The 552,802-nt window shown below is 43.4% G+C and overlaps 5 protein-coding genes and 1 pseudogene across 15 annotated transcripts; 3 read left to right on the forward strand and 3 right to left on the reverse strand.

Annotated features, from left to right (window-relative positions):
• The first annotated feature begins 160,898 nt into the window (after window positions 1–160,898).
• Window positions 160,899–173,649, forward strand: slc35c1 (solute carrier family 35 member C1). 3 transcript variants are annotated; one of them, XM_068046573.1, is made up of 3 exons: window positions 160,899–161,174; window positions 161,302–161,807; window positions 171,291–173,649. In XM_068046573.1, exons 1-3 carry the CDS (start codon window positions 161,092–161,094, stop codon window positions 171,848–171,850), a joined length of 1,149 nt encoding a protein of 382 aa, XP_067902674.1. In that variant the 5' UTR covers window positions 160,899–161,091; the 3' UTR covers window positions 171,851–173,649. The 3 variants fall into 3 exon arrangements, with proteins under 3 accessions (XP_067902674.1, XP_067902675.1, XP_067902676.1); XM_068046574.1 differs by having other exon boundaries at window positions 160,899–161,169; XM_068046575.1 differs by having other exon boundaries at window positions 161,120–161,203.
• A 25,701-nt stretch (window positions 173,650–199,350) lies between these two features.
• On the forward strand, window positions 199,351–226,209 carry LOC137376917 (cryptochrome-2-like; annotated as a pseudogene).
• An 11,224-nt stretch (window positions 226,210–237,433) lies between these two features.
• On the forward strand, window positions 237,434–340,188 carry cstf3 (cleavage stimulation factor, 3' pre-RNA, subunit 3). The gene is made up of 21 exons (XM_068046586.1): window positions 237,434–237,678; window positions 254,498–254,599; window positions 254,784–254,879; window positions 316,812–316,844; window positions 318,178–318,275; window positions 318,416–318,482; window positions 318,586–318,620; window positions 318,719–318,845; window positions 321,303–321,380; window positions 321,497–321,659; window positions 322,263–322,372; window positions 324,306–324,422; window positions 324,542–324,616; window positions 325,437–325,580; window positions 325,670–325,772; window positions 327,610–327,679; window positions 329,672–329,867; window positions 332,280–332,433; window positions 332,647–332,741; window positions 336,360–336,420; window positions 339,425–340,188. The coding sequence occupies exons 1-21, from the start codon at window positions 237,652–237,654 to the stop codon at window positions 339,628–339,630; spliced, it is 2,157 nt and encodes a 718-aa protein (XP_067902687.1). The 5' UTR covers window positions 237,434–237,651; the 3' UTR covers window positions 339,631–340,188.
• Window positions 340,189–340,604: 416 nt separating this feature from the next.
• Window positions 340,605–396,678, reverse strand: tcp11l1 (t-complex 11, testis-specific-like 1). Of its 4 annotated transcripts, XM_068046578.1 has the most exons (11): window positions 396,642–396,659; window positions 387,026–387,150; window positions 380,924–381,124; window positions 374,259–374,391; window positions 367,901–368,021; window positions 364,532–364,752; window positions 362,671–362,807; window positions 358,151–358,344; window positions 348,006–348,187; window positions 344,946–345,118; window positions 340,605–343,712 (listed from the first exon to the last, which is right to left on the reverse strand). In XM_068046578.1, exons 3-11 carry the CDS (start codon window positions 381,075–381,077, stop codon window positions 343,465–343,467), a joined length of 1,563 nt encoding a protein of 520 aa, XP_067902679.1. In that variant the 5' UTR covers window positions 381,078–381,124; window positions 387,026–387,150; window positions 396,642–396,659; the 3' UTR covers window positions 340,605–343,464. The 4 variants fall into 4 exon arrangements, with proteins under 4 accessions (XP_067902679.1, XP_067902677.1, XP_067902678.1 ...); XM_068046576.1 differs by lacking the exon at window positions 387,026–387,150 and having other exon boundaries at window positions 396,642–396,678; XM_068046577.1 differs by lacking the exons at window positions 387,026–387,150; window positions 396,642–396,659 and adding an exon at window positions 396,453–396,632.
• Window positions 396,679–402,623: 5,945 nt separating this feature from the next.
• depdc7a (DEP domain containing 7, paralog a) lies at window positions 402,624–449,764 on the reverse strand. Of its 2 annotated transcripts, XM_068046928.1 has the most exons (9): window positions 449,633–449,764; window positions 437,821–438,238; window positions 434,696–434,829; window positions 432,952–433,138; window positions 430,579–430,796; window positions 409,350–409,492; window positions 408,109–408,234; window positions 406,519–406,597; window positions 402,625–402,923 (listed from the first exon to the last, which is right to left on the reverse strand). In XM_068046928.1, exons 1-9 carry the CDS (start codon window positions 449,643–449,645, stop codon window positions 402,715–402,717), a joined length of 1,527 nt encoding a protein of 508 aa, XP_067903029.1. In that variant the 5' UTR covers window positions 449,646–449,764; the 3' UTR covers window positions 402,625–402,714. The 2 variants fall into 2 exon arrangements, with proteins under 2 accessions (XP_067903030.1, XP_067903029.1); XM_068046929.1 differs by lacking the exon at window positions 408,109–408,234 and having other exon boundaries at window positions 402,624–402,923.
• Window positions 449,765–462,328: 12,564 nt separating this feature from the next.
• Window positions 462,329–542,595, reverse strand: LOC137377168 (chromatin remodeling regulator CECR2-like). 5 transcript variants are annotated; one of them, XM_068046583.1, is made up of 19 exons: window positions 542,281–542,595; window positions 510,261–510,355; window positions 505,822–506,005; window positions 500,460–500,617; window positions 497,455–497,586; window positions 496,140–496,240; window positions 494,297–494,478; window positions 492,804–492,893; window positions 492,077–492,206; window positions 486,552–486,684; window positions 485,770–485,810; window positions 485,173–485,264; window positions 483,893–484,019; window positions 482,750–483,096; window positions 478,463–478,588; window positions 476,547–477,207; window positions 469,008–470,343; window positions 465,080–465,182; window positions 462,329–463,155 (listed from the first exon to the last, which is right to left on the reverse strand). In XM_068046583.1, the coding sequence occupies exons 1-19, from the start codon at window positions 542,416–542,418 to the stop codon at window positions 463,150–463,152; spliced, it is 4,182 nt and encodes a 1,393-aa protein (XP_067902684.1). In that variant the 5' UTR covers window positions 542,419–542,595; the 3' UTR covers window positions 462,329–463,149. The 5 variants fall into 5 exon arrangements, with proteins under 5 accessions (XP_067902684.1, XP_067902683.1, XP_067902682.1 ...); XM_068046582.1 differs by having other exon boundaries at window positions 492,077–492,209; XM_068046581.1 differs by having other exon boundaries at window positions 492,077–492,227.
• Window positions 542,596–552,802: the final 10,207 nt, after the last annotated feature.

Below are 552,802 nucleotides of genomic sequence, written 5' to 3' on the forward strand. Positions count from 1 at the left end.
TGCATTATTTTGTCACTGGCTCAGTCTTGCAAAATTCCTTTCACTTGCTGTGTTTTCCTATCTTTCCTATAAATGTCTTGTCACTATCACTTCCTACCCCTCTCAGATTCCAAATATATTACTCCTTCTTTTCTCTCAGTTTATTTCGAATTGATAAATGGCTTCTTCTGATATATGTCATCAGCAAGATTTATTCAAACAGCCAAAAATTGTGATAGCTTTGAGATAACCTTAATAAATCATTCCAAGGGGCCTTTCTCCCCCAGAAAACTTCAAGTTGATAAAACTGTCAAATAGATTGGGAAGCTCCAAATAGGGCAAATAAAGTGGATAATTGGCATCTTCAGATACAGCCTGATTCTGGGATAGTGCAGCTGTTATTTCTAGTCATAGAGCGACAATAGCCCTCACACTCTGCAGATGGGCTCCACAATAAATGACAATTTATTAAATGCTACAATTTCTTTTGTGTCTAACTAAGTGCTAGTGGCTATAACTATCACTAAATGTGAACAGGCTGGGGCTCTTTTCTCGAGAAAAGAGAAGGCCGAGGTCTTTTAAGGTGAGGAAAGGGTTCGATAGGGTAGACGTAGAGAAAATGTTTCCACTTATGGGGTGAGACCAAAACGATGATAGTCACTAGTAAACCTAGTAAGAAATTCAAGCAAACGTTCTTTGCCCGAAGAGTGGTTAGAATATGGGACTTACTTGTTTTTTTATTCATTCATGGGATGTGGGCATCACTGGCCAGGCCAGCATTTATTATCCATCCCGAATTGCCCTTGAGAAGGTGGTGGTGAGCTGCCTTCTTGAACTGCTGCAGTCCATTTGGGGTAGGTACACCCACAGTGCTGTTAGGAAGGGAGTTCCAGGATTTCGACCCAGTGACATTGAAGGAACGGTGAAATGGTTCCAAATCAGGATGGTGTGTGACTTGGAGGGGAACTTGCAGGTGGTGGTGTTCCCATGTATTTGCTGCCCTTGTCCTTCTTGTTGGTAGAGGTCGCGGGTTTGGAAGGTGCTGTCTAAGGAGCCTTGGTGCATTGCTGCAGTGCATCTTGTAGCTGGTACACACTGCTGCCACTGTCGGTGGTGGAGGGAGTGAATGTTTGTAGATTGGATGCCAATCAAGCGGGCTGCTTTGTCCTGGATGGTGTCGAGCTTCTTGAGTGTTGTTGGAGCTGCACCCATCCAGGCAAGTGGAGAGTATTCCATCACACTCCTAACTTGTGCCTTGTAGATAGTGGACAGGCTTTGGGGAGTCAGGAGGTGAGTTACTCGCCTCAGGATTTTTATTTTTTATTTAGAAATACAGCACTGAAACAGGCCCTTCAGCCCACCGAGTCTGTGCTGACCAACAACCACCCATTTATACTAACCCTACCGAAATCCCATATTCCCTATCACCTACCTATACTAGGGGCAATTTACAATGGCCAATTTACCTATCACCTGCAAGTTTTTGGATGTGGGAGGAAACCGGAGCACCCGGCGAAAACCCACGCAGACACAGGGAGAACTTGCAAACTCTGCACAGGCAATACCCAGAATCGAACCCGGGTCCCTGGAGCTGTGAGGCTGCGGTGCTAACCACTGCGCCACTGTGCCGCCCATTCCTAGCCTCTGACCTGCTCTTGTAGCCACGGTACTTATATGGCTACTCCAGTTCAGTTTCTGGTCAATGGTAGCCCCTAGGATGTTGATAGTGGGGAATTCAGTGATGGTAATGCCGTTGAATGTCAAGGGGAGATGTTTAGATTCTCTCTTGTTGGAAATGGTCATTGCCTGGCATTTGTGTGGCGCGAATGTTGGTCCCCAGGTCCGGATGGGATCTATCCCAGGTTACTGAGGGAAGCGAGAGAGGAAATAGCTGGGGCCTTAACGGATATCTTTGCAGCATCCTTAAACACAGGTGAGGTCCCGGAGGACTGGAGAATTGCTAATGTTGTCCCCTTGTTTAAGAAGGGTAGCAGGGATAATCCAGGTAATTATAGACCGGTGAGCCTGACGTCAGTGGTAGGGAAGCTGCTGGAGAAGATACTGAGGGATAGGATCTATTCCCATTTGGAAGAAAATGGGCTTATCAGTGATAGGCAACATGGTTTTGTGCAGGGAAGGTCATGTCTTACCAACTTAATAGAATTCTTTGAGGAAGTGACAAAGTTGATTGATGAGGGAAGGGCTGTAGATGTCATATACATGGACTTCAGTAAGGCGTTTGATAAGGTTCCCCATGGTAGGCTGATGGAGAAAGTGAAGTCGCATGGGGTCCAGGGTGTACTAGCTAGAAGAATAAAGAACTGGCTGGGCAACAGGAGACAGAGAGTAGCAGTAGAAGGGAGTTTCTCAAAATGGAGACTTGTGACCAGTGGTGTTCCACAGGGATCCGTGCTGGGACCACTGTTGTTTGTGATATACATAAATGATTTGGAGGAAAGTATAGGTGGTCTGATTAGCAAGTTTGCAGACGACACTAAGATTGGTGGAGTAGCAGATCGTGAAGGGGACTGTCAGAGAATACAGCAGAATATAGATAGATTGGAGAGTTGGGCAGAGAAATGGCAGATGGAGTTCAATCAGGGCAAATGCGAGGTGATGCATTTTGGAAGATCTAATTCAAGAGTGAACTATACAGTAAATGGAAAAGTCCTGGGGAAAATTTATGTACAGAGAGATTTGGGTGTTCAGGTCCATTGTTCCCTGAAGGTGGCACGCAGGTCAATAGAGTGGTCAAGAAGGCATACGGCATGCTATCCTTAATCGGACGGGGTATTGAGTACAAGGGTTGGCAGGTCATGTTACAGTTGTATAAGACTTTGGTTCGGCCACATTTGGAATACTGCGTGCAGTTCTGGTCGCCACATTACCAAAAGGATGTGGATGCTTTGGAGAGGGTGCAGAGGAGGTTCACCAGGATGTTGCCTGGTATGGAGGGCGCTAGCTATGAAGAGAGGTTGACTAGATTAGGATTATTTTCATTAGAAAGACGGAGGTTGAGGGGGGACCTGATTGAGGTGTACAAAATCATGAGAGGTATAGACAGGGTGGATAGCAAGAAGCTTTTTCCCAGAGTGGGGGATTCAATTACTCGGGGTCACGAGTTCAAAGTGAGAGGGGAAAAGTTTAGGGGGGGAAATGCGTGGAAAGTTCTTTACGCAGAGGGTGGTGGATGCCTGGAACGCGTTGCCAGCGGAGGTGGTAGACGCGGGCACGATAGCGTCTTTTAAGATGTATCTAGACAGATACATGAATGGGCAGGAAGCAAAGAGATACAGACCCTTAGAAAATAGGCGACAGGTTTAGATAGAGGATCTGGATCGGCGCAGGCTTGGAGGGCCGAAGGGCCTGTTCCTGTGCTGTAATTTTTTTTTGTTCTTTCTTTGTTCTTGCCACTTCTCAGCCCAAGCCTGAATATTGTCCAGGTCTTGCTGCATTTCTACATGGACTGCTTCAGTATCTGAGGAGTCACAAATGGTGCTAATCATTGTGCAATCATCAGTGAACATCCCCACTTCTGACCTTATGATTGAAGGAAGGTCATTGATGAAGCAGCTGAAGATGGTTGGGCCTAGAACACTACTCTGAGGAACTCCTGCAGTGATGTCCTGGAGCTCAGATGATTGACCTCCAACAACCACAGCCATCTTCCTTTGCACTAGGTATGACTCCAGCCAGCGGAGGGTTTTCCCCCTGATTCCCATTGACCTCAGTTATGTTAGGGCTCCTTGATGCCATACTCGGTCAAATGCTGCCTTGATGTCAAGGGCAGTCACTCTCACCTCACCTCTTGCGTTCAGCTCTTTTGTCCATGTTTGAACCAAGGCTGTAATGAGGTCAGGAGCTGAGTGGCCCTGGCGGAACCCAAACTGAGCATCACTGAGCAGATTATTGTTAAGCAAGTGCCGCTTGATGGCACTGTTGATGACACCTTCCATCACTGTACTGATGATTGAGAGCAGGCTGATGGGGCGGTAATTGGCCGGGTTAGACTTGTCCTGCATTTTGTGTACAGGACGTACCTGGGCAATGTTCCACATTGCAGGGTAGATGCCAGTGTTGTGGCTGTACTGGAACAGCTTGGCTAGGTGTGAGGCAAGTTCTGGAGCACAGGTCTTCAGTACTATTGCCGGAATAATGTCAGGGCCCATAGCTTTTGCAGTATCCAGTGCTTTCAGTCGTTTCTTGATATCATGCGGAGTGAATCAAATTGGCTGAAGTCTGGCATCTGTGATGCTGGGGACTTCAGGAGGAGGCCGAGATGGATAATCAACTGGACACTTCCGGCTGAAGACTGTTGCAAATGCTTCAGCCTCATCTTTCGCACTGATGTGCTGGGTTCCCCCACCATTGAGGATGGGGATATTTGTGGAGCCACCTCCTCCAGTTAGTTGTTTAATTGTCCACCACCATTCACGGCTGGATGTGGCAGGACTGCAGAGCTTAGATCTAATCCATTGGTTATGGAATCGCTTAGCTCTGTCTATCATATGCTGCTTATGCAGTTTGGCATGAAGATAGTCCTGTGTTGTAGCTTCACCAGGTTGACACCTCATTTTGAGGTATGCCTAATGCTGCTCCTGGCATGCCCTCCTGCACTATTCATTGAACCAGGGTTGGTCTCCTGGCTTGATGGTAATGGTAGAGTGGGGGATATGCCGAGCCATGAGGTTACAGATTGTGGTTGAGTACAATTCTGCTGCTGCTGATGGCCCACAGCGCCTCATGGATGCCCAGTTTTGCATTGCTAGATCTGTTCGAAATCTATCCCATTCAGCACGGTGATAGTGCCACACTACACGATGGACGGTATCCTCAATGTGAAGGCGGACATCGTCTCCACAAGGACTGTGCGGCGGTCACTCCTACCAATACAGTCATGGACAGAAGCATCTGCGGCAGGCAGATTGGTGAGGACGAGGTCAAGTATGTTTTTCCCTCGTGTTGGTTCCCCCACCACCTGCCGCAGACCCAGTCTAGCAGTTATGTCCTTTAGGACTCGGCCAGCTCGGTCAGTAGTGGTTCTACTGAGCCACTCTTGGTGATGGACTTTGAAGTCCCCCACCCAGAGTACATTTTGTGCCCTTGCCACCCTCAGTGCTTCCTCCAAGTGGTGTTCAACATGGAGGAGTACTGAGTCATCAGCTGAGGGAGGGCGGTAGGTGGTCATCAGTAGGAGGTTACCTTGCCCATGTTTGACCTGATGCCATGAGACTTCATGGGGTCCGGAGTCGATGTTGAGGACTCCCAGGGCAACTCCCTCCCTACTGTATATCACTGTGCCACCACCTCTGCTGGGTCTGTCCTGCCGGTGGGACAAGACATACCCGGGAATGGTGATGGCAGTGCCTGGGACATTGTCTGTAAGGTATGATTCCGTGAGTATGACTATGTCAGGCTGTTGCTTGAGTAGTCTGTGGGCTAGTCAGCTCTCCCAACTTTGGCACAAGCCCCTAGATGTTAGTAAGGAGGACTTTGCAGGGTCGACAGGGCTGGGTTTGCCATTGTCGCTTCCGGTGCCTAGGTTGATGCCAGGTGGTCCATCCGATTTCATTCCTTTTTCTTGACTTTGTAGCGGTTAGGTACAACTGAGTGGCTTGCTGGGCCATTTCAGAGGGCATGTAAGAGTTAACCACATTGCTGTGGGTCTGGAGTCACATGTAGGCCAGACCAGATAAGGACAGCAGATTTCCTTCCCTAAAGGACATTAGTGAACCAGATGGGTTTTTACAACAATCGACACAATGGTTTCATGGCCATCATTGGACTAGCTTTTAATTCCAGATTTATTAATTAAATTCAAATTCCACCTTCTGCTGTGGTGGGATTCGAACCCATGTCCCCAGAGAAATACCCTGGGTCTCTGGGTTACTAGTCCAGTGATAATACCACTACGCCACTGCCTACCACAAGTTGAGGCAAATAACATTGCTATATTTAAGGGTAGGCTAGATAAATGCATGAGGGAGAAAGAATAGAAGGATGTATTGATAGGATTAGATGAAATAGGGTGGGAGGAGGATCGTGTGGGACATGAATGTCAGCATGGACCAGTTGGGCCGAATGGCCTGTTTAACTCAATGATGGTACTGATGAGAGATGCACTATTTGCCCTTCTTTTCAATTGATGCAGTAACAAGTAGGAAGCACTGTGTAGATCATGCAACATAATAAATTGCTGCTTTCTTTAAAATCTGTATTATAAGTTCAGTTATAGAATGTGATGCTTATTGATGCACTGCCGCAGAATCAGGCTGTATGTGAAAAGGCCAATAATTCTCTTTATTTAGACCTCGATTCAGTTCCTTATCTATTTGGCAGTTTTATCAACTTGAATCTAATAAAGAAATTAAGAAAGACTTGCATTTATATAGCACTTTTCACAACCTTAGTTTAATTCAAAATGCATTCCAGCCAGTTACATATAAACGAGCAGTTTTACTGTTAGTTATGATGGTAATACCAGTGTTACTAGTAGTTATCAGTGCAATTTCACCATCATTGTAATTTCCAGTGAGTTACTATTATTTACTGCCAGAATCAAAGGTCCTCGCACCTTTTGTTTCCCTCCTCAGAATCCCTCACCCACTCCCGGTTTGCCCTCTTCCCACCTTCGGTTTCCCCCTTCCCCCCATTGGTTTCCTCTCTTCCCCCACCTCGATTGCCCCTCTCCTCCCCCCTCAGTTTCCCCTTCTCCCCCCCCCCCCCCACTTGGATTCTTCTCTCTTCCCCACCCCCTCAGCAGTTTCCCCTCTTCCCCTCTCAAGTTTCCCTCTTTCCCATCCTCGGTTTCCCCACTTCCACCCCCCCCCCCTCAGTTCCCCTCTCTTCCCTCCCTCAGTTTCCCCTCTCCTCCCCCCCCCCCCACCCCCTCACCCCCCCACCACCCCTAGTTCACCTCTTCTCCACTCGTTTCCTTTCTTTAACCTGCCCACGGGTGGCCTCCTGATTGTTGGAACTTCTCACCCAACAGCTGCCAGTGCAAAATCACGAGCAAATGTATTCAAGTACGGGGAATCAAACCTTCATTCGGTAAATGTCATAACATTGTAATCAGATGTCACATGATCAAACCTTCCAGAATGCCTCCAACTAGAGTTGGCCATGCTGATGAGAATACTGATGAGAATTAGAAGAGAGTTGGAACTAGCCTGAGAGCATAGCGTACAAGGACTGACAACAATACTGCAAGCTGGATAAGAGTTCAAAGGCCTTTTCTGATTGCTATCTTACAGTCTCACTTAACAGTCTAGACTAGGTCCATTTAGTGTGTGGACAGAGTGTGTTGATGAAATTTAACTGAACATCTGAATGACTGTGTGAGGTGTTGAGAGCTGCTGCAATTACCTACAGTACCTTCTTGAAAAAAAGCCCTGAAGTAGTAATATCTTTTGTCATGGGTCTCAAAGGCAGCATTATAGAGAGCCTACCATCCATTATAGAAATCTTGACGGTATTCTGATGTCGTGTAACTTCTAGCAGATATAATCATTTATTCAGGAAAGTTAACTTTCTTATTTTTTACAGTGTTTCCTAATATAAAATATGTTTCTATTTGATAATTAATTGCAATCCATCTCACATTCTTGCATTTCCGATTACTTTTATCAACATTTAAACCTGCTGCATCACGTTGATTTTGCAGCAACTTTAATTAGCAATCTGTGGCGTAATTAAAGCCAACACATGCAGTGTTAAAACACCTTTTCCTTTCATTTATGGAATATGGGCATCGCTGGCAGGGCCATCCCTAATTGCCCAACCCTAATTACCCTTGATAAAGTGGTGGTGAGCTGCCTTCTTGAACCGCTGCAGTGCATGTGGTGTAGGTACACCCACAGTGCTGCTAGGGACAGAGTTCCAGGTTTTTGACCCAGCGACAGTGAAGGAGCAGCGATGTAGTTCCAAGTCAGTATTGTGTATGGCTTAGAGGGGAACTTGCAGGTGCTGGCGTTCCTATGCGTCTGCTGCCCTTGTCCGTCTAGGTGGTAGAGGTTGCAGGTTTGGAAGGTCCTGTTGAAGGAACCTTGGCAAGTTTCTGCAGTGCATCTTGTATATGGTACACACTGCTACCGTGTAGGGGAGTGAATGTTTAAAGTGGTAGATGGGGTGCTGATCAAGCGGGCTGCTTTGTCCTGGATGAAAATATCACAGTAAGTGGTTTCAAGTGTATCTGAATTATAGGCCCAGATCCAGGCCTGAAGAACTGAGTCAATACAGACTATTCGGCTGTGGAAAATTGCTCCAATTAATAGATTATGGAGCATAATGAAACAAAGTGCACTGAATATTAAGTTCTCTCTAGATTTTTCCATTGTTTGTGTAACAGCAAACCACTTATTATACTGGGCATTGGACCAGTGCACACACCGAACAACTAGCACGACATTTGTAGTTATTGCTCCATTGAACCCTCACCTAACCTCTTCAGGAAAGAAGATCTCTTCAATGACTATCTTCTGGGTGGCAAAGCCAATCCCCATTCCATGGATAATGACCCCACTAAGAGTGTCGCGGACAGCGGCAGAAAGACTAGCATTCATTTAGCAGCTTTCACAATCTCAACATGTCTCAAAGCACTTTACAGCCAATGAATTACTTTAGAAATAATATGATATAGGAAATTAGAAGCCAAATTGTGCTAAGCAAGATCCCACAAACAGAAATGTGATAATGACGAGATAATCAGTTTTTATTCATGCTGATTGAGAGATAATTATTGGACAGGACAACAGGGATAACTCCCTTGATCTTTTTGAAATCGTGCCACGGGATCTTTTACATCCACCTGAGAGAGCAGACGGGTTTAAAGTCTCATCCAAAACCATTACAATGAGGGCAGATATCATTACAAGATTGGTCATCGAGATGAGGTTTGGGGTCTCCAAGATGTACTTTCACTGGACAGGCAGGGAGAAGGTTCCAGATCATGGTCATGCATTGTCATTGCTCACTCTGCCCCTTCCCCCTTTATACTAAAAGTCCTAGATTCTGGCATTGATTGTGAGAAGGATCTGGCCACAGCATCATGAAGGGCGAAGAGTGTGTTGCTGCTCATGGGTCTTTATGGAGAGTGGGAGAGAGTTTTTAAATTCCTCTAACAAAATTACTTCCCTGAGATTCTCATAGCTGAGCTGTACTCCAAGAGCCCTCAGCCACTGGTCAAAAGCCAGCTCCTTACATCTTTCAAACTCCAGATAAGTTTGATTAGCTTACTTCTTGAGGATTCTAAACTTTTGGCGATAGGCTTCGGGTACTAATTCATATGCCCCGAGGATAGCATTTTTTGTCAGTTCATAATTTGACGAACTCTCGTCTGGCAACAGGGAATAAACCTCATGAGCTTTTCTGGTTAGCTTGCTTTGTAATAAAAGAGGCCAGGTCTCAGCTGGCCATTTTAGCTGCCTTGCCAGTTTCTCAAAACTCACAAAAAATGCTTCCACATCTTCCTCATTGAATTTTGGGATTAGTTGAGATAGTTATAACAATTCTGTTCCCAGCCGTAAATTATGCTCCCCATATTGGCCTTGCTTTCACTGGGGGTTACACTGTCGCCCCCTAGTTAAATTAAGCTGCTTTAGCTCTCTTTCTTCGCATTCTTTCTGGAAGGTCCTTTCTCTCTCTCCTGCCTCTCTTTTTCTTCACATTCCTTCTGGAAGGCTCTTTCTTTCTCCCTCACCAGTCTCTCTGTCTCCCCTCTAATTCAAGGTTCCTCTGTTCCAATTGTATCATTGCTAACAATACCTTGTCTGGGTCTACTTCTAACAGTGCTTCTTCAGATCCCAGGGAAAAATGGTTGGCTACTAGTCTTAGGAGTTCAGACATCCTAGCCTTGCCACGTACAGTGATCCCACACTGCTTGGTCATTTTTCTCAGCTCCGCCATAGACAGTGCATTTAACGTATCCCAAGTTATTTCACCTTGGCTTGGGGAGCTAATAGTTTCAGTCACAGACGTGTTAGTAATCTAGCACACATAACCACAAGAAAACCTGTTTGAAATCTTGCTCTTTTTTTGATTGGGAACAATTTGGCTTCCCGCTTCCAATTACTCTCATTTGCCTGTGGGTAAAATCTCGGATGGTAGCCTCCAAATTTCTGTTACGATCAGGTGAGAAGGGGTCTAGGGTTCCCCCTCAGCCTTCACCTGGTCTTACCATAACAGGGTTTAATTTTAAACACACTGTGTTTTTAGCTCCCCCTTGGTGAATCCTTGTTCTATTGCTTTCCAATTATAAGGCAAAGAAACCAGCATAAACAGGTTTTCTTAGGTTTAAAGAAGAAAGGTTGAACTTTATTAAACTTAAACTCTAATTCGGTTAACACTTACGGATACGCGATGCGCCCATGCAAGCAGGCATACGCGATGCACGCATGCAGATGGAGACAGAAAAGAGCAGAAGAAATAAAGTAGAAACGTTTGAGGCGATCTCTGAAGATGGTTTTGGTTACTGTTCTTCGAGCTCACTGTAGAATCCTTGATTGTAGATAGGTCTTGCTTTTCGTTGGGGCACAGTATTCTTCTTAAACCTTGTTCGATGCAGGAGACTTTTCTCTCTTGTGGTTCACATCTTCAGTGGATTTGGAGTTATGTGAGAAAGAGATGGGAGCCAACAGGAGAGACTGTGGCGAGACAGCCAGGAGAGATCTTTACAGTCCAGGAACAAACAGTCTCTCTGAGTTCAAAAACTGTCTATGCACAATTCAAAAACTCCCAAGTTGGCCAACAGGTTAGTCACATGACCAACTGGTTTAACCACTTCTGTGTTTGTGGATTCTCTTTTCCTAGCAGACCCTGGAATGTCTCTTCTTACACACAATACCTGGTGATCAAAGTCCATTTTAGGTTAAGTGGATAAGGGAAGTAACCTCTCTTGTCTCCATTGGTATGCAAATGTCCTCCATCCAAGTGTCTGGCAGCCTTTGTAACAGGCCTTCCCTTCTTCCCAGCAACAATTTGAAATTTCATGTACATATGGCGATGTTAATATGCCTCATTCTTGGCAGGTGGGAGCCCAGCATGACAATCCACTTAAAAAAGAGATAAATCTGGTGTGGTCAAACAAGGAGAGTTAAAAGAGGGGAGCCCTTTGACCCCTCCTCACCTGATTGTAAGACCATGCAAGCGCAGGAGATGCAACATGTGCCCTTTCACCTCCTCCTGTTCCACTGTCCAGGGTCCCAAGCTTTCCTTCCAGGTGAAACAGCGATTTATTTGTACTTCTTTCAATTTGGTATATTGTATTCACTGCTGATGTGGTCTGCTCTACAGTGGGGAGACCAAACACAGATTGGCTTTACGCAACACCTCCATTCAGTCCGCAAGCATGACCCTGAGCTCTGGCTCACTAGCATTTTAATTCTCCCTCCCACTCCTTTCCCTCAGTCTCTTACTCTGCTCAATGGAAGCTGATCTTTCCATTTGGCATTCCACAGCTTACTTTCCAGACTCAACACCGAGTTCAACAATTTCAGTTCACAATCACCACTCCCATTTTTTTCAGACAGCATAGGCTGTTAATGGTTCTATTCCCACTTTCACCTCCTCAACTCATCTTTTGTTTCTTTACTTGTCCCATTACCATCCCCTTTTGCTTTGCACCATGATCCCTTTTGTCATTTAATCTCTACTGCCTTCCACTCTATCACAAAAATTCCCTTTTGTTCTTTCCTCTCCTCCCCTCCCCTCCATTTCCCTGCCTCTGTGCTTGCGTAAAACCTGTTACATCTCTAGCTTTTCCCAGTTCTGATGAAATGGCATCAACTTGAAACGTTAACTCTGTTTCTCTCTCCACATATGCTGTCAGACCTGCTGAATATTTCAAGCATTTTCTGTTTTTATTTCAGATTTCCAGCATCTGCAGTATTTTGCTATTGTTACAGTGTTTTAACTTTCCTGTCCTGTTGAGGTCTGAAAATAGACGTGTAATTATAGGTGAACTATGTAGAATAGCCATAGTAAGGTTTTCTGAATGACTATGCACACACCTATTCATCACTGATTCTGCAATGGTTGTAAAAGTACATGGTCGAACCCAGAGTATAGCAGACAGGGGGTGCAATCTTATGAGGCTGCGGCATTCCAGTTGGTGGGACCGGAAGTTGTCGTAACTTTAGCTTCCACCGCAAATCCCGTTTACCATGTAAATTAGCCATGCGGCAATGGGTACAGGGAACACATGGGATCATGCGGCAGGGTCGGCTGTTCATTGTTGGAACCCGGTGTCACTGCCCCAAGCACCATGATAGCCACGGATATAAAACATTCTGTGCTTGCAGTCAATGCACACTATCCTCATATCTCCATAATGTCATTTGTATTTAGAAATCTGTCAATCTCTGCTTTAAACATACTCAATGACTGAGCTTCCACAGCCCTCTGAGGTAGAGAATTCCAAAGATACACAACCCTCTGAGTAAATAAATTTCTCCTCATCTCTGTCCTATGTGGCTTCCCCCTTATTTTGAAATTGTGTACCCTGGTTCTCGACTCCCCAACCAGAGGAAACATCTTAGCTGCATCTACCCTGTCTATCCCTTTAAGTATTTTGTAGGTTTCAATGAGATTACCTCTCATTCTTCAAAACTCCAGAGAATACAGGCCCAGTTTCCCCAATCTCTCTTCATTGGACAGTCCCGCCATCCCGGGAACAAGTCTGGTGAACCTTCATTACACTCCCTCCATGGCAGTAATATCCTTCCTAAGGTAAGGGGACCAAAACTGCACACAGTACTCCAGGTGCGGTCTAACCAAGGTTCTAAACAATTGAAGCAAGACCTCACTACTCCTGTACTCAAATCCTCTTGTGATAAAGGCTAACATACCATTAGCCTTCTTAATTGCTTGCTGCACCTGAATGTTAACTTTCAGTGACTTCTTGATGAGGACACCCAGGTCCCTTTGTACATCTACACTTTCTAATCTCTTACCATTTAAGAAATACCCTGCACATCTATTCCTGCTACCAAAGTGGATAACCTCACATTTTTCCACATTATCTTCCATCTGCCACATTCTTGCCCACTCACTAATTTTTTCCAAATCCCCTTGAAGCCGCTTTGCATCTTCCTCACAACACACATTCCCACCTAGTTTTGTGTCATCCGCGAACTTGGAAATATTACATTTGGTCCCCACATTCAAATCATTGATATATATTGTGAACAGCTGGGGCCCCAAGTACTGATCCCTGCAGTACCTCACTAGTCACAGCCTGCCAACGTGAGACTGGCCCATTTATTCCTACTCTCTGTTTTCTGCCTGTTAACCAATCCTTAATCCATACCAGTATATTACCTCCTATCCCACGTGCTTTAATTGTGCTAACCAACCTCCCATGGGGGACTTTATCAAAAGCCTTTTGAAAATCCAAGAATACCATGTCCATCGACTCCCCTTTATCAATTCTGTTCGTAACATCCTCAAAAAACTCCAACAGGTTCATCAAACATGATTTCCCATTCATAAATCCTTGTTGACTATGCCCAATCAGATTATTATTATCCAAGTGTCCATTTATCACATCCTTTGGAATAAATTCTAGCATTTTCCCAATAACTGATGTAAGGCTACAGGTCTGTAATTCCCTGTTTTCTCTCTCCCTCCCTTCTTAAATAGTGGGGTGACATTTGTGACCTTCCAATCTGCAGGAACCACTCCAGAATCTTTAGAATTTTGGAAGATGATCACCAATGCATCCACTATCTCCATAGCTACTTCTTTCAACACTCTGGGATGTAGAATATCAGGTCCTGGGGATGTATCAACCTTCAGCTCCATTAATTTCTCCAATACAACCTTCTTACTAACACTAATTTCCTTCAATTCCTCATTCTCCCTAATCCCTTGGATCTCTAATTCTGGGAGATTTCTTGTATCTTCCTCAGTGAAGACAGACACAACGTAATCATTTAGCTTCTCTGCCATTTCTTTTGTCCCCATTATAAATTCTCTTGACTCTGCCTGTAATGACCTCACATTTGTCTTAGCCAAACATTTCCTTTTTATGTACCTATAGAAGCTTTACCAGTCCGTTTTTATATCTTTTGCTAGCTTACATTCATATTCTGTTTTCCCTTTCTTTATCAGCTTCTTAGTCTTCCTTTGCTGTATTCATTATCATTGGAGAAAATGGTGCGCATGGAATTCAGGGCAGGTCTTCCCACCTTCCAACCTACTCCTGCAACATTCCAGCGTGAACTCATCACACTTGACCCACCGAACATTACCATTACCCTTCCCTCCGTCACCATTGAGACTCCACCTATTAATCATCAGTATATTCATACCATCCCGTCCCCCATTCCTACTCCCATTAGTATCGACATGCCAACTCTGATTCTTGAACGTCCTCACATCAAACTGATGATTGTTGCCAAGTCCCGTTACCCTCCATATGAAGCTGTTGAATAGCCACCTATTAGTCTTGACTTTCCCCCCTACAGAATCCATTTGCCCCCATTGACTGAGACCGTTCCTTCTGCCAGCCAGTACCCTTAATTTGCTCCAAAGCTCTCCACCCTTGACAGCACTCATCCCTTCCTTCAGGCCCTTGCCAAATATCTTCACATTGTACTGATCTAATCCACCCACCACCCCCACAGCCGACAAAATGCATCTTCACCAGCAACATCAACTATTCAACAACATGGACGCTCCACTCCACCATCCCCTGCTCCTCCATGTACCTGATTGCCCCACCCTTCCCTCCCTGACTACCCATGTTTTCTGCCTAAGCTCAGACGAGGGTCACTTGACATATTAGATCACTGCCAGATCCCTAAAGAGCTAACCGTTGCATCCCATCCTGTAATATTACTTGTTTCTTTGCTTTATGATCTGTTGTAAGACTTATAGGACTATAAGTAATATCCAATGAAGGTTTTTATTATAACTCAACCAGAACATATATACATATATATGCAAACAGTTCCTGCACGAGCCACATCGAAACACATCTCACTATGTCAGGTTACAGTAACAGCTCTCTGCTCATGTGTGACACATCACTTCCTCCAGTGATCTTCACTTACAGCTTCTTAAGATGGTCCACGCTTAAGGCCACTATTTACAGATAAGTAAATTTAACACTCTGTAAAACATAGAGGAGGTTTGCTTATTCGTCCCGATCTTATCATAAACCTCTTCCCAGAGCTGAGCTCATCTTAATGACTCCTCTGAAACTCCGGTGACTCATAAGTCTGGTTATCATGTTCTTCCTCTGTGCTCGTAGCCTCTGCATTTTCATCTTCAGACTTTGTCTTTGAACGTGTCCACGATGCCACAGGGTTTTCACATCTATTGTTGTCATATAGCTCTCAGAGTTGACTTCGGTTCCAACTAAGAATTGCACCATTGGGTGTCTGGACTTTGTACAATCTGGGCTGGTCACATATCCACGCAATGTCTACAGGATACTAAGTTCCGGATGCATGTTTGAGGGCTCTGTCCTACTGGAAATTGAGCTAATTCTAGTTCTGCTTGCGTTTCATCGAATTCCTTCATCTTCCCTTATTTAGAAAGCTTAGAAAAATGATGACTGGCTACATCATCAATCACCAGCAATCCCTCTGGCCTCCGGGTACTTGCTGCAACAAACTGAAGTCCGAAGAGAGACTACTGGTCATATCGCCTCTTCATGTCAAGACTCTCAGCCATTGTGTTGTCCTTTACATGGATTGACCTGATATACTCGACCTGGATATTTTCTATCATCTTCAGTGCATTACTGACTTCATGTATTGTGACAATTCATGGACCTTGGCTCACTGGAAGTCCTGTGACAGCTGATCCAGTTGTGTATACAATATTAAACATTTGTGGTAGCCGTTCGGAGCTCCCATAGCTGCACTGCAAGGTTATCATTTCAATGCACTTGATTGGAGAACCATTGTAGGCAGTCAGCCTAGCTGTGGTCTGTTGAACCATAGATTCCCATTTCTTTAAGGTCATGTCCTTCAGTATACGGATGGGCAGAATATTTGCACTTGCTCTGGTGTCGATTTTTACTCTCAGCTTATGCTTGACACTCTTCTATGGACGTTTACCCAAAGACTCACAGAATGACAAGCAATATCCAAAGAAAAGGTGGAGTTTTTTTATAACTTAACTAGTTATAAACAGTTACTGCATGAGCCACATCTAAACAGATGTTGGGTTACACCCACAACTTCCTGGTCATGTGTGACATGGCATCACTTCCTCCGGTGACCTTCACTTACAGTTTAAGGTGGTCCGCTCTTAAGGTTGTCCCACCACATATCCCAATCCCTTGCCAGCTGCACAAAGTCCATGGATATCAGCACTGACCTCATGTGCATTAGTTAGGGCACACACTGTGCTGCAGCATTTTATCTGAGATGTATATTTTAGAGGAAATATTAGATAACATTGTTGTCAGCTGTGCCTTGGTAGATAGCACTCTTGCCTCTGAGTCAGGAGATCATTGCTGCTAGCTCCACCCCATAGAGACTTGACCACATAACCTAAGCTGACACCCCAGTGCAGTATTGAGGTAGTGCTGCACTGTCATGGGTGCCGTCTTTTGGATGAGATGTTAAACCAAGGCCCTGTTTACCCTTTCATGTGCACGTAAAAGATCCCATGGCACTATTTCGAAGAGGAGGGGATTCTCCCCAGTGTCCTGGCCAATATTTATCCAACAACCAACATCACTAAAACATATGGATGAAAAGTCACTGACCTGAAACGTTAACTCCGTTTCTCTCTCCACAGATGCTGCCAGACCTGCTGAGTATTTCCAACATTTTTTGTCTTCATATCGCCCAAGCATTACTGTTTGTGGGATTTTGCTGTGTGCAATTGACTGCTGTGGCACCAACATTACAACAGTGACTACATTTCAAAAAGTATTTCATTGATCATAAAACATTTTGGGACATCCTGAGGTCATGAAAGGTGCTGTGTAAATGCAACTCTTTCTTTCTGTAACAAAGTGTAGCCAGAGACGATTGTAATAATGACAGATATCTCAAGAATTTGCCTCGGTCAGTACTGCACATATATCTTTCTTGGGGAATTTATTGGGGCCGCTTTCCATGTTAGCCGATATTCCCATTGTTCTTCAGCTCATGATCTAGAAACATTGTTCATTGAATGGCAGTAACAAGTTGCATTTATATAGTACCTATAACATAGTAAAACATCTCAATGAGCTTAATAAAAGGATTATCTGACACTGAGCCACATAAGGAGATATGAGGGCAGATGACCAAGAGGTTGGTCAAGGAGGTAGGTTTTAGGAGCGTTAAAGGAGCAAAGGGAGGTAGAGAGGCGAAGAAGTACAGGGAGGAAATTCCAGAGCTTCGGGCCAACCAGCCGAAGGCACAGCCACCAGTGGTGGAGTGATTAAAATCAGGAGATGTGCAGGAAGCCAGAATTGGAGGATATCCTGGCGGGAGGTAGCCACACGTAAAAGGAGATAAAAATTTGGAACTCTCCTGCAAACAACAGTTGGATACAAGATCAATTGTTAATTTTAAATCTGAAATTGATAAGATTCTTGTTAACCGAAGGTATTAAGGGATATGGGGGAGACACTATCTGGAGTCAGGTCACAGATCGGCAATTATTTCATTGAATGGTGGGACAGGCTCAAGGGTCTAAATGGCCTACTCCTGTTCCTAAGTTCATATATTCCAGGTACAACAGTATCCAGAGAGAGTCCTGTGAACAGAAAATGTAGTTTGTGAAGATTCGCCACTTGTATTCCATGTGGAATTTTAGCCTCTTCCCAAAAGCTTTACCTTAAGGCCCTCAGTTCCTGCCGGAATCTGCCTTAAGGTTGTCACCTCCAGGAGGTGTCTTCCACAACACTCACACCTCCCACAGCAATTTGCCACAGCACTCTCACTTGATGTAGCACTTTCCCCATAACATTCTCAATCCCTTTAACAAGTTATATCACTGTTATTGCTCACAGTGACTAACTGAAATGTTCTTCTCCTAACCCTACATTTCGCAGCCAAGCATCTGAAATGTTTATCCTTGCAGCCAGTTTCCATTTCGCTCATTTCTCACACAAGCTCACTTCCAATTGGTCCTGTCACACCAAACAAAAACCTATGTTCACAATCTCACAGCACCCATTCCTAGTAGAAATATGCCCTCTACTTTGGCAATAATAGGTGAGTTCACTCAGAACAGTTTCAGGATTTCTGGTGTGGGAAATAAAAGTTACAGTGGTGCCATATAGGCTGGACATGAGGAACATTGTTTGGATATAGTAGACAGAGTTTAGTGCAGTACCAAGGGAGTGATCCATTGTCGGAGATGCAATCTTTCGGACAAGCCATTAAATCAAGACACCAGCCTGGATTTTATGCTGGTGATGGGGGTCTCAACGTCTGGAAAAAGCAACGCTGAGGACCCCACATTGCCTCTTCTCCAAAATGCCCGCCGAATCTAGTGCCAATCAGGCACTTAAGTGGACAGCGGCGGGCCTTCCACAGGATCAAGGACCCCATTGCCAGAAGTCCCGCTCTTGGAGAGCTACTGGCCAATTAGGGGCTGGCAGCTCTTCCACTGAGCAGCACCACCGCGGAGGTGGTAGCTGCTGTCATTGGAACACCTACCACAGGCCCAGGAGCGGCACTGGACCGAGGCCATAGTTGGGTCAGGGCAGGAGGGGTCTCGCGGGGTGGGGGTCTTGGGGGAGGGGAGTATGGGGGAGGGGAGTATGGGGGGGGGGGTGTCGCTAGCAAGGCCAGGTAGGTGGCTTTCAGCAGGAAACCCGATGCCGGGTCCCTCGTTCAGGCACTGTGCCTTTTAACAACGGACCTCCCCCCCACAGCCCCCCACTGGAGCCAGGAAGCAGCCTACATGGATTTTCATGCCGGGCTTCCCGTGCAGTGACAGGGTCACTCGCTGCTCAGCTAGTTGTGGCGGCAGTGGGATGAGGCCCTTAAATGGGTATTAATTGCCCAGAAATCTCACAGGCCTCCCACCCCAGACTAAATTTTGGCAGAGGTGGGAAGGTGGTGGGAACCCCTGCCCCTGCCACCACCATCCCACCTGATTTTATGCTCTTCCCACCTCCAAACCCACTGCGGGGGAGAGCATAAAATTCCCCCACCGTCTCCCTGCTCAGGTCGCAAAGCAGTGTTCAGATGAGATATTCAACCCCATCTGCCCTCTCTGTTGGACATAAAAAATCCCATGGCACAAGTTCAAAGAAGAGCAAGGGAGCTTTTTTCAGTCATTCATCGGACATGAGCATCGCTGGCTAGGCCAGCATTTATTGCCCATCCTTAATTGCCCTTGAGAAGGTAGTGGTGAGCTGCCTTGTTGAACCACTGCAACCCTTGGGGTGTAGGTACACCCACAGTGCTGTTAGGAAGGAAGTTCCAGGATTTTAACCCAGCGACAGTGAAGGAACAGCGATATAGTTCCAAGTCAAGATGGTGTGTGACTGGGAAGGGAACTTGCAGGTGGTGGTGTTCCCATGCATCTGCTGCCCTTGCCCTTCTAGGTGGTAGAGGTCACAGGTTTGAAAGGTGCTGTCAAAGAAGCCTTGGTGAGTTGCTGCAGTGCATCTTGTAGATGGTACACACTGCTGCCACTGTGTGTCAGTGGTGGAGGGAGTGAATGTTTGTAGATGGGGTGCCAATCAAGCGGGCTGCTTTGTCCTGGATGGTGTTGAGCTTCTTGACTGTTGTTGGAGCTGCACCCATCCAGGCAAGTGGAGAGTATTCCATCACACTCCTGACTTGTGCCTTGTAGATGGTGGACAGGCTTTGGGGAGTCAGGAGGTGAATTACCCACCACAGAATTCCCAGGCTCTGACGAGCTCTTGTAGCCACAGTATTTATGTGGCTGCTCCAATTCAGTTTCTGGTCAATGGTAACCCCCCAGGATGTTGATAGTGGGGGATTCAGTGATGGTAATGCCATTGAACATCAAGGGGAGATGGTTAGATTCTCTCTTGTTTGAAATGGTCATTACCTGGCACTTGTGTGGGACGAATGTTATCTGCCACTTATCAGCCCAAGCCTGGATGTTGTCCAGGTCTTGCTGCATATGGACACGGACTGCTTCAGTATCGGAGGAGTCGCAAATGGTGCTGAACATTGTGCAATCATCAGCGAACATCCCCACTTCTGACCTTATGATGGAGAGAGGGTCATTGATGAGGCAGCTGAAGATGGTTTGGCCCAGTACACTACCCTGAGGAACTTCTGCAGTTATCCCCAATGCCCTGGCTGATATGCATCCTTTAAACATCATCACTATAAAACAGATTATCTGGTCATTATCACAATGCTGTTTGTGGGAGCTTGCTGTGTGCAAATTGGCTGCTGTGTTTCCTACAATATAACAGTGAATTGAAAAGTACTTAATTGGCTGTAAAGTGCTTTGGGTCATCCTGAGATTGTGAAAGGCGCTATATAAATGAAATTCTTTCTTGCGAAGGTTCTTTGCTAACAGACAATACAAGGACAAATGTATTTGATTGCTAGACTGATCTTATTTGATGCTTGTCTGTGATGTATGCTACAGTATCTGATAGCTCTTTGTATGTGCAGCTGATGTGTGCAGCAAAAACAAAGTATTACTGCAGAAAGGAGCAAAGAGCATACTATCTCCGACAGTAGGAGTGCTGTGTGTGAGTTCCTAGCTGTCACTCAAGTGCAGTGGGCCAGACAGTGGGTTCAGTAGCAAAGTCAACACTTCAGTTCTTTCTTTAGTTGTCCAAACATTATGTTACAAATGAGCCCCAGACAAGGACACCTGCTGTGGAACTAAGCACACCCTGGCTAATTAAACAAGCAAATGCCATCGTGCGACAGATCTTCTCTGATACTGTCACAAAGTCTGAATCTGCCATCTGCTTGCTGTTGGAATTTATTTCGTAAATCGCACCAGCAATAAAGCGTCACTATACTGCCTGCCCATAGTTTCACTGCCAAAAGTGTGACTGGAATTGGCGCTAAAGCGAAATTGTTACTGCTGATCCCAACACTTATATTAATTTTTTCCTGTACAGCTACTGAAGTCTGCAGATTTCTTCATTTATTGATATGAAAGTCTCTTTACATGAAGTTTTCCAACAAGAGACACAGTAGTTTAATGGTAATGTCACTGTATCCAGTTGCCTGGTCTAATAATCCAGAAAACAAGAGTTCAAAATCCCACCACTGGCGTTTCAAGAATTTGAACTCAGTTTAAAAAAAAAAGCTGTTTTCAGTAAAAGTGGCCAAGAAGCTGTCAAAAATGTTGTTAAAAGCCCAACGGATGGCTCCTTAATTTTCTTCAAGGAGGGCAATCTGCCATCCTTAGCTGGTCTGGACTGTACATGACTCCAGTTCTATACCAATATGGTTAACTCTTAATTGCCCTCTGAAAGGGCCTAGCAAGACACTCAGTTGCGTCAAAATGCCATACCACCTTTGCAGGGCAACTGGGTAGGGCATTAAATGCCAGCATTGTCATATCCCAAGAATGAATTAAAGAAATGCATTAAGAGGTTATCCTGTGTGAGCCATTAGTTTGCAGGGTGATTTATTGCTTCAGCAAAGGTACAGTTTAATTTTTTTTTAGATTTCTTTGTGTCCAATCCCAGAGGCCATTAGCCACACTCTGCTGCAGAGGCGCCTAGGGGGAGAAATTCCTTCATGGTATCATTGAAGAAAGCCACGTGGGCTAACTGCCTGCCTCCTGGGAATCGACATATGACTGTGTAGTGCCAGTAGAAGCTGCAGTATGCAAACAAATTTCTCCTCCCTACCAAGGATCTGTCCCAAATATTTCCCTTCCCCAATTCAACAGCTACTTGTTTTTATATAGTTCCTTTAACATAATAAGGTCCCAAGGCACTTCACAGGAGCACTGTAAAGCACAACTGGGCGCTGAGTCACTTAATGAGATATTAGGACAGGTGATCAAATGCTTGATCAAAGAGGTAGATTTTAAGGACTGTCTTGAAGGAGGAAAGAGTGGTAGAGAGACGGACAGGTTTAGGGAGGGAATTCCAGAGCTTAGGGCCGAGGCAGCTAAAAGCACGGCCACCAATGATGGAGTGATTAATATCGGGGATGCTCAAGAGGTCGGAATAAGTCAGGATCCTGATATGAGGTTAGAAGCAAAGCATACAACAGAGCATACACTAAGATTCTGCCGGAAAATCTCATCTGCTTTCTCTGAATAGGAAAAGAACAGTTTCCACACCCACACGTGATGAGTTCTTGCAAAAGGTCAATGCAGCATAGAATTATCAAGATCAGACTGATCTACTAGCTTCAGTCACTTAATGGGGTTGGAGAGGAATTTCCCGGATTTATTTTCCCCATATTGGCCTGGATTTTTGCATTGGTTTTTTTGCCTCTCTCAGGTGAATGCATGGTTTTTGGGTGAGGTAGAGAGTGTATATATTGTGATGCACAAATTATCACAATTGCGTGGGACAGGCTGGATGAAATAAAGGGCATTTTCCTGTTCATTATTCACCAATACATCACTGGCTCCATACTGCACAGAACCTGACAGTTACCTCACATCCCATTCCACACTGAATACCCAAGTAAGCCGATGGCCTATTCTGCACCAGACCTACATTGCATTTTGAATGGTGCGCACAATTTTTGTCAACCTACCTCCATAAGGACATTGATGTATTGGAGGAGAGTCACAAGGAACATTTGAGACTCATTTATAAAGAGAGCCTGGAATTGGTTTTCATTCAATATATTAAAAAATTGAAGAGGAACATGATTCAAATCTGTGAATTGTTGAGACATCTAAATAGATTTAAGCAGGCAGCACAAAATTAGCAAACCCCAAATGAGAAGTAGAACATAGAAATTCCCCTTTCCTGAAACTTAGGCTAAATGGCACAGCAGTTATCACCACAAGGACTTCTGCAGCTCACCACCACCTTCTCATGGGAACCAGGAATGGGTAATAAATGCTCCTTTGCCAGAAATATCCACATCCTGCAAACAAATTATAACAAAGGTTTACTCCTATGAGAAATGAACTGGATGAATATTTGGTGGTGAATTGGGCTTGAGGCTACAGGGTCATGGGGCTAGACTGTGGGGAGCACCTGACTCAGGTGTGAACATTCAGAGGTGGATGGTTCTGCTGAAGCTTTGCTTGGAGGTGAAGGAACATTCATGCACAATTCTCCCCTCAGAAGATTGTATAAGTTGGGTAAAGGCTACAATAAGGTAGAGACCAATCGTGGTGTCTATGGAAGGAGATGCATGTGGCTTTCACAGTCCATGGCTTCCTTGTGCTTTTATTAATTATTCAGATTGCAGCTGCAGCAGGAGAGCTTTTGCCCTTCTTTGGTAGCCACATTTGAGTCTTTGCCTGAATAAAAAAATAAGCACCTGAACTCCTGAGTAAAAGAATTAAAGAAAATTTTTGTGGAGGAATGAGTATTTGACCTGGACTTCAGGTATGACAGGGAGTGAGCCCATTCATCATTTTCATGTTCATTATACTGCATTATAATATTATAGAATCATACAGCACAGGGGGAGGCCATTCGACCCATTGTGCCTTTGCTGGCTCTTTGAAAGAGCTGTCCAATTAGTCCCACTCCCCAGCTCCCCAGCTTTTTCCCCATAGTCCCTCAATTTTATCCAATTCCCTCTGGAAAGTTACTATTGTATCTCCTTCCACCGCCCTTTCAGGCAGCGCGCTCCAGATCACAACAACTCACTGTGTAATAAAGGAAATTCTCCTCATCTCATCTCTGTCCCTTTATCAATGACCTTAAATCTGTGCTCTTTGGTTACCGACACATCTGCTGACAGAATCGGCCTGCCTCATCTCTTCATACAACACAAACTACAGCTTCTCTCCTTGTTGGTAAGGACATACGAGCTGGAGTGAGCCTTCCATGTTTTCACCCCTCAGTGACAAGTCCAAAAATATATCTGTGCCTCCCACCCTAGGTTTGCAGCACAGGGGCAGCATGACAACCCATTAAAACAGCAACTTGTGGCCCTTCACGTTTCACTCCCTCCCCCATCTTTCTCTTTCAACTTTAATTTTTAACAACGCTCTTACTTTTGACTACTCTGCCTTTTTCTAATTCAAAGGTGTTGATAGATCTTTCACGATGAGCTGAGTGTTTGAAGCTTCCATTACACCTCATACTCTGGTGGGTTTTTTTTCAAATTGTTGATAAGCCTGTTATCATTTCCCCCTCCTTCTATCTCACACAAATGCATACACACTTTTATCTGATTTCCTTTTCATGTTCTGTATTTTTGAATCATAAAGCCTGTCAGCACTTTATCCCAATTATAGGGTTATATGATGGACTGATCTCCGCTGTACCAGTTTGCAATGATGAAGCAAGATGGAATCACCCCTTCAAGAGGCCGACAAAGATGTTCACACTGCCACTTAATTTCTCCAGCCTGTTTCTGGGCTTTCAGTTGGGTGTATATAGTTTTGAGATAGCCTTCATCAAACTTGCTGCAACCAGTTTATTCTTTATATTTTAAAATTCTCGTCTTACAGCCCTACGTCCCACCAAGATACCTGCACTCCTCCGATTCGGGCCTCTTGCGCATCCACCAATTTCCATCACTCCACCATTGGCGGCTGTGCCTTCAGCTGCTGAGGCCCTGAGTTCTGGAATTCTCTCCCTAAACCTCCCCCCCGCCCCCCCACACTTTAGGACGCACCTTAAAACCAACCTCTTTGACCAAGCTTTTGGTTTTCTGTCCTAATACCTCCTTACATAGCTCAATGTCCAATTTTGTTTGATAATGCTCCTGTGAAGCCTTGGGACATTAAAGGTGCTATATAAATGCAAGCTATTGTTGGTGCTATAATTCCAATATCAATGAAGAATTAATAACTTGACTTGTGCAGATTTACATAAAAATACTTACTGTTTGGTGCTGAGATCCACTAGCAAGTGTGTCATTTAACAGAGTAATAGACCACATGGGACCATCATGTCCAAATATGAGCCTGGCCTGGCCCAGGTAATCAGGTTATAAGCTCCTGTTTGAAATGAAACAAGGAATAAATTAAAGATATTCAACACTGTGTGCTGGAGATAAGCTTCAAGCTGAAATTCTTTATTCATTACAATGACTGCAGCTCAACTGAAGCAGCACATCCAATCCCCCTATTAACACCACTGATTCTTAAGCTAGCTGCAAGTAATTACATGCTCCTGTCAGCTGTATTCTGTGAGATTTTCTAAAGGTTTAATGTATTTCACAGTGGTGGTCCTGCAGGAGCTGTTGATGGTAAATCTTTAGCCTGGTAATGGACATTTATGTTACCTTCTTTTCATTATACAAAGTCAAAAAGAAACAATTATAATGCAAACTGTTGTGGTTAGAATGGTTATGGATCTTGACTGGTAAATACATGCTCATCACAAAAAGGTAAATGTAGTTTGTTATTAAAGCAGAATGAGCATCCAGTTAAGCAACATGCTCGTTACACAGATACTGAGAAGTACAAGAATGATTCAAAACAACTTTACAGTCTACAAAGTGGAGCATTTAGTTTGCACTTTGCTTAATTAATAAGAGTTATGATCTTACATTTATATAACTCCTTTTATGACCTCAGGATGTCCCAAAGCACTTTACAGCCAATAAAGTGCTTTTTTGAAGTGTAGTTACTGAGACAGCTAATTTGCAAACATAAAGCTCCCATTAAAAGCAATGTGATAATGACCAGATAATCTTGTTGTAGTGATGTTGATTGAGGGATAATTATTGGCCAGGACACCGCTGAGAACTCCCCTGCTCTTCTTCGAAATAGTGACCATGGGAACTTTTACATCCAACTGAGAGTGCAGACGGGGCCTTGGTTTAATGTCTCATCTGAAATACGACACCTCCAATGGTGCAGCACTCCCTCAGTACTGCACTAGAGTGTCGGCCTAGAATGTGTGCTTAAGACTCTGGAGCAGGAGTGACACAGAGGCGAGAGTGCTACCAATGAGCTACAGATAGGAATAGCTTGCATACAACAAATAAATGAGAAAATGGAACTCGCGTACTGATAACAGAGATGGCCCGTTTGATGCTGAAGCCTCAGAGGTTAAACTCATCACGAAAGACATCAGATTGTGGCTCTTTTCACTAAAGAAACTGAAGACTGAGAGGTAAGCTGAGATCTTTTAAGATTAAGAAAGGGTTGGTAGATGAGATGGAGAGAAGATGTTTCCACTTGTGGGTGAGACCAGGACTGTGGCCCAAAAATATACGATACTCACTAATAAATCCAATAGAGAATTTCAGAGAAACCTCTTTACCCAGAGAGTGAGTACAATGTGGAACTCGCTACCACATGGAGTAGTTGTGTTGAATAGTATAGATGGATTTAAGGGGAAATTCGATAAACACATAAGGAAGAAAGGAATAGAAGGATATGTTGATGGGGTTAGATGAAGTAGGTGGGAGGAGGCCCTTGTGCAGCATAAACACTGACATAGACCTGTTGGACTGAATGGCCTGTTCCTGTGCTATATTTACTTTGTAATTGCCCAATCACATTTCAGAATATGTGGCCTCATTGTTTTCCATTCAGCTTTGGAAGCTTATGCTTTCTCTCATGGGATAACCATAAAAACTAGGATGGCACTATTACTCTTTCTCCTTCCAACATGGCGACACATCAGCCTACATCTTCTGCCGCCCAGCCGCCTACTCTTGTGGGGTTAATAGGGCACCTGGTCTTGGAATAATGGGAAAAAGCTTCCCCTTTTCCTTTGCCTCCAACAGAAAGGTGTCATGTTGCATCCTGATGCAATCGCAGGTGGGCAGGGCCAATGGTGAGAGAAACACCCAACGCAGACAGACGAGCAGTTTATTTAAATATTGTGTATCAACAGTGGCTCATTTGGTAGCCCTCTGTTTTGTGGAATGACCTTAACAGCAGACCACCTTAAGAAGCTGTAAGTGAAGGTCACCAGAGGAAGTGATTTCACATCACATATGACCAGAGAGTTGTGGGTGTAACACAACAGAGTGAGGTGTGGCTCGTACAGTAATTGTTTGTATATATATATGTTCCAATGAAGTTACACTAAAAACCCACCTTTTCTTTGGCTATTACTTGTAGTCCTATGAGTCTTACAATAGTTCTCATCTCAAAGGAACAAGTAATATTATATGGTGGCAGCAGTGGGATATATTTTTTCTGAAGAGCACCAAATAGTACATCATGGCAATGTATGATTTTTTTCTAAAGGACAAAACAGCAGGTTGCCTACCTGGAGTAGCTGAAGATCCCAGAGAGCAGTTGGCAGGATACCCCACAGGAGTGCAGCGAGCTAGTATCATAGACAGGACCTCAAGAGGTGTTGAAACTCTTGTGAGTACAGTAGGCAATTTGCCAGGGGATCAGAGCTTTCAACTGGTCTGGCAGTGGGTCGGAAAATTTGAAAAGCAGTGGCTGAAGCCATGACTGTTTAGTTTTCTTTGTTTGTTTTTTGGTTGGGGCCTAAGTCAAAAGGTGAGGGAAGAACCCAACAGCACCACTGGAGGTCCAGCACAAAATAAAAGGCTGGTCATGGCAGCTACTGGTAGTGCAAGCTTCAGCCCTCTAAAAATAATTTCTTAATTTTAAAAAAAAGTTCGTTGTTAAAAAAAATGCAGCTGTGCAAACAGAAAGCAGCTGTGGTGTTTCACTCTTAAAGGAGCAGGCTTGCAGAAAATTAATCTATCTAAACAAGGAAAAAGAAGTGTGTATATGAAAATAAAAGCCTGTAACAAGTCCTATATTTATAGTAAAAAAAGCAAGATCATTAAGGCAATGGCTTTCAGATATCCAGTTATAGACATGAAAGGCATCAGACATAGCATCAGAATTTAAGCTGTTTCGACAGCTAATGGAACTGTGTTTCTTGGATCAAAAAGTGAGCAAACCAGAGAAACAAGCTATCAAGATTAAGATCGCACTGGGCAACGAGGGCCTGCAACAGAGGATGATGAGCCTAGGAAAGGGAGTGTAGATAGTCTGGGTCATCTCATTATCAAAAAGGAGGAGGTGTTGGGTGTCTTGCATAGCATTAAAGTAGATAAGTCCCCAGGGCCTGATGGGATCCACCCGAGAATACTGAGGGAGGCAAGGGAAGAAATTGCAGGGGCCTTGACACAAATCTTTGCATCCTCATTGGCTACAAGTGAGGTCCCAGAGGACTAGAGAATAGCCAATGTTGTTCCTTTGTTTAAGAAGGGTAGCAAGGATAATCCAGGAAATTATAGGCCGGTGAGCCTTACGTCAGTGGTAGGGAAATTATGAGAGAGGATTCTTCGGGACAGGAATTACTCCCATTTGGAAACAAATGGACTTATTAGCGAGAGGCAGTATGGTTTTGTGAAGGGGAGGTCGTGTCTCACTAATTTGATTGAGTTTTTTGAGGAAGTGACAAAGATGATTGATGAAGGAAGGGCAGTGGATGTTATCTATATGGACTTCAGTAAAGCCTTTGACAAGGTTCCTCATGGCAGACTGATACAAAAGGTGAAGTCACATGGGATCAGAGGGGAGCTGGCAAGATGGATACAGAACTGGCTCGGTCATAGAAGACAGAGGGTAGCAGTGGAAGGGTGCTTTTCTGAATGGAGGGATGTGACTAGTGGTGTTCCGCAGGGATCAGTGCTGGGACCTTTGCTGTTTGTAGTATATATAAATGATTTGGAGGAAAATGTAGCTGGTCTGATTAGTAAGTTTGTGGACGACACAAAGCTTGGTGGAGTTGCGGACAGTGATGAGGATTGTCAGAGGATACAGCAGGATATAGATCGGTTGGAGACTTGGGCGGAGAAATGGCAGATGGAGTATAATTCGGACAAATGTGAGGTAATGCATTTTGGAAGGTCTAATGAAGGTGGGAAGTATACAGTAAATGGCAGAACCCTTAGGAGTATTGACAGGCAGAGAGATCTGGGCGTACAGGTCCACAGGACACTGAAAGTGGCAACGCAGGTGGATAAGGTAGTCAAGAAGGCATACAGCATGCTTGCCTTCATCGGTCGGGGCATAGAGTATAAAAATAGGCAAGTCATGCTGCACCTGTACAGAACTTTAGTTAGGCCACACTTAGGATATTGCGTGCAATTCTGGTCGCCACACTACCAGAAGGACATGGAGGCTTTGGAGAGGGTACAGAAGAGGTTTACCAGGATGTTACCTGGTCTGGAGGGCATTAGCTATGAGGAGAGGTTGGATAAACTTGGATTGTTTTCACTGGAACGACGGAGGTGGAGGGGCGACATGATAGAGGTTTACAAAGTTATAAGCGGCATGGACAGAGTGGATAGTCAGAAGCTTTTTCCCAGGGTGGAAGAGTCAGTTACTAGGGGACATAGGTTTAAGGTGCGAGGGGCAAAGTTTGGAGGGGATGTGCGAGGCAAGTTCTTTACACAGAGGGTGGTCAGTGCCTGGAACTTGTTGCCGGGGGAGGTGGTGGAAGCAGGTACCATAGAGACGTTTAAGAGACATCTTGACAAATACATGAATAGGATGGGAATAGAGGGATACGGACCCCAGAAGTGCAGAAGGTTTTAGTTTAGGCAGGCATCAAGATCGACGCAGGCTTGGAGGGCCGAATGGCCTGTTCCTGTGCTGTACTGTTCTTTGTTCTTTGTTTGTTCTAATCCATCAGGATTGTCAGCTGAGGATCAGAAGGCCCCTAGCAAGCTATGGAAATTCCTGGTGCAGCACTCAAGGCGAAGGTATATTTTTGAGTACATAGACTTCAGCTTATGACCTATCAGCAAAGGCAAGATGAGTCCATTGACCAGTTTGTTGCTAGGTGCCAAGACAAAGCTCAAGAATGTAACTTGGCAGATATTGAATTGTCGGAGCGGGTTATAAAGCTAGTAATCACATCTGCCCCACTAGAGGCCTTTCAAAAAGGCCTGCCAGAAAAGAAAAAAGGGCACATCATAGATGCACTACTCAACGATGGAAGGAAATCTGAAGCCATCACGGCTGACTACCAACAGTTACAAGCGTTGGGGTTGGCTACGACAATCGGTATGGTAACCAAGGCTCAGAAGTCTATTGAGCCTTGCGGCAAATGTGGCTTGACTCACCCAATTTGCAATGAGAACAGGAAGTGCTGGAAATACTCAGCAGGTTTGGCAGCATCTGTGGATAGAGAAACAGTGTTACCGTTTCAGGTCTGTGAACTTTCATTAGAACTGACAAAGGTTAAATATGTAATAGTCTTTGAGCGAGTGAAAGGGGAGAGGGGTGAAGAAGAACAAAAAGGAAGGTCTGTGATAGGACGGAGGGCAGGAGTGATTAAATGACAGAGATGTCATGGAATAAAAGGCAAATGGAGTGCTAAATAGGTGTAGTAAAAGACAAAGCATTTGTCCAGAAAGAGTACTAATGGCAGAACAATGAACAGTTCTGTACGAAAGCAAAAACATAAAAAACAAGTTTAAGACTAGCGCATGGTTAAAAAATAAATAATAAAATTAAATAAAAATATATAAGTAAATAAATGAAAAATATTGGGACCCATGGTCTGAAATTATTGAGTCCATAAGGCTGTAGTGTGCCTAATCGGAAGATTAGGTGCTGTTCCTCGAGCTTGCATTGAGGTTCACTGGAACACTGCAGCAGGCCAAGGAGAGTAATGTGGACGTGAGAGTAGGATGGTGAATTAAAATGGCAAGCAAACAGTAGCTCGGGATCATGCTTGCGGACCGAGTGGAGGTGTTCTGCAAAGCAGTCACCCAATCTGCGTTTGGTCTCCCCATTGTAGAGGTGACCACATTGTGAGTAGCGAATACAATATATTAAATTGGAAGAAGTTACAAGTAAATCACTGCTTCACCTGGAAAAGAAAATTATCTGGTCATTATCACATTGCTGTTGCGGGAGTTTGCGGTGTGTAAATTGGTTGTCATGTTTCATCTATTACAACAGTGAATGCACTTCAGAAATACTTCATTGGCTGTCAAGCACTTTGGGATGTTCTTTGGTTATGAAAGGTGCTATATCAATGCAGGTCTTTCTTTCTTTATTTCTTTTGTTCACTGTGGGCCTGGAGTTTCCACATGGCATCCACCCAGATAGCAATGTAGTCTGAGTCTAACCAAATGACATAGTGCTAAAGATCGCAGAATTTTAAACAAGCAAGCGAGTTACAGCCATAACCAATAAGTGGGGAAAAAATCTAAAGGAGCATCCTCATCATGAAAAAGTGTGTGTCAGACCTTTTACTGCTTGGGAAGGAAGAACCAGTACAACTGTGCCCTATTTTTATCATGCTGACAGCACACCCAATATGATGACTGTTTTTGTGAACTTAGTCACAACATCATTCATTTCTAAAGAAATATTAGATAGTTTGGCCAGACATTTTTCTCATGTAGACATTTCCCCTTTAATAACTTTCACAGTGGAAAACCCTTTCTAAAAATCAAATCAGAATTACGGTCAATATTCTTGTGTTTTTTTTAAATTACTTTTGAACAAAGAGTGCCGATGACATTTTCGCAGAAACTGGCAAGGAGAAGTTATGGGATCCAACTGTGTTAGCAAGCTGAACTGATATTAGTTTATTCGATGAACAAAAATGCCAGTGACTCAGAGTGATTCAGTGATCGTGTCATCGCAACTTTGTGCGTTAGTTCATCTTCCTCGTTCTGCTGAACTCACTAACTCATTTCAACCGGTTCTTTGATGAGGTCACAGGCTCTGACTAGTTAAATAAAAATGTCCCATGAAATGAAACAGGAAGCAAAACGATCTTCAAGTTCCCCAATCATGTGGCGGGCAGCATTGGCGACACTGTTCACGATGTCAACTGATGCAGGAGCAGGTGCCATTTTTAAAAGTCTGCCAGCCCTGCAATCAGTTCTACATAATGCAGAGTTGACCCCTTGCCCCCCCCCCCACCTCCCCATACAAATCATGCAGAGTTGACCCCGTCCCCACCTCGGTGGCACCAGCTTCTCCTTCACGGGAAAGTGAAGGTGTGTGAGTGCCGCACAACGAGCTGAAGATTGGGAACTGAAGGTAAGATCGCCGCGAATTAAATTTAAATTTCTGCAGAGAAGCTTTTTAAATATGTAAGGTAGGGTCCCATTGCAGAGCGGTGGAGTTACCACCACAGAGCCCCCCCCAACTCCGGGAAGATCGGGCCCAGAAATCCCAACGTTGGGCTCCGTGGCAGCCTCTGCCTCTCCGATTCTCCGGCATCCCCCGCCACAGAACCCGATGTCAGGCTGGGAACAAAATCCATCCCATAGTCTTCAGACATCTTAATTAGTAACTTACAACAAACTTGCATATCAACAGTGTCAGCAACATGGAAAACTGTCACAAGGCAGTTTACAGAGGTGCATTCAAAAAATAGATGCTGAACTAAAGGTTAAGAGGGAAGGTCAAAGTCTTGGCCAACGAAGCAGGTGTTAAGGAGGGTCCTTAAGACCAAACTCTTTATCCAACCATTTGATCACCTGTCCATCCCTTTACATGGATTAGTGTCAAATTTTGTTTGATAATTGCTCCCGTGAAGCAACTTGGGACATTAAACTACATTAAAGATGCTATAGAAATGTTATTAAAATTTACTATTGAATCTGCTTCAACCATCCTTTCAGACAGTACATTGCAGATCATAACAACTCCAAGCGTAAAAAATATTCTCTTCACCTCCCCCACCGTACCTCCACAATTCTTTTGCCAATTATCTTATAAATCTGTGTCCTGTGGTTTATCAATCTTCCTGCCAGTGGAAACAATTTCTCCCTATCTAATGTATCAAAACAATTCATAATTTTGAACAGCTCCATTAGATTTCCCCTTCCAGCTTGTGCCCTGCAAAAGATACCAATTTTGTTTGACTACCTGTAGCGTAGAGGTGGGGAGGTAATAATAATGTACAAATATAGAATAAAATTCACAGGTTATACCATTTTGCTAATAAAAAATTAGGGCGGCACAGTGGCGCAGTGGTTAGCACCGCAGCCTCACAGCTCCAGCGACCTGGGTTCAAATCTGGGTACTGCCTGTGTGGAGTTTGCAAGTTCTCCCTGTGTCTGCGTGGGTTTCCTCCAGGTGCTCCGGTTTCCTCCCACATGCCAAAAACTTGCAGGGTGATAGGTTAATTGGCCATTATAAATTGCCCCTAGTATAGGTAGGTGGTAGGGAAATATAGGAACAGGTGGGGATGTGGTAGGAATATGGAATTAGGGTAGGATTAGTATAAGTGGGTGGTTGATGGTCGGCACAGACTCGGTGGGCCGAAGGGCCTGTTTCAGTGCTGTATCTCTAAAAAAAAAAATTTTTTAAAGCATATTATTTGCATGAAATAGAATCTGTGGGGTTTTGTAATTCCCACAGTCACTGGAATTTTCCTGAATAGCACTTGTATTCCCAATGCCAACAACTGGAGTGACGCAGAAAGCAGATGTAATTGGCTATTTCATTTACCCTAAGATGAATGAATCTGTATATATTGTCCACTGCTCGTCTTTGCCACCTCAAGCCAACCTTGCCCTCATGTATTAAGCTGGGAGGTGTGGTGGGGGGGTATATTTTTGCTGGACTGCTTGCCGGGACTATAGCCAAATGTTTGAAATCTATATCAGTAAACAAAGTGCTTGTAGTGATTTTAGAATTTTACTTTTCTTTCTTCCACTTTCTTGGGAAAAGACAATCAAGAGCATTGGACAAAGTCTCCATGCACAGCTCATGCTGTTCAAACCCATCGGAAGCATCAACATTCACTGTTTTGAAAGCACTTACAAAAATTAACGTGGATCACTTTGAGATTTTCCAGAAGTTATGGAATTAATAGCTGTGTTAATCTCCCATATTTCCATCGCCTGATCTAACTTAATTCATTTATTCTCTTTGGTGAAGGATAATATTGTTGTAAAAGTATGCTCGTGTCATCCGTGGGGAGAAGGTGAGGGGAATAGTTGGATCTCAGGCTTACGAGTTAGTGGAAGATTTCACAATATGGAAGAAAGAAACAACTTAATTAGTGTGGTATAAAAACAAGAAATGCTGGAACCACTCAGCAGGTCTGGCAGCATCTGTGGAAAGAGAAGCAGAGTTAACGTTTCGGGACAGTGACCCTTCTTCGGAACTGACAAATATTAGAAAAGTCACAGGTTATAAGCAAGTGAGGTGGGGGTGGGGCAAGAGATAACAAAGGAGATCTAGATTGGACCAGGCCACATAGCTGACCAAAAGGTCATGGAGCAAAGGCAAACAATATGTTAATGGTGTGTTGAAAGACAAAGCATTAGTACAGATTAGGTGTTAATATACTGAATATTGAACAGCAGCAAGTGCAAACCTGAAAAAAAACAGTGGGTAAGCAAACTGAACAAACTAAGATGAAATTAAATAAATGCAAAAAAAAGATTATAAAAAATGTAAAAAAGAATGTTAAAAAAAAAGGAAGAAAAAATAACTAAAAATGAAAGTAAAATGGGGGGCTGTCATGCTCTGAAATTATTGAACTCAATGTTCAGTCCGGCAGGCTGTAGTGTGCCTAATTGGTAGATGAGATGCTGTTCCTCGAGCTTGCGTTGATGTTCACTGGAACACTGCAGCAATCCCAGGACAGAGATGTGAGCATGAGAGCAGGGGGGAGTGTTGAAATGGCAAGCAACCGGAAGCTCAGGGTCCTGCTTGCGGACTGAGCGGAGATGTTCCGCAAAGCGGTCACCCAGTTTGTGCTTGGTCTCCCCAATGTAGAGGAGACCACACTGTGAGCAGCGAATACAGTATACTACGTTGAAAGAAGTACAAGTAAATCGCTGCTTCACCTGAAAGGAGTGTTTGGGGCCTGGGATAGTGAGGAGAGAGGAGGTAAATGGGCAGGTATTACACCTCCTGCGATTGCAGGGGAAGGTGCCATGGGACGGGGACGTGGTGATGGGGGTAATGGAGGAGTGGATCAGGGTGTCGCGGAGGGAATGATCCCTTCGGAATGCTGACAGGGGAAGGGAGGGGAAGATGCGACTGGTAGTGGCATCACGCTGGAGGTGGCGGAAATGGCGGAGGATGATCCTTTGGATATGGAGGCTGATGGGGTGAAAGGTGAGGACAAGGGGAACCCTGTCACGGTTCTGGGAGGGAGGGGAAGGGGTGAGGGTAGAGGTGCGGGGAATGGGTCGGACACGGTTGAGGGCCCTGTCAACCACAGTGGGGGCAAATCCTCGGTTGAGGAAAAAGGAGGTCATATCAGAAACACCGTCATGGAAGGTAGCATCATCAGAGCAGATGCGTTGGAGACGGAGAAACTGGGAGAATGGAATGGAGTCCTTACAGGAGGTAGGGTGTGGTGCTTTTCATGTCCTCAAAGCACTTTACAACCAATGAAGTACTCTTGAAATGTAGTCACTGTTGGAATGTAGGAAACACAGCAGCCAGTTTGTGCACAACAAGCTCCCACACACAACAATGTGATAATGACCAGATAATCTGTTTTTTTAACTGATGTTGGTTGAGGGATAAATATTAGCCAGGAGACCGGCAAGAACTACCCTTTTCTGCAAAATAGTGTCAGGGCGTCTTTTGCATCCACCTGAAGGACTGGACGTGGCCTCTATTTAACATCTCATCCAAAAGATGGTACCTCCAACAGTGCAGCACTCCCTTAGTACAGCACTGGAGTGTCAGTTTAGATTTTTGTCTCCAAAACGGCACTTACACCCACAACCTGTGTACTCAGAGGTGAAAGTGCTGCTCACAGAGCCACAGCTGACACATCTGTTAATTATATGTGATTCAGGGGCAAACAACCCATCTTGGAACAAGAGATAGAAGAGGTTGCTTGTGTTCTGTGTTTAGATCAGAGTGAGAGAATGTTTTTTTCCTTTCTTGTCCTCCAATTCTAATCTACCGTGCACCACTCTCCTCCCACTCCACCACAGCTAGCAGAGTCTTCAATGTTACTGGCCCTACTCACTGAGACTCTCCCTAATCTTGTCCGTCTCTTCCCTTCTCTCCCTGCTTTTAAAAACCCTCTTCAAATCTATCCTTTCAACTGTGTGTTTATCCATGCTTCCTAGCTCTTCCATTACTGTTCTCGATGGGCGGAATCTTCCCAACCCTGCTGAGGCAGCTTTGGAGGCGGGGTGAGTAGGGAAAATCAGATAATCGCGACAGTTCCTCGACGCTGTCTCACCTCCAGGCGAGCAACCCGGGATAGGCTGCAATGGCAATCTGCTCCACGGAGGCAAGCAATCAATGAGGCCGATTCAGGCCCCACTTAGGGGCCATTTTCCAAACCTGCCGACATTTTCCTGGCGTCAGAACAGCCCCTGCTGATTCCGGAATAAAAGCAAAATACTGCGGATGCTGGAAATCTGAAATAAAAACAAGAAATGCTGGAAATACTCAGCAGGTCTGGCAGCATCTGTGGAGAGAGAAGCAGAGTTAACGTTTCGGGTCAGTGACCCTTCTTCGGAACTGGCAAATATTAGAAATGCCAAAGGTTATAAGCAAGTAAAGCAGGGGTGGGGCAAGAGATAACAAAGGAGAAGGTGTAGATTGGACAAGGCCACAGATTAGCTGACCAGAAGGTCATGGAGCAAAGGCAAACAATATGTTAATGGTGTGTTAAAAGACAAAGCATTAGTACAGATAGGGTGTTAACGGACTGAAGATTGAACAGCAGCAAGTACAAACATGAAAAGAACAGTGGGTAAGCAAACTGAACAAACTAAGATGAAGTAAAATACACATACAAAGAAAATGTAAAAAATGTAAAAGAGAAAAAATAACTAAAAATAAAAGTAAAATGGGGGGCCTGTCATGCTCTGAAATTATTGAACTCAATGTTCAGTCCGGCAGGCTGTAGTGTGCCTAATCTGTAAATGAAATGCTGTTCCTCGAGCTTGCGTTGATGTTCACTGGAATACTGCAGCAATCCCAGGACAGAGATGTGAGCATGAGAGCAGGGGGGAGTGTTGAAATGGCAAGCAACCAGAATCTCATGGTCCTGCTTGCGGACTGAGTGGAGGTGTTCCGCGAAGCGGTCACCCAGTCTGCGTTTAGTTTCCCCAGTACTGACCCTCCGACGGTGCAGCACTTCTTCAGTACTGACCCTCCGATGGTGCAGCGCACCCTCAGTACTGACCCTCCGACGGTGCAGCGCTCCCTCAATACTGACCCTCCGACAGTGCAGCACTCCCTCAGTACTGACCCTCCGACGGTGCAGCGCTCACTCTGTACTGAACCTCTGACGGTGCAGCGCTCCCTCAGTCCTGACCCTCCAACAGTGCAGCGCTCCCTCAGTACTGACCCTCCGACGGTGCAGCGCTCCCTCAGTACTGACCCTCCGACGGTGCAGCGCTCCCTCAATACTGACCCTCCGAAAGTGCAGCACTCCCTCAGTACTGACCCTCCGACGGTGCAGCGCTCCCTCAGTACTGACCCTCCGACGGTGCAGCGCTCCCTCAATACTGACCCTCCAACAGTGCAGCACTCCCTCAGTACTGACCCTCCGACGGTGCAGCGCTCCCTCAGTACTGACCCTCCGACGGTGCAGCGCTCCCTCAGTACTGCACTGGAGTGTCTGTCTGGATTTTTGTGCTCTACTTTAAGAGTGGGACTTGAACCTGCAAGATTCTGACTCAGAGGCAAGAGTTCTTGGAAGAGATTTAAGGATGAGATTTAAGTCTCCAGAAAGGAGAGAAGAACATAAGCAGGAGTAGGCCATACGACCCTGAGGATACGGTTGCCAACTCTGATTGGGCATATTTCATCACATGACCCTTGCACCAGCCCCTCCTCCCCCAATGCCTCTTATCAATGGTCAACCCAATACATCCATCCTCACATATCTTCCTGCAGTAATTAGAATGCGAACAGATTTCATTACTCAAAGTTACAAAGTATATACTGAACAGAAACAGGCCATTCAGCTGATGTTTATACTCCACACTAGCCCCCTGCCACCCCTCTTCCTCTAATCCTTTCAACCTATCAATCCCTTCCTTTCTCCCTCATGTGCTTTACCAGCTTCTCCTTGAATGTATCTATACTATTCCCCTCAACTACTCCACGTGGTAGTGAGTTTCACACTCTCACCACTCATTGGGTAAAGACATTTCTCCTGAATTCCCTATTAGATTTACCAGAGACTATTTTATATTTATAGCCACTAGTTCTGGTCTCACCCGCAATTATATAATTCTTGACTGTCAGTCAAACAGCCATTTTTTAAAACCACACCCAATATTTTTATAACTAATGAACCAAAGTGTTCAAAGGAAATGAAAAAACATAACATTTTTTAAAGCCTCTTTGATTTTACTCTCCGGTTGTTGCTCATAGCCGGGTCCTTGAGATTTCGCGATCAAAACTGGAAAGCCCCCGAAAATAGGCATATGGATCACAATGTGCAATTAACCCACACCCATTCCTTCCGATGTTGGCACAATGTAAACTTCGTGCTGCCTGCTCATTTGCACGATCATTGTATGCGTGTAGACCAGCTCTAAATGCACTGTTGAATAGCTACATGCCTCAGCAGGGTGTCCAATTCATGCAAGGTTAGCATTATTTAAAGCCGGCCTGCATCTCCTAGAGGGAAGGGGCTTCCTGGGTGGAGCAGGTGCTGAGAGTGGCTGGGGAAGACACTCTGAGCAGGAAGAAGACTGAGTAATGGTGCAACAGGGCAAACAGCATGCTCCAAAGTTCTTCAATGCCGTACTAGAGACCTTGGTGCATGAGGTGGACAGGAGGAGAGAGGTCCTTTATCCATAGGGGGCCAGCAGGCCCTCCAGATGATCTTTCAGAGGGCAATGGAAGGGAATAGCTGCCACAGTCAATGCCAGCAGTGTAGCCCCAAGGAACTGAATGAAGTGCTGCAAGAAGCTCAATGACCTCACATGAGTAGTTAAGGTCAGTGAATTCATAATACTATATCCTTACACCTGAACCACTAGCCCCAGACACTGCTCAATTCACCACTTCCTACTTCACTCACTTACCAATAATCTCTATCAAACACAAATCATACCTCATTCATAATTTCACCTCACCTCAGATGCTTAGCACTGCTGCAGGCCTTACACCCACATATCACAGCTTGCACACATTTCATACACTATTCAACCATAACAGTGACATCACTCAAACAATTGCACCGCACTCACTGACACACTTGCCTCTCTCCGCAGGACAAGGTTAGTGCAGAACCAGCGGGGGACAGGCAAGGGTTTGTGTCCATGTCCCCATGGAGGAGACTGTGTTCACTGTCATCGAAGCAGCCACAACTGAGACTGTGGCCATCAGCAGAGCTGAAACTACCGAAGGTGACTTTATGCTCATTACTAATCCTCCTTCTCACATCCCACTTCCCCCCTCATCCCTCATCCCACAATTTCTTCCGATTTACATGCTGCAAATGGACTAAGTATGCACATCTTATTTTCCCCCCTTCTCCTCAATACAACACTAACATTGTGCCTTTATCCTTTCAAATACCCAGGAACTAACAGCTGGACAGGCAGTGGTACAGGAGCAAGAGGTGGTCGAGGAAGAAGAGACTGAAGATGAAGAAACATCATCATTCACTCTGACACTCACAGCTACCAGCTCTAATACTGACATTGCACATACTTCAATGGTGGCTTAGAAGCGAAGTCTGCACATGGTGAGACACTGGGCATGAGTGACGGGTCGCACAGGCGTCCGCTCCCTGGAAAGCAAGGTCACGCACGAGTTCTGCTGCAGAGGATTTCAATGGGGTGGTTACAGAAAAAGGCCGATGGGTTTGCACGTAGAAATGCTTAGTGCATTGTCTGGCCTGTCAGAAAGCCTGCTGTCGCTGTCAAGAAGGATGGAGGAGTTCAGCAGCCATCTTGCACAGGGCTTTGCATGGAAATCAGAGGAGTATTTAAGGTGAGGTCAGATAAGTCAATGAGGGAGAAAGGAGTTGCTATGTTAATGGGGTTCGAGGAGGTTCGGTGGAAGCAAGTTCATGTAGAATATAAACACTGACACAGACCAGCTTGATTCACCAATCCCAGCAGACATCTGGTGACTCCAGCCCCGGATAGACTGGGACCCGAATACACTGGGATCCTGATACACTGGCACCCAGATATAGTGGAACCAATTTAGACTGGGACCTGGATACACTGGGACCCTGATATATTGCGACCAGAATACACTGGGACCCTGATATATTGCGACCAGAATACACTGGGACCCTGATATATTGGGACCCGAATACACTGGGACCCTGATATATTGGGACCCGAATACACTGGGACCCTGATATATTGGGACCCGAATACACTGGGACCCTGATATATTGCGACCAGAATACACTGGGACCCTGATATATTGCGACCAGAATACACTGGGACCCTGATATATTGGGACCCGAATACACTGGGACCCTGATATATTGGGACCCGAATACACTGGGACCCTGATATATTGGGACCCGAATACACTGGGACCCTGATATATTGCGACCAGAATACACTGGGACCCTGATATATTGCGACCAGAATACACTGGGACCCTGATATATTGGGACCCGAATACACTGGGACCCTGATATATTGGGACCCGAATACACTGGGACCCTGATATATTGGGACCCGAATACACTGGGACCCTGATATATTGCGACCAGAATACACTGGGACCCTGATATATTGGGACCCGAATACACTGGGACCCTGATATATTGGGACCCGAATACACTGGGACCCTGATATATTGGGACCCGAATACACTGGGACCCTGATATATTGCGACCAGAATACACTGGGACCCTGATATATTGGGACCCGAATACACTGGGACCCTGATATATTGGGACCCGAATACACTGGGACCCTGATATATTGCGACCAGAATACACTGGGACCCTGATATATTGGGACCAGAATACACTGGACCTTGATACACTGGGATCCTGATACACTGGCACCCAGATATAGTGGAACCAATTTAGACTGGGACCTGGATACGCTGGGACCCTGATATACTGAAACCCGAATGCACTGGAACCCTGATATACTGGGACCCGGATACACTGGGACCTGGATCTCCTGGTACCCTGATATACTGGGACCTTGATATGCTGGGACTGTAATACACTGGCACCTGGATACACTGGATCCCTGTTATACTGAGGCCAGGATATCGTGGGACCTTGATATACAGAGACACTGATGATTGCACAGTGTTCAGTACCATTCGTGACTCCTCACATACTGAAGTAGTCCATGTCTGCATGCAGCAAGACATGGACAACCTTCAGGCTTGGGCTGATAAGTGACAAGTAACATTTGCGCCACACATGTGCCAGGCAATGACCATCTCCAACAAGAGAGAATCTAACCATCTCCCCTTGACATTCAATGGCATTTCCATCACTGAATCCCCCACCATCAACATCCTGGGGTTTACCATTGACCAGAAACTTAACTGGATCAGCCATGTAAATACTATGGCTACAAGAGCAGGTCAGAGGCTGGGAATTCTTCAGCAAGTAACTCACCTCCTGACTTCCCAAAGCCTGTCCACCATCTACAAGGCACAAGTCAGGAGTGTTATGGAATACTCTCCACTTGCCTGGATGAGTGCAGCTCCAACAGCACTCAAGAAGCTCAACACCATCCAGGACAAAGCTGCCCACTTGATTGGCACCCCATCCACCAACTTCAACATTCACTCCTTTTACCATCGACACACAGTGGCAGCAGTGTGTACCGTTTACAAGATGTTCTGCAGCAACTCGCTAAGGCTCCTTTGACAGTACCTTCCAAACTCATGATCTCAACCACCTAAAAGAACAAGGGCAGCAGATACATGGGAACACCACCACCTGCAAGTTCCCCTCCCAGTCACACACCATCCTGCCTTGGAGCAATATTGCCATTCCTTCGCTGTCGCTGGGTCAAAATCATCCCTAACAACACTGTTGGTGCCCTAACATGACATGGACTGTAGTGGTTCAAGAAGACAGCTCACCATCACCTTCTCAAGAGCAATGCGGGATGGGCAATTAATGCTGGCCTGGCCAGCGACTCTCAAAACCCAAGAACAAATTTTAAAAAGATACACTGAGACACAGGTCCACTGGGACATAAATACGCTGGGACCCAGATACACCGATACCTGAATACAATAGAATCCTATTATACTGGGACCCAGATACACTGGGGCTTGGATACACTGGGACCCAGATATGTTGGGACCTGGATACACTGGGGCTTGGATACATCGGAAACGGATACACTGGGACTCAGATATGCTGGGACTTGGATACACTAGGACCTGGATTTGCTGGGACGCAGATACACTGGGACCCGGGATACACTGCGCTCTGGATACAAGTCTCATACTTCCTCTGGAGTTTCCACTTGACCTTATAACAGCCAGAACTTCCACCCACTCCTTACAAGGCCACCCAACGACCTCAGCTCAGAGGGAGGTCAGCACTTCTTTGGAGGCCAGGACGCCAATGGGAAGAGGCTAACCGGCCTCTTCCACAGTGGACAGAGCCAACATCTCGACGGAAGACTCGGAAAAATAGGTGTGCTGGACCTCTGAAGCTGTACTTGCTTTTTGCATCGAGAGGAGGAGAGAGTTGACACCATCAGTAAATTCACAGTGGCTCATTGGCGTGTATGGAAATGTAGGAGGTGACTGTGTGGTCTCACCATCCCAGAAGGAAAGCCACACCAGCAGGGAGTACAGGTCATGAATCGGGACTGCATGGCTGTAAACCTACTTCCTATCAATACATCCTGTGAAAATACCTTCCCCAGTGTAAAACCTCAAATCACCTGCAACTGTAATGCACCTGTCAAGGTTAACTCAAGTCATCAGTTTGCCAAAATTACTGGAATAGTTTTTGATTTCCCCTGGCGTGCTTCAGTCCCAATTACATCTGTTTGGTAAAAAGTTATTTCTTCTTCTTAGTGATTTTATTTCCTCCAGTTAAACACAGTGACAAAGTGCTGCTGTTTTAATTAAGTCATTACTCTATTTCAGGTTAGCAACTGTTAAAATAGTTTAAAAAGAATCTTTGCAGAAACGCATCAACCATTCTGATGCCAAAGGAAATGAAACCTTTTTAAAGTGTCTTTAAATTTGTTTATGCCAGTTTTCAAACCCCAGATGGGCGCAGGGAATGATCCCAATGCCTGAAGATCTAGAATCCCCTCAATAGACCTCTCTGCCTCTAGAATCCCCTCAATAAACTTCTCTGCCTCTAGAATCCCCTCAATAGACCTCTCTGCCTCTAGAATCCCCTCAATAAACTTCTCTGCCTCTCTCTCCTCCTTTAAAACATTCCTTCAAACCTCTTCAACCCAAGCTTTTGCTCACCAGTTCTAATAGATCCGGACTCAGAAGTAAAATACTGCGGATACTGGAAATTCGAACATACACATATACGTACTAGGAGCAGGAGTAGGCTATTCAGCCCATCGACCCTGCTCCGCCATTTGATAAGATCATGGCTGATCTGTTTGTGGACTGAATTCCACTTTCCTGCCTAATCCCGATACCCTTTGACTCCCTTGTTTGTCAAGAATCTGTCTGCCTCTGCCTTATAGACATTCAATGACCCTGCCTCCACCACTCTCCGGGGAAGAGAGCTCCACAGACTCACGACCCTCAGAGAGAAATAATTTCTGGTCATCTCTGCCATTAATGGGAGATCCCTTATTTTTAAACTGTGCCCCCTAGTTTTAGTCTCTCCCACAAGGGGAAACACCCATTCAACATCCACCCTGTCAAGTCCCCTCAGGATCTTATATGTTTTAATAAGATCACATCTCATCCTTCTAAACTCCAATGAATACAGACCCAACCTGTCCAACCTTTCCTCGTAAGATAACCCTCTTTTTCCAGGGATCAGTGGAGTGAACCTTCTCTGAACTGCTTCCAATGGAATTATATCCTTTCTTTAGGAAGGAGACAAAAACTGTACACAGTACTCCAGGTGTGGTCTTACCAATGCCCTGTACAACTGTCATCGACCTGAAACGTTAACTCTGTTTCTCTCTCCACAGATGCTGCCAGACCTGCTGAGTATTTCCATCATTTTCTGTTTTTATTTCTAAATATCACCTGATGTGGCTCGGTATCAAATTTTGTTTGGTAACACTCCAGTGAAGCACCGTGGGACGCTATGTAAATGCAAGTTGTTGTTGTTGTTGAACATAAATCTTCTCACTAAGAGCTTATTAATTACTTAGCCCGAACTTTCTGTGATGAGTTTAATGGGCAATTATTGCGCAGTTGCAGCACCTTCACAAACCATGCAACGAGGTTGAGGGCAAACTACCGTGTACACAAGGTTAACGGCGCAAATCATCCAACAACTTCTAATGAGTTCCAGTTCAAAGGGAACCTCTTCCTTGCCACAAGTTGCCTTGCCATAATTTGCACACCTTGGCAGCAAAATCCGGGCCATTGTTAGTAAAAGTAAAAGGGCACAGAATTGGATGTAACCTTGTGACTTGGACAGGTAATTGGTTGGGAAGTAGGAGACAGAGATTAGGGATAAGAGGGAATGTTTTCTGATTGATGGGATGTGGTGTACCCTAAGAATCTTTACTGGGGCCTCAGCTTTTCATTAACTTTATCAATGACCCGGGTGAAGGAATAGAATTTTAAATCCAAATTTACAGGTGATACTATGGCCGAGATTTCACAAGGAGGCAGTGGCCTCGCTCACCGCCTGGAAAGCCAAGGGTGAGTCCGTCTGCGCTGGCCCAGGACGTCACAACTTATTTAACAGTCCCCAGGCAATTAATTGCCTGCAGTCATGGCGTCTGCCTCTCTGAGGCAGGATGTCCCGCCTCCAGCAGCTGCCAACCAATCAGAGAGCTGGCAGCTCCTCAGGCCCCAGTCCCAGCCAGAGATGGAGGATGGAGAAGAAGGTAAGTGGGATCGGGGCTCGCCAGGGCCAAACAGCCAGGCCCCAGCGAAGTGGGGGGGAGGGGTTGATCACAAAGGCAGGGGGGGTGGTGGGTGGTTTCCAGCGGGGGTGGCCCATACTACTGGGGGGGGGGGTCTTCTGTGGGGCACAGTGTGCCTGACCAGGAACGACCCCTCCATCCTGCAAGAAGGCCGCCAGGTTTAACTGGGCAGCCGCCCCCAGATGGCGGTGCACATTATAAGCCGCTTAAGCACCTCAACTGGCCTAAGGGCTGGTGGGCCACTTGCCACCTCACCAGCTACTAGTAAAATACAAGTGGGGGCGTATAGTCAATGAGAGCAGCACCCCTGCCATCCTACCCAATTTGGCCCCACCCCCCCCCCACCCACCTCCCAGCCTGCTTCCAAGGTGGGTATAAAATTCCGGCCTAAGTTAGGAGGCACGGTAAGTAGAGTAGACAGGAACAGTAAGCTAAAAAGGGACTTTGTAGGCAAAACTACGGCAATGCAGTTCAATGTCGGGAAATATGATGTTATCCCACCCCCGAGAAGGACAAATTAGAATAAGTACTGTCACGGAACTGTTTCTTTTTTTCTCTCCTCATATTAAAAACAATGTGTGCCTTTATGATTCTGTTTGAAAACAGTGTGCCTTTAAGACTGAGCATAGGCTGCACTTGTCCCTAGGCCACAGCAGGAGAGAACGGTCACATGGTGTAATGTTTCGATTTAACTGTGTGTAAAAACTGGCAAAAGCCAGTCTGAACCAGACACCAGCGAAGCATGCTTACTTAAGGACAGAGCTGTCTATTTCTCTCAGCAGAAATTCTACAATGAGCTACAAGCTAGGTTAATTGTCTAAGGAGGAAAAAACCCTTTGAAGAGACAATTTGTATTGCTGGAATAAAGTTTCAACTGAGAGACTGTCGGTTTTAAAATCCGAGTGAACACTTTGCTACACTCCTTGGGCTGAATTTTATTCGGGCACCCATGGTGCCCTTTAAACTCGATGGTGTGCCCGCATTCAGCCGCCACCGCAGAGCCCCTGCGATATGTCGTGCGGGGGCTCATTAACATCAGTGCGCCGTCCACCCCCCCGCCCCCCGCCCCCAATATTATGTGGGGAGAGGCGGGACATTCGGCACAGTGAGAGACCTTTTGACAGTTGTGCAGCAGGTGCTGGGGCCCTATTTAAAACGCCCTGCTTCCTGACAGCTGTCAAAGAAATACTTACCTCACTGTTGAAGAGTAGGGCAACTGTCAATCTGGCAGCAAAGCAGAAAGTGCTGGAGAAACTCAGCAGGTCAGGCAGCATCTGTGGAGAAAGAAGCAGAGTTAACTTGACCAAGTTCACAGACCTGAAAGTTAACTCTGCTTCTCTTTCCACAGATGCTGCCTGATCTGCTGAATTTTCCCAGCAATTTCTGCCACATACCTACCCTGCTGTCTCCCAGTGTCCTGTGAAGTTGCGATCCTCTTCTCCCACTCAAGTGTAACATTGCTTTTTGTAGGCATGCCGCACCTTGATGAATAATCTTAATTTTGCACATTCCAGGACGTGAGACTTAAATATACCATAAAAGGCAAATACACAACAGAAATAAACCATAATTAAAGAATATTTACATGGTATGAGCTTCGAATCATCTGGCTGTGAAAAGCCGCAGACCACTATGCATTTGGAATCTATATTCATTTCTCTGCTAACTGTTATGTGAAAATACATGTAACTGCGATTAAACGATCTTTGTTAAAAAGACAGGAAAATGTGTTCATATTCTAGCTGCACTGTGAACTAGAAATATTACAGCAATAAATATGATCAGCTGCTGAAGAAGCAAAGTGTTCGTGAACATGTGTCGATGTCGAAAAACCATGACAACAGCACAGATTTCCACACTTGTCCTGCATTGGTTTTCAAACATGTACAAGACAAACCTTGCAGCCAGATGTTAGAGCAGTTACCTGGAGTCACCTTTGCATTAAAAGGACCACATCAAAAGCCGAGGATGGCAGAGGGGTCTAGAGTGCCCCAGAGTGCAGCGAATACTCCCTGCTCACTCCTCTACAGGCTGTGCGGGCAAAGCAGGAGGTCCTTTTCACCAGCGACAGTAAGAAGTGGCCCTCATGCCTGAACAAGGCAGTCTGACTGGAGATGGCAGAGGTGGTGAATAACCATCGGGCCATCCGCGGTCGAAGGGTCAATGCCCGAAGGGGATGAACAAGCACTCCTCCAGCCAGCTGGGGGCCACTAGGCCTCGTGTGCGCAGGGGATGAGTGTCAAAGTCATCCACACTCAAATGGAATCAGATCAGCAGCCTTCCTCCAGTCAGGCTGCTAGCACAGAGGTTGCACCAAGAATGGACAACCTCTCCGTTTACAGAGAACACACTGACACAAAGGGAATGCACTGGTGTCACAGCAATGTAAATCCGTCTTTCACTAAATGTTCCTCGCCAACATATGTGTCCTTTTCTCTGTGTGAATGATGTGTGCCCTTCAGGAGAGCCAACTTATGCAATTACATCATTGCCATGCCACCATTACTCATGAGCATCTCCACGGATGCAGTGACATGGGCATTGGCTCAGTCAGCTGCTCTCTCTAATGGTTTACACAGGGATGCTGCAGATGTGGACTGGTGCACAGCAGGTGAGCGAGGGTGATGTGTCTCTTGCAGAGCTCATGGCGGTTCCTGTGGAGCATACAGCCTTTATCTGATAAGCCACTGCCGTACATCCCTAGCTCACTGCTAGCCCTGCGTGCAGAGCCTGGGTGCTATCTGCCCTCCCATGCATCTTTCATGTTGTAGGTCCTCAGCGTCCTCATAGTCTGGGGAGGAATCCTGTTGACTTCTCTCCTCATCATGCCAGGCCTGGCCCCTATTGGGTGCGTAGTTGTGCACAGCATCAAAGAAAGGCGCTGGTCTTTTTGGCCCGTAGTACAGGGCATCACCCTATCCATCCAGGCTTTCGAAATGCTCTTTCCGCATGCTGATCTCTTGCTCAATGGTGGCTCTTGCAGCTCAGTGGCTGGCATTGTATCTCTCCTCTGCAGCAGTGGTGGAGTCTCTCACTGGTGTCGGGAACCATGTCTGCAAAGAATAGCCCTTATCTCCAAGAGGTTACCCCTCTATCTCAGCCAGTTCAGTGAACAGCGGTGGCAGCTGGGACTGGCACAGGTCCCAGATGCCATGGCAGCTGCCTTTTTTTTTAATTCATGGGATGTGGGCACGCTGGCTAGGCCAGCATTTATTGCCCTTCCCTAATTGCCCTTGAGAAGGTGGTGGTGAGCTGCCTTCTTGAACCGCTGCAGTCCATGTGAGGTAGGTACACCCACAGTGCTGTTAGGAAGGGAGTTCCAGGATTTTGACCCAGTGACAGTGAAGGAACGACGATATAGTTCCAAGTCAGGATAGTGTGTGACTCGGACGGGAACTTGCATGTTCCCATGCATCTGCTGCTCTTGTCCTTCGAGGTGGTAGAGGTCGCGGGTTTGGAAGGTGCTGTCTAAGGAGTCTTGGTGAGTTGCTGCAGTGCATCTTGTAGATGTTACACACTGCTGCTCCTGTGCGTCGATGGTAAAAGGAGTGAATGTTTGTGGATGGTGTGCCAGTCAAGTGGGCTGCTTTGTTCGAGCATCCTGGTGTTGTTGGAGCTGCACCCATCCAGGCAAGTGGAGCGTATTCCATCACACTCCTGACTTGTGCCTTGTAGATGGTGGACAGGCTTTGAGGAGTCAGGAGGTGAGTTACTCGCCGCAGGATTTCTAGCCTCTGACCTGCTCTTGTAGCCATGGTATTTATATGACTACTCCAGTTCAGTTTCTGGTCAATGGTGACCCCTAGGATGTTGATAGTGGGGGATTCAGCGATGGTAATGCCATCGAATGTCACGGGGAGATGGTTAGATTTTCTCTTGTTGGAGATGGTCATTGCCTGGCACTTGTGTGGCGCAAATGTTACTTGCCACTTATCAGCCCAAGCCTGGATATTGTCCAGGTCTTGCTGTGTTTCTACACGGACTGCTTCAGTATTTGAGGCGTTGCGAATGATGCTGAACATTGTGCAATCATCAGCGAACATCCCCACTTCTGACCTTATGATTGAAGGAAGGTCATTGCTGAAGCAGCTGAAGATGGTTGGGCCTAGGACACTACCCTGAGAAACTACCCTGCAGTGATGTCCAACAACCACAGCCATCTTCCTTTGTGCTAGGTATGACTCTAACCAGCAGAGAGTTTTCCCCCGATTCCCATTGACTCCAGTTTTGTTAGGGCTCCTTGATGCCATACTCAGTCAAATGCTGCCTCAATGTCAAGGGCACTCACTCTCACCTCACCTCTTGAGTTCAGCTCTTTTGTCCATGTTTGAACCAAGGCTGTAATGAGGTCAGGAGCTGAGTGGCCCTGGCGGAACCCAAACTGAGCATCACTGAGCAGATTATTGCTAAGCAAGTGCCACTTGATGGCACTGTTGATGACACCTTCCATCACTTTACTAATGATTGAGAGTAGGCTGATGGGCGGTAATGGGCCAGTTTGGACTTGTCCTGCTTTTTGTGTATAGGACATACTTGGGCAATTTTCCACATTGCCGGGTAGATGCCAGTATTGTAGCTGTACTGGAACAGCTTGGCTAGGGGTGCGGCAACTTCTGGAGCACAGGTCTTCAGTACTATTGCCGGAATATTGTCAGGGCCCATAGCCTTTGCAGTATCCAGTGCCTTCAGTTGTTTCTTGATATCACGCGGAGTGAATCGAATTGGCTGAAGTCTGGCATCTGTAATGCTGGTGACTTCAGGAGGAGGCCGAGATGGATCATCAATTCGGCACTTCTGACTGAAGATTGTTGCAAATGCTTCTGCCTTATCTTTCGCACTGATGTGCGGGGCTTTCCCATCTTTGAGGATGGGGATATTTGTGGAGTCACCTCCTCCAGTTAGTTGTTTAATTGTCCACCACCATTCACAGCTGGATGTGGCAGGACTGCAGAGCTTAGATCTGATCCGTTGGTTATGGGATCGCTGAGCTCTGTCTATCATATGCTGCTTATGCAGTTTGGCAGCAGATAGTCCTGTGTTGTAGCTTCACCAGGTTGACACCTCATTTTGAGGTATGCCTAATGCTGCTCCTGGCATGCCCTCCTGCACTATTCATTGAACCAGGGTTGGTCTCCTGGCTTGATGGTAATGGTAGAGTGGGGGATATGCCGGGCCATGAGGTTACAGATTGTGGTTGAGTACAATTCCGCTGCTGCTGATGGCCCACAGCACCTCATGGATGCCCAGTTTTGCATTGCTAGACCTGTTCAAAATCTATCCCATTTAGCACGGTGATAGTGCCACACAACACGATGGACGGTATCCTCAATGTGAAGGCGAGACTTCGTCTCCACAAGGACTATGCGGTGGTCACTCTTACCAATACAGTCATGGACAGAAGCATCTGCGGCAGCAGATTGGTGAGGACAAGGTCAAGTATGATTTTCCCTCGTGTTGGTTCTCCCGCCTGAGAAGTGGGCACAGATTTGCATGAAGCATCTCCAGTGCTCACATACCAGCTTCACCTAGATTGAGAGGATTCCTTTAATGGTGATGTCTGCAGGTGGTAGCCTGGCGGGAGGCCTGATGGCCACAAGAGTGCAGTCTATAAAATTAAAACCTATGGTTCTCCGGCAATGCCGAAACCTCTGGGCCTGGCTGTGAGAGTCCGTCCTGAAGTGAACATACCCAATGGCCCTCCGGTGCAGGGCATTGGTGACCTCCCTGATGCAGCGGTGCACTGCTGACTGTGTGACTCTACAAAGGTCTCCGGTGGGCCCTAAAAGGCTGCATAGGCGTCAAGCTTGAGAACCGCTGCCACTATGAGGACCAAAGGCATGGGGTGTCCAGTGAAGCCCGTGGGCTGCAGGACATCTTTGAGCAGGGCATAGAGACGTGTCACCATCCTCTCTACATGCGCAATCGCCTCTGACACTGGTGCTTTGACATCCGACGGCATTTCATGTGGGGCCTGTAGAGGCACGGCAATCGTAATGGCGAGCTCCCCTTGGGGGCTGCTGCTCATAACTGGGGGCCTCTACGTGGATCACACCTGCCTGTCGATTTTGCCTCTGGCGCATACGGTTCCTCAGGAGCAGAGGATCACACAATGTAGGATGAGCTATACCTATTTCCATGTGATAAATAAAGTTGAACCCTTCATGTATTCGAAGGTTCCTAAGAGGGCAGGGATTGGTGTCGACGGGTACATCAGCTGCTTTCCTGGATCAACTATGTGATGTGGCATGGCATTTCCCATCTTGGCCAACACCCAGAGTGGCACAGCATGACCACATCAAGATCCTGCCAGCTGAATCGATTGCCCCCACCATCCATATAACCTTAATGCTCCTACCTTTTCTGGCACCCTCCCCACACACAGGGTAACTAGAGTGCCATTGCTCCTTCACAAACACAAACAAATGCAGAGCGTAAACTGTTTACGGAGGGAGGGTACACAGTACCTCCCTTCACGCCTGCAGAGTTTTCCCTCCAGTAATCCCAGACCACCTCCCTCCTCCCTTTAAGAATGCAGAGTGAGACCCCTGAAAACGGAACTTACCTTCCTTCGCGAAATCTTCTGCCTCTGATGACCCGCCAGCTTTTCTGTTCGTGAACGGGACGGCATGTGATGGCTGCCCAATCAAAGTAAAATCGGGACGTATGCAGGAGAGGCAGTGGGCTGCATAATCTGCAACGGTAAGTACCGTTTTACATATGTTAAATGGGGTGCCGCCACCGAGTGACGGAGGGGCCGCACTGAGGTTCCCCCGCCGCCGGTAATTTGTGGCGGAACCTTCTTGACGTTACAGGTCGAGGTGGGCCTCTTCCCGCAGAGTTTTACCGGCTCCCACGCCGTGAACCGTGGCGACAAGGAGCCGGTAAAATTCAGCCCCTTGTTTAAAGAACTGTTTGATGCCTGCTGCAGCCGAAGTGCTTTGAATGCCTATCAAGAACAGACTGTTTCATCAAATCAGTGTGAAGGCCTCGAGAGGCATTTGATTATTTTACACTTGGATACCTCACCCATCAGGGATGTAATCCACAAAGACTTACTTATTTATTTATTCTTAAGAAACAGCTATTTTTTTTTTAAAACACTACTTTTAAAACCGGTTAACTGTGAGTTTTGAATGTCTGTGTGTGAATGGGGGAGTTAGGTTCAAATAAGAAGTTATAAGATCTTTAGACATAGGTTTATCTTAATGGTGTTTGAGATTGAGTTTTTTAATAAATATTTAATTTGATGTTGTCGAAAGATACCTGGTTTGGTCTGTTTTATTCTGGGAGTGTTTTAATTTGGCAGTTTTTCCAGTTGAGTGGGAAAACTTTAAAAATATGCTGTGACCTGTGGGCTGATGGGACTGAATTGATGGTGCATTGCCCCTGCCTCGGTCGTGACACTACTTAATGATGAAAGACTAGGAGCTGCAGAGGAGCAAAGAGGCTGAGATGACCATTTACAGAATTCACTAAAAGCTAGTGAACAGATAAAGAAAAAAGCAAATGGAATATTGTCTTACATCTCCAAGGACATTGATAGATTATCTACTGCTTGTGAAATCTTGGCGGGTGCAAAATGGTTGCTATTTTTGCCAATGCAACAACAGTGATGATACTTCAACATACTTCACTGTGAAGTATTTCTGAGAGAGGTGATAACGTGCTACGCAGCCATGACTCAGTGGGTCGAACTGTCACTGTTGCAGTAGAAGGTTTTGGGTTCAAGTCCCACTCTAGGACTTGAGCACAAAAATCAAGGCTGTCACTCAAGTGCAGTACTGAAGGAGTGCTGCACTGTTGGAGATGCTGTCTTTCTGATGAAACATTAAACAAAGACCCTATCAGCCCTCTCAGGTGGATGTAAAAGATCCCACAATGCTATTTTGAAGATGAGCAGGGGAGTTCTCCCTGATGTCCTGGCCAATATTTATCCTTCAATCATTACAGAAACAGATTATCCAGTCATTTTAACATTGTTGTCTGTGGGAGCTTGCTGTGTGCAAATTGGCTGCTGCATTTCCTACATTACAACAGTGACTACACTTCCCAACTACTTCATTGGCTGCAAAGCACTTTGGGACATCCTATGGTCATGAAAAATGTGTATTCTTCTCCTAGATGCAACTGTTTTTTTTTTCATTTTTGACCATCAAAGTAGTTTTTTTCTATTCATCCGTGAGATGTGAGTGTCGCTGGCTAGGCCAGCATTTATTTCCGTTCCCAATTGCCCTTGAGAAGGCGATGGTGAGCTGCCTTCTTGAACCACTTTAGTCCATTTGGGGTAGGTATACCCATAGTGCTGTTAGGAAGGGAGTTCCAGGATTTTGACCCAATGACAGTGAAGGAACGGCGATATAGTTCCAAGTCAGGATGGTGTGTGCCTCGAAGGGGAACTTGCAGGTGGTGGTGTTCCCATGCGTCTGCTGCCCTTGTCCTTCTAGTTGGTAGAGGTCACGGGTTTGAAAGGTGCTTCGAAGGAGCCTTGGTGAGTTGCTGCAGTGCAGCTTGTAGATGGTACACACTGCTGCCACTGTGCGTCGTTGGTGGAGGAAGTGAATATTGAATATGGTGGATCGGGTGCCAATCAAGCTGGCTGCTTTGTCCTAGATGGTGTCGAGCTTCATGTGAGTTATTGCAGCTGCACCCATCCAGACAACTGGAGAGTATTCCATCACACTCCTGACTTGTGCTTTGTAGATGGTGCACAGGTTTTGGAGAGTCAGGAGGTGAGTTACTCGCCTCAGAATTTCCCAGCTTCAGACCTGCGCTTGTAGCCACGGTATTTATCTGGCTGATCCAGTTAAGTTTCTTTTTTTTAAATTAATTCATGGGATGTGGGCATTGCTGTCTAGGCCAGCATGTATTGCCCATCCCGAATTGCCCTTGAGAAGGTGGTGGTGAGCTGCCTTCTTGAACCGCTGCAGTCCATGTGGGGTAGGTACACCCACAGTGCTGTTAGGAAGGGAGTTCCAGGATTTTGACCCAGCAACAGTGAAGGAACGGCGATATCGTTCCAAGTCAGGATGGTGTATGGCTTGGAGGGGAACTTGCAGGTGGTGATGTTCCCATGCAGTTGCTGCCCTTGTCCTTCTAGTTGGTAGAGGTCGCGGGTTTGGAAGGTGCTGTCTAAGGAGCCTTGGTGCATTGCTGCAGTGCATCTTGTAGATGGTACACACTGCTGCCACTGTGCGTCGGTGGTGGAGGGAGTGAATGTTTGTGGATGGTGTGCCAATCAAGCCGGCTGCTTTGTCCTGGATGGTGTCGAGCTTCTTGAGTGTTGTTGGAGCTGCACCCATCCAGGCAAGTGGAGAGTATTCCATCACACTCCTGACTTGCGCCTTGTACATGGTGGACAGGCTTTGGGGAGTCAGGAGGTGAGTTACTCGCCTCAGGATTCATAGCCTCTGACCTGCTCTTGTAGCCACGGTATTTATGTGGCTACTCCAGTTCAGTTTCTGGTCAATGGTAGCCCCTAGGATGTTGATAGTCGGGGATTCAGCGATGCTAATGTCATTGAATGTCAAGGGGAAATGGTTAGATTCTGTTTTGTTGGAGATGGTCATTGTCTGGCACTTGTATGGTGCAAATGTTAAATGCCACTTATCAGCCCAAGCCTAGATATTATACAGGTCTTGCTTCATTTCTACACGGACTGCTTCAGTATTTGAAGAGTCACGAATGGTGCTGAACATTGTGCAATCATCAGCGAACATCCCCGCTTCTGACCTTATGATTGAAGGAAGGTCATTGATGAAGCTGCTGAAGATGGTTGGGCCTAGGACACTACCCTGAGGAAATCCTGCAGCAATATCCTGGGACTAAGATGATTGGCCTCCAACAACTACAACTGTTTAGACCATTGTGCTAGGTATGACTCCAACCAGTGGAGAGTTTTCCCATTAACTTCAATTTTGTTAAGCTTCCTTGATGCCGCACTTGGTCAAGTGCTGCCTTGATGTCAAGGACAGTCACTCTCACCTCACCTCTGGAATTCAGCTCTATTGTCCATGTTTGGACCAAAGCTGTAATGAGATCTGGAGCCAAGTGGCCTTGGCGGACCTCAAATTCAGTATCAGTAAGCAGGCTGTTTCTCTGTCAGTGCCGCTTGATAGCACTGTCAACAACACATTCCATCACTTTGCTGATGATTGAGAGTCGACTGATGGGGCAGTAATTGACCGGATTAGATTTGTCCTGCTTTTTGTGAACAGGACATACCTGGGCAATTTCCACAGTGTTGGGTAGATGCCAGTGTTGTAGATGTACTGAAACATCTTGGCTAGGGGCGCAGCCAGTTCTGGAGCACAAGTCTTCACTTCTGCAGCCAGAATGTTGTCAGGACCCGTAGCCTTTGCTGTAATCAGTGCCTTCAGCCATTTCTTGATATCACGTAGAGTGAGTCGAATTGGCTGAAGTGTGATGCTGCATGCAGCAGAATTCAATCCACCTGTTATTAGGAGGGTGAGTGTAGATGATTGAATAAAGAAAACAGGAGTATCTGGATAGCAGTAAATGTTTGACTGTTAAATACCATTAAACACCATGAACTAAATGTTTCCCAGTCGAACCACAGGACTATAATTTGCATTGCAGCTTATCTCACAAAGTTGGCACATATCCTTTTCACTTTGTCGTAGAGCCAGGGCCTCGACCTGTATTGTATGCATTCTATTGAAACGTTATTTTCAGGATTGGAAAAAAAAGGGCAATAGATTGACAGCCCACCAAAGTCTTTATTGTTTAGCCTGACCTCTGTCTTTTGTTAATACTAATTCCTCCAAGTTGAGTCACTATTCCTGAAATTGCATCTCAGACAGATTGATCCACCAAAAATAACATAACAGCTTCAAAATGACTGTCAGAAATGATATGTTATGAACGGTTAACACACTTGTATCAAATTCCTCTCTCTGTCATTTAACTGGCTTAAAAAAAGCACATACTTAAAAATAGCAAACAGGAATTTGATATGAGCTTGTTAAGCATTCACAGGACATCATCAGAGATACTGAGGCAGAAATATGTTGATTTACAGATGCTATCATATGGGCTGCCTGTTTTATACCCCACCCACTATTCAGTTCCTGTCCTGTTGACCTCTACCTCTAATTCTAGTCAGTTGTACCTCTCTGTCTGAAGTAAAGCCTGGCTACCCAACCAAACCCAACTACATGTGTCGAGTTTTGGTCGGGTCGGATCGGGTCTGTACTCTGTGTCCAGCATTCAGGCTCGGGTCGGTTCGTGCTGGACTGTACTATTTTGTTTCGTATTGATATCGTCTTAATCTACGATTTTTTTCTGTTTCAATAATATGTTTGTTATTTTCGGGTCGGGTGGGGCATGAAAAAAAAATTAAAGGACTGGGGCCCGGGTCGGGCTTGGGTTGGCTGTTGTCAGGTCAGGCCCAGGTCGGGTTTTAATTTTATACCCGAACCAGACTTTAATCTGAATCTGTCGCTTCTTCCAGACAAAAAGGTCGCTAGGGGACCTAGTAGTAGCACAAGTGGGCTTGTTTCTATGGTATGAATTTTACCAGGTGGGGTGTGATCCCGACATTGGCTTCAATTCTGGGTCAGAAACCCGGAAGTGGTTTGGCAGTGCGCCGGGCACAATCTTCCTGGAGGCAGCCAATCAAGGAGTCACGTCTGGGAATCCCATCCAATTAAGGACAGCGGTCAGATTCCAGCATCAGGAGGTCCATTCAACGTGTCCCGTGGATAGGGCCGTCACCGGCCGCATTCACAGTGTGGGTACTGCTGAGAGGCCAGCCACAGGAACGGCAGCGGCACCATGGAGGCTCCTTCAGTAGGAGGGGAGCAGCTGCCATTGCAGCAAGAGCTACATTAGCAGAGACATCAGTCTCCATGAAGTGGCTGTAATGGCATTCTTCCTGCTTGGGGACACCTGAGCATTGAGAGTTACTGCCAGCAGATTAATCAAAGACCTCAAAGGTTTCACATCTCAGATCTCCCGCTGTGAAGCCACCTCCGCTGCATTACCGGGCTCCTGACACAGCGGGGGGGGGGCCCATGCGCCATTGGGAGAATTTCAATCCGTGGCCAGAACAGGGGCTGATTGCCCTATAGCAGGAGTTCCTCAGGGTAGTGTCCTCGGCCCAACAGAAAGGGATCTGGAAAGATTGCTGTACAAGCACCGCAATTAGAATCACAGAATGAATCATAGAATGGTTACAGCACAGAAGGAGGCCACTCCGCCCGCTGTGTCTATGCTGGGTCTCTGCAAGAGCAACTCAGCTAGCTCCACTCCCCTGTTTTTTCTCTGTAGCCCCACAAACGTTTTCTCTTCAGGTCCTTAACCAATTCCTTTTTGAAAGCCACAATTGTATCTGCCTCCACCACACTCTCAGGCAGTGCATTCTAGATCCTAACCATTCACTGCATAAAAAAAATTTTCCTCATATCACCTTTGGTTCTTTTTCCAATCACCTTAAATCTGTGTTCCCTGATTCTTGACCCTTCCGCCCATGGGATAATTCCTATCTTCTCTGTATAGATCCTTCCTGATTTTGAACACTTCTATCAAATTTCCTCTCAACCTTCTCTAAGGAGAACAACACCAGCTTCTCCAATCTATCCATGTAACTCACAGAATCACAGAATAATACAGTGCAGAAGAGGCCCTTCGGCCCATCGAGTCTGCACCGATGCATTAAAAACACCTGACCTGTCTACCTAATCCCATTTGCCAGCACTTGGTCCACAGCCTTGAACGTTATGTCATGCCAAGTGCTCATCCAGGTACTTTTTAAAGGATGTGAGGCAACCTGCCTCTACCACCCTCCCAGGCAGTGCATTCCAGACCATCACCACCCTCTGGGTAAAAAAGTTCTTCCTCAAATCCCCCTTAAACCTCCCGCCCCTCACCTTAAACTTGTGTCCCCTCGTAACTGACCCTTCAACTAAGAGGAACAGTTGCTCCCTATCCACCCTGTCCATGCCCCTCATAATCTTGTACAGCTCGATCAGGTCACCCCTCAGTCTTCTCTGCTCCAGCGAAAACAACCCAAGCCTATCCAACCTCTTTTCATAGCTTAAATGTTCCATCCCAGGCAACATCCTGGTGAATCGCCTCTGCACCCCCTCCAAAGCAATCACATCCTTCCTATAATGTGGCGACCAGAATTGCACACAGTACTCCAGCTATGGCCTTACCAAAGTTCTATACAACTCCAACATGACCTCCCTGCTTTTGTAATCTATGCCTCGATTGATAAAGGCAAGTGTCCCATATGCCTTTTTCACCACCCTATTAACCTGCCCTTCTGCCTTCAGAGATCTATGGACAAACACGCCAAGGTCCCTTTGTTCCTCGGAACTTCCCAGTGTCAGGCCATTCATTGAATACTTTCGTGTCACATTACTCCTTCCAAAGTGTATCACCTCACACTTTTCAGGGTTATTTTATATTGCCTTTCCTTGTTCTTCTTACCAAAATATATCACTTCACATTTCTCTGTATTAAATTTAATCTGCTACTTGTCTACCCCTTCCACCAGCCTGTCCATGTCCTCTTGAAGTTTATCACTATCCTCCTCACAGTCCACAGTACTTCCAAGTTCTGTGTCATCTGCAAATTTTGAAATTCTGCCCTGAACACCCAAGTCTAGGCCATTAATCATCAAGAAAAACAGTGATCCAATAACCAATCCCTGGGAAACCCTACTATATACGTTCCTCCAGTCTAAAAAAACAACCATTCACCTCTAATCTGTTTCCTGTCACTCAGCCAACTTCGTATTCGGCTGCTGTCCCTTTTATTCCATGGGCTCTAACTTTGCTGAAAAGCCTGTTCTGTGGTATTTTATCAAATGTCTTTTCGAAGTCCATGTACACCACATCAACCACATTACCCTCATCAACCTAAAATAAAAGCAAAATACTGCGGATGCTGGAAATCTGAAATAAAAACAAGAAATGCTGGAAATACTCAGCAGGTCTGGCAGCATCTGTGGAGAGAGAAGCAGAGTTAACGTTTCAGGTCAGTGACCCTTCTTCAGAACTCCTCTTTATCCATTTTTAGCCCATCCAATATCTCAACTACCTCCTCTTTCACTATAACTTTGGCAGCATCTTCTTCCTTGGTAAATACAGATGCAAAGTTCTCATTTAATACCTCAACCATACCCTCATCAACCTTCTCTGTTACCTTATTAAAAAACTCAGTCAAGTTAGTTAAACATGATTTTCCATTAACAAATCCATGCTGGTTTTCCTTAATTGTCTGTGTGACTGTTAATTTTGTCCCAGATTATCATTTCTAAAAGCTTTTCCACCACCAAGGTTAGACTAACTGGCCTATAGTTCCTGGGTTATCTTTACACCTTATTTTGAACAAGGGTGTAACAGTTCCTATTCTCCAGTCCCCTGGCACCACCCCCGTATCTAAGGAGGATTGGAAGATTATGGCCAGTGCCTCCACAATTTCTGTCTCTACTTTCCTCAATATCCTCAGATGCATCCCATTGGGTCCTGAAGACCTACTAACTTTAAGTATAGCCAGCCTTTCTAATGCCTCCTCTTTATCCATTTTTAGCCCATCCAATATCTCAACTACCTCCTCTTTCACTATAACTTTGGCAGCATCTTCTTCCTTGGTAAATACAGATGCAAAGTTCTCATTTAGTACCTCAGCCATATCCTCTGTCTCCATGTGTAGATCCTCTTTTTGGTACCTAATTGGCCCCACCCCTCCTCTTACTTCCATTTTACTACTTATAAGCCGACAGAAGACTTCTGGATTCCTTTTAATGCTAGCTTCCAGTCTCTTCTCATCCTCTCTCTTTGCCTTTCTTATTTTCTTTTTCACTTCCCTTCTGAACTTTCTATATTCAGCAGGATTCTCATTTGTATTATCAACCTGACATCTGTCATATGCACCCTTTTTCTGCTTTATTGTACTGTCTTTCGTCAACCAGGGAACTCTAGCTTTGGTTGCTCTACTTTTCCCCTTCGTGGAAATGTACCTCGATTGCACCTGAACCATCTCCTCTTTAAAGTCAGCCCATTGTTCTATTACAGGTTTGCCAGCCAATCTTTAATTCGGATTTACCTGGGCCAGATCTGTTCTTGCCCCACTGAAATTGGGCCTCCTCTAATTAAGTACTTTTTTACTCTAGATTCATCCTTGTCTTTTTCCATAGCTAACTTAAACCTTATGACTACTGCTCCTTAAATGTTCCCCTACTGACACTTGATCCACTTGTCCCGCCTCATTCTCTAGAACCAAATCCAGCAATGCCTCCTTTCTCGTTTGACTAGAAATATACTGATCTAGAAAATTCTCCTGAACACACTTCAGAAACTATTCCCCATCTCTGCCGTTTACACTATTACTATCCTAGTCTATATTAGGATAATTAGAGTCTCCCATTATGACTACTGTATAGTTTTTGCACCTCTCTGTAATTTCCCTGCAAATTTGCTCCTCTGTATCTTTCCCCCTCGTTGGTGAAAATTACATTTTAATTTTACATTAAAATTGTACTTAATCAAATGTATTGTATAGGAACACAGAGAAACAGTGGAAAAGACATGGAAAGTATAAATAGCTTGGTCAGATGATTAATATATGTACAACAGTAAGAGAGCATTTGAGAATGAAGCAGATGTAACAGCTCTTGTTTCAAATACGACTATGAAATCTGTCTATCAGTGCAATAAAGTAATGATGATTGTCATTCAGAGCACTGGGCTGATATTCTGTCAAATCTCAGTCTGAGTAGAAACAGCTACTGCCTCCAAACACCTGTACTGGCACCATGATGGTTAATGCATGTCACATGCTTTAAGTGCACATTCCTAACCTCAAACAGAAATATTTTAATAAATGCAGCTTCAGTTACAGAGCCTGTCCTCAGAGAATTTTGTTTTAATTTGCAGTCATTTCCAATCTAGCAGGAGTCAAAAGTTTAACTAAGATCAACTTAATTAAAAATATTAATGCATCTAATCTGCAATGCAGAAGTTTTATACATTTCCCACACTTTTCTTATTAACTGCGAACTATGAATTAAGCAAGCATTTGTCCTTCATTCAATTGGATCGTGTTTTGTAAGATTTTAATGAGTACATGGAACTGCAAATATCATGGAGGGGGAGGAAAAAGGAATATTAATACTTTTGGAAATCTGTGCCTATAGAGAAGAAATATTGTCTTGTTATCATGTCCTTAGAGGCTAATTACTTTTCTGCAACGTGTCTCCAATTACCAGAGTGCATCTGCTTTCCAGCTGCCTAACTTCCAACAGGTATCAAACTTCCTCTTTCTAACTATGAACTCAGTAGGAAGTTGGATCTTCTCCAGGGAACAGATTCCAACACCTGGACCCTTCGACATGCTCACACTTTCAAAGAGTTAGCGGAGGCATGAAAGGCCAAATGGCCTCCTTCTGTGCCAGAGGATTCTATAATTCACACTCAGCTCTCCCCCTCAAATTTAGAAGCATCAACATCCTGGATTCTAACATGCTGGTCCATCATAACATAGGCAAACTAGGCCCAATGTTTTCATGCACAGTCCTCCAAATGTCAATGCATAAACCCACCAATAACCAATTCCATTCTTCTGATCATGGACTATCTGTTCCTTTCAAGCATACAGGCATCACATCACTCCTCCAAAAGCCCACACTTGATCCATCCATCCCCTCCCAATTACCACCACATCTATAATCTCCCCTTCCACTCGAATATAGATTCATTTACAGCAAAGAAGGAGACTATTTGGCCCATCGAGTCCATGATGGCTTTCTGCAGAACCCTCCAGTTAGTCCCGCAAGTTGCTGGTCTATCATCTCAGTACCACCTCACTCTCAATTTTTATCCTATCCATTGCCTCTATTCTGTCCCCTTCTATCAATATTTTTTCAGATTCCTCTACCTTAGTAAACACCGATACAAAATACTCATTAAGTATTCTGGCCTCACCCTGTGCCTCTAAGCTTATATTGCCCTCATTGTCCCTAATAGGCCCCTCTCCACCTCTTACTACCTGCTTACTGTTTACATGTTGATAGAAGATTTTTGGTTTCCCTTTTATGTTGACTACCATTCGATTCTCACATTCTCTCTTTGCCAGTCTTATTTTCCTCTTCATCTCCCTTCTCAACTTATTGTAGTTGGCCTGGTCCTCACTTGAACAATTCACCTGACATGCATCATACACCCTTTTTTTGTTTCATCATAATATTTATCCCCCTCGTCATTCAAGGAGCCCTGTTTTTGGTTCTCCTACCTTTCTCCCTTGTTGGAATGTACCTAGCCTGAACCTGAAGCATCTCTTGCTTGAAGATAACCCATTGTTCTATTGCAGTTTTGCCTGTCAGTCTTTGGTTCCACTTTATCCTTTTTTTTATTCACTTCATGGAATGTGGGTATTGCTGACAAGGCCAGCATTTGTTGCCCATCCCTAATTGCGCTTGAGAAAGTGGTGGTGAGCTGCCTTCTTGTACCGCTGCAGTCCATCGGGTGCAGATACACCCACTGGCTAGACCTCGTCTCATCGCATTGAAATTAGCCTTCTTCCAATATAGCTGTTCTACCTTGTATCATTCCTTGCTTTTCTGCATTACTAGTCTAAACCTTATGATACAGTGATCACTCTTATACAAGTGTTCCCCCACAGACACTTGCTCCACTTGGTCCACCTCATTTCCCAGCACCAGATCCAGCAATGCCTCCTTTCTAATTGGGCCGAGAACATACTGATCAAAGGAAGTTCCCCTGAACATTCCTGAAATTCCTCCCCCTCCTACTCCTTTACTCTAAAATCATCCCAATTGATATTGGGGTAATTAAAGTTCCGCCATGTCACCATTCTATAGTTCTTGCACATCTCTGTGATTTCCCTGCAGATTTGCTCCTCTATCTGTCTCTCTCACAATTTGGAGGCCTATAAAATATCCCTAGTAATGTGATCATGCCCTTTTTGCTTCTCAACTCTAACCAAATGGATATGTCTCTACCCCGCTCAAGGACATCCCCTCTTTCCAACACCACAATGTCTTCCCTATTTAGTACTGCCACCCCACCTCCCTTTTTCTTTCTTTATATTTTCTGAACACTTTATATCCTTTTATATTAAGCACCCAGTCCTCACAATGTCTAATTCATGTTTCCACTTTTCATGTTTATTGCCACTGCATCACATTCCCATACATCTTTTAATATAAGAAAAGAAAAACTTACATGTATAATAGCACTATTCAAAACCTCATGATGTCCCAAAGAGCTTTACAGCCAATTAATTACTTTGAAAATGTAGTCACTGTTGTAATGTAGGAAACACGGCAGCCAATTTGCACACAGCAAGATCCTACAAACACTAATGAGATAATGACCAGGTAATATTGGTGAAAACCCCTGCTCTTCTTTGGATAGAGACTTGGGATCTTTTACATCCACCTGAGAATGCAAAAGGAACCTTGATTTAACATCTCATTCAAAAGACGGCACCACTGACAGTGCAGCATGTCTCAGTACTGTACTGGAAGAGTTAGCCTAGATTTTTGTGCTCAAGTTCCTGGAGTGGGACTTGAACCTACAACCTTCTGACTTGGAGGCACCTCCCAGTACCACAATTCTGCCTCAATACTCCACAAGTCCCAGATCATGGTCCTGCTATTGGTCTCTGGCACTGACCCCACCATAGTTTGGGGGTTCAGTGAATTGGGGTCACTTCATGTACATGGGCAAGCGCGTACTTGGGCCATTGTGTCATCTCCAGCGCTTGCCTCGCCCATATAGCCAGTAAATCCGGCACCCCCTGCCTGCCATGGAGTGGTGGGGGATGGTGTGTTGGAGGGAGAGATTGCCCAGGCCCTCACACCAAAACTCCATCGTGCCCTCCCTCATCCAACTGAGTTAGGAAACAGAATAATTCCCCAGCCTTGCTCCCCCATACAACCCCAATCAGAGGGAGCCCCTATACTCGGTGATGTAATTGGCTTTGTAAGGGGTGCCAGAGTTCCATTCTTTTTAAGGCCAAACTGGAAACCTTGGAATTGTCCAGGATCGGCCCAAGTATACTCCAGCTGCTTCCCAATAACTTCCTCTGGAATTCCCCCCTGGAGTTATGGCAGGAATCTAGTGGACCTTTCCTCCACCCTTCCCCAATGAAATTTGGGGCCTGCCTGTTTAAATGCCTTCATCGTGCTTCAGTTTTCTGACTGCACCAAGCTCATCAAATCACAAGCATCATCATCTGAAATTGTGGCTGTGGAACTTTATCTTTCATTGTCCTCCTCAACTGCTCTGTGGTGTTTGATACAGTCAATCATGCCAACATCTTCTATCACTTCTGGTCTATTGTGTACCTCCACAGGACTCCCCTCACGTAGCTCAACACTGATCATTCCCAAAGTAGCTAGCATGTCTCCATCAACTGTTACTCTTTCTGCCCCCTTCAGAATATCTCAAAATTCTATCCCTGGCCCCCTCCTCTTCTTTATCTACTTGCTACCCTTTTGGTGATAGGGTCGGGTCCATGTGTATGTTGACGATATCCTGATTTATCTCTCCACCACTTCACATTTACGCAGTTACTTTAACATAAAACCTCTCAACTCATATTAAGAAAAATTAAAACTGTGTAAAGCATTTGTCTTAAAGATATACATATAAGGAATGGAAGGATGTTAGCCAAAATCTTGGATATGAAGCTACCAGTGTGCCAGAATATGAGGCAAAAGAAGCAGCATCATTAAAAATATTTTATCTAGAAGAAAGCATTGTGAACTATGCCAATGGATGTAGTCCAAGGATACACAACTCAATAGGACATGATAAAAAGGACTTAACATGGATGCGTTAGAAACTGTGCACGAGGAAAGTACTCAGAGCATACATTTCTTTTGATTTCTGATGAGATTCTTCACAGATGTCTAGTTAAAGAAGCAATAGGTCCTTGTGGAAAGAAGATAAAATGGAAATTTGAATAGAAAAGTGGTTTGAAAATGGAAGGTGAAGGGTCATGAAAAATGATTACTGTTCACGGTGGAGAGTAGATTTGCCTGCACGTCATTAGTGATCTGGATGATGAACTGATGTATAGAATACCCACATTGACAATTCATACAGAATTGTTTGAGAAGGCCAACATAGGCATACATAGCTTTACAAAAAAAGTTATGGAAAGGTTGAGTACTTGGCAGAGGATAGGCAAGCAGCTTTTAATGTCAATAAAATGTATGTGGTAAACCACAGTTCCATGTAAGGTGCAATATTATATGAAATGTGAAACTAATTTGCCCCTTGTGCTGTTCTGCCATTTATTCACTAGTCTCTTGTGTTTTTTCAGAGGTCTCATTTCCTAAAATTCCTTGTAAACTTTCCAAATGCATTTCAAACAGTACTAAAAATTTCTTACAAAAATGCTGCTTGGATATAGCTCTAGACCAATGCAATCTTTTTGAACAGAACCTGCACAGCGCCAAACATCTATATAGCATTTACATAGCACCTTTCAGGACCTTAGGACATCCCAAAGTGTTTTACAACCAATGAAGTACTTTAGAAGTGCGGTCGCTGTTATAATGTAGGGAAATGTGGCAGCTAGTTTGTGCACGACAAGCTTCCACAAACAACAATGTGATAATGACCAGATCATCTGTTTTTAGTGATGTTGGTTGAGGGATAAATATTGGCCAGGACACTGGGGAGAACTCCTCCACTCTTCTCCAAGCAGTGCATAGGGATCTTGTGTATCCATCTGAGAGGGCAAAAAGGGCCTCAATTTAAAGTCTTATCTGAAAAATTCTGACTCATCTTTGCTGAGAGGTTTTCTAATGTATCCAGAGTACAAATGCTCCTGTGTATATGTACAGTTGGCCTTATTCCCAGTGCTATAGATTTTCAATCTCAGTTGGGCCATTTGAGGAAAGGAAGAAGGAAGGTCAAGAAACAAACGGACCAGTCAGACTTTGCTCTTCCTGGGCATTGCCTGAGTGCAGCATGCAGCGGAGAATCATTCTAGGACAGGGGTGTCCAACATACAGCCCACGGACCAGGATCCGGCATGACAAAGGTTTCCATCTGGCCCACAGATGTATTTCAGAGATGATAAATTGTCTTCTTCTTTCAGACCAGCTTTTCTGAAAAATCGCACTTGAGTTTAACAGGTGCTGACATTGGGAACAGCGGTTTCCCGACTGCGGACAGATTCAGGGTTTTCTGGCAGGCATTTTTTTAAAAAGTCAGAAAACCCTGAATCTGTCCGAAGTCGGGAAACCGCTGTTCCCAATGTCAGCTGTGAAACACAACGCAATTTGTTTTTTAAAAACTGACCAACCGCGAAGCTGCTGTGCTGACTGTTCCTGCACCCTGCCACTGTCAGAGAGAGAGGAAGAGAGAGAGAGAGAGGAGCATATGGAGAGAGAGGGGGAACAGAGAGAGAGGGGGAGCAGACAGAGAGAAAGGGAGAACTGAGGGAGAGAAGGGGACAGAAGGAGAGAGAGGGGGAACAGAGAGAAAGACAGAGACAGAGAGGGAGAGACGGTAAGGGAGAGAAAGTGATCAAATCATTCCTGACAGATGGACATTTATCCGGAAAACTCTGCATCACTACAACAAGTGTGCGGGCAAATGTTGACTACTTGTGCAAACAAAGAAATGCCAGGTATCTCATTAAATCAGTGTCCAACATAGTGAAGGGAAAGCAAGTCAATAAATTAATCTTCTCATTTAAAGCTTCGTCACAAAAATGCACATTTGTTGTTGTTTGATTAATAGTTAGATAAATTTTTAATGCCCTTATCTTTCTGAAATTATCTCACTGGCCCCTTATGTACGACAAAAATTGTAATGTGGCCACCCCCAAGCGAAAAGGTTGGACAACCCTGGTCTAGGAGGATCAGACACTAGTAAAAGGGGTTCCCACCTGATGTAGAACTCTGGGAATAAAGCATTTGCCCTCTCCATTAGGGAAATGTATGTAAAGAAAGGGTTTACGGGACTACCTGTTAGTATCTCCTACCCTCAGTGCAAGTGAGCAAATACTTGGTTGGATGGAATAAAATGCTTTTACTAATCTTGGAAGAGAACACCCCTGCCAATCCAGCAGCTAACCAGGGAGACTGAAATGGTTAGTCCAAAACTTTCAACAGGTCAGTCTTAGGTCTGCTGGGGTGCTGTGGAACATTGGTCACTGAGCATCCCTTGTTCAAATCAAAGTTCACATCTCATTTCTATAGAATCCTTCAGTGCCGGCATTGTAAAAACAACTGTGGATTGGAGGTTAAATCCTCTTCACCATGTTGTCGCAATCCTCTCAAAAAAATGGGTTTCCATTTCACTTCTTGTTTGTTCTTTTGAAGCTCTGCCATGACCTTACTGAATGCTCCTATTTCTTATGCTCTTATGTTTACCTTTGATGTTCTCATTTTGTTTGTCACTTTGTTTTAACAAAACTCTCAAATTTAAAAACATATGGAAGTCCAGAGCTAGAAGAGACCATTCCACCCAACAATTATTATTCTATCATATCTATCATGGACCTCCACCCCTCCTCTCTCACCCCCAACACAATGTATACAATGAGCCTAACAGAAGAGTGCACTAACCAATATGGCGTGTGACACTTACCTGGCATGGAATAGGCATCAGCCATATTGGACTCTTCAGCACCTGGTTTTCACCTGATTACACTTCTGTGCAGTGCCTTGGAATATTTTTCTAAGTTAAAGGCACTATATGAATGTAGGTTGTTGCTGTGAGAATCCTGAGTTTAGAATCTCTTGTTATTGATTCACCAACCAACAGAACCAACCTCTCAGTATTTACCTTCTCAAAATGTTGAAAGGTTCTACCAGATCATTCCAAAAACTCCTCTGTTGCAGTGAAAATTTTTTGAGCCCTTTAGAATAACTATAACCTCTCATTCTGGTGTCACTCTAGTGATTCTTTGCTGGGCCCTTTCCATGACTCGAATATAATAGCGTGTCCAGAATTGCAAGTAGTATTCTAAAAAAGTGGCAGAAGTTTGGAATTCACTTCCACAAACAAAAATTGATGCTCATTTAACTGCTAATTTTAGATCTGAGATTGATGGATTTTTATTATCCAATGGTATTGTGAGATATGGAGCAAAGGTGGGTATATGGAGTTAGCTGACAGATCAGCCACTGAATGGTGCAACAGGCTTCAGGGGCTAAATGGCCGATGCCTGTTCCTATGTTCCTAACTGTGGTCTACATCACATCCTTGCTTTAACATTCCACTTCTCTGGCTCTGGCTCTCACTACATATATATGAACATAAAGGGGAATCCAAAATTCTTTTATAAACATATAAAAAGATTAGTTAAATGAACAATGGGGCCAATTAGATACCAAACAGGAAATCCTCTTGTAGAGACAAAGGGCTGAGGTACTGAATGAGTACTTTGCATCTGTCTTCACAAAAGAAGAGGATGAAGCTAATACTCCAGTCGAGAAGAGGGGAGGGGATATTGGATAGGATCAAAATAGAAAGGGGGTGGGCATCAAAAGTCACCCAGTCCAGATGGGATGCATCTTTGGTTGCTTAGAGAAGCTAGGGTGGAGATAGAAGAAACTCTGACCACAATCTTTCAATCCTCCAGGACATGAGACCGATGGATTGGAGAATTGCAGTTTTTAAAACCCTGTTCAGATTGGCCTGCATGCCAATCAGTCTGACATCAGTGGTGGGAAACCTATTAGAAACTATTGTCATGGACTAAATTAATTCGTCTTTGGAGAGGCATGGGTTAATAAGAGACAGCCAGCTCAACTTTGTTGAAGGCAAATTGTGTCCGACTAACTTGATAGAGTTCTTTGATGAAAAAACAGAGAGGGTTGATGAAGATAGTGCAGTAGATATTGTGTTTATGGACTTTCAAAACGCACTTGATAAAGCACCACATAACAGATTTATTCATAAAATAAAAGCACATGTTATTAAAGGAGCAGTGGTAACTTGGGTACATAACTGGCTAAGGGATAGGAAACAGAGTAGTGGTGAATGGTTGTTTTTCTGACTAGAACAAAGTGAACAGTGGGGTCCCCCAGGGGTCAGTATTAAGAATATTGCTCTTCTTGTTATATATATATATATATGACAACATAGTTGGCAACATAGTAAATAGTGAACAGGATAGTAAAAGATTTCAGGAGCACACAGTCTGGTGAAATATACAGACATGTGGCTGATGCAACTTAATGCGTTAACTGTGAAATGGTGAACATAGAAGCAGGAGTAGGCCATTCAGCCCATCGAGCCTGCTCTGCCATTCAATACGCTGATGGCTGATCATCCACATCAATGCATTTTTCCTACATTATCCTCATAACCCCTTATGTCATTTGTATTTAGAAATCTGTCAATCTCTGCTTTCAACATACTCAATGACTGAGCTTCCACAGCCCTCTGGGGTAGAGAATTCCAAAGATTCACAACCCTCTGAGTAAAGAAATTTCTCCTCATCTCTGTCCTAAGTGGCTTCCCCCTTACTTTGAAATAGTGTCCCCTGGTTCTTGACTCCCCAACCAGGGGAAACATCTTACCTGCATCTACCCTGTCTGTCCCTTTAAGTATTTGTTATTACTTTGAGAGAAACAACACACCAATGCATGAAAATCTAAATGGTGCTACTTTATTTATTGATACAGCACTGAAACAGGTCCTTCGGCCCACCGAGTCTGTGCCGACCATCAACCACCCATTTACACTAATCCTACACTAATCCCATATTCCTACCACATCCCCACCTGTCCCTATATTCCCCTACCACCTACCTATACTAGGGGCAATTTATAATGGCCAATTCACCTATCAACCTGTAAGTCTTTAGCTGTGGGAGGAAACCGGAGCACCCGGCGAAAACCCACGCGGTCACAGGGAGAACTTGCAAACTCCACACAGGCAGTGCCCAGAATTGAGCCCGGCTCGCTGGAGCTGTGAGGCTGCAGTGCTAACCATTGCGCCACTGTGCCACTTTCAGCAGGGTGCAGGAGCAGAGGGTCCGGGGTTACAAATTCACAATATGGGATACTTGGGTTTATAAATAGGGGCATTGAATACGAAAACAAGGAAGTCAAATCCTTTACAAATCACTGGTTAGGCTTCAGTTGGCATATTGTGCAAATTCTGGGAAGCACATTTTAGGAAGGATGTCTAGACCTAGAGAAGGTAAAAAGGAGATTTACCAGGAATGAGGAAGTTCAGCTATCTGGAGAGATTGGAGAATCTGGGATTGTTCTACTTGGAGCAGAGAAGTTTAAGGGGAGACCTCATTGAGGTATTCAAAATTTTGGGGGGTTTTGATAGAAAATGTGTGAAGAAACTATTTCCTCTGGCACGAGGGTCGATAACCAGAGGTTGCAGATTTAAAATAATTGGCAAAAGAGCTAGAGGGGAAATGAGGAATTTTCTTTTCACACAGAGGGTTTTTAAGAATTTCAATGTACCAGCTGAAAGAGTGGTGTAAGCAGATTTCATAGAAACTTTCAAAAGACACATACTTGAAAAGGACTAATTTACATGGTTACAGGGAAAAAACTGGGGTGTGGGATTACATTAGACAGCAGATTCAAAGAGCTGGCACAGGCACAATGGCTGAATGGCCTCTGTCTGTGCTGTAAGAGTCTATCATTGTAAGAGAAACCCTTGGAGGTTCGTTTCACTAATTTGGAAAAACATCTCTACTCTCTTTCCGTCCCCTTGCCATCTCTAAAAAGCTTACAAGAAACAAAGGCTGGGTAATTAAATGACACTATAAAAGGTCAGATCCATCAATATTTGCCTTTGCAGGATACTACAAAATCACTGACAGCTATTCAAACACATCTTAAAGATTTTTTACACTTAGGTCTGTGTATTTTTAATTCATTCATTAATTCTTCTCTTCTTCTTAGCTGCTAAAAGTCAGACATCCTCCAATTCAAATATAGTCGCTCAGTTAATGCATGTTTCTAATCCCCCAGTGGTGAGACCCCTCACCGTGTTGTGCAGCATTTCATTTAACAACTGAGAACCCATTGAACTCATGCAGCTGAAGTGAGTCTGAGTAACCAACAGTCGAAAAAGGCTCTTAGTCCCGATGCTACGTTTCTGTTGGGGGAAATGTATTGTTGACATTTGCTTAGTGTTTTAATTTAGTTAGGTAGTTAATAGTGTCTCCCATCACCCAACCCTCATACCTTCCCCAATTCTAGACACATCATGACTCTGAAGTATAGGGAGATGCAGTAACAGGCAGTGTCACCACTCCGGTTTATAATAACTGTGTCATTTGCTGTCCAATTGTTCTTACTGCCCTAATTTTAATTGCCCAACTCCTGCAGCTTACTATTTTAGTTCTGATATTCCCTCCTCTTTAATGTCCTGTTTCAATTATTTCTTTGTTCTCAGACTTACTGTGATTTCTTTCCAATTGTTACATTGAATAGATTTTTGTTTGTCTTCTTGCAGTTGGATATATACAGGAAGGGGAATATGTTGCAGGGCGATGGGGAAAGAGAAGTGGAGTGGGACTAACTGGATAGCTCTTTCAAAGGGTCAGCTCAGGCCCGATGGGCTGAATAGGCTCCTGCTGTGCAGTAACATTCTATGATTCTTTATTTTCACTGTCGTCCAATAGCACTCTGGTTTGCAATTATATTTTTAAATCTGGAGGAAATGAGGAGAGTGCTGTTAAACCTGAAACGAAACAAGACCTTTGAGCTGGGAGAATAATTAAAGGAGAGGACTGAGGTCACTCTTCATACACCTGTTCCTAATTTTGACCGAAATTCCATTCTATGGGCTGGATTTTATGAGCTCCAAAAATGGTGCCCGCAATCTCAAGAACGGCGGCTCATTTAACTAGCCGGGGGCGGGCCGCTCCCCCAATCACGCGGAGGGGGCAGGCTGCATCCAGACCCATCTTCAGGCCCCCCCCCACACCCCTGCACCCGCCACAGATCATGACGTCGAGGGGTCTTTAAAATCCAGCCCATAGAATCTATGATTCAATAGCTCATGGAGGAAATCGACCCTCTATTGGTGAGTGATAAAATGCAACTGCAATGACACTGAGATCGGGGGCAGGTTTTTATAGTCATAGAGTTATACAGCACAGAAGCAGGCCCTTCGGCCCATCATGCCCATGCCAGCCATGAAGCACTTATCTATTCTAATCCCATTTTCCAGCACTTGGCCCGTAGCCTTGTATGCTATGGCGTTTCAAGTGTTCATCTAAATACTTCTTAAATGTTCTGAGGGTTCCTGCCTCTACCACCCCTTCAGGCAGTGCGTTCCAGATTCCAACCACCCTCTGGGTGAAAAGATCTTTCCTCAAATCCCCTCTAAATCTCCTTCCCCTTACCTTAAATCTATGTTCCCTGGTTATTGACACTTTTGCTAAGGGAAAAAATTTCTTCCTATCTACCCTATCAATGCCCCTCATAATTTTGTATACCTCAATCAGGTCCCCCCTCAACCTTCTCTGCTCTAAAGAAAACAATTCTAGCCTTTTCAGTTTCTCTTCATAGCTGAAATGTTCCAGCCCAGGCAACATCCTGGTGAATCTCCTCTGCACCCTCTCCAGTGCAATCACATCCTTCCTATAGTGTGGTGCCCAGTACTGTACACAGTACTCCAGCTGTGGCCTAACTAGCATTTTATAGAGCTCCGTCATAACCTCCCTGCTCTTATATTCAATGCCTCGGCTAATAAAGGCAAGTATCCCATATGCCTTCCTAACCACCTTATCTACCTGTGCTGCTGCCTTCAGTTTGTGCTGATGTGGGGCGGGAATGGAGGATAGCAGGCGTGGAATTTCACAACTGGTTCCCCGCCACAGTCCTGACTCCCAGCCATTTTCCTGGAGGTTGGATCGGGAGCGGAATGGCTACCTGCCTGCAAGCGGCACATAGCTTGTTAAATCAATTAAGAGGGCAATTGAGGCCATTGATCAGAGGCCAAGTGGAATTTCGGGAGTACAGCAAATGCCTGGAGGCAGCCTCCCAGTGGAAGGAGGGGGGTGGGGGGGCAGTGCTTCAGGATCATTTTGAGGTTCCACTACCCCCCAGCCACCATACCACATGTCAGAAAGAAAATAAGAAGGGACACAAGTGAGGGAAGTAAAACAGAGCAGAGAGAAGATAAGAGTGAGGTTTTCTTTGTCTGCCGTCTTATGTTTATAGCAACAGCTCAAGGTGGAGGAGAATAGAAAGTAAGGGTAATACAGTATCTCATCACATCTGTCAGAGATCACACAGAGCAATTCACATTCAAAGAATTACTTTTGAAGTACAGTTACTATTGTTATTGTTACAACTGAGGCGAGAGGAGTGCACTGTTTTTCTAGTTCCACTTCTCCACAGGTCACAACATAAATTTAAATGTTTTCCCAGTTACTGATACAAAATCGTAATACTATAGAAAGCCTAGAGGAGTATAGAAAGTGCAGAGATGAAGTAAAAAAGGAAATTAAAAAAGCAAAGAGAGGACATGAAAAGTTATTGGCAGCTAAAAATCGAGGAAAACCCGAAGATGTTTTATGAGTACATTAAGAGCAAGAGGATAACTAAGGAAAGGGTAAGGTCTATCAGAGATGTACAAGGGAACTTATGTGTGGATGCAGAAGAAGTGGGCAGGGTTCTTAATGATTTTTTAGTCTCTGTCTTCACAAAGGAGAGGGTTGATGTTGACATTGTAGTTAAAGAGGAGGAATGTGAAATATTAGATACGATACGCATAATGAGAGAGGAAGTACTAGAGGGTCTGACATCTTTGAAAGTGGATAAACTGCCAGGGCAAGATGGATTGCATCCCAGGTTGTTAAAGGTAGCCAGGGAGGAAATAGCGGATGCGCTGAGGATCATCTTCAAATCCTCACTGGATACAGACAAGGTGCCAGAGGATTGGAGGTCTGTGAATGTTATACCATTGTTTAAGAAGGGTGTGAGGGATAGGCCAAATAATTATAGGCCGGTCAGTCTGACCTCAGTGGTGGGTAAATTGTTAGAATCTATTCTGAGCGACAGGATAAACTGACACTTAGAAAGGCACGGATTAATCAGGGATAGTCAGCATTAACTTGTTAAGGGAAGGTCATATCTTACTAACTTAATTGAGTTTTTTGAGGAAGTAACAAGGAGGATTGATGAGGGTAGTGCAATGGATGTTGTCTACATGGATGTTAGCAAGGCATTTGACAAGGTCCCGCATGGCAGACTGGTCAGAAAAGTAAAAGCCCATGTAAAAAGGGGGAATGTGGCGAGTTGGATCCAAAATTGGCTCAGTGACGGTAAACAAAGGGTAATGATCGACGGATGTTGTTGCGAATGGAAAGCGATTTCCAGTGGGGCTCCACAGGGCTTAGTGCTGGGACCCTTGCTGTTTGTGGTATATATTGATGATTTGGACTTAACTGTGGGAGACATGATTGGGAAATTTGCTGATGACACAAAAATTAGCCGTGTAGTTGATAGTAAAGAGGATAGCTGTAGACTCCAGAATTATATCATTGGTTTGGTTGAGTAGTGGAAAAGTGACAAATGGAATTCAATCCAGAGAAGTGTGAGGTAAAGCATTTGGGGAGGGCAAACAAAACAAGGGAATACACAATAAACGGGAGGATATTGAGAGGGGTAGAGGAAGTGGGAGACCTTGGAGTGCATGTCCACAGGTCTTTGATGGTGGCAGGACAGGTAGATAGAGTGGTGAAGAAGGCATGTGGAATGCTTTCCTTTATTGGCCGAGGTATAGAATACAAATGCAGGGATGTAATGCTCGAACTGTATAAAACACTGGGTAGGCCACAGCTGAAGTATTGTGTACAGTTCTGGTCACCACATTACAGAAAGGAGAAAATTGCTCAGGAGAGAGTACAGAGGAGATTTACAAGAATGATGCTGGGGCTCAAAGTTTGCAGCTATGAGGAAAGATTGGATAGACTAGGGTTGTTTTCCTTAGAACAGAGGAGGTTAAGGGGTGACTTAATTGAGGTGTACAAAATTATGAGGGGGCCTAGATAGAGTAGACAGGAAGGACCTGTTTCCCCTAGTGGAGAGGTCAATTACCAGGGGGCACAGATTTAAGGTGATTGGTAGAAGGATCAGATGGGACGTGAGGAAAAGCTTTTTCACCCAGAGGGTGGTGGGTGTCTGGAATTCACAGCCAGGAACAGTGGTGGAGGCAGAAACCCTCAATTCTTTTAAAAGGTATCTGGACATGCACCTGAAGTGTTGTAACCGGCAAAGCTATGGACCAGGTGCTAGAAGGTGGGATTAGATTGGGTGGCAAGTTTTTTCAGCCAGCACGGACACAACGGGCTGAATGGCCTCCTTCTGTGCCATAATTTTTCTATGGTTCTATACAATCAATCATAGACTCTATTTTTATCCCAGGTTTCTTTAATAAACAATAAAACTATCTGTTTATTATAAAACAAGACATAACCAGTAATGGTGCAAAGCATTAACACACAGACTAAAATATAAAAGTTCCCATTTTACCTTAGCCCCTCACACACACATACACCAAGTAACCGAAAAAATAGAGATTTACTCTTTAGAGCACTATTACAAAAGAAAAACAGACACAAAGAATACTTTGGCCAGATACTTGCTAATTCTTGAAGAAAAAGGAGAAGATATGAAAAGATGTCAGATATCCTTTGTTTTGGTTTAGCGTCCCAAGTACACATAGGTGGCTGTCACTGGGATCTTTCTAGAACAGTTCACAGTTCTTGTCAGGGGACATTGAAGATCAGTTTGGGCAGGCTTTCCAGGAAAATGCAGCAACAGGGGTTTCAGGCAGTTTCTTACACTTCCTTCTCAGAGCTTCTCAAACAGATGGAAAACTGGCAGGCTTTTCAAAGAGCTGGAACCGGCTGAATTGGGACTTGTCCTCGGTAGGTTGATTCTTTAACTCCTTTTAAAACCATTGTCCATATCCCAACTGCCTGTCGAAAGTCAAACCAAAAGCATCTCAGGAGCCAAGCCTCCTGACCCGTATAAATCTTGACCTGTCATTTCTCTGTAAACAAAAAGTCCCCCTGCTGGGTATTTATCTGAAAACAGGTGCCTTTCAGTAACTGTTTGTTTACAAGATCAGTTCAAAAGACCTTCTGATGACCTCTTTTTAAAAAAGCACACGAAGTTCCAGCATCTATGGAATCTTTTCTCAGTTTTAAAATGCAAATCCTCATAATTTAACAAAAAAATGGAAGTTTTACAACATTATGTAGATCATAGCACTAATTGCTTTATTGATCGCAAGATTCCACAACCAGGGATGAGCTGAATAACCAGCTACAGGTTTTGTCGACATTGGTTGAAAGAGGAATGGTGCCCACGGCACCAGCAGAACCCCTGGACTTTCAAACGGTTCACTTGAACAGACAAACAGAGACCTGGATTAAGGTCTCATCAGAAGAACAGCAGTGTTAACAATGCAGCACTCCTTTGGTATAACTGGAGGGTCAGCCTAGGTTATGGACATCCATCCTGCAGTGGCACTTGAACACAATGCAGGGGTGAGAGTGTTAGCAACCAGGTCACAATAATGCTCTCAAAATAAAATCAATAGAAAGGACAAAACAAGTTAAGGTTAAGGCAGGGAACTGAAAAATAAGTCAAGGGGAGGAATTTAGTATCAGTAATATAGGTTTTTTTAAATGGTAATGGAGAAAATAATGGGACTTAAATAGACAAATCTCCAGGACCTGATGGTTTCCACCCCAGGGTAAAGAAATAAAGAATAGCAGTCATATTTCTCAAAACTCTCTAGATTCAGGAATTATGCCTCTGGATTGGAAATGTCATGCCGTTAGTTAAGAATGGAGGGAGGGAAAACCAGTAACTATTGACCTCTCCGTTCAACATCAGTTGTGGCAAGGTTACTGGGAATGCTTACAGAGTGACTGAACATTCCATACTCTGGAATTCCTTCGCTAAGCCACCCTAACTCTATCTCCCTCTTCTCCTTTCAGGCCCTCCTTAAAACCCAGCTCTTCCTAATATCTCCTTCTTCGGCTCAGCGTCAATTTTTTGATCATGCCTCTGTGAAACACTTTGGGACACTTTTCCACATTGTATGTAAATGCAAGCAGCTGTTGCCGTCTAATGAGGGAAGGAGTGGAAGTAGAGAGTGTGGATATACTGAGGGGAAAATTGGATAGTGAATGGTGAATGTGGTATTACTTTTTCGGATAGGCCAGTTGGACTGCAGAATCTTTTCTGATCCTATGTTCTTCTGAATTCAGATCTACTAACTCACAAAATTTTATTGTTGATCATGATTTCATTTTTTTAAAAGCTTTTGTGTTCTAAAGGAGATCAAAACCTTTAGATTGATAACAATTTTTCTGACAAGTGTAAATGGTACTTCATAGAGTACCTTTGTGCTTCATGAGATACATATTAAAAGCTGACAAATACTGAATGGAAACCTGCGATGTTAAATATTCTCATTTTAAATTTTTAGATTTATCACAATGACACCTCCATATGGTATTAAATAAGAGGCATCAATAAAGATGGCAATTACTGTCAGTCCCAATAGAAGAGAATAATAACATTGAAGGGTATCTTTGGGAAGACAAGCTGCTAATTAGTGCTCAGAAGAAAAGGGAGCAGGAGCTTGCATTTATATAACATTTTTGAGGGCCTCAGAACATTCCAAAACACTCTACAGCCAAAGAAGGACTTTTGAAGTGTCATCACACTGTAATAATGTAGGCAACACAGCAACCAAATTGTGCACCAGCAAGGTCCCATAAACAACAATGAAATAAATGGCTGAATGGTGTTGGTTCAGAGATAAATACAGGCATTTATCCCTTGCTTTTCTTTGAATAATCCCATGGGATCTTTTACAAACAATTGAAAGAGCAGACAGTTTACTCTCTCATCCAAAGTGACAGCAGTGCTCAAGTCTGTACAGTGGGAATTAAACCTATGAACTGGAGTCCGAGGTGAGCACTCTACCACTGAGCCAAGGCTGATATGTTAAGGTTAGGAAACTTCCAGTTTGACTCAGTCACGAGAACTCTCACCTCTGTTTCAGACGGTTGCAGGTTCAAGACCCACTTTAGATTTGAGGGCATAGGGCTGGGTTTCACGTCAGGCAGACGGGAGCTGGCCACCAATGTAAAATTCTGTGGCGAACCCACTTCCGCCTAGCCTGGGAATACGTCCCGTATCTTACGGGTCCCCAGGCTTTAATTGTTCCGAGGTGCGATTTCCACCTGCTTGAGGGAGGAAGTCCGCCTCATTGAGCTGCCAGCCAGTCATCGGGCCGGCAGCAACTAGTCCCAGCAGCGCCACCGGGAGCGGTGGCCTCTGCTGGGACTGCAGCCCAGCTGAGGACATGGAGCCAGGACTGCAGGTAAGTTAGGGTTGCCTCGCCAATTGTAATCGGTCGTGCCCCGGTGAGGCAAGAGTGATCGTTTGGGGGTGGAGGGGGTTCTTAGGGTGGTTGGAGAAGCAGGGGCAGCCCTCAATCAGGCACCCTGTACCCGATTGTCAGACCCCCAGGGCCCTGAGAGGCCACCAACCGACACCAGGCAGCCTTTCCCGGCTCCAGGACGCCTGCTTGCCACGGGTAAAATCCCCGTGGAAGTGGGCGAAGGTCCTTAAGTGGCCGTTAATTGGCAACTTAAGGGCCTTGATTGGCCTGGGGTGGGCGGTCTGTTTTCCGCACCCCACCCCCACCCTAGCAAGTTGTCTAGGCTACAGTACTGAAGGAGCACTGCTGTGTCAGAGGTTCTGTCTTTCTAATGAGACATTAAACTGAGGCCAGGTCTACCCTCTCAGATGGACATAAAAGATCCCATGGTACAATTTGGATGAAGAGCAGGGGCGATCTCTCTGATTTCTTGGTCAATATTTACCCCTCACACAACATTAATAAAACAGACTATCTGGTCATTATCACATTGCTGTTTGTGGGAGCTTGCTGGACTGAATTTTACATTCCCACCATGAAAACAATGGCGACTCGCCCACGTGGGCTGCACATCGCGCAGCCACTGCGATCCTAAGCACAGCGGCTCACTTAAATAGCGGGGGCAGACTACCCCCCCCTCCACACCCCCGATGACGTGGAGGGGGAGGGTTGTCCGTCCCCAACAATGGTGTCAGCTGCCTGTGTGCAGGCTCTGGCACCATTTTTAAAGGGCTTTGTGCCGTACCGTTAACTTTAAAGATTTAAAGGTTCAGTGAATAAGAAAAATTAAATACATTAATTTGCCCCTCTCCCACTCTACCAATAACCATAAAATTAATTACTTGCCCTTTCCCCCCACCAAAACACTTACCTTGTCCTCCTGACCTTGCCCCTCAAAGTGCATAAACTTTAACCTAAAACTCTTCACCATCCCCTACACCAATGATGTCACTTTGACCCTGTTCCCCCTGCCTCCCAAACTGAAAAACTTACCTCCTGCCCCCTCCCCACCAGTGTGGCGCCTCATTCCCCCAGAAGGGATCCAAAGGCATGGGAGTTCCGGCCAGCGGCAGGAAGATCGCACCGGGACGGAAGGCGGGACTATAAGCATAATTAATGCATTAATTTTAATTTATTTGCATATGCAAATGGAGGCCCCGTTGCTGAGCGGCAGGGTGGCCGCCACGAGGTCTCACCACCGCCGGCAATATCGGGTTGGGCTCTCCCGGAGTCGGGGTGCATGGCGGACCTCTCCCAGAGGCATTTTCCAGCCGCCCCCCCCACCCCCCGCCACAAACCCCGACATTGCGGGTTCTGTAAAATTCAGCTCACTGTATATAAACTGGCTGCCATGTTTCCTACATTACAACAGAGACTGCCGTTTAAAAGTACTTCATTGGCTATTAAGCACTTTGGGATGTCCTGAGGTCATAAAACGGAGAAGGTGGTGTTGTGGTAATGTCAGTAATCTAGAGGCCCAGGCTAATGTCCTGGAGGCACAATTTCAAATCCCACCACAGCTGGTGGAATTTAAATTCAAGTAATTAATAAAAACCTGGAATTGAAAGCTCGTCTCAGTAATAATGCCTTGAAACTATCATCGATGGTTGTAAAATTTATTTGGTTTACTACTGTCGTTTAGGCAAGGAAATCTGCCGTCCTTACCTGGTCTGGCCGACATGTGACTCCAGACCCACAGCAATGTGGTTGACTCCTAACTGCCCTCTGAAATGGCCTAGCAAGCCATTCAGTTATGAAGGGAAGTTAAGGATGGGCAACAAAGGCTGGCCTTGCCAGTCACACCCACAGCCTATTGATCGCTTTAAGAGTGATGTCCCTTTAAGAACTCAGTATGCTAATGAGCTAAGTACCAGGATGTAGTCATGTGACTAGAAGCCACAGAGTGCTCACTCTGCACTAGAATGCCCTAAACAAAGGTTCTGTATATAGTTTGTTCTGTAGTGCACAGACTAGTTTAACTGTTAATAAACCTTTTAAAGATCTTCAAAGAACTGGAATGCACATACCTCATTGTGCTACTGAAGATAACACAAAGAATCTCATGATATGGTGGCAGCAGTGGGATCATCCATCGTGTGCATCATCACACAGACTGGTGCAGCTCAATCACATACGTACAAAAGAAGGATGGAGCAATCAGGGTATGTCGAGATCTGAGGTGTCTAAACCTCTCCCTAAAGAGATGCCCCCACAAAATTCCAACACTAGAGGAATTGAATCCCAAGTTCACAGAAACCAAATTCTTCTCCAAGTTTGATGCTAAACAGGGATATTGGTCAATACACCTAGCTAAGGAATCTCAGGAAGTCACCACCTTCAGAACACTATTTGGAAGATGTTGCTTCCAGAGACTAACCTTTGGCTTATCTGTCAGTCAAGATCTGTTTCAGCAGCATATGGACAGAATTATAGAAAACAAGCTTGGATGAATATGCATTGCCGATAATATTGCAGTAATGGGCAAAACCCAAGAAGAACATGATCAAAATCTCCATTCACTCATGGCAGTAGCTCATCGCGAAGGGCTCATTTTTAACAGCAAGAAGTGACAAGTCATATCAATTTCTTTGGCTTCATCTATTCAGGTTGCGGAATCTGTTCTGACCCAGGCAAAATCGAAGATGTAAGGCGTATGCCTACTCAACAAGACAAAGAAGTCCCACTGGATCTACAAGTAGACAGCATGGACATCAAGATGGAAGATGTGCTCAAAATCGATTTATTGCATTTTGGTCAGCACAAATGTGACTAACTACAATCAGAAACAGCCAATGACCCATAACTGAAGGCACTGTGGAGAGTCATCATAGAAGCTTGGCCTGATATAGTAAAAGAGCTGCCAGAAACCCTCAGATGCTTTTGGCCTATAGAGATGAACTCGGTATCTCGAGAGGCGTCACCTTCAAAGGAAAACAAGTGATTGTGCCCAAAGTTCTCTGACAGGACATCTTGTTGCATCTTCACCAAGGCCATATGGGTTTAGAGCGAATGAGACGACTGGCAACAGACACTGCTTATTGGCCAGGGATCAACAGTGACATCAAAAAGTTAGTGAGGATGTACGAGGCATTCCAGAGCCACCAGCCACCACAATGTAAAGAACCTCTACACCCTCACAAGATTCCGTCACTCCCTTGGTCCAAAATCCCCACTATTTACCGTGAATGGAGACGACTTTATCTTAGTCACTGAGTATTTCTCCAAATTTCCAATTGTCAGACAGGTAAAAGACACTTCAAGCATAGTTGTCACAGACACATTGAATGCCTTCTTCAGTCTGTCCAGTGCACCTGAAGAATTTTTTTTTATTCATTCATGGTGAAGTGAGTTATGACTTTAACCCCATATAGGGACTAAATCAAATAGGAACACATCCCTACAAAATTCCTTTAATAAAGTTCAAACCAGACAAATTCTCAGACACTTGTGTGGGTCCAAAGAATTGCACTAGTTTTCCCTCAAAGAAAGAAAACCAACAGAGAATATTACCGTCTTTCGGATAACCTGTTTTTAATATTTATGGCTAAGTCATAAATTTCTTTCTTTCTTTTGGGCCTCCTTATCTCGAGAGACAATGGATATGTGCCTGGAGGTGGTCAGTGGTTTGTGAAGCAGCGCCTGGAGTGGCTATAAAGGCCAATTCTGGAGTGACAGGCTCTTCCACAGGTGCTGCAGAGAAATTTGTTTGTCGGGGCTGTTGCACAGTTGGCTCTCCCCTTGCGCCTCTGTCTTTTTTCCTGCCAACTACTAAGTCTCTTCGACTCGCCACAATTTAGCCCTGTCTTTATGGCTGCCCGCCAGCTCTGGCGAATGCTGGCAACTGACTCCCACGACTTGTGATCAATGTCACACGATTTCATGTCGCGTTTGCAGACGTCTTTATAGCGGAGACATGGACGGCCGGTGGGTCTGATACCAGTGGCGAGCTCGCTGTACAATGTGTCTTTGGGGATCCTGCCATCTTCCATGCGGCTCACATGGCCAAGCCATCTCAAGCGCCGCTGACTCAGTAGTGTGTATAAGCTGGAGGTGTTGGCCGCTTCAAGGACTTCTGTGTTGGAGATATAGTCCTGCCACCTGATGCCAAGTATTCTCCGAAGGCAGCGAAGATGGAATGAATTGAGACGTCGCTCTTGGCTGGCATACGTTGTCCAGGCCTCACTGCCGTAGAGCAAGGTACTGAGGACACAGGCCTGATACACTCGGACTTTTGTGTTCCGTGTCAGTGCGCCATTTTCCCACACTCTCTTGGCCAGTCTGGACATAGCAGTGGAAGCCTTACCCATGCGCTTGTTGATTTCTGCATCTAGAGACAGGTTACTGGTGATAGTTGAGCCTAGGTAGGTGAACTCTTGAACCACTTCCAGAGCGTGGTCGCCAATATTGATGGATGGAGCATTTCTGACGTCCTGCCCCATGATGTTCGTTTTCTTGAGGCTGATGGTTAGGCCAAATTCATTGCAGGCAGACGCAAACCTGTCGATGAGACTCTGCAGGCACTCTTCAGTGTGAGATGTTAAAGCAGCATCGTCAGCAAAGAGGAGTTCTCTGATGAGGACTTTCCGTACTTTGGACTTCGCTCTTAGACGCCCTTATAATATCTCAGATATTATAAGGGTCTGGGAAACTCTCTTCAATACGTATCTCTCCACTTAAAGAGACACAGAGAGGGGGTTCTTGTAGTTGTATACAGAATACTACATGAAACGATTTATTAACTTGTATAGATTTATTAAAGAATTTAACATGCAATAAGTTTCTTAAGTGGATAAGTATATCACAATATCAAATATTACTGAGAGATGTAACACATTCTTATTTCTAACATAGAATCCGAAGGTTGAACCTTGCTAATATGACAGCAAAATTATCCTAGAATATCCATCAAAATTTACAGTAAACTTTTACCTTAAATCCCCCAAGCAAGGCATGAGATGAGAAGTTTTGTTTGAGGATACAACACCCCTAAACTTTGCTTTCAAAACCTTTCATTTTTATACTATTTCTAAGGTGTCATCTGACTTTCAGCATTTATGTGACCTTCCTGTGTTCCTTTTAAAATCCATATTTTTAATTACCATTTCCACTTAATGTTTTACTGGAATTTGAAGTTGTGAGCTTTTATCTGGTCAAAATGTTTATAATTCTGTTGACCTGACCTATTGTTCCTGTGAGTCCATTTTCTATAATTGCCTTTTTTATGGTACATTAAAGCAACCTCCAGAGCCAACCTGTCTGCACAAACCAATTAAGTTTGTTGCTACCTCTTACTGACAGGATATGTGAATGTGTGTGTTTATCTTCCAGTTCCCTGGCAACAGCAATTCTATTCTAAAAGGGACTTTGAAATATTCAACTATACCTTCTTAAAGGGGAATTTCAGTGAGGTCTAAAAACTGCCACAGAGTCATATAGTCATAGAGTTACACAGCACAGAAACAGGCCCTTCAGCCCATCGTGTCTGTGCCGGTCATCAATCACCTATCTATTCTAATCCCATTTTCCAGCATTTGGCCCATTGCCTTGTATGCTATGGCATTTCAAGTGCTCATCTAAATACTTCTTAAATGTTCTCAGGGTTCCTGCCTCTACCACCTCTTCAGGCAGTGCGTTCCAGATTCCAACCACCCTCTGAGTGAAACAAAATTTCCTCAGATCCCCTCTAAACCTCCTGCCCCTTACCTTAAATCTATGCCCCCTGGTTATTGACCCCTCCGCTAAGAGAAAAAGTTTCTTCCTATCTACCCTATCAATGCCCCTCATAATTTTTTATACCTCAATCAGGTTACCCTTCAGCCTTCTGTGCTCTAAGGAAAACAACCCTAGCCTATCCAGTCTCTCTTCATAACTGAAATGCTCCAGCCCAGGCAACATCCTGGTGAATCTCCTCTGCACCCTCTCCAGTGCAATCACATCCTTCCTATAGTGTGGTGACCAGAACTGTACACAGTACTCCAGCTGTGGCCTAATTAGCTCTTTATACAGTTCCATCATAAACCCCCTACTCTTATATTCTATGCCACGGCTAATAAAGGCAAGTATCCCATATGCTTTCCTAACCACCTTATCTACCTGTACTGCTGCCTTCAGTGATATATGGACAAGTACACCAAGGTCCCTCTGACCCTCTGTACTTCCTAGGGTCCTACCATCCATTATATTCCCTTGCCTTGTCCGTCCTCCCAAAATGCATCACCTCACACTTTTTTATTTATTTATTTTTATTTATTTAGAGATACAGCACTGAAACAGGCCCTTCGGCCCACCGAGTCTGTGCCAACCAACAACCACCCATGATACTAATGCTACATTAATCCCATATTCCTACCCCATCCCCACCTTCCCTCAATTCCCCTACCACCTACCTATACTAGGGGCAATTTATTTTGGCCAATTTACCTATCAACCCGCAAGTCTTTTGGCTGTGGGAGGAAACCAGAGCACCTGGCGAAAATCCACGCGGTCACAGGGAGAACTCGCAAACTCCGCACAGGCAGTACCCAGAATTGAACCCTGGTCACTGAAGCTGTGAGGACTTCTCAGGATTAAATTTCATTTGCCACTGCTCCACCCAGCTTACCAGCCCATCCATGTCATCCTCTAATCTAAGGCTTTCCTCCTCGCTATTTACAACACCACCAATTTTCGTGTCATCTGCGAACTTACTGATCATACCTCCAAACAGTCAGGGAGAGATAGAGGAGCAGATATGTAGGCAAATTTCAGAGAGTTGTAAAAATAATAGGGTAATAATAGTCGGGGATTTCATCTTCCCCAATATTAACTGGGATAGTCTTAGTGCAAAAGGCTTAAAGGGGGCAGAATTCTTAAAGTGCATCCAGGAGAGCTTTTTGAGCCAAGAAGTAGAAAGCCCTATAAGATACTGGATCTAATCCTAGTGAATGAAGCCGGACAAGTTGTAGAAGTGTCAGTCGGGGAGCATTTCGGGGATAATGACCATAACTCGGTAAAATGCTGAACGTTCTGTACACAGCAAAGGTCTCAGTTTTACCCCCTTACGTCCCCACCTCAATGAATTTTTCACTCGGCATGACGTTGAGCTCTTCTTCCGTCGCCTCCGCCTCCAGGCTCACTTCTTTGACCAGGAGTCCTCCCCCCAACCAGCAGACCCATTCACCCGCCTCCAGCACTCTCCCTCTACCTGGACCCCTCCCCCTGGCCTCTTACCCGCTCTTGATCACTTCATTGAAAACTGTCGGCGAGACATTGGTCATCTCAATTTCTCTGCCCCCCTCACTCACTCTAACCTGTCTCACTCTGAACTTGAGGCACTCTGTTCTCTCAGGTCTAACCCCGACATGGTCATCAAACCTGCAGACAAGGGTGGTGCTGTTGTTGTATGGCGTACCGACCTCTACCTTGCAGAAGCTCAACGCCAACTCACAGACATTTCTTCCTACCTCCCTCTGGACCATGGCCCCACCACCAAACATCAAGCCACCGTCCAAAGGACTGTCACTGACCTCATCTCCTCTGGAGATCTTCCCTCTACAGCTTCCAACCTCATAGTCCCGCAACCCCGGACAGCCCGCTTCTACCTCCTTCCCAAAATCCACAAACGGGACTGTCCCAGCAGACCCATTGTGTCAGCCTGCTCCTGCCCCACTGAACTTATTTCTTCCTATCTTGACTGTATCTTTTCTCCGCTGGTCCAGTCTCTTCCCAGCTACATCCGTGACTCTTCTGACGCCCTACGTCATTTTGACAATTTCCAGTTTCCTGGTCCCAACCGCTTCCTCTTCATTATGGACGTCCAATCGCTCTACACCTCCATCCCCCACCAGGACAGTTTGAGGGCTCTCCGCTTCTTCCTTGAACAGAGGCCCAACCACTCCTCATCCACCACCACCCTCCTCCGCCTGGCTGAACTTGTTCTCACATTGAACAACTTCTCCTTCAACTCCACTCACTTCCTTCAAGTAAAAGGTGTTGCTATGGGTACCTGCATGGGTCCGAGTTATGCCTGTCTTTTTGTGGGATATGTCGAGCATTCTTTGTTCCAGTCCAACTCAGGCCCCCTCCCCCAACTCTTTTTCCTGTACATTGATGACTGTATCGGTGCCGTTTCCTGCTCCCGCCCCAAACTGGAAAACTTTATCAACTTTGCTTCCAATTTCCACCCTTTTCTCACCTTTACATGGTCCATCTCTGACACTTCCCTATATTGTTAGACTCACAACATCAATGAAAAACTACCAGCCCCTGAGACTCTTCCCCTAGCCAATCCTGCTGAACTCCTAATTATGTCTAAGCTGCTGCAGAGAGGCACCGAATAGCTCTCGACATCCAATCAGGAGATGGGAAAGGAATGATATAGCCAGGCAACCACTGCGCTTCTGTGTTTGTGTCTCAGTTTTTGGGGAACTGAAGGTTAACCCTGCGAGGCACCGTTCCTGGTGTGGACACTTGCTAGAAAGAGGGAAAGTCTTGCATTTCTATAGCACCTTTTCCATCCTCAGAACACCACAAATCGCTTTACAGCCAATGAAGTACTTTTGAAGTGATGTCACTGTTGTAATATAGGAAAAGCTGGCAGCCAATTTACGCACAGCAAGCTCCCACAAACAGCAGTGTGATAATCTGTTGTAATAATCTAGAACTAAGTAGTCTGTTTTAATACTTTTGATTGAGGGATAAATATTGGTCAGGAGACCAAGGTGAAGTCCCCTGCTCTTCTTCAAAATAGTGGCATGGGATCGTTTACATTCACCTGAGAGCTCAAACGGGGCCTCAGTTTAATGTGGCACTTCTGACAGTGCAGCGCTCCCTCAGTACAGCACTGGGGTCTCAGCCTGGATTTTCATGCTCAAGTGTCTGGAGTGACCCCACTTCTGAGTACTTGCTGCATCCCCATTTTGCGACCTGTGCTCCCATCTAGTGAGTCTCTGTCAATGAAACAAATGGACACCTTGAGTACTGTGCTTAGTTCTGGTTACTGAAACACAACAGGAGACATTCAAGTGCTGGGGGACAGAGTGGAGGGCAGCCAGGAGGCTGGTCCCCAAAGGTCTGAGTTAGGAGGAGCTGCTGCAAAGGAGTCAGCTTTTTGACCAGGGAGGGAAGACATATATAGAGGTAGTTATGGAAATAGAAAAGGCAAATCAGGAATTCACTTTAAATTAAAATGTAGGAGTAACACAAGGGACAAAGGTTCAAACTAGTAAACAGATAATTTTAGGACCTGATATTTACACAGTGAATATTCATTAGAGTTTAGAAGAATGAGAGGGGATCGCATAGAAACCCATAAAATTCTAACAGGACTAGATGGCTGGGGAGTCCAGAACCAGGGGTTACAGTCTCAGGATACGGGGTATGCCATTTAGAACCGAGATGAGGAGAAATTTCTTCACTCAGAGGGTGGTGAACCTGTGGAATTCTCTACCGCAGAAGGCAGTGGAGGCCAAGTCATTAAATATATTCAAGAAGGAGATAGATATATTTCTTAATGCCAAAGGGATCAAGTATTTGGGAAGAAAGCGGGAACAGGTTACTGAATTAGACGATCAGCCATGATCTTTTTTGAATTTAGAATTTAGAATTCAGCAAAGGAGGACCAAGGGTTTGATTAAGAAGAGGAAAATAGAGTACGAGAGCAAGCTTGTGGGGAACATAAAAACTGAATGTAAAAGGTTCAGTATGTATGTGAAGAGAAAAAGATTGGTGAAGACAAATGTAGATCCTTTACAGTCAGAAACAGGGGAATTTATTATGGGGAATAAAGAAATGGCTGACCAACTAAATGCATACTTTGGTTCTGTCTTCACAAAGGAGGACACAAATATCATACCAGAAATGTTGGGGAACACAGGGCTTAGTGAGAAAGAGGAACTGAAAGAAATCAGTATTAGTAGAGAAATGATGTTGGGGAAATTGATGGGACTGAAGGCCGATAAATCCCCAGGGCCTGATGGTCTGCATCCCAGAGTACTTAAGGAAGTGGCCCTAAAGATAGTGGATGCATTGGTGGTCATCTTCCAAGACTCTATAGACTCTGGAACAGTTTCTACAAATTGGAGGGTAGCTAATGTAACCCCAGTATTTAAAAAGGGAGGTAGAGAGAAAGCAGGGAATTATAGACCAGTTAGCCTGATGTCAGTAGTGGGGAAAATATTCTAGAGTTCATTATCAAAGATTTTATAGCAGAGCAGTTGGAGAACAGTGATAGAATCGGGCAGAGTCAGCATGGATTTACGAAAGGGAAATCATGCTTGACAAATCTACAAGAATTCTTCGAGGAAGTAACTAGTAGAGTTGATGAGGGGGAGCCAGTGGATGTGGTTTATTTGGACTTTCAGAAGGCTTGCGACAAAGTGCCACGTAAGAGATTAGCATGTAAAATTAAAGTGCATGGGATTTGGGGTAGTGTATTGTGATGGATAGAAAATTGGTTGGCGGACAGGAAACAAAGAGTAGGGATAAATGGGTCTTTTTCTGAATGGCAGGCAGTGACTAGTGGGGTACTGCAGGGATCGGTGCTAGGACCCCAGCTATTCACAATATACATTAATGATTTAGACGAGGGAACTAAATGTAATATCTCCAAATTTGCAGAGGACACAAAACTGGGTGGGAGGGAGAGCTGTGAGGAGGATGCAGAGAGGCTTCAGGGTGATTTGGACAAGTTGAGTGAATGGGCTAATGCATGGCAGATGCAGTATAATGTGGATAAATGTGAGGTTAAGCACTTTGGTAGCAAAAACAGGAAGGCAGATTATTATCCGAGCGGTTATAAACTGAGAGAGGGGAATGTGCAGCAAGACCTGGGTGTTCTCGTACACCAGTCGATGAAGGTAAGCATGCAGGTGCAATAGGCGGTAAAAAAAGGCAAATGGTATGTTGGCCTTCATAGCAAGAGGATTTGAGTACAGGAGCAGGGATGTCTTGCTGCAATTATACACACCTGGAATATTTGGACTCCTTATCTGAGGAAGGATGTTCTTGCTATAGAGGGAGTGCAGCGAAGGTTTACCAGACTGATTCCTGGGATGGTGCGACTGACGTATGAGGAGAGATTGCGTCGGTTAGGATTATATTCGCTGGAGTTCAGAAGAGTGAGGGGGGATCTCATAGAAACCTATAAAATTCTAACAGGACTTGACAGGGTAGATGCAGGAAGGATGTTCCCGATGGTGGGGAAGCAGGGGTCATAGTCTAAGTATATGGGGTAAACCTTTCAGGACTGAGATGAGGAGAAATTTCTTCACCCAGAGAGTGGTGAGCCTGTGGAATTCATTACCACAGAAAGCAGGTGAGGCCAAAACATTGTATGTTTTCAAGAAGGAGTTAGATAGAGCTCTTGGGTCTAAAGGGATCAAAGAGTATGGGGCGATAGCCAGAACAGGCTACTGAGTTGGATGATCAGCCATGATCATAATGAATGGCGGAGCAAGCTCGAAGGGCCGAATGGCCTACTCCAGCTCCTAGTTTCTATGTTTCTATGAAGTAGAATGGAATTCCACATGGGGATGAAAATCCTGGAAGCAGCAATTGAGAGAAAGTGCAGGATGGATTAAGATGGGCCAAATATCCTTCCTCATCCAGAAGTGCCTCAGGGACTTTGCGACTTTATTTCATTTATCACTTGGTAAAGCAGTGAGCGAAAAGAAGCAACACAGCAGACAGGCTATACAGATTCTCGTCAAATAACCCCACTGGGTTAACACTGTACAGGGACTGGGAATTATTTCTTTTTAATTTGTCCTGGAAACTAATCAGTTCCACAGACTGGAAGAAAATGGATTAGACTGTGACTTGGCAAGGACTATAGTCTCGTGTTATCAAGCTACACTTTTAACCCGTAGAATAAAACAAAACAATGGTAGGCACGTCTCTACATTTAATCAAAGCGACAAATATTTACGAGCTGAATTCGAAGCAAATTATTCAAGTCACTGTGCTAACAAGGATAGAGCGGAATCTTTTATTTCATTTACTGAATTGCTTACCGACTCGACAGTCAGAATTTTAATGGACTTGAAGGCAGAAAAAAAACATATTTTAAAAGTCCCAATTTGGCACTGAGTCAAATCTCCAAACATTTAGACCGGAATTTTACACCCCCGCCCCCCACCCCACCACCCCGGGAGTGGGCTGGGAGGTGGGAAGAGGCATACAATCATGTGGGAGACGGGGGCACTGTGCCATCACCTACCCACCTCCACTGCTATTTTACTAATTAATTGCCAATGATGGGCTTCCTGCCACCCCCTAGTCTTTTACCAGCAGTGGACGGGCACTTCAGAACCTGACTAAGCTGCCCAGTAATACCTGGCAGCCTCCTTGCGGGCTGTGAGGGGAGGGTTCTCCTGATTGGGCACCCTGTGCCCCAAGGTGGGGCCCCCAGCAGTACGGGCCACTCCCGCTAAAACTTCCACTCCCCTCCCACCCTGCTGTCTGACCCGCCACCTCCCTTGCCCGGGCATAGCCGATTATCCCCAGCGAGGCTCGATCCCCTTACCTGTTCCGCGGCTGGCATCCATCGTGGCTCCTCTTGCTGGGTGCAGTCCCAGCAGTGGCCACCACTCTGGGTGGTGCTGTTGGTACTAAAGAGCTGCTGGTCCCCTGATTGGTCGGCTCTTGGAGGCGGGCTGTCTGCCTCAGAGGGGCGGAAGTCCCAACCAAGGCCACTTAAGGGCCTGGGCCACGGAAAATAGCAGCGTGGCTTCCAGGCCCAGCTGACACGAGCTCACCCCCAACTTTTCAGCCAGTGGGCGGGGTCACAGTCTTAACGTTAAATTCCAGCCATAGAGGACAATAATCACAATGGCATGATATTCCCAAGAACTCAATTATTTACAAACTAATCTGAGTTGGGTAACCCCACTCACAATAATACACTCCTAGAGATACCATACTGACACTAACTCACTCCTGGAGATCCCCGACTAATATTAACAAACTCCTGGAGATTCCTCACTAAGACTAACCTATTCTTGGAGATTCCCACCAACACTAAACCACACCTGGAGATTCCCACCAATATTAAACCACTCCTGGAGATTCCCACTAACACTAAACCACTCCTGAAGATTCCCACCAATATGAACAAACTCCTGGAGATTCCTCACTAACACTAACCCACACCTGGAGATTCCCACCAATATTAACACACTCCTGGAGATTCCCACTAACACTAAACCACTCCTGAAGATTCCCACCAATATGAACAAACACCTGGAGATTCCTCACCAACACTAAACCACACCTGGAGATTCCCACCAATATTAACAAACTCCTGGAGATTCCCACCAATATTAACAAACTCCTGGAGATTCCCACCAATATTAACAAACTCCTGGAGATTCCTCACTAACACGAACCTACTCTTGGAGATTCCCACCAACACTAAACCACACCTGGAGATTCCCAACAATATTAACCCACTCCTGGAGATTCCCACCAATATTAACAAACTCCTGGAGATTCCTCACTAACACGAACCTACTCTTGGAGATTCCCACCAACACTAAACCACACCTGGAGATTCCCAACAATATTAACCCACTCCTGGAGATTCCCACCAATATTAACAAACTCCTGGAGATTCCTCACTAACACTAACCTACTCTTAGAGATTCCCACCAACACTAAACCACACCTGGAGATTCCCACCAATATTAACCCACTCCTGGAGATTCCCACCAATATTAACAAACTCCTGGAGATTCCTCACTAACACTAACCTACTCTTGGAGATTCCCACCAACACTAAACCACACCTGGAGATTCCCACCAATATTAACTCACTCCTGGAGATTCCCACCAGCGACCCGGGTTCAATTCTGGGTACTGCCTGTGTGGAGTTTGCAAGTTCCCCCTGCGTCTGCGTGGGTTTTCGCCGGCTGCTCAGGTTTCCTCCCACAAGCCAAATGACTTGCAGGTTGGTAGGGAAATTGGCCATTATAAATTGCCCCTAGTATAGGTAGATGGTAGGGAAATATAGGGACAGGTGGGGATGTGGTAGGAAAATGGGATTAGTGTAGGATTAGTATAAATGGGTGGTTGATGGTCGGCACACACTCGGTGGGCCGAAGGGCCTGTTTCAGTGCTGCATCTCTAAACTAAAATAAAACTAAAAACTAAAAACTAAACATTAACTCACTCCTGGAGATTCCTCACCAACACTAACTCACTCCTGGAGATTCCCACCAATATTAACACACGCCTGGAGATTCCCACCAATATAACTCACTCCTGGAGATTCTTCACTAACACTAACTCACTCCTGGAGATTCCCACCAATATTAACACATTCCTGGAGATTCCCACCAACAGTAACTCACTCCTGGAGATTCCCACCAATATTAACAGTATCCTGGAGATTCCCACCAATATTAACACACTCCTGGAGATTCCTCACGAACACACTCCTGGAGATTCCTCACTAACACTAACACACTCCTGGAGATTCCTCACTAAGACTAACACACTCCTGGAGATTCCCACCAACACTAAGACACTCCTGAAGATTCCCACCAATATTAACTCACTCCTGGAGATTCCTCACTAACACTACCACACTCCTGGAGATTCCCACCAACACTAACACACTCCAGGAGATACCCACCAATATAACTCACTCCTGGAGATTCTTCACCAACACTAACTCACTCCTGGAGATTCCCACCAACACTAACTCACTTCTGGAGATTCCCACCAATATTAACCCACTCCTGGAGATTCCCACCAATATTAACACACTCCTGGAGATTCCTCACTAACACACTCCTGGAGATTCCTCACCAACACTAACACACTCCTGGAGATTCCCACCAATATTAACTCACTCCTGGAGATTCCTCACTAACACTAACACACTCCTGGAGATTCCCACTAACACTAACACACTCCTGGAGATTCCTCACCAACACTAATTTACTCCTGGAGATTCCCACCAATATTAACTCACTCCTGGAGATTCCTCACTAACACTAACACACTCCTGGAGATTCCTCACCAACACTAACACACTCCTGGAGATTCCTCACTGACACTAACACACTCCTGGAGATACCCACCAATATTAACAGTATCCTGGAGATTTCCACCAATATTAACACACTCCTGGAGATTCCTCACTAACACTAACACACTCCAGGAGATACCCACCAATATAACTCACTCCTGGAGATTCTTCACCAACACTAACTCACTCCTGGAGATTCCCACCAACGCTAACTCACTTCTGGAGATTCCCACCAATATTAACCCACTCCTGGAGATTCCCACCAATATTAACACACTCCTGGAGATTCCTCACTAACACACTCCTGGAGATTCCCACCAACACTAACTCACTTCTGGAGATTCCCACCAATATTAACCCACTCCTGGAGATTCCCACCAATATTAACACACTCCTGGAGATTCCTCGCTAACACACTCCTGGAGATTCCCACCAACACTAACACACTCCTGGAGATTCCTCACCAACACTAACACACTCCTGGAGATTCCCACCAATATTAACTCACTCCTGGAGATTCCTCACTAACACTAACACACTCCTGGAGATTCCTCACCAACACTAACACACTCCTGGAGATTCCTCACTGACACTAACACACTCCTGGAGATACCCACCAATATTAACAGTATCCTGGAGATTCCCACCAATATTAACTCACTCCTGGAGATTCCTCACTAACACTAACACACTCCTGGAGATTCCCACCAACACTAACACACTCCTGGAGATTCCTCACCAACACTAACACACTCCTGGAGATTCCCACCAATATTAACTCACTCCTGGAGATTCCTCACTAACACTAACACACTCCTGGAGATTCCTCACCAACACTAACACACTCCTGGAGATTCCTCACTGACACTAACACACTCCTGGAGATTCCTCACCAACACTAACACACTCCTGGAGATTCCCACCAAATTAACACACTCCTGGAGATTCCTCACTAACACTAACACACTCCTGGAGATTCCCACCAATATTAACACACTCCTGGAGATTCCCACCAACACTAACTCACTCCTGGAGATTCCTCACCAACACTAACACACTCCTGGAGATTCCCACCAATATTAACACACTCCTGGAGATTCCCACCAACACTAACACACTCCTGGAGATTCCTCACTAACACTAACACACTCCTGGAGATTCCTCACCAACACTAACACACTCCTGGAGATTCCCACCAATATTAACCCACTCCTGGAGATTGCCACCAACACGAACACACTCCTGGAGATTCCTCACTAACACTAACACACTCCTGGAGATTGCCACCAATATTAACTCACTCCTGGAGATTCCTCACTAACACCAACACACTTCTGGAGATTCCTACCAATATTAACTCACTCCTGGAGTTTCCTCACTAACACTAACACACTCCTGGAGATTCCCACCAATATTAACTCACTCCTGGAGATTCCTCACTAACACTAACACATTCCTGGAGATTCCCACCAATATTAACACACTCCTGGAGATTCCCACCAACACTAACACACTCCTGGAGATTCCCACCAATATTAACCCACTCCTGGAGATTCCCACCAATATTAACCCACTCCTGGAGATTCCCACCAATGCTAACACACTCCTGGAGATTCCTCACTAACACTAACACACTCCTGAGATTCCTCACTAACACTAACACACTCCTGGAGATTCCCACCAATATTAACCCACTCCTGGAGATTCCTCACTAACACTAACACACCCCTGGAGATTCCCACCAATATTAACTCACTCCTGGAGATTCCGCACTAACACTGACACACTGCTGGAGATTCCCACAAATATTAACCCACTCCTGGAGATTCCCACCAACACTAACACACTCCTGGTGATCCCCCACTAATATTAGCACACTCCTAGTGATCCCCTACCAACAGTAACACACTCCTCGCGATCACCAACAAACTCTGACATATCTTTTGGACCCTGTACAAATTCTGACACACTCGAGCGAACCTGCTTCAAACAATGCTACCCTCTGACACCCTCATGTGGGCACCCTATAAATATTGACATACACCCAGGGATTCTTTGCAAACACTGGCACCCTCTCTGGCATCCCCTGCAAACAGTAGGACCCCTAAAAATACTTTCACTCTCCCAGAAACCACACAACAGTAATCCATTCCTAGGGAGCTCTGAAAGCTACTAAGACACTCCTCGGGAACCCCCTAAAACTCTGACATAGGTTTAAGGAACCCCTGCAAATACTGACATATTCCCAGTGACTCCCAGCTCTGATTTGCTGAAGACTGTGTTGCATGTAGAAAGGAAAATAGAGCTAATATATATTTTAATATCGATAGATAGATAGATAGATATACTAATGGTTTTCCTAGCATGTTGCTCACAGAATCCTTGAAAATTGGTTAATTAGATGAAAAAAGATCACACATTTACTGTCATGGGAGTTTCAGCTAAATAGAAAAATATAAGAAAGAGGAAGTGGCTATTTAATGAAAAGGGTTTGGTGAAAAAAATGTAAATAAGACAAAAATCATGATAATTTGATCATAACACGATGGGGTATTTAATGTTCTTTCTTTTGGGCCTCCTTATCTCGAGAGACAATGGATACGCTCCTGGAGGTGGTCAGTGGTTTGTGAAGCAGCGCCTGGAGTGGCTGTAAAAGCCAATTCTAGAGTGACAGGCTCTTCCACAGGTGCTGCAGAGAAATTTGTTTGTCGGGGCTGTTGCACAGTTGGCTCTCCCCTTGCGCCTCTGTCTTTTTTCCTGCCAACTACTAAGTCTCTTCAACTCGCCACATTTTAGCCCCGTCTTTATGGCTGCCCGCCAGCTCTGGCGGACGCTGGCAACTGACTCCCACGACTTGTGATCAATGTCACAGGATTTCATGTCGCGTTTGCAGACGTCTTTAAAGCGGAGACGTGGACGGCCGATGGGTCTGATACCAGTGGCGAGCTCGCTGTACAATGTGTCTTTGGGGATCCTGCCATCTTCCATGTGGCTCACATGGCCAAGCCATCTCAAGCGCCGCTGACTCAGCAGTGTGTACAAGCTGGGAATGTTGGCCGCCTCGAGGACTTCTGTGTTGGAGATACGGTCCTGCCACCTGATGCCAAGTATTCTCCGGAGGCAGCGAAGATGGAATGAATTGAGACGTCGCTCTTGGCTGGTATATGTTGTCCAGGCCTCGCTGCCATAGAGCAAGGTACTGAGGATACAGGCCTGATACACTCGGACTTTTGTGTTCCGTGTCAGTGCGCCATTTTCCCACACTCTCTTGGCCAGTCTGAACATAGCAGTGGAAGCCTTTCCCATGCGCTTGTTGATTTCTGTATCTAGAGACAGGTTACTGGTGATAGTTGAGCCTAAGTAGGTGAACTCTTGAACCACTTCCAGAGCGTGGTCGCCAATATTGATGGATGGAGCATTTCTGACGTCCTGCCCCATGATGTTCATTTTCTTGAGGCTGATGGTTAGGCCAAATTCATTGCAGGCAGCCGCAAACCTGTCGATGAGACTCTGCAGGCACTCTTCAGTGTGAGATGTTAAAGCAGCATCATCAGCAAAGAGGAGTTCCCTGATGAGGACTTTCCGTACTTTGGACTTCGCTCTTCGACGGGCAAGGTTGAACAACCTGCCCCCTGATCTTGTGTGGAGGAAAATTCCTTCTTCAGAAGACTTGAACGCATGTGAAAGCAGCAGGGAGAAGAAAATCCCAAAAAGTGTGGGTGCGAGAACACAGCCCTGTTTCACGCCACTCAGGATAGGAAAGGGCTCTGATGAGGAGCCACCATGTTGAATTGTGCCTTTCATATTGTCATGGAATGAGGTGATGATACTTAGTAGCTTTGGTGGACATCCGATCTTTTCAAGTAGTCTGAAGAGACCACGTCTGCTGATGAGGTCAAAGGCTTTGGTGAGATCAATGAAAGCAATGTAGAGGGGCATCTGTTGTTCGCGGCATTTCTCCTGTATCTGACGAAGGGAGAACAGCATGTCAACGGTCGATCTCTCTGCACGAAAGCCACACTGTGCCTTAGGGTAGACGCGCTCGGCCAGCTTCTGGAGCCTGTTCAGCGCGTCTCAATGTACAGTGCAAACAATTATTAATACAATAAAGGAAGTACCTATTTAGTTTAAAACAATCGCCATTGGGTTATAAATTAAATAAGAGATAAACAGTGGCTGTCACACAATTAATGAAGGAACTAGACACTTAGTAAGAAAGGAAATGTGTATTAAAAAGAACAAATACAATATCATTCCTCGCAATGTACTAATGAAATAAAAGGAGCGAGTATTATTAATCATGGAGCTCCCTGGGAGTGGGCCAGAAATCATTTTTTGTTAAATTAATTTTTCAGCTGCAGATGGGGCTGAGCTTCTGTGATATATTTATTTTTTAGAATCGGTACAGTTAACTCTTCATTGCTATTTATGAAAGAGTGGGGCTGGCAGAGGGAGTGCTGGTCACTGGGCAGTCTCATTTTATTGTTGGAAGTGGGAGTGACTTTAGGGAGGGAATTAATTTTTGTCCACTACCATTCATTTGTTTCTCCCCATTAATACCACCTTTTTTTTATTCATTCATGGGATTTGAATGCCACTGGCCAGGCCAGCATTTATTGCCCATTCCTAATTGCCCTTGAGGTGGTGGTGAGCCACCTTCTTGAACCACAGCAGTCCATGTGGTGCGAGTACACTCACAGTGCTGTTAGGGAGGGAGTTCCAGAATTTTGATCCAATGACTGTAAAGGAACAGCAAATTATTTCCAAGTCAGAATGGTGTGTGACTTGGAGGGGAACTTTTAGGTGGTGTTCCATGCGTCTGCTGCCCTTGTTCTTCTAGGTAGTAGAGGTTGTGGGTTTGGAATGTGTTGTGGAAGGTGCCTTGATGAGTTGCTGCTGTGCATATGGTATATGGTACACACTGCTGCCACTGTGTGCCGGTGTTGGAGGGAATGAATGTTTAAGACGGTGGATGGGGTGCCAATCAAGTGGGCTGCTTTGTCCAGTATGGTGTCAAGCTTCCTGAGTGTTGTTGGAACTGCACCCATCCAGGCAAGTAGAGACTATTCCATTACACTCCCGAATTGTGCCTTGGAGATGGTGGACCGGCATTTGGGGAGTTAGGAGGTGAGTTAGTCATTGCAAAGTTCCAGGCTCTGACCTGCTCTAATAGCCACAGTATTTATTTGGCTGGTCCAGTTAAGTTTCTGGTCAATGGTAACCCTCAGGATGTTGATGATGGGGGATTCAGCAATGATAATGCTGTTGAACATCAAGGTGAGGTAGTTAGATTCTGTCTTGTCAGAGATAGTCATTGTCTGGCACTTGTATTGTATAAATGTAAACTAGTGGACAGGTACAATATTTTTTTAAAAGGCTAATGGAATGATGGCCTTTATCTCAAGGGGCTTGGAATGCAAAGTAGTGGAAGTTTTGCTACAGTTTAAAACTCTGGTTCGACCCCATCTGCAGTGACTGTGTTCAGTTCTGGGCACTGCGCCTCAGGAAGGATATATTGGCCTTGGACCAGGTGCAGTGCAGATTCACCAGAATAATTTCGGGGCTAAAATTATGAGTACAGGTTGCATAGCCTGGGGTTGTATTCCCTTCAGCATAGAAGATTAAGCCATGATCCAATTGAGATGTTTAAAACGATTAAAGAATTTGATAGGTTCGATAAAGAGAAATTATTTCCTCTGGCAGAGAGAGTCCAGAACAAGGGAGCATAACCTTAAAATTAGGCTGTTCAGAGTGATGTCAGGAAGCACATCTGCACACAAAGGGGAGTGGAAATCTGGAACTCTTTCCCCCAAAGGCTAAGGTATCAATTGAAAATTTCAAAGCTGAAATTGGTCGATTTTTGTTACATGAAGGTATTAAGTGATAGGGAACCAAGGCAGGTAGATGGAGTTAAGATACAGATCAGCCATGATCTAATTCATAGAGTTATGGAATGATGTAGCACAAAAGAAGGTCATTTGTGGTGGCTCTTTGTAAGAGCTATCTAATTAGTCCCAGCCCACTGCTCTGCCCTGACAATGTATCTGTTAAATTATTTATCTCATTTCCTTTTGTAGGTTGTTATTAAATCAGCTTCCACCACCCTTTCAGGCAGTGCATTCCAGATCACAACACGCTGCATCAAAAATGTCTTCCTCATGGTTGACGGAACAGGCTCAAGGGGCTGAATGGCCTACTCCTGTTCTTATGTTCCCACATTGCATTTGTAATAGTATGGATAAAAGAAAGCATTTAAAGTGTAGATTAAACAGTTCAGGCAAAATATGATGTATTACTTGAACACTCCACATAACCCAAAAAAAATTTGCTCTTTCAGTCTTTGCAAGACAACAAAATACAACTGCACTTTGCCCAGTTAAAATTTTTAATTTCACAGCCACTTAACTTCATGAATATTGATTTTACGAGTTTATTTCCCATCATTGCGTCCTTCTTTGGTATCAAAGGTGTGTAGCTGAAGATAAATGATCAGCTCATAAACTTTACCCGACAATAAGATGCTTATCAAAGACAGATTCTTTACATTTTGATTGCCAAGGGATTATTAATGCTACAGAGTTCGTGCCAAGTTTTGTTCACCTAAAGATGCAGAAAGTTTATTAGAAACCTATTCAGTTAAATCTGTTGTCATTATTTTTGTTGCTTTCAGGATGACTTCTCTTATCACTGTAACAAAATTAAATCATTACAATTCTCCTTTGTTCTGATGAGCTCATCGCTGTTCACAATCTGAGGAGTGACTTTTCCCCACTGCAACCCCCCAACACCACAATTTCAGAGACCAACCCCTTGCTGATCATATTTCAGAAACCACCACCACCCCCCGATTTCTTAGATCCCCCGATCCAATTTCAGAACCTCCCCCCCCCACAAACGTAAGAGCCCTCCAATTTCTGACCCCCTCCCCAACTTTAGATAACCCCGATTTCAGAGATCCCTAGCCCTTCCGATTTAAGACCCGCCGATTTCAGAACCCTCCCCTAATTTAAGAAACCCCCACTCTCTGACCACCCCCCGAATATCAGATCGCCTCGATTTCAGACTTCCCCAAAACCCTGCGCCCCATCGATTTCAGACCCTCCCGCCGATTTCAGATCCCTACAAATTCTGAACCCCCACCACCACCACCCCCCCACCCCCACACCCCCCCCCCCCCCCGCCCCCGGCATTTTCAGATCCCCTTGATTTCAGAGACACCTGATTTCACAGGCACCTGATTCCAGACCCCTCTCTCGATTTCAGACCGTCGATATCAGCCTCTGATTCCCAATTCCAGAACCCCTTGATTTCAGAGATCTCCCCATTTCAGACTCCCTGATGTTCAAGAAGCCTGGATTTTGGACCCCCCCCCCCCCACCCCCGATTTCAGAGCCCCCCCGATGTTAGACCACCACCGCCACCCCCATCCCCCGCCTGCTTCAGATCGCCTTGATTTCAGAACTCCCCACCCCAATTTCAGAGCCTCCGCTGTATGACCCCTGACTCCCCAGCCACCATGACTGCGGCCCAGCCAGTCACTGCGCTGTATGGGTGGCGTCACAGAACGGGTTGAGTGAGGTGGGGGAGATGCAATACTGCGGGAAATTTAAATCGCTGATCTCCAAGCCAATGTTTGGAATAGGAATCAGCTATTTCGGGAGACGCCCAGTCAGACAGGTGGGTTGGACCCCTTTGGACTGTCACAGCATGTTGCTTGCCACTGAAGCTCAGGGTCCAATGGACCCAGGAAGCTGATGAGAACGGCTGATCGCCCAAATTGTGCACAAGTCCCAAGGTTACAAGCTCAGGATGACCACGCTTTGGATTGCCAACCCTCTAGGATAGGCCTAATATAAGAAACATAGGAACAGGAGGAGAGCATTTAGGCCCTCGAGCCTGTTGTGCCACCATCCAAAGAGATCATGGCCGATCTTTGACCTGGCCCTATCTGCCCATCTTTGTCTCATATCCCTCAATAACTTTAACAAAAATTTATCAATCTCAGTTTTAAAATTAACAAATAGCCTGTGATCAAACCCTGGGAGAAAATCATAGAAGGCATTGATAAAATTGTGCGTATTTGATCATTTTCATTCATTAGTTATAAAACTATCATTGAAGGATTCAATAAAAGGCTGTTTGACCAGGAATGGCGGTCGAAGGCAGGAGGTCATGTGATTTAAATCTCCAGGAGTAGATCCAACCGGAGTTGGAAACCCTTCTGGCATCTTGGTTCCTGCCTGTTACGATCAGGCGAAGAGGGGGGTCACAAGGCTCCCCTCTTGTCCTCGTTGTTTGACCGCAACAGAGTTTATTCCTTTTTAAAACCTGTGGATGTGCTTACCACTTCAGTGAGTGTTTTACTTTTTTCCTTTCTTGTGATTGTAAAAGAACCAATTGGACAGGTTTTCTTGAGTTTAAACAAAAAGAGGTGAGTTTATTGAACTTAAAATAACCAAAACCCGATCTAAATAAATTAATAAAACTATGCTACACTTTCACTCACATAAGCACATGAGAATCACACACACAAATAGAATACAGTGTGATAAGAAATAGTTTGGTTTGGATTAGAGTCCAAAGCAAGTAAAAAATAATATGCAATCTGTGGGGTCGAGTAATTCTGTTGTCTTCCGGCTGAAGTTGTGATCTTGAAATCTTTGGCTGGTAGAAGTGTACTTTGTTGCTGGCCCACCTGGTTTAGGTTTTTCTTGGAAACAGAGTTATAGGTCATTCTCCTCCCCAGGGTCTCTGTCTGTAGCAATGGTAGACTTGAGGACTCCACAGTCGCAGACAGGTTTCAAACTTGTGATGTTTTCTGGAGAGAGAGAGAGCAAAAGAGAGACAGCCCCACTGGGGTCTGGTCTGGTTAGCACTCAAAGCTTGTCTGCTTCAAAGTTCTTTATGAGTTCTTTATGTTGTTTGATGCTACATAAATGAAATGCGTGGAGTCTAATTCGTTGAAGATCTCTAACAGGTTTATTAAAAGCTAAACAAGTATATACAGTAGAGAAAACTATTTACAGAACCTTCATCTGGGTGTTACAGTTGCTGGCTTGTAGTCACATGACTACATCCTGGTTCTTATCTCATTAGCATACTGAGATCCTAAAGGGACATCACTCTTAAAGGCAATCATACAACATCCCCTTTCTTTCCAAAGATAAGTCTTGTATGCTACAAGTAAAAACTCATAACGTTAGATAACATCAAAATTAGTTATACCGGGTATAGAGTGTAAAATTTACAGGTACAAGGATAGGATTGTGAAATTTACAAGTATAGAAGCTTAAGAGGCCATATATCATTTTGGTAGTTTGACAATTCTTGCTCGGGGAATTTGCGTCTCTTCTGTTGCTGTTTTTTTTCTGAAGTTTCTCCCTCTCTGCATTCAGTTTCTGTTGCTCTGTTTTCAGCCTGCTAATATACTCTATTGCTTTTCTCAAGCTGACCACTTTTGAGGCCTTGACATTCTTGGAAAGTTCCGGCACCTCATCTCAAAGAGCCAAGAGGCAATGTATCAACTCAATAATCCTCTGCCTCTTCAGAACATTGCGTGTCCTTCACCTCTCCTCAACCTCCACGTCTGAAAGTCTTGGGCTCATGGTCAAGGACTTATTGGGGGAGGAGTGCTTGGTTTCATGGAGGTACCTGTCCATTCTGGCTCGTTTCGTTGCTGGCTGTTCTCTAGAGAGCCGAGGTGAAGGCGTGGCATAGTTGTACTGTTGCTGGATTCCCAGACTGCACCGTTTGATGTTGGCCAGAGTCTGCGAGCAGGTGCTGGTCTTTGGAGATTTCCCCTTGGCAATGCTCTCCACTGCCAGCCTTTGCTTCTCAGTAGATACAACATCAATCTCTTCTTCTGAGTCACTGGAGAACAAGGAAACACTGCCTGTTGACAAAGGATTTTCACCATCTGAATTTAGATCTTCATTCTCTTGGTGTGGCCTCTCTGAGAAGGGGCTGACACTCTCCAACCTGGAAGGACTGTGACTCAATCTCAGACATCAGAAGCTGGACACAGTGAGTGCAACCTCTCTGAGGTGCAGAACAGCATCACCTTTGAAGTCTCCCATGGCGTCAAACCTGTCTGGGTACATTTGTTGCAAGCCCTGGACTGACTCAATGCGGGTACCCTTGGTCCCTTCTGCTGTAATGGGTTCCTTGGTGACCTCGTGGATAGTCATGATGTTGAGGTCCTTACACACTGGTAGTCCTGCCACTGCTGGTCCGCTCGTGTCTACCAGGTAAAATATTTGCAAGTTCCATGCCAAGTTGCCATAGCTGCATTGCTTTGTTAGTGTGACACTGCAAGGAATGGGTGACCCGTTGTATGCAGATAACTTTGCAATTGTCACTTGTATCTTTAATTTCCAACAACTCTGGTACATATCCTTCAGGATTCAGATTAGTAGGATATTTGTGCGAGCCCCGGTGTCAATCCTAACCCTGTGTGTGTGTTTGCCAACTTTCTTTGGGCGTGTGATGTTAACGGTAGCAAAAGCTTCCAGTTGTTTGACTTTCAACATGATACGTCAGGTTCACAATATGAAATGCCAGCTCTGAGACTTGTCTCAGGTCTGTTTCACTATGGACTTTGTGTTTTAGATTGCGTTTATGCAGGTTTCTGGTGCTCTCCTTACTGCTGTTGCCCTGTTGCTGCACCTGTCTTCTGTTTGTTTGTGTCCTACTGTGACTTCAGACTGCATCATTGGAGCCAGGTTTCTTGCATAGGCGGGCCCAGTGTCTTGTGGCACCACACGCCTTGCACAGGTCTTGAAATGCAGGACAACTTTGCAGTGAGTGGGACAAACCACATTTATAACACAGCTTGCTTGCTTTTTTCGACCTGGTTATCGCACCAATACTCTCGGCTGAAGCTAGTGCTTGCAGATGCTGTTGTCCAGCTACAATGGCTTCGTATTTCTTGCCATTTAGCAGCGCATTAATGCTGTGACCTTTCTTTTTCCCCAAGACGTCTTTTTGAAATAATTCAATATGTGCTGAGACAATCAACAGCTCTATTAGTAGCTCTGACAGCTTAGTTTCTGAAAAATTGCATTCGTTACCCTTGCTACAGCATCTATTGACAAACTGATCTATTGATTCCTGTTGCTGTGGCCAGTAGGACATCAATTCCAGGTGGTGAATTCTAAAATTCATTCTTAATCTGAGCTGGACTTCTAACACTTTCCATAACTTTTTGCAGGATCTTTCTGGTGCTCTTCAGATAAACCAGACGTATTGATTTTGTTTTTTCGTTCATTTCTAACTGCTTTCAGCCTGCTTCTCTGGTTCTACAATCACTTAGTCTGTGAAGCATAACTGCATTCTTTGTTTGAAAAGTTTGAACTCGGATAGGATATCAATGGCTTTCCAGCTCATGCTGGGAAATTTGATATCCATCTTTCTGCTGATCTTTCACTTTCTGCTCTATATTTAACTTTATTCAGCTCTATGTTCGTGTCTGCAGCACTGTATTTATTATGGCTTTTCTATTTGTGGTTTGAAACTGGTTTCAAAACTTGTTCTGGTCACTCTGCACTATTTCCCTTTTAAGAAATTCTCTGTTGTTGAGACTAGCTGCTTGAATGGAGAGGAGCAGGTGTGTGACAGTGTTATGTGTTTACCTTGCTTGCAGCACTTAAGCTTGTCTGTTTTCACAGTTGTTCAATAGGCAGTTCCATTGTTTTTTGTTGCTAGAGTTTGTTTATGTTCGTCACACTTGAATTGTTTAATAGCTTTTTAGGTGTGACTGCATGATTGGAAACCCTACAGTATTTGGAGGTTTCCCGCGCTTTTTGCTCGGGGATGCCTCCTGTAATGGTGCCTACCTCGATCAGCCTGGGAGAGGAGTCGGGTCTGCCTCGATTTTTTTATCGAGCCTTTGAAAATAATTCAACTTTTTAAGCACTGCAAAGCTTTTTTTAAATGGGGATTCCTCAACCATTGACACAATGACTCACCCGATGGCAGGAATTTCTTTGCAGTCTGTCACTCTGAGCTCTGTCTTCTATAGCTGAAGGTAAGTTGTTTTTTTCTTTCCACTGTTTTGGGCCAGCATTTCTTTTCAACTTGCTTTCTTTTGGATGTAGGAGGGTCATTTTCAAAGCTGTTTTACCTGTGGTGTTAAAGCTTAGACTTTGTCTTTTCACCTCAGCTGCCACCATATAATGGGTTCTTTATGTTGTTTGATGCAACATAAATGAGATGCGTTGAGTCCAATTATGCTGATGATCTCTAACAGGTTTATTAACAGCGAACCAAGTATGTACAGTGCAGAGCAAACTATTTACAGAACCTTCATCAGGGTGTTACAGTTGCAGAGTGACTCTGGCTTGTAGTCACATGACTACATCCTGGTACTTATCTCATTAGCATACTGAGATCTTAAAGGGACATCACTCTTAAAGGCAATCATACAACATTCTATTTCTTTCCAAAGATAAGTTCCAACTGGTTTAGGTTTTGGAGACAGAGATGTAGGTCACTTTCTTCCCTGGGGTCTCTGTCTGTAACAATGGTAGACTTGGGTATTCCACAGTCACAGACAGGTTTCAAACTTGCAATGTTTTCTGGAGAGGGAGAGAGAGAGAGACATCCCCACTGGGGTCTGGTCTGGTTAGTACTTAAAGCTTGTCTGCTTCAAAATCCTTCATGTTGTCTGATGCAACACAAATGAGATGCGCGGAGTCCAATTTGTTGAAGATCTCCAACAGGTTTATTAACAGCTAAACAAGTATGTACAGTACAGAGCCTTCATCTGGGTGTTACAGTTGCAGAGTGACTCTGGCTTGTAGCCACATGACTACTTATCCCATTAGCACACTGAGATCTCAAGAGACGTCATTCTTAAAGGCAATCATACAATAAGGAGCTTGTCCTTTTGCAAAAGACTGTTAGTTTTTCCACAGATGGGGGGTGGGGTCACAGTGTCCTCATTTGCAAGTTAATTAGATTCGAGTCTAGGTATTTTCAATCTTTCTCTTGAGTCTCATTGATTCAATGTTCACCCCTGGAAGTATGACTCCACTGTTAATGTTCTAATGGCTTTGAATGTTTTGCCATTAGAAGCGAAGCTCTTTGCTGTTTCCAAATTCAGGAGGCATTGTCCTGGATGCAACCTGGTTAGACATGCATCTTCAATTCGATGGCCTGAAATGTGAGGGATATCAATGCAAATTGTGGTGGCCATCTTAGCTGCCAATTTTTTTTAAAGTTAACTAAAGAACAAAGAAAATTACAGCACAGGAACAGGCCCTTCGGCCCTCCAAGCCTGCGCCGATCCAGATCCTCTATCTAAACATGACGCCTATTTTCTAAGGGTCTGTATCTCTTTACTTCCTGCCCATTCATGTATCTGTCTAGATACATCTTAAAAGACGCTATCGTGCCCGCATCTACCACCTCTGCTGGCAACGCGTTCCAGGTACCCACCACCCTCTGCGTAAAGAACTTTCCACGCATATCCCCCCTAAAATTTTCCCCTCTCACTTTGAACTCGTGACCCCTAGTAATTGAATCCCCTACTCTGGGAAAAAGCTTCTTGCTATCCAACCTGTCTATACCTCTCATGATTTTGTACACCTCAATCAGGTCCCCCCTCAACCTCCGTCTTTCTAATGAAAATAATCCTAATCTACTCAACCTCTCTTCATAGCTAGCACCCTCCATACCAGGCAACATCCTGGTGAACCTCCTCTGCACCCTCTCCAAAGCATCCACATCCTTTTGGTAATGTGGCGACCAGAACTGCACGCAGTATTCCAAATGTGGCCGAACCAAAGTCCTATACAACTGTAACATGACCTGCCAACTCTTGTACTCAATACCCCGTCCGATGAAGGAAAGCATGCCGTATGCCTTCTTGACCACTCTATTGACCTGCGTTGCCACCTTCAGGGAACAATGGACCTGAACACCCAAATCTCTCTGTACATCAATGTTCCCCAGGATTTCAGCTCCTTCTTAAAGGTTTAATGTAGGTTTCCAACCAATGAATTAAAAATCCTTATTTTGTATAGCATATTTTATTGACATACCTCTCTCCTAAATGCTCTTCTCAAGGCAATTAGTGATGGGCAATAAATGCTGGTTATGCCAGCAATGCCCACATCCCATGAAAGAATTTTAAAAAACACAGTGTAAACTGGGGAATCCAGCAGAATTCAAAGCCAGTAACGGAGAAATTTCTTGATGGTCTATCTAAGGTATGATGGCTGACTTTATGCATACAGTTACTGTTTTTGTTTAAAGAATCGTTAATTTTAAATGTTCTTCAAATAGTGATATGGGATCTTTTACATCCACCTGAGAGAGAAAACCCTCAGTTTAACATCTCATCTGAAAGACAACACCTCCAACAATGTGGCACTCTCTTGCCTTCCCGATCAGAAACCAGAAAGGCTTTTTATTACCCGATTTGATGATTCTCGACTGTCCTCATTTGTAATATTTCTATAACACATAAATGAAAGTGTTCAAAGAAAATTTTAAAAGCAATGTTTTTCAATGCCCCTATGATTTTGTTCCCGGGTTGCTTGCGCTGCAGATTAACCTTTCGCTTCTAGTTAACCCTAGATGGCAGCTGGCACAGATAGCAAGCCATCCAAGTCATGTAGGCCCTGAGGTTCACCACAGCAGGCTGGGACACTTGTCGCCATGGAGTAGCTCTAGCAAGTAATAATCAGGCTCTTTTAGTATGACAAGGAGCTCATACGGGTCATGGATTAGATTAACATCCAATATCCTATTGCAGCATTGCACGGAAATTTAGCAGGTAAGTGTAGCAGATTAATTTGGATATGCTAACATTGGAATTCCCATAAGAAATGTTCACACAGAATTTTCAGAGTTTTTTAGGCCTCACATCTAAGTCATCATTTTTTTTCTAAACAATGAAAGGAACCCAGTCATTTTGTGCTTATTTCTACTCACCTGGAGTTTGAAGTTTATAAGCGTCTGCTGCTCCACAAACAGCAATTAACCATTATTTGCGCTCAGCCCATCCTGTAAAGGTAGCAATTAGACTACACGGGCTTAAAACAAAAGGCTAATTTAAGACACAACTATACCTTAGCAGCAGAATAATGCATTGTATATTGAACAGTAGAGCATCCTTATAAAGCACCCAACTTACCATAGGCAATGACATGGAGATTTGCTAGTTATTTGATACCTCTTTTGAATTAGAATTAGAATTAGAATTAGAATATTACAGCGCAGTACAGGCCCTTCGGCCCTCGATGTTGCGCCGATCATCTGACCTACACTATTCCATTTACATCCATATGTCTATCCAATGACCACTTAAATGCCCTTAAAGTTGGCGAGTCTACTACTGTTGCAGGCAGGGCGTTCCACGCCCCTACTACTCTCTGCGTAAAGAAACTACCTCTGACATCTGTCCTATATCTTTCACCCCTCAACTTAAAGCTATGTCCCCTCGTGTTTGCCATCCTCATCCGAGGAAAAAGACTCTCACTATCCACCCTATCTAACCCTCTGATTATCTTGTATGTCTCTATTAAGTCACCTCTCCTCCTCCTTCTCTCTAACGAAAACAACCCCAAGTCCCTCAGCCTTTCCTCGTAAGACCTTCCTTCCATACCAGGCAACATCCTAGTAAATCTCCTCTGCACCCTTTCCAAAGCTTCGACATCCTTCCTATAATGCGGTGACCAGAACTGCACGCAATACTCCAGGTGCGGCCTCACCAGAGTTTTGTACAGCTGCATCATGACCCCGTGGCTCTGAAACTCGATCCCCCTACTAATAAAGGCTAACACACCATATGCCTTCTTAACAGCCCTATTAACCTGGGTAGCAACTTTCAGGGATTTATGTACCTGGATACCAAGATCTCTCTGCTCATCTACACTACCAAGAATCTTCCCATTAGTCCAGTACTCTGCATTGCTGTTACTCCTTCCAAAGTGAATCACCTCACACTTCTCCGCATTAAACTCCATTTGCCATCTCTCAGCCCAGCTCTGCAGCCTATCTATGTCCCTCTGTACCCTACAACACCCTTCGACACTATCCACAACTCCACCGACCTTCGTGTCATCCGCAAATTTACTAACCCACCCTTCTACACCCTCATCCAGGTCGTTTATAAAAATGACAAACAGCAGTGGCCCCAAAACAGAACCTTGCGGTACACCACTAGTAACTAAACTCCAGGATGAACATTTGCCATCAACCACCACCCTCTGTCTTCTTTCAGCTAGCCAATTTCTGATCCAAAGCTCTAAATCACCTTCAACCCCATACTTGCGTATTTTCTGCAATAGCCTACCGTGGGGAACCTTATCAAACGCCTTACTGAAATCCATATACACCACATCCACGGCTTTACCCTCATCCACCTGTTTGGTCACCTTCTCGAAAAACTCAATAAGGTTTGTGAGGCACGACCTACCTTTCACAAAACCGTGCTGACTATCGCAAATGAACTTATTCTTTTCAAGATGATTATAAATCCTGTCTCTTATAACCTTTTCCAACATTTTACCCACAACCGAAGTAAGGCTCACAGGTCTATTATTACCAGGGCTGTCTCTACTCCCCTTCTTGAACAAGGGGACAACATTTGCTATCCTCCAGTCCTCCGGCACTACTCCTGTCGACAATGACGACTTGAAGATCAACAACAACGGCTCTGCAATCTCCTCCCTGGCTTCCCAGAGAATCCTAGGATAAATCCCATCTGGCCCAGGGGACTTATCTATTTTCACTCTTTCCAAAATTGCTAACACCTCCTCCTTGTGAATCTCAATCCCATCTAGCCTAGTAGGCTGTATCTCAGTAATCTCCTCGGCAACATTTTCTTTCTCTACTGTAAATACTGACGAAAAATATTCATTTAACGCTTCCTCTATCTCCTCTGATTCCGCACACAACTTCCCACTACTATCCTTGATTGGCCCTGTTCTAACTCTTATCATTCGTTTATTCCTGATATACCTATAGAAAGCCTTAGGGTTTTCTTTGATCCTATCCGCCAATGACTTCTCGTGTCCTCTCCTTGCTCTTCTTAGCCCTCCCTTTAGATCCTTCCTGGCTAGCTTGTAACTCTCAAGCGCCCTAACTGAGCCTTCCCGTCTCATCCTAACATAAGCCGCCCTCTTCCTCTTGACAAGCGCTTCAACTTCTTGAGTAAACCACGGCTCCCTTGCTCGACAACTTCCTCCCTGCCTGACAGGTACATACTTATCAAGGACACGCATTAGCTGCTCCTTGAATAAGCTCCACATTTCGTTTGTGCCCATCCCCTGCAGTTTCCTTCCCCATCCTACACATCCTAAATCTTGCCTAATCGCGTCATAATTTCCTTTCCCCCAGCTATACTTCTTGCCCTGTGGTATATACCTGTCCCTGCCCATCGCTAAGGTAAACCTAACCGAATTGTGATCACTATCGCCAAAGTGCTCACCTACATCTAAATCGAACACCTGGCCGGGTTCATTACCCAGTACCAAATCCAATGTGGCATCGCCCCTGGTTGGCCTGTCCACATACTGTGTCAGAAAACCCTCCTGCACACACTGGACAAAAACAGACCCATCTAAAGTACTCGAACTATAGTATTTCCAGTCAATATTTGGAAAGTTAAAGTCCCCCATAACCACTACCCTGTTACTCTCGCTCCTGTCGAGAATCATCTTCGCTATCCTTTCCTCTACATCTCTGGAACTATTCGGAGGTCTATAGAAAACTCCCAACAGGGTGACCTCTCCTCTCCTGTTTCTAACCTCGGCCCATACTACCTCAGTAGACGAGTCCTCAAACGTCCTTTCTGCCGCTGTAATACTTTCCTTGATTAACAATGCCACACTCCCCCCTCTTTTACCCTCTTCTCTGTTCTTTCTGAAACATCTAAATCCCGGAACCTGCAACATCCATTCCTGCCCCTGCTCTACCCATGTCTCCGAAATGGCCACAACATCAGGATCCCAGGTACCAACCCATGCTGCAAGCTCACCCACCTTATTCCGGATGCTCCTGGCGTTGAAGTAGACACACTTTAAACCAAGTTCTTGCTTGCCAGTGCCCTCTTGCGTCCCTGTAACCTTATCCCCTACCTCACTACTCTCAACAGCCTGTACACTGGCACTGCAATTTAGGTTCCCATTCCCCTGCTGATTTAGTTTAAACCCCCCCGAAGAGCACTAACAAATCTCCCCCCCAGGATATTGGTACCCCTCTGGTTCAGGTGAAGACCATCCTGTTTGTAGAGGTCCCACCTACCCCAGAAAGAGCCCCAATTATCCAGGAAACCAAAACCCTCCCTCCTACACCATCCCTGCAGCCACGTGTTCAACTCCCTCTTCTTACTCTCGTGACAACAGCTAAGCAGCTACATTGATCCGTTATTCTTAGCATGGGTAACTGGTGCTGTTTGTATCCAGATCTATTGAGAAGTGGGGAGACAGGAGGGTGCGAGAGCGGAGGTGTGCAGTGGAATGAGTGTGGATTGGGAGGAAGGAAATATTATGCTCATGCCAATTAATGCAGCCAACTTTAATCCTGTTTATATTGGTCAGGGGGGTGTCAGCAAGTGTTCCATTGTGTACGCTGTGCTGTAGGATTATATCATTGAGGCCAAAGAAGTTACGTTGAACTCCCATGCCTTATATTATCCACTGTAATGCTCAGATCAGGTGTTTCCGCTAAACTATGTCAAAAGTGCTAACATTTTAAGCAGCTCCCTGGACTCAATTGCTAATGTGCTCATGAGTTTCATCTGGAGCCTTTGTCTTAAATGTAAGCATCCTCAGGGAGCAGCTCAGGCTCGAATCTCACTCTCTGGGTGTAGGTTTCTAATAAAAGCATGTGAGCAATACTGCGGACAAAATAATAATCCCACAAAAGGGCCCACGAGATAGATCCTTTCCCTGGATGTATTCCAGCTGTCGCAGATTCTCTTATAAAGCATGCACTGTAGCATTTGCTGAGATAACCTGCGAGTGGCTTTCTTTCCATGAAGTTGAAGGAGGTAGAGTGGGGTGAGGCTACAGAGGGATTTGTAGGCGGGGATAAGATATTGAACTCGATGCATTGCAAGGGAGCAACAAGGAAGGACGAGGGTGACAGGTGAGTGAAACCTAGTGCAATTGGGGCAACAGTGTTTTGGACGAGTTTCAATTTGTGCAAGATTTTTTTTATTCGTTCATGGGATGTGGGCATCGCTGGCTAGGCCAGCATTTATTGTCATCCCTAGTTGCCCTTGAGAAGATGGTGGTGAGCTGCCTTCTTGAACCGCTGCAGTCCATGTATACCCACAGTGCTGTTAGGAATGGAGTTCCAGGACTTTGACCCAGCGACAGTGAAGGAACGGCGATATAGTTCCAAGTCAGCATGGTGTGTGGCTTGGAGGGGAACTTGCAGGTGGTGGTGTTCCCATGCTACATCTGCTGCCCTTGTCCTTCTAGTTGGTAGAGGTCATGGGTTTGGAAGGTGCTGTCTAAGGAGCCTTGGTGCATTGTTGCAGTGCCTCTTGTAGATGGTACACGCTGCTGCCACTGTGTATGGATAGTGGAGTGAATATTTGTGGATGGGGTGTCAATCAAGCAGGTTGTTTTATCCTGGATGGTGTCAAGCTTCTTGAGTGTTGTTGGAGCTGAATCCATCCAAGTTGGAAGTGTTCCTACACACTCCTGACTTGTGCCTTGTAGATGGTGGAGAGGCTTTGGGGAGTCTGGAGGTGAGTTACTAGCCTCAGAATTCCCGCTTCTGACCTGCTTTTGTAGCCACGGTATTTATATCGCTACTCCAGTTCCTTTTCTGGTCAATGGTAACCCTCAGTATGTTGACAGTGGGGGATTCAGTGATCATAAAGCCACTAATGCAAGGTGCAAGACATCAGGGAGGGTATTGGAGAAACCAGGAGGTGAGGAAAGCACGGAGAAGGGCTTAAAAGGCAGATTGTTAAAAGATCCCACAGCACTATTTGAAGAAGTGCATGGGAGTTCTCCCCAGTGTCTTGGCCAATATTTATCCCTCAGCTAACATCACAAAAACAGGTTACTTTGTCAATATCAAATTGATGTTTGTGGGAGCTTGCTGTGCGCAAATTTGTTGTTACGTCTCACGTGTTGCAACAGTGACTACACTTCAAACGTACTGTCGGTAAAGTGCTTTGAGACATCCTGAGGTTGTGAAAGGTGCTATATCAATCAAAGTTCTTTCTGCTTTTTTTCTTCCATTTTATTGTCATACTTTGTGAGCTGATTTAGAGGGGAAAACATCTTCCCTGGAGCTGTTGGACTAGGGTTTAGGAACTTGCGATGGTGCAAGTCATTGCCTGATGTCTTTTGTTTACACACATCTATACCTCCTGGTATAGGACATATCTCTGATATTCCCCGGTTCTCTGGTTATAGACCCTTTCCTATTCCTATTCACGGTGCAGACTCGAGGGGCTATATGGTCTCCTCCTACCTCTTATGATCTTATGTTCTATTCAATCAACACGATACAGCTCATCATTCAGAAACCAGTGAGAGAAGTATTGTGAAATATGCACTGTTGCATAAACATGTATGTGAGATGATGCCACTCAACTTATTTTTTAAATCACTTCGTCGATGTTTGATGATCCTAACTGATAAATGTAAGTATTCAGAATTTGAATTAATTATTCAGGGGTTTATTAAGTATTGCAGGTTTACGATAAAATTGTGGGGAATCTATTTAGAACTCTTTAAGGGAGGAAAATAAATGGACCTGCTGTTTTATAGGAACCATTTAGCAATGTTTTGTATCAAAATGGCTGTTGTATAATTGCTACTGTTTGAGAATTATAACTGTTCAGCATTTAATATTCATTTACTGCCTGCAACCTTGCCAGAAATCTGCTTACATGGCTGGAATAAAATTTACAACTAAAGAGATTCTTTGGTCACAGATGACCGGAAAGAGATTTTCCACTCCAGCATTCCCAATGTGGAGCTGCACTCACTGGCTGTTCAAAATTAATTGGCGAAAAACCTTGGTCTGTGAGCGCATAATTTCCTGATTGGAATTCCTGGAGGGGGCTAAAGTGAAAAATCCCCTCATATTTCCTCGGTTAAAATAGAACAGAAAAGCATTTATATAGGAACTTTCACTACCTCAGGACATCCCAACCCACAATGAAGTACTTTTGAAGTGTAATCATTGTTGTGATGTAGAAAATACAGCACCCAATTTGTGCACAGCAAGCTCCCACAAACAGCAATGATGTTGGTTGAAGGATGAATGCTGGCCACCAGGGAAAATTCCCCAGCTTTACGTCAATAGCTCCATGGGATGTTTTACCCCAAACATAGAGGGAAGATGGGACCTCAGTTTAATGCCTCATCTACCTCCAATGTTGCAATTCTCTCATCACTGCACTGGAAATGTCAACATAGATTTTTCATTCAAGTCTCTGGTGTGGGACTTCAATTTACGACTTCCTGAGTCTGAGGTGAGAGTGCTCACCACCGATCCAAAGCTAATACGAAAGCTTCTTTGGGACTCACTTGAATTCTTGTTTACCCAACACCCCTGTGCTCACTGACTCCTGGGTCCCAAAGGAACTTGATTTTAAAACTTTCATCCTCGCGTTCAAATCCCCTCTATGGTCTCACCCCTCCCTATCTCAGTAACCTCCTCCAGCCCTATAACCCTCCCTATCTCCGGAACCTCCTCCAGCCCTATAACCCTCCCTATCTCTGGAACCTCCTCCAGCCCTATAACCCTCCCTACCTCAGTAACCTCCTCCAACCTTATAACCTTCCCTATCTCTGAAACCTCCTCCATCCTCACAACCTTCCCCGACTCTGTACTTTCTCCTGCCCTACAACCATCCCTACATCTGTAACCTCCTCCAGCCCCTACAACCCTCCCTATCTCTGTAACCTCCTCCAGCCCTACAACCCTCCCTACATCTGTAACCACCTTCAGCCACATAACCTTCCCTATCTCTGTACCTCCTCCTGCCCTACAACCCTCCCTATCTCTGTAACTGCCTCCAGCCACACAACCCTCCCTATCTCTGTAACCTCCTCCAGCCCTATAACTCTCCCAATCTCTCTAACCTCCTCCAGCACTGCAACCCTCCCTCATATTTGTAACCTCATCCAGCCTCACAACCTTCACAATCTCTGTAACCTCCTCCAGCTCCTACAACCCTCCCTATCTCTGTAACCTCCTCCAGCCCTATAACTCTCCCAATCTCTCTAACCTCCTCCAGCACTGCAACCCTCCCTTATCTTTGTAACCTCATCCAGCCTCACAACCTTCACAATCTCTGTAACCTCCTCCAGCTCCTACAACCTTTCCTATCTCTGTAAGCTCCACTAGCCCTACAACCCTCCCTATCTACTAGAATCTACTAGAATTCTTTGAGGATGTAACTAGTAGAGTTGATGAGGGGGAACCAGTGGATGTGGTTTATTTGGACTTTCAGAAGGCTTTCGACAAAGTCCCACATAAGAAATTAGTGTGTAAAATTAAAGTGCATGGGATTGGGGGTAGTGCATTGCGATGGATAGAAAATTGGTTGGCGGACAGGAAACAAAGAGTAGGAATAAACGGATCATTTTCCGAATGGCAGGCAGTGACTAGTGGGGTACCGCAGGGGTTGGTGCTAGGACCCCAGCTATTCACAATATATATTAATGATTTAGATGAGGGAACTAAATGAAACATCTCCAAATTTGCAGATGACACAAAACTGGGTGGGAGGGTGAGTTGTGAGGAGGATGCAGAGAGGCTTCAGGGTGATTTGGACAAGTTGAGTGAGTGGGCTAATGCATGGCAGATGCAGTATAATGTGGATAAATATGAGGTTATCCACTTTGGTAGCAAAAACAGGAAGGCAGATTATTATCTGAACAGCTATAAACTGAGAGGGGAATATGCAGCGAGACCTGGGTGTTCTCGTACACCAGTCGATGAAGGTAAGCGTGCAGGTGCAACAGGCGGTAAAAAAGGCAAATGGTATGTTGGCCTTCATAGCGAGAGGATTCCTGTACAGGAGCAGGGATGTCTTGCTGCAAATATATAGGGCCTTGGTGAGGCCACACCTGGAATATTGTGTGGTCTCCTTATCTGAGGAAGGATGTTCTTGCTATAGAGGGAGTGCAACGAAGGTTTACCAGACTGATTCCTGTGTTGGTGCGACTGACGTATGAGGAGAGATTGAGTCGGTTAGGATTATATTCGCTGGAGTTGAGAAGACTGAGGGGGAATCTCATAGAAACCTATAAAATTCTAACAGGACTTGACAGGGTAGATGCAGGAAAGATGTTCCCGATGATGGGGGAGTCCAGAACCAGGGGTCACAGTCTAAGGATATGGGGTAAACCTTTCAGGACTGAGATGAGGAGAAATTTCTTCACCCAGAGAGTGGTGAGCCTGTGGAATTCGCTACCACAGAAAGCAGTTGAGGCCAAAATATTGTATGTTTTCAAGAAGGAGTTAGATATAGCTCTTGGGTCTAAAGGGATAAAAGGGTATGGGGCAAAAGCGGGAACAGGCTACTGAGTTGGATGATCAGCCATGATCATAATGAATGGCGGAGCAAGCTCGAAGGGCCAAATGGCCTATTGCTGCTCCTATTTTCTGTGTTTTCTAAGTTTCTATCTCTGTAACCTCTTCCAGCCCTTACAACAATCCCTGTCTCTGTAGCCTCCACTAGTCCTACAACCTTCCCTGGGACTGAGATGATTGACCTCCAACAACCACAACCATCTTCCTTTGTGCTAGGTATGACTCCAACCAGTGGATAGATTTCCTTTTGATTCCCATTGACTCCAGTTTTGCTAGGGCTCCTTGATGCTGCCTTGATGTCAAGGGCAGTCACTCTCACCTCACCTCTTGAGTTCAGCTCTTTTGTCCTTGTTTGGCCCAAGGCTGTAATGAGGTCAGGAGCTGAGTGGCCCTGGCAGAACCCAAACTGACCGACACTGAGCAGGTTATTGCTGAATAAGTGCTGCTTGATAGTACTGATGGGTTGGGTTTGTCCTGCTTTTTGTGTACAGGATATACCTGGGCAAGTTTCCACATTGTCGGGTAGATGCTAGTGTTGTAGCTGTACTGGAACAGCTTGGCTAGGGGCACGGCAAGTTCTGGAGCACAAGTCTTCTGTACTATTGCCAGAATGTTGTCAGGGCCTATAGTCTTTGCAATATCTAGTGCCTTCAGCTGTTTCTTGATATCATGCGGAGTGAATGGAATTGGTTGAAGACTGGCATCTGTGATGCTGGGGACCTCAGGAGGAGGCCGTGATGGATCATCCACTCGGCACTTCTGGCTGCAGATAGATGCAAACGCTTCAGCCTTGTCTTTTGCACTGATGTGCTGAGCTCCCCCATCATTAAGGATGTGGATGTTTGTGGAGCCTCCTCCTGTAAATTGATTAATTGTCCACCACCATTCACGACTGGACATGGCAAGATTGCAGAGCTTAGATCTGATTGGTTGGTTGTGAAATCTGTTGCATGCTGCTTCTGCTGTTTGACATGCATGTGGTCCTGTGTTGTAGTTTCACTAGGTTGACATGTCATTTTTAGGTATTCCTGGTGCTGCTCCTGGCATGCTCTCCTGCACTCCTCATTAAACTCATCATTGCAGGATAAGTTGTGATTTATGGGATTTGGTGGGCTCCCTATGCCCCTGGCCTTGAAGATCACAGTATCACTAAACTTCTAGCCGTCTGGATCATTCCAAGGATGCACCGGGGACATGTGTGGAGTCTGCCAGGCTGCAGCCCACCACTGCATTAAGGAGGTGACTGATGCCCTGTCAAGGGGGTCGGCGTCTATCTATGGTACAGGACCAACCCTGACAGTCAGGCTGAGAGGGCCAACAGATTCAGGGCCATCGCTGGATTTCCCTGGGTGTAAGCTGTCATCGATTGCATGCATGTGGTCATCAAGGTTCCAATGGACCAGCCAGCCACCTTCATCAACAGGAAGGACTTCCATTCAATCAACGTTAAACTGGTCTGTGACCACCGAAAGTATTTCCTGCAGGTGTGTGCCCGCTTTCCGGGAAGCAGCCACAACACTTACATACTTCGACTGTCCAGGTGCCAAGTCTTTTCAGGCCCCCCGCTTGCCTTCAGGGATGGATTCTCGGGGACAAGGGCTACCCATTGAAGACAAGGTTACTGACGCCTGTGAGGAACCATCCCACTGGAGCAGAGAAGAGGTACAATACTTGCCACTGCTCCACCCAAGCGACCATCCAGCAGGCCATTATGCTGCTGAAGATGAGATTCTGCTGCCTCAATTGATCTGGTGGAGCCCTGCAGTATGCCCCAGCGAGGGTCTCGTGTTTTGTGGTGGTCTGCTGTGCTCTGTACACAATCTAGCACTGCAGAGGGGGGAGGCCTTGCATGAAGAGGACATGATTGAACATCACTCCTCCACCAATAAAGAGGATGCGGAGGAGGGTAATGAGCAGGCAGCACTGGATCTTGAACCCTTTGTATCGGAGGCCAGGCACATTGAGCAATGGGCCAGGGAGGCAAGAGACAATCTCATGCTTAGCCGTTTCCAGCTACCATGATGGAGAAAAATAAATAAAGACTCATCTCAATGCACGTAGTTTGTCGCCTCCTTTCTATTTGTTTTCCATGCCTAGCACCCAGCTGAACCGTGCGCTATGGTCCATGGGAAAAGTTAATCAAATGAGGGCAGTGCCTGCACTGACATGTTGCACAATGAGCATCAGACAAAATTATTGACTCAGCCATGGCCATGGGGGAAATTAATATAAAATAAAAACAAAAAGTGCTGGAAATACACAAATCTGGCAGCATCTGCGGAGAGAGAAAAACAGAGTTAACGTCTCACGTCTGTGACCTGACCTGCTGAGTATTTCCTGCACTTTCTGTTTTTATTTTGGATTTCCAGAATCTGCAGTATTTTTCTTTTATTATAACATGGGTGCAATTAATCTGTATATAAAGTGTATATCCAAACTGTTGCAATCAAAACACAATCCAATTTAAAACACATTCCTCTCTATTTAGTGATATACCTGGCATTGATTTTGCTTGCACAAGTAGTCAATGTCTGCCCACACACTTGATGTAGCGATGCGGAGAATTCAGATAGATGTCCATCTGTCAGGAGAGATCTGGATCTCTTACTCTCCCCTCTCTCCCCACTCCCTGTCTCTCTCCCCTCTCTCCCCCTTCTCTGTCTCGCTCTCTCCCCCCCCCCCCCACAAATCTCTCTCTCTCCCCATCTCTCTCTCCCCTCCATCTCTCTCTCCCCCTCCATCTCTCTATCTCTCCTCGTCCATCTCTCTCTCTCCCTCTCTCTCTCCCCTCCTCTGTCTCTCTATCCCCCCATTCTGTCTGTCTCTCTCTCCCCCCTCCCTGTCTTTCTCCCTTCTCTCCCCTCCCTGTGCCCTTCTGCAACCTCCCCGTCTCTCTCTCCTCCCAATCTCTCTTTCTCACCCCTCTCTCTCGCTCCGTCTCCCTCCGTCTCTCTCTTTCTCTTGCTCCCTTCCTCTCTCTCTCCCCCTCCGTCTCTGTCCCTCTCCCACCTCTGTCTCTCTCCTACTTCCATCTCTCTCTCTCCCCACTCCCTGTCTCTCTCTCTCTCTCTACTCTCTGTCTCTATCTTCCCTTCTCTTTCCCCCCTCCCTGTGTCTATCTCTCTCACTGTATCCCTCTCTCCCACCCCCCCCCCAACCCCCCCCACTCTCTTTTCCCAGGCTGGGGGCTTGTTTAAAGAGTTGCCTGACTCCCTCAGTGCCGCCTCTCTGGCTGTGTGCTGGCCCGCTCCCTCCTTTTCCCTCAGCCTCGCTCTCCCTTTCCCTCTCAGCAGCCATTCCTGATCACTCCCTGAACCAAGCGAAAACAGCAGGGCCAGCCAATCCCAGTGCGCCTGCACCACACACCACCAATCAGCATTCATGCCGCCCAGGCAGCCCGCTGTCAGTCATAGACAGTGACCAATCACAAACAAGCAACTGCTGTCCGTCGGACACAGGTCCCACCTACCCTCTCCACCTGACATACACTTTAATAGGAGAGCAGTCAATCAAAGCCAAGCCACTGGCAGCCCACTGTCAGTCAGAGGATTCACAAGCCAGATGGCAACCAGGGACCTCAAGATTTTTGACCATGGACACTGCTGTACGGACACGTTGCTGATCTCTGTTTGGCATCAACTAAGGGGGAAGGGTAAAGTTAACAGCTCATAATTAAGGCATGATAGAATAATCACTTTCCACAATGAAAGTTAATTTCAAAAACAAAAGAACTTTATATGAGAAAACAAATGGCAAATGGCAAACACCCATGAAACCCCAAGCGACTCTAGGTGTTTTTCTCTATACATTTACGTGTGCTTCTATGAGGTGTGACCCACTACAATAACAGCTGGGCTGGAGGCAGGCTGCTGATCACGCTGCCCCTTGAACCTGTCCTCTGGCTGCCTGAGGCTTGGAGGGTCCCGGCTGGCTGAAGGTTTCCTGCACTGGTGCAGGACACTCCTCAGGTGTTGCGGATACTGGAGCTGGGCTCACTGGTGGAGGGGCTGAGGAGCCGCTGTCCACACGCAAAGCTCCCTGAGGGGAGCCCCCAGCTGTGGAGGTCAGCCTCCCTTTCAAAGTTCACTTGAACCTCCCTGCTCACCGGAGAAGGACGAAGACCTGGAAAAGTCTCTAGGAGCCTCATCCTTCTCTCACCTTGTCACTGCTGTGTCGAGCTCATGGCCAAGGAGATGGTGTGCAGGTCTGAGCACATTTGTATGATCTGGCTCTCCGTGTGGGTCGCCAAACTCTCAATGGAGGAAGCCATGTACTCACATGCCTGAGACAAGGCAGCATTCATGGCATGGATGGATTCATCCATCGTCCGCTCATGGCTGTGCATGGCCTCTGGCATCTCCGCCAGATGTTGCCTTATCTCTCTCTGCAGCTCCAGCATGTCCTGTGCTGTTAACACCAGAGGCTCGTCACCAGTCTGAGGCTCAGCATGGACCTGGCCACCCACAGTCCTCCAACTAGCAGTGGCCTCAGCTGTCTCAGCCTCAGTCTGCTGCTCAGGCGCATGTTGTTCTCACCAGCTTGTGACGCTGATGTCCTCCTCCTCCTCAGAGGTGGAATTATGTCCCCCTTCTATTGGGTCTCTTGTGGATGCCAACCTGCATGAGGGAACACAAACATTTGTTTGTTAGGATGAGCAGATCTCGTCATGCCAACCAGGCATGCTGGAGATCTCCAGAAGTGATCTGTATGTCAATCTTACGCTGAGACTCCTGTCTCACCATCCGTTATTGAGTGGCCACCCTGGGTCCCCGCTAGTTCAAGTGCCTCCTCCTCATTCATGGAGAGAGACTTGATGTCTGGGATACCTCTGTCAGTCCACAATGTCTCCCTGTTGTTATAGGCCCTCTCGTCCTGCAAGTAGAGAGGGAAATAGTCATACTTTGTGGAAAGATCAACATGACAGTTCTGCTAGTGTAGGCCCCTTGTCCCCTACTGAGGTATCCTATATAGTTTATCTTCCCATTAGCTCTCAGGGGATTTAATGGGGGTGAGCTGTGAAAGAAGGTGGCCAGTGGCCGAGATGCAGCCATGCAGCTGTCAGAATGTGGGGATGCCTAGCCCCCTTTGCCAGTGTCTTTGTGGAGCCTCCCTCCCTATGTCCCACTTCCTCCTGCATAGCCACATGCAAACCCTAAAAAGGAGAGAGGTATGGAGCAGTCACCTTGGCAGAATGAAGGAGGTCATTGACCCTCTTGTGGCACTGGACCCATGTTGGTGTTCCTTTAACAACTTTATGGTTATAATAGTTGTACATTGTAGGGATAACTTTCTAACTTTGTGCTCCCAAGCAGGGAGCCTTTTCTGCCTGGAGCACCGATTAGAAATCTGAGCACGAGCTCTCAGAATTTTATGATCATTAATCCAAGTGGTCAGAAAATGGTACATAGCATTTCTGACAAGTGTTTCCAATGGGTCTCTGCAAGAAGCACAAAGTCAGGAAATTACCCCTTAAACATATTCCTCAGAAACTTGAGGGTTGTTAATGTGCAGAATATGTAAATAGACATTGAGCATCATCACAGGAAGTGATGTAATGTAATCTGTATGGAATCTCATGGGAGAGTTGTAGTGGAAGCCTTAGATGCAAGACGTGTGTAAATAAACTCCTGTTACTTTAACCCTCAGACTGATATATATATTCTGTACTAAGTCAATAGTTACCAGAATATTACAGAAACTGCCTACCAAGTTTTTTTTCTCAACACATTATTCCAGATCCCATTACTGAAGCTGTGTGGTCTATCTGATATAAAACTGAAATTGCATTACATAGTAAACCCACAGTCAGATTTGGAATTCGGATAACATGGCGTAATTGTAATATATTCTTGCATGCATTGGTAAATCAATACTGACCTTTGCTGGGAAAATAAACTCACGCCTCATTAAGCACCAAACTCAATGCCATATTTTAATCTATTGGGAAATGTCTTTACAATTAGAGTTTGTAAAAGGGAGGAAGGGCAAGAAAGGTTAGATGTGAATCACGCAAGGAGTGAGCCTGGAAGCAAAGCATCAACTTGTAGGCTAAAAATATACAGAAAAGCAAATAGAAACTTGAAGCTAAAACGTAGTTTTGATGAAGCAAAAGGCATTGGCAGAGATGACAATCTGCAACATATGCCTTTTGCATAGGAATTTCTTCTAAGCAATGTGATGCTCTCCCAATTTTCTTTTCTCCGCAGATTGCAGATCCCAACCCACCTGTTTTTGGCAGCTTCAGCCCTTTGTGACCTAATTGGATGAATCTTGTTAGTGAAGCAACCTTTCTGCACCATCTCCAGTAGTCTTATAAGTAACAAATAAATGTGTTCAAAGAAAAGGAAATAAAAAATACGATACTTTTTAATGGCCCGATGATTATTCTCCTGGGTTGCTTGTAGGAATGTTCTGGAGATTAATCTTCAATTCCTGGAGACTCCAGGCCAATCCTGGAGGGTTTTCAACCCTGAACCAGACAGGACAAAAATGCATGTATGTAGTGTGTCAGCTTGGCTCAACCAGTAGCACAGTCACCTACACATCAGAAGTGTCTTGTTTCAAGTTACAATCCAGAGATTTTGAGCACAGAAACTAGTCTGACAGCTTAGATGCAGTACTGAGGGAGTGCTGCAATACCAGAGGTTGGGTGAGATGGTAATTTGAGGCAATGTTTACCCAAACCCGTTCAGCTTGAGATCTATGACACTACTTGAAGAAAGGCAGGGAGTTCATCTAGAGCCCTGGCCAACATGTCTGCCTCAGATAACACTGCCAAAAGGATCAATTGGTCATTTGTCTCATCACTGTTTTGAGTACTTGCTGTGTTCAAATTGGTTTCTGTTTTTGCCTATTTAACAACAGTCATAATTTGTTGTGTGTAAAGCATTTTCAGGTGTTTCTGGGAGGTGGGATGAGGTGCGATGTGAATGCATGTCGTTTTCTTTCTTCTCCACTAGTCCTTGTTCTGTACAGAATTTTATACCATCAGTAAACAGCAATCCAATTATCATGGACTGCTCTTTAGAAATGACAAAGAGACATCGTCTTTTCCAAGTGCGCGGTGATGTGAAATCACTTGGCAATACATCATGGCACAATGTGACTAAAATGAAGCTTGCACCTTTCTCTTTCCCCCTTTTGCATTTTCCAAAAAATGTGTTGGCCATAGAATTTTGTTGAAAGCACTTTTCCTTTAACCTTGGACTGCTGTCAGCCAAAGAAATGGTGTGCTCTTTGTATCAACCTGTATTATTCATCATCAGCTTGAATACTGTGCTGTGGAAAATCGCTTTTTACCGTACTAATACTATTAAAAGGTCAGGAACTAAATATGCCCTCTGAACAATTACAAAAGGAAAAGTAAAAAGCTTTTACAAACATTACTTTCACCCTCTCTGTATTCTCACATTGTCCCATTCTTCCTTCTATTTTACTGTTGTACAGAGAAAGACAGGCTGTGAGACAGACGGACGGATGGACGGACATAATTTATAAGCATTTGAAACCAGAGAAATGCTCAGCCAATTCTCTTTAACCTTTAACTTCACCATGATTGCCAAGTTCCCCCTATCAACATTGGCCAGATTCTGAACTGGACCAACCATATCAACACAGTGGCTACAACAGTAGGACAGAGGCTGGGTACTCTGTGACAAATTCCTCACCTCCTTACCACTCATAGCCTTTCCACTATCTACAAAGCTCAGCCACAACAACAGTATGAAGGTCAACACCTACCAAAACAGAGGAGTTTGCTTGACCGCCAGCGATTGGGTTTGAGGTCAGGTTCTCTAATGGATCAAAAGCCAACAGGCCCCTGGATTCAATGTCCACTCCCTCCACCAAGGCACTGTGGCAGTATGGACAATCTACAGGATACACTGCTGTAACTCACCAAGGTTACTTGAGAAGGGCATCCTTTACATGCAAAAAAACCTCCAGAGGAAGAACAAAAGTAGGACTGTTGTGGGAACACCATCACCTCACCTTCAGATCACACACCAGCCTGACTTGGACATAGATCAATGTTCCTTCACCCTTGCAGGGTCAGAATCCTGGTTCCATACCAAATTCCATTCCCTGGCTACCATTTCATCCCTCCCCGGCAACAGTCTGAGACTAAACCAGACTGTTGGCAACCTTGGTGTCATACTTGACCCTGAGATGAACTTCTGACTATATATCTGTGCCATCACTAAGACTGCTTATTTCCACCTCCGTAACATTGTCCAACTTTGCCTCTGCTGTAAGACAGTATAGTTTTCTACACGTAGAAATGAGATCAGTATTGGGGGAAACACTGCTTATGGTTGAGACTTGCAAGAGCTATCCAACCACGTAAAACAGTGCCTAAGCCTAACCAATTTAACCAGCATGCCCTGAGAATCTGGGAGCAGTGCTTGTTGTTTCCCTTTTTTTTTGTTGGACTGTGAAATATTTCCAGGCAGTGCTACAGGAGGCAGCAAGACCATGTTATTCAGACAGGAGACACTTGTGTCTGAAATGAGATTGCAGGCCTTGGAGGCTCTGCTAAAACAAGACCCATCTGCTGACCACTTCTGTTAAGACTAATAACTTGGACTTTCATATCTGGAATATTGCCAACTCAGCCAACATGAGCAGGGTCTCAAGGGAATGCCACCCCCAGGCAACACTAGGGTTGATTGTAGTCATGATGGTAGGAATATGACTGATCGTCAGGAGGAGATCTACAATCAACAGAAGCTGTCCACTTTGGGGTGATTGTACGACGATAAATGAGCATTGTATTTCTCAAGCAACATATTTCCTGCATTTTAGTGTAAGTGCTAAGTAATCCATAGTAGAAGTAGCTGTAGTATGCTTGAAATCTGGATTAACTTAATAAAATTTGATATCTAACTCAGTGCTTTGAGTGTTCCCCATTATTCTCGTAATTCTCATGTCCGAGCCAGGATAAGTGAACATCAAAGTCCTACACTGCCTCAGCTCATCTGCTGCTGAAACCCTCATGCATGTCTTTGTTACCTCGAGACATGACTATTCCAATGCATTCATAGTTGGCCTCCCACATTCTCCATTAGCCTGAGGTCATCCAAAACTTTGCTGCCCACGTCCTAACTCGCACCAAGTCCCGTACATCTATCAACAATGTGCTAGCTGACCTACACCAGCTTCCAGTCAAGCCACACCTCGATTTTATTTTGCATTTTCATTCGTATTTTCAAATCCCTCCATGGTCTTGCCCCTCCTTATCTCTGTAATCTCCTCCAGCCCTCACAGCCCTCCGAGATATCTGCACTCATGTAATTCTGGCCTCTTGAGCATCCCCAATTTTAATCACTCCACCATTGGTGGCCGTTAATCCAGATTTCAAGCATACTACAGCTACTTCTACTATGGATTACTTAGCACTTACACTAAAATGCAGGAAATATGTCTTCAGCTGCCTAGGCCCTAAGCTCAGGAATTCACCCTCTAAACCTCCCTACCTCTCTTCTTTTAAGACACTCCTTAAAACTACCTCTTTGACAAAGCTTTTGACCACCTGCCTGAATATCTGCAGCTCAGTGTTTAATTTTGTGTAATAATACTCCTCTGAAGCACTTTGGGATGTTTCATTACATTAAAAGCGCTATATACATATAATTTGTTGTTACTCCCATTGAGGGAGCACCATTGGTGCAACACAGCAGTAGTTCAAGAGGCGCCCACCACTAGCTTCTCAGGGCAACTAAGGATGAGAATAAATGTTCCCTCACCCCAAGAACAAATACAAAAATAATGAATATATTAAAAATCCTTGAGTTTATTGGCTGGTTGTCACGACTGGGATATCAATCCTTCGAAATCACAGGGTAACAACAGTATGACCCTACTATTACCCTCCAAAAATCCATTGTCATCAATAGCTATTGGCCCAAAGTTTGCTGTGGCAGGTGAACAAACACTGCCCGCCATTACTTGTCTTGTCTCGTCCTTACCCAATTAATCTCCATAATATCTTGAACTGCAAGTTGCTGCAAGTGGGAGGTGGAAATGACATGGAATCCACTACAGGGCATCTAGGATCAGAGTGATCAGGAGGAGCAACTGTGTATTCCTTATCCAATCAAATTGAAGGATCATGAAATCTATAATGCAAGGTCTACAGAAGGAAGTGTCAATTAGTATGAGTGAATTCAATGTCAAATCAGGTATAGAAAGAGAGAGAAAGATTGGATTAAGGAGGAAAAAAAGGCAGAAAGAAAATATTTTTAAAAATCACTTTAATTTTATTTATTTTTAAATCTCCAACAACAATTAAAACCTGAAGGAATGACACTCCACACTTGTAATAGTTAATTTTCACTGCCAAAGAGGTTGACTAACAGTAATTAACTCTTACCACATCATTAAAAGGGTGGTTAAACTGAAAATGACGTGACCTAACTTTCTACAGTGAGTTTACTTTCCAGCAGCTGCACAAGTACAGGAAGCTCACATCGCTTGATGTACTTGTGTGGTGAGCCCAAGGGCACTCAAGCGAATCTACTGCAAGCCTCCAACCCCACCCCTCCACACCCTCACGACCTTCAGATCCTCCCCAATCCTCCGATCCCCTGCGACCTTCAGACTCCCCACAATCTTCAGACCTCCAGCAATCTTCAGACCCCCCCACAATCCTGAAATCCCTTGCAATCTTCTGACCCCTGTGATCTTCAGACTTCCACCCCCACGATCCTCTAATCCCTCATGATCTTCAAAGCAACCCCCCCCCCCGGCATGCTTTTGACAACCCATAATATTCAAAGTCCCTGCAAATACTCTCCCTTCTCATGGCTGTATTCTGAGCCCCCACCAGCCTCTGATTTTCTTCACTAGCTGGGGTCCATACCCAGTGGGCTTCCCTGCCCAGCATTATAGCAGCCTCTCAATCTGTCCAGCTGCCAGGCAGGAAATTGACATAAAAATACTAATGTGGTCTTGTCGTTAAATTCAGCCGGATGTCCACATTCACGGCATTTCCAGGTTACCCGCAGACATGAGCCCTGCTCCCTCACTGCCGTAGAGCCCCTATCTCCCCCAACCACTTCACTATTCCTCTTTTAAAAACGGAAATCCTAACTCCAAACATTTTCCTGCGTACTTCTCTATTGCTTATTCCGTTCTTACTTTTATTTATTTCCATTATAAAGTCCCACGTCCAAGTTTAAAATAGAAGCTGCCCATGTGAAACCTGTCAGTCTGTAATGACACCCCTTCCCCCAGTGGAGGCACTCCAGCACCACCCCTGGCAGGAGAGTGTAATTACATATGTTTACATAGGCAGATTCTATTATAGATATGGACATGGGAATTTATAGTGGGAAAGCTGAGAGAAAGTGCACGCTGACAGAAAATGTTTCAGATATTATCATTAGTTGATCTCCCATTGCCCTATACACGAATGGTCATGTGCAGTCTTTGAGTGAGGCTGTGAAAAGGCAGACTATTAGACCAGAGAACACCAGCGTAACTCAATCCCCATTTAAAACCCATACAACCTGCCTTTATTTTTCCCTTGTTCAATATGGGGGAAAGAGGTTAATTCCAAACTGGCAACTTTTACATAAAGAGTTTCCATTATATGTCTGTGCATAGGAATTTATAATGGAAAAAATTGACAGGAATTGCACACAGATGTAAGATATTTTTATATATTTGGCAGATTATACAGATGATTATTGTGAAAATAGGTATTCAAATCAACCTCGCTTCTGAATTACTTGAAGTCTGAATTACATGCAGCCCCAGAACTGTGTTTACAGTTGAAAGGAGCTGTCAAATTAACAGAGCATTACGAATGGGAAACTGTGACACTTCAAAAAATACCAGGCAAGCATTTTAAACATACGTGTGATCGGAAAACACACAGTCACTAACATGCTACACATTTAGTACATTTACAGCCCAAATCTAGCATTTGGAGTTGTAAATATACACGAGGTATTCCAATCTGACACAAGGCAGCAACATCTGCTACTTAATTCTCTGCAAGTCAAAAACAAAATGCCAAGTTTTTGTAAAGCATTGAGAATGAGAGACATACCCAGAGTGCCACCTAGTGTTCATTCATGAAACTGATCCATTGCTGAGTGACTAAAAGCTCAATTCTGCCTGTACCTCCATCATACACATTTCTAGGTAAAAGTGATTTGGCTTGGTGGATGGGCTGATTGTGGGATACAGACTGCATTACTTTCCCTCGCTTCCTAACTATCCTTACCTCTGAATTCAGTACTGTGCTGGAATTAGCCTAGATTTTGTGCTCAAGTTTCTGGAGTAGGACATCAACTCACAAGCTGCTACCTCAGAGGTGAGAGCGCTCTCTATGAAGCCACAACTGTCATTGGCAAACTATTCCTGAAATGGAATCCATTCGGAATAAGGGACACTATTATGAAAGTGCTTCTTTTTTAATTTTTTTTTGAGGATTCATACATTAGAATCATGGACATTGGTCTATTTGGGAAAACTGAAAAGACTCCATGGATATGTTTTTTTTTACAAGGGTCACTGAGAGGTTTTGTTTGAAAACAAACCTTGACTGACTGTTACATGCCTTAAGTTCAATAAACAACAGAAACATTGGTGACTTGTGGGAGATGTTTACACAGAAGTGATGTGTCAAGATTTATGAGGGAGTTCCGAAGAAGGGTCACTGACCTGAAACGTTAACTCTGCTTCTCTCTCCACAGATGCTGCCAGACCTTGCTGAGTATTTCCAGTATTTCTTGTTTTTATTTCAGATTTCCGGCATCCGCAGTATTTTGCTTTTATTTATGAGGGAGTAGTTGGTTTTGCTTCTGAGATATTGTTTTGACTTTCTGGTTGGGGTGTGGACTGTGTTGAAAAGCAGCTGGAGATCAACCTTCAAAGGGAGAAACACTGAGCAAGTCTTTCCTGCACCTCTCTTAGAGACCTGGAGAAATCTAGTGTGTCAGGTCCTCTTTCTCTACCTCTTTGAAAAACCTGAAAATCCAGAGTGGGATAACTGAAACCCCTGATACCACATTTCTCCTGGAAAGCCTACCAGGCTACTTCTCATCATCTCCAGAATGAACTGCTCCAGAAAAGATCCCCGTGATCTGTTTCCGTATACCTGGGTACCAGACCAAAAGGGAAAACTGACATCCTTCCATAGCTTCCCTTCTTTCTTCAAGAATTAACATGTATTTGGCCAAAATATTCCTTTTTTGTTTTCTTTTTTGTAAAAGAGTTCTGCAGAGAAAATCCACTTTATTTTTCAGTGCGTGTGGGGTGGGGTGTGTATGTCTGTGTGGGGTGGGGGGTGGTATTCAAAAAGGGAATTTTCATATTTCAATCTGTATGTTAATGCTTTGCTTCATTCCTGATTAAGTCTTGTTTTATAATAAACTGATAATTTTGTTGTTTATTAAAGAAACCTGGTTGGTCTATTTTTTTTGGGGGGGTGTGAATAAAGAGTAGTGTATATGATTGACCGTATCAGTAACTGGGTAAATATTTAAATATATGTTGTGACCTGTGGAGAGGTGGAACTAGAAAAGACAGTGCACTCCTCCCACCTAGTTTGTGACATATAATTGGGGGCTCTATGTGGGATAACCCAAAGCCAATGACATGCAATTGTAAGTGGGGTAATAATGATTGAAAAGAGGAAAAGGAAAAACCAGGTTTCTTGTGCAGCAGAGTAAAGCAGTATAGATGTGTCAGTTGCTATGACCTTTCTGGAGAAGGAGGATTTATCCCTGACTGATTTGAGAAACCTAACCAAGGTTATGCTAAGAGCATTGGCAGCAAAATTGGTGTTAGAGTTAAAGCCAGGAGTTAAGACAGCGGACATAATTGAAGTACTAGCACAGCATTTGCAATTGGAAGAAGAAGAAAGTAATCCAGATGGTAGTTTGGTTGAATTAGCTAGGATATAGTTGCAAATGGGAATGAAAAAAACTTGAACTACAATTTCAAAGGCATCAAGCAGAGCAGCAGGAAAGTGGAAGATAAAAAGAAAGAGAAAGAGAAGGAAGGGAATTTGAATTTAAAAAGCTGGAACTAAGACAAAAGAATGGCCTTGACTCCAGGGAAAATTTTGGTGAGAAAAGAACTGACTCCAGCCCAGGACCCAGTGGAGGGCTGTTTAAATTTGTGCAAGCTCTCCTGAAATTTGGGGAAAGGGACATAGAGGCATTTTGCATTTCTTTTGAAAAGATAGCCAGACAGATGAATTGGCTAAAGGAAAGCTGGACTCTGCTCATGCAAAGCAGGTTGATGGGCAGAGCTCATGACATTTATGTTTTTCTTTTTCTGCAGATTATGGGATGGCAAAAAAGGCTATTCATGCTGCTTATGCATTAATCCCTGAAGCTTACTGGCAGAAATTTCAGAACCTCTGGAGACAGTCTGGGTAGACTTATATAGAACTTGACAGGGTAAAGCAAATTAATTTTGATCATTGGTTGCGGGCACTAAAGGTAAAGGCTACGTATGAGAACCTTAGGGAAATAATTCTCCTGGGAGAATTTAAAAATTCACTTCGTTTCTAAGAACCCATGTCGAGAGCCAGAAGGTTTCAACAGCCAGGCATGCAACTAAGACCACTGATGTTTGCGAGCTTGTTTACAAGCCAAAACCATTTGTCCGTCATCCCCATAACCCCGAGAAGGATAGAAGGCGAGAGGGTGAAAGGAAGGCAAGTAGCCGGGGACAAGAAGGGACAGCTAGGAACACCCTGGGATCTCCTCAGGCCAGAAAGGAAGATGCTGAGGGTGGAAGTGAGGTCCGCAAGCCTGAGTGTTACACTGTCACAAGGTGGGACACCTTCGTGTAGAATGCTGGAAGTTGCGGGGTAAACCCATGGGACTTACTGGGGTACACAAAGCCAATGTAGAGAAAGGGGCCCTGACTGAGAGTACGACAGATCAGGCCGTAGCTGTGACTGCAGCTGTAAGGCTAAATACAAAAACTGCCGTGAGTGCAGGGGTTGTGAAAACATACCTGAGAGTTATAGGGAAGCTTTGTCAAAAAGAAAAGTAATTCCTTGTCCCTCAAGTGAGGCAGGTAAACCTATAGTTATACTTAGGGATACAGGTGCCACCCAAACTCTTTTGCTGGGAAAAGGCATGACTTTTCCACCAGAGATTACACTGAATACCAAGGTTTTAGTGAATGGTATCGGCGGGGAGTATACACCCGTACTTTTGTATCCGGTGCACCTGGAGTGTGACCTAGGCTGGAATTTTACCTTTGTCGTTGGCTCCGTGCTTCGGGAGGCAAAGTGGGCGCAAAAGTTGCTCCCGCTCCGCATCTAGCTGCTGCCGCTATTCAGGCTCTGTGGTGTTTGATGGAAAGGTGGCCCGCATCAGCTGAGATTTCCCCCTGAGGGTGAGTGCCTCTGCGCTTCCAGCTCCTGTTAATGCCTCCTCTCAGACTGCCATGTCAGTGTCTGGGTGATGAGCCTCCGTTCAGGAGAAACGCCTGAGTATTACAGCCTCCCGGGTCTCCCTTGCATTTAATTCCCCCAAACCTCCAGCTCCCTCCCCCCGCCATTCAGGTGGCTGCGGCCCCTCTTTCTCCTCCTCATCCGTATCAGCATCCTCGTCTGAGGATGCCTCGCGCTGAACAAAGTCAACATCCTCCAGGGCCTCCCCCCTCGCCATCGCCAGGTTATGTAAGGCACAGCAGATGACAACAATTCAAGATACCCTTGCTGGCGAGTACTGGAGGGTATCACCTGAACGATCAAGACACCTAAATCTCATTTTGAGAAGACCTATAGTCTGTTCTATGATGACTCTGGTGGTCGCATGGCTCTCATTATACCGTTCCTCTGCCTCAATCTGTGGGTTCTTCACCAGTGTCATCAGTCATGTCTTCGGTGGGGGTAACCCCTGTCGTCAAGTATCCATCCTTGTAGGCATTCAGGAGAGCTGAATTGTGCTGGGAGTTCCGGAGAATGAATGCATTGTGACTGCTTCCAGGATAACGAGCACACACCTGCAATATACCCTTACGGTGGTCACAAACAATTTGAACATTCATTGATCGAAACCCCTTTCAATTAATGAAGGCCCCTGACTGACTGTAGGCACTCGAATGGCCACATGTGTACAGTCAATTATGCCTTGGACCATGGGAAACACGGCGATGGTGCTGAAGCCTCTGGCTCTCTCGGCTTGACTGGCGGAGTCTGTCAGGAACTTGATGAACTGGTTGGCATGCCTGAATATGGCATCAGTTACCACCTTAATGCAGTGATGCGCTGATGATTGCGAGACTCCGCACATGTCTCCTGATGAAGTCTGGAACGAAACTGATCCATAGAAGTTAAGTGCAACTGTTAGCTTCAGTGCGATTGGCATTGGATGGCCACCCGTGCAGTTGGAAGCGACCTCCGCTGCCAGCATCTCACACAGAGATGTAACAGTCTCCCATGCCAGGCGCTGTCATCTTCAGCACTGGCGCTCTGACATTTGTAGAAAGCTCAAATGCGTGCGGTACACCCTGCCTGCTGGGTAGGCTCGTCTCCTGACAGATGGTTGCACCCTGGCCACTCTGTCACCTTCTCCCCGTCCCCCATAACAAGGCTGCACTTGGCCAGAAGGTTGCTGATTTCCCTGGTCAGTTGCCCTCCTGTCCCTCATTGTAGCGTAGTCTTCCTCATTAGATGAGCTTCCTCCAGAGTGGACAATTCCCATTGATGCAGTGTCCCAGAGATGTAATTAGGACAGGTATTAGCAGCCTGCTGCAAGGATGCGCAATCACATCTTCCCTCCCCTACACCAAATAAATCAATACAGTGCTGGCCCGACCAGGAGTAACTAACACTCAGCTGAACCCTGGTGAACCAGTAGAAACAACCCCAAACTTAAAAGTAACGCACAGAAATATCACAGAATAATGAACTGAAAACCAGTACCTCCAACTCCTTCATGGAGACACTGCCTGCCGCTCTTTTAAAGCTGCCGCTTCCCCCTTTGATTCGTTTGGCAGCCATAAAATTTGACAGCCGATGTAAAACGACTGTCAATTGGATTTTAAACAAACTCAATTGGCCCTTAATTGCTGCAAAGCAGACGGCGAATGGCGCCTCGATCTCGCCTGCCATCCGACCTGTGTAAAATGGGGTCTGGGAATCATGACATCAGAGACCTGACCCGACGTCATCACCTGCCATTTTTTGCCTCGGCCGCCTTGGAGGACTCCCATTTTTAGAAGGTAAAATTCCAGCCCTAATGTCTGGAACACTAACTGTAGGAGTTGTCCATTGTTTGCCCGTAGACAGAGTTGACCGACTCCTGAGGAATGATTTGGCTGGAGCGAAGGTAGCAGCTTCTCCAGTACTCATGGAAAAGAACAAATGAAGTTAAAAAGACAGAAAAGTTGCAGGAAAAGGTTCCAGGAATTTTTCCTTCCTGAGCAATGGCTAAACAAGTTCCATCGTCGGAGGTAAAGTTGGCTCCACAGACAGATAGCCAAGTATCTGAAACTTTCTTTGGTGATAATGCGAAGGAAATGTTCAGCAAGGAGGTGGAGGGGCGACATGATAGAGGTTTACAAAGTTATGAGCGGCATGGACAGAGTGGATAGTCAGAAGCTTTTTCCCAGGGTGGAAGAGTCAGTTACTAGGGGACATAGGTTTAAGGTGCGAGGGGCAAAGTTTAGAGGAGATGTGCGAGGCAAGTTTTTTACACAGAGGGTGGTGAGTGCCTGGAACTTGCTGCCAGGGGAGGTGGTGGAAGCAGATACGATAGCGACGTTTAAGAGACATCTTGACAAATATATGAATAGGAAGGGAATAGAGGGATATGGGCCCCGGAAGTGCAGAAGGTGTTAGTTTCGGCAGGCATCAAGATCGGTACAGGCTTGGAGGGCCGAATGGCCTGTTCCTGTGCAGTACTGTTCTTTGTTCTTTGTTCTCTGATCAAGGCTCAGCAAGCCAATCCGGAGTTAAGTAAAGTGGCACAATCGGCTCTAATTGAAGCTGAGGGAAAAGGAGTTCCGGAAGGCTACTATATTAAAAATGGGATTCTGATGAGGAAGTGGAGACCTGTGGATGAAAAATAAATGGTTGTTCACTAGATAGTGGTACCGCCCAAGTATCGTCAGAAAATATTAAGGATAGTCCATGAAATTCCAGGACATTGGGTCTTCCAGATCCCCACATCACACATCAGTCGACATTTTTACTGGCCATATCTTTCCAAGGACATGGTGCCATTTTGTAAAACGTGCAATACGTGCCAGATTGTGGGAAAAGCACAGCCTGCCATAAGAGCAGCACCTCTAATTCCCATACCCATTATTGGGGAACCATTTGGTAGGTTGTTGGTAGACTGAGTAGGACCTTTACCGAAAACAAAAACAGGACACCGATATATACTCACTATCATGGATATGGCTACTCGGTTCCCAGAGGCCATTCTCTTGAGAACAATTTCTGGTCAGGTCGTGGTAGAGAAGTTAACCCAGTTCTTCACTAGATATGGATTTCCGATTGAGATTCAGTCGGTTCAAGCTTCTAATTTTATGTCAAAATTTTTCAGAAAATTATGGGTAATTTGGGTATAGCACAGTTAAAGTCTTCAGCATACCACCCAGAGATACAAGGGGCTTTAGAAAGGTACCCTCAGACACTCAAAATGATGATCAGGGCATACTGTCATGAATATCCCCATGATCGGGATAAAGGGCTAAAATTTCATTTGTTTGCCACTAGGGATTCACCTAGTAAGTCTACCGGTTTTAGCCATTTTGAATTAGTTTATGGACCTGAGATAAGAGGTCCTCTAAAACTAATCAGAGAAAGGTTTTTAGAACAGAGGGACAAATCTTCTGTGCTAGCTTATGTATCCGTGTTCTGAGAGCAGCTCACAAGAGCTTGCAAAGTGGCTCAGGAACACTTTAAAGCTTTCCAAACAACCATGAGGAAATGGACAGACAAGCATGCCAAGACCCGAACATTTCAACCAGGGGATGAGGTGTCAGTATTACTGCCTTTGCAGGGTGAAGCGCTGAAAGAATGGTTCATATAAAGTAGTCAAAAGAATTGGTAAAGTAAATTACTTGATTAACACCCAGATCACCGGAAAAAAAATCGGCTGTGTCATATCAATATGTTGAAACCATATCATTGTTGGGAGGAGGATAAACAAGCACAGGTCTGTCAGGTAGTAAGGACAGTGAAGAATGAAAGGGATAGTGAGGATGAGGCAGACAATACTCAAATTGAACCTCCTACTATCAGGTTAGCTAACACTGAATTGTTAGGGAGATTAGACACTATGCTTTATACTTAGGTGCAGAACAACAAGAAGACCTAACGAGGCTACTCACAGCATTTAAAGAAATCTGTAGGGACAAGCCAGGATATACAACCTTAGTCGCACATGATATGGATGAAGGGGAATTCTTTCCTATCAAACAGCATCCTTGTCACTTAAGTCCAGAGAAACAGGCCCAGGTAAAAGCAGAAATCCAATACATGCTGGAAAACCAGCTAATTGAACCCAGTCAAAGCAGCTGGAGTTCCCCAGTGGTGTTAGTGCCTAAACCTGATGGCTCAACTAGATTGTGTGTGTGTGTGTGTGTGTGTGTGTGTGTGTGTGTGTGTGTGTGTGTGTGTGTGTGTGTGTGTGTGCGCGCGCGCACGTGTGTGTGTGTGCAAGCGCGTGTGTGGGCGCACGTGTGTGTGTGTGGACGCACGTGCGCGTATGTGCGCGCAGTCCTGTTACAAGACACTGCATCGGGCATAGAAATGCTAGTGGGATACTGTTCCAAAAGGCTAAATAGACAGCAAAAGAGATACTCAGCAGTGGGAAAACAAACCCTGGGCTTATTACTAGCACTTAAGCGTTTTGAAGTCTATGCCCGCCACGACTACAGAGAGATACTGGTAGATACTGATCATAACTCCCTAGCCTTTGTGCAAAAATTCAAAAACCAGAATGCCAGACTATTCCAATGGAGTTTACAATTTCAACCTTATCACTTAAAGATTACCCACACTGTGGGACAGCATATTGTAAGTGTGAATGCTTTGTCTAGGATTTAAATCTGCTTTCAGTTATCTGAGTGTAAAGATGGTACAAAGCAGAACTGTAATAGCTACAGGTAAAGAGTGAATGAGAATGAGTGTGTAAATGTATTTTAATTTTTTTTCATCTTCTGCTTTTCCATACTTTGTAATGAAATGCATTTAAAAATGGCATTCATTCCTCCAAGTATGGAGGTGTTATGAAAGTGATTGTTAATTTAAAAAAAAATTTTGAGGATTTGTATTTTAGAATCATGGACAATTGGTTTATTTGGGAAAACTGAAAAGACTCCATGGATGTGTTTTTTACAAGGGTCACCAAGAGGTCTTGTTTAAAAACAAACCTTTACTGGCTGTCACATGTCTTAAGCTCAATAAATAACAGAAACCTTGGTGACTTGGGGGAGATGTTTACACAGAAGTAACATGCCAAGATTTATGAGGGAGCAGTTGGTTTCACTTCTGAGATATTGGGATGAATTTTATCAGCCCCTCGAAGCGTGGGTCGTGTCGGGGAGGCCCGTAAAATGCTAGCAGGAGAAGCCCGCCTCGACCCACGATGCCGAGAAGACCCCGCCAGATATTAGCGGTGGCGAGGCCTCAGTGCAGCTTCCCCGCCGCCAAGCAGCGGGGCCTTCATTAAAATATTGATATGAGTTAGATTAAAATGAAAATTAACTTACCTGCCACCGCCGGCTGTCCCACGCAGAGTTTATGGCCAACCAGCCGCAACTCAGTTGGCGTTCCGAGGTGGGACACTGGTGGGGAGAGGGGAGGAATAAAGTTATCAGGGCAGGGGGCGGGGTAGCAGGGAAAACTATTCCTACTGATTGTGGGTATGGTGGGAAGGGGTTGAGGGTCAAAGATACTGAAGTTCAGGGAGGAAGGTTCAGAATTTCATGAAGTGTATTTTTGGGGGCATAGGTCAATTTATGTGTTTAGGACTCAGTGGGGGGGGGGTGTTGGGAGAGGTGATTCAATGTTAAATTAAAAGTTTATTAACTTTTTTAAGCTCACCGGCACCTTTAAATATTTAAATATATTCTGAAGGGCTTGACGCCCTTTAAAGATGGTGCCGGCGCCTGCGTGGTGGCGTCGGGCGCCATTGCTGGGGACGTGGTGGCCACCCCCTCTATGTCATCAGCGGGGGCTGCTCCGCCCCTTCCATTTAATTCAGCCCCTGCGCGTAATATCGCGGAGGCTGTGCGACAGCACTTCCATGTTGAAAGGCCACTGCTTTCACAGAGTGCTGCCACAGAGCGCGGCGTGCTGATAAAACTCAGCCCACTGTTTTGACTTTCTGGTTGGGGTGTGGACTGTGTTGAAAAGCAAGGGAGAAACACCCAGTTTATCTTTCCTGCACCTCTCTAAGAGACCCGGAGAAATCCAGTGTGTCAGGTCTTCTTTCTCTACCTCTTTGAAAAAGCTGTATTTCCAGAGTGGGATAACTGAAACCCCTGATGCCACATTTCTCCTGGAAAGGCTAACAGGCTACTTCTTGACATCTCCAGAATGAACTGCTCCAGAAAAGATCCCAGTGATGTGACTCCACATACCCGGATGTCAGACCAAAAGGGACAACTGACACCCTTCCATATCTTCTCTTTTTTATTCAAGAATTAACAAGTATTTGGCCAACATATTCCTTATTTTTTGGGGGTTTTTTTGTAAAAGAGCTCTGCAGAGAAAATCTCTCTATTTTTCAGTTAACCAGAATGCTTGTGGGGGTGGGGGAGGGGGATATTTAAAAAGGGAATTTTCATATTTCAATCTGTGTGTTGATGCTTTGTTTTGTTACTGGATAAGTCTTGTTTAATAATAAACTGATAGTTTTGTTGTTTATTGAAGAAACCTGGTTGGTGTATTTTATTCTGGGATAACGAGTACTGTATATGATTGACCGCATCGGTAACTGGGTAAACATTTAAATATATGCTGTGACCTGTGGAGAAGTGGAACGTGAAAAGACTCTTCCCAGCTCGGTTGTAACAACAAATTTAAATTACTAAATTACAAATGTAGGGTTAATATCAGTAAAGAAAGACCTGCATTTATATAGCACCTTTCACAAACTCAGGATGTCTCAAAGGGCTTTACAATCAATGAACTACTTGTAAAGTGTAGTTACTGTTGTAATGTAAGAAATGCGGGAGTTAGTTTGAGCACAGCAAGCTCCCACAAACAACAATTTGATAATGACGAAATAATCTGTACTTGTGATGTTGATTGAGGGATAAATATTGGCCTGGATACCAGGGAGAAATCGCCTACCCTTCTTCTAAACAATACCATAGGATCTTTTACATCCACCTGAGAGGGCATTTGGAACTTCAGATTAGCATCTCATCCATAAGATGGCACCTCTGACAGTGCCGCATTCTCTCAGTACTGCACTGGAGTGTCAGCTGAGATTTTGTGCTCAGGACCCTGGAGTGCTACTAACTGAGCCACAACAGTGATTAGTGAACTAGATTTCTGTCTTCACGTTCCTGTAATGGAATGGAATAAAGATCACAAAGGAAATGAGAGCTGAATTAAATATTATAAATAGTAGAGTCACACTTACACTGGTCAGACCACAGATTCAATACTGGTTCCATTTCTCGCCCAGGACATGGGGAGATTTCAAGTCCGAGAGACATCACAGAGCAGACAGACCCCCAGAGATACCACAGAGCAGACTGACCCACAGAGCAGACTGACCCCCTGCAATAATCACGGAGCAGACTGACCCCCAGAGATACCACAGAGCACAGTGACCCCTAGAGACATCACAGAGCAGACTGACCCTCAGAGATACCACAGAGCAGACTGACCCCCCACCCCCCCCCCCAGAGATACCACAGAGCACAGTGACCCCTAGAGACATCACAGAGCAGACTGACCCCCAGAGACATCACAGAGCAGACTGACCCTCAGAGATACCACAGAGCAGACTGACCCTCAGAGACATCACAGAGCAGACTGACCCCCCACCCCCCCAGAGATACCACAGAGCACAGTGACCCCTAGAGACATCACAGAGCAGACTGACCCTCAGAGATACCACAGAGCAGACTGACCCCCAGAGACATCACAGAGCAGACTGACCCCCCACCCCCCCAGAGATACCACAGAGCACAGTGACCCCTAGAGACATCACAGAGCAGACTGACCCCCAGAGACATCACAGAGCAGACTGACCCCCCACCCCCCCAGAAATACCACAGAGCAGACTGACCCTCAGAGATACCACAGAGCAGACTGACCCCCCACCCCCCCAGAGATACCACAGAGCACAGTGACCCCTAGAGACATCACAGAGCAGACTGACCCCCAGAGACATCACAGAGCAGACTGACCCCTTGCAACAATCACAGAGCAGTCTGACCCACAGAGCAGACTGACCCCCATAGATACCACAGAGCAGACTGACCCCTAGAGACATCACAGAGCAGATTGACCCCCAGAGATACCACAGAGCAGACTGACCCTCAGAGATACCATAGATCAGACTGACCCCCAGAGACATCACAGAGCAGACTGACCCCCCCCCCCCAGAGATACCACAGAGCACAGTGACCCCTAGAGACATCACAGAGCAGACTGACCCTCAGAGATACCACAGAGCAGACTGACCCCCAGAGACATCACAGAGCAGACTGACCCCCCCCCCCCCCCAGAGATACCACAGAGCACAGTGACCCCTAGAGACATCACAGAGCAGACTGACCCCTAGAGACATCACAGAGCAGATTGACCCCCAGAGATACCACAGAACAGACTGACCCTCAGAGATACCATAGATCAGACTGACCCCCAGAGACATCACAGAGCAGACTGACCCCCCACCCCCCCAGAGATACCACAGAGCACAGTGACCCCTAGAGACATCACAGAGCAGACTGACCCTCAGAGATACCACAGAGCAGACTGACCCCCAGAGACATCACAGAGCAGACTGACCCCCCACCCCCCCCCAGAGATACCACAGAGCACAGTGACCCCTAGAGACATCACAGAGCAGACTGACCCTCAGAGATACCACAGAGCAGACTGACCCCTAGAGACATCACAGAGCAGACTGACCCCTAGGGATACCACCGAGCAGACTGACCCCTGGCACCAGATGATTATGTAATGAGGAAAGAGTAGATGAACCTTGGAGGCTTATCTGTCTTTAAAGAAGTTGATTGAAGGGTCTCCGTTTGGAAGTTTATAGATTGTAAGATGTATAGGAAAGGTAAACATTAAGACAAGGGGACACTGATTCAAATTAGTTAAATACAAGTTGTGGGCTGCTGTCAGGAATTTCATCTTCACATCGTGATCAAGAAACAGAATTGACATCTGGGTAAGGTAGTGGAACAACAAAAAACAACTTGCCTTTATATAGTTCCTTTAATATAGTAACACTTCCCAAGGCACTTCACTGGAACATTGTCAAACTAAGTTTGGCATCATGCCACGTAAAGAGATTTGGGCAGATGACCAAAAGCTTGGTCAAAGAGGCAAGTTTTAAGGAGTGTCTTAAAGGGGGGGAGAGAGGTGGAGAGATTTAGGGAGGGAATTCCAGAGCTTAGGGCCCAGGCAGCTGATGGCGCAGCCACCAGTGGTGGAGCGATTAAAATCTGGGATGCACAAGAAGCTGGAACGGGAGTGATAGAGATACCTCGGTAGGTTGTAAGGCTGGAGGTCAGGAGGGGAGAAGCCATGGAGGAATTTGGAAACAAGGATGAGAATTTCATGCAGATGAAATCTTACAATCATTTAAAAAACAGGTGGATACCATGATAGAGTTGATGGGTCAAAAGGCTCCCTCTCATCAATTCTCATTGATTCACCTTGTGAAAACTCTAAAAACTATTATTGTTTTGACAACAGAGATCGCAATATTATGCATATTGTTATGACCAAGGCAGGAGGAGTGCACTGTTAATTCAGTCCCACTTCTCCACGGTCACAACATATTCTTTAAAATTTTCCCACTTGCTGAAGCAGTCAATCAGATGCACTATTTTCCCAGAGTTGAGCACACGAACCAGGTTTTTTTACTGAACAACAAAATTAACAGTTTGTTATGAAACAAGTCTTAACTAGGAATGAAGTAAAACAATATATAGATCAAATTTTTAAAAATACAACATTGAATTTTTAAAAGTCCCCTTTCTATCTTAACCAAATTTTAAAGTCCCTTTACCTTATCCCTTCACATTTACACACACACATATACCCCGGTTAACCAAAAGAATTAAAAAAGGATTTTTAGATCAGAGCTTTATTACAGACAAAAAAAACACAGATGAGCAGATCACTTGTCCACCCTTGAAAAAATAGCAGATGAGATAGGGTGCACCAAACTGGCACATAGTCCAACCTCTGAGCAGATGCAGGCAGAATCTTCGGAATCTTCCAGAATTAGTTCTCTTCAGGCGGCGTTGAAAGGTAATTTAGCAGGCCTTTCTCAAATACCGGAAACAAGACAACTCAACACAGTGGACTTCACAGAGTCTTTCAGGGATTTACTGGAAAGCGAGCTGGGTTGTAGTCTTCTATTCTTCCTTGGAATTCTCTCTTATTTTCTGCACAGATTTGCCTTTTATCTCCTTCCAGAAGGTATCACACAGAGGCACTGACTAACAACCAAAACGCTTGGTGACTTTTTTTTTCTGCCTATCCCCAGTGTGCCCTGCCTGCTACTGGGCTTGTCCAATCAAAGGAGTGCTTGTCACTTTTCTGCCCCTGTTGCCAGGGTTTCTTTTGGAAGCCTAGCCAGAGCCATGTGGCAAACAGTAACACTGTTGCCGATCCAGCTCCCTAACTGTCCTCTTGACTAAAAAACTGATCCAACATTTATTTAGCTGAACTATAAATTCCTTTTAAAAAATATTTTTAACAAAACAGTCACTTTCATAACAATATTGAATCAATGATCTTAAACACAGTTTGTTTTAAAAAAAAAGATAAATGTTTTTTGTTTAAATTCGAGACCATATATATTTGGCTTCAGAATATAAGAGGCGAAAAACAAAGATTCATACCAGATATAACACTGAGTAATGTGAAAATGACAGCTGAAATGGGATACATGATTCTGAGTGATGAGAATCTCTGGGCAGAATTTTCCTGTGGCTTCCAAACCCCACCGTCAGACTCAAAATGGGGTCTGCAGCTGCACTATGTGGGTACTTTCAGTTTCTTTTGTGCTGGTTTTCTAATTTTTTTTAATTGGATGTCGTCCCATTCTTTAATTGCTCAGCAACTTTAAGCAGTGCATAGCTTCAACCATATAGATTAGCTAGGTTGCTGGTTCAGCTCCCAGTTTCTATTGAGTTAGCTGATCCGGTGCTGCTGTTGTCATCAGTGTCACTTGGGTTAGAGAGGGTAAAATCGACAAGAGTTGCTCCTCTTGATTACTATCCAGTGTACTTTTCTTGAAGTGTGTTTGTGTGAATATTAGTAAGGATACTATTTAGTCACATGTTGTTATGTTATGTCTGTACAGAACTTTAGTTAGGCCACACTTAGAATATTGCGTGCAATTCTGGTCGCCACACTACCAGAAGGACGTGCAGGTTTTGGAGAGGGTACAGAGGAGGTTTACCAGGATGTTGCCTGGTCTGGAGGGCATAAGCTATGAGGAGAGGTTGGAAAAACTCGGATTGTTTTCACTGGAACGACGGAGGTGGAGGGGCAACATGATAGAGGTTTACAAAGTTATGAGCGGCATGGACAGAGTGGATAGTCAGAAGCTTTTTCCCAGGGTGGAAGAGTCAGTTACTAGGGGACATAGGTTTAAGGTGCGAGGGGCAAAGTTTAGAGGGGATGTGCGAGGCAAGTTTTTTACACAGAGGGTGGTGAGTGCCTGGAACTTGCTGCCAGGGGAGGTGGTGGAAGCAGATACGATAGCGACGTTTAAGAGACATCTTGACAAATATATGAACAGGAAGGGAATAGAGGGATATGGGCCCCGGAAGTGCAGAAGGTGTTAGTTTAGGCAGGCATCAAGATCGGCGCAGGCTTGGAGGGCCGAATGGCCTGTTCCTGTGCTGTACTGTTCTTTGTTCTTTTTGTTCTAACAGTCACTAACCTGTGATTTTCCACGATTTGGCCAATTAGTGGCCGGAGGATAAGTTTGATGTCCAATTAAGGACAGCATGTGGGCTCTGGAAGCTGGAGGGCCAATAGGAGGCCTTCCAGCTTGCAAACGGTAGCAGGATGCCATGACAGGTAAGTGAGAGAGAGAGAGAGGCACCCCAAAATGGAGGCACCCCTCTCTCCAACTTTTTTAATTTGATGTAAAAAAAAAAGGCCTTTGCAGCTGAGCCACCACTGTGTAGGGAACCCCTCCACAGGTCAACCGGCAGCTGCTGCAGAACCCAGGCAGCCAGGGAGGGCATCTAAGGTTGAATAGCACGCAGTTTATTATCTATCCATAGTTAGATGGAAGAAAGAAAGAAAAAATTGCATTTGTGTAGCCCCTTCACAACCTTAGGTCATCTCAAAGTGCTTAACAGCCAAAGAAGTACTTTTTGAAGTGTAATCATTATTGTAATGTAGGAAATGTGCACAGCAAGATCCCACAAATGTGATAATGACCAGATAATCATGGTGTCGATTGAGGGATAAATATTGGACAGGCTAGGAATAACTCCCCTGCTCTTCTTCAAAATAATCATCTTTTAGGCCTACCTGAGAAAACAGACAAGGCCTCAGTTTAACAACTCATCCAAAAAGGCAGCACCTCCCCCAGTGTAGGACTGAAGCAGCAGCCCTGAACTTTGCACTCAAGTCTCTGATTGAGACATGAACCCACAATCTCCAGGCTCCAAGGTGAGAATGCTAGCAACTGAGCCAAAGCTAACACTTTTTTTGTAACCTTCTTATGTTTGTTCCATTACAAATACTTTTTATCTGGTTCTATGCTCGGCCGGGCCAGAAATAAAAATGTCAGCTGGAATCACAGTGACAAATTAGTATAGTGATGTGATAGGCTGAATATATGTTATATATTGCCAGCTTTCAAGTGGTTGCTTTGTTGTGAAATGGTAGAGTTAAGTTTTTGGCTCCTATCTTCCCTCTCAGGTGGACGTAAAAGATCCCACTGCTCCCTTTCGAAGAAGAGGAGGGGAGTGGTCTTGACCTCAGGATGTCCCAAAGCACTTCACAGCCAATGAAGTACTTTTGAAGTGTAGTCACTGTTGTGATGTAAGAAACGTGGCAGACAATTTGTGCACAGCAAGATCCCACCAACATCAGTGAGACAGTGACCAGATAATCCGTTTTAGTGATGTTGGCTGAGGGATAAATATGAACCAGCACACAGGGGAGAACGCCCCCTGCTCTTCTTTGAATAGCAAAATGGGATCTTTTACATCTGCCTGAGGGGACCTTGGTTTAACATCTCATCCGAAAGACGGCACCTCTGACAGTGCATACACTGGGAGTATCAGCCTAGATTTTTGGAGTGTCTGGAGTGGGACTTGAACCTGCAACCTTCTGACTCGGAGGCCGGATTATAGAGGTACTGGCACTAAATATAAGGACAGGAAGCTCATCTGTTTTACCCTGCCATTCAGGTTTATGTTCAGCGGTCACAGTAGCCAATTCCATTCAACGTCAATGTCAGGAAGTGCCTCTTAAATGTTGGGAGAAAGCCACATATATCAAACCCCAGCAATTTCACCAGCATGCAGAAAAAGATATTTCCTCTAAGATGTTCCACATGTATCGAAATATCTGGACTGTTAAATCAATATTCAACTATCCACTGATCTCTTTAACAGATAACTGTTATTAGTCACGCTTTAGAACAAAGAAAGCAGTCATTCCCAGAGGACCATTAATTTAAAAAGCTGCAGCAGATCATTAGGTTTCTCCATGGGGTGGGAAAGAAAGGAAGCAGAGTTATTAAAATACTCAGCTCCCCCAATGTATCAGTAAGTAAAATGTGCTGCCCAGCATGGTACTGTGCTAGATAAGGGGATAAATAAGGAGATTCTCTTTATATGCAGTGAATTGTTATGGACTGGAATGAACTGCCTGAAAGGGCGGTGGAAGCAGATTCAATAGTAACTTACAAAAGGAAGTTGCATAAATATTTGGAAAGGAACAATTTGCAGGGCTTTGGGGAAAGAGCGAGAGAAGTGGGACCAATTGGATAGCTCTTTCAAAGAACCATGATGGGCTGTATAGCCTCCATTTGATTCTATGCTTCTTTTTATAGGCCAACAGGTCTGCCAGAGTGGCATTAAGAGGGAGAACCCCCAGAGTTCCCGATTCTTGTCATTTCTCATCATGAGCCAGAAGCTCCCATGATTCTGAGGCTCCAGCAAACAAGTGTAGCACACATCTTGCCAGATTCAGCAAAAACTGGCCCGGGGCTGACACGAGGAAGGAAAGTCGCTGGGCTAGTAGGGCGGGGAAGGGTCACGATTGCAGAGGTTGGAGATCACGGGGATTGTGGGGAAGGCGGTTACAATCGTAAAGGGTGGGGGTTTACCGGGGGAATGGGCGGGCCAAGATGGTGAGGGTGGTGGTCGCAGAGAGAGTGGGGCAGTCGCGATTGTGGAGAGTGGGGGGGGGGGGGTGGTCACAGGGAGAGTGGGGTTGTCACAATCATGGAGGGTGGTGTTCCTTGGGGCAGAAGCAGTCCAAATTATTTCTGTGTGCTCCTGCTTCATATCTGGTTCAGCTGTAAATGATTTCATCGAGATTGATTGCCAAAATTATTCGACAACTTATCACCAGTGATGGCACTCCCAAAGTGCTTCATCGGCTTCAATGGACATCAGCGGGAAGGTAGCAGGATCCTTCTTTAAATAGGGGGAATCAATGAGGTCAATGAACCCGACTGCCATTTCAATTCAAGGACTGAGAGGTGACGTGCCACCCCACCCCTCTGATTGTGGGCCCCACAAGGAAAGCTTAGATCTTCCTTGCCCCCAGTTTCCCTCCCTCTCCCAATCACAATCTCCCCCACCCCATTCTGACCATTTCCCCGACTGGCAGGGTCCGATCCAATCTCACAGGGTCCTCGACTGCAGCCTCTTGCCGCACGAGTCCCCACTCCCACCCGCCTGGCCTGGCTTGGGCCGGGGTCTTGAGGTCCTGAAAGGCAAGCGCTTCCCTTTTTCTTTATGGAATATGGGTTGGACCTTTGAGGGGTCCGTCAGAAGGATGTTCCCCCACTTTCCACCTACCCTCCCCCCAACCATTCCTGGATAGTCAAACGTTTGTCCCATTTCGTATGAAGGTTGATCATAAGGGATTCATCGGAAATGCACAAAATATCAGGAAGCCAGAGGGTTCAATGAGGAGGATATATTCCAGATATCCTCTAGACGAGAGAATGATGCCAGCTCTTTGTGACCCTGCAGCAACACACAGATAGAAAAATGTTTCCCAACCACACTGTGTTTGTCATTGGAAGACACATTGCAAAAGATCACAAGGCATTGCTCTTACTTAGTAACCTGTAACTCGAGCTCCCGAAATGATTCAGTTGTTATTCTTGCAAAGGTCCATAACGCATGGGGGATAAATTTTATCACTAAATGTCCCCAGTGCAGAACTTTACACAACAGGAGTGTGTATCAGAAATTCACCTGCAGAGGGCTGTGCACCCAAATCATGACATAGGAACTGCAGTAGGACATTCAACTCCTTGAGCCTCTTCCTACATTCAATTAGATTATCACTGATCTGTATCTTAACTCCATCTACCTGTCCTGGTTCTGTAACCATTAATACGCTTGCCTAACAAAAATCTTTCAGTCTCAGTTTTTAAATTTTCAGTGGTTTAGCCTCAACATTTTTTTGGGGGGGGGGGGATGGTGGTGATGGGCATCCTTCTATCTACGAAAGATGATGGACACGCAGCAAACAATCCATTCAGGTGGGGTGTCTTATCTTGGTGCACCTTTGCTGTTGGCTGTGAAGGCCAATCCTTGAGAGGCCGATTCTGTGACAAGTGCTGCACGTGAAGCTGCCAAATGACGCTGTGAGTTGTTGTTTTTGACATTGCCGCCTGTTGCCAAGCTGCCGTAGCAACTGTGGTAGCGCACACCAGTCCATAGGATGTGTCACCATTTCCCTCTTTCGCCCGCTAGTGACTCCCAGATGCAATAGTCGACATTTAGGGCCTTCATGTTACGCTTGCAAGCATCCTTGAACAGGAGTTTTGGGCAGCCCACTGGTCATCTGGCCTCACTATACAGAAGGTTGCTAACCAGGTTAATAGGGCTGTTAAGAAGGCCTATGGTGTGTTAGCTTTTATTAGTAGGGGGATCGAGTTTTGGAGCCACGATGTCATGCTGCAGCTGTACAAAACTCTGGTGAGACCGCACCTGGAGTATTGTGTGCAGTTCTGGTCACCGCATTATAGGAAGGATGTGGAAGCTATGGAAAGGGTGCAGAGGAGATTTACTAGGATGTTGCCTGGTATGGAGGGAAGGTCTTACGAGGAAAGGCTGAGGGACTTGAGGTTGTTTTCGTTGGAGAGAAGGAGGAGGAGAGGTGACTTAATAGAGACATATAAGATAATCAGAGGATTAGATAGGGTGGATAGTGAGCGTCTTTTTCCTCGGATGGTGATGGCAAACACGAGGGGACATAGCTTCAAGTTGAGGGGTGATAGATATAGGACAGATGTGAGAGGTAGTTTCTTTACTCAGAGAGTAGTAAGGGCGTGGAACGCCCTGCCTGCAGCAGTAGTAGATTCGCCAACTTTAAGGGCATTTAAGTGGTCATTGGATAGACATATGGATGAAAATGGAATAGTGTAGGTCAGATGGTTTCACAGGTCGGCGCAACATCAAGGGCCGAAGGGCCTGTACTGCGCTGTAATGTTCTAATTCTAATTCTAAAAAGGTACCAAGAATAGAGAACCAAATTTCCAGTACGCTTTGTGTGAAGAAATGCTTCCTGACATCATCCCTGAACAGCCTAGCTCTAATTTTAAGGATATGTCCCCGAGTTCTGGACTCTCCCACCAGAGAAAATAGTTTCCCTCTATCTACCCTATCAACTCCTTTAATCATTTTCAATACCTCAGTTGGCTCACCTCTTAAGTCTTCCATATTCAAGGGAATACAAGCCTACGCAACCTGTCCTCATAATGTAACCTTTTTAGCCAAGGATGATTTTCAGACTGGAAAAAAGTATGCCACTTAGGCCGTGAGTCTGCCTGGCCTGGATTTTAACCTTCACACCCTCCAAACCCAATGCCTGACAGATCCCGGGCAGGAGGGCAGCTAAAATAAGGGCAGGGACTTACCGGCTGTGATCGTGCTACCTTCCCACTTAAATGTCAGTGCTTCAGGGGTCAGACTGCTGGGGTTGAAGGCCATATTTGGACAGCCCCGTCTTATGGAACAAATGGTTTGTCAATTTTGTCAAACCAATGTGAAAAATTCTTCTCAGAGTGATTTAACACTATATATAAGCAACACAATGAATGCTGCAAACTCATCTCATATAAATAACTGATGAATGGGCAAGAATTGTTTAAGTATCAATCAGTTGTTTAAAAGTTATAAATGGAAGAACAGGATTCAGATCAATCCAGACTTCTTGCACATTGGCACAGAAGCTGATATCTACTGATGTTGTGTAGGTAACAGTACATCACATACGTTTATATTTCTGAATAGTGCACCACAGCAAGTAAAGTTTTACATACATAGAATTCACAGCTCAAAAACAGGCCATTTGGCCCAACACAAGCCTCCTTCCATTCAACTTCATCTAAGCCTAACAGCATACCCTTCTATTCCTTACTCCCTCATGTACTTATCTGACTTCCCCTGAAATACATCCATGCTATTTCACTTGATGTTTTACTGAATTTTATAAGATATTGGTCAGATTTAATGTGTAATTGGTGTGGTCAATGAAAGCCAAGAAGTGAATGTATTCTGAAGTATTTCTTATTGAATATCTGAGTAAACAGAGGAAGAAAGAGAGAGATACATAGATATTGACAGATAGGTTAATAGATACATACATAGAGTCATGGCAGTAAACAGATAGATAGTCAGGCAGACAATAGCCAAATCCATAATGATCATTTTCATCTCCCAGTGCAGAGTTATGTCTGCACTATTTGCAATGTCATTTATCACGGAGATTATTATTTGTCAGGAATCTTTTTTCTTTTCATATTGCTACAGGAGTCTGCTCCGCTCCAAACTGTTCTATTCTAGATAGCCAGGCTGTAAAGGATAAAACTGCAGCCTAATATTTACACACTTATAAGCTGTTATTTACACATTACAAACATGCTCCTCCAAACCCAACCACCAGAGTTTCAGTCAGTTCCTATTTATAGGAGCACTTGTGAATCCCCAGTTAATGCCCACCACCTGAGTACAATTAAACAGATAATTAATATACAATTAACAGAAGGTGGCCTGATCCCAAAGGAAATTAGCCAATTCACAAGTTTTCCTTTCGTGTCTGCAATGGTATTTCTGGGCGGAATTATTTTTTAAAACGTGCACAGGTTCCATTTAAAAAAGATGCAGAACTGAAGGTCAGCAAAACACAAGTACAATTAGGCAATTCCTCACAACTAACACTAAAATAATAGCACAGATCTTCAGAAGTGCTATTACAACTATTTGTAAAGAATGAATTTTAGAACATTGGAGCCAATCCATAACCCAGTGCAGATTACCAACAGGTACAGATCTACAAATCTATGAAAGAGAACTCGATTAGTTAGCACATCAACCTTTTATATATAAAGTCATGAACAACTAACTGCACTGCATGAAAATCACACTGCTGTCTATATAAAATTAAATGGTACTGGAAGCAAGTGGTGAGATACACCAGGGGGTGGAAGCACCCAGAATGGGGTTGCTAATCTTCCAGGATTATCCTGGAGTCTCCAGGAATTAAAGACAAATCCCCTGGATACTGCATACGAGCAATTCCGGGAGAAAGATTATCAGAACACGATAAAAAAATTGTGTAATTTTTTTTCATTTCCTTTGAACATCTAGTAGTTACAAAAACCATTGAAGGCGGGATAAAAAGGCACTTTGACTGACAGATTAGCACCATCCAATCGAACAGCGAACGGTCTGTTTGCTTCCCAATTGGCGCAGGAAGGTGGGACGGTGTGAGGATGGACATGTCGGGCAACCAATGGTGGCTGCGTGGGGCTGAGGCACTTTGAGGCAGGAGGTCGTGATAAAACCTCCAGAAGACCGTATGAAAAGTGGGGAGCCCATCCAGTGGCCAACTCCTCCTGATCCCACATAAATTCTCACCTCCGTCCCCTAAAAAAAAAAGTGCTCCAGGTTGTTTCTTTAAGTATCGCTAGTTAGGCCAACTAGTACAAATGCGCAGTGTGGGTGTAAGGCATATTTGTATCTGAAAATTGCAAATGGGTTCCTACAACCAGCGTAGGCCCCTGATTTGCATATACATGCAGCCTCCTGCCTATTGCTGGCAGGTGGGCTAGGCTCTCATTGACAGGCCTGCCTGAGAACTGTATCGAGCTGCTGCCTTTTTTCAGGCAAGGAACCGGTAGGTAGGTGGTAGTCGAAAATTGGAGCCCCACCCTTCAACTCCATCTCTATTTCTGTCTCTCTTTAATACAGCTGTGACCAATTAAAATGTTTACGTCTTCAAATCATCAATAAAACATTCTTCAATATAATCACAGTTTATGTTTGCCCGAGAAGCTTTCAAAATATATTCTTTTTAAAAAATAAATCAAACTAGTATGAGGAAAGACACTGGTCGGGTAGATTTTAATTGTTGGACTGCAGATTGGTGGAGACGTGGATGAGCTTTCCGGACGTCGATGGTGGGCACTGAGGATATGGCTTATTACCTGCACCAGATTCCACCCCCCCTCCCCCCCCCTTTACCCCCCTTCCACCCCCCCCCCCACCCCCGTCCCCTTCCCTGCTCCACCCTCTCAGCCCGCCCCCCCTCGCACCATCTTCACCCCGCACCCCCTTCCCCTGCACCCCCCCCCTCCTCCCTCTACCCCTCCCCCTTGCATCCCCTCCTCCCACCGGCACCATCCTACACCTGTGTAGGGGCCCCAACAACCCCACTGCCTTGTGGGCGTCTCGGGAGAGACCAAGGCTAAGGGAGTAAACCCTAACAGAAAATCCGGAGCGGAACCCCGTAGGCGGTCATGTGTCACCTTTGGCATGTTTCCGGCAGTTCCTGCAGCCATACTGGTGCCAAACGTCGTGTCCTGCACTCCTTTGGACCCCACCAGAAAGGCCGAGAGGGGGGTTTTGACGACTGGGCAACTCTCAACCTCCATAAATTTGCCCAGGCATGCGCCGGCGCGTATCCATTGTCTCTCGAGATAAGGAGGCCCAAAGAAGAAGAAAGATTGGTGGAGACTTGCTGGCCCACTCCCCGCTATTGGCAGCAGGAGGCCCAGTCCATTTCAAAGCCTGGGCTGCAATAACATACACGCCATGCACTAAGGTGGGATGGGGCAATGTTGGGAGTAGGACTGGGATAACAGCAGCCTACATTATTTTTGCACCTCCTGCTCCAGCAGAAATGAATTCAACACTTAATTTTTCAGGCCCCTTCCGATGTACCGGCAGGTTGTAGCAAGCAGAGGGTGCATGACGGATGCTGTAGCCAGTAGGGGATTAAAATGGCATTGGCATCCTAACTAAATCATAGGATCCTGATTTGTACAGTTTAGGGAGGCTCCCTACTGATTCAGGTGGGCATTTAATGGCAGGCCCAGAAACAAAAAGGCGGTTAAGTCATATGGAGAGACTGGAGAAACTGAGGTTGTCCTCCTTAAAGCGGAAAAGGTTAAGAGGAGATTTAATAGAGGTGTTCAAAATTATGAAGGGTTTTGATAGAGTAGGTGGGGAGAAACGGTTAACACCGGCAGAAAGGTTGGTAACCAGAGGGTACATATTAAAGATAATTAGCAAAAGAACCAGAAGGGAAGATGAGAAGATTTTTTTTTTAACACAAAAAGTTGTTATGATGTGGAATGCACTGCCTGAAAGCACGGTGGAAGCAGTTTCAATAGTAACTTTCAAAAGGGAATTGGATAAATATTTGAAAAGGAAAAATTTGCAGGGTTATGAGGAAAGCGTGGGACTAATTGGATAGTTCTTTCGAAGAGCCAGAACAGGTGCAATGGACTGAATGGCCTCCTTCTGTGATGTACAATTCTATGAAATCTTAGCCTAACACAACAGTTCATCAAAATAAAAGGGTGAATAAAAAAGACAATGCTGAAGTTGATAAAAGTAGTGATGTAATTTTGTTTTGAGATTATGGTTATTACGAGTCCCCAGGGCCGCATTACCAGACGGAGCATGAGGATATGATTACTTTATTAAATTGATGTTGCCATTCGTTTGAGCAGTTTACCCCAGTTAATAAAGCCATTCTGCTTTATGATTTTCTAAGTCAATCACGGGCATAGTGGATGCTAAGAGTTAATATTTAACACATGCAAGAGGCCCATTCCCACATGATGCCCTGAAGCAAAATCTTTAAATTTGAAAAGTATTCCATTCCCAAGTGCACCATGATGAACGCAAAAGCTCACCAGAAAAATAGTCACTTGAAACATAATGCCTCTTGTGCAGCCCTAATTTCTTCGCTCCATCATTGACAGCTGTGCTTTCAGCTGTCTAGGCCCTACATACTGAAATTCCCTGGCTAAACTTCTCAAATTTCAAAACTTGTCTTTACCAAGCTTTTGGTAGCCTGACCTAATGTCATTTTACGTGGCTCAGTGTCAGAATTTTGCCTGATAATCACTCCTGTGATGCCCCCTGTTGAAGGCACTATATAAATGCAAGTTGTTGTTGGTGTTGATGGAGGTTACTCTTCCTAGTGGCGCCTCAGTGAGGTGTGGATGCCTATCTAACCCTTATTCTGGGAGGTTCTTCAGAAGTATTCCAATCACAGCATGTCATGCTTTGCATGTTATTCCATGAAAGAAAACATGAAATATGTCTGTGTGATCAGGAGCCAGTCTTGCCAGTTTGGCTACACCTGCCACCACCCACGACAGTGGGCCCAGCGAAACCCACCTCAGAATGCCGATAGTAATCTGCTTTTTCAGTGTCTGGATAAGCACAGGAGAAGGTGCCATGTTATTGCTCTTGTGATTCTGTGGTCCAAACATCAACAAAAGAGCTGAATACAAGAGGTGAGGTGAGAGTGACTGCTCTTGACATCAAGGCAGCATTTCACTGAGTGTGGCATCATGGAGCCCTAGCAAAATTGAAGTCAATGGGAATCAGGGGGAAAACTCTCCACTGGTTGGAGTCATATCTTGCACAAAGGAAGATGATTGTAGTTGTTGGAAACAATCATTTGAGCCCCAGGACATGACTGCAGGTGTTCCTCAAGGTAATGTCCCCTTGACATTCAAAGGCATTACTATTGCAGAATCCCCCATCATCAACATCATGGGGGGGTTACCTTTGAGCAGAAACTTAACTGACCAGCCATATAAATACTTTGGCTACAAGATCAGGTCAGAGGCTGGGAATTCTGCAGCAAGTCAATTCAATTAATTAACAAAAATCGGGAATTGAAAACTAGTCTCAGTAATGGTGCAATGAAACTATCATTGATTGACGTAAAAACCCATCTGCTTCACTAATGACCTTTAGGGAAGGAAATCTGCCGTCCTTACCTGGTCTGGCCGACATGTGACTCCAGACCAACATCAATGTGGTTGACTCTTAACTGCCCTCTGAAATGGCTTAGCAAGCAACTCCAGTTGTCCAGGGCAATTAGGGATGGGCAACAAGTGCTGGCCTTGCCAGTGACATCCACATCCCATGAAAAATAAAGATACTAGTGCACTTATCCCAGTCCTACCAAACCCCAGGACCTTCTGCCAGCCCCTACCAAGTCCTTGAATGGCATAATGCAGCTCCCTTCCCCAGTACTGCAAAATATCAGATATCTGTCCACCCTCAGTTTTTAGGTAATAAACGCAAAATAAAGCTGGAAATCTGAAATCAAAACAGAAAGTGCTGGAAATACTCAGCAGGTCAGGCAGCATCTGTGGAGAGAGAAGCAGAGTTAACGTTTCAGGTCAGTGACCTTTCATCAGAAATGGCAAAGGTTAGAAATGTAATAGCTTTTAAGCAAGTAAAGTGTGGTGTGGGGAAAAGAGAAAAAAAGGGAAGGTGTGTGATACGACAGAGGGCCAGAGAGATTAACTGACAAGGAGGTCATGGAGCAAAGAGAGTGTACTAATGGTGTGGTGAAAGGCAAAGCATTAGTGCAGAGAGACTGTTAATGACAGAATAATGAACAGCTCTGGCCAAAAGCACAAACATGAAAAAACTAGTAGGCAGGTACAGTTCTCAGTTTTTTGCTAATGGATGAAAATTAAATTCATATGTCAAGGAATATGCATCCATATTGTTGTTTCCCCATGACTAATGTCACAGGAGATCTGCTAGTATTAAAAAAATACACAGCCATTTCCTGCTGTTTTATTGTCCTTGGGAAGAAACCAGGAAAATTTACCCCTTGCCAATTCCAGAGAAACAGTTGTCCTCTAGTTGACCTTAGGATGTGCCCTAACTGTCCTCTAACTTACCCAAGAATATGCCTTTTTACAGCTGTCAGACATATGGCCTTAAAGGGCTGCAGTTCCACTACAGGTTGTGTCACCTGATCTAATACTCGTGCCCTTATCAACAACGCATCATGCCAGGGGGCTGGAACCTGTGCAAAACCCCTCGGGCTGTATGCACTCGAGAATGTTTGACACTGAATGTAAATGTGCATTGTAAATATAACCTGTAATAGCAAGTGTAGTGAGGCACCTCATGTGCTGTATTGAAGAAACTGACCTATATTGCACTTTGCATAATATGTCATGCAGGACCCCACCTACCAAGAATGAGGCACATTATTTTTGCCACATGGACATTAAATTTCAAAATTGTTGCTGCAAGAAGAGAAGGCCGGTGACAAGGGATTGCCAGGTCCCTGGCTGGAAAGACATTTTTGCATATTAACAGACAGTGCTTGGAACAAAGGAGCTATCCCCTGCTCCAATACAATCCACAAACAGACGTGGTCAAATCAGTTAGTCACATGACTAATCTGCTTGGCAGTCTGGGTTTCTTCGGAATTTGAACTGAGAGTCTGCAGAAAACTCTTTGCTCTTGGATTGAAAAGATCTCTCCTGGCTGGCTCGCCACAGCCTCCCCTGTCTGCTTCCATCTCTTTCTCACGGAACTCCAAAACCCACTGAAGACACATGAACCCCAAGAGAGAAAAGTCTCCTACAGCGAACAAGGTTTAAGAAGAAATAAAAACAAGAAATACTGGAAAAACTCAGCAGGTCTGGCAGCATCTGTGGAGAGAGAAGCAGAGTGAAGGGTCACTGACCCGAAACGTTAACTCTGCTTCTCTCCACAGAAGCTGCCAGACCTGCTAAGTATTTCCAGCATTTCTTGTTTTTATTTCAGATTTCCAGCATCTGCAGTATTTTGCTTTTATTTTAAGGTTTAAGAAGAATACTGGGCCCCAACGAAGCAAGATCCACCTACCATCAAGGACTTTACAGCGAGCTCGCAACACAGTAACAAAAGCCCTCTTCAGATATTGCCTCAAACTTTTCCACTTTATTTTTCTTCTGCTCTTTTCTGTCCCTTTCTGCATGTGTGTATCGCGTACGCATGCTAGCATGGGTGTGTCGTGTATTCGTAGGCGTTAACCGAATTAGAGTTTAAGTTTAAGTTTAGTAAATTTCAATCTTTCTTCTTTAAACCTAAGAAAGCCTGTTTGTGCTGGTTTCTTTGCCTTGTAATTGGAAAGCGGTGAACAAGGATTCACCAAGGGGGAGCTAAAAACAGCACGTTTAAAAACTAAACCCTGTTACAGTAAGACCAGTTGAGGGCTGAAAGGGAATCCTAGACCTCTTTCTCACTGGGTCATAACAAATATCAAAGATGAACTGTTAAGTAATGTCCTTTTACAATTTTTTATGAATAAAGTATATTTTTGGAAAATAGCATCCTCCAATTTGCCACAAGCAACGCCACGGGAGATCCAGTACAATTAAAAATATATGGTTAGATAAAAATGGATAGATATTTTTCTGAAATTCTAAGTAATAACCTGATGGTGTTTGGTCAATAGCGTCTTTAGGGGCTACTGAATTAATGACAATTCCTAGAAAACTAACAATTGAGACTGGTTGAAAATCCAGAGTCTTAAGCACATAAGCTAACCTGACACTTCAGTGCAGTGTTAAGGAATTCTTTTGAGTGCGATGTTAAACCAAGAGCCCATCTGCCTGTTCACTTGAATGTAAAAGATTCGATGGCACTATTCTGAGGAGCAGACATCTTGTCCAACATTTATCCCTAAACCACCATCACTAAAAGAGATTGAACATCTGTTCCTGGAACATTGCAGTGAGCAAGTTGGCTGGCTGGCAACGGTAAATTGCACTTCCAAAGTAATTCACTGGCTGTAAAGCTTTGGGACAGGTATTACATAATTGCAAGTTCTTCTTCCATTCACATCCCTCCAATCTGATATTATGTTAATCTCCATCATTCAAGTGGTTTACATACATTTTGGTGCTGCTATCCTTTGATCCACTTTGCTGCTGTGTCCGGCTGAGTTTCAAAATGGATTTTTGATAGTTGGAGTGTGCTGCTCCCAACCTTTGCATGCCCTCTTGGCCACATTGTCAAGCCTGGCATTCTTGTATCTATCTCTACTACCAGGCGCGATTGAAGCTAAAGCAAAATATTGCATTGGGGAAATCATGTTAAGTTCTTCAGTCAAATTAAAATGTTTGCATCAGTTGCTGAATCACTTTTGTTCAAAATAAACCACGTGGCATGCCCAACAAGAGTGAGCAGAGACTCCAGAGGAAACGCTGTGCTGTCGGAGGTGCCGTCTTTTTTCTGAGACATTAAATCGAGTCCCCATCTGCCCTCTCAGGTGGACGTAAAAGGTCCAGTGGCAGAGCAGGGAGTTTTCCCTAGTGTCCTGGGCAATATTTATCCCTCCAGGGACACCACTAAAAGAAAATGAAAAGATTATCTAGTCATTCATTATCACACTGCTGACTGCGGGATCGTTATAGAATCAGAGAATCATAGAATGGTAATAACACAGAAGGAGGCCATTCGGCCCATCATGTCCATGCCAGCCTACTGCAAGGGTAACTCACCTAGTCCCATTCCCCCACCTTTTCCTCGTAGCCCTGCAAATTTTTTCTCTTCAGATAATTGTCCAATTCTCTTTTGAAAGCCATGATTGAATCTGCCTCCACCACACTCTCGGGCAGTGTATTCCAAATCCTAAACATTCGCTGTGTAAAAACGTTTTCCCTCATGTTGCCATTGCTTCTTTGCCCATCACCTTAAGTCAGCGTCCTATGAATCTCAATCCTTCTGCCAACGAGAACAGTTCCTCCCTATCTATTCTGTCCAGACTCCATGATTTTGAACACCTCTATCAAATCTCCTCTTAACCTTCTCTTCTCCAAGGAGAACAGTCCCAGCTTCTCCAATCCTTCCACATGTAACAAAAGTCCTTCATCCCTGGAACCATTCTTGTGACTGTTTTCTGCGCCCTCTCTCATGCCTTAATATCCTTCCTAAAGTGTGGTGCCCAGAACTGGACAGAATACTCCAGTTGAGGCTGAATCAGTATTTTATACAGGTTGTTTCTGTACTTCATGCCCCTATTTATAAATCCCAGGATCCTGTATGCTTTATTAACCACTTTCTGAACCTGCCCTGCACCCTTCAGTGATTTGTGTACATATACCCCCAGATCCCTCTGCTACTGCACCCCTTTAGAATTGTACTCTTTATTTTATCTTGCCTCTCCTCATTATTCCTACCAAAATGAATTACTTCAGACTTCTCTGAGTGAAGTTTCATCTGCCACTTGTCCGCCCATTCCACCACTCTTGAAATATATCACTATCCTCCTCCAAGTTTTGTATCATCTGAAAATTTTGAAATTGTGCCCTGTAAACCCAAGTCTGGGTCATTAAAATATATCAAGAAAAGTAATTGTCTTAACAATGACCCTGGGGAACCCCGCTGCATAGCTTCCTCTAGTCCGAAAAACAACCACGACTCTCTGTTTCCTCTGTTACAAAAGTGCCTCTGTGTTTTGTTAAATATACTTTTTGAGGATTAATTTTTGAAAGTTTGAAGAAATTTTAAACTTTGGGGTTTTCAAAGGGGGTCATGTAAAGGCTACTTGACTTTGAAAAACAGTCCCTGGAAATTATTTTTAAAAAGGTCACTGAGAGGTCTTTTGAGGAAAACAAGCCTTTCTGGGAAACTACCTGACTTCCAGCAACAACAACAAGGCTTTCCAGGAAACCACCTGACTCCCAGCTCAATAAACAATAGAGAACTTTGGAAACCTGGAGAAACTGTTTACAAATAAGTGACAGGTCAAGATTGATGGAGGTCAAAAGGTTGACTTCCTGTTGTCGGTTTCGCTTTTGAATTGTTTTGAGTTGGGGTTGAACTGTATAAAATGGGAGAGAACTTCCAAGGAGAGAATTCCCAAGGAAGGAAAGAAGACCACAACACAGCTCAGCTGTCCAGCACCTCTCTAAAAGACCCTGAGATGACCACTGCGTCAACTCATCTCGTCTCCTGTCTTTAAAGAAAAGCCTGCTACATTAATTCTCAACGCCACCTGAAAAGAACTGTTCTAAAAGATCCCAGTGACCCGTCTACATGTACTCAGAGGCCAGACTGTATGCCAGTTTTGGAACACAAAAGCGAGAGAGCAGGACCAGCAGGCAGTTCAAAACAGCAGTGGCAAAGAGAGAAAGAGAGAGCAGGACCAGCAGGCAGTTCAAAACAGCGGCGCCAGAGAGAGAGAGAGCGAGACCAGCAGGCAGCTCAACACAATATATCTCATCTACTGTTTCTTCAAGAATGAGCAAGTATTCAGCCCAAGTGATATTTTAGTCTGTAATAGAGCTCTAAATACAAAAATCCCTTTATTTTTCCGGTTAACCGGTGTATGTGTGTGTGTGTCCACAGCTAAGGTAAAAAGGGAATGTTAATGGGCTGAATTTTACCAGCCCCTCAACGCCATGTGCCGCAGCAGGGGGGCCCGTAAAATCCAGAGGGGAGAGGGCCGCCTCCACTCCCAACGTCGAGCAGGGCCCGCCACATATTACCTCTTGGCGGCAGGGCCTTCATTGAAATATTAAAATGAACATTAGTAAGAAACAAATGACCTAATATGCTGGCGGCGGCCATCCCACACCGATTTTAACTCGCACGCCTTCGGAACTGTTCCGAGGCGAGAAACTGGTGGGGAGGGGGGAGGAATAAAATTGTCAGGGCAGGAGGGGTGGGAGAGCGGGGAAGCATATACCTATTGGTTGTGGGGATGGTGGGAACGGGTTGGAGGGCAAAAATAGAGAGGTTGTGGGGTAAAGTTTGTGCTGGGTGTAAAATACATTACAAACACAACAGACAGTAACACTCCATTGTCAGGGTTGGGAAAGGGCCTGCACGTTTTAATTTTTTATTTGAAATAAAAATTTTCCTACACCACTTTAAATTTTGAAAGTTCCCTGATGGGCTTGGAGCCCTTAAAAAATGGCGCCGGACGCTGTTACCGGGGACACAGCAGCTGCCCCCTCTATATCATTGGGGGCGGCTGCTCCACCCCCTCCATTTAAATCAGCCCCACAGGTAATATCACAGGAGCTGCACTGCAGCACTTCCATGTTGGCGCGCTGATAAAATTCAGCCCAATTTTCAATCTGTGTTTATGCTTTACTTCATTACTGGTTAAAACTTGTTTTATAATAAACAGATAATTTTGTTGTTTATTAAAAAACCTGTTGGTCTGTTTTATTCTGTGATAAAAATAGAGTCTATGACTGACCATATGGGCAAAAGGGAAAATATATGTTACCACCTGTGGAGAACTGGAACTAGAATAAACAGTGCACTCCTCCCGCCTGGGTCCTAAGACCTCCCACTCAGCCAATTGCATCTTGCTGTACGCAAATTGGCTGCTACGTTTCCTACGCCAGCTACAACTAACAAGAAGCTCTCCATTGCCCGTACAGGAAGGGTCTTTGGGACGTCCTGAGGTGGTGAAAGGCGCTATCTAAATGCAAGCCCTCCCTTTGACTGAAGTGACGCTTTGACCGCAGGCTGGGCTTCCCGGAACAGCGCTGGAATGTAGAATGTTGCTAGATCTCCGGTTGCTAAGCGACCGAGGGAATTGATACATGGAATGGAACGTTACCCGGAAATGCAGCGTGCGCAAGGCTGGCCAGCGTCTGGTATCTGTTCTGCTGGGGGCAGTTGCCTGGTATTGTGTGTGCTCGTTATTATTTATTGCATCGGTAAATGTTATTTTAATTCTGACTGTTTAGCATTCTTTAAAGGAAAGCAATTGCATGCACTTTTAATCGCGTTCATTTCTGTTGCACGTCATGAACAGGACTCCGCTGAAACAATCGAATTTCCTCAAAATGGCGTTGTCCAACTTGGAGCCGGAAAAACCTGAATCTTTCATAACGAAGGCGGTGAAAATCGCTTGCGTGGTGACCACGTACTGGTTCATATCGATCACTATGGTCTTCCTAAACAAATACCTGCTGGACAGTCCGAATCTGAGGCTGAACGCGCCGCTGTTTGTCACTTTCTTCCAGTGTGCAGTGACAGTGGTACTTTGCCTGCTGCTGAATCTGCTCAGTATCCTGTGCCCCAGTGTGGTGGAGTTCCCTTCCGTTAGGTTCGACCCCAAGATTTCCAGGGGGGTTCTCCCTTTGTCAGTGGTCTTTATCGGAATGATCACTTTTAACAATCTGTGCCTCAAGTACGTCGGGGTGGCGTTCTACAATGTTGGGCGGTCCTTAACCACTGTCTTCAATGTCCTGCTGTCCTATGTGATACTGAAACAGACCACTTCGTTCAAGGCCATACTGTGTTGTGGGATCATTATAGGTAATGAAGAATGATTTTTACTGTCAGCTTTAAGGTATTTCACAGTTAATTGCATGATTTCCACAGGAATGCTGCTACAGAGGATAATTAATACTGTACGCTTTATTTCTTATCCGTGCGAGGTGAACAACTGAAAAACATGCATTTATCCAATACCTTTTAGTAAAACATCACAGGAATGTAATCAGACTAAAATTGAAACAGATTCAAAGTCAAGTTAAGCAACAGCATGGTCAGAAAAGTAGCAGCAGAGTCTTAAAGGAATTGGGAAGGAGGCAGACAGGTTTAGGGCAGCTGAAGGCATAGCAAAGGAAGTGGGGAGTGCACAAGCCGCCAGAGATGGAGGAACGCAGAGTTCTTGGACGGTTATGGGGCTGGAGATGATTTGGAGATGGGGAAGAGCAAGGCCATGGAGAGATTTGATCACATGGATGAGAATTTTATAATCACTGGGAGCATAGGGGTGATTGGTGAACAAAACTTGGTCAAAGATATGATACAGGCAGCAGAGTTTTGTATGATCTCTGGTCTATGGAGGGTGTAAGATGAGAGGCTAGCAAGGAGACCCTTGAAATATGCAAATCATCAAGGAGATGAGCTGAGGCATTGAAGAGATGGGCAGGATTACAGAGGTGGAAGTAGGCTGCCTTGGTGATTGAGAGAATATGGCGTCAGAAGCTCAGCTAAAGATCACGTTGGGTGCCAAGGATACGGACAGTCTGGTCCAGCCTCAGATAGGGACCAGGTAGAAGGATGGAGCCGATGGCTGGGGAGTGGAGTTTGTGAAGGGAATGAAAGACAATGACTTTGGCCTCCCCAATGTTGAATTGGAGGAAGGTTTGGCTCATCCAGGACTGGATGTCTGGCAAGTGGTATGACAAAACAGTATGAGTTAAGCAAAATGGGGCTGAGGTAGAGCTGGGTGTCCTCAACATACAAGTGTTTTCGGATGATATTGCCAAGGGACAATGTAGATGAGGATTAAGAGCGGGCCAGTACATTCTCGAGGTACTTAATAGTGCGGGGGTGGAAAGAGAAGTCATTGCTGCAGAGTCTATGGTGACACCTAGATAGCTAAGAGTGGAACCAGATGAGGGCAGTCCAAACTAAATAATAATCTTGTAAGAAAATCTGGGACATTTTCATCCATGAATGACCTCTGACTGATTCTACAACTTTTACACTCTTTATATGTGTGTATGTATGAAATGTGCGTGTTTTAACAAATAAGGTGAGTGGCAGTGTAATTAGTATGATTTTATTCCCCCTATTTCTCCTAAAGGTATTGATTCCTTTACTGAGGTACCATTACATAAGAACATAAGAAATAGGAACAGGAGTAGGCCATCTGGTCCCTCGGGTCTGCTCCGCCATTTAATAAGATCGTGGATGATCTATATCAACATCACTTTTCCACCCTATCTGCTTTTTCCTTGATACCCTCAGCATTCAAAAATCTATAGATCTCAGTCTTGAATATAGTAATTGACTGAGCAATCACAGCCTCTGAAGTAGAGAATTCTGAAAATTGACAACCCTTTGAGTGAAGAAATTTCAGTCCAAAATAGGCGGCCCATTAGCCTGAGTCTGTGACCCCTAGTTCTAGGCTCTCCAGCCAGGGGAAACAGCCTCTCAGCATCTACCCTGATGCGCCCTCTAAGAATTTTATGCATTTCAATGAGATTCTAAACTCCAGAGGATTTAGGCCCATTCTTGAATATAGAATAAAGAGTGGACCTGTCCTGTAAATCGTCAGGCCAGAACAGTTTTAGAACAATTTACGAGCTAAATAACAATAGGTATTTTATAACTATTGCAAACAGCAGAACTTAAAAGTAAATATTGGCATGATTTAATGTGCTCCTCATTTAGATGCATGACTAAATCTATCAAACTTTTTTGAATGCGATGTAAAAATTGATCATAAATAATAAAAAAAAACAAGAAATGCTGGAAATACTCAGCAGGTCTGGAAGCATCTGTGGAGAGAGAAGCAGAGTTAACGCTTCAGGTCCGTAACCCTTCATCAGAAAATTGATCACTCTGCTTTGTTCGGTGGCTGAGGTCTCAGACTCTGAAGGATGAAGGTTTACTCCAGGACTTGAACACATAATTTAAAATAGCTTGTGTGTGTAGTACTGGAAGAGGGCTGCGTTGTTGGAAGAGACATGAAATCAAGGCCCCATCTGCTTAGTCAGTGGATGTAAAAGATCCCACGGCACTATTCAAAGAAAACCTAGTACTTCTTCAAGTGTCCTGGCCAATATACATCCCTTGACCAATACCAGCAAAACAGATTAACTAATCATTCATCTTCCTGCTGTCTGCGGGACATTACTGTGTGCAAATTGGCTGGCATGTTTGCCTACAAAACAACAGTGGCAACACTTCAAAAGAATTAATTGGCGGTGAAACGTTTCAGGACATTCTCGGGATGTGAAAGATGCCAAACAAATGCAAGTTCCTTCTTTCACTGCATTTATTGTATTTTTTAAAAGTCCCTTTAGAATATAGGTGAATAGAGCAGCATAGGATTTCTTGCCTTGAAAATAAAACGTCAGCTTCATATTAATAACTTTTGGAAATCCTGAGCTATCAAAGTAGATTAATGATCTACAAAGTAATTTTTATGTCTTAACAATTCATAGCAGCCTGTAGCTGAAAAGATGTAGGTTACTGGTTTCAGCAATGTCCAATCACGTTCGTACCAATATGTCTTTGGAGGTAAATCAGATAAGAGAATCGGGATTGCAACTTTGGAAAAAACGTGTGATCACTACATTAAATTTAGTATCATGGCTCGCTAGTCAGTCTTATATCTCCCTATCTCCGTAACCACCTCCTGCAACCCTTTGAGATCTCTGCCCTCCAATTCTGGCCCCTTGCGCATCACTGAGTTCCTTTGCTCCACCTTTGGTGGCCATGCCTTAAACTGCCTAGGCCCTAACCTCTGGAATTCTCTCCCTAAACCTCTCCACCTCTCTTCCTTTAAGACACTCCTTAAAACCTACCCCTTTGACCAAGCTGTTGGTCACCTGTCCTAATATGTCCTTACGTGGCTTGGTGTCAAATTTTGCCTGATTAATGCTCCTGTGAAGCACCTTGGAATGTTTTACACAAATGCAAGTTGTTGATGTATAAAGATTAAACTTCTGCATTGAAAATTTAGGGAAGCTTCAGCAACTCTTCCTCTAACTGGAGATGCAAATTCCAAAGTGTCCTCAAAAAAACTTACAATCTTGCCTGGTAGTGGTGAGAATTGTCAGTCTAGCAACAGTTCTGCAAATCTCTTGGTCCCTTCCACTCCCACACATTTGCCAGTTTTGAAAAAAAAACACCTCACAATTAAACATTTCTTTAGGAAGAAGGAAAGTCCAGTTTTTGTTAGATGGCGAGAAACTATTTCCTCTGGTTGGAGAGTCCAGAACTAAGAGCTTAAAACTAGAGCTGGGCCATTCAGGGCTGATGTCAGGAAGCACTTCTTCACACAAAGGGGTAGTGGAAATCTGGATCTGTCTCACCCCTGAAAAGCTGTTGAGGCTGGGGATCAATTGAAAAGTTCAAAGTTAGAATTGATGGATGTTTTTTTTTTGTTAGGCAAGGGTATTGAGGGTTATGGAACAAAGTGGCTGGATGGAGTTCAGATACAAATCAGCCGTGATCTAATTGAATGGCAGAACAGGCTGGTTAGACTGAATGGCCTCCTGCTGTTCCTGTATTCCTAAGCCTCGTGCAGTAAATATTCACTTTGTTACACGTGGCACTGGGCCAAGCAGACCTGGAGCTCCTACCTTGGTATTTTCTCAAAACTGGGTTATTTCACTCGGGGCCAAATTAAATCTTGACAATTCATAGAACCATAGAAAAGTTAGGCACAGAAAGAGGCCATTCCGGCCATAGTGTCTGCGCCGGCTGAAAAAACTAGCCGCCCATTCTAATCCCATCTTCCAGCACCTGGTCCGTAGCCTTGCATGTGTAGGTTAAGTGGATATAAGAGCAGCTACAGACACGACGCAGGGTGTTTAAAACCCTGTCTTACAATTGAAAAATAAAGACTACACCCAGATTTTGGAAATTAAATTTAATGTATAGAATGAGGAAAAGAAATGTGCGTTAAACAGTAAAACATTAAAAGGAGCAGAAGAGCAGGGAAACTTGGGGATTGCAGGCACAGAAATCCTTAAATGTGGCCGAACAAGTTGATCAATCTACAAAAAGAATGATGGGATTCGAAGATTGATACTTCATAGCATCATAGTACGATACAGCACAGAGGCAAACATTCGGCCCATTGAGCCTGTGCTGGCTCTTTGAACGAGCTATTAAATTAGTCCCGAGCCCCTTCTCTTTCCCCATACCCCTGTAGATAGTTCCACTTCCCTTTTGATAGATATTGAATCTGCTTACACCACCCTTTTGAAGTAGTGTTTTCCAGGTCATCATAACTCATACGAAGTAGGCCATTCGGCCCCTTGAGCCTGCTCCTCCATTCAATAAGATCATTGCTGATCTGTTTGTGTTTCGAATTCCACACTCCCATCTAGCCCCGATACCCCTTGATTCCCTTGCCTGACAAGAATCTATCTACCTCCGCCTTAAAAAAAATATTCAATGACCCCGCCTCCACCACCTTCTGAGGCAGAGTGTTCCAAAGCTGCACAACCCTCGAAGAGAAACAAATTCTCCTCGTCTCTGTCCTAAAAGGGCATCCCCTAATTTTAAAACAATGCCCCCTAGTTCTGGACTCCCCCACAAGAAGAAACATCCTTTCCACATCCACCTTGTCAAGACCTTTCAGGATCTTATAAACTTCAATCAAGTCTCCCCTCACTCTTCTAAACTCCAATGAAAACAAGCCCAGTCTGTCCAACCTTTCCTCATAAGACAACCCGCTCATTCTAGGTATCAATCTAGTAAGCCTCCTCTGAACCGCCTCCAACACATTTAAATAAGGAGACCAAAACTGCACACAGTATTCGAGATGTGGTCTCACCAGTGCCCTATATAACTGAAGCATAACTACCTTATTTTTATTTTGAATTCCTCTCGTAATAAAGGATAGCATTCCATTAGCCTTCTTTATTACCTGCTGTACCTGCATACTAACTTTTTGTGACTCCTGCACTAGAACACCTAGATCCCTCTGCACCTTGGAAATTTGCAGTCGTTCTCCATTTAAGTAATACTCTGCTTTTTTAGTCTTCCTGCCAAAGTGAACAACTTCACATTTTCCCACATTATACTCCATCTGCCAGATTTTTGCCCACTCACTCAACCTATCTATATCGGTCTGCAAGCTCCTTATGTCCTCTTCACAACATACTTTCCTACCTATCTTTGTGTCATCTGCAAATTAAGCTACCATGCCATCACTCCCCTCATCTAAGTCATTGATCTAAATTGTTACAATTTGAGGTCCCAGCACAGACCCCTGCGGGACTCCACTTGTCACATTCTGCCAATCAGAAAAGGACCCATTTATGCATACTGTCTGTTTTCTCCCAGCCAGCCAATCTTCTATCCATGCTAATATGTTACCCCCTACACCATGAGCTTCTACATTGCACAATAACTTTTTATGTGGCACCTTGTCAGATGCCTTCTGGAAATCCAAGTACAGTACGTCAAATTGGTTAAACATGCACACTTTCACCAAAACCCTGCTGACTATTCCCGATTACATTGAGTTTTTCTAAGTGTCCAGCTACAACCTCTGTAATGATCGATTCTAACACCTACCCCACGACAGACGTCAAGCTAACTGGCCGAGAGTTACCTGTTTTCTGCCTCCCCACCGCACCCCGTCCTCCCCCACCCAGTTCTTGAATGGAAGGGTTATATTAGCTACTTTCCAGTCTGATGGAACCTTTCCAGAAGCTAGCGAATTTAGAAAAATTATCACAATGCAGGATCAGTTGCAACCAATATAGTGAATATGTTGAGTTTAATCGGAGTATAAGACGGGATATAACACATTGGTTATACATATAAACATATGACCATCACGAATAGTGAGTATTGATCCATATTTGGGTAACAACTCTTCCTTTTCTCTTCTCAGTGCCTCATATCTTCTTGACTTCTTGATCTACCCAAGAGTGTTAAGTCAGAGTCATCCTTGTGAGTTCTTCTCCTCCACTGCCTAACGGCATTGAGGCCTCCCAAAGTCTCTTACTTTTAAATGCTGGAAATACTCCGCAGGTCAAGCAGCATCTGCGGAGAGAGAAGCAGAGTTAACGTTTTCGGGTCGGTGACTTTTCATCAGAACTCCCCCACCATCGGGAACATTCTTCCTGCATCTACCCTGTCAAGTCCTGTTAGAATTTTATAGGTTTCTATGAGATCCCCCTCACTCTTCTGAACTCCAGGGAATATAATCCTAACCAACTCAATCTCTCCTCATACGTCAGTCCTCCATCCCAGGAATCAGTCTGGTAAACCTTCGCTGCACTCTCTCTATAGCAAGAACATCCTTCCTCAGATAAGGAGACCAAAACTGCACACAATATTCCAGGTGTGGCCTCACCAAGGCCCTGTATAATTACAGCAAGACATCCTGCTCCTGTACTCAAATCCTCTCGCTATGAAGGCCAACATACCATTTGCCTTTTTTACCACCTGTTGCACCTGCATGCTTACCTTCAGCAACTGGTGTATGAGAACACCCAGGTCTCGCTGCATATTCCCATCTCTCAGTTTATAGCTGTTCAGATAATCTGCCTTCCTGTTTTTGCTACCAAAGTGGATAACCTCACATTTATCCACATACTGCATCTGCCATGCATTAGCCCACTCTCTCAACTTGTCCAAATCACCCCGAAGCCTCTCTGCATCCTCCTCACAACTCTCCCACCCACCCAGTTTTGTGTCATCTGCAAATTTGGAGATATTGCATTTAGTTCCCTCATCTAAATCATTAATATATATTGTGAATAGCTGGGGTCATAGCACCGATCCCTGCTGTACCCCACTAGTTACTGCCTGCCATTCGGAAAAAGACCCATTTATCCCTACTCTTTGTTTCCTGTCCACTAACCAATTTTCTATCCATCGCAATACACTACCCCCAATTCCATGCGCTTTAATTTTACACGCTAATCTCTTATGTGGGACTTTGTCCAAAGCCTTCTGAAAGTCCAAATCAACCACATCCACTGGCTCCCCCTCATCAACTCTACTAGTTGCATCCCTGAAGAATTCTAGTAGATTTGTCAAGCATGATTTCCCTTTCGTAAATCCATGCTGACTCTGCCCGAGTCTACCACTGTTCTCTAAGTGTTCTGCTATAAAATCTTTGATAATGGACTCTAGAATTTTCCCCACTACTGACATCAGGCTAACTGGTCTATAATTCCCTGCTTTCTCTCTACCTCACTTTTTAAATAGTGGGGTTACATTAGCTACCCTCCAATCTGTAGGAACTGTTCCAAAGTCTATAGAATCTTGGAAGATGACCACCAATGCATCCACTATTTCTAGGGCCACTTCCTTAAGTACTCTGGGATGCATACCATCAGGCCCTGGGGATTTATCGGCCTTCAATCCCATGAATTTCCCCAACACCATTTCTCTACTAAAACTGATTTCTTTCAGTTCCTCTCTCTCACTAAGCCCTGTGTTCCCCAACATTTCTGGTATGATATTTGTGTCCTCCTTTGAAGACAGAATCAAAGTATGCATTTAGTTGGTCAGCCATTTCTTTATTCCCCATAATAAATTCCCCTGTTTCTGTCTGTAAGGGACCTACACTTGTCTTCAATCTTTTTCTCTTCACATGCCTACAGAAACTTTTGCAGTCAGTTTTTATGTTCCCCGCAAGCTTGCTCTCATTTTCATCTCTCTTTTCCCCTTCTTAATCAATCCCTTGGTCCTCCTTTACTGAATTCTAAACTGCTCCCAATCCTCAGGTCTGTTGTTTTTCCTGGCAAATTTACATGCCTCTTCCTTGAATCTAATGCTATCTGTAATTTCCCTTGTAAGCCATGGTTTGGCTACCTTTCCCATTTTACTTTTGCGCCAGACAGGGATAAACAATTGTTGCAGTTCATCCATGTGCTCTTTAAATGTTCGCCATTGCCTATCCATCGTCATCCCTTTAAGTAACGTTTCCCAATCAGTCATGGCTAACTCAAAGAACGAACAAAGAACAGTACAGCACAGGAACAGGCCATTCGGCCCTCCAAGCCTGCGCCGATCTTGATGCCTGCCTAAACTAAAACCTTCTGCACTTCCGGGGTCCGTATCCCTCTATTCCCTTCCTATTCATGTATTTGTCAAGATGTCTCTTAAACATCATTATCGTATCTGCTTCCACCACCTCCCCCGCAGCAAGTTCCAGGCACTCACCACCCTCTGTGTAAAGAACTTGCCTCGCACATCCCCTCTAAACTTTGCCCCTCTCACCTTAAACCTATGTCCCCTAGTAACAGACTCTTCCACCCTGGGAAAAAGCTTCTGACTATCCACTCTGTCCATGCCGCTCATAACTTTTATCATGTCGCCCCTCCACCTCCGTCGTTCCAGTGAAAACAATCCGAGTTTATCCAACCTCTCCTCATAGCTAATGCCCTCCAGACCAGGCAACATCCTGGTAAACCTCTTCTGTAACTCGCGCCTTATACCTTCGTAGTTTCCTTTACTAAGATTCAGGACCCTTGTCTCAGAATCAACTACGTCACTCTCCATCTTGATGAAGAATTCTATCATATTATGGTCGCTCATCTCCAAGGGGTCTCGCACAACTAGATTGTCAATTATTCCTCTCTCATTACACATGACACAGGAATTGCAGACAACTGGTCTCAAGTAGAGGCATCAAGCACAAAAGCAAAGAGATAATGTAAAAAAAAAAACATATACAAGCAAATGGTTAGGCCACAATTAGAGTATTATGTCCCATTTTGGATGCCCTACTTTAGAAAATGCCAAACCTATTGAGAGGCTGCAGAAGATATTTACTGTGATGCCAGAAACGAGAGGTATTAGTTATGAAGAAAGACTAGAGAAACTGAGGCTGTTTCACCAGAACAAAGAAGGCTAAGAGAAAGCCTCATAGAGGTGTCCAAAATTATGAAGTTTTGTTGAGTAAAATTAAGAAAATAATTTCCATTAGTGGGTGAGTTAGCACTGAATTTGGGTGAGCAATCCAAAGAAATACTTGGAACTTTTGGGAGTATAAGGGTTAAACAAGCACCTAAATATTCACATACAAAATGTCAGCACTTTTCCTCCCACTCCTCGATGGCCATAAGGTAATAAGCGTTGTGCAGACCAGAAGGCCGCCATCATTTTAGTCTAGAAATTAACTGTTGGAATCCAAGATCTGTTTGAAGGACTGTAACTTGCTGCAGATGGCATCATTGCTATATTATAACCAAAAAGCCATTGCTTAGTGGTTTAAATCATAGAAGGATGCTAGCTGAATATTAAAAATGTAGATTTGTCTGCCCCTTGTTTATGGTTTCTATCATTTCTTTCCCACAGGTGGTTTTTGCCTGGGATTAAACCAGGAAGATGCAGCAGGCAGTCTGTCCTGGACTGGAGTAATGTTTGGTGTGATTGCCAGTTTATGTGTGTCACTGAATGCCATATACACAAAGAAGGTACTGTCAGCTGTAGATGGCAGCATCTGGAGATTAACCTACTACAACAATGTCAATGCCTGTATACTCTTTATTCCATTAATTGCAATCACCGGAGAACTGAAAACACTGTATTCCTTTGACAAGATGAGCAGCGCTAGCTTTTGGGGTGTGATGACCTTGGGAGGTGTGTTTGGTTTTGCTATTGGATACGTCACGGGACTACAGATCAAATTCACTAGCCCCTTGACCCACAATGTCTCTGGTACTGCCAAAGCATGTGCACAAACTGTTCTGGCAGTGTCTTACTATGAAGAAGTAAAGACCTTTTTCTGGTGGACTAGTAACATGTTGGTCCTCTTCGGTTCCTTTGCATACACCTGGGTAAAAGGACTAGAGATGAAGAAAGCGCAAGATGAGACGCTAAACAGGAATCGCGAGAGGAATGATGCCAGAGTCTGAAATACGGATATTTGGTTAGCCTTAATCTGTAGTGGAAGCTTGATTGTCTGCCATGGTGGAGGGAAGCGCAGATGGTTGGAGAATGGAAAGTGGCATACAATCGAGATTCCACAACAACCGTCTCCTTTTTATAGCACTCCCTCCGCACCACACTGACGAGATGGACTTTCGGCTGGACCGGTTGATCAATATTAGCTGATCTACCTGGCTCCGAGTTCTTCAGACTGCCCACTGACCCGACGATCCCGCGCCACCAGTAACCAGAGGTAAACACTAAAGACCTCCCAGCAATCTCTTCAGCAGTCACTACAGTGCCAGTATCAACAGAGGTACAGATGACTTTGAAGAGAACGGAAAGCTGGTCTATTTATGGGCAACTTCTATGCTGCTGAATGGCCACTTGTTGAAAGGCTGATTATTGTCCTCTGGCAACTGGATTTGTTGGCAAATGCACTAACATGCCACTCCTGTTATCCAAGTCCACGATTATATCTGAAAATCTTTGTGGTTAATTGAAATTGTACCATACATTAATTAGACAAACTCCAGGGAATACTTTTTCATACAAACTTTTGTTCATTAACTGTAACTTGGGCATTGGTCTAGAACACTTGTTTGATTAGCATTTTCTGAAATTGATGGTTTTTCTTATACTGCCACACTTTCAAAGAACCTCTTGTAAAAGCTCTAATTCCTTTTGTCCCATTCCTTGCTTGAGTATACCTGGAATCAGTGTTTCATTTATTGGAAACTCTCTTCCCTTCTCCTGCATGTACTCTACTAACTCCCCTTAAATACATGTGTATTATTTGCCTCATTCATTCCCTGTGATACCAAGTTCCATGTTCTCACCACTCTGTGGGTAAAGAAGTTTCTTCTGAATTTCCTATTTGGTTTCTTGGTGACAATTTATATTAATGATCTCTAATTTTGCTCTTCCCCACAAGTGGAAACACACTCTGTGTTCTGTGTAGCATTGGGAGTTCTGTGGGGGTGGTGTTTAAATAGCATTTAGAAAATTGGAAGAGGTACAAGGTGATCAAAAGGAGTTTTTTTTACATTTGCTTAAGGTGTACTCATCGTTTGTTTGTTTTAACACCGTCACGGCAAAGAACGTCTTGATTCCTTCGGGGTAGAGGAGGCTTGAGAGGTTCCCTTGCGAGTTATGCCTGAAGTAATTTGATTGTCTAAATTATTTTTTATATTTTCACTGAAAGGGAAATACATTGTGGTTGGGTTGACAAGTACTGTTTTATTGTTGGGGGTTTCCTGTGCAATGGGTCTGAGCCTGCCAAATAAAGTCTGTCTAAAACATCTTTGATATTCTGAAAATAAACTAAATCTTTTTATCGCAATTTTCATACTCTTTTTGGTTTAAAAGTTAAGTTCAACAGTCTAACATCAGTTTTCATATGCAAACACAGAGCAATGTAGGTAAATACTGCAATGCATTAAGGAGGCAGATTAGTTTGACCTTGCAGGTGCGTTGTCACAGAACAGGATCAAACACTAAGCTCTACAGGACGTGAAATGAAACGCCTTTAGTTAAATCAGATTAACTGATGACGACTGCTTCCTCTGTTGTGGCAAATTATTTAATAATGCTTTGTTCAGTGTTTGTAACATGGGTAATTGAGGCTGAAAGCTGTATCTGATGCTGGGGTTTGAACTGCTGTTACTGCCATTGCACCACATTGGGGTAGATTGTGACTGTGCCAGAGTGGCCAGCTGGTTATAAGCAGAATATTAAAATGTGCACCAACTCTATCTGCTCCAACGGAGTTTGTCCCTTTCTACAAAAGTATTTTTTTTAAACAGCATGGGGGGGGGCGGGGGAGTTACATTCTGCATAGCTCCTTGCAAGACACGCTGGGTAAGATCTTTTAAAATGAAGGAAGCTTAAAAAAAATCCAAATTCATGGAATCATAGCAAAATTACAGCACAGAAAGAGACCATTCAGCTCGTTTTGTCCGCGGCGGCCAAAAAAGCTAGCCGCCCAATCTAATCCCGCTTTCCGGCACCTGCTCCATAGCCTTGCTGCCTACAGCATGTCCAGGTACCTTTTAAAAGAATTGAGGGTTTCTGCCTCCACCACCGATCCGGGCAGTGAATTCCAGACACCCACCTCCCTCTGGGTGAAAAGATTTTTCCTCATGTCCCCTCTTCCTTCTACCAATCACCTTAAAAATATGCCAGTTGTCATGAATGTGCTTCCATTATTAATATTTTTTTTAAACTTGTGTTTAAAAGACTGTGGAAAAATACCTGAGGAGATGCTGGACTTGGTTATTTTTAAAAGGGTCACTGGAAGGACACTTGGGACTTTGTTTAAAAACAAACACTTACTGGAAGTCACATGCCTTATGCTAAGTAAACAGCCGGAGCCTTATGGACTATGGAACTGTTGGGGGTTGTTTTACAGAGAAGTCACATGCTTGGATTTATGGGGGCTCAGGAGTTATAGTTTTGTTTTAGACTGTTTAGGCAGTTGATGTGTATCCTGCTAAGAGAGAAGCCACCCAACTCATCCTTTGCCACCTGTTTATTCTGAGAATCCAGTGTGAGAGCTGAAACAATGGATGCAATAGTTCCCCCGAAAAGCCTGCACGATGATTACTCGACCACATCTTAACGAATTGCTCCAGAAAGATCCCAGTGACAACCCCATGTGTCTAGTGACACCCGTCTACGTGTACCCGGATGCCAGACCGAATGCCATCCGCAACATTTCATATCTTTTTTCTTCAAGAATTAACAAGTATTTGGCCAAAGTATTTTTGTTTTTGAAAAGTTGATCTCTGCAGAGCAAGGTTCTTTATTTTTTCTTTAACCGGTATGTCTGTGTGTGTGTGTGTTGGGTTATTTAGAAGAGAATATATTTCTACTTTCAACCTGTGTGTCAATAAGCTTTGCAATAAGTTTTATTTTATAATAAATCAACAATTTTGTTGTTTAAGAAATGTGGATTCTTACTCTGAAAATAATATAGATAAAGTATAAAATATGCCGTATCAGGAACTGGGTAAAACATTTAAATATATGTTGTGACCGGTGGGGTAGTGGAACTAGAGAAAGACAGAGCATTCCTCTAACCTTGGTTGTAACACAATGCCTTTCCTAGTGGTGGATGTGCTCCTATCTTTGCCCAGAAGTTACACTAATTTTCACAGTCAACCAATTTGCCGTGTTATAGGTCCCTGCCCAGCATGGCGGGACCATCTGCCGGAGCACATTTGAGGTTCACCACAACTTACGGTTTTCAAAGCAAGTGTGATCGCAGGAAGTTGTGCCATTGCAGCATTCAACAGCAGCGAATGGTTCAGCGTTTGCCACTGTTGGGGCTGCAAAATCTGGGCCAGTGTAGATGGAAGCTTAAAATTACAAAGAGATATTGGTAGATTAAGTGAATGGGTAAAACTGCGGCAAATGGCTTTCAATGTGGGCAAATGTGAGGGACCTTGGGACCTAAAAAGAATAGAACTAGGCACTTTCTAAATGGTGAAAAGCTAGAAACTGTGGAGGTTGGAAGAGACTTGGAGGGTTCCAGATACATGGATCATTAAAATATCGAACAGGTACAGAAAAAGGCTAGTGGAATGCTGGCCTTTATATCTGGAGGAATAGAAGACATCTGTTGTATGTTTGGTTGGTATGCTGCCACCTTTAATATGCATAGGTAGTCTATCTTAGAGAGATTCCTTAGTCTTGAGCACTTAGTTATAATGTAATAAAGGTTAATGTTCTATGTACACCAGTCTATGACTCCTCTGAAGCCATGCTGCATCTCTCCCAGGTCTCACTCACATGTGATCTCTTACATCATCATGGTAGGAGGTATTCTTTACACGTTCTCAACATTAACCCTTTCAGACCCTTATACTAAACATCCTTCAGTTATACAAAGCCCTTGTCAGACCACACCTGGAGTACTGTGAGCTGCCCTGGGTACCACACCTTAGGCAGGATATATTGGCCTTGGAGGGACTGTAGCGTAGATTTACAGAATTATACCTGGACTCTCAAGGGTTAGATTATGAAAAGAGATTAAACAAACTAGGGTTGTATTGCCTGGAATTTAGAAAGTTAAGCAGTGATTTTAACAATCTTTTCAAGATATTAAGAGAAACAGAGAGAAACTATTTCTGCTGGTTGGAGAGTCTAGGACAGGGCGTATTCTAAAAATTAGAGCCAAACCTTTCAGAAGTGAAATTAGGAAACACTTCACACTAAGGGTGGTAGAAGTTTGGAACTCTCTTCCGCAAACGACAGTTGATGCTAGATTAACTGTTAATTTTAAAACTGAGATTGATATGTTTTTGTTAACCTAAGCTGTTAAGGGATATGGGGCAAAGGCAGGTATATGGAGTTAGGCCGCAGATCAGCCATGATCTTAGTGTATGGCAGAACAGGCTTGCAGGGCCAATGGCCTACTCCTCTCATGTTCCTGTGGCGTGTCAGCGTAGATTTTGTGCACAGCTCTCTGGAGTGAGACTTGAATCCAGAACCTTCTGACTCGGAGGCAAATCCAATGAGATGCATCCGAGGTTACTGAGGTAAGTAAGGGTGCAAATTGCAGAGGAACTGGCCATAATCTTCCAATCCTCCTTAGATACGGAGAGGGGTGGGGGGGGGTTGCTGCCAGAACACTGGAGAATTGTAAATGTTACAACCTTGTTCAAAAAAGGGTGTAAAGATAAGCCCAGCAACTGCAGGCCAGTCACTTTAACCTTGGTGGTGGAAAAGCTTTTAGAAACAATAATTCAGGACAAAATCAGTAGCCACTTGGATAAATGTAGATTAATTAAGGAAAGCCAGCACAGATTTGTTGAGGGCACTGAAATAAAAAATAAAGTGCTGGAAATACTCAGCAGGTCTGGCAGCATCTGTGAAGAGAGAATCTGAGTTAACATTTCAGGTCAGTGACCTTTTATCAGAACTGGGGCTTTGTTAAAGGCTCGTCGTGTTTAGCTAACTTGATTGAGTTTTTGATCGGGTAACAGAGAGGGTTGATGTGGATAATGCGGTTGATATGGTGAGGTGAGGAAATATAAAATAAAGAATACAATTTTAAAAGGGGAGGGAGTCCTCCATGGGCCACAAATTGCCCACAGAGGAGGGACTGCCCCCCCACCCCACCCCACCCCACCCCAAAGCCCACAGAGAGGGCACCTCGTTTTAGAAGGTGTCCTCCCTGTGTGGTGGAGGCCCAAACCCCCGCTACTGGTTAGATCCCAGTGGCGGCAGGAAGAGGCCCTTAATTGGCCGTTAATAGGCCACTTAAGGGCCTCAATTGGCCTCTGGGTGGGAAGGCTGTTGTCAGGTTACCCTGTCCCACGGGAAGATCGCTGGGTGACGAGGAGGTGAGACCGGCCCCCCAGCACCCATCGCGATACTCCATGCCCCTACCTCCGATCCCACCCTGGGGTGGGGCTGTAAAATCCTGGCTAAAGTTTGAAGTCTTTGGTTGAAAGGTCACAGACTTGAAATATTAACTTTCTTTACAGATGCTGCCAGACCTGCTGAGTATTCCCAGCATTTTCTGTTTTTATTCCAATACAACCTACCATGTGTATGGTGCCAGCTGCAAAGTATTAGTTCACTTGAGTCTAAATTGTGTTTTAGGGAGGAAATGGTTAACCTGCAACATGTAAGAATCTACATGTTATTTTGTTGTTTCAAAATTCAGTGGGGTCACCTTAGGGTCATTCTACACAGATGAACTAGGCCAAACTCCCTCTCGCCTATAATTATCTTGTGAGAGATTTTCATTGTTAGGGGCCAAACATTATTTCACTGGTTTTTTTGCAGTTAGTGTCCATTTCAAGCATCCGCAATTGGGTGTAGCAGAGTAGAGCATAGCTACCCAACCCGAACCCAACGGGACCCAACGACGTGTGTGGGGTTCGGCTCGGGTCCGGTCACTCTTCCGGGTCCGGCATTCAGGCTCGGGTCGGGCGGGGTCGGACACAGTGACAGCCAGGACATCAAGGCGGGAAACACTCCGCACTAGTCTGCAGTGAGCACTTCCATCCACGGTAGAGCACAACCTCTTCAACAAAGTTGATTATATTCCAGTGGTCCGGGTCGGGCACGGAAAAAATGAATGGACTCGGGCTGGGTCGAGCTCGGGTTGGATATGGATCCGTCGGGCTCAGGTCGGGTTTCATTTGCAGACCCGAGCCGGCCTTTATAGCTGAGTTTAGCTGCAGGATCATGATTAATGAAAACATTGCTGGCAAACTTTTTTGCTTTTGTTCCTGTTCTGATCCAGGATTTTCACCTCTCGTGACACAGTACACAGTATAGATTGGCATACTGTGGAAACTCGGTTGGATCAGCTTCAACTCTTTCTTTTAAGATGTTTACAACCAGTCGAGCGAGAGCCCTTCATAAAATCAGACTTGGATTTGAACTCAGTATCTCGAACATACAAGTGTTTAACAAAATGGGGAGGGAGGGAGGAGGAGAAACAGCTAATGTGTTGCAACAAAAAAACCTGTCCTCTCCTTATCGTATGATGACTATTATTATTAATCAAGAGTATTATTAATGCTCAGATAGTGTGGAGGGAAATACAAAACATTCCTGTCTCTGATGTTTCAGCCACTTTATTTAGCTTTTTATTTTTTCTGGGTGGTCATACACCTGGTTTGAATTTTTTATCCATCTCGTAGCTGTAATTTTCTTTTCCCCTCCATAGTTGCCCTCCCAGTCCCAGCTGTCTTGTCAGCAGCAACAGGGGGAGATGTATTTTGTAGACTTAAAAGAATAGTTACAAGTGAGGTATTCACCCATAGAGCAGCAGTGAAAGTGTGCTTTGTGTTTTCTTTAAACGGAATCTGTACATTATCTTCCCAGGCCCCATGAGAAGGCAGTAGATGATTTGCTGCCATGCTTCTGCCAGTACCGCTTTGAGCTAGTAGGTTTGGGAGATTATTGACCTCCACTCCACTCCTCGCACACCAAAGGAGCACAATGTTAAGGATTCAAATATGTTTCATTCGTTTATAACATTTATATTAGTAAGTTGACCATGACTTTGTACACAGTGAGTTGATTCATATCATTGTTTTTATATATACTTGATGGTGACAGAGTTGGGACAAAGACTTCAGCGACCTGCTCTTCAAGTGGGCAGAGCCTGTAATCGTCAGTCGGGTTGCAAAATTGAATGAGCAATGTCGACAAAAAAGCACGACAACAGGAAGTAAGGTTTGTGGGTGCCCTAGGAAAGAATTTTAATATATTTTAAATAGAACCTGTACTGTAATGGATTCTGTGCTGGCAAACATGGTGGAAAACTAGTCTAAGATCATTCCTGGTAGCTGATCTTGTTAAAACCACGATTGAAATATATGGCATCTTTTGCACAGCCATAAAGAGATTCATAGCGTGGTGTGACACTGAAACTGCAGCACAACAGGATGATAGAACTAGAAGCTAACTTGACTGTGACATCTTTATTGAAGTCTAAATGTCAAAACTTTGCAATCCCTTTAGCAAAATGGCCAATTATCCTTGGCATTCCACTAAATACACGTTTGCCACATAAGCTGCAGTTGTTCCAGTGCTGTCATAAGTCCAGAAGAAGTGCACTGGAAATTAGGCTGAGAAACAGCCTTATGTCAGAGATTCCTCTGATCACTATTGGGTGTGGAGCCTTCGCCTGCCCCAAGTAAGGCCATCAATGGAGGAGGGGACAGGAGCTCCCCAACAGCAGGAATTCCTGTGTCTTCAACTCTTGGAGAGACCACACATAGCAGACCACCAAATGGTGGAAGTGGGCACCCAGCTCTGAGTCCAGGCAAGGTTGTGGCTTGGTTTTCCCGAAGAAGAACAGTAATTCATTATTTATTTTAATCATCTAAATGTGGTCACCTTACAAAGGGGGGAAGGCAAAGTTCTTTACAGGAGAGACCTAGCACCTGCTCCCCACCTCCACCCCCCACCCCCATTGCTGAATCACTGCAGATTACAGCCTATAAAGATGGACAAGCACAATTATGACAGAAGCAGAACTTTGTATGGGGCAGGATATAAGTGGTGAAATTTTGGATGAAATGGAGTTTGGGGAGTGTTGAGTTTGGGTCAGTGGCAGACATCTTGGGTGGGCACATCGGCAGGACGTGCACCTCCAACCCCCGACCTCCAAGAATTTTCAGCACCAGGATCTGTAAATGTCTTCAAATTATTCCATGGTGTGAGACCTACTATTTAATTATAAGAAGTTGTACAACAACTGGGGTGGTGAGAGGGAGGGGTAAAGTGTGCATTATAATTTGTATACCTGAAACAAACTGCCATTTCAGGAAAAGCCTATTTTTATTCTTGGTTTAGACTTATCTAAGGTGGGGTGGATGTGGGATCTGAGCTAAACAGAGCACTAACATGAAAGCACTTTTCATTTAATATTTAAGCATTCAGTGAAGCAAAATCAAGGTGGCAGTTTAAACAATAGAAGGAACTGTCATTGAGCAGTGCAGGTCTGGGAGACAGAGCTCAAAGTGCAGGGAGTCAGATCTTGCAATTCAAAGTTGCCGGGAGACAAAGGCATGGCAAAAACCAGTAAGTCAGCCCACAGAAGGGACAGGGTGTGGCTCTATTATTTTGCAGATCCTTTTTGAGAAATGACATTGAGTTAAGTATGTCAAATTTGCCTTGTTGTTACGCTGAATGTTTAATTAATAAAGAACAGCAACTTATATTTATATAGTACCTTTAACGTAATAAAACATCCCAAGGCGCAAAGCAGTTTAATGATTTATATCTGACCTAATTTCGCCAAGTGTTTCTTAGTCTGCCTTTGAAAAGATTAGAGAAGCATGCATGAGTGCACAGTATACAGTTCAGATCACAGCAGCACCTGATTATTACACTAAAATAAAATCAAAATACTGCAGATGCTGGAAATATGAAATAAAATCAGCAAATGTTGGAAATACTCAGCACCTGAGGAGAGAGGAATAGAGTTAATGTTTCAGGTCTATGACCTTTCATCAGAACTGGCAAAGGTTAGAAATGTGAAACAAAAACAAGAAATGCTGGATTTCCAGCATTTCTTGTTTTTGTTTCAGATTTCCAGCATCCGCAGTATTTTGCTTTTATTTTAAGGTTAGAAATGTAATAGGCTTTGAGCAATTGATAGGGGGGAGGGGGAAGAAATACAAAAGAGAGGGTGTGTGATAGGGCAGAGAGCAGGAGAGATAAAATGATGGAGATATCATGGAACAAAAGGCAAAGGGAGTGCTAATAGTTGTAGTAAAAGACAAAGCATTAGTCCAGAGAGAGTATCAATGGCAGAATAATGAACAGCTCTGTCCAAAAGCAAAAACATGAAAAACAAGTTTAAGACAGGCACATGGTGAAAAAATAAAATTTAAAAAATGGCAGTCATGCTCTGAAATCGCTGAACACAATGTTGACTCCAAAAGGCTGTACAGTGCCTATTCGGAAGATGAGATGCTGTTCCTCGAGCTTGTGTTGATCTTCGCTGGAGCACGACAGCAAGCCCCCGGGTTACACAATCATATAATTAGGAAAGGGGGCAATGCTAGCATACTCCTGAGTGCAAGGCATGCGACAATTTATGGGAGCATCGATCAGTGCCCTATCGAGAGAATATCCAAAGCAGACCTGAAAGTTGTAACCGTATGTTTTACCGAAAAAATACTTTACAAATCTCGAAACTGTAGGAATGATGTTGAGGTAAGGAAAATGGCATGCTGTAGATTCATTAGGATGCTGCCTGATAAAAGCAAATGTAAATTGTCACAAGAGTTTTTTTTTATTGAAACTGAGAGTTCTGTGTGTTTTTAAAAAGACTGAGAAAAAGGACTTTCTGTGAACAGTGAATGCTGAGGCTTGGTATTCGAAGTGTGCAAACTGCAAGACCTATTTCCAAGCAACCAGGAAGATTTATAATTTGTCTTGTGACTTGACTGTTGAAAAGGTTTAGTTTCATTTTGGGTTGAGTTCAGTTGCTGCTAGAGACCTGCCAGAAGGACAGCCCAGAAACTCTTTCTCTTAAAAATAATTCCTGTATCAAGTGAAATTTTAACTTTCTCATGAAGTTAAAAGAACTTTGAAGGAGTGGCAAACCAAATGTATGAGAGCTAAAACCCTCGTTGCTGGGTCTGCCTGGAAAGAGAGGAAGACTCAGAAAAGTGTTACCAATCTCTGCAAAAGAAGCTTTGCATCGCTTAGAAATACATTCTACGTTTAAGTTGTGGTTTTGACCTGCCTGAAGCAAGGGAAAGACCCAGGAAAAGGGGGGTTGCCACATTCTGTGGAAGAACACTGCTTTGGAGAGAGGAAGCCTTGTATTTCAGCTGTGGCAGATTACTAATGCCTCAAGACTCCCTGTCTCAAGAGTGATTCCTGTTTCTCCTGTGTTTTTGGGAGATCCTGAAATCTCAAGAAAGCTTCTACTGTTAGACTGCTACTTCAAAATCCAAGTAGACCTGTTGCGACACCCTTTAGCTGAAAGATCTGTGAGCGAGGTGCTAAATGAGTACTTTGCATCAGTATTCACCGAGGAGAAGGACTTGGTGGATGATGAGCCTAGGGAAGGGAGTGCAGATAGTCTCAGTCATCTCATTATCAAAAAGGAGGAGGTGTTGGGTGTCTTGCAAAGCATTAAGGTAGATATGTCCCCAGGGCCTGATGGGATCTACCCTAGAATACTGAGGGAGGAAAGGGAAGAAATTGCTGGGGCCTTGACAGAAATCTTTGCATCCTCATTGGCAACAGGTGAGGTCCCAGAGGACTGGAGAATAGCCAATGTTGTTCCTTTGTTTAAGAAGGGTGGTAAGGATAATCCAGGAAATTATAGGCCGGTGAGCCTTACGTCAGTGGTAGGGAAATTATTAGAGAGGATTCTTCGGGACAGGATTTACTCCCATTTGGAAACAAACAAACTTATTAGCGAGAGACAGCATGGTTTTGTGAAGGGGAGGTCGTGTCTTACTAATTTGATTGAGTTTTTTGAGGAAGTGACGAAGATGATTAATGAGGGAAGGGCGGTGGATGTTGTCTATATGGACTTTAGTAAAGCCTTTGACAAGGTCCCGCATGGCAGACTGGTACAAAAGGTGAAGTCACACGGGATCAGAGATGAGCTGGCAAGATGGATACAGAACTGGCTCAGTCACAGAAGACAGAGGGTGACAGTGGATGGGTGTTTTTCTGAATGGAGAGATGTGACTAGTGGTGTTCCGCAGGGATCAGTGCTGGGACCTTTGCTGTTTGTAGTATATATAAATGATTTGGAGGAAAATGTAGCTGGTCTGATTAGTAAGTTTGTGGACGACACAAAGGTTGGTGGAGTTGCGGATAATGATGAGGATTGTCAGAGGATACAGCAGGATATAGATCGGTTGGAGACTTGGGCGGAGAAATGGCAGATGGAGTTTAATCAGGGCAAATGTGAGGTAATGCATTTTGGAAGGTCTAATGCAGGTGGGAGGTATACAGTAAATGGCAGAACCCTTAGAAGTATTGACAGGCAGAGAGATCTGGGTGTACAGGTCCACAGGTCACTGAAAGTGGCAACGCAGGTGGATAAGGTAGTCAAGAAGGCATACGGCATGCTTGCCTTCATCGGTCGGGGCATAGAGTATAAAAATTGGCGAATCATGCTGCAGCTGTACAGAACCTTAGTTAGGCCACACTTAGAATATTGCGTGCAATTCTGGTCGCCACACTACCAGAAGGACGTGTAGGCTTTGGAGAGGGTACAGAGGAGGTTTACCAGGATGTTGCCTGGTCTGGAGGGCATTAGCTATGAGGAGAGGTTGGAAAAACTCGGATTGTTTTCACTGGAACGACGGAGGTGGAGGGGCAACATGATAGAGGTTTACAAAGTTATGAGCGGCATGGACAGAGTGGATAGTCAGAAGCTTTTTCCCAGGGTGGAAGAGTCAGTTACTAGGGGACATAGGTTTAAGGTGCGAGGGGCAAAGTTTAGAGAGGATGTGCGAGGCAAGTTTTTTACACAGAGGGTGGTGAGTGCCTGGAACTTGCTGCCAGGGGAGGTGGTGGAAGCAGATACGATAGCGACGTTTAAGAGACATCTTGACAAATATATGAATAGGAAGGGAATAGAGGGATATGGGCCCCGGAAGTGCAGAAGGTGTTAGTTTCGGCAGGCATCAAGATCGGCGCAGGCTTGGAGGGCCGAATGGCCTGTTCCTGTGCTGTACTGTTCTTTGTTCTTTTGTTCTTTGTGACGCCTGCTGCAAATGAATTGCCTTGAACGCCTACCCATCACAGACTGTTCATTAATCTCGCCTGGAGAGATTGAGTTGCATCCGACTATTTGACTCTGGGACACCTCACTGATCCAGAAATATCCTACCAGACCGTGACAACCAATCATTTAATTATTCCGAAGAAACCATTGTAATTCAAAACATCCTTTTTAAAACCAGTTAACCGTTGTTTTTTTTGAATGTATGTATGTCTGTGTGTGCGTGAGGGTTAGGAAGAATAGGACGTTATAAAAAAAATTTCATATATATAGATTTATCCCATTATTGTTTAAGGTTTACTTTATTAATAAATAGTTAATTTTGTTGTTGTTTAAAGAAACCTGGTTTGGTGTGCTTTATTCTGGGGGACAAATAAAGTGTTTGATTTGGCTATTTTTCCAGTAGGTGGGAAACTTAACTAATATGCTGAGACCTGTGGAGTAGTGGGACTGAATTAACAGTGCATTACTCCTGCCTTGGTTGTAACAAAATACAAAGAAAAGCTTGAAAAATTGGGGTTATGTTTGTCAGAACAAGGGTTAGAGGTGCTCAAAATTATGAAGGGAGGTGACAAAGATGATTGAAACAAACTGTTTCCAGTAATTGAGGAGTCTCAAAGCAAGGAGCATGAATATAAGAATAAATATAAGAAATATAAGTCAGACAGCAATCTTTTTCACACAGTGGTTTGTGAGACTGTAGAATTAACTACCAGAGTTAGTGAGTGAAATAGAACCCATGTTAACGTTTAAGAATAGGTTAGATAGGTGATTGTCATTCTGTGTAACAACCAGAAAAATTCTTATCAGCAACAATGGAGCACTAAAATAACAAAGTAAGGAAACTAGTTCAATTTCATGCCTTCTAGACCATGGGTTTAGCTGAAATAAACTCATCTGTTAGATGAAAGTGTTACACTCACATAAAGTGCAGCAATTGAAAATACAAGAACTCAACTTGAAGTTATATAAATGGACTTTTCTTTTTAAAAATGGACAATCTGCTTCAAAATGGCCACTGAAGGTCAAAAGAACTGGTCTTGTATATTCAAAATGTCTACTCTCTGGTAAGGACAGAAGAATATATTCCAAAGCTAAGAGGTGTCAATTACACCCTCCTGAACCCTTCAAGAGACATTTTTGAATTAAATAGGTTCTTCTGAAACAAAGAAGGTGTGAAGTAGCTACATCCTGGGCCATTGTCAGTCACCACAGGTAGGAAAATCAGTGTCTCCCAACAGAGGCAAGATGTGAGAGACTTTAAGCTTAAAGGGTAGCTCTTTGGAGAGAGTGGGAGAGACCCAGGACAAAGCATCACCAAAGCCTGTCCAGCTGAAAGCTAGAAGAAAATCCAGTAAGCCTGTGCACCAGTGAACTGGAAGTAATCCCCTGTCCTCAAACTGAAATTCCAACCAACAGAGAAATCTACAAACACCCCAGGCCTGCAACTAAAGAGAAATTAACCTCCAGGAAGATTCAACAGGTTTACCGTGAACGCTGAAAACCTACCTCACTTAAAACCGCTTACTCTTTATCCTCTCTATCTGCCTCTTCTTGTATGTGTGTGAGTGAATGCATGAGTGCGTGCGGTTGCGACAATTTCAGGATAAGGCATATTGCTCAATAAATAATTAATCTTCTGTTTTAAACCTGCAAGAAAACCTGTCGGTCTGTTTATCTAACAAATAAAACACAACGGGGTTAATACGCCAATAACAAAAACACTTGCTGCGGTCAGGTGGGAGTTGAACAGTGGGGACCACCCACACCCTTCACCACAGGGCAGTAATGGAAGGTTTCTTTTTCCTGTACGCGGATAAACCATCTATCCCTTTGTTAACATATAGAACTACTTAACCAGAATTCAATTCTGTGGTTTATAAAATGTAACATTACTTGGAGTATTGAGTAGAGCAGTTAGTGATCACATCATGATCCACAATTTCTTTAATTAATTCACCAGGCATGGACACTGGCAAGGCCAGCATTTATTGCCCATCCTTTTTGCCCTTGAGAAGGTGGTGGTGAGCTGCCTTCTTGAACCGCTGTAGTCCATGTTGATTATAGCTTTTTGCTGCAGTTTTTATGCAACTGAGTGGTTTGCTGGGTATTTCAGAGGCAGTTATAGCACATTGCTGAGTCGGGAGTCACATATAGACCCGACCAGGTAAGGATGACAGATTTCCTTCCCTAAAATTAATGAACCAGATGGGACTTTACAACAATCCAGTAGCTTCATAGTCATCATTGCTGATCATTTCTTTTTATTCCAGATTTATTTAATTAACTGAATTTAAATTTCCCCAACGCTGCTGGTAGGATTTGAGTTTATGTCTCAAAATTATTAATCCAAGCCTCTGGATTACTAGTTTAGTAACATAACAACAGTGCTGCACTCTGATTTTTAAAAAGGGGCTGAATCGTTATGCCCTGTTTAGAAAGTTGTGTTTCCTGGACTGTGTTGAAATGCAGTTGGTTAGGATTAAGTATATTCACAAAGAAGACTACTAAAGCTGGATTAAAGGGAGATACGAAGAGGGAGGAGGGAGTATGGCTGCAGCTGTAAGATATGGTTTACTTGCTAAACCTCAGTGGCATAAATACCTACATTATAGATTGACTAGTGAAACTGTGCTGCTGTAAATGCATAACCAGCCATATGACTGATCCCCTCACAATAATTAATTCGTCGGAATGTTTCCTGTCATTCTACTCCTTAATGTCGACCAGGAACCAGAAGTTGCTCATTTTTCATGATTTTCACACATAACTGTGTTGGCATGAGATAAAGCTAAAGGTTAAACAAATGTCTTTATGTTAACCTCTGGTTGAATACACACCTTTGGGTTAATTATTGACATCAGATCATCAGTATGTTTATTTTTAGGTATCAGCTGTGGCTTGATTGGTAGCACTCTGGGCTCTGAGTTTGAAGGCTTTAGGTTCAAGACCCACTCCAGAGACTTCTGCATAAAATCTAGACAAACACTTCAGTGTAGTATTGAGGGGGTGCTGCACTGTTGGAGGTGCCATGTTTCAGATGAGATGTAAAACTGAGGTTCCATTTGTCATTTCAGAGGGATTGTAAAAGATTCCATGGCACTATTCAAAGAGCAGGGGAGTTATTCCTGGTGTCCTGTCCAATATTTATCCCTCGACCAACAACACTAAAATAGATTGGTGATTTTCTCGTTAACTTATGTGGTTTATAATGACACTAAAGCATTTTGCTGCTGATCACCAATTTGATATTTTGGCATAGAAATTGGTTCATCTTGTTAAACAGCTTTCTTGCAATTGCTTCGGATTATATTATTATAGCCCTTTTTTGTTTAGAAATAAGAACATAAAACGTTGGAAACACACAACAGGTTAGGCAGCATCTGTGGAAAGAGAACAATTATTCAATTTTATAAGTCTCATTTTTATTTTGTATCTTCTTTGGCCTCCTTATCTCGAGAGACAATGGGTAAGCGCCTGGAGGTGGTCAGTGGTTTGTGAAGCAGCGCCTGGAGTGGCTATAAAGGCCAATTCTAGAGTGACAGACTCTTCCACAGGTGCTGCAGATAAAATTGTTTGTCGGTGACTTGGGTGTTTATTCATTGTGCCCTTCCATAAAGGGGGCACTTTTGTGTTCTATTTATTCTGACTTGATGACACAGGGGCAACCCAGGGTGTCCTTACAGGCAGAGAGAGAGAACAGGAGGTTGTGTTTCATCTGACCTCTGAGTGTTTCTAGCATTTTCTGGTTTTATTTCAGATTTGCAGCATCCACAAAATTTCGCTTTTTTTATTGTTTAAGGTCCAGCGTAATTTTTTTTAAAAAGTCACCTGGTTGTAAATTTCTATTAAATCAACTTAAAACAAGTTATAGAGCAGCAACGAAGAAAAAGACCTGATCATACGTGGCACGAAGACCGTGAAGCTTGTTCTCAATGATGTGAAGCCCCTGGGAAGAGAACGAATGGTTCGAAAAGGATAGTCGGGCGGATCTTGTTACATGTCCAGTCTGGGCATCAGTCCGAGCTTCTCGGGCACTGGGGGCAAGTTTGTGCTTTGCAGAGGGTGTGTTGGGCTGCAAAGGATCAGTGGATCTCGTTATGTATTTGCCTGGCTTCTGTTAGTGCCAGTCAGGATGGTGCTGAATTCAGTGCACTTGTTTCTCGGGGGACTAAGACTGCACGACAACCCAGCCTCGCAGCGATCACCCTCGGGGGCTGACATCGTTAGGTGCGTTTACATTTTGGACCCGTGGTTTGCAGGATCTTCAAACAGCCGGATCAACAGATGGAGGTTTGTCGTTTTCATTTAACTTTTTTGTTGTGACACCCACCCCCTATCAAAAAATAACAAATGACCCATTTTCTGGGAGTGACGGAGAGTTAATGATTGAGGTCTCTTGGGTTAGGCAGCCAATAACAATGTGTGTTGAAATAAGAAGTCATCAGATATTGCGAGTTAAACGTTGCCTTTATTGATGGCGAGATGAGCAGGTGGTTTAAGTGCTTAATTTCCTCCCTAATTCCATGCCCATCATGTTAATTAATTATTTTAATTGCTGTGTAGATTTGGAATGAAATCCCCAGGGAGGTGGAGATCGGGAGCCACAGTTTGCAACAAGTGAGGAGGGGAAATGTATCTTTCCTGTGGCTCTAAACTTCATGTTGATTCCACTAAGTCTGTTTATTCCAGTCGGCACTGGTGTTTTCAGTTGTGTCATGGCCCCAGGAAGTTGGAGTTACCAGTTAAATAGTACCATCAGCTCAGCCATCGACAGCATCTTTCTGTAGGGGAATGGGACTGAGGGAATTGCTCTTTCAGAGAGCCAGTACGGACACGATGGGCCGAATGGCCTCCTCCTGCGCTGTAACAATTCTGTGATCCTCTAGAAATTAAATGTTAGGGTAAACCAAATGCCCTTTGGCACTTTGTGCTGAAATATTAACTTATTTTGACAGTTGCCTGTGTTACCTTTTGCTAATCATAATTCTGTCTCCTGACATTAACTCAATCCTGTCAACTCAACAAAGTGCCTTGGCAAAACAACCCGCTTCCTTGGGGACATAAAACAGACAATATTGGATTGTCTGCCAGTTATAGGCTCTGCCCAGTGGGTAGGGTGGGGAAGGGTGTATAATGAGGAGCAAAGGAACAAGAGGCAACATGAACATAAACAAAATTTACACAGTGAGTTCTGATCTGGAATGCACTGCCTGAAAGGGTGGTGGAAGCAGATTCAATAGTAACTTTCAAAAGGATTGATACATAAAGGGAAACATTTACAGAGCTATGGATTAAGAGCTGGGTGGGGACTAATTAAATAGCTCTTTCAAAGAGCTAGCACAAGCATGATGGGCCAAATGGCTTCCTTCTGTGCTATATAATTTTCTGGTTCTATGAATCCAATATCACCAGTTTTACAACTCCTGCCAAATTAAAAACTTCGGTCAATATCACAGTGGTGCAGTGGTTAGCACTGCAGCCTCACAGCTCCAGCGACCCGGGTTCGATTCTGGGTACTGCCTGTGCGGAGTTTGCAAGTTCTCCCTCTGTCTGCGTGGGTTTCCTCTGGGTGCTCCGGTTTCCTCCCACATGCCAAAAGACTTGCAGGGTGATAGGTTAATTGGCCATTATAAATTGCCCCTAGGGAAATATAGGGACAGGTGGGGATGTGGTAGGAATATGGAATTAGTGTGGGATTAGTATAAATGGGTGGTTGATGGTCGGCACAGACTCGGTGGGCCGAAGGGCCTGTTTCAGTGCTGTATCTCTAAACTAAACTAAAACTAAAAAATCACTGCCCTTCAGCCAGTGACGTGCAAGACCAGTTGTTTGGTTTGGGAGGGAGGTTTGTTCTGCTCAGCTAAAGGTGACCACAGTATTGTAGTTTTCAAATAAGCTCCTACATTGATTGTTGCTGCTTTCTGAGGTCAGTCTGATGGTTATAAATGTGTCTGCTAAAATTCCCTAAATGAGCCAGCCAAAGAGATGAAGCTGCAGTCGCAATGCACCTTTCTAGTCTATCGTGGAGCATCTTGTGTGCATTCTAAGGAGTTAACTCACATACTTTGCACACTGTGCTCATGTGTACTGGTGTATAGCGGCCTAAGCCTAATGGGACCACCGTTGGTCACTCAGTAAACAGCCGCATAAATTTTTACCACTTGCAATTTTGTGAAGCAGGAAGGAGCATGATTACTTATTGTGGTTCCACAAAAATACTGTCAGCCGCTATCAACCTAGTCCCTCGCCCACCCAACAACATTGAACCCGCACAGCCCCCCCCCCCCCCCCCCAACCTGAGCCATCGCAGCTTTGCCAACATTCCTGTGCCTGTAAAACTGACGAACTTTGGATGTCAAAAAGGCATCCCGGGGAGAGTTCAACAGTTGGGTTCAAATTACGCCGAGGCGGTAAGGCTACTGATCCCATTTTGAGGCCGTTACTACCACAATATCAAACCAGGATACTCAAAATCGATCTTACTTGATTGAAATTTCCAATACCATGACAGTTTGCTTTCAGTTATCGGCAGTTTTGAACAATGAGCCTGCACCTTCAGTGAACTGTGTCAATTGAGTTAATTAAGGATAGCCAGCAGAGTTTTGTAAAAGACCGATCATACTTCATCAAAAAATTCGATTTGATTAGTCAAGCAACAGAGAAGGTTGATGAACAGAATGCGGTGGATGTTGTCTATATGGATTTCAAGAGTGTGATAACCAGCCTTTTATGTGGTAATTTAACAAAATAGAGGCTCATGGAATAGGAGGGTCAGTGTCCAATTGGATTTAAAAACAATTAGCTTAAGGACAGAAAATGGCAAGTCATGGTAAATGGTTATTTTTCAGACTGGAGGATGGTAGACAGTGGTGTTCCCCAAGGGTCAGTGTTAGGACCACTGCTTTTTTTCTTGCTATATATAAATGATCTTGGAAAATAGAGTAGAATCTTAAAATTTGCCGTCGATACCAAACTTGGAGGAATAGCAAACAGTGAGGATGATATGAATCACCTGCAACAGGACATGGATAAGCTCGCAGAATGGGTTGACAAGTGGCAGATGGAATTTAATTCAGAGAAATATGAGGTGTTGCATTTTAGAAGAAGGGATAGGGTGAGGCAATATAGACATAGTGGCACAGTTCTAAAGAGTTGGGGTGCATGTGCATTGGTTTTTATTTTACAAAGTGATTCCTGACAATGCAGCGGACCGCTGACATCATCCAAGTGCGCCAAGTTGCGCACATGTGCAGCTCCATCTTGCCAGGACCAAGTGGCGCATGTGCGGGATGACATCACCACGCTGCATCAACGTCATTGTGTAACGTATATCCATGCCTGGTCCATCTTTGCGCATGCGCGAAACAGCGTCATCAGGTATCCAGCCCCCCACTCGGCTGGAGCAAGCGGCTGAATGGGAGACTTTGAGGCTGGAGCTCTCCCCCCTCACTCCAGGCCTCAATGCTTCCTCCCCTCAGCCGCTTGCTCCAGACCTCGCTTCTGTCCCCCACCCCTCCAGCCGCTAGCTCCATGTCATGCCGCTTCCCTCCTCTCGGCCACTCTCTCCTACGTCGTCCCGTCACCCCTTGCTTCTTCGGGTGGCACGTTGAGACCGATCAAACGTGGGAGCAAATGGGCGAGAGGAGGGAAGTGGTGCAGCATGGAGCTGGCGGTGGGGGGGGGGGTGGGGGGGGGGGGGGGAAAGTGGGGAACGAGTGACTGGAGAGCAGGGTGCCGAGGAGAGGGGAACAATCGGGCAGGGGAGTCGGGGGAGCAGCGAGGTCTGGAGCGAGCAGCTGAGGGAGGGAAGCGAGTTGCCAAGGGCGGGGGGGTGGGGGGAAGAGCGGCCGTTGGGGCGGGAACGAGAGGCCGCGTTCGGGTGAAATCGGTCCTGGTCAGTCATATTAACGAATTGGCAGCACATTTTATACGCTGCCCGATTTTCCTTTCCATCCATCAGGGTGCCAAATTAGTGCATTTCCATTGGAAGACAATCATAAAATTCCTTTTGTTTTTAATAGGATTACTGGAATATTAAATGGATCTGAGGATTACAGTTAGTATCCTATAACTATATAGCTAGCATATTACTGGGCTTCCATCCAACTTAATGTAAGGTTAGTTTGCTAGAATAATCTAACCATAAGCATTTCCTGTGATAAATTGAGCAGTGCCATCTTTAATCCTGGCAGCTGCCTGAACGTCATAGACGCTGATGTTCCAGTTGAAGAGCCTGCATTTGCACATGTGCAAGTACTGCGCCACCTAGTGGTTGCATTGTCAGCAAACGCAGCCTGTTTTTATTCGTTTGTGGGATCCTGCTGGGCCAGCATTTATTGCCCAAAAGGACATTAGTGAACCAGATGGGTTTTTACAACAATGGTTTCATGGTTACCATTAGACTAGCTTTTAATTTCAGATTTATTAATTGAATTTAAATTTCACCATCTGCCATGGTGGGATTCAAATCCATGTCCCTTGAGCATTAGTCTGGGCTCTGGATTACTAGTCCAGTGACATTACCATTACGTCACTGCCTCCCCTTAATCTTTGGCAGGACATATTGAGAGAATGGTTAGCAAAGTATATGGGATCTTGAGCTTCATAAATAGAGGCATTGAGTACAAAAGCAGGGAAATTATGCTGTACTTGTATAAAGCTCTGGTTAGGTTCCAACTAGACTTTAGGAAGTATGTGAGGGACTTTGAGAGGGTGTAGAGGAGATTTATCAGAATGTTTCCAGGGAAGGGGGATTTTAGTTACAAGATTAGGTTGGAGAAGCTGGGGTTGTTCTCCTTAGAACAGAGGAGATCGAGGGGAGATTTGATAGAGGTGTACAAGATTATGACAGGCTTAGATAAATTAGGCAAGGAAAAGCTGTTCCCATTAACTGATGGTATAAGGACTAGGGAACACAGATTTAAGGTTTTGGGCAGGCGATGCAGGGGGAATGTGAAGAAGAACTGTTTTAGCATAGCGAGTGACAATGACCTGGAACTCACTGCCTATGAGGGTGGTGGCAGTGGAGACAATTAATGATTTCAAAAGGAAATTGGATGGCCACTTGAAGGAAATAAACTTGCAAGGCTGTGTGTATCTAGAGGGGAAGTGAGACTGACTGGATTGCTCTGTGGAGATCTGGTATGGCCTCGTTGGGCCGAATGGCCTTCTGTGCCATAAATGACTCTGACTAATTAATTCTCATTGGACCCTCCCATGCAGCTTAGAGAAAAGCTTCCAACCCTATCACTCTTAGCTGCATGTGACCCAGGTTTCAGAACTGAAATAACTGTGCCAATACACTATACTAGCAGCATCCCACAATTTTATTGCTTAAATTAAATCCACTTTATGCGGTCTGTTTCGAGGCAGCTGGCACTATACTGAATTGCCTCAGGTTCTCTCCTAGTGCTGTTATTGGCAGATGGTAACTTTCTTCAGACTTGTAAAGCAAACACTTGTGTGTATGCCCACGTGAATATGGGACCATATTTTGCTCTCATTACACTTACACTTTGCCCACAGACTTTCTATGAGCTTTTGCATTGGAACTTAGCATGATTAGAGAGCCATTTCGGCACAGTGCTGTTTATTGGGGATCTGGGACCTGTGTGAACAGATCAAGCAACTGTTTATCTCCTTAACAAATCAGATTAAAGATTGATGAATAAGCAGCACAGTGTCTGACCCAGGAAGTATCAGTTAGAACAGGGTTGTCCAACATACGGCCCGTGAGCCTGGATTCGACCCACCAAGTGTTTCCATCTGGCCAGCGGGTGTAAACTGTTCCCGGGGCCGTTCCTCATCCTCTACGTGACTGGAGGTGAGAAATTTCCCTTTGTCAGAACCGGCTTTTAAACTATTTCAAACTATTACGCTGTCAGTTTCACAGGTTGCAGAGAGTGAAACATTCTTTCAAAGTCTTTTATAAGTCAATTCTTTTTTTAAAAAAGATCATTGTCAGTTTCAGAGCCGACAGCTGCTGACATTGGGAACAGCCATTTTCCAACAGACTCGGGGTTCTCCGGCAGGTTCTGACTTATTTTAAAAGCCTGCAGGAAAACCCCGAGTCTGTTGGGAAACGGCTGTTCCCCTTGTCAGCAGCTGTTGGCTTTGAAACAATCTTTTTTAAAAGAACTGACTTTTAAAAGAACTTTAAAAGAGCATTCCACTCTCTGCAGCTGTGAGAGACGGGGGAGAGACGGGACAAAGATAGATAGATAGAGAGAGAGGTGGAGCAGAGAAAGAGACATAGGTGGGGATAGAGTGGGTGTAGGGAGAGAGGGGGAGAGAGAGAGAGGGGGGGCAGACAGAGAGAGAGAAAGGGGGGGAACAGAGAGACGGGGCACAGAGAGCGTGGGGAACACTGAATGAAGAGCGGGGAACACTGGAGACACTGGGTGGAGACAGAGAGAGGGGGGAGAGTCAAAGAGTCATTTACTTATGGCACAGAAGGAGGCTATTCTATCAATCGAGCCCATGCGGCTCTACACAGAGCTATGCAGTCAGTCCTACTCCCTGGCTCAATCCCCTTTGCCCTGGCAAGTCTATTTCTCTCAGGTGGCCATCCAACTTCCTTTTGAAGCCATTGATTGTCTCCACTTCCACCACCCTTGTGGGCAGCGAGTTCCAGGTCACCCACTATGTAAAAACGTGCTTCCTTATATATCCCGTGCATCTTTTTGCAACAAAACTTTCAATCTGTGTCCCCTAGTCCTAGAGGGGAGGGGGGAGGGAAGAAAGAACAAGACACCCACACACAGCATGGGGAGAGGGGGAAGAGAGATCAAGGTCTCTCCTGAAAGGTGGACATCTATCCAGAATACTCTGCATCAAGTGTACAGGCAGAGATTGACTAATTATTAAAGCAAAAATAATGCCAGGTATGTCACTAAATCAGGTTTTAATATAGTGACGAGAAAGTAAGTCAATAAATTAGTCTTCTCATTTAAAGCTTCGTCACTGCACCCCCCCCCCCCCCCACCACTGAGCTGAGCAGAAATCGTAGTGCGGCCCTCTGCCTGAAAAGATTGGACAACCCTGAGGTAGAATATTAAATTCAATGTCAAATCAGGTACAGAAAGCAAATAGGGGAAAAGAAAGATGGGATTAAGAAAAAACATTTTTGTTAGTTAACATAAATGCAAGTCCCAAAAGACATTCAGTACTCAAATAATTTACATTTTCTTTATTTTTTATGTCTCCACCAATAATTAAAATCTAAAGGAATGAGACTCGACATGTGAAGGACTTAATTTTCAGTGCTGATGAGGTTGGTTGGCAGCAATTTGGACTTATCATGTTGTTAAAAATTAACTTACAGTGGAATGTACAAGCCTTAACTTTTTCTGGCCATTTAGTGGACATCTGTCATGGAAATACTGCAACTTCTTGCCCTTCATCTATTCCTCCCTTGGCACGATACCAGTATAGCACAGTTTCTGCAGGAGCAGGGTAACTCAGACAGCAATTTCCTGATTTCCATGTGTAACATCAGATGCATAGAAACACCACCACCTGCAAGTTTCCCTCCAAGCCACACACACCATCCTGACTTGGAACGATAGCACCATTCCTTCACTGTCGCTGGGTTAAAATCCTGCAACTCCCTTGCTGCTGACCCCCCCCCCCACCCCCATACCCGCCTCCCCGCGAAACCCCTCCCAGCCTGACTCACCTGTGGCCTGGTTCCACTGCCTCCGCTTCTGTGGTGGCGCTGCTCAGTTGAAGAGATTGGCTGGCAGCTCTCAGCAGGTGGGACTTCCATCACCGGTGTCCTTAATCCTGGGGAAGGCCTGCCGCTGTCCACTTAAGTGCCTAATTGGAAGATAATGTGGTGGGCCATCCCCAGAGGAGGCAATGCGGGGCTCTTGCCGGTGCTTTAACTGGCGGCTGAGATCCCATTGCCCAGGTTAAAGCCAGACCAATGTGTGAGCAGCTTTTTCGGGTGTTAGATACATATTTGTGAGCAACTCAGATTACACCATATTAGAAGTCTTAAATCCGTAAGCAAATCCTATTTTACTTCCTCATGTTCGGTTTTTGTCACCCCAAACTGCCTATTTAAACTTGTCATATTATGTTTACGTCCTCCTGTCAATTGTGGGTCAGTATCACCAGTTTTGCTCCTCTGCCTGTATTACAAAGAAAATCCCATGCTTCAGCCGATTGCATGTCTCTGCTTCCCAATTGCTGTGAGTTCTGCTATTTAACTAACGTAAAATAACATTATATAAAACAAGACTAGAAATTGTTACGAGCTCACAGGACACCAGTCTGGTGTATATTGAGTCTTTATTGAAACTGCCTGTAATGGCTGCCCCCAGTCACAGTACCTCATGGTAGAGGTCTCGTGACTAGAGCAAGCCAGGAGGCACATTAGTATAGTATTGTATTTCTATCCCAAACATCCCCCTTTTCATATCAAAAAAAATTTGCATGCGTCATCATTGACACTGTGAGTTACCCAAGTTACCCACTATGCACACAACTGTTCTCATGCATTCGTAGTTCCTCATTCTTGTCAGTCTCTGCACATGCATTGCGCACATAGCCATTAAATCGTGCCGGTCTCTTCATGGTGCACGAGCGCATTGTCGTTGGCTGCTCATCTGGTTGATTTTTCTTCTCAGGCGAGTGTTGTTCCCTTGTCACTTGTTGCTGCGGTAACTCTTGTTCCATTTCCATTGTCGGGATGCTGTGGATCTCTGGGGCTGATGGTTGTTCTGTGGTCTGTGCAGTTGGTGAGTCCTCATCTTCCTGATTGGCCGCCTGCCGTGAAGGAACAGCTTCTCCAGTTGTGCGTGTGTGCCTGCGGTTGTGACGCTATCTCTGATCCTTCACTGCCACTTCATACGATCAAGCAGACAACTGCTCGATGCAGGTCCCAAGTTGCCACTTGGGCTGACTCGTGTTGAGCATGTTGAAGGTTTGTACCCTGACTGGCACTCCAATGCTCAATTCTGGCAATGGTTCGGCAGTTTTGTCAAAATGAAATGTGGCTTTCTGCCATTTCACCTTGATTTTGTCTGCCCGCTTTGCAGAATCTGAGCGCTCCTTCTCCATAGCCTCCACCTCGGGCACCTGAGCAGACGACTGCCAGATCTTCCCATTCCTTGCTGCCTGAATGACTTGCATCACCTTGCAACTGGCAAAGGCGTTCTCGTTCCAGTGCTGGCGCGCGCTCCTGTAGGCCATTTCCTGGGTTTTCTCTTTTTGCACATTGAGAGTTACCAGTCCAAGCCTTAGACTTGCTTTTGCTGAGATGAGTGGCTTTTGCTTGCCACCTATAACTTAGAACCCCAGATCTATGTCATTGTCATTGAAATGGGCTCTCAGAGTAACTTGTCCTCTTGGCACTAGTATGGTGCCATCATATAGCCTCAATCTTACTTCTGAGGGCTTCATTTTTGGATCGCCATATTGAGCCACTTTGCACAGATCTATGAAGGTCATGATGTTGCATGACACACCGGTATCTATCTGTCACTTTATGTGGACTTGATATTCTCCTTCTGCAGTCATCATTCAAACAGTCACAAACCATTTGTCACCGATCGACCTGTCTGCACCAATTTGTTGAATGTTGTATAGCGATTCATCAGAATCTTCGGCTGATAAGTCTCCAGTGGCCATCTGTACCTGCTGTTGTGCTTCCTTCTAGCCAAACACTTGCGTGCAAAATGATTCGGCTTCTTGCAGTGAGAACATCGATTTCCCCACACTGTACATGCCTTCTTTTCCTGTGCGTAATGTCCTCCGCAGTATCTGCGTCCTTCACTTTGTCCGTGATCTTTCTGCCCTTTCAGCCTAGAATGTCTATCAGCATAATGCAAGCTCTGGTCTGTTCTGCCATAAATTTGCTCTCGATGCTGATTTACAACCTCAGCACTTCTGCACCCATTGATCGCTTTCCTGAGAGTCCGTTTCTCCTCTCTCAGTAGAGGTGCACTCACTGCGGGATCGTTTGCGTCTAATACCATCCTGTCTTTAATTAGATTGACTTTTAATTGCGCAAATGCACCAGATTCTGTGAGCTGTGTTAATGCAGTCACATATTGATCAATGGACTTTTTTTTTCACCTTGGGCCCTAATATTGAACATATACCATTTATAGGTTGTGTTCACTTGGGGCTCAAAGTGTGCCTTCAAGGCTTTCAAAATTTCTGCTGTCTATTTTTCTTGTTCTTCAGAGAAATTTAGGGTGGAATACACTTTGTAACAGTTTCTCCCCAACAGTGATAAAAGTGCAGCTGCTCTGGTTTGTTAATTAAATCTCTCGCAATTTCGTAATTTTGCCATTGCGAGTGGAAAAACTGCCAGTTCTGTTTCATATCACTTTTCATTTCGACTGGTACAAGCAAAGGAAAATTTGCAGCTATTGTCTTACTCTGTGCTTTCAGCTGTTATTTTGTTCCTTTTCTGTGGCTTCCTGTGGCTTTTAGCACCTCTGACCATTCCTGTAGACTTTGTTCTGTAGCTGTGCTTCTAAACAGCTCTCCAATACTCACCTCAGCTCCAGTTCTGACACCATGGGCTGAATTTTACACCACTCCAGAGGGTTGGATGGTGGCTTGGGGGGCGGATGGGGGCAGCGTGAAATTGAGCGGGAGGCTCCGGGAGGCCTTAACAGCCAATTAAGCGCCCTCGCCAGCCTCCACGGATATTTTACCCATGGCGTGCTTGTGCTGGGGACGTGAAAGGCCGTCCAGCGACAGATAGCTGCCGGCCTTTCCGAGCGCCGGGGGGGAGGGGCATGGCAGTCGGGCACAGGGTGCCCGATTGTGGACTGCCCACCGTCTCCCAAGCCACCCCCAGGACCCAGGACACCCCCCCCACCCCCCGGTGAGGCATGCTCAACTTACCTTCCCTCCTGGCTCCATGTGGTCGGCTTGGCTGCAGTCCCAGCAGTGGCCACCACTCCCAGTGACGCTGCTGGGACTAAGAGCTGCCAGCCAGCTGATTGGCCAGCAGCTCACTGAGGCGGGACTTCCTCCCTCAAGCGGGTGTAAGTCCCGCCTCAGGACAATTAAAGCCTGGGGACGTGTAAAATGCGGGATAGGTCCCCGGGCTATGTGGAAGCAGGATCGCCACCGACTTTTACGTCGGTGGTGAATTCCCGTCCACCTAAGGGAAAATCCAGCCCCATGTTATGAGCTCACAGGACACCAGTTTGGTGTATATTGAGCCTTTATTGAAACTGCCTGTAATGGCTGCCTGCAGTCAGAGTACCTCATGGTAGAGGTCACATGACTACAGCAAGCCAGGAGGCACATGGATCAATGGAGTTCAGGAAGGCTTTTGATAAGGTCCCACATGGGAGATTGGTTAAGAAGGTAAGAGCCCATGGGATCTAGGGCAATTTGGCAAATTGGATCCAAAATTGGCTTAGTGGCAGGAAACAGAGGGTAATGGTTGAGGGTTGTTTTTGCGAGTGGAAGCCTGTGACCAGTGGTGTACCGCAGGGATCGCTGCTGGGACCCTTGCTGCTTTTAGTGTACATTAATGATTTAGACGTGAATATAGGAGGTATGATCGGTAACTTCGCAGATGACACGAAAATTGGTGGTGTCGAAAATATTGAGGAGGAAAGCTTTAGATTACAGGACGATATAGATGGGCTGGTAAGATGGGCGGAGCTGCGACAAATGGAATTTAATCCTGAGAAATGTGAGGTGATGCATTTTGGGAGGACTAATAAGACAAGGGAATATACAATGGATGATAGGACCCTCGGAAGTACAGAGGGTCAGAGGGACCTTGGTGTACTTGTCCCTAGATCACTGAAGGCAGCAGCACAGATAGATAAGGTGGTTAGGAAGGCATATGGGGTACTTGCCCTTATTAGCCGAGGCATAGAATGTAAGAGCAGGGAGGTTATGATGGAGCTGTATAAAATGCTAGTTAGGCCACAGCTGGAGTACTGTGTACAGTTCTGGGCACCACGCTATAGGAAGGATGATATTGCACTGGACAGCGTGCAGAGGAGATTCACCAGGATGTTGCCTGGGCTGGAGCATTTCAGCTATGAAGAGAGACTGGATAGGCTAGGGTTGTTTACCTTAGAGCAGAGAAGGCTGAGGTGGGACATGACTGAGGTATACAAAATTGAGGGGCATTGATAGGATAGATAGGAAGAAACTTTTTCCCTTAGTGGAGGGATCAATAACTAGAGCGCATAGTTAAGGTAAGGGGCAGGAGTTTTAGAGGGGATTTGAGGAAAAAAAAATTCACCCAGAGGGTGTTTGGATCTGGAACACACTGCCTGAAGGGGTGGTAGAGGCAGGAACCCTCAACATTTAAGAAATATTTTTAGATGAGCATTTGAAATGCCATAGCATACAAGGCTATGGGCCAAGTGCTTTAAAATGGGATTAGAATAGATAGGTGCTTGATGGCCGGCACTGACACGATGGGCCAAAGGGCCTGTTTCTCTGCTGTATAACTCTATGACATTGGGATAGAAATGCAATACTGTACCAAACAGAAATTATGACTTGAATTTTGTCTGTGCACATGGTCCAATGATGCCCTCTCCTCCAACCTGCCCTCTTCAGGTGATGTCTTCACCTGTTCTTGACTCTGTGCAAGCTCACACGGATTCAGCTGGTAGCTACACACAAATTCTGAGAAGCATCCGCTGCATTCAAAATCAGTAAGTCGCATCTGGATTAACTCAAAAAATAAAAACATTCAAAAACAGAAAAAAACTCTGTTGTTTCTTGCGATTTTCGTTTTACTGACTTTGGGATGGTTTGGAGTGACAACGAGGAGAGGAGCCAAGCAGCTGACATATTAGAGATGACAGCAACGATACCTAGCCTTTAATTGACCCCAAAAAATTTTTATGCCGCTTCCCCACACTGAAGAGCTGAGCAGTGAATTAAAGGCAACAGACCAGGTTAGCAGCTAAACAAAACCACTGTGCAGCAGACTCCAGATTATATAATCAATGTCAGGGAGATCAGTTAGCCTTGTATGTACAGTCATAGAGTCATTTACGGTGCAGCAGGGGCCATTCGGCCCATTGAGTCCATTTCTGCTATCCACAGAGCTATGCAGTCGGTCCTAATCCCCGGCTCAATCCCCGTAGTCTTGCAAGTCTATTTCTCTCAGATGGCCATCCAACTTCCTCTTGAAGTCACCCTTGTGGTCAGCTAGTTCCAGGTCATTACCACCCGCTGCATAAAAAAAGTGCTTCCTCATATTCCCCCTGCATCGCTTGCCCAAAACCTTCAATCTGTGTCCCCTAGTCCTTGCATCATTTGTTAGTGGGAACAGCTTTTTATTGTCTAACTTATATATAAGCCTGTCATAATCTTGTACACGTCTATTAAATCTTCCCGCAATCTCCTTTGCTCTAAGGAGAACAACCCCAGCTTTTCCAACCTAACCTTGTAACTAAAATCCTCCATCCCTGGAACCAGTCTGGTGAATGTCCTCTGCACCCTCTCACTGTGTTGTGTCGGGATTGAGAGAGGCGGGAAGATTATAGTAAGGCACGAACCACCCAAAATTGTGAATGAGAAAAGTAATATTAAATATTTAATATAACCCAAATGAATCTTCCTCTACTTTTTCACTCCTCCCCAAGAGGGCCTGCTGCTCTCAGTGTAAAAAAAGTTCTTGGCTCTCCTAATGCGCAATTCCTTTACCTTTTAATTAACCTGCCGTTTTTAAAAATCTCTCCTTTTATCTTTTCCCTCATCTTCAATGTTTTTTTTCACTCTTCATCCCCTTCCATAAATCAAAAACTTCTTCCCATGTTTCCAACCGTTGAGCACATTCCACCTACTGAGAGGACAGGCAGACAGGCAAGCATCATTCTGTCAATCTGCACACTGTGTCCCTAAGAAGAAAAACTTGCATTTATAGAGTGCCTTTCATGAAGTGAGGTGAGAGTGACTGCCCTTGACATCAAGGTAGCATTTGACTGAGTATGGCATCAAGGAGCCCTTGAAAAATTGAAGTCATTGGATTCAGGGGAAAAACTCTACACTGGTTGGAGTAATACCTAGCACAAAGGAAGGTGGTTATGGTTGTTGGAGGCCAAACATCAAAGCACCAGGACATTGATGTAGGAATTCTTCAGGGTAGTGTCCTAGGCCCAACCATCTTCAGCTGTTTCATCAATAACCTTCCTTCCATAATAAAGTTAGATACTGAAGCAGTCCATTCCCATATGCAGCAAGACCTGCACTACATTCAGGCTTGGGCTGATAAATAGCAAGTAACATTCGTGCCACACAAGTGCCAGGCAATTACCATCTCCAACAAGAGAGAATCTAATTATATCCCCCTGACATTCTTCACTGTATCCCCCATCAACATCCTGGGAGTTACCATTGACCAGAAACTTAACTGGACCAGGCATATAAATACTGTGACTAAAAGAGCAGGTCAGAGGCTGGGAATTCTGTGATGCATAACTCACCTCCTGACTCCCCAAAGCCTGTCCACCATCTATAAGGCACAAGTCAGGAGTGTGATGGACTACCCCTACTTGCTTGTGTTATGAAGTGTTTCCATTTTTAAATATTTTTTGAGGACATGTGTTTAAAACTGAAAAGATTCCATGGATGTGTTTTTTTTTTACAAGTGTCACTGAGAGGTCTTGTTTGAAAACAACCTTTACTGGAAGTCACATGCCTTAAGCTCATTAAACAATAGGAACCTTGGTGATTTGGGGAAGATGTTTACAAGAGAAGTGACATGTCAAGATTTATGATGGTCAGGAGGTCGCTTTTGGGATATTGTTTTGACTTTCTGGTTGGGTTGTGGACTGTTGAGTTAGTTGGAAGTCAGCCTGCCAAGAGAGAAACACCCAGCTCATCTCTTTCTTCACTTCTCTGAAAAACCCTGAGAGGTCAGGGTATGTGTGAGCTACAACCCTTGTTACCGCATTTCCCCTTCATAGCTGGGAAAACCTGCCAGATTAATCCTCAACGACATCTGAAAAGTACTGCTCCAGAAGAGATCCCAGTGACCTTGCTGGGTGTTCTTGGACGCCGACTGTATGCCATTTAGTTTAGTTTAGTTTTAGTTTTAGTTTTAGAGATACAGCACTGAAACAGGCCCTTCGGCCCACCGAGTCTGTGCCGACCATCAACCACCCATTTATACTAATCCTACACCAATCACATGTTCCCTACCACATCCCCACCTGTCCCTATATTTCCCTACCACCTACCTATACTAGGGGCAATTTATAATGGCCCTATTATTACCTACCAACCTGCAAGTCTTTTGGCTTGTGGGAGGAAACCGGAGCACCCGGAGAAAACCCACGCAGACACAGGGAGAACTTGCAAACTCCACACAGGCAGTACCCAGAATTGGGACACAAAATATCTCATCCATTTTCTTCAAGAATTAACAAGTATTTGGCCAAAGTATTCTTTTGTGTCATTTTTTTCTAAAAGAGCTCTGCAGAAATTTTTTTTTTTTAACCCCGTGTGTGTGGGGGGAGAGGGGGGGGGGAGGAATTTGAAAAGGGAACTTTCATATTTCAATCTCTGAGTTAATGCTTTGCTTTGTTACTGGATAAGTGTTGTTTTATAATAAACTGATAATTTTGCTGTTTATTGAAGCATCCTGCTTGGCATATATTATTCTGGGACAAAGAGTAGAGTATATGATTGACCATGTCGGTAACTGGGATAACATTTAAAATATATGTTGTGACCTGTGGAGAAGTGGAACTAGAAAAGATGGTGTACTCCTCCCACCTCGGTCATAACACTTGAATGAGTGCAGTCAAGCAGCACCTTAAACAGTTATTCCCTCCGTCATTAGCGCACAGTGGAAATAGTGTGTGCCGTCAACAGGATGCACTGCAGCAACTCACCAAGGCTCCTTTAAAAACATCTTCCAATCCCACAACCTCTACCACCTAGAAGGACAATGGCAGCAGACGCATGAGAACATCACCACCTGCAAGCTCCACCCCACCCCCCCCCCCCCCAGCCCCCCCCAAGTCACACACCATCCCAACTTGGAACTATATTGTTGTTCCTTCACTTCCACTGGGTCAAAATCCTAACAGCACTGTGAGTGTACCTACACCACTTGGACTGCAGCAGTTCAAGGCAATGGCTCACCAACACCTTCTCAAGGGCAATTAGGGATGGACAATAAATGCTGGTCTTGGCAGTGATGCTCACATCCCAAGAATGAATAAAGCACTTTACAGCCAATGAAGAATTTTTGAAGTGTAGTCACTGTTGAAATATATGAAATACAACAGCCAATTTGTGCACAGCAAGCTCCCACAAACAACAATGTGATAATGACCAGATAATCTGTTTCAGTGATGTTGATTAAGGGATTATTGGCCAGTTCGCCGGGGATACCTCCCATCTTCTTTTATAGCCACCTGAAAAGGCAGGTGGCACCTCGGTTTAACTTCTCAACCAAAAGATGGCACCTCTGACTGTGCAGCACTCCCTTCCTACTGCACTGGGAATGGCTGCCTAGATTGCTGTGCTCAAGTCTCTGGAGTGGGCCATTCCATTACCAGCTATAGGAAGAAGCTTTTACATTTTATCAATTTAAATTGCTTTTCTTCCCTTCCTTTTACCCTTCTCCCCTAACTGAGTTTCACATGTAGGAAGTTACGACCGTAAACACACATCCTACCACTTTATGCAGCAGCATGTTTGAGCTACTTGCATGCTGTGCGCCTGTGCATTTTCCTGAGTTTGCTCTTTAACACAGCGCTGCCATCTCATGTAACCTTAACACCCTATTATGACGCGACGCAATTAATTTTTCTACATCAGGAACAGAACATGGCACGACTGACTTTCAAATATGATTCCGAGCCATTTGGAAAAGAGCGGGATGCTACTATTATGAAGCTGGCAAAGAATGCTGGGCTAGAAGTTATTGTACAAACCTCACATACCTTTCCTGCCAAATCCCCAAAACCCTTTATTTTCTTAGTGCCCTAAAATATATTGCTCTCAGTTGTTCATGAACTCAAAGACTGAGCATCCATAGCCCACTGGGGTACAGAATTCCAAAGATTCACAACCCTCTGAGTGAAGAAATTTCTCCTCATCTCAGTACGAAATGGCCGAATCCTTTATCCTGACACTATGGCCCCGAGTTCTAGACTCTCCAGCCAGAGAATAGAGCTATGGAACGTAATTCAAATATTTTACAGAATCCAGTTATAAAATAAAAATATTATGCAACAATAGGGAATATATTTTACATCATGGTCAGTTTTACTGAAAACCAGCTTTTGAATTCCAGACATTAAAAAAAAAAACTGAATTCAAATTCTCAAACTGCTATGGGGAGAACTGAAATCAACCATTACCCTATCGTACCTTATTGTGGTTATTTATGCACGTACTTGTGAGAGGTGTGTGTGTGTATGTGTTGTAAAGTTGAGATATTGGTACTCTGCTACCTAGGGTTAGCAATATAGGGAAGGAAGTCACACTGCAGTGCATGTGATTTGGCAGATCAGTCGCAGTAAAACTGCCCAGTCACCATAATAAACATGTGCTGGCTGCAGTGAGTCAAATAAACATGCGGAACCCATCTGATATTAATACATTTGGGCAGGAAATGCATAAAGGGACAGGGAGCAGTTATATAAATTTTGCATTAGATTTTTATCACTGTGCTTAGCAAATTTAAATGTTTGTGTTATGTATTTATTGCTTGTCGTTGTAAAACAGTTGATAGACAATTTGTTTTGTTTCCCTGTTATTTTCTTTTTCATTTATTTCAGAAATGATATTTTTGGTCTATTATTTTGAAAATGTAAACATTTTCAATAACAAAATAATGAAATTGGTCTCAGCTGTTATTAAAGCCAAAGTCTCCCCTCTCTTTTAACACTTGCTGTAAATTATAAAAGACCGTCAGTAATGTATTTCCAGAATAATCGAGGCAAATGGCAATAAACCCCACTTACATACAAACGCTTTCAAACAATCATCAGGTGACTGGGTTTGCCCAAAGCTCCAGTCAACACAGTAACACTAGACCAGATGGAAAAGTGCACAAGTGATATCCAAGAGAACCACAATGAGAAGTATGGAATACATCGCTGGAAGAGTTTGGTAAATAATGATGGCATTTGTAATGTAACTCTCTCCTTTTTCTTGGAGTATTGAGCGGCACAGTGGCGCAGTGGTTAGCACCGCAGCCTCACAGCTCCAGCGACCCGGGTTCGGTTCTGGGTACTGCCTATGCAGAGTTTGCAAGTTCTCCCTGTGACCGCGTGGGTTTCCGCCGGGTGCTCCAGTTTCCTCCCACAGCCAAAGATGTGCAGGGTGATAGGTAAATTGGCCTTGTAAATTGTCCCGAGTGTAGGTAGGTGGTAGGAGAATGGTGGGGATGTGGTAGGGAATATGGGATTAATGTAGGATTAGTATAAATGGGTGGTTGTTGGTCGGCACAGACTCGGTGGGCCGAAGGGCCTGTTTCAGTGCTGTATCTCTAAATAAATAAAATAAAAAAAACTTTTCCAGGTGTCAGCTGTGTCTCAGTTGGTAGCACTCTCACCTCTAAGTCAGAAAGTTGTAGGTTCAAGTGCCACTCCAGAAATCTGAGCACAAAAATCTAGGCTGATGCTCCTAGTGCAGTACTGAAGGAATGCTGTACTGTCAGAGGTGCCGTCTTTCAGATGAGCTGTTTTATTTAGGACCAGTCTGCTCTGTCAGGTGGGTGTAAAAGATCCCATGACGCTATTCGAAGAAGAGCAAGGGAGTTATGTCTGGTCTCCTGGCTAACATTTATCCCTCAATCAACATGACAAAAACAGATTATTTAGTCATTATCACATTGCTGTTTTGTGGGATCTTGCTGTGCACAAAATGTCTACCTACATTACAACAGTGACTACACTTCAAAAGTACTTCATTGGCTGCAAAGCACTTTGGGATGCCATGTGGTTGTGCATTTTAAATGTAAGTCTTTTTTTTAAGTTGCTGTTAAGCTTGTCTTTTGAATCCTGTGGAGTTCCTTTTGATTGGAAACTGTCCTCCACTCAGGATAAGCATCAAGGCAGCAATCAGGAGGGTTTTGTGGGAGCAGTGGGATGGTGGTTAGATGGCCTACAGCAGCCCTTGGTTTTAAGATGGAGCCTAGAGGAGTATGAAGCACCAGCTCTACATTCAGGTAAGGATATTTTAACAAGGGAAAGACTTGCATTTATATAGTGCCTTTTGCCACTGTAGGACGCCCTGAAGTGCTTCACAGCCAATGAAGTACTTTTGAATTCACTGTTGTAATGTAGGAAACAAACTTCCCTTTCTGGTGGCTGCCTGCAGTGATCTCTTCAAGTTGGTTAGGGAGCACGTAGAACTGGCCTTCCCAGATGCAGCTGGTCTGACACCGTCTAGATTCAAGGCAACCCAGTTTTTGCACAGGAGACCTCAAACAGGCATTAGGCCCTTATTTGCATAGGCGAAGGACCAAACGCCTGTTTCAAGTATGGGCCATGGATGGCTTTTTTTGCTGATACCAATATGACGAATGATGAGTCATTCAACCATTCTCCTGTCTGCCTGTTCAGGTGCATGTAAAGTGTCCCATACCACTATTCAAAGAAGAGAGCGGGGTGGGAAGTTCTCCCGATGTCCTGGCCAAGCTTTGTCCCTCAACAAAGACCATCAATACAGGTTAACTAGTCATTCATCATGTTGCATTATGTGGGACCTAGCTGGGTGCACATTGCTTACCAATTGTCTACTCAACAATGGTGACTACATTGGCTGGGAGATACATTGGGATGTGAAAAGCACTATAATAGTGAAAGTTTTTTTAAGTGGTTTGGGACATTTATTATACTAAAAGTGCAATATAAATGTGAATTGTTAGAGGTATTTTTGTATTACTTGTACATCCAGCTCATAAATATGCTTATAATACATGTAATGCTGTTTAGATAATGGTATCTCATTATTGTTTCCTTTCTTGTTAATGACTTTCTTTTTTCCCTTTCTGTTCCCCTTCTGTTTCATTCTTGGTGTTTTCCTGGTGGTTCACCTAGATATCCAGTATTGTAGGAACAACAAGGAGTGGCAGTAAGAAGGAAATGATATAATTTTAAAGTGGGTGCAGGAACAGAGAGGACCAGAGGTGTATGTACACAAATCTTTGAAAGGACAGGATAGGCTGAGAAGGATGTTAATAAAGCATTTGTGAGCCTTGGTTTTAAAAATAAGAGGCATGGCGTATAAAAGCAAGGCAGTTAAGCTTTATAAAACACTGGCTAGGCCCTAGTTGGAGTATTGTGTTCAATTCTGGGCAGCACACTTTTGGAAGGTCGTCAAGGCCTGAGAGAGGGTCCAGGAGAGATTTACTAGAATGGTACCAGGGATGAGGGAATTCAGTTTTGTGGAGAGACTGGAGAAGCTTTATCCCTCAACAAAGACCATCAATACAGGTTCACTAGTCATTCGTCATGTTGCATTAAGTGGGACCTAGCTGGGTGCACATTGGCGGCGCAGTGGTTCGCACTGCAGCCTCACAGCTCCAGCGACCCGGGTTCAATTATGGGTACTGCCTGTGTGGAGTTTGCAAGTTCTCCCTGTGTCTGTGTGGGTTTCCTCCGGGTGCTCCGGTTTCTTCCCACAGCCAAAAGACTTGCAGGTTGATAGGTAAATTGGCCATTATAAATTGCTCCTAGTATAGGTAGGTGGTAGGGGAATATAGGGACAGGTGAGGATGTGGTAGGAATATGGGATTAGTATAAATGGGTGGTTAATGGTCGGCACAGACTCGGTGGGCCGAAGGGCCTGTTTCAGTGCTGTATCTCTAAATCAAAATCAAAAAGTTACCTGAGAGTGTGGTGGAGGCAGATTCAATTGAGGCCTTCAAAAGAGAATGGGATAATTATCTGAAGAGAAAAACGTTTGCAGGGATTTGCGGAAAAGGCAGGGGAGTGGGAGTTGCTCTTGCAGAGAGCTGGCATGGACATGACAGGCCGAATGGCCTCCTTCTGTGCTGTAACCATTCTATGATTCTGCGTTGGAGTTGTTCTTCTTAGAGCAGAGAAGGTTAAGAGTGGATTTGATAAAGTGTTTGCAACCCTAAAGGGTTTTGTAGAGTAACTAATGAGAAATTGTTTCCAGTAGCAGAAGAATCAATCGCCAAAGGACACTGATTTAAGGTGATTGGCAAAGAACCAGAAGCAACATTTTTTTAGACTGTGACATGTTATGATTTGAAATGCACTGAGAGGGTGATAGAAGTAGATTCAATGGCAACTTTCAAAAAAGAATTGAATAAACAGTTGAAGGAAAAACATTTACAGGGCTGTTGGGAAAAAGTAGGGAAGTGGGATGAATTGGATAGCTCTACCAAAGAGCCAGCACAGGCATGATGGGTTGAAATGGCCTCCTTTGGTGCTGTATCATTCTATGATTCTAATAACTTGTTCAGTGGGCAGAGATGAAAACTAAGGTATGGACCACTGCATTGTGGTTGGTCAGCAGAATGGTGGAGATGTGTTTAGACTCCACTGAGGAGCAGCAGGATGAAAGCATTATCCCACATGGGCTTCATGATTATTTGTACTGTTTTTTCAGGATTTGATACAAGTGAACTTGGTCCTGCTGTATGGCAAGGAGGGGAGACAGAAGCTCTAGCACTATTATATAAACACTTGGAACAAAAGGTATACAAATGCAGGTCCTCATAGAGTCATAGGCTGGACTTTTTCTGAGGTGGCAGAAGTCCCGCCGCCAGAGCTGAAAGTGGGAGGCAACTCCGCTTTGGAGGGCGGTGGGTCCCGGGGCTGCATTTTGCCGGCGGCAGCCAATTAAGGATGGCGGCCCGGCCCCCAAGAGCTGCCGGCCCAATCAGAGAGCTGGCAGCTCAGCAGTGCCACTGCTTGGGGTGGCCGTTGCTGAGGCTGCAGCTGCAGGATGAGGGCACCTCAGTGACTTCAAAGATGGGTAAGTTTGGTAATTGGTTGGGGGGGGGGGTGGGAGAAGGGGAGAATTTGTGAAGCACAGGCAGCGCCATTGCCGCCGATGGGGGCCTCTTTGTGGGCCATGGAGTGCCCTAAAGGAGGGCCCTCCCAACAAGGGAAAAATGCCCATGAAGGTGGGAACTGGCCTGGGAATTGGTCACTTAAGTGGCTCAATTGGCCTCCCAGCAAGCAGCCGATCTGCCAGCTTTCCCGCCACTAGAAAAATGGCATGGCAGCGGGAAGATGTTGGGCATTCCCCCCCCTCGCCCCCCTCCCCCCCCCCCCCCGGCGATGCCTAACCAAGCCATTTTGCCAGCCTTCCCACCTCCTAGCCCGTCCTCAAAGGGTTGGTAAAATTCATCCCATAGAAGGAAGCCATTCGACCCTTGAAGTCCATGCCAGCTCTCTGTAGATCAATCTAGTCAATCCCATTTCCTCCTCCCAACCACCACCCCCCCACTCCCCCTGCTCTATCCCCGTAGCCCTGCACGTTTATTTCTCTCCAGTGCCCATCCAATTTCCTTTTGAAATCATTGATCGTCTCCACTTCTTTATGAATTCTGTTTCTGCAGAATGTAATGAGAGAAAATTACAATAATCTAATTAGTAAGTGGTTAAATTGGTTCAAATATTTCAATAATTCATTATACAGCAGCAGTTTCCAAAGATTTGGAGAATCACTTGCTAATCCCATGCATTGGAAATAAGAAATCCCTGATAGAGTCTCAATAGTGAACAGCACAGTTTTAACTTCACATGCTTCATAATAATAGTGTAAGCTTACAAGTACAGTCTCCCTCCTTGAAACAATTCATGTTTCTTTTCACTTTCTAGGATCTGGGTCTCTTTCCAATTCACAGTTTACAAATCGCACCCTGCATCTCCCCCTCCAAATTCACTTCCTGTAATCCTACCTATTTTAATTTTATGAAGTCAAATTTTATCCAACACTGCTGTGTATAGAATTATGTGGGGCCTAGATGGAGTGAATAGGAAGGACCTATTTCCCGTTAGCAGAGAGGTTGATAACCATGGGGTATAGATTTAAAGTATCATGACGGTGCTTCTATATTTTTGTTAGGTTTTTTTTGAGGACTCATGTATTTTAGAATGATGGACATTGTTTTATTTGGGAAAACTGAAAAGGATTCCATGAATTTTTTTTCACTGGGGTCATTGAAAGGACACTGAGAGGTCTTGTTTGGAAACAACATTTACTGGAAGTCACCTGTCTTCAGATAAATACTCTGCAGGGGCTTTTTGACTTGGGGAAATGTTTACAGAGAAGTGACCGGTCAAGATTTATAGGGGTCAGGAGGTTTGACTATGGAGATATTATTTTTGGTTTCGCTTTGGACAATGTGTTGGGGTGTGAACTGTTCTGAAGGCAGTTGGAGAAATCCAGCCAAGAGAGCAGTCACCATCAGCACCCTCTTCCATCTCGTTGAGAACGTCCTGAGAATCAAGTGTAAGAAATAGAGAAACTGATGCTGCATTTCTCCTGGAAAGCCTGCCAGAAACCCCTATTGTCACATTTCTTCTGGAAAGCCTGCCAAACTGATCTTCAACGTCGCCTAAAAGGGACTGTTATTGGGATGCCAAACCATAAAGGGACAACTGACATCTTTCCATATCTTTTTTTTTCTTCAAGAACTAAGGGGCTAGGGTAAAAGGGAACTTCCATATTTCACTCTGTGTGTTAATGCTTTGCTTCGTTACTGGTTATGTCTTGTTTTATAATAAACTGACAATTTTGTTGTTTGTTAAAGAAACCTGGTTGGTGTATTTTGTTCTGGGATAAAAATAAGAGTCTGTGATTGCCCGTATCGGTAACTGGGTAAACATTTTAATATATGTTGTGACCTGTGGAGAAGTGGAACTAGAAAAAACAGTGCACTCCTCCCACCTTGGTAACAAAAGTAATTGGTAGAAGGATTAGAGGGGATTCAAGGGGAAACGTTTTCACCCACAGGGTAATGGGGATCTGGAACTCACTACCTGAAAGGATGGTAAAGGCAGAAACCCTCATAATATTTAAAAATGCTTGGATATGCATTTGAAATACTGTAACCTACAGTGCTATGGGCCAAGAGCTGAAACGTGGGATTAGGCTGGATAGCTCTTTTTCAGTTGGCACAGACTGGGCTGAATGGCCTCTTTCTGTACTGTAAATTTTCTACAGAGATCACACAATCATATAAATTTACAGCACGGAAGGAAGCCACTCGGCCCATCGTGTCCATGTCGACCGACAAGGAGCCATCCAACCTAAACCTGCTCTCCGGCTCTTGGTCCATAGCCTCATAGGTTATGGCACTTCAAATACATATCCAAGCACTTTTTAAATGTTGAGGGTTTCTGCCTCTACTATTCTTTCAGGCAGTGAGTTCCAGATCCCCACCACCCTCTGAGTGAAAAAAATTTCCCCTCGAATCCCCTCTAAACCTCCTACCTCTTATCCTAAATCTATACCCCCATCTATAGACTCCTCAATCAAGGGGAATAGGGCTTTCCTATCCACTCTATCAAGACCCGTCATAATTTTACACACTTCAATTAGGTCTCCAAATGTCAGTTAGGTCTCTATGTTTCTATGTGAAGCACCTTGGGACATTTTTATAAATGTATGTTGTTATTGTTAATACCTCATGCAAACAAACAAAATGGTTGATGCAATACCACCAGGAAATATTTTAAAATACATTTTACGGATGTAAGGTTGCTTGGTACAAATGCTTCAGAACTCAAGACTACATACAAATGCTACTTATATTTTAGTGGCTTATATAACCAGATTTTTAATAAAACTTGTCAAATCATTATTTAATATTTCAAGTTGATGAGAATTCTATTTCTAGTAAATATAACTTCCTCACTGCATTATGTCCACTTCTGGACTGATTGTGAAAACGGGAAATTTTATACCCTATGAGCATGCTTTTCAGAATATTATAAGAGGTGATCTGATCATTTTAGCTGAATGGACTAATGCTACTGTCTGCTTATGTCACCAAAATTAGAATGGTCTTCAACACATTGACATATGTGGGTAGGACTGTATTGGAAAATGGTCTTATTGGTTTTCCAGGATCTTTCGCATTTCTCCAACTCTGGCCTCTTGTGTATCGCCTAATCTCTGTGGTCCACCAATGGCAGCTGTCTAGAAAGAAGAAAGACTTGCACTTCTTTAGCGCCTTTCATCTCAAGACATCCCAAAGTGCTTTACAGGCAATGAAACACTTCTGAAAGACAGCGCCTCACAGTACAGCTCTCCCTTAGTACTGCACCCTGGATTTTTGTGCTCAGGTCTCTAAAGTAGGCCCTAAGCTCTGGAATTCCTCTGGAATTCCCTGCCTCAACCTCTGTACCGCTCCAATTCTCTCTCCTTCTTTAAGTTGGCTCAGTGTTAATTTTACCTTCAGCACACATCATGCTTGCTGTATCTCCCACTCCAGGGACTTGAGCACAAAATCTACGCTGACACTCCACCGCCGTAATGAAGGAGTGCTGCACTGTTGGAGGTGCTGTCTTTCAGATGAAATGTTCAACCAAGGCCCTGTCTGCCCTCTGAGGTGGATGTAAAAATCCCATGGACTATTTCGAAGAAGAGCAGGGGAGGTTTCCCAGTGTCCTGGCCTATATTTATCTCTCAAGAAACATCACTTTAAAAAAAACACAGATTAGCTGATTGTTATCACATTGCTGTTTGTGGGAGCTTGCTGTGTACAAATTGGCTGTAAAGCCCTTTGGGATGTCCTGAGGTGGTGAAAGGTGTTATATAAATGTAAGTCATTTTTTTGAATTTAAGATGGGATCCTGGTTTCTCAGTGTAATGTCTTTGGTAGATTTCAACAAAAAAGCTGTGTTTTATCAATGGGCTGTTTAATTATATGATGGTTTGAGGTGGAGTGACAGTGTCTCAAACAAATTTGCACAAAAAAGCTTTTAATATTGTTACAGTTCCCACTCTTCATAATACATAATGGTGTGTCATAATTTCTTCATCAAGCTTTGTATAATGGAAGCCATTTAGAATTGTCATCTGTTGTTTTATTTTTGAGTTGTCAAATGTGGCAGCTGAATGATGTTTTATTTGAAACATGTTTTCTCTTTGTTTTTACAGGCTTTGATTACCAACTGTGAAAGGCCAAAATTAAATGCAGACTCCTTGCTATCAAGTCCAACAGGATTGAGTCCATACCTGCGGTTTGGGTGCTCATCGTGTCGAAAGTTGTACTGCAGCTTTATAGAATGGTAAGGATGAGTGAGATATGGCCTTATCTGTCAAATGTATGTTTTGATGTGTCTGAATGGAAATATTTTGTTGTGCATTATTATTAATGCTGCACTAGCGCATCAAATTTAATTGACTCTTTATGATGCTTTTTAATGGGAGGATTTGTTTTCCTGGTGTGTATTTTTGTCCCCTCTTTAACGTAGCACTATTCCTGCTCCTGTTTGCAAGTCAGTCTACACTGCTCCTTTTGCTACCTTCTGGCATCCAGTTAGTCATGATGATGACCAGTGCCTCACAAATTTCCTCCTTCAGCACCTGACCCAAATCATTTACAAGTCTTAAGTTTCCCAAATTTTCTGCATTTTAGGAAGGATATGAAGGTTTTAGAGAGGGTGCAGAAAAGATTTACGAGAATGGTTCCAAGGATAAAGGACTTCAGCTATGTAGATAGATTGGTGAAGCTGGGGTTGTTCTCCTTAGAAAAGTGAAGGTTAAGAGGTGATTTGATAGAGGTGTTCAAAATCATGAGGGATCTGGACAGAGTAGATAGAGAAGGGGTTGAGAACCAGAGGACTTATTTAAGGTGATTGGCAAAAGAACCAAAGGCGGCATGAGAAAAAAGCTTTTATGCATCGAGTGTTTAGGATCTGGAATACCTGAGAGAGTGTGGTGGAGGCAGATTCAATTGTGGCTTTCAAGAGGGTATTGGATAAGTACCTGCAGAGAAAAGATTTGCAGAGCTATGGGGAAAGGGTGTGGGGCATGAGACTAGCTGAATCACTCTTGTAGAGAGCTGGCCCGGACTCGACGGGCCAAATGGCCTCCTTCTACATTGTTATGGTTCTATGATTAACTTCTAAATTCTCTAGGATATTGCATATACTGATTAGAGTTTTCACCAAGTTTGGCTTCTCTAATTTCATTGCCACCTTTTTTTAATCGTTTGTGTTCTAACTACCCATCCAACCGTTCTTCCTTTGTTGTTCTTACTCTGGAAGAAATTTATTTTTAGTAATGTAGTTAACATCTTTGGTTAGCCTCATCTCTTAATGCCTTGACGTAATCTAGGGGAAATGCAATGCTAGATTTGAAGAAGGAACAGTAATTAAAGCACAACTGTGTTTAAGAGGAGAAAGCGGGAGATTTTCTCACTTTCCACAATACATTCAACCAAACTGTAACACTTCTGTAAATCCTTATATGTTGCATTTCCATTCATTCATCCAACTGTAGCAAAATAAATTGCTCGACTGTTGAGGCTTGGAGAGCGAAGGTATTCCTGCACCCAAATGAGCTGTAAAGCAATGGGACAGTGTTGCAATCTTTGATTAAATTCATTGTTGCTTAGGCTGTGGGGTGTTCCAGATCCATGCAGGCACAGTTACAGTCATGGTTAGTTTTATCAGTCTGGTCAGAATTTTTCCTGATGTCGAGATGTATTTAAATCAAGCTTTCCTTTTAAAACAAATCCCCAGGCCCCAATGAGATGTATCCCAGGCTGTTATGTGAGGCAAGGGAGGAGATAGCGGGGGCTCTGACACAAATTTTCAGAACCTCTCTGGCCACAGGAGAGGTACCAGAGGACTGGAGGGCAGCGAATGTGGTACCATTATTTCAAGAAGGGTAGCAGGGATAAACCAGGTAATTACAGGCCGGTGAGTCTAACATCAGTGGTAGGGAAATTATTGGAAACAATTCTAAGAGACAGGATTAATCTCCACTTGCAGAGGCAGGGATTAATCAGGGATAGTCAGCATGGCTTTGTCAGGGGGAGATCGTGTCTAACAAATTTGATTGACTTTTTCGAGGAGGTAACTAGAGGTGTAGATGAGGGTAAAGCAGACTTCAGTAAGGCTTTTGACAAGGTCCCACGTGGGAGATTGGTTAAGAAAGTAAAAGTCAATGGGATCTAGGGTAATTTGGCAAATTGGATTCAAAATTGGCTTAGTGGAAGGAGGCAGAGGGTGATGGTCAAGGGTTGTTTTTGTGAATGGAGGCCTGTGACCAGTGGGGTACCACAGGAATCGGTGCTGGGACCCTTACTGTTTGTAGTGTACACTAATGATTTAGACGTGAAAATAGGAGGTATGATCAGTAAGTTCGCAGACGACACGAAAATTGGTGGTCTCATAAATAGTGAGAAGGAAAGCCTTAGACTACAGGATGATATAGATGGGCTGGTAAGATGGGTGGAGCAGTGGCAAATGGAGTTTAATCCTGAGAAGAGTGAGGTGATGCACTTTGGGAGGTCTAACAAGGCAATGGAATATACAATGGATGGTAGGACCCTAGGGAGTACAGAGGGTCAGAGGGACCTTGGGGTGCTTGTCCAGAGATCACTGAAGGCAGAAGATAAGGTGGTTAGGAAGGCATACAGGATACTTGCCTTTATTAGCCGAGGCATAGAATATAAGAGCAGCGAGGTTATGATGAAGCTGTATAAAATGCTAGTTAGGCCACAGCTGGAGTACTGTGTACAGTTCTGGTCACCACACTATAGGAAGGATGTGATTGCAGTGGAGAGGGTGCAGAGGAGATTCACCAGGATGTTGCCTGGGCTGGAGCAGTTCAGTTCTGAAGACAGACTGGATAGGCTGGGGTTATTTTCCTTGGAGCGGAGAAGGCTGAGGGGGGGACCTGATTGAGGTATATAAAATTATGAGGGGCATTTATAGGATAGATAAGAAGAAACGTTTTCCCTTAGCGGAGAGGTCAGTAACTTGGGGGCATAGATTTAAGGTAAAGGGCAGGAGGTTTAGAGGGGAGTTGTGGAAGAATTTTTTTACCCAGAGGGTGGTTGGAATCTGGAACACACTGCCTGAAGGGGTGGTAGAGGCAGGAACACTCACTAAATTCAAGAACTATTTAGATGAGCACTTGAAACGTCATAACATACAAGGCTACGGGCCAAGGGTGGGGAAATGGGATTAGTTAGGACGGGTGCTTGATGGTCGGTGCAGGCACGTTGGGCCGAAGGGCCTGTTTCTGTGCTGTAAAACTCTATGACTCTATCTAATTGATGTTGGCAAACAGGAGCTTGCGTCTGTCTGAAATTTAACTGATGTTGGTGAGGGCTGTTTTGCACATTGGAAGGTGCTTGTAAATTTCTGGTTGCAGGTTAGCAGTCGTCTCTCTATGCTTTTGACACCTTGAACTGTGATGAGTTGTAAAAACTTGAATATAGAATTTTTAATGGCACCTTATGACAGTGTTTAAAATAACTGGCTTGAAAAGTTTAACCATGCAGTTGTGAATTAGTAAATTTCCTTCCCCTCTTTAGGTCTCCTGTACCACTCCTTGGTTGAGAGAATGGACAGGTGGCTTACTCCCCGGCTTTTACCAGCAGGTAAAAGTGCCCAGTGTGACATGCCCTGGATTCTGAATGCTTCCACCACATCAGGTATCATGTGAGAGCGGCGCAGTGGTTAGCACCGCAACTTCACAGCTCCAGCAACCTGGGTTCAGTTCTGGGTACTGCCTGTGCGGAGTTTGCAAGTTCTCCCTGTGACTGCGTGGGTTTCCGCCGGGTGCTCCGGTTTCCTCCCACAGCCAAAGACTTGCAGGTTGATAGGTAAATTGGACATTATAAATTGCCCCCAGTGTAGGTAGGTGGTAGGAGAATGGTGGGGATGTGGTAGGGAATATGGGGTTAATGTAGGATTAGTATAAATGGGTGGTTGTTGGTCAGCACAGACTCAGTGGGCCGAAGGGCCTGTTTCGGTGCTGTATCTCTAAATAAATAAACGTTGTGGTCCTAATGTATAAAGAGATTTAACCTTCCCACTACCCCCTCAATATTGTGACAGTGGTATCACAGAATCGTTACAGTGCAGAAGGAGGCCATTCGGCCCATCGTGTCTGCACCGGCTCTCAGAAAGAGCAGTGTAATAAATGCTTGACTGTACTGGGAAGTCGGGGTGGGGGGGATGCGGTCTTACATCCAGCAGATCATGGTTCTCCGTAGTTGATGTTTTCCAGTTTGTAACAGGCTCATCTCGTCTGGTTCTTTCCGTAACAAGTGGCATTTTTACATGGATGGCTCATCAGCCTGACTCACAATGCCCTAGGAGGTGGTGTACTGTCTTTAGTCTGCTCCCCCACCTTTTGATCTGTATGGATTGGCTGGCCCCAGCAGGAGTTATACCCCCGATAGCACAGCTCTTGAGGTCGAAGGGAGCCTTCTCATCACAGTCCCCCTGGGAAAGGAAAGTACAATCGCCCTTGTTTTTACCCTTCTCCCCACTGGTCTGCTATCATGTACTCTCCTTTTTCAGTATTTATGGTGTATGGTAGCATAGTGTTTATATTATTGGACTAGTAATTCAGAGGCCTAGACTAATGGGCTGGAATTTTATGGGCCCCCCCCAACGAGCAGGCTGGTGGCAGGGGTAGGTGTAAAATTGAGTGGGAGGCGGGGGTGGCGCCATTCCCAAACCCCTCCCGACCCGCTGCAATTTTACACTGGGTGGTGGTGGTGAGAAACAGCCTGCCTGCCTCAGGCCAATCAAGGCCCTTAAGTGGCCAATTAACTGCCACTTAAGGGCCTTCTCCCAGGTGGCCTTCTTGTGGGCTGGGGGTGGGGGGGTGGCCCTCCTGATCAAGAACCCTGTGCCCCACGGAGGCTGCCCCCGAAGCCCCAACTGCCCTAACGCACAATACTCCCCCACCCCTCCAACCCACCCCCCCCCCCCCTTACCTCACCAGGGACTGGCCGATTGTCCCTGGCAAGGCCCCAAAAACTTACCTTAACTTCCTCTTGCTTCTGTTGGCTGGGTGTAGTCCCAGCAGTGGCCACCTCTCCCGGCAGTGCTGCTGGGACTAAGAGCTGCTGGCCCGCTGATTGGCCGGCAGCTCCATTAGGCAGGATTTCCTGCCTCAAGGAGGTGGAAGACCTGCCCATGACCAATTAAGGGCCTAGGGGGCGAAAAATCCTGACCCGGCTCCCCACGCCTGGCGGCGGCGGGCTTGCCACTGATTTTTCGGCTAGTGGGCGGGCCCTCCTGCCCAACATAAAATTCTGGCCATGATCTGGAGACAGTTCAAATCCCACCATTGCAGTTGGAGGAATTTAAATTCAGTTAACTAAATAAAGTCTGGAATAAAAAGTTAGCATCAGCAATCTGGTCATTTTGTGGCCACCATTATTGTAAAAACCTATCTGGTTCACTAATGTCATTTAGGGATGGAAATCTGCCATCCTTACCCAGTCTGGCCTAGATGTGACTTCAGACCTACATGTGGTTGACTCATAACTGACTTTTGAAATTCCCTAACAAGCCACTCAGTTGTAATGAAGAAGGCATTCACCACCAACTTCTTAAGGATAATTAGCGATGGACAATAAATGCTGGTCTTAACAGCAACTCCCACAGCCCAGGAATGAATGAATTTTTTTAAAAAGCATCTATCTGAAGCATATAAATCTTATCCTTGTTTACCTGTGACTGTAGGATTTTGACAAAATGATTCTCAATGCTGACTTCAGCATAAATGCAGGGAGCTGGATGTGGCGGTCATGCAGTACGTTCTTCCAACAGTTCTTTCACTGCTATTGCCCTGTTGCTTTTGGGAGAAGGACTAGTCCAAGTGGGGAGTATGTGAGGTATGTGTTATTTTGAGGGCAATCCTGGAACTCATGCTGTACCTGCTTGTGCTTGTTAATCCTTCATCTAGTTCCAAGAAACGAAGGGATGAATTTGCAGTACAAAAATTGGATCCATTAATTGGCAAGGTCCCTTGGAGGGAAAGAAAGAGACCTGCATTATATTTGCATCTCTCCAAATAATCTTAAACTACTTCACAGACAACAAACTATTTTGCTGTTAGGAAGCAAATGTGGCTGTGAGAAATGAAAATATTATGCCTGTGTAGTAAGGGTTTCTCTTGCATTGTTTGCTTTAAGGCTGGAGTTCATCTGGTGGGCTGCATTGGGATGCCCAGTTGGTGCACACTGCTTCCATTCTAATGAGGTCTGATACCAAATCTGGCTCAGCCTTGGACAGGCTAAGAAATAGGAGGAGGACCAGGCCATACAGCTCCTGGAGCCTGTTCTGCCATTCAATAAGATCATGGCTGAACTTCTGCATCAACTGAACTTTCCAACCCTATCCCCAGAGTGCCCAAAAATCAATTGAGTGTACTCAACTGATCATCCACAGCCCTCTGGAAGATAGAATTCCTTCACAACCCTTTGAGTGAAGAGATTTCTCCTCATCTCAGTCCTAAATGACCAACCCCTTATCCTGGGTATATAACCTCTGGTTCTAGACTCTTTAGCCAGGGGAAAGCCTCAAGTTCCAATGACTTGCTGTCCGTTTTTGAATGCAGTTTGAATTTCGTCCCCTATGTCTTTTATTATCATTGGACTTAAATGGGAATGGATAAAGATGATGGATTGCTTGCTGTAATAAGTGACTTTATCTGTTTGCTTGTTTCTGTATTCAGACGATACCTACCAGTGCTTCAGGGATATCCTGCAAAGTACATCCAAGAGCCATGGAATGCTCCCATCAAAGTTCAGAAGGCAGCAAATTCATCATTGACATGCGTTGCCCTAAAGCAATGATTAATCATGTAGAAGCAAGCCAACAAAACATTGAATGCATGAAGCAGACTTACCAACAACTGTCTCACTCTGAAGGACATTGTAAGTTGTAATTCTTCTTTGGCCTCCTTGTCTTGAGAGACAATGGGTATGTCCCAGGCATATCCTGCCTAGGGGTTGTCAGTGGTTTGTGAAGCAGCGCCTGGAGTGGCTATAAAGACCAATTCTAGAGTGACAGACTCTTCCACAGGCACTGCAGATAAAATTGGTTGTCGGAGCTTTTACACAGTTGGCTCTCTGCTTACACTTCTGTCTCTTTTCCTGCCAACTGCTAAGTCTCTTCGACTCGCCTGTCTTTAGCCCCGCCTTTATAGCTGTCCGCCAGCTCTGACGATCGCTGGCAACTGACTCCCATGACTTGTGGTCAATGTCGCAGGACTTCATGTCGCGTTTGCAAACATCTTTAAAGGGGAGACATGGACAGCCGGTGGGTCTGATACCAGTGACGAGCTCGCTGTACAATGCGTCCTTAAGGATCCTGTCATCTTCCATGCGGCTCACATGGCCAAGCCATCTCAAGCGCCGTTGGCTCAGTAGGGCGTATATGCTGGGGATGTTGGCCGTCTCAAGGGCTTCTGCGTTGGAGATATGGTCCTGCCACCTGATGCCAAGGATTCTGTGGAGACGGCAAAGATGGAATGCGTTGAGACGTCGCTCTTGGCTGACATACATTGTCCAGGCCTCGCTGCCGTAGAGCAAGGTACTGAGGACACAGGCTTGAAACACTTGGACTTTAGTGTGCCATTTTCCCACACCCTCTTGGCCAGTCTGGACATAGCAGCGGATGCCTTTCCCATGCGCTTGTTGATTTCTGCATAGAGAGACAGGTTACTGGTGATAATTGAGCCTAGGTAGGTGAACTCTCGAACCACTTTGAGTGTGGTTGCCAATATTGATGGATGGAGCATTTCTGACATCCTGTCCCATGATGTTCGTTTTCTTGAGGCTGATGGTTAGGCCAAATTCGTTGCAGGCAGCCACAATCCTGTCGATGAGTCTCTGCAGACACTCTTCTGTGTGGGATGTTAATGCAGCATCGTCAGCAAAGAGGAATGCCCTGATGAGGACTTTCCATACTTTGGTCTTCGCTCTAAGACGGGCAAGGTTGAACAACCTGTCTGATCTTGTGTGGAGGAAAATTCCTTCTTCTGAAGACTTAAACGCATGTGAGAGCAGCAGTGAGAAGAAGATCCCAAACAGTGTAGGTGCGAGAACACAGCCCTGTTTCACACCACTCAGGATAGGAAAGGGGTCTGATGAGGCACCGCTATGCTGAATTGTGCCTTTCATATTGTCATGGAATGAGGTGGTGATACTTAGTAGTTTTGGTGGACATCTGATCTTTGCTAGTAATCTGAAGAGACCACGTCTGCTGACGAGGTCAAAGGCTTTGGTGAGATCTATGAAGGCAACGTAGAGGGGTATCTGTTGTTCGTGGCATTTCTCCTTTAGCCGGTGAAGGGAGAACAGCATGTCAATGGTGGATCCCTCTGCTCGAAAGTCGCACTGTGCCTCAGGGTAGACACGCTCAGCCAGCTTCTGGGGTCTGTTTAAAATGACTCGAGTGAAGACTTTCCCCACTATGCTGAGCAGGGAGATTCCACAGTAGCTGTTGCAGTCACCACGGTCACCCTTGTTCTTATAGAGGGTGATAATATTGGCATCGCGCATGTCCTGTGGTACTGCTCCCTCATCCCAGCACAGGCAAAGCAGTTCATGTAGTGCTGAGAGTGTAGCAGGCTTGGCACTCTTGATTATTTCAGGGGTAATGCCGTCCTTTCCAGGGGCTTTTCCACTGGCTAGAGAATCAATGGCATTACTGAATTCTGATTTTGTTGGCTGTTCATCCAGCTCATCCATGACTGGCAGAGACTGGGATGCATTGAGGGTGGAATCAGTGACAACATTTTCCCTGGAGTACAGTTCTAGGTAGGGCTCCACCCAGCGGTCCATTTGCTTGTGTTGGTCAGTGATCGTTTCCCCTGATTTAGACTTGAGGAGGGCGATCTTCTTGATGGTTGGCCCAAAAGCTATCTTAATGCCATCATACATTCCTCTGATGTTTCCGGTGTCGGACGCCAGCTGAATACGACTGCATAGGCGTTGCCAGTAGTCATTTGCACAGCGCCTGGCTGTTCTTTGCGCAGTGCTTCTGGCGGCTTTAAGTGCCAAGATGGTAACTCGCTGGAGGCTTTCTTGTCGTTCAGCAGTGCAGTGCGCTTAGCAGCTATGACTGGTTCCATCTCTTCAGAGTGAAATTGAAACCAGTCTGCATTCTGCTTCTCACGTTTGCCAAAAGTGGTCATTACTGAGTCATAGATGGCATCTCTGATGTGGGCCCACTTAGTCTCTGCATCCCCCTACAGGAGTGCTTTGAAGGGCTTTTTCAAGTGAATTCAGAAACTTTTGTGACAGCTGTGGGTAAGAAATTCTGTTAGTGTTGATGCGTGGGCAGCCCTTCTGCTTGGAGTGATATAGCTTCTTTGGTTTGAGTCTAACTTTGCTGCACACCAGGGAGTGGTCAGTGTTGCAGTCTGCACTGTGGAAGCTGCGTGTGATTTGAACACTGTTTATAGAGGCTCGCTTTGTGACGATGGGGTCCAGCTGGTGCCAACGACGTGATCTTGGGTGACTCCATGAAACCTGGTGACCGCTTACCTGAAAAAACTAATTAAATTGTGCTATTGAAAGGCAAGCTATATGTTACATATATTGATGCATCACTTAACTTGGATAATCTGTTTTGTCTACACAGCAATACTGTGGGCCAATGAACAACTAGATGGCAATACCAGCAACTTGCACATTTAGTTTGCAAAATCAATTCATTTATCATCAAGGTCATTATTTTTAATGTAAGCTATACCCGTCCATATGTACCTTTCATGGACACTCAAGACTTTAGAGTAAAGCTCTGGCTTTTTTTTTGTATGAGATGTCGGTATGCAAATTGTTATTCATTGTTATTATTTCCATCTACATTCCATGCTGGTAGCACCTGCAATATAACTCAACACCACAGCAGCCCAACCACAACATAGTCCATCATACATCTGGCCAGAACAGTCTTAAGTTCTATGTAGAAGGCACGATAAAACTTCTAGAAGGGAGATGAGCTACAAGACGTGTTCATCAGAGTTAATCATTTATCAGATAGACCCTTCAACTTGCTTTCACTTTGACTCCTGCACGTCCTCGATTTCCATCATTCTGCAATTGCCGGCCTTGACTCCAGCTCCCTCCCTAAACCTCTCCACCTCTCTCTTCCTTTAAGTCACTCATTGACCAAGCTTTTGGTCGTATGACCTGATATCTCTCTTTATATGGCTTGGTGTCAAATTTTGTCTTGTAATGCTCCTGTGAGGCACCTTGGGACGTTTTTACTACATTAAAGGCATAATTGCAAGTTGTTGTTTAAATTATGGGCTGAATTTTAATCGCGCGCTGCGCTTTGAACTCGGCAGCCTCCGCTACGGAAGTGCTGCCGAGGAGCCCCCACGATGTTACGCGTGGAGGCTCATTTAAATAGAGGGGGTGGAGCGTCTGCCCCTGATGACGTAGAGGGGGCAGCCACCCCGACCCCGGTGCCAGTTCCATTTTTAAAGGGCTTCAAGCCCTTTAGGTACATTGTAAAATCTAAAGGTCTCAATCTCCAGGAATTAAAAATAAAATGTTATGTCAGGTGTCAATCACGTATGCCACCCCCCAATGGATTATTCATACAGTAATTGCCCTCTACCCCCATGACAATATTATTAATATCCTGTACTTTCCCGCCCCGACATTTGTTTCATTTGACCCTCAACCCCTTCCCACCATCCCCACAGCCAACAATAAATGTTTTCCCTGCTCCTCCACCCCTCCTGCCCTGAAAATGTTATTCCTCCCCCCTCCCCACCAGATTCTCGACTCGCAACTCCGTACGGAGCTCGAAGGTACGTGAGCTGCATTCGTTGGCAGTAAAATCGGCATGGGACGGCCACCGCTTTCAGATAAGTCTATTTGCATGTCATTTGGGCTGATTTAAATATGCAGATGAAGGTTTCACTGCCAAGCAGCGGTGGAGCCGGACCGAGGTACCCCCACCGCCAGTAATATGCGGCGGGCCCTTCTCGATGTCGCAGGTCGAGGTGGGCCTCTGCCCACAGGATTTTACCGGCCTCCTCGCCGTGACCCTTGGTGTCAATGGGCTGGTAAAATTCAGCCCATACATCTGTTTATCTCATTGATTTGTTGCTTTGGTATATTTTGTACCAATCAGAATAAGTGAAGAGTCTGTGACAACCCAAATGTTCTGGGAACTAAAGCAGCCTTAGCATCCCTAGAAGGTTTGGTTGCATCTCATGTCTTTGGTACAAAAGCAAAATACTACAGATGCTGGAAATCTGAAATAAAAACAAAGTGCTGGAAATACTCAGCAGATCGGCCAGCATCTGAGAAGATAGAAACAGAGTTAATGTTAATGACCCTTTTATCAGAACAGGGAAAAGTTGGAAATGTAATTGATTTTGAGCACGTGTCTGACTTTTCTGGCCTTGGCCTGCTAGTGTTCCAATGAAGTGCAACACTAACTCGAGGGACAGCACCTCATCTTTCAACTGAGCACTTTACAGCCTTCTGTACTCAACATTGAGTTCAACAATTTTATATTATAACTGCTGCCCCCATTTTCTTTTGTTTTTGTTTTGTTGGTTTGGTTTTTCTCTCTCGTTTCTTTCTTAATTCCTTTTACTTTGCATTAGGACAGCTGCAATTCTGCCATTCATACCTACTCTAGACACATCTTTTGATTCTTTACTTGTCCCATTACCACTCCCTTTACTTTTGCACTGTGAAACCTTTTGTCATTTAATCTCTCCTGTCCTCCACTCTATCATTGATCTTCCCTTTTGTTCTTCTTCTCACCCCACCCCACGCCCCTTTTCACTTGCTCAAACTTTTCTAACTTTTCTCAGTTCTAATGAAAGGTCACAGACCTGAAATGTTAACTCTCTCTGCACAGATGCTGCCAGACCTGCTGAGTATTTCCAGCACTTTCTGTTCTATTTCATGTCTTTAGTAGTTGATTAAACTTTTCTACAGTGACTGGTTTGATAATTGTCAATGTATTTTTTTTTGAGAAACCTATGAGTTTATCATTTCTAAGTATGTACTTTATTTCTTATGTTATTATTTTTAAATACATTATTTTGGAAGGTGTTGCCTCGGCAGCTTTTCATTTCTGTTCAGGTTTAGTGGCTGTGGTTCCTTCCTGTGCAGATGACCACGGATCCTCTGTTGCCAAATCTGTGAAACATGGCAAGAGAGCTGGTAAAAACAATTTTTTTAAGCAGCAATTGTCAAAGATGTATTTATAAACATTAAAACTGAAGCAGTTGAAAAAATATTGTAATGCATTATGTTGTATTAGCTATGTCAAATGCAGTTTAGAAAGGAGAACTGTGTGTTTTTAGACTGTAAAAAAGACACACCACACATGACCAACACACACATCCTACATGCAAACACATGCAGGCACAAACACTACAGTACTAACACACACATCAACACAGGCAAACACACATTCATCACACACAAACACATGCACACACATACATGCCACAAGCAAACACTAACTCCCCAACTCTCCCACCCACCCCGCCCCCCTCCCCCCGGCCCCCACAGGATCAACGGGGAACAAACAATCCAAAATTGTTCATGAAAGGTACATGCAGGTTCCCTAAACATTTCAAATAACTCTAGCAGGTTTTTTAAAAAGTGCTCCAAGGAATCCATGTGAACCCCCTGAGTGTTCCTTGAAACCTGGTTTTATACTGCATTGCAGTTCTAGCCCATGCAGTGCAAACCAAACGGTGCGAGACTACCTATTCAGGCGCTTCTCATCGGACTTCGGTCAAGCACGGACTCTGGATTTACCCTGTACCTTCATCTGGGAATTACTTTGCAGCAATACTAAAATCACAGTGTAAGTGGATATAACAACAACTTATATTTATATTGCATCTTTAACAAAATAAAAGGTCCCAAGGCACTTTACAGGAGCATTATAAAACAAAGTATGATACTGAGCCACATAAGGAGATATTAGGTCAGATCACCAAAAGCTTGGTCAAAGAGGTTAGTTTTTAAGGAGTGTCTTAAAGGAGGAAAGTGAGGCCGAGAGGCAGAGAGGTATAGGGAGGGAATTCCAGGCAACTGAAGGCACGGCCACCAATAGTGGAGTGATTAAATTTGGGGATGTTTAAGACGCAAGAATTAGGTGAGCACGGATATCTTGGAGGGTTGTGGGGCTGGTGGAAATTGCAGAGATAGGGAGGGGCAAGGCCATGGTGGAATTTGAAAACAAGGATGAGAATTTTAAAATCAAGACGTTGCTTAACTGGGAGGCAATGTAGGACAGCGAGCACAGGGGTGATAGGTGAACGGGACTTGGTGCAAGTTTAGACATGGGTAGTAGGGATTTGGATGACCTCAATTTATGCAGGGTAGAATGTCGGGAGACGGTGGCGTAGTGATAAGGTCCCTGAGCTAGTAATCAAAAGGTCCAGGCTAATGCCCTGGGACATAGGTTCAAATCCCACCATGGCAGCTGGTGGAATTTTTAAAAATGCAATTAATTAAGAAAATCTGGCATTGAAAACGACAGTCAGTAATGGTGCCATTAAACTACCATCGATTGTTGTAAAAACCCATCTGGTTCACTAATGTTCTTTAAGGAAGGAAATCCGATCCTTACCTGTTCTGGCCTACATGTGCCTCCAGACCCAAAGCAATGTGGTTGACTCTTGACTGTCCTCTGATATGGCCTAGCAGGCCATTCAGTTGTCAAGGGCAATTAGGGATGGGCAACAAATACTGGCCTTGCCAGTGACACCCACATCCCATGAAAGTATATAAAAAGGATTGCTTTGGAATAGTCAAGTCTAGAGGTAATGAGGCATGAATAAGAGTTTCAGCAGCAGATGAACTGAGTCATGGGCAAAGTCGAGAGATGTTAGGCGGTCATAGTAATCTGGAGAATATGTGGTCGGAAGTTCATTTCTTTTTTTTTTCTTTTTATTTAAAAAAAAAGAATTATCTGGCATTCAATGTTGGATCAACAGTAATTTCCTCCAATTAAATAGTTGCATGGTCAGCAGTATAGTGGGAATAGGGTCAAGGGTCTCATGGACAAGGGGAGGGCATGAGGCGAGATAGGAGAGAAACTAAAGAAAGATGCAAGTTCAAGGTTCGGGCAGGGGGAGCATTAGAGGAACTTCGGTCAGGTTGGGCTAATGGAAATGAGGGATGCGACAGAGGCAGCTGGTTGGATGGTCCCAATCTTAGTGACAAGGAAGTCCATGAGCTCCTCGTACTTATTGTTGGAGTTGAGGGTGAAGAAGACGGTGTGTAGTGTTTAAGAAGATGGTTTGCAGTAGAGAAATATTGCTGGGTGTTAACTTTGCGTTCCAGGATGATTCTGGAATTGTGAGAAGTTTTAGCAGACAAGAGCGGGACCTGATAGTATTTTATGTGGTCCAGCCAGATCTGGTGGTGGATGGCTAAACCAGTTGTCCACCATATCCTTTTAAGTCTGCGTCCCTTGTGCTTAAGGGAGCAGAGATGAGGGCTGTACTGGGGTCAGCCAGGGTGAGAGAAAGGAATGGTTTTATTGGGGACTAGGGCATCAAAGGTGGAGGTGAGGGTGCAGTTGAGCAAATCGGTAGCTGCAGAAATATTCTGCTGAATGGAGGGGAGAGGCCAGACAATTTGGATTTTGAAAGTGCAGTAGTAAGTGAAGTGGGGAATAGTTTTTTTCCAGGGATGGATACAGAAGGAGATAGGGTTAGGGTGTGGAAGGGGGATATGGGTGGAGGTTAATACAAGGAAATGATCAGAAATGGGAATAGCAAGACCACATGAGATGACCAGGTCAAGGGGGTGGCAATGATTTGGTACATGGAGGGAGTAGAAGAGGGCAGTGAACTCTGAGGAGATGGCATGATGTGTTGAGATGAAGGTACACTTTTTTCCATAATGAGATATCTAGAGGGGAGATGAGGAGACGTGTTTTCACTTAGAGAGTTTTTGGATATTCTTTTTTTATTTGTTCATGGGATGTGCATGTCACTGGATGGGCCAGCGTTTATTGCCCATCCCTAATTCCCCTGGAGGTGGAACCGCTGCAGTCCTTGGGGTGTAGGTACACCCACAGTGCTGTTAGGAAGGGAGTTCCAGGATTTTGACGCAGCGACAGTGAAGGAAAGGCAATATAGTTCCAAGTCAGGATGGTGTGTAGCTTGGAGGGGAACTTGCAGATGGTGGTGTTCCCATGTATCTGCAGCCTTTGTCCTTCTAGGTGGTAGAAGGTGGGTTTGGAAGGTGCTGTCGGAGGAGCCTTGGGCAGGGCATCTTGTAGATGGTACACACTGCTGCCACTGTGCATCGGTGGTGAAGGGAGTGAATATTGAAGGTGGTGGATGGGGCGCCAATCAAGCAGGCTGCTTTGTCTTGGATGGTGATGAGCTTCTTGAGTGTTATCAGAGCTGCACCCATCCGGGCAAGTGGAGAGTATTCTATCACACTCCTGACTTGTGCTTTGTAGATGGTGGACAGGCACTGGGGAGACAGGAGGTGAGTTACTCGCCACAGAATTCCTAGCCTCTAACCTGCTCTTGTAGCCACAGTATTTATGTGGCCGGTCCAGTTCAATTTCTGGTCAATGGTAACCCCCAGGATGTTGATAGTGGGGGATTCAGCGATGGTAATGCCATTGAACATCAAGGGGAAATGGTTAGATTCTCTCTTGTTTGAGATGGTCATTGCCTGGCACTTGTGTGGCATGAAAGTTACTTGCCACTTATCAGCTCAAGCCTGGATGTTGTCCAGGTCTTGCTGCAGCTGGACATGGGCTGCTTCAGTGTCTGAGGAGTCACGAATGGTACTGAACATTGTGCAATCATCAGCGAACAACTCCACTTCTGACCTTATGATGGAGGGAAGGTCAGTGATGAAGCAGCTGAAGATAGTTGGGCCTAGGATACTACCCTGAGGAACTCCTGCAGCAATGTCATGGAGCTGAGATGATTGGCCTTCAACAACCACAACTATCCTCCTTTGTGCTAAGTATGACTCTAACCAGCGGAGAGTTTTCCCCGATTCCCACTGACTCTGGTTTTGCTAGGGCTCCTCGATGCCATTCTCGGTCAGATATGGAATCTGGAAACTGATTCCATAAATAACTTTAAAAGGGAGTTGGGCAGGTACTTGAGGATGAGGAACTTAAAGGGTTATGGACAAAAGGCGGGTGGCATGGAACAAGCACAACTGCTCTTTCAAAGAGCCAGCACAGGCACAATGGACTGAATGGCCTCCTGTGCTGTAAGTTTCTATGATTCTATGATAACTGGTAACTGTTCAAAGCACCTTCGGAATGAAAGAAATAATTTCACTGTGTATATAAAATGCAACTGCATAAATTGGCCTTTTTAACACGACTGTACTCACATGTATCTTTATTACGTCATCTGTACTTTTTTCCAAAATCCACCTCCCCGCGGCCCCACAACCCTGCCCCCCTACACACACAATTTTTTTTTTAGGTTCTTGCTCACCAAATGATCTTAAGATTGATAGTATAATGGGAAACTGAAACAAGCCAGAAGACACTAAGATTGGAGAAGAATCTTCTTCTTTGGCCTCCTTGTCTCGAGAGACAATGGGTAAGCGCCTAGATGTGGTCCGTGGTTTGTGAAGCAGCGCCTGGAGTAGCTATAAAGGCCAATTTTAGAGTGACAGACTCTTCCACAGGTGCTGCAGATAAAATTGGTTGTCGGGGCTGTTACACAGTTGGCTCTCTCCTTGCGCTTCTGTCTTTTTTCCTGCCAACTGCTAAGTCTCTTTGACTCGCCACTCTTTAGCCCCGCCTTTATAGCTGTCCACCAGCTCTGGCGATCACTGGCAACTGACTCCCACGATTTGTGGTCAATGTCACAGGACTTCATGTCGCGTTTGCAGACGTCTTTAAAGCGGAGACATGGATGGTCGGTGGGTCTGATACCAGTGACGAGCTCCCTGTATAACGCGCCCTTGGGGATCCTGCCATCTTCCACGCGGCTCACATGGCCAAGCCATCTCAGGCACCGCTGGATCAGTAGTGCGTATGCTGGGGATGTTGGCTACCTCACGGACTTCTGCGTTGGAGATACGGTCCTGCCACCTGATGCTAAAGATTCTCTGGAGGCAGCGAAGATGGAATGAGTTGCGACGTCGCTCTTGGCTGACATATGTTGTCCAGGCCTCGCTGCCATAGAGCAAGGGACTGAGGACACAGGCTTGATACTCTCGGACTTTTGTATTCCGTGTCAGTGCGCCATTTTCCCACACCCTCTTGGCCAGTCTGGACATAGCAGCGGATGCCTTTCCCATGCGCTTGTTGATTTCTGCATAGAGAGACAGGTTACTGGTGATAGTTGAGCCTAGGTAGGTGAACTCTTGAACCACTTTGAGTGTGGTTGCCAATATTGATGGATGGAGCATTTCTGACGTCCTGTCCCAGAATGTTCGTTTTCTTGAGGCTGATGGTTAGGCCAAATTCGTTGCAGGCAGCCACAATCCTGTCGATGAGTCTCTGCAGACACTCTTCTATGTGGGATGTTAATGCAGCATTGCCAGCAAAGAGGAGTTCCCTGATGAGGACTTTCCGTACTTTGGTCTTCGCTGTAAGATGGGAATGGTTGAACAACCTGCCATCTGATCTTGTGTGGAGGAAAATTCCTTCTTCTGAAAACTTGAACGCATGTGAGAGCAGCAATGAGAAGAAGATCCCACACAGTGTAGGTGCGAGAACACAGCCTTGTTTCACGCCACTCAGGATAGGAAAGGGGTCTGATGAGGCATGCTATGCTGAATTGTGCCTTTCATTGTCATGGAATGAGGTGATGATACTTAGTAGCTTTGGTGGACATCTGATCTTTGCTAGTAGTCTGAAGAGACCACATCTGCTGACGAGGTCAAAGGCTTTGGTGAGATCTATGAAAGCAACGTAGAGGGGCATCTGTTGTTCGCGGCATTTCTCCTGTAGCTGGTAAAGGGAGAACAGCATGTCAATGGTGGATCTCTCTGCTCGAAAGCCGCACTGTGCCTCAGGGTAGACATGCTCAGCCAGCTTCTAGAGTCTGTTTAGAATGACTCGAGCGAGGACTTTCCCCACTATGCTGAGCAGGGAGATGCCACGGTAGTTGTTGCAGTCACCGTGGTCACCCTTGCTCTTATAGAGGGTGATGATGTTGGCATCGTGCATGTCCTGTGGTACTGCTCCCTCATCCCAGCACAGGCAAAGCGGTTCATGGAGTGCTGAGAGCATAGCAGGCTTGGCACTCATTTCAGGAGTAATGCCGTCCTTTCCAGGGGCTTTTCCACTGGCTAGAGATCAATGGCATCACTGAGTTCTGATTTTGTTGGCTGTTCGTCCAGCTCATTCATGACTGGTGGAGACTGGGCTGCATTGAGGGCGGTATCAGTGACAATATTTTCCCTTGAGTACAGTTCTAAGTTGCAATCCAGCAAAGATCCCATACCTGCAGTCTCCTGAGTGTGACAGCAGCAAGTAATATATAATAAGCTTTCAATACACAAGGGAAGATGTTTTGTAATAATATCCTAAATCTCAGTTTAAGTATTATTTTCCTTAATGCTTAACTGAAATTATTTACTGCATCCTGCTCAGAGTAACATAGGGCTGGATTTTACATCGGGCAGACGGGAGCTGTCCACCGATGTAAAAGTCGGAGGCAAACCCGCTTCCGCCTAGCCTGGGCATCCGTCCCACATTTTATGGGTCCCCATGCTTTAATTGTTCCGAGGCGGGACTGACACCCGCTTGAGGGAGGAAGTCCCGCCTCATTGAGCTGCCGGCCAATCATCTGCCGGCATCTCTTAGTTCCCAGCAGTGCCAATGGGAACGGTGGCCAGTGTTGGGACTGCAGCCCAGCTGAGGACATGGAGCCAGGAGTGCAGGTAACTTTGGTTTGCCTCGCCGGGGGTAATCACAGAGTCCCTCCTCCTGATTGCTTTCCAGTGCCCCCTGCTGGAAAGTGCACGTGTACAGAAGTCAAGTAAAGTTGGGATCAAACCTGGATGCCTCCATGGTCAGGTAGCCGAATGATATTCCACTCAAACAGCCACCTGAGTAAAATACAGGGCAGCTCCTTGGAGGAGGAAGCCTGCATCACTGGAGTTGTACCGCAGTACGATTCAACTGCTTCAGAAGAGGGGAAGATAAACAGACCAGGGAGGCATTTCAAGATTTTGTTGGGAAAATAACAAATGACATATATAAAAACAGATTATTCTAACAAATTATTAAAATAATAGCAATGGTTCAGCGGGTAGCACTCTCACCTCTGAGTCAGAATGTTGCGGGTTCATGTGCTGCTCCAGGGACTTCAGCATGTAATCCAGATTGACACCCCCAGTACTGAATGAGTGTCGGAGGTGTCATCAGTCGAATTAGATGTTAAACCAAGGCCCACTTCTCAGGTGTATTTTGAAGCAGTATTTTGAAGAGCAGGGGAGTTCTCATCAGTCTCCTGGCCAATATTTATCCCTCAGCCAACATCACTGAAACAGACTGTCTACTCCTTATCGCTTTCTTACATCTTACATGTGCACAAATTCTAACAAAAGTACTTCAATGGCTGTAAAGCGCTTTGAGACATCCTGAGGTCATGCAAAGTTCTATATAAATGCAAGTTCGTTCTTTTTTTTCTTGCATTTGTTCTGAGGAACCAGTTGAATTTTTTTTTGTTGTGCAGTTGTTTTTTTAAATGACGACCATGGAAGGAACTTGGCTGTTTTCCCTGGGCCTGCTGAAAAGGAAAGTTGATTAATACTGTGAGGAATGCAGTTCACTTAGGCGTCTTCTCCCAGAGAACATAATTGCATATTATAAAATATTAAAAACAAGTTTGTCAATATCAATATCTGAGTTCCGAAGAAGGGTCACTGACCCGAAACGTTAACTCTGCTTCTCTTTCCACAGATGCTGCCAGACCTGCTGAGTGATTCCAGCATTTCTTGTTTTTGTTTCAGATTTCCAGCATCCGCAGTATTTTGCTTTTATTTGTCAATATCTATCTGCATTTGCACTGTATTTTATCCTAATTATACTTGAACATAGAAGAAAACATGATACAAGTATTGTAAATGGAAAAGGATTACTATATGCTTTTTTGAGCCTGGGTGGATGTTTATAACATGTAAAACATCCCATTGAACCTGATAGCATCAATGTAACAAAAGCACTTATTTAGTGTTTAATATTCTGTCTCTTGTATAAAACCAAAAGGTCTTTGAGTGTGAAATTAAAATTCTTACAAAAAATGTTTCCACTTCATTAATTCTAGTGCACATGGATTCTCACTGACATGGGCATAGTCCCACAGCAAGGACTGTTGATGTTCAGTGTACAAATATCTGCTGTGCTAGAGTGTTCCTTAAAATCTCTTTTCTGATCTCACTCAGGTTATTGTATTTTGAGGCCTCTGCTTGCATTCCTCTGCTTGCAGCTTCTAGAGACCTAAGCAGAAAATGTTTAAACCAGGCATCTTAAGTAAGTGAGGTTAGCCAGTTGGTATGCAGACAGTCACATTACCCAGCTGCCATTTGCTGACACAGTACAAGTAGGCGATACGTCTATGAACAAATCCAGTTAGAAAAGGGATCAGCTCAGTTGAACAACAAGGAGCACAACCTTGAAAATTACAACTAAGAATGGGGCCCAAATGCAACTTCAGAATTTGCACTAAAATAAAAAAAAAGTGGAAGTTTGGAATTAAAGCAGAAAATGCTGGAAATACTCAGCAGGTAATGCAGCATCTTTGGATAGAGATACAGTTAACAGTTCAGGTTGGTGACTTTTCTCCACAGATACTGCCTGACCTGATCAGTATTACCAGCATTTTCTGCTTTTAAGGATTTTGCTTTTTTAGAATTTGTACATTTAGTGCTGAGTTGATGATCCATCTCGGCCTCCTCCTGAAGTCCCCAGCATCACAGAAGCCAGATTTCAGCCAATTCGATTCACTTCGCGTGATATCAAGAAATGACTGAAGGCACTGGATACTGCAAAAGCTATGGGCCCTGTAAATATTCCGGCAATAGTACTGAAGACCTGTGCTCCAGAATTTTACACGCCCATAGCCAAGCTGTTCCAGTACAGCTACAACACTGGCATCTACCCTGCAATGTGGAAAATTGCCCAGGTATGTCCTGTACACAAAAAGCAGGACAAGTTCAACCCGGCCAATTACCGCCCCATCAGCCTACTCTCAATCATCAGTAAAGTGATGGAAGGTGTCATCAACAGTGCCATCAAGCAGCACTTGCTTAGCAATAACCTGCTCAGTGACGCTCAGTTTGGGTTCCGCCAGGGCCACTCAGCTCCTGACGTCATTACAGCCTTGGTTCAAACATGGACAAAAGAGCTGAACTCGTGAGGTGAGAGTGACTGCCCTTGACATCAAGGCAGCATTTGACCGAGTATGGCATCTAGGAGCCCTAGCAAAACTGAGGTCAATGGGAATCAGGGGGAAAACCCTCCGCTGGCTGGAGTCATACCTAGCGCAAAGGAAGATGGTTGTGGTTGTTGGAGGTCAATCATCTGAGCTCCAGGACATCACTACAGGTGTTCCTCAGGGTAGTGTCCTCGGCCCAACCATCTTCAGCTGCTTCATCAATGACCTTCCTTCAATCATAAGGTCAGAAGTGGGGATGTTCGCTGATGATTGCACAATGTTCAGCACCATTCGTGACTCCTCAGATACTGAAGCAGTCCGTGTAGAAATGCAGCAAGACCTGGACAATATCCAGGCTTGGGCTGATAAGTGGCATAGCCAGTGACCCCCACATCCCATGAATGAATAAAAAAAAAGGAAAGGACAGTCATCATTCAGATGTTGAACCTGCCTGTTCTGGTGGTTCAGGTGAGTGGCAATATTTGAAGAAGAGAAGGGAGTTCTGGTGTGCGATAATGCTACATCAGTTTGGACTGCTGATCTAAACTGCTGATGTCTGATTGATGTAAATGGTGAGTATTTCCAGTAGTATTCAAAATGCTAATTCTCCACTTTGAATGTTTTGTCACACTTAGCTAAGTGCCTGGAAGCATGGATTCCGTCGACCTTTGCAAATAAAAAAATTTTAGGCAGGATATGTAAATTCTACCTATGGCCACACATGCATAATATATTTATACATACATTTTAATGTAGCATTGTCAATTTTATGAATATATAATGGCACTGAAATTATACCCAGTAAATTGCACCAAATTTTCAGGTCCTCAGTTGTCCCTCCCTAAACCTCTCTGCCTGTCCACCTCTCCACCTTTAAGATGCTTCTTAAAACCTACCTCTTTGGCAAAACTTGTAGTTATCTGTCCCAATATCTCCTCTTGGTTCGGTGTCAATTTTTGTCTTATTATTATCTCCTATGAAGACCCTTTAGACATTACTGCACATTAATGGTGGTTTTCACTCATGGGATGTGGGCATCCCTGGCAAGGACAACATTTATTGCCCATCTGAAATTACCCTTGAGAACATGGTGGTGATCCGCCTTCTTGAATCAAGGAATATGAAGCAAAAGTTGGTAAATGGGTTTGAGGATACAGATCAGCTATGATCTAACTGACTGGGGGAGCAGGCTAGAGAGGCTGTATGGCCTACTCCTGTACCTATCATGGAATCATAAAATGATAGAGGCACAGAAGGAAGCCATTCAGTCCATCATGCCTGGGCTGGCTCTTTGCAAGAGCTAGCTGATTAGTCTCATATTCCTCCTCTGGAGTGTGTTTTTGAATTCTCCGCACTCTTGGAAGTAATGTTTGCTATAGGGGTAATCTTACTCTGATATGAATAAATAGAATCATAGAATGGTTACTGCACATTTGGCCCATTGAGCTCATGCTGAGTCGCTGCAACAGCAACTCAGGTAATTCAACTCCCCCACCCTTTCCCTGTAGCCCTGCAAATGTTATCCCTTCAGGTGCTTACCCAATTCCCCTTTGAAAGCCACAATTGAATCTGCCTCCAGCACTCTCTCAGGCAGTGCATTCTAGATCATAACCACTCTTTGTGTAAAAGAACTTTTTCTTCAAGTCGCTGTTGGTTCTTCTGCTGTCAGGCAATTCGGGATGGGCAATAAATGCTAGCATAGCCAGTGATGCCCACGTCCCCTGAATGAATTTTTAAAAAATCACCTTAAATCTGAAACCTTTGGTTCTTGACCGCTCTGCCAAAGGGAACAGCTTCTCTCTCTATCTACTCTGTCTCAGCCCCTCATGATTTTTAAACACATCAAATTCATTTTCAAAGGAGAACAACCCTTATTCAATAACATACAAATATTATTCCTAACTATTCTGTTCCCTGATGCTTAGGAACAAAGTTAGTTTTCCCGAGGTCGTTGTGACAACTTGGTGCTCCTTGACAACCAGGTACCTCAACACGTGAGGGTAACAGCACATCCGGGCACTAATGAGAAGGCGGGCTGGACGCATGCGCTCGCGCGTCTAGCCGCTGCTTCCGGTGAGGATTCGCCGGCTGCCGCCGCCATTTTGTGAAGCCCGCTGAGGCGGCGGTGGAAGAGGGTAGGAGTAGTATCGAGCTTACAGAGGCAAAAGTGGGGTTTTTTAAAAGTTTGTTAGGGCCAGCCCAGCACTCACTCGAACAGTATTTACATCCGCTTTTTAATTTGTGTGGTATTTTAAAAAGTTAAAAAATCACACAATGTCCGGCGAAGGAAATACGGAGCAGGTAGGCCGGATTCAGTTGACGCTGTCGGTGGGGATTTGAAGCAGTCGGGTTGTGGTAGAGACGGTCACTTTGGACATTGGCTGCGTTTTAACTTTGAAAAAATAAATCCATCGTATTTATTTATTTCGATATATCTCCCCACTGGGTCGCGGTTCGTTTCTCTTGTGTTGCCGAGAGGGGTTAAAATGGCGGACGGCGCCGGTTTTATCGGATTTTTTTTCAAAACTGGAAGGTGAATCGTATTAAATGTCAACTTTCCTAGCCCTCTGACGCTCGCCTTTTCCCAATCACGCTGAAAATTAATACCCAGGTGTGATGTGGCGAAATATGTAAGCCATGCAGATAAAATAACTGCAAGATTAACCCTTTTTTGTATCGCGACGGTTCAGTTCGTGTCCTGTTGATTTAGGATTTCGGCTGGAGTTTCTTGCTCCGCACCCCACTCCCCAGTTTCGATTCTGGATGTCTGTTTCTTTGTTACACGTTTCCAAAGGGAAAGTTTTGAAACTCTCCTTTGGTGTGACCTAACTGCGGGGTGTGTGTTTATACAACACGTGGGTCCGCTCAAACTGAAATTACAAGACAGGTTCTTGTGCTGCCATCCCAGACACCAGATGGATTTTTTTTTGTTGTAAATTCACGTGGCTAGTTTTCCATATTCGATCAAATTAAATTGCTTTGAGGAAGCAAAGATACCAATTTGTTTCTTATGATTTGTACTTGGAACTGGTTAACACAGCATGTTTAGACCAGCCGTCGATGTGACCATTGCTTGGTACATAAACTTATTGCATCTTGGTGTCTCTAAATCATATTTCCAATTAATAAGGCATAAGGCTACAAATTGTCGATCTGCACCAAAACCAAAAAGTGGTCTGATCAGTCAGCAAATGTGGAGAGAACAATGGGGGGGGAAATGATTTGGGGAGGTAGTGGGGGTTGGTGTGACTGAAAGCTTGATCAGTGTTGAGTTAAAGGGTCTTGAAGTGGCAGAATGCGTGACTACCATTGACTCAGTCAATGACTTGAGGTCATCAGCTAAGAGTGCATGCTGGCTTTCCATTGAATTATGCAGTTAGTCCTACTTCCTGGCTCGATTCCTGTAGCCCTACAAGTCTATTTTGCTTAGGTGGCCATCCAACTTCCTCATGAAGTTAGTGATTGTCTCCACTTCCACCACTCTTGGGAGCAGCGAGTTCCAGGTCATTACCACCTGCTGCGTAAAACAATGCTTCCTCATATTCCCCTTGCATCTTTTGCCTAAAATTTTCAGTCTGTGTCCCCTAGTCCTTGTACCATTTATTAATGGGAACAGTTTTTCCTTGTCATCATCATGTACATTTCTATTAAATGTCCCCTCAATCTCCTTTGTTCTAAGGAGAACCAACCCAGCTGTTCCAACCTAACCTTGTAACTAAAATCCTACATCCCTGGAGCCATTCTGGGAAATCTCCCCTGGACCCTGCCAAGGAGCCTCATCCTTCAAGTGTGGTCACCAGAACTGGATGCAGTACTCCAGTTGGGGCCTAACCAGAGCTATATGAAGATTCAGCATAACTTCCCTGATTTTTTTACTCAATGCCTCTATTTATGAAGCCCAAGATCCCATATGCTTTACTAACCACTCTCTCGATATGTTCTGCCACCTTCACAGAAATATGCACATTCATCCCCAGGTCCCTCTGTTCCTACGCACTCTTTAGAACTGTGCCATGAAGTATATATTGCTGCTCCCTATTCCTTCTGTCAAGATGCGTCATGTCACACTTGTCAGTATTAAATTCCATCTGCCGCCTGTCTGATCATTCCTGTAGCGTATCTGCATCCTATTGTAGGTGGTTCATATCCTCACTGTTTGTCGCATCTCCAAGTTTGGTCTCTTCAGCAAATTTTGAAATTCCACTCTGTATTCCATGATCCAAGTCATTCATATAGCATAAAATAAATCAGTGGTCCCAGCACTGACCCTTGGGGGACACCGCTATCTACCATTCTTCAGTCTGAAAAGCAACCATTTACTATGACTCCTTCAGCAAATTTTTTTTATCCAATTGGACACTGGCCTTCCTACTCCATGAGCTTCAATTTTGTTAACCAGGGTTAAAGGGTGGGTACATGCACGAGCTGTAATCAGAAATAGGAGTTTATGGGGTTGTAGCACTGGAGAAGGATCGAGAGGCCTTGAAGGAGTATAAACAAGGACTTGAATTTTATATTAGATTTTGAGGCCTGAAAGCCAACGTACAGCAGTGGGGATGAGGGAAATGAGTGGGTAGGAATTGATAGGATAATGGTAGCCAGTGTTTTGCTTCAGCTAAAGTTGGTGGGAAGGTGGGGAATAGGATTCCAGGTGAATATTGGATACTCCCATTGAGTCTGGAGCTGATAGACATAAATAAGGGTTTCAGTGTCAGATGGGTTGAGATAGATGTGGAAGTGGGTGGTAACAGATAATGGTCTTTGTGATGGAGAGGATATGGGGTTGGCAAATCAGCATGGACTCAGGAAATATGGTGTTGATCTTTGAATAACAGCAGTTAACATTTCCTTTTTCCGTGTTCATGTCATTACAACTAATGGGCATTGCTTTATGAAATTTTAATTAGTCCAATCCTGGTATCTTAACATTAGTATTGGCGATGTTGAAAAATGGAAGACAGGCATGTCAGATAAAACTATCTTTTCAGTTGCAATGTACATCATGCTTTGTTTTCTGTCATTTCTGTATTACGCTTTATAAAAGGACACGAAGAGAAAAGGTACGTAATTTACTGTTGGAGGTGCCAAGGAATTAGAAGCAGTTGCCAATCTTCAAAAAAAATTGAGCAATTGGAAATACTCCTTCAATACTGCTCCAATTTACAAGAAATATGCATCGTCTTAAAAGGATATGCCAGGGTACACATAGCTCCATCTTAGCAGAGATGTGCCGTGTGTGACATGGTATAATGATCCTGACTTGTAGAATGGTGAATCCTCTGATACTGAGCAATGCTATGGGCATATGCAGGATACAATAGTTTTCACATTTTTCAAAGAGTGGATGGCTGCAAATACTAGTGCATGTCCAGGGACCCACTGTCAGCTGTCTAATGGTGACTGCTGTCCTTGAAATTTTTTTTTATTGGTTTAAAGCAACAGAATCAATGCTAATAAATCTGCCAAGTATTGAAAGTAGATGGCAGATGGGTGGAAATACTATGACTTTGAGTTCCAGGCTCCCTTTACAGATCATGTAAGGTTCGGAGATCGCAAGTTGGAAACCTGTAGCGAGCATGGATTGTTAGGCGATTGCTATTATCGCATCACTAGTATCCAAAATGTCAAATTTTAACACATTTGATATTTATAGAGCAAGTGAGTTGGTGTGATTTTAACAAAAGTAATCTTGGAGTACTGCAGTTTTCAGAAATACATGAAGTGGTAGTTCTGGGCCCTCTTGTGTCCTCCAGTACATCATGATAGTGAATAAAATGAATGGGCAGCATTGCCTACTCCTGTTTCTATAGGAATAGAATCAGTGAGTCTCCTATCTACCCTTGCACTAATTCTGGTACACATCACAGATAAAATCCAAGATTTAACATGTTTTCCCAGTGCTTCTGGATTCTTTGTGAGGACCAGAAATGTATTCTGTAGGAAAAGTGACCTAAAATTGTTTAAAATGACACTGATAATTCTGGAGAAAAACTTTAGGAAAGTTCAGACAGCTTTCTTGGATAATAAGAAACATCTGCATCTACGACATGACATTGCAAAGGCCACTGAATAAATGGTTCAGCTTGTCTGAAGCGGTGAGCACTAGCTGCAAGTGTTCCCAATGAAAACCTGTTGCCAGTACTGTCATATTTGCATCATGATAAAATAAAGAAGTTGAATTCTGTCCATGACAGGTTCTTGAGTGTTAGAATGTAACACCTTCTTTGGCCTCCTTATCTTGAGAGACAATGGGTAGGCGCCTGGTGGTGGTCAGTGGTGTATGGAGCAGCGCCTGGAGTGGCTATGAAGGCCAATTCTAGAGTGACGGGCTCTTCCACAGGTGCTGCAGAAACATTTGGTTGTCGGGGCTGTTACACAGTTGGCTCTCCCCTTGCGCTTTTGTCTTTTTTCCTGCCAACTGCTAAGTCTCTTTGACTTGCCACACTTTAGCCCCGCCTTTATGGCTGCCCGCCAGCTCTGGCGAACGCTGGCAACTGACTCCCACGACTTGTGATCAATGTCACAGGACTTCATGTCGCGTTTGCAGACGTCTTTAAAGCGGAGACATGGATGGCCAGTGGGTCTGATACCAGTGGCGAGCTCGCTGTACAATATGTCTTTGGGGATCCTGCCATCTTACATGCGGCCGACGTGGCCAAGCCATCTCAAGCGCCGCTGACTCAGTAGTGTGTATAAGCTGGGGATGTTGGTCGCCTCGAGGACTTCTGTGTTGGAGATACGGTCCTGCCACCTGATGCCAAGTATTCTCCGGAGGCAGCGAAGATGGAATGAATTGAGACGTCGCTCTTGACTGAAATACATTGTCCAGGCCTCGCTGACATAGAGCAAGGTACTGAGGACACAGGCTTGATACACTCGGACTTTTGTGTTCCGTGTCAGTGCGCCATTTTCCCACACTCTCTTGGCCAGTCTGGACATAGCAGTGGAAGCCTTTCCCATGCGCTTGTTGATTTCTGTATCTAGAGACAGGTTACTGGTGATAGTTGAGCCTAGGTAGGTGAACTCTTGAACCACTTCCAGAGCGTGGTCGCCAATATTGATGGATGGAGCATTTCTGACGTCCTGCCCCATGATGTTCATTTTCTTGAGGCTGATGGTTAGGCCAAATTCATTGCAGGCAGCCGCAAACCTGTCGATGAGACTCTGCAGACACTCTTCAGTGTGAGATGTTAAAGCAGCATCGTCAGCAAAGAGGAGTTCCCTGATGAGGACTTTCCGTACTTTGGACTTCGCTCTTAGACAGGTAAGGTTGAACAACCTGCCCCCTGATCTTGTGTGGAGGAAAATTCCTTCTTCCGAAGACTTGAAGGCATGTGAAAGCAGCAGGGAGAAGAAAATCCCAAAAAGTGTGAGTGCAAGAATACAGCCCTGTTTCACGCCACTCAGGATAGGAAAGGGGTCTGATGAGGAGCCGCCATGTTGAATTGTGCCTTTCATATTGTCATGGAATGAGGTGATGATACTTAGTAGCTTTGGTGGACATCCAATCTTTTCTAGTAGTCTGAAGAGACCACGTCTGCTGACAAGGTCAAAGGCTTTGGTGAGATCAATGAAAGCAATGTAGAGGGGCATCTGTTGTTCGCGGCATTTCTCCTGTATCTGAAATGTAACACACAGTAAGTAAAACATACATAAGAAATAGGAGCAGGAATAGGCCATTCAGCCTCTCGAACCTGTTCCGCCATTCAACAAGATCATGGCTGATCTGACTGTGGCTTCAACTCCACTTTCCTGCCGGTCCCCCTCACCCTCGACTCCCTTGTAGATTTTTGATGTCTAACTTGAATATACATGTTGCCTCCATCATGCCCGCTATGAGACTGTTCTAGCTGTTAATAAAGTAATAGCAATGTACTTTACGAATTTCTGCATCTGACTTTCTCTTTGACTTTGCAACATGAGGTTAACTAATTCATTATGTATTGTGTTCCCTTCGGAGTTGAAAGGGAAACAAAATGCTGGAAACACTTAGCAAATTAGACAACAGTTGATAACAGTACCTGAAACATTAACATTCTTCCTTTATTTAAGGACACAGCCTGACTTGTTGAAATTTCCAGCATTTCTTGTTGCAAATTTACTGCACATGCAGTATTTTTTAATTTGCTCTGCCACACCCACTGCTCTAGGATCATTTGGAGTTCAAAGATAACACTTGGCTACTTTTAGAACCAACAGCCACTTTCTGAATCCCTTCCCTCTTCACCCGCACCTTGTAACGTGTCTAAGCTCATAGATTTCTCTGACACCAAGATAAATCAATTAGCTCCCTCTAAGCTAGATGTCCCCCACAGCCCCAATCCTTACTTTTTCTAGAGCATCTCACTGTTCTGCAATGATTCCCCCCACCCGCACTCTGCTCTCTGTACATCCATCTCTTCCACAAGACCTCATTGCTCCAATCCCAAGAATTTGCTGGCCATCTATTTGTCACTGGCCTCAGTGACAAATAGCGTAAGTGTAATAGTGTAAGTGATTCCCTCTCTTAAGGCACTGTCCCCATTCCTTTCATAGCATTGTGGTAACCTGACCCCTCTATCTTAATTCATGGCTCCAAGGTCCCTCAATGTGTGGTCACTTCCCAGATCAATGCCCACCTCTCCTGCAACTCACTCCTTTGAATTCCTGTAATCAGGTTTCCATCCACGTTTCAGCACCAAAGTGCCCTAAACAAAGTCACAAACAGACTGTGAACACTGGATGCCAGCCCTTCTCAAGCTCTCTGCAGCGTTTGACAGCATTCATTCACACTATCCTACTCTACCATGTCTCCTCCATTGTCTTGAATCCAGGGACTGCCCTTATAGAGTCATAATGGCACAGGAGGCGACCATTTGGCCCATCAGATCCATGCTGGCGATCTGCAGAGCAATCCAATCAGTGCCATTCTCCGGTTCTATTCCCGTAGCCCTGTATGTTTATTTCCTTCAAGTGCCCATCCCAATTTCCTTTTTGAAATCATTCATCTTCCCTACTTCCATCACCCTCATAGGCAGTGAATTCCGGATCATTACCACTCGCTGCATTTTAAAAAAAGAGTTCCGCCCCCCCCCCCCCCCCACCCCCGCATTTCTTGCCCAAATCCGTATATCTGTGTAGTCCTTGTACCATCAGCTAATGGGAATAGCTTTTCTTTGTCTACCCTGTCCAAATTGTCAGAATCTTGTACACCTCGATCAAATCTCCCCTCAATCTCCTTTGCTCTCAGGAGAACAGCCCCACTTCTCCAACCTAATGTAACAGCTAAAATCCCTCATCACTGGATCCATTCTGGTAAATCTCCTCTGCACCCTCTGTAGAACCCTCACATCCTTCCTAAAGTATAGTGACCTGAACTGGAAGGAATATTGTAGTTGTGGCCTAACCAGAGCTTTATAAATGTTCAGCCTAACCTCTGCTTTTGTACTCAATACCTCTATTTAAATCAACAAGCGCATGGGAAAGGCTTCCACTGCTATGTCCAGACTGGCCAAGAGAGTGTGGGAAAATGGCGCACTGACACTGACAAAGTCCGAGTGTATCAAGCCTGTGTCCTCGGTACCTTGCTCTACGGCAGCGAAGCCTGGACAACGTATGTCAGCCAAGAGCGACGTCTCAGTTCATTCTATCTTCGCTGCCTCTGGAGAATCCTTGGCATCAGGTGGCAGGACCGTATCTCCAACACAGAAGTCCTCGAGGTGGCCAACATCCCCAGCATATACACCCTACTGAGCCAGCGGCGCTTGAGATGGCTTGGCCATGTGAGCTGCATGGAAGATGGCAGGATCCCCAAGGACACATTGTACAGCGAGCTCGTCACTGGTATTAGACCCACCGGCCGTCCATGTCTCCGCTTTAAAGACGTCTGCAAACGCGACATGAAGTCCTGTGACATTGACCACAAGTCATGGGAGTCAGTTGCCAGCGATCGCCAGAGCTGGCGGGCAGCCATAAAGGTGGGGCTAAAGTGTGGCGAGTCAGAGACTTAGCAGTTGGCAGGAAAAAAGACAGAAGCGCAAGGGGAGAGCCAACTGTGTAACAGCCCTGACAACCAATTTTATCTGCAGCACCTGTGGAAGAGTCTGCCACTCTAGAATTGGCCTTTATAACCACTCCAGGCAGTGCTTCACAAACCACTGACCACCTCCAGGCGCTTACCCATTGTCTCTCGAGACAAGGAGGCCAAAGAAGAAGAATCTCTATTTATGAAGCCCACGATCCCATATGCTTTGTTAACTGCTCTCTCAATAAGTCCTGCCACCTTCAAAGATCTGTGCAAGTGAACCCCCATGCCTCTCCCTATCTCTTTTGCCAAAATGCATAACCTCACATTTCTCTATTAAATTTCATCTGCTACTTATCTGTCCAAATTACTAGCCTATGTCCTGTTGCACTTGATTGGTATCATTCTCATTGTCTGCCACACCTCCACGTTTGGTAGTATTAGCAAATTTTGAAATTTTACTCTGTATTCCAATATCCAAGTCATTTACATAGGTCAAAAAAAGCCGTGGTCCTTGCACTGACCCCTAGGGAACACTGCTGTCTACCATCCTCCAGTCTGAAAAGCAACCATTTAACACAACTTACTATTTTCTGTCCTTAGGCCAATTTTTTATCCAAGTTGGCCCTGCTACTCCATGAGCCTCAATTTTGTTAAACAGCCTTTTATGTGATACTTTATCAAACACTTACTCAATCCATATAGACAACATCCATTGCTTTCCCTTCATCAACCTTCTCTGTTACTTCATCAAGCAAATCAATTAATCAATCTGTCTTTTACAAATCCGTGCTGCAACTCTCAAATTAACTCAAACCTTTCCAAGTGCCAGTTTTTTTTTTACCTGATTATTGTTTCTAAAACTTTACCCACCACAGATGTTAAACTGACTGGCCTGTAGGAATGTCCTTACACCCTTTCTTGAATAAGGTTGTCACATTTGCCACTCTCCAATTCTCTGGCACCTCCTTCATAATCTTTCAATCCTTCCTAGATATGTTAAGCCCTTCTGCATCTCTACTCCCACTTCCTTTAGCAACATGGGATGGAAGCCATGCGGACCAGGCGACTTTTGCACTCTGAGATAGCCAGCCTTTCCAGTATATCCTGCATATCAATTTTCACCTCATCCATTACATCTACCCTCTCCGCTTGTACTGATATTTCGTCAGCATCCTGTTTCTCAGTAAACACTGAGACAAAGTACTCATCAAGTATTCTAGCCTTGTCCTCCGCCTCTAAGCATATATCATCCTCTTTGTCCCTAATAGGCCCCACCCCGCCTTTTACTACCCACTTACTATTTACATGCCAGAAGATGATTTTTGGGTTCCCTTTTATGTTAACTGTTGTTCTATTGTCATATTCTCTCTCTCAGTTGTATTTTTCTTTTGACTTCCCCTCTCAACTTATTGGGAGGTTCTCGTTTGAAGAATTTATCTGATGTATATCGTACATCTTTTTTGGTTTCATCGTGTTCCCTATCTCCCTTGTCATCCAAGGAGCTCTGGCTTTGGTTCCTTTAAGTTTTACCTTGTTGGAATGTACCTGGCCTGTACCTGAAACATCCTTTCCTTAAAGATAAACCCATTTTTCCATTGCAGTTTTTCCTGTCAGTCTTGGGTTCCATTTTACCCTGGCTAGATCCCCCCTGAATCCATTGAAGTTAGTCCTCTTCCAATATAGAAGTTCAATTTTAAATTGTTACTTGCTCTTCTCCATTGCTAATCTAAACTTTATGATGCAATGATCACTCTTACCCAAGTGTGCCCCCACAGCCACTTGGTCCACCTCATTCCCTGGTACTAGATCCAGCAATATTTCCTTCCTAGTTGGACTGAGAACATACTAGTCAAGTAAGTTCTCCTGAACATATTTCAGAAATTCCTAATTCAATAATTTGAATTATTCCTAAATTCAATAATTTCAGAGCATGATGGGCCCCCCCATTTTACTTTTATTTTTAGTTATTTTTTCTTAATATATTTTTTTGTGTTTATCTTATTTCATAGTTTGTTCAGTTTGCTTACCCACTGTTTTTTCATGTTTGTACTTGCGGCTGTTCAATTTCAGTCCATTAACACCCTATCTGTACTAATGCTTTGTCTTTCAACAACCATTAACATACTGTTTGCCTTTGCTCCACGACCTTCTGGTCAGCTATTCTGTGACCGTGTCCTATTTACACCTCCTTTGTTATCTCTTGCCCCACCCCTACTTTACTTGCTTAAAACCTTTTACATTTCTAATATTTGCTAGTTCTGAAGAAGGGTCACTGACCTGAAACGTTAACTCTGCTTCTCTCTCCACAGATGCTGCCAGACCTGCTGAGTATTTCCAGCATTTCTTGTTTTTATTTCAGAAATTCCTACCCCCTCCTTTCCCTTTCCTCTAAAGCTGTCCCAGTTGATATTTGGGTAATTTAAAAGTTCCCCAATATCGCCACTCTATAGTTCTGGCCCTTGTTTCATTCCAGTCTCCGCTGCCTGATCATTACCGGCACACTGTTAATAGCTTTACATCCCATGCTTGTAGTCATTGAGGATCAATTCCCTCAGCTACCTGCTGCATATGGTGACATTATGTACAGCCATGAGGTCCAATTTCAAAGGACACTGGTGACACTCAGCTCTGCCTCTGTCGATCCCCCTACCATCCTACCATCTCTGCTGTTGGACTGCTAGTCTACCGTTCGGTCTTGGATAAGCCATAACCACCTCCAGCGATATACCGGAAAGATCAAAGCCATCGTCTTTGCTCCTGCAACAAACTACATATACTTGCCATCGATTTCCATCCTTCTCTGTGGACACCATTTCAGACTGAAGCGGACTGAATCCATTTCTTTGACTCTGGCCTTGTGCATTCCCTTGTCCTTTTAGACTCTCTGTTAGTGGCCTGTACTCAACCAGCTAGGTCCCACTAACTGGAATTCCTCGTCTGCAACCTTTTTGTCATTGTCTTGTCGCATACTAATATTTAACATACCCCTATCTGTAATACATTCAAAATATTGTTAGTCTGTCCCTTCTGACAGCTTTTCCCATTATAAATAATTTTTTATGGAAACTGCCTATGTAATTATACTCTCTTCCCAGTGTAGGTGCTGTAGTGCCTTGGCAGAAGTAATTAAAGCATGCTAGTCAAAATATATTTTTATTGTGTGGAATGATGGATTCACCAAGATTTTTACTCCTGATGGGGGCTTGTGCTCCCTGATTTATCCTTTTTGTTAAAATTGCAAATCCTCCTGATCATTATCCAGTGATTCTTGCTGAAACTGAACATGAGCCCAAAACAAGACCTGTAAGTTTAAATGTATACTTGAGGAAACACAGCTCACACCTCTGTGAAGGCTTCATTGGAGATGCTTCGCAGTAGAGAATGTCTGCAGTCAGTTAGACCATGTTGCTTTTATTTGACTGTTGGATTGCCAGAACATTGTCTGGAGAAGAAATGTGTGAAATTTTTATATAACAAGTGGGTTGGGTGTGGATTTTGGACAGTATTTCAAATGTCTTGAATAAAATTTACAGGGTTTATCTGAATTGCTGCCCACAGTACAATGTCATACATTTATGATTTGTATATTGATATTGTGTGGAACAATCTTTTTCTTACTGTTGCCTCCAGCAGGTAATGCAAGATCCAGCCAAGTATTTCTTGCTCATTTTGAATACATATGAATTTTTGGTCCTGCAATTTAATATGAACGATATTGATATTGATGTGGGCATTTTCTCCTTACACAATAGTTTAGAATAAACCCTCAACTCTTGTACCATTTTTAGTCTTTTAAGTTAAAGTAAATAAAAACCTTTTTATATGCTGTGACAGCCCTCTTCACTTGTGTACTGTGAAATTCTTGGTTATAATGGCTGGGAGCACTTTTTTTAAACAAAGACTGCCATTCTGAATTTTTGAATGTGCTTTGTCTTATTGCCAGCTGTAGAAAACTGCATTGTAGTTGGGTACAAGTTTCAATGGTTGCATCTAATATTGGCTGCTTCAAAATGCTAGTTTAGAAATGTTTTCAGTGTTTTAACCTGGTGACTTTTGCGCACGTGTGTGACAACTTGCATTTATATAGCGCTTTTAGACATGGGGAAAACATCCGAAGGCAAGTGCTGCACTGTTGGAGTCTTTTGGATGAGATGTTAAACTAAGGCCCTCCGTCTCCTCTCTGACAGATGTAAAGGATTCCCTGGCACTGTTTTGAAGAGGAGGAGGAGAGTTAGCCTTGATGCCCTGGCCAATGTTTATCCCTCAACTTTTTTTTTTTTAAAATCTGGTCATTATCACTTGCTGTTTATGGGAGTTTGCTGTGTGCAAATTGGCTGCTGCATCGCCTACATTACAACACTTCAAAAAGTACCTCATTAGTTGTAAAGTACTTTGGGATGTCCTGGTCACGAAAGGCACTAATAAATGCAAGTCTGTCTCACTTTTAGAAGTGAGCTAAAGAAGGAGATATTAGAAGGCTGACTAAAGGCTTGGTCAGGGAGCTAGGTCTTAAGGAAATTTTTTAAAGGGGTGGAGAGGCAATAATGATTAGTTGAGTGTAGGGTGGGGGGAGCATCACAACCATTAACCTGCCCCCAGCTGGCATCCACATTGTCAAAATTGTCAGATAGTGATCAGGACTGGAGTTGAATCTCCCTCAACCAGCCTTGGCGTGCAAGAGCAAAGATAGATCCTCTACTACTGTATCATCTGACAAGTATAGATCAGTGATCGAACCTAGGACCTTTATGGTTTGTATGGCTACTCACTGGATAGACTTGGAGAACCATAATGGGAAATTAAAAATTTTTTGGCTAATCAATTTTATGTCCGTTTCACTCGAGGTAAAAGGCAAACCACCATGCCACAGAGGCATCATTGTATGACATATGACATGGGGTGCATTTATAAATGCATGCGGATTTCAAGTTTAAAATTCTCACCCGTGTTCAGATGCCTTCATGACTTTTCCGCTCCCCAACTAACTTCCTCTCGCCCTACAACTCCAAGTTCCTCCAATTTTGGCCTCATCTGCATCTCCTACTCTGTTGGTGACCATGCCCTCAGCTACCTAGGATCTAAGTTGCACTATAATTGGGTACAAGTTCATGCAGGTTAGTGATTGTGATGCCCCTGGCGGTTATGTAACCTGTTAACATTTGCTGTCAGAGTTCCCACATAAGTAATGGTCACTTGTCTTCAATATTAGTAGACAATCAGCAGCTGTAGTACTTTACACCAACAGAGTCAACATTTTAACAAAGTGATAGGGGGGGAAACTAACAATGGAGTTAATTTATTTTCTGGGTAGCACTTGAGTATTCTATTTTCTACATTTGTGTTTATTTTTGGATTCATTAAGTTTGCATGCAAACATGTACATGGCTTGATTCTTAGTGTTTCCATTAAGAATTGTGAAATTGAGTTGATTCCACTAAGTTGTAACAATTATGGAAAATTTCATTGTTCCCATAGTTGCCAGCCAGGTTGAGTCTGATATGTAAAGTTGTGATTACACTGCAGCTTTAGCACCATTACAGTGTTTAATCTGGAGTAAAGTTTAACCCAGCTGAAGTTGGAGTATGTCACTGCGTGGGCTAGCCTATAGCACTAGTACAGTGCCAGGTTGAATGAAAAAAGTGCTCAGGGATCACTTTTGCATTCTAGGCATTTAAAAACAAAAAATTACTTGGCATTATTTTAAATGTTGAGTACTGTTTAAATGTTTGTTTTATCTCTGGATGAGGAACTCTCCTGGGCAGGGGAATTATCAGTTTAAATCAAGCAGTATAAATGGTGTAATTCCTGTATGAAATCCGTACTGCAGCTACTGGTGTCAGACTGGTACAGTATAAATGCACTGACTATTTTGTTCACCCACCAGCAGCTGCACTTCAGTACAGATGTTCACAGCTCCCTTTAAATGAGTAATTTGCATGAAATTGCATTGTGTTTTATGAAAGTCCTCATCTTTTTACTTGGCAAGTTGTGCACCAGATACATTGCAATTCATTTTTTAAAGTGTGAAATGGGGAGAGGAATGGAAACTGGCTGATGTCTGAATCATTAATTTCTCCTATCACACCACCCAATGAGTAGCCTTTAACAGATGAAGGGAGAAACTCAGTAGTTGCGCACTGGCTATGGTAGATTCGATGGGCGAGAATTGCCATGCTTAGGCTGTTGGAGTGAGATTGACTCTTATGGGTAGGTTTTGACTTCAAATTTGATTTAGAAAATTTAGATTTGCCTGAATTTTCATTTTCTGATTTTGTAGCCTGATCAACAGTATTGGTTTGGTTTAAAGCTTGTGCATGCGTCATAGAGCTTTGAGCAGTGTTGGTCAAATGCCTTATTGCTTCTTTGAGGACAGAACAGAATGACAGAAACTTTTTGCTGTTTGCATTATGATGGTTATAACTGGACTGAATTACCCTAGTTGAAAAAGATCTCTATTTAAAATATGTGGCCGCTATTTACACCATTTCAATCAACTATTTCTTTGAATCTCACCCCACTCCATCCCTTTATCACAAAGTACATTGCCTTGGTGTTTCTAGAAGAAGTTTAAACAAAGGTAAAGTTGTGTTCCTGTCTCTAACCATCTCATATCTGGACCAGCATAACACTCTGTTTTGAGTCTGGTATGTACATTGTCAACAAGTCCAGATGTCAACTTTCAAAGCTGCTGTGGTATTGGTGAACTAGACCTAAAAGGTTTGATGTTTCCAAACACCACCCACCTTCATAAGTGATTTCCTTCCTTAGACTTTTATCTTTCTCTAAACTAGCCACAGTCTGAAATAGCCCATGTATGCTTCTAAGAAATTTGTTGCTTCAGAAACCTTTGAGTTTTCACTTGACTCATCAATTTCCGAATTCCCCTATACCTCCAAAATGGGAATGATGGCACCTGTCAGTATATAAAGGCATATGTTGGAACACATTGTATAATTTTAAGACAACTTTATCAAATTTCTGTCTTTCAACTCTTGTACCAATTAAGTTAGAGACTATATTTTTCTCATAGCAATTTTATTCCCTTTCCATCTCTCCTGAAAACATTGACTCCTTCCAAAGTGGTGATGCACAGGCAGTTTCTATTAGGTATCTCCTTCACATTGGCATTATTCATGTGCGTGCCTTGATGGTGAATTCCAACAGGATATTTGACCAATCAATTTGTACAATTATGTCCTTCCCTGATATTAATTCTTTTTAATTCAAACACGTGCATACATGCATGTGTGCACAATATTCCAGCAAAGGCATTGACTTTTTTTCCTCCTTTCTGCTGTCTCATTCTGCTCTGCCCTGCCCCTGCGACTACCTTCTCAAGCACGTAGTTATGGCAGGGATCAGCTAATTCAGGAAGATCTAGTATTCAGTACGGGAAAGTCATGGTCTGCGCTACTAACTGAGTTAACGGGGAGCTGTAAATTGAAAGTATGCCCGCAATCACCTAGAATATAAACACTGGCTTACAATCTCAGTAAGTTACCATTTGTGAAAAAACTGTTAAGGAACTTGAACCTGTGGTGATTGCGTCCTTCTAAGCCAAGTCCTCTTGAAGTGCCCTCACACTTCTGTATGAGATGCTATTTAACTCACCTGGCACAAGCATGGATTTGAATGTGGGACATAGGAGTAGGCCATTCAGTCCTGAGCCTGTTCCACAATTCAATTAGATTGTGGATGAACTGTATCTTAACTCCATTTTCCTTTACTTCATGTCCCTTGATACCCTTTTAAGAATGCAAAAATCAATTGATCTCTGTCTTGAAAGCTCCAATTGACCCAGAATCCACACTCTTTTAGCGAGAGTTTCCATATCATTAACCTTTGAAGAACTGGTTCCTGAGTTCATTCCTAAATGCTCCACTCTAATTTCACGATTATGCCCTCATGTTCTCTCACCAGAGGAAATATTCTATTTATCCTATTATTCTTTTATCATTTTAAATTCCTTGATTAGGTAACCCCTTAATCTTGTGGGACTCATGGGACTGCAAGCCAAGTTTATGCCATCTGTCCTCATAATTTAACTGTTTAAGCTCTGGTATCGTTTTGGTGAATTTGTGCTGCATCTGCTCCAAGGCCAATATATCCTTTTACAAGATGCAGTGCCCAGAACTGAATGCAGTACTCAAGATACGGTTCTGACCAAGGCTGTGCACTGCTGAAGCATTACTTTATTCTCTTTGTTTTCCAGTCCCTGAAATAAATCAACATTCCATTAGTCTGTTTGATTGTTTTTTGTATCTGTCCACTAACCTTTAGTGATTTGTGTTCTTGGAACTCCTAATTTTCAATGTTTAAAAAAATGTTTTTCCTTGGATCCAAAGTAGATGATCTCAGATTTGCCCTCATTGAACTCCATTTGCCCCATTTTTTGCCTACTCATTTAATCTCTGGCCCGTTAACTTCCTGCTCCTATCTACCTAGCTGTACCTCCAACTTTGCATCCTCAATTGAACTTTACTGTTCTGTATGGCTCATCACTCTCAGGATAAAATCGAGCCATCAGAGGAGCTAACTATTAATAGTGGTTACTTAAGAGGCTGTAATCTCAGTTGATTATGTAGATTTTAACAGCTATTTTAAAAAATTGGATGCAGGAGATTTTAAGTTGCTAGTATTGAAAAGAGGTGTTTAAGTTAATGGAATGTTTATACTTTCAAGGTCGTTTACAACCTTGTTCTTTTTCTTTGCAGGAGATGTTTTGGAAGCACTGCTTTGATTTCTTGTTCAGATCTATAAATGTTTGATTTTCTAAAGCAGATCACACTGCACATCTGCCCAAAAGTCCTGAATATGCATTCAATCCATCCATTCTCAAAATTAATTTTAAGTATAGCAATACTGCTGATAGGAACTCTTGCTGTAATGTCAAGTGAATACTTGTACATTAGTAAATGGAACAACAACGTAGCCAACAGTAGAGATGTAATTTATTTTTGCAGTAGTTTATTGTAATGAGTTTTTCAGTTTGCTGCTTGACTTGATATAGCTGCCATTTTTTTAGTCGTTGTGGACAATATTTGAAACATTGTTGATGAAACAGGTAAGAGTGGTACAAATGGTGTTGTAAGTTTATACTCTCTTTCTCCACAGACTCCAGAGTATGTCCCTGAAAAAGTGAAGAAGGCAGAGAAGAAATTAGAAGAAAATCCATATGACCTTGATGCTTGGAGCATTCTCATACGAGAGGCACAGGTTTAGTGAAATAGGGTTATGTTTGCTTATTATAAGTTCAAAAACTTGCACAATATGATTTTAAAAGCAGTTGTGGAAAATTGCCTCTTACTGAGATGACTGGGGAGTAAAACATCAAAAGTTTATCATTGCTTATTTTTAAATGTTGTAAAAAAAAATTATTTTTGATGGTTTTTACTTTTAGAACCAACCCATAGACAAAGCGCGGAAGACCTATGAGCGACTTGTCACCCAGTTCCCAAGCTCTGGCAGATTCTGGAAACTATACATTGAAGCTGAGGTTAATATTTTTTTCTTCTCAATTTTATAGGTTAATTTTAAAGTAACATGCCCTGCTCCATGAAGTTCACACCAGTGAGGTATATTAGACAATCATTTTAGGTGAATATTCAGACTTTAAAAGCTAAAGGTGGCCGGGACTTAATATTTGTAGATGCAGACTGTATCTTATGTAGGGATTTAAAACATTTTAAATGAAATTTTAATGTGTGGGCCTATTGCACACCAATGATTGTTGCATGTTGGAGTTGCAACAACATTAAAATAGTCTTTAATGGTATCTGATGTGCTTTGGCCTTTTATTCAGTTGTCATGTGTCTCTTTATTGCCTCCCGTGTCATTTCTTTAGAGTTCATTTATTCTGTTCACTCACAGTATCTTGTATTTAATAGGGTATTATCAAGCTGAGGCATTTTATTTGCCAAAGAGACTCTTAACATTTAATATTGTATTGTTTGTTTAATCTTTATTTTCTTTCTAGGACTTTGCATTGTTCTGATCAGCATACAACTATTTCTAACCTTGCTGCTATACAATAATTTGTTTATTTTTAAAAATATGAAATAAATGCTTTAGATATGGCAGACACATAACCAAAAGGTTCTTAAGTCATTGAATGTGTCTTGATGTAATGAAATGAATGCTTTTAAGTAACATATTAAAGTCCTCATTTAATAAACTGGTTAAATAAACAATATTTATATTGTATAGTTTAATGTTACAGTGGTTTGTCATTTCTATGAATCAAAAGGTTCTAATTTCATGAACATGAATGTGGTTGAAGAAATTGAGACTTAAGACCAGGTCCTCCCAGAAATTATTGCTGTTTCAGTCATAGTCCTTATTGACTTCCAGCATCAGTTTCTTGCTGTACAGAAAGTGAGAGAAAGATTGTTTTGTTGTAGAACATTGTCTAGTTTAAAACAAGATTTTGTCATGCTATGATATTCAGCTGGCACTGTTGCACAAAAGCTGACTTCCTTTGAGGAAGCAGGGTCTTAACAACAATGTAGGTGATATCTTGCCATGATTCCATTACAAGCAATGCCTGTCTTGAATGATAGTGCATTGCCCATCGTCAGCCTGTTGTCATGTGAATTAAAAATACAGGATCTAGATCAACTTAATCATGACAGTTGCAAACTGATCCTTCCACTGTGTCATAATTTCAAAGCCCCGGTGTATTTCCAGTTTCTTTTTAGTGCTTTGCTTTGAGATGCATGTAGTCTGCACACAGCTGATGAGCAGCAATACTACTAGGATATTAATGGGCCAAGCAGTAGTTTTATTGATGAGGTTTGTTCTCTGGGTTTAGCTCTCATCAGATAAATACAATGTTGCTTTATTGATATTATAGCAGTGTTACAGTATGGAATCTGTTTCCTGATCAAAGTCGGAAAAAATCCTCCCAACTGTAATTTTATACCAGAGAAATATTAAAATTTTCTTTCTTTTCACAACATATTGCCTGTTCTTTGTGTTTATGCAGTAGTCTTTATGTAATCTTTATTCATCTAGCATTTTGTTTTAATACACCTCTGATTTCTGTTGCTGCTTTTTATTCCAGGGATCTGATTTTCCCTGTACTTTATTTTTAGTCTTTTGAATCTTAGTTTTGTCAACCCATTTGTTCCTATTCTAAATTTTTCTTGGGCAGCCTTCCCACAATCGTCGTTCACTTTTTGGCAGAGCTTTAGTGCTTAAACATACACCACCATAGAATGGGAATATCTGTGGTTCAATTTGAGTTTCTGTTCTGAATTTAGCCAGGTGCAGTCTGTAGTATCACCTACTCTGGGGCAAAGGAGGGTGGTATTGAGAGAGTGGATGTCTTCTACTGTCTAGTGGTGGGGCCGTAAGTATTGACAGAGGTCTGGAACTAGCTGCCATACCTGGAAGAACCAATGAAAATGCACAGGGATAAATTACAAAATCAATTCAAAGTTGTTTTTTTTAAATGTGAAAATGAAGACTCTAAATCCTATTTTAAAATTTGAAATGCAAGTTAGGAAACAAAAGGTGGCTTAGCTAATTTAAAAATAGGATAAGTGATGCCCCAAGCCTTGGTGGTTCATATGAGTGACTCGAGAGATAAAACCATAAAGACTATATGATGTAAATCTATGAGGGTGTAGGTTTTTATATAAAATTGAGTTAGGAAACTTGAGGGAGTGAGTTACTGCTTGGGAAATGGACAAAGAACAGTACAGCACAGGAACAGGCCATTCAGCCCTCCAAGCATGCACTGATCTTGGAGTGAGATTACAGAATATTTTGCAAACATCTAAGCTAGTAGATTCAGGAAAAGGTGTGAGAAGCAGACTATCTGCCTGGCAATTTCAATTGTCCAAGTATTCCCTAGCAAAAATAAATAGAAAATTATTTAAAGTAACAGTCCAGCACTGTTCTTAAGTATATTTTGTGTAAGCAGTAATTTAGGGATGTAATCTGTTTAAAGCAGAATTGACCAGTTTAAAAATAACACAACAAAAATTCAAACTAGTAAATTGAACCTTGCATTTTTTTGTTATATACTGATTGTCCAGATGTATATCAGATGCAAGATTGCAGTAGGTTCCACCCACTTTTTTTATTTTGACATTTGCCTTTCAACATTTCCCGCATTTCTCCCAAAGGCGCTGCCTCGTGATGGGGCATGATTCTACAAATGTCCTTCAACGCCTCACTATTGAAGAGTCTTGACTGAATATCCTACAGATACAATCATGAAGCCAGATCCTGTCTTCTCCAGATATCTCTGCACATGCACTACCCAGCAAGGGTCACTGGAATTTTTGTGTATTCTGGGGTGCCAGTCCACAAAAAACAACTGTTGCACAGACGCCTTGGGGATCAGCAGCATAATATACTGTACAGTTGAATAAAATTTATAATGTGGGTTTATGCTTGTGATTTCCTGGTGGTGGGTTCCTAATTGCAGCAAAGCTGATAATTGCTGAAAGTGAGACTCAGCACTTCTACTGCCCAGCCACTTCCCAACATGGTACATACGCACAAAGGAAAGTTCTGAGGGCATGAAGATGAAAAAGAAGCAAAACACAATAATGCTATGTAATTTACATTTTAGAATTTAGATCATGTCTCAAAATTGCTTGATACCTGTAGATAACCATTTCAGAGCTTCATTTTACACATGATATGGGTGCATCCCTATATATCTTAGTAAATTCTGCATGGTGGTAGTTTGAAAACCACAATTATCAGATACATTTGTTGCACAGAGAACCAACACTGGAAGACTCCATTTGTAATGTCTGTTCTTGTATCCTCATCAGCTGTGAGTATTTCAAGGTAGCATGACAATGGGTTTGCATTATCATGTAAGACCAAAGTTTAAGATGTCCAGTGATCTCATGATAAGCATATATTGTGACTGTAGTTGTAGTTCGATAGCTTTCAGTACTCATGACACTTTTGTAGATGATGCTACAACATGAGTATTTTAGAGGGTATTGGGGTGGATGTTTTTGTGGAAAGGGGAAGTACAGTAGGAGATTGGGTGCTGCATTAGTTTGGGGCACTTGTTTTTCCGCCTCGTATCTGGATGTAAATCTAGAATAGCGGGATGAAGGTTTTCTCCCTGCCAGTTTTAATGTTTTCAAGTGAGATGATTTAGTGTGTCTCAGTCAAGTTCTAAATAGGAATGAATGCACAGCATATAACTGCCCATAATTTGCCATTAAATTAGGGATATGAATGACTGGAATAGAAAAATGAAATTTCAAACTAACATAGCTGTAGGTGCTGTTCTGCAGGTTGAGATAGAAGCATATTACTGGAGCAGAGTGAATTTTATTCTGTAGCTGTTTATTCTGTTAGATTTCGCTGTGACTCAGTTGCTGCTGCACTCACCTCTGAGTCAGAAGTTGTGGGTTCAAGTCCCACTCCTGGACTCGAGCACAAAAATCAAGGTCATCTGGAGTACTGTGTACAGTACTGGTCTCCTTATTTAGGGAAGGATGTAATTGCGTTGGAAGCAGTACAGAGAAGGTTTACTGGACTAATACCTCGAATGGGCGGTACGTCTCATGGGAAAAGGTTGGACATGCTAGGCTTGTATCTGCTGGAATTTAGAAGAGTAAGAGGCGACCTGATTGAAACATATAAGATCCTGAGGGGTCTAGATGGGGTGGATGTGGAAAGGATGTTTACCCTTGTGGGAAAATCTAGAACTCGGGGTCACTGTTTAAAAATAAGGGGTTTCCCATTTAAGACAGAGACGAGGAGAAATGTTTTCTCCCAGAGGGTCTTGAGTCTTTGGAATTCTCTTCCTCAAAAGGCGGTGGAAGCAGAGTCTTTGAATATGTTTAAGACAGAGGTAGATAGATTCTTGATAAGCAAAGGGGTGGAAGGTTATCGGGAGTAGGTGAAAATGTGGAGTAATCAGTTCAGCCATGAACTGATTGAATGGTGGAGCAGGCTCGAAGGGCCGACTTCTGCTCCTAATTCGTATGAGTACTGTCCTATCAGAGGTGCCATCTTTCAGATGAGACCTTAAACCGAGGCCCTGTCTGCCCCCTCAGATGGATGTAAAAGATCCCATAGCATAATAATTTCGAAAGAAGGCAGGGGAATTATTCTCTTGTCTTCTGGCCAAAATTATTATACTTCAGTCAATGTCGCAAAAACAGATTATCTGGTCATTATCACGTTGCTGTTTGTGGGAGCTTGCTGTGCAAATTGGCTACTACGTTTCCCACATTGCAACAGCAAATTGCTGTAAGGTGCTTTGGGATGTCTGGTGGTCGTGAAAGGCGGTATATAAATGCAAGTCTTTTTATCTTCCCTAGAATAATTTGATGTGGGAAGTAGAGAAATATTTCACTTTACAGCAGTGATATCTTTCCCCTTGAAGAGAAAAAATTCAGGATAATTTACAAGACATTTTTTTGAAAACGCTCATGTAACTGTCTACCACAAAGCATTCTGAATTATATTTGAGTATGGAACCATTTTTTTTATGAACGTGGTTCTTCATTTTTACATAAAATCTACCTCTAAGTGACACGATTTGAGTTATCTAAAGCTTATTTCAACCCCTTCTCATTCAAAGTATTCAATGACCATGACCAGATGCATTCAATTAACAAAGATCCAACAGTCCTACATTTTTAATTTTCTAATTTTTATAAGCAACTAATTTTAGGAACAGAGGGTAGGCGTTTTAGCCCCTCAAGCCATTCAGTGAGATCATGGCTGAGCTGTGTCTCAACTCCATCTACTCATTTTGGCTCTTTAACTCTTAATACTCTTACCTATCAAAAATATCAATCACAGTTTTGAATATTTTTAATTGACCTGCAGCCTCCATAGCATTTTGTGGAAAGATTTCCATCTTTCCACTACCATTTGAACAAGTGCCTCCTGTCTTCACCCCTGACAACCCTAGTTCTCATATTAAAGTTATTACCCCTTGTTCTAGACCCTCCACCAGAAGAAATAGTTTCTCTCTATCCTATCAATTCTTTTAATAAAATTATCAATTTGATTACTCAATCTTCTAAACTCAAGTGAATATAAATCTAATCAATGTAATCTGTCTTGATAATCTACCATTTTAGCCCTACTGTCATTCTGGTGACCAAAGCCTGATGTGCGGGTCTAACCAGAGCTTTATATAACATGACTTACACCCCTCTGCATTCTAGCCCCCTTGAGATAAAGGTTACCATTCCATTCACCTTTTAGATTATTTTTTGTACCTGTCCACTAGCTTTGGTCTGTCTCTTTCACAGTTCCTAGCATCTCACCATTTAGAAAATACTCTGATCCATCTTGGATCCAAAATAAATGACCTTGCACTTCCCCACATTGAACACCATCTGCCACAGTTTTGCCCACTCACTTCATTCTTTTCAACTTTCTGCTCCCATCTACTCTATTTACTGTGTCACTTAACTTGGTGTTGTCAGCAAACTTGGATATTCAGCTCTCTATTCCTTCCTGTAAGTCATTCCTATGTTCCTAGTTTGCCAGTAGGAACCTGAAATTGCTGTCAAAAGTTTCTACGGATTTGATTGCTAGATGCTGTCGGCACCTGCACTAAACTCACTGCATAATCTTGGAACCAAGGGAAGTGTGTTGTATCCTTATTAATGGTATAGGCTTTAATTTTTTTAATGCAGTAAAAAGTGTAGGCGTCAGTATTTTTGAGTAGTGAAAGCTTGTACTTTTGCTTTGACCACAACTTTGCTTGTTTTCCCTGACCTTCATTGTACAATTATTTTTACAACACGAGGTAAGCTGAAAAGTCACTTGCTCAACAATATTCCTAAATGCATGCACTTTCTAGACGAGGGGAAGATATTAAAGAAGATACAGGGTGAGGGAGAACTTTGAATGCAGGTACATATAACAGCTGAAGAGCTCGGATCATTGTTTCCCATCTGGTATATGTTTCAAACTGTCGCAGTGCACTAAATGCCATTTGGCGGGGTGGGGTGGTGGTGTTGGGGACGAGGTACGGGAAGGAAGGTATGAGTTGAATGTGCATGCTCATTAATGGACCTGTGCCCACTTGACTTTTTTTAGGTAATACATGGCATTCTGCACAACATAATTGTGGTTCTGTTTTTAGAAAATCATACTTTTTTTTGCTTAATGTAACCAAAAGCAAGTATTTTTAAAACTAATTATCCAGAATGAGCCAGTTGCAAAATTGCATTACTTTGGTTGCAAAATCTTATGGATTGTTTTACATAAGAGTTTTTCAGGAATCCTTGCTGTCTGATACCTTTTCTGCTTTGAAGTGTCAGTGCTTGGATCCTTCATGGTTATGTACTTGTTTTAATTCTTCTTAAACTAATCCTATGATGGATTCATTTATCTATCTTAAAACTCTTTGTGTCAGTGTACACTTCCTGTCTACAAAACCTTGCTTCCTGAAATTTTTGCCACTTTTATTTATCATTATAAATTCCAGAGTCTATATTTACAGTGGGACCTGCCTATGTAAACTTGCCATGCTATAAATTACATTTTTCACCAGCTGTTGTGCTGAGGTTCCTGTACTGTAGACAAACTGGTATGCTCCAACCAACTCTACTTTTCTGCTTCCCAAATTGCTGTAAGTTGCTAATTATATATATGAATAATATAAAATAAAAGTATCTCAAAATAAAGACAGAATGTATGATGTCTTATTAAAAAATCTTACATCTTTGCTCCCTGGTTCAATTATCTCCCACCCTATAACCTCTGTTCGCTTAAAGAGTTTTGTGTAATGCCACAGAAGATAGAAAACTTCTGCATTAAATAAGCACAACTGATTTTTCCCTCATTGCACTCCACCGCACTGATTATTATATTCTAGATAGGTCAACAAGTAGATAAGTTGTATGCTTGATTGTCCTGAAGATGTTGAAAATTACATTTGTTTTAACTTGTCTAAATCTTCAACAGAAGTCAATAATGGTAACACATTTACTTCCTATGTCACCACCCCCCATCACCCCATATTTTCTGCTGGTTCATTTGTGCAGCTTCTGTAGCCTATGGATGTCAGTTGCAGTCAGTGCAACTCAGCTGGGGGTAATGGTTAGTTTCTTTTTGTCTTACTTCTCATACACTGACAAGATCAGCAAGAATTTTTTTTGTTGATTTCTCGTGGGAGAGGGGCTAGTTTCCTATATAGTGTTGTAGCTGCAGAACTATCCCAACTAAAGTTTTACATCTGCAATTCTGAAAATTTTGTTAGATATTAGTGCTATGTGTGGCTTTTTAAAAAAAGACATAATCCTAATATCATTGGCATCAAATTTCTTGACCATAAATGTATGGATGAATTGGAGAAATAGATTTAAAGTGTTCTCTAACAGTAATAGAAATCAGATAAGCCACCTTAAAATTCTGTAGTAAAACACTAATTTGTGCTTCTGTCCAGACTCTAAAAGAAGTATGGTTCTTTGGCAATCATTTCCATGATCGGCTTACTTGTTTATCTGGTTGGAGTCAAGAACACTTTCTGTTGGGCTTATTCATATTCAGAATGTAATCTGCCAGTGAAACAAAGTCCAAATGCACTAATTCATCTGGCAGGCATTGGCAAGCTATGGACAGACATCTGCAGGAGTAAAATGATTGTTGATTTCATGATCAGATCTTCCATTATAGAAAAATGGAGGAAGATAGGAATAAATTTAAATGATAAAAACACTGAATCTGAACTAACAAAGTATTAGAAATATATTGCAGATCTGTTAGGAAGGGGTGAGAGTAAGATAGGAATATTGGGCCAGAATTTCCTGGATGTGCATGGTTGTCAGTGACGGTGGGTTTGTTTTACGCATTAAGTCCCAGGAAATTATCACAAGTGAGTTATGCTATTATTTCTACAATGCCATAACTTCCAGGGACTTTGTGCTTCTCTGCCTATACTTCTTGCCAAATCTGCAAAATCGATTGCAGCCCCACCCTCAGTTAAGCCAACTGCAATCGCAGGTTTTCTAAATTTATACCAGTTCTCTCACCTACAGCAGCTTGGACTGATAAATACATTTGGCTGTGTTACTTAAAACCATAAGTTCAATATAGTTGACTAACATGATATTCTTTATTAATTCTTAGCTGCAACCCATCAAAATGCTTCTTTTTGTTGGGTTGAACCTATATCATGTGCATGAGCCTACACATGCCAATGATGAAAGTGAGTGGTAGAAATTTATTCAAACTGTTTTTTGGGGCTGAATCAGTTGGCAGTGCATGCCAAAAGCTGGAAACTTGAGGCTTATTCCAAAGTAAACCTCATCAAAATTCCAATGAGCAGTGGGCAGCTCTCAGGGAGGTAAGAGGAGGCGGGCAGGCAAGTGGAGGCCAGCAGTGGACCACGGTAGTGGTGTGCAGCCAAGTAGAGCAGGAATACTGGCTGCACATTAAGATAAGCTTTTAAAAAAAGCAAAAAACTCATTGGCCTCCAATAAGCCCTTAAATGACTCGAGGTTAGACTGCAGGAGGAACCAGAGAGCTTCACTCAATTTCTGACCATTTTCGGAAAGGAGTTCTCAAATAAGCTTTAGGTCCCTTATTGGCATATGCAAAGGCTTTTTTAAGGTGGTCACCGTGGGTACTTTAATATCGTCAGCTGGCTTTGGGGCACGAAACATGCCCTCTGATGCTTGGGGATTTTGTCCATTCCCGTTCTCTCTTCCCTCCTGGCCCCACCCCCCCCCATTTGATCTGAGAATCTTTAGGTATGTTAAATTATGAATGACATCCTCTAAATTAATGATTTTTTAAAAAATCTTAATTTATAATGTTTTATAGTATCCGTGTGTGTCCATGCCCAAAAACAGATTTGTTAGTTGGAGGAGAAAGATAGATGAGTCCTGCCGGGTTGTTATGCTTATGACCCAATTCACTTTCATTTTATCTAAACACAGATTGATCAGACATGCTTCTTGAACTGATAACTTCAGAATAGTATTTGAACTAGTATAGGTTCAGTGCTGCATGTGGCTGCGGTAATCAATATAAGGATAGTATGTGTTTATTTCCCTTCTGTGCTTCCATTCTTAGGTTAGGTGCCACCTTTTAATTTTGCTGAGTTTGAGGATGATTTGTTGTGCCCAGGTATGTCTTGATAAAAATGCTGTGCAGTTGACCTGTATTCAGTGAGTGTTTCAACAATGCTTGGCTAGCAAATGATCTTGTTTAAAATTTTTGTAGCACGTCACCTGTTTAAAAATGACCTACGTGAACGACCTGTGGACACTTGCTTAATGTCCGAACAGCACTGCCATGCTCTCACTGTACAAAGGCACATTTGCTTGGAATTACCTACATGTACACAGTCTTTCACTTAACAATATGCAAACACAATGGTGCCGTGTACTGAGTCTTTATCACACACATACATGCTAAAATGTGGAATTTAAAAACTAGTTTTTAACCAGATCATGTCATATTGTGTGGGGGTGTATATTGCATAAAGCTAAGTAATACAATGTACAAGTTTAACAGCACAACTAAAAGGTCACAAACACTATCTAAGCAAATGTTAAATGCTAAGTTCTTGTATTGACTCATTAATGGTATGTATGGAATTAGTAAGACTTAAGCGATTTTCCTGTATTTATTGTAATTGTTCACGTTTTTTGTCAGATTTGTATGGAGCAACAAAGCTTGTTTTTCAATTCTTTAGCGGGTGTAAGAACAGGTCTGTAATAATAGCTGTCGTAGTTAAACTTGATCTTTATACAATTTTCATAGTTTTTTTCAAAATATTCACGCTCTTTCTGTGCCCCCCCCCCCCCCCCAATAAACCACTGCCATCAAAAAGGGGGAACGATTAAAAACTCCATTCCTTCATACCCAGTGGGTAAAGGCACTGTTGCCTAATATTGTACTGAGGTGCACAGACAAGAAGACCCCAGCATGAATTTCCATTCTGCTGATTCAGCCTATTTGTACAATCTCAGCAGTTAGGGTGCTGCAACTGAGTCCTGTTCTTTCATAGGGAGAACAAAAATCTTGTATCATTTTAATGACGGATCCTATTCAGCTAGAGAAGACTGTGAACTCTGACTTTAGTACCTATATTACAACTGTGAACTCATTGGCTGTAAAGCACTTTGGAATGCCCTGAGGTAGAGAAAGGTGTTCTAGAAATGCAGATTTTTAAAATATATTCTGACCGCCTTGGTTTGCAGTCATATAGTTTTGCCTCATGTTTTATATGTCTGTCTGACTGTTTAGCTCTGCATTTTTTCTCCTGCTGGCAGTAGTCTCTGCTTTTCTCTTCTGGAAAAAATCTTAACTTTAATCTTTATTTCCCTGCTAATTTTCTCTCCATACTCTGAAGGTATTTATAGGGCCTCTTTCCACATCTTATGCGTTGGTCCAAATATCTTAAGCAGGCTTTTTGTCATAGGAAGGGATTACAGCTGAGCCTCTTTATGCACATGTACTTTCTAGCAGGAATTGATGAATACTTTCTAACCGTGAGAGAAGAAACCTGGTCCGTCTCTCCCAGATTGTAACATCCAACTGTTGCCCAGCTGAGGTCAGCCAGCTCTATCTTAATACACCAAATGGGAAATGCTAGTATTATGGTTATATTATTAGATTAGTAATCCAGGAAACGTTGGTTCAGATCCCAGCATGTCAATTTGAGAATTAGTTGTCAGTGCAAGTGACCAAGAAGCTGTTGGACTGTCTTAATAACTCAGTTGGTTCACTAATGTCCTTGAGGGAAAGAAACCTACCATATTTACCTGATCTGGCCTCTGTGACTCCAGTTAACTGCCCTCTTAAATGGCATAGCAAGTCACTCAGTTTATCAAACCAATACTTACAGCGGCTCCAGAAGGCGATCCAGCATCACATTCTCGGGGAAATTAGGAATGGGCATTAAATGTGGGCCCTACTAATGACACCCAGAGTACCTTTATCTTTTGTTCTACTTGGGCACTATGGCTGTTGAGTCCTGACAACTGACAACTCAGTTACCTAAATTTGCCAATTTTTCATATTTGCATATTGTATGCTAGGAAAAAGTGTTATGGCCCAATTGATAGGTACATTCTAATCAGATTATCTATTGGTATCAGTAACTTGAAATACATGCAAGTTAATGTGAACATTGATTTACACTTTACACAGGAGAGCTAAATTTGTAATGTTTTCTAATTTGTACAAGTGGCATTACGATTTAGGGCTAAAGGGTTAGTTTTAATCTTGCCCAGTGTTGTACAACCTTGAACAATGTGTGTATGGCCCACCATTAACTTACAATTTTCAGAGATGCAAAATACAAAACTTAAGTTCCAGTTTACTTTTTTTTTAAAGTTGGAAAAATCTTTTCCGGCCACACTTGCTCTAGCCAGTGATTTGAGTGCCATTTGGAGAGGCTCTAACGAATGTTCAAGACCATACCATCAATTGAATTATATTTTGCATCAATTCAGAAGGTTGAGGTAGAGCAAAGTCACCAAGTCCATCAAGGTTTATGCAATCTCCTCCCAGTTTAAGCCAAGTTTACTGATGCCAGGATTCTTCATTTTGGTGCCCATTGATTTCAAAATAATAATGTGGCTAAAGTTCCAATGTAGGTTTCTTTTGGTTGCAGTAACAACCAAATTAGATGTCAGTTGATTGTATAGATGTAGCATCCACTATTTATAGCAATCTCAATATTCCAGAATTGGAGTTGCTCTCAGCTGTTGAAATCTACTTCAACTATTATTGACGCTCAAGCGCTGGGGCAATAATCAATTCGTGTCAGTGCTGTTTTTGCGATTTATCAAGACAGACCTGTGATTTCTCAGCCGCACTATTTAGTGATGTATAATAGAACTTGTGCAATTTACGACCATTTGGATTAACGCATAACTTCAGTTCCTCTTGTGACTTTCAGTCGTCTTTTGACTTCAGTAAAAGTTTCTAGTTCATTGGCTGAGCCTGGGAGGATAAAATGCACCTAATATAGCCAAAACCGGATTCTCAGGGTCGAAGACAATGGAACAAAGGGACAAGAAAAAAACATCACGTTTTGCTAAGCTTGGGTCCAAGTTGCATTTCATTCAGCAAGACTTCAGTCACCTCTTATTTCTTGGATATCTTGATTTTCTACATACAACTAAAATACCAGTCACCAATATAATGTAGGGCATCAGTGTTTTCAGAAATAATTTTTTAGGATCCTGGGCAACCAGAAAGTACCAATATGCCCAAAGCATTTTTCAAGGAATTGAGAATCACATCTGTGTTTGGTCAAATTTAACTTAGATAAATCATGGCAGCAATTACTCTGCCCTCGTGGCAACAGAGACTTATTTTTCTAATGTGGCTGACAAAACTGATTGCAGCAGACCCTCAATGCTCTTGAGATAGGGATGGCAACTGTAGCTTAGCAATTTTTCCAAACATGCCTAGTTATTTTTCTGCTGTCATTTTGTACCTGCAGTCAATAATTGGAAATATTCCACCCCCACCCATTTTGAATTAAGATGGGGCAGGCTCTTTGTATTGTTAGAAGCATAACTTTTACAGGAAACTGACTTGGTTTGATACATACTGGAGGAAGTTAAACGTGCTCTCCCAACCTTGTTTCAAATGAATTGGATTGTATTAAAATGGGAGCCGAGAAAATAGCAAAGCACTTTAGCCTGCATGCTATAGTAGTGACTCAGGCTCACTATGTTCCAAAGGTGATTTGTCTGCCAGTGAAGAATTGTATTCAACATTTTTCAGGTGAGTGGGCTCTCGTCTCATTGGGCAGTCATATGACGTGATTATTAGAAGATCACTTCTGTTGTTTCACAGGAACGACCTTTCAAAGACAATAGCTTTCTTGGTCCATTTGGAGTGCTCCTAGTAAATGAATCTTGATTCCAGAAATAGGAAGCTTTTGTTTTTCCGGTCTGTAGCGAAGATACCAATGGAATGTGAAAACTTGAGGTTCTACCTTCGCTCTTCCAACATCCCCAGGACCTGAGCGTCTTGAATGTTGGCTTCAGGATGGACGCTTTCAAAATATTAACACTGCAAATAATTAAGGTTCTGTACTAGAAGAACTGACTGTATCTTGATATATAGTTTAACATAGGAAACCCATAGAACATACTTGGCACTGTGTGGAAGAAGCAAACTACTATTTCTGATGTCTGTAATAGGGTGCATCTTAATATCAGTTGCACCCAAAAATGAATAATTGGGGCATAACTGACAAAGGTTTGTCAACCTGTTACATTTGATCTTTTGTAATGTCATGTATTTTCAGTGGACATTTCAACTGCTACAGGAATGAAGTTAAACAGTTGTTCACGCTATTTCCTGCCCTTTCCACTAGATCGTGACACTCCGTGCTCAGGATTGCCATGCGTGGATGCTCAATGTAGAAGTGAAAATTTAAAGAATCGAAGGAGTTCACAAAGTAATTATTTTTTTTAAATGATGCTTTGTAAGGGATTTTCTGTGCCACCCATCTTTCAAAGTCCAATTTTTTTGGCCCTTTTAGTTCTGAAGCTAATGTTTCATGCTGTCTGGAGCTACAGTATTTTGCTTAACTCCTAGAAATGTGGCTATTGGGTATCTGTTTTCTGAAGGATTGGAGTGCTGTGGCCACAGTGTAAAAGTATAGCAGCAGCAAAGACACCTACGACGAACCTATGTCAAAAGTTTTGCACCATTAATTTACCAGCACATTCAAATGTTTCGGGTAGCCTTCTATTCTAGCATAGGCAGCATCTGCATTGTTTGCCAGTGTGTTCCCATCAGTTGTGATGTGACAAATGCATTGGTAGGCACAACTAGCTATTTTGTCTTTTCCCCTAATTAGCAGCAGAAGTGTGACACAGCTATCCAGTACCACCGTGCTGTTATATTTCCCAAAGTATGAGGTATCCTTGATGGCAACAAATAAGTTTTATGCTCCTCTGGCAGCACCACTTGATCTTGTATGTGGTGCACCCCGTGCTATCTTCTCAAAAGCACTAATTGCATCCTGTGACGTGTGTAGTGGTACTGTTGCTTGCAATGATTGGTGAGAGAAAAGCAGGGTTTTGTGAGATGTTAATCTCATCCTGACCTGCTGTTCAGGCCTACAATGACAAAATAAGTGAATTATGTTTTTGGCCTGGAGAGAGATCTTCCAACAGAGTTCACATTATCAGATGCCACCTGTATTTGCTTTCTCTGTGATTGTGTGGCTGAGTGAGAAGAGTGTCAAAAGTACTTGTCTGCTGCTTGGAGATTCTTAGAGCTTCACCATCTCTTATCTTTACTCTCTTGATCATCCAGAATGGTCGTCTTCAAAGGGATAAAAGGGCTTGTAATTTCTGAACCCTTCTCCAGTTTTTTTGGCCATGTGCTGTCATCTTATGCAGTTTAGAGACTTGACCTCTGTAGTTTGAAAGAGCGTGTCCTAGGTACAACCTATCATGGTCGCCATTAAGTGACCACGCAGCTGCATTGAGTTACAGTGCGAGTGTATATGGATGATTTGAATGCGTCAGCTTTCAGTTATAGGCTACAGCTATGCATGGTCATCAATAAAATGCTGTAATGTTCTGTATGGGCCAGCAGTAAATGTGAACACTTGTCATGTATATGTAGACCTTGCATCTGTGAAATGAAACTGTTGATTCAGCTTTCTTGGGAGCTTCTTTGAAGTGCCACCTTGCACATCTGTTTGCAGGTCTTACAGCTGGTGCATATAGTATTGAACTCAACACCACCATCTGCTGCACATACTCTTCTAACCTCAGGGGAGCCTTTTGGGAGTGGCAAGCAAGGCAACCCTCCAAGCATCTACCTAATGCAGCATCACCTCCACTTTGCAAACTAAGGAATGGGGTTTGTATGCTGTCCTTTATCAATAGCTCATGAACTCTGACTCTTGTCTCTCTGTTCATTATGCCAGCTCCTAAGTTTTTTTTGCTCTAAACAGCCTTTGAAAGGCTCAGCCATTCCTTAAAATGCTGACGTTTGCATAGTGTTCAGTTCTGTTTGCAACTAATAATTCAGCAATTCGTGCTAGTGTGGAGCAAGACCTGGGTAACATTTAGGTTTAGGCTTGTAAGTGGCAAGTAACATTCATGGTCACACAACTGCCATGTAAAGACCATCTCCAAAAACAAGAATCTAGCCACCACCCCTTGACTTTCAATGGGAATGCCATCGCTGCATTCTCCAACATCAGCATCCTGGGGTCACTGTAGACCAGAAACTTAACTGGATGACCCACATAAATACTGTGGCTGCAACAGCAGGTCAGAGGCTGGGTATTCTGCGGCAAGTAACTCACCTGACTTCCCCAAAGTCTTTCCACCGTCCGCAAGACACATGTCAGGAGTGTGATGGAATACTCTCCATTTGCCTGGATGAGTGCAGCTCCAATAACACTCAAGCTTGACACCATCTTTGAGAAAACATGCTTGATTACATTCCATCCACTACTTAAGGATTCATTCCTTCTACCACCAGTGGATCGTGGCTACAGTATGCATCATGTACGAGATGCACTGCAGCAACGCACCAAGGCTTCTTCAACAGCACCTTTCAAATCTGTGATCTCTGTACGAGGACAAGGCTAGCAGGCACATGGGAACGTGACCACCTCTAAGTTCCCCATCAAGTCACGCACCCGCCTGAGTTGGAAATAACTATCACTTCATTGCCACTGGGTCAGAATCCTGGGACTCCCTTCCTAATAGCACTGGGTATGCCAATGCCACACGGATTGTAGCAATTCAAAAACATGGCTCACCACCATCTTCAGGGCAATTATGGATGGGCAATAAATGCCAGTGATGCCCACATCTCATGAATGAATACAAATTACAGACATATTAAAGGCTAGTTATATGACTGCTTACCTTTTAAGTAGCCAGATCCTTTTTAAAGTCTACCAACATCTGTCATCAGCCTGTGAATTCCCAATCAGATTTCCTCTGCTAGGTCCATGTATGGATATGAAAATTGGTGCTGCAGAGTTATCTTTAAAGCACTTGTCTGTAGTGGTCTTTCTCAATTTGCAGCATTTCACATCAGTCTTGGTCTTACTGAGTCTCCTCTTGAAACATTTCTCATACCTGTTCAGGGAAGTTGGACTTACATTGTAAATTGAAGAAAAATCCCTCCTCATTTCACACATCTCTAAGCAGATAAACCATTTCAGGGCAGCTTATTCAGCAAATGGTAAGAATCAGATGCAGTGTGTAGATGTCAATTATGAGCTCAATGGCCAAAGTAATCTCAATACTGGATATATTATGATGAAACTAGCTATACATTTGTGCAGAATAGTTCCCCAGTGCAGACACATGAATCAAAGATAGTTGCCACTTTAAAAACTTAATGACTAGATTGAAACTGTATATTCCAATTGCTGTGCCAATCGTTCAAGTGGTTGCATGCTTCCCCCCACCTTGTTGGAATTCCCATCTTTAGAGACAATTTTAACTCTGCAAGTAGATAGGTTTTGCATGGGTTAAAATCTTGCCCATAAATCCAAAGTCTATGGATTCTGCTGCACAGCCATGGCACATTAGCAGTATCGATATTAGAGCAATGTTTATGCATCTAGGTCTGGATGTTTCTCATCCAAAGAAAACCATTGCTTGATAAAGTTATTGGAAATTGAATTTGACAAATAGCTGTTGCAGTGGAACAACAGCATAGGTTAAATGTGAAAATAGAAACTTGTTATGTGTGTGCTTAATTGGAAATTGGAAAGCGGTATCCTTGCATGAGGTAAAGGATTCGGCTTAAATTAACTGGGCAGAGAAAAGTGCGAAAAGGATGATGGATCAGTAGTGGAAAAGTTTCAAATATGAAATGGATAGAGTCCAAGAAGTTTTGTTAATGTATTGAAACTTGGTTAGACCGCACTTGAGTACAGTGTATAGTTCTGGTCTCTCATAAACAGGATATTTAAATTACTGGAGAAGGTGCAAAAACGGTTCTCACGATGGTACCACAACTTAGAATTTAATTATCAGGAAAGGCTGAACTGGCTGGGCTCATTTCTATAGAAAAGAGGAGGTTGAGGGTGACCTGATGGAGGCCTTTCAAGTTATGAAGGGGTTTGATGAGGTAGACTAAAACGAGCTGTTTCTACTTGGGGTTGGTGAGTTGGTGGGAACCAAAATTAAAGCTCATAAATATGAGCGTCAATAAATCAGGAAAAATTTCTTTACCCAAAGAGTGGTAAGAATGTGGAACTTGTTATCACAAGGAGTAGATGAAGTGAACAGCATTGATGCATTTAAGGGGAAGCTAGATAAGCACATTAGGGTGAAAGGAGTAGAAGATTATGCTGATGTGGTTAGATGAAGTAGGGTGGGAAGAGGCATGTATGGAGCATAAACACCAGCACAGACAAGTTGGGCTGAATGGCTTGTTTCTGTGCTGTACATTCTATGTAAAAATTTGTAAAGCAAATTGGGGGTGCATCGAAGGATGGAGTTCAGAGCCTTTAACATAGTCTGCCAAGCTGCTTCACAGGAGTACTTTCAAAATTTGACATATTAGGACAGGTGATCAAAAAGCTTGGTCAAAGAGGTTTTAAGGAGAGAGAGAGAAACCTAAAGAGGAAATTCCAGAACTAAGGTATGACCACTAATGGTGGTGCGATGGAAATCGGTGATGCAGGAGGCCAGAATTGGAGGGATCTAAACACAAGGATGAGGATTTTAAATTTGAGGCATTGCGTGACAGGGAACCGACGTCGTTCAGCAAGGACAGAGATGATGGTTGAATTGGACCTGGTGTAAGTTAGTATATGGGCAGCAGAGTTTTGGATGAGCTGAAGTTTATGGAAGGTGGAAGGCTGGCCAATAGAGCATTAGCATAGTTGAGTCTGGAGGAAATGAGCATGGACAAGGTTTTCAGCAACTGATGGCCTCAAATGACAGTGGAGTCGGAGGTGGAAGCAGGCAGTCTTGGTGATAGCGATGCGATGAGGTTCAAAGCTCAGAGTTAAAAAGGATGGCGTGGTTGCAAACAGTCTGGTTCAGCCTCAGACGGTTGGGGGGAGGGCGGGGGGGTGGTGGTGTGATAGAGCCACTGGCTAGGGAATTGAGTTTGTGGCAGATTCCAAAGACAATGGCTTCAATCCTTCCAATATTTAATAGGTAATTTCTGCTCATCTAATTGTGATGTCCACAAGCAGCGTGACAAATCAGAGGCTGTGGTGGAGTCGAGAGAGGAGGTGTGGAGCCTGAGAAAATTGAAAGGGAATATGAAATAAACCTTTAACACAAACTTTATGGAGGGTAAAAGATGGGAGGCCAATCAAGTGGAGTATTGGAAGTAAAAGCTCAGCTGAAGGTTTTGGCAGCAAACGGGCAATTATTACAGAGGTGGCAGTCGACAGCCTTTGTGATGGTGAGGATATGGGGTCGGTAGCTCAGCTGAGAATCAAATAGGATGCCAAGGGACCAAGAACTTGTATTTATATAGTGCCTTTAGCATAGTGTAAAATTCCAGGATGCTTCAACAGTGAGGACTGATGGAAGATAAAAGGAATACAGCAGATGAGCATAGATTTTGGGAAGATGTTCTGATGTATGTTTTACAGGAAGCTTGCTACAAAAAATCAGGCACATATATAAGCAAATGTAGCAGCGTGGATAGAAAGTTGGTTGATGGGTGTTGATGTCTGTAGCTAGGATGATATAGCCCCTTTGGTAGTATGGTGGCCCAGTTATTTTTCTTTGATTTATCAAATGCATTTGATGAATACACAGATGTATCTGTGTATATGAAAGATTCTGTCTGGGAATGGAATCCATATGAGCTCATGTTCTAATTTAAAATATAAATGATTTTGTTTTTCTTTAAGAAGGCTAGCTTTGAATGATAGAATCTTACAGCACAGGAGTCCTTTCGGCCTATCGGGCCTGTATCAGCTCTTTGAAAGAGCTATCCGATCAGTCCTACTCCCCTGCTCTTTCTTCATAGTCCCATCAAGTCATCTTTTCAATATATATCAATATATCCAATTCCCTTTTGAACTTTACTATTGAATCTGCTTCCACCTCCCTTTAAGGTAGTGTATTTCAGATCACGACTCACTGCATAAAGACATGCTCCTCATCATCCCTCTTTTTGCCAATTATCATAAATCTGTGTCCTCTGGTTATCGACTGTCCTGGCATTGGAAACAGTTTCTTTTTACTTTCTCTATCAAATCTTACCCAAATTTAGAACATGACTATTAAATCACCCCATAATCTTCTCTGCTATAAGGACAATAATCCAAGCTTCTCTAGTCAGTCCACAAAACTGAAGTCTCTCATCCATGTTACCATCTAGTAAATCTTATCCCCAAGGAGTTGACATCTTTCCTAAAGTGTGGTGCCCAAAATTGGCCACAATATTCCAGCTGAGGTCTAACTAGTGAGTTATATCCTCTATTTATAGAGCCTAAGATTCTGTATGCTTTCTAAACACCCTTATCAACTCGTCTTCCCACCTTCAAGGATTTATGTATTTGAAGCCCAGGTGTGTCTGTTTCTGTACCCCCCTTAAAATTGTAGCACATACCCTGTAAATGATTGTTTGCATAATGTGTTGAAAGTAATTGATGTGTATGGTTTTTTGTGAATATATATAGGAATAACAGTTGGATTTCCTGCGGGTCTCTGTATTTGGTAAGGCATGCGTGGGTGTGGCTTGATGTGTCCCAGCTGTATTACAAAGTAACAGGGCCTATGCTCGACGGTATAATTAAAACCCCACACTTCTGTGTTTTTCTTTCCTCCCTCCTTCACTGATAGAAATTAAATACTCTTAAACTTTGCTGTCCAACACTGGTTTAGGGGAAAAAAAGGGACAGTGCAGTTTTTAATGCCCAAAAATAGTTTTGTATATTGATGAAGAATGCTATCTTGGTGGAATCCTAACTGTGCCTTTCTATGTCAGGAAATTAACTTAATTGGCATTGTACCTTGAGACTGGAATTTTTTTATTAATGTGCATTTTGATTATATTTGAGGGTAATATTGGTAAAATTAACAGCTTAAGGTTTATCAAAGTGACCCAAAAATATTTCTGAAAGCTTCATTTGCACTGATGTGCTGGGCTGCCCCCATCATTGAAGAAGGGGATATTTGTGGAGCCACCTCCTCCAGTTAGTTGTTTGATTGTCCACCACCATTCACAACTGGATGTGGCAGGACTGCAGAGCTTAGATCTGATCCGTTGATTGGGGCGGCACAGTGGCGCAGTGGTTAGCACCGCAGCCTCACAGCTCCAGCGACCCGGGTTCAATTCTGGGTACTGCCTGTGTGGAGTTTGCAAGTTCTCCCTGTGTCTGCGTGGGTTTCCTCCGGGTGCTCCGGTTTCCTCCCACATGCCAAAGACTTGCAGGTTGATAGGTAAATTGGCTATTATAAATTGCCCCTAGTATAGGTAGGTGGTAGGGAAATATAGGGACAGATGGGAATGTGGTAGGAATATGGAATTAGTGTAGGATTAGTATAAATGGGTGGTTGATGGTCGGCACAGACTTGGTGGGCCGAAGGGCCTGTTTCAGTGCTGTATCTCTAAACTAAACTAAACTTAGCCTTGTCTATCGCATACTGCTTCCGCTGTTTGGCATGCACGTAGTCCTGTGTTGTAGCTTCACCAGGTTGACACCTCATTTTGAGGAATGTCTAGAACTGTTTCTGGCATGCTCTCCTGCACTCTTCATGGAACCAGGGTTGATCCCCCGGCTTGATGGTAATGCGAGAGTGGAGTATATGCCGGGCCATGAAGTTACAGATTGTGGTTGAATACAATTCTGTTTTTCTGATGGCCCACAGTGCCTCATGGATGCCCAGTTTTGCATTGCTAGATCTGTTTGAAATCTATCTCATTTAGCACGGTGGTAGTGCCACACAACATGATGGAGGCTATCCTCAATGTGAGAAGGACTCCTGCCAATACTGTCATGCACAGATGCATCTGTGGCAGGCAGATTGGTGAGGACAAGGTCAAGTATGTTTTTCCCTCTTATTGGTTCCCTCACCACCCACCGCAGGCCTTTAGGACTCAGCCAGCTCAGTCTGCAGTGTGCTACCGAACCACTCTTGGTGAAGGTCATTGAAGTCCCCCACCCAGAGTACATTCTGCGCACATTCCACCCTCAGTGCTTCCTCAAAATGCTGTTCAACATGGAGAAGTACTGATTTATCAGCTGAGGAGGGAAGCGGTAGGTGGTATACAGCAGGAGGTTTCTTTGCCCATGTTTAACCTGATGCCATGAGACGTCATGGGGTCCGTAGTCAATGTTGAGGACTCCCAGGGCAACTCCTTTCCTACTGTATATCACTGCCGCCACCTCTGCTGGTGGTGAGACAGGACATACCCAGGGATGGTGATGCCGTAGTCTGGGGCATTGTCTGTAAGGTATGATTCGGTGAGTATGACTGTCTTGCTTGACTGTTGCTTGACTAGTCTGTGGTACAGCTCTCCCAACTTTGGCACAAGCCCTCAGATGTTATTAAGGAGGGAGGTCTTTGCAGGGTTGATGGGGCTGGGTTTGCCATTGTCGTTTCTGGTTTTATTCCTTACCAACTTTGTAGCGGCTTGATACAACTGAGTGGCTTGCTATAATAGGCCATTTCAGAAGGCAGTTAAGCATCAGCGCCATTGCTGTGGGTCTGGAGTCACATGTAGGCCAGACCAGGTAAGGACAGCAGATTTCTTTCCCTAAAGGACGTTAGTGAACCAGATGGGTTTTTATGACAGTCATTTCATGGCCATCATTAGAATAGCTTTTAATTCCAGATTTATTTATCGAATTCAAATTCCACCTTCTGCCATGGTGAGATTCGAACCCGTGTCCTAGAACAATACCCTGGGTCTCTGGGTTACTAGTCCAGTGACAATACCACTACGCCACCACCTCCCCGAGCCAGAAGTGCTGAGTGTATGATCCATCTCGGCCTCCTCCTGAGGTCCCCAGCATCACCGCGTGATATCAAGAAATGACACAAGACACTGGATACTGCAATGGTTATGGGCCCTGAAAACAATCTGGCAATAGTACTGAAGACCTGTGCTCCAGAACTTGCCGCGCCCCTAGCCAAGCTGTTCAAGTACAGCTACAACACTAGCATCTACCCGGCAACGTGGAAAATTGCCCAGGTATGTCCTGTACACGAAAAGCAGGACAAATCCAACCCAGCCAATTACCGCCCTATCAGTCTACTCTCAATCATCAGTAAAGTGATGGACGGTATCGACGACAGTGCCATCAAGCGGCACTTGCTTAGCAATAACCTGTTCAGTTACGTTCAGTTTGTGTTCCGGCAGGACCACTCAACTCCTGACCTCATTACAGCCTTGGTTCAAACGTGGACAAAAGAGCTGAGCGTGAGGTGAGAGTGATTGCCCTTGACATCAAGGCAGCATTTGACCAAGTGTGGCGTCAAGGAGCCCTAGCAAAACTGGAGTCAAGATGAATCGGGGGTAAACTCTTCGCTGGTTGGAGTAGTACCTGGCGCAAAGGAAGATGTTTGTGGTTGTTGGAAGTCGATCATCTCAGCTCCAGGACATCACTGCAGGAGTTCTTCAGGGTAGTGTCCTAGGCCCAACCATCTTCAGCTGCTTCATCAACGACCTTCCTTCAATCATAAGGTCAGAAGTGGGGATGTTCGCTGATGATTGCACAATGTTCAGCACCATTTGCGACTCCTCAGATACTGAAGCAGTTTGTGTAGAAATGCAGCAAGACCTGGACAATATCCAGGTTTGGGCTGATAAGTAATATTTGTGCCACTCAAGTGCCAGGTAATGACCATCTCCAACAAGAGAGAATCCAACCATCTCCCCATGACATTCAATGGCATTACAATTGCTAAATCCTGCACTATCAACATCCTGGGGGGTTACCATTGACCAGAAACTGAACTGGAGTAGCCATATTAATACCACGGCTACAAGAGCAGGTCAGAGGCTAGGAGTCCTGCGGCAAGTAGCTCACCTCCTGACACCCCCCCCAAAGCCTGCCCACCATCTAGAAGGCACATGTCGGGAGTGTGATGGAATACTCTCCACTCGCCTCGATGGGTGCAGCTCCAACAACTCAAGAAGCTCAACGCTATCCAGGACAAAGCAGCCTGCTTGATTGGCACCCCATACACTCCCTCCACCACCGATGCACAGTGGCAGCAGTGAGTACCATCTACAAGATGCACTGCAGAAACGCACCAAGACTCCTTCGACAGCACCTTCCAAATCCGCAACCTCTACCACCCAGAAGGACAAGGGCAGCAGATGCATGGGAACACCACTGCCTGCAAGTTCTCCTCCAAGCCACACACGATCCTGACTTGGAACTATATCGATGGTCCTTCACTGGTGCAGGGTCAAAATCCTGGAACTCCCTAACAGCACTGCAGGTGTATCTACCCCACATGGACTGCAGCAGTTCAAGAAGGCAGCTCACCACCACCTTATCAAGAGCAATTAAGGATGGGCAATAAATGCTGGCCTAGCCAGTGACGCCCACATCCCATAAACGAATTTTTAAAAGTCTATCTTGATAACTTCTGTAATCTGAAAATTAAGTTTTTTATATTTTTATAGGCCATATGTTTAATGGAACCTTAAGTTAGGAGTATCCAATTATTCTAGTTTTGCAAAGTATTTGTCATTGGATAACGAATGGGCTAGGAGGCTGGGGCTACTTCCAATTTTTTTAAATGGCAATTAACAAATGTAATTGGCCATAATACAGTAAATTCTTAAAACAATTCAGTATTTTAGTTAACTTTTAATTTGTATTTCATAGAATGGTTACAACACAGAAGGAGGCCCTGTGGCTCATCATGTCTGTGCTGACTCTCTGCAAAATCAACTCACCTAGTCCTACTTCCTTGCCTTTTTCCCATAGCCCTGCAAACTTTTTCTCTTCAGATTATTATCCAGTTCTCCTTTGAAGGTCTCAATTGAATTTGCCTCCACCACACTCTTAGTGCATTCCAGATCCTAACCAATTATCATGTTTAAAAAAAAAGTTTTTCCTCGTCACTGTTACTATTTTTTGCCAATCACCTTAAATCGGTGTCCTGTGGTTCTGGATCCTTCTGCCAATGGTAACAGTTTCTCCATATCTACTCTGTCCAGATCCCTCATGATTTTGAATACCTCTATCAAATCTCCTCTTAATCTTCTCTTCTCCAAGGAGAACAGACCCAGCTTCTCTAACCTATCCAGCTGCAGTTGGATTATTCATCTGTCTGATTTGATTATATACTCAAAATTCTCACCGTTAGTCTTTTTCTTTCTCTTCTGAGTACCTTCATGTGGGTATTTATAGATATGAGATGATGCCTAGTTCTGCAAGGCCTAATGTCAGCTAAATTCAAAAAGTAGTGATTATGTGCCTTAGTTGCAATATGATAGTTCCCCATATATTCCTAGCGCCTCTGTGATAGTTCAGCTAAAATGGATCCTGATATGCTTAATTTTAATGCTTTGGGATCATTGTGTTAAGTCTCTTCAGTTCTTTCAAACACCAGTGAGCTAGATTTTTTAATAAGCAATGCTGCTGAGGATCTGTAGCATTGTGAAGGTGGAATATAGTACAGCCAGATGTGAAATAAAGATCTTGGTACTGTACCTTAGTTCAGCTTCAGCATAACACGCTGTATGGCCCCAGAGTGAATTTGTAATTTATATTTCCCACATTGGCCACCATTCTGTCCTTTCAGTAAGATTACTAACGCAGCCTGTATTTGTACTAAACTGGGCAGTTTTCTTCTGTTAGCCACATCTACTAGGAATTGATGCCCAAACTCACTCCATGTAACGTGCTTATTGCCAGCAGAGATGAAAAAATGTAACTGGCCTACAGTGAATTTGTGTGTAGGTCTCAAATGTAAAACTGCTAATTCACTGTGCTATCCACTCCCAAAAAGACCTACTGTTTTGACAGCAAGATCTATATTGTGGTTTAATTTTATCATTCCCTTTTTCTGTCCTTGAAGAAAAATGCTTTTTAGAAAGCAGGGTGTATCTGGGCTGCTTTGTAATGCTTGCAATAGAGTGTCAAATGTACAGTACAGCTCCCTGAAATGTGACATCTCCACTGATCCGTGGGAATCTCTTGCCCGACACTGCCCAAAATGGAGAAGCATCCGCGAAGGTGCCAGCCAGTTAGAACAAGGTTGACGTGCCCAGGCAGCGACCAAGCGCAAACAGCGGAAGGAGTGTTCAGAAATTTGAGCATCCCATCCACTCGCCTCAGCAAACACCACCTGCCCCACCTGTGGCAGAGTGTGCGGATCGAGAATTGGACTATTCAGTCACCTAAGGACCCACAACCTTGGAGTGGAAGAAAGTCATCCTCGTTCCCGAGAGACTGCCTAAGAAGAGAAGACAGCTGCAGAGCACAAGCCTATCTCAATTACATCATCTTATAGTGGAGGGAAGGCAGAGTAATCCCACAGGTGGCAGAAAAACGTTTTAGGATAGAATTCTCAAATGCATAAAACCAAGTGTTCCGAATAGTGTTCTGTTGTAGAATTAAAACTTCACATTTTTATTTTTTTTAAAGCAGTTGACATTGTTCATGGGTGGTCTGGAACTCTGCGATGTTGAGCTGATAGCCCTGCCTCCCCTATTAAGTTTGTTTGTTCAAGTACTCCCTGCAGAAGACAGAATTAGCTGCCTTAGGAACATAGGAGCAGGAGTATGCTATTTATGGCCAGTTCTGCCATTCAGTTAGATCATGGCTGCGTGTGACCCAACTCAATATACCCGCCTTTTCCCCATATCCCTTAATACCATTGGTTAACAAAAATCTGTCAATCTCAGGTTTAAAATTAACAATTGATCTAGCATTAATTGCTGTTTGCAGAAGAGAATTCCAAACTTCTGCCATCCTTTGTGTGCCTAATTTCATTCCTGAAAAGTCTGGCTGTTATTTTTAGAGTATGCTCCCTAGTTCTAGACTCCCAAACCAGTGGAAATAGGATCAAGAGAAACTATCTGTTTCTTTAATATCTTGAAACTTCAATCAAATCAGATTTACAGTTTTGGGCAAGAGATGCAGGGGGAATGTAAGGAAAATCTTTTTTTACGCAGTGAGTGGTAATGACCTGGAATTCGCTGCCCACGAGGGTGGTGCAAGTGGAGACAATCAATGTTTTCTAAAGGAAATTGGATGGACACTTGAAGGCAATAAATCTGCATGGCTACGGGGATCGAGCGCGGGAGTGGTACTGACTGGATTGCTCCGTGGAGAGCAGCATGAACGCAATGGGCCGAATGGCTTCCTGCTGTATCGTGTATGGCTCTCTGACTCTGACTTGAGAACCCTTACATCCTTCCAAAAGTGTGGTGACCAGAACTTCTACCACCTTCTCTTCTAGTCCTCGATATAAAAGCTGGCATGCCATTAGCCTTTTTGATTATTTTCTGTAGCTTTTCAAAACATTTCAATGATCTATGTACCTGGACTCTGAAATCCCTTTGAACCTCTACTGTTTCTATAGGAGCAGGAGTAGGCCATTCAGCCCATCGAGCCTGCCCCGCCATTCAGTATGATCATGGCTGATCATCCACTTCAATGCCTTTTCCCCACACTCTCCTCATATCCCCTTATGTCATTGGTATTTAGAAATCTGTCAATCTGTGCTTTAAACATAATGACTGAGCTTCCACAGCCCTCTGGGGTAGAGAATTCCAAAGATTCGCAGCCCTCTGAGGAAAGAAATTTCTCCAGATCTCGGTCCTAAGTGGCTTCCCCCTTATTTTGAAATTGTGTCCCCTGGTTCTAGACTCCCCAACCAGGGGAAACATCTTAGCTGCATCTACACTGTACATCCCTTTAAGTATTATGTAGGTTTCAGTGAGATCACCTGCCATTCTTTGAAACTCTAGAGAATACAGGCCCAGTTTCCCCAATCTCTCTTCATAGGTCAGTCCCGCCATCCCGGGAACAAGTCTGGTGAACCTTCGTTGCACTCCCTCTATGGCAATAATATCCTTCCTAAGGTAAGGGGACCGAAACTGCACACAGTACTCCAGGTGCGGTTTAACCAAGGTTCTATACAATTAAAGCAAGACTTCACTACTCCTATACTCAAATCCTCTTGCGATAAAGGCTAACATGCCATTAGCCTTCTTAATTGTTTGCTGAACCTGCATGTTAGCTTTCAGCGACTTATTGACAAGGACACCCAGGTCCCTTTGTACATCTACACTTTCTAATCTCTTCCCATTTAAGAAATACTCTGCACATCTATTCCTCTTACCAAAATGGATAACTTCACATCTTTCCACATTATATTCCATCTGCCACATTCTTGTCCACTCACAAAGTCTATCCAAATTCCCTTGAAGCCGCTTTGCAGCTTCCTCACAACATGGATTCCCACCTAGTTTTGTGTCATCCGCGAACTTGGAAGTATTACATTTGGTCCCCGCATCTAAATCATTGATATATATTGTGAACAGCTGGGGCCCAAGCCCTGATTTCTGCAGTACCCCACTAGTGGCAGCCTACCAACGTGAGAGTGATCCATTTATTCCTACTCTCTGCTTTCTGTCTGTTAACCAATCCTTAATCCATGCCAGTATATTACCTCCTATCCTATGTGCTTTAATTTTGCTAACCAACCTCCTGTGGGGACTTTATCAAAAACCTTCTGAAAATCCAAGTATGCCACATCCACCTACTCCCCTTTTGCAATTCTGTTAGTAACATCCTCAAAAAACTCAAAACAGGTTCGTCAAACATGATTTCCCATTCATAAATCCATGTTGACTATACTTATCCAAGTATCTTGTCACCATTTAGGAACTGCCCTGTTCTATCATTTTTATGTCCAAAGTGAATATCTCTTGGTAATTTTGTGTTTTGAGGCTATCATCCATTTTGTCTGTATTCATCATTGTAATGTTTTCCTATATTGTATTAAATTTACTTTGTGGAAACTAGTGTTGCTGAAAGCTTAAGAAATTTTAGTCTCAACAGTTTTTATTTGTACTTTTATCAGGAAGAATATAAACCTTCATCATGACAATATATATTAAAGGGGACAGTAGCATGAACTTTGTTAAATGAGTATTTTAATTCTTAATTGGGAGTGCGAGCTGTCCTTAACAATTATTTGGATTTGTGTTTACTCAGTTCAGTTTTGACATTTATTTGTTGGGGCACTGGAGTGAAATATTTCTGGTGTAGACAACTTAAAGCAGCAGTCCTACCTTGAGGTGTGCTTACAGTCAGCTGCAGAGCCACCTCTGAACAAATGTTCTCCTGGCAAAAAGTTGCTGGAAAAAAACAATGAGGGAGCCTGGAAAAGAGGACAAGATAGAACATCTTAAGTGTAAAGTGTTTGTAACATGTATAATAAACATTGCTTTGAAAATATTATGAAATGTAATCATGGCTCTTGGGAATAAGGACTGTCCAAAAGACACTCCATAATAAATTGCAAGTTACATAAGCATGGACTTGAGTTGTGTGGAACAATTCAGACTTTAATACATTAGCCATGCCCTCTGCCTCCATGCGTAGATCCCCTTTTTTGGCCCCACCCCTTCTGGTGGTTGGACAACTTTCATGGTTCTGTGGCTTCCTATTTGTTGTTTTTCTGTTGTATATTTGCTTTTTCAATTACTTTTAAATATCTCTACGGTACCTACTGCAATCCCAATTCTGACTAACAAAAAACCATGTCATGCCCCTCATCCCTCCCAGTGACATTCTGTATTTGATCAGAAAAGTGCCCAAGTAGCATGGATGGAGCCCCCTCTCCAATTCATCCTCACTGTCCTAGCTTAACTCAGGAGCTTGTTGTCCCAAGTGCAAACCAGAGTCCTTTAAAAATCATAGCAGTGCTTTACCCTGGTCTTTACCCTCTATGTGAACAATTAGCTGTAGAGTACTCTTCCCAAAGCCATGTACTTCATAGTATAGATGCAATATCAAAATACTACAATTATAGCATCACTATGAAAGTAAAAGAAAAAAACTTGCATTTAATAAGTGTCTTTCGTGACCTCAGGGTGTCCCAGAAGACAATGCAATGCTTTTGAAGTATAACCATTGTTGTAATGCAAGAAAGTACAGCAGGCAATTTGTGCACAGCATTGAAATAAGGACTCAATCATACGCTTTAGTAATGTTGGTTGAAAGATACATATCGGTCAGGACACCAGAGAACTCCACTGCTCTACTTGAAATAGTGGCATAAAATCTTTTGCATTCACCTGAGAGGGAAAACATGGCCTTGGTTTAATGTCTCGTATGAAAGACGGTGTAGAACTTCCTCAGTACTACATTGAAATGTCAGCCAAGGTTACATGCTCAAGCTTCTCATGGGACTGTGAATCCACAACCATCTGATTTAGAGACAAGAATGCTACCACTAAACCAAGGCTGACACTACTAGTACAGTACTTAAAATGCAGAGGTTGTGAAATAGTCTAATGCTACTTAACGCTACAGCAGAATTGCATGCACATACTGTGCTTACGTATTCCTTCCAGCACTTGGAAAAATAGGCATGCAGAACTTGGGTACTGTTGCAGAATACCAGAAGTATTGTTACCAAAACCACTGTCGACCTTATGGAATATATAGTGAAGTGCTTTAGTATGTTTGCTTCCTGCTGTAAAGTTAGGGCAGTTTGGTTTGTTCAAATTGTTGTTTGCAGTGTCAGATTTGCACTTAGTGATTTTTCAGATTAAGGTTGTTTGCTTAACCATAAAGTCACAAGAGCAAATGTTGCATAAGTTTCTCTCTTCCCATCCCTTGTCTTGGCTGCCTATCTTGCAGCTTGGCAGTTGAGGCAGTTTAAGTGGCAGGATTGCTATTGATGGTGGCCGAGCTTAACTGACTGCTAGATGAGGTCAAAGTTTTGAGTATGCTTGATAATTGAATTTGTAATCTTTGGCTGGAAGTTGAATGCTGAACTATTGGAGCACTCAAGTTCACCTTTTAGATTTCTCTTTCTATTAAGATTACACTTAATTGTATCATGTACTGAGTATAATAAATATTTTTGGAAAATTTCTGAGCTAACAATATGCTGACTCATTCTACTTTGGCTGTACAATAGACCTTGTATCATTTTCTTCATCCCACCCATCCCCTTGTTTTCTTATTTCCTTTCCTGCTAACTCAGGGTGGGGAATGGCTCCATGAGTGAACACAGCACTCTTAATATTTGTCTAAACGACCATTCTTTATGCATGAAACCTGGTGGTGAGAATCAACAGTCACTGAACTTGATTCTGTTTTCCTCAAGCATTTGGATACGCATGCAAACTAGCGGGCATGAATACACGCTCTCTGCAGCAGGGATCATTCAGTAGTAGGAACCCTGGCTGATGACTTTTTTTAAAAAAAGAACGGACATGAAACTGGCATGTAAATGCAATAATTTTATAGTTGAACAGGATATTTCTGCTTGCCAGTGCAGTTCATCATTCCCTAGATGTGGAGGTAGACACAACCAACTCCCTGTTTATGCCATTTCCTAGCTCCTTACGATGTGAGGAAGTTCCAACACCGAATCATTGAATCATAGAAAGTTTAAGGCACAGAAAGAGGCCAATTGGCCCATCATGTCTATGCCAGCCAAAAAACGATCCACCTAATCCCACTTTTCAGCATTTGGTCCGTAGCCCTGTAGCTCACAGCACTTGAGGTGCATATCCAGACTCCTTTTGAATGAATTGAGGGTCTCTGCCTCAACTACCCTTTCAGGCAGTGAGTTCCAGACCATCACCACCCTCTGGGTGATAAAGTTTTTCCTCATCTCCCCTCTAATTTTTCTACTAATCACTTTAAATCTATGCCCCCTTGTCACTGACCTCCCTGCTAAGGTGAATAGACCCTTCACCTCCACTCTATCCAGGCCCCTCAAAATTTTGTACATTTCAATCAGATCTCCCCTCAGCCTTCTCTGTTCCAAGGAGAACAACCCCAGCCTATCCAATCTTTCCTCTTTGCTGCATTTTTCCAGTCCTGACAACATCCTCGTAAATCTCCTCTGTACCCTCTCTGGTGCAATTACATCCTTTCTGTAATGAGGTGACCAGAACTGCACACAGTACTCAAGTTGTGGCCTAACCAATGATTTATACAGTTCCAGCAAAACCTCTTTGCTCTTGTATTCAATACGTCAGCTAATAAAGGAACCAATTCCATATGCCTTCTTAACCACCGTATCGACTTGTCCTGCTACCTTCAGAGATCTGTGGACATTCACTCCAAGGTCCCTTACTTCCTCTACACTTCTCAGTATTTTCCCATTAATCGTGTAATCTCCATTAATACAGACCTCCATGTTTATTGTCATCTACGTGAAAGTAAGTCAGGCTGCGCAGAGGCGTTGTATATCTTTAATGTGAGCACACTGTTATAAATAACTTGAGGCTCCTTGATGCCTCAGTTTACAGAAGAGTAACTGAAGCACAAAGGAGAAGCGACACAGGTTCAATCCACAGTCTAGTCTCAACTGTGGCAGTGGTAGTTGAGCTACAATTGATTGTTGCCCTGGATTAGGGAGGTGGAGATTGATGCTCTTGATCATTACTCAGCAAACCCTGTGGAAAGTACATGTCTTCTAAGGAAAGGAAGAGGCTCAGCTGTGATATGGTTGAATAGCCACTCATCAAACTCCACAAGCAAAGTGACTCTCATATGGACAAAGGACACCTGAATGAGGTACCGATTGAATCCAGTGAGATGTTGATGCTTTTCAGGAAAGGGGTAGGAATTGGCAAAAAAAAAACAAATTACCTTAAAAAAAAAATCATCCTACCAATCTAAAATATGGCTTGTTTAATTAACTACCATGTATACCTGCAGATGTGTATTCAAATTCCATATGTGCTAGAAGGTTGAAGTGCTGTATATTGCTTTGTGAATAGAAATTTGTTTCTTAATTAGCTGCCCAAAGTTTGGGTGAAGGTATATGAATCCTTCTATCTCCATTAAACAGGCAGAGTTATTACTGCAGTCCTGTTGTTCTGGATGATGCTAATGCATGATAATTGATTTTGTTTTTGCATTAGTGTGCTGATCTAATGAATCGGGAGTTTAATGGAGGTATTGCAATCAAGGAAACTATCAATGAATATTGAGAAGTCACATACACAAACTTAGGTCTGCACATTCTCATCCAACCCGATGGCACAGAACGGACCTTGAAATGTCTTTTACCTACTGGCAAATATATCTAAGCAAGCTGATGAGTTGTGGCTGGTTATGAATGATGCACGATGGATGACCATTTCTAGGCTTCTTCCCCATGCCAAAAGTACAGTCTAGACAAATGTTGAATTCTACTTCGCTTGCAAAATTCATTTAATTTAAGCTTAACAGTACAAGCTCTCATCATTGTGTAGCACTAAAATGCATCAAAAGTATGCTGTATTAAAATGGTTAATATATCCAAAACCTAGGTGCACTGTTTCATTAATGACAATTTTAATCATGACACTTGTCTGGTATACATCTTAAACACTTTTTGTTTCTTGCTTGTGTATGGCATTATCTGAAAACTAACACTTGGAAGGCAAGCTTTAAAAATTACAACTTCATTGTTTTGTTTCTTTCAGGATTATGGGCTCAGGAAGTTGTGACTAAAATCAGTCTGTCTAGGAATTAACAAAATACTTATGATTGAACAGTTAGACAATTGTGTGCAAATCCCATTGCAACTAACCTGAATATAAATATTCTAAACAAATCAAACATTTTTCCTTTGTTATATTTGTAAACTCTTATGACATATGTAAGTAACTGTTTGATTCCTGATTCCAACTTACTTGGTGACAACTTTCATTTGTAGCAGTATAATCAGATCCTTTCTGTAGTCAATTGTTCACATGTATGCATTCTACCAACAAAAATTCTGGTTGAAAAGCTACAGTTGAAAAAAAAAATGTGATGATATGACTGTGACCTGCCCCCAAACTTCAAATGTATTTTAGGGGGGGGAAAAACTTTCTGTAAGGGACATTTTATTGCTTTTTGCTTTCTGCCCGCCCAAGTGGCATGGCTCGCCTCCCCATATGAGGGGAACTTGCACACTAGCACACCATTGCTTCTCTATGCATATTTACTTATCAAAGATTTCCAATCTCTGGTAACTTTCTAACTACAGACCCAGTATTATATTTATGGTTCAGACTTCAGAGATCAGCTGAAATGAGTTCCACTGGTCAGCCCTCAAGCTGAGTTGAGCTGAATTATTTTGAGTGCATGTCGCTGGAGGAGTTGGTACTTTGCATTCAGAGTGAATGTTCACTTGCTGGCTGCTGGAGCTATAAAATTGTGCAGTCCTATGCGCCACTGTTCTTCTGCACAAGTCCAAAAAACAGGAGTAATCCCCCCCCAATAAGATAAATATAATCACTACTGGTAATTACAATATACTTTTATCTATTCCTGCATTTCTCTTTGAAAATCATAATTTTCAAATCAAACTCTTGGTTTAAGTGCAAATTGCTCTTACAGTTTCATAGTTCGGGGATGCAACATGCTGGTGAAGATCTGATCTGGGTCCTGTCCCTTGTTTGTTGCTAGCTGTCTCTGTGTGCCTGACATTTTTTTATATGTTGTGGGAATAACAAAAGCAACATAAGTAGATTTATACAAACGTGCTAGAATTCATATACTCATCTATCGCCTTATCTGTTTAAAAGTTTTTCAAATCTTAAATAAAAACGCAGGACTGATGTCTTAGCGCATGAAGATCATTCAAGCATTATTTGCCTGCCCATTGCAATTACGCCACTTTGTTAACACTATTAAATTTCAGACTCGTGGACATCAGCTGCAGTGTCATGTTCCCATTTTCCTTTGATAGCCGTCAGTAAATGTAATTACTTCATGACTTAAATTTTAATTAACAGTACAGTACACACTTGCACAGAATGCTTTTTGCTGAATATAAATGTTAACCTGCAATACCATATGTGGTACAAGGGAATCAGAATCTTACAGCATAGAAGGAGGCCATTTGGCCTGTCACATCTCTGCTGGCTCTTTGAAACAGCTGTCCAGTTTAGTCCCATAATCCTGCTAATTAGTCCTACTTCAGGGAGCCTGCAAAATGCACATTGTACCTGCCGTCTAAAAATATGCATTTGACCGATATGACATTGAAAGAAATGGGTCTGAATTCTTTGAGCGGATGTTTAAAATGAGCATTTTGAACAAAATGTTCCTGTTGAGCTCCAAATGTTGAAAATGCCAGTGAGAGGAGTGCACAATAAAGTGTTAATCTTAAACATGAGCTCTGCTCACTAGCATATGAAATATTTTAATGTTATACAAGAGGTTAGAGCAAGACAGGCATCTAAACAATGGGCCATGTGAGCTTCGCGATCCAGCCAAAGAAACCCGGACATTACAAGTTTCTTGGCCCTTACTACTTTTGTGTTGGTTTTGACCTACTTGAATTGGGTGGATCGTTTTTCAGCCAGCGCAGACACGATGGGTCAAGTGGCCTCTTTCTATGCCTTAAACTGTGGTATGATTCTAATTTGTGGGCATGGAGGTTTGCAAAGGGCAGTTGTTAGCACAGTCTCATCATTGGTGCATCTTTGTGCTCAATTTGAGAAATGTGCAGATTAGTGGGAACTTCCACCTAATATATTTGGGTCACTCAACTCCATGGTACGCACATAAGCTGCCCATGAAGCAAAATAGCTGAGAGATTCCTAGGTTAGAGAAACTACTTTATTTAATTATTAAATACAATATTAAACAGAGGGTCATCCTTAATGAACTTAACAACCAACTTGCTAAAAGGCCAGCTGTATGATGATGGAAAATAAATAGGAACATGAGTATGCCGTTTAGCCCCTCAAGCCTGTTCTGCTATTCAGTGAGATCATGGCTGCTCTGCAACCTCACTCCACATACCTGCCTTTGCTCCATATCCCTTAGATTTTTGTTATCCAAAGATATTATCAGTCTCAGTTTTAAAATTAACAATTGATCTAGCATCAGTTGCTGTTTGTGGAAGAGAATGCCAAACTTCTACCACCCGTTATGTGGCAGTGTTTCATAATTTCACTCCTGAGAGGTCTGGTTCTAATTTTTAGATCATGCTCCGTAGTCTTAGACTGCCAAACTAGCAAATAGTTTCTATCTACCCTATCTGTTCCCCTTAATATCTTGAAAACTTCAATCAAATCACCGTTTAACCTTTTAAATTCCAGGGACTATAACAAGTTTGTATAATTTCTCCTCGTAATTTAACCCTTGGAGTCCAGGTATCATTCTGGTAAATCTACACTGTATTCCCTCCATGGCCAATATATCCTTCCTAAGGTGTGGTACCCAGAACTGCTGACAGTACTCCAGGTGTGACTTAACAAGGGCTTTGTATAGCTAAAACATAGCTTTCTACACCTTGTATCCTAGTCCTGTAGATATAACGACCAGCATTTCATTAGCCTTTTTGATTATCTTCTGTTCCTTTTCATGATATTTTAATCTGTGTACCTGGACTCCCAAGTCTCTTTGGACTGTTACTATTTCTAGCTTTTCACCATCTTAGGAAGTATTGTGATCTATCGTTTTCAGCTCCCAAATTGGTGGCCTCGCATTTGCCTATATTGAAATACATTTGCCACAGTTTTGCCCAGTCACTTAATCTTATCAATATCTCTTTGTGATTTTATGCTTCCATCTACACTGCTTACTTAGCCACTTGTCTTTGTGTCATCAGCAAACTGGGGTATGTGGCTTTCTATCCCATCATCCAAGTTGTTACTAAAGGCCCCGACACAATTCTTATAGGCTACACTATTCCCATCCTTCCAAGAAGAGTACCTGCCTATTATCCCTACTCTCTGTCTTCTGCCACTCAGTCAATTATCTAATCAGGTCAATAATTTTCCTTCAATTCTATGAGCTTCAACTTTAGCTGAGTCTCTCATGAGGTCTTTATCAAATGCTTTCTGGAAGTCCATATCAATAACATCAATAGACATTCCCATGTCCACTACTTTAGTAACCTTTTAAAAAAAAAAATTAGACATGACCTACCCTTTTACTATAAATATAAGGGCAATGAATATTCAAACAGCAACATCAGTATGTAAGAGTGAATGGCCTTATCAAGTGCAACAAATCACCTGGTTTGAACATCTTTAGTCCTCTAGTTTTTTGGCATTTATAAAAATGCACAATGTATCTTATGTAAAGCTGTGATTAGGGTTGTAAGAGGCAAAAAAGTGTTGATCTGTACACCCTTGGATTTAACATGCTGTACATTTGAAACATTATCGGCATTCACTTCTCAAGCAGTTGTGCAGAAACATCACGATTGATCTTGCCACTTTCTGTCACCATCTTGACAGGCACATCTGCAGCGATTAACTGTGGCCACTTTACATTAATAGGTGTGAAATATTTTGTCTCTGTGGGACAATGAGTTTATAAAACAAGAATCTGTGCTTAGATGAGTAAACAGTCTATGAGAGCTACAGCAACGAGTGCACTTAAACAGGATGTGCTTTAAGCCAGAACAGTTAAGATTAAGTTAATGGCAAAAAGCAGTGGATTTAACCATTTTAGTCAGTTTGTGGTGGTAGCATTCAACTCTGAGAATGTCTTTAGTTCAGGCCCCACTCCAACACTCAGGCTGACATTCAAGTGTAGTATTGTGAAGTGCTGCAGTGGCAGAGGTCCTTTCTTTTGGATGAGACATTAAATAGAAGCCTCATCTGCCTGTTCTGGCAGTGTAATTCAATGAAGAATGGGAGAGTTCTTCCAGTTTCCTGGTCGATATTTATCCTTCAGTGAACACAACCAAAATGGGAGCGACTTGGCACTTAATTGTTTGTGGGCTGTTGCTTTGTGCAAATTTCCTGCCACATTTGCCTATGTAACAGTAACTACACTTCAATGGTAATTAATTGGCTGTAAAGCGCTTTGGAACATCCTGAGGGTGTGAAAGGTGCTGTAGAAATGGACAATCATTTATTCTTGAAGGTAGCCGCAATGTATTAAGCTTTCTAAATTGATTTATTTGCAATTTGCTCTGCTTACGGAAAAGATACCTTCACCTTGCGGCACAGTGGCGCAGTGGTTAGCACCGCAGCCTCACAGCTCCAGCGACCCCGGTTCAATTCTGGGTACTGCCTGTGTGGAGTTTGCAAGTTCTCCCTGTGTCTGCGTGGGTTTCCTCCGGGTGCTCCGGTTTCCTCCCAAAAGACTTGCAGGTTGATAGGTAAATTGGCCATTATAAATTGCCCCTAGTATAGGTAGGTGGTAGGGGAATATAGGGACAGGTGAGGATGTGGTAGGAATATGGGATTAGTGTAGGATTAGTATAAATGGGTGGTTAATGGTCGGCACAGACTCGGTGGGCCGAAGGGCCTGTTTCAGTGCTATATCTCTAAATCTATTCCGCTGATGCCAGAGTCTTGGGATCCTTGCTCAAACAGCCGATTTACTTTTATTTGAGTGTCTGCACAATACAGGGTGTGGCAGCCAAGCCCAATCTTTATATTTACTTACTTTATATATGTCATTTTCATCAGGGGTTACTCAATACTGAACAGAAAACTGCACCTTGAGTGGCAATTTTCTTCTTATTCACAGCGTTGAGGCCAATTCTAATATCCCATCTGAAATTAGTTGACTCGGTGTGAACCAGAAATAGAACATGATGCTTTGTGTGTTGTATGGCTTAGTGCCATCCAAATGGTGCTTTTGTCCACTTGGACATTGAGAGCCTGCATGTGGATTTTACTTCGAATTTCTTTTCCCGCTATTCAAGAAAACAAACACACATACATATGCATACGCACACATTGCTATTGCATGTTTGATAAATTTAATTTTATTGAATATTTAAAGTTTCTACATAATGGAGTTCTTGGAATGAAATAAATCTGACATTATTAGCTCTGTGCTTTGGTGTATAATTTACAGCAGTTGTCATAGGCTATTTCCTTTTTTAACCACCCCTGCCCCATTCCCTCCCCTCCCTCCACCCCGGGTTTGGAGTAGAGCATGGTTACCCGACCGAAACCCGACGGGACCCGACGATATGTGTCGGGTTCGGGTTGGGTCGCTCTTCCAGGTCCGGCATTCGGGCTCGGCTCGGGCCGCGTCAGATACATCCTATCATCACCTCCGGTAAGTGGCTCCAATGTTAATGTACTTTTTGTACTAGAAAGGTTGTTTAGTTACAGTTTTTTTAAGCTTGTGCAGATAAGTAACAAAGTGAAAAGCGGAAGGTAGGTTAACTGATGGTCGGGTCGGGCACGGGAAAAAATGAAAGGACTCGGACTGGGTTGGGCTCGGCTCGGATGTGGTTCTGTCGGGCTCGGGTCGGGTTTCATTTGCAGACCCGAGCCGACCCTTAGTTGGGAGAGTACATCAGAACATAGTAGGATACAGAATTGGAAGAGCTTCTGGAGCCCATCAAGAAGTTCCAAAAACTAATGCCTCCCAAACATCCATTATTCTTGAATATCCAATTCTCTCAAATTTGTTCATGCTATCTGTCTCTCAGGGCAGTTTATGCCACTTGTTCGCTGCTCTCTTTGTAAAGTATTTACATCTAAATTGCTTGTGTACCTTCTCTCTTGTAAGCTCCAGCCCATGTCCCCTGGTTCTAGAATTTGTGGCTGTCTCGAGCTTTAGGCCTTTAAAAATGATAGTGCTGAGAAGGTTGCATTTATTCAAGTTTTGAATTAGTTGCTCTTGGAAAAATTGTTCAGATCCAAGTAAGCATGGATAAGGGATACTGTGATGATGTCACCAGTTCTAGTGCATGAGGTAAATTCAGATGCAGTGGTGTGAGGTGTTGAGGTTAATGATGCAAGATGCACTACTGCCTATGACCCTAGCCTTGACACATATCCTTGCAAGCCTTTCAGTGTGCTTGTTGCTCTTTGACTCAACTCAACACCAGAGTGTGCTAATCTTGCTGGTGGGTCCCTTAAAAGGCCTATATTGTAGTTGTAGTTATAAATCTGGGTTCTAGAAGGCTCACATGAAATGATTTAGGTCCTTTTTACAACATTATACAAGTTACCAAGGATCATATTGTAAGTGCCACATTAGGTTCTGTCCAATTATAGTGGTGGATCCTACACATTCCTTCATAGTTTGTCTGCTGATTTGCATTGTTTCGGGTGGTGCTCCATATAATCTTGTCAAAACTTGCTTTTCTGCCACTTTCTCAATTTTCGCCCATCCTTTTATGAAGGTAACTCAGACTGGAGTATGTTTCCTCAGGCAACAGCAGCGCTCATTTGACATGTCTGAGCTACAAAGTGAACATCAAGCTATTTGACCTTGCAAACTATTGGATAGGATCGACACATTTGCAGAAGCCATCTGGGATCATTGTATAATGATGGACAGCAACATTATATATTTAACAGTCCTCTTCCCGCACTCCTCCATGGTCCATGGATTCTGAGGTTTTAAGTACCCCTATTATGACCTTGGCTGAGATTCTTGTTATGACTCAGTTTTACATTAGGTTGTGCATTTACCCCTGCCGATGATTTTAGTCATTGTGAAAGACTTCCATCAGCATAGCAAGAAGATGCTTTAAACAGTCAGGCAACAGCCGGCTTGAACGTCAACATCCTATAAACTTGCACTGTTGATGAACCTATGATTTGCTTTAATGCAAGAGCACCTTGAAACTGTTTACCATATCTTCATGCATAGCATTCCATATAATGGCAGCAAAGAACTGTTTACTGTTTTCTCAACAGTATCTATCATTTCAAAACTGTTCCACCTCTTATGTTGATAAATGATTGAGGTTTTTTTTAAGATTAGGGAGCGGTTTAACAGGGTACATGTAGAGTAGATGTTTCCCGTTAAGGGGGCATCCAAAACTGGGGACCATAAATATAAGATAGTCACTAATAAATCCAATAGGGAATCCAGGTGAAACTTCTTTACCCAGAGCATGGTGAGAACATGGAACTCATTACCACAAGGAGTAGCTGAGGCGAATAGCATAGGTGAATTTAAGAGAAAGTTAGATAAGCACATGAGGAAAATATAGAAGGATATATTGATAGGGTTAGATGAAATCTGGGAGGAGGCTCATGTGGGGCATAAATGGTCCTTTTGAGCTGAATGAAAAAGAAAAACTTGCATTTATATAGCGCTTTTCAGGACCACAGAATGTTCCAAGGTATTTTGCAGCGAATGAAGTACTTTTGAAGTGCAGTTGCAGTTGTAACGTAGAAAAGTCGACAGCTAACTTGTGTATTGCACGCTCGCACAAACAGCAATGTGGTATGGTTCTTAATGAATACTTTGCGTCCCTCTTTGTAAAAGAGGAGGCGATGCAGATATTGTTGTCAAGGAAGAGGGATGTAAAGTATTGGACGTGATAAACATAGGGAGGGAGGAAGTATTAATGGAATTAGCATCCTTGAAAGTGGATAAATCACCAGGGCCAGATGAAATGTATCCCAGGCTTCCTTTATCAGCTGACGGATAGAATACAAGAGCAGGGAGGTTATGCTGGAACTGTATAAATCATTGGTTAGGGCACAGCTTGAGTACTGTGTGCAGTTCTGGTCACTTCATTACAGAAATTATGTAATTGCACTAGAGAGGCACAGAGGAGATTTATGAGGATGTTGCCGGGACTGGAAAAATGCAGCTATGAGGAAAGATTGGATAGGCTGGGGTTGTTCTCCTTGGAACAGAGGAGGCTGAGGGGAGATTTGATTGAAATGTACAAAATTGTGAGGGGCCTGGAGAGAGTGGATGTGAAGGGCCTATTTGCCTTGGCAGAGAGGTCAGTGACTAGGGGGCATAGATTTAAGGTGATTAGTAGAAAGATTAGAGGGGCGATGAGGAAACATTTTTTCACCCAGAGGGTGATGGGGGCTCTGGATCTCACTGAAAGGGTAGTAGAGGCAGAAACCCTCAATTCATTTTAAAATGTTAATATATACCACAAGTAACCTGCAGGGCAACGGACCAAATGCTGGAAGGTGGGATTAGGCTGGGTGGCTCATTTTTCAGCTGACGTAGACAAAGTTGACCAAGTGGCCTTTTTCTATGCTGTAAACTTTACACGATTCTATGAGAATGGCAGATGATCTGTTTTTGTGATGTTGATTGAGGAATAAATATTGGCCACGACACCGAGGAGAACTCCCCTGCTCTTTGAATTAGTGCCATGGGACTTCTTACATGCACCAGAACAGGCAGATGAGGCCTCAGTTTAACGTCTCATCCGAAAGATAAACAACAACTTGCATTTCTATAGCACTTTTCACAGCCATTGGATGCTCAAAGAGCTTTACAGCCGATGAAGTACTTTTGAAGTGTATGGCAACTCCCTTAGTACTACACTGAGTGTCAGCCTTGATTTTTGTGCTCAAACCATGGAGTGGGACTTGAACCCAGAACCTTGTGACTCAGAGGCAAGAGACTACCAACTAAGCCACCGTTGACACTCAAGTATACATCACAAATTACCACATTTATTGGGCAAACTTGGTACTCTACCAAGGACAAAAAATTCCAGTACATTGTCTCTGCTTTATTGATCGCGCCATGCAAATAATTTTTGTTTAAAATGTTCAAGTAACTATCTTTCTGTTTTGATGAACATCGAACTGTAATGGGAAAACTGCTGTTTAACACATGAAAGGATACCTGCATGCTATGACTGGTCGTTTTACTTGACAGCTAAGCTCAAGTAAGGACTCAAACCTCAAAGTTGCAAATGGAAAATGTAAGCAGGTTTTTTGCATGCTGTCATGAGGCATCTGCTCTTCTCCTTTGTGCTCTGGCACCAAATAATCACCCCTATTGTCACCTATTCAAAGAGAACTTGAGACACTGGTTTGGTTGAGACGTTCTCAGAGCAAACTTGTACTTTTAAGAGTTTGGGTTTGGCAAGTTCTATTGTAGAAGGGGTGCCTAAAAGCCAACAGAGGAGAGCAGAGCATTTTTGATCCCATGTTTGTCCAGTAAATCTGGTCATTTGTATTGCGAGCTTACATCAGCTAGCTTGACTTCTGATGTTTAAATACATTGAAGGAAAGCTACAGATGGCATTGTGCCCCGTAATCGTGTTTACTATCAATCTTCTAATGATGCCAACAATTCTTTGTATCCATCAAAGCAACACTGAAATAATTATACTTGCAAGTGAGAGGAATATTTTATCCAAAAAAATACAAAAGTTTTATTTTTGTGCATGCCACATCTCCCACTTGAGGACTTGCATGTATATCTGTATCTCAAAAAGCATTGGAACCAAATCACAAAGCAGTTTTCATGAACGTTTTTATCATGTTTGCACTTCCTTCAAGTCTGGCTAAGGAAATATCTCTCTGCACCAAGAAACCATTGGTGAAGCTGGAATTACAGACAAAATTCTTCTCTTAGCCTTTAGGATTGATGGTTCCTGCCATGTTTGCCCTTGTACAAAGTTCTTGAACTGATCTATTTAGCTCAATCAATTCTTCAACTTTGCCCCATACCACAAGGCTTAACTGAGTTTAACTTTAGGAAAAGCTTTGCATGGGCAAACACTCAAAAACGGAGTTTGATAGAATCCTCACATCGCCCAGTTGGGCTCCTCGCCTAGACAACTGACTGGCACACAAATGGTACCTCCATACTTTCAAGGAGCAGTCTTGCACTGTCGGACCTTTTCTTTTTCCTTTACGTATCTCTTTTTTAAAAAAAATGTTTCACAGATTACTGCTCCTCTTCCCCATGATTTCAAGGCAAACCAGTCCTTTTATTTCCAGTGTTGTCCTAATTCGCTTTCAGGACTTTTTTATAAATTGGAAATGATTTTGGGAAAGTAGAATAATTTCTGAACTTAAAAGTTTTTGATATTAAATTAATGTAAAAAAAGGGACAATAAAAAGTTGTTTTTTCCTGCCTCTTTGTTTTTCCTGTACCAATAACTTGAAGATGGGAATGATAGTGGATAATAAAACGCACTTTATTGAGAATACATATTTCAAGCTGTATTCATGGTTTAAATATTGTTACATTTATATAACGCTGAGTAATGGGCAGGCACAAGGGTTAAGCATATTTTCAGTTTCTGTTGTATGTGTGCTGAGGTATCATCATCCCCACCTCTAAATTTTTCCCATCCTATCGTCGTAACCTCCTTCAGTCCTCTGAATCCAGCCTCTTATGTAACCCCTCCCCCCAAAACTCCAGCTTCATCCAACCATTGGCTGCAGAGCTTTCAATTGCTTTTAAAGGCACTATGTAAATGAAAACTGTGGTTCTCAATTACAAAACCACCACCCACTTTTTAGACTCTGTCCAAGGTAGCATTCTGCATTGCATTCTACATTTCCAAGTAGGAGCATTGCATCACCTTTTCTTCAAAAAAAAATATTTATTTTAATGGAAAGTGCACTGTACAATGGTATGAGTACTTGATCACTTCCACAGTTTAGATTTCCATTACATTTCAATAACAATCAATTATATGCCTAATGAAACATTACATAAATATTCTATTCAGGTTCTTGGTGTTCTGAAAATAAAATCTTAGCATGGTGTTGCGTTTAAAATGCAGAAACTATAATCTGTCACATTTTATATATTTCAGTTCTTTTAGCATCCTTTAACCAGCAACTTTACATTGAATAAAATTAGTTTGTTGTAGACATGCCAACTTGAGACGATATAGAGGAATTACAGTTTTTAAATATATAGTCAATCTCTACAGCGCCACTGCTGGCAAAGGGTGCAAGTCCAATGTGACAAGTTTGCACAAGCAGTTTCCATTACTAATGTGGACATAGGAATTTACAATGAAAAGAGATGCAGGAATTGCATGCAGATATAAGATTTATATATTAATAGGCAAGCTTTAAATTCTCTAAACCCATATTAATGGTAGTTTGGGGAGAGAAAAGCACAGACTATGCTAATCAACTTAAAAGTATTAACCATGCTATTTCACCTAAATAAAGAAGGCTAAATTTTCAGTAAAGCAATTATTCGGCATCAGAATCCTATATAGCAAAATTTTACTGAACCACTGTTGCGATAGAACTGTGATGTCCAAGTTGTGGCTAAATATGACTCGAGAAAAGTTTGATCCCATTCCATATACTTTCTTAGTCCAATCAAGAGATTGTGGTCATGGGACATAGTTGGAGAAACCTTGCATGGGAATTGTAAACATTTTGAAAATGTATTTGTACAGTAAATCTCCTATAGCTGTGCCCCTGGTTAGTTGGACGAAATGGTACATCTGGTTGTATCAGTTATAGATGTAGCAGGCTGAAGTGTTACAGTGGCAGCTCTTGGGCAAGTAAGAATAATCAATAATGTTGCCCACTGATTTCAATGAACTGGGAATTTCAGTGGAAGGAGTGTGGGGTGACACATTTATGACGCAAAGATTTTAATATATTACAAGTAAACCTCTTGTGACGTTATTGACAGTTAATGGTATATCCTGGTGGCTGTATTAGGTTAGAAAGGAAATGGTGGGCAGAATTGGTTAACTGGTACTAAGGCATTACGAGTGGTGGGAGTACTGCACAGCAAATGTCAGTGTTGCCTACGAAAAGTAATAGAAGCTATCTGCATTGTAAATTTTGGTCTTCACAGAGGCGTTACAAAAACAGTAGTTTAGACATAAAACAAAGTGAAAAGGGTAATACGAATATAGAAAATATATATTATAAAAATATGTGAAATAAAATAATCTGAACATTTTCTAGGATCTATATATAGAATGATATAGCTCAGAAGGAGGTCATTCCACTTTATTAGGTAGTGCATTCCAAATCACAGCAACTTGCCATGCAACTAAAATTCCTCCTCATGTCACCTCTAGCTTCTCCACTAACCACCTTCCTCTGGTTACCAACCCCTCTGCCACTGGGAACAGTTTTTCCCTATCTAGCCATCGTGATCCTGAACACCTTCAAGTCTTCACCCAACCTCCTCTGCTCCAAGGAGAACAACTCCAGACTCTCCATGTCTGAAGTCTTTCATCCCTGGTACCATTCCAGCAAATCTTTTCTGCACCCTCTCCAAGTTGCCAACATCCTTCTCAAAGTGCAGCACCCAGAACTAGCATCAGCTGGGACCCAGTCAGTGTTCCATAAAGGTTTAGCACATGTTTCTGCACTCCGTGCCTCAACTTACAAAGCCAAGGATTCCACATGCACTTTTAACAGTTTTCTCAACTTGTCCTGCCACCACCTTCTAAGAGCTGTGTATTTAAACCCCAGGATCTCTGTTCCCACACCCCCAAAACTATACCGTTTAGTTTATATTGTCTCTCCAAATTTGTGGATGATACAAAGATAGGCAGGAAAGCAAGTTGTGAGGACACCAAGTGTCTCCAAAGAGATATAGGTAGGTTAAGGGAGTGGGCAAAAATTTGGCAGATGGAGTATAATGTGGGAAAATGGAAGGTTATCCACTTTGGCAGGAAGAATAGAAAAGCAGAATATTATTTTAATGGAGAGAGATTGCAGAATGCTGTGGTACAGAGGGTGTCATCGCACATGAATCACAAAAAGTTAGCATGCAGGTACAGCAGTAATTAGGAAGGCAAATGAAATGTTGGTATTTGTTGCAAGGAGAATGGAGTATAAAAAAGGGAAGTCATGCTACAGCTGTACAAGGCATTAGTGAGACCACACCTAGTGCACTGTATACAGTTTTGGTCTTCTTACTTAAGGTGGGATACTTGCATTGGAAGCAGTTTAGAGAAGGTTCTCCAGGCTGATTCCTGGGATGAAGGGGTTTTATTTTTTTAAATTTTATTTATAGATACAGCACTGAAACAGGCCCTTCGGCCCACCGAGTCTGTGCCGACCATCAACCACCCATTTATACTAACCCTACATTAATCCCATATTCCTTACCACATTCCCACCTTCCCTTAATTCTCCTACCACCTACCTACACTAGGGGCAATTGACAATGGCCAATTTACCTATCAACCTGCAAGTCTTTGGCTGTGGGAGGAAACTGGAGCACTCGGCGGAAACCCACGCAGTCACAGGGAGAACTTGCAAACTTCGCACAGGCAGTACCCAGAACCAAACCCAGGTCGCTGGAGCTGTGAGGCTGCGGTGCTAACCACTGCGCCACTGTGCCGCCCTATGGGGAAAGGTTGAGCAGGTTGGGACTATACCCAATGGAGTTTAGAAGAATGAGAGCTGATCTTAGTGAAACATATAAAATTCTGATGGGGCTTGACAGGGTAGATGCTGAGAGGATGTTTCCCCAGGTGGGGGAATCTAGAATGAGGGGACACAGTTTAAAATTAATGGGTCTCCCACTTAAGATGGCGATGAGGAATTTCTTCTCTGAGGGTCATTAATCTTTGGAATTCTCTTCCCTAGAGAGCAGTGGAGGCTGGGTTATTGAATATATTCAAGGATGAGTTAGAAAGATTTTTGATCTATAAATGAGTCAGGGTTATGGGGGCCAGCAGGAAAGTGGAGTTAAGGCCACAATCATCAGCTATGATCTTATGAATGGCGGAAGAGGCTCAAGGGCTGAATGGCCTACTCTTATTTCTTATGCAATTCGTATATCACATTACGCATTTGTATGATAGGCACAACTTCTTTTTGGCTTGATGGCAGCATCCTGTTAGTGGCGAACACCACACGTGTTGCTGCTGCATAGTAGCAGCATGAAACAGCTAGCTTCACCTGTTGCTCAAAATTTATGGGATACGTTACCCTTCCAGGGTAATAAAAGACGTCCTGCCTATCGCACAAATGAGTAATGTGATACATGAATTTCAATGCCAGTCTGATGCTAGGTATATAGGCCATACGTCCCAAAGACGGGCAGATTGTATCAAACAACATATCCTTTCCGCTATTTGCAATGGGAAAGGTACAGGCCGTACCCAACCAGCCTGTGCTTGCAAAACTGAAAACAGTGTCCAACATTAGATGTGATTCTGCGATTGGACAACATTTGCTAGATAATCCTCAGTGTGCAAAGAATTATGCTGAGAACCAATTTAAGATTGTCAGTAAGGCTCGCAGTGTGGCGCATTTGCACGTACTGGAAGCTATATATATTAATACACAGGGCCCTGTTCTTTGCGGACAGAAAGAGCATGTACATACATTGCGCTTGTTTCAGCTAAACAAAATAAGTAACAGACATTCGCTGGTTCATTCCTCAGGGCAATGCCTTGACCAATTAGAATCAAGCTGCCTGGTTTAAATTTCAAAAACAAAGCTTGGCAGTTAACTGTTAGTCGCCAGAAACTGGTGCATTCTCCGTGGCAACGCCTCTACCAGTCAGAGTTCACTTGCCAACAATCAGCACTCTCATACATTATAAAGTTGCTGTTTTCCCTTACATTGGTATTCTTGTGGATTGGCCTGATGAGTGCAAGATGAAAAGCTTCGACAACATGTCTCTATTTTCAGTGACATTTCATGTGTTATATTGGTCCTAAAACCCAATTTTTGGAGCCCTTTTGAAGTTGCAATTCGCTTGCACCATAAAGTGATAGGATAGGATAAAATATCATGTACAATTACAGAAAATAATCAGAAAGGCTAATGGAATGCAAGTGGGTAGAAGTCATGCTTTAGCTATACAAAGCCCTGGTTAGACCACACCTGGAGTTACTGTGAGCAGTTCTGGGCAGCACACTTTAGGAAGGATATATTGGCCTTGGAGAGAGTGCCGCATAGATTTACCAGACCTGGATTCTCAGGAGAAATTATACAGTTAGGGTTGTATTCCCTGGAATTTAGAAGGTTGAGGAGTGATTTGATTAAAGTGTTTAATATATTATGGGAACAGATAGGGTAGATAGAGAAAAACTATTTCCATTGGTTGGGGTAGAACTAGGAGGCAAAGTTGAAAAATTAGACCCAGACCTTTCAGAAGTGAAATTAGGAATTACTTCTACACGCAAAGGGTGGTAGATGTTTGGAACTCTTATGCAAATAGCAGTGCTAGATCAGTTGCTAATTTTAAGTCTGTGAATGATAGATTTATGTTAACCAAAGACTATATATATATCAGGGGATATGGGGCAAAGGTAGATGTATGGAGTTAGGTCACAAATCAGCCATGATATCATTAAATGGCAGAACAGGCTAAATGGTCTACTCCTGTTCCTTTGTTGATAGGGGTTTACTTCTGTGCCATTGATCTAATGATTTTTCGCCCTCTGGCAAGTGGTCATCAGTCAACATGGATGGAATGAGATAAATTACCAAACAATAGATAAATATACTAATGTGATAGTAAGCCATATAGAATAGAGAGGTGGTTGGGTTGATCACTGATCTATGCTTAGCTAATTTTAAGGCAACAATAGGGGGTGTTCCAATTTGCCTCCCCCAGGGCTTGGTGAAGAAGAGTAATTGGTTGGAAATCCTACTCTTGATTGCTGTCCTGCTGGAGAATATGCTTGTCTGGGCACTAACTGGTGAGCTTTCAAATGGAAAGTAGCCACCATTGTGTGAGGTACCATAAACTGAAGCAAATCCATTCTTTCAGGAAAGAATGGGAGGAGTAAGCTCTTATACGTCCAGTGAAATGTCTGCACCCATCTGCTGGCACTTATCTTTATTTTTAAAGTGAAAATGGTGATTTGCCTTATTTTGTGCAGAATTGAGGGAGAAATTCCCTCTTAGTGGAATTGTTCAAGTATCTATCATATTCTGAAGCTGGCTGTTCCTAATTTTCAAACCTCATCAAAAAAAAAAATTAAATATTGAACTAAACTGAATAGTGGAAGTACACTGGAGAGCTTCCCACATCCGTAAAGAGAAAGGACAAATTCACATTTCATGTTTAACCCCTTGTCACAATTGAAAACTAAAATAGAAAACAGAAAGAGGCAAATAAAACTGATACTCCCATTGTAGAGAGAAGATTAAAGCATTGACTTGAACACTGCTTGATAGATTAGATTAGATTAGATTAGAGATACAGCACTGAAACAGGCCCTTCAGCCCACCGAGTCTGTGCCGAACATCAACCACCCATTTATACTAATCCTACACTAATCCCATATTCCTACCAAACATCCCCACCTGTCCCTATATTTCCCTACCACCTACCTATACTAGTGACAATTTATAATGGCCAATTTACCTATCAACCTTGTTAGATGATAAAGAATTTAAAAGAATAACAAACATGCAAATAACTAAAATGATGAAAGGCCATGAGAGAAAAAGGCAAAAAAAATTAGGGAAATTGAAAAATGAACTACAGATGGAGGACATCTGAAATAAAAACAGAAACTGGTGGTGAAACATAGGCTTCTCAGGTCTCAAAATGAGTTTAAAAATATGTTCAGATCTTCCCAGCCTAAAGTCTGTGGACCCTGCTTGTCAGAGTTTTGTTCTGATCAGGGTTCTACACTCAAAACATCAACCCCACCTCTCCCACTAGATACCCACACATTCCCATCATTCTTGACCAACCTGTCTTCTCTCCAAATGTCAACAGACCTGCTGTGTATTTCCACCAGCATTTTCTGTTTTTGTATTCTGTTATGCAATCTGCTGGTCAATCAACCCATCAACATCCTTTTGATGATTGGACTATCTGTTTTCAGTTCTGATGGAAGGTTATACTTGAAGTGTTAAACTGTCTTTTCTCTTTACAGACCCTTATGGACTTTCTGTGTATCTCCAGCTTTTCCTGTGTGGGGAATTATTTTTTTCTTCAGATTTCCACATTTGTGTTTTTTTTTCCTGTTTATTAAGAACTGAGTTGTTGATACTGGATCATCCAGCAGCTATGAAAATCATGTCTGGGATGGGTTTAAAGTCAGCATAGGCTGATGGGATGCCAAGGATGTCCATCACTAGCTAGATTTTCACTAGCCCAATTGAGACGACGAAATTGCTGCTGTTTGGTGATTTTAAATAGTCTTTTTTTAATGTTGTCTGTTGAAGCTGATCAAACATGAGAATAATTCTCTGGATGGTTTCCTGTCTATTATTGTAACCATGTGTATATTTGATCATTACATTTTTTAATCAAAATAATAAATCAGAATGAATCAATCTTTAATATGTTGCAACATTAGAATAATGCGCTCTCAAGTTTCCGTATGCTTCTCCCAAAGGAACATGGTTGACATTGGAAACTTGCTCTTTTGGGAATTGGCAGCAACAGCCTTTACATCACTAACCAAGTCCTTCTTTTAAAAAAAGAAAGTTTAAACCCCAGGAATGCTCTTCAGTTCCTCATATTAATGACCTGTGTCACTAGAATCATTTGATTCGATGGAAAAATTTCTGTCATGAAAGGAAAATCAAAGAAGTTGCTGAAGAATCTTGGGGGGGTGGGGGGAGAAATATAAAAAGAAATATCAGCATTATTCACTTATTGCTCTTCTCTGACTAGGCAGGTGCTTATTGTCCAAACATCAGCAGAAGACTTAGCACCAAGAAGGATCCTATCCGAGTCTGGAGCAGTGCTTTCATAACTGCCAGTGAGACGTTGGCTTCCAGTCCAAGCATCCATGTGTGAGGAATGGAGATTGCTGCCTCAGTTCGCAAATCTCACCAATGCTGATTGAGTACAAACAGCCCTGCTATTCTGAGTGCGGGTTCACCAACAACTGCATCAAGAGAGTACAGGGTAAAGGGCTCCACTGAAGCCATGGAATTAACTGATGGAGACAGTTAGGTACAAACAAAAGATTTCCACTGCAGCACCCCTTCTTGGTGATAGGATTGGTGTGTAGGACAATTAGTTGGAGGAATGGTTGATGAGTTGAACAATATCTCTTCCTCCAACTGTTTGACATCTTGAGGGTAGATAGAGTAGGAATGCAAGTTGGTCTGTAAGATGAGTAGCTGACACTAATGTGTTCATTTCAGTGACCTGATTCGCATGCAAGGTGCATTACATCAAAAGATTCCTGGTTTTCTGGCATCTTTTCAAAATAAAGCCAAACTAGGTTGCCATTTTACCTACCTGGCCAGCATAGTTCGTATTCATTTGCAGTACTTTTCTGGTAGTTCTTTAGAATGTCACTGATCGATTAATATGCATCATGATAGGAAGGTCGCAGCAGTAATATGAATTCTGCATCTCTCGTACATTTCCATCACACTCCTGACTTGTGCCTTGAAGATGATGGACAGGCTTTGGGGAGTCAGGAGGTGAGTTACTTGCCACAGAATTCCCAGCCTCTGACCTCTTGTAGCCACAGTATATGACTGGTCCAGTTAACTTTCTGGGCAGTGATAACCCACAGCAATGGTAATGCTGTTGAATGCCAAGGGGAGATGGTTAGATTCTGTCTTGTTGGAGATGGTTATTGCCTGGCACTTGTGTGGCACGAATGTTACTTGCCACTTAACAGCCCAAGCCTGGATGCTGTACAGGTCCTGCTGCATGTGAACATGGACTGCTTCAGCATCTGAGGAGTTGCTAATGATGCTGAACACTGGAATCATCAGCGAACATCCCAAATTCAGACCTTATGATGGAGGGAAGGTCATTGATGAAAGAGCTGAAAATGGTTATGCCTGGAACACTACCCTGAAGAACTCCTATAGCGATATCCTGGGATTTAGATGTTTGGCCTCCAACTACCACAACCATATTCCTTTGTACTAGGTATGACTCCAACAAGTGGAGAGTTTTCCCCCAATCCTCATTGACTTCAATTTTGCTCAGGTTCCTTGATGCCATACTCAGTCAAACGCCGCCTTGATGTCAATGGTAGTCACTCTCACCTCACCTCTAGAATTCAGCTGTTTTGTCCGTGTTTGGACCAAGGCTGTAATGAGGTCTGGAGCCAAGTGGTCCTGGTGAAACCCAAACTGAGCATCGGTGAGCAGGTTACTGCTGTTTAAGTAATGCTTGATAACTCTGTCACTGACACCTTCTGTCACTTTGTTAATGATCGAGAGTAGACTGATGGGCCGGTGTCATGAAGACCCCCACCTGCTAAGAATGAGGAATATTAATTTTGTCATATGAACATTAATTTTAAACTGTTGCTGGAGTGAAGAAATTACTTGTATAAAAAGAGATCACCAGACACTTGGCTGGAGGACATTTGCATACTAACAGTCAGTGCTTGGAGAGACAAAAGAATTGTTCACTGATTCAGTTAAGAGAGATTGGGCTGCGCAATGGTGATCCACATCTTGTCGGGGTAAGAGACAGCACTTCATGCCCCCGCCCCCACCAAGAGCTTTAGAATCCACAAACGCAGAAGTGGTTAAACCAGCTGGTCACATGTCTAACCTGCTGGTCCAAGCTTTTTGACCTCGACACAGGACAGTTTGAAGGTCGGACTGCAGATTGTAACTGAACCTGGAACAAGACAGCTTCTCTCCTGGCTGGCTCTCTCTCGCTTTCTCACAAGCTTCCGGACCCACTGAAGTCGCTTAAACCTCGAGAGAAAAGACTCCTACATTGAAACAAGTTGAAGCATGTACTGGGCCCCAACGAACAGCAAGACTTACCGGCAACCAAAGACTCCACATTGAACTTAAAGAACCGTAAATAACTACCAGATAGTGCCTCAAACCTTTTCCCTTTATTCCTTCTACTTTTCCTGTCTCTATTTGCGTGTCTGTTTATCGCATATACATGCTAGCATGGCCGCGTGGCGTACTCATAGTCGTTAACCAAATTAGAATTTAAGATTAATAAACTTCCACCTTTCTTGTTTAAATCTAAGAAAGCCCGTCTGATTTCTTTGCCTTACAATTGGAAAGCTGTGAACAAAATTCACTGAGGGGTGGGGTGGTGGTGCCAGGCAAAGGCTGAGAGGGAACACCTAGACCCCTATTTCACCTGGTCGTAACAGAAATTTGGGGGCTAGCATCCTGGATCTAACCCACAGATAAACGAGAAATTGGAAGTGGGAAGCCAGATTGATCCCAATCAAAAAGAGAAAAGATTTCAATACATGTTTTCTTGTGGTTGTGTGTGCTAGAATACTAACATGTCTGCAATAGTAGCTCCCCAAGCCAGGGTGAAGTAACTAGGGTTAAGTTAAAAGCACTGTCAATGGAGGAGTTGAGAAAAATGGCTGAGCAGTGTGGGATCATCTGTGCGTGCCAAGGCTAGAAAGTCTGAACTCCTAAGACTAGTGGCCAACCATTTTTCCCTTGAATCTGAAGAAGCAGAAACAGGGTTAGAAGTAGACTCTGACAGGATATTGTTAGCAAAGATACAATTGGAATAGAGGAAACTTGAATTTGAGGAAAGGGAGAGGGAGAAAGAGAGAGCCTTCCAGAAGGAACGTGAAGAGAGAGAGAGCTGAGGTGACGAGTTAACTAGGGGGCGACAGAGTAACCCCAGCATCTGGAAAGGCATGGTCTGATTAGGGATAGTCAGCATAGCTTTGTGCGTGGGAAATCATGTCTCACGAATTTGATTGAGTTTTTCGAGGAGGTGACCAAGAGGATTGACGAGGGCAGGACGATGGATGTTGTCTACATGGACTTTAGCAAGGCCTTTGACAAGGTCCCGCATGGTAGGCTGGTCCAGAAGGTTCGAACACATGGGATCCAGGGTGAGCTAGCAAATTGGATACAAATTTGGCCTGGTGATAGGAAGCAGAGGGTGGTAGTGGAGGGTTGTTTTTCAGATTGGAGGCCGGTGAACAGTGGTGTGCCGCAGGGATCGGTGCTGGGCCCTCTGTTGTTTGTAATGTATATTAATGACTTAGATGTGAATGTAAGGGGCATGATTAGTAAGTTTGCAGATGACACCAAAATTGGTATAGTGGACAGTGAAGAAGGTTGTCTAAGGTTACAACAGGATATAGATCAACTGGGAAAGTGGGCTAGGGAGTGGCAAATGGAATTTAATGCAGACAAATGTGCAATGATGCATTTTGGGAAGTTAAACCAGGGCAGGACATATACAGTCAATGGCAGGACCCTGGGGAGTGTTGTTGAGCAGAGAGACATTGGGGTGCAAGTACATAGTTCCCTGAAAGTGGCAACACAGGTAGACAGGGTGCTCAAGAAGGCATATGGCATGCTTGCCTTCATCGGCCGAGGCATTGAGTACAAGAGTTGGGACGTCATGTTACAGTTGTACATAACGTTGGTTAGGCCGCATTTGGAATAGTGTGTGCAGTTCTGGTCGCCGCACTACAGGAAAGATGTGATCAAGCTAGAGAGGGTGTAGAAAAGATTCACAAGGATGTTGCCTGGTTTGGAGGGCTTGAGTTATAAAGAGAGATTGGATAGGCTGGGTCTGTTTTCCCTGGAGCGAAGGAGGCTGAGAGGTGACATGATAGAGGTATATAAAATTATGAGAGGTATAGATAGGGTAGATAGCCAGAGTCTGTTTCCCATGGTAGGGGTGACTAAAGCTAGAGGGCAAAGATTTAAGGTGAGAGGAAGGAGGTTTACAGGGGAACAAAGGAGTAAATTTTTCACACAAAGAATAGTGGGTATCTGGAATGAGCTGCCTGAGGAGGTGGTGGAGGCAGGAACAGTAGCAACATTTAAGAGGCATCTGGACTGGTACTTGAATGAGCAAGGCATAGAGGGATATGGAAGTAATGCAGGCAGTTGGGATTAGTATAGATAGGCATTATGGTCAGCATGGACGCAGTGGGCCGAAGGGCCTGTTTCTATGCTGTACGACTCTATGACTCTATGAAAGCATGACTAATATGGAGGAGCGTAATTCAGGGGTGGGTGCAGAATTGTTAGAACTCTCCCAACGGATCCCAAAATTCAATGAGGGAGACTTGGAAGCGTTTTTGTGTCTTTTGAAAAACTGGCAAGGCAGTTAAACTGGCCAGCTGAGGCTTGGACTCTCCTGCTATAAAGTAAGCTAACTGGAAAAGCCCATGAGCTTTATTCCATGTTGCCCGATGAGAGTTCATCAGATTATGAACTGACAAAAAATGCTATCCTCGGGGCACATGAGTTAGTACCGGAAACTTATCGCCAAAAGTTTAGAACCCTCAAGAAGCAAGCTGATCAAACTTACCTGGAGTTTGAGAGAAATAAGGAGCTGGCTTTTGACCAGGGGCCGAGGGCTCTTAAAGTGCAGCTCAGCTATGAAAATCTCAGAGAGGTAAATTTGCTAGAAGAATTTAAAAACTCTCTCCATAAAGATACATGTAGAGGAACAGAAGGTTCATAGAGCCCAGCAAGCCGCACTTTGGCTGATGAGTTTGCTCTCATTTATAAATCGGTTTCCTAATGACCCCCACAAATCCGAAAAGGACAAAGGGTGGGAAGGTGATAGAAGCCCAAGCAGTCCCGGGAGGGAAGGAAAAACAGGAGACACAGGGGGCCCTCCTCCAGCCAAAAAGGAAGGTGCTGTAAGTAGGAATGAGACCCGGAGACCTGTGTGCTTCCATTGTAATAAAACAGGGCATTTAAGAGCAGACTGCTGGAAACTAAAGGGAAAACCTGTAGGGTTAATCAGGGCACACCCGCTCAGTGACGGAGAAAGGACCCTGATGGAAAGCACAGCAGAACAAGCTGTGGCTTTAACTGCAGTAAGAGTGAGACCCAGGAAGCTTACCGCTGCAAGTGCAGGAAAATCTAATAGGATTCCTGAAGGTTGTCAGGGTTCTGTATCTGAAGGGAAAGTAACCCCATACCCCTCGAGTGGGGCAAGCAAGCCCATAGTAATTCTCAGGGACACAGGGGCCACTAGATCCCTTTTACTGGGAAAAGGCCTGACCATTCCCCCAGAGAGAGCAGTGAACACCAGAATGGTGGTGAATGGTATTGCAGGGCAGTGTATGCCTTTACACAGGGTGCACTTGGAGCGCAACCTAGTTTCGGGACCGGTGACCGTAGGGATTGTCCCTAGTTTGCCTGCGGACGGGGTTGTCCTGCTCCTAGGTAATAATCTGGTTGGGATGAAGTTGGTAGCTTCCCCAGCAGAGAAAGAGAGACTGCAGGAGTTTAGAGAGACAAGGAGGTGGCAGGAGACAGTCCGCTGCAGTTTCCCTGAATGTATAGTGAATCAGGCCATGATCAAACCAGCTCCCCCAGAGGACACTGAATTGTCACTGCAGGCAAATGACCTTGAGGTCTGTCTGAGACTTTCTTCGGAAAGTTAGAAGACCCAGGGAATGTGTTGAATGGATCTTCCCTAGCGGGCCCAGTATTGAGAGAGTTAGCACAAGCTGCCCAGTCTGAAAGTGAAGCAGAGCGAGTCCTTGATTGCTTCTATTTAAAGAAAGAGGTATTGATGAGGAAATGGAGTCCTCCTCACAGACCTGAGAGCAAGAAGTTTAGTTTAGAGATACAGCACTGAAACAGTCCCTTCGGCCCACCGAGTCTGTGCCGACCATCAACCACCCATTTATACTAATCCTACACTAATCCCAGATTCCTACTACATCCCCACATTTTCCTACCACCTACCTATCTTATACTAGGGGCAATTTTATAATGGCCAATTAACCTATCAACCTGCAAGTCTTTGGCATGTGGGAGGAAACCGGAGCACCCGGAGGGAACCCACGCAGACACAGGGAGAACTTGCAAACTCCACACAGGCAGTACCCAGAATCGAACCCGGGTCCCTGGAGCTGTGAGACTGCGGTGCTAACCACTGTGCCGCCCCACAGTGGTTCACCAGTTAGTGGTGCTGCAGAGGTACCAGAGAGAAATATTAAGAATGGCCCATGAGATTACAGTGGCTGTATGTGTCAGTATATGAAAAACCAAAGCCTGCATAAGACAGCAGTTTGACTGGCCAAAACTCCACAAAGATGTGGTGGAGTACTGTAGGAGCTGCCATATGTGTCAGGTTAAGGGGAAACCCCTACCTACAGTGAAATCTGCACCCCTAAGTCCAGTATTGGTGTTTGGAGGACCCTCCAGCAGAGGGCTGCTGAATTGTAAGAGCCCCCTGCCGAGAACAAAAAGGACAGGCAGGCACAAGGCTGGCAAAATGTTAGAAAGGAACGGGGATAAAGGGACTAAGATGGCAGGTTAAAGGAAGTCTGGGAAGAATCCCAAATGGAAACCCCTACGGTCCAGTCAGTCAGCCAACTCTGAAATATTGGAAAAGTTAGACCCCACATCCTCCTATGTAAATGCAGACACTAAAAGCAGCCTACCAGAGTTGCTAACAGCATTTACAGGAACCTGCAGACAATGAAAGTCCTCAAGTGGGTGATGCCTCACCTAGTCGAAATACCGCAGGGGAGTGCAGCAGAATCTGGACAAATACCTGCAAGCAGGAGTGTCCCAGAGGACCAAGGGAGGATTAGCAAGGAATCCCCCCCCCCCTACAGTCAGGAGAAAAGGGAACCAACCCTCCCCTAAGGTGAAAAATCCTTGCATGATTCATCAAAGCACTGAAAAAGAGTTCAGAGTACAACCGCCCACTGCCGACGGCCATGAACAGAACTCCCACTTAGGGCTAATTAAATATAACCCTCCCCCTGCAGATCTCAACAAGAACAAAGACTCTCGGCAGTCGTGGAAATGTGCAAACTGAAAAACTTCCCCAAAAACCACATGTTCATTGGGATGCCAAAAAGGGCAGTTTAAAGTAGCACTGCTACCAAGAAAAGACAGACTGTAACAACTGTTAGGATTTATGAATGAATGAGAGAGATGCATGTGTGTTTTCCTGTACTTATCTTCTCACTCGTCCCTTTTAATGAAATGCTCTTTTAAAACGAAATTGCATTTCATTCCACTGGGTGTGGAGGTGGCATGAAGACCCCCACCTGCTAAGAATGAGACATCTTAATTTTGTCATATGAACATTAATTTAAACTGTTGCTGGTGGGAAGAAATGACTTGTTTAAAAAAGAGATCACCAGACACTTGGCTAGAGAACACTTGCAAACTAAGAGACAGTACTTGGAGAGAGAAAAGAATTGCTCACTGATTTAATTAACAGAGATTGGGCTGGGCAATGGTGATCCACATCTTGTCAGAGTAAGAGACAGCCCTACACCCCCTCGGCGAGAGCTTTAGAATCCACAAACGCAGAAGTGGTTAAACCAGCTGGTCACATGTCTAACCTGCTGGTCCAAGCTTTTTGAACTAGACACAGGACAATTTGAAGGTCAGACTGCAGATTGTAACTGAACCTGGAACAAGACAGCCTCTCTCCTGGCTGGCTCTCTTTCGCTTTCTCACAAGCCTCCGGACCCACTGAAGTCGCTTAAACCTCAAGAGAAAAGACTCCTACATTGAAACAAATTGAAGCATGCACTGGCCCTCAATGAACAGCAAGACTTACCGGCAACCAAAGACTCCACGTCTGACTTAAAAGACCATAAATAACGACCAGATATTGCCTCAAACATTTTCCCTTTATTCCTTCTTTTTCTGTCTCTATCTGCATACGTTTATCGCTTATGCATGCCAGCGTGGTCATGTCGCGTACTCATAGTCGTTGACCGAATTGGAGTTTAAGATTAATAGACTTCCACCTTTCTTGTTTAAATCTAAGAAAACCTGTCTGATTTCTTTACCTTACAATTGGAAAGCAGTGAACAAGGATTCACTGAGGGGGGGGGGGTGGGGGGGGAGCTAAAACATGGTGTTCTTAAATTAAACCCTGTTATGGTTAGACCAGGCAAACGCTGAGAGAGAACCCCTAGACCCCTGCCTCACCTAGTCGTAACAGCTGGTAATTGGCCAGATTGGACTTGTCCTGTTTTTTGTGGACAGGACATACGTGGGCAATTTTCCACATTGATTGATGCCAGTGTTATAGCTGTACTGGAACAGCTTGGTTAGGGGTGCAGCTACTTCCAGAGCACGTCTTCAGTACTACAGCCGGGATGTTGTTGGGGCCCATAGCCTTTGCTGGATCCAGTGCCTTCAGTCGTTTCTTGATGTCACATGGAGTCAATCGAATTGGCTGAAGACTGGCATCTATGATGCTGGGGACTTCAGGAGGAGGCCAAGATGGATCATCTACTCTGCACTTCTGGCTGAAGATGGTTGAAAATGCTTCAGCTTTGTCTTTTGCACTGACGTGCTGGGCTCCCCCGTCATTGAGGACGGGGATGTTTGTGGAGCCTCCTTCTCTGGTTATATGTTATTGTTATTATTCACCACCATTCACAACTGGATGTGGCACCACTGCAGAACTTTGATCTGATCCATTGGTTGTGGGATCGCTTAGATCTGTTGTATGCTGCTTCTGCTGTTTAACGTGCATTTAGTCCTGTGTTGTAGCTTTACCAGGTTGGCTCCTCATTTTTAGATATGCCTGGTGCTGGTAGTGGCATGCTGTCCTGTACTCCTCATTCAGCCAGGGTTGATCCCTTGTGCCAGGCCATGAGGTTACAGATTGTGGTTGAATACAATTCTGCTGCTGCTGATGACCCACAGCACCTTATGGATGCCTAGTTTTTGTCTAGCTGCTAGATCTCTTCTGAACCCATCCCATTTAACATGGGGGTAGTGCCACACAACACAATGGATGGTAATCCTCAGTGTGGTCGGGTTTTCATCTTCACAAGGCCTGTGCAGTGGTCACTCCTACCAATATTGTCATGGACAGTGCATCTGCGACATGTAGATTCATGAGGGTAAGGCCAAGCAGATTTTTCCCTCTTGTTGGTTCCCTCGCCACCTGCTGCAGACGCAGCCTGGCAGCTATGATCTTCAGGACTCGGCCAGTTCGGCCAATAGTGGTGGTTTCAAGCCACTCTTGGTGAAGGGCATTGAAGTCCCCCACTTGGAGTATATTCTGTGTCCTTGCCACCCTCAATGCTTCTTGCAAGTGGTGTTCAACATAGAGGAGTACTGATTCATAGCTGAGGGAGAGCAGTAGGTGATAATCAGGAGCTGAACTGTCTCTAACATGGTGATCTTTTGCAGGCTTGTGTGGAAGTGTTTCTAATTCAATGCTGCAAAGCTTTACTGTTGAAAATAAATGTGCTAGAGGAGATGCTCACGTGGTATTAGAGCTAACGGACTGTGAAGCTTGTTCTGCAAGTAAGTAACACAGACTTCAGTCACAAACATTCTATTCATGGCTCAACATTTCATCACTTAAAGAAAGGGAGCTCCACAAGAAGGCCATATCCTTGATGGCTGCAGGGCATTTTCTTTTTATTAATGGTTATTACATTAAACCATTTTATCTGTTTGTACACCCCTTCACTTCTCATCTCTTTCAAAGCAAAGAAGTTAGACTTTTATTTGTCCTTTTATTTTGAAAATGGAAACCTTCAAAAGATGTTGGAAATATTCAAAATGTTTTGTTTCTTAAGCTTGGATGATATGGGAGGAGCCAACAGGAGTTGTGGCTTGTTTCCTCACCTCACACTAGGAGAAATCAAATCTAGAATTTGTGCCGTGAGCAACAAAACCTCAAGTCAAGGTGTGTTGTCGTGATGCAGGCGAGAATTGGTTTATTTTTGCAGTATTTATTTGCAGAACTCTAACCCACTGCAGCTGCACCTTTAACCCCTCAGCAAAAATGTGAAATTTCATTTTACCTTTGAAATGGGGCGGCACAGTGGCGCAGTGGTTAGCACCGCAGCCTCAGCTCCAGTGACCCGGGTTCAATTCTGGGTACTGCCTGTGTGGAGTTTGCAAGTTCTCCCTGTGTCTGCGTGGGTTTCCTCCGGGTGCTCCGGTTTCCTCCCACATGCCAAAGACTTGCAGGTTGATAGGTAAATTGGCCATTATAAATTGCCCCTCATATAGGTAGGTGGTAGGGAAATATAGGGACAGGTGGGAATGTGGTAGGAATATGGAATTAGTGTAGGATTAGTATAAATGGGTGGTTGATGGTCGGCACAGACTCGGTGGGCCGAAGGGCCTGTTTCAGTGCTGTATCTCTAAACTAAACTAAAACTGGAGCCTGGTAAATATCAGCTCCAGATCCTACATAGTCATGTCCCAATCTGATTTGTAGCTAAAATTCTCAGTATTGTCTTGTGCCCTGTTGGAATCAAATCCCATCTTTAAGACCAACTTGTCATTTGATAGAATTGTGCTGATCTCAGTAGGTCTCCACTGCAGTGTTTGGGTGGGTGGGGAAGGCTACTTGTCATCTGGTGTGAACTTCATGATGTTTATTAGAACATGGTAGTAACTAGAGTGAATTGATGAAATGCAAATTGTTTTTAAGCATACAAAGTAAATAATTGTATTTCAAAGTGCAGTGGGCCCTTTCTTGTAGACTACTTGTATGGCAAGATCATTAAACGGGTGCAGTGATTTTATATTTGAACTTATTGTGGGTCACTCTTTATCTCTTTTGCTCTCTCCTTTCCCTATACTGTATAATTTTCATAATTTGTTGAATAATTTTTGGAAATAAACCAGTAATCTTTCCTTTCTTAATAAATGGCTCACTATCATTTAAATCACAGTCAATGAAAGTTAATCTGAATCAGTCACAGAAATAATTACTGTTGACTGTATATATCTTTTATAATGCTCTCTTCTATGCCTGAATTCTACAGTGAGGAGCGTTCCTGCAAGAGTTATCTGTAACTATAATAATGCTGGAAATGTTTACTCTTCTTATGACAGAGTTCCTTTGTACTTATATCAGGTTTAATGATTGAATCTCTATTTATTGCTACAGATAAAAGCAAAAAACTACGACAAAGTTGAAAAGGTAAACCTGTTTCATTTTTAATCCTGGTACTTTGCTAGAGCTGAGAGAATCTTACGTTATAGTTAGTCTGTCAGTGAACCCTATCTTAGCTTGATAACTTTAATGGTTTTCACAAGTCTTAATGAGCAGCATCCATGTCTTAGAATTTTTTTTTGATGTTGTGTGAACCAAGTTCATTAATTTTTACACAGACTGGTCTCATCACAGGTTGTTTTTTACATGCAGTCAGCAGCCTCTGCCATCCCAAAGAGCACGTTGCTAAACTGACAACTTGTTAACAATTCTGAATATCTCGCACAGTTAAAACAAGCTCTAAACATTTGGAACAGTGGGCTGTTGTAATATATGACGATATTTGCATATCTATGTCTACGTCTCTTGACATGTTTTAGGTTCAGCTTTTTTTTGTAAAAAAAGAGAACTTGTTATTGTACGGTGGTGTAACAGAGCAGCACCATGAACCGAATATCATGGGAAGGAGTTGTTTGCAAATTAATGGATGAAAGACTTCTTATGCATGGCACCTGGTCTTAGGCCAAGCCACATAGCAGAAGTGTCAAGCTGGAGGCAAGGGACTTTCCCAGAGGGAGGGGAGGTTAAATGCAGTATGTTAAAGTAAATAATGGTTGATTCATGGAGGAATTTAGTGATAGACTTTGCATTTTAGAAGCCATGGTTCAAGCCTCATTTCTCTTGAAAAGAGAAGGCTCAGGGGTAACCTGATAGAGGTCTTTAAAATTGTGAGGTTTTGACACAAGAGAATTTGTTTCCATTTGTGGGGAAGACTAAAACTAGATGCCATCAATATAAGATAGCCACCAAGAAATCAAATAGGAACGCAGGAGGAACTTTGTTTACCCAGAACTTGCTGCCACAGGGAGTAGTTGAGGTGAATAGTGTAGGTGCATTTAAGGGGAAGCTAGATAAACATAACGAGGGAGAAGGGAATAGAGAGTTAGGCTGATACAGTTAGGTAAGGAATGATGGGAGGAGGCTCTAGTGGAGCATAATAAATACCAGCATAGACTGTTTGGGCTGAATAGCCTGTTTCTGTCTGTATATTCTATGTAATTCAATGAATCAAGTGCACAGACCTCCATTCCAATCCATTCTCTGGTGGAGTCAGGCTCCTAGCCTGAAGTGTACCGTTACCAAATTTACTCTATATAAATAGAGCTGCTTTGAACCAGATTGGTGAAGACTTGGCAACAGTTCCACTTGGTCATGGAATAATTTATGGTGCAGGAGGATCCAAAGAGTGTGAAGAAATACATGTTTTAAAAAAAAAGTTTATTATTCAGAAATGACACATTTTGCTTTCATTTGTTTCCAGTTGTTTCAGCGATGTCTTATGAAGGTTTTGCATATTGATCTATGGAAATGTTATTTGGCCTATGTACGGGAAACTAAAGGCAAACTTCCCAGTTACAAGTAAGGAATGATAGTTCAAAAACATTAATAAAATGCTGTAACTTTCTTTCACCTTGGCTTTTTTTTAAATAGTTTTAGAATAAAGTATCAAAGATGGTATTCCTTATCATTCTTCAACATCTTCATTCATTGCATTCCAGAGAGAAGATGGCCCAAGCATATGATTTTGCTTTGGACAAAATCGGCATGGAGATTATGTCTTATCAAGTAATTCTTTTCATTTGCTACTGAAGCTTTTTCAAAAAAGTTTTTTTTTAATGCATTGTGAACTAGAACTGCATTAATTTTAATAATTGTAAATCTTTTACAGATTTGGGTTGATTACATTAACTTTTTAAAAGGAGTGTAAGTATTGTTTTTTTAATTCACTCATTTGGGTATTTTTTTTTTGTCAAAAGTCTAAAACCTATGCTAATTCTGCAAATGACATGTCTCTTTGATAGGGAAGCTGTGGGATCCTACGCAGAGAACCAAAGGATAACAGCAGTTCGTCGGGTGTATCAGCGAGGCTGTGTCAATCCTATGATAAATATTGAACAACTATGGCGTGATTATAATAAATATGAAGAGGTAAAAACTTTAGCCCCAAAGATTACTCTACAGTTCAAGCAGATTTCACCTGACTGACATTTCATTTATAGACGTCAAGCTAACTGGCCTATAGTTACCTGTTTTCTGCCTCCCCCCCACCTTCTTGAATAGAGGGTTATATTTGCTACTTTCCAGTCTGATGGAACCTTTCCAGAATCTAGCAAAGTTAAAAAAATTAACACCAACGTATCTACTACCTCATTAGCCACCTCTTTTAAGACACTAGGATGAAGTCCATCAGGACCCGGGAATTTGTCAGCCCGCAGCTCCATCAGTTTGCTCAGTACCACTTCCCTGGTGATTGTAATTTCACCAAGTTCCTCTCTCGCTTCCACCTCCTGATTTACAGCTATTACTGGAATATTTTTTGTATCCTGTATAGCGAAGACAGAAGCAAAATATTTGTTCATTTCTTCCGCCATTTCCTTATTCTCTAGAGGACGAACACTCACTTTACTTACTCTTTTCCTTTTTAAATACCTGTAGAAACTCTTGCTATTTGTTTTTACATTTCTAGCTACCTTCCTCTCATACTCTAATTTCTTTCTCCTGATTAACCTTTTAGTCATTCTCTGCCGTTCTTTATATTCTGACCAATCATCTGAACTGCCACTCATCTTTGCACAATTATATGCCTTTTCCTTAAGTTTGATGCTTTCATTAACTTCTTTCATTAACCACGGATGGTGGGCCCTCCCCTTAGAATTTTTCTTTATCATAGGAATATACTTATTCTGAGTATTCTTAAATAGCCCCGTGAATGTCTGCCACTGCTTTTCTATTGATCTATCTCCAAGCTTAGTAACCCAGTTCACTTCAGCTAGTTCAGCTTTCATGCCCACATAGTTGCCCTTATTCATGTTTAAAATACTAGTCTTAGACCCACTCTTCTCTCTTTCAAACTGGATGTAAAATTCAATCATATTGTGGTCACTGCTACCTAGAGGTGCCTTTACGCTGAGGTCATTAATTAATCCTGTCATATTACACAATACCAAGCCTAATATAACCTGCTCTCTGGTTAGTTCCAGAACCTGCTACTCTATCTCGAAAGCATTTTATGAACTCCTCATCCAGGTTACTATTGCCAATCTGATTTTTCCAGTTTATATGTAGATTAAAATCACCCATAATTATTGCCATAATCATATCCTTTCAATTTTTTCTCCTTCAGGTATTTATCTAATTTCCTTTTGAAAACTACTATTGAATTTGTATCCACATCTTATGAGGCTGTTCATTCCAAATCCTTTCCACTATCCTGGTGTAAAAACGTTATTGCCTCTGGTTCCTTTGACACTCGCCTTAAATCTGTGTCCTGCAATTATCGACACTTCAGCCATTGGAAACATTTTCTCTTTATTTACTGTATCTAAACATTTCATGATTTTAAACACCTATCAAATCTCCACTTAGCCTTCGCTGCTCTAAGGAGAACAACCTCAGCTTCTCCAGTTTAGCCATCTGTTTGAGAACTGCTGGTTCATTAGTAGGCGATGGTTACCTTTGGATTTCAGTTCAAAACTTAGCTCTCTGCAGGGGGGTTGAGTGCTGTACTGACAGAGCTAAGAAACGCCAAAATCTCTGGTGTGTCAGAACTGTTTTGGGAATCAACACTATGCTATGTCAACAAATGCATTTTTTGTGTAGTTCTTTTTCAGCATTACAGGAATAAGTCATGGAGGCTGAAATTACTCTGTGATATTCAAGAATGAGTTAATACATTTGGATTAAACTTCTCCCCAAAATTTTAAATGGTTCAACATTGCAACCGCAAGAATTTCCTCTGAACATGTCAACTCATTTGGTGCAAGGAGTAACTTCAACCTCTTTACATTTTGCACACATTTTCCCACATTCACTGTGGATTTGATTTTAGTATCATAATGCAACCAGTTATCATGTTGTTAGAGTGCCTTAAAGAGACGACTAGTAGTAGTTTAGGTATCCAAGAGCTGCTACTCGCACTAGAAACTATGAATGCAGTGTCCGATTATTTGGCCTGTTTCTCCATGAATGTGCCATACTAGCCCCATAAAATGAAAGTTGGAAGATGTGCATATTCCATCTGACAACTGCTTTAAGTGAATCTCCACTGCCAAATGCTAACACTACATAGATTTTCAGAACAAAGAGGTTTCTGAAGCGACTTGTGAAATGACTTGCTCCTGCTATGGGATGGAAAAGGTTGATGTAAAGCATGTAACTGTTATTTCAGAATGGAGAGAACAACATATTGAGCATATTTCATTAAAGAAGATTGCCTTAATAAAGGTGTCATGGGATTAAAAAGCCTCTATTTTCATAGTTTGTTAATTAATGGAACTAGCAGCTTTTGCAGAACTACTCATTTAGCTGAGGTGCAACTATAGATACAGAAGTTTTTAATGATGAAAGAAAACAGCTAGTTGAATGTTGTGATCTGTTCCTCCATAGAGCATCAATATTCACCTGGCTAAGAAAATGATTGAAGATCGTAGCAGAGATTACATGAATGCTCGACGAGTGGCAAAGGTATTCCTGTTTTCCTTCACAACACTTGTGTCTTAAGTTGCTGGAAACTAGAAAAATTTTAAAAGCTGAGAGTCTGATTTTTTTTGTAAACCGGACTTTTGTGCCTTTGTATACAGGAATACGAGACGGTCATGAAAGGTCTGGATCGCAATGCGCCATCAGTCCCACCGCAGAACAGCCCACAGGAAGCACAACAGGTCGACATGTGGAAGAAGTATATCCAATGGGAAAAAAGTAACCCACTTCGCACAGAAGACCAAACACTAATCACTAAACGAGGTGAGACTACTTAACAGGGCCAGTGCAGTATTACTCAAAGGCAGTCCAAAAACAGATTAATTGGTCATTCATTTCACTGCTATTTGAGGGATTTTGCTGTGCACAAGATGGCTGCCATATTTGTTTACATAACGGTCATTGCAATGAGCTCTGGAATTCCCTCCCGAAATCTCTGCCTCTCCGTCCTCCTTTAAGACGCTCCTTAAAACATACCTCGTTGATTAAGTTTTTGATCACCTGTCCTAATATCTCCTTATGTGGCTCAGTGTCAAATTTTGTTTGATAATGTTCCTGTGAAGCACCTTGGGATATTTTACTATGTTAGAGATACTATATAAATGCAAGTTATTGTTGTACTACTGAAGTATTGTGTTGTCTGTAAAGCTCTTTGGGATATCTTAGAAGGACATTACAAGGTGCTTATATAAATTGGATGGCTTTTTAACATAGGAAAAAAGGTAGGAGTCGATACAAATTCTGTTTAAAAATAGTTATCTGAAAATAAAGCGCCATTATCGATGTTCACATGGTAGGAAAGAACTGCTATAGAAGTGACACAACATTTATATAGATTCTAAAGAATTGTATGTGTCTTTGTTGCAGTTATGTTTGCCTACGAACAATGTCTGCTGGTTTTAGGACATCATCCTGACATCTGGTATGAAGCTGCCCAGTACCTGGAGCAATCAAGCAAATTGCTAGCAGAAAAGGGGGTAAGCTAGTACGTGGTCAATTCTGCCAAATGATCTGTGCATCTTGTTCAATTCAACCAAATCACAATTAATAGAATGTGACAAACTTTGTAATTTTTTTGTTCACTCATGGGATGTGGGTGTTGAATACCCTAAAACGCCACTTAGGAGAGAAATATTGTTCCTATTTTAATGGAGAGTACTGGAGAAATAATTTGTTTTACAGAACTGGTTAATATAACTTGGGCTTTCCTGAGGCCATTACTTAATGAATTCCACAGCCTGGAACACGATAATCAACTGCGCGGAAAATTTAAAAGAACCTGTCATTAACACCCCGTGTTGCAGCATGCATCATGGTTTGTGGAAAAACTAACCTGACAACTACATGTCTTGATCAACAGTGGTGGATTATGGCTAGTGATGTTTGAATCTCCTTAGCAACTATTAATAATATTTGTATTACCAACTGCCCTGAGCATCTGCCTTCCAATGGTCAACCCCTTCATTCTGGCCCATTGGCTTACTGTCTCCCAGCATGTTTCTCTGTTGGCATCCAATCTTTTCTTGGTGACTTTTTATTTCGATGTTTCCTTCCCAATGTTATTTTATTCCTTCATGGGATGTGGGTATCACTGTCAAGGCCAGTATTTATTACCCATCTCTAATTGCCCTTGAACTGCTGCAGGCCATGTGATGTAGGTACACTCGCAGTGATGTTAGAGAGTGGGGAGTGTTAATTGTATATAAATTATTTGATTATGTGCAAGTGGAAGGGTGTTAATTGGGGTCTTGAGCACTTATAAGCCGACACTCACTGAGACTGGTGTAAGGTTTTGGAGTGAGGAGCTACATGTCTGTAATCCTTTTACTCTGCACAATCAACGTGAAACTGAGTAAAGACAGGCTCCAGCCTTATCTTTCCATAACAAGCTTTCTGGGGTTGAACAGGGAGTTCCAGGATTTTGACCAAGTGAAAGTGAAAGAATGCTGATAGAGTTTCAAGTCAGGAGGGTGTGTGGTTTGGAGGGGAACTTGCAGGTGGTGGTGTTCCCATGCAGCTGCTGCCCTTGTCCTTCTAGGTGGTAGCGGTTGCAGATTTGGAAGATGCTGTCGAAGAAACATTGGCGAGTTGCTGCAGTGAACCTTATAGATAGTACATGTGGTTCTTATTCACAGTTGTCGTTTATCCAGTAGTTTAAGACCTGTACAGACCCCAATGATTATCAGGAACACAATTTGCCCACTATGTATGTTGCCCAATATAACTGGAAATGATTTCTCTGATTTCCACACCCCACCACATCACACTAGCATTGTTCTCCGATTTCCTCTCCCCATTCCATTTACATAGTGAGGTTAACTCCCTATCTCTGCAACCTCCTGCAGCCCCTCATCCCTCGGAGACATCCACATTCCTCCAGTTCTGGCCTCTTGCTCATCCCTGATTTTATCTGCTCCACCTTTGGTGGCTGTGCTTTCAGCTGTCTAGACCCTAAACTCTGGAATTCACTTCCTAAACTTCTCTGCCTCTCTACCTGTCTCTCCTTTAAGGTACTCTTTAAAACGTACCTCTTTGACCAAACTTTTGGTCACTTGCCCTAATATCTCTTCATGTGTCTTGGTGTCACAGTTTGTTTTATAACACTCCTGTGACGTGCCTTTGGATGCTTTACTACATTAAAGGCACTATATAAATGCAAGTTATTGTTACATCCAAGCAGATGTTTTAAAAAACCCTCATCAGGTTGTCGAGAGCCGATTTGTGTCACAAACATGGTTTATTTTCCATAGCCCTGCTGTATATCTTCTATACTAACATTTTCATGGTGCATTGCTGGTATTTTTTTGAGCTCACAGATCTTTCACATAATTGTCTAAGAATTCCTGCTGTGCAGATGATCAGCGATGATTCATTAGGTGAGATTTTGTAATACATATTGCTCTGTGGCAGGACATGAACAATGCAAAGCTGTTCAGCGATGAGGCTGCAAATATCTATGAGAGAGCCATCAGCACTTTGTTAAAGAAGAACATGCTGCTTTATTTTGCTTATGCAGACTATGAAGAAGTGAGTAGTGATCATGCTGTCCTCTAGTATGTAAAATGTACACTACCTTAATTTTTACTTCCTGCTCCCTGTCATATTTTACTCGTATAGTTAATGGGCACACTTCTGTTTTTTTCAAGAGTCGGATGAAATATGAAAAGGTACACAGCATATACAATAGGCTGTTGGCTATTGAAGATATCGATCCAACGTTGGTGAGTGTTACTTTTGTTTAAATTTATGAATAAGAATAATGGCTTTTATCTATAGAGGGAGATTTATTTTTTTTAAAAAGGGAAAGAGTTGGGGATGACAATGAAGTCCACGCTAGAAGTGGAAATGAGAGGCGCATCCACTTTTGGCTGGAGAAAGTGGGTAGGAATATGGGAAGGAACATAGAAACAGGAGTAGGCCATTCGGCCCCTCGAGCCAGTTCCACCATTCAATTAGATCATGGCTCATTTGTAACTTAACCCCATTTGCTGCCTTGGTTCTGTAACCCTTAATAACCTTACCTAACAAAAATCTATGGTAGTTGAGCTGAGCACTTAACCAACTTGTCATCTTATTTAATTCCGTCTGTTTTTTTAAAAGAAATTGCCCTTCCCATGGATTTGTTAATGCTCAGTATGATTTTAGAGCTACAGTAGCTACTCTACAGTTTCTCCAGTGCCACCAGTTTTCCAATACCTCACCCGGGTAACAATTCTTCATATCTGAGCCGGGACAGTGACTGTCAGTGGGCTATCTAACCTTGGGATGCATCACACTCAACCCTTTGCTTCCATGAGTTCCAGGAGGTTTACAGTACAGCATACTGTAGTGGAAAACTCATCAGATATCTCCACGCTTCCTAATCTGGGAATATTGAGGACAATTACTAGTGCCTCTACTGGCAGAGATTAGCTAAATTAGCACAGGCTAGGAATGGACATGGAATCTTCCTGGTTCAGGACCAATCACACTTTTAATTTTTAACCGAGGAGCATGTGATTTTTTAAAATATAAATTAATGTTTTGTTGTTTGCATTGAAGGTTTACATCCAATACATGAAATTTGCAAGGAGAGCAGAGGGTATTAAGTCTGGCCGATCCATATTTAAGAAAGCAAGAGAAGATCCCAGAACACGCCATCATGTCTATGTGTCTGCTGCACTAATGGAATACTACTGCAGTAAGGTGTGCTCTAGTTCTGTCCTGAAGTTAACAGCTCTGCAAATGTATGATGAGGTTCCCAGTACGTAACTGCTTTCTCTGTTCCTTTTCAGGACAAGGCGGTAGCCTTCAAGATATTTGAGTTGGGTTTAAAGAAGTACGGGGACATTCCAGAATACATATTGGCTTACATTGACTATCTTTCTCATCTTAATGGTAAGAACTGGATCCCATTTGCAGCTGTCCGTCTTTTCTCAGACATGTGAGAAAAGGCCATTGACAAATGTGCCGGCTTTTGATAATTGTGTTGGAACAAGTTGGTTAATGTTATGCTTTGTGAGCTATAGTGGGACTGCAACCTGAAACCAAGCCTATAGGATTTTCTGGGTCTTTCCAGCGATCGGCCTCAGTGCATCCCAGCAGGTTTCACCTTGCAGCCAGCAACAGGAGGCCTGCAGGCCAAGAGACAGGTTTTGCACAATATGAAAGCAGCTTTAGAATTATCGTGACTAAAAATGGAAAAGAGAACATTTTTAGGTATCCTATCGTACATCACTGTACAGTAATACACTGAGCAACAACTACAACAAGGTGCATTTCTATAGCACCTTTAATGTAATTAAAGTGCCTGAAGCCGTGAGAAAGATGACCAAGTGATAGAGGATATAGAGAGCTGGCCAAAAGGCAGAGTCAAAAAAGTGTCGATTTGAGGCTACTTTACAATGGCAGAGAAAGAAAGGAAGGCAAGGCATTTTAAGGAGCAAGTTCCAAAGGGTGGGACTCAGACAGCTGTAAGTTCTGTCACCAAGTGAGGCACAATAGGAGTGATAGATGCAACAGGAGCCCAGGATTGGAGGTTTGCAGCTATTTTGTAAATATTCTGCTAGCAAAGCTTCAGTAAATATTCTACATTGTGGTTTGTTTTCGGAAATGGAGAGATTGGAGGACAACAAGGACAGGGAATGGGAATTGAGACCGAGCAATGAAGGCATGAATAGAAGTTTTCAATGATGGAAGAGGTGAGATAGGACAACGTGGCAGAAGTGAAAGTACGCAGTCTTAACGATGGGACAAAATTTGGGTTTGAAGCTCATTCCTGGATTGAAAGAGACACTGGTTCAACTTAATTGAGAAAACAGGGAGGAGATAGAATCCCAAGCAAGGGTACGGAGTATGTGGAAGGCACCAAGTAAGGTGGCTTTAATCTTCCCTGAGGTTCTCGCTCATCTTTGACTTGATATCATATAGGTAGCTTGACAACACAAAGGTTGTAGAATCAAGGATGGTGATGGGCAGGTAATGCTTGGATCCATTGGCATCCATATGGAAGGTGACCCCATGACTGCTGATGTTTCCCAAGAGCTGGAAATAACCAAGGAAAGAAATTTATATAATATGAATACCAGAACTGTTCACAGTACTCCCAAGTGTCATCTAACCCAAGGTTCTATACAAGCTTAATATAACTTCACTGGTTTTCAATTCTGTTCCTCTAGAAATGAGCCTCGGTGTTTGGTTTGGTTCTTTCAATGGCCTTATTACCCTGTGATCTGCCCATTAATTTTTTTCTTGATGGCTTGGAGGCAGGTTCAGTTTCACTCTGGGAGGCAGGGACCTCCTCTGACCCCGTGAACTTTGGCTGGGAGTCATGCCTCCTGGCACTTACATTGAGACGCGCTGATCCACGGATCTGTGTGGTCAGCACATTTTGGAAGTAAGAATAGGAAAAGGAAGGACCCGTTAACTGGTACAATCTTAAATGGAGTAGAGAAGCAGAGGGACTTGGGACAATAAAGGTGGCAGTGCAATTAGATGATGCTATAAAAGTTGCTTCGAAAGAGTGGATCTGGTGTGGGATTAATTTAGGAGGCTTATGTGGAGAAGTGCTCTGCCACAGACATAATGGGCTGAAACAATCTGAATTCTGAAGATAATCTTTTATGTACTTAAAAAAAAGCTACAGAAACAGGGAAGAGGAAATGAAAGATTAAAATGTCCTGTCACAGTCTCTGCACAGCAGCTTGTGTATAACTACATTTCCTCTACATTTCAGAGGATAATAATACCAGAGTTTTGTTTGAACGTGTTCTGACATCCGGATCCTTACCACCTGAGAAATCTGGGTAATATTCCTATCCTTAAAGATTAAATCAGCATGTGTAAAGTTAAATGTTTTTTAAAAATTTTAAAAGTATGATTTTTGTCGTGAATCTGATGTGAATTTTATTAGCAAATTATTTAGTATGTAGCAATCTTCCTGATTTAATAAAAGTTTTTTTTTAAGAAAGTTTTCCAAAATAAACTTGAGATTATGTCTTGCCTTCTCCAGTTTTGGAATGTTATAGTATAAAGTATTCAATACTAGCAGGCACAGTCAACTCCTCTTAATTCAAATTATCTGTTTAGCACAAATAAATGGCTGAGTTAGCATGAGTAGCCTGCATGTACTCTGAGGGTCAAAAACAGTTTTTAAAATTCATTTTCATGGGATGTGGGCATCGCTGGCAAGGCTAGAATTTATTGTCCATCCCTAATTTCCCTTGAGAAAGTGGTGGTGAGCTGCCTTCTTGAACTGCTGCAATCCATATGATGCAGGTACGCCCACAGTGCTGTTAGAGAGAGTGTTCCAGGATTTTGATCCAGTGACAGTGAAGGAACGGCAATATATTTCCAAGTCAGGATGGTGTGTGGCTTGGAGGGGAACTTGCAGGTGGTGGTGTTCCCATGCATCTGCTGCCCTTGTCCTTCTAGGTGGTAGAGGTCGCGGGTTTGGAAGGTGCTGTCGAAGGAGGCATGGTTTGTTGCTGCAGTGCACATTGTAGATGGTACACACTGCAGCCACTGTGCACTGTTGGTGGAAGGAGTGAATGTTGAAGGTGGTGGATGGGATGCCAATCAAGTGAATTATTTTGTCCTGGATGGTGTCAAACATCTTGTGTTGTTGGAGCTGCACCCATCCAGGCAAGGAGTATTCCATCGCACTCCTAACCTGTGCCTTGTAGATGGTGGACAGGCTTTGGGGAGTCGGGAGGTAGGTTATTCACTGCAGAATTCCCAGTCTCTGACCTATACACTGGGATCAAAATATATCGATGACAGACCCATTCACGGTCATTTCTTGGGCCTTGGGCTAATTCCTGCTAATTCATGGAGCAACTCAAAATAAACACCCCAAATAGTGAGTGATAATCCCGTGTGTAAAATGTCATCATTAACTGACGGCAGTTGGACAAGCCTCACTCTTTCATTTTAAATGAAAAGTTCTTCCTCCCCTTTAGTGCTATGGGCAATCACTGAAATTAAATTCAAACCATTGTCTTTCTCATCACAGCCTGCTGCTCCACATAACGTGCCATTGGGGGAACAAAGCTTGCCTAAATCATTTTTTAAAAAATAATTTCATATTTTGATAGTTTCTCCCTAGCTGCTCTGTTTCCACTGGCAAGAGAGTCAGTAACCAGGGGACAAGGATTTAAGATAATTGGCAAAAAGAACCAGAGGAGATAAGTTTTTTTTTAAACATGTCGAGTTATTGTGATCTGGAATGCACTGCTTGAAAGGGCGGTGGAAGCAGATGCAATAGTAACTTTCAAAAGAGAATTGGATGAATACTTGAAAAGAAAAATTTGCAGGGTTATGGGGAAAGAGCAGGGGAATGAGATTAATTGGATGGCTGTTCAAAAACGACATAGGAGGCATGATGAGTCGAATGGCCTCCTTTATGCTTCTGTTCTATAAGTTTTTATTTAAATGTTTGAAGTGACAATTGATGCAGGTTATCACTATGGTCTAACGTTAACTCAAATTTGTCTTGATTGGAAAATTCAAAAGAATTTTGTAGTTTTGAAAGGGAGAGTTGAAGATTTGGAAGTGGTGTAAACGACTTGACATGTACTTTCTGATGGGGTGATTGCTGGATTCTGCTGTCAGCACTGCTTCTGTCATGGTCTTTGCTGAAAATTTGGATGTACTGCCAGGAAGACGCAGTATGAGAGAGCTACTGCATTTTCAGCATGCATTATTGGCAATGAGGAGTATGCAGGAAGCTCAGATCTTCCTCTATTATGACTACCTTAATTCTAGTTTTTCCATTTTTGCCCCTGTCAAAATTACAGAGAGATCTGGGCACGATTCTTGGCTTTTGAAAGTAACATTGGAGATCTAGCCAGTATCCTGAAAGTGGAAAAGAGGAGATTTGCTGCTTTTAAGGAGGAATATGAAGGAAAGGAAACAGCCTTACTAGTGGACAGATACAAGTTCATGGACCTGTTTCCCTGTTCAAACAGTGAACTTAAAGCTCTTGGATATAAGGTGTGTTCTTTTCCACTGTTATATATCATTTCTTCCTGCCCTCTATCACGTGTCAGGATGTGGTTATATTCATGTTTTTATCTTAACATTGGCATCAGTTTTGCGAGTCAGTTTCCCAACTATGCCAGCTATCCCCAATACAACATTTGATTCAATATTTATTAATGTCATCAACCCAGTCCCTTCTGATTTGTTTGGCCCAGCTTCTCTCAGACTAAACTTGCTGAGCCCTCAGAGGACGTATTCCGCTGCAAATTAGGATCACTGCAGTTACCTGAGGTCATGAGAACCATCCTTACCTTTAGAATAAGTTCAACAAGCCTTCTTCATGTATGATGGTAAATCAGACCTTGTTCTTCATTTAATGCTTACTTACCACTACCTAATTGCCATAAATGACTATAAGTGGTACTCCAAACTTGAAAGATAAGTCTGATTGATCAGTCATTAATGGAGGAGAATACTAAAGAAGATGATAAACGTTTCAGGATTTTAGACAACGGTGCCACAGTTAACTGAAAGTGCCCTGAATTGTAAAGGACAGCACAACAGATCTCTTCATCCTACGTTGCACAGGTGACTAAGTAGGCTTATCTTGAAGGCTTTTCTGCTTCATCCACAGCACTGAGATCATCCTGATGACTATAACCTTGGTAGGCGATCCCTCCTTGTTCTCCAAAAATCTTTGCATCCTTTGACACAGTTGAGTATTCCATCCTTCCACATGTCCATTGCTGTTTCTTGGTTCCATTCCTATCTGTCATGAAATAATCAGTTTATCTCCCCTCACTCGAAAAGGTTTCTTCAGGTGTGCCTCATCTTCTGCCTCCTCCACTTCCTTATCTAGTTTGCTGTCTCCTACCAGCATTGGGCATGCATGTGGACTTTGCCTGCAGATGAGATATGGACAATTTACCTATCCACCACTGCCCCTGACTCAATCACTACCACAATGCTATCTGTTTGCCCTGTTTGTAATCAGCCGGAAACGTTCCAGCTAAACATCAGTGAGTTTGACTCTCGCCAGAAATCTCTGCCTCAGAAAGTGGTGGAGGCGGGGTCACTGAATATTTTTAAGGCGGCGTTAGACAGATTCTTGTTAGGCAACGGAATCAAAGGTTATGGGGGGGTAGACGGGAGTTTGAAATTCGAGACACAAACAGATCAGCCATGAGCTTATTGAATGGTGGGGCAGGCTCAAGGGGCCAAATGGCCTACTTCTGCTCCTGTTTCGTATGTCCATATTGCACCTTTTGGTCCCATATCTTGACTAATCTCTCTGCCAAACATCAAACCCTACATCTGTTCTATTACCATGTCTATCTGTTAATACCTGCACAACACTATCTGCCAATGTTCTTATCTCACCATTGGCCATCATTGAAACTTTTGACCATTTCGTGGTTTGATTGCACCAACATCCTCCATGTTGGCTTCCTGAATTCCAAACTCCATAAACTCCAGTCATCCTCTGCCCTCTTAGGTAAATCTGAAAACCACATGACACTATTTGACGAACAGGGGAGTTCTTCCTGGTATCCTGGCCAATATTTATCCCTCAACCAACATTACTAAAACAGATTATCTGGTCATTATCACATTGTGGGGCTTGCTGTGCACAAGTTGGCTGACACTTGAATTACAACAGTGACTAGGCTTGAAAAATACTTCATATGTTCTGTCATCTAATGTGACTTCTCTCCCAGTCCCTGCTCAATGTTCTCTGATCTGCTCCTGTAAAACAACCTTGGTATATTCACTACAAGAAGGGGCCAATAAAAGTGTTTTTGTTATACATTTATATTCAACCACAGAAGAAGGTAGCTGTCAGGGGCAAGCAGACGGTTTACTAGAGGTTTGAAGATCTAATTTAAATGTTCTTCTTGAAGAGTTTAGAGGAGCAGTTTTCTAGTTTGGCTGTACTGTTAAGAGTAAAAGTGTGACCTGTTGTATTTTTAAAATTATGCATGGGTTGGACAGGGTAGATTGGAGAAAATGTTTCCACTTGTGGGAGAATTCAAACTCAGGGCCATAAATCCAATAGGGACATAAGGAGAAATTTCTTTATCCAGAGTGGTTGGAATGTGGAACTCGCTATCACAGGGCCTGATTGATGCAAGTAGCTTAGATGCTTTCAAAGGAAACTAGACAAATACATGAGAGAAAAGGGGTTAGAAAGATATGCTGAAAGGCTAAGATGAGGTAGATGGAATGGGAGGAGAATCAGGTGGAGTATAAACACCAGTACAGACTAGTTGGGCCACATGGCCTGTTTCTGTATATTCTATGCAAGATATTGAAACTTGACATAAAACTCTCACATTGAAAGTACTTGAAAAGAAGTAGGAAAACAATGGTTACAGTATTCTGTTGGAATTGTCATGTTAAATAAAAATATTTGCCTGCTTGCAGGATGTTTCTCGAAACAAACTGACTGCCATAATCCCAGACCCTATAGTGACTCCTTCAGCTGTAACTGTAATGAAGGATGAAGTCGATCGGAAGCCAGAGTATCCGAAACCTGATACAAACCAGATGATTCCATTCCAGCCCAGACATTTAGCGCGTAAGTGCAGTTTGATGTTGGTTTTCAGTTGCTGATAACGGGTTTTGACATAACCAGACATTTAGTTAAAATGTTTTTAATTATTGAGTATTTTCATTACGCTGTCATAACAAGTAGCGAGCTACAGTGTCAATGATGCATTGTTTAAGTAGCTTTACTGCAGTAACGCTGTGAGCGCGAAAGGCATACTCATATAGTTTGTTCTTTGTACAGCTCCCGGCCTCCATCCTGTGCCCGGTGGAGTGTTTCCCGTACCTCCAGCTTCTGTGCTACTTATGAAACTGTTACCACCTCCAACCTGTTTCCAGGTAAGTTCCAGGGTCTTTGTCAGTAAATCCAAGCTCAGGTGGGGTCATTTTGACTTTGGGTTAAATGGGGGATACCGCATCAATGGTTAAACCACCCCCCCACCCTCCCCCATTTTCAATTTCATGGTCTTCAATGGGGAGAGATGTAAAACATGGGATGTGGGGGCATAATCCAGTATTACCAAAGTTAAAATGATCCCCAAGGGTCCAGGGATACTCGCCCTGCCTTAAGCTGAGGTACTGCCTGTGTTTGCAATCTGAATGTTTGTCTTTGTTTCTAAAAGCTTCCCAGCCTTTTATGGGCATTTCCATTACCATCGCAAACAGTCAGTGAGACCGTTGCACAATCAGACTTCTGCCTTGTGATATTTCAGCAGTTATGTGCCCAGGCGTTACGTCTTTGTGGATGGCATGGGTGCCATGGAGCCTAATGCCACATGCGAGGTTTAAATCAATGCTCCCCTTCACGTATCTCAGGTTGATGATACTATTGGGTCTTGATCTGCCGAACCACAAAATTCAAACAGGACAAAGCGGCAAGTTTAAAAAACAGAATCTGAGGGCAAGGTGTGCTGCATTGCTTGGGCTCATAATTCACATTGCCAGACCTGAAGCTGGTAATCCATCCTGCAATACAGTGGCAGTGACACCTGTAACCGCTCCCCTCAGTCCTCCTCAAGCGGCCTTTCTCAACATGAAATTCTAGACAAGTGTCAGCAGACTTTTGGACCATGTTAGGTCATCACAGGAGAAGCTGATCCTGCCCTTCCCGATATGCCCACCCACAGGCACTCTCTCTAGCAGGGACCACTGAGCAGCAAGCGGGAATGTGAATCCTGAGTAAGATTTTCCCAACTCCTGCTTTCCTCACCCAGAGATGGTGATGAGGTTGATTATCTCTGCAGAGACTAGGACCCGAACCTGGAACTCTTACTTTCATGGTTTTGTTTTTTTTTGCTTCGTGTGATAACTATAACATTAATATTCTGTGGTGTCAATGGTGAGGACCGGTATATGGAATTTATATTCGACCATTTAATATGCACAATAGCACCATAAATGCATTTTGCAATATACAATTGTCCAGCATTCTGTTATAGAGTGAGGCTACCTCCCTAACTCTAACTTCACCAAGATCTCTGCGCTCCTCCAATTCTGGCCTCTAGCACATTCCACAATTTTTATCCCTCCACCATTGGAGGCTGGGCCTTAAGATTCAGAATTCCAACCCTAAATCTCTACGCCTCTATTTAAGATGCTCCTTAAAACTTACCACTTTAACCAAGCTTTTGGTCACCTGTTCTAATATCTCTTTATGTGGCTCGGTATCAGATTTCATCTGATTAATGCTTCTGTGAAATGCCTTGGGGTGTTTTACTCCACTGTGTGTTACATAAATGCAAGTTTTTGTTGTATGCTAGTGGTTTATTTTTGGAGTATACGGGTGTGCATTTTGTGGTACAGGAAAGGCAACAGCAAAGTGCCAGGGAACACAGTGGGAGCTGATAGTCCTGGGATGGCACCACCTTGGGAGTCAGTCCTTGGCAGTTGATCCTTAGAAGCTCCACCTTCCTGTGCAGAAATGAATTGAACTTGTATGACAATGTTCAGTGGCACTCCTGGCATACTGCACATGGGATGCTGGGAGTTCCTCAGGGGCTAGAACGTCAGGCGTCAGCAACCATTAAAAAGGTGCTGATTAGGGTATTTTTTAAATTTTATTTAGAGATACAGCACTGAAACAGGCCCTTCGGCCCACCGAGTCTGTGCCGACCAACAACCACCCATGTACACTAACCCTGCAGTAATCCCATATTCCCTACCATCTACCTACACTAGGGGCAATTTACCATGGCCAATTTACCCATCAACCTGCAAGTCTTTGACTGTGGGAGGAAACCAGAGTACCCGGCGAAAACCCACGCGGTCACGGGGAGAACTTGAAAACTCCGCACAGGCAGTACCCAGAATCGAACCCGGGTCTCTGGAGTTGTGAGGCTGCAGTGCTAACCACTGCGCCGCCCATGACAATTTTGTCATAAAATACAGGTGGTGAGAATGTAAACTATTCAATTCAATTCAAAAAAAAGTGTCATTAAAAAATCTTATAAGGATACAAAATTCATACCTCAATATAAATGATACGTTCATTAATAAACTCCTAACACAATTTCAATGAAAGGCTATTATGATAGGTAATTGTACAAACTTACAAGACATTGCACAATGATGTTAAAGCTATTGGTTTAGGGTTGTGTGCAAGTTGCTGCTGTCATCTTCTCTTCCTCTGGGTCACTGAGGTTTTGCCTCCCTAATTTGGCAGGGGAGGCTGTGAGGTAGCCATGGGGTGGGCTACACATGCAGGTTAGGGCTGGTGGACTAATAAGGAGAGTTTAGATTGCTTGATATTTCACCAATCCAGGCAAGTGGAGAGTATTCCATCACACTCCTGACTTGTGCCTTGTAGATGGTGGACAGGCTTTGGGGAGTCAGGAGGTGAGTTACTCGCCTCAGGATTCCTAGCCTCTGACCTGCTCTTGTAGCCACGGTATTTATATGGCTATTCCAGTTCAGTTTCTGGTCAATGGTAGCCCCTAGGATGTTGATAGTGGGGGATTCAGTGATGGTAATGCCGTTGAATGTCAAGGGGAGATGGTTAGATTCTCTCTTGTTGTAGATGGTCATTCGCGCCACACAAGTGCCAGGCAATGTTACTTGCCACTTATCAGCCCAAGCCTGGATATTGTCCAGGTCTTGCTGCATTTCTACACAGACTGCTTTAGTATCTGAGGAGTCACGAACGGTTCTGAACATTGTGCAATCATCAGCGAACATCCCCACTTCTGACCTTATGATTGAAGGAAGGTCATTGATGAAGCAGCTGAAGATGGTTAGGCCTAGGACACTACCCTGAGGAACTCCTGCAGTGATGTCCTGGAGCTCAGATAATTGACCTCCAACAACCACAACCATCTTCCTTTGAGCTAGATATGATTCCAGCCAGCGGAGTGTTTTCCCCGATTCAAATTGACCTCAGTTATGCTAGGGTTCCTTGATGCCATACTCAGTCAAATGCTGTCTTGATGTCAAGGGCAGTCACTTTGACCTCACCTCTTGAGTTCAGCTCTTTTGTCCATGTTTAACAGCCCAGTTTTTTTTTTAAATGCCCATTGAAGAATATGCAGGAAGAGGCCATCAAAACAGCTGGTGCAAGTGATTCTTTATTAAGAGGAGGATTGCACTGAGTCAAATCCCCTTCCCCCTTTATTCCCCACCCCCAAACACCCCACCCCATTGGGCTTCCCCTAAAGCATCTATTCCATCCAGGTGCTAAGCAACTGGGGAGTGGTTCAGATATTCCAATCCATTATGAGGAGATTTCTAATCTAAATGTTTCCTGGAGCTTTGCTCCTGTCACTGGCTACATGATCTGGGGACACTAGGTACCAGCATGAAGTCATATATTTGAAAATGAGAATACATTCTAGTGTTGAGAAACGTGAGGTAGAACAATGCAAACAGTGGCTCAGCATATCCTTCCTTAAAGACTGAATTAATAGTTAGATACATTGCAGCGTTTGTATGCAGTGATTGTATTTGGAACCTTCCTTTCCACAGGGGCCATTTGTTCAAGTTGATGAACTAATTGAAGTTTTGAGACGCTGCCAGTTACCAGACAGTAAGTAGTGTTCAATGCTATATCTTCACAAACTGTCTTCTAAATTAGAGTGGGATGTTCAAAATGCACATGGCCATGAAATTGCACAATGGGATACTAGCACATGGATCCTTGTCACTTACCTCATAAATTATGTTGCTTGTTTGAAATTTTTCTTGCCGCAATTTTAATGCAAATTTTAAAAACAAATGGATTGACGCCTTTGTTCAGAAAGTAGAAAGGATTTTTAGACAATCACATCGAGTGTTTGTACACCAGTACTCTGCCAAGACCTTTGCAATCTTTTTAAAATTAAATTGTGATAGATGACAATGTGATTATAAAAATGTTCTGGTAAGAATTGTTTGTTCTAAAAGCTGCATTCAGGCAAGAACTCAGCCAAGTCCTGATTTTTATTTAAAGCACACTTAACTGATCAACTTTAAACATATTATGAAGTAAATTAGCAAAAGTGAAAAATGTTATTACAAACCAGTTTAGGTTAAACTTATCTGTGGGCAATTTCCCTCCCTCTGCTTGTGTTGGACAAGATTGTTAGGAAACAAACTGATTATAGTCTAGAAACCTAAGATATCTTTCATGGTTTTCATCATTCATTATATTATTTGGGAGTACTTATATATTAAAAAAAAAAGTCCAGGCAGCCCCTTTAATTCATTTCTCCCCATCAGAAGACATCTATATTACCTACCGTTTCCTTCATTCCCCTTTGTTCAGCCAGAGTATCACTTGAAATGCCTTCTCTTCCTGCTCCCGCATCATTACCTGTAGTGTTCTCCAAGGATCTATCCTTGGCCCCCTCCTATTTCTCATCTTCATGCTGCCCCTTGGCATATCATCCCAATGCACAGTGTTTGTTTTCATATGAATGCTGACAACACCCAGTTTTACCTCACCACCGCCACTCTCAACTCCTCCACTGTCACTGCTTATCTGACATCCAGTATGGGATGAGCAAAAATTTTCTCTAATATTGGTAGACTGAAACCATTGTCTTTGGACCCGCTCCAAGCTCCATTCCTTAGCTACCAACATTTCTCTGCCTGGCAACTATCTGAGATTGAACCAGACTGTTCACAACCTTGGTGTCATATTTGACTCCAAGATCAGCTTCCAACCACATATCTGCGCCATCTCTATGACCACTTATTTTCACCTCCGTAAAATCACCTGACTTCGCCCCTGCCTCAACTCATCTACTGAAACTCTCATTCATGCCTTTGTCATCTCCAGACTTGACGATTAATCCTGGATAGCTTCTACCCTAGGAATAAACAGGTCTTTTTCCGGGTGGCAAGTAGTGACTAGTGACTGCAGGGATCAGTGCTTGGGCCCCAGCTATTCACAATATATATTAATGACTTGGGCGAAGGAATTAAATGTAACATTTCCAATTTTGCAGACGACATAAAGCTGGGGGGAACTGTGAGGAGGATGCAAAGAGGCTCCAATGTGATTTGGACAAGTTGAGTGAGTGAGTGGGCAAATGCATGGCAGATGCAGTATAACATGGATAAATGTGAGAGTATCCACTTTGGTTGCAAAAACAGAAAGGCAGATTATTATCTGAATGGTGTTAGATTGGGAAAGGGGGAGGTGCAACGAGACCTGGGTGTCCTTGTACACCAGTCACTGAGAGCGAGCATTCAGGTGCAGCAAGCAGTTAGGATGGTGAATGGTATGTTGGCCTTCATTGCAAGAGGATTTGAGTACAGGAGCAAGGTGTTTGGGGGTGGGGAATAAAGGGGGAAGGGGATTTGACTCATTTTTACAACCAAAGTGGATGCTGTCAAATTTATCCACGTTATACTGCATCTGCCATGCATTTGTCCACTCACTCAACTTGTCCAAATCACATACCCCCCCAAGCTTTGTGTCATCTGCAAACTTGGAAATGTTACTGCAGTTATACAGGGCCTTGGTGAGACCACATCTGGAGTATTGTGTGCAGTTTTGGTCTCCTTATCTGAGGATGTTTTTGCCATGGAGGGATTGCAAAGAAGATTTACTGGGCTGATTCCTGGGATGGCAGGATTGACGTATGAGGAAAGATTGGCTCGACTAGCCTATATTCACTAGAGTTTAGAAGAATGAGAGGGGATCGCATTGAAACCTATAAAATTCTAACAGGACTGGACAGGCTAGATGCAGGGAGGATTTTTCCAATGGCTGGGGAGTCCAGAACCAGGGGTCACAGCCTCAGGATAACGGCGGGTGACAAAAGCAAATCTCTGTTGGCCAGAGGGAAGCTAAGAAAATAACTGCTATTCAATCTCACTTAGAAGTAGTAGATATGTAACTGAATGGAAAAGATGAAGAATGGGGTAAAAGAAACATATGGCAGTTCACATTAACAACAACTTGTATTTATGTAGCACCTTTAAAATAATGAAACATCACAAGGAGTTTCACAGCAAGCCTCATAGTAATTTCTTTTAACTTTTTGCTGACACGATATGGCAAGGCAAAGCATTCACTGCCCGTCCCTAATTGCCCTTGAGAAGGTGCTGCTGGTGAGCTGCTTTCTTGAACCGCTGCAGTCTGTTTGGTAAAGATGCTCCCACAAGGCTGTAAGGGAGGGAGGGAGTTCCAGTAATGCTGAAGGAACAGCGATATAATTCCAAAGCAGGACAGTGTGTGACTTGGAGGTGCTGGTGTACCTTGCACTCATAATAACAGCAGGCATGTGGGGGTGTGCTGATGTAGAATTTTCATAGCTTACTGGATGTTTGGAACAGAGCCTGTCTGAAGAGGGTTCATTCATAGAGAATGAATCTTTCATCTGTTTGAATTAGAATAGTAAAGACTGGCTGCGGAGTGTGATAATACCTGTGTCGAGTAGTACAGGTTAAGATGCACCTGAGGCAGGACATGTATTAGGCATGTATATTAAAAACCAGATTCCTGCCAGCATCACCATGGTGCATAGGAAATACACAATGATAATGATAGCTTTCCCACCTAGGAAAATAGATTTATTAAGCTTTGCCATTTACTTTTTTAGCTGTTGGACAAGCTATTGAACTGATCACCGGAGGCCAGCCTGAAACAGTTATTGAAGGAAATGGACCGATAGAAAACGATGCCATGATGAAAAAGCCCCTGAAGAGGGCAGCAAATGAGGATTCTGATGAAGAGGAGGAGAAAGGAGCTGTGGCACCTCCTGTGCATGACATTTACAGAGCACGCCAACAGAAACGAGTCCGATAAGCTAGTCCATTATGGATTGTCTGGTGTTTTGAAAGAACTGAATTTGTCATTCTTAAAATGTCGAGACATGAGCGTCGTCTTCACTTGCCTGTGGACATGAGACTGTGCTTTCACTGTTGTGTCTCAGTCGAATAAGTTTAACTCATTTGGATGGGAAAAAAGATGGATAATACCTTGTTTCTTCTCTACGAAAAATTTCATTTTTCAACAGGCTCTCATTTGAGCAGAATAAAAATAAGTTTAGGTCTTGGCCAGGCATAGCGAGGGTGTGTAAGCACACTGTGCTAACATTTCAACTGCAATCTGTGCAAGGCTGCTATTCAGAGGCAACTTGTGAATCTTAGTGATTTTGTTTTATTTGTTGGTTTCATTTTTTTTTAAAAAACTGGATGATGCATATATAAGGAAAGTTATTTTAATATCCCACAAAGCTAAAATGCCACAGTCCTTGTTGTGTTGTGTGGCTTCCTGCCAAGTCTCATTTTACCATTATTTATGGCAACTTGTTTCCTTTTGTAATTTGACAGCCTGAACACAATCTTTGTAATAAAGTGATAAAATGCATTTAAGCTCAATCCTTATTTGTATGTTTACAGAGTGCAGTTGCAGCCATTAACACCAGGCATACTACAAGCTGCACTCTATGCTTAGCAAGAGCTGAGCATGCAGAGGCCTTCCACACATATTCAACCCTGAACCCGATTCATCAATTTTTAAAAGGTCCAGTCTGATGGGGACAGAAAGCAAATCTGAATCCTACCACCTACACGTGCTCTAATAGTAGGGATCAATGAAAACAAGAGGAGTAAGACAGCTAGCTGTTTTTTTCACCCTTTCCTGATACAAGAACGTTCCATAGGGCTCATATATAATCATCACACAGCTATCAGCATTGAAGCAATACCTCTCCAGCTGATGCATAATATCAAATATATTCATTTTTTTTTCTTTAAGAAAAACTACTGACACCAGGTGAATCTTGTTTATTACATTGGAATACATATGGTTGCCGTATTTGCTTAAATACTATACATTATCACTATTTACTGTTATAGTGCAAAATTCTGAAAACAAGCAGCTGAAAAAAAATTATGCACCATCCTTCAAATTGTTCTACAACATAGGTTACTAGTATTTACACTGGTGAAGTGGTACTTGTAGTAAATACAATGCACAGTTTCCATAGCTGCCTTATACAACATATAGGAAGCAAGCATAATGCTAAACAAGTGCAATACAGTCAGCAGTGAGGAATGCACCAAGGAGTTTATGGCCACTGTGTGACACAAGAAAATACTTTCACATAGCATAACTGTATTTCCTAATTTAACACATTCACTGCACAAAAGCAAAAGTCATACAGTATCTCTTCTCATTCTAAAACCTTTTCTTGAGTAGTCTTAATTCTTGCCCTGTATTCAGTCAACAAGAATGATCCACTAAATTATGGTAATATTTTGGCGACATGCATTATTGAAATTGTAAATATCTGGACAAAGTTTGGCTGTTGTGCAAATGTCTGATTTTTTTTAAGACAATATTTAAATTGCACTACAACAAAAGAGAAAAACAGTAAAATCTCCTCCACAAACTGTAGGAACACACCAAGCTGGATTGAAGTTACAGGAAAATCCCTGCTGATGCTTCCAACCCAAGCTACTGTTTGATCTCCCAACATCACCCACTCTCCCTCTTCAACAACCATCTCCTGCTTCCCTCACTCCTTTGCTCCACACTCCTCCCCATCCACCCTCACCCCAATACCTGCTCCCTCCCTACACCTTGCCTACCCTCCTGTCCGTTCCTCACCAACTTCCACCATACAGGTCATAGCTGCTGTTTCTAGGATCTTGTTCTATGCAATTTATGTAACAGTCAGTACCCTGCAAAGTAATATTTTGTATTTCATGCATCTTAAGATATTTTTGAAGCATAGTAAGTACAATATGTGTTTTTTCTACTTTCACACAAGGAAAACACTGTCTTGTGGGTTTTCAACATATTGGCCTTGGATTAGAGGAGAAAAAATCTGCAACTTCAGGATAATCCATGAAGGCTTGTTGACCCAACCTTGACCTGGAAACAGGTTGATATCTGGGCAAGAACAAATGCATCCCTCAGGCAGATCCTTCGGTTAGGCAGCCATAACATTCTGACTTGCAGTCTATAAAAATAAGCCAGAGTTCTAGTCCCTGGACAATAGGCCCAGTTTGTTACATTCAGGATATCAACAGCAAATGTTCTCGTGGCTACAGCTTACGGTTCGTTTACAAAAAGAAAACACCATAAATTATCATGGGAAGGAGAAGTTCCACTTCCCAGGTTCAGTAACACAACATTTCTGAAATGTGATTTTGAGAATGAGCAGCCCCCAAATAGGTAAAGCATAGCCCAGAAAAGAGCAGTGGGCCTCTTTGAAGGCACAGAAAAGGGGGTCAATGGCTGCTAGCTGCACCAGTCATTACCAGTGGGGCATCACAAGTACTTTGTGGGATTAGTCAGCACCAGGCAATCTGCCATGGGCTGTTCCTTCTTTTGGTTAGCTGGCACTGACAGGAATTCCACCATTGTTGGTGCTGTGGAAGCCTGATGTCAAACAGACATAATTGGTCATCTCTAGTGTAAATAGATTTCCCACCAAGCAACACTGCGCATTAGACCTTATACAACCACATGCATTTATGTGGCACCTTTAACATTGTAAAACATCCCTAGGTGCTTCACAAGAGCATAATCAAATAAAATATGTCACCGAGCCACATAAGAGGATATTAGGGCAGATGACCAAAGATTTGGTCACTGAGGTAAGTTTTAAAGGAGGAAAAAGAGGTAGACAGATGATTTAGGGAGGGAATTCCAGAGCTCAGGGCCTCCGTAGCTGAAGGCACAGCAGTAATTGTGCAGATTAAAATCAAGAATGCTCAAGAGACCAGAATTGGAGGAATACAGATATCTTGGAGGGTGTAGGGCTGGAGAGGTTACAGAGATAGAGAGGAGTAAGGCCATGGAATGATTTGAAAAGAAGGATGAGAATTTTCAAGTCTAGGCATTGCTTAACGAAACCAATGTAGGTCAGCAAGCACGGGGGTGATGGATGAATGGCACTTGGTGCAGGTTAGGGTAGGGGCAGCAGAGGGCAGTAGCTTAAGTTGATGGAGGGTGGAGGCTGGCCAGGAATAATCAAGGCTAAAAGTATCAAAGGCCCATGAAGCTTTCAGCTGCAGATGAGCTGAACCATTGAACCATAGAAAAATTATGGCACAGAAAGAGGCCATTCAGCCCATCATGTCTGCGCCAGCCAGAAAAAGCTAGCCGCTGAAAGTTAATGCATTTTGTAAAGTGGCCTTTGTGTTCTAAAATCAGTCCCAGTGATTGTGATCTGAAAAGTATTGCATCACGTCAAATTATCCTTTGAGAACCAAAAATAGTAACCAGCAGTTATACTCATCAGAAACCATACAAACATTACTGCACTTGGTATTTATTATCTGGCTGTTCAACTGTCTTATTGATTAGGCTTTTATTTATGGGTGGGGAAGCAAATTTCAGAGAGGGGGTTCAGAATTAGTAAAAATATAATGCAGGAAGGAATGTTTTCCCAACTCCAGAAAAAGGTGTCTGAACATTGAAATATAACCCTTCTATTGCACAGAAACAGGAAGGGCTAAGTGAATATTGCACCCCCACTACCTCAGATTATCCCAGTGCAAGGTCATTCTTCACAAGTTCCTCCCTCGCAAACCCAAAATCAGAATGAAACCAGCTTGGCCCCTTCTAAGGTGTGTGGAGAGAGACACAAATAAAAAGATATTGTTTCTTAAACGTGCAATGTAATTATCTCGAGGATAGTTGTTCCTCCTCACTTATCCCAGGTAGCTGTGAGCTATTCCTTTTGAGCACTTTAGTCAAGATCGTGTCATAGTAAGGATTGAAGACCAATTTGTTATAGTTTACAAGGTGAAGAAATTTGACAGTTATTTCTTCCAACTCACTTCTAACAGGACCAAGTCCTCCCGGGACTGCAACTGATTTTGGATTGCTTGACACAAGGTGTAGCTTCAGGTAAGTCTGGATGCGTGCATCTGCCAAAGAAATTACCAATTGAAAATGTCACACTTACAATAATGGTACTAGATTTAAGATGGAAACCCCTGGGAAAAGGGTTATTACTCAAAACGGAGCAATCAGATCACTATGTTGCCAATAACAAGGTACTTACTAAGCTTGCCAGCATCCACAGCACACAAAAACTTTAAAATAACTTTTTACATTACTGCTTATGTTGGATATGGCAACTTTGAAATTACTTGCAAGGTGGGACCCCAGACAGGAAAGGATTGTTAATTTGTAAATGTGTTCAAAAAAGTGCCAGAGTTATTCAATAAATATTTTACATCAGTCTTTGCTGAAGGGAAAGATATCAGAGAGAGATGAGAGATACTTTGACGAGTAAAAGGAACATTTTAGATTAGTTAAGGAAGAGGAGCATTAGGGTCCGTGGGATACATACAAAGATCCTGAGGAGGTTGAGTGAGGAAATAGTCGGGGCTCTAGAGGTTTTATTTCAGGGCTGCATTGACTGTTAATGTGTGTCGGAGGGCTGGGGATTGCAGTACCCATTTTTATGAAGTGACGCAGAGCTAATTCGGGTAATTCCAGGTCAGTGAAGTATCTGTGATAGGAACATTTAAATTAATATTCTCTAATTAAGGATAAAATTACCAGCTATCTAAATAAAAGGAAAATAGTTTGAAGTAGCCAGCTGAGATTGTAAAAAGGGCCAATATTCTGAAGCTTTGCTCAAATTTAATCCAAGGTGGGCAAAAAGAAAAGACACTATAGGATTCTTTGCTCTGGAGATTAAATGGATGGGTAGAGTACATATGAGAGGGTGGATTAGAGTAAATGGATTTGGTGGACCAAATAGCCTTTTTTCCAGTCTCTGCGCTTTTAGTAATGATTCTTCAATTAGAGAAGTAAAGGCATAAAGATTTAATTTAAAAATAAAACCTAGTGCTTTGTACTTCTGAACAGGACAAGACTGACTTCCTACCACCATCGCTGTACTTCGGAGAAGACAAGACAACAATCACGAAGCATTAATACATTTCAATTTTTGGTGGCACTTTCATTCCTTTCATGGGTCTGTATGGCGACATTCCCATGGGCACTGGGCCCAGCTGGCACATTTGGTCCCTACTGCTCAGAGATTGAGCCAGCCGGCAGCTTTAACAAAGCCCAGTCTGCAATCATTGCTAAAATATCAATCAGTTCGGATAGTAAAATGGTTACTATATTTTAAGGTATAATCTTACCTATTAGTTTGCGAACAGAGTTATCCGAACTAGATATTGCCTGGATTTGACCTTTTAACACTGTCTCTTTCTCAGTAGTTAGCAGTGAGAAACCATGTTGAGATAAACAATTATTTACTTCCACACAGATCTGCTCGCTCATACTGATCATAGCCTCGGCAAGATGAAAGGAACTGTAAATGCAGTAAAGATTTATAACAAAGGATTAATATCAATTTCCCACTGTATTCTGTTCTTTTATACATAAAAATAACCTACAAAACACAATTGTTTTAGTTTATTCAGGAAAGATAAACATTCCCAATACTAGTTATAATTTCTGGTAGGCCAACTGAATGCAGTTTCCATTCTTAATATGGCCAGATTTAATTTGCATTGATAGTATGAGAGGGGCGGGGGGGGGGGGGGGGGGCAGAGAGGAAGGGAGGGGGCAGAGAGGAAGGGAGGGGAGGTACAGAGGAAGATATTAAAAATGTAATATTAAATTTTATGGCAAGCGTTATAGGATATAATGTTGAGTCTATATAAAGCTGTAGAAAAACCTCAGTTGGAGTTGTGTGTGCAGTCTTGGGCTCCAAATTACAGGAAAGATAACAGCCCAGATTAATTAGGGTACTGCTTTTTAAAATTCTTTTCAGGGGATGTGGGCATCACTGCCAAGGCCAGCATTTTTTGGCCATCCCTAAATGCCGTTGAACTGAGTGCCTTGCTAGGCCATTTCTGTGGGCAGTTAGGAGTCAACCACATTTTTGTGGCGCTGGAGTTACATGTAGGCCAGACCAGGCAAGGACAGCAGATTTCGTTCCCTTAAGGACGTTAGTGAACCAGATGGATTTTTACGACAATCGATGATAGTTTTATGGCTGAGAATAGATTTCAATTACATTTTTTAAATGAATTAATTGAAGTTAAATTCCACTAGCTGCCATGGTGGGATTTGAACCTGTGTCCCCAAGGCATTAGCCTGGGCCTCTGGATTACAAGTCCAGTGCCATTACCACCACGCCACCGTCTCAGAACACCACAGTTATCACAGATAAGATTACAGAATGAGTTGATGGAAGTGTTTAAAATTATGAAGGGTTGGAACAGGTTTCCAGTGGTTGAAGGATCTAGAACAAGGGGAGCTGTAAAGTTATAGGTAAAAGAGAAAAGGACAGAGCAAGAAAAGAACTTCTTTTTTATATACATTTATATTGGGGTACTCGTACAAGGAATGCACAAAGTTAACATGCAGGTACAGCCGACTATTATGAAGGCAAATGGCACGTTGGCCTTTATTGCAAGGGGATTGAAATACAGGAATGAAGAAGTCTTACTAAAATTGTACAGGGCTTTGATGAGAGCGCACCTGGAATACTGTGTGCAGTTTTGGTCTCCACATTTAAGAAAGGATATACTTGCACTGGAGGCAGTGCAGTGAAGATTTACTAAATTGGTCCCTGGGATGAATGGGTTGTCCTATGATGAGAGGCTGAGTAAATTGGGTCGATATTCAGTGGAGTTTAGAAGAATGAGAGGCGATCTAATTGGGACATACAAGATTCTGAAAGTGTTTGACAGGGTAGAAGCTGAGAGATTGTTCCCACTGGTCAGGGAATCTAGAACATGGGGAGCACAGTCTCAGGATAAGGGTTCAATCATTCAGGACTGAGATGAGGAGAAATTACTTCACTCAAAGGGTTGTGAATCTTTGGAATTCTCTACCCTAGAGGGTTGTGGATGCTCCATCATTGAATACATTTAAGGCTGGGATAGATAGATATTTGGTCTTGCAGGGAATCAAGGGATATGGGGAGTGGGCGGGAAAGTGGAATTGAAGCCCAAGATCAGCCATGATTATATTGAATAGCGGAGCAGGCTCGATGGGCCACATGGTCTACTCCTGCTCCTATTTCTTGTGTTCTTGTACACACACGCAAATATATAAACACACAGGGTTGTGAGGCTGTGGAATACATTGCCAGAATTAGTTTCAGAATTAGTGACTGAATCAGAGATAGTGGGCTGAATTTTATTCGTATGCGCAGCGCTCCTCAGAGGCGCCCTTTAAACACAACAGCGTGCCCAATTTCAGCGGCAGCTGCTGAGCCCCTGCGATATTGTGCGCAGGGGCTCATTTAAATAGAGGAGGCGGAGCAGCTGCCCCTGATGACATAGAGGGGGCGGCCGCCGCGTCCCGGGCAATGGCATTTGGCGCCACTGTGCAAGCACCCACGCCATTTTTAAAGTGCTTTAAGCCCTTACAATTATTTTTAATCTTTAAACGGGAAACATTACTGATTTTTATTAAATATAAAATTACGTCACGGAAGCCCTTTCCCAACCCCCCGCAACAGTCATTGCCTGAAATGTCCATCAATTGATATTTCAAATACCAGAACTTTCACCCCAACCTTCAATCTTTTGCCCTTCAACCCCTTCCCACCATCCCCACATCCAATAAAAATTGATATCCCCACTCCTCCACCCCTCCCGCCCTGAAATTTTTATTACTCCCCTCTCCCCACAAGGTTCTCGCCTCAGAATTCCGTGCGGAGTTCCGAAGGTGCGCGAAGGCAGAACAGAGGCCGTAAAAGCGGCGTGGGACGGCAGGTAAGTTAAGCTGAATATATTTAATGGCAATCTACATTATGGAGATGAAGGGCCCGCCTCCAGGCGGCGGGGAGGCTGCACCGAGGTCCCCCACCACCGGCAATATGCAGCAGGCCCTTCTCGACGTCGCGGATCGAGGCGGGCCGCTCCCCGCAGCATTTTACCAGCCCCTGCGCTGTGACCCACAGCATCGAGGGGCCGGTAAAATTCAGCCCAGTGTCAACGTTTAATAATCAGTTAGATAGGTACGTGAAGGAAAGCGGAATGAAGGGGATTAGGATCATTGCTCGTGTGGAGGTTAAACACCAACTCTGACTAGATGGACCGAACAGCCTATTTCTCTGCCATAAACCTGATGTAGTTCTTTGAAATTAAGATTTTGTGCAGCATGAGCATTACTATTTTGAAACAGTTTAGGAGGTGGAGTAATGAGCAGCCCTTTGCAACCCATAATAAATCACTTACAGCGTATGCATGCCTGTCAATAAGACTTTAATAATTCTCTTCAGTCTGTCCAGAAATCCCGATAGCCCTGATATGGCTGCACCCGTCATGTTGTATATAACCAGCAGGACAGCCGCTGTGATGATCAGCTGATTCAGTTCCCGTTGCATCTCCTGGAAACGGGATTGGTCCATCAGCACAGGCTACAAAAAGGGATACCAAGATGACAAGTTATCTGTGCAGGACGAGCTTCAGCACAGCATCCACTTCAGAAAATCCAAGGAGATGCTTTCCTCACTTCTGTTCTCCCTCCATTATTCTCAGATTTTAAATGTTCTTCCCTTTTACGTATGTTTATATATGCGGAGAGAGAACAGCATGAGCAGAGCGGAGATTTGAAAAGCATGCCAAAAGGTTGGAGGCCAGAGTGGGAGCAGAGCGTAGATTTAAAAAGTGGCCAAAAGTCAGAGGCCGGAGAGAGAGCAGAGCAAGAGAAGAAAAAAAAAAAAAAAAATCGAAAAGCGACATCAGAGTGAAGTCACAATCAACAGAAAGAGCAGGGAAACAGAAAGGCGGCTGGGGTGAGTATACCAGTAAACTTTTAATTTAATTTAATCTAATTTAAATCAATCAAATATGAAATAAGACTTGATCGATTCATTAGTATATAAACTAAAACCTAAGGCGGATTTTCTACTTTATCAGACTGAGTGAGAGAGAGAACAGCAGGGAGTGTATTGGTTCAAATTAGGACCTGGGAAATTAAAAATATTCAGTTGGGTAGTGTTAACAGGTTCCGAAATAGATTGTTAAAATAGGGAAAGTGTGCGGCTTGAACAGAGTGCTGGTAGTTCAGTGAGTTGACAGGGTTAGAGAAGGAGGTGCTCCTTTGCTTCATCTAACTTTTCACCCCATAGGATTTGGTTCTTACTCTACTACAGGGGAAATACTCTACTACTACTCCCCAGCGATCCGCAGCACTTAAAGTAGCCAGAAGCACCGCACAAAGAACAGCCAGGCGCTGCGCAAACGACTACTGGCAACACCTATGCAGTCATATTCAGCTGGCTTCAGACACCGGAAACATCAGAGGAATGTATGATGGCATTAAGAGAGCTCTTGGGCCAACCATCAAGAAGATCGCCCCCCTCAAATCTAAATCAGGGGACATAATCACTGACCAACGCAAACAAATGGACCACTGGGTTGAGCACTACCTAGAACTGCACTCCAGGGAGAATGTTGGCACTGAGACTGCCCTCAATGCAGCCCAGCCTCTACCAGTCATGGATGAGCTGGACATACAGCCAACCAAATCGGAACTCAGTGATGCCATTGATTCTCTAGCCAGCGGAAAAGCCCCTGGGAAGGACAGCATTACCCATGAAATAATCAAGAGTGCCAAACCTGCTATACTCTCAGCACTACATGAACTGCTATGCCTGTGCTAGGACGAGGGAGCAGTAGCTCAGGACATGCGCGATGCCAATATCATCACCCTCTATAAAAACAAAGGTGACCGCGGTGACTGCAACAACTACCGTGGAATCTCCCTGCTCAGCATAGTGGGGAAAGTCTTTGCTCGAGTCGCTCTAAACAGGCTCCAGAAGCTGGCCGAGCGCGTCAACCCTGAGGCACAATGTGGCTTTTGTGCAGAGAGATCGACTGTTGACATGCTGTTCTCCCTTCGTCAGATACAGGAGAAATGCCGTGAACAACAGATGCCCCTCTACATTGCTTTCATTGATCTCACCAAAGCCTTTGACCTCGTCAGCAGACGTGGTCTCTTCAGACTACTAGAAAAGATTGGATGCCCACCAAAGCTACTAAGTATCATCACCTCATTCCATGACAATATGAAAGGCACAATTCAACATGGTGGCTCCTCATCAGAGCCCTTTCCTATCCTGAGTGGCGTGAAACAGGGCTGTGTTCTCGCACCCACACTTTTTGGGATTTTCTTCGCCCTGCTGCTTTCACATGCGTTCAAGTCCTCTGAAGAAGGAATTTTCCTCCACACAAGATCAGGGGGCAGGTTGTTCAACTTTGCCCGTCTAAGAGCGAAGTCCAAAGTACGGAAAGTCCTCATCAGGGAACTCCTCTTTGCTGACGATGCTGCAATAACATCGCATACTGAAGAGTGCCTGCAGAGTCTCATCGACAGGTTTGCGGCTGCCTGCGATGAATTTGGTCTAACCATCAGCCTCAAGAAAATGAACATCATGGGGCAGGACGTCAGAAATGCTCCATCCATCAATATTGGCGACCACGCTCTGGAAGTGGTTCAAGAGTTCACCTACCTAGGCTCAACTACCACCAGTAACCTGTCTCTAGATGCAGAAATCAAGAAGCACATGGGAAAGGCTTCCACTGCTATGTCCAGACTGGCCAAGAGAGTGTAGTAAAATGGCGCACTGACACGGAACACAAGAGTCCGAGTGTATCAAGCCTGTGTCCTCAGTACCTTGGTCTATGGCAGCGAGGCCTGGACAACGTATGTCAGCCAAGAGCGGCGTCTCAATTCATTCCATCTTCGCTGCCTCCGGAGAATCCTTGGCATCAGGTGGCAGGACCGTATCTCCAACACAGAAGTCCTCGAGGCGGCCAACATCCCCAGCTTATACACACTACTGAGTCAGCGGCGCTTGAGATGGCTTGGCCATGTGAGCAGCATGGAAGATGGCAGGATCCCCAAAGACACATTCTACAGCGAGCTCGCCACTGGTATCAGAGCCACCGGCCGTCCATGTCTCCACTTTAAAGACATCTGCAAACACGACATGAAATCCTGTGACATTGATCACAAGTCGTGGGAGTCAGTTGCCAGCGTCCGCCAGAGCTGGCGGGCAGCCATAAAGGCGGGGCTAAAGTGTGGCGAGTTGAAGAGACTTAGTAGTTGGCAGGAAAAAAGACAGAGGCGCAAGGGGAGAGCCAACTGTGTAACAGCCCCGACAAACAAATTTTTCTGCAGCACCTGTGGAAGAGCCTGTCACTCTAGAATTGGCCTTACAGCCACTCCAGGTGCTGCTTCACAAACCACTGACCACCTCCAGGCGCTTATCCATTGTCTCTCGAGATAAGGAGGCCAAAGAAGAAGAAGAATTCCTCTTTGGTGAGTATCTGGTAAGTGGTTACGGTCTATTCTATTCCTAAGATTTAAAATAGTACAGGAACTGGTGGTAAGGTTAATAATATATATAAAAAAGGAAAATAAATAATTGAATAAAATAATTAAGTAGCTAATTAAAATACATTAAGGATGGCAGGACAGGTGATGTGTCATGGCTGCAGCATGTGGGAGCTCCTGGATGCCAGTGTGATCCAGGGCATACACGTCTGCAGTGTTTGCGGCTCGAGGAGCTTCAGCTCAGAGTCATTGAACTGGAGTCCAAGCTGCAGACACTGTGACATGTCAGGGAGGGGGAAAGTTACCTGGAAACTTTGAATCAAGAGGCAGTCACACCCCTTAGGATAGGGTCTTCTGATTTGGTGAGTGGTCAGAGACAGGAGAGTGTGGCTGCAGGTGAGGCTGGTATGGGGATCCAGAGGGCAGGAGTACAGGTGCCTCAGCCTTTGTGAATGTCCAACAGGTTAGAGGTTCTTTCAGCTTGTTTGGATGAGAGTGGGGGCTGCAGGGTGGATGAGCTATGAAGTACAGGAAGCCATTCAAGTGGGGGGAGCAAAAAGAAATGTAATAGTAGTAGGGGACAGTCTAGCGAGTGGGATTGACACTGTTCTCTGCAGCAAAGAGCAAGTGTCCAGAAGGCTGTGTTGCCTGCCCGGTGCCAGAGTTCGCGACATCTACTCAGGGCTGGACAGGAACTGAGAGAGGGAGGGGGAGGATCCAATCATTGTGGTCCATGTAGGTACCAACGACATAGGCAGGACAAGGAAGGATGTTCTGCATAGTCAGTATGAGGAACTAGGCACCAAATTAAGAAGCAGAACCTCAAAGGTAATAATCTCTGGATTATTACCTGAGCCACGTGCAAATTGGCATAGGACAAATAAGATTAGAGAAATGAATGCATAGCTCAAAGACTAGTGTGGTAGAAGTGGGTTCCGGTTCGGGGCACTGGCACCAGTACTGGGAAAGTGGGGACTGTACTGTTGGGACGGTCCACACGTGAACCATGTTGGGCCTGGTGTTCCAGCGAGCGGCATAACTAGGAAAGTAAATAGTGGGGGCAAGGGATCAAATTTGGGAAGATGTGGTAAATCAAAGAGTAGAGACAAGGCATGAGAGAAATGTATTAATGTGGGAATTGATAAACAGACTGTGACAGGAATGGACAGGGAGTGCAAATCTAAGAATAAATCAGCAGATAAGGCTAGACATTACAAAATTAATAAAAGTACAAAACTAAAGGCTCTGTATCTGAATGCACGTAGCATTTGACACAAAACAGGTGAACTGATAGCACAAATAGAAATAAATAAGTACAATCTGATAGTCATTACAGAGACATGCCTGCAGGATGACAGATTAGGACCTGAATATTGAAGGTTACATGACATTTAGGAAGGACAGGAAGCTAGGAAAAGGTGGAGGGGTGGCTCTGTTAATGATGGTATTAGCACATTAGAGAGGGATGTGCTAAAATAAAAGAAAAATACTGCGGATGCTGGAAATCTGAAATAGAAACAGAAAGTGCTAGAAATACTCAGCAGGTCTGGCAGCATCTGTGGAGAGAGAAGCAGAGTTAACGTTTCAGGTCTGTGACCTTTCATCAGAACTGGCAAAGGTTAGAAATGTAATAGGTTTTAAGCGAGTAAGAAAGGTACTGTGATAATCATAGGGGATTTTAATCTACATATAGACTGGAAGAATCAGGTGGGCAAAGGTAGCCTAGCTAGATGAGAAGGTTCATAGAATGTTTTCGAGATAGTTTCTTAGAACAGCACGTTCTGGAGCCAACCAGAGAGAAGGCTATATTGGTACTGTGCAATGAGATAGGATTAATTGATGACCTCATAGTAACGGCACCCCTAGGTAGCAGCAATCATAATAAGATCGAATTTTACATTCAATTTGAGGGAGAGAAGAATGGGTCCAAGACTAGTATTTTCAACTTAAACAAGGGCAATTATTAAACAAAGGCATGAAAGCAGAGCTAGTAAAGTGAACTGGCAAATTAGTTTAAGGGATAGGTCAATAGAGATGCAGTGGCAGACATTTAAGGGGATATTTCAGAATACACAAAATAGATACATTTCAACGAGGAATAAAAAATCCAAGGGGGGGACTCACCATCGGTGGTTAACTAAAAAAGTTAAACATAGTATCAAACTTAAAGAAAAAGCATATAATTGCGCAAAGATGGGTGACAGGTCAGAAGATTGGCCAGAATATAAAAAACAGCAAAGAATGACTAAAAGATTAATAAGGAGAGAAAAATTAGTGTACGAGAGAAATCTAACTAGAAGTATGAGTTTCTATAGACATTTAAAAAGGAAAAGAGTTAAAGTGAGCACTGGTCCAATAAAAAGTGAGTCTGGGGATTTAATAAGGGAAAGTAAGGAGATGGCAGATGAATTGAACATGTATTTTGCATTGGTCTTCACTATAGAGGATACAAGTAACATCTCAGAAATAGCGATAAATCAGGGAATGGAAGGGAGGGAGGAACTCAAGATAATTACAATCACCAGGGAAGTGGTACTGAGCAAATTGTTGGAGCTGTGGGCTGACAAGTTCCTGGGTCCTGATGGACTTCATCCTAGGGTCCTAAAAGAAGTGGCTAGTTGAGATAGTTGATGCGTTGGTTTTAATTTTCCAAAATTCCCTAGATTCAGAGAAGGTGCCATTAGATTGGAAAATAGTGAATGTAACTCCTTTATTCAAAAAGGGAGACAGAAAGCAGGAAACTACAGGCCAGTTAGCTTAACATCTGTCATAGGGACAATGTTAGAAAAAAATGTTAGGGCACTTAGAAAAATTCAAGGTAATCAGGCAGAGTCAACATGGTTTTGTGAAAGGGAAATCATGTTTAACCAATTTATTGGAGTTCTTTGAGGGAGTTACATGTGCTGCGGATAAAGGGGAACCAGTGGATGTACTGTACTTAGATTTCCAGAAGGCATTTGATAAGGTACCACAGCAAAGGTTATTGCAGAAAATAAAAGCTCATGGCATGGGGGTAACATACTGGCATGGATAGAAGATTGGCTAGCTAACAGGAAACAAAGTGTAGGCATAAATGGGTCATTTTCTGGTTCGCAAGATGTAACAAGTGGTATGCCACAGGGATCAGTGCTGGGGCCTCAACATTTTACAATTTATATAAATGATTTGGATGAAGGGAGCGAAGGTATGGTTGCTACATTTGCTGATGACCCAAATATAGGTAGAAAAGTAAGTTGTGAAGAGGACATAAAGAGGCTACAAAGGGATATAGATAGGTTAAGTGAGTGGCCAAAGATTTTAGTTTAGTTTAGTTTAGAGATACAGCACTGAAACAGGCCCTTCGGCCCACCGAGTCTGTGCCGACCATCAACCACCCATTTATACTAATCCTACACTAATCCCATATTCCTAACACATCCCCACCTGTCCCTACATTTCCCTACCAATACTAGTGGCAATTTATAATGGCCAATTTACCTACCAACCTGCAAGTCTTTTGGCTTGTGGGAGGAAACCGGAGCACCCGGAGAAAACCCACGCAGACACAGGGAGAACTTGCAAACTCCACACAGATCTGGCAAATGGAGTATAATGTGGGAAAATGTGAAATTGTCCATTTTGGCAGGAAGAATAAAAAAGCATATTATCTAAATGGTGAGAGATTGCAGTGCTCTGAGATGCAGAGGGATCTGCATGTCCTAGTGCATGAATCGCAAAAGGTTAGTATGCAGGTACAGCAAGTAATTAGGAAAGCTAATAGAATGTTATCATTTATTGCAAGGGGAATTGAATACAAAAGTAGGGAGGTTATGCTTCAGTTATACAGGGCATTGGTTGGACCACATCTGGAGTACTGTGTACAGTACTGGTATCCTTATTTAAGGAAGGATGTATATGCATTGGAAGAAGTTCAGAGAAGGTTGACTAGACTAATACCTAAAATGGGCAGGTTGTCTTATGAGGAAAGGTTGGACAGGCTAGGCTTGAATCTGCTGGAGTTTAGGAGAGTAAGAGGCGACTTGATTGAAACATACAAGATCCTGAGGGGTTCTGACAGGGTGGATGTGGAAAGGATGTTTCCTCTTGTGGGAGAATCTACAACTAGGGGTCACTATTTAAAAATAAGGGGTCGCCCATTTAAGACAGAGATGAGGAAAAAAGGTTTTTCCACAGAGGGTCGTCTTTGGAAATCTCTTCCTCAAAAGGAAGTGGAAGCAGAGTCTTTAAATATTTTAAAGTCAGAGGTAGATAGATTCTTGATAAGCAAGGGGGTGAAAGATTATCGGGGGTAGGGAGAATGTGAAGTCGAGGTTACAATCAGATCAGCCATGATCTTATTGAATGAAGGAGCAGGCTCGAGGGGCAGAGTGGCCTACTCCTGCTCCTAATTTGTATGTTCGTACGTTATGACTCACTTCCATTGTGCACCAACTCCTGGCCAAGATGACAGGGCAGGCTATTCACTCCCAGGTTGCTGCCAATGTCGTCTGATCTGGTCACTAAGAATGCATTTAAAATAGAAAGAGGAAAGAACTTGTATTTCTATAGCATCTTTCACAACCTCAGGACATCCCAAAATGCTGTACAGCCAATGAAGTACTTTTAAATTGCTGTCAGTGTTGCAATCCAGGAGTCGCAGCAGCTATTTGCACACAGCAAGGTCCCACAAGCAACAACGTGATAATGACCATATAATTTGTTTTAGTGATGCTGGTTGAGGGATATATATTGGCCTAGACACCAGGGAGAACTTCCCTGCTGCTCTTCGAAATAGTGCCATGGAATTCTCTTTTTATTTGTTCGTAGGATGTGGGCGTCGCCGGCTAGGCCAGCATTTATTGCCCATCCCTAAATGCCCGCGAGAAGGTGGTGGTGAGCCACCTCTTGAATCGCTTGCAGTTCTTGAGATGTAGTTATACCAAAAGTGCTGTTAGGAAGGGAGTTCCAGGATTTTGACTCAGTGACAGTGAAGGAGCGGTGATATAGTTCCAAGTCAGGATGGTGTGTGACTTGGAGGGGAACTTGCAGGTGGTGGTGTTCCCATGCATCTGCTGCTCTTGTCCTTCTAGATGGTAGAGGTCACAGGTTTGGAAGGTGCTTTGGTAAGTTGCTGAAGGTGGTGGATGGGGTGCCAATTAAGGAGCTTCTTGAGTGTTGTTGGAGCTGCATCCATCCAGGCAAGTGCAGAGTATTCCATCACACTCCTGATTTGTGCATTGTAGATGGTGGACAGGCACTGGGGAGACAGGAGGCAAGTTACCCGCCGCAGTATTCCTAGCCTCTGACCTGCTCTTGTAACCACAGCACTTATGCGGCTGGTCTAGTTCAGTTTCTGGTCAATGGTAATCCCCAGGATGTTGATAGTGGGGGATTCAGCAATGAAAATGCCATTGAACATCAAGGTGGTTACATTCTTTCTTGTTGGAGATGATCATTGCCTGGCACTTGTATGGCACAAATGTTACATGCACCGGAGGGTAGACGGGGCCTCAGTTTAATGTCTCATCCGAAAGACAGCACCTCCAACAGTGCAGCACTCCTTCAGTACTGCACTGAGGAGGGACTTGAACCTACAACCTATTGACTCAGAGGCAAGCGTGGCTACCAACTTAGCCAAAGCTGACTCATTTACAACAAAAGGTAAATCAGTGAAAAGTAGCTCCCACTTCGCACCAACACTAAACCAGTTAGTGTAAATCCGGAGTGAAGGCCTGAACAGAATCCATGATGAAGCAGAACAAGATCTCCCCCACTGTCCCTTCTCCAGAGAGACACCCTACAGTCTGCTTCACTCCCGATTTAGGCAGCATTTGCACTAATATTTTTGCTTTGCACTGATGCTATCTACTGCAGTAGTGTACATGAACAATGTAGATACATAACAGTGTCCCTGGGGAGACACTCAAATCACTTTCCCAACCTTTCTGTGGGATACAGCCAAGATTGTTTTTGGAGCTGCAGGCGTAACCCACTGGAGCATGTTGGCACACCAACCATTCTCATTCACTCGATCCTTCTAAAATTCAGTTATTTTATCAGCCCCTACCTGTAATTATCTTCCCTGGGTCAAATTCTTTCAAACCAGGTGCAAGCGAAGAAGTCCCAATTTGCATTGTTTTATGTTAAATTTCAGGACGTGGGCATCATTTTCAAGGCCAGCATTTATTACCCTTCATGACATACTGCTGGATAGGGAGTTCCACGACCTTGACCCAGTGACGATGAGGGAACGACGATACATGTCCGAGTCAGGATGGTGTGCAACTTGGCCTTGTCCATCCAGTGGTGGAGGTTGTGGGTTTGGGATGAGCTGTTGGAAATCTTGGCGACTTGCTGCAGTACATCCCGTAAATACACATTGCAGCCAGGTGCACCAGTGGGGAGGACGTGGGTGCTTGCCAACATCCTGAAGAAAATCGCCCCCTGTAAATCCTGCTTGTACGTGCAACCTGCAATTGCTTAAAATAGCTTTCCTCAACGACTAGATGCACCATTTTTCAATTTTAGCTGCTTCCAAAGATTTAATACTCAGGGTTGCCTAGGTCATAAGCAGATGCCATTTTTGAACTAGTACAGTGAGGCTGCCAATTGTACTCAGGTGAAAATTCGGCAACTCCACTAAGTGCTTCACCAGAAAAATTACAAACACTGGAATCGACAATATTCTTGTTCCACACATCAAAGGCAAAGTGGGAAGATTTATTGGGTTCAACACTGGAGTCAAATTATATGCATTTAATAAAGGAACTTATTTTTCCACAAATAGTGCACAAAAGGACTAAAGTATCTGGTTTCCTTTTTATGGGATGGCCGATTTTTGCCATAGGGTGCAAGCAATGCCATTATACTGCGATGCCCTTCTAAGTCACATAAAACCTCTCTTGGAGAGAGCAACATTCCTGCCAGCATGAATCCATAATCGACACATTTCAGTTTTACACTGGAGTCCATTTTGAGATTAAGACTGTACATTGACAGTAAAGCAGAGATTCAACTATTGAACAGGTAATGAAAAAGAGGTGAGAAGAATGGCACTCACCTCTGGGAAGAGTCTGTTAGCGTGATCCCATTTCAGCAATTTAACATATGCATGGTTTAACACTGAAGTAGGGCACAATGCAGAAATGTCTTTGGCACCAGCTGCAGCTCCACCATGCAGAGAACTATCCATGTCAGAGCTCAGGAGTTCACCAGCTGCCTCTTGCAACCATTCTGTAGAGATCTCCAATGAACCTGCGATAAAAGGAATATCAAAATATTAGAAAAATTGAACAAAAACATTTACCATATAGTGGCTTATGCAGGCAAGCACAATATCTCCCAATTTCAAATGGTTGTGAATCTCTGATAGTCTTTTCCAGACCTCGGAAGTCTTAATATCTACCAAGGTCTTTAAAGGCCTTGTTATTTGTTGGGAGAAGGGGAAGCAGGGAGGGAGGGGTGATGGTAGTGGGTTAAGAGATTCACATATATATCTTAATCTCATAGTAAGTCTCTAAAATGGATTATCTGGTTATCAAATTGCTGTTTGTGGGATCTTACTGTGCACAATTTAGCTGCTGTGTTTCCTAAGTTAATGCTGTGTGTCCTATGTAACAACATTCACGACATGTTAGAAGTACTTAATTGGCTGTAAAGTGCTTTGGGACATCCTGAAGTCATGAAAGGCATTGTGTAAATGCAAGTCTTTTTTCTAAGTCAGTATATGCACTGCTATATAGATATAGAAACATAGAAAATAGGAGGAGTAGGCCATTCAGCCCTTCGAGCCTGCTCCGCCATTTATTATGATCATGGTTGATCATCCAACTCAGAAACCTGTTCCCGCTTTCCCCCCAAATCCTTTGATCCCTTTAAACCCAAGAGCTACATCTAACTCCTTCTTGAAAACATACAATGTTTTGGCCTCAACTGCTTTCTGTGGTAGCAAATTCCACAGGCTCACCACTCTCTGGGTGAAGAAATTTCTCCTCATCTCAGTCCTGAAAGGTTTACCCCGTATCCTTAGACTATGACCCCTGGTTCTGGACTCCCCCACCATCGGGAACATCCTTCCTGCATCTACCCTGTCACGTCCTACATAGAACATAGAACATTACAGCGCAGTACAGGCCCTTCAGCCCTCGATGTTGCGCCGACCTGTGAAACCATCTGACCTACACTATTCCATTTTCATCCATATGTCTATCCAATGACCACTTAAATGCCCTTAAAGTTGGCGAGTCTACTACTGTTGCAGGCAGGGCATTCCACGCCCCTACTACTCTCTGTGTAAAGAAACTACCTCTGACATCTGTCCTATATCTATCACCCCTCAACTTAAAACTATGTCCCCTCGTGTTTGCCATCACCATCCGAGGAAATTGGTGTGTTAGAATTTTATAGGTTTCTATGAGATCCCCCCTCACTCTTCTGAACTTCAGCGAATATAATCCTAACTGACTCAATCTCTCCTCATACATCAGTCTCACCATCCCAGGAATCAGTATGGTAAACCTTTGCTGCACTCCCTCTATAGCAAGAACATCCTTCCTCAGATAAGGAGACCAAAACTGCACACAATATTCCAGGTGTGGCCACACCAAGGCCCTGTATAATTGCAGCAAGACATCCCTGCTCCTGTACTCGAATCCTCTCGCTATGAAAGCCAACATACCATTTGCTCTTTTTACTGCCTGTTGCACCTGCATGCTTACCTTCAGCGTCTGGCGTACGAGAACACCTAGGTCTCGTTGCATATTCCCCTCTCTCAGTTTATAACCGTTCAGATAATAATCTGCCTTCCCGTTTTTGCTACCAAAGTGGATAACCTCACATTCATCCACATTATACTGCATCTGCCATGCATTTGCCCACTCATTCAACTTGTCCAAATTACCCTGAAGCCTCTCTGCATCCTCCTCACAACTCACCCTCCCACCCAGTTTTGTGTCATCTGCAAATGTGGAGATATTACATTTAGTTCCCTCATCTAAATCGTTAATATATATTGTGAATAGCTGGGGTCCTAGCACTGATCCCTGCGGTACCACACTAGTCACTGCCTGCCATTTGGAAAAAGACCCATTTACACCTACTCTTTGTTTCCTGTCTGCCAACCAATTTTCTATCCATCGCATTACACTAACCCCAATCCCATGCGCTTTAATTTTACACGCTAACCTCTTATGTGGGACTTTGTCAAAAGCCTTCTGAAAGTCCAAATAAACCACATCCACTAGCTCCCCCTCATCAACTCTACTAGTTACATCCACGAAGAATATAAGATCAGGAACATCACACTATGTAAAGTTCAAATGTGTGTCTCTTTAAGGCTACAAAATCTAACTTTTGTTGAGTGAACAGTGATGCGTTCAAACAATTGTCAATTAACAGACTGTAGCAATCCTGGATCTGCTATAGCGCATTAGTTTTCTTCTGAAGTGTGACACAGAAAGTTAAAAATAGGGCACTCAAAGACTTTATCATGCCCTAATCATCAATCCATGCTTGTTTTTCAGATTATGAATATCTAGTATTACACTATAAGTTATCTCATTACCAGAGCCAACCATGTGGAAAGCTGGCTGGGAGAAATTCCCAAGCAACACAACAAGATGAACTGATGATAGAATAATAACTAAAAGGATAGAGCACAGTACTAACCAACATCAATTCACCTCCCCATGTTCCCTGGTCAGTTTCTCCAACAATGTTGCCAGTATTCATGTTTAACTTTGGGTTTTTTTCTGAAAGGGGTAAAATTAATTCCTTTTTAACAGTTTAATGTTTGGTAAGAATAGAGATGACAAGGCTACCTCCAAGATCACCACTTTCTTCTTTCGTTACCTTGTTTCGAGAGACAATGGGTAAGCGGCTGGAGGTGGTCAGTGGTTTGTGAAGCAGAGCCTGGAGTGGCTATAAAGGCCAATTCTAGAGTGACAGACTCTTCCACAGGTGCTGCAGATAAAATTGGTTGTCGGGGTTGTTACACAGTTGGCTCTCCCCTTGCACCTCTGTCTTTTTTCCTGCCAACTACTAAGTCTCTTCGACTCGCCACACTTTAGCCCCGCCTTTATGGCTGCCCGCCAGCTCTGGCGGACGCTGGCAACTGACTCCCACGACTTGTGATCAATGTCACAGGACTTCATGTCGCATTTGCAGACGTCTTTAAAGCGGAGACACGGACGGCCGGTGGCTCTGATACCAGTGACAAGCTCGCTGTACAATGTGTCCTTGGGGATCCTGCCATCTTCCATGCGGCTCACATGGCCAAGCCATCTCAAGCGCCGCTGGCTCAGTAGGGTGTATACGCTGGGGACGTTGGCTGCCTCGAGAACTTCTGTGTTGGAGATACGGTCCTGCCACTTGATGCCAAGGATTCTCCGGAGGCAGCGAAGATGGAATGATTTGAGACGTTGCTCTTGGTTGACATACATTGTCCAGGCCTCGCTGCCGTAGAGCAAGGTTCTGAGGACACAGGCTTGATACACTCGGACTTTTGTGTTCCGTGTCAGCGCACCATTTTCCCACACTCTCTTGGCCAGTCTGGACATAGCAGTGGTAGCTTGTTGATTTCTGCATCGAGAGACAGGTTACTGGTGATAGTTGAGCCTAGGTAGGTGAACTCTTGAACCACTTCCAGAGCGTGGTCACCGATATTGATGGATGGAGCATTTCTGACGTCCTGTCCCAAGATGTTCGTTTTCTTGAGGCTGATTTTTAGGCCAAATTCGTTGCAGGCAGCTGCAATCCTGTCGATGAGTCTCTGCAGACACTCTTCAGTGTGAGATGTTAATGCAGCATCATCAGCAAAGAGGAGTTCCCTGATGAGGACTTTCCATACTTTGGTCTTCGCTCTTAGACGGGTAAGGTTGAACAACTGCCACCTGATCATGTGTGGAGGAAAATTCCTTCTTCTGAAGACTTGAATGCATGTGAGAGCAGCAGGGAGAAGAAGATCCCAGTGTAGGTGCGAGAACACAGCCCTGTTTCACGCCACTCAGGATAGGAAAGGGGTCTGATGAGGCGCCGCTATGCTGAATTGTGCCTTTCATATTGTCATGGAATGAGGTGATGGTACTTAGTAGCTTTGGTGGACATCCGATCTTTTCTAGTAATCTGAAGTGACCACGTCTGCTGACAGGTCAAAGGCTTTGGTGAGATCAATGAAAGCAACGTAGAGGGGCATCTTTTGTTTGCGGCATTTCTACGAACTGCTTTGCCTGTGCTGGGACGAGGGAGCAGTCGCACAGGGCATTCGCGATACCAATATCATCACCCTCTATCAGAACAAGGGTGACGACGGTGAATGCAACAACTACTGTGGAATCTCCCTGCTCAGCATAGTGGGGAAAGTCTTCGCTCAAGTCGCTTTAAACAGGCTCCAGAAGCTGGCTGAGCATGTCTACCCTGAGGCACAGTGTGGCTTTCGAGCAGAGAGATCCACCATTGACATGCAGTTCTCCATTCGCCAACTACAGGAGAAATGCTGCGAACAACAGATGCCCCTCTACGTTGCTTTTACCAATTGCATTGTGTAATAAATCACGGCTGTGAAACAAGAATTTTAACTCTTACCATGTTGTTTGTCAAAGAATTCCTGGAAACTCTTTCGCTCATAATCAACAGACTGTTTCATTAAGTGTGGTCGAATACTGCTAATAGCAAAATTCACCATGTCAAGCTTCATTAAATCCAGCACAGCAAAAATCTCCCTGAAAATAGAAAACACAAGCTTAAAACAAATCATGCTTTGTTTTACAGTTTGCAACTTTCACAAATGGTGGGGGTTGCAGCTGCAGGGAGTACCAATCTGGGCACTAAGAAAACATGCCTTAGCACTCCCAGTTTCCCCGAGACAGAAAAATGGGGCAAGACCACCATTATAATGCAGACTAGCCATAAGCAGGTAAACTTAATTGAAAAACAATCTATCTTGAACATGAGTACAATCATTTAAAAACTATTTTAAGTTGTCTTTTTAAGAAGGATAAAACTGTTATGGATCATTCCGTTAACGATCATTTATACTTGGATGATACCACGGGGATTTTACATCTGGGATATCTGGTCTTTCACACTGCCTGGAAACAAAGACCTGCAGTCCAGTTTGGCGCCACAGCAGTGTTTGCGCAACGACTTGAAGATGTTCGACATTGCTGGACGTACTCTGAATTCAAACTTTTAATTTCTAAAAATTATAAAAAGCATCAGTCATTCAATTGCACCATATTTTGGTTAATTGGAAGAAAAAGCATCAAAACTTTCATCCACAGTCAGGAGGTAAAGGCGCAGAGCCGTTATTTTCTGATCCTAGGGTACATCCAGTTGGTACAATCATAGATACACACTTACATTAAAGACACCTGACCGCCACGCTATTTGGTACAATAAATTTGGAGCATTAGACTACTTCAAATAAGGCAAGACGTGCAGATATTGTTCCCATTACCAAAGAAGAAAAATGTTAATTAAAAAGCTTTACCTTAAAACCCATTTTATTCACATGTTTGGAGTCCTCAGTAACAGATTCCAATCAATAAATCTAAACATGTTACACCTCCCTTTCCTTCTTGCTGTAATCCATTCCACTCATTAACTTGGATGGGAACTAAAAATCCATCTTTTGGGCAGTCTGGGACTTGAACCAATAAACACACTGGCAATAACGGATAAATGGCCTGTGCGATCCCATCTTAAACAAACATATGGCCACGTGACACAACTGACTGATATACCAGCATACATGTACAAAAGTTAAAGTTCATAATATTCTTCCTCAAGAGAAGAAACTATTCTTGGCTTTGCCAGAGCTTCTGTATATATGGGGAGGGAGGGAGAAAGAAATCACGTTGTGTTGATCGCGAATGATTATTCTGCATAATTTGTTTCAAAGTGTCAATTTAGTTTACTTTTTCAACTTTGCCTGATAAAATAATGTTTGCTTTACAAATGGTTTCATGTTCATTTTTGTCTTTACTTAAAAATTACTTTCCTTCTCTTCAAGTTTCCCATTCCTCAGTTGACTAGTCACTTGGCCTATCTGCTCAGACGCCTTAATATCACTCCTGACTACTACAGTGAAGCCAATAAGTATGACTCACTGACTTTCCATACCTCCGTCGATCGCACATTTAAATTTGAAAACTGGTCATTGTGATGAGAGTACAGTAGAGCGAAGAGACAGAGGGAAGATCTATTAAATTTCAGATTTCAATTTTCATTCCAACACACAGGAGCAACAAATCCACCACCAGGTTTAAAATTTTTTTTTTTTTAAAAAGAACAAAAACTTAAATAGTGCCTTTAACGTAATAGAAAGTCCCAAGGCACTTCACAGCAGCATTATAAAAAAATATGCCGCATTAGGAGATATTAGGTCAGATGCCCAAAAGCTTTGTCAAAGAGGTAGATTTTAAATTTGAAAGTGTAAACTTGCCTGAACAATTCCACCACATCTGTGATGTCCCTGATGATCTTGATATCATCATCCCTGATTGGGGCACAGAGTGTTCCCATCATCCCGATAATAAAGTCAGCTAGCTTTGGGATGTGCAATGCGCCATTCTCAGCCTCCTGCTTTATGAGTTCCAGATCCAGAACCTCATTGATTTGATTCCTCAACCTGGTATGACCAGGCAGCAAAAATGACAAGAGACTCTAGGAAGTAATATCGATGAAGTTAGAAACTAGATGGATATATCAGCAAAATCAAAATAACAGCTTTAAATGTTTTTCAACGTGAATGTTACAAACTACCTGAAAGTACTGAAAAGTCATGTGCACATGCTGTACCCAATTTCAGATGCCTTTCATTGCTTAAAAATACTGAAATCAGCCAGTTGGTGATTGCTGTTTTCGCACCCAGAAATCCATATTCGAAAATCAGTGATAACATGCACTGTTATAAATACAAGTTCAAACACGAGTATTGAATGGAGATGCAAGAAAGTGTTGGAATAGGTGAATATGACGAAAGAAAAGGGTAAAATTAGAATCACTTTATCATCTATGGTTAGAAAATGTTTAGTGATGTTTAGAAGAGCTGCACCAATAACACTTTATTAACACCACATAGTAGTTGGTGCTAATTTTGAAAATTATTTAAATTGTGCCTTGCACTCCAGTTTTCTCCATACTATGTCATCCAAGTGGTTTTCCTTTATACACAAGAGTAACCTGATTATTGGACTTTGTAGGCCATTTTAACTGATGCTATTTGGCTTTTGCTTATCCACACACAAGTTTTACTGGGCAGAATAAGACTGCAAAACCTCAAGACATTTTTCCCCTCTAACATGGTGATTTTGAAACCAACTGCTATTTTATGCCTGCCCCAACTGGGACTGTCTGAATGTAGCATGGGTGAAATTGGGGTTCCCTATTTCTATGGCTCAGTACCACAGGCAAGCTGCAGTTATCCACAGGTCCATTTGGGGAGGTGTAATTCTAATCCAACAAAATGGGTGCTTTATAAATCATGATATTCACAATAATGTAGTATACAATCAGACATGTACAATATGTAAAAGAACACTGAGGAATAGTCCCGTGTGTATTGCACAGACTCAAACCTTAGATTCATTTATGACATAGAAGGAGGCCATTTGGCCCATCATGCCAAGCCAGCTCTCCGTGGAGCAATCCAGTCAGTCCTACTCCCCCGTTCAATCCCGTAGCCCTGCAACTTTATTTCCTTCAAGTGTCCATCAAATTTCCTTTTGAAATCATTGATTGTCTCCACTTCCACCACTCTCGTGGGCAGCGAGTTCCAGGTCATTACCACTCACTGCATAAAAAGTTCTTCCTCACATTCTCCTGCAACTCTTTCCCAAAACCTTAAATCTGTGTCCCCTAGTCCTTTATCATCAGTTCATAGGAAGTTTCTCCTTGTCTACCTTATCGAAGCCTGTCATAATTTTGTACACCTCTATCAAATCTCCCCTCAATCTTCTTTGCTCCAAGGAGAACAACCCCAGCTTTGCCAACCTAACCTTGCAACTAAAATTCCCCATCCCTGGAACCATTCTGGTAAATCTCCTCTGCACCCTCTCAAGGACCCTCACATCCTTCTAAAGTGTGGTGACCAGAACTGGATGCAATACTCTAGTTGTGGCCTAACCAGAGCTTTATAAAGTTTCAGCATAACTTCACATTACTCCTGATGCAGGCACAAACTTGGCAAAAAGTCTTAATGCATGAATGGATTTCCTCCATGCCATCATTTTATTTTATTTATTTTTATTTTTTTATTTTATTTAGAGATACAGCACTGAAACAGGCCCTTCGGCCCGAGTCTGTGCCGACCAACAACCACCCATGTACACTAACCCTGCAGTAATCCCATATTCCCTACCATCTACCTACACTAGGGGCAATTTACAATGGCCAATTTACCCATCAACCTGCAAGTCTTTGACTGTGGGAGGAAACCAGAGTACCCGGCGAAAACCCACGCGGTCACGGGGAGAACTTGAAAACTCCGCACAGGCAGTACCCAGAATCGAACCCGGGTCTCTGGAGTTGTGAGGCTGCAGTGCTAACCACTGCGCCGCCCATGACAATTTTGTCATAAAATACAGGTGGTGAGAATGTAAACTATTTAATTCAATTCAAAAAAAAGTGTCATTAAAAAATCTTATAAGGATACAAAATTCATACCTCAATATAAATGATATGTTCATTAATAAACTCCTAACTATTTCAATGAAAGGCTATTATGATAGATAATTGTACAAACTTACAAGGCATTGCACAATGATGTTAAAGCTATTGGTTTAGGGTTGTGTGCAAGTTGCTGCTGTCATCTTCTCTTCCTCTGGGTCACTGAGGTTTTGCCTCCCTAATTTGGCAGGGGAGGCTGTAAGGTAGCCATGGGGTGGGCGACACATGCAGGTTAGGGCTGGTGGACTAATAAGGAGAGTTTAGATTGCTTGATATTTCCTTACTTCCAGGCTGTAAAATATTTTTTTAAACATTTGCCAGTCAGAGCTGATCCATACGGGAAGGGCCTATGTTCAATCCCTATTATTACAGGTATGGTACTGGAGTGGTTATGGTACTCTACAAGCACCCCAGTGATTAACAGTTCAAATCCCACTGCAGCAAGTTGTGAAACTAAATTCAATAAATCTGGTAATTTAATATTGTGGGCTAGCATCAGAAATAAAATGACCATGAAAGCTACTGGTTGGTCATAAAATCCAAACTGGTTAGAATAGAAAAGTTACGGTACAGAAAGAGGCCATTCAGTCCATCATGTCTGTGCCGGCTGAAAAAACTAGCCGCCCATTCTAATCCCACCTTCCGGCACTTGGTCCAGTGCCTTGCAGGTTATCGCACTTCAGGTGCAGGTCCAGGTACTTTTAAAATCATTTGAGGGTTTCTGCCTCCACCACCGATCCGGGTAGCAAATTCCAAACACCCACTACCCTCTGGGTGAAAAAGTCCCCTCTAATCCTTCTACCAATCTACCTTAAATCTGTGCCTCCTGGTAACCGACCTCTACGTTAGGGGAAAGAGGTCCTTCCTGTCTACTCTATCTAGGCCCCTCATAATTTTGTACACCTTAATTAAGTCACCCCTCAGCCTCCTCTAGTTCACTGATGTTTTTTTAAGGGAAGAAAACCTGTGATACCAATCCCACACTACAGCCAACCACCATCTCCTCAGGACAACAGGGGTAGGTAAATCGATAAAGGTAGGGTATTGTTTGCTGTACTAAATGCCATTCCCAAATAGTAAATAAACAAGGGATTACATTTTCAATATTAAATGTTGGCAAAGCAATCCTGAAATAAGACCTTACCTCTTTAATCTCACCTAGAAGCTTGATAGCGTGGTCATAAACTGGTGGATCTTCATTTAGCTGTGCTCGTAAACTATCCCAGAAAGCTTTCTTCATAATATCTTCAATTGTCTTCTCAAAACTATTGCAAAATGATTCGAATTGGAGATTTGTTATGTAGTCGGTCTCAACTTTAATATGTACTGAATAATATGTATTTAGATGGTGTTATTCTGTGAACTAAAGGATATATTGGCCAAACTAACTAAACGTTACTAATATGCCTGATTCTTTAACATTAATTATGCACAAAAAATCTTCCTTTCTCATAACTGGGTTTCACATAAAATATGATCAGAGTGTTTTGCAAAAGCTGACCTTATCCACAAAAAAAGCTAATATCCAACGTAAGCAGGTTAGACACGGGTTTCTCTAGGTTATATTGGATACATCTAAGTTATATGCCTCAAAGACACGGACTACAAACAAAGGGACTATTGATAAGCTGAATGCATTCGAGATGTGGACATATAGGATGTTCCGTCTATCCATCATAGACAGACTAATGAAGTAGTGCTGGAAATGGCTAGAGATAAGAGGAAATTAGTGCATAACATCAAAGAAAGAAAGATATAATATTTCAGTCACATCATCAGAGCAGAAGGTGGACAGAGACGATTACTGGAAGAAAAGACTGACAGAAAACGTAGGAGGAGCAGAGAAGAAAATAGACGATGGATATAATGGACTGGATGCAGTTGACCTCTGCAGAATGCATTAGGACAGCACAGGACAGACAGAGGTGGAGGTCCAAGGCAGTCAACCTTCTGGGAAGAAGATGACACCAACCAACAAACTGATAGAAAAAATGTCTACTGTCACTGTGATGAAACTGGGTATAAGTTAAGCCCACATCAATTGTGTATTTGAATATTTGTACATTATCTGTCCATTACAGACTGCCAATATATTTACACAAATTTAGAGCAAACAAATAGATGGGCAGATTGCAGCTATCCCACGGGCAGTTACACATAAAGGAAAATGTGACTCTAGGAGTTGCAGGTTGTGTATCTGAAGCATTCAAACCATCACCTACAGACTACATCCAGCACACAAGCTCCAGTTACCCACTCCTGCAGATCCCTCATACCTGAGGCAGCATCTTCTATTAGTGTACTTGTACATTAAACTCCACGTTCTCTTCTGCTTGCTTTGAACCCCTGGGGCTGTAAATCGACAAATGTACCTACCTTATTGACATAAAAGGGTCACACGCTAATTTGATTGCATTTCAGAACTAAAAAGAGCATGGGAAATCTAGTACTGAGAGACAAACATCAAGGACAGAATACGTCAGAAAGCAGAAAAGAGCATGGGCAACCTGCAGGAAGATCAGCAGAGATAGAGGGATCAGGGAATATTTAAGGGACTGTAGGAAGCAGGAATATAGAGAAAGTGGGGAGTATAATCAGGACAGAAGGGTACACAAGCAGAGATAAAGAGTGCGAGAGAGAAGATGCTAATTGTTATGAGCAAAATTGCTTTCATTTTCTTTATTTTTGTATTTGTTTAACCAAGAAATGTCCAGAGCAGTTTCTATTCTAACATGAAGATCCTGGGGGATTGGGTAGGGGTGGGGGCTGAATTTCAAAGTTGTGTACTCCACAAAGTGCTTTTTTTATATAGCAGGAACCCCACCTAGAAGTCAGCCTGATTGACAGGTTTGGTGCGGGGTGGTGGGGGGGAGTGGTATTTGATGGGAGGCAGTGGCGTAGTTGTATTGGCAATGGACTAGTAACCCAGAGATCCAGGGTACTGCTCTGTGGACATGGGTTAGAATCCCACCACAGCAGAAGGTGGAATTTGAATGCAATTAATAAATTTGGAATTAAAAGCCAGTGGAAGATGGCCATGAAACCATTGCCGAAATGTCGTAAAAACCCATCTGGTTCACTAATGTCCTTTAGGGAAGGAAATCTGCTGTCCTTACCTGGTCTGGCCTACTTCTGACTCCAGACCCTCAGCAATGTGGTTGACTCTGAAACGCCCTCTGCAATGGCCTAGCAAGCCACTCAATTGTATCAAACTGCTACAAAGTCAATAAGGAATGAAACCAGATGGACCACCTAGCACCGACCTAGGCACCAGAAACGACAATGGCAAGCCCAGCCCTGTCGACCCTGCAAAGTCCTCCTTACGAGCATCTGGGAGCTTGTGCCCAAGTTGGGAGAGCTGTCCCACAGACTAATCAAGCAGCAGCCTGACATAGTCATACTCAAGGAATCATACATTACAAACGATGTCCAGCCACCACCATCGCCGGGTATGTCCTGTGCCATCAGCAGGGTAGACCCAGCAGAGGTGACAGCACAGTGGTATACAGTTGGGAGGGAGTTGCCCTGGGAGTCCTCAACATCGACTCTGGACCCCATGATGTCTCGTGGCATCAGGTCAAACATGGGCAAGGAAACCTCCTGCTGATTACCACCTACCGCTCCCCCTCAGCTGATAAATCAGTACTCCTCCATGTTGAACTCCATTTTGAGGAAGCACTGAGGGTAGCAAGGGTGCAGAATGTACTCTGAGTGGGAGACTTCAATGACCATCACCGAGTGGCTCGGTAGCACCATTACTGACCAAGTCCTAAAGGACATAGCTGCTAGAGTGGGTCTGCGACAGGTGGTGAGGGAACCAACAAGAGGGAAAAACATACTTGACCTTGTCCTCACCAATCTGTCTGTTGCAGATGCATCTGTCCTTGACAGTATTGGTAGGAGTGACCAATGCACAGTTCTTGTGGAGACAAAGTCCCGTTTCACATTGAGGATACCTTCCATCGTGTTGTATGGCACTATGGGATAGATTTCAAACAGATCTAGCAACACAAAACAGCATCCAGGAGGCATTGTGGGCCAGCTGCAGTAGCAGAATTGTACTCAACCACAATCTGTAACCTCATGGCCCCACATATCCCCCACTCTACCATTACCATCAAGCCGGGTAATCAACACTAGTTCAATGAAGAGTGCAGGAGGGCATCTCAGGAGCAGCAGCAGGCATATCTCAAAATGATGTGCCAACCTGGTGAAGCTACAACACAGGACTACTTAAATAAATTAAATAAAATAAAAACTTCAGTGCCAAATATGCGACAGACAGAGCTAAGCGATCCCACAATCAACAGATCAGTTATAAGCTCTGCAGTCCTGCCACATCCAGTCAGGAATGGTGGTGGACAATTAAACAACTAACTGCAGGAGGTGGCTCCACAAATATCCCCATCCTCAATGATGGGGGAGCCCAGCACATCAGTGCAAAAGATAAGGCTGAAGCATTTGCAACAGTCTTCAGCCAGAAGTGCCGAGTGGATGATCCATCTCGGTCTCCTCCTAAAGTCTCCAGCATCACAGATACCAGTCTTCAGCCAATTCAATTCACTCCACGTGATATCAAGAAACAGCTGAAGGCAGTGAATACTGCAATGGCTATGGGCCCCAACAACATTTCGGCAATAGTATTGAAGACCTGTGCTCCAGAACTAGCCGTGCCCCTAGCCAAGCTGTTCCAATACAGCTACAACACTGGCATCTACCTGACAATGTGGAAAATTGCCCAGGTGTGTCCTGTACACAAAAAGCAGGACAAATCCAACTTGGCCAATTACCGCCCCATCAGTCTACTCTCGATCATCAGTAAAGTGCTGGCAGGTGTCGTCAGCAGTGCTATCAATCGGCACTTGCATAGCAATAACCTGCTCAGTTTAGGTTCCGCCAGGGCAACTCAGATCTTGATCTCATTATAGCCTTGGTTCAAACATAGACAAAGGAGCTGAACTCAAGAAGTTAGGTGAGAGTGACTGCCCTTGACATCAAGGCGGCACTTGACCAAGTATGGCATCAAGGAGCCCTAGCAAAACTGAAGTCAACGAGAATCAGGGGCAAAGCACTCCACTGGATGGAGACATACCTAGCGCAAAGGAAGATGGTTGTGGCTGTTGGAGGTCAATCATCGCAGCAGGAGTTCCTCAGGGTAGTGTCCACGGCCCAACCATCTTCAGCTGCTTCATCAATGACCTCCAATGTTCAGCACCATTCATGAAGCAGTCATGTAGAAATGCAGCAAGACCTGGACAATATCCAGGCTTGGGCTGATAAGTGCGTCTCAGAAGTGCCAGGCAATGACTAACTCAAACAAGAGAGAATCTAACTATCTTCCCTCGACATTCAATGGCATTACAATCACTGAATCCCCCACTATCAACATTCTGGGGTTTACCATTGACCAGAAACTGAACTGGAGTAGACATATAAATACCATGGCTACAAGAGCAGGTAATAGGCTAGGAATGCTGCCGCACGTAACTCACCTCCTGACTCCCCAAAGCCTGTCCACCATCTACAAAGCACAAGTTAGGAGTGTGATGGAATATTCTCCACTTGCCTAGATGAGTGCAGCTCCAAAAACACTCAAGAAGCCCGACACCATCCAGGACAAAGCAGCTTGCTTGATTGGCACCCCATCCACCACCTTCAACATTCACTCCCTCCACCACCAACGCACATTGGCAGCAATGTGTACCATCTACAAGATGCTCTGCGGCAATGCAAGAAGGTTCCTTAGACAGCACCTTCCAAACCCACCACCTCTACCACCTAGAAGGACAAGGGCAGCAGATGCACGGGAATACCATCACCTGCAAGTTCCCCTCCATGCCACACACCATCCTGACTTGAAATCACCGTTCCTTCATTGTCACTGGATCAAAATCCTGGAACTCCCTTCCTAACAGCACTGTGGGTGTACCTACCCAACATGGACTGCAGCAGTTCAAGAAGGCAGCTCACCACCATCTTCTCAAGGGCAATTAGGGGCAATACATGCAGTCCTAGCCAGCGACATCCACATCCAATGAACGAATAAAAAACAAAATTGGACAGGGACCACTCTGGAGCAGACTGCAACCCCAGGTAAGGAGCTTGTGGCTGCTAGATGGTGCATGGGATTGTGGGGAAGGTGGGGGGGTGGGTGGTATGGAGGTTCCTGACCCATGGGTTGGGTTTGATCCCTAACCTGGGGAGGTCCTGCTCCTGCTGGCCCAAAGCAGTGCTGCAGAGGTAGTTATCTTCTCCCTGAAGCTGTCCTCACCACCCTTGAGCTGCCAGGTTTCCCAAGGCCTGGGAAACCCAGCTGGCCAGGCTTAAAGCTGTAAAACAGGTTCAATCTGAGGCTTCCAGCCTTGTTTAATATTTAAATTGCTAAACAGCCTCCAGGAAGTGTGTTGGTTGGCTGCCCCTTGTCCAGCCTCCGTTAAACCTGGAGGTGTGTGGGTTGGGGTCAAGTTCGAGATTTTAATATTTTAACATCTCACCTGACCCCAACCTACTTGTTTTTGGAGGTTAAAAATGCCCCTGAAGCGTTTCATGAATCCAATGTTTTAAACTGCAATTCATACATTGTGACCCACAAAGAGAAAAGTTCAGATTACCCTAAATGCATACCGCCTTAAATGTGGAGATCAATAATCAGATTGCAACTTTCAGAATGAAGAATCAGAAAATCACAAAGTTAGATCTATCTAACTGATATATTGACACTGTGGGCTGAATTTCCGCCACAGGGGAGTTATTTTCAGGTCAGGAACCTGCCGCAGGGGGGGAAACTGATTAAAGTTGAGTTTTTAATTGACATGGAGATGGGTTTCCTGTCCAACAAAGGGTGGCAGTTGGGCTGGAAGCTGGAGGGACAATCGGAGGTCTTCCAGTTTCAGAGGAGCACCTGGCTGCAGTACAAGGTAAGTAACTGAGAGGGTGCCTCAACAAGGAGGTGCCCTCTCAGCCACTTTTTAAAGACTTTAATTTAAAAACAGAAAAAGCAGTCAGGCCACAACTGTGGTGGGGGAAGCACTCTACAGGGTGGTCTTTGGCTGTACCTGCTCCCAGGCAGGGAGGGTCCGTAAGCCTTCCTGGGGTGCTTACCCTCCGGCCATGCTGCTGGGTGCCCATCTCCAGGCAGCTAATCTGCCGCCGCACCTCACGTCAGGAAACTGGTGACAGACTGGAAAATCCTAGTCATCCTCGTAAACTGAACTTTAACAAGGCTTTTAATGAGTCTAATTGCTTGCCCACCTCGTGGGGTCGGGCAGCCTTCCTGGGCCCTGAGCTTGCTTCCCCCAAAATGCCCTGCGCCGGGAACAGTGTCCTGAGACTGACGCTGCCTGGCACCGGTGTTTTCGGCACCTTCTCCTCATCACACCCACCACACCCCCTGCCTCCATTCCCAACTACAGGGGGGGTGGGGGGGCAGAAAATTTAGCCCAGTCTGTCTCTATAGATTAAAAGGGCTAAGAAAACACTTTTACTCCACTCAAAGGACTTACCTGCTCTCTGGTAGATCGCGCTGCTTGATTATGAAACTTTCATCAACCACTATCTCATGGGCTAGAGCCATGTTACAGACTCCTTTTTCCGCCTCAATTAGCTCTTCTACAGAAACCAGATTGGGAGAAACAGCTAGAAGCATAAAAAAGTCACAGTTATACCATGTTCACTCCATTTTGCTCACAATTCAAGGTCACACTTCCTTTACCATTTTAACAAAAATGCAGGCTGTCCATCTATTACATTGCCACATTATGAAGATCACATTTGGATAGTGGAAGCAATTCAAAAGGAATCAGGTCAAACATGTGACACACATTCTGGTGGCTTAATCAAGAACTTAGGTAAGTGAATTTAGGCAACAGCTCAGCACCCAGGCTCCTCTATTTTAAACATCTATTTAAATCATTACCACATGGGACATCCTGCATGGAGCAAAGCTACTCTAATAAATTTGTCAAACAGGATTTCCCTTTTTAAAAAAAACCATGTTGACTTGTTATCATACTGTGCTTTTCCAAGTACATTATTAATTTTCATCCAACTAGTTGATTTCCCACTGCATTGCTCATGGAGCATTTTTATAAAAAATATAATTTTTAAATTATATGCATTCTACTTATAAAATGGTTACGTTCAAACCTTTCTTATATTCCATTATTATGATCTGAGGCTTTACAACAAAAAGACTTGCATTTATATAGCATCTTTCACAACCAGCGGACGTCTTAAAGCGCTTTATAGCCAATGAAGTACTTTTAAAGTGTAGTCACTGTTGTAATGTAGAAAACATGGCAGCCAATTTGTGCACAGCAAGCTCCCACAATGTGATAATGACCAGATAATTTGTTTTTGTTGTGATGTTGATTGAGGGATAAATATTGGCCAGGTCACCCAGGGGGGGAACTCCCCTGCTCTTCTTTGAAATAGTGCTATGGGATCTTTTAAGTCCACCCAAGAGGGAAGACGGGGCCTCGGTTTAACATCTCAACAGAAAGACGGCACTTCCGACAGTGCAGCACACCCTCAGTACTGCACCACAGTGTCAGCCTAGATTTGTGTGTTCAGGTCCTGGAGTGGGACTTGAACCCAGAACCTTCTGACTCAAAGGCGATCCACGGCTGGCACATATTTATGGAACAATGTTCTTTTGTTTATAATCTTGAGGGAATGTTTTATATAACCCAAGAAAAATCACATAAAACTGCTCTTTGCTATTCCAATGCCATTCCTCATTATGTTACCAACAACCACAGTGGCGCAGTGGTTAGCAACACAGCCTCACAGCTCCAGCGACCCGGGTTCAGTTCTGGGAATTGCCTGTGCGGAGTTTGCAAGTTCTCCCTGTGACCGTGTGGGTTTCCTCCAGGTGCTCTGGTTTCATCCCACATGCCAAAGACTTGCGGATTGATAGGTAAAATTGGCCATTGTAAAAATTGCCCCTAGTGTAGGTAGGTGGTAGGAGAATTGAGGGAAGGTGGGGATGTGAGAGGGAAAATGGGATTAATGTAGGATTAGTATAAATGGGTGGTTGATGGTTGGCGCAAACTTGGTGGGCAGAAGGGCCTGTTTCAGTGCTGTATCTCTCTATGACTAACCAATGGCTACCAGAGACTAGCAAAACTTTTCAGTCATATTGTTCCCACAGACCAATACAAGTTGATTAAACTGGTATTGCTCTTTTGGCGGCTCAGAACCAGAAACGTGATGTCATCAATGATCAGCCTTATCAAATGCTGACATAAGTGTCAATTTTTTTCCCCTGGGCACCTATGGATTGATCTGAAGAACCCATTTCCAGGTTAATGCATACAGCCACTTCCAGAAGTGCTCATAATCTGCAGCAGCAGAACAGTTCACAGAGGATAGGAAAATTGAAACAACAGATTTCCATGCAAGGAAAGATGAACACAAGAACACAAGAATTAGGAGCAGCAGTAGACCATGTGGCCCATCGAGCCTGCTCCACCATTCAAAATGATCATGGCTGATTTTAGGATTCAACTCTACTTTCCTGCCAGCTCGTCATATCCCTTGATTCCATGAGAGACCAAAAATCTGTCTATTTCAGCCTTAAATGTATTCAACGATGGAGCATCCACAACCCTCTGGGGTAGAGAATTCCAAAGATTCACAACCCTTTGAGTGAAGTAATTTCTCCTCACCTTAATGATCGGCCCTTATCCTGAGACTGTTCCCCAACCAATCTACCAGTGTCTACCCTATCCAGCCCCTTTAGAATCTTAAATAAAAACAGGAAGTGCTGCAAATACTCAGCAGGTCAGGCAGCATCTGTGGAGAGAGAAGCAGAGTTACCGTTTCAGGTCTGTGACCTTTCACCAGAACTGGTAAAGGTTAGAAAAGAATTAGGTTTTAAGCAAGTGAAGGAGGTGGGGGCGGGGGGTGATGGGGAAGAGAACAAAAGGAAGGTGTGTGATAGGGCAGAGGGCAGGAGAGATTAAATAACAAAGCTGTCCTGGGACAAAGGCAAAGAGTGTGTTAATGCTTGTGGTGAAAGACAAAGCATTAGACCAGAGAGAGTGTTAATAGCGGAATAATGAGCAGCTTGGTCTACATGACAAACAGGCACATGGTTAAAAAATAAAATAAATATAAAAATATTTTTTAAAAAGACCAGTCATGCTCTGAAGTTATTGAACTCAATGTTCAGTCCGCAAGGCTGTAGAGTGCCTAATTGAAAAATCATGTGCTGCTCCTCGCCTTGTGTTGATGTCCACTGCAACACTGGAGCAGGCCAAAGACAGAAATGTTGGCACGAGAGCAGCAGGGTGCTGAAATAGCAAGCAACCGGAAGCTCTGACTGAGCAGAGGTATTCCACAAATTGGTCACCCAATCTGCGTTTGGTCTCTCCAATATAGAGGCGGCCGTATTGTGAGGAGTATATACAGTATACGAAATTGAAGGAAGTACATGTAAATCGCTGCTTCACCTGGAAGGAATGTTTGGGGCCTTGGATGGTGAGGAGAGAGGAGGTAAAAGGGCAGGTATTACACCTCCTGCGATTACATGGGAAGGTGCCGTGGGAAGGGGACAATCCTTTCAGAATGCTGACAGGGGAGGGGAAGGAAAGATGTGTTTGGTGGTGGCATCACGCTGCAGGTGACGGAAATGGCAGAGGATGATCCTTTGGATGTGGAGGCTGGTGGGGTTGTAAGTGAGGACAAGGAGAATCCTGTTGCAGTTCTGGGAAGGAGGGGAAGGGTTGAGGGCATAAGTGCCTTTAAAATCTTGTATGTTTCAATGAGATCAACTCTCATTCTTTTAAACTCCAGAGAATACAGGCCCAATTTACTTAGCCTTTCACGCCAGTGAGCAATCTAGTGAACCTTTGCTGTACCACCTCCAATGCAAGTATGTATTCTACCTTGAGTCCACGGTGACAGGCAATCTGTCATTGATGCCGAGCTCATACACGCATAGGGAAAGCAGCTACCACCTTTGGCTGACTCGCGAAACGCGCATGGGCTAACACCAAGCTGACTCTTTGGACCAAGCTGATGGTTTATAAGGCCTGTGTTCTTAGCACCTTGCTGTATGGCTATGAAACATGGGCAACTTACAGCTATCAGGAAAAGAAGCTCAATAATGTCCATATTCGCCATCTGTGGCACATTTTTGATATATCCTGGCAGGACAAAATCACAAATGCGGCAGTCCTCTCAAAGGCAGAGCTCCCAAGTACGTTGGCACTAATCAAACAGAAGCGGCTTTGGTGGGTCGGACACGTCTGCAGGATGGAAGATAGTCAACTACCCAAGGACCCTCTGTATGGTAAGGTAGCTGGGTCCAGACAACCAGTGGGGGTGCCCAAAGCTGTGCATCAAGGATGCTTGCAAGTGTGATATGTTGCACCTGGGAGTCACTAGTTGGTGAAAGTGAGAATGGCGACACATCCTGTGGCCTGGCATGTACTACCATGCCGACTTGTGGCTGCAGCAGCTTGGCAACAGGTGCCAATGCCAAAAAGAACTATCGTTACTTGGTAGCTTCACGTGTAACACTTGTGGCAGAACCTGCCTCTCGAGGATTAGCCTTCATAGCCATCAGCATAGGTGTAACAAGAGAAGACACCCTACCTAAATGGATTGTTTGCTGCATGTCCATCATCTTTCATAGATGGAAGGATGCTACCCCCTGCCTCTGAGCCAATTTGGGATCCAACTTTCCACCTTTGCCTTGGATCCCAAGGGCTTTTATTTTCATTATCAGTCTGTTATTTATACATATATATAATACACACACACACACACACATACACACGTGAGTTAGATATAGTTCTTGGGGCTAAAGGGATCAAGGGATACGGAGAGAAAGCGGGAATGATCAGCCATGATCGTATTGAATGGCAGAGCAGGCTCGAAGGGCCTACTCCTGCTCCTATTTTTCTATGTTTCTATCCTTTCTTAAACGTGGAGACCAAAACTGCACACAGTACTCCAGATATGGTCTCACCAAAACACTATACAATTGTAGAAATACTTCCTTATTCCTGTACTCCCTTGCAACAAACGCCAACATGCTATTTGCCTTCCTAACTGCTTGCTGTTCCTGCATGTTAACTTTCTGCATTCCTTGTACAAGCACACCCAAGTTTCTGAACATTGACACTTACAAGTTTCACATCTTTTAAAAAATATTCTGCTTTTCTAGTCTTACAACCAAAGTGAATAACTTCACTCTTCCCTACATTATACTCCATCTGCCATAAAGGCCTGCTCAAGTCACAAAAAAAAACAACCCGACCCGAAGACAATGGAAACATATGGGACCCGAGTCCGACCCAGCCCTAGACCCTCCATTTTCCCCTCCGAGCCCGAGCCGACCCCCACAATGTTCCCTTTACTTACCTTTCGACTCCCAATCTTCCGGAAGCTGCAGCATGAGCGTGATGACATCATAGAGACGCTCACACGCTCACTGCGCAGACTCAGTTTCCCTGCTTGATGACCCGGACTCGCAGCTCAGGTAAATTTTTAACTTTTAACACTTTACCTTGCAGAGTGTGTCCAACCTGGACCCAACCCGAACCCAACACGTCGTCCGGCCCTGTCGGGTTCGGGTCGGGTAGCAGGCCTTCAATCTGCCATCTTGTTGCCCACTCACTTAACCTGTCTATATCTCTTTGTAGTCACTTTGTGTCCTCCCCACAGCTTACCTTTCCACCTACTTTTGTATCATTAGCAAACTTAGATACATTACTCTCTGTCTCTTCATCCAAGTCATTAATATAGATTGTAAATAGCTGAGGCCCTAGCATTGATCCTTGCAGCACTCAATTATTCAGTGTCTGCCAACTTGAAAATGCCCCGTTTATGCCCATTCATTGCTTCCTGTCTGTTAACCAATCACATCTATCCTTGCTAATATATTACCCCAACTCCATGAACTTTTATCTAGCCTACTAACCTTTTGTGCGACACCTTATTGAATGCTTTTTGGAAAACCAGGCATACTATATCTTCTGGTTCCCCTTTATCTACCCTACTAGTTACATATTCAAAAAACTCTTAATAAATTTGTCAAACAGGATTTCCCTTTAATAAAACCATGTTGACTTGTTCTAATCATACTGTGCTTTTCGAAGTGCATTGTTAAGACTCTCTTAATAACAAATTCCAGCATTTTCCCAACGACTAATGTTAGGCTAACTGGCCTGTAGCTCCCTGTTTTCTCTCCCACTCCTTTCTTGAAAAGTGGTGTAACATTTGCCAACTTCCAATTTTATGGGAACATTTCTGAATCTAAGGAATTTTGGAAAATCATAGCTAGCACATCTACTATCTCTGCAGCTATCTCTTTTCGAACCCTAGGATGTAGGCCATCAGGTCCTGGAGATTTGTCAGATTTTCATACCTTAAGTTTCTCCAATACTTGTTCTCTGTTAATATTAATTTCCTCACTCTTTTTAGCTCCTAGGTTACTGTCTATTTCTGGTATGGAACTTGTGTCTTCTACTGTGAAGACAGGCACAAAATATTTGTTCAATGCCTCTGCCATTTCCTCATTCCGCATGATAATTTCTCCTGTCTCTGCTTCTAAGGGACCAATGTTTACTTTAGCTACTCTCATCCTTTTAATATACCTATAAAAGTTCTTACAATCTGTTTTTATATTACTGGTTAGTTTAATCTCATTCAATTTTTTCCTTTTTATCAACTTTTTGGTGGCCCTTTGCTGGTAAGTCTCTTCTTTTAATCTAATACTGTCCTTAACTTCCTGAGTGAGCCACGGATGGGTCTTTCTTGCTGAGTTTTTGTTTTTCAAAGGAATGTATTTTGTTGAACATTTTGAATTGTTTCTTTAGAGGTTTCCCACTGTTCATTCACCGCCATACCTTTTAGTCTATTTACCCAATTTACCGTAGCCAGTTCTCCCCTCATGCCTACGTAATTGGCTTTGTTTAAGTTTAAGGTTCTTGTTTGTTTTTGGAGCCCATCACTTTCAAACTTCACATGGAATTCATGGTTCCAAGTAACAAGTGCAATGCTGGCTCCTACAAGGGAGCCCTGTTGCTTCATTGTAAATTTTACGTATTGTGCAGTTTGCAAACAGAAAGGGGTGGAATACTTTCTTCCCATCTCTTTTAACTTACAAATATGATACTAGATTTGATCACACCAAAATACATGAATACAAACTTACATGGAAGAGCGTTTCCACTGTGGGTGATTTCAGTACTCTGCCTCAGTCGATTCTGTAGATTCTCAGTTTCAGAATCATTCTGCCTATTGTGACACGTACTCTCAGGGTCTTCCTCCCCACTACCTCTGCACGGTTTGCCTGAATCCAAGGGCATGTTTGATGTGCTTCAAGTGTACTCTATATCGCTTTCTGTCCTGGAACCTGTAAAAGACAGTGGTGATGACCATTACTCTTGCACCACATTAGGGTCCTGCTAAAATGTTATTTTCCCCTCAGGAACAAGATTCCTGCTTAGACATCTACAAAAGATTAACTTAAAAAAGGGTGGCCACTTCACTAAGCAGGACAATGAACTCTTCAGTGATGTGTTCACCCACATTATAAAATCTGGTTTGCAAACTATTCTCAACAGATTGTGTAGTAATTCATTACAGCATAACTTATAAAAAAGCTGTCCAGCAACATTTGTGCGAATAAATCATAGATGTAAGTTCCATAGCAGTTAGGAATTAAAGCCTATTCTATTTTGAAAAATTACTGTGGTACTTTTCTTCAGTGTGCTACACTACTGTGTGACAGAAGTCAGCTCAATCTCAATAACATTTATGTAGCACCTTTAATGCAGAAACACCTCAAGACACTTGGCAGAATATAAACAGATACACAAGAACACAAGAATTAGGAGCAGGAGGAGACCATATGGCCCATTGAGCCTGCTCTGCCATTCAAAATGATCATGGCTGATCTTAGGATTCAACTCCACTTTCCCGCCTGCTCGTCATGTCCCTTGATTCCCTGAGACACCAAAAATCTTTCTAATTCAGCCTTAAATGCATTCAACGATGGAGCATCCACAACCCTCTGGGGTAGAGAATTCCAAAGATTCACAACCCATTGAGTCAAGTAATTTCTCCTCATCTCAGTCCTAAACGATTGGCCCTTTATCCTGAGATTGTGCCCCCGTGTTTTAGATTTCCTGACCATGGAAATAATAGATCAGAACCCTCAACATTTAAGAAGTATTTAGATGAGCACTTGAAACGCCATAGCGTACAAGGTTACGGGCCAAGTGCTGGAAAATGGGACTAGAATAGCTAGGTGCTTGATGGCTGGCACAGACACGATGGGCCGAAGGGCCTGTTTCTGTGCTGTATAACTCTATGACTCTAGATGAGTCAAGAAAGATGGCCAAAACCATGGTCCAAAAAAGGAGTTTAGGGAGAGAATTCCAATCTGGCTGCAGATTCAGCCTCATTGCTGAAGTTTCCCTATCGGGATGGACAAAATAAAAGAACTTATGGATAGGGAGTCATGCCCCAGGTCACTCTTAGCAGTAGGTTTGAAATAGCAGTGGAAGCAGCTCAGGGTCTGCTGATCTGCTCCCTTAGACAAAGTTAGCCTGAGAGGAGAAAAAGATGCTTTTTTTTTAATCTTTCAGGGGTTGTGAGCGTCGCTGTCAAGGGTGCCCATCCCTGACTGCCCACTTCCAGATGTGCTCATAACCTGCAGCAATAGAACAGTTTACAAAGAAAGGAAAACCGAAACAACAGATTTTAATGCAAGGCAATATGAGTAGCTAATGCAATGCTAGCTCCTACAAGGAACCCCTGTTGCTTCATTGTAAATTTTGAGTATTGTAGAAATTGCAAGCAGAAGGGGGTGGAATACATGAAATACCCTCCATGTCCTTCCCTTCTGGAAAAACAAATACTGTGATATTTATTGCTCTGCAGGTGTAACAGCTAAAGGAAAATAGTACAAGTAGTTTCATATTTTTATTAATTATTCCTATTTGAAATATAGCTTGGAGCTGTAACCATTGGAATAATTGTGTGTGTCACTTGGACCCAACCTATATTTATTATACCAAGAAAACAAGTAATACTGAAGTGTGTACATAGTAAAAAAGCAAATGACAATTATGAAAGTCAGGTTAATTATGAAATGCAGTTGCCTAAAGCTCAAAAATAAGACAATCCAATGAAAACTAAAAAGTCAGAAGAATTATTCTGACATCAACTATTCCAATATTCCCCTGGCCAGCCTCCCACCCTCTACACTTTGTAAACTTCAGCTCCTCCAAAACTCTGCTGCCCATATCCATTCCACACCAAGTCACATTCATTCTCAATCAGCTACACTGACTCCCAGTGATCGCTTGAGCCCATCAAACCACCCCCGCCACCCCCAACTCCCCATCACTTTGGCCATCTAGGCCACATGCTCTGGAATTTCCTCCCTAAAAAAAAGTTTCATCTCTCCACAATCCCCTCCTCATTTAAAAACCCCCTACAAACAAGCTTTGGGAGACCCATTCTAATTATCTTCTTCCTTGCCTTGGTTTTCATTTATTGATTACGTCTGTGTAGCACCCTTTCCATGTTAAAAGCACTATATAAATACAAGTTGCTGTTGTCACTTCCTTGATGCCTCCTAAATTTCAATTTCATTTAAAGGCATTCCTTGACAGCTGAGGCATACGCAAGCAAATGGCTAAGGATTCCCATTTCCATCAAAAGCAGAACCCATTAAGAGCAGGTGCAGCAGTTCAGCCACACAGCCCTTATTTATTTATTTTTTATTTAGAGATACAGCACTGAAACAGGCCCTTCGGCCCACCGAGTCTGTGCCGACCATCAACCACCCGTTTATACTTATCCTACATTAATCCCATATTCCTACCACATCCCCACCTTCCCCTACCACCTACCTATACTAGGGCCAATTTACCCATCAACCTGCAAGTCTTTGACTGTAGGAGGAAACCGGAGCACCCGGAGGAAACCCACGCAGTCACAGGGAGAACTTGCAAATTCCGCACAGGCAGTACCCAGAATTGAACCCGGGTCGCTGGAGCTGTGAGGCTGCGGTGCTAACCACTGTGCTGCCCTAAAGGTGTGATCTCACCAAAGCTCAATAAAGTTGCAGCTTCATTACTCCACAATCACCCTGCAGTAAAGGCTAACATACCCCCATTGGCCTTCCTAATTGTTTGGTGAGCTTGCATGTTAAAGTTCTGTGAGTCATGGACCCCAATCCCGCTAGATACCAACATTTAGTAGTCTCTTACCTTTTAAAAAATATTCTGCTTTCCATTCTTCCTATCAAAGTGGATAATTTCACACTTCCTCACATCATACTCCAGCTGCCATCTGCTTGCACAATTACTTAACCTGTCTACATCCCTTTGCAGTTCTTTAAGGCCTCCTCACAGCTTACTTTCCCGCCTAGCTTTGTATCAGCAAACTTGGATACATTACACTGTTCCCTCATCTAAGCTACTGATGTCGACCTTAAATTAATGAGGCTCAAGCACTGATCCTTGTGGCACTCCACCAGTTACACCCTGCCATCTCAAAAATTACTCATTTATTCCTATTCTGTTCACCAATCCTCAATCCGTGCTAATATATTACCATCCAGCTGAAGAGCCCTAGTCCAGTGCAATAACCTCTTATCTGAAACCTTATCAAATGCCTTCTGAAAATCCAAATATACTACATCCACTGGTTCTCCCTTACCTAACCTGTGGTGCTGTGCTGTGGCAGTGTTCTGCACGCAGGACAGATGAGCGTGACTAGGGAAGAGTGTGGTTTCACCCTCCTAATTACACCCTTCAAAGTGTCTAACAGATTTGTCAAACATTATTTCCCTTTCATAAATCCATGTTGACTCTGGCTAATCATATTCTGATTTTTCAAGTGCCCTATTATCACATTCTTCATAATATATCTTGCATTTTCCAGATGAATTATGTCAAAAGGAATAACCATTCGTGGCTAACTAAGGAAGTTAAAAAGGGTATCAAATTGAAAGAAAAGGCATATAATATTGTGAAGATTAGTCATAGGTTAGAAGATAGGGAAAATTTAAGAAACCACCAAATTACAGACCTGTTAGCCTTACATCAGTTGTTGGGAAAATGCTAGAATCTATTCTAGAGGATGTGATAAATGGGCACTTGCATAATAATGATCTGATTGGGTATAGTCAACATGGATTTATGAATGGGAAATCATGTTTAATGAACCTGTTGGGAGTTTTTTGAGGATGTTACTAATAGAGTTGATAAAGGGAAGCAGGTGGACATGGTATACTTGGGTTTTCAGAAGGCTTTTGATAAAGTCCCCCACAGAAGGTTGGTTAGCAAAATTAAAGCACATGGGATAGGAGGTAATATACTGGCATGGATTAAGGAATGGTTAACAGGCAGAAAGCAGAGAGTAGGAATAAACGGGTCATTCTTGTGTTGGCAGGTAGTGACTAGTGGGGTGCTACAGGGAACAGTGCTTGGACCCCAGCTGTTCACAATATACATCAATAATTTGGATGTGGGGATCAAGTGGAGTATTTCCAAGTTCGCGGATGACACAAAACTAGGTGGGAATGTGTGTTGGGAGGAAGATGCAAAGTGGCTTCAAGGGGATTTGGACAGACTTAGTGAGTGGGCAAGAACATGGCTGATGGAATATAATGTGGAAAAATGTGAGGTTATCCACTTGGTAGGAGGAACAGATGTGCAGAGTATTTCTTAAATGGTAAGAGATTAGAAAGTGTACAAAGGGACCTGTGCGTCCTTGTCCTTCTGAAGTCCCCAGCATCACAGATGCCAGACTTCAGCCAAATCGATTCACTCCGCGTGATATCAAGAAATGACTGAAGGCACTGGATACTGCAAAAGCTATGGGCCCTGACAATATTCCGGCAATAGTACTGAAGACCTGTGCTCCAGAACTTACCGCACCCCTAGCCAAGCTGTTCCAGTAGAGTTACAACACTGGCATCTACCCTGCAATGTGGAAAATTGCCCAGGTATGTCCTGTACACAAAAAGCAGGACAAGTCCAACCCAGCCAATTACTGCCCCATCAGCCTACTCTCTATCGTCAGTAAAGTGATGGAAGGTGTCATCAACAGTGCCATCAAGTGGCACTTGCTTAGCAATAACCAGCTCAGTGAGGCTCAGTTTGGGTTCCGCCAGGGCCACTCAGCTCCTGACCTCATTACAGCCTTGGTTCAAACATGGACAAAAGCTGAACTCAAGAGGTGAGGTGAGAGTGACTGCCCTTGACATCAAGGTGGCATTTGACTGAGTATGGCATCAAGGAGCCCTAGCAAAACTGGAGTCAATGGAAATCAGGGGGAAAACTCTTTGCTGGCTGGAGTCATACCTAGCACAAAGGAAGATGGGTGTGGTTGTTGGAGGTCAATCATCTGAGCTCCAGGACATCACTGCAGGAGTTCCTCAGGGTAGTATCCTAGGCACAACCATCTTCAGCTGCTTCATCAATGACCTTCCTTCAATCATAAGGTCAGAAATGGGGATGTTCGCTGATGATTGCACAATGTTCAGCACCATTCATGACTCCTCAGATACTGAGGCAGTCCGTGTAGAAATGCAGCAAGACCTGGACAATAACCAGGCTTGGGCTGATAAGTGGCAAGTAACATTTGCACCACACAAGTGCCAGGCAATGACCATCTCCAACAAGAGAGAATCTAACCATCTCCCCTTGACATTCAACAGCATTACCATCGCTGAATCCCCCACTATCAACATCCTAGGGGCTACCATTGACCAGAAACTGAACTGGAGTAGCCATATAAGTACCGTGGCTACAAGAGCAGGTCAGAGGCTAGGAATCCTAAGGCGTGTAACTCACCTCCTGACTCCCCAAAGCCTGTCCACCATCTACAAGGCACAAGTCAGGAGTGTGATGGAATACTCTCCACTTGCCTGGATGGATGCAGCTCCAACAACACTCAAGAAGCTCGACACCATCCAGGACAAAGCAGCCTGCTTGATAGGCACCCCATCTACAAACATTCACTCCCTCCACCACCGACACACAGTGGCAGCAGTGTGTACCATCTACAAGATGCACTGCAGCAATGCACCAAGGCTCCTTAGACAGTACCTTCCAAACCCGCAACCTCCACCAACTACAAGGACAAGGGCAGCAAATACATGGGAACACCACCACCTGCAAGTTCCCCTCCAAGTCACACACCATCCTGACTTGGAACTATATCGCCATTCCTTCACTGTCACTGGGTCAAAATCCTGGAACTCCCTTCCTAACAGCATTGTGGGTATACCTACCCCAAATGGACTGCAGCGGTTCAAGAAGGCAGCTCACCACCACCTTCTCAAGGGCAGTTAGGGATGGGCAATAAATGCTGGCCTGGCCAGTGACGCCCACATCCCATGAATGAATCCTAATATGACTAAAAAAAAAAGGGAGACAACAGATTACGAGAGTAAACTAGCAAGAAATATAAAACAGACACTGAAAACTTATACATGCTTATAAAAAGGAAGTAGCTAAAGTAAACATTAGTCCCTAAAGGATGAGACTGGGGAATTAATATGAAACAAAGAAATGGCTGTAACTGAACAAATATTTTATATCTGTCTTCAAGGTAGAAGACACCAAAAACAGACCAATAAAAGCATGCGTTTCAAGGGCAATTAGGGATAGACAACAAATGCTGGCCTTGCCAGCGACACCCACATCCCATGAAAGAATAAAAAAGTTGAAAATCAGGTGGCAAAAGGGCAAACAATCATCATCACTAGAGAAAAATTGCTAAGTAAACTAATGGGACTATAGACTGTCAAGATCTGATGGCCTGCATCCTTGGATCTTAAAAGAAGTGGCTGCAGAGATAATGAATGCTTAAGTTCCCTACATTTTGGAAAAGTCCCAGTAGATTGGAAACCTGCAAACTTAATGCCCCTATTCAAGAAAGGGAGACAGAAAACAGGAAACTATGGGCCAGTTAGCCAAGTATCAGTCATTGGGAAAATGGGGGAATCCATTATTAAGGAAATAATAGCAGGACATTACCATAGAACCATAGAAAAATTACAGCACAACAGTTCATCAGTTCAAATCCCACTGTAGCAAGTTGTGAAACTAAATTTAATAAGTCTGGTAATTTGATATTGTGAGCTAGCACCAGAATAAAATGACCATGAAAGCTGCTGGTTGGTCATAAAAACCAAACTGGTTAGAACTATAGAAAAGTTAGGGTACAGAACGAGTCCATTCAGCCTATCGTGCCTGCGCAGGCTGAAAAAACTAGCTACCCATTCTAATCCCATCTTCCAGCACCTGGGCTGCAGCCTTGCAGGTTGCAGCACTTCAGGTGCATGTCAGGTACCTTTTAAATGAGTTGAGGGTTTCTGCCTCCACCACCGATCCGGGCAGTGAATTCCCGACACCCACCACCCTCTGGATGAAAATGTTTTTCCTCATGTCCCCTCTAATCCTTCTACCAATCACCTTAAATCTGTGTCCCCTAATAATTGACCTCTCCGCCAGGGGAAGCAGGTCCTTCCCGTTTACTCTAAGCCCGTCATAATTTTATACACTTCAATTAAGTCACCCCTCAGCCTCCTCTGTTCTAATGAAAACAACCATGGCCTATCCAATCTTTCCTCATAGCTGCAACTTTCAAGCCCTGGCAACATTCTTGTAAATCTCCTCTGTACTCTCTCCAGAGCAATTATGTCCTTCCTGTAATGTGGTGACCAGAACTGTATGCAATACTCCAGCTGTGGCCTAACCAGCATTTTATACAGTTCCAGCATTACATCCCTACTTTGGTATTCTACACCTCAGCCAACGAAGGAAAGCATTCCATATGCCTTCTTCACCACTTTATTTACCTGTCCTGCCACCTTCAGGGATCTGTGGACATGCACTTCCTTTATCCCTCTCAATATGCTCCCATTTATTGTGTATTCCCTAGCTTTGTTTATCCTCCCCAAATGCATTAACTCACACTTCTCTGGATTGAATTCCATTTGCCACTTTTCCACCCACTCAACCAAATCATTGACATCATTCTGGAGTCTACTGCTATCCTCTTCACTATCAACTACACGGCCAATTTTTGTGTCACCTTCAAATTTCCCAATCATGCCTCCCACATTTAAGTCCAAATCATTAATATATACCACAAACAGCAAGGGACCCATCAATTATCCCTGTGGAACGCCACTGGAAACAGCTTTCCATTTGCAAAAAACATCCGTCGACTACTACCTTTTGTTTCTTGTCACTGAGCCAATTTTGGATCCAACTTCCCACACTCCCCTGTATCCCTTGGGCTTTTACTTTTCTGACCAGTCTGCCATGCGGGACCTTGTCAAATGCCTTACTAATATCCACGTAGACAACATCCACTGCACTACCCTCATCAATCCTCGTTACTTCCTCAAAAAATTCAACTATGTTAGTACGACACAACCTTCCCTTAACAAATTCATGCTGACTATCCCTGATTAATCCATGCCTTTCTAAGTGACAGTTTATCCTGTCGCTCAGAATTGATTTGATTAATTTGCCCACCGAAGTCAGACTGACCGACATATTATTATTTGACCTATCCCTTGCACCCTTTTAAACAATGGTCAACGTTCGCAGACTCCAATGCTCTGGTACTTGGCCTGTATCTAGTGAGGATTTGAAAATGATCCTCAGAGCATGGGCTATATTTCCTCCCTGGCTTCCTTTAACAGACTGGGATACAATCCATCCGGCCCTGGTGATTTATCCACTTTCAAGGATGTTAGACCCTTTAGTACTTCCTCTCTCATTGTGCTTATCTTATCTAAGATTTCACACTCCTCCTCTTTAACTACAATGTCTGCATCATCCCTCTCTTTTGTGAACACAGAGATAAAAAACTCATTAAGAACCCTGCCCAAATCTTCTGCATCCACGCGCAAGTTACCTTGTACATCTCTGATAGGCCCTACCCTTTCATTAGTTATCCTCTTGCTCTTAATGTACTGATAAAACATCTTTGGGTTTTCCTTGATTTTACCTGCCAATATTTTTTCATGCCCTCTCTTTGCTTTCCTAATTTCCTTTTTTACTTCACTCCTGCACTTTCTATACTCCTCTAGGCTTTCTAAAATATTTTTTTTTTTGTGATTGTCATAAGCTTTGTTTTTCTGTTTTATCTTGCCCTGTATGCTTCTGGATAGCCAAAGGGCTCCAGAATTGGCAGTACCATCCTTTTTCTTTGTGGGGACATGTCTACACTGTGCCCGTAGAATCTCACTTTTGAATGCCTCCCACTGGTTTGCCGCTGATTTTCCTTTATGTAGTTGTATCCAATCCATTTTCGCCAGATCACCTCTCAGCTTTGTAAAATTTGCCTTCCCCAATTTAGAACCAATTCCTGTTCCATCTTTGTCTTTTTCCACAATAATGCAAAATCTAACTGTATTATAGTCACTATCTCCAAAATGGTCACCCACTGCTACTTCATGCACTTGCCCAGCTTCATTTCCTAAGACTAAATCTGGAATTGCGCCCCCTCTCGTCGGGTTTGTTACGCGCTGGCTAAAAAAGTTCTCGAATGCAGTTCAAGAATTTTGTGCCCTCTGTGCCCTTCACACTGTATCCCAATTAATGTTAGGGTAGTTGAAATCCCCAACTGTTATTGCCCTATTGTTATAGCACTCCGAGATTAGCCTACATATTTGTTCTTCTATCTCCCTCTCACTATTTGGGGTCTATAGTACACTCCTTGTAGTATGGCTGCCCCTTTATTATTTCTGAGCTCAACCCATATGGCCTCATTTAATGATTCATTTAGCATGTCATCCCTCCTCACAGCTGTAAATGATTCTTTAATCTTCTCTATCCTGCCTGAAAACTCTATATCCAGGGCTGTTGAGCTGCCATATTTGCCCCTTTTTAAGCCAAGTTTCCGTTATAGCAATGACATCATGCTGCCATGTGTCTATCTGTATCCTCAGCTCATCGGCTTTATTTGCTATACTCTCTGAATTTAAATAAATACATTTTAACACTGCCAAATTCCTTTGCTGTACATCTGTTAACCTTTGCTTATTCTATCGGGGTCACTTGCTAATTTTCTGCCTCTCGTTCCCTGGTCCAAATTTGTCATATCTGAAACTGCACTCAAGTTCCCATCCCCTGCCAAACTAGTTCAAACCATCCCTAACAGCACTAGCAAACCTTCCTGCAAGGATATTCATCCCAGTCCTGTTCAGGTGTAGACCATCCGGCTTGTACACGTCCCACCTTCCCCAGAACCGGTCCCAATGCCCCAGAAATCTGAAGCCCTCCCTCCTGCAGCCACTCATTCATCTGGTGTATTCTCCTATTTCTATAATCACTAGGACATAGCCTTTGGAGTAAGCCGGAGATTACTACCTTTGAGGTCCTGCTTGCTAATCTCTTTCCTAACTCCCTAAACTCAGTCTGCAGGACCTCATCCCTTTTCTATCTGTATCGTTGGTACCAATATGGACCACAACCTCTGGTTGTGCACCCTCGCCCTCCAGAGTGTGCTGCAGCTGCTCGGTGATATCCACGACCCTTGCACCAGAGAGGCAACATACCATCCTGGAATCTGGTCTGCGACCACAGAAATGCCTGTCTGTTCCCCTAACTATAGAATCCCCTACCACTATTGCTCTCCTGTCTTTTGTCTTCCCTCCCTGCACAGTTGAGCCACCCGTGGTGCTCTGGTAATAACTCTCGCTGCACTCTCCAGGGGAACCCTTTCTCCCATCGGTACTCAGTACTGAATACCAGTTAGAAAGTGGGATGCCCTCCAGGGACTCCTGCATGACCTGTCTGGACCTTCTTGCCTGTCTGGCAGCCACCTAGTCCATCTCTGCCTGAGCTCTCTTAAGCTGCGGTGTGACCACCTCCTGAAACGTGCTATCCATGTATCTCTGACACTCGCGATTGCACCTCAGTGACACCAGCTGCTCCTCAGGTTCCACGATTCGGTGCTTGTGTTTTTGCGTTTTGTGGCACTTTCTGCACATGTAGTTGTCCAGGACATGGGTAGGGTCCTGGAGTCCCCACATGGCACTGGATGTGCATTTGACAGGTGGGAGCTGCCCTGCCATGCCTCAGATTATTTATTTACTGCACTAAAATTGGAAACCAGCTCCTTCCACTGCACCGCAGTAAGAACTGAATGCTGGAGGCTTTAAAAAATAGTAAGAAAAAAGGGAGTACAGCCTCCCCGTTCACCGAACTCCCCATTGACCAAACACATATCTCCACACTCTACTTGCAATCTGTACACCATTTGCAGTGCACCCAGACCTCTATTATACTTTTTGAAGCCAAAACTGCAGCAACCAGATTGGATTGCTTATCTACTTAGTTACTCTGCAGTAGAGCTGGTTAATCCCTGCCTAAGGCTGGAAGAAACGTACTTTCCTTTCTTAACCCACTTTACTTAGAGGGTAAATTCCAGTTAAATGCTAGCTGCAGACCAGATGTTTAGAAAGATATTGACTTTTAAAATCCCCATGCACCAAACTCATACCTCCACTTGTAATCTGCGCGCCATTTATTTAGAAAACATGGTACAATCAAGCAGAGTCAACATAGCTTTACGAAAGGGAAATCATGCTTTGAGGAAGTAACGAGCAGGGTGTATAAAGGTGAACTAGTAGATGTAGTATATTTCGATTTCCAAAAGGCATTCGATAAGGTGCCACAATAAAGGTTGATGCAAAAGATAAGAGCTCATGGTGTTGGGGGTAATATATTAGTATAGATAGAGGACTGGCTAATTAACAGAAAACAGAGTATCAGGATAAATAGGTCATTTTCAGGTTAGCAAACTGTCATTAGTGGGGTGCCACAGGGATCAGTGCTCAGGCATCATCTATTTACAATCAATATTAATGACTTAGATGAAGGGACTGAGTATATTGTAACCAAATTTGCTGATGACACAAAGATAAATGGGAAAGCAAGTTGTGAGGACACAAAGAGGCTGCAAAGGAACATAGATAGGTTAAGCAAATAGGCAATAATTTGGCAGATGGGGCATAATGTTGGGAAATGGGACACTATCCACTTTGGTAGGAGGAATAGAAAAGCAAAATATTATTTAAACAGAGAGAGATTACAGACTGCTGTGGTACAGAGATCTGTGTGACCTTGTACATGAAACACAAATTAGAATACAGGTACAGCAGGTAAGTAGGAAGACAAATGGAATGATGTATTTTATTGCAAGGAGGCTGGAGTATAAAAGTAGAGAAGTATTGATACAGCACATACAGTTGGTGATATGACACCTAGAGTACTGCACACAGTTTTGGTCTCCTTATTTGAGAGATATATATACTTGCAATGCAGGCAGTTCAGAGAAGGTTCACTAGGTTGATTCCTGGGATGAAGAGATTGTCTTATGAGGAAGGGTTGAGCCTACATTCATTGGTGTTACAAGAATAAGAGGTGATCTTATTGAAACATATAAGGTTCTGAGGGGGCTTGACAGGGTCGATGCGGAGAGGATATTTTACCTCACGGAGGAATCTGGAGCTCGGGGCCATAGTTTCAGAATAAGGAGTCACCCATTTAATGCAGAGATAAGGAGGAATTTCTTCTCTCAGGGGGGCATGAATGTTTAGAATTCTCTACCCGAGAGAGCTGTAGAGGCTGAGATATACAGATTTTTGAACTACAGAGGAGTTAAGGGTTATGGGGAACAGGCAAAAATGTGGAGTTGAGGCCAAGAACAGATCAGCCATGATTGTATTGAATGGCAAAGATGCTCAAGGGTCCCTATGGCCTACTCCTGCTCTTATTTCTTATGTTTTCTCACTCCCTTCTTTGAACAAGATAACTTTTGCTACCTTCCAATTCTTAGTTGTACAACTTTTCAAGTGGAGTTTTTATTCCTCAAGGTAATGTATATTCATTGAGAATTATTAAGTATTTCTTTAAATGTTTGTCATTGCTTATCTACCATATCTTTTCATTGAATTTCCCAATCTACCTCAGCTAATTTATCTCTCATATCCCAGTAATTGGCTTTGTTTAAATTTAAGACTCTCGTTTCAGACTTAACAATATCACTCTTGGATTTAATACGAAATTCTATCATGTTACAATCACTCCTCCCTAAAGGATCCTCTACTATAAGGTTACTATATGATAAAAAAGATTTGCTGTGCTATTCCTGGCATGCACTAGGAGTATATTTCATGAAACTGTACACTTCCAGCATAGGAAGAAGCACAAAATGACGGAAATGTAAAAAAAAAAAATGGGCTGCCGTTCCCCTCACCTCCCCCAGATCCATTACTGACATTTGCCAGAGGGTTCTTTCCTTGACTAGGCTATGCAATGCATGCTGTGTTTAAATCAAGCAAGCGGAACAACAGATCAGTAGGGTTTGATGCCTACTTTGTGGATCAATAGGCCACGAATTCATGCGTCTAAGTCAATGTTTGGCTAACTTCACCTTTTGCTCTTCATGCAGCTAACTGCTGCTTATTCGTGGCTACTATTTAGAAAGTCAAGAATGGCATGGGTGGCTAATCAAACTGCCTGTTGATGCTGAGACCTTGTGGTCCCGCATCCAAGTCCCAGTTTTGGCCACCTGCTGTAATATGTCCTTATGTGGCTCAGTATCAAATTATTGTTTTATAACGCTCCTGTGAATTATCTTAGAATGTTTTGCAACAGGGATTAGCAGATTTAGCGGGCTTAAAAGTGGATATATCCCCAGGCCCAGATAAGATGCATCTCAGGCTGTTATCTGAGGCAAGGGAGAAGATAGCAGGAGCTCTGACACAAATTTTCAAATGCTCTCTGGCCACAGGAGGTGCCAGAGGACTGGAGGACAGCAAATATGGTACTATTATTCAAGAAGGGTAGCAGGAATAAACCAGGTAATTACAGGCTGGTGAGTCTAACATCAGTGGTAGGGAAACTCATGGAAAAAATTCTGAGAGACAGGATTAATCTCCACTTGGAGAGGCAGGGATTAATCAAGGATAGTCCGCATGGCTTTGTCAGGGGGAAATCATGCCTAACAAACTTGATTGAATTTTTCGAGCAGGTGGCTGGATGTGTAGATGACGGTAAAGAAGTTGATGTAGTCTACATGGACTTCAGTAAGGCTTTTGATAAGGTCCCGCATGGGAGATTGGATCCAGGGAAATTTGGAAAATTGGATCCAAAATTGGCTTAGTGGCAGGAGGCATAGAGTGATGGTCGAGAGTTGTTTTTGTGGTTGTAAACCTGTGACCAGTGATGTACCGCAGGGATCAGTGCTGGGACCCTTGCTGTTGTAATGTACATTAATGATTTAGATGAGAATATAGGAAGTATGATCAGTAAGTTTGCAGATGACACGAAAATTGGTGGTGTCATCAAGAGCGAGGAGGAAAGCCTTAGATTACAGGGCAATATAGATGGGCGGAGTAGTGGCAATTGGAATTTAATCCTGAGAAATGTGAGGTGATGCATTTCAGGAGGACTAACAAGGCAATGGAACATACAATGGATGGAAGGACCCTAGGAAGAACAGAGTCAGAGGGATCTTGGTATACTTGTCCATAGATCACTGAAGGCACAGGTAGGTAAGGTGGTTAGGAAGGCATATGGGATACTTGCCTTTATTAGCCGAGGCATAGAATATAAGAGCAGGGAGGTTATGATGGAGCTATATAAAACACTAGTTAGGCCACAGTTGGAGTATGGTGTACAGTTCTGGTCGCCACACTATAGGAAGGATGTGATTGCACTGGAGAGGGTGCAGAGGAGATTCACCAGGATGTTGCCTAGGTGGAGCATTTCAGCCAAGAAGAGAGACTGGATAGGTTAGGGTTGTTTTCTTAGAGCAGGCACAGTGGCTAGCACTGCAGCCTCACAGCTCCAGCGACCCGGGTTCAATTCTGGGTACTGCCTGTGTGGAGTTTGCAAGTTCTCCCTGTGTCTGCGTGGGTTTCCTCCGGGTACTCCAGTTTCCTCCCATATGCCAAAGACTTGCAGGTTGATAGGTTAATTGGCCATTATAAATTGCCCTTAGTATAGGTAGGGGAATATAGGGACAGGTGGGGATGAGGTAGGAATATGGGATTAGTATAAATGGGTGGTTGATGGTCAGCACAGACTCGGTGGGCCGAAGGGCCTGTTTCAGTGCTGTATCTCTAAACTAAACTAAGCAGAGAAGGCTGAGGGGGGAACCTGATCAAGGTATACAAAATTATGAGGGGCATAGATAGGGTAGATAGGAAGAAACTTATTCCCTGTGTCAATAACCAGGTTACATAGATTTAAGGTAAGGGGCAGGAGGTTCAGAGGGGATTTGAGGAAAATAAATTTCACCCAGAGGGTGGTTGGAATCTGGAACACACTGCCTCAAGGGGTGGTAGAAGCAGGAACCCTCACAACATTTTAGTATTTAGATGAGCACTTGAAATGGCATAGCATACAAGGCTACAGGCCAAGTGCTGGAAAATGGGATCAGGATAGATAGGTGCTTGACGGCCGGCTCGGACACGGCGGGCCTGTTTCTATGCTGTATAACTTTATGGCTCTAAAGGCGCTATATAAATGCAATTTGTTATGTTTTGGTTAGGTAATATTGGCCATTAATTACACAGCACTGCAGTTTTTATCTTGTATACAATTACACATTATTAATAGCTATACATGCTCGGTGTTTGACGCCCTGTTGATTATTGCCGAAGCCAGGCCAATGCTGAACCCCACCCGCTCTGTGCCGCTTCTCCCTGCCGACAGGGCCTATACCATAGGCGGCGGGCCTCACTCCATCGATCCGACCGGCCACCGTCCGCTCTCCTTAACCCGAGAATCCGCTCACTCGCAAACCCCACCGCCTCTCCCTAAAACAAACGTGGCCGTTTCACCACAATAACAACAAAAGGTAAAGCCACTAACCGACCGGCGACCATTTATTTACGGAAACGACGTAACCAGAAATGACGCCCACTTCCGGGCCCGCAGCGTGTTATGGGAGTTGTAGTTTCGCCCCCTTTAGTGCTGCGTGCGCACGCGCTCACCTCCATGACGTCACCCGCCAATCATGCCCGGCTGCAAAGGGAGTTCACCCTAACTAGGAACAGTGCTGCACCAATCGGACCTACGCTGCTGCTTTCCTGGGGCATATGCAGAAACAATGGAGATTATCACCAATAGAATGTTAGAATGAGACCATTTGGTCCAGAACCGTACCAGTTCTCTGCAAGGGCAATTCAGCTAGTCTTACAACCCCAGACAGCCCGCTTCTACCTCCTTCCCAAAATCCACAAACAAGACTGTCCCGGCAGACCCATTGTGTCAGCCTGCTCCTGCCCCACTGAACTTATTTCTTTCTATCTTTTCTCCGCCGGTCCAGTCTCTTCCCACCTACATCCGTGACTCTTCTGCCGCCCTACGTCATTTTAACAATTTCCAGTTTCCTGGCCCCAACCGCCTCCTCTTCAATATCGACATCCAATCGCTCTACACCTCCATCCCCCACCAGGACAGTTTGAGGGCTCTCCGCTTCGTCTTTGAGGAGAGGCCCAACCAGTCTCCATCCACCACCACCCTCCTCCGCCTGGCTGAACTTGTTCTCACATTGAACAACTTCTCCTTCAACTCCACTCACTTCCTTCAAGTAAAAGCTGTTGCTGCGGGTACCCACATGGGTCCTAGTTATGCCTGTCTTTTTGTGGGCTATGTCAAACATTCCTTGTTCCAGTCCTACTCAGGCCCCCTCCCCCAACTCTTTTTCCTGTACATTGATACCGTATCGGTGCCGTTTCCTGCTCCTGCCCCGAACTGGAAAACTTTATCAACTTTGCTTCTAATTTCGACCCTTCTCACCTTTACATGGTCCCTCTCCGACACTTCCCTTCCTCGACTTCTCTATCTCCATCTCTGGGGATAGGATGTCTTCTAATATCCATTATAAGCCCACTGACTCTCACAGCTAACTCGACTACACTTCTTCACACCCTGCCTCCTGTAAGGACTCCATTCCATTCTCCCAGTTTCTCTGTCTTTGATGCATCTGCTCTGATGATGCTACCTTCCATGACAGTGCTTCTGATATGTCTTCCTTTTTGCTCAACCGAGGATTCCCCCCCACTGTGGTTGACAGGGCCCTCAACCGTGTCCGGCCCATTTCCCACAGGGTTCCCCTTGTCCTCACTTTCCACCCCATCAGCTTCCATATCCAAGGGATCATCCTTCCCCCATTTCCGCCACCTCCAGCATGATGCCACTACCAAACGCATCTTCACCTCCCTTCCCCTGTCAACATTCCAAAGGGATCGTTCCCTCCGTGACACCCTGGTCCACTCCTCCACCACCTTGCCCCCTTCCCCTGCAATAGCAGGAGGCGTAATACCTGCCCATTTACCTCCCCTCATTATCCCAGACCCCAAACACTCCTTTCAGGTGAAGTAGCAATTTACTTGTACTTCTTTCAATGTAATATGCTGTATTCGCTGCTCACACCGTGGTCTCCTCTACATTGGGGAGACTAAACGCAGACTGGGTGACCGCTTTGCAGAATACCTCCGCTCAGTCCGCAAGCAGGACTCTGAGCTTCCGGTTGCTGGCCATTTCAACACTCGCCCCGCTCTCATGCTCACATCTCTGTCCTGGGATTGCTGCAGTGTTCCAGTGAACATCAACGCAAGCTCGAGGAACAGCATCTCATTTACTGATTAGGTACACTACAGCCTGCCGGACTGAACATTGAGTTCAATAATTCCAGAGCATGACAGGCCCCCATTTTACTTTTATTTTTAGTTATTTTTTTGTATTTATTTTATTTCATCTTAGTTCAATTTGTTTGTTTAATTTGCTTACCCACTGTTTGTACTTGCGGCTGTTCAATTCTCAGTCCGTTAACACCCTATCTGTACTAATGCTTTGTCTTTCAACACACTATTAACATTGCTTGCCTTTGCTCCACGACCTTCTGGTCAGCTATTCTGTGACCTTGTCCTATCTACACCTTCTCCTTTGTTATCTCTTGCCCCACCCCTGCTTTACTTGCTTATAACCTTTCACATTTCTAATATTTGCCAGTTCTGAAGAAGGGTCACTGACCTGAAACGTTAACTCTGCTTCTCTCTCTCCACAGATGCTGCCAGACCCGAGTATTTCAAGCATTTCTTGTTTTTAATTTCAGCTACTCCTACTCCCCCCTTTCCCGCAAATTTCTCTATGGTACTTATCCAATTCCTATTTGAAAGTCACGATTGCATTGTGCATTCCAGATCCTAACTACTCGCTGTGTAAAAAGTTCTTTCTCCTGTCATGATTAGCAAAAGAACCAATCACCTTAAATCTCTGCTTCTCTCTCCACAGATGCTGCCAGACCTGCTGCGTATTAGCAGCATGTCTTGTTTTCATTTCATATTTCCAGCATCTGCAGTATTTTGCTTTTACCTTAAATCTATCCTCCAGTTCTCCACCCTTCCGCCAACAGGAATAGGTTTTTTTTTATCTATTCCATTTAGACCCCTTATGATTTTGAACACCTCTATCACATCGCCTCCCAATCTTCTTTAAGTAGTACAGTCCCAGCTTCACTAATCAATCCTCCCATCTGAAGTCTCTCATCCCTGGAATCATTCTCAAATCTTTTCTGCACTTTTTCTAAAGTTTTTACTTTCTTCCCAAGGTGCTATGCCTACAATTAGACAATACTCCAATACTGCTGTCCACTCCCACCCTAGTCTAATATAAATCTGTGCAGCTTTTGCATTATCTACCATAGTCATTAACCAACACCACGTTTAACAAGAACGTAACGGGGAAGGGGAAGAAGAGAACTCAGTCTGAAAAAAAAAAATAGAACGAGAAATACAGCTTTAAAAAAAAACCTTACACATTCTCAGGACATCCCAAAGCACTTCAGGCCCCATAAATTGCCTTCAACTCAATTGCTCTGAAGTGGGCAAATACACAATTGAAAGCAAAATATTGGCCAGAATCCCAGAAAGTCAGACTCCTTTACTTTTCTTCGAATAATGCATGGATGCTATTTGACTCATTGATGGTAATTCTTTTCTTTAAAGTGAGGTTTTCAAGAAGTACAACCTTAAAATTAAGAACGCAAGGCATAAACACAAAAAAAAGACTACCTGGTATTCTGGTACATGTACACCCGCCATTAATATTGTAGTCATGTGGAAGATCAGATAGAAGCTTCACCCAAAATTAATTATAATTTAAGATGTTTAGACAGAAGATATTCATTCAATGTAGATATCAATGTTATAAATTCCTATCATCTTCTTCTTTGGCCTCCTTGTCTCGAGAGACAATGGGTAGGTGCCTGGAGGTGGTCAGTGGTTTGTGAAGCAGCGCCTGGAGTGGCTATAAAGGGCAATTCTAGAGTGACAGACTCTTCCACAGGTGCTGCAGATAAAATTGGTTGTCGGGGCTGTTACACAGTTGGCTCTCGCCTTGCGTTCCTGTCTTTTTACCTGCCAACTGCTAAGTTTCTTCGACTCGCCGCACTTTAGCCCCGCCTTTATGGCTATTCCGATATACATTTATAATTGCTCATGTAAAAAGCATTATGTAACTACATTCTCCCATCAGCAGAGCCTTAACCAAGACTGCAGCAAAACTTTTATGAACCATCTTCTGCTTCCCAAATTGCAGTAAATTTTGCTAACAAAGTAATAAATGGAACAAGTATTGAATAAAAGTAAAAATGTATAAAATGTCTCAACCTCAGGACATCCCAAAGCACTTTGCTGCCAATTACACTTTTTATAATTGGATCACTATTGTAACATCAGGAAACTGCAGCCAATTTGCACACAGCAAGATCCCAAAGATAAATGTACAATTAAACTGTTTTGGTGAGGATGGTTAATCTATAAATATTGGCCAGGACACCAGAAATCCTTTGCTCTTAAAATAGTGACAGGGATTCTTTTGCATCCACCCTAGAAAGAAGGTAGCGACTCAGTTTACCGTCTCATCCAAAAGACCAGACTTCTGACAGTGAAGCACTCCTGCAGTACTGCACTGCAGTGTCAGCCTAGATCAAATTGGACTTGACCAGGTGACCTTCTGGCTCAGATGCAAGATTGGACATGAAGCCAAAGCCCTGACATGTACAAAAATAAAGACAAAATGCATGGCTTTAAAATGGGGACTGAATTATCTGTGTATCCTGCCCAATTATTCTGCAGCGTCTTAACACTTTTATACCTAAAGACCACACTTGGTCTCAACATTGTTATGCAATGTCAAGGGAAAGCAACTATTAAAATTCTTGCATTGGACATGCACATCCTGCCCACAAACCTATACTGCTTGTTGTCAGAACTTTTGGCTACACTTTTTCCATTAACATTTACTCATGAACACTTAGTACAATAAATTATTATGTCGTCAACATTTCCCATTCAAATTGGCTATCAACTGTCACAAAGTAATTGCAGGTACTAGCCACTAGGCAGCTCTGTAGAATAAGTCTTCCAGTTCTACCGTCATCTTGTGTGCAAAAAAAAGACTTGCATTCAATAGATAATCCACAGGAAATTTACTAGTAGATTATAAGACAAGGCTGCAGTGCTAATAATAGATAAGTCAAATTATCTTCCAGTGTTGGTTCAAGAGAAGCACAAACATATAGTTTAACTGACATCTCCAATTTTCCATGTATTCTACCTTCTTAGAGGCACACTTGACTTTCACAAAAGACCGAGAACTTAATGCAAAGTAAATTCGTATATGACAACTAAAGAAGCAAGGTGGATCTTTAGTGGGTGCATTATTAAAACTTCATGAACAAATTGAGCAAAAATCAATTTGATTTCAAATGCTTGAAGTTTCATTTAAAATCAATAAGAGTGGTCCTGATGCAAATTTGGCTCATCGTTATCTGGTCATTATCTCTTCCATTTGTGGGAGCTTGCTGGGTGCAAATTGGCTGGAAATTAGAACAAAAGTACTTCATTGGCTGTAAAGTGCTTTGGATGGCCTGAGGTGAAAGGCACTGTGTGGGAAAAAAAGTACTACTTTGAGAGATTACCAAATGTTAGATATTGCCAAGTGAGATTAAAGTGTGTTAGAAAGCTCAATAATACTGCAGATAAGTGGGCTAAAGCAGTGTTGTCCAATGGAAATCACCAAATAGCCACAGGCGTGGCTACAGCAACACAATTTTAGCCATACGCACTAACATTTTTATTCATTCATGGATGCACAGCCAGCATTTATTGCCCATCCCTAACTGCTCTCAAAAAACTGGTGCCTTCTTGAATTGCTTGCAACCCACTGTGCTGTTAGGTAGGAAATTCCAGTAGAATTTTAGTAGCAAATACATTACGTGCAATATAGGCAAGTGCACTTCATGTGCATCTTGACAAACATTTATGATCATTTCTTGTAAAACTTTGCAGTCTTTTATCTTTTAAAGTTTGGAATACTGGCATAAATTTCTGATCCAGCACACCTTACATAAGCTTTAAAGTTTTATTTTGTCCAGCAGTTGAAAGATGTACTTTGACTACATCAGGGTAATTGCACAGAATGTTGACTGATGACATACGCCAGACCCATCACTGCTCTCCATCCAAAATGCACTTAGATGTTGCTTGCCCCCTGCTGCAGATGTGCCTGGTTTATACTCCTAGCTAGAGGCCGGGCTTTCTTTCACCAGCATTGTTATCCTGATGTACTTTGTGGGCAAGGGTTTGTGCTAATCAGAATGATTCAGTGCCTACAAGTTAAATAACAGCTTCTCACTGAAATCCAAATACTAAAAAAGGAGAAAAAAAAAAGAGAATTGCACATATCCAGCAACATGAAAGTATTTGAACAGCGGCAACTTAAATATGAATAGCTAAAGAAACAGATTATATTAATAGAAATTAGAAATTTTATTCATTGCAATTATAGAAAATCTTCAATTAACTTAATTGTTCTACAAGTAAATTACAGTACACATCCATATATTACATTGCAAGTGCAACTCAGCTTGACAAGATTACAGTTTCCTTAATGCATTGAAGAAATATTGAATAAATATGGCTGGATGACTCTTGTTGAACTGAGCAAGGACCTTCTTTTTCTCTTTGGCAGATAGTTTGGGGTTTTCATCAATAGTTTTAAGCAGCAGTAAAAGTTCATCCCTGGTGGTCTTCCGCATGTTGCGTTCACATGTGGCATGAGTCAATCTTTCACAGTAGGTATGTCCTGAGGAGGAGCAAGGAAGTAGTTACAGGTGACACTGTAGCTGTTGATGGGCTGGGGGGGGGGCGGGGGTGGAGAGGAGAAGAGGCAGGGTGGTGCAAGAGACAGGGGCAAGTTCAAGCTTCAAAAATAAATATGATTGGAATTCTGTGCCCAACCAATATATTTCAGTTGAACACAAAGTTCTCCAAGGTTTCTCTATACAAACCGAAATCTCCAAATTTTATTGGTTTTTAATCACACGACTGAAGTTGGCAGAAACCAGGAGTGAACTAAAGGACTTGTGGATTGGTGCTATATTTCAGATCTAGATTTGTGTGCCAACTCCCAATGTTTACACTGTAAAACCATCTCCCTTAACCAAAGACAGAATCTTAGACCAAGGATAAAAAGTGTACATGTAATTCTACCATCAGCACCCAATTCCCAATCTGTCAAGATGGCTACTCAAAGAAAATTCTCTGAAAGTACTTTGAGTATAGGATTTTTGATGTCTGGTAGAACATTCAGACAAATTAATGACAGCTTAGCTTCTTTTACATTGCTTTGGTGCTGCACCAATGCTTCCAGCTCCAAGCTCACCATTGTATTAAACCCTTCAGCCGTGGCAAAATAAACTTATGATGCTCACTGAGGAGAGTGATTGGGAAACTCCAATTTAAATAAAACAAAGCTAATTTGATGCCAATTGTAAGATATTTTGAAAGCTGAACTTTGCAAGCCTACTTACAAGTTTGGAAAGTTACAGACGTGATCATAAAACAATCTTCGCTCCAATTTTGCAAGAGCAGTCTGAAGTATTAAAGTTGTCCATTTTAGTCTAGAACCAATGCAAGGTAGATAGCAACTTTGAGTCTGCAGCACAAAAGATATTTATGCCCCTCACAAGCCTCCTCCCACCCTTCTTAATCTAACCCTATTAGCATATCCTTTATTCCTTTCTTCCCTTGTGTTTATCTAACTTCCCCTTAAATGCATCTATGTTTTTCACCTCAACTACTCCCTGTGATCGTGAATTCCACATCTAACTGCTTTGAGTAAAGAGGTTTCTCTCCAATTCCCTACTGAATTTTAGTGACCATCTTGTACTTACGGCCCCTAGTTTTGGTCTCTCCCACACTTATCTGGCATTAGTGTGCAATTAATATCCAGAATTACTTCTGTCCCTCAAAAGGGGATTTAGATTGAGGCCATTTCCTACTAACGCTCTAGGCAGGAGGTTTGTGCAGCCTCAACTGAACATATAACCAGGAGTTAAAGTGAAGCTCAGACAGCTATATGAAAAGCTTTGAAATACTTGCAGGGTCTTCTAGGAGAAACACAAGATAGATATTTGCAATTTTCCATTTTTCACACTAAAGCACACCTTCGGTCAAGTATTGGAACACTTGCATAATCCAGAACGAGATGGAAATTCCACAGTGAATGCACCAGTTATATACATACCTTCAACCATCAGGAGCCTTAAGAGCAGCAAGGAACCCAAACAACAGACAGATAGATATTAGGCACCAAGTGTCTGAGTTACTAAACTGGTAAGGAGAATGTACATTTACAGCAGAGACCTGAACACAGGTATTGTGTCACTTGATATCCGCACCATGTGACATGCTTAAACAATTAGGTGATAATTATTCTCAAACCATTTGATTTGAAGAACACTGGCAGGAATATAAACTTGTTTTATTACACTGGCTTGCTTCTGTAAATACTTCCAGCGTAGTGCAAATTCACCAGAATGACTCTTGGGCTAAATGTCAAGTTATGAAGCTGGGGGAAACAGACTAGCCTTGTACTCAACTTGAGTGAAGATAGGGGGTGATCTAATTAAGGTGTTTAAAAGGATTAAAAGATTTGATAGGGTAAATGAAGAGAAACTATTTCCTAGAGTGTCAGAATTCAGAACAAGGCGGCATAAACTCAAAATTAGAGCTAGGCAATTCAGGAAGCATTTATTTACACAAAGGGTAGTGGAAATCCGGAATTAGATTAGAGATACAGCACTGAAACAGGCCCTTCAGCCCACCGAGTCTGTGCCGACCATCAACCACCCATTTATACTAATCCTACACTAATCCCATATTCCTACCAAACATCCCCACCTGTCCCTATATTTCCCTACCACCTACCTATACTAGGGGCAATTTATAATAGTCAATTTACCTATCACCTGCAAGTCTTTTGGATGTGGGAGGAAACCGGAGCACCCGGAGAAAACCCACGCAGACACAGGGAGAACTTGCAAACTCCACACAGGCAGTACCCAGAATCGAACCCGGGTCCCTGGAGCTGTGAGGCTGCAGTGCTAACCACTGCGCCGCCCAAAGAGCTATTGAGGCTGGGGGTCAATTGGAATTTTTTAAAACTGAGATTGTTAGGATTTATTAGGCAAGGGTATTAAGAGTTACAAAACTAAGGCAGTTAACATACAGTTCGGACGTGAACTAATTGAATACTTGAAGAGGCTGGAGGAGCTGAATGGCCTACTCCTGTTCCTATGGCCCTGTTTTGGGATGCAATTACATTGCATGTTTAACATTAGTGCCATGTCATTTTAGAAACTTACACAACCTCAACTTAAATGTAAACAGTAGGGATTTTCCTTTATAATATTCTAAGCATTTTAGAATAATGAGAAGGGGGAGGGGAGAAAGGACGGAAGGAAAAGAAAGAGCATGAGCGAGAAAGAGGGGGAGAAACAAAGAGAGAGCACTGTGCATCTATACCTAGGCATGCATACAGTTCTCCTGAAAAAGACATATTGAGCTTGCTTATGCAGTCAGTGGTGAGACACTGACCTCAAAGAAAGCTGCACACAAAGAGCGAGCAACCTCTGTGGCATGGATTTCCCCTTTCGGACAATAGTTTAAATCTAGCACCGAACCAAGGGGACCTCCAGGCATGCAGCAGCAGTGATGTCAGCAAACAGGGTGAGCAGCCAATCACACTGAAGTACTGACTCACAGCAAACCAGGAAGTTAAAAGCATCAATATCCTTCATTTTTAATTTCAATTTTCAGATAATGAAATTTATGATTGGATTAAGATGGAATATTAAAAAAAACTTGAATTTTAAATATGGAATTTAGAGACATTTGATAGTCCACAAATATAAAACTAGCTGTTATGGTCAGTGATGGTTTTTAACAGTAAGTATGAACTTAATATGCCATTAAAAACCCAGTTCCACCTCATTTAAGTTTTAACTTTTTCAACTGTTTTTCAAGGGACTAAGGGCAAAAGTGGAAGTTCTTGTTAATTCATAGATTTCCCAAATGATTGCATCTTGTGGATAACTCAACAGCACATCTTCTGGAGAAGCTTAGAATAACTGGCAGTAACTTCTGGATTTCTGCATTATTCCAGAATTTGCTGTCAGTTTCAGTGGAGTAATGGCAGCAAATGCTGTCAGTTTCGCAGTTAGTACCAATCTAAAATCCAGGCCAATATTTCCAGATAGGCAACACAAATATGTTTCTGCCTGACTGGAACTGGTTGCGATACAAGGGTGCCTTTAGAATTGATGGTAATCACGTGTTTTTATTATGTCACAAACAGCAGGGTGAAAGTTACTCATCGCATTTAATTGTTGCCTTACCTGTATTGAGATCTGGATCTCCACCACATTGAATTAGCATCAGCTTCTCACTCACCAATTTGTGCAATGATCCTGGGACCTGACAGATATTTTAAAACTGGTGTTATTCAAATCTAGTGAAAAATCACTCCATATTACTTTTACATTTCTTAATGCAACAGTAAAATCTTCCTGCATCTTTGCTGTACACTATCAGCTTATTCTTCAAATGTAAAAAATAAAATTGTATGGATTCATCCAAACCTAGAACATTATAAAAGGCGACACTAACTTCTCCAGTGGCTTCTCTTACTCAGGATAGGAGAATGTTATCACTGAGCCATGGACAAGGTAACAGCAGACTGCCAGCACCCGTAGACCATAATCTACCAATGGGTTCATAGGAAATATTGCTATTAGGATTAGGAGGGGAGGGGACACTACAGCTGGGTGCAAATGCAATATTTCTACACAAAGACATGCTTTGCATTTCTCCCTCCATCTCTATTGGTTATGATCACATTTGACATTCACTCCTCAGTTACCATACAGTCTACTCTTAATTTAAAAGTTATTTTGGTCAAATGATTAATTTCAATCCAAATCATGTTTTTTTTTTTAAAAAGAGATACAGAACTGAAACAGGCCCTTCGGCCCGAGTCTGAGACGACCATCAACCACCCATTTATACTAATCCTACATTAATCCCATATTCCTACCCCATCCCCACCTTCCCTCAATTCCCCTACCACCTACCTATTATATGGACAATTTATAATGGCCAATTTACCTGCAAGTCTTTGGCTGTGGGAGGAAACCGGAGCACCCGGCGAAAACCCACGTGGTCACAGGGAGAACTTGCAAACGCCGCACAGGCAGTACCCGGAATTGAACCCAGGTCGCTGGAGCGGTGAGGCTGCGGTGCTAACCGCTGCGCCACTGTGCCGCCCAATGTTCTTGTACTGTTTTGTCCAAATTTGATTTACTGGATATTTTGAATATTTGAAGCAAAAACATTGGAATTAACAGCAATGGGTTATACATATTAAAAATTAAAATGAGTTAACTTTGCAGCTCTGTAGACCCTTCACCTACATAGCATTCCAAATCTTAAAATCCCTCTGCCCTTACACTCAGGTTTGTAAAGCATATTCCTGGGATGAGAGGTCTGTCTTATGAGGAGATAAGAAATATAGAGTGGACCTTTATTCTGTGGAGTTTCAAAGAATGAGAGGTGATCTTGTTGAAATGTATAAAGTTCTTAAGTGCTCGGCAGGGTAGATGCTGCATTAGGGACGGTTTTCTTTGACTGCAGAGTCTAGAACTAGGGGTCATAATCTCAGGATAAGGGTACGGCCATTTCTGTAATATATGCAGATAAATTTTTCCACTCCGAGGGTTGTGAATCTTTGGAATTCGCTACCCCAGAGAGCTATGCTTGTTCAGTCATTGAGTGTATTCAAGAGAGAGACTGATAGATTGTTAGACTCTGGGAATCAAGGAATGAGAGCCTCTGGCGGGAAATTGGAATTGATGTAGAAGTTCAGCCATGATCTTATCGAATGGCGGAGCAGGCTCAAGAGTTTAGGGCCAATTCCTGATGTTATGTACCTTGAACACATCTTTCTGATGATCAAGTAGAAACAAAACCAAGAGATCAGCTTTCCCTTTTGGAAGGTTCTTATTAGAAATGATAGCTTTACCAAAAGTTCTCTTCATCACAATTCTATTCTCCACCTAGGAAATAAAACACTATTAGATTAAAATATTACTGTTCCCTTATTTATAGAAACAAGAAATTGAACTTTGCAAGTTCACTTCTGATGAATCACAAAGTTAGCATGCAGGTACAGCAGATGATTCGGAAGGCAAATAGAATGTTGTCATTTATTGCAAGGGGAATCTAGTATTAAAGTAAAACATTTTTGCTACAGTAGTAAATAAATATAGTGTCGGTGAGACCACATCTGGAGTACTGCATACAGTTTTGGTCTCATTTATTTATTTAGAGATACAGCACTGAAATAGGCCCTTCGGTCTGTGCCGACCAACAACCACCCATTTATACTAATCCTACATTAACCCCATATTCTCTACCACATCCCTACACTAGGGGCAATTTACAATGGCCAATTTACCTATCAACCTGCAAGTCTTTGGCTGTGGGAGGAAACCGGAGCACCTGGCGGAAACCCACGCAGACACGGAGAACTTGCAAACTCCACACAGGCAGCACCCAAAACTGAACCCAGGTCGCTGGAGCTGTGAGGCTGTGGTGCTAACCACTGCGCCACGGTGCTGCCCCTTACTTAAAGATAAAATTGCATTAGAGGCAGTTCAGAGAAGGTTCACTAAACTGATTCCTGGGATGAAGGGATTATTTTATGTGGAAAGTTTGGACAAGTTGGGCCATTGGAGTTTAGAAGAATGAGAAGTGATCTTATTGAAACATAAGATCCTGAGGGGAATTGACAGGGTGAATCCTGAGGACATTTCCCCTTGTGGGAGAGACTAGAACTAGGGAACACAGTTTAAAGATCAGGGGTCTCCCATTTAAGACAGAAATGAGAAATTTTCTCCGAGGGTCATTAGTTTAAGGAATTCTCTTTCCCCAGAGAACAGTGGAGGCAGGGTCATTGAATATTTTTAAGGCTGAGTTAGATAGATTCTTGATTGACAAGGGAGTCAAAGGGTATAGGGGGAGGGAAGACAGGAAAGTCGAGTTGAAGCCACAACTAGATCAGCCATGATCTTAACAAATGGCAGAGCAGGCCTACTCCTGCTCCTAGTTTATACGTTCGTATATTCATTAAAAGCCAAGTGTTAATCCTTAGGGAAGACTGTGCACTTACCCCCTTCTGTAAGGCAATGGATGCAGGTTGTGCAGCAACAGCCATGAAACGCAACAGCCTCCTCAGCTCCTCCCGATTCTTGGAATCCAAAAGCTTCAGACACAGCTGTGTTGCTTCCAGCGCTGGTTCTGACTTGCCATTTACTGCAAAAGAAAGTAACAGTAAACAGTGCGTAGAGTTATAAATGAAACTTATGAGCCAGCCAATTAAGTGAACAAGATTCTAGAGTCTGATCCCCAGTCTCTGCTAAAATTTATCTCTGCCAGGAAGGCAGTAGGGGAATCATAATTTGCCTCCCCATCTGTAGACAAGATGCAGAAACTCAGCCAAATCGATAGCTCGCAATTGTTTTTGGGAACACAGGAAGAGGAGGTGGCCATTCAGCCCCTCGAGCCTGTTCTGCTGTGGAATTAGATCATAGCTGATCTGCATTCCAACTCTCATCTGCCTACCTTGGTTCCATGTTCCTCAAAACACTTGCCAAACAAAATATTTCAAGTACAGTTGGAAGGGCAGGCCCATTGACTTTGTATAAAGATGGGGTAAGGTTTTGCCTACAACTGAATATTGTCTTGACACACCCTCAGGTCTCCTAGAATAAAATCAGTGACTGGGCAAAGTATAAAAGGATACCCAGTGATTTATAGAAACACATGTCAGCAAGGAAGCACCACCAAAAACTGATTTTATTTATTTTTTTTTTAAATGACAATTTAGCCATTTACCACTAATATGTTCTATAATAAAATCCAGCATTTGTCTTGGCTGCTCTCGTAAACAATCTGTAGAATTATCACCTCTTTACTTGACTAAAAACCTCAAGAGCTTAAAATCTCAAACCTGGATTTTTCAAAGAAGCATTTTTAAAAATAAAAATAAAATTAGGCTGACACATTGTACTGGTACATACAGAAACATCTGTCTTTATTCCCTTTCTTACACATTTGTTAAAATCTCCCTTTGCTACACATTTGTTAAGAGCACCCTCTTTTTAAAAAAAAATCATTCATGGGATGTGGGCATCACTGGCCAGGCCAGCATTTATTGCCCAACCCTAAATGCCCTTGAGAAGGTGGTGGTGAGCTGCCTTCTTGAACCACTGCAGTCCATGTGAGGTAGGTACACTCACTGTGCTGTTAGGAAGGGAGTTCCAGGACTTTGACCCAGTGACAGTGAAGGAACAGCGATACAGTTCCAAGTCAGGATGGTGTATGACTTGGAGGGGAACTTGCAGGTGATGCTGTTCCCATGCATTTGCTACCCTTGTCCTTCTAGTTGGTAGAGGTCACGGGTTTGGAAGGTGCTGTCTAAGGAGCCTTGGTGCATTGCTGCAGTACATCTTGTAGATAGTACACACTGCTGCCACTGTGCAGTGGTAGAGGGAGTGAATGTCTGTGGATGGGGTGCCAATCAAGCGGACTGCTTTGTCCTGGATGATGTCGAGATTCTTGTGTTGTTGGAGCAACACCCATCCAGGCAAGTGGAGAATATTCCATCACACTCCTGACTTGTGCCTGGTAGATGGTGGACAGGCTTTGGGGAGTCAAGAAGAGTTATTCGCCACAGGATTCCTAGCCTCTGACCTGCTCTTGTAGCCATGGTATTTATATGGCTACTCCAGTTCAATGGTAGCCCCTAGGATGTTGATAGTGTGGGATTCAGCGATGGTAATGCCATTGAATGTCAAGGGGAGATGGTCATTGCCTGACACGTGTGGCACGAACATTATTTACCACTTATCAGCCCAAGCCTGGATGTTGTCCAGGTCTTGCTGTATTTCTACACAGACAGCTTCAATATCGGAGTTGCGGCGAATGGTGCTGAACATCCCCACTTCTGACCTTATGATTGAAGGAAGATCATTAATGAAGCAGCTGAAGATGGTTGGGCCTAGTACACTACCCTGAGGAACTCCTGCAGTGATGTCCTGGAGCTCAGATGATTGACCTCCAACAACCACAACCATCTTCCTTTGAACTAGGTATGACTCCAACCAGTGGAGTGTTTTCCCTGATTCTCATTGACTTCAGTTTTGCTAGGGCTCCTTGATACCATACTGTGTCAAACGCTGCCTTGATGTCAAGGACAGTCACTCTCCCCTCACCACTTCAGTTCAGCTCTTTTGTCCATGTTTGGACAAAGGCTGTATTGAGGTCAGGAGCTGAATGGCCGTGGCGGTACCCAAACTGATAGTCTGAGCAGGTTATTGCTAAGCAAATGCCGCTTGACGGCACTGTTAATGACACCTTCCATCACTTTATTGATGGAGAGTAGACTGATGGGGCAGTAATTGGCCGGGTTGGACTTGTCCTGCTCTTTGTATACAGGACATACCTGGACAATTTTCCACATTGCCAGGTAGATGCCAGTGTTGTAGCTGTACTGGAACAGCTTGGCTAGGGGCGCGGCAAGTTCTGGAGCACAGGTCTTCAGTAGTATTGCCAGAATATTGTCAGGGCCCATAACCTTTGCAGTATCCAGTGCCTTCAGCCGTTTCTTGATAACACACGGAGCGAACTGAATTAGCTGAAGTCTGGCATCTGTGATGCTGGGGACTTCAGGAGGAGGCCGAGATAGATCAACAACTCGGCACTTCAGGATGAAAATTGTTGCAAATGTTTCAGCCTTATCTTTCGCACTGATGTGCTGGACTCCCCCATCATTGAGGATGGGGATATTTGTGGAGCCAACTCCTCCAGTTAGTTGTTTTATTGTCCCCACCATTCACGACTGGATGTGGCAGGACTGCAGAGCTTAGATCAGATCCAATGGTTATGGGATCGCTTAGCTCTGTATCGCATGCTGCTTAAACAGTTTGACACGCAAGTAGTCCTGTGTTGTAGCTTCACCAGGTTGACATCATTGAGGTATGCCTGGTGCTGCTCCTGGCATGCCCTCCTGCACTCTTCATTGAACCAGGGTTGGTCTCCTGGCTTGATGGTAATGGTAGAGTATGCCAGGCCATGAGGTTACAGATTGTGGTAGAGTACAATTCTGCTGCTATTGATGGCCCACAGAGCCTCATGGACGGCCAGTTTTGCATTGCTAGATCTGTTCGAAATCTCTCTCATTTAGCACAGTGGTAGTGCCACACAACACGATGGAGGGTATCCTCAACGTGAAGATGGGACTTCGTCTCCACAAGGACTGTGCGGTGGTCACTCCTACCAATACAGTCATGGACAGATGAATCTGCAACAGGCAGATTGGTGAGGATGAGGTCAAGTATGTTTTTCCCTCTTGTTGGTTCCCTTACTACCTATCGCATACCCAGTCTAGCAGCTATGTCCTTTAGGACTCAGCCAGCTCAGTCAGTAGTGGTGCTACCAAGCCACTCTTGGTGATGGACATTGAAGTCCCCCACCCAGAGTACATTCTGTGCCCTTGCCACCCTCAGTGCTTCCTCCAAGTGGTGTTCAACATGGAGGAGTACTGACTCATCAGCTGAGGGAGGGCAGTAGGTGGTAATCAGCAGGTGGTTTCCTTGCCCATGTTTGACCTGATGCCATGAGACTTCACCGGGTCCAGAGTCGATATTGAGGATGTCCAGGGCAACTCCCTCCCGACTGTATACCACCTTGCCACCACCTCTGCTGGGTCTGTCCTGCTGGTGGGACAGGACATACCTGGGGATGGTGATGGCAGTGTCTGGGACATTGTCCGAAAGGTATGATTCCGTGAGAATGACTATGTCAGACTGTTGTTTGACTAGTCTGTGGGACAGCTCTCCCAACTTTGGCACAAGCCCCCAGATGTTAGTAAGCAGGTCTTTGCAGGGTCGACAGGGCTGGGTTTGCCGTTGTCGTTTCCGTTCTCAGTTGATGCCGGGTGGTCCGTCTGGTTTCATTTTTTTTTTTTTTATACTGACTTTGTAGCGGTTTGATACAACTGAGTGGCTTGCTAGGCCATTTCAGAGGGCACGTAAGAGTCAACCACGTTGCTGTGGGTCTGAGTCACATGTAGGCCAGAACAGGTAAGGACGGCAGATTTCCTTCCCTAAAGGACATTAGTGAACCGGATGGGTTTTTACAACAATCGGCAATGGTTTCCTGGCCATCATTAGATTAGCTTTTTAATTCTAGATTAATTGAATTCAAATTCCACCTTCTGCTGTGGTGGGATTCGAACCCATGTCCCCAGAGCAATACCCTGGGTCTCTGGGTTACTAGTCCAGGGACAATACCACTACGCCACCGCATTTTATTCTCAGACAACTGATCGGAAAAAAAAAATGCTGCATTCTAATACAAAAAAGAACAAAGCCTTAGTGTCAGAAAAGTGGCAACATAATCTGAATGGAGGCATACAATGCTGCATTATTGACAAACTTGGCTCCAGTCAGGGCCCAGAACTAGAAATGGCCTTGTTTCTCTGCTGTAAATTTTATGTAACAAGGAGAGAAGGAAGGAGGGATTGAGTTTTCTTTTAAATTAAGACAATTACAGCCATTGAAGAGAAACTTGGAAAAAAAAAAACAATAGTGGTGCTCAGCATCTGCCTGGGGTGGCTTGTATTTATACAGGATTATTTCAAGTGCACAGGACACCCCAAAGCTCTTGGCAACCAATACTTTTGAAGTATCATCACTATTATGCAAATTAACAGCAGACAATTTAAAACACCAAGATCCACCAAACAGGAGCAGTGAAAAGTTATTGCTTTGATGAGAAATAAAATGTTGGCCAGGACAACTTCATTGCTTTCATTCAAAAGATCGTCATGGGAATTTGTACGTCCACCTGAATGGACAGGCGGGGTCTTGGTTTAAATGTCTCAATTGAAACAGCATCTCCAACACCACAGCATTCCTTCCGCACTGGACTGAAGCATCAACTTAGATTTTGCACTCAAATCCTAGTACATTAAATAGCACTAGTGGGGGAAAAAAAATAAATGATCAACTTACAGGCAACTTAAGAGGCTTGAAAAGTAGACAGGGTAAACAATATTACTGGTCACAATTGAGACCAGTATCTAGAATACATCCAGTATGTCCCAGGATTAAGAAAGGATAGAGTGACAGATCTGGTCCAAGTAACCAGGTAGGATGAGCAAGCTGAAGATAGCGGGGGAAAAAATAACCACACTAGTTCTGTTTTACAAAGAAATGGAAGATAAAGAACTGGATGGTAAATTAGTTAATTTGAGTGGGATGAAAGACCAAATCCAGAACTGGATGGTATATTAGTTAATTTGAGTGGGATGAAAGACCAAATCCAGATTAATTGGTTGGAAAGGGTGGTCGAATACAATACAGAGCAATTACCATTCTTTTTAAATATTCACAATGTAGGTATCAGTGGCAAGGCCAGCATTTATTTCCATTCCTAATTCTCCTTAAGGTGGTCATATGCCACCTTCTTAAACCGCTGCAGTCCTTGTGGTAGAGCTACTCCCACAGTGCTGAGGGGCAGCGAGTTCTGGGACTTTGACCCAGCAATGATATATTTCTAAAAGGTGTGAGACTTGGAGGGCAACTTGCAGGAGATGGTGTTCTCATATGCCTGCTGCCCTTGTCCTTCCATGTGCTAAAAGTCACAGGTTTGGGAGGTGTTGTCGAAGAGTTGCTGCAATGCATCTTGTTTGGGTCGGAGACAAGCCTGGCCTCTGACGTTGAGGTGCCTCCAAGATAACATGCCTGATGGAAATTCAGAACATTCCACATCAGTTGCCTAAATCAGGCATTTCTGCAGTACTGCAGGGCATGGTTAATGACGGACGAGGCAGACTCTTCCCATGTTTGTTAACCAGACTGTTACCATATCTGCTTAAATTAACTGAACTGTGAGGAAATGAGTGTTACAGATGAAGGGAATGCAGCAAGTGTATGGATTTTCAGAAGGTGTTCGATAAGAAGCTAGTTGGAAAAAAAAATTAGAGAATGTAGTCATATGAAGTTCCCAATGGAAAAGAGATAGAGGCACAGTTGGGGCAAATAGGAGTTTTGGATTGGAAAAATGCAAGTAATGGCATCTCAGGTTTCTATACCAGAACCCCTTCCTTTCTGTGTTTATGAATAGTTTAACCAGGAGCACAAGAGGACTACTCAAGATTGTCAGTATCAAAGTAGTGCTCATCACTGGACGAGTAATCCAGAGGTTAGGACTAACAATCCAGTGATCTAATAAACTGTACCATGACAAATTAAGAATTTGAATTTAGTTATACAAAAACATGGAAATATAAAAGTTGATATCAGTAAGTGATCAGGAAAATGTTGTATTATCGTAAAGAATAATCTGGTTCACTAATCTGCTTTAGGGATGAAAACCTGCTGTCCTTAACTGGTCTGGCCCCTGACTTCCAGTTCCACAGCATGTGGTCAACCTACAACTAGCCTGTTGTATCACCTTTATATGGCAACGAAGGATGAGCAATTAATGCTGGACTTGCTACATGCTGAGGGACGCACGAAGGCTTGCGTCAGCTGCCACAAAGGCTCCAGGAGAAAGAGCCACAGTTTAAGCCCTCCCTCCATAGTACACTGAGGGGCTGGAGCACATGGAATACCCCTTGGGGCTGTATGCACTAGGAATATTTGACAGTTATATTTACAATGTACATTTAAGTGTAGTGAGGCACCTCAGTGTCTTGTACTGTAATCAAAAGAAATTGAACTGTGCTGATCTTTGTCAAATTTCAACTGTTATGTAATCTATTTTTACAAATTATAAAGTATATTTTTTGAAAAAATGCTGGACTTACAACGATGCCCACACCCAGAGAATTTTTTTTTTTACAAATTCAATCCGGAACATGACACTGTGGACGAATGCAGGACGGACGAGTCAGCAGAGTGGGTAGATGCAATTCAATTCAGAGAAATGTGGGTAATAAATGGAGGAGAGAATAAAACATTGGAGAGCAAATAGTGCACAAAATGGTTTCCAATGGTTAGCAAATTGAGGCAGGGAACCAGGATTGTCACTAGAAAATGTTTGTTTTTTATTTAGACCAATTGGATAAAATGTTTGAAAAGGCAAATGTTACAGGTGCCTGGAAACTGTATTTAGAATAGATAGCTCCATTGAAGAATTACCATTAGACTGCAATGTTTATTTTTGTGCTCAAGTTGAGGGTCGTTAGCATTGCAATTTAAACACTTTCCCTTTCAGTGAAGGCATCTAGCACCCAGTCAGGTATGAAGTAGCAATGCAGTAATGCCGCCATAACCCAGACAGCAGGACCCACCCTACTGTACACAAAGTGCCATGCTTCCATTGTCCACACCAGTCCTTCTGTGTCCTTCGAACAAGATGTCTCTTAGTATCAAATTAACGTACCTGTTGGACCATGCTCACTAAAAACTGGAGAGACTGGTCAAACTCATTTCAACTAGGACCCTTACAGCTTTAGACCTAGGGCTCAGGTAGAAGTCTAATGTCTAATCAACTCATTTCTACAGTTACATTATTACATAAAGTTTCCATGTATAATCAGTTTATAGGTTTTACAGGTGGGCAAACATGTGACTTGGCCAATTAAATATGGAAATATTTCAAACAATTCTAAGTAAGGTTTTGGCATCTCTAGCATTTGCAAGTTAATGGAGAAAATCAATTTGTATTTGTTCCCTGTTGACATTTGAATCCTGTTCAGTACAGGAATTACTGGTCATAAGTCAATAAGAATGAACAAAACCTGACGGACCAGCCGGAATCAACCTTGGCACCGGAAACGATAATGGCAAACCCAGCCCTGTCAACACTGCAAAGTCCTCCTTACTAACATCTGGGGGCTTGTGCCAAAGTTGGGAGAGCTGTCCCACAGACTAGTCAAGCAACAGCCTGACAGTCATACTCACAGAATCATACCTTACAGACAATGTCCCAGACACTGCCATCACCATCCCTGGTTATGTCCTGTCCCACCGACAGGACAGACCCAGCAGAGGTAGTGGCAAGGTGGTATACAGTCGGGAGGGAGTTGCCCTGGGAGTCCTCAACATTGACTCCAGACCCCATGAAGTCTCATGGCATCAGGTCAAACATGAACAAGGAAGCCTCCTGCTGATAACCACCTACCGCCCTCCCTCTGCTGATGAGTCAATACTCCATGTTGAACACCACTCGGAGGAAGCACTGAGGGTGGCAATGGCACAGAATGTATTCTGGGTGGGGGACATCAATGTCCATCACCAAGAGTGGCTCAGTAGCACCACAACTGACCGAGCACTAAAGGACATAGTTGCTGGACTGGGTTTGCGGCAGGTGGTGAGGGAACGAAGAGGGAAAAACATACTTGACCTCGTCCTCACCAATTTGCCTGCCACAGATGCATCTGTCCATGGCAGCATTGGTAGGAGTGACCACCGCACAGTCCTTGTTGAGACGAAGTCCCACCTTCACATTGAGGATACCCTCCATGTGTGGCACTACCACCGTGCTAAATGGGATAGATTTCGAACAGATCTAGCAATGCAAAACTGGCCGTCCATGAGGCACTGTGGGCCATCAATAGCAGCAGAATTGTACTCAACCACAATCTGTAACCTCATGGCCCAGCATATCCCCCACTTCTACCATTACCATCAAGCCAGGAGACCAACCCCGGTTCAAAGAAGAGTGCAGGAGGGCATGCCAGGAGCAGCACCAGACATACCTCAAAATGAGGTGTCAACCTGGTGAAGCTACAACACAGGACTATCTGCGTGCCAAACTGCATAAGCAGCATGTGATAGACAGAGCTCAGCGATCCCATAACCAACGGATCAGATCTAAGCTCTGCAGTCCTGTCATATCCAGCCATGAATGGTGGGGACAATTAAACAGCTAACTGGAGGAGATGGCTCCACAAATATCCCCATCCTCAATGATGGGGGAGTCCAGCACATCAGTGCGAAAGATAAGGCTGAAGCATTTGCAACAATCTTCAGCCAGAAGTGCTGAATTGATGATCCATCTCAGCCTCCTCCTGAAGTCTCCAGCATCACAGATGCCAGACTTCAACCAATTTGATTCATTCCACAGGATATCAACAAACAACTGAAGGCACTGGATACTGCAAAGGCTATGGGCCCTGACAATATTCCGGCAACAGTACTGAAGACCGGTGCTCCAGAACTTGCCACACCCCTAGCCAAGCTGTTCCAGTACAGCTACAACACTGGTATCCACCTGGCAATGTGGAAAATTGCCCAGCTATGTCCTGTACACAGAAAACAGTCCAACCTGGCCAATTACCACCACATCAGTCTACTCTCAATCATCAGTAAAGTGATGGAAGGTGTCATTAACAGTGCCATCAAGCGGTACTTGCTTAGCAATAACCTGCTCAGTGACGCTCAATTTGGATTCCGCCAGGGCCACTCAGCTCCTGACCTCATTACAGCCTTGGTTCAAACATGGACAAAATAGCTGAGCTCAAGAGGTGAGATGAGAGTGACTGCCCTTGACATCAAGGCAGCATTTGACTTTCCGCTGGTTGGAGTCACACCTAGCACAAAGGAAGATGGTTGTAGTTGTTGGAGGTCAATCATCGAAGCTCCAGGACATCACTGCAGGAGTTCCTCAGAGTAGTGTACTAGGCCCAACCATCTTCAGCTGCTTCATTAATGACCTTCCTTCAATCATAAGGTCAGAAGTGGGAATGTTCAGCACCATTCATGACTCCTCAGATACTGAAGCAGTCCATGTAGAAATGCACCAAGACCTGGACAATATCCAGGCTTGGGCTGATAAGTGGCAAGTAATATTTGTGCCACACAAGTGCCAGGCAATGACCATCTCCAACAAGAGAGAATCTAACCATCTCCTCTTGACATTCAATGGCTGAATCCCCCACCATCAACATCCTGGGGGTCATCATTGACCAGAAACTGGTCAGAAGCTAGGAATCCTGCGGCAAGTATCTCACCTCCTGACTCCCCAAAGCCTGTCCACCATCTACAAGGCACAAGTTAGGAGTGTGATGGAATACTCTCCACTTGCCTGGATGGGCACAGCTCCAACAACACTCAAGAAGCTCAACACCATCCAGGGCAAAGCTTAATTGGCACCCCCATCCACAAACATTCACTCCCTCTACCACCAACGCACAGTGGCAGCAGTGTGTACCATCTACAAGATGCACTGCAGCAACTCACCAAGGCTCCTTAGACAGCACCTTCCAAACCCACGACCTCCACTAACTAGAAGGACAAGGGCAGCAAATGCATGGGAACACCACCACCTGCAAGTTCCCCTTCAAGTCACACACCTGGAACTATATGACCATTCCTTCACTGTCACTGGGTCAAAATCCTGGAACTCCCTTCCTAACAGCATTGTGGGTGTACAAAACTCACGGACTGCAGCGGTTCAAGAAGGCAGCTCACCACCACCTTCTCAAGGGCAATTAGGGATGGGTAATGAATGCTGGCCTAGCCAGCGACGCCCACATCCCATGAATGAATAAAAAATAAAGTGTGCCTTTGCATTCCCTCCCAAAAAAAGTTTCAATTGAACAGCATGTTTATTTTATTGTATTGTTCGCAAACCTGTGTCAACAACAGCACTGTTACATTTTAATCTATTAATTGAAAAGGGATCTACTTTTCCCAAGACTTCCCAAAATAAATCTTGAGATACACCAGCTCATACAGTGCTCAGTAAAACCAAGAGAGAGATGCATGGATTAGAACCAGGTGATTGATAGCAATTAACACTTCACACCAGTTTGCAAGAGGAAATAGGAGTGGTTTACACAAGGCCAACAACCACAACAGACCACTAACACTTCCAAGATCAGATGAGACATTAAACCAAGGCCCAGTCTGCTTTTAAGTGGACGTCCAACATTCCTTCCCTTCACCACCGACGCACAGTGGCAGCAGTGTGTGCCATCTACAAGATGCACTGCAGCAACTCGCCAAGGCTCCTCAACTGCACCTTCCAAACCCATGACCTCTACCACCTCGGACAAGGGCAGCAGATGCACGGGAACACCACCACCTGTAAGTTCCCCTCCAAGTCACCATTCCTTCACTGTCACTGGATCAAAATCGTGGAACTCCCTCCCTAACAGCACTGTGGGTGTACCTACACTGCATGGACTGCAGCGATTCAAGGAAGCGGCTCACTACCACCTTCTCAAGGGCAGATAAGGATGGGCAATAAATGCTGGCCTCGCCAGTGACGCCCACATCCCATGAATGAATGAATAAAACAAAAAAAAAAAGGGTATAACTTTGAATAAAAGCAGGGCAGTTCTCCCTGGCATCCTGGCCAATATTTCTCCTTCAAATCGACATCACACAGAGATTATTTGGTCATTAACAGAGTACTGTTTGCTGTGAACAAATTGGCTGCTGTGTTTCCTACATTAGAGTCTGCACTTTAAAAGTCATTGGTTGTAAAGTGCTTTGGGATATCCTGGGGATGAGAAAGGCACCATAGAAATGCAAGGTTTTTTTTCCCACTGCGACTGAGTTGTATGCAGGCCGCTATTTAATTCACTTTTTTTCCCCTATTATGCACTGAAATACAAACTCCATGCAGCAATAGTACATTTATTTTATTATTTTAGCTGGGAGAGGGTGGTGGGGATTGGAACAGAAGAAAAGGATAGAGTTGGTTTAAAAAGCTTCAAGAATAATTCAATATAAAGCTACAAAGTTAAAATCCCCCAAATAGGGTTTGATAGGGTAGACGTAGAGAAAATATTTCCACCTGTGGGTAAGACTAGAACTAGGGGCCATCAACAGTGACTCTCATCAATTTCAATAGAGAATTCAGGAGAAACTTCACCCAGAGTGGAACTTGTAACCACAAGGAATAGTTGAGGCAAAGAGAGTCAAGATGCATTTAAAAGGGGAATCTTGATATACAAAGAAGAACGGAATAGGATATGTTGGTGGGGTTAGATGAAGGGAGAGAGAGAAGGATTTTTGTAGAACGAATATTATGAAATACTTGGGCGGCACAATGGTTAGCACCGCAGCCTCACAGCTCCAGCGACCCGGGTTCAATTCTGGGTACTGCCTGTGTGGAGTTTACAAGTTCTCCCTGTGTCTGCGTGGGTTTTCTCCGGGTGCTCCGGTTTCCTCCCACATGCCAAAGACTTGCAGGTTGATGGGTTAATTGGCCATTATAAATTGCCCCCAGTATAGGTAGGTGGTAGGGAAATATAGAGAAGGTGGGGATGTGGTAGGAATATGGGATTAGTGTAGGATTAGTATAAATGGGTGGTTGATGGTCGGCACAGACTCGGTGGGCCGAAGGGCCTGTTTCAGTGCTGTATCACTAAACTAAACTAAAAATACTGTGAAAACCAGTCATTAGTTTTATAAATACAGAAAAGGCTTAGCATTTAAAAGGTGTAAAAAGTTGCTGTAATGAAAAACTGATTTTATAAAATTCAAAATAAATCACATGCAAAAGGTAAAGTGCTACCATTAACTCAGAACATATAAAAAAGGGACAAGTATCTGTGGACAATTAAGTATTAAAGATTTGACATTGAAATGGAAACACTGACGATAAGTCAAACAAGTTCCAGAATTATTTTGAACTGGCTTACAGTTAATGGACTTTGTTTCCCTTATTACAACAGAACAAAGGGAAAAACAGGTGACAGGCCGAGCACTGATACCGTGACTTAGAATGGCAGGAAACAGCTCAGGTTGTTACCCTAAACGTCAGAGGCAAACTGTCCAGCCTTGTGCTCCCCACTACTCCTCCGGACTGCTTTCATTCATTTAACGATTTTCAACACCATAATGGAAATTTGTTAATAGGTAATTAGAATGCATGATTATAGGAGCAGGAATAGACTATACAGCCCCTCGAGCCTGCTCCACCATTCAATATCATAGCTGATCTTCTACCTCAATTCCACTTTCCTACCCCCACTCCCCATATTCCCACCTTGATTCAGAGAGACACCAAAAAGAATCATTTAATCTATGGGTCAAACTAGACGATCCTCTCTAATGGGTGTAATGGACATATTACTGGCTCACTGCAGAGCTGGTCAAACATTTTGTTGAAACAGAATCTTCCCTTCCCACAAAACACTCAAGTCACTGGAATAATCGATACACCACAGCAGACATCAGCACTTCTCTCCTCATCACATACTTCCTGGATCACTCATTGCAAATGCCTCTGGCTACAACCTGCACAATCTATTTAGATTGCTTACCAACATACTTCTCAACTTGAGATTTCCCAACATGTGTGTTGTATACAAGATACAGAAATAATTAGAGGAATAGGGTACAAATCTAAACAGGTTGTACTGCTACTGTATAAAGTGTTGGCTACATCTCACCTGGGAGTTCTCAGCAGACTAATCATGAGAAATTGTATTTATATAGCACCTTTCATGATCTAAGGGTGGCCCAAAATACTTTATAGGCAATTAAGTACTTCTGAAGTGCAGTCACCGTTGTATTGTAGGAAATGCAGCAACTAATTTGTGCACAGCAAGCTCCCACAATCAGCACAATAATCAGTGTTGTTTTTTCTTTATAAAGTGATGTCAGTTGATGGATAAATATTGGCCAGGGCACCAGGGGAACTCCCCTTCTCTTCGAATTGGGCCGTGGGATCTTTTATGTCCACCCTAGAGGACAAAGAGAGCGTTGTTTTAATGTCACATTTGAAAGACGGTGCAATATTGAGGGAGTGCTGTATTGGAGTATCAGCCTAGATTTTGTGTTCAAGTCTCTGGAGTGGGATTTGAACCCACAATCTTTTGACTCAACAGGCAAAAGGTGCTACCCACTGAGCCACAGAATTGTCCTCAAGAGTAAAGAGGCAAGCAACAAAGCTGATCCCGGCATCAGGAATCTCAATTATGGAGAAAAAAAGGTTAGTCTTACTTTCTTTGGCAATGAGGAAACATTGAGCTGAGCCAATTAAAGTTTATTAAGGGAACAGAACTGATCCAGGTAAATCACTCGCTATGGGGTAAAGTTAAAATATTAGAGGATTATTTTAAAAATCAGGAAGATTATGAATGAGAAAGAAAGGCAGGTAGGTTTTTTTCCCCAATCAGAAGGTTAAGAGTTGTGGAATAAGTTACAGGGAAGACTATTATTCTGATCAATATTTATCCCTCAGCCAACAGTAAATCAGACTCTGGTCATCATCTCATTGCTGTTTGCAGGAGCTTGCTGTGTGCAAATTGGCTGTCATATTTCCTACATTACAACAGTCACCAAAAAAAGCACTCCCATTAGCTGTAAAGTTCTTGGGATATCCTGAGGTTGTGAAAGGTGATATGTAAATTCAATTTCTTTTATTGAAGCAACTACTATAAAAAGGGTTCAAGATAGAATATGGGGAATTTGGAAAGTGAAAAAAGGTGATTGACTGATATGGTGAAAAGCTGGTCTATAAAAACAGGGATGGCAGATGTGAGCCAATGACATTTTCCCCTGTTCCTAAAGTGTGAGTTCACACTTGTCTAAACATACATTTTTCATCAATGCCAAACATTTGGGGCCAACGGAAAGTTGCACTTTAAGCAACTCCTATGATGAGCCAGAGGAAATTACACTCATTCTTGAGGCAACTTAGTCGACATGTACACAAATCTTTTACATAGCATCTATTGTAGTAAAATGTCTCAAGGCACTTTATATAGGAATCACAGGAGGCAGCAATTCGGCCTGAGTCAAAGATGCATCCAGCTAGACCCACTCTGCACTATTTCCCCAATCTCGCTGCAAATTCTTCCCCAAGTATTTATCCACTTCCCTCTGGAAAGCTACCATTGAATCGGTTTCTACTACCCCATCATGCAATATATTCCAAATCCTAACCACTCGTTGCATTAAAAAAGTCCTTTCATGTTGCCTCTGGTTCTTTTGCCAATCATCTTAAATCTGCTCCCTCTCATTTTTCAAGTTAATTATCAGGAAGTAGAAAGTTGGATATCAGTATGTGACTAGACTTGTAATCTAGAGGCCTGGACTATTAAACCTGACAACACACATTCAAGTGCTCTCAGAATTTTGAGGTTAGTTTAGCAGTGTAATCAGAAACAAAACTGACACCAAAAGGAGAAGATATTAGGACACATCAGCTGTATTTTAAAAGGAGAGTCTTAAAGGGAGTAGAGAAAGGTGAAGGTGCAGAGAGGGTTGAGGAAATTGCAGAGCTTAAGCCAATGGTGGCACAAAGGAAATATAAATTAGGAGCTTTCCAAGCTTCTGCAATGTTGAAAGGATTCAATTAGAAAAAGAACATTAAAGTTTTTATTTTAGAATTACGTCAATTCCAACTCAATTCAATGCATTGTTTTCAGAATGTGCTCCAAGTTGAGTCAATTGTCAAATGTCAAATGTGCCCAGTCCAGAATAAATAAAGCAACAAGTTCTTAAAAGATACAAATGAAATGGTTGGTGATTTAAGCACATCTTTTCTTGATTCACAGAACTTGACTCCAAGTTAAAGCCAGTATGAACAGAAAATGTAAACATTCTGCACTTCCAAGAAAGAACAGGGAAAAACAAAACGCTCTGAAGGATGTAATTTAAACATCACACTGAATTCAGAAACAATATAAAGCTTTATTCTCCTCTCTGCCAAAAGTGGTTACTTAATTAAACACTTTAAATTCACTTCCTCAATGTCACAAGATAGTTGAACAGTTATTGAAGTGATTGTGGGCATTTTCATTCTCATTTAATATTTCATAATCAAACAAAACTCCTCTCCCCTTTAAGGTCTGAGATACAGGGCATTGTTTACTTCGATAACAGATTTCTAAGAATAAACTTACAAAAACAAGAATCTAATTAAACCATACATTGCGAGCCTGTCACTTAAAACCAATATGTCCTCATTCCACCACACCACCTATCCTGAGTGGTGTGAAACAGGGCTGTGTTCTCGCACCCACACTTTTTGGGATTTTCTTCTCCCTGTTGCTTTCACATGCCTTCAAGTCCTGTGAAGGAATTTTCCTTCACACAAGATCAGGGGGCAGGTTGTTCAACCTTGCCCGTCTCAGAGCGAAGTCCAAAGTACGGAAAGTCCTCATCAGGGAACTCCTCTTTGCTGACGATGCTGCTTTAACATCGCACACTGAAGAGTGTCTGCAGAGTCTCATCGACAGGTTTGCGGCTGCCTGCAATGAATTTGGCCTAACCATCAGCCTCAAGAAAATGAACATCATGGGGCAGGACGTCAGAAATGCTCCATCCATCAATATTGGCGACCACGCTCTGGAAGTGGTTCAAGAGTTCACCTACCTAGGCTCAACTATCACCAGTAACCTGTCTCTAGATGCAGAAATCAACAAGCGCATGGGTAAGGCTTCCACTGCTATGTCCAGACTGGCCAAGAGAGTGTGGGAAAATGGCGCACTGACACGGAACACAAAAGTCCGAGTGTATCAGACCTGTGTCCTCAGTACCTTGCTCTATGGCAGCGAGGCCTGGACAACGTATGCCAGCCAAGAGCGACGTCTCAATTCATTCCATCTTCGCTGCCTCCGGAGAATCCTTGGCATCAAGTGGCAGGACCGTATCTCCAACACAGAAGTTCTCGAGGCGGCCAACATCTCCAGCATATACACCCTACTGAGTCAGCGGCGCTTGAGATGGCTTGGCCATGTGAGCAGCATGGAAGATGGCAGGATCCCCAAAGACACATTGTATAACGAGCTCGTCACTGGTATCAGACCCACCGGCCGTCCATGTCTCCGCTTTAAAGACGTCTGCAAACGCGACATGAAATCCTGTGACATTGATCACAAGTCGTGGGAGTCAGTTGCCAGCGTTCGCCAGAGCTGGCGGGCAGCCATAAAGACGGGGCTAAAGTGTGGCGAGTCGAAGAGACATAGTAGTTGGCAGGAAAAAAGACAGAGGCGCAAGGAGAGAGCCAACTGTGTAACAGCCCCGACAAACAAATTTCTCTGCAGCACCTGTGGAAGAGCCTGTCACTCTAGAATTGGCCTTCATAGCCACTCCAGGCGCTGCTTCACAAACCACTGGCCACCTCCAGACGCTTACCCATTGTCTCTCGAGATAAGGAGGCCAAAGAAGACGACGACGACGACCTGGTTTATAATAATTTCCTGAGTAAGGAATTTGCAATAGCATCAGGACTCAAAAGGGAAGAAAATAAAACAAACAGGTTCAAGGTATGAAACTCCAATTCTGTCGTCTTGCACATCCCCTATTTTCATTGCTCCACCATTGCCTTCAGCACAGGATTTGCTTACATAGCAGTTATGTTACTGGACTATTAAACCAGAGTGCTAGACAAATGGTCTGGAGACACGAGTTCAAATCTCACCATGGCAATTGGTGAATTTAAATTTAAATAATTCTAGAAGCAGCAGGTTAATGCTGGTCACTGTGGCCACAATTGTTGTAAAAATCCATCTGGCTCAACAAGTTCCTTTAGGGACCTTACCCAATCACAGCCGGTGACTCCAAACACACAGCAATGTGCTTCACTCTTAACTGCCTTCTGAAATGACCGAGCAAGCCACGCCGTTTTATTCAAGGCAGCTCAGCATCACCATCTTCTCAAGAGCAATTAGCCATGGGTAATAAATGCTGGCCTTGCCAGCAACATCCACAATCCCCTGAAAGCTTAGTATCGGCCCCAACCTCTGGGATTCCTTCCCTGCCTCTCTTTTCCCCTTTAGGGCACTCCTCAAAACCATAGGCCAAACTTCTCGTCACATGACCCAATAGCACCTAATGTCCAATTTTGTCTCATAATTGCTCCCATGAAGTGCCTTTGGATGCTTCACTAGATTAAAAGGCGCTACATAAATGCAGGTTGCTGTTGTATACTTGGGCAAATCTTGAAATAGAATTACTGGCAGAACCCTGGAAACATCTCTCCTTTCAAGCAGGTGTTACATAAGAAACCAATGGTATCAAATGCCAACACTATTTGTTTTGACTGATGACCTTTCTACAACTTATCCTCGGTCAACACAGGGAACAGCATTTTGTTGTTGCTGTAACAAACATTCCATAGAATGACCCAATAAGGGAGTGGAACAAAGTTGTACATTAAAAAAAAACTAGAAATTCCTGCTATGTTAGGTGCTCACCCTTATATGATGCATTACCTACGTTTCAGGCAGAGTATCTCATTTTTCAAAGTACAAGTCGATCGTACCAAGGGAAATGTCAGTTTTAAAAATAGATTGTACTAGGTACCTCAATAGAAAATCTGCACTAACGTGCCTTAATATTCATGGTCTGGAATGCTTGATCGATAGCTACAGAGCAAGGCGATTCCAAATACAATCCCTTCTCTGTCCTATGTGACAATTATTAGAGTGCCTCACCAGTTCCAGTATTTATATCGGGGGTCTGGGGACAGGAAAAAGATATACAGGAAAACAGACTGCTTCCATACTTAATTATCCCACAATCCCTGCTGGAGGTGCACATGTAGATTGTCCATTGATGGGTTAAGTTGAGCTGTGGCAGTTTTCCTTCTGCCCTCAATCGATTACACTGAATAATTAACAAAGCTTGCACATATAAATTGACCACTGGGTCAAGGACCCAGGGGAAAAGAGTGGCCACACTTCAGAAATACTTCATTGGTTATAAAGTACTTTGGGTCTTCCTGTGGTGATGTAAGGCACTATGTAAATACCAGTCTTTTTGTGTGGAAACCAATATTAGCCACCACCTTTTGGGAGAGAGTTAAACGGAGAAAGATTACAGGAAAAACAGGCTCGAGATTAAGGTCAAATGAGAATTGTGTTTCCCAGCAGTCACCAATAGGTGTTCAGTGGTTATGCTACTGGAACCACCTAAAAGTCATGAATTCAAACAAATAGTTCCATCTATTTATTGAAACATTTCAGGATCTATTCCAATTTTGGCAACAAGTGCAGTGTGTTGACACCAGAAGTTTCGATTAAATTAGATCAGCCATCACTACTAAACAGATGGCCTGATCATATTTCACTACCGTCTCTGGGAGCTTGCTGTGCACAAATTGTCTGCTGCGTTTCCCTACATTACAACAGTGACTACACTTCACTGACTGTAAAGCACTTTGGGACATCCTGAAAACATGAAATGCGTTACATAAATGCAGGTCAATTGTTATTTCAACATTAACTGACCTGTGTATCCTGAATTTAAATGATCACATATTAACAGTCAGTTCCTGATACGCTGCCCAATGCAGAATGTGTGTGTAGATCTTGTTCATCTTACTTGTCTCTGCTGAGCTGACTAACAGGCATATTTCTACCTACTCAGACAGCATAAGTCGCATCAGCAGGCCCAGTGTCCTCTTCACCTCCTGTGGTCACGAACTTCAAAAATTAAGCTGGCTTGAGCGCACGGACCTGGGTACCACCAACTCCTGTGCTGGGGCCATCCACCACAGCAAGATCTGAACAGAATCTACCAGTATAGAGACCCCAACAGGAAAAGAAAGGGGTTCATTTGGTATGGACATGAAACTGACCAGACATTCCAGACCCAAATACAGCAGGTAGGAGAAGCAGCAAATACCTGTCAACACAAGTGGTAAATGACCAGCCTATAATGCTGTTGAGAGGCGTTTGTTGACTTTAGCAAGCGAGAGTTTATTTCAACATCAAATGGCAAGTTATCATTACTAACATGCAGAGATGTAACATGGGACTTCAGTTTGTCAAATTAAGCAGGACAATGACAAATAAGACTGTATCGCTACGGTAATTTGTGGGCTAGCACTAGGGGATAAAAAAAGTAAACAATTGTCAAAGGTTTAAATGGCTCACTAATGTTCCTGGTCCACACTAAATAGCTGACTCAATGTTCTGAGCTGCTGGGCAAGCAAAGTTGTGGAAAAGCCCAACCATGGCAACTATAAATGGTCAATAAATGTGGCTTTGCCCTCATTCCCAAATGCATACAATACAAGAGGAGGTGGCATAACGCAGTGCTTGAATATAGGTTTGTGCATTCTTGAAACAGTCTTATCATTAAAGTACTGAGCGCAAAACAGAGAAGTTGGGTGGGGGAAGAAAAGTGAGTACCAGTTGAACAACTCATCTTACCACCTTCAAGAGCAGCAGCCTTAAACCCAATGCCAACAGCACTTTGTAGCAGGTAATTCGTTGCTAAGGAGTTCACAATTCCATAAAGGAATACACTGACCAAGATGAATTCAAGGCAAGATCTTCAGCAAATCCAATTGCCAGTGTTCCTTGCTATCAAGCATCCAATTAGAATCCAGACCTTGTTTTGATTACTCCTATTTTAGTGGTGCTCCAAAGAACAGATCTCAGATGGGCATGCACACTGGTGGCAAAACCTTCTGGTCATTGTACTAAAATTACAGGATGCACTACCTGGAATACTAATGACGACCCCAGATCTGTATCCTCTAGGGGAAAGCTGATCATGAATCTACTGAAAACTAACTGAGCAGCTAGAAAAACACAAGAACCAAAAAGGTGGTTAACTGACTAGTATTCAGACAATCATTGACAGGTGTGTTTGTTTTTGTACAAGAAGAAGTTTCATTTGTTTAGGAGGTCGATAGTAGATGGAATGCATTACTGCAAGAAACCCTTGACTTTTGAAGTTAGAGATTAGGTGTTTCAAGAAGTTCAAATCAATTGTCCTACTTCTCATTTCACTCCAGATGCCCAAAGTGAGGATGAAGATTATTTCAGAGGGTTGAAAAAATCACCATTACAGACCTTGGCAGAAAGTACCCACAAGTCACTTGTAAAGATAAAAAAAAAACCTAACTAAACTTCATATAGTGCCTTACACAACCTCAAGACATTCCAAAGTTATGTACAGTCAATGATGTACTTTTGAAGTATAGTTGTTGTTGTATGAAATATAGCAGCCAATTTTCACACCAAGATCTCACATCACCAATGTGTTAGTGTCCAAATCATCGGTCATAGGTGATATTAGTTAAGGGACAAATATTGGCCCGAGCTCTTTTGAAATAGCGCCATGAAATCGTTCACGTCCACCAGCGAGGGACAGAACGTAGCCTTGGTTTAACCTCTCATCCGAAAAACAGTTCAACTTCAAGAATCATGGAACCCTCCAAAGTTGTAAAAGCTCAACTTCAGGGTGTCTCATATTTGGTGACTATTTGCAAAGCCTTTCAAAAATGCTATTCAGTAGCCTAATTACTCCAGTGCCACACAAGCATAGAACATAATTACGTTACCTTGTAAAGTACCAAGTTTACAATTTGACATCACATTACTACGCAGCTCCTAGCCACTGTAGGACAGTCACTGCAAATGGTTCCCATTACTGAAATGTCAGTTACAACAGAGTTATACTTACCAAGGAGCTCGGCAACCCCTGTATGAATGTCAAAGAAGTCATTGGTGAGGAGAGGTTCTTTGGTTTGACTGTAATATTTAACAATGGCATCAAAAAGCAGCATTTTGCATTGGTCTACATCACAGGATGGTTCCGGAAGATTCCTGCTGATCTCCACTACTGAGAGGTCTGGGAGGAACTCCAGTAAATCAACTGCAACCGACAGCCAGTCATCTTCCCTGGTGAGTGAAAAATGCAGGTGTCAAAGTCTTTAAATGCATGTACTTGATTGGCAAATTTTAAGTTCTTCATTGATCAGCAGTATTTTTTCCTTAAGCATAATATACATACAAGTACAAAACGTTTGTCCCCAAGCCAGTTTTTCAACCCTCTGCTCCTCCAGACAGGAATTTCCACTGGCAAAGCAGCACTCCATTACCTTGTGAGGCTGTTCTTCATGGGTACCAAGGCAACAAGAATGACCAGGCTGCTCGCTCTTGTTTGCGCCCACTCCAGTGACCTCCACCATCTAGAAGGACAAGGGCAGCAGGCACATGGGAACACCACCACCTCTAATGACACAACCAGACTTGGGACATATATCATCAATCCTGCATCATCACTAGGTCAAAATCTTGGCACTCCCTCCCGAAACAGCACTGTAGGTGTACCTATACCAGACTGCAGCAGTTCAAAATAAAGGCTAATCACCACCTTCTAAAGGGAAACCAAGAACAGGCAGCACATGCCAGCCTCACTAGCAACATCTATATCCCAAGCATGATTTTACAGAACAATCCACATATAGTTTCCCAGAACACAGTAAGCAACAACCCTTGCTGAATCTTATCCTCTTCACCACAGACAAGGGATTGAAGTTGGAATCTTGTTGACATGGTTAGTTAATATCAAATAATGCCCTCTCTCCATGACAATTTCTGAACTAAAATGTAACTGTGGCCAAGGACAATCCTGAAGGAATAAAAAAGTTAACATGTCAGAAGAAGATCTGCTACAGTTAAATCACAAGGCATCCAGTCAAAGAAGATTTTAAGACCCATTTAGGAGGTTAGGAGCATCACATGAAATCTTGCAAACTATAGCTGATTTGCATAGGATGTCCAAATCTCTAGTTTTAGGCATCTTCAGTTTATCTCGCTTCGAATTTACAGCATAAACAGGCCATTCGGCCCGACTGGTCTATGCTTCACACAACCCTCCTCCATTCCAACTTCACATCCCTCTATTCCTTTCTCATTTAATTATCCATTTGCCAGTTAAATGTATCTATGTTATTCATCTCAACCATTCCTTGTGGTAGCAACTTCCACATTCTAATCAGTCTTTAGGTAAAGAAGTTTCTCCTGAATTACTTATTGGATTTATTTGTGCCCTCTAGTTTTGGACTCCACAAGTGGAACTATCCTCCCTATGTCTACCCTATCAGGCCATTTCAGAATGTTAAAAGACATCTATTAGCTCACCCTTCTCTTTTCTAGAAAAGAGTCCCAGCCAGTTCTGTATTTCCTGATGGTTATAACTCAGCTCTGGTATCATCCTTGTTAATCTTTTTTGTTGGCACCTTCTCCAGTGCCTCAATATCCTTTTTGTAATATGTGGTCTAACCAAGCTCTATACAAGTTCAACATAACTATCTGATGCAGGGAATAAGTTCAGAGAACAACAGTGCTGGTGATTGCAGGACTTGAGGCTTTAAATTACAAACAGATGCAAGGAACTGAACTTGCTTTTTAGGAGATGGAGGACATTATCCAGACCTTTAAAATAAGAGACATGGATTATGTAAATATAAACAAACCATGTTGGGCGATAGAACTATAAGACAAGCACAGAATTAAACATGTGTAGGTTAAAATAAATCATTCCCTCCTCTACAACAACCACACGGAAGGCCTCCCAGGGTAGTCTGGCATGTATAATGCTAGGTTGAGTAGTTGCTTCAAAAGAAAAAAAATGCTAGATTAATATCTGGTTCAAAACAAAGTAAAATTAGAATAGCTCTACTGAGTGATTCCTGAACCATTAGCATCATAGAAAACACAATTCAGGATGGATAAGTTTGCAAGATGAAATATTAGGGACTTTCCCTTTAATTACCAGGAGTTGAGGGAAGGGTGGCGAATTTTGCTGAACTTTCCCCAAGAAGCTAAGTTAGGTACAGTCCACACATCGGGTAAATTACACAAGTACAGGAAAAGACGAAATGCACTGTGTGTGTCAGTTCCTTCGAGTGCCATACCTTGTTCTTAAAACTACTAGACTCTCCAATGCTCTTCGCAAAATGACACATGCAATGCTGGTTAGCATTATGAAAATGGTTACAAGTCACAAGAGAGAGTGAAACAATTGACAGACAATCCTAGAAATACATACTGAGAATCACCAAAGGCCTTTAGGATTTCTCTGTCCAGAAAGTTGCTTGTAATGACATCGGTGTTGGTGCTTGAATTCTGTGGTTTTGGCTGATGCTCTTTTCTATCCAATAGAGAATCCAAGATTGGGAGTTCGATCAGCTGTAGCAGACGTAAAATTGTTTGTTCCTGCCATATCTCATTAACCACTGGAATAAAAAAAGGAAATTAAAATCCTTGATGGTAGTCATCTCAGATTTTACACAGCATAAAATTTCAGAACAGTTTGAGAAACCACCCCAACGTGTCACCCAAAGCCAGGCTTTGCAATAATCTTCCAGGCATGCACATAACATTGGTTGTCTGTATTCAGTGACGACAAAGTTTTTACAGCAGAGCTATTCATTGCACACAAAAGAACCTTTCAAAGCATCACAAACTGGGTAGAGAAGGGTGCAAGTGTCTATGATGTTTTCCATTGCAATTATGCAGGACTGCAGTGGTTCAAGGCAGCTCTCCACCACCTTCCCAAGGGCAACTCGGGATGGGCAATAAATGCCAGTGACACCCACATCCTGGAGATTAATAACAGGTCAGTTCCAATCTGCTATAAAATGACATTTCTTTTTGTTATGGACTTAATTTGCAATATTGAACCATTGAGAAATTATACATTTACAGCAAAATATGTATTGAGAGGCTGGTACGCATCCGTATTCTAGCAAAGGCTGATTGAAACAAAGTTAAATTTTCCAATAGTTGACAAACATTTCCACAGATTAAGAAACTGTTACCATGAAGTTATATCTTGATAGTCTGAATAGTGAAAGTAATTAAGTTACAGCATTAATTCACAATCAGATGCAGTCAGTCCATAATAAAGTGATTGTTGGGTTCCCAACAGTTCAAGTAGGTAAATGGTTTAGTGGCGTGGCTCAATGTGCGCGTGTTTTTAAAAAAAAAAAAAATTCTTCAGGATGTGGGAATCACTGGAAAGGTCAGCATTTATTGCCCTTCCCTGGTCACCCTCAAGGTGGTGGAGGTGGGCCTTCTACTTGAGCTGCTGAGGTCTGTGTGGTGAAGCTGCACCCACAGAGCTTTCCAAGTCAGGGAGTTTCAGGATTTTGACCCAGCGACGAAGGAATGTCAATATAATGTTCAAGTCAGGATGTTGAGTGAGTGACTTGGAAGTCATGGTGTTCCCATGCATCTGCTGCCCTTGTCCTTCTAGGCAGAGGAGGTAATGTTAAAGAAGCCCTGGTGAATACGTCGTATTAACTTGATCTTTGTTCCCTAGGCTGGGAGGAGGGAAGAGGTGTGAGATGTTGTTAAAAGGGCTTCTCTCGATCACGTTGACCCTGCTGGAAAGTGTTCACATGCAGTTGTCTGACATATGGAACGGCCTCTTACACAATGACTTCAAGGTCTAATAGCATACCAACACTCGCTGTTCAGGCTTACATGCAAATGGCTGCTTGGGAAAAGATTACCAGAGAGCTGTCAGCAACCATGGAAACATATCCAGTGTGAGGCAGTGTGCTACCTTCAGAAGGGGGAAAAAAACTGGGTCAAATGGGTTTGCACAATCAGGTGATAGCCATGCATCATGACTGAGACAATAGGCTCATGACTAAACAGTAGACCAACTGAGGACAGGTGCATCTCATGTTAACCAACTGTTCAGCTTGGTTAACATTGAAAAGCCAACCTGTAATTAAATGTTGCAGTCTACTATGCTGTTGTCATTCAACATAAGCAACATTTACCTGTCCGAGGCAACTGTGAAGTTTCAATGCAAGATGAAATTACAGGTTTTAAACTCAAGTTACTAAGCAGTTCTTCTAACGAGTTGTCAGCTGGATTGGTGTCTGTACATGTAGAACAATGAACTGATTCCTGCCTAAGAACAAGAAAATAGATTTTATAAATTGGAAAGATTGTTAGTCCAACCACAATAACATTGCTTTAGTTAGTTTTCAAGTCTTCTAAACTATATTAAAGGCTAATGTTGTTGAATAACCCATCTTTATACAGTCAGAGTTATTTGCTCTAGAAAACTTGACCTATTAAACATCTCACAATTTGCCAACCCCATTACATCGCTCAAGTCAAAGACTGGACAGGTGAACTACCTGAGCCAGCAGTTTGTGTGCAAGAGGAAAGGGTTCCACTCCCATCCTCAAGTTTGCATAATAGCTTCCATCCTCTTCATCGTGTACTGGTTAGCTTAGTGGAGCCGTTAATCTAGAGGCTTGGACTAATAATCTCACCATGGCAGGTCCAGTATCAGCAATACTAACCATGAAATTTAGATTGTTATAAAAACCCAGTCCAACGTCCTTACTCATTCTGATCTATTGTGACTGCAGCCCTTTGCAGGGGTCAGCGATTTTATTTTACCTGAAGAGCCTTTTTAAAAAGAATTTGCCAAAAGCAGCTATTGGGAGCCACCAGACAAAAGTTTGGCATTTCTAAAACAAATACTTGGCAAATTACCAAGTTGTCTCTGGTAAAATACATAATTTGATATATGTTTTATTTTTTTTTATTTATTTTATTTAGAGATACAGCACTGAAACAGGCCCTTCGGCCCACCGAGTCTGTGCCGACCAACAACCACCCATTTATACTAACCCTACAGTAATCCCAAATGCCCTACCACCTACCTACACTAGGGGCAATTTATAATGGCCAATTTATCTATCACCTGCAAGTCTTTGGCGGTGGGAGGAAACCGGAGCACCTGGAGGAAACCCACAGGGAGAACTTGCAAACTCCACACACAGTACCCAGAATTGAACCCGGGTCCTTGGAGCTGTGAGGCTGCGGTGTTAACCACTGTGCCGCCCTAATTGTATTGAATTTATATATTAATAGAAAAAAGAAATTAAAATAGACCTAACTGAATTCTCATGTTTGACTTTTTTTTTTTAAATTGTCAGTAGTCATCTTTAAAACAAACTATAACATGTTTAGAATTAGGATAATATTTTCAGCTATTGACTTGATTAAAAATAGCTTCTATTAGCACATTCAGAATAATTTATAGTTATATTAGAGACAATAATGGTCACAACCATAAAACCTGTTCAAGTCAAAGGCATTATCTATAACCATGGTGTAGCTATACTACATGAACATGTTAATTTCGAGCACAAAGATGCTTTTCCTTAAAATAATCATTTGGAACTGTGAAGTGCAGCATAATGATTAGCTTTTTAGCCCCACGATACACAGCTTTTCTTGACTTAATTTTTTTTTTTTTTTAGGTTTTTTCATGTTAATACAATCCAACTGGAGACAGTTGGGAACCTCAAATGAGATGTTAATGAGCCGTAGGTCACAGACCTGAAATGTTAACTCTCGTTTCTCTCTCCACAGATGCTGCCAAATCAGCGGAGTATTTCCAGCATCCACAGTATTTTGCTTTTGTATCAGGAAATAGTGTAGGTGGGAGCAAAAAGACATTGATAGATTAAGTGAATGGGTAAAACTGTGGCTGATGGTGTTCAATGTGGGGAAGTGGATCAATAAAGACAGATCAGAGCATTCTCTAAATGGCAAGAAGCTGGGAACAATGGACGTGCAAAGAGATTTAAGGATCCAAGTACAGAAATCACTAAAAGCGAGCGTACATGTACAAACAATAATTTAAGAGGCTAATGGAATTTTGGCCCTTATCTCGAGGGGTCTCGAGTACAAAGCAGTGGAAGTTATGTTACACAAAAACAAGAAACGCTGGAACCACTCAGCAGGCCTGGCAGCATCTGTGGAAAGAGAAGCAGAGTTAACGTTTCGGGTCAGTGACCCTTCTTCGGAAGTTATGTTACAGCTGTTTAAAGCTCTGGTGAGACCCTCTCTGGACGAAAACGCTTTTATTTCTGGGCACCTCACCTCAGGAAGGTGATATTGGCCTTGGAGGGGTTGTAACAGATTCACCAGAATGGTATTGGGGCTAAAACAGGTTGCATAGACTAGGCTTGTATTCCCTTGAGCGCAAGAGATGATCTAACTGGGGTGTTTTAAGATGATTAAGAGAGCTGACAGTTTCTCCCTATTTACTCCAACAGGGGGAGGGGGGTGGGGGGGGAGAGTCCAGAATAAGGGGAATAATCTTAACATGAGAGCTCAGCTCTTAGGGGCAATGTCAGGAAGCACTTCTTCACATAAAAGGGTAGTGGAAATCTGAAACACTCTCCCCCAAAAAGCCATTGAAGCTGTGGGTCAATTGAAAGTTTCAAAACTGAAATTGATATAGATTTTTGTTAGGCCGGGTACTAAGGCTTACAAGACCAGGGCTGGTAGATGGAATTAAGATACAAATCAGCCATGACCTATGAACAGCAGAATGATCTATTCCTGCTCCTATGAGTTAAGCCAGTTCTAACACCTGGAGATAAATTTCCCCATTTTGTTTCTTACATTTTGAGCAAGTTTTCATTGTCTGAGGCACATGTCAAAGCTACAACAAAATTTCATCTTTTGCCTTGATGTCTCCCAAGGCATCACCAGGGTCCGGTTGAAGGAAGGAAGGAGCCAGTCCTTCGCAACGTCTACTAATACCTAGTTAAAGTAGCAATGCTGATGCTCATTGGATTCCTGCAGCTCGTGTGTGTTTGGGGAGGATAGAGGGTCCAGTTGAACAAGGGATTCAAGCCAATTTCAACATTCTGCAGACTAGCTCACACATTGTACAGATATGCAAAACTGTTTTAAGAGGCATACTAAAAATAGCTTCCAAAATGACAAAGTCCAAAGCAGTCTTGAGCCGTAATTATTGGTAAACTTCAAGGACATCTTTCTTACTGAAGTGGGGAATTCCTAACACTGCAATCAATTGCCACCTCTAGAAGTAGAAAAATGTCTCGTTGAAGATCTGAAATGACCTTACCTCCTATGTAATCCATTGAACCCAGGGCTTCGTGGAACTCTGGGAGGCTGGCATTCATTCACAGCGTCAACCCACCTATGCGTTGTGGTAAATCTGTACAAACTGCAGCTACTGTCCTCAAAAGTAGACTCTTTCTTATCTTTGCCAAAAAGCTTTTTGCCAACTCCTTCAAACACTTTATTATCCATCAAAGCCTGGCAAAGCCGCACCACTTTTGACCGAGAGATTTCAGCCTCACCAAAATAGTTATTTTGCAGAAGGTGACTCAGAACGAGATCCACAGCATCAGAACCAAGGAAGCAGTCATTGTGATGTTTCAGATTGTGTCTGCGACGTTTCACCTCCACTTCTGACTGAAGTGCAATAATTATGTTGCACCAAATATGAGTTGCTCTAAATGGCTTCACAGCAGGCAATTCTGAAAAGAAAAGTGAAATTACCAAAAAGGACTTGTTCTCCCAAAATGTCAGCTGTGGCTCCGTGTGGCACTCTCACCTTAGTCAGATGGTTGTGGGTTCAAGTCCCATTGCAGAGACTTGAGCACAAAACCTAGGCCAACACTTCTAACACAGCACAGAGATGTTCGAACAGACAGGGCCTCGGTTTCTCAGGTGGAGGTAAAGATCCCATAGCACTATTATAAACAGCAGGTGCATTCTCCCCAATGTACTGGGTCAATATTTATCACTCAACCAGCACCACTGAAAAACAGATCATCTGGTCATTATCACAATACTGTCCATGGCACCTTAGAACCATAGAAAAGTTATGGCACAGAAGGAGGCCATTCAGCCCATCGTGTCCGCGCTAAAGCCTGGCTCGGATATAAAATTAAAACCCGACCTGACCACAGCCAATCCGAACCAAAGTCCTTTAATTTTTTTTTCGCGCCCAACCCGACTACCCTTCATCCATTCCTGCAGATGGAATTGTGGGGAATCATGCACAAGCCTGATCCCGTGACTTCCCGGACGAGCAGCACTGTCCGGCCCAACCTGACCCAAGCCCGACTCATGTAGTTGGGTCTGGGTCAGGTAGCCAGGCTTTCGTCAGCACCGGCTGAAAAAAAACTAGCCGCCCAATCTAATCCCACCTTCCAGCACCTGGTCCACAGCCTTGCAGATTACAGCACTTCAGGTGCAGGTCCAGGTACCTTTTAAATGAATTGAGGGTTTCTGCCTCCACCACCGTTCCTGGCAATGAATTCCAGACACCCACCACCCTCAGTGAAAAACGTTTTTCCTCATGTCCCCTCTAATCCTTCTACCAATCATCTTAAATGTGTGTCCCCTGGTAATTGACTTCTCCGCTAAGGGAAACAGGTCCTTCCTACCTAGGCCCCTCATAATTTTGTACACCTCAATTAAGTCACCCCTCAGCCTCCTCTGTTCCAAGGAAAACAACCGTAGCCTATCCAATCTTTCCTCAGAGCTGCAAATTTCAAGCCCTGCAACATTCTTGTAAATCTCCTCTGCACTCTCTCCAGAGCAATTACATCCTTCCTGTAATGTGGTGACCAGAACTGTATGCAATACTTCAGCTGTGGCCTAACCAGTACTTTATACAGTTCCAGCATTACATCCCTGCTTTTGTATTCTACACCTCAGCCAATGAAGGGAAGCATTCCATATGCCTTCTTCACCACTTTATCTACTTGTCCTGTCACCATCAGGGACCCGTGGACATGAACTCCAAAGTCTCTCACTTCTTCTACCCCGCAATATCCTCCCGTTATTGTGTATTCCCTTGCTTTGTTTGCCTTCCCAAAATGCATTACCTCACACTTCTCCGGATTGAATTCCATTTGCCAATTTTCCGCCCACTCAACCATACTATTGATATCATTCGGAGTCTACAACTATCCTCTTCACTGTCAACTACAATCATAAGGTTAGAAATGTGGATATTCGCTGATGATTGCACAATGTTCAGCATCATTCGCTACTCCTCAGATACTGAAGCAGTCCGTGTAGAAATGTAGCAAGACCTGGATAATATCCAGGCTTGGGCTGATGGGGCAAGTAACATTCGCACCACACAAGTGCCGGGCAATGACCATCTCCAACAAGAGAGAATCTAACCATCTCCCCTTGACATTCAATGGCATTATCATCGCTGAATCCCCCACTATCAACATCCTGGGGGTTACCATTGACCAGAAACTGAACTGGAGTAACTACATAAATACTGTGGCTACAACAGCAGGTCAGAGGCTAGAAATTCTGTGGCGAGTAACTCACCTCCTGACTCAGCAAAGCCTGTCCACCATCTACAAGGCACAAGTCAGGAGTGTGATGGAATACTCTCCACTTGCCTGGATGGATGCAGCTCCAACACTCAAGAAGCTCAACACCATGCAGGACAAAGCAGCCCACTTGATTGGCACCCGATCCACAAACATTCACTCCCTCCACCACCGATGCACAGTGGCAGCAGTGTGTACCATCTACAAGATCCACTGCAGCAACTCACCAAGGCTCCTTAGACAGCACCTTCCAAACCTGCGACTTCTACCCAGCAAATGCATGGGAACACCAACTGCAAGTTCCCCTCACAGCCACACGCCTGGAACTATATCGCCGTTCCTTCACCGTTATTGGGTCAAAATCCTGGAACTCCCTTCCGAACAGCACTGTGGGTGTACCTACCCCACATGGAGTGCAGTGGTTCAAGAAGGCAGCTCACCACCACCTTCTCATGGGCAACTGGGGATGTGCGATAAATGCTGGCCTTGCCAGCGACGCCCACATCCCATGAACTAATAAAAAAAATTTGAAGCAACCTTACTCAATAGTTTGGAGAGCTACAGCCAGGAAAGTGTGTGTGGGGTGGGGGGGGGGGTCAGGAAAGGGAAAAAAAGCCAACTATAAAAAGCATAGGAAGTTGTAAAAAAAAAGTGGCAGTAAATAGATCAGAAATTCTAAGAGAGGAGGATACTAAGAACAACCAGGGTAAGACAGAGAAATGATGAAGGATTTTGCACATCCACGATTTTAATCGCTCGCCATATGGCAGCAATGGGCGTGCCTTCAACTGCCTAAGCTCCAAGCTCAGGAAATCCCTTCATAAACCTTTCCACCTCTCTATGGTCCTTTGAAATACTCCTTAAAATCTACCTCTTTAACCAAGCTTTTGTCCCAAAATCTCCTTATGTGACTCTGTCACATTTTGTTTGGTAATGCTCCCCTGAAGCACCTTGGGACATTTAACAATGTAATCGGCACGATATAAATGCAAGTTGTTAATGTCATGGCAAACGCAAGAAGCAAAATAGTTAGGAGGATGCAGCTATTAAATATGACTAAGACAATCTTAAGGGATGGTCAAATGGCAAAGGTATTAAATAAATACTTTGCCTGTGTTGTCACAAGAGTGTGCATTAGTAGAAATGCAAGGAGGTGGAATAATAATGGGAGAGTAATTAGAATTAGAACATTACAGCGCAGTACAGGCCCTTCGGCCCTCGATGTTGCGCCGACCTGTGAAACCATCTGACCTACACTATTCCATTTTCATCCATATGTCTATCCAATGACCACTTAAATGCCCTTAAAGTTGGCGAGTCTACAGTAGTCAGGAAAATGCTGGAAAAAATATGAATGCAACTGTAAAATGGAAAAGGCACCCAGTTCCGATGGCAATGCTGAGAGAAGTTACAGGAAATAGAATAGGTACAGGAGTAGGCCATTCAGCCCCTCCAGACTTTCCACTATTCTATTTTAGATCATGGCTGATCTCTAGCACAACCCCAGATGTCCACCTTTACCTCCATGTGCCTTGATACCCTTGTCTAACCAAAATCTACTGATCGCGATCTTGAATATTTCAATTGGTACATCATCCACAGCCTTTTGGTAGAACGTTCCAGATGTCCACTACATTGTGGAAAAGGTGTCTTTTGATTTCACTCCTAAATAACCTCGCTCTCATTTTAAAGATCGTGTTCCCTTGTTCAGGACTCACCGAGCTGAAGAAATTATTTCTGTATCTACCTTTCAAATCTCTTTCATTTTCAATAGCAGAGGCTCCAACCAGACTTTCAAACATCCTTTAGGTATGGACATTCTGCCAAATGATGGGGGCGGTGGGAGTTGCTGCAAAAAACCCTTTGTCCAGCATCAGAAGTGGCTGCTTTCATGCTTTTCAGACCAGGAGGCTGCTTTCAGGCATTAGCTGGCAAGTTCTTGATGAACCAGCACACCCAGGGAGACCACATGTAGGCAGTCATCAGCTTCACCAACCTTCACACTCAATGACTCTAAAAGCCCACCACGAAAGCACTTAAAATTGTGCCGGCTGTTCTGGGAAACTAACATGCATGCAGCTCTTACCAATTCAGTATCCAGATGGACAGAATCACGAGTTCCATGCAGTATAAAGAAGCAACACCTCATCACTGACCCAAGAGCAGAGTACCCTGGCTTCAACCTCCCTTGAAGACTGTGGATAGCACTGAACCAAATCCACACAGAGTGGACAATATGACCTCCTGCTCCATAAGTGGAAGATGAGGGATGACCTAAAGAGCAATTGTGGCCATGAGTACCAGACCATGGAACGCATCACATCAACCCTGCCCAACAAGATCTGTTGAGAGGCACCTCATTCATTGGCATCTCAGGAGGCTCTCAAATGGATAGCCAAACTAAACATCCCATTTATAAGCTTGCCCCGTCATACAAAAGTAGTATCAGAAGTGGGTAAACTCCAATAGCACACAATATGGAATAAAAAGGAACACTCACTTAGAAATATTGGGTTAATTAGGGAGAGGCATTATGATTTGTAAAAAGGCAACTGTTGTATGAACAATTAGAATTGAGGAAATAAGTCTACTGATCAATGAAATGCCATGAATGTTGTCTTTGTGGATATTCAAAAGGCTCATTGATAAGGTTAAGGCAGATAAGGGAATGTGGTTAAAGGACACACAGTATTCAGTTAATATAGATGTTTATCAGACTGGAGGGATGTAAACAGTGATGTACCTCAGGGATCACTTCATGTCATTGCTTAACGACACGACCATAAAGGAGAGAAAAAGACTTAAGTTTATATAGCACCTGTGCAACATCAGAATGCCAAAGTTCTGTAGTCACTATTGAAATGCAGGAAACTGGACAGCGAATGTGTGTACAGCAAGGGCCCACAAACAGTAATGAGATAGTAACCAGATCATCAGGCTTAGTGACGTTCATTGAGGGGGTAAACATTTGTCAGGACACCAGGTAGAACTCCCCTGCTCTTCAAATAGCACAATGAAATCTTTAACGTCCACTTGCGAGGTCTCGGTTCAAGGTCTCGTCTGAAAGACGGCACCTCTGACAGATCAGCACTCCCTCAATACTGCACTGAAGTGCCAGCCTAAGAACAAGAAGGAGACACAACATAAAATAAGGGATACAATTCTAAAAGGGGTGCAGGAGCAGAGGAACCTGGGAGTTATGTTCGTATACACAAACTACTGAAGGCGGCAGGGCAGGTTGAGAAAGTACACTAGATACTGGACTTTTTAAATAGGAGCACAGAGTACAAAAACACAAAAGTTATGATAAACCTTCATAAAACACCGGCTCGGCCTCAACTGGACTAGTCTGTCCAATTCTGGGCACCACACTTTAGGAAGGATGTGAAGGCGCAGTTTACTAACTCCTCACACTTATTCGAGACGAGTGCGCAGAAGGCAGGGGAGAGGAGTTTAAGAAGCTAGTTTATAGTGAAGAGAAGCCAGGTGTCATCTTTACATTCAAAAGACAATCCTGGAATAGTGAGCAATTTTGGCAGAGACAGGAGTGCAAAGTCAAAGGTAATGCTAAACCCATATGAATCATCAGTTAAACTTCAGTTAGAATATTGTGTGACGTTTTGGGCAACTTAAGGAAGGATATAATAGCCTTGGAGTGGTTCATTATGGTCCCAGCAACGAGGCTTCAGTTGTGAAAAGAATGGTTCTAGGGATGAGGGATTTTAGCTACAAGGTTATGTTGGAGAAGCTTGGGTTGCTCTCCTTGGAGCAAAGGAGATTGAGGGGAGATTTGAGGCGTATAAGATTATGACAGGTTTGGATGAGGTAAACAAAGAAAGGCTGTTCATTAGCTGATGGCACAAGGTCTAGGGGAACACAGTTTTCAGGTTTCGGGCAAGAGATGCAGGGGCAGGATGTGAGGAAGACCTTTTTTTTAAATATAAATGCACTGAGTGGTAATGACCTGAAACTCACTGACCGACAAGGGTGGTGCAAGCGGAGACAATAAAGGATCTCAAAAGGAAATCGGATCGGCACTCGAGAGAAATTAACTTGCAGGGCTACAGGGACAGAGCAGGGGAATGGGACTGATCGGACTGTTCTACAGAGAGCTAGCATGGATTCTAAGGGCTGAATGGCCTCCTTCTGTGCTATAATGAGCAAGAAACAAGAGAAACCGGGGCTCTTTACATTAAAGCAAAAAATCAAGAAATTAATGAAATGGCATTCAAAATAGAGATCTAATAAAGTTAAAAAAAAAATCAGGAAAACTATTTCCATTGGGTGATGAGTCAGTGACGGGAGTCTTACTTTTATGACTCGTCACCAAATGAGCAAAGAGAGAATTTTTTTTTTTTTTAAAAGTCTGGAACATTGTTTCTGGTAATCCAGTTCATCCCTAACAATGTTGGAAGGAGAATCTATAACTGAAATATTTATCCATTTCCTTTTGCAAAAGGGAAATCTTTTTTTTTTAATCTGGGGAAGGACAGAGGAACGGGACTCAGCGGACAGCTCTTTCAGACAGCTCGTACAGACATGAAGCACCAAAGGATTCCTGCAGTGCTGTAAAACTCTTAGGAGACGGGGAGAGAATATAATTTGGTGGATCGTGGAAGGGAGGGGACTAGGATTAAATTATACCATTTAATTATATTACTTCTCTTCATTCATACCAAAATGCATCATTTCACACTTACTTGCCATGCATCTGCCCATTTCATCCATTTATGCCCTCCCATGTCTGTTACTGTCCTCACTGTTCACTACTTTTTCCAAGTTTCATGTCAATTGCAAACTTTGAAATTATAACCAAGTTCCGATCATCAATGTATATCGAAAAGAGCCGTGGTCCTAATACTAACCCCTGGGAACACCACATAATACCTCTCTCCAGTCAGAAAAAGCACCCGTTCACCACTACTCAGCCAATTCCATATCCATGCTCCCTACTGTTCCTTTAATCCTATTGTCTTTTTTTTTGTTAACAAATCTATTACATTGTACTTTGTTCAACACCCTTTAAAAGTCCATATACAGAACATCAACCACACTACCCTCATCACCCCTTTGCTGCTTCAAACACCACAATGTTAGTCAAACAATATATTTTTTATTCATTTATGGGATGTGGGCGTCACTGGCTAGGCTAGCATTTATTGCACATCCCTAATTTTTTTTTTAAAAAAGAGATACAGCACTGAAACAGGCCCTTCGGCCCACCGAGTCCGTGCCGACCATCAACCACCGAGTTATACTAATCCAACACTAATCCCATATTCCTACCACATCCCCTACCACCTACCTATACTAAGGGCAATTTATAATGGCCAATTTACCCATCAACCTGCAAGTCTTTGACTGTGGGAGGAAACCGGAGCACCCGGCGAAAACCCACGCAGTGACAGGGAGAACTCGCAAACTCCACACAGGCAGTACCCAGAATTGAACCTGGGTCGCTGGAGCGGAGAGGCTGCGGTGCTAACTACTGCGCCACTGTGTCACTTGAGAAGGTGGTGGTGAGCTTCCTTCCTGAACGGCTGTAGTCCCTGAGTTAGGTACACCCACAATGCTGTTAGGAAGGGCGTTCCAAAATTTTGACCCAGTGACAGCGAAGGAATGGCGATATAGTTCCAAGTCAGGATGGTGTGTGACTTGGAGGGGAACTTGCAGGTGGTGGTGTGCCCATGCACCTGCTGAACTTGTCCTTCTAGGTGGTAGAAGTCGCAGGTTTAGAAGGTGCTGTCTAAGGAGCCTTGGTGAGCTGCTGCAGTGCATCTTGTAGATGGTACACACTGCTGCCACTGTGCATCGGTGGTGGAGGGAGTAAATGTTTGCGAATGGGGTGCCAATCAAGCAGGTTGCTTTATCCTGGATGGTGTTGAGCTTCTTGAGTGTTGTTGGAGCTGCACCCATCCAGGCAAGTGGAGAGTATTCCATCACACTCCTGACTTGTGTCTTGTGGATGGTGGACAGGCTTTGGGGAGTCAGGAGGTGAGTTACTCGCCGCAGGATTCCTAGCCTCTGACCTGCTCTTGTAGCCATGGTATTTATATGACTACTCCAGTTCAGTTTCTGGTCAATGGTAACCCTCAGGATGTTGATAGTGGGGGATTCAGCGATGGTAATACCGTTGAATGTCAACTGGAGATGGTTAGATTCTCTCTTGTTTGAGACAGTCATTGCCTGGCACTTGTGTGGCGTGAATGTTACTTGCCACTTATCTGCCCAAGCCTGGATATTGTCCAGGTCTTGCTGCATTTCTACACGGACCGCTTCAGTATCTGACTCGTCACGAATCGTGCTGAACATTGTGCAATCATCAGCGAACATCCACATTTCTGACCTTATGATTGAAGGAAGGTCATTGATGAAGCAGCTGAAGATATTCGGCCCCTGGACATTACCCTGAGGAACCCCTGCATTGCCTTTAATAAATCCATGCTCATTTTTTTTTTTTGACTTCATTTTTGATTGCATTAGTCGCAAAGTTTTCCCACCACTGACATTAGGCTGACTGGCCTGCAATTGCCTGGTTTATCTTTTGGAGAGACTGAAGAAATACACGTGCAAAATGATACAAATGTCCAATGCAGATCACAGGGATTGTATTGAACCCAGGATTGTAACCATTGTCCAGAGAGGGCAGTGGAAGTCAACTTTTTATAAAAAGACAAACTGATCACTTATTGGAGTAACTAAAGCTACCTTACTACAGACCCAAATTTATAACAAATGTTACTAGGCTAAACATCTCCAGGTTAAAATGATGGTCATTTATTTACAGGCAAAGTATACAGCAGCCAATATGAGAAGCATCTAAGATACAATAATCAAACTTATACTGTAAAAGAGAGTTTTTTTTTTTAAATGGTCTATTTATAAAAAAAGATGTCCAAAATCTTTGCTATTTTTAAACAATCTTGCAACGATTAAATTATATAGAAAATAGTTCAAGGAGCACCCTCTGGCACGCAAGTGAAATAATGAACTGAAGACCCAGAGAAGGTCTCATTTAGAAGCCCTCTTTCCCTTCCTAATGGGAAACCAATTAAAATATTAACCAATTTTAAAATTTGGGTAAACAGTGCATGAACTGAGGCTTCCTAAAATATTATGTTTTCCCACTCCCATCAGCAACTGAAAATACAACTTGACTGGATGATGATTCATCCCTCCCTCTCTCTAAAGTACGTGTAATGTGTTTAACCTGGAATCAAATTAAGTTGGCAACAGCAGCCATGAGTGTTCCAGGGAACTGGTTGGATTTCATTAGTGAGGATGACATGATTGTAAAGCTAGGATATCCACAAAGATAAACTTCAGTAAGAACCAACAACAACTTACACTATTAACATAATTAAACATTCTAAGGCACTTCACAGAGTCATTATAAAACTAAATATGATACCTAGCCACATAAGGAGATATGAGGGCAGATGGCCAAAAGCTTGGTCAAAAAGAGGCAGGTTTTAAAGAGCGCCTTAAAAAGGAGGAAAGAGGCAGAGAGATATAGAGAGGGAATTCCAGAGATTAAGGCCTAGGCAGCTGAAGGCACAGCCACCAACTGTTGAGTAATTTAAAAAATCAGAGATGTTCAAGAGTCCAGAATTGAAGGAGCAGATATCGTAGGGTTGTAGGGCTGGAGGAGGTTTTAGAGATAGGGAAGAGCCAAGCCACGGAGGGATTTGAAAACAAGGATGAGAATTTAAAAAAAACAAATGAAGTGTTGATTAATCAAGAGCCAGTGTAGGCCAGCGAGCACAAGGGGGATGCATGAACGTCATTTGATCAGAGTTAGAAGAGCAGCACAGTTTTGGATGACCTCAAGTTTACGAAGGATAGAACATGGAAGGCAAGTCAGGAATGCATTGAATAGTCCAGTCTGGAGGTGACAAAGGCATGGATGAGGGTTTTAGCAGAAGAGCTGAGCAGGGGCAGAGATGGCTGATGTGACGGAGATGGAAATAGGCAGTCTAAGTGACTCTGCCTATGTGGTTAAAAGTCCATCTGAGTCAAATACCAATCTGAGTTTGCGAAGAGTCATCGTCAGCATCCTTTTTAAAAAAGCTCCATATTACGTCCTCAATGTTGAAAATTAACACACCTACTTTCGTATATATATAGTTTATATAAAACAGCCAAGAAAGCAGAGCAACTCCAAACATACGAGCAACACCATCACAAGACCTATTTTCAGTAGGTCTGAGGATTGCACTATAGGTAGCTGTTATATGTTTGGTTCTGTATACTGCCACTGTATAGAGTCTAGCCAGAAAGGTTCTTTGACTGTAGTATTTAAACAAGATTTATTTGATAACTGTATACACTTCACACTAGCCTGTGTGGCTCCTTCAAAAGCCACACCGTATCAGTTTTCATCCCTCCCAAATGATCTCTTCCATCATCATGGTGGGTAATGTTTCTTTACACTCACTCAAGATTAACCCTTTCAGACCCTTATACTACTACAGTAGCAACTTGAGAATTGTGCTTGAGATGTAACAGCAATCTTACTGGGAAACTTGTTGGAATGGGTTAGGGTAATAGATTGACAAGCAACATTGGGACGAGTTGTTCGTTCTCTCTCTCTCTTCCCCACACACACATACACACACACAGTGCAATCTAAAGATCTAATTAGTAATCCTCACTGAGTGGATAATACAGGTCATCGAAAGCAAATGAATCAACTAAAACCAGCACATCAAACAATAATCAATTTTAAGCTAATTAAAGATGATCCACTGTCAAAACAAGCAGATCCAGTAGACAGGGTGTGTTGCCCCAAACCATACATCACACTGAGCCCAGCTACATGTATTTTCCATAAATCCACTGCTCCAATATGTATCCTAACTCAACTGGTTTTCTTTAATATTATTGGAACCAGTCAAAGCTAGGAGCCATTTATGGAAGTAAAAACCTCTAGGCTCAGTTAGTCTCAACCCAACTCTCCCCTTCTCTGGCACCTCCCCCATACAAAGTAGCAATAGTTAAAAATAAACTTGTATTCAGAAGGCGACGTAGCTCTTTACATCAAGTGCATTACAACCTCAGCCCTAGGGCAGGGCAGTCTTGACAAAGGATAGAATATTCTCACTCAGGAGGCTGACACTAAATAAGGATCTTGGAGGAAAATTAAACATTACTCTTCGATTTCTGAAATCCAAAAAAGACCTTAAATTCTATTTAACGCCTTGGGACATTTTCCAAGGTTGAAGGCGCTATACAAATGTCACTGGGGAACTTCCCTGTCCTCTTCTGATGCAGTTCTCTCTCTCTCTCTCTCTGACATTCCCTCCTCTATAATGGATAGCACTAACCCACATCTGTCCTGTTTCCAGTCAGTCTGAGAAACCAAAATAAAAAATCCCCCACGGCAAACTCCAGGCTGCAGTGGCCGCTGAAATCCCCCTGGTCTGGTGGCTTCGACATTCACTTCAAGTTGTCTTGTCCTCAGCCCGCCCTTCAATGGCACTCGGACCCCGGGAACAGGCCGCCAGATAATGTCAGGCACTGAAGCTGCAGTGACCCGAGTGTCTGAGCCGCTGTCCCTCCGCTTACCTGAATGAGTCATCCTGCCATCGTTAAAGAGGGAGCCCGGGACACAACAATAACTGCAGCAAAAACTGGAGTTTTCCAGACTGTACAAGAACAGTCCTGTCGCTGCTACACGCGGGATTCCCGTTCTGAACTCTGGGGAACCGGGACTGAGGTTGATGTAAATACAAAAGGCGTTAACCAACCAGAGCAGGGCGAGGAAGGAAAACCGGCAGAGTGGGCGGCAACCTGGAGTGGAGGTGGCTCAGCATGTGTGTGTGTGTGTACAAACAGCTTTATAGACAGGAGCGGATTGCACAAGAAATTCCTGTACTCTCCCCTTGCATTTAAACATTAACCTTGAATGGTTGCGTTGCTGAAAAAAAAACTTACAACTTGGGAAAGGGAACAAAGTGAGAAGAGAGTAACTGGAAACAATGCAAACTTCCAAAGAGAGGAGACAGTCAACAGGCTTGTTGGAAACTTTGTGCACAGAGAGTTTCCGTTTTGAAGAGATCATTAACAAAGTGACACTGTGGTTAATACCTGCTCTGCACGCTGGGCTGAGAGCCGCAAGGCTCAGGGTCATATTCATGACTCGGGCTCTGTCCTTCACTGTAGCCATTGCCCCAGTTGCAGCCTTTCCACCTCTCGGCTAATATAACCGGAGATACCACTACCAATTGGACCCGCCTTCAACTCTGCAATTTGAACTTTAAATAATGAAGAGAGGTACACGCCCAATTCCACTGCAAGAATCATTCCGAATAGATGCCGTTAAAGTTGCATGTGCCAATAGAATCCAATTTCCATCTAATAGGTGTTTCAATTATGGCTTAGTGACCCTAGCCTATGAGTTAGAAAATTGTAGGTTCAAGTCCCACTCGAGAATCAAGCTCAAAAATTTAGCATGCAATTAGGACAGCAAATGATATGTTGGCCTTTATTGCAAGGATTGGAGTATGGAACAAAGAAATCCTGTTCCAATTGTACAGGGTTTTGCTGAGGCCATTGTGTGCAGTTTTGGTTTCCACATTTAGAGAAGGATGTACTTGCATGAAATGAAGGCAGTGCAATGAAGGTTCATTAGATTGGTTCCTGGGATGAGGGGGTTGTCCTATGATGAGAGGCTGAGTAAATTGGGCCTATACTCTCTGGAGTTTAGAAGAATGACAGGCGATCTCATTGAAACGTACAAGATTCTGAAGGGACTGGATAGGGTAGGCACCGAGAGATTGTTTCCGCTGGTCAGGGAATCTGAAACACGGGGGCACAATCTCAGGATAAGGGGATGATCTTTTAGGACTGAGATGAAGAGAAATTTCTTCACTCAATGGGTTGTGAATCTTTGGAATTCTCTACCCCAGAAGGTTGTGGATGCTCCATTATTGAATACATTTAAGGCTGGGATAGATAGATTTTTGGTCTCGCAGGCAATCAAGGGATATGGGGAGTGGGCGGGAAAATGTAGTTGAAGCCCAAGATCAGTATTAAATGGCAGAGCAGGCTCGATGGGCCTCCTGTTCCTATTTCTTATGTTCTTACTGAGGGATGTGATGTTAAAACGAAGCCCTGTCTGCGCTCTCAGGTGGATATAAAAGATCCAATAACGCTAATACAAAAGCAAAATACTGTCGATGCTGGGAATCTAAAATAAAAACAGAAAATACTGGAACTATTCAGCAGATCAGGCAGCATCTGTAGAGAGCAAAGACAGAGTTAACATTTCAGTTCTGTGACCTTTCATCAGAACTGGCAAAGATTAGAAATGTATCAGTCTTTGAGAAGTGAAAGGAGGGAGGGGGGGAAGAACAACAAAAGGGAAGATTTGTGATAGGACAGAGGGCAGGAGAGTGTTATGAAAGTGCTTCTACTTTTTAATTTTTTTTTGAGGACTCGTGTTTTAGAATTGTAGAGATGGATTCATTGGAGGACTGAAGTGATTCCATGGATGCTGGACTTCGTTTTTTTAAAGGGTCACTGGAAGGACTCGGAAGAACATTTACTGGATGTCACATGTCTTCAGCTAAGTAAACAACAGGTGCCTTCTGACGATGGGTGTTGTTTACCAGAGAAGTGACATGTCAAGATTTATGATGCTCAAGAGTGGGTTTCATTTTTGAATACTGTTTTGAGTCAGTTGAGTTTGTAGCCTGCTGAAAAAAATACCCAGCTCATCCTTTCTCCACCTCTCTGAGAAACCTTGCAAAAAAATCCCATGTGATAGCTTGATGTAACACCTGATGCCACATTTCTCCTGAGAAGCTTTTGGGAGACTTCCTTTTGACATCTCCTGAACGAACTGCCTCTGAAAAGATCCCAGTGACCCATCTACATGTACTCAGATGCCAGACTGTATGCCACCTGTAACATAATATATCTTATTCTTGTCTTCAAGAATTAACAAGTACTTTGGCCAAAGCACCTTTATTTTTCCTTTAACCGTGGGATGTGTGTGTACGTGTGTGCTGGGTATTTAGAAGGGAATATATATATGTACTGTCATATTTCAAACTAAGTGTTAAAGCTTTGCATCTTTATTGACTAAGTCTTGTTTTATAATAAATTAATACTTTTGTTGTTTATTAAAGAAACCTGGTTAGTGGATTTTATTCTGAAACTAAAATAGGGTATATAATTGGCCACATCGGTAACTGGGTACACATTTAAATAAAAACAAGAAATGCTGGAAATACTCAGCAGGTCTGGCAGCATCTGTGGAGAGAGAAGCAGAGTTAACGTTTTAGGTCAGTGACCCTTTATCGAGAGACATTGCTGGAGTTTCGGTCACGAGTTTGGTTTGCTGTAGTTTGTAGAGACTCTTTTCAAAAAGACTCTGTAGACTGTTTGCTGTAATGCTGTACTTAAACACTGCTGAGTAAATAGACTTTGTTTGCTGTTAAATAGATGGTTTTCTGTGAGTCCCGCCCACTTCCAGCTCATTGACTGGTACAGTGGTATCAATGGTCACTCTGTAGCCTGATAGGTGGAGTAATACAGAAGGAACACCTGTCTACAGGTGGTGTTAAGTTTACTTCCCTGTTAGCACCAGGTGGCACATATCTCCCACTCGCACACCGATTAATTCTACATAACCACAAGGTCCAACGCTACTCTGTTGCATCATTTAAATTAGAGAAATCGCGCCAGAAATCACTCTGAAACTTATTTTGTAACATGTTAAGGCCGAATTCAAACCACCTTTTAACATTATTCTGAATCCGTCTACTTGTTTTTAAAAAATGAAAAATTCCTCCCAGAAACTAAACGAGGCATTTGCTCTTCCATCAATTGAGAGAAAACAAAGAATCAATGGGAGTGAAATTTAACTTCATTGGGCTCAAAATGGGCAGTAGCGGATCAAACGCTCATTGTATACCCCATCAAATGGATATGTACCAGGCGGCCAATCTGCTATTGGCCCTTTTGTGAAATTTAACCCTTATCTGACATACAATGCTTCCACCTGTAGAAGAGTCCAATGCTGAGGGTCACAAATATAGCAATACAGGAGAAAGTGATTAGAATGTGGAACTTGCTACCACACGAAGGATTTGAGGTGAACAGTATAGATGCATTTAAGGGGAAGCTAGATAAACACCAGGGAGAAAAGAATAGATGAATATACTAATAATATTAGATGAAGTAGAGCGGGAGGAAGCTCGTGTGGAGCATAAACACTGCTACAGACCATTTGGGTCAAACGACCTGTTTCTGTGCAGTCAATCCTATGTAATCCATAACGTGATATTAGCACCTGGGTTCAACACTAGTAGGAAGCATGATTACTGGTGTTAAATGGCTGTGAACACTGTCAGATTTAAATATTCAAATATATTTCTCCAATTAGCTAATAAGAAATGGCTTAGGTGGAGACTATGACTACTTCCTGCTGACAATACTGCCTTCTACCTGCTCATTGGGAGATAGGCCCTAAGGAATTTTAATGATGGATTAGGTTTAGCAAATTAATAGTAGATACAAAAATAGCATTGGTTACATTACAGCTGATACATTTCAGTGTAACCAGTTATTTCTATTTCCAATACTACTGTGTACTACGACATATTCATACAACACCTTTAATGGAATAAAACCTCCCAAGACACTTCACAGGAACATTATAAAACAATATATGACACCGAGCCACATAAGGAGATATTAAATCAGATGATCAAAAGCTTGGTCAAAGAGTTAGGTTTTAAGGAGGAAAGTGAGGTAGAGAGGCGACGTTGTATAGGGAGGGAATTCCAGAGCCGAAACCGAGGCAACTAAAGGAGCGGCCACCAATGTTGGAGTGCTTAAAATCGGGAATGCTTGAGGGGCCAGAATTAGAGGAGCGCAGATATCTCGGAGGTTGTGGGGCTGAAGGAGATTAGAGATAGGGATGGTCGAGGCTATGGAGGGATTTGAAACAAGGATGAGAATTTTAAAATCAAGACACTGCTTGGCCAGGAGCCAGTGTAGGTAAGTGAGTACAGGGGTGATAGGTGAACAGGACCTGGTACGAGTTAAGACCCCAGTAGCAGATGACCTCAAGTTTACAGAGGGTAGAATGTGGGAGACCAGCTAGGAGTGCATAGGAATAGTCAAGTCGAGAGGTAACGAAGGCATGAATGAGGGTTTCAGCAAAAGATGAGTTGAGACAGGGGCAAAGTCGGGTGATGTTACGGAAGTGGAAATAGGCGGTCTTAGCAATGGTGCAATCATGAGATTGGAAGCTCATCTCAGGGTCAAATGTGACACCAAGGTTGCAAACAGACTGGCTTAATCTCAGACTGTTGCCAGGAGAGGGATGGAGTCACTACCTAAGGAACGGAATTTGGAGTGGGGACTCAAAACTATGGCTTCAGTCTTCCCAATGTTTAATTGATTAATATTTAATAAATTACGACCACAACATGAGCTTTATGTTACAGCAACAAAGGATGCTATGTTACAGAAGACTCAACAACTAACTTTCTGTTGGTAATGACACCATGTTTAATTGGTTTCATTAAACACTGTTTTTAATAGAAAACATTGAAGCATTTGTTTTCGTATCCTACATAAAATACTTTGTATTTAAAGAAAACCCTTGAAAAATTCAAGGACAAAGAATTTTCCAAAATTCTTCTTGAAACCTGAAGAAAAACTAAAACAATGCCCACAACACTGTGTATATCCCAGATAACTTTTGTGTTTTTTAAATTCATTCTTGGGATGTGAGCATCACTGGCAAGACTAGCAAAGAACAAGAACAAAGAACAGTACAGCACAGGAACAGGCCATTCGGCCCTCCAAGCCTGCGCCGATCCTGATGCCTGCCTAAACTAAAACCTTCTGCACTTCCGGGGACCGTATCCCTCTATTCCCATCCTATTCATGTATTTGTCAAGATGCCTCTTAAACGTCATTATCGTACCTGCTTCCACCGTCTCCCCCGGCAGCAAGTTCCAGGCACTCACTGCCCTCTGTGTAAAGAGCTTGCCTCGCACATCCCCTCTAAACTTTGCCCCTCTCACCTTAAACCTATGTCCCCTAGTAACTGACTCTTCCACCCTGGGAAAAAGCTTCTGACTATCCACTCTGTCCATGCCGCTCATAACTTTGTAAACCTCTATCATGTCGCCCCTCCACCTCCGTCGTTCCAGTGAAAACAATCCGAGCTTATCCAACCTCTCCTCATAGCTAATGCCCTCCAGACCAGGCAACATCCTGGTAAACCTCTTCTGTACCCTCTCCAAAGCCTCCACGTCCTTCTGGTAGTGTGGCGACCAGAATTGCACGCAATATTCCAAGTGTGGCCTGACTAAAGTTCTGTACAGCTGCAGCATGACTTGCCAATTTTTATACTCTATGCCCGACCGATGAAGGCAAGCTTGCCGTATGCCTTCTTGACTACCTTATCCACTTGCATTGCCACTTTCAGTGACCTGTGGACCTGTACGCCCAGATCTCTCTGCCTGTCAATACTCCTAAGGGTTCTGCCATTTACTGTATACTTCCCACCTGCATTAGATCTTCCAAAATGCATTACCTCACATTTGTCCGGATTAAACTCTATCTGCCATTTCTCCGCCCAAGTCTCCAACCAATCTATATCCTGCTGTATCCTCTGACAATCTTCGTCACTATCCGTAACTCCACCAACCTTTGTGTCGTCCACAAACTTACTAATCAGACCAGCTACATTTTCCTCCAAATCATTTATATATACTACAAAGAGCAAAGGTCCCAGCACTGATCCCTGTGGAACACCACTAGTCACATCCCTCCATTCAGAAAAGCACCCTTCCACTGCTACCCTCTGTCTTCTATGACTGAGCCAGTTCTGTCTCCATCTTGCCAGCTCACCTCTGATCCCATGTGACTTCACCTTTTGTACCAGTCTGCCATGAGGGACCTTGTCAAAGGCTTTACTGAAGTCCATATAGATAACATCCACTGCCCTTCCTTCATCAATCATCTTTGTCACTTCCTCAAAAAACTCAATCAAATTAGTGAGACACGACCTCCCCTTCACAAAACCATGCTGCCTCTCGCTAATAAGTTTGTTTGTTTTCAAATGGGAGTAAATCCTGACCCGAAGAATCCTCTCTAATAATTTCCCTACCACTGACGTAAGGCTCACCAGCCTATAATTTCCTGGATTATCCTTGCTACCCTTCTTAAACAAAGGAACAACATTGGCTATTCTGCAGTCCTCTGGGACCTCACCTGTAGCCAATGAGGATGCAAATATTTCTGTCAAGGCCCCAGCAATTTCTTCCCTTGCCTCCCTTAGTATCCTGGGGTAGATCCCATCAGGCCCTGGGGGACTTATCTACCTTAATGCTTTGCAAGACACCCAACACCTCCTCCTTTTTGATAATGAGATGACTGAGACTATCTACACTCCCTTCCCTGGACTCATCATCCACCAAGTCCTTCTCTTTGGTGAATACTGATGCAAAGTACTCATTTAGTACCTCGCCCATTTCCTCTGGCTCCACACATAGATTCCCTTCTCTGTCCTTGAGTGGGCCAACCCTTTCCCTAGTTACCCTCTTGCTCTTTATATACGTATAAAAAGCCTTGGGATTATCCTTAATCCTGTTTGCCAATGACTTTTCATGACCCCTTTTAGCCCTCCTGACTCCTTGCTTAAGTTCCTTCCTAGTGTCTTTATATTCCTCAAGGGATTCGTCTGTTCCTAGCCTTCCTGCCCTTACAAATGCTTCCTTTTTCTTTTTGACGAGGCTGACAATATCCCGCGTTATCCAAGCTTCCCTAAACTTGCCAAACTTATCCTTCTTCCTCACAGGAACATGCTGGTCCTGGATTCTAATCAACTGACATTTGAAAGACTCCCATATGTCAGATGTTGATTTACCCTCAAACAGCCGCCCCCAATCTAAATTCTTCAGTTCCTGCCTAATATTGTTATAATTAGCCTTCCCCCAATTTAGCACCTTCACCTATGGCCTACTCTTATCCTTATCCACAAGTACCTTAAAACTTATGGAATTATGGTCACTGTTCCCGAAATGCTCCCCTACTGAAAATTTGACCACCTGGCCGGGCTCATTCCCCAATACCAGGTCCAATACGGCCCCATCCCTAGTTGGACTATCTACGTATTGTTTCAAGAAGCCCTCCTGGATGCTCCTTACAAATTCTGCCCCATCCAAGCCCCGAGCACTGAGTGAGTCCCAGTCAATATAGGGGAAATTAAAATCACCCACCACTACAACCCTGTTACCTTTACATCTTTCCAAAATCTGTCTACATTTCTGCTCCTCTACCTCCCGCTGGCTGTTGGGAGGCCTGTAGAAAACCCCCAACATCGTGACTGCACCTTTCCTACTCCTGAGCTCCACCCATATTGCCTCCAAGGTGTCCTCCTGCAGTACAGCTGTGATATTCTCCTTAACAAGTAATGCAACTCCCCCACCCCTTTTACATCCCCCTCTATCCCGCCTGAAGCTTCGAAATCCTGGAACATTTAGCTGCCAATCCTGTCCTTCCCTCAACCAAGTCTCTGTAATAGCAACAACATCATAGTTCCAAGTACTAATCCAAGCTCTAAGTTCATCTGCCTTACCTGTTATACTTCTCGCATTGAAACAAATACACTTCAGACCACCAGTCCCGCTGTGCTCCGCAACATCTCCCTGCCTGCACTTCCTCTTAGTCTTACAAATTTATTGCCCTTCCTTAATTGTCCTTGAGAAGGTGGTGGTGAGCTGCCTTCTCAAACTGATGCAGCCCACATGGCATAGTTACATCCACAGTGCTGTTAGGGAGTTCCAGGATTTTGACCCAGTGACAGTGAAGGGACAGAGCTCTCGTTCCAAATCAGGATGGTGTGTGACTTGGAGCGGAACTTGCAGGTGGTGATGTTCCCATGCGTCTGCTGCCCTTGTCCTTCTAGGTGGTAGGGGTCACAGGTTTGGACGATGCTGTTGGAGACTTGGTGATTGGTGCGATATCAACCTTCTCAGCTCCCTTTTGAACAATTGCAGGAAAGTTGCACCCGCTGCACAGGTTGGCAACCTATTCCAAAGGGAGATGATCCTTTGGGGTAAGAACAACCCCCAATGCCTAACCTCGTTCTTTGTTTATATAGCTTGTACGCATGTCCCCAAATTCTTCCCAATTTGTTTAATTCAAGTAATCTGTCCACATTCTAGTTCCTTCATCATTTTAAATATTTCAATCAAGTATCCCCAAAGTCTACATTTTTAAAAATAAGACTGAGCTCCCTGAGCCTATCACAATAAACCAAGGGTTTGCAAACTAGGTATTAATCTAGTGGTCCTCCACTGACCCTTTTCTAGGGCTTCTATATCTCCCATTGAAGGAACAAGAACTGGACACGGTATTCTAGATCGGGCCCAACAAAGGTCTTGTACAAGGAATCTTTGGTGCTCTTTGTTTCACATATTGGATTGTTTTCTAGCTATACCTCCTAACACATGACCTGCTGGGATGGAGTCCATGGTTTGTGGGACCAGTGACAGAGCATGTGCAAACTGTTACATACGAACATATGAATTAGGAGCAGGAGTAGGCCACTCGGCCCCTCGCGTCTGCTCTGCCATTCAACAAGACCATGTTGTCTAAACAGATGACTTGTCGAATGTTCTGTTAGGTGCACTGTAACTTATTTCAAAGCTTGTTTGTTTTTTGAGACAGACCCTAACTGAAAGGGAAACTAAAACTGAAGTAGAAAATGAAACTTAAAGTTCAGGTTTCCAGGAAGCAGAAATTTGTTGGAACCAAATAAAAAAAGACACAAAGCCATCCAAGCTCAGATCATGCAGGGCACCAATACAGGCAGGCTGAAGAAAGCGAAGGCTGGAACCAGGAGCTGTTTCTGTTACTTCAAGTAACTGATTAACCAGACCCGTCCATAGAGTGCATAGGGTTGTCACTGAAGGGCTAGGGTAAAGATAATACTGGTGGATCCATGCCATCAAGATTGTTGTGAGCAGAGCTGAGGTGGTTCTGGAGAAGTGCACCATTTTGGTGAAGACGAACTGTTGTCAGATGAGGAGCAGTGGCTGCATCTTGGAAGAAAAGAGTTGGAGATCTACCTGAGGAAGTTCAGAGCTTTAAAGAACTTTGTGGCTGTAATTGGTGGGCCATATATCCTGAGTGGACTGCCTAGTAAATCCATGAGATCATGTTGTCTAAACAGATGACTTGTCGAATGTTCTGTTGTATCTGACAGTTAATGTGTGTTTAAATTTATGTTGATTTTGGTTTGATTGTTAAAGTAAAAGTTATAAAAGTGAAATCTTGTCCATTTGTTTTATTGGGGTTGTTCGGTAAATTTGGTTTGTTATTTCCAAGGGGATCATAACAAGACGTCACTAAATGAAGTAGTGAGGCACAAAAAATTTCATCAAAAAGGCTATTGGAATGTTAACCTCTATAAATAGAGGGTAGAATATAAAAGGCAGGAAGTTTTGCTACAGCTGTATAAAGCCTTGGTTAGACCACATCTGGAGTACTGTGTACAGTTCTGGACATCGCACCATAGAAAGGATATATTTGTTTTGGAAGGAATGCAGCGCAGATCAACCAGAATAGTACCAGAGCTCCAAGGGTGAAGGTGTGAAGAGCAATTACATAAAATAGGCTTGTAATTGCTGGAATCTAGAAGGCTGTGATTGGATTGAGGTTTTGAGGATAGGGTAGAGAAGGAGAAACCTTTTCCGCTCGTGGAACGAGTCCAAGACTAGGGGACATAACCTTAAAACTAGAGCCAAGCCATTCAGGAGAGAAGTTAGGAAACACTTATTCATGCAAAGGGTAGTAGAAGTATGGAACATTATCAAAGAACAGTGGATGCTAGCTCAATTACTAATTTTAAATCTGAGATTGATAGGATTTTGCTAGATAAAGGTATAAGAAGATATGAAGCCAAGGCAGGTGAATGGAGTCAAGATACCGATTAGCCACAATGTCACTGAATATTGGAACAGATGCGAAGGCCTAATCCGGTTCTTATTTTCCTTTAACACTGGTCATGGATGTTTAAAGACTCATACAACACCCAGATATCTTTCCCTCTCAAGAGACTTAAATTGAGCAAGCAGCATAGTATATACAGCACTGGTATTAGCCACAGCACTACACAACATTCACCATTAAAAATTATCTGATAGGTACAGACACATTCCTGTCATACCTAGATTTTGATCTCCTCAAGGATTCTGGCATCAGCACAGATCTTCTAGATATTCCATGAATGGTAAAATCAAACCCACTGACGACACCATCCTCATACCACAACCCTGTAATTCCAAATCTCTTTACTCAAACTTATGATTCAACAGCCTTTCCTACAGCACTAAGTTCCAGCTTTTTGAAAAGCTTTTTCAAGCTGCATTTGTTTCACATGTGCTTTTGCAATATATCACACAGGCACAAGATTTCACACGGAGATAAAACAGTCAGGCGTGCAATCATCCACGCAGTCTGATGGCATCTAGGAAGAATTACATACAAACCTGAAAAAGGTGGACAGGATACCTGTAAAACCAGCTCATGTGATTTACTCTTCTACATTGATGTTGATGTGCTCTTATCCAAATTATGCAGAGGCTGTAAAGCAGCCACAAAATACCAGAATTAGATATTGGGTGCAGTTTACTGTAATGGACAGGGCCTGAAATGGAGCGAGGCTATTTAATTTATTTGTTTCATGGGATATGGGCATTGTTGGCAAGGCCATCATTTGGTATCCATCCCTAATTGCCTTTGAGAAGGTGGTGGTGAGCTTCCTTCTTGAACTGCTGTAGGTACACCCACAGTGCTGTTAGGAAGGGAGTTCCAGGATTTTGACCCAGTGACAGTGAAGGAACGACGATATAGTTCCAAGTCAGGATGGTGTGTAGCTTAGAGGGGAAACTTGCAGATGATGGTGTTCCCATGCATCTGCTGTTCTTATTCTTCTAGGTGGAAAAAGTCAGAGTTTTGGAAGATGCTGTTGAAGGAGCCTTGGTGAGTTGCTGCAGTGCATCTTGTAAATAAGACACACTGCTGCTATTGTGCATCTGTGGTGGAGGGAGTGAATGTTTAAGGTGGTGAATGGGGTGCTGATCAAGTGGGCTGCTTGGTCCTGGATGGTGTTGAGCTTCTTGAGTGTTGTTGGAGCAGCACTGATCCAGGCAAGTGGAGAGTCACACTCCTGACTTGTGCCTTGTAGATGGTGGACAGGCTTTGGGGAGTCAGAAGGTGGGTTACCCCCGCTGCAGAATTCCCAGCCTCTGACCTGCTCTTGTAGCCACAATATTTATGTGGCTGGTCCAGTTCAGTTTCTGATCAATGTTGATAATGGGGGAATTCAGCAATGGTAATGCTATTGAATGTCAAGGGGAGATGGTTAGATTCTCTTATTGGAAAGCGTTATTGCCTTGTGTGGCACAAATGCAACTTGCCACTTATCAGCCCAAGCCTGAATGTTGACCAGGTCTTGCTGCAAATGGACACAGACTGCTTCGATATCTGAGGAGTTGTGAATGGTACTGAACATCGCACAATCAGCGAACATCCCCAATTCTGATCTTATGATGGAAAGTCTTTGGTGAAGCAGCTGAAGATAGTTGAGCCAAGACACTACCCCGAGGAACTCCTGCAGTGATGTCCTGGGACTAAGATGATTGGCCACAACAACCACAACCATTGTCCTTTTATGCTAGGTCCCAAACAGTGGAGAGTTTTCCCCTTGATTCCAATTGACTTCAGTTTTCCTTGATGCCACACTCAGTCAAATGCTCCCTTGGTATACGGGCAATCACTCTCACCTCACCTCGAGTTCAGCTCTTTTGTCCATGTTTATACCAAGGCTGCAATGAGGTCAGAAGCCAAGTGGCTCTGGCAGAATTTAAACTGAACATCGGTGAGCAGGTTATTGCTGTTTAAGTGGCGCTTGATAGCACTGTTGACGACACCTTCCATCACTTTGCTAATGAGTGTACCGGAAATGAAGTGCATGGTTCTTGCTAATTTCCATGCATTGGACAGAAAATCATGGGCAAAGCACTTCAGTTTTCTGATATGTAGCCGGCTGTGTCCAAGGCCCTGTAGATCCACAGTAATATCTGACCATTGTCTTATTATAAATTGCGTATCTTTCGAAATGCTAAGTGGAATAATATTACCCTCAGAAATAAATCTCATTATACCTCAGTTCTTTACAATGAATAATGAAAATTTGTGTTTAAAATCCATGTTGCATAACAGGTGGAATACACAAATATTTTTATTTATTCCTGAGAAGAGCCATTTAAACAGTGCAGCTGATACAGGGACAGACAGCAGTATCTACACTAAAGTTTACAAAACACATTTTTGACATTAGCTTTGTGTACTCCTCAGATTTTTTTTTTTAAACATTTAATACATAAATAACAAAATAGAATTCATATACCTCTACAATCCATTAATAGTCCTAACTAGGCAAATTGAGAAAGAAAGGCCACCTTTTCAAAAGGTCTTTTCTGCAAAAAGCATTCCAAATGCAGCTTCACAGCAGACAAGGTAATAAAGTACAGTGAATACAACACTAATTGTAAACCTTTTCTGAATCCATATACTAAAAAGTAAACACAAGAAAAGAAACGAATATGTCTCAGTTTAGCAGCTGTTTGCCAATGTCACAATGTGTTTATCCTCATTTTGCTTTCCAGTGGCAACCACACCTTTAATAGTCAGAATGTTATACATTTAATAAATTAAGAATTCTGGTTATTTTTACTCTTACAATTTTCCCAAATTTGCAAGCAAGATGATGCAACTTCTATATACAATTTACATAGTCTCTTTAAGGCAGTTTACAAAACATTTTCAGGTCAAAATAAATGTGTAACAAACTGTTAACTTTATTTCAAATTCTTATTATTGAAAATTCTCTATTCACACTATATAAACCTGAGTTTAAGTTCCCACTACAGAAATGGTCCTTGGCTGCAATTCACAGTTAATCAGCTGTAATACTACTACAGTATTTTCAGTGCTTTAAAATGAGTTTCCTGAGCCACATCCTCTTGCAGTGCCAAGGTGTTTGTTCAGGGCTGTGGGAAGAGGGGATAAAAAAAAAAAAGAAATTCATATTAAATGTATTTAGTGGACATGAAATATTTTGTAAACAATACAGACAAAAATCACTGAAAAATAGTTTATCATGTGACGGACACTTAATAGTAACAATGCTCAAAACATTTCAGTCTCAAAATTTCTGTACCTAGATGTTTACTTCTTTATATTACGTCTACTTTTATTAAACTACCTGGGTAGCAATTGGCTAAAATACCCATCTATTGTATATTGAGTCGGTGAACAGACGAAAGAATCCAAAGGTACTGCTTCAATAGATGGTGCTGCAAACTAAACTTTATATGACAGATTGAAAACAATGGGGTGTCACTTAATGTTACGTGACATATTATACAATATTCCTTTTGAAGCTCAGGAGTAAACAGTTGCAGGTTCTGGGCCACTGAGAAACACTTTGAGTAGTGAAAGTTTTTGAAAAAGCAACCATGTTGGTACATATCTAAAATGGTACCCCAACTTACAGGACACAGCACTGTGCCTGCCATCTTCCTCTACTCGCTGTGTGTTTAATTAATGCAACGGTACAGGATGGTTGGGGGGAGGGGTGGGGTGGGGATGAGGCAAGGAGGCTGGCTGAAGGCAAGATATTTCTGCACAATAGCAGTCATCCCAATCCACTCATGCATCTTTCCAATGCATGGCTAAGAATAACAAAGGGGAGACCTAAAAACAGGCTAGCTGAAATCAGGAAAGAAAAAAAAAAGAGGGGTTATTGTAAAAAAAAAAATTGTTGCAACTTGACATAAGTATTTCATGAGTTCCATGTATGTGTCCCTCTTTCAACCTTATTATAATTGGCATTAAAAGTCACAGCAGGTTATTTGGGCAACTGTTAAATATCTTGAAGAGGATTTAAAAAGTTAAATATGCTTCATGAAATTATAACTTTTTTTCTTGCAGTGTATTTCACCCCCATCTCTGTGTCCATACAGTATGTCTATGACTGTGTGGAGACCATTTCCCCCTCAATATCACTACTGCTAATTGATCAACACAAGTGAGTGAGGGTTAGGGGAGTCTCTCTCTCCAACATTTTGCCTGAAATCCTGGCCTTCCCTGCAGCAATAGGGAACAGATCAGGATCACAATGGGCTAGGAAAGATCAGGTATAGACTCACTGGCTCATTTACTAGTGTTCCAGCACATTGTGCTACCTTATGTAGAATTTTAAGTAACAGATCTAACAGTTGTGAGTTAACAGGACTTTATGTGCTCACTCTGTGTTACATTATGTAAACTTAAGTTATATAGATTGTTTATTCATTCAAATTGAAAGTGAGAAAGAATTAACCTGCACTTTTAGTGACTTTCACATCAATGGGATGTCCAAAGTGTTTCACAGCCAATGAATTACTATTGAAGTAATTCATATTTGTTTTGAAATATGTGCAGTCACTGTTGTTGCGTAGGTGAAAACAGCAACTAATGTATGTATAGCACCAATATAAATGACTTGTTAAATCGGTCTTGCTGGTGTGAATTGAGAGATAAATGTTGCCCAGGACACCAGCAGAACGTCCCCATTCTTAAAATACTGCCAGTGGATGTCTTAGCTCCACCCAAACAACGGACAGAGCCTTTGCTTTAATGTCTCATAGCACCTCTGGTAATGCAGAACTCCTTTACCGTTCCACTAGATGTCAGTCTTGATTATGTGCTCAACTCTGGTAGCAGGGCTTGAACCCACATCTCCTGACTGAGAAGCAAGAGCTCCCACTGAGTCAAGTTGATCTGGGATTACGGTTAGGTGAATCATATGGAGAGAAATACTGGTGTGGACTCGGTAGTTGAATAACCTGTTTTCTGTGCTGGATCATTCTAAAAATTCTTAGAATAAATTACTCTGACAAGGTTTATCAGCAAGAAAAATCTGAAACATACCTGGTTCATACAAAAGGTGGATGCTGTTTTATCTTGAGGCTGTGGCATTGTATCAGGATCCCTTCTCCCCATCTGTTTGAGAACTGGATAATCAGGCAGCAGGCTAAACAAATAGTGAATACCTTTGTTTCAATTGTTTTTCAACTTATTTACAAACAAGACAAATTATACATACCACTTTCTTTAAGTTTTCACCTTGAACAATACTTTGGTTGTATTTGCAAAGAATATGGGGAAAGAACAGGCAAATCAGATTAAAATAAATCACTCCAGTTGAAAAACTAGCACTTGCACAGCTGCTGTGACAGAATGAACTCCTTCCGTGCTATAATTTCTATCGGTTTCAATACTTCTAGGTGTAATTTGCTGTGTTTGCTTACAATCTGTGAATATAAATATTTGATCTATGAACCTTAATAAATTTACATCAAAATCACTCCACTTTTGAGGACTGTTGTAAAATTTCGTCCCTCCCCTCAACCAAATTAAATTTAAAGCAAATCTAGTGTACATTATATAAGGCATCTCATATGCGCCTCTAATTGTCAAAGTGGACAAATTTCAGTGTCACACAGAAAATAATAAAAATTAAAATAAGACAGCAAAAGCCAATCATTCCTATCTATAAACTCCCCACCAACAGCAAATGCCCTATAATAGGTCCCATGAATCAGGATATCCTCCCTGATAACAGGATGTCATAATAATCAGAACTTGTTCCCTTAAAGGAACAGTCAAGGTTATACACAGCTGCCCGTTAGCAAATAATACACGGTCTTACATGGCACAGCCTTTAAACAACATACCGTCTGAGTCATAGGCACAGGACATGTGCTTATTTTCTGATTATACAGGGCCAAATGGGAGAGATAACACTGCAGTGAAATGCAACATTTCCATTTTGTACCCAATAAAGCATTAAACATACTTGTCCACACACTGGGTACATTACTCTGTACGTGTCCAAATTATAGTCTGAGAGATTTTTGTATCAAAAAAATTCCACTGTATTTGTACAGGGCTCTAAATATGGCAATATAATCTACTCCTCTTAACTTGAATCATCTGTTAATTTAAATTTTAATGGTGCAAAAAAAAAAACCCTCCTGTGCTGGTTTATTAAAATTTACATAATTCAAACTAACAGGTAAAGATTGAATTAGAGTTAACAGGAATAAACCGAGTTGACAGGTAAAATTTCTCTATTTCCAGGTAGCAATCTTTCTGGAACACAAGTTGAGAAGTCAGGTTATAGTTGAAGAGCTGGATGAACCCAATTTCCTTCCCTCATTCTTACTGCATTAATGGGGAAGCTGGCCCATTCAGCACAGTACAGTAAACTATATACACGGACGTGAATATGTACTCAACACTAAGGACTGGAGTTTAAATTGCAATTGTCAATGTTAACTTTCTGGTATATTATCCTGTTTACACCATATAGTGTAGGACATTGTGTAGTGTTGTGCTGTGTTCTTAAGTCTTCATTAAAGGTAGATACAGGCTTTATATTTGGATTCAACATAAACACTATAAATTGTCTTACTTATCGCATTGCATGATCTCAGGTCTAGGTCTTTTCCTCTCTGGTGTGTGTGATCATGCACATGCAAGTCATGTGCTGAGTGTGTCTATCAAAATGGTGTCTCCTTATATATGTATGGTGACGTAATCAGTTTCATCAGTGGCCAAATCTCTTAAAGGTATGGTTTCTTAATGATGCAGTTATCATTACACTACATTACACATTGATCTCCACTGACTATCGCTGGCGTAACTTAATTCATCCGGAGATGGAAACCATGTGTTACCTAGATGGAGGGACAGAACATCTGAGGGACAAGGCACTTCATCAGTCTTTGCTGTCCCATAATGAATGACTGAACAACATTAGAAAAACCTCATGACGAACTCAACTGACAGTAATGGTCCACAATATAGCAAGAACTTAAAGAGACACAAGACTCTGAACTGTCAAGCAATGCTGGAGAGAAACAAAGCTTCCGGAGGATTAAAAAATAACTGATCGTGTTATTTCCTTAAATACTATTCCCTCTTCATTTATCCAGTGAAGAGAACAAGCTGTCTCATAATTTCATAGTATAGGATACTGTTATTCCTGTAGCTATTGTCATGCAGACCCCCCACCTGCCAAGAATGAGGCATATTAATTTTGTCATATGAACATTGATTTTAAACTGTTGCTGAAGCGAGGAAATGACTTGTTTAGCAGATCAGCCGTGGCTGGAAAAAAACATTTGCACACTAACAGACAGTGCTTGGAGGGACAAAGGGGCTATTTCCTGCACCAATTTAACCCACAATGGACTTTGAGCACCAGGCATTGTGCATAAGAGGAGACATTTCAGGATCGGCTAAGACAAGAGAATCCACAAACAGACGTGGTCAGATCAGCTAGTCACATGACTAAACTGCTTGGCAACCTGGGTTTTTCTGAATTGTATAATGAGTTTGAACTGAAAAGGACTGTTTGCTCCTGGAGTGAGAAGACCTCTCCTGTCTGTTCCCATCTCTTTCTCACAAGCCTCTGGACCCCCTGAGGACACATGAACTTCAAGAGAGAAAAGTCTCCTACATCGAATAAGATTTAAGAAGAATACTGGGCCCCAACAAAAAGACCTACCTACAATCAAGGACTTTAACAGTGAGCTCGAAGAACAGTAACCAAATCCATCTTCCGATATTGCCTCAAACTTTTCCACTTTATTTCTTCTGCTCTTTTCTGTCTCTATCTACATGTATACCGCGTATGCATGCTAGCGTGGGTGCGTTGCATATCCGTAGGCGTTAACCGAATTAGAGTTTAAGTTTAATAAAGTTCAACCTTTTTTCTTTAAACCTAAGAAAACCTGTTTGGCTAGTTTCTTTGCCTTATAATTGGAAGTTAGTGAACAAGGATTCACTAAGGGGGAGCTAAAAAAAAGTGTGCTTAAAATTAAACCCTGTTATGGTAAGACCAGGTGAAGGCTGAGAGGGAACCCTAGACCCCTTTCTCACCCGGTTGTAACACTATCTTTATATTGCACATCTGTGGGTAAATTTGGAAGGGGTTAAATTTGGAAGGGGTTAAATTGCCATTTGCTGACAACTTTGATGGAAAATAATTTGATGGCCCCTGATGGAAAGCAATAAAGCACACAAGGAATCGAGTGTAGCACAATGGTAAAAACACACCAAGTGGGATTCTTTCAACCTCGTCGCTGTGGTAATACCATGACAGCAAGACTAAATGAAATGATCTTTGCAGAATCTTGTGTAACATTCTTAATTGAGTCAGCAAAATGAAACAGATCTGAATAAAATTATTGACAAGACATTTATATTCCAGAAACTACTCCTAGGACCATAGGAACGGGAGGAGGCCATTTAAGCCCCTCAAGCCTGCTTTGCTATTCAATGAGATTAAGGTTGATTGCCGACCTACCTATATATATATCTGCCGTTGCCCCATATCCCTTAAAACCTTTGGTTAACAAAAATCTATCAGTCTCTGATTTAAAATTAACAACTGATCTAGCATTACTACCCTTTGTGTGTAGAAATGTTTCCTAATATCACTCCTGAAAGGTCTGGCCCTAACTTATAGTCTATGGCCCTAGTTCTAGACTCTCCAACCATCGGAAATAGTTTGTCTGTTCCTATTAATATCTTGAAAGCTTCAATCCCTACAACCCTAGTTTGTGTAATCTCTCCAGTAATTTAACCCTTGGAGTCCAGTTATCATTCTTATAAACTTACATTGCATTCCCTTCAAGACCAATATATCCTTCCTAAGGCGTGGTGCCCACAACTGCTTACAGTACTCCAGGTGCGGTCTAACCATGGCTTTGCACAGCCTCAAAGGCACTCCATTCTATTGTAATGACACTCAATATTATGGCTCAAAGGAATCATAAATTATACTCACTTTCTCACCATGTAGAGATCCCCACTTGCATCGAACTGTGGTCTCTGTACAATTACAGTTCCAGGATACGGATTGGGTTTCACATCTGAATGACTGAACAGCTGCATTCCGAAAGGACCATGATTCATCACTTGAAGGGGTATCATGTGGTTGGAAGTTGAAGTTATCACTGAACGTACACGCAGTAGTTGTGGATTGTACGGCTGGCCATAAGGCAGCCTCTGTGCATTATGGGATGGGGCATTAGCATAAAGTGCAGGGTGTGGAATTTGATGTGAATAAATCCCACTGGTCATTTGACTAGTATTATAAGCTGCAGAAACCGATTGCATAACCTTTTGCTTTTTGGTTGCATTTTGGCCATCAAGATCGAAATAGTCTTGCTGTCTGCCATATTTATTAGCCTTTTCACCATTGCTTTCCACCTTGGAAGCCACAATTCTTCGCTCTACTGCCTCACTTTTCTGCTTCTTTACGGAGGCTTCCTGTAAAGGTTTGCATTCATCTCTTTCTGGTATTCGATGCTCAGAATACGCATCAGTTCTTTCCCTCAGATTTGCCTGCGATTGCCCGCTGCCCCCTCTCAAGAACATGAGCGGCGACTGGCTGTACAAACCAGGCTGCCCCGCAAGGTAACCCCTATCAGGCAATATAGCGGACTGAATTGATTGCTGTGGATGATAGCCGAGATTGTTCATTTGAGAGGAGATTTGCTGTTGTTGTGTTGGATGCTGGTAAAAATGAGAGGCCTGCTCCTGCATCGGATGAACTACCATAAGATGAGGGGCGTGCTGAACAAATGAATGTGCTGATGCCAGGTTCTCGGGATTACAACCCAGATAGTGCATGTAAGCCGACACTGGCCCAAATTGATGCCTTGTGTCAGGATTAGCGACAAACACACCAGGGTTCCTCTGTTGAACACCGCCACCAGTTTCACTGCTACCATTAGGCAGATCTGTAAGAGCTTCTGCACTGCTTGCTAATTTGTGTCTCAGATTTTCTGTTGATTTGGAATCTTTCATGCTATGCTTTCCATCGGTGTTTAAACTCCTTGACAGAATTAAATTCAGCCCTTCCCTTAATTTGCAATCTTCAGACTCTTTTTCTCCAACTGCATTGCTTTGGAATAATTTCTGTTCCTTTATAAGTGCTCCACTTCCACCAAGTCTCTCTGATTCTGCACTCTTTCCTGTAGTGTCTTGCTGAAGTAGATTAGGTACTGCTGAGGTACTTAGAGGGGTTATTTTATTATAAACAGGCTCCTTGCTCACCAAATGATGATTCGGATCTGTAGAAAACACATTGTTGTAGGCAGCCTGTTCTAGAGGTGCATCTGCAGAGATTTCAAACACAAAAAGAATTAGAACCAGCAAGGTTCAATGATATCTTGCTAAATCAAGGCAGTCACATTTATACCACCCAGATAAATAGCTGAACTGATGACTGCAGCCAAGGAAGAAAAAGATGTTGCTAGGAATTCAAAATTTAAACTTATTCAAACATCTGAACTAAAACAAAAGCTGTGCTATACAAGTTCATAAAACTTGATTTATGTGCATCTGGGATGCACCCTACCCCCAATAAACATTTACAACCTTTTTTCAGTAACTTTAACCCTTTAAGGTCTGCAGTGACATGTACAAAGAGTTTGCAAAAATTTTCTGCTGAGATTCCCTATACAATGCTGCATGTATAAATGTGTTTTTTTTTTTAGTTTTCTAATCATGAAAATCATACTGCTCTTTAAACAGTTCCCATAGTTTATGGGAGAATGAAATGCATATATGTAGGTTTAGAACCTCCAGGTTAGATGTGTGATATTCAAACATGGAGTAAGGAATTTGTTACATCTGTTTCTACAAAGCAGACAGATTAATTTCACGTAATTTCATTGATTTGAGACATACTGCCGATAAGGTTGAAGCAACATACACACTGCACATACGGACATATGAATTAGGAGCTGCAGTAGGCCACTCGACCCCGCTTCGCAATTCAATAGGATCATGGCTGATCTAATTGTAACCTCGACTCCACATTCCCACCTACCCCTGATAACTTTCCATCCCCTTGCTTACCTGTAAAAATATTTAAAGGCTTTGTTTCCACCGCCTTTTGAGGAAGAGTTCCAAAGACTCACGACCCTCTGAAAACATATTTCTCCTTATCTGTCTTAAATGGGTGACCCCTTATTTTTAAATAGCGACCCCTAGTTCTAGATTCTCCCACACTCTTTCCACATCCACCCTGACAAGACATCTCAGGACCTTGTATGTTTCATTCAAGTCACCTCTTGCTTTCTTAAACTTCAGCAGATACAAGCCTAGCCTGTCCAACCTTTCCTCATAAGGTAACCAGCCTGTTCCAGGTATTAGTCTAACATAGAGGCCTGCTTTAGGTCGGGAAAAAGAACACGACCCGAACCCAACCGAACCACAGCGTACCTGAGCCTGACCCGGCCCGAGTCCCTCTGATTTTGCCCCCGACCCCGCCACTATCCGACCCGACCCTGACCTGACCATCCGTTTACTTACTTTCCCGACACCGAACCTGCAAGAAATTGCAGCGCATATGCGATGACGTCATAGTGACGTCACTCACTCACCGCGCAGACTCAGTTTCATTCCAGACTCCCAGCTCAGCGAAGTTTTTTAATTTTAATACTTACTGGCAGAGCACTTAACGGAAGATGGGCCTGACCCGACCCCGACACATGTTGTCAGGTCCCGTTGGGTTCGGATCGGGTAGCAGGCCTCGAGTCTAACAAACCTTCTCTGAACTGCTTCCAACACATTTATATCCTTCCTTAAATAAGGAGACCAATACTGTACACAGTACTTCAGATGTGGTCTCACCAATGTCCTAAAGAACGGAAGCATAACCTCCCTACTTTTTGTATTCAATTCCCCTCGCAATAAACGTTAACATTCTATTAGCTTTCCTAACTACTTGTTGAACCTGCATACCAACCTTTTATATAGGAACAAAGGAGCAGGAATAGGCCATTCAGCCCATCGAGCCTGTGCCAGCTCTTTGGAAAAGCAATACAATTAGTTCCACTTCTCTGCTCTTTCCCATAGCCCTATAAATTTTCTTCCCTTCAGGTAGTTATCTAATTCCTTTTGAAAGTCATTATTGAATCTGCTTCCAGCACCCTCACAGGCAGTGCATTCCAGATCGTAATAACTTGATGCATAAACTTTTGTTTCCCTCATTTCACTTCTGACTCTTTTGCCAAGTACCTTGAATTTGTGCTCTCTAGTTACCAACCTTTCTGCCAATTTTGAACATCTCTATCAAATCTCCCTTTAACCTTCTCAGCTCTAAGGAAAGCATCCCAGCTTCTCTTGTCTCTCCACATAATTGAAGTCCCTTATCCCAGGTACCATTCCATTAAATCTTCCCTGCATCCTATCCAAGGCCTTAACATCTTCCTAAATTGCAGTGCCCAGAGTTTACCACAGTATTCCAGCTGAGACCTAACGAATTATAAAAGTTTGGAAAAATTCCTTGGTTTTGTACCCTATGCCTCCATTTAGTTTTAATTCAAAGTCAAATCAAAGAGCCTGTCCACTCTACTGCATCTTTTTTCCAGCCTATACAAGTCTAATGGAGATGCACTGCAACAAAATAAAGCTGTAAATATGATAATAAAAATTCATTTCATTTTTTTGTGGTATAAATTAATTATGTTCACCAGAAAAACCTATTTTTGGGGATTGGGAGGTGGATTGTCTTTTTCTGTCTGTGAACTGAGAGACGTCGATCCCATCTCTAACGGTTGCAAGGGATCTACATGAAATGCGTAACGTATCAATCCTGAATAGGAACGGGCCTGCAGCACAGTATTGGGCCTCATTTGGCAACCACATTCAAAGCCCATAAGGACTTCTGGAATGAATTCTGGTGCATGAGGAGTGCTCTTCTGAGCACCAGTCTTGAGCACTTTGTTGTCAGAGTGGAGAGGCCTTTACTCAGCATCCCTAGGCAAGGAAATTTGAAAAATCAGCTGGGGTTCTCTTTCCTAATTTCAACCCAGAAACCTCCCTCTCCTTTGAATCCTTGGCCCCAGCAAAACCATCATTATCTCCTATGCTGTTATGCTCCCTACCTTCACATCCAAGGGACACAGACTTGAGAGCGCATCTGGTGCTAATTGACTTGGCCATCCATCATCAGATATAGCTGGGGCATACCAAGCTCTACTGTACCTTGCTAAGGAATTGGGAGAACAACTCAAACTACTCTTGCATACTTTTGTTGCCTGGATCAACCACATGTATCTTGGGAACTGTACATTAGGGAGATTAAAGGAATAATTTTTCAGCCACAGACTCTGTTCCCTTGTGACCGACTACATCCCTTTGCCATTCATTCAGGCTGAACCAAACCACCTGCAATTTTGGCAACCTATTTGACCCCAAGCAGAGCTACCAACTTCATATCCTATCCATCATCAAGATCACTTACTTCCATCTCTGACACCACCGCAGTTGCCCCTACCAGCAAAAGAAACACTTATCCACACTTTTGTCACCTCTAAGCTATTTTGCTAATGGCCTCTCATCCACAATAAACTCCAACAGGTCTAAAACTGCAGGTGCCTTTACACTATCCCTACGCTAAATTTGGTGCATCGATTACCCCCATCTTCACTGACCTACATGAGCTTACTGGTCCGATCCTCTTCCTTGTCTTCAAATTGCTCCATGGTTTCCATCATGCTGTCTCTGAAATCTGTTCAACCCTATATCCTGCACGATACTCTTCATTCTACCAGCTCTTTTTCTTTTGCATTCACACCCCAAGCTACCACTGGTGGCAGTGTTTTCAGTTGCCTCAACTTCTGGAACTCCCCAAGAACCTTCTGCCTTTTAAAATGATAACTTTACAAGCTTTTTGTTCAATCTGAACCCTGACCTGCATCTTCTCCCAAAAGAAGTGCAGTGAACAGACACGAAAAGGTCATAACATACTCTTTATAAAAATAATGCTCCAATTTTCTCCCATTAACTTTTGAAAGCCATGACTTCCATTGTCATATGGTTCACATTCTTCATTTGTGACAGCAAGAGCTAGCAAGTTACTCAGCTGTTGAGAATACCTATCGCGTCCTCGTCAGATGCCCCCATGCTCACTTTCCAGCAGGAGTCACTGAATAGCAATTAGATTTTCTCTTCCCTGGTCCAGGGACGCTTAGGCCAAGTGTATTCTTACAAATTCTGTCCCAGATAATATTAGTAGGCCGGGATCTTGTGTGGCCCCGAGGCGGGGGGCATAGAGTATCGCAATGGGTGGTAGGAGGGGCGGAGGGCCCATTGCCAAGCAATCTTCCCAGGGGTGGGATAGACCGACAACGACCTTCCCGTCCAGAGACCAATTGAGGCATGTAAGTGGCCTATTAACAGCCAATTAAGTGCCTCTTCCTGCCATCGTTGGGATCTTACCAGTGGCAGAAGTTGCGTTCACCACACAGGGAGGTCGTCTTATAAAACGAGGCACCTTCCCTGCGGGCTTTGGGGGCGCAGGTCCTTCCTTCCCACCGGGATCCACTTTGCCTCCCGGGACACCCCCTCCCCCTGGACTGCATAACCATTCCCCAGTCCCATCCTGCCGGGGCCTTCCAGTCTGGCCCCAGAAATCCCTGCTAACTCACCTGAGGTCCAGGGTTCCAGCACGGGGCCTGGGTCTGAGGCCTCTGCAGTACCGGCAGTGACCACTGCTCTTGGTGGCGCTGCCGATCCCGATTGGCCAGCAGCTCTTGGAGGCATGATCCCTGTCTTTGAAGGGACAGGGACCCTGGCTCGTGAAACTTACAAGTTAAAATACTGGAGGATCGCTCTGGTGCGGGGGGGAAGAGAGTGGAAAGGCCAAGGCGAGATTCCCCATGCCTTTTTGGCCCAGCGCCCGGAGCCCCAGCTCCAGCACAAAATCCAGCCCATAATCTTCGCACAGATCATGTGGTTGAATTTGGGACATTCTGGCACTGCACTTCGCATGGGAACGGAATCTCCTCTTCCTACCTAGCTTTACAAGGATGATACTAGATCAGAGAGGTTATACTTATTAGGAAAGACTGAACAGGCTGGGGTTCTTTTCTGTAGAACGGAGAAGGCTAAGGGGTGATGTCGTGAGACTATGGAAGTACAGCATGGCAACCCAACCAGACCAGACAACGTGTTGGGTTCCGGTTGGGTCAGGTCTCTCTTCTGGGTCCGGCATTCATGTTCGGGTTGGGCTGCCTTTTGCTCAGGGAGGGAAAAGCTTCAAAATTTGAACAGCCAGGACGCCAAGGTGGGAAACGTGCATCCGGACTCCGCACTAGTCTGCAGCGAGTGAGTGAACGTCTTCATTCCATCCAAGGTAGAGCACAACCTCTTTGATATAATCAACATCATTCCAGTAGTTGAGTTGGGTCAGGTCAGGCGTGGGGAAAAAAATCAAAGGCCTCGGGTCGGATGTGGTTTTGTCGGGCCCGGGTCGGGTTTCAACTGCATACCCGAGCAGGCCTTTATATGGAAGGATTTGCTAGGGTTAGGTGTAGAAAAGACAAATTGCATTCAGCTCATTGTGTCTGTGCTGGGTCATAGGTAGAACTATCTCATTAGTCCCACTCCCCGGCACTATCCTCATAGCCCTGTATTTTTTTGCCCACTACAAGTATTTGTCCAACTTTCTTTTCACAATTCAAAATTCATCTTGAAAGGTCACAGACCTACAAAGTTAACTCTGCTTCTCTCTCCACAGATGCTGCTAGACCTGCTGAGTATTTCCAGCATTTTCTGTTTTTACATCAGCATGGACCAGTTGGGTCAAATGGCCCATTTCTGTGTTGTACATTCAAAGTAATTAGGGCGGCTGCTGTATAAAACTTAAGATTAGGTATGCTTGAGGAAGCAAAAGGCACCAGTCCAGTTTGTATTCAAGTTCTGTTCTTATGGAGAGTGTACAGGCTTCAAAATAGGAAATATCAGGTCCAAGCTTTCATTAGGTACTGCAACTATCAAACACACCACTTAATGCTAATGAAATGCTTAGTTTTACAAATACCTGTTAGATTGCATCTTTTGTTGGAGAAGTCTGAAAAAGAGCTAGAAGTTACATTCTACCCAGCTCAACATGACAGTGGTCTGCTGTGTTTTTCCACGGAAGTTGGATAGTCTCAGCTACAATGAAGCTTGCAGCTGATGCCAGCCCGGTGGCAATGCCAGGAGGGTATGAGTGACTCTCCCCACAATTTATTACCCCTTACCCTCCCCAGGATATACTTTCCAACTTAACAAAGGTCATAGTGGGGAGTTGAGCAGAATGTGACTGAAGCATGTCTTCCCCCTTCTCTGTGACTTCAAATTTTTACATTTCACTGTACCTCTAATGACTTTGCTGTATTTTATTAGATGGAGCACAGATCTGGAAATATTAAGTAGTCAAAGAAATTTCACATTTTAACGTGAAGATTAAAAAATTAAAATCAGACAACAAAATGTTTAGTTATAAAGTCAAATCTTACAACAGTCTGACATCAAAATGGGTTACCTTTAACAGATGGTCTTTGAGAAATCTGATGAAGAGGACTGTGGGAAGATTTATGCATGTTAAAATCTGAAGTCTGCATGTGAGATTGACTTGGGAGTGGTTCGCTGTATTTAACAGACAATCCACAAGTGTTGGCTAAAGTCTCATTTTTAACAGGGCTTCCAGTTCCACTTGTTGAGTTGCTTGTTGCTGATGGATGGTTCTGCACAATTGGTCTTGTATGCTCCATAGACAGTCCCCGAGGTAGCACAGGGTTAGGCTTTCCTGCTGGTAGTCTGTGTTGAGGGTGGTGACTGGAATGGTACAAATATCCAGGCCATTCTGGTCTATTAGTCTGATTTAGATCTGTCACGGGAAAATCACCACTTGGTGCATTTGGCAGTTCAGTTGTTTCTCTGTTTCCATATGTTGATGGGAGAGCAGTAGCTGAGTTGGAACTGGGAGTTTCTGTCTCAGTCTGTGAAAGGCCCAGATTTGTACACCTATTTGGTCTACAGACAGGGGAATTTATTGGTGCTTGGGTATCAGTAGGAATAGTAGGCATACCAGTGTGAGGAGGTGCAGTTCCACGATCACTGGAAGACAGACTGGCTGTTGGTAAACTTGCAGAACCAGATCCAGCTGAAGTAGGCGTCACTGGCCCATTCATCAACATCAGTTGCTAAAAGGGGAAAAAGAACATTTTTGAAGTAGAAAATAAACACAACTTAAGTTTCAGGTAACAAAATTCTTCAAAGGTTGCAGAATAAAGACTAGTTCAAAGGCTGTTTCATAGATTCCTGTTGATTTCTGTTACTATCAGATAGAGAAATCTTGTACAGGCAAATGATTGGGCCAGTATTCCCTTCTACCTCAGCCCCCAACACATTTTATTTAGGAACACAGGAAAAACTGAAGAATCCCCCTCCTGAATGTCAATGGGCACATGGCTTGGATGAAAGACTTGTCTCAAAGGTTCTATAGAGATCATCCTTCAACTCATTCTAATTCTGTGTTTGAGACATACCAAAATGGGAAGCACTTGATGTTGTTGGCATGTCAGCACTGTTCTCCTTTATGCCAGTTAAATTAAGAATCACCTTTGAAGCAAAGTTAACTGCAAATATTATTCACTATTCATCACCACAAAAACAGGGATATTTTATGATTTCAGACAAGTTATGACAGTGTTTAAAATACCTCTATATAATTAGCACTATCCCAAAATGTTTCTTTAATGACCCATTCCCAGGCCATTAATAAACTAGCTCAGATCTGCATCGCAGCAATCTGAAGAACAAGTTACTGTAAATCCACCCTCACAGCCACCCTTATTCAGAAGGAAATAGACAGAGCCCACTCTGAAATAATACTGTTCAGTTAAAAAAAAGACCTTTCCCTCAATTATTACACGATCTAATATTAAATCAATCTTTCCTTTTTTTTTTTAGGTTCCAAATTCACCTTCATATCAGAAATCAGAATTTTTTTTTTATAGAGCTGGTTAATTAACATATCTCTCATGAAAGCGAGGGATGACAGCTCTCAAGAACGAAACACTTTTTATCTTCTAGGTCGGTTATAGCAAGGAACAGATTCAAAGTTAGGCTCTCAATATTCTGTCTCAACAAGGTATCTCAAATGTATGTATCCTATGCCAGTATTTACATACCAGTGATTTCATTTTAATAAATTTTAATGAGTAAATTAAAAAACATTTTTGCATTGCAATAATGCCATGTTGCTATAATTCATGCAGGATAGCAACAAGATGACAAAATAATTTGGTGACACGTTGACAGTTTTGACAAATAGCTTAAGATTCATTGAATTGCTTCAAATGGAAAGAAGCTACTTCACAGAATTAAATATGTTTTTCTTTTAAGGCCATTGTAGATCAAGAGTGATGATTGTAATATTAACATGCTTCAGAATACCTGCATCCGGTACTGCTGCTGAAACCGTTTCCGTATTGGTTCCATAACAGTCCGTCCTGGTACACTAGGAGCCTGAGGCTGATGAACGACTTCGGAACTTGGGTGTGGGCCACTGGTTGAACTTTTCTACACATTGAGAAAAAGGTAATGCGATTTAATAGCCACAGATAGAATCAAATCAAGTACAAGTGATCAGAAGCTAAAGCACAGGAAAATCTGTACCCCTTTTCATGGCCTGTTCAGTCATTAGACAATCTGCAACAACGTGCCTCTATTTTATATATTGTGTGATGTCAGCACAATCTAACTGACACACTTTCTCCCTGTTCCCCAAAGGCAGTTTCTTTTTACCAGCCTTGGAACTGATTGGCATAATTATCACATTTATCTGCTAGTATGATCCTGAGCACCAAACTTTCTAGAAGGTGCCATTTCCAACCATCCCAGCTTTATATTAAAAAAAAACAAAATAGTTCAAAATAAGTGAAAGATTATTTACTTTCGCCATAAATCTAGGTTGGCACAATCATCCATTGTCTGCTCTTATTGATGACAACTCACAATGCTTTGTGCAGGGAATCAAAGATTAAATGACCTGTTTTGATTCTGCGCTGTGACAAATACTGGAAGTCATGTGTTCCATTGTCAGCCAATGGCAACATCCATGCTGTGGTCAGATGGCAATTTGCTCATTTTGTTTGAAACGCTAAGCACAGCATGAGGCCAGGTGCTGGGCTTGGAAAAAGGGTGAGGAAGAAAGATTAAAAATTTAAAACAAAAAGCAGTGTAAGAATCTACCCACTCAGCAGCTGAATAAAAAGCAGCATTGAACACTGTTGGGGAAGTCAGCCTGACTGTTCAGGCCTGTCCCTAAAGTGACAAATAAAAGGGAGAATAAAAGGGAAAGCAAGTGGGAAACTGTTCACCAATTCAACTCCCAACTTCTCTAAAAATATGGCCCAGATTTTGCAGTCGGCAGTGAAGCAATGGTGCTCGCCACTGACCTCGAAGCGATCTCCGTGGCATGGTTTTCCCCTTTCCACACAGCAGTTTAAATATGAAGTCAAATCAAGGGGATTTCCAGGCATCAGCAGCAATGATGTCAGTAAGTAGGGTTAAGCAGCCAATCATATTGAAATATTCTCAGACAGCAAAGCTGGAAGTGAAAAGCACTTAATTCCTTCACTTTCACATATTTCAGATTGCTATAAATGATTACATTTGCATTAAGATAGAGGTTAAATATTAAACTTTAAAAAAATCATTTTAGAAATGGGGAATTTTTGCAACATAATGGAGAAATTAGGCATTCTATAAATATAAAATCAGCTTTTTAGGGCCAGTGAGGGTGTTCAGCATTAATTATGAAGTTAGTACAAAGTTAAAAACCCTGTTACACCTCATTCAAGGTGGGTAACTTTTTCAAGGTTTTTACAACGAGACGAACAGTATAAGAGTGGAAGCTCTCGTCAATTCATAAGTTTCCCAAGATTGCAGTCGGGAGGGGTGGGGGTGGGGGTAGGGGCTCCTCAACAGCAAACCCTCTGAAGAAGCATAGGATTACTGTCAGCAACGTCTGGATTTCCATCTTATTCTGCACACGTGCGGACTCCCGAAGCTGTGGACAGCTTCACTGGAGTAAGGATGGCAAACACTGACAGTTTTTTGTCATCATTACTACCGCAAAATCTGGCCTCAGCATCAATAACTGTTACAATATGCCCAGTGTCGAGAATGTGTACAGGTCTTACAATGCAAACTGAGTGCAGATCTTCAGTTCAATCAAACTGCAGAGGCTTGTTAAGACCTGGAATGCAATACCTGAAAGTGTGCTCGAATTAGATTCTGTAGGAACTTTCAAAGGGCAATTGGTCATTGTTACGAATGTTGGACTTTGTAGCATAATTATGTCTTAAAAACTGTGATTTTTAATGCAGTATAATATGGAGTCAGAGAAGTCAGGTGACCTCACATTAGCCCTGATTAAAGAGAAGACCGAAATCTTGGTTACCAGGACAACAAAGAACCAAGATCAAAGACCTTTTTGAAAAGCAGAGACTGCAGCAGAGTATAATACCTGAAGAACAATGGGTTTCACCCTCTCCCAGACTTTCAGACAAGAAGTCAGTGACTCTGAGAACATACATGTGAATTGCCATTGCTAACACCTGGAAACAATGGAAAGCCCGGGTGGCTCAGCTGTAGCCAGACTTGTGGACTTTGCATATTGGAAAAGACAAATGGCTATTGACTTTTGATTCCAGATAAATTCAACAAATTTTCAGAAGACAGACAGACTGTAAGGAAAACAACGACCAGCGGTGGCAGCCTCAAGGGAGAAAAAGAGGGAACACCTGCTCTCAGGAGACTGATGTAACAAAAAGGGGCAAAGACTTGAACCTGCTTTGAAAGTTGAGGTTTGCGGAGAAGTAAAAGACCAATGGATCGTCAGAAATCACATTATTTACAGATGTCCAGGTCATAATTGCTCAGAAGTGAGCAAAGAGGACACTGACTTTGAGAAAGGTCTGGGAGATCCAACCCATTGCAACTGGGAAGAGTTTGAGACTTTTAGCTGCAAAGATTTTGCCATCAAGGAGAACTGTGTAACATATTAATGTGGTGTGAGGTTTTCAAGTGCTTTAATAAGTGAAGAAAATATCTTCTCTGTAATTTGGGTTATCAGCCACTTACAAAGTAGTATTTAGTTCATGGAAATTTCTTTTAGTTTAGTTGTTATAATAAGTCTTAAAACATGAAATACTGTCATATAAGTCGTTAAATTGGTCTGGGGAGTTCATATCTCGTGTTTTAACATTAATGGTCTCACTGAGGTCACAGCAGATATGCACTGGAAGAGAACTTATTTGCAGAGTTATGGAAAAAAGCTGGGGAGTGGTACTAAATGGATAGTCTTTTCAAACAGCACACACAGACACAACAGGACAATTGTCTTCCTTCTGTGCAGTAGGATTCTCTGGTTTTATGAAATCCTGCATTTCCTGTCACTTGAATTCAACTTCTACAGTAGCAGGCCTGGTCAGCATCCAGCCAGAAAATTGAAATTAAGGCTCTCAAAGTAGTGCTTCAGTTAGTTAGGTGGAGGAAATGGCAAGACAGAGGAAGGGAAATATAGGAACCCTGCCTCTTTTTTTCCATATGCTCGGTTATTGGGATGTGAGCAAAGCTGACAAGGCCACCATCATTACTTGACCCTAGCTACCCTAAGGTGGCCTACTTCATAACGATTTCTACTCACGCCCCCATCCTCCCTCGCCTCACAACTGACTGGCTTGGTAGGTCACTTCAGACAGCACTGGGACTCATTAGGATGAGCGGCACAGTGGTTAGCACCGCAGCCTCACAGCTCCAGGGACCCGGGTTCGATTCTGGGTACTGCCTGTGCGGAGTTTGCAAGTTCTCCCTGTGACCGCGTAGGTTTTTGCCGGGTACTCCGGTTTCCTCCCACAGCCAAAGACTTGCAGGTGATAGATAAGTTGGCCGCTGTAAATTGCCCCTAGTGTAGGTAGGTGGTAGGGAATATGGGATTATTGTAGGGCTAGTATAAATGGGTGGTTGTTGGTCAGCACAGACTCGGTGGGCTGAAGGGCCTGTTTCAGTGCTGTATCACTCAAATAAAAAAAAATAACTGAGTTGTATTGTTGGTTAGCACATGAACCACTTGTCTTCCTCATTGAATGGGACAGTTCAGGGAAGAAAGGGGAGGCAGTGGCATAGTGTTATTGTCACTGGACTAGTAACCCAGAAACTCAGGATATTGCTCTGGGGACATGGGTTTGATTCCCACTAAGGCAGAAGGTGGAATTTGAATTCAATTAATAAATCTGGAATTATAACTTAGTCTAATGATGGCCACAAAACCATTGTCGATTGTCATAAAAAAAAACTCATCTGGTTCACTAATGTCCTTGAGGGAAGGAAATCTGCTGTCCTTACCTGGTCTGGCCTACATGTGACTCCAGAGCCACAAAAATGTGGTTGACTATTAAATGCCCTCTGAAATGGCCTAGCAAGCCACTCAGTTGTATCAAACTGCTACAAAGTCAATAAGGAATGAAACAGCACTGTGGGTGTACCTACCCCACACGGACTGCAGCGGTTTAAGAAGGCAGTTCAACACCACCTTCTCAAGGGCAATTAGGGAAGGGCAGTAAATGCTGTCCTAGCCCACATCTCATCAACAAATAAAAAAGGAAAGTAGGAAGGATGAAGAAGGCACAATATATTATTATTTAAGGAAAGACTTTAGCTAGAAAATGTTCTTGCCTTCTCCATAGTTTGTGTTTGATCTGGCAAAGGTAGCTTTTTGCAAAGCTGTTGTTGAGCATCTCCCTTCTTCTTAGGATCAGCAATCACCTGTGGGACATCAGTGGCTTGATGACTGTTTACAAAACCGTTGACTTTTTGCATTCCAAGAACATGATCAGATGCTTCAGTCTGTATCTCAGTTTCATCCTGAGCCAAGTGATTGGGTTTGCTCTTGTGCTTGTCTTGCTTCTCCCACATCATTTTAGCTTGGAAGTCATCATCACTGTCCACTTCATCCTTGGGAAAGTACTTGGCCATTGCTTTGTTGAAGCACCTCTCTACAGCTCGGGCCATCAGGGTGTATTCTAAATATGAGTCAATTATGGTTGCAAAGAGATTCTAATATTAAAAAGTTGGAAATGAGTCACTTAAAATCAAGATCTTTAAAATACAACTGAAATAGCAAAATTCCTCCTCTTCTACCAGAACCCAATGCCATACCTATATTAAAATATTATTAAAGGCACAGAATGAATTAGTTTGCTTTCAGCCTGATGTAGAAATTTTTTTGCGTAATAATCCAGAACACTTTTTTCATTGTACCAAGTCAGAAGTAGTTTCTTGTATATATTGAAAGGCACTCCTTCAATATTTGCATTATCTTGTTACTCAAGCAAATTCAAAACCACTGAATTCTCCTGTGTCCCATTCTGTGTAATATTATGATCAGGGCTACACAGCAAGTATAACATAACACTGCTATGAAAGGAAATTTACAGTTGAAATCCCTTTTTAATTTTTTTGATGACTGAGGGCTTATCTTTCCTCTGGGAAAGAATATGCAGCCTCAAAATAATTTCCCCAATATGTTCTTGCCATGCACCTCTGAAGCCGAGGTGGTGGATCCCAGGCCATGAGCAATGTCTGTTCAGGGACACACAGCAGTATGTCATTGACCTTTCCCTCCATGAGTGGCTAGGTTCAGACTAGGTACTGACCAGCGTGGGGGATTAAACATGCATTGTTTCCCAGCATTATAGCACCAACCTTGCTCAGAGGTACTTTGTATAAAGGAAAGTAATGTAAAGTAGGAAGAGATACTTCCACAGGTTTATTAGGAATTCAATGCAACTATTTTAGATGATTAGATATCAAACTAACCATTTCCTTTCCCATTGTACTGTTCACAGTTGTCAAACATAAGCCTAAAATCTGATACAAAGGCCCATTTGCTGTTGTACTTCTTTTCGCTTAGCTTATTCTCAATTGTCGAGAGATCCATCGGTTCCTAGAAATAGCAGAATGGATAAAGGGAAATAAGTGTTAACGTACAGGACAATTAGAGTATCATGGCACTTGAGGTTTGGTAGAGATATGGTAAGTATTATACTTTTAATAGGCAAAATTTAGTTAACTATTATTTGCTACCACATTTCCATTAAAAAGAGTAAAATGTGCATAAATTATTTGCATTGGTCAATTACCAATTGAAATTATTTTGCATATCTCTATACTGTATATTAGTCAATGAAGGGAGATAAGAAATAAGACAGTTTTTCCAGGAAAAATTGAAGTCAAGGAGTAAAACCATGTACAAGTCGTATATAATTTCCCAGTTTTTGCAACAAATTATTTCACCATTACATTTATTACAGCCGCATTCTTAGCTATTCAAATATATTTGAGAGAATCTATTATTGACATAGAAATACAATGTATAATCTCTTGGCCCAACACTTAAATCAAAGCATGATCTAAATATACATAAGGTGCAACCAGTCTGTGTAATATTACCATGAATTTCCTGTACATTTTACAATATTCTGTTTAGTTTTCAGCAGCTTGTTCTGATTAGATCTCCACAAACATTTCAAAATTGACATTAAGGAAAAGCCCCTCATCTAATGAGCTTTTTCTAAATTATTTGACTATTCTGATCTAAATTTCATCACTTAAAAAAAAGCCATATACTGTATTGAACTTCTCTGCCCTGGTGAAATAAATTTAGCAAGTCTGGCAGTACATTACATTCTATAGTCTGTTAAAAAATCTTCCTTTGTTGCAAAGTTTATCAAAAAATAATTTGTTTGAAACTGACTGGGCTGCACATAAATTCACAGCAGACTCGAGTTGCTGAAATTGAGATAATCAAAACAATTTAAAAGATTAATAACCACGGCATCCAATTAAATCAGTACATTGTTTTTAAAATCGCTTCTATTCCATTTCTGTCAGTCAGCATTATTTGTGCATAGTACAATGTCAGTTTTAAACTTCAATTTCTTTTAGTCACAAGCTTCACTTAGTCACACCTGATGCTCTAGGCAGCGCTAGATGCATACGCTAACGAGTTATACTCCAAACAACATTACACTTATGGAACAGTAAACAAAGCTAAGCTCACTGCCGCTAAAAATAAATGCTCTTTTAATCTGATATACCTCAATGATTTTATGGTAATCTGGTGCATAGGATTCATCTACTGGTTCATTGAAGGGCCAGGAATCCTTGTGAACTTTGACAGTATCCAGCACTGCAAGCAACAACAAAATGTCCATTAGTTTCAAGCAAACATATGAATTGCAAAATGAAGTGAAAGCATATCAAGCACAGCATTGTACCCAACACAATGGAAGTTGGCTACATATCCATTCAAGCATGAACATAGAAACAGGCCATTTGGCCCAACTGGTCCACATTGCTGTTCATGCTCCACATAAGCCTCCTCCCATCTGTCTTCATCAAATCCTATCAGCATATCCTCCTATTCCTTTCCCCTTCATGCATTTATCTAGCTTCCCCTTAAATGTATCTATCACTTCCAGAAAAAGCCCAATACAAATGTCAGTCAAAACTAGGATTCAAACAAGGACTAACTGAAGTCGAAGGCTCTGCCAACAGTAAGGTTAACTTTCACAATATAAATATGAGCTGTTCAAATAGATAACAGTAAAAATCTGGTTACTGTGGAATCTTGAACAAATATCATTAAGTCAACAGATATTATAGAAATATCAGTATTTATAAAACATACCAACCTTTATACATAGAAACATACTCTTCATCATCTGTATAATGTCTGAAAATAAACAAAAGTCTGTATTGTCATAAACTAAGAGAAAAATTATGGTATTATGAAAATTAGACATTTTTAAATCAAAGTACTGCATTATTCATTAAAAAGAAACAAATATACTACATTTCTCCTCCCCTTTGCCCAACTTCCCAAGTGATAGGGAAGGCAAGTGATTGCGTGGTAGACTATCGCCTTGCAACTCGGATACCATGGGAGCATCCAAGCATTCCCACCTTCGGTGGGGACATCACCCACAGGTGACAGAGATCAGAGGCTCACCATGTGGGAAAATCACAAGGAAATATTTATATCCTACTCATTTTCACGGTTCCCCCAAATTACTTCCCTTCTCTCTTGAAAGTGTCAACTCCCTTTAGGATATCATTCCACAGGTATTAGCAGCCTGCCAGTATCTTGCATCCAGGTGACTATTTTCACATAGGAGCCAGTGAGTGAGTGTTGGTAGTCTATTCATCCAGACATCGTAACTGTGTGCAATCCTCTCCTCACCCATTGGGCTAGATAGCAATCAGCTGCAGGAACCCCAAATGACTTTTCCCGCCCATACCCCACAGGGGCTGAAACCAACTGTAGCTTTTGGCTGAGATAAGCAAACTCAGCACACTCCAGGGATGGAACCAAACCTCTTCCTGGACTACATCAGTCAGTATCATAATAGGATTACATTTACCCACTAAGCCACCAAGGAGCTCTTGGAGGAAACAAAAAACTCAAACATCTTACACTTCAGGTCTTTTCTTATCGGGTTCCTCATGTTTTGCCGGAGAATGTGCTGTTGGATTATACTTTCTCTTCAGGGCACATTTCATATAGGACATTTGTTTCTCTTCTCGTAGTTGACAACGCCTTGCTCGTTCTGTTTTCGGGAGGGAGAGAAAGTATACTTGCTGATGATAACTGCTATTTGAATACCATGCAACAACAACTTTCATTTATATAGCACCTTTAATGTAGTCCCAAGGCACTTCACAGAAGCATTATTTGTCCTGGAGCCACAAGGAAATATTAAGACAGGTGACTCAAAGCTTGGCAAAAGAGGTAGATTTTAAGCAGCACCTTAAAGAGGTCTGGGAAGGAATTCCAGAGCTTAAAGCCTGGGTGGCTGATGGTAAAGCCTGGCTTGTGTATAAAATTAAAACCCGGTGCGACCACAGCCAACCCGAGCCAGGGTCCTTTAATTTTTTTCCACACCCAACGCAACCCGACACGAATATCGTTCATCCATTCCAGCAGATGGAGTTGGGGGGAACCATGGGTAAGCCTGATCCCATGACTTCCCGGAAGCAGTACTGTTCAGCCGACCCGAGCCTGAATGCTGGACTCGGAATATAGACCCAGCCTGTACCCGACACATCTAGCCGGGTTTGGATCGGGTAGCCAGGCTTTAGCTGAAGGCATGGGTACCAATGATGGAAGATGAAAATGGGGGTTCTCGGAGGGTTGTAGGGCTGGAGGAGGTTACAGAGATTGTGAGAAGTGAGGTCATGGAGGGATCTGAAAACAAGGATAAGAATTCTAGAAAGAGACAGACAGACACACTTGCATTTATATAGCATCTTTCACAATTTCAGTACGTCCCAAAGCACTTTATAGCCAATGAAATAATCACTGTTGTAATGTAGGAAACACAGGAGTCACTTTGTGCACAGCAAGGTCCCAGAAACTGCAATGTGAGAATAACCAAATTAACTATTTTATTTGGATGACGTTGATGAGAATGATGAATGGACTCTGTAATGTGCTCCATGTCAAGCAACACAAGCAATAGACGGCAACGGTTTTTAAGCTATGCCCCTCACAGCAAGAGTTCGACCATTAAAAAGTATTGCATCTTTGCCATAACAATGCAAGTTGAAACCGCTGACAATAAAATGATTAACTGGAGTATTTCAGTGTCATCAACAAGGACAAGCCAAGGTATAATGGAAAATAATGACGAGCATTTGGAAGTTCTCCCTCTGAAGTGGGAATTGTCATTTAAACTGTGGAGCACTTACACTAATGCGATTTAAGGGGAAAAAAAGTAACTACGGCACCAAATACATGGCTACTGCCTCCCACACACCCAATTCTCCCCAACTACAACTGAAGTGAGACGTACCTCATCTATAAGTAAATGAAAAATAGGCCTCCCCAATAGAAATACAAATAAAAGTCTTCTGACTGCTTCACACATAATGCCATCTAGACAGTTACAACCATAACAGCACATAGTCCACACTACAACATATATATAGCACCTTTAACATCATAAAACATCCCAAGGCACTTTATAGGGGCATTTATATTTATTTATTTAGAGATACAGCACTGAAACAGGCCCTTCGGCCCACCGAGTCTGTGCCGACCAACAACCACCCATTTATACTAACTCTACAGTAATCCCATATTCCCTACCTACAACTAGGGGCAATTTACAATGGCCAATTTACCTATCATCTGCAAGTCTTTGGCTGTGGGAGGAAACCGGAACACCCGGCTGTGGGAGGAAACCAGAGCACCCGGCGAAAACCTTTCATTTTGTTGTTTTAAAAAAAAGATGCAAATACTTTACAAGGGATCCAGCATGGCTTATCTGAAGATCAGTAAATTTCTTGAAATTGAAAATCTTTTGAAGAGATAACCTTGTTTACAGGCTGACTCAGTGAATGCTGTTTATCTAGATTTACGCAATAACAGCTCAACATCTCTGATGTTAGGAAAGACGTGAGGGCTTGGACAGAGTACAGAAAAGATCCACGAGAATGGTTCCAGGGATGAAGAACTTCAGTTATGAAGGTAGACTGGAGAAGTTAGGACTGTTTTCCTCGGAGAAGAGAAGGTTGAGAGGTGATTTGACAGAGGTATTCAAAATAATGAGGGGTCTGGACAGAGCAGACAGAGAGAAACTGTTCCCACCTTGTGAAAGGATCGAGAACGAGAGGGCACAGATTTAAAGTATTTGGTAAGAGAGGCAAAAGTGACATGAGGAAAAACTTTCGCACGCAGAGAGTGGTTAAGGTCTGGAATGCGCTGCCTGAGAGTGTAGTGGAGACAGGTTCAACTGAAGCATTCAAAAGGGAATTTGACAGTTATGTGAAAAAGAAGAACGTGCAGAGTTACGGGGAGAAGGCGGGGGAATGGAACTGAGTAAATTGCTCTTTTGGAGGTGCAGACATGATGGGCTGAATGGCCTCCTTCTGCACTGTACCATTTCTGTGATTCCGTGATGTGAATTGTTATGTGCACTCTGGATATTGTAGTTCCAGCAGGGTGAAAATGATAACTCCTGTGAAATGCACAACACAAGTGTGCACACCCAACGACACTACAAGGTAAATTTCTTAAAGATATTTCTGACATAAAATTGATTGAATGAGTGAAGTTAGTGATTTCCCCCCCCACCCCCCAAACAATGTACTTCTTTGTGTGTTAATAGTATAAAATGATTTTTTGAGCGACGTAGTGAAGGTGGAAAATGGGGACTAAAAAAAAGTATGAAGAAATGATTTGAGCAACTAGATCATTTTGTTTTGTGGTATGATGACTCCATATTGCTGTGTATTTTTTTTTACAACTAATTTAATTGGATGTTTTTTGTGGTGTTATCTAATTGCAGATTGCAAGTTTCCCACCCATCTAGGAAATCAAGTTGGGATCTAACTCTCAAACTGTTTCGCCTTTGGACAACTTTGCATTTGAGCCAATTGATACGCATAACTAACAGATAGCAGTTATTTGAGCCAATTAGAATTTTACAGTGCGATAATTAACAGTTATAAAATGCACGCTAGACTCCACATTTTAACCTATATGCTAATCAAAAAAAATTATGAAGGTTAACAAAAGCACTTGCATCTATTGAGAAAATTATTCATCATTAGGATGCAAGCACTACTGGCAAGGGTGCATTTATTGCCCATCCCTAGTTGACCTGAGAGAGTGGCGGGGGCAGGGGGGGGGGCCTACTTCTTGAACTGCTGCAATCAGTGTGGTGAAGATGGTGGAGCAGTGTGATAAAACTAAGTGGTTTGAGGGCAATTTAGAGGACAGTTAAGACTCAAACATGTTGGTATGGGACTGAAGTCACATATAGGCCAAATCGGATAAGGGCAGCAGGTATCCTTCCCTGAAAGACCAATAGTGAACCAGGTGGGATTGTACGACAAATCTGAAAGTTTCAGGGTCACTTTTACTGATACCAGTTTTTTAGTTCCAGATTTTTAAAACTGAACTCAAACTCTTAGTGGCAAATACTTGGTTAAAATTTTACTCATACAAGCTGCCTCAGTAGGTTTCGAGTCTTAATATCCTGGAACTGGTGTTATGTCTATGCTAGATGCCAGAGAATGACAAGCCATCCAAGCATCATGTGAATACATTTATGATAGTTCTATTTGCAGTTATGAGTGTCAGCCATGGTTCAGTTGGTAGCACTCTTGCCTCCGAGTCACAATGTTCCGGGTTCAAGTCCCATTCCAGGGCTTGAGCACAAAAAAAATCAAAGGCTAACGTATAGCTTGAGCACAAAAAAAAAAAATTCAAGGCTGACATTCTAGTGCAGTACTGAGGGAATGCTGAGGTGCCGTCTTTCGGATGAGACGCCAAACCAAGGCCCCATCTGCTTGCTCGGGTGGATGTAAAGGATCCCATGGCACTATTTTGAAGAAAAGCAGAGGAGTTAACCCCAGTGTCCTGACCAATATTTATCTCTCAAATAACATCATGAAATAACAGGTCATTACCACATTGCTGTCTGTGGGAGTTTGCTGTGTGCAAATTGGCTGCCACATTCCTACATTACAAGTGACTCCACTTCAAAAGTACTTCACTGGGTGTAAAGTGCTTTGGGATGTCCGGTGGTCATAAAGGCGCAATGTAAATGCCAAGTCTTTTTTATATATACTTAAATTTCCTTTAACCAGTCAAATTTTGAGCAGCATCTCTCAGCCCCTGTTGAGTGGAATCAGAGAGTTACAGATAAGCCAGAGACTGACGGCCAGCAATGTAAGGGCAATATTCAGGGACTGCTGCAAGGGCTGGTTTACAATGAAATTTAGCATGCATGATTATTCATTAGGTTCTATCTTTTGAGGAGGGATAATTAGACCTGCAAATTTAGTGTCCCCAAAGACACATTGTACAGCGAGCTCGCCACTGGTATCAGACCCACCGGCCGTCCATGTCTCCGTTATAAAGACGTCTGCAAACGCGACATGAAATCGTGTGACATTGATCACAAGTCGTGGGAGTCAGTTGCCAGCATTCGCCAGAGCTGGCGGGCAGCCATAAAGACAGGGCTAAATTGTGGCGAGTCGAAGAGACTTAGTAGTTGGCAGGAAAAAAGACAGAGGCGCAAGGGGAGAGCCAACTGTGCAACAGCCCCAACAAACAAATTTCTCTGCAGCACCTGTGGAAGAGCCTGTCACTCCAGAATTGGCCTTTATAGCCACTCCAGGCGCTGCTTCACAAACCACTGACCACCTCCAGGCGCGTATCCATTGTCTCTCGAGATAAGGAGGCCCAAAAGAAGAAAGGAAAAGAAGAAATTTAGTGTGTCATTACTATGCTAACTTGCCTATTTATTGTTTAATACATCTATTTGGCAGTTTACAAGCTACGTCATTGCTTCGGGAAATGTTTATTTAATACCTTCTGAAGTTCAGAAAAATCAAGTCAGGGTACGTGACATAATCAGTAGCTAAAATACAACAAGAGTCCTTTGTCAGGCCCCCTGGGATAATTACAAATTACCTAGATATGAGGAAGGGAAAGTCAGGTTGTATGGAACTCAACAAAGGGACGTGAGAAAAAGGTAACAGAAGTACCATCTGAATATACTGTAAACTGGCTGAACTTGGTATAGAAATGTGTTTTTTGTGTGAATCTATTCACTTGTTTTGTTAAGTCCAAAATGAGATAGTGAAATTATGTTAAAGAGTGCTTTTTAAAAAAATGTGCCTATATGCTGTATGCTTATGTATGTTGGAGCACAGTGATTTTTGTTCCCTTTTAAAAAATTTTTTAAATGTCTTTAATGCTGAATGGAGAAAATGGATCTGCTCTGGCCTACAAAGCAACATTCCAAATACAAATTTCTACCAGACTCTAGTGAAACAAATGACCACATGGAAATCATCTGGGTGTAAATGCTTAAATAAAAACAGAAAGTGCTGGAAAAACTCAGCAGGTCTGGCAGCATCTGTGGAGAGAGCAGCAGAGTTAACGTTTCAGGTCAGTGACTCTTCTTCAGAACTGTAAATGCTTACCTTGTCGCGCAAGAATTCTTGCTTCTTCCTCAATATGTTTAATTTCTTGTGGTGTATACAGCCTCTGTGCTGCAAGGTAGTACCCATCTTTCATTCTCTTTTCCCCCAGTCTACCAAACACAGTCTGCCTCTGCTTCAAAAGAGAAGAAAACTGGAAAATCAGAGAAGTCTTGGGTCAAAAACAAACAATATAGGACTGACTTAGAAAAACATCTATTAGTTGAGTTTCGGCACTAGGTTAGAATACCTTGAACTTGCAGAACACACAACCTTAATTACTTGCTTGCTTTTCTGAGGGAAGATAGGGCACTTCCTATGCTATCTCTCCTGCTAGCGCTTGCAATGTGCAACATTTGGAATATCTAGACATGGTAATTTTGATACTAGTACTAATACATGCCTGACATTCATACCATTTGAATATTATTCCCTAGGGTGGCACATGACCACGTACCTCCAAAAGGTTAAAGAGCAAGCAGATAGCATGCAGCAAGCTCCTGATCAAAACCAAGTCACTTTGGGAAGGGACATAAACACAAGCACAGGAAGCTGGTGGGTGGCTGTGAGAAGGGGGGAAAGCAAAACTGGGAAGCTGATTGTTCTGGGCCACCCTCACACATGCTCTTGCTGATAATTGCCTTGGTATAGGCATGGGTGTAGGTGGCTTGTCCACTTTCTTGACCATAGGTTTCAAAAAGATGGTGGGAATAAAATAAAGAGCACTTACCAGTTCTTCCTGCTGAGTACGTTTCACAAGAAGACGATCAGAGGCTCTGCGAGGAACAATTTCTGCATACTTCTTCTGTAACTGCCTCGCCTGCGAACAGAATAAAACTTAAGTCACTGAACCTCAAAATTGTTACAGCACAGAAGGAGGCCATTCGGCCCATTGTGTCTGTGCCGGCAAATGAGCACCCATTCCCCCACCTTCTCCCGTAACCCTGCACATTTTTCCTTTTCAGGCAATAGTCTAATTCCTTTTTGAATGCCTCGACTGAACCTGCCTGCTCTGCACTCTCAGGTGATGCATTCCAGACCTTAACCACTCGCTGCGTGAAAAAGTTTTTCCTCATGTCGCTTTGGCTTCTTTTGCCAATTACTTTAAATCTGTGCTCTCTCGTTCTCAATCTTTTCACGAGTGGGAATTGTTTCTCCCTACCTACTCTATCCAGGCCCCTCATGGTTTTGAATACCTCTATCAAATCACCTCTCACCCTCCTCTTTAAGGAAAACAGTGTTCAACAATATGATAACTGAAAAATTATTCCATAGTGGCATAAAATTAACTTAATCTCTCAACAGGGAGGGGCAGGGGAAAGAGTGGATCACTATCTGATTTTTTTTTTTACATAAAAACACTTGCAGATTAAAAAATCATACATCTGCATGCATTTGCTGTTGACTTTTTCTATTATGAATTCCTATGTTCATTTAGAATGGAGACTGCCTAATGTAGCCTGGTCATATTGTAAGTACACACCACCACCAGTGTTGTATCCCCCAGATTCTCGGTATGTACTGTAGAACCTCCTCTGCTCCAACTTAACCCTTCTGCTCACCAGTTTTTGCTGTTCAGCTATAAATATAAAATTAATACAAAATAAGAACAGAATGTATGGTTTTGAAATGGGAACGGAATTCACCTGCACACCCTGGGCCTGTTATTCCCCCCCTCCCCACCTTAGAATTCCACTTTGATCTCGACTCCCCATGTGCAGTGCCACGGGTGATTGACCAGTGGATAAAAATAGAAGCCTTTCATTAGCTTTTTTTGAAAAAAAAAGACCAAACTGAAACTAAGTCTTTTTTTTAAATACTAAATCCAAACCCTGATCGTGCAAGCTGGCTAGATGAACTAACTTCTGTTGAGTACAGAAAGATAAGCCTAGCAGCTATTCAAGTTACACGGATACAGTAAACTGACCAGGTTGCCTGGATTCTGCCATGTGATTTGTCACTATGTATAAAGTGCTTTTACGTTGGTCTTTGGCAGCTGGCACCTGTAATTCATGTTATGCAGCTGACGGCTACATCAAAACAAACCTACTAATTTTTTTTAGACACAGCATCAGAAAGGCCTTTTCTTTTTAAACTGGGACTTGCTGACTTGCCACTGATTGTCCTGGGCCACCTCACCACTCCCACCTGGGCTACTGTGAAATGAACTTCCTAACACAATAACAATTTACTGTTTGAAACAGGACCAAATTCATAACTGACCTTCTGCACGATCAGATTGCTGATTTCGGGAATGAAGTTCTCGGTCAAAATTTTGTATAGCTTCCGCTCTTTTGAACACTGGCTCTCTCCAAAACCATCTGCTAGACGCTGCCACTCTTCCAAAGTGCGACACACAAGAGACCAAGTACTCATTTCTTCTAGGTGCACCTTCACTGGAGAAACTAGTGCCAGAAATTAAACATAAAAGTAGGGAGTTAGCATCAGCTGCAGTTATGGCTATTATGAAATGTGATCAGGAACACAAATGACAGGACAAAATACATTCAAGATAGGCTAAGGCCTGAAGAACACCACCCAATCCAAAAAAGTAAAATGGTGACACACGGGTAATGACACAAACCACTCAAAACATATTGTAAAATGGAATAGTTTTCATTTAAAAAAAATCAAATCCATCATTTCATAGTTTCTGGATTTTACATTAGCCAGTTAGAATTCAACGCAAAGAAAGATCAGATTTAATCCCTTAATGTCCGTGGTTTAGAAACTCGCAAAACATTCTACTACAGATGAACAGAATCATGGAAAATCTGTGGAACTAAACTGCTGTTAAAGGTGCCACTTGTGTTACATTTCACATATCCTCAAAAGACCAGGGTAACTAATACTGGCCTGCACATCACTGTGTTAGAATGTTTTGATTGCTTTTAGAACAGGAAGCTTTACAGGTTGGTAGGCAGTAAAAGGCTACAACACAGGAGACTTCAGGGAGAGCAGTTCCCACCATGGCCTGCAGGACAGAACATGGAGTGGTCATCAGTTTAAGTAAGATGTCCCATTAAAGTGGGGTAATGTCAAATTTTTTGTTGTTTTACATCATTGCAAGTAGACCCGTTTTATTGATTGAATGAAGTGAATTTGATCATATCTGCTTCTGTGTACTTTCACCTTGTTGAAATAAAGCCCTTAATGATCCAAACGAAGTCTCATCTAATGGTAACTGAGTCCACCTTTGAAAAGACTGAAGAAATGCTGATTCAAAAGACATGAAGATATGGCCCAGACCACAAGTGGTTTCCATTGTAAAGCCCTGGTTCCCGCTATTATACAAGTAAATATGTGACAGTGTGAGTCAACTCCAATAAAGGTAGCAGTGGCACACAACAAAACCAATATAAAAGCTTTAGAATGACAGATACCATTGACAAGCATTTAAGTCACTGAGGTGACAAACATCTTTTTATTGGCACACAAATATTTGAAGGTCATGTGAACATTATGGAACTAAAAGTTTGATGAATCTTGGTCACTTATCTTTTGAAGTATTTTAAATTGAACATATTACTGTACAAATTTTTATGGAAGCTTAACCAGATTATTCTTCCCAGCAGACCCCTTTTCAAAAAGTAGCGAATTGCAAATAAGGCAAATAAATTGCTCCAAGTGTGATCAATGTCGGTTAGCTTGCGTCAGCAACACAGGATATTTTATTAGTGTGAATGGGATCCAAGGATGGTCACCACCTAATTTCAGGTGTTCAATATGTCAAGGCAGAAGACATCATGCAATGTTTGCTGAAAGCCTGCTGAAGGAAGTTACTGGTGTGACAAATTGGCGTTGATAGATAATGCTGCAACAATCTTCCCTCCTTATAAAGTGAGGTTATAAACTTTTGTGGCATTATGACTTAAATTCTACCTTCTACTTAGGAAGACTGAAATATGCTAATAGTATCAGTACTTGATGAAGTTGCAGTATGACATAACATCAGATGGTCTCAGCTCCAATTTTAATCTACATTTAATTCTCATTGAACACTATACAGCTGATCAGTTTCATAACCTTCAATTTGTCAATAAGTTATACCCTCGAGCGTTCTTACCATTATACCCTGCAGCCTCCGTTCCCTTCTGCACATTACTTTCTTCATCGGAGGTTTCATCAAGCATTCCACTTCCCTTTTCAACTCTCTCAAACTTATCACTGTTAAAATAGAATAACTGAACACTTAAAATCTGTAACCATTCATCAAAATGCATTTTTGAGTATGGTAACACCGACACAATTATTAAACCTATCAGTGAAATGCTCGTCATTTTACCTTCAACTTTCTGAGTGCACTTCTGTGCCATGCGTCAATTCCTTAGATAAAAGGACAAGATGACACAAGCTTGCATAGACCTCTGTCAATATTCTTTAGTTCCTTACTCTCGTTTAGGGAGACAGGGAGAAGGGAAAGATTTACTTCCCACAAGAGGCCATCATATGACAAAATTAAGTCAGTAATCCATTAATTACATGGGAGATCATGAGCCTGAAACACATCCTATACAGTACCTGGTAACGTTACGTAGCATACTCTGCAATCAAATAATCCAATATTTGAACAGTATGAAGAGAATATGGGCTAGATTTTCCATCATTGAATATGAAAGAAAGAAAACGTAGTAGCGTTATGCCAAAGTTAATTGGAGTGGGTTATGGGGATAGTGTGGTGAAAAGGCATTGAAGTGGATGATCAGCCATGATCGTATTGCATGGTGGAGCAGGTCCGACAGGCTGAATGGCCTTCTCCTGCTCCTATGTTCCTAAAGTAAGTTTTAAAAAGTTGTCATAATTATTTTCATTTGAATCAGCACTAGTCCCTTCAAGGTATGTTTCCAAATTAAATTTAAAAACGCACATCACATAAAATACACTTTAGTCGTTTGGTAGTACAGAACTTGAGTATTACTGAAAATAGAGACATGTTGTCGAAGCTTTTCGTCTTGTACTCATCAAAACAATCGCAAGAATAAACAATGCAAGGGAAAACAACAACTTATACTGCATGAGAAGAGAGTGCTGATTGGCTGGCAAGTGAACTCTGATTGGTAGAGTCGTTGCCATGGCGAATGCACCAGTATATGGTGACTGACAGTTAACTGCCAAGCTGTGTTTAAAATTTAAACCAGACAGCTTTACTCTGATTGGTCAAGGCATTGCCCTGAGGAATGAACCAGCAAATGGCAGTATAAGTTGTTGGTTTCCCTTACATTGGTTATGCCTGCGATTGTCCTCATGAATGCAAGATGAAAAGCTTCGACAACATGTCTCTATTTTCAGAAAATACACTTTGTTCTTTTAAAAACTCTGGCCTGTAGCATATTATATACACTGTGCTTCAAAGAAATGCTTGTTTCGATGTCCTACCCTACCTTGTTTTAGATAAACTATAACGAAGTTTCCACTTTTTCTTCTGTTTCTCATTTCTGCCCTTTGTTGTAATATTTTTATGCAAGGCTCTGGAATTTTTCAATTTTCCTTCTTGCTTAAGTTTCTTTCCTTTCCTAGGAAGCAAAGGTTATGTTGACAGATTGAAATATTTCACATTTCATGATATTTGCTTTCTACAGTGAGGAAATTATGCTGCATTCATGTTTCAAGTTGTTACACACATTTATGACTGTAACACTCACTTCTGGTGTACAAAACATTAATTACATTTTGTTCATTGAAGTAATTGATGCAAGGATAGGAGCAGGGACTAATGCTTCCATTAAGTCCACTTAGCACCAGTTCGAGACTCTGATTCCACATACGCGGTGGCTGAGTGCCAGGTCAATTACGTTGGCTACCTGCATTGGTATTGGGCAGGGCAGCTGCACCCAATCCTCTGGAATTTTTATTCTGGCAGTTATGAGAAAACCATATGAACATACAAATTAGGAGAAGTAGGCCACTTGGCCCCTCAAACCTGCTCCGCCATTCAATAAGATCCCGGCTGAACTGATTGTAATCTCGATTCCACATTCCCGCCTACCCCCAATAACCCTTCATTCCCTTGCTCATCAAGAATCTATCTACCTCTGCCTTAAAAATATTTAAAGGCTCTGTTTCCACTGGCTTTTGAGGAAGAGAGTTACAAAGACTTACGACCCTCAGAGAAAATATTTCTCCTCATCTCGGTCTTAAACAGGCGACCCCTTATTTTTAAATAATGACCCCTAGTTCTAGATTCTCCCGCAAGGCGAAACATCCTTTCCACATCCACCCTGTCAAGATCCCTCAGAATCTTGCGTTTCAATCAAATTGTCTCTTACCTCTTCTAAACTTCAGCGGATACAAGCCTAGCCTGTCCAACCTTTCCTCTTAAGACAACCCGCCCATTCCAGGTACGCGTCTAGTAAACCCTTTTCTAAACTGCTTCCAACATATTTAGTTCCTTCCTTAAATAAGAAGACCAATACTGTACACAATACTCCAGATGTAGTCTCACCAATGCCCTATATAACTGAAGCGTAACCTCCCTACTTTTGTATTCAATTCCCCTCACAATAACATTCTATTAGCTTTCCTAATTACTTGCTGAAACTGCATACTAACCTTTTGCGATTCATGCGCTAGGACACCCAGATCCCTCTGCGTCTCAGAGCTCTGCAATCTCTCACCATTTAGATAATAGGCTTCTTTTTTATTCTTCCTGCCAAAATGGACAATTTCACATTTTGCCACATTATACTCCATTTGCCAGATCTTTGCCCACTCGCTTAATCTAGCTATATCCCTTTGTAGCCTCCTTAAGTCCTCTTCACAACTTATTTTCCTACCTATCTTTGTGTCAACAGCAAATTTAGCAACCATACTTTTGGTCCCTTCATCCAAGTCACTGCTGATAGACTATTGATTCACATCTGAGCATCTCAGGAACCACAACCAAACTGATTCTCTGTGGTTATTTGTTGAGAGCAATTTAATAAAAACAAAACATAAAACCACTTCCAAACGTCTAGCACATTGGGTTCCATTTCCTATCCCCCTCTATTCCTAGAACTGTCTCAGTTAAAGCGCCAAAATGGTATATGTTTAATAGTTTGTCTCAAGGATAGTCTAAATTGCTAATTTGTGGTAGCGAAATCAGAAAAATAAATGTTTTAATATGAGCAGCTTGGGAAGGAGGTGAAGTGGGGAGAGTTTTTTTTTTTAAGATGAAACCTAGTGCCTCAAATACGATCATGACCAAAAACAGCAAATGAGTAGACAAGGTAAGTTAGAGCTTGCTCAATACCGAGCATGGGTTTCTGAAAGAATGAAGACTGTAGGAAGAAGGAATGACTGAGGGAGGTAAGGAATTCAACATGGAGGTTTTGACAGTGAGTTGGTACTGGAAGACTTCTGAATTTCCTCTTCTAACCCATCTCAACCCAATGGTTACATGCTAAAGGCTGCCCTTCCTCCCCCCCATCATGACTGTATCCTCTTTCTCCCCTTATTCACTCCTTCCTATCATCTCTTTATCCTCCTTTTCACTTCCTACTTCATCTCCTCTCCTGCTCACCTCACCATCCCCACCCACCAACGACTCCCCTACATTGGTTCTATTATCCCCAACCCCTCAGCTTGCTTGGTCTGGAAAATTCAAATTGATCTTGAATACTCATGTGCAATGTCACAGAAGACCAACTAATAACACATTAAAATCTTGCAGCTGAACACACATCAATATTTTCCATCATAAATTCCGACCTCCACATTTATAATGGAAACCAGTGGCAGGAGGCTATAATTAGAGTTACAAGTTTACATAGAAAGTTTTCCATAAAAAATGCAGACAATGGAATTTTTAATGTGAATCATAACATTAAGAAATATGATTTTAAAATGGGGGTTGAATTACACCTGTTCACCCTGGTCCAATGGTTTCCCTCCCTGCCTGCTAACCTGGATTCACCTGTAAAAAAGATTTCCTGTGTGCAATGCCACAAGAGTTTGACAAGCGAGAGAGAAAATGGAAGAAATAAATTAAACAAAACATGACTAAAAGCTGGATGTGATATTGGGTGAGCCTATTGTTTTAGATAGTGGTAAAGCCACAGCCCAGCAATAATATAATTTATTTAATATTCAGAATGCCACAAATTTCAACTAGAGTCATTACAAACTGTTAGTGCATGGGCTGTACCTGCCACAACTTTTATCCTTAGAATGGACTCATCATCCATCCAGGGAGAGGGGGAAAAAAATCACCGGGAGAGTATCCCTTCAAGGAGTTTTATACTGTTGAATCATGCTGACTGTCTCCCATTCCTATATTGTATTTAAGAAACAAAATTATACACAGAACAATCTTAAAAGCTTAACATTGTTTATCTATTTGTAGATTAGAACCGCCTTGTGCTTACGAAAGCTTTAACCTCCATTTAAAATATAGAATATACATTACTTATTATCATTCTTCGATGCTTTATGTTTTGGTGCCTCCTTTGGCAATGTTGGTGGAGGCAGCTCTTTGTACAGCCTGGTGCCATAGAAATACCAGTATCGTGCTCCAATGCTGTCCTCTCCGAGGGGCTCTACTCTTAAGCTGTCTGCTTCGAGACCCTGAAACAAATCAATATTATATGACACCAAGACTTGGATTCAAAACTCTGCTTTGTAACATTGTACCTCAAACTAGCGTTTTTTTTTGCTTCTATAATCACCAACTAGAAATGTTATTAAAAACTGATAAAGCTGTGTGTAAATCCACAAATTAGGTGAAATGTGGAAAGAACGTAGATATGGAAAAGGTCATTGCAAACTGACAGTGCACATTCTGCAGATATTTAAAAATAGATACAAAACTGGCCTAACGGATTCAGATCTAAGCAAAATTGGTTCACAATCCAAATTCTCCTTCCCATCGCCCAAAAATTGGAAACTAAAAATGTGAAATCTTTTCATTTCAAAAGAAGATGGTTAAGAGGTAATATGATGATCAATGTTTAAGGGCGGCACAGTGGTTAGCACTGCAGCCTCACAGCTCCAGCGACCCGGGTTCAATTCTGGGTCCTGCCTGTGTGGAGTTTGCAAGTTCTCCCTGTGTCTGCGTGGGTTTTCTCCGGGTGCTCTGGTTTCCTCTGACTTGCCAGCAATATATTAGCCTGTTGTGTACTAACAAGTTTTTTTAAACAATTTGTTTGTGGGATGTGGGCGTCGCTGGCTAGGCCAGCATTTATTGCCCATCCCGACTTTCCCTTGAATTGAGTGGCTTGCTCGGCCACTTCAGAAGGCATTTAAGAGTCAACCACATTGCTGTGGGTCTGCAGCCATATGTAGGCCAGACCAGGTAAGGACGGTAGATTTCCTTCCCTAAAGGACATTAGCAAACCAGACGGGTTTTACAACAATAGCACAATTTTCCTCAGCTGGTTCTGTCTTTTGATATTTAAGACTGGGGTCATCAGAATTGTGTCAGCATTTGCAGAGCGCCCCACTGATTTAAGTGTTCCATTCTGTATATATTAGTATCATCTTTTCCCCTCCCTTTTACACTGCCAACCCATACACAGCCTCCTCCTTTCAACTGAGACAGTCTAGACTACAGATCTCTCCATAACTTGCTATCAAGACATGTACTTCTAGCAGGGCGAGTCAGATGTTGCCCCCACCCCAGTAAAGATCAGGCATTTCTCTATGGTGCAGCATAAATCTAATTTAATCTATTAACAATCTCACTCCAAATTAAGATTTCAATGTTTCCTTTGTGACATGTGCAGTGAGAAAATATCTCTCGGGTGCAATCTTGTCTTGTGTCAAAATGCTGTAAAAGTTCTCAAAATCAGTAGCTAACCAGCTTAGCATTTTTTAACCAATTTTCATGCTTTTAGTTTTTAAACACAGGGCACACTTCCAGATCCTCACTGTGTTCTGTAACCAAAATGTACCTTTCAAAAACTAGACATCAAAGAAAGCTACAGCAAGTTGCAAATATGCTTGCTCAACAAATATCGTCGAGAGATTATATTAAAATAATTAAAAGTAATATAACCAACAAGACCAGGTGAAGTCTAAAAGGGACCCCTGGACACCTTCCTCACTTGGTCGTAATACTTTGCTCATAGGGTGGTGAATCTTTGGAATTATCTATCCCAAAGGGCTGCGGAAGCTCAATCATTGAGCATGTTCAAGACAGAAATCGACTGATTTCTGGATACAATGACATCAAGGAATATGGGGATAGTGGGAGAAAATGGCTTCGAAGTAGATGATCAGCCATGATCTGTTTGAATGGCGGAGCAGGCTCAATGGGCCGAATGGCCTACTCCTGCTCCTAATACCTATGTTCCTATTGCAACAGGCCAGTAGATTGTTTGGCTATATTTAGGCTTTGAAAGCCAGGCAAGTGGCCAAAATATCTGTTACTAAAAGATCAACTGGGAACTGGTACATAAGTCTACCTTGATAATTCAAAGAAATTTTTAATTATTCAATAATTTTAATTGAATAATACTGTACTGTGTACGCCCACACTGACAAATGCAAAATACTGAATGGGGTACAATGAAGGCAATAGAACTGGCTAAGTCAGACTTTGATGGGGATGCTACAGTGCAAACAAACTTGCTACTTTCAATGTCAAGACAATATGGAGAAGCAATTAAAACTAACAGAATATTGGTCTACATAGCCAGGAATGGTGCTGTCTAGGTTCCATTGAGGCTTTATGGTGCACTAATCAGACATCACTTGGGACAGTGTGTGCAGTTCTGGTTACCAGTGGTGCCAGAAGACTGGAAAATTGAAAATGTTACACCCCTGTTCAAAAAAAGGAGATAGGGATAAACCCAGCAACTACAGGTCAGTCAGTATTAAGTTGGTGGTGGGGAACTTCTAGAGATAATAATCCAGGATAAAATTAACTAGCATTAGGAAAAGTATAGGCTAGTGAATGCCACCAGAAATGTGTTAAAAAGAGAATCATGTTTGACTAATTTCATTGAGTTCTTTGATGCAGTTAACAGAGAAGGTTGATGAAGGAAAGTGCGATTGATGTTGTGCATATGGACTTTGAAAAGGCGTTTGACAAAATACATGTAATAGACTTCCAAGCAAGTTTAAAGCCCATGGGATTAAAGGGGCAGTGGATTGGGTAAGGGACAGAAAGCAGAGAATCATAGTGAATGGTTGTTTTTCAAACTGGAGGGAAGTATACAGTGGTGTTCCCTAGCAGATAGTATTAGACCCACTGCTCTTTTTGATATCCATCAACGATTTGGACTTGAATATAAGGAGCATAATTTTAAAGTCTGCCGATGACACGAAACTCAAATGCAGTAAACAATGAGGGGGATAGTAACAGACTTCAGGAGGCAGGTGGAGAAATGGGCAGAAATATGCAGACAAAATTTAACGCAGAGAAGTATGAAGTGATACATTTTGACAAAAAGAATGGAGAGGCAATATAAACAAAACGGTAGAATTTTAAATGGGGTGCAGGAACAAAGACACTTGTGGGTGCTCGTACACAAATCTTTGAAGGTGGAGTTGTGAAGACGGTTTAAAAAAAAAGCACGTGTGGTGCTTGGCTTTATTAATAAAGGCAGAGTGTACAAAAACAAGGCGGCAGAATTTTATCAGCATGCTGCGCTCTGCGGCGGCGGAGCGGCAAAGGCAGCAGCCTTCCGACACGGAAGTGCCGCCGCACAGCCCTCACGATATTACGCGCGAGGGCCTGATTTAAATGGAGGGGGTGGAGCGGCCGCCCCCGATGACGTAGAGGGGGCGGCTGCCGCGTCCCCAGCCATTCTTAAAGGGCTCCAATCCCTTAGGAGAAATTCTAATATTTAAAGGGGTTATGCAAAATTTTTAATTCAAATTAAAAATTAAAACATGCAGGCCCTTTTCCAACCCCCACTATGGTGTGTTTACTGTCTGTTGCGTTTTTAAAAATTCATTCATGGGATGTGGGCTTGTAATGTATTTTACTCCCAGCACGAACTTTCGCGCCCAACCTCTTCACTTTTGCCCCTCGACCCCTTCCCACCATCCCCACAGCCAATAGGTATCCACCATCTCCACAGCCAATAGGTATAGTTTTCCCCGCTCCCCCACCCCTCCCGCCCTGAATTTTATTCCTCCCCCCTCCCCACCAGTGTCGCGCCTCGGAACTCCAACAAAGGTGCGCGAGACACGGCCGATGGGCTGTAAAGTCGTCATGGGACGGCTGCTGTCGGTGGGGAAGTTAATTTGAATGTTAATTATCCTCATTTTAATATTTTAATGAAGGCCCCGCCGCCAAGTAGCGAGAGGAGGGGGGCCGCACCGAGGCCTTGCCGCTGCCGCTAATATCCGGTGGGGCCTTCTCGGCATGTTGGGTCGAGGCGGGCCGCTCCCGATAGCATTTTACAGGCCTCTCCACGTTGAGGGACTGTTAAAATTCAGCCCAGAAAATTATGTTAAACCTTTATAAAACACTGGTTAGGCCCCAGTTGGTATATAAAGATCAATTCTGGGCACCACACTGTAGGAAGGATGTCAAATCCTTAGAGGGGGTGTAAAAGAAATTTAACAGAACGGTACCAGGTATGAGGGTCTTATGTTATGTGGAGAGACTGGATAAGCTGGGCTTGTTCTCCTTAGAGGACTGAAGGTTAAAGGAGATTTGATTCAGCTTTTCAAAATCGTGGATGGTTTCTGATGGAGTAAATAAACAGAAATTATTTCTAGTGGCAGAAGGGTTATCAGCCAGAGGACACAGATTTAAGCTGATTGGCAAAAGAACCAGTGGAAACATTTTTTAATGCACCGAGTTGGTGTGATCTGGAATGCATTGCCTGAAAGAGTGGTGGCAGTAGATTCAATAGTAACATTCAAAAGGGAATTGAATAAACACTTCAAAGGAAATAATTTACAGGGCTTTGGGGTTAGGGGAGCAGGGGAGTGGGATTTAATGGATAGCTCGACCAAAGAGCCAGCACAGGCACGATGGGCAAAATGGCCTCCTCCTCTGCTGATCATGCTACGATTCTAAGATTAGAGAAGCTTAAATTCGACAGTCTGGAGAGGTAGAGGCTGAAGGACAACCTCATCAAGTTACAATGAAGTAGTCCATGGCACAGAAAAGGTAAACCCAGAATGCTATTTTGTCAGTCAGGCCAGTGGAATAATAAGACATACATTTAAATTAAATTAGTGAAGTTAATTTAGTGAAGTTTGAAACAGATCTCAAGGAAAAAAATTCAAAAGGGTGATAAACTTTTGGAATAATTTACTAGGTGAGGTAGTGGGATCAGAAACATTGAGGGAGTTCAAGATGAAGTGGAGTACTGGGCTGAGCGAGTTAAAATACTAGAGAGACAGTTCAATAGGGCAGACAGATGTCCTTGGATTTTTCTTATGCTCTTATATTTAGAGCAGAGTTTTAGAAATAAAAGTATGCAAATGTAACTTTGATATAAGGAAATTGCAGTGTGAATACAGCCTAAATCTGGAGTTAAAGCATGACTAAATAATAGAGCCAAGTACAAGATTCTGTGGGGAACTGAGAGTCTTGCCCAGCTTTGGAGTTGGCCTGTGCAGCAACTTGGACACAGATTTCGCAACTAGCAGAAACTGCTTTGCACCAACACCAAGTTTGTAGTGCAAATACACTCTAGGATCCCGTATGGTGGCATACTAAACTTGTACTTTTATAGAAATGTCAATATTTTAATTGAAAAATGCAACACTGTTCCGCTCTATTGTACATAGTTATGGCCTTTGTACCATAATGTATGTAAGGAGATTAAAAAATAAACTAACAGTAGAAAATAAAAATCCCTCACCTTTAGAAGATCAAAAACATCTGTAGCATCCAGACGGTAATCACAGAGTCTGTGCAAGATTTCTACAATTATTCGGGAAGAGAGAGCCCTAAAGTGTATTCCCTGCAGTGGGTTTTCCTTCCCCTCTTCAAGCTCCCATCGATGCCGTATGATGTCTTCAAGGTACATGTGAAAATTCTCTATGCTGATGAGATAAACAAAGTACTCGTGAGTGATTGGTTCTTGCATTCATCTCAGAAATTGAATAAAATGTCTTTGTCAGTGCCAGCTCTCATCCTCCAAGCTTCAAGTCACAATAGGATTTACTAAATGCTGAGCCAATAAGTTTTTGTAGTAATTTGAGTCAAATAATTGTGCAATTGTAATGACATTTTTTGAATTTCTAGAGAGCTGTTTGCTGCTATTGAGGAGCCATAGAGGGCACATACTGGTACTGATAGAGAATGGAAAGTATACCAGAGATGTTATTATGGAGACATCGAGGCACATACTAGGTACTGATAGAGAATGGAAAGTATACCAGAGATGTTATTATGGAGACATCGAGGCACATACTAGGTACTGATAGCGAATGGGAAGTATACCAGAAGTGTTATTGTGGAGACATAGAGGGCACATTCTAGGTACTGATAGTGAATGGAAAGTATACCAGAGGCATCAGGCTGAACAGAATTTGGGGCCCAGGTTTCAAAAGGGCATTGATACACTGGAGAAGATCTTATGTTTGTCAATTCTACAGATGTTCAAGTTTTACATCCAACACATTAACAAGATTGAGAGACAGAGGGGAAAGCGTTTAGAATCAAAACCAGGGTGTTTTGATTAAATGGTGAACACAATATAGACACCTGCACAGGAAGTGTTCACAGGAGCCAGTACACTGATCTTGTTATTTCAACTGCATTACATGACCAAGCATAATAACGTCTCTCATGCAGTTCTCTCAGTGAGACCAGCAAGTTAAAACAACACGAGAGAGTGGTAATGTATATTGCAATTCTATGAGAATCGTAAAAAAAAAACTTAAATCCAATTCTCCCTTATTAATCTCTTGGGGCTCTTTGAATTTTGTTTGTGATGTTGATCACACCTGTATAGTTCATGACCAATCTCAAAAACTGGTGGTCGTGTCACCCAAAACAGCTGAAATCTGGCTGCATGAAATTTAGAAGCATTTTTATACATGTTTGTATTACCTGGCTACAACTACAGCATCAAAAGGTAAAAATACTACAACAATTCAGACTGGATTAGACTGTGCAACAAACGTTGCCGGACCGGGAGCCAATCTACTTTTAAAATTCTCATCCTCATTTTTGAATCACTCCATGGCCTCACCTCTGTAACCTCCTCGAGCCCTACACCCTCAGAGATCTCTGTGCTCCTCCTATTCTGGCCTCTTGTGCATCCTCGATTTTATCTACTCAATTGGCAGCCATGCCTTTAGCTGTCTAGGTTCTAAACTCTGGAATTCCCTCCCTATACCTCTCTCCTCCTTTAAGACTCCTTAAATCCTGTTTGATAAAGCTTCTGGTTATCTGCCCGGAATCAAATTTTGTTTGATAACGCTTCTGTGAAATGCCTCGGTACGTTTTACTATGCTAAAAGGTGCTATAAATACAAAATTGTTGTTGGATTGTACATGCTAGGGTTTGGAGTTCAGATGGAATCCCTTCAACTTAAGAACCCGAACTGGAACATCCTCAACTGAATGAGGACAAAAGGTCTTAGGAACAGGAGGCCATTCAGCCCCTCAAGTCTGTTCCAGCATTCAATGATATCATGGCTGATCTGCAACCTAACTCCATATACCTACCTTTGCTCCATATCCCTTAATATCTCCATTAACAATATATCAATCTCATTTAAAATTAATTGATCCAGCACCAATTGCTGTTTGCGGAAGAGTTCCAGACTTCTACCATCCTTGGTTTGTAGAAGTGATTCCTAATTTCGTTCCTGAAAGGTCTGACCCTAATTTTTATGCCCCAACCAACAGAAATAGTTTCCCTCTATATGCCCTATCTGTTCCCCTTAATATCTTGAAAACTTCGATCAAATCACCCCTTAACCTTCTAAATGCCTGAGAATACAACTCTAGTTTGCGCAATTTCTCCTCATAATTTAACCTTTGGAGTCCAGGTATCATTCCGGTAAAAGTACACTGCACCCCTCTATGGCAATATATCCTTAAAGCGTGGTAGCCAGAACTATTCACAGTACTCCAGGTGTGGCCTTGTACACCTTAAGCATATCTTCTACCGCCTTGTATTCTAGCCCTCTAGCTACAAAGGCCAGCACTCTGTTAGCCTGCTCATGACATTTTAACGATTTACCTGGAACCCCAAGTCTCTTTGGATGTCCACGGTTTCCAGTTTTTCACCACTTAGAAAGTACCCTGCTCTATCTTTTTTTGGTCCAAAGTCAATGACATCACATTTGGCAACATTGAAATCCATTTGCCAGTTTTGCCCAACCACTTATTCCATCAATATCACTTTGTAATTTTATGCTTCCATATTCACTTTTATGCACTGTTTCAGTTTTGATTTTCAACAGAAGGCAGTAGAAGCTTCAGAAACAGTGTCACAACTCATTACTCTGCTGTCCATTCAAGGTCAGCTTTAATTCTTGTCCTAGTTTTCCATGTCCTAATGCACATAAGAAATCAGTACTTGTAGCACTCAAGATAGCTGTAATGTGGGTATTTATTTTAAATAATGGCATAGATGGCATATTTGTTTTCCTGCAGGTGAAGCAACATACTTAACACCGCAATCCAGTATGGAAAAAACTCATTTATCAGTTGGTCTCAATTGTCACTTTCCCACAGTGGGTGAATTAAGATGCAGATAGCATCCAAGGAAGAGCTAGCCTCAGTTAGAGCAGCCGTTCTCCTATGGGAGGGAGGAACTCTCGAGAGGAAAAAAGGACATGTCACTCACACCAGCTAAGGTTACACTGAACGGATTGGAGAGGGTACTTTCTTGCCCTCTCAGTGAGATATGGGGGTTGAAATACATGGAATAATATTAGCCCTCTCACATCACAGTTTCAAATAAAACTGAAGTCTGCCCCCATGAAACGCCAATGTTCTGAAACAGATATGACAAACTGCTACCAATGCTTATTACCATTGCAAACAACTCAGGCAACATCACACTATACAGGTGAGAAAGATGTCTCCAAATAAGCTGGGCTTGAAACTACATATATAAATGCTTAATGCATTTGCCTGAAATTCCCTCTCTGCCATTTTATCAGAAGCATTAACCCATTCATGTTAAACAAATTAACAGCTCAATTAAAATAGCAGAGAAAAGAACTTCAGGCGCATTAAGGCAATTATCGCACAACATAATTTCTGGGCTATGATGTTTGGATTTCATAGGACAACAGTTAAAACTCCATGTAACCATTAATGGACTCATTATAAACAAAACACCAACTTTAACACAGATATATAATTTATGGTACTGAGCTTAGTTGCATAATTGCAATGAGTTGTTTTATACTTTCCTGTAGTTTATAATGCACATCCTTCATTTTACTTTCCACAGAAATGCAAGGGCTGCAATTAGTTGCCATACTCTATTAGATCTACAAAAATCAGCTTCCACTACAATAAATATGCTCAACTAGCACTGGGGAACATCAGAAAGTGTATACTGAGACAGTTCAACAACAACTATAAACCAAATAACAAGCGAGTTACAGGAGCAGCAGTATACAAGCACATCACATCATTCTTAATTTAGTATTCTGCATTATCACTCATAAAATATAATTATTATTGCTATAATGAAGAAATATGTTGGAGTGCTTAGTGACATTATGGCTTAAATTTTTCTCACCCAAAATAGTTCTATATCTGTCAAGGAGATTTAATATATATGCTGCAGTATGGAGTGCAACAAAGCAAATAGTTCTACAACACTTTAAGACAATCTGATGGCAAAACCGCAAAATTATAATTTTCGTAGTGTGTTTAGAACTACACACTTCAGAAATCCTGTTTTTCATTCATTCCAATTCAACTTAACATACATTCAAAAACTGCCCCAAAGCTGGTGTGGTTAGTTACCAAAACATTTGAATTTGAAGATTTCATAATGAAAATTTAATTGTGAAAATAAGCTTTCTCCATGTTATTCCAATCATCTTCTGTAATATACAGAGTTTACTTTCAGATTATTGGATTGTATTCTTCAAACATTAATGAACAAAGTTTACTAAACTGCAGCAGTCTTAATCCTGTCTGGCCAATTACTGAGATACAAACACCAGAGGCAACATGCCATTGTAGCCTGCAACCCTAACACCTCACTTCTAGCAAACTGGTAGTAATGAACTTAATTATCCCGACATGATGTACAATTGAACAGATTAAAATGCGTGAGCATTAACGAACAGTACCCAGCTCTAGCTACACTATTTACCTAATATCTTTGCGTTGATAACATCCTCGAAGCAATTTGGAAACTAAGTCCTCTAAGAAATCCCAGTTATCGACCAGCAACGCATCTTCAAATTCCTAGAGAAAGAAAAAATGAAAGAGCAATTAAAAATGATTACTGAATCTCTCTTTATTTTCATCAGAAGTCAATTTTAGCCATGATGTATTTTTAAGTTTTATCAGATAACAGAATGAATAGTCCAAATATAAACCATTTGAGCATTTGTCTTACTGACTATTAGGCTACTCTCCCAATCTCTTTCCTCCTTCCCTCTGTGGCAATGTGGCAAAAAAATGAAGAGCCAAGATCTGTTCAAACTGTTTGGGAAAAGAAACTTAGTTTTCATTGCTACCTTCAGTTTCCAGAAACCAGATTTCTGCATCCTTAAAATGGCTGTCAAAAATAATTAATATGTGTGAATAGTTAAAACAGCAGTCAGGTATTCACTTCCTATCTTTATTTTCTGTTATGACAGTTACTCAGCAACTTTCAAGACAATCTCTACAAGTCAGAGCTTGCCCAGGTTTATTCATCCCATACAGTTTCCCCAGGTTTAAAGCAAAGTGGGTAAAACATGTAATTCATTCTTCAGTTCCAAAATGACAATACTTTAAGATACTTAAAATTAATGCCATGTCAAACATCCTGTGGCTCAGACAGCTTTGTACACCTCGTCACTGCACTTGCATTCGAGAGAGATTTTCATGTATTAACATGCTCACAGGAGACAAGGATATCTTCCAGAGCAGTTAAGTCAGGCAGTATGAGAATAAACTCTTATTAGAATTAATTCTACAGAACACAGCTGCTGGGGAAGTGTAAAAAGATTGACAAGCATGGTGCCAGAACTGAGAGATTATAGGAAAGTTTGAACAGGTTGGGGCATTTTTCTTTGGAAAAGAGAAAAATGCAGTCCTAATGGAGGTTTCGAATGGGGGTGACTACACAACTATCTGAGGCAGACCCAAAACTTGTAACAGTAGGTTTATTGAAAATAGAATGAATAGCATGTTGTAAATTACATATAAATGAGGAGCTCTCCTATCATTCAGAGAGGATGGTGCCACCTCAGCTGCTCTTATCACACAATGTTACAGCATAGAAACAGACCATTCAGACCGCCAACTCTGCACCGGTGTTTTTCTCCACATGAGCTACCTAATCCAATTCCACCGATCTCCTGGATTTCCACGGCCTGTGAACACAAGCTACTAACGGGAACGAACATACCCACACAGGTGTGACTGGACCTGAAGATGCTACCCAGACAAATTGATGTGCCTCATCCAATTATTATAGTGCAACGGGAATATCCAGGAGATGTAATTTGTTAATTGTACCACTGAATAACCAAATTATAGAATTGTGTGCATGTTTAGGAATAGGGAAAAGGTTTTTGGCCAATAAATATCATTTTATTTTACATTCCCATTAACAAGATAGTACAGTGCAGCTACCAGAATAAATGACATTTCACAATTTAAATTGTTTTTGTGGAAACCTGAAACTTAGAATTGGAGAGAGAAGGACTAGTTTTTCTGAATAACATCTCTACAATCAGTGAGTGGTCTCTATGTAAAAATATCTTGAAGCTTGCACATGGGGATGAGGCCTAATTCACTTCAAAGAAAAGCAGACCAAACAGAGAAATAAAAAATGCTTCCAGCTACTGGGTAAATAATGACTCAAACAGACTGCTTAGTCTCCCACTATTTTTAAGCTTCAAGTCCACAGTAATCCCTCCATAAATATCACTGTCAGACTGAGCTGCTGGTCTGAAACTCTTCTTTCCCCTCCCCCAACCACAATTGTGTGGGATTTTTTTGGTTTTCACACTTTCACTTTGAGTTTCTGGGAAATGTAAATTATTTCAGTGGCTACACTGTGCTCATCTTTTAATTTTTGCGTAAATATTTCATGTGTTCATCCAAGAGACACAAGTTTTATCTTTGATCATATCTCCAGTATTTTAAATAAGAATGTAAAATTAAAAGATCACAATCACCGCCAACATACCAAGTGAAATGTGAAAGACACCAAATGAATGATGTCAGTTGCACCATCTGTTGGCATCTATGTTGCCAGGTAACTGAAAAACTTGCCACAAGACAAGTTTCATCATAGTGGCTCAGTATTCTGCGCTGGCAAAAAGGCTCCATTTGACACCAGTGTGTAATCTTCATTTGTGCTGAATTTAGTCATATCAAAAGTAATAGTAGAAACAGTGAAGAAACTCCCACGCACTGTCCTAGAACAGTTATTTGACTCGATCTCAAGGTACAAACACTCCTAACAAGCAGTGCTTGAACTGAAAGTTTAACAGAGAAGCTCTGTTGATTTTTTGTGAACTGCTTTCCTGTTAGAAGTACTTGTCCAGAGTATTCCAATGACGAATAAGCACATTTTACTGCACCATTGTTTAAATGCACTAGTACTTCTGGTCAGTGCTGTGGCACATTCTTTCCATATAAACAGGAAGCTTGACTTTACAGTCTTTTGGACCCAACATTGAGTTCAACAATTTTAGATAGTAACCTCCACTCCCATTTTGTTTTGTTTTTCTTCACTGGTTGGGGTTTCTCTTTTATTTCTCTCTCATTTCCTTGACTTTGCTTTCGGACAGCAGTTATTCAGATCTTGCCATTCACATCTCCTCTAGACACGTCTTTTGCTTCTTTATTTGCTCCATTACCACTCCATTTGGCCTTGCACAATGAAATCTTTTGTCATTTAATCAATCCTGGCCTCCACCCTATCACAGAACTTTATCTTCCCACTAACAGGATACATGATGCTGCCGTCAAGTCAAAAAGACGTTCTGCCCACCACACAAATGAGTAATGTGGTATGTGAATTCCAGTGCCAATGCGATTCCAGGTACATAGACCGTACGTCCCAACAACTGGCAGATATCAAACAGCACATCCCTTCAGCAGTTCGCAATAGCCAGAGTACAACAAATTTACATTCCTTTGAGGCACAAAAACCCAGCAGGAAAAGGGATCCAACCATGGCTAACGACAGAAGTTAAAGATTGTATTCGGTCAAATGAAGAGGCTTATAAAGTTGCCAAAAAAGTAGAAGTCTGAGGATTGGGAGCATTTTAGAATTCAGCAAACGAGGACTAAGAAACTGATAAAGAAAGATAAAATATGAAAGTAAACTCGCAAATAACAAAACTGACTGTAAAAGCTTCTTTAGGTATACAAAAAGGAAAAGATTACAAAGACAAATGTGGGCCCACTACAGGTAGAGACAGGGGAATTTATAATGGGGAATAAGGAAACTACAGAGAAACTAAAAAATGTTTTGTATCTGTCTTCACAGAGGAAGATACAAAAATCCTCCCAGAAATACTAAAGAATCAAGGGACTAGCAAGAACGAGGAACTGAAATAAATTAGTATTAGTAAAACAAAAGTAATACTGGTGAAATTAATGGAAATGAAAGTTTATAAATCCTTGGAACGGATGATCTACATCCCAGAGTATTGAAAGAGGTGGCTGTAGAGGTAGTGGATGTGCTGGTGATCATCGTCCAAAATTCTACAGATTCTGGAGCAGTTCCTGAAGATTGGAAGGTAGCAAATGTAACTATTTAAGAAAGGAGGGAGAGAGAAAGCCGGGAACTGCAGACCTGCTAGCTTGACATCAGTAGTAGGGAAAATGCTAGGATCTATTATAAAGGATGTAATAACTGGACATTTAGAAAATGATGATAGGATTGGACAGTCAACATGAATTTATGAAAGGGAAATCATGTTTGACAAACCTGGGATTTTTTGAGGATGTAACTAGCAGAATAGATAAGGGCGAACCAGTGGATGTGGTGTATTTGGATTTTCAGAAGGCTTTCGATAAGGTTCCACCCAGGAGGTTAGTAAGCTAAATTCGAGCACATGGGATTGGGGGTAATATACTGGCATGGATTGAGAATTGGTTAATGCACAGAAAAGAGAGTAGGAATAAACTGGTCATTCTCAGGTTGGCAGGCTGTGACTAATGGGGTACCGCAAGGATCAGTGTTTGGGCCCCAGCTATTCACAATCAATGACTTAGATGTGGTGACCAAATGTATGATTTCCAAGTTTGCTGATGACACAAAACTAGGTGGGAATGTGTGTTGTGAGGAGGATTCAGAGGCTTCAAGGGGATTTAGATACGCCAAGTGAGTGGGCAAGAACATGGCAGATGGAATATAATGTGGAAAAATGTGAAGTTATCCACTTTGATGGGTAAAACAGAAATGTAGAGCATTTCTTAAATGGTGAGAGATCGGGAAGGGTTGATGTCCAAAGGGACCTGGGTGTCCTTGTTCATAAGTCACTGAAAGCTAAGATGCAGGTGCAGCAAGCAATTAAAAAGGCAATTGGTATGTTGGCCTTTATTGTAAGGGATTTTGAGTAGAGGAGGAAAGAAGTCTTGCTGCAATTGTATAGAGCCTTGGGGAGGCCGCACCTGGAGTATTGTGTACCATTTTGGTCTCCTAAGGAAGGATAAACTTGCCATAGCGGGAGTGCAATGGAGGTTCACCAAACTGATTACTGGGATGGCGAGATTGTCCTATGAGGAAAGATTGAGGAGACTGGGCCTCTATTCTTTAGAATTTTGAAGAATGAGAGGTGATCTCATTGAAGCATACAAAATTCTTACAGGGCTCGACAGGGTTGATGCAGGATGTGTCCCCAGCCTGAAGGGTGAGGTCTAGAACCAGAGGATAGTCACAAAATAAGAGGTAGGCCATTTAGGACTGAGATGACGAGGAATTTCTTCATTCAGAGGGTGGTGAATCTTTGGAATTCTATACCCCATAGTGCTGTGGAGGCTCAGTCATTGAGTATGTTCAAGACAGAGATCGATAGATTTCTGGATATTAAAGATATCAAGGGATATGGGGATAGTGCAGGGAAATGGCGTTGAGGTAGAAGATCTGCCATGATCTGGCTGAATGGTGGAGCAGGCTCGAGGGGCCAGATGGCCTACTCTTATTTCCTATGTCCCGACTATACTCAACCAGCCCATACTTGCAAAACTCAGAACACATGTTAGATGTGATTCCATGATTGGACAGCACTTACTGAACAATCCCCAGTGTGCTAAGAAGTATACTGTCAATTTAAGATGATCAGTCGGGTTCACAATGGGGCTGACCTACACTTGCTCAAAGCTACATATATTCATACGCAGGGACCTGTCCTCTGCTGGCAAAAGGAATATGTGCAGGCATTGCATCTTTTTGAATTAAACGGTGTGGGGGTCAATAGTTCCTTCGTGCATTCTCCATGGCAACACCTCGACCAAAGTTGACTTGCCAACCAATCAGCACCCCTTTTCTCACGCAGTATGAATTGCTGCTCCCTTTGAAATTTGGCATCCTTGCATCTGTCCTGATGTGCAAGATGAAAAGCTTCGACAGCATGTTTCTTTTTTCAGTATACTCAACTGCCCTTTTCTTCTTCTTCCCACCCTCCCCCTTTCACTCAAATAACAGTTAAAATATTTTTTTAAAACTTTGACTACTATGATTGCTTTTAAATGGCCCAGTGTCAACATTGTAATTTTGTGCAATTTCTTTCCTGTGCAGTACTCTTACAGTTTTTGACATGCATTTAGGTCATACCCCATCAGTTCAAAAATGAGTTTTTTCCCCCTTTAAAAACAGGCAAAGCGTACATACAATTTAATCCAGGAACAGACCTTTAATGATAAAATCTTCACCTTAGTACTTTGCGGTTCAAAATCCCTTCTGCAAAGTCTCAGTTTGGTAGGACAAAGATTAGTAATTGTTCAGCTGGGCATATTTCCACAGTTAATGAAAACATGACATGGCCATTTCGCTTGAGAGATCCTAGCAACATTCCAGTATTATCTTATACCACCTGTGGCCTCTGTTCACTCAAAATACAGCCCTATACAGAATACTACTGTCACCCTTCATTAAGCTCCTGCTCACGTGAACTACTTTCATACATGTAGCCTCTAAACTAGTGATGTATATGTCCCATAAGTAGTGCCTGCCTCACGCAAGTATACACACACTGCCTCCCTCTCCAAAATTAAAAATAATGTTGCAATTGTGATGACATAAAGCATATTTAATCCTGATTACCGCCATGTGCAGATACATAATCTTAACCTGCGGATTCCAACTAGTCACAGATGCACCGCAACCGCTCCCCAGATCTCTAAATAGTACGGAGGCTCCAAATGGCATGGTAAGCTAGCCAAATTTCAAGCTATTTTAAAATATTACTAATTACAGGCTGTTGAAATTCAATAGACTCCAGGGTTAGGTCTTTTGTGGAAAATACCGACAACAGCTGAAACCTCCTTATTGACTAGAACCTGAAGCAACTCAAAGTTATACAGCCTGAACGGCATTTCAATTTCCATAAACCATTTGCCACTGATGCCTATTTTAAACCCTCAGAATCTTACAAAACAGGGGGCCATCGTGTCTATACTGTTTCTTTGAAAGAGCTATCCGATTAGTCCCACTCTCTTGTTCTTTCCCCATAGCCCCACAAATTTTTCTTTTTTAAATATATATCCAATTCTCTTTCAGACAGTGAATTTCAGATCATAACTCACTGTATTGAAATTTCTCTTCATCTCCCCTCTGAGAATTTTGTCAAAATCTCAAAACCCATCCTCAATGAAAACTGTTTCTCCTTATTTGCTCCCTTCAATGTAACCGATGTACGCAAATTGGCTGCCGCGTTTTCTCCAGTAACTATACGCAAAAAGTACTTCATTGGCTGAAAATCTCCTTGGGATGTCTTGTGACCATGAAAGGAGTTATATAAATGCAAGTCCTGCCTTTCTTTCAAAACACAACCCTTTCACAATCTTGAGCACCTCTATTAAATCTCCCCATAATCTTTTCTGCACCAACAACAATTCCACCTTCTCTAGTATTTCAACATAACAAATTCCACACCTGGGTATCATTCAGTTAAATCTCCTTCACACCCTCGCCAAGGACAAACAGTTGAAAGAATAATGGTATCGGTACCTGCATCTGCTGCATAATAATTCCAATGTCACCCTATGATTTGTTTTCCCTGTAGACCAGTGCTCTCCACTGTGTAGCACAGATCTGGAAAAAAAATCTACAACCAACATCCATCCCTTCCCCCTCTAAATGACACCAAGACTCTGCCCTCTGATTACTCATTATAATACAGCAAAATCCTCAGAACCCTTGTAGTGATTTAAATGCTGCAAATATAAAATACATATACAATCTGTAAATAGAAACTGTTTATTGTACAGACTATGCTGACTTGGATGTCGAACATATGAATATACAAATTAGGAGTAGGCCATTTGGCCCCTTGAGCCTGCTCCACCATTCAATAAGATCATGGCTGATCTGTTTGTGTCTCGAATTCCACACTCCCATCTACCCCCGATAACCTATGATTCCCTTACCTAACAAGAATCTATCGACCCCCGCCTTAAAAAAATATTCAATGACCCTGCCTCCACCACCTTCTGAGGCAGAGTTCCAAAGTCGCACAAACCTCAGAGAAAAAAATTCTCATCTCGGTTTAGAATAGTTCCATGAAATTTTTAAAAACATAATTCAGAGCGACTTTACAGCAGACTACATAGCCACTGCCAAGCTAAAATATTGCTGAACAGGCCCCAGCTTTAAAAAAAATTTTGTTTCACAAAACAAAACGTGTCTGCTAACCCCAAGGACACTTGCACCGCACACTGTATTCATAGAAGAACTGAAGTCCTCACAAGGTCATCTTTAAAATGAACCATTAAGTAGGATACAAACTGAAATCCACAGACCCCTGGGGGTCCAAGAGGTTCCAAGAGGTCCGACATATGATGTGAAATGCAACCCGGGAGGCAGGAGCTGAGCGCAGCCGAAACATGCACAGCAGAGAGTGAACTGGCTGTTTCACGTAGGAAGGGAGCGCGCAAGGACAGAAAGACTCTGCAGTCAGCAGCAGGCACACCCATCTTGCAGATATCTGTGAGTAAATACCTGTTTTCTTAAAGGCCTTATGCAACGCTTTCAGATTCTAAGTATTAAACAGTATTATAATTTAGATGGGGTCTGTGATTACTAAATCCTAATTACTCAGGGGCCCTTCAATCAAAAAATGAGAACTACCGGTATAGTGGTTATAGTACTGGGCTGGCAATGCAAAGATCGTGAATTTAAATCCCATGGCAAATCATAAGATCACATTCAATAAGAACTGGTAACATGCAGGCACAAAGGAATTGAATCAGATAATGTCTACACAAAGGGAAGATTTTAATTTCCAAGCCATTTAACAGTCCAATGGTAAGTCATCTAGTATTGAAGGTTGGACAGCTGAGAGATTTGTCGACATTTTTAATGATTGTTAACACATTTTACTGAGGTAACTACAGGTAATTGGGTACTTGATTCCGTTTTTTAAGTGATCCTATTGCAGTACCCAATCTCCATCTGGGTAAACACCTGGACAACGGTGACCCATATTATACGGTCAGTGGCAGAGAGGTGGCACTCACCATTCATTGCGTTTACAAGCTGCCCACAGATTTTTAGTGGGCTTTTGCTAGCAACTTACATTCATCTGGAGTCCCATACAGTGCGGTGCCCTCTAAAAGGGACTGTGTGTGAATAGGGCAAGCATCAACGTGCCCTTTCAATCAATCAAGAATTTTTACTGAGACACAGAGTCTAAACCAGGAAATGTGAGTCAGAATTAAAACAGAGTGCTGGAAATACTCAGCAGCATCAGTTTTAGTTTTAGAGATACAGCACTGAAACAGGCCCTTCGGCCCACCGAGTCTGTGCCGACCATCAACCACCCATTTATACTAATCCTACGCTAATTCCATATCCCTGCCACATCCCCACCTGTCCCTATACTTCCCTACCACCTACCTATACTAGGGGCAATTGCTAATGGCCAATTTACCTATCAACCTGCAAGTCTTTGGCATGTGGGAGGAAACCGGAGCACCCGGAGGAAACCCACGCAGACACAGGGAGAACTTGCAAACTCCACACAGGCAGTACCCAGAATTGAACCCGGATCGCTGGAGCTGTGAGGCTGCGGTGCTAACCACTGTGCCACCTGATGAAAGGTCAGAGACCTGAATCATTAACTCTGCTCCTCTCTCCACAGATGCTGCCTGACCTACTGAGTATTTCCAGCACTTTGTTTTTATTTCAGATTTCCAGCATCTGCAGTATTTTGCTTTTATTTTATTGTAAGTCAGAATATCTAATTCAATGCAAACTCATGTACAGAAAGTGAAATAAAGAGCAAAAGGAAGACAGGATTGAGAGAGATGAGACACAAAGAAAATAAAAAATTAAATTTTATAAAATCTCCAATAATTAAACTCTGAAGGAATGAGACTCCACACTTGTAAAGTAAAATTTCTAGGTCAAAGAGGCTGTTTGGTAATAATTAAGGATTAGCACGCCATCAAAAATTCACACACTTGAATGGATAAGCCCCAACTTTTACTGGCATGTTTAGTGGGTACCTAATGGACAAGTAAAGCAATTTATTGGCCTTCATGTATTTGAATGCTGAATCTCTCAGCGAGATACCAGTGTAGTGAGGTTTGTGGAGAAGAACAAATCGGACAGCAGTTTCCTAATTTCCATATTTAACTGCATATATAAGGACGACGGAAGTTGGCATTCGATTTACACTTTAATAACTGTGATCACTGATAGCCTCACTGTTATTTCTACAGCAAACTCCATGCCATTATTTAAGTTGGTCAGCCAAACCAAAGTTGCTGAAAATGCAATGCTAGTTCCAGATCTCGAGAGAACTAGATTTGCAACGGTGGCACAGGATTGAGAACTGGCTCACTTGGGGATATCACAAGCACAGAAAAAAAAAATTCTATACTTTTAAAACCATTCTAATGCGAAAGGGAGTTCAGTGGCGCAGTGGTTAGCACCGCAGCCTCACAGCTCCAGTGACCCGGGTTCAATTCTGGGTACTGCCTGTGTGGAGTTTGCAAGTTCTCCCTGTGTCTGCGTGGGTTTCCTCCGGGTGCTCCGGTTTCCTCCCACATGCCAAAGACTTGCAGGTTGATAGGTTAATTGGCCATTATAAATTGCCCCTAGTATAGGTAGGTGGTAGGGAAATATAGGGACAGGAGGGGATGTGGTAGGAATATGGAATTAGTGTAGGATTAGTATAAGTGGGTGGTTGATGGTCGGCACAGACTCGGTGGGCCGAAGGGCCTGTTTCAGTGCTGTATCTCTAAACTAAACTAAACATATGTCCCTAGTCAAAAGGGCAGTAGTAAAACACATAAAAGCAGCCAGCTGATCATGTGCAAGGACAAATCAGGCTTATCAGACCAGAATTAGTTCTCAGAAGAGCAGGGATAAGGTATCAAGCTCAGGTGAAGGTAACAAAAGCTGCTATTGGAGCAGTCAAAAGGTCATTGGAGAAGGCAGAGGAGCCATGCCGTCAGCCGTCTGAGTCGTAATGTCTGAAATTCCCTCCCTAAATTTCTCCAACTCTCTCTCTTCTAGTTTAAGATTCGCTACAAAACCTAACTCTTCGACCAAGCCTTTATTCACCTAGAATCAGAGAATGATGCTGCACAGAAAGAGGCAATTTGCTCTCACGCCTGTGCTGGTTCTTTGGTAGAGCTATCCAATTAGTGACACTCTCCTGTTTCCCCAAAGCCCTGTAAAATATTTTCCTTCAAGTATTCACCATCCTTTCTGGCAGCGCATTCCCAATCCTGCAGTCGTCCACAGAATGGAAGACAGTTGCGCACACAACGACCTTTTATACGGTGAGGTAGCCGGGGCCAGACAACCAGTGGGGCACCCAAAGCTCTGCTTCTAGGATGCTTGCAAGCGTTTCATAAAGGCCCTAAATGTCGACTTTTGCAGCCAGAAGTCACTGGCTTGTGAAAGAGGGAAATGGTGACACATCCTGTGGACTGGTGTGTAGTACCACGACGACCAGTGGCTACAGCAGCTTTGCAACAGGCACCAATGCTGAAAACAACTCTCAGCGTCACTTGGCAGCTTCATCTGCAGCACTTGTGGCAGAACCTGCCTCTCAAGGATTGGCCTTCACAGCCATGAGTAAAGATGCACCAAGAGACTACATCCCACCTAAATGTATTGTTTGCTGCGTGACCATCATCTATCATCTTTCGTAGATGCATGGATGCCTACCAACAATTCCTGATCACAACAACTCAATGCGTAAGTTTTCATGTCACCTCTCGTTCTTATGCCAATCACCTCAAATCTGTGACCCTGGAACAGTTCCTACAGATTGGAGGGTAACTAATGTAACCCCAGTATTTAAAAAGGGAGGTAGAGAGAAAGCAGGGAATTATAGACCAGTCAGCCTGACATCAGTAGCGGGGAAAATATTCTAGAGTTCATTATCAAAGATTTTATAGCAGAGCAGTTGGAGAACAGTGGTAGAATCGGGCAGAGTCAGCATGGATTTACGAAAGGGAAATCATGCTGGACAAATCTACTAGAATTCTTCAATGATGTAACTAGTAGAGTTGATGAGGGGGAGCCAGTGGATGTGGTTTATTTGGACTTTCAGAAGGCTTTCGACAAAGTCCCACTTAAGACATTAGCATGTAAAATTAAAGCGCATGGGATTGGGGGTAGTGTATTGCGATGGATAGAAAATAGTTCGGCGGACAGGAAACAAAGAGTAGGGATAAATGGGTCTTTTTCCGAATGGCAGGCAGTGACTAGTGGGTACCGCAGGGATCGGTGCTAGGACCCCAGCTATTCACAATATATATTAATGATTTAGATGAGGGAACTAAATGTAATATCTGCAAATTTGCAGATGACACAAAACTGGGTGGGAGGGTGAGTTGTGAGGAGGATGCAGAGAGGCTTCAGGGTGATTTGGACAAGTTGAGCGAGTGGGCTAATGCAGGGCAGATGCAGTATAATGTGGATAAATGTGAGGTTATCCACTTTGGTAGCAAAAACAGGAAGGCAGATTATCTGAACTGCTACAAACTGAGAGAGGGGAATATGCAGCGAGACCTGGGTGTTCTCGTACACCAGTCGCTGAAGGTAAGCATGCAGGTGCAACAGGCGGTAAAAAAGGCAAATGGTATGTTGGCCTTCATAGCGAGAGGATTCGAGTAGAGGTGCATGAATGTCTTGCTGCAATTATACAGGGCCTTGGTGAGGCCAGACCTGGAATAGTGTGTGCAGTTTTGGTCTCTTTATCTGAGGAAGGATGTTCTTTCTATAGAGGGAGTGCAGTGAAGGTTTACCAGACTGATTCCTGGGTTGGTGGTATGAGGAGAGTTTGAGTTGGTGAGGATTATATTCGTTAGAGTTCAGAAGAGTGAGGACGGATCTCATAGAAACCAATAAAATTCTAACAGGACTTGAAAGGGTAGATGCAGGAAGCTTGTTCCCGATGATGGGGGAGTCCAGAATCAGGGGTCATAGTCTAAGGATATGGCGTAAACCTTTCAGGACTGAGATGAGGAGAAATTTCTTCACCCAGAGAGTGGTGAGCCTATGGAATTCACTACCACATAAAGCAGTTGAGGCCAAAACATTGTATGTTTTCAAGAAGGAGTTAGATATAGCTCTTGGGTCTAAAGGGATCAAAGGGTATGGGGCGAAAGCGGGAACAGGCTACTGAGTTGGATGATTAGCCATGATCATAATGAATGGCAGAGCAGGCTCGAAGGGCCGAATGGCCTACTCCTGTCCTATTTTCTATGTTTCTATATTTCCTTTGATTACCGAATCTTCAGCTGCTGGAAACAGTTTCACCTTATATATCAAAAACCATTCATAATTTTCAACTTCTATCAAATCTCCTCTCAACCTTCTCTGTTCTAAGGAGAATAGCCCCAGCTTCTCATGTCTCTCCAGATAACTGAAGTCCCTCATCCCTTGTACCATTCTAATAAAGCAGTACACTCTCCAAGGCCTTGGTATCCTACCTAAAGTGTGGTGCCCAGAATTGAATTCAATACTCCAGCTGTGGCCTAAGCCATGCTTTATAAAGATTTAGAATACCTTCCTTGTTTTTGTACTCTGTGACTCTACTAATAAAACCAAGGATCCCATATAATTTAAAAGCTTTCTCAACTTTTCCTGTCACCTTCAAAAGATTTATGTGCCTGTACCACACAGGCCTCTGTTCTTGAAATCCCTTTAAATTTGTACCATATAGTTTACACTGCCTGTCCTAATGTTAGCTTCTTTGGCTCAGTGTCAACTTTTGTCTTATTGCACTCCACTGAAACATCTTGGGTCATTTCCTCCATTAAAGGCGTTATATAATTGCAAGATGTTGTTGATAAATGCAGTAGCTACAGTAAAAAAATATTTTAACTACATTAGGAGTCAGAGGACCATCGAGGACTGCATATAGCCTTTCAAGGATTATGCAGGACAGATTCAGGTAGACTCTAGACTCTGTACAAGATTATGAGGGGCATTGATAGGTTAGATAGGAGGAAACATTTTCCCTTAGCGGAGGGATCAAGAACCAGGGGGCATAGATTTAGGGTAAGGGGCAGGAGGTTTAGGGGCGATTTGAGGAAACATTTTTTCACCCAGAGGCTGGTTGGAATCTGGAACGCACTGCCTGAAGAGGTGGAGGAGGCAGGAATCCTCACAACATTTAAGTAGTATGTAGGTGACCACTGGAAACGCCATAGCATACAGGGCTACGGGCCAAGTGCAGGAATATGGGATTAGAATAGTTGGGTGCTGTACGGTCGGCACAGACAAGATGGGCCGAAGGGCCTGTTTCTGTGCTGTATAACTCTATGATTCTATGACACTCTCAAGTTATAGCAAAAGTTTTAAATGGCTACTCAGCATCAGTCTTCATACCAGTTCAGGATGCTCAGTTATTATTAATGTTGTGTAGTTGACTGAAGTTTTAAGTGTCAAAGTGGATGCGGATACATCCCTAGGTAGAATTAGGATATCGCAAAACAGACTGGGCTGCTGATCTTGACTGCATTCACCAGAGCGTGTTCAAAAAAATGGGAGCTACGTTCAACTCACTTAGGTCTGGGATCATTCCTATGGACTAACTGAAGGCTCAGGCAGTTCGAATAGTCAGAAAAGGCAAAAGCAAAGTACTGCAGAGCTAAACTTCATTGATCAGAAATATTAACTTTCTTTCTCGTTCCATAGATGTTACCTGACCTGCTGAGTGCTTCCAGCATTTCCAACAGAAACAATTCACATTTATATTGCACATTTAATGTAGTAAAACATCCCAAGGCACTGGTTCTTTTCAAAAAGGGCAAAAAGTCACAAAACTGGAGGCTTATTAACTTGAATTTGTTTTTAAACATGTTGCAGGAAGGGATCATTAGAGATAAAAATGTATGACTAATCTGAAGAGAGTAGAGGGTTATTTGAAACTCTCAACGGTAGCTTCTAGAATATTAAGTCTTACCAATCAGGTCAGGTTTTCTTTTAGAGGAAGCTGGTGGATACAAGTAGCCTGGTTGGCATCCTGTACCTGAATTTGCAAATAACTTCTAACAAGGCACCACACAATCAGCTATTGTATATAATAGAGCCCTGTGGAACTGGCAGGCAGATCTTGGGTTGGTTAAGGAATGGTTTAGGTTTTTTTTAACCACTGGTCTGGATGAAGACATTGGAAGAACAGCCTGCTAGTTCACCAATGATACAAAGATTCATGTATCTGTTAGGACTTCAGATTACAGTAATAACTACAATCAGATATAGATGTGACAGAGAAGTGGGCATCCACATCTTGTAGTCGTCATACAAACACATGTATTGTAAATGAGTAGGGCTAACATCAAGCATATGTAAATCATGCAGGGCTCCGAATTATAAACTGTTGACCTGGAATAAGACCTAGGTGCTGCAGCACATGAATCTCTACAGACTCACCAGTGCCTCTAGGCAATAAAAAAAGCAAACAGAGTATTAGAATGCATGTTTAGGACAATCCAATATGAAATAAAATATGCTACAGAGGCTTTGTATATCATCTCGAACGCAGTGACGTGTTTTGGCCCCTTCACATGGTGGGTGGTACAGAGTTGCAGAAAAAAGTGCAAAGGAACTCCAATAGATCGATGTCTAGCTTTCGATTATGTTAATTAGTTACTTTAAAAGATGCTATATAAATGCAAGTTGTTGTAGTAAAGACCCTTAGTTACCATAGACTTCATGAATCATTGAAGTATTTAAAATAATGAAAGGCCTAGATTTGGTCCACATGGATAGACTATTTGGAGTTAGATAGGTTAGGGAAAACTAGGAGCATGCATACAATATAGAACTACGTTACACGTCAGGAAGTTTCTCTTTTTGCAGAGGTAACTGAAGTTTGGAACAAGCTGTAGGCTGTGCAATGAATGCGAATTCACTAAACACGCAAAAGAAAGCCAGACAATTTCCTAGTTATGGGTGACACCATAATATACAAAGGTGGAGATGTGGCTGTGTTTCATGTGTCGAAATGTGATGAATTCACTTTGATTGCCTTTAGGAGTTCAGGAAAATCTGGCTCTCCAAGAGATTAGATTGGCTGCTGGTCAGGGCTATGAGGGTCATGATTCCACCATGGTGATCTTTTCCTGTCTAATGAAAGCATTAGAAACAGAACTGGATCAGTAATCTCCATCAGATAAGTGAACCCCTCCACCCCTACCAAGTCTGACCTAACAGAGATTCTTGTTCACACTACGTTTCAGTCAATGCTCCAACTGTCCAAGTTGCAAAAATAATTTCTTTGAAGACCCAGGAGGGATGAGCATTAAATGTGGTCTTGTCAATGTCACCCACTTACTGAAAATAAGTACAAAAGAGGGGGAGTAAACTGAACCACAATAGGCCTTTCATGATCATAGTGTATTTTAATTCCAGCTGGTAGTACAGGATACAAATATCCAGTCAAAATATCAGTGAAACTACCTACTCACTGGAGCAAAGGAGATTGAGAGGAGATTTGATAGAGGTGTACAAGATTATGACAGGCTTAGTTAAGTTGGACAAAGAAAAACTGTTCCCATTAACTGAACACAGATTGAAGGTTTTGGGCAAGAGATGCAGGGGAATGTGAGGAAGAACTTTTTTACGCAGTGGGTGGTAACAACCTGGAATTCGCTGCCCACGCGGGTGGTGGAAGCAGAGACAATCAATGATTGCAAAGGGAAATTGGACAGGCACTTGTTGGAAATAAACTTGCAGGGCTATGGGGGTCGGGCGGGGAAGTGGGACTCGCTGGATTGCTCTGCGGAGTGCCGGCCAAATGGCCTCCTTCTATGCCGCAAATGGATCTATGGGATAGATTTTGTTGTCCCGCTGTGATGTAGAATATGGCAGCCATGCTGCCGTGTGGCGAGGGTGGGATTGGAGATGCTGTTCACAGCATCAGCTGGTGGAGCAGGTGTTATCTTCATTTTTAAAAGGCTGCCAGCCCTGCAAACAGTTCAGAGTTGACCCGTTCCCCACCACATTCACTAAATAATGCAGAGTTGACCCCTTCCCCATGTACACTAAATAATGCAGAGTTGACCCCTTCCCCATGTACACTAAATAATCCAGAGTTGACCCCTTCCCCCCATATACTAAATAATGCAGAGTTGACCTCTTCCCCCCCAAACACTAAATAATGCAGTGTTGACCCCTTCCGCATACACTAAATAATGCAGAGTTGACCCTTTCCTTCCGCATACACTAAATAATGCAGAGTTGACCTCTTCCCCATGTACACTAAATAATGCAGAGTTGACCCCTTCCCCCCATATACTAAATAATGCAGAGTTGACCTCTTCCCCCCCCAAACACTAAATAATGCAGTGTTGACCTCTTCCCCATGTACACTAAATAATCCAGAGTTGACCCCTTCCCCCCATATACTAAATAATGCAGAGTTGACCTCTTCCCCCCCAAACACTAAATAATGCAGTGTTGACCCCTTCCGCATACACTAAATAATGCAGAGTTGACCCTTTCCTTCCGCATACACTAAATAATGCAGAGTTGACCTCTTCCCCATGTACACTAAATAATGCAGAGTTGACCTCTTCCCCCCCATACACTAAATAATGCAGAGTTGACCCTTTCCTTCCGCAGACACTAAATAATAGTGTTGACCCCTTCCCCATACACTAAATAATAGTGTTGACCCCTTCCCCATACACTAAATAATAGTGTTGACCCCTTCCCCACCTCTTTGGCACCAGCTTCTCCTTGACAGGAAAGTGAAAGCGCATGAGTGTCGCAAGACATACTCAAGATTGGGAACTGCAGGTACAACTGCGGGGAGTCAAATTTAAATTTATACAGAGAGGTATTTTAACTATGTAAAGTAGGGTCCCATTGCAGAGCGGTGGAGGTGCTGTCACGGAGCCTGGGCTCGGCTGGGAAGATCGGGCCCGGCAATCCCTGCGTCAGGCTCTGTGGCGGCTGCTGCCGCTCCGATTCTCCGTCTCCGCACCACCCCCTCCACGAGATCAGGCTCAGCAATCCCGGCGTCGGGCTACATAGCAGCCGCAGTCACTCCCTGGCCACGAAATCCGACTTCGGCCTGGGAACAAAATCCAGCCCTATGATTCTACTATATGAAATCCCTAAATTGAATTAAACATGCAATCCAAACCCAAAGTTCATACAAAGCTGAACTTTGCTCTTTTAGCTTAGCCTAAAAGCTACAACCAAATACTATTTGTATTTGCCAGATGTGTTGCAGAGATCTCTATCTTTAGCTTGTACGAAGGTGTGCTTATGACACATGAGACCATACATCATTCTCCATGGTTGCACTTTAATTACTGTGCCACAGCAGTTTCAGACCAGCTGACATCACTAGAGATTGCCATACACAAAATAGAATGCAGTAAAGCTTTGAGCCATTTACAGGCATTATCCGAACACAAGTATAAATTATAGTTGAAACTGGAATATACAAGACTGTCCATGAGCAGAAATTGCCAGGGCCAAAAGGTCGGTAGCCTCTTAATTGATGTTTCTGCAAACAAAGCCAGGGTTTCTGATCTACAGTCCCAATAGCAATTAACAAGCTCACCAAGTGTTTACTTAATATCAAACTTCATAAATGTAAAGGGACACAGTTTCACCTTAGCAAAACAGATGCATTAGATGGTGCAATGCTCCATTTTCCTTTTCTTATTCGTTCATGGGAATCCAAGCAAGACGAGCATTTGTTGCCCGTCCCTTACAATACATCATCTGAATTAGCGTGCAATGCCAAATGAGATGTGCTGGTTTTATGAAAAATCGGAAGCAGAATGGAGTAGAATGGCTGGGACTCAAATTGAAGTGCTACAGCAATATTAACAAACATGGAACAAGCAATGACTGTGCGTACATTCCAAGACTCCAGAAAGGTACACAGATCAAAGACTGAAATAGAAAAAAAAAAGTGCTTGGGCATGTGCTCAAGGCTGTGACATAGACAAGGGATCCACATGACATCATAAATCATGAGCTGAAAGCTCCAGCTGCTAACATGGCCTCTAAATCCTGTGTGTTTCACAGCTTGAATAGGTTTTGCTTCAATTTTGAAGTTTTACTGGGAGGCTCGTCTTATCCCCAACACTGCCTTTCCTTCCCACTCCAGGGCTCTTGCACAACAGCAAGATTAGGGGGTTTCCACTTCTTTCTTCAATTTTCTCCTGAATAAAAATGACTCAGTGACTTCACTGTTTAAGTGACTTCTTTATGCCAAAGGGATCAAGGTATATGGGGAGAAAGTGGGAACAGGGTACTGAATTGGACGATCAGCCTTGATCTTTTTTGAATGATGGAGCAGGCACGAAGAGCCAAATGGTCTACTCCTGCTCCTATTTTCCATGTTTTTATGTTTCAGTAACTTGTCCAAATAGTAATTTTTGTTTTATCCACCAGCCTTAACACCAATCATCTTCTCAGTGAGCCCATCAAAGCCATTCCTATGCCCGCCACAAAATAAGTGAAAGCAAGGAAAGTCTTTCGACATCTTAGCCCCTCCTTCTGGAAAAACATTGCATTCTCCCCTCACAGCAGCCAACTTTCTCAAATGATTACAGGGATTTTACCTTCTATTCTATGATAATCACTCCTTGTGTATATATCTTCCTAATATCAGTCCTAAATTTGACTTATACTAGCTTCAATCTGTGGCTCCTTGCCCTAATCCTCACAGTTTAGCTTTAAGTAATTTTCTGAATCCAAGTTCTCTTATATGGCTTATTATCTTGTCCTCTACAAAGTCAAACCTCAGACTCCACCATTCACAGAATCACAGAATCGTTGCAGCACAGAAGGAGGCCATTCAGCCTGTTGTATCTGTGCTGGCTCTCTAAAAGAGCAATTTACCTAGTGCCACTACCCCACTTCCTCCCCATAGCCCTGCACATTCCTCCTTTTCAGATAACAATCCAAATCCCTCTTAAATGCCTAGTTTGAATCTGCCTCCACCACACTCTTAGGTAGTACATTCCAGATCCTAATCACTTGCTGCATGAAAAACTTTTTCCTCATGCCAGCATTGCCTCTTTTGCCAATTACCTTAAATCTGTGCCCTCTTGCTCTCGATCTGTCAGTGTTGGGAATAAGATGTGACTCCCAGTAAAACTTCAAAATTGAAGCAAAATCTATTCAAGCTGTGAAACACACAGGACTTAGAGGCCATTTCACTGGACTAGTAATCAAGATGCCCAGACTAGTGCTCTGGGGACATGGGCTCGAATCCCACCATGGCAGATGAAGAAATTTGCATTCAATTAATAAATCTGGACTTACAAAGCTAGTCTAATGGTGACCATGAAACCATTGTCGATTATTGTAAAAACCCATCTGGTTCACTAATGTCCTTTAAAGAAGGAAATCTGCTGTCCTTACCTAGTCTGGCCTACATGTGACTCCAGACCCACAGTAATGTGGTTGACTCTTAAATGCCCTCTGAAATGGCCCAGCAAGCCACTCAATTCAAGGGCAATTAGGGATGGGCAATGAATGCTGGCCTAGCCAGTGATGCCCACATCCCACAAACAAATAAAAATCTTCCACCAATAGGAACAGTTTTTCCCTATCTACTCTGTCATAGCTGAAAATTCTAATTCTCTCTGATCTCATAATTCATCCACTGTCTTAACAGCTCTATCCAAACTGTCTCCAGGGCCTGAATGTCTCCCTTGTGTCTCAATGACCAGAATGACAACAGTGCATTGTTGCGGCACAGTGGCGCAGTGGTTAGCACCGCAGCCTCACAGCTCCAGGGACCCGGGTCCGATTCCGGGTACTGCCTGTGCGGAGTTTGCAAGTTCTCCCTGTGTCTGCGTGGGTTTCCTCCGGGTGCTCCAGTTTCCTCCCACATGCCAAAGACTTGCAGGTTGATAGGTTAATTGGCCATTATAAATTGCCCCTAGTATAGGTAGGTGGTAGGGAAATATATGGGTGGGGATGTGGTAGGAAAATGGGATTAGTGTAGGATTAGTATAAATGGGTGGTTGATGGTCGGCACAGACTCGGTGGGCCGAAGGGCCTGTTTCAGCGCTGTATCTCTAAACTAAAGTGCAGTCGCCACCACTTAGTGGGCAAATTTGGGCGAGTGTGATTTATGTGATACATGCGATGGCTGGTGTAACAGCTGAAGCAAAGCAACAACTGCCTCCCCCCATCAAAATTAAATTAAATGTAACAGCTCCCAACTGAAAATGAACAGAAGCAGTATCAAAACATATTCCTGTGTTCAGATCATTTTTCAAACACGTCCTCAGTATTTAGTACTTAATAATTCATTTAGTATTTAATTTTAAAATGGAGCTGTAAAGTGGAAGCTCAGCAAACTGACGAGATGGGCTCATAGCAGCGGCAGTGGGTCTAGAGGTTTTTTTTTACAAGTAATTTCCTTTTAAACTTCAAGAATTTTTTTTTCAATGAGGGAAAATGACTGACAAGGGAGTCAAAGGGTATGTATGGGGGTAGACAGGAAAGTAGAGTTGAGGCCACAATCAGATCAGCCATGATCTTACCAAATGGTGGAGCAGGCTCGTGGGGCCGAATGGCCTACTCCTTCTAATTTGTATGTTTGTATGAATTGAACTATGCTCAAAAGAAAAACCCTGCTTCCAAGCAGTGAGTAACTTAATGACTGGTAATCGCAAGGTGCAAACAGCCACTTGAACTGCCTGAAATATCCAGAGCGTTTCAAACATTTTAAGTGGCCCCTTTGTTATCGATATCTATGGAAACGAGCATCATTTGCCTGATATACGCAACTGCCGAGGATAAACAGGGACGGTGTAAGCAGTGGGTACTGTAACTGAAGTGCAGTCAGACCAAAGTGCTATACATTATGAGCACAAGTTCCTCAGATTTGAACTCTATTGTTTTGGCTATATAGTTCCACATCCTATCAGCTTTGTAGTTTGCTGCTGTACAATGCTTGGACATCAAATCTACGAGGACTCCTAAACCTTCTTTCAACTTCACCGTCAGCTATTTTGACACCATTCAAGCTGTATTTATGAAGAATAGTTTTTCCTCCTATATGAAGTACTTTAGATTTGTCATCAAATTTGATCCGCCACTGCTCTGTCCACTTATGTGTTTGGCCAAACTGATTTTGTGGTTCTGAAGCTGTCTCATCAGAATCAGCCCTCCCTTTTAGTTTTGCATCATCTGCGAATTTCACCAATTTGCTGAGTTTCCAATTCCAAATCATTAATGTAACATAGAAACAGAAGGTATCTCAACAGTGATCGGTGGGACACCCCATTCATACCTGCTCTACCTTGACCTAACTCCTCTGATAAACTACAATGTTTTCTGCCCTTCAGCCAATTCTACATACATTCTCATTACCTTATCTGCCTTAAGCTTAACTAGTAGCCTGTTATTGTTAAATGCTTTTTGGAAGTCTAGACACACAAGATCAAAGGGTTTTTCCACAGTCCACCTGGATGTCACTTCCTCAAAAAAGCCACAGAAGTATGTCAGGCAACATCTAACAATCTGACTGCTGTTTACTAAGTAATTATTGCACAAATAATCCTCAACTTCACAATAGATAATCAATTGCACATTTCTCTAAAATTGGCACCATGTTAAGCCTATTTCCAACCCACTCAGACCTTTCCAGCATTCATCAACACCCTCACAGTAAGCTTTATTACCACACAAATCTGTTCTCAAGTCACCCTTAATAGCCTGGTTAATTCTACTTAAAATCAAGCAATCTTGCTAATCCTACTTGAGTAACTGCAAATTGAGGAGGCCTTATTGCTCATATTGTTCCAAGTAAACACTCGGATAACACAATGATTTAATATATGTTAATTATTTTGTGCTTATTCATGGTTTCAGCTCAGCTTGCATCTTAGGACTTCGCATCTCTCCCCTGACTAACCTCTCACTGAAAGAATTTCTTACTGTAACTGTGACTGCAGTTGCACCGTCTCAGGTCCCTCTTTGTACCTTGGACGCCCTTTTCAACATCTTTGTGCATCATTCTTACATTTATCTTAGTGAATCTTGTAATCCGTCCAGCTGCAGGAATTGTACAAATTTTTCTTCCTCCCTTTATTTTGCTTCTGATTAATTTATCCATCGACTTAAGGTCAAATTTGTTTATTTTGTGCTTGTTATTTTAAGGTATACATTTATCCTCCATATTCAGCATTATGCTTTGAAAAGGGGTTTCCCTTGCCCTTCCCTGAAATGCTTTTAAAACAGTCCCATCAGCAATGAATTAAGTACATTTTTGAAGGTAGCCATTTTGAAATTCTATACTGGCTTCTGGTCCTTGATGTTTCTGAATCCCAGATCACATCAAACTTGATTATTCTGTGGTTCACTTTCCTGACCAGATATGCACACTTATTAGGCAGTGATAGCCAGTAAGCACCCTGACACGTTTTCAGCAAACAAACAGCCAACTACTGCTAAACCCTCTGGCTAGGATGGGCCTTTCACAATATCATGGTACAGAATAGAATTAATGTGGCCAACTCAAAGGAACTGTGTTTTTTTGTTGAGTATTACATTTACTTTCATAGACTAGCACTGGATATTTTACATGGGGATGGGCTGCTGATTTTGTGCAGAAGTGAGGCTTATAACAGCCATTCCACTTTAAATCTAATTCTTGTACCTGAAGCAGTTTATGAAGTTTCTGAGTGACACAATAATTGCCCATCTTTCTTGATTCTACTGCAGAATAACACATTACACTGTGGGTAATAAAAGAGGTTTTGGAAAAGGTTCAGACAGAGGAAGACCACAAAAATGAAACCCATCTTAAAGCACCTTGGTTACCGAGATAGATTTTAAAAGTAAGCTTTTACTTTAGGTAAGTGTAGACTCCAGGCGGTTTGATGAACATAATGAAAGGATTAAACTTATGTTCATATTGACCATTATTCCGATTAGATATGTTAAGGGGGACCAAGGATCATGCATCTAAGTTACTCAATTATTAGAAGTAGTTCAGGTACTAGGCAGTTCTTCTTTTCCCAAAGGATGAGAGAGCTATGGAGCACATTGTTTGTGCTCCATGTGGCAAGTGCTAATCCACTGCATATCTTCAAAGGAGAGCTACACTAGTTCCTGGCTGGAACAGAGATCAATGGAATACAAATGGTGGCTGGACATTCCACATTCTACCCTCTGTAAACTTGAGCTCATCCAAAACTCTACTGCCTGTGTCCTAACTCACACCAAGTCCCTTTCACCCATCACCCCTGTGCTTGTTGACCTATACTGACTCCCAGTTAAGCAACACCTCGATTTTATAGTTCTCATTCTTGTTTCCAAATCGTTCCGTGACCTCGACCCTCCCTATCTCTAATATCCCCCCACCCTACAACCCTCTGAGACATCTGCACTCTTCCAATTCTGGCCTCTTGAGCATTCTCAAAGGCCCTAAGCTCTGAAATTCTGTCCCTAAACCACTCCTCTTCTCTTTCCTCCTTAAAACCTACCTCTTTGACCAAGCTTTTGGTTATTTGTCCAAATATCTTTTTTATGTGGCTCGGTGCCCAATTTTGTCTGATCATGCTCCTGTGAAGTGCTTGGGAGGTTTTACTACATTAAAAGTGCGAGATAAATACAAGTGATTTTTCTTATTCAATAATGGTTTTGATCACCTAAAGAGGTTACAGAGGAATTTTTCAGACACCACCCCCACCCTAAACTGGCTGTGGGATTTTTAATCTTTCTTGCCTCTTGCAGATTACATGATGCCGGTCGATGTGGGTGTCGTAAATCACGATGCTTAATGCATCGTGACTGTGTGAGGCTGTCTCAATGCAGCAGTTTGTCTTTGCCTCACCATTATATTTTTGTATGTTCATACAGTGCATCAAGCTCCTCAGGTACAGCAGGGATTATCTGCATCTGCAATATAATTTGCCTTAACTCTAAACCACAAAAGAGAGCTCCTGCACTATCACACTATTAATATGAACAATCATTATAGGATCCAGATTTGTAAAAGGGAGATTATTCTTGACTAATCTATTTGAATTCTTTGAAGTAACAGAGAAGGTTGACGAAGGGAATGCGGTGGATGTGGTCTATCTGGATTTTACGAAAGTGTTTGATAAAGTACCACACAAAGGCTGGTTAACAAAATTGACCCTCTTATTCCATCCGCCTCAGTGTCCAATTGGATTAAAAAATTGGCCTAAGGACGGAAAACAGTGAGTGGTGGTAAATGGTTGTTTTCAAACTGAAGGCTGGTAGACAGTGGTGTTCCCCAAGGGTCAGTGCTAGGACCACTGCTTTTTTTGCTATATATAAATTACATGGATCTTGGAATACAGAGTACAATTTCAAAATTTACTGACAATACCAAACTTTTAGGAGTGGCAAACAGTGAGAATGATACGAACTGCCTGCAACAGGACATAGATAGGCTAGCAGAATGCGCAGACAACTGGCAGATGGAATTTAATACTGACAAGTGTTACAAAAGTGTTTCCATTTTTTTTGTTAATTTCTTTTGAGGACTTGGGTTTTAAGACTGAAAAGGATTCCATAGATGCTGGACTTGGTGTGATATTTTTAAAAAAGAGGTCATCAGAAGGTCTTTTGGAATCGGTTTGTAAACAACCCTTACTGCAAGTCGCCTGTCTTCAAATAAGTACCCAGCGGGGGCTTTTTGACCTGGGGAGGATGTTTACAGAGAAGTGACAGGTCAAGATTTTGTTTTGGGTTACGCATTGAACAGTGTGCTGAGGTGTGAACTGTTTAGAAGGCAGTTGGAGAAAACCAGCTAAGAGAGCAGTCACCATCAGCACCCTCTTCCATCTCAGAGAGCTTCCTGAGAATCAAGTGTAAGAAACAGAGAAACTGATGCTGCATTTCTCCTGTTGCTGGAAAAGAACTGTTCTAGAAAGAGCCCAGTGTCAACTGTCTCTGCATATTTGGGACGCCAAACCAAAAAGGGACAACTGAAATCTTTCCATATCTTCTCTTTTTTACTGAAGAATTAGCAAGTATTTGGCCAAAGTATTCTTTTTGGGGGTTTTTTTGTAACAGAACTCGAAAGAAAAAATCTCTATTTTTTCGGTTAACCGAGGTGTGTGCGCGAGGGGCTAAGGTAAAAAGGGAACTTTCATATTTCAATCTGTGTGTAAATGCTTTGCTTCATTACTGGTTAAGTCTTGTTTCATAATAAACTAATAACTTTGTTGTTTATTAACGAAACCTATTGTATCAATTGAAGGCTGCAATATTTCAAAGTTTTTCTTTAAAATAAAAATTCCAAAAGGAAACACTGGGTTATGTAATCTCTTTAGAAGTAACCTTCATGAAAGTTTCTCTTAAAATCTCTATAGGAACGAGTCAGCAAACAAGTCAATCAGAAATGAGAGTCGTGATGAAGACGTTTGGCTGTACTTGGCAGGAAAGTGGCTGTGAGGTGGAAGAACTGAGTCTTGATCAGTGGAGTCAGACAGTTGTGGGTTCAAGCCCCACTCCAGAGACTTGGGCAGAAAATTGCAGAGGACTGAGGGGGTGCAGCACTGTTTGAGGTGGCATCTTTTGGATGAGACGTTAAACCATGGCCCCATCTGCCCGCTCAGACAGATGTAAAAGATGCCTAAATACTATTTCAAAGAGCCGGGCAGTTTCTCCTCAATATTTACCCCTCAACTAATGTCACTAAAAAGATTAAAAGCAAAATACTGCTGGAAATCTGAAGAAGGGTCACTGACCCGAAACATTAACTCTGTTTCTCTCTCCACAGATGCTGCCAGACCTGAGTATTTCCAGCATTTCTTGTTTTTATTATCACTAAAAAGATTATTTGGTCATTATCAAATTGCTGATCGTGGGATCTTGCTGTGCCTAAATAGGCTGCCACGTGTCCTGGATTACGACACTTTAAAAAGTACTTAATTGACTTTGTAAAGTGCTTTGAGTTAACCCAAGACCGTGAAAGGCGCTGTATAGATGCAAATCTTTTTTATATATGAAAGAAGCCTAACAGCAGTATAACTAGCATTCTTGGTCATGTGCACCCACACATGTAGCGATGAATAGGAGAGAACAATCAGATGGCTAGTACCACAGACATGACAACAGCAGAAGGAAATGATTTACAATCTGTGCTGGAATACAAGTGTCTCAGGGGATACAGCAACATTGTTTTCATTCAATATGAATCTTTTTTTTAAAATCCAACAGTACAAACTAAACTGTCTAGAAACCCAAACAATCACATGTTATTCACAGCACCCTAAGGTTTTTTTTTTTAGTCAAATACTTTCTTCCTGTTTCTGGTTTAATTAATCAGCTTTCCCCTTTAATTTTGGAATCCAATGTTAAACTGAACATAACACATTGGAAGAAAGTGGTTAAGCAGGTTCTAGGACAAGGCTTATGAAACAGTAATTTTTGCAGCCACACACGTCTATAAGACTACGCAGCAACACCTAGCTTAAAAGGAAACATTACTGCGTCACTGGCTTTGATTCAAGGTAGTTTTCACCATTTCCCACAGCTCGCCTACACAGAAACATTATAAAATGAATAACGTCGTGCTTTACATGAAGAGATGAGTCACTAAGCCTCAATAGTCAAACAAAAATAACTAAAAGGGACAATCACAACAATAGCACACTTAAATTATATTAAGTTTTTTTTTACATGTAACCTACACCATTCCTCAACTTTACTACCATCATGTGTTGTCTAAACCAGACACTAACCAAATAAAGCAGATCAATATTGAAGCTTTAAACAGAAATGCAAATAGATTTCAAAAGGAGCGGTTTAGTGGTTCTATACACTTGGGTCATGGCTTGGCCCACTTAGATTATTCAAATAAATTGGGTTTCACAGTAATCTACTGAACCTAGCACCAAAGCAAACTTGGGGGAGAGTCAATCCTGCACAGGAGAGTAGTTGGGATAATAACGAAACCCCACACACTCAAGGGGAAGGGACAACAATTAAAGCCCACACGCCAGGGGTGGGGAGACAGAACTAAACCCAGAGGGGGAAGAACAACAATTAAACCCAAAAAACCTAAAGAGTGAATAGGACGATAAATAAACCTAAAGCCAAGAAAAACAACAATTAAACCGAAACCTAAGGGGAAGGAGACAATTAAACTAAAACCCAAGGCTGGGCTGGGCTGGGCTTGGGTTGGGGAAGAACAATTAAACCCAAAGCGAGGGACAATAATTAAACCCAAACACTAGGGTGAAAAGGAAGCAAATGACACAGAAGCCGAAGACCGCCAGGACGGAGGGGAATTCTCTCGCCTGCAATCCCAGGGCAGATCTGAAGCTGGAGACCATGGATATAAACCTGTGGAGTAGGAATCAAAGGGAGAGACAGGGCCCTGAAACCTCAGGCGGCAGCACAACTGTGGAGAGGCTGATCTCCTGGCCCCAGGTAGTGAGTGAGCAGGATTTGCCACTGCTTACACTTTCATTATCAAGTCATCAATGAAAATGAGGCTTCGGTTACGCACAGCGCCTCGAGGGCTGAGGCAGGGGAAAGAAAGGGGTGTGGGGGGGAAAGAAAAGGAGCCGGGGGGGGGGAGGGGACGGGGGGGGGAGGGGAGGGGACGGGGGGGGGGACGGGGGGGGGGACGGGGGAGGGGACGGGGGAGGGGGACGGGGGAGGGGACGGGGGAGGGGGAGGGGGAGGGGGAGGGGGAGGGGGAGGGGAAGGGGAGGGGAAGGGGAGGGGAAGGGGGAGGGGAAGGGGGAGGGGAAGGGGAGGGGAAGGGGGAGGGGAAGGGGGAGGGGAAGGGGGAGGGGAAGGGGGAGGGGGAAGGGGAGGGGAAGGGGGAGGGGAGGGAGGGGGGGGAGGGAGGGGAGGGGGGAGGGAGGGAGGGAGGGAGGGGAGGGGACGGGGGGAGGGGAGGGGAGGGGAGGGGAGGGGAGGGGAGGGGAGGGACGGGGGAGGGGAGGGGACGGGGGGAGGGGAGGGGAGGGGAGGGGGGGGGGAGGGGAGGGGAGGGGAGGGGGGGAGGGGAGGGGAGGGGGGGAGGGGGAGGGGACGGGGAGGGGAGGGGACGGGGACGGGGGGAGGGGACGGGGACGGGGGGAGGGGAGGGGAGGGAGGGGAGGGGAGGGAGGGGAGGGAGGGGAGGGGAGGGGGGGGGGAGGGGAGGGGGGGGAGGGGAGGGGACGGGGGAGGGGAGGGGGGGGAGGGGAGGGGGGGGAGGGGAGGGGGGGGAGGGGAGGGGGGGGAGGGGAGGGGGGGGGGGGAGGGGAGGGGAGGGGGGGAGGGGAGGGGAGGGGGGGATGGGAGGGGAGGGGGGGAGGGGAGGGGAGGGGGGGAGGGGAGGGGAGGGGGGGAGGGGAGGGGACGGGGGGAGGGGAGGGGACGGGGGGGGGGAGGGGACGGGGGGGGGAGGGGACGGGGGGGGGAGGGGAGGGGACGGGGGGGGGAGGGGAGGGGACGGGGGGGAGGGGAGGGGACGGGGGGGGGAGGGGAGGGGACGGGGAGGGGAGGGGACGGGGGGGGAGGGGAGGGGACGGGGGGGGAGGGGAGGGGACGTGGGGGGGAGGGGAGGGGAGGGGACGTGGGGGGGAGGGGAGGGGACGGGGGGGGAGGGGAGGGGACGGGGGGGGAGGGGAGGGGACGGGGGGGGGGGGAGGGGAGGGGACGAGGGGAGGGGAGGGGAGGGGGACGGGGGAAAGGGGAGGGGGGAAAGGGGAGGGGACGGGGGGGAAGGGGAGGGGACGGGGGGGGAAGGGGAGGGGACGGGGGGGGAGGACGGGGGGGGGGGACGGGGGGGGGGAAGGGGAGGGGACGGGGGGGGGGAAGGGGAGGGGACGGGGGGGGGAAGGGGAGGGGACGGGGGGGGGGGGGGAAGGGGAGGGGACGGGGGGGGGGGGGAAGGGGAGGGGACGGGGGGGGGGGGGGAAGGGGAGGGGACGGGGGGGGGGGAAGGGGAGGGGACGGGGGGGGGGGAAGGGGAGGGGACGGGGGGGGGGGAAGGGGAGGGGACGGGGGGGGGGGAAGGGGAGGGGACGGGGGGGGGGAAGGGGAGGGGACGGGGGGGGGGAAGGGGAGGGGACGGGGGGGGGGGAAGGGGGGGGGAAGGGGAGGGGGAAGGGGGGGAAGGGGAGGGGACGGGGGGGGAAGGGGTGGGGACGGGGGGGGGGGAAGGGGTGGGGACGGGGGGGGGGGAAGGGGTGGGGACGGGGGGGGGGGGAAGGGGACGGGGGGGGGAAGGGGGAAGGGGGGGGGGGAAGGGGACGGGGGGGGGGAAGGGGACGGGGGGGGGGGGAAGGGGACGGGGGGGGGGGGGAAGGGGACGGGGGGGGGGGGGGAAGGGGACGGGGGGGGGGGGAAGGGGACGGGGGGGGGGAAGGGGACGGGGGGGGGGAAGGGGACGGGGGGGGGGGGAGAAGGGGACGGGGGGGGGGGGAGAAGGGGACGGGGGGGGGGGGGGGGGAGGGGAAGGGGGGGAAGGGGAGGGGAAGGGGGGGAAGGGGAGGGGAAGGGGGGGGGAAGGGGGGGGGAAGGGGAGGGGAAGGGGGGGGGGAAGGGGAGGGGAAGGGGGGGGGGAAGGGGAGGGGAAGGGGAGGGGAAGGGGAGGGGAAGGGGAGGGGAAGGGGGGGGGAAGGGGAGGGGAAGGGGGGGGGAGAGGGGAGGGGAAGGGGGGGGGAGAGGGGAGGGGAAGGGGGGGGGGGAGAGGGGAGGGGGGGGGAGAGGGGAGGGGGGGGGAGAGGGGAGGGGGGGGAGAGGGGAGGGGGGGGGAAGGGGAGGGGACGGGGGGGGGAAGGGGGGGGGAGGAAGGGGAGGGGACGGGGGGGGGAAGGGGGGGGGAAGGGGGGGGGAAGGGGGGGGGAAAGGGGGGGGGGACGGGGGGGAAAGGGGAAGGGGAGGGGACGGGGGGGAAAGGGGAGGGGACGGGGGGGAAAGGGGAGGGGACGGGGGGGAAAGGGGAGGGGACGGGGGGAAAGGGGAGGGGACGGGGGGGAAAGGGGAGGGGACGGGGGGGAAAGGGGAGGGGACGGGGGGGAAAGGGGAGGGGACGGGGGGGAAAGGGGAGGGGAAAGGGGAGGGGAAAGGGGAGGGGACGGGGGGGGAAAGGGGAGGGGACGGGGGGGGAAAGGGGAGGGGACGGGGGGGGAAAGGGGAGGGGACGGGGGGGGAAAGGGGAGGGGACGGGGGGGGAAAGGGGAGGGGACGGGGGGGGAAAGGGGAGGGGACGGGGGGGGAAAGGGGAGGGGACGGGGGGGGAAAGGGGAGGGGACGGGGGGGGAAAGGGGAGGGGACGGGGGGGGAAAGGGGAGGGGACGGGGGGGGAAAGGGGAGGGGACGGGGGGGGAAAGGGGAGGGGACGGGGGGGGAAAGGGGAGGGGACGGGGGGGGGGAAAGGGGAGGGGACGGGGGGGGGGGAAAGGGGAGGGGACGGGGGGGGGGGAAAGGGGAGGGGACGGGGGGGGGGGAAAGGGGAGGGGACGGGGGGGGGGGAAAGGGGAGGGGACGGGGGGGGGGGAAAGGGGAGGGGACGGGGGGGGGGAAAGGGGAGGGGACGGGGGGGGGGAAAGGGGAGGGGACGGGGGGGGGGAAAGGGGAGGGGACGGGGGGGGGGAAAGGGGAGGGGACGGGGGGGGGGAAAGGGGAGGGGACGGGGGGGGGTAAGGGGAGGGGACGGGGGGGGGTAAGGGGAGGGGACGGGGGGGGGTAAGGGGAGGGGACGGGGGGGTAAGGGGAGGGGACGGGGGGGGTAAGGGGAGGGGACGGGGGGGGTAAGGGGAGGGGACGGGGGGGGTAAGGGGAGGGGACGGGGGGGTAAGGGGAGGGGACGGGGGGGGGTAAGGGGAGGGGACGTTAAGGGGAGGGGACGTTAAGGGGAGGGGGGGGTAAGGGGACGGGGGGGGTAAGGGGACGGGGGGGGTAAGGGGACGGGGGGGGTAAGGGGAGGGGGGGGGTAAGGGGAGGGGGGGGTAAGGGGAGGGGGGGGTAAGGGGAGGGGGGGGGTAAGGGGAGGGGGGGGGTAAGGGGAGGGGGGGGGTAAGGGGAGGGGGGGGTAAGGGGAGGGGGGGGTAAGGGGGGGTAAGGGGACGGGGGGGGTAAGGGGAGGGGGGGGTAAGGGGAGGGGGGGGTAAGGGGAGGGGGGGGGTAAGGGGAGGGGGGGGTAAGGGGAGGGGAGGGGGGGGTAAGGGGGGGGGTAAGGGGAGGGGACGGGGGGGGTAAGGGGAGGGGACGGGGGGGGTAAGGGGAGGGGACGGGGGGGGTAAGGGGAGGGGACGGGGGGGGTAAGGGGAGGGGACGGGGGGGGTAAGGGGAGGGGACGGGGGGGGTAAGGGGAGGGGGGAGGTGGTGGTCGAGGAGAAAGAGGAGGGTGGTCGGGTATCGCGGGGGGGGGGGGGAGTGCGCTCAGGGGGGGTCGGGCCTGGGGGTTGTTGCCGAGAGAGAAATCGACGGGGTCGGGTGTGGATTCGATGGCGGAGAGCGGGGGGCGAGGGTATGGTGGGGCGCAGGGGGTTGCGACGGTCGGGCCTACTTACACTCACTCTCCCCCGGGCCTCGATTAAAAATCTCAACTCACCTCGATCTCGAAGTCGGGCAGCGCGAAGGCGGCCCGGAACAGGGAGCAAAAGTGAGCGATGGCCGGCACCTCCCACCAGGAGCGCAGCCTGTCCGCCGGCACCCGGCCTCTCGACCTCACACAGCCCAGCTGCGCCATGGTGCCGCCGCTCCCATCCGGCCCGGGACACAAACACACACAGACAGAGAGGGATTCCCTTTGCTGACGGATCGCCCGCTCCGCCTCGCTCGGCTCTCCCCGGACCAGCTCCGCTCGGTTCAGCTCGGCTCTCCCCGGACCCGCTCCGCTTGGCGCTCCCTTCCGCCTCCGCCGCCGGCTCCCACTGACTGTGACTAACAGCCGGGCCGGCCCGCGCCGCGCCGCATCTCCCACTCCGCCGCTCAGGGGAGGGGAATGCACACAGCAATTACCACCAGAATATGCAGAAAAACAAACAAAACGTAATGACAGGCACAGACACAAGATTGTGATCATTAGATATTTAGTCTCTTATTTTTATCGCACAGTCACTATCACATTCATTCTCATTTGCTGCAACTTTACTCCCCCTTGCCCCCTCCAAGTGGGACGATGGTACAGTCCCAATGGGGAACCGGAAGTCGGCCGGTTACAATTGGAACTTTGAGCCGGCCGGCTCGCGGGCAGTTGCTGCTCTGCTTTCTGTAGTCTGCAAACTGCATTGCATTTTCCCATTTGGTTATGTTTCTGATCTGTAAATACGGTAACCGATTTTAAATATGGAATGTTTATGAGTGAACATGTCAAATTAAAGTCCATGTTGAAAGTTGCGTGTGTTTCTTCTTGCAGGAGCGAAGTGAAGGAATGACTTTAAATTGTGAAATCATGGGTGCAGTTAAATTAGTTACTTCGTGGAATGGGGAAATTATTTCCACATCGCAAGCCAGATTTCATTTTAACTTTGGTTGGTTTTAAAATGTGAATTGCACTCTAAATTTGACTCTAGAATTAAGCACTTCGTGCAAGACTCCTTTAAGCTAAATATGCCTTGAGGTTTTCCAGTGGTGGTATTTCAGGGCTCATGTTGGTAACTGGGATCTATTTATCCTGAGAATTCGGCAGGCTAAGCTATTTAGTTCGGGGAATGGCTATTGAGAGCAGCGTTTATAGATAACACATTCAGTTTGAAAGTCTTAATATTCAAGAAATGTAGGCTAATCGAAGATTGGAAGTCTTAGAAGACAACTCAGAAGCGGGACATTGTTACTGGACTGATAATGATTTTGGAAAGACCCGGTTAATCTAAATGAATGTAACCACCAACAGGACCAATTAGGCAGTGCAAGACTTAATGTAGAAAATAATCTTGCTGCTGTTTTAAAAAAAATACACTTTGGTACCTAAAAGGCCTGAGAATTTTTGTGAGAAACTTGCAACATTGATGAACTCCGTAGAAATTGTAACAATGTAGGATTGAAATGGACGGAATTTACTCAGCCTGTAAAGTTTTGTAGCTAGGGAGAAAAAAAGTCCATTCAATGATTCCCAAAGTTTTTACTCGATTACCCTACCGTGAAACCAATCACGTTGTAATCACTTTAGTAAAAGCCAGTGGGATACTGGGCAATGTGGCAAGTTGGATCCAAAATTGGCTCAGTGACAGCAAACAAAGGGTCGACGGATGTTTTTGCGAACGAAAGGTGGTTTCTAGTGGCGTTCCACAGGGCTCAGTGTTGGGTCCCTTGCTGTTTGTGGTGCATATTAACGATTTGGACTTAAATGTGGGAAGCATGGTTGAGAAATTTGCAGATGACACAAAAATTGGCCGTGTAGTTGGTGAAGAGGATAGCTGTAGACTCAGAATGAGCCCACAGACAGCAGAGCCTCCCAGTCCTTCCTGTCATTTATCACAGAGGTCTTAGATGACAGCAGGAGGGAGAGTCTGGACAAGCTGACAAAGGCCATCGAGTCCTTCGAGACGAGTAAAACTCCCGGAAGCGACGGCTTACCGGTCGAGTTGTACTCGGCCCTGTGGGACTAGGTCGGCCCGGACCTGCTGGAAGTATACGAGAGTATGCTCCTGGCCGGCAGCATGTCAGAATCCATGAGGAAAGGCATCATCACCCTCATTTACAAGCGGAAGGGGGAGAGGGCGGAAATCAGAAATTGGCGGCCATCTCACTGCTTAATGTTGACTACAAGATTCTGTCCAAAGTCATAGCCAGTCGAGTCAAATCTGCTCTGGAGTTGGTGATTCACCCTGATCAGACCTGTACTGTACCCGGCAGGAAGATCTCTGATAGTCTCGCGCTACTCAGGGATACAATCGCCTCCGTCGGGACAAGAGGGTGGACACCTGCCTCATCAGCCTGGACAGGATATCGCACACCTACATGATGGAATTGCTTTCCAAAATGGGGTTTGGGGAGGGAATCTGCAATTGGATCCAACTGCTCTGCACAAACATCAGTAGCGCAGTCTCAATCAATGGGTGGGAATCGGAAAGTTTCCCGATCCAATCTGGAGTCAGACAGGGCTGTCCTCTCTCCCCGGTCTTGTTTATTTGCTGTATTGAACCCTTTGCTGAGTCTATTAGGAAGGATGCGAGCATAAGAGGGGTGACAATCCCAAGCAGCGGAGGCACTCGGGTGAAAACCTCCCTGTACATGGATGACGTCGCCGTCTTCTGCTCGGATCCGCTGTCCGTGCGCAGACTGATGAGCATCTGCGACCAGTTCGAACTGGCCTCGGGAGCCAAAGATAACCACGGCAAGAGCGAGGCCATGTTCTTTGGGAACTGGGCTGACCGATCCTTTGTCCCCTTCACCGTCAGGTCAGATTACCTGAAGGTGCTGGGGATATGGTTCGGAAGGGCCGGGGCGTGCACCAAAACCTGGGAGGAGCGAGTAGCCAAGGTACAACAAAAGTTGATCATGTGGGGGCAGCGATCTCTCTCCATTGTGGGTAAGAACCTGGTCATCAGGTGCGAGGCGCTCACGTTGTTGCTGTAAATGGCGCAGGTCTGGCCCATACCCCACTCCTGTGCTGTGGCGGTCACCCGAGCTATTTTCCGCTTCATCTGGGGATCTAAAATGGATCGGGTCCGGAGGGACACGATGTTAAAATCTCTGGATAAGGGTGGGAAAAACGTACCCAACGTGGCCCTCATCCTGATGACCACCTTCATGTGCGGCTGCATCAAGCTGTGTGTAGACCTCCAGTACGCAAACTCCAAGTGTCACTACGTGCTGAGGTTCTATCTGTCCCCGGTGTTGCGAAGGATGGGCCTGGTCACATTGCTGCGGAACGCTCCATGCAGTTGGGCCATGCCGTACCACCTATCCTTCGTGGAGCAGTTTCTGCGGGAAAACACCTTTGACCACCGATCCATCAGGCAGTGGTCTGCACGGAATGTCCTCAAGGCCCTACGGGAAAAGGAGACGGGGAATCCTGTCAGATGGTTCCCCGAGCAGACCGCCAAAGTCATTTGGCGGAATGCCTCATCGCCAGAACTTTCAAACAAGCACCAAGATGTAGCTTGGCTGGTGGTGAGAAGGGCCCTCCCCGTCAGATCCTTCCTGCACGCCCGAAGTCTTGCCCCCTCCACGCAATGCCCCCGCGGTGGCTGTGGTGGGGAAGAGACGGTTGCCCACCTCCTCCTGGAATGTGCCTTTGCAAAGCAGGTGTGGAAAGAGATGCAGTGGTTTTTGTCGAGGTTCATCCCAAGCAGCTCTGTAACACAGGAGTCTGTGCTCTACGGGCTGTTCCCAGGGACGCACACCAAGACAAACATCAACTGCTGCTGGAGGACTATCAATTCAGTGAAAGACACCCTTTGGTCTGCCCGAAACTTGCTGGTCTTCCAGCGCAAAGAGTTGTCCATGACCAAATGTTGCAGATTGGCACATTCCAAGGTGCAGGACTACGTGCTGAGGGACGCACTAAAGCTTGGGGCAGCCACAGCAAAGGCTCAATGGGGAAAGACCACAGTGTAAGGTCCCTCCACCAAGCTGAACTGAGGGGCTGGATCCATGGGAAACCCCTCGAACTGATCGGGAAAATTCTGTGTGCTGTAAAATGTAAAAATGAATATGGCATGACAAATGTGAAATGGAACGGTTGTGAGGCAACTCATGAATGTCATGAAGGAAACTGATCTCCCTTGCAATGTTTGAATTTTTTTGGTGCTGTTTGAAACTGTTTGGAAATGTGTTTTTTTACAGATTTTTATGAATAAAGTATATTTTGGAAAAAAAAAATATCAATAGTTTGGTTGAGTGGGTGGGAAAGTGGCAAATGGAATTCAATCCAGAGAAGTGTGAGGTCATGCATTTGGGGAGGGTAAACAAAACAAGGGAATACACAATAAACAGGAGGATATTGAGAGGGGTAGAGGAAGTGAGAGACCTTGGAGTCCATGTCTAGAGGTCCCTGACGGTGGCAGGACAGGTAGATAAAGTGGTGAAGAAGGCATATGGAATGCTTTCCTTTATTGGCTGAGGTATAGAATGCAAAAGCAGGGATGTAATGCTGGAACTGTATACAGGAGATTTACAAGAATGTTGGCAGGGCTTGAAAATTGCAGCTTTGAGGAAAGACTGGATAGGCTAGGGTTGTTTTCCTTAGAACAGAGAAGGCTGAGGAGTGACTTAATTGAGGTGTACAAAATTATGACGGGCCTAGACAGAGTAGACAGGAAGGACCTGTTTCCCGTAGCGAAGAGGTCAATTACCAGGGGGCACAGATTTAAGGTTACTGGTGGAAGGATTAGAGGGGACACGAGGAAAAACTTTTTCATCCAGAGAGTGGTGGGTGTCTGGAATTCACTGCCCGGATTGGTGGTGGAGGCAGAAACCATCAACTCATTTGAAAGGTACCTTGTCATGCACCTGAAGTGTTGCAACCTGCAAGGCTATGGACCAGGTGCTGGAAGGTGGGATTAGATTGGGCAGCTAGTTTTTTCAGCCTGCACAGACACAATGTGCTGAATGGCCTCTTTCTGAGCTGTAACTTTTCTATGGTTGATCAATCCCAACTTTTTCTTTCACTAGTTTGACCCTGTACTCCCTATCCCATTGTCACCATTTAAAGGAAGAAGTTGTATTGAAAGAGCATGAAGTAGAGTCTTATGTAGGTCAAAATTAAAGCCACAGGCTGTCAAAACCAGCCAGAGTTTACGTTACTGCTATTGTAGATAGCACCATCCGTCTTGAAGGATAGTGGTGTAAGCACCAACAGCAGCTATTCCGTTTTGCAGAAGTAAGCAAGTTGGTTTTCATCCGTTATCAACACCATGTAATAAGGGTTTTTTTTAAAAAATCAGGAAAAGCCTGCAGGTTCTCATCATAAACTGAAAGGATGTTTGAGAAAAAAAAAGTAACCATGAACATAATTTAACATGATCACATACAGGAAAGACTAGAGAAACTTCGGTTCTGCATCCTTGAAACATTAATAAGAGGGGAACTTTACAGAGATCGAGAATAACTTGCATCTATATAGCGTCTTTAAGGTACTAAAACATCCCAAGGTTCCTCATAGGAGTATTAGACAAAAATGACATGGAACTAAAGAAGATATTAAGATATGTGACCAAAAGATTGGTCAAAGAGGTAGCTTTTAAGGAGCATCTTAAAAGGAGAGAGGCAGAGGTTCAGGGAGGGAACTGGACAGCTTAGGGCTAACATGTCTGAAGGCATGGCTGCCAATAGTGGGACTAACTAAGGACGTTGAGATGCACAACAGGTCAGAGTTGGAGGAATGGATGTAGGGGTGGTAGAGATTACAGAGATAGGGAGGGACAAAGACATAGAAAGGTTTGAATACGAAATGAAAATGTTTACATCGAGTTGTTGCTGGTTCAGGAGCCCATGTAGGTCAGCAAGTACTGGGTGATGGGAACTTGGTGTGAGTTAGGATTCGGCAACAGAGTTTTGAGAGTTTAAATTTTATGAAGGGTGGAAAATGGGAGACTGTCATGGAGAGCATTGAATAGGTGGTAACAGAAGAATACACAAGGGTTTCAGCAAGAGATGGGCTGAGGCAGGCAGCCTTGGTAACGGAGAGGCTATGGGGTCAGAAGCTCGGTTCAGGGTGCTATAGGATGGTGAGGTTGTGAAAAGTTTGGTTCAGCCTGAGGCAGTAGCCAGGGAGAGAGAGGGAATCAGTAGCAAGGGAAATATTTGCGATGAGGGCTGAAGACCATATTTAATTGGAGGAAATTTCAGCTCATCCAAGTCTGAATGTCAGACAAGCAATCTGACAGCACAGAAGCAGTAAGGGACATGGTGGTAGGGTAGAGCTGGATGTCACCAACATACATGTGAAACCTGACATTTTCAGATGATGACACTGAAGGGCAGCATGTCAATGAGAAATAAAGTAGCGGCCTGTAGATAGATCATTGAGGGACTCAAGAGGTAATGTGGGAGTGGAAAGAGAAACCATTGTAGGAGATTGTCTGGCTGGGGCTGGATTGGTACAGTGGAACCAGGCTACGGCAGTCCCAATTATCTGGGCAATGGAGAAGAGACATCGTAGGAGGATGATGTGGTCAACTATGTCAAGGCCTGCAAAAAGGTCAAGAACTATGAGGAGGGATATTGCACCATGGTTACAGTCACAGTATTATGTGATATGTTCTTATCAAGATCGATAGATTTTTGATCTCAGGAAATCCAAGGGTATGGGGACTGGCAGGAAAGTGGAGTTCACAGGCAGAACATCAGCCATGATCGTATTGAATGGCGGAGCAGGCTCGAACAGCTGTACCGTCCAGTCTCGTTCCTATTTCTTATGTTCTTATTTGTGACTTTGATTAGGGCTGTTACAGTGCTTTTCAGGGGTTGAAACCTGATTGAGGACATTTAAACATTGGAGTTGTGGGAAAGATGAGGATGGATTTGGGAAGTGACAACACGTTCAAGGACCTGAGAGGAAAGGGGGGGTTGTAGCTTACAAAGACAGAGGTCAAGGCTGAGTTATTGCTGAGGGGATAGGAAATAGTATCAAAAAGATAAACCCAAAACACCACTTCAACTGAAATGGGAAATTGAGCACATAATATCAGTGACTTGTCAGCATTGTACTGAAAGACTTGCATTTATAAAACACCTTTCAAGATCTCTCAAAGGACTTTACAGTCAATTAAGTATATTTTAAGGGTAGTCACTACTGTAATATAGGAATATAATGTCAAGGTGCTACCATGTCAGAGATGTATTCATCAAGTAAGGCATTAAACTAAGGCCTGACTTTGGTAACATCAGGCCAATATTCTTCCATCAACACCATCAAAAATTAATACAAAAAGCTGGAAATCTGAAATAAAAACAAAAAGTGCTGAAAATATTCAGGTTTGACAGCATCAACAGAGAGAAAAAGTTCTTCAGAACTGGAAGACGTTTTTCCACTATTTCTCCAGTTCTGATGAAAGGTCATCGACCTGAAATGTTAACACTCTTTTTCTCTTCACAGACGCTGTCAGACCTGCTGAGTATTTCCAGCATTTTCTGTTTTTATTCCACTGAAAATTAACTGGTCAATCATCTAAATTGTTGGTTGCAGAGCCTTACTGCCATGTTTAGCTACTGTACTTGAAACTCTTTCATTGTTGGTGAAGCAGCTAGGAGGATTTTGAGAGATATGAGAAATACGAGTTCTTTAAATGTTGATAGTGGGATAGGGGGTATGGGGACAGACTGGTGATCATAGTGTGGTTGGTTTCACAGTAGAGTAATGGAGTAAAAACTTTGGGAATCATTTAATAATCAAAAGGACTTTTTTTTTTTCTCCCTGGCTACTAAACTTTGTAGGCTAAATAAATTCCATCAATTTCAATCCGACATGGTTATAATTTCTACAGAGCTCACAAATGTTGCAAGTTTCTCACAAAAACTCTTGAGTCGTTAAGGTACCAAAGTTTTTTTTTAAAAAAGCATCCAGGTAATTTTCTGCATTAAGTTTTGCACTACCCAATTGAACATACATCTGCCAATTATTTATGTTAGCAACTAAATTATATATGACCTCATAAAGTGTCAATTACTCACACCACAATCAAAATGAGATCCAGTTACCATTAATGATGTTACAGTGACATCAGTAACACAAACCCAATTGATGGTGGTTTCAGTAACTTGACTTGAAGAAAAGACTAAAAATGATTTTGCTGAAAACAGTCGGATCTTGCTGTGATTAATTTGGCTGCTGCAATTTCTTACAACAGTGACTGCACTTCAACCTGTAAAGCACTTTGGGATATTATGAAAGGGGCTAGAAAAATGAAATTGAAACAGAAAATGCTGGAAATATTCAGCCGGTCTGGCACCATCTGTGGAGAAAGAAACAAAGTTAACATTTCAGGCAATGACCTTACATCAGAAAAATCAAAGTTCAGTTGTTCCATCTAGGTGAAATAATCATTGTAATAATTGTGGGGGATTTTAATCTTCATATAGACTGGGACAATGAAATTGGCAAGAGTAGTCTAGAAGATGAGTTTATAGAATGATTTCAGAACAGTTTCTTGGAGCAATACGTTGTGGAATAGACTAGGGATAAAGCTATCTTAGATCTAGTATTGTGTAATAAAGAGGGGTTCATTAGGAATGTCATCGTAAAAGATCCACTGGGAAATAGTGATCATAACACCATTGAATTCCATGTTAACTTTGAAATTCCAATCACAAACAGAATCTTAAACTTAAAGCCAATTACATAGGTGTGAGGGGAGAACTAGCTAACATAAATTGGGTAAATAGACTAAAAAGTATGCCAGTAATTGAACAGTGGGAAACCTTTAAAGAAACAATTCAAAATGTTAAACAAAAATACATTTCATTGGGAAACAATAACTCAGCAAGTAAGACCCATCCGTTGCTCACTCAGGAAGTTTAGGATAGTATTAGATTAAAAGAAGAGGTGCAATGTTGCAAAAAAAGAGTAGCAAGTCTGAGGATTGGAAGTGTTTTAGAAACCAGCAAAGGGCCATCAAAAAGTTCATAAAGGAACAAATAGAATGAGTAAACTAGCCAGTAATATAAAAACAGATTGTAATAACTTTTATAGGTATGTCAAAAGGAAGAGAGTAGCTAAAGTAAATGTTGGTCCCTTAGAAGCAGACAGGAGAAATTATCATGGGAAATGAGGAAATTGGCAGAGGCATTGAACAAATATTTTGTGTCTGTCTTCACAGGAGAAGACATAAGTTTCATACCAGAAATAGATGGTAACCTAGGGGCTAAAAAGAGTGAGGAAATTAATATCAGTAGAGAAAAAGTATTGGAGAAACTCAAGGGACTAAAATCTGACAAATCCCCGGGACATTGGAACATAGGAGTAGGCCATTCAGCCCATTGAGCCTGCCCCGCCATTCAATACGATCATGGCTGATCATCACTTCAATGCCTTTTTCCCACACTATCTTCATATCCCGTTATGCCATTTGTATTTAGAAATCTGTCAATCTCTCCTTTAAACATACTCAATGACTGAGCTTCCACAGCCTTCTGGGGTGGAGAATTCCAAAGATTCACTACCCTCTGAGTAAAGACATTTCTCCTGATCTCTGTCCTAAGTGGCTTCCCCCTTATTTTGAAATTCTGTCTCCTGGTTCTAGATTCCCCAACCAGGGGAAACATCTTAGCTGCATCTACCCTGTCTATCCCTTTAAGTATTTTGGAGGTTTCAATGAGATCACCTCTCATTCTTCGAAACTCTAGAGAATACAGGCCCAGTTTCCCCAATCTCTCTTCATAGGACAGTCCCGCCATCCCGGGAACAAGTCTGGTGAACCTCCGTTGCACTCCCTCTATGGCAATAATAAGGGGACCAAAACTGCACACAGTACTCCAGGTGTGGTCTAACCAAGGTGCAATACAATTGAAGCAAGATTTCACTACTCCTGTACTCAAATCCTCTTGGGATAAAGGCTAACATACCATTTGCCTTCTTAATTGCTTGCTGCACCTGCATGTTAGGTTTCAGTGACTTATTGACAAGGACATCCAGGTCCCTTTGTACATCTACACTTTCTAATCTCTTACCATTTAAGAAATACTCTGCAAATCTGTTCCTCCTACCGAAGTGGATAACCTCAATTTTTCTACATTATATTCCATCTGCCATGTTCTTGCCCACTCACTCTGTCCAAATCCCCTTGAAGCCACTTTGCATCTTTCTCACAACACACATTCCCACTGAGTTTTGTGTCATCCGCGAATTTGGAAATATTACATTTGGTCCCCATTTGCAAATCATTGATATATATTGAGAACAGCTGGGGTTCAAGCACTGATCCCTGCGGTAACCCACTAGTCACAGCCTCCCAACGAGAGAATGACCCATTTATTCCTACTGTCTGCTTTCTGCCTGTTAACCAATCCGTAATCCATGGCAGTATACTACCTCCTATCCCGTGTGCTTTAATTTTGCTAACCAACCTCCTGTGGGTTTACTCTGGACAGAGTACAGAGGAGATTTACAAGAAGGTTGCCAGGGCTCAAAGGTTGCAGCTATGAGGAAAAATTGGATAAGCTAGGGTTGTTTTCCTTAGAACAGAGGA

The sequence above is a fragment of the Heterodontus francisci genome, chromosome 14 (assembly GCF_036365525.1).
Source record: "Heterodontus francisci isolate sHetFra1 chromosome 14, sHetFra1.hap1, whole genome shotgun sequence".
Lineage (NCBI taxonomy): Eukaryota > Metazoa > Chordata > Chondrichthyes > Heterodontiformes > Heterodontidae > Heterodontus > Heterodontus francisci.

Bases quoted from the DNA above. Each gene is read 5' to 3' on its own strand.
- slc35c1 (XM_068046573.1), top strand. From the start codon at position 161,092: ATGGAACGTTACCCGGAAATGCAGCGTGCGCAAGGCTGGCCAGCGTCT. The intron at 161,175-161,301 runs GTGTGTGCTCGT...CGTCATGAACAG, and splicing joins GGGGGCAGTTGCCTGGTATT to GACTCCGCTGAAACAATCGA. The intron at 161,808-171,290 runs GTAATGAAGAAT...TCTTTCCCACAG, and splicing joins GTGTTGTGGGATCATTATAG to GTGGTTTTTGCCTGGGATTA.
- cstf3 (XM_068046586.1), top strand. From the start codon at position 237,652: ATGTCCGGCGAAGGAAATACGGAGCAG. The intron at 254,600-254,783 runs GTTTAGTGAAAT...TTTTACTTTTAG, and splicing joins TTCTCATACGAGAGGCACAG to AACCAACCCATAGACAAAGC. The intron at 254,880-316,811 runs GTTAATATTTTT...TTATTGCTACAG, and splicing joins AACTATACATTGAAGCTGAG to ATAAAAGCAAAAAACTACGA.
- tcp11l1 (XM_068046576.1), bottom strand. From the start codon at position 381,077: ATGCCCTTGGATTCAGGCAAACCGTGCAGAGGTAGTGGGGAGGAAGAC. The intron at 362,808-364,531 runs GCAAGTTTACAC...TTCTATTTTCAG, and splicing joins GATGTGGTGGAATTGTTCAG to GGAGATTTTTGCTGTGCTGG. The intron at 358,345-362,670 runs GTAAGAGTTAAA...CTTTTATCGCAG, and splicing joins ATTCTTTGACAAACAACATG to GTTCATTGGAGATCTCTACA.
- depdc7a (XM_068046928.1), bottom strand. The intron at 434,830-437,820 runs GTAAGGTCATTT...TCTTGTTCTTAG, and splicing joins TTCAATGGATTACATAGGAG to GCAGGAATCAGTTCATTGTT. The intron at 408,235-409,349 runs GTAAGTGCACAG...TTTATTTCCTAG, and splicing joins CCATTGCCTTACAGAAGGGG to GTGGAGAATAGAATTGTGAT.
- LOC137377168 (XM_068046581.1), bottom strand. From the start codon at position 542,418: ATGGCGCAGCTGGGCTGTGTGAGGTCGAGAGGCCGGGTGCCGGCGGAC. The intron at 510,356-542,280 runs GTGAGTTGAGAT...TTCTTTCTCTAG, and splicing joins TGCCCGACTTCGAGATCGAG to GAATTTGAAGATGCGTTGCT. The intron at 500,618-505,821 runs GTGAGGGATTTT...GATTTGTTTCAG, and splicing joins ATGTTTTTGATCTTCTAAAG to GGTCTCGAAGCAGACAGCTT.